The sequence below is a fragment of the Paramisgurnus dabryanus genome, chromosome 19 (genome assembly GCF_030506205.2).
Source record: "Paramisgurnus dabryanus chromosome 19, PD_genome_1.1, whole genome shotgun sequence".
NCBI lineage: Eukaryota > Metazoa > Chordata > Actinopteri > Cypriniformes > Cobitidae > Paramisgurnus > Paramisgurnus dabryanus.
The window spans coordinates 1,044,055-1,599,400 of record NC_133355.1 but is presented as its reverse complement, the minus strand read 5'-3'; the positions used below and the strand labels follow the sequence as shown (position 1 = coordinate 1,599,400).

Here is a 555,346-nt window from a genome sequence, read left to right as displayed (position 1 = left end):
GTGAGTATGTGGTGTGTACATGTTCGTGTTTGTCCGTAGTGTGGGACCTCTTGGGCCCTCAGTAGGGGTCCTTGAGTCATATGACAGGGCCGGGGGCCACAGGATGTGACATCAGCGCGGTCTGGGTGCCCGTCTGCTCACGACAGCCGCTTGATCTTTCTCATTTGGCCGTTCAGAGCTGGTGACGGACAGAATGAGTGACAGAACTCACTCGCTCACTCGCTCTATGACTGAAGCTCATTATCACCTCCTGATCTGATCTGCCATTTCACCACGCGCGCACACACACACACACACTTACATAGACTCACAAACTTAAATAGACACACACTTACACGCACGTACTGTAGCACACATACTTGTGTAGACACACAAACATACATGCACATACACACTTGCATGGTTTATAGATTTTGATTTTTAAATTGATTTTCCAAATCTGAAAAAAGTCATTGAAAATATTTAAAATAATAAATAGAAATACTTGATAGAAATCACTTGGGGTCCCAATAATTTTTCATGATAACAAAAGAACATTTATGTACGCATACAGCATAACTATTCAATATTGAGTAAATTTTTTTTACTTTTGCTCCATCATCTCCAAAATAAACACAATGCCCTGTTTTCTCTAGAATTTAACTGTGCTTTTGACACCTGTCCACAATGATCTTTAGCCTGCCATTCACATATATTAATAGATAAATGGGTTGACAGATAGAGAGAGGGAAAGTTGTGTGGTTTAACACCTAACTGAGGCTCATATTTTAATGACAGCTCATCTGAGAGCTACATCTCAAGAAGAAGGGGGGAGTGCGTGTGATGATATATGTGAGGTGCATGCTGGGGGATTCCTCATACTGCTGGAGGTGTCATGCTGTTGGTGTTTGCTGAAGGGTTTGTGGTCACCTCTTGACTGTTTTTCTCACAACACATCTCTCCATTCATTTAACAGCACTGAGCGATGCATCCAGCGTAAATAATTTTACTGAGAATCAAACAGATGCAGAGAATTTTGCAGAATCAGAATCCTCACTGTGACATCGCAACTGATGTGACATCAACCAGTGCAGCGCAACCGTCATGACATTGACCAGCACAGCGTAACGGTCATGATATCAGCCTGCGCAGGGCAACCGTCATGACATCAAGCAGTGCATTGCACCCGTCATGACATCAGCCAGTGCATCGCAACCGCCATGACATCAGCCAGTGCATCACAACCGCCATGACATCAGGCAGTGCAGCGAAACTGCCATGACATCAGGCAGTGCAGCGCAACCACCATCAACTGGCCCATCGCAGACATCATGAGATCGACCAGCGCATCGCAACCATCATGACATCAACCAGCGCATCGCAACTGTCATGACATCAATCACCGCATTGCAACCGCCATGACATCATGACATCAATCAGCGTATCGCAACTGACATGACATTAGTCAGTTTTTTGCAACCGCCATGACATCAGGCAGTACATTGCAACCATCATGACATGAAGCAGTGCATCTCACCCGTCATGACATCAACCAGCACATCGCAAACACCATGACATCAGCCAGTGCATCGTAACTGCCATGACATTAGCCAGCGCATCACAAGTGCCATGACATTAGCCAGCGCATCACAAGTGCCATGACATCAGCCAGTGCCGCTCAACTGTCATGACATCAGCCATTGCATCGCAACCTCCTTGACATCAGCCAGCGTAGTGAAACCGCCATGACATCAGCCAGTGCATCTTAACCGACATGACATTATCCAGCGCATCGCAAGTGCCATGAAATAAGCCATTGCATCACAACCACCATGAAATCAGCCAGTGTATCGCAATCGCCATGACATCAGCCAGTTCATCGTAACCGCCATGACATCAGCCAGTGCATCGTAACCACCATTACATTAGCCATTGCATCGCAACCGCCATGACATCAGCCAGTGCATCGTAACGGCAATTGCATCGCAACCGCCATGACATTAGCCAGTGCATCTTAACCGCCATGACATTAGCCAGTGCATTTTAACTGCCATGACATTAGCCAGTGCATTTTAACCGCCATGACATTAGCCAGTGCATTTTAACTGCTATGACATTAGCCAGCGCATCACAAGTGCCATGATATCACCCAGTGCAGCTGAACCGTCAGCCAGTGTAACGGAACCGCCACGACAAAAGCCAGTGCATCTTAACCGCCATGACATCAGCCAGCGTATCGCAACCGCCTTGACATCATTTAAACGACGTGTCGATCGTTTTTGTCACTATGTGCTCAGTTAATCTACATCAGTACGCAGCTCTGTGTCTCGCTCAGAACCTCAAGAACGTGCATTCGCGCAGGAAGATCACATACATTGGAGACAGAGAGAGAGAGAGAAAGAGAAAGAGAGAGAGAGAGAGAAAGAGAGGTAAGAAGGGTGCACACGTCGAAAAAACTTAATAGAAGTCTAGAAACAAAGTATTAAAGTATGTATAGCCATATCAATCATCTTATTACAATATGTTAACTAGATAACTAGATACAACTTATTGTGTTGTTTAATAAAATAATGTATTTTGATTATACAAATAAATTACAACCTAACTATAGTGATTGTTTAACTAACTGCTGACCAGCTTAGGGAATCTTTATGGCTAATTTATAAGACATATTGCTGAATCAGTATGTTGTTTTTCTTGTTAATTGAGTCTTTTGGGTAGCCTATCTTATGCCTAAAATTAGTCAAGGAGGTTGCTTCTTATACCTTCCTTTAAAAGTTTGATCAATTTTGCATAATGACATGTTCAACAAATGCATATAGGGTGTCAGACTCATAGATGTGCATAATTTAAAGTTGGCACAGCTTTAAAGCTGAAACTTATAAAATCCTATCAGAGGTCCAAAATGTCATTGAAACACACCAGTGGCTTTGCTGTCATCAGGATTAAACATGTTACCCCTCGAACCCATCCCACCTAACAGAGCATCCCCACAAAACAAACCCCAATTTAACCCCTGAACATATATACTATATTCATTATTTTTTAACACATAAGAGTTCGACTCTTTTGAATACACACAGAAACAGCAATGCGTGCGGCATGACATATGGAACATAATGGTTCTGTTTTTTCGCTCTTCTTTTTTTATGTATTATAGAAGTATCGAATCGGGACTCTGTATCGGCAGATACTCAAAATCAAATGACTCGGACTCGAGGGCAAAAAAAACCTGATCGGGACATCCCTAGCAACCACCATGACATCATCCAGCGCAGTGAAACCGCCATGACATCAGCCAGTGCAGCGCAAGTGCCATGAAATTAGCCATTGCATCGCAACCACCATGACATCAGCCAGTGCATCTTAACCGCCATGACATTAGCCAGCGCATCGCAAGTGCCATGACCTCAGCCATTGCATCGCAACCACCATGACATCAGCCAGTGTATCGCAATCGCCATGACATCAGCCAGTGTATCGCAACCACCATGACATCAGCCAGTGCATCGTAACGGCCATTGCATCGCAACCGCCATGACATCAGCCAGTGCATCTTAACTGCCATGACATCAGCCAGTGCATTTTAACCACCATGACATTAGCCAGCGCATCACAAGTGCCATGACATCAGCCATTGCATCTTAACCGCCATGACATTAGCCAGCACATCGCAAGTGCCATGACATCAGCCATTGCATCGCAACCACCATGACATCAGCCAGTGTATCGCAATCGCCATGACATCAGCCAGTGCATCGTAACCGCCATGACATCAGCCAGTGTATCGCAACCACCATGACATCAGCCAGTGCATCGTAACGGCCATTGCATCGCAACCGCCATGACATCAGCCAGTGCATCTTAACTGCCATGACATCAGCCAGTGCATTTTAACCACCATGACATTAGCCAGCGCATCACAAGTGCCATGACATCAGCCATTGCATCTTAACCGCCATGACATTAGCCAGCACATCGCAAGTGCCATGACATCAGCCATTGCATCGCAACCACCATGACATCAGCCAGTGTATCGCAATCGCCATGACATCAGCCAGTGCATCGTAACCGCCATGACATCAGCCAGTGTATCGCAACCACCATGACATCAGCCAGTGCATCGTAACGGCCATTGCATCGCAACCGCCATGACATCAGCCAGTGCATCTTAACTGCCATGACATCAGCCAGTGCATTTTAACCGCCATGACATTAGCCAGCGCATCACAAGTGCCATGACATCAGCCATTGCATCTTAACCGCCATGACATTAGCCAGCGCATCGCAAGTGCCATGACATCAGCCATTGCATCGCAACCACCATGACATCAGCCAGTGTATCGCAATCGCCATGACATCAGCCAGTGCATCGTAACCGCCATGACATTAGCCAGCGCATCACAAGTGCCATGACATTAGCCAGCGCATCACAACCGTATCAACCAATGCTCATAACCTCTGTGATGTTGTAAATGTATGCAGTAAACAATCCTTTTGCTGGTAATTTAAAATTAGGCAAGATTTTAAACATCACCATAATTTCTATTCGATGTAGTCATTTGTCCATTAAGTTTACTGAAGACCGACCCTTGAGAGCATTAAACCAACAGCATGTTGGTAGCCAGCCATGAGCCTTAACCACTACACCAAACCATCATAATGAATCATTTTATAAAGCATGAAGATTTGTAATGGTTCTTCATTTAGCATATTTAAGTGACATTAATCAGATTTGTTTGATTTCTTTCAGAAATCTTGGTAGCTTGTTCATGTCGCTACCAGGGTTCAAGCCTGCTCTTCAGTGTCCCGTACTGTACACGGTCCCAGGGCTCTGTGATCGCAAGTATGAGTGACAGTATTACTGGAGTGTGTAATGAAGACATGAACGCAAATCTCACTGCCTGTGTCTCCGTGTCAGTCCTCATCTGCAGATCTCCTCTTCTGAAGCGTAAGCCTCTTATTGCAACTCACCTTCCCTACTGTCAGCTGTCAATCATCCTTACAAGCCCCTCCCTTTCGAGGGCCCAGGGGCTAGTGTTAAAATGCTAGCGCGCTAGACCCTAATGGGGTCTGATGGGTCTCATGGTGTCTGGTTTAGACTCGGCCAGTGGGGAGGTTCAACATGTAGCGTAGTGTCTAAATCAAATTGAGCGGGGTGCGTACCATACTGCAGCGCCCTGACAGGAATCATGGGTCCAGCTTAGCGTTAGCTTAATTAACTCAACCGCAGAAGAGACTTTAAAGATGTTTTTGGAGGCTTTTGTGTGCCATACAGTAATGACTTATGATGGGGGAGGTATTTTTGCAACTGGAGGTGTCAGAATTCATCTTGGCATCGCCAAAATCTATTAGCAGTAATCTGGCTGCACGCTCGCTACGGCTCTAGCGCACATTGGACTTGCGTTTTGTATAAAAAGGTTGAGGCGTGAGGGATTTAGTGTCTTGGTATGTTTCAGTATTGTTTCAGTGCTTTCAATGGAAACGCTGCCACACTTCCTCATTCCGGTAGCTGCTCTTCATTGACTGGTCCTCTTGTTTTTAACATGCCTTCTCTGTTTACTTCACACATGCCGGCTGTTTTTCTGAACGCTGAAAATATGGGTTAAGTGTGTTTGTGACCAATGGCGCTTTTTCTGAGGTCTCCTCGTAAAGACGAAAAGGTTTCGGGTAATGATAGGGATTAGCGCGCGCGCACGTGTGTGTGTTAGCACGAAGTAGCTCGTCCTGAGATCTGCGGGCTCATTAACACTTTCCAACCCCTTCCTCTATGTGTGAAACAGGCCTATTGTTAAACGAACAGAGAAACGAGAAAATTATAATAAGCACCTAATATAATCTCATTTAACAGCTCTGAGGAACGTCCTTGTACATCCACCGGAGCTACGGTGAGCATCCGTAAAGTTCGCTAGAAAAAAATGCCCATTGTTGACTTTACAGAGATGTCTAAATTTAGGGCGATGCCACGCGCAACGTTTTTGGCCCCCCACTGGGGCCACATCGGGCCCTCATCGCCTCACCAACAAACGAATGGTGGGCGAAAAAAGGAGACAAGAGGGAAGCGTGCCTCTGTGACAGCTTGCTTTACCGAAGTGAACAATGGAAGTATTGTTCGGTAGGGGAGCTGGCACGACACCTTCTCTGCGCTCCTCAGCATCTCGGGAGATCAACTTAGAAAATAGATTTCACTGCGTGTTTTTGTGTGTGTGTAAAGTGTGCATATGGATGTCTGTGAAACAGTCATTTTAAAAAATTTACTGCAAGACTTGAGCGTCTCTTTGAGCAATTTACGAGAGACGACACCAAATTCAGCAAGTACAATTAAACAGATTAATAACACTTGACAGACCTGTTTTGATTCAGTGAATAGTTACGGGTATTAAAGATATTTCGATGAATAAAGATATTGTCTCTTTCTGTACTACATTTCTGTATACGTATCTCAGTGCATTAACAGCGCAAGTGTCATGGGTTCGAACCCAGGAAACACATATACCTTGTAATGCACTGTAAGTCGCTTTGGATAAAAGCGTCTGCTGTATGCATAAATGTAAATGAAGATGACTGTCAATCACTAACATCATCACTGGGACAGTACCTTCAGTATCTTATGACAGATAGGATAAGGATAGTTTTAATCTCTTACAACTAGAGATGCCCCAATATATCAGCCAATAATCGGTATCTGCAGATGAAAAGCAATTTAGGCTATGGCCGATTATTAAAAACCGCCGATATATCCTGTCAATCAAAAGAGAATTTTAATGTTCATTATAATGGATGAATAACAATGTAGAACATTTTATTATCAGAATTTAGTTAAATAGTTAAGTAAATATAACCACCAAACTATCTGTATCGGCATGAATAGAGTATGAATAATCGGCTATCGGTATCGATGGAATTTGTTTATATCGGTGTATCTCTAATTTAAAATAATTTTAGAATATGATTGTTATAATTATTTTATTTGTACCTGACTAGTAAAAATGAGAACATGCACACACACCTACATAGACATATTAGTGAAGAAGTCACAAATCCTCAGTGAAGGCCATCATTTCACATACAGCATCACACATTCATGAGCTACAAGTAGATGCCTTTTATAGTTTTAAAGTATTAGAAATATTAGAAAGATTTAAAGAAATGTCTTTAACAATAAAGGTGCTTGCTTCATTGTGCCATAGAGCAGTGGTTCCCAATCTGGGGTCCATGCATTTAAAATTTGCGTGATCTTTTTTATAATGTGAAACAGTCTGCATTGTATAGCACTACATTATAAATGTAACTGACTTGTGAATTCACAGTGTCAGTGAAGAGCTTTACTGGCCTGACTTACAAGATATACATGTGACCCCGCCTGTGAAACCCCAGCTGAAGTTGTGGAATCTAATAATGAGATTTAGAGCGCCAAAGAAGTCATGATCAAATAATGACAAAAACATGTCATGCCGTAAATGACAGGATAAAAACCAAGCCTTCAATATACAATACTTAAACATTTATGAAAACTGAAATAAATGATTTTATTGACACTATGCTTCTGCACAAAAATACTTGAACTTGTCTTGCAAAAACGTCTCTTTGTTGACTTCAGGCACAGAAACACATGAGGATTCTTACATCATTCATTTCAAGAAACTCTTTCAGGTTTTTATTTTTTCTGTACAGATATTTTTCGTGTCATCTCCAAAATTCCAGGAAGAGCTAATCTGTTTTGTAACTCAACGTCTGAAAGATAACCAGCCTATTTTTAAATACATTTTAAAGCTGCTATGTGTCAAAAAATTTCAGTTTTTGGATACTGATGCGTGATCGTGTCTGAATAGGACATGCAGCACCTAAAGCGCGTGTTCAGCAATATTATGATTTCAATGTTTCTCTGCTTTTTGGACATGCACATCAAAAAAAAAGTTTTACAAGATTTTAAGAATTTTCCAATAAATCTAGAGACTCTCAGCTTTCACATGATATGTGACACATAGCAAATTAAGGTTCAGTTGTGATGCAGCGTTAAATATAACTTGTATATAAATTTCTGATTTTCTGAGATCGAAATTCATCAAATCTTTGACATGGCCAATATTAAAGCTATCAAGGTAATATTTTCAACGAATGTTCTTTACTATATACGAAATGAAACGAAAAATAGCTTTAGCCAGGTTTTCACAGGCGTGGTATACAACTTAGTATAGAAACTTTCATTAGTACCTATGACACCTGTCATTGTGTCAGTGAGTCATCACAACAAGCGATTCGTTACGGTGTTGTTTAAACACTACAGGGTTGACCCGACTAGGTGAGACTCACATTAGCAATAAATATCGCAGTATAAGACGCAATGCATTCACATGCACACAAGCATGGTTGTTCTGTTCTTTCTGGCACTTTGAAAAAGCTGCGATTGCTGATGTCATTGCTGCAGGCCGTTTCGCCGCGCCTTCTGAACGCATCGGGCAGATGCTCGGACCCCTCCCGCATGCTTTCTGCGTGTTAGTCTTTGTGTGTCTTAATTGAGAGCGCCATTCTGTTTAAAGAGCTCTTTAATACACATTAATACAGGGCAAGTGCTGAAGGTTAAAGAGGTCTTAATACAGCTACTTAATTCCCTCATTACACTGAAGCTTAGACCGGTCCGGGGCCCGCGAGCGGGGCCATTAATTACCATAGTCTCTGGTCTCCTGTATAGTTAACATGAGGGGAAGAAACAAAGAGAGAAAGAAATGCTTAAGATTTGAGTAAGGCCCAACGCATCCAAGTGTTGAACAGAGAGACAGATATTGAAGTGGCTGTGAATCTGTTCAGCGGTTGTTCGCTTTTATTCAGCGTTTGTTGTTCTTCACCGTTTGCTTTTCTGCTCCATTAGGTTCCTGAAGGAGGAGCAATGAATGAAGGTCTGGTTGAGAAGGTGCAGAAACGTTTGCTGATGTGTATAGATGAGGAATCAACAGGAAAACTGTAGGTATTTTTGTTTTTAATAGATATATGTCATTTTACCGCCTAGGTTAACTACAGACCCAATATCGTCCAGATATGAGTGACACACTTTTAGCCAAAATAAACGTACATGTCGTTTTTGCCAAATACCTTGCGAGATCATGTAAGCAAAGTCAACAGTGACTACAAAGTGTTTGGTTTCATGGTCTTTTAAATTTTCAATTTTTGTCTCCATTTGAACATCTATTATACATCTTTTAAATGTAAAATTGCTTGCTGGGATGTAAGCAAATCAGAGAGTTTAATAAACTGTGCTAGGAACAGATCGATATGTTCAGTTTTCCAAATAAGGACACATATCTAGAAAACATAATTTGCATTATTAATTATTTCTTCATTACTTTTTACGGTCATTTTACCGCTGCACAAGTTATTTTCTTCTTCAGATGTTGTATGGACATTCTTTAAATGCGGATCATTTTGAAGATTCTTCTCGTGTTTGTGTGCTTTTCTGTCTTTCTTTCTGTCTCTCTCTCCACCCCCCTTTCCCCGGGTGTCTGATCACTCTCTCTCACTTTCTCTCACTGTATATTTTAACACTTTCTCTTAAGACTCGACTCGCTTTAACAAACACGGCCAAAAAACCAGACGACTCGCGCAGCGAATCTTTCTCTCTAAGCAGCGTGCTGGAAGACGCTCGCTTATCAGAGGAATTTCGCGCTGTATTTTTAATATGTATCTTTTAACACCTGTAAATGTCGTGTGTGATATTCCGGGTAACGAGTGTGTTTGCGTGTGCGTGCATGTGTGTGTGTATGGTAATGAATTCTCGGAGGGGAAAGGCAGTGTACTGTATGCATATATGCAACATGAAAATACATGAAGATAGTTTATAATCATGTGACGTGCCGGCGAGCTGTAGTCTTGCCGGAAAGAGAGTTGTTTAGACAGCCATGTTAGTGTTATTGATTAATTAAGTTTCTATTGAGAAATCAAGCTTTCTGTGCACAACAAATGTTACAGAATATGCAAATGCACCTGAGACGTCTTAAGATTTTCTGTTTTTTTAGACGCTCTTTACAGACTGTGCTTTAACTTATTTGGATGTTAATCACATTGGGTTTTTAATTCTCAAAAGTTTAGGTTATTTTTATCATTATTTCATTTAAAATTAAAATTAAATAAATAACCTATAAATTAATAACCTGTTGCTTCTATGCCAACTTTGTTATATTTAAAATGTTTATAGGTGGGGGGATTGCAAAAATGACTTCGTCACAAAAGTGTTTCCATTGCAGATTTGCACAAAACTTTACCGTTATTTTCTAAATGTCAACAAATGACCATTGCAAAATGAAAGCGTATCCATTAACCAATGATATGTGACTAAAAAACATAGTTTTCCTCTCACAATAAGTCACAGGTAGGTTTACTAATATCACATCTACCGCACTAGCCATTATTTTTAACCGAAGGAGACGTAAGAGTGTTATCCAAACATTAATTACAAGGAAAGCCCCTTATAGTTGTAAGCGGAAAGTTTAGGTGTTTTGTGGAGGTTTTAGTACATACCGCACATCTTCCATTGCAGTTTTGCGCAATACATCTTTTCCGAATTTGAAAAACAACCTCATGTGAGCATAAAAACTTTTCGCGATACATGGGAGTTTTTGCGAAATTGACATGTTTCCATTGTTCCTATTTTTTAAGGTAATGGAAACGCAGCTATTGAAAACGAAGTAGTGTGATTGTTGTGAGTAAAAACTTCTGATGTGAAAAAAGGTAGAGCTGGACTTGAATTTGTCCATCAAGAATTGATTGGATCGTTGGAAGTTGGGTCATGTTGCTATTGGCTAACCGCTGGGATCTTTTCCCAGGCGCCACCCACCCGCCATACCCCATGACCGGAAGTAAAGGGAGATCGTTTCGAAGAGGGGAGGAGATTCGGTTTTTGATAAAAAATTAAGAGTGCACATTCATTAAAAAAAAAATAAGATCAGTCATTTGTAAAAATTACCACACAATAAAAAAATTATTTCAATGTCTTTGTGACTTTAACAGCAGCTGTCGATACTGATTAATATTGCACTAATATTACTTAGGGTGAATTTTATTGAGCTTTGTATCAAAACAACAGTTTTTCTGTAAACACAGAAATCATAGTTGAATGGCCAAACCCCCCATTTTCTGTTTCTTTGTTCAGTCGAGAAGAAATTATGTTTTTTGAGGAAAACATTGCAGGATTTTTCTCATTTTAATGGACTTTAATAGAGCCCAACATTTAATACTTAACTCAACACTTAACAGTTTTTTTTCAACGGAGTTTCAAAGGACTATAAATGATCCCAAACGAGGCATAAGGGTCTTATCTAGAAAAACGATTGTCATTTTTGACAAGAAAAATAAAAATATGCTCTTTTAAACCACAACTTCTCGTTTAGATCCGGTCGTGATGCGTCAGCGGGACCCCACGCAATACGTCATGACGTCAAGAGGTCACAGAGGACGAACGCGAAACTCCGCCCCAGTGTTTACAAGTGTGTTGAAAGGGGACCGTTCCTACGTTGTTGTATGTCAACTGATACTAATTAATGTCTTTGTGTCAGTTTATTGTTTACAATGGTCCACAAATGTGCGTTTTATAAATGTAACACGTGACCTCCCTACGTCACTACGCATTTACGTTAGGTCGCGCTGGACCGGATCTAGAAGAAAAGTTGTGGTTTAAAAGAGCATATTTTTTATTTTTCTTGTCAAAAATGACAATCGTTTCGCTAGATAAGACCCTTATGCCTCGTTTGGGATCATTTAGAGTCCTTTGAAACTCAGTTGAAAAAAACTGTTAAGTGTTGAGTTAAGTATTAAATGTTGGGCTCTATTAAAGTCCATTAAAATGAGAAAAATCCTGCAATGTATTCCTCAAAAAACATAATTTCTTCTTGACTGAACAAAGAAAGACATCAACATTTTGGATGACATGGTGGTGAGTAAATTATCTGGATTTTTCTTTTAAGAAAATGGAATATTCCTTTAACATTTGAAAAAAAATAAAAAATTTCCAAAATACTGGATACAAGAAGTATGCATCCTTTTTTGAAAATGCATGTTTTTTAATATATGACCTATAACAAAAAATACATAATTTATAACATATAATAGGTAAAAGTAAAAAATATATAAAAGGTAAAAATAGGGGTAAAAGTTTGGCCTGCGTCATATTTACAATTTTAAAATCTGGCCCTCAAAGAAGAGAAATTGAAGACCCCTTGGATAGAGTTTGACATTTAAATACAATCTGTGTGCTGAATGTGTTTTTAAATTTAACCGAGGAAGGATTTTTCAAATTAATTTCCAATTACTTTGAAAAATTTCACATCTTTGTGTGTGTGTGTTACTGTATCAGAACAGCATATTTTGTGTGTATTTGTGTGTGCAGTAAAAAGCACATCGTGTGTGTGTTAGTGTGTGCAGGGAAAAGCACATCATGTGTGTGTGTGTTTGCGCGTGTGTGTGTGTGTGTTTGTGTGTGTGTGTAGTCACGCACAGCTTTCAGAATCTGTAAGAATACAGTAATTAAGGTTGCCTGTGATAACAAGTTCAGCTCGCTGCAGAAACACATCCAGTGTTAGATGCTGTTTAAAGCTGCCCAAATACACACACACACACTCGCACAATGATATTTAAATGCACTCACACAATAACATTCTCATGGTTTGAATTGTAAGTCATTAGTTTGGATTTTTATGAATAACATTAAGTGTCTTCTACACCTAAAATGCACTGACACTCGTTTTGTTGTGCATTATTAAAGTTCATCATTTATCTAGCGTTTTTTTTTTTTTTATAAATCTTTTAATTACTGCAAACTCAAACGCAACATCTACTGCTTTACACAAGTTTACCTGAATTATAGTTACAGTACGTAACCCTGACACACACACACACACATAATAATATTCACAATGAGTAATCTATCATTGTTTCTGAGTTAAATATAATTAGTTATGTGAAGAAGGCTATCTGTGCATTTTTTTTAAATGTAATATAGCCATGTTTAAATAAAGGCTTTTTTTTTAATACGAAGAGTGCCTTGGATCCCCTTTTTTGACGTTTTGTATACCCCATACCAAAGAGCACCTTCAATTTTTTCTAATATTTCTTCTGCTATTTCTGAGCACTTTTCTTATTTCACAATTAGTTATGTGTTTTTAGATGTGGGTTTATCACACACAGGCGCACAGGACACTCTTTGTTCTTGTCTACATGTCCAGACAGATTTCTCCCTATTGATCAGAGAGTGTGTAGATCAATCAGAGCGATCAATGTGTGATATGAGTGTGTGTGAGAGATTTTCACCTCCACATGTCTGAACAGAGATGCGGCTTGTTACCGCGACGACCGTCTCTCTCACCTCCCCATTCACCCCAAAACACTGAACTCATCCGTCCATCCGTCTGCTGCCCTCCTGTCCACCGCATCCTGCTTTTACACACACACACACACACACACACACACACACACACACACACACACACACACACACACACACACACACACATATGCACGCATACACACCCAGACAGGGTGTGTCAAAAGATACCGATGTCTTATTTTTGCATGTCACTGGCACTGGATGTGTGTGCGTGTGTGTGTGTGTGCATGCGTGTGTCGGGGTCAGATCTGGGGCAGGGGGCACAAGTTCATGTATGGGGGGAGAGTGGGGGGTTCGTCTCGACAGCCGTGTGCACTTGTGGACCTCAGGGGAATGCTGGGCTATGATTGGCTGATGTCATTAATGCTGATCTGCTTTCTGTTCTTCAGATCCAAATGAGTGAAACCGAACCTTTACATTCATGACAAACAGGTCACTTTTGTACCCAAGTCTATTTTATTCTGCCCTAGTCAAGCAGAGTGAGTGTTTGATATTATAAATATTTTATTGTGTATATGGAAATGCGTAATTACCTATGAAGTCTAAGAGAAAACAGTTGAACTGACACCACAGACAACATTAGCAGATCTCACACACACAAACATTATCACCATAAGCTGTGATTCTTTATAAAACTTCATGCCAAAGCATCAGGACCACAGCATCACTTGCTCGACAGTCTTTAGTGTGTGTGTGTGTGAGAGAGAGAGAGAGAGAGAGAGAGAGAGAGAGAGAGAGAGAGAGAGAGAGAGAGAGAGAGAGAGAGAGAGAGAGAGAGAGAGAGAGAGAGAGAGAGAGAGAGAGAGAGAGAGAGAGAGAGAGAGAGAGAGAGAGAGAGAGAGAGAGAGAGAGAGAGAGAGAGAGAGATGTGGTGTCTCACAGTAGCACAGAAAGGTTAGTCAGATCAAAGAGGATAAAAATCTACAAAGTGTCAGAAAGAGAGAGAGCACAAGCGTGGCCCGAAGCCAGTGTCGCTTGTGCTCTAAATTACACACTGTTTTCTCATCCTTACATTTTTTTTCTTGTGTGTGTCCACCAATGGAGAATAAATCTGCTCAGTACTAGGCATGGGCCGATTACCGGCTTCAAGGTATACCGAGGTTTTAAACAGTCAAGGTTTCAAAACCACTGAAATATTCTGTGATACCGTCTCCAAGGTATGAGCTGTGTTTATACAAAATTCATTAAATCATTAAGTCATGTGATTGATTTGATGTTTACATTTAATATACATTACAAAAATATTATATATTTTTGAAAGCATATTATAATTTAAAGGCTTTATTTTTACCTGGCATTTAAAAAATAACACATTTTAGTGTTGCAATGGCAAAACCGTAACACCGTGAAACCGTGGTATTTTTGCTAAAGGTTATCATACCGCCAGAATCTTATACCGGCCCATGCCTACTCAGTACTGCCCAAAACTCCAGAGATGAGTCTTTAAGATGGACAGCGAGTGTGTGGAGGGGTGGGTCTGTGATTGATTGACTTTGTCAATAAAATCATACACACAACCATAAATTCACCATTAGAGCTGAACTAAAACAAAAGTTGTCTATTTTTAATCCAGTCTCTGTCTTGTCACTACTAAAACATCAAGGCCTTGTTTAAGCTTAGTCCCAGATAGGGATGCTCTGATGTTTGCAGCCGATACCGATTACCAATTTGTTGTCTTTGTGATCGGCCGATACCAATGCCGATATCGATTTTTGTTTTTTAAGCTGATATGCAAGCTCTTTGATGACTGTAACTGTTACAATTTTTTTCTAGTAATACCACAGATGTTGCTCTTGCAGTAATTGGGTATATTATTGTTTTAATAGAGAATCAAATAAATTAGCACAACAGATATTTCTTTATGCAAAGTCTAATTTAATATGCCTTTAAAAAGTCTTATGTCTATTAAAAGTAATAATACAGTAAGACTGTAAAGTGTTTTATTTTTAATTAAATATACATGCATTCGCATGAAGTATAAAGGGGGTCGCACACCGGCCGCGCTGTTCTACAAAAAGTTTTCTATGAGTATATGCACACTGCCGCCGACAGGTGGCGCCTATTCGCGCCGCCCAGCTACGACTCAGGAAATTGCTCAAATTCACAGTGCGCCACTCACATAGTTTAACATTAAATAACATCATATTTGTCCCAAATCATTAATGACTAACATTGGCTGCTAGCGTTTGTTTTGCATTTTGAAGTAGATTTTGGAAGTAGATGCTATCTGACTAAGCTTGCGCGATTTAATGTGTACTTCCGGTGTACAATACCTCCGAGTTGTCCTTGACAACACTGAGCTGCGCGTCCGGTGTGCGACCCCCTTAACAGCTGCTTAGTCAAGAGCAGATTTTATTGAGAGATGAATCAGGTTACTGTAGCTTTAAGACGTGAGAGAGATCGCTCTGTTCACTTTATTAAAATTAAAGTTTAAACGCTCAAAACTTTAAAATCCATGCAAATAATAAACTTTCGGCATGAGGATGCAATTGTCCGCGATAGATATGTGTTGTATACGCTATTTGTTTGGGATGTGAAGACATGTCGCGCTGTTAACCGGAGTGCGTCCTCATAGAAAATACACATTTCTCTGTAAAGGCAGAGAGAGAAATCCAAATCTGCACGTCACACATTAACAACGGGTTATAAAAATGCTTGCACTGTGTATAAGGGGTCTCTAACTGCAGCCACATTCAGGAGCCCTATGGTGACAAATCAAATCCGATTATCATAAATTTAATCATCAAAAATAATGGAAACCCCTTACCAATGTCACATGGACAAATGCAGATCGTGCAAAAAATTAATTAACAAATGTTATCCTACGAAATAGCCACCTCGTAAAATACGTACACAGTGCCATGACATAGCGTTGAACTTAAAATATTTCAGTATTTTGTTTCAAGATGCACACCAGTAAGGTTTATTTTTCGAAGGCACATTTACAAAAGACCTAATTGATTTATACTTCTGTGCCGTAGCTTCTACGTCATAGGCTACGCGTCAGTTTTCATTTATACTTCTGCATTGTGCAATTGCACACATCTAGGTCCTATGCTGAAGTATATATCGAGCTTAAAGAGTAACTTAACCCAAAACCAACTTTTTTAGTTAATGATCTGTAAGAATGGGGCTACATAGTGTGTTTATTGATTTTAGTAACTTTTTTGACATTTGGATATAAAATGTTTCAGTACTACAATATATGGTGTAAAAACGTCTGAGTGCTACCCTCTTCAGATTGAACGGTGGCTACTGCAGTTGAATTTGCCTATTGGATGTTGGGTCCAAAAAATACCTTGTGCCGTAAGCAGATTCAAGCTCACCACACACTTGGTAAGAGCTTAGTTTGTCCTTTCTATCTCCGTTGGGATCTGCCCACTTTTCTTGCATTTTTCAAATATTGCCAGTGGGTGGAGTCAGGCTCTGAGCAGGGATTTAGTTACGCTTTAAGTATCCTAATTTAGGATTAATCCTGGTTTAATCTAAGTCCTGTCTGTGAAACCGGCACAAAACTGTACAGAAAACAGATTTTAAAATGGTCATGATAGACATTGCCTCAGTGATCGACAGCCTTTACTGCACAGTGATTGGCTGCCACCCAATGTTTCCGCCTCTCATTTGCATAAAGTGCTGTTATAAGTTGCTCCTATAGACTGTTTCATCGGACGCACGTGAGGTGATGCAATTACGCGTCTGGGGCCTCATTTATAAAACTTTGCGTAGGATTTGCGTCAGAAGTGGCGTACGGATAAAACATAGGACGAGCGTACGCACAGAAATAATCGGATTTATAAAACCGTGCGCACGCACATCCTACGCATTTTTCCCTTAATAAATCACAATCAATTCTAAATGTAGCGCAGCTTTTGCGGCTTCATGACACGCCCATAGTTGTCCATAAATAGTCCGTGAAACACCCACAAATTAATATGCATTGATTGCGAAATCATGGCAAACACAGAGAGGAAATCAAAAAAACGTAACTTCACTCAATGTGAAGTAGAAGTTATCGTTGGCGAGGTGGAAAAGAGGAGAAAAATGTTGTTTGGAGGGCACAGTGTGGGCATTACTAATGCCAAAAAAGGCACTTGAGTGGCAAACGGTGGCAGACTCCGTAAATGCTGTAGCCTCACAACCTCGGACCGTGGCCGAAATAAAGAAATGGTCGGACATCAAAGTCGAGGCACAAAAACGTCTAGCACTCCATCGCCAGAGTGTGTCTGCCACGGGTGGGGGAAAGGGGACATTGTTCAGCGCAAATGTAATTTCTTGTTGCTTTCTGAATGGTTTAGACATACGCCATGCATTGTTTTATCAAAAATAAAACACAGTAAAGGCATATGCATGAATACCATAATTCCATAGATTATGAAGATATGGTTTACTATGAAAACAACTTTCCCCAGTGGACAATTAATACATCTATCTATTTATTTATCTATCTATCTATATATCTCCTTAATTATCTATCTATCTGTCTATGTAATTGCATCTATATCTGCTCCGCCAGAATATCAGTTTTGTACATTATTTCGTTCTGTGAACTATATTCTTTATGAGGATGAATTGCACAACATGCCAATATTATTGCAGAACATATTTCACTTTTCTTTTAGCAAATATATATGTGTGCATTTGAATTTCTGTTGTAATTTTCGATTTCTTTATTTTTTGGTTTCACTGCTGATCGATCAAACGGGTGTTCGTGTAAGGCTGTTAATTGTAAGACTTTTGCTTTGTGAAGTCTTCATGTTATTTATGAGAGGCACTGTTGTCACTTTCACGTGTTTCTTCCATCTGCCGACTGTGTCGCCATTTCTCATTTCACCCGTTTTTGTGCGTACGCCTGGGTCAGAGCTTGCGTGACGGACAGCACATTTTCCCGTCAAGTTTGCTTTTTATAAATAACAACTATTGCGTAGAGAGTGGCGTACGCCTTCTTTTGTGCGTACGCAACGTTTATAAATGAGGCCCCTGGTCCGAACTTTTCTTCCGGTTTCTGTTCGTTTAATGGTCTGACTAGTTGCTGAAGCTGAACTCTTAAACTAATAACTTGTCGAAAATGGCTTGGTTTCTCAGGTAATCTACGTGTTGTTTTTTAGTTTGTTGTATAAATAAACTTCTTTAAAAGGACTTTGTTGTTATTTATTCGTAGCTTATTCGATTTTACCGGAAGTTACGTGTTGACCACAAAAGCCGCTTGTTTATGTTGTTACTGCTGAAACCGTAAACTATAAAGTGTGGAAACAAGCATTCATAAATGCACAGGGTTTCCCACAGAAAATGTGTTAGTTAAGGTGGTAGGGTTGTTCAGGTGGGCGGGCCAGGGGCATGGCAATCAAAGGGGCTTGATGTATGCGTCATGATAAAAATATTTTTATTTAAAACACTCAAATAAAACTCAATTTTGAAGAAACTATGACAGAAAATGAACACATACTAGATTATTAATGAATTAAATGTTTTATCAACAGGCTAGTTATCCTTCAGACAGTGACGGACCATGTCTTTCTCTCATTTCGGCCATGTGGCGTTTGGTGGAATTTTTGTTTTGGACGACCTAGTTAAGGTGGTAGGGTATCCCAGCTTAGGTGGGCCGCCTGAACTGAAAAGTGCTGCGGGAAACCCTGAATGCAGTTAAAGTTGGACCCAAGTTTTGGAGGTTACACTTTATTTTGATAGTCCACTTTAGACATTCTACTAACTATAAACAACTTTGCAACTACATGTCAACTAACTTTCAATAATTTGCAACTATACGTCAACTAACTGTCATTAGAGTATTAGTAGACTCTAATGGTTGGGGTTAGGGAAGAGGTTCGGGTTAGTGGAATAAGTTGACATGCACCTGCAAAGATACTTATAGTCAGTTGAAAGTCTGTTGAGATATCATCATAATAAAGTGTTAGTAGATATTAAGCAGACAATCTACTAATTCTCTAAAGATTGGTAGTTGATAAGTAGTTGCAAAGTTACTTATAATTAGTTAAATGTCTAAAGTGGACTATCGAAATAAAGTGTTACCGTTTTGGATTTTTGGTTTTTACTAATTGGAAATGGTTATGAATAGAAACTGGTTTATATGAGGTGTTATGAATGTGACTGTCGGGTGGAGTGATTTTCCTTAAAGGGACTTTGGTATTTCCCAAATAAACGCTCTCACTGGTCTCTAACACACACCCACTCATCTCAGCACCAGTGGACAAATACGCTTACATTATAAGACAAAACAAATATGAGAGAGAGAGAGAGAGAGACTCCAGCTCATACATACTACAGCACACAGACAGACACTTGAACTGCATTAATCAGAACAATGAAAGTTAATTATATACCTTATCATGTAACAGAAGATCATTTTGATAATCACATGACATTGAGTTATACAAGGTTACAGTGACATGCACCCAGACACACACAGACACACACATTCGTGTAAGGTGTCTCTGTCCTACGGTGATCTGCTGTGGGTTACTCATCTGTAAAGACAACAGATGTCCAACAAAACATCAACCTGTAACACACACGTATGCACACACATCTCTCTGCATGACCTTTAACCCCTAACCTTACTACTATTGGCTACTCTTTCTTTTTTTCTTGGCTTCTCGTCCATAAACTTTTTTGTGATGGTGCTTATTTATAAAATATTTATGGTTGTGGGTAAATAACAGTAGATTCTGGTATCTGTGTGGCTTTTGGTTTTCCTTTAAGTCCTTTAAGAACTGAACATCGACTTGAGTGTTATTTATGTCTGTAGAGGAGCAAAGTTTAGTTCTTTCACTGTCAGCAAAAATGGTCACCTTTGCACCGAAAGAGTTTATATTAATACCTCGAAGGTACGTATTGGTACCAAATGTATACATATCTGCACCTAAATGGTATATATTATGATCTTTTTTGAGTATTTCCGGATAACGTTTACAGTATATTTTCCTGTCTAGTGGTGCAGGCAGGCAGGCAGTGAGTTTCAGGGTGGCTTGAACTGGCACAGGTTGAGATCCTACAGAGATGCATATGATTAGCTGGACCATTGGGCAGCTTGGCCAAGGTGCCACCCTGTGCCTTCGGCTGGCATCGACAGGGCAAGGGCAAGTCGAGGGAGCCGTGCCAATGTGAAGCTGGAGATGGCATCGTGCCTGTTCGAGCCCAGTGGCCGCTCGCATGGCCGTCATTGTTGCGGTTGTGCATGACAAAACGTTCTGGTTCTGCAAAATCAGGATTGTAAAATATAAGTAAAAGGATACATGTTTTTATTTGTCACAGTGTACATGGTAGTGAGAATCTATTTAAAGCTGGTCCGTTCGTTATTTGACAGCCAGAAGCTTTCTTACTGTAATTTTACCAGTGTTGATAGATGATGTTAGGCTTGAAAGGATAAGATTTCGGGTTTTCTTGTCTAAAAAGGATTACTGTGATTAATCTTTGTCACACATGATCTCTTATGTCTTATGGATTGATTTTTATTTGATCCAAACAGAAGTTTGTTTAAATGATTGTAGTGTTGTATAGCATAGAATTGAAGAAAAAATATACAAAATAAAGACATTGGGCTCTATCTTACACCCGACGCAATGCAGCGCAATGCGCGACGCAAGTGTCTTTCGCTAGTTTCCACCCTAATTTTCACGTTTAGCGCCGCGTTGTTTAAATAGCAATTGCATTTGCGCCCCCTTTTGCGCCCATGGGCGTTCTGGTCTGAAAACGAGGTGTGTTCAGGCGCATTGTTGGCGCGTTGCTATTTTGAGGCAACTAAAATAGACTACGCCATTGACCAACAAAAACCTGGTCTAAAGTCTAAAGTCAATGGCGCAATGTGTTTTATGTTATTTAAAGAGCGCATTAGTAAAATGCGCCTAAACACGGGAGGACAACGCGGGTTTGCTTATCACAAGGTACATAATGCGCAGCAGCACAAAAATGCTTTTAAATATGAAAGATTAAAGGATTGAATGTAAAAGATTATTATTGAATCTCTTGGACATAAATGAGGACAGATTATGAGACGTTAGAAGGCGCAAAGAGCTGCTTCACCTGCAGCCTGCTAAGTAAATAAATGCTTTGCTTTAAACAAATGCGTCTGTTTTTAAATGTTTTTTTTTTAATGCTACCTCACGGATTTATTGTCTATGATGACTCTGTACCTGTGGATATGGTGAGATGAGAAACATTTTTAAGTAATGCTTAAAAAAACTCTTTGCTAAAAAAAAAACGCTGTCCAAAGTGCTGAAACGTGAGGAGAGCCGTTTGTAAATTCTTTATCTCCTGTTTATTACAAATAAAGTATTTTTAGAGTACAAACCTTATCTTACATGCTTGTAAATAATTTTTTGATGATATTGGATAGCCATACATTAAAAGCAATTACAAGCCTGCTTTTTACTTCCATGACTAAAAGAAAACGGGTTTTAAAGGTTTTGATAAAAAAATAACAATTTCAATACAAGTGAAAAACAACACAATTATTTAACATTAATCTTAAACTGGGGATCTTCTTCCTCCGCTTATTTTTTCAGTTTACAAAGTCCGTCATCTAAATAGGGATTAGACATAACGCCAGCGCAACTAGCTTTTAAAGGGGATGAGAGCAGAGACTCTCATTGGTTTATTGCACGTTACGCCCAAAATACTCCCATTACAATAGGACCTACCCTTTTCGACCATGCGCTCGGCGCAAAATCCATTTTTCCCGTCGTTAAATTAGCAAAAGTGGATTCGGACACGCCCATTTAGATGTTGCGCTGTGCGCTTTAGACAATGCGCTTAGATCGTTAAAATAGGGCCCATTAATGTTTAATAAACAATTTGAGTAAATAAGCCTTTACATAATTCTAATAAAAAATGTTAAATCTTAGATCCAAAGCCATTTAAATGCGTCTGACATGTTTTCACGTAAATGAGCATTTGTTATAAAAATTTTAATGGATTCTGCTAACAAACTGCATTTCTGAATGACCTGAGGTCAGGATTAAACCGATTTGAAGCGAAAGTATTTGGCTGTTAATGGATCATTTATCATATCAGCAATTTATTATATTGATTTTAAATGTTTAATCATTTTAATTAGATATATGCATTTCATTTTCACAATTTATTGATATTTATATTACACTTTTTACAATGTTTTATTGCTTCAAAGCAGTTTTGCAAAAAGACAAAGAAACAAAATATATACAGTATACAGCCACGAAAAAAATTAAGAGACCACTTCAAGATATAAATGTACTATTTATATGTGTTTAAGTAAAATGATCCTTTTTGTTTCATTCTGCCAACTACAGACAACATTCCTGCCAAGTTCCTAATAAAAATTGTGTTTTTATTTGCATTTATTTACTGAAAATTTAAATGGGGAAAAAACATGTTCCAAATAACAAAAAAGATAAAGTGTTTTCCGATCTTGAATACCGCAGAGAAAGCTAGTTTAAATAAATTACTCAATAACAAAATGCTAATGTTTTATGTATTTTAGGAACGTTTATATATACACAGTACTGCGCACTATCACCAGCTTTGTTGTCTTAGCGAAGTTTAATGTCCATCCATATTTGTTTTTCAATCTATTTTATTAAGATACAAACAGAAAATACAGGAAATATGTACACAAAATAAAAAACAAAACAATTTTCAGAACTAAATGTCAATCATTCAATATTTAGTGTGACCTCTCTTTGCATGAAACACATTTTGAGCTTTTTTGAGGAGATTGAAGAAAGAAATTCATTTAGGTTTAAGAGATCCTGCAGTTATTGCTCAAGTGGAAGAGGAGTTTACCCTAAATACTTAACGCTTCATCTTATACTTTTATTCTCTTTTTAATACTTTATACACATTTCCTGTTTTTTCTGGTTGTATTCTAATAAAGAGACTGAAAAATAATTATATATGATCACTATACAATTGCAAAAACAACAAATCTAATGGTAGCATGGTGGCCTAACACTTTTGCACAGTACTGTATGTGTAACATGCCTATCCATCATGAAAATGGCATTTACAAGAAAACAAAAAATATCAGCGCATCACTTTTGGATAATGTTCAGATTCTGTTATAGGCAATTTTGCAGATTGTTAAAGTAACAATTGGACTGTTTTGAGTCCATAAAAAACATACAAATTATATTCAGCCAGAATAATCAGAAATAACAGATAACATTAAGATCTGGGAAGAAGAGATGCTGATTGGAAATCAGAGTTGAATGTGTGGTGTGTAGAAATTGATATTTAGATAGAAATGATACCTGCCGTGAAGGGCAGTAAGACACACGGTTTGTCAGAAAGACACACACACATAGACATACACACACAGTGCTGTCAGATCGGGTGTAAGACAGTGTGAGAATGCCGTTCTTATGGAGGATCGCATTTATTCACACCTTCAGTACAAACTCTCGCCGTAAAGATTGCATCTGTTTTATTCTTCTGCGGCTCTCAGGACGAACACATCACACCGTTCGGCGTTTCTTTAATTAATACGTATGAAAGCGATCACAGCAAGTGTTTTACAGCGCATCAACGAATAATCAACCTCGTCTGACTCTTGAATATTCAGATCGAGACGATGACAGTCACATCTTGTCTTCAGTCAGCATTCACTTCATTGCAAGAATGTGAAGTTTGTTTTTAAAACATCAGAATAAATGTTTAATAATGAAGCTGTAACTTGTCTAAATCTCTTTGGTGGATAAAGGACTGCTTCTGATGTTGCTGATGTTTATGACCTGTAGGCGGGGTTTGTAAACAGTGTTTTAAAGTGTCTCATCATTACAAATAACCTCATATTAAACATGAGCATTTTGGGGGGGTTCTACCTAACTGTATTTTTATTTTGCAGACAATTTTGTATTTAAAAGTAGTTCAATACAAAAAAAGTTAGGGTTTAATTATGGGTTAGGTTAAAAGCATGCTTTATTTTCTTTCCAAGCACATTTTAGCAGTTCCAAAACACATTAATCTGAACTACCATTAATTTTGTATAAAATCATTTATATTATTGTTAATAAAGGCTGGAAGTGAAACATAAAATATATTCAGGTGTTCCATTATTATTATGCAGATTTTCTTTACAGGTTTTTGGTAAAATGTGCTGGGGAAAACTGTGATTTAAAATATTGACTTGCTTAATAATCAGGCATGTATTGTATAAAACCATTGAAGTCTATGGTTTTTTTAATTTAGATACTGTAGATAAGTAAACATGTGTGCGTGTCTGTGTGTAAACCTGTTTTATAATGAATTATGTGCCACCACCTGAGTTTTAATTCAAACTGTCAATCTAACAATGGGGCATAGGAGATGTCCTGGTGGGGGGCCAGGGGGACCGGTTCCCCCGTCTGAGGGTTGTCCTCCAAAAATATCATTAAAACCATGTGTATTATAAATAATATAAAAAACTTTAAATAATTGTGTAAGTAATAAAGCATTACAAATGCTAATAGGGCAGAAGAAGTGAGTTCATAAGTCCCCAATGCAAGTCCTGTGGGAGAACGAAGTTGTTCAGTAGTTGTAAAAACTTTAAAGCTATTTTATTATCTTTTAAACATCAGATCTTTAACGCAGATGATGCAGAGTCATTATTAAATTAATTATGACGAAAAAAATCATGTATTTTTCCATGAATCCGCTATGTTAGCAATTATAACCTTACCAAGCTAACAGTCATTGTTTAAAAGAAAGTTCAAATTTCATTGGTGGCTTGATTGTAAACAACTTCAAAAATATTGCAATAAATAAATGGTTTTGAAGAAGAATATTAGGCTTTTCTTTGTGTGCACATATTTCAACAAAGTACAATTTTGGCTATATTATTTGTGTCCCCTTCAAAAATTGCTCTGGAGATATTTTATGTTTTTTTGCCCGCCCCAACTGTTAAATTACATTTACACTCATGCAATAGACCTTTCTCACAGTAACCGGAAATACGTAATCGTTGTGTAAGCGGAGTTCCTGTCAAGCGTCAACACACTAGAAAAACATAAACCCGGGCAAGTTAAAATGGATCAAAGAGTCTACAAAACTTCGTTAACGGATTTGCCAAATATTACATTTGCTGATGTGACACAACTAATGGAGGAAAACTTTTTCCATGAAGACTTTGTCCATAAATTTCTAGGTAAGTAGAGAGCGAGTCTAACTGTTACTGAACTGTTAACTAAAACGACACATTATAAGTCTCGCCGGATAGCCTGAATCCACTTCTGTATAACTTCACCATCAACAGGGAATTGATGGAACAGATACGGCTTTTTACATTGCCTTGACTGCGGAGGAAGTAGATTTCCGTGACTATGGCGTATTTCCGGTCATAAATACGGAAGTTGTGAGAAAGGTCTATAGGGGTAAACCAAAGATTGTATAAAAAGTTAGATGACATAAACTTCCATTGTAAAAATAATAGTAGTCAAAATATTTCTAAAATGGTCACTGACATCGTGCACGGATAGCGTAATTTAGAGCCAAAGTCTGCGCAGTAGTGATCGTAAGGTGAAGCTGTGGTATCAAGGTCCTGCCATTTTCCCTTTTCGCTCAATCACAAGCACACAAATCAAGTAGTCACACCCCCATCTAAAAACCTTGAAGGGACACTCCACTTTTTTTTCTCTGGGTTTGGCGGTACCACTTTTAGCATAGCTTAGCACAGTCCATTGAATCTGATTAGACCATTAGCATCGTGCCCAAAAAATAACCAAAGAAACTTGACTTTTTTTGTAGTTACATCGTGTTGACCAACGAAAAATTAAAAGTTGCGATTTTTTTTTTTTAGGCTGATTTAACTATACTCTCATTCTGCTGTCGTACCATGGCTGCAGCAGGCGCAATGATATGACCCAGTCCCTGAAAATAGTCTCCTTGGTAACTTTCAATAGAAGGGGACTATTTTCGGGGCACTGCGTAATATCATTATGGCTCCTGCAGCCATGTTACGGTCTTGATCCTTGATTATTACGCCAGAATGAGAGTATAGTTCCTAGTCATATCTGCATAGAAAATCGCAACTTTTAATTTTCCGTTGTTCTTAGTACACGAATGTAACTACAGAAGAGTCAAGTTTTAAATGAAAAATAATGAAACTCTTTGGTCATTTTTGAGCGCAATGCTAATGGTCTAATCAGATTCAATGGATTATGCTAAGCTATGCTAAAAGTGGTACCGCCAGACCCAGAGATCAGCTGAAATGGATTCCAAAACGGTTAAAATCAAATGTTCAACTCTAGGGGAGCTGGAAAATGAGCCTTATTTTTTTTTAAAGTGAAGTGTTCCTTTAAATGTACATCATCATAATAAGAACAATGGGAAAAATTTATTTTTAAGTTTCGTTTTCCATTGTTTACATGGAGAGGGCGGGGTTTATAACCTATAGTGTAGCCAGCCACAACAGGGTAATTAAAATGTTTTGGCTTCACTTTTCAGGATGTGTGCGTGCACACCTGAATTGTTATAGATTTTAATTGTATATTAAGAAAATATGACTACAACTATCTGATTTATTATACTTATGAACACATGAGGGTCTTGCATTTTTTATTTTTATGAATCATGAAATGTTTCCAAAAAAATTCTCTTTTTTTTTTACAAAATTCACTAGAAACACCCTTTATAGCCGCTATAAATCCTTGGATGCATCTGTTCAAACACTTACATATTGACTCCATCTTATGGCTGTGAGAGAGAGAGAGAGAGAGAGAGAGAGAGAGAGAGAGAGAGAGAGAGAGAGAGAGAGAGAGAGAGAGAGAAGGAGGCAGGCTGGCGGGAGGCTTCTGCCTGGTTAATCATAATGTAGTTTTAATTAAAAACTCTGTCAAAGGGTTTAGCTGAGAGATGAGAGGCAGACTGCATCACTGCAGTGAGAGCAGAGATACAGCATGATGCTACACACAAACACACACACACAAAGTCTTCAGGTAATGGGATTGTTGTTGCGAGTGTGTGTAGAGGGACAGCTTGTCAGGTTGATCTGTTCTCGGTGTGAACGAGGTATCAGGGAGGAAAATATCAAAGCGGCCTTTGCATTCTCTTGTTGTAGAGCGTTTGTCAGTGTGTGCAGTTAATCACTGTGAACGCAGCTCTGGGGTGTTCGTGTAATATTCAAACACACATTCACATACAAAAACACATCCCAGTCAAAAAGACTCACATAAGAATAGTGTACAGTACATATATACTATGTCAGTGGTACAGTATATACCTACCACTTGTCTCGTGTTTACACCAAAAACTATGCAATTTGTGACCCAAATTCCTTTTTGTTATATTTTATGCTTTGCGTTATGTTGTTACATTTATATAACTTTGCTGCTTACTCAATATAAGGTACTTTTTCTTTCAAAACATAATAAAGTTGCATATCCTAAATGCACTATAGATTGCTTTGGATAAAAGCATAGCCGAAAACGTAAATGTCAGTCAGGGACTGTATAGTGACCTAAAATGCTCCATAGGTAGATAGGTCACTAGATTAGGAACATAGCTGTGGTCTGTTGTTTTGGTATTTTTGTGTTTCCAAAATTAACCACATTCAGACAGAGCCTGACTCCCCTGATAGTCTAAAGCCCCAGGAGCAAAGGTCATTAACCCGAAAGAGAGAGCGAGAGAGAGAGAGGTGAGAGACCATAAAGATCTCCTCATGAAGTCAAACATGCATTTGATTTCTACCCTGCAGGTGTGCCCAACCTACAAGAGAAAAGACAGCTGTCTATCATAGAACAGAAGAGCAGCAAATAATGGAAATGATAAAGATCAGATGTTCAAATAAATGTCTTATAATAATTATATATAATTTACTTTAATGAAGTTTCCGTTCTATATCCATCGATTTGACCCCCAAAACCTGGTTTGTTTGAGTGGTGTGGTCGCTCTTTACCGTGACCGCCGTAATTTGGTTAATCACAGCCTAGTCGGCTTGAAGAGGTGGGCTCGGGCGCAGTTCACTTGAGCAGTGTGATCACAAAACACGCCATAGCGCGGTTCAAAAGGAGAGATGTCAATTACGCGACCAGTCACCTTCGTTAAAATCTTTTGATGCACGCAGCCGGGTTACGTGAATGTCTGAGCTGCACACGGGACTAAGCCATATAATAGGCATGTGAGTGGGCTGTGTGTCATTGCACGCCAATCAACTCAACATTACGAGGAATTCCAGTGTTAAGAGAGCGCTTTACTTCCTGTTTTCTTTAAAACATTTGTATCCTAATGATGAAAGCATGCTCGGATCGGCCAAAGTACAGTGTGAGTAAGTGCCTGCTTCTGGGGGAGTTGGGCAGGGGGACAATCGCGCTTGGGCGCAGTTCGGTTAGGTTGGGTATAAGGAGCGCGCCCTTATATGCACCAAAGCAAACTACACACACATCCTTACTATAATATTTTTTATGAACCAGGAGGAAAATGTCAGTGGTACTTATGTGAGTCTTTGGTAAAATGTCAGTCCTGGTCTGTGTGTGTGTGTGTGTGTGTGTCTTTCGTGAGCCACCCGCTGTTTGTCTCAAAAACCCCATCTGGTGCATTATTATTGCCCTCGTGTGTGATGCTGTGGGCCTGAAGACACCTGTACAGTTCACATTATTTGTGTTATTTTATTTTGGGTAAACCTCAGCAGTGTTTAGTACAGTTAGGTTAGAGTAGACAACTGGTTATTAGCATACTACATGCTGTACAGCTCAGAGTAAATAGCATGCTACAATAAATGTTTTAGACACGCTTACAGTGTTGTTACATGACCTCATACAGTAACAATATAATTGAATGAGTCATGTCCTAGCATTGTCGTGGATCTGGGTGAATAAATGACAGTGTGTTTCAGATCATTCCTGTAGATTTTGTTTGGTTTTGTATACATCAGGTGTTTGAGCCTCACCTGCGTGGACATGCTGATGTACTCTCATCGTTGGCATGGAAATGTCTGCAAATGTTTGGCACCGTGACATGTTTGAGGTGAAAGAGGCAGGCAACACTTTAACTTTGTTATGCTTTTATGTGCCAGGTCTGTGGGAGTCCCTTCGTGTGTGTGTTTGTGTGTGCGTGTGTGTATGATGTCACTACTGCATGTGTGTCTTAGCCAGAATCCCTGCGTACCGCAATAATATACACACGCTGTGACCAACTCCACCTGCTGATATTACATTTTCCACTGAAGCTGATGCCCGGTGCGTGCGTGTGTGTCTGTGTACGTGTGTGTGAACCTCTGTAAGGTGTTGTGTTAGCATATTGTCCAGCAGGTACATACAGTCGAGCTGTCACACATCTTTCAGCATTGCTCACACAAATCTGTGGACATTAAATGCATGTATTTATTCAGTGTATGAAATGGATGGTTCTGATAGGTCTCAATTCGAGTCACTGGGATAGGTCACATCACTTAAAGCTGTAAAATGATGAATCATATGGATCATTTTACCGGAGATAAAAATGGCGCTGACATTGACCCGACATGAATTGACCCAAATTCATTTTCACCTGAACCCAACGAGCATAATTTTTTTAAAAGACCTGACCCGAGACAGACCCGACATATTTAGACCCGAGTCCGACCTGACCAAGTTGCAAATTTTGTGAATCCGACTGGACACGAATGTAAACGGCACTGACGTTTGTGCAGTCTGCATCCCCATCTACACACACACACCAGTCAGACAAAAAGAAACACGAGTGGCCTCACAACCAATTTGGCCCTTAAAAAATTGATTGACACGTCTGTCTAAGGGAAAAATAACCTATGGCCAGCTACAAAATGTCACAAGCGCTTTTGGCAAACAGAGCGGGGTTGCGAGAGAGTTCCGATCTTTTCACGTCCATTCGGCAAAAACACGTTCATTTTAAATTACCAGAGGCCGCTAATATTATACCCGACCTGTGTTTGAGGCACACCTAAAACTTTTAACCTCGAACCTGAGTCGTACCTCAAATTTAAGTGGACCTGTAAAAAACCTCTAACAAAAATATTAAAGGCACAATATGTAATTTGCGCTGCTAGAGGTCGCTGTGCTAGCAACGTCATAGATTAATGATGCTGTAAAAGAGCGTGGAACGATCGGAGTCATAGACTTCACTGTCGATCCGACAGGACTCGCATATCATGCTTGTTGATAATATAATGAAATATGTTTTATAACGTTACATTATAATGCAAGCACGCATAGAAGCCACGACAGATTGGTGTGCTAGGTGCTTCAATTACTGCTTCTGCATCAAACAAGAGTGAAGCAACAGTAATGCTTTTGAATCGCTCTCACAATACTTTGATGTTATTTGTCAGTCGGTCTGCGCAGTGTCACATGAGGTCAAACACAGCTATGGTTTCTACCGTAGTGAAAACAGAAACCGCATTTAACCCCGACATGACATATAACTTTGTTGAAAACTTTTGGAATATGCACTATCGGTGCACTAATGATTTTTGAATATTTTAATGCAAAAATCTTGCATTTTGTGCCTTTATCTGCAAATAATAAAGTGTGGTATATTTGCAAGTTAAGGCTGTTTTTTTATTTTTGCCTTAAACTTGAACCCGTAGGATGGGTTACTAAACAAAATAAAAGTGAATTTTTATATAGTTATTTAAAATGACAAGTACATGTCTTCTAAATTTTTTGTAAATGAGTAATGGAGCACTATAGTTTGTCTTTGGGTTAGTGATGTTAAATAACTAGCAGGCTTTATAAGGCTGTTTCAGATTAGAGAGATTAGTTGAGTTTTCTCTAAATGTTGAAGGTTTAACAGCATCAGTGATGGTTACGGGTGTGAGAAAAAATGATTTCTGAGCTTATCATAAACAATATTAAAATTTTTATTAATAGCGGCATTATCTGAAGATCATAATCCAGTGTAGATCTTCTAAATGAGCGTTAACTGAGTAATCCAATGCTAAAATATCCCGACAGAGATGTGAGATTGATTGTCATAATTGTAAAGGGTCTGATGTTAACACTTCCACACGTTTGCTGTGAGGCTGAAAGGTCAGCGAGATGTTTTGGCGTTTTGACCCTTGTTTCATGCTCAGATGATGATGATGATGATGTTAATAATGATGATGATAATAGGTCATGTGACAGATGCCAGCCAATAACACAGTGTGAAGATGATTAGTGTTGTCGGATTGTCACTACACCACAGGACATTCTGATCCGTTATAAAGTCCAGAATCTGTTGTCTTGTGTGTAGCTGTGTGTGTGTGTGTGTGTGTGTGTGTGCTATGAGTGTGTACTACGAGTGTGTGTGTGAGTGTGAGAGATAGACAGATATCTACAGTGTATGTGGTGTGTTTGTGTGTGTTATGAATGCGTGTTTGTGTGTACTACGAGTGTGTGCGTGTGTGTGTGTGTGTGAGAGAGAGAGACAGAGAGAGAGAGATCCACAGTGTATGTGTGTGTTTTGTGTTGTGTGTTATGAGTGTGTGCGTGTGCTATGATTGTGTGTGTGTATGTGCGTGTGTGTGTGAGAGAGAGCGCGAGAGAGAGATAGATCTACAGTGTATGTGTGTGTTTTGTGTTATGAGTGTGTGTGAGAGAAAGACAGTTCTCTACAATGTGTGTAGGTGTTGTGATGTGTTGTGTTGTGTGTGTGTGTGTGTAGAGAGAGAGATCTACAGTGTATGTGTGTGTTGTGTGTAGAGAAATCTACAGTGTATGTGTGTGTGTGTGTGTGTGTGTTATGATTGTGTGCGCGTGTGTGAGAGAAAGACAGTTCTCTACAATGTGTGTTGTGTGTGTTATGTGTTAGAGGTCTTCTCAGGTCCAAAGAAATGTACCCGACCCGAAATGACCCGAATCACTTTATACCCGAACCCGACGTGGATATATAATTTTTTTAAAGAAAAACCTGACCCATGACAAACCCAAGAAAGTAAAAATTTACCCGACTGGACCAGAATGTAAACAGCACCAACGTGTGTGCAGTCTGCAGCCCCCATCGCACCAGTCAGACACAAAGAAACCCCGCTGGTCTCGCAACCAATATGGCGAACTGCTTCATTTGTTTTACTTTGTTGTCTGACGACGACAACAAGGTAACCGCTAAAATGTACATTTAAACTTGACTGACATGTCTGTCTAAACGAAAATTTACCCACCGCCAGCCACACAATGTCGCAAGAACTGGACATCGATGCACACACGCGAGAGAGTTCGAGTCTTCGGGTCCGTTCAACAAAAACCCATTTATTTTTAAATTACCCAATACCCAATACCGCTATTATTATACCCAACCTGTGTCCGAGGCACACATGAAACTTTTAGACCCGATCGGGTCTCGGGTCGGACCTCGGGTTTTCGGATCTAAATGAACCCGTGAAGACCTCTAGTGTGTGTGTTATGAGTGTGTGTGTGTGTGTGAGAGAGAGAGAGACCCTACTGAAAAATCCAGCTAAGACCAGCATAAACTGGTAGCTGGTTTTAGCTGGTTTAAAATGGCAGTAGTGGGTTTAAGCTGGTCCTTCCAGCCTGTCAAAGCTGGTCTACCAGCCTGACCAGCTAAGTCTAGCTAGACCAGCTGAAAAAATGACCATAACACAGCTAGACCAGCTTGCTACACCAGCAATTCCAGCTAAAACCAAGCTGGGAGAACATCTTAAACCAGCTAACCAGCTTATGCTGGTCTTAGATGGATTTTTCAGTAGGGGAGGCAGAGACAGATCTCTACAGTGTGTGTGTGTTTGTGTGTGTGTGTGTGTGTGTGTGTGTGTGTGTGTGTGTGTGTGTGTGTGTGTGTGTTGTGTGTGAGAGAGAGAGAGGAAGAGAGAGAGACCGATCTCTACAGTATATGTGTGTGTGTGTGTGTTGTGTGTGTGTGTCTGTGCTATGAGTGTCTATGTACTGATTCGTCTTGAGCTGAATTCTTCCACACCTCGCTATGTTCTGCCTGAAGGCTCTGACAGGTTCGATTTCTTCTCCCCTGAATGTTGAGCTGCGAATGAGATTCTCCAAATGAGACACACACACAAACACAAATGCAGACGCACACAGTCGAGCTGGAACCTGACCCCAGTCTTCTCACCTCTGCCTTGCCCGAATCTGTGAACATACACAAAAACCCAACAAAAACCACGAAAGACCATGAGAACTGCACCCATGAAAAACTTGCGCGCTCTCTCTTTCTCTTCTGTACCATATGATCATATTGTTCAATCAAATTTTGCTGATGATATTGTGCTCTATAGGTGGATTTAAACAGACTTACTACAGTAGCGCATTAATCTTGTTGCCTTAAGTTCACCCACTGTATATTTGAGGTTTTATTTTATTGAAACTTCAATTGAAACTGCTCAGTAGAGACAGATGAAACTGAAAATGCATCCGTTTTCCTGTAGAGTTTCTTTGAATCAGTGTGCATTAAGGAAAAGTGATGCTGTATATAAATAACATTGAATAAAGTGAATAGAAGTTTACATGAACAGTTTAAAACAAGAAGTCTGTTTCTTCCTCGGCTCTGCAGAATTGCAGTTTAACCACAACCTCTGACACCCTGTGTACTGGAGATGTAAGATAACACCCCCCCCCCCAAAAAAACACCCTCGCTGGAGATCTTCGGCTTTAAAGCACTTTATAAATATAGATCATCTTTACTCTAGAATTGTCACACTAAACTAACACACATGAAAGTGAACGCGAAGAGCACAATAGTGTCAACAACAGAAGAAACACAAGCAGTCAAGAGATGATGATGATGATAATGATGATAACCTTACAACAAGCCAATGGCCAAAACCTTACAGATGTTAAAACTAAAACATTGCCGATCCCGTACCCCTCTCTGCACCATGTATTTTCATGTCCTCTCCTTAAATACTGTCTAGCAAATGGCCCAAAAAATAAGAAAACATAATACTTCTTTTAACTTTCAATCATAAAAATAAAACATTCTTTATAACATTTTAGTCCACTGGTGCCAAGCCTGCAAACTAGTAGTAAATCTCCTCAGCGTTTCAATATAGGAGTGATAGTCAGAGCTGTTTGTTTATAAGATCAAACCATTCGTGAACGAATCTTTCATGAACAAATGAACGTGAGAGAAAAGATTCTTTGGGCTGAGGGGTAAATGAACTCACTTTCAGAGGGTAGAAAGGCCCATTGTGCCGAATGAGGGGGATTGTGGGTGTGCTTTTTAGCACACACTCCTAACGTTGATCTAATTTATCTATGTTAATGGATAGGATGTGTGTGTGTGTGTTTGTAGTGCGTGCGTGTGTGTGTGCGTTCATGTATAGTGTGTGTGTTCTCTGCAGGTCGCTCTCAGCAGCTGTTTAGAGAACAGAAGGACCGATTGAATCTATTCAACATCTCAGCTCTCAAACAAATCTTTACAAAGACTCCTGCGATGCTATTCTGCGTCAAACACACACATGCTGCTCAATCACTTTTAAACACGCAGGATAAATGCATTCGATTCGACATTACTGCAAATGCAGACATCCCCAAAAATATTCAGACAATTTAGCTACACTTAATAACGTCATTCCATCAGATAAAATAGGCATATGTCATTTATTTAAAAAATAGAAACGCAACGCAAATTCATAGCAATTTGTACATATTTTACGAATTGGGTTATTCGTATTTATGTGTACGACCCCATTCGTACATGTTTGCTTTCGGCCCTGTGGCGTTGGGGTTATCATGTTTTTATGATAATTGTATGTTTTTGTATGATTAACTTAATACTAGTTAAAATACGAATTCTCATGAGATCAGGCTGTATATCTTTGGGCAAATATTTAACACAATAAATTTTGATTTTGAGATGATAAAATAACAGATGTTAGAAATGAAACTGTATTGACACTTCTTAAAATGGTCTGTTTTTTTAGGACTTGAACTTGAACTGACTTTACAGTTTACATACACTTAAAATCATCGTAAACGGATACTCTACTTTCAAAAGAAAAATTTCCTTATAACATTCCAGGATTTTTGTCCACATAGTGGACTTTAACACATTCCCCACCAGTGTTTTAAAAAGTTGCCTGCCAGCATTTTTTGTAATTTTATTACAAAATGCCTCCCAGAAACGTCTCTTCTATAAATATATAAACATACAATAAAGCAAATGTAAGAACAGACCGTCTGCTCTTTTAAACTAACAAAAAATTAAACAAAAAATTAATCCTATCTTTATTTGTTCTCTTTTTATCACCTCTCAAATATGGGTGGGTTTCTTAAAAAACATCACATTTTGAGCAAAAAGCTTAAATATTTAGATTTTTGTAAATAACATTTGTTAGAGATCTGATTCAGTATGATGATCAAACCATAGACATCATTTTAAATGTTTTTTAATTAGGTGATGCTTCAGTTTTTTCTACATTGGGTATGAGCGACACCCAGTGGATGATAGTGGAATTATAGACTACCGTAAAAACTCAAGGAAGCGTCAGTGGCAGGGAAACGTTTTCTCTTAAAGGATTAGTCCATTTTCTTATAACAAAAATCCAGATAATTTACTCACCACCATGTCATCCAAAATGTTGATGTCTTTCTTTGTTCAGTCGAGATGAAATTATGTTTTTTTTTTAGGAAAACATTCCAGGATTTTTCTCATTTTAATGGACTTTAATGGACCCCAACACTTAACAGTTTTAATGCAGTTTAAAATTGCAGTTTCAAAGGACTCTTAATGATCCCAAACGAGGCATAAGGGTCTTATGCTAAATGATTGTCATTTTTAGAAAAATAAAAAATATGTACTTTTAATCCACAACTTCTCATTTTCTTTTGGCTGTGTGCCAGCGCGACCTCACATAATTTGCGTAATGACACTGAAAGGTCACGTGCTACATATATGAAATTCACATTTGCAGACAATTTTAAACAATAAACTGACACAAAAACATTAATTAGTATCATTTCACATACAACAACGTCGGAAAGGTCCTCTTTTTCTACACTGGGGCAAAGTTTTGCATACGTCATCCGTGACCTCTTGACGTGATGATGTATTGCGTGAGGTCGCGCTGGTGCGTCACAGGACTGGAGGAAGATGAGAAGTTGTGGTTTAAAAGTGAATACTTTTAAATAAATGACAATCGTTTTAGTAGATAAGACCCTTGTGCCTCGTTTGAGATCGTTTAGAGTCCTTTGAAACTGCAATTTTAAACCATTAAGACTGTTACGTGTTGGGGCCCATTAAAGTCCATTAAAATGAAAAAAAAAATCCTGGAACGTATTCCTCAAAAAACATAATTTCTTCTTGAATGAACAAAGGAAGACATCAACATTTTGGATGACATGGTGGTGAGTAAATTATTTGGATTTTTTTAAGAAAATTGACTAATCCTTTAATTGAAGAGATAACTCGTCAATGGCAGGGAAAGAGTTAAATGGCGGGGAAAGAGGCTCTAAATGAGGCATTAGGGTCTTATCTAGCAAAACAAACGTCATTTTCGACTTTTAAATCACAACTTCTTGTCTTGCACTAACCCTGTGATGCTTGTCTGCATCTTTTCGTATTACGTAATCACGTCAAAAATTAACGCATGACAAATGTGAAATGCGCACATATGGACCATTTTAAGCAACAAACTAACACAAAGACATTAAGTAGTGTCAATCCACATAACAACTTGACCGCTAGTTTCCCATACGTCATGCGGCACCTTTTGAGGTGATTACTTAATACTACATAAGGTCACGGATGCACATCTTAGGGCTAATGCAAGATGAGAAGTTGTGGTTAAAAAAGTACATATAAAAAAATTTTAAAGCAAAAATGACAATCGTTTCGCTACATAAGACCCTCGGATTAGATCATTTAGAGCCTTTTGAAGCTGCGATTTGGACCTTAAAGTAAACAATTGGGCTTAAATGAAGTTCACTATATAGAGAAAAATCCTGGAATGAAAAGAAAAAACGTCATTTATTTTCAATTATAGAAATAATCATCTTAGATGACATGGGGTGAGTAAATTATCAGGAAATTGTCTTATAAAGTGGACCCCTTTTTAAGTCGTTTTACTTTACTTATGCTGCATGCTTTGATCTTCTGCTTTCTAATGCAACATTTTCAGGTGGTGTTGTAGTTTGTGGTCCTCATAATTGTGTGATTGTATTTTGACATTCATGGGTGTGTGTGTGTGTGTGTGTGTGTGTTTGCAGGAGAAACACTGAGCGAGAGACAGAAAGTGTGTTGTGGTTTAACTCTCTCCCTCTCTTAATATTGTCATGTGTTTTGAGGTCTTTTAACTGCTGTGCTCAGGTTAAGAAAGCGAGTGTCAGAAATGAACTTCTCTTTCAATCTTCCTCTTTTTTTCCTGCTGTATGTTAGACCTACACGAGAACGAGACCGTCATGATTATTAGATCAAATTGCACAACGCAGTCATGCAACCACAGACCATAAAAATGAGGATGTTCATTTTTATAAGTGTTTCAGTGGCTTTCTAGTACAGTGAGGTGCGCCTCTCGCACCCGGAGCCCCGGCTTTCTAATCTCAGTCCGATGAGACGTTTTTATAGCGTACTGCAGAGAGATGGTTTGATAAATGAAGGCTTCTGTTGGAAGTGTTGGGTGCAGGGTTGACACCTTTCACACACAGTTTTGCTTGGCAATTTTTTGTGAAGTTTCACTTTCGTCACAGTTTTTTGGTCGATGTGGATGTTAAGTCAAAAGAATATCCCTGAATCTCTATGATTTCTAGAAATGTCTCCGTGTATGATTGAGATTGATTGTTTCATCGTATGCCAGGAGAAAATCCAAATGCACGTTTAACATCGTATAATATCAAACAAAATACAGAAATAATCTGTTTAACTTCCACAAACATTTTTTTATGAAACCATGACTTACCAGCAAGCAATAGTTCTCATTTCACCATCTATGTTAATTATAGACCCGATATAGTCCGGTTATTAGTGACCAATTTCTAGCAAAAATAAACTAGAATTTACTTACATGTCGGTTTTGCTAAACTTGTGAGGTGTATAAGTAAGCAAAGTCAACAGTGATTAAAAGCAGTTTGCTGTCATTTATTTATTTTATTTATTTTTGGGTTATATTTTTGGTTTTTGGACTGTTTGGATGGCTATTAGATGTCTTTCAAGCGCAAAATTGCTTGCTGGGTTTTTTGGTGCATTAAAACATTAACAGATTTGTCAAGACGTTTATTGCATCTCATTTCAAGTATAGTTAATCACATAACTACCCTATACAGACAAATTATATTTAAATAATTTTAATTGTTATGTAGTCCGTAAAACACAAGAGATCAGAAGATTTTCATCATTTTGATGTTAAACAACGGATAGGGACAGTTGGTTGTTTCCATGTGGTGGCATTGTGTGTGTGTGTGTTGTAGTGGGCATGCTCTATAGGGCAGATGGGTCTGTCTTGCACTGGACTGTGGCTCTCTGGTGTCTCCCCGGGGAGCAGGACCCCCTCTCTTCCCTCCTTTGGGACTGGAAATCCTCCCACCCGGGTGCTGACCAAGCCCTCAGGGGCCGCAGCGATGCCAAGAGGACCAGTGGGTGCCCGCCGTTTCAATGCCAACTATGAGTTTCAGTGCGGGACGTGGACAGCAGGGCACACACACAAACATGCACAAATCCATTTAGAAAAATACTTTACTATTGCAGTCAATCTCGAATATTTAGGGTTAGGGCTGTTGTATAGCTCAGTGGTCGAGCATTGTGCTACTGTGATTTACACCAGGTTGAACAAATCCTTCACCACATTACAGATCATATTATGCTATTTGTATGCATGCGCTTTATTCAATGGCCAATTATATAACTGTCAACTGTATCCTCAAAATAACATCACTAGCGTAAATGTAACGTTTACTATTTATTACTCATCGAGACGAATGCATCTGCATGAAATGAAAGTGATAAAGTTTCCACTGTTAGTTCAATTCCATTTAAAATCCCAAACAAAATGTGATGTTTTCTGCTTGCATATATTTGTGAGGGTTTCGTGAGCATGTTTGCTGTTTTGAGCGCTGCAAGGCGAGTTATTTTGAGCTTTCTGGTGAGAACTGTGAGTTTCTATACTAAAGTGTTACTTTTCTGCAGGACAAGCCGCACAACCCAAAAAGTCTGAAGTGGTGCGAGCGCACACACTTATTTTCCAGCGTGCTACATTCGAGCCACTGATCTTTAGCTTATTTAACAACAATTCATTCACAACAATATAACATAAACACTTAATGATCTAACAGAATAAAGGTGTGTAACAATATTAATAATTAAAGCTAAACGATGATGCAACTGTAAATGAGGGCACAAATAACAGTGAATTGCACTGAAGTAAAGCCACAGATATCTTCCTTTATTATCTGCCACTAAGTTCATAACAACTTGTTTACTTATAATGCGTGTGAAACACTCTCAGAGTCTTTTTTTTTTTAAGCCGCCTGCCTCTAATGCACATTTATTAATGACACAAAGGTTTTAAAGGAATAGTTCACCCAAAAAATTAAACTTTGGGTCACTTCAACTTGCAGAAATGTATTTGTTCTTCTGAACACAGAAGGATATTTTATTTTTACAACTGTTTGTAACAAAAAGATCTGGGGCACCATTGACTTCTATAGTATTATTTATTCTTACTACGGAAGTCAGTGGTGCCCCAGATCTGTTTGGTTACCAAATAGCCTGATTTGTTTGGAACAATTTGAAGGCGAGGATTTTTTTATTTAGGGTGAACTCTTCCTTCAATTTTAAAGGACATAATAATTGTTACATTATTAAAATATAATATTAATAGAGAAAAATCACATTGCTCCGATTTAAAGTTCTTGTTTATGTATTTAGGTATCAACTTTGTCTTTATTAGTTGTCTTGAAGTTTTCTAAAAAGGAAAAAGGAAAGACAATTGTTAACATGCAGTTTAGAGAACAAACATACAGTAAAATTACCATAAAATGCATGTGAATAGTAAAGCTCAGATCATTTGATCTAAAATGAAACTTTTATAATGAGTTCCTCTTGCCAAATTTGAGCACAGTTTAAGACCATGTTGAGGTCTCTGTTGTACACACATCTAAGAAGCAGAAGACTTCTGAAAAGAGTGCCCATTTGCTCTCTATTTATTCTTGTTGTGCAAAAGATAAAGCAATAAATAAATTCTGGTGTGATTTTAACACAGACTGTACAATGTATCAGAATGTAGCATTCAAACAGAACGTGGTTAAATGAGTAAGCTAGCGGTAAGGCACGTGATTTGTTTCTTCTTTTCTTTTTGTTTCGGAGAGACTGAAACCGAACGTGCCTGTTTCCTGCCTACACACAACCACAACTCAATTCAGCTTCACAATAACAGCAGCCTCATGTCTGTATCGCCCGTACACTCTTAAAATAAAGCCAAGATCTGCTCATCAAAATGATTTCTGTCTAGACCTCTTGATGTACAGTAAGTCCTGCGAGGTCTTTGGTGCTGTGTGTTCCTGTGAGGTTGCTAGGACGTCCTGGATAGCTTCGCCCAAGTCTATACGAATTTTTCCAAGTATGGCTCGGGTCAACTACAGCCTGATCTCATGAGAATTCGTAAATATACGATTATCATAAATAAAAACAATAATGATACCCCACACCAAAAGTAATGGGGCAAAAGCAAATTCATATGAATTAGAATGAGATCGCGTTGGTATCGGTTTAGCCTTTTGATGTGCACATCTGACGTTTTTGAAAGTAACATCATCTCTCCTCAACAGATCACTTCAAGAGTTCAGATACAAAAGCTGCTAAATGTCACTAAATGATATTAACGATTTCTTTGACACGCACTATACGTTTATCAAATACACTCACCTAAAGGATTATTAGGAACACCATACTAATACTGTGTTGGACCTCCTTTCGCCTTCAGAGCTGCCTTAATTCTACGTGGCATTGATTCAACATGGTGTTGAAAGCATTCTTTAGAAATGTTGGCCTATATTGATAGGATAGCATCTTGCAGTTGATGAAGATTTGTGGGATGCACATCCAGGGCACGAAGCTCCCGTTCCACCACATCCCAAAGATGCTCTATTGGGTTGAGATCTGGTGACTGTGGGGGCCATTTTAGTACAGTGAACTCATTGTCATGTTCAAGAAACCAATTTGAAATGATTCAAGCTTTGTGACATGGTGCATTATCCTGCTGAAAGTAGCCATCAGAAGATGAGTACATGGTGGCCATAAAGGGATGGACATGGTCAGAAACAATGCTCAGGTAGGCCGTGGCATTTTAACGATGCCCAATTGGCACTAAGGGGCCTAAAGTGTGCCAAGAAAACATCCCCCACACCATTACACCACCAGCCTTAACAGTGATAACATGGCATGATGGATCCATGTTCTCATTCTGTTTATGCCAAATTCTGACTCTACCATCTGAATGTCTCAACAGAAATCGAGACTCATCAGACCAGGCAACATTTTTCTAGGCTTCAATTGTCCAATTTTGGTGAAGTTCCTAATAATCCTTTAGGTGAGTGTACTTTTCGGGTCAAATCCACTTAATCCCACTCTCAGGCCATTCAGAAATATCGTTTTTTTTGTCAGAATCCATGCTAAGACATTATGGCAGACATACTTAGCAGTTTTTTTATCTGAACTCTTTGCTTATTTTGAGGATGTTTTTATAGACCGTTTAATTGGACGCACGTGTGGTGACGCGATTACACCTCTAGTCCGAACTTTATTTCCAGTTTCTGTTTGTTTAATTGTCTGACTAGTTGCTAAAACTAAACTCTTAAACAAATACCTTTGTTTTCCTAGGTAATCTACGTGTTGTTTATTTTACTTGTTATGTAAATGAAATACTTTAAGAAGACTTTGTTGTTATTTTTTTTTGTGGAGTTTATTGGAAGTTATGCGTTTCCACAAAAGCCGCTTGTTTATGTTGTTACTGCTACAACCGTCTATATAAGTTGAACTCTTATGCTGAGTTTACACCAAACGCGTTTTGGGCGTCAAAATTGCGTCTACCACGTGTGGTTTGCCACTTGAACAATTTGGATGCATTCGCGCGCGTAGAGCGGAGTAGACGCGCGGAAAAAGCAAGCATTTGACGCGCGTCAGAGGCAAACTCCGCTTCTTGTGGGAGGGGCAAGTGCTATGCGGTTGTCTGTTTGTAGGATGACTTATGTTGACTGTGCATTTATTGAGAGAGTTACCAGTTTTTATTTGGTAACCTTACTATAGGGGGAAAATAAACAGTCCGGGTCGATAAACGTCACGTGACTCAAAAGTGAAATGTGTATTTACAACTTAACAGGTTGCCCAAAGTCCTTACTGACACTCTTCCAAGCGAGGTCCTTTTTATTCCTGTCTCCTCTATAGAAATAACAACTTGTGTCGTATAGCTCTGGGTGACTGCGCACGGACAATATCAAGCCTTGGTTGAGTGAGTGACTCCGGGCGGGGCTGCCACCACAGCAGCAGGCAGGCTCCTGATTGGTTAACGCGGCGCGAAATTCCGCCAAAGTTCACATTTTTCAACTCGGGCGTCAGTCGCAAATTCACGTGAACCGCAAAATGCACAAAAGCACCTTTCGCGCGTACCGCGAACATCGCTCAATTCGCGCCTTTCGTGCAAGCTTCACGCGCGAATGGGGCGGAAACGCGTCTTCCGCGCTGCGCTGAACGCCTCTTCCGCGCCGCGGGACCGCCTGACGCGCGTCAACGCGTCTTCACATTGACTTAACATTGAAATCACTCGTGCTTCACGCCTCTACCGCGGTTGGTGTAAATGCAGCATTATGGGGTGTACACACCAAATGCGAATTCAACGATTTGCACATGTAGTTACATACATAGTCAATGCAAAGATGCAAAGTCATACAGGGGGATGCGGATGACGCGTATTGGGCTGCAAGTTGAAAATATTTAACTTGAGCAAAAAATTTGCAGAACACATAGTAAAATCCCGTAAAGTAATCTAGAGCGAGTAGCGCGATGCTTCGTGTTTTGCGTGTATGTAGCATTAAGCTCGGGATAGACTGCACAACCTTATCACATTGTGCGACATGGATCGTTTAAAGGTCCTGTGTTTTTGAAGCTTTGATTGTGTTTACAGTGCGCAATATAACGTGTTCATGTTTACGTGTTAAAAAATGCAGTATTTTTCACACAATTTAGTTATCTGTATACCACTGTTTTCATTTTCCTAAAAACGGGCTGATGTCTTCCTTGTTCTGTGAAGGCCCTCCTTCAAAAATACGTAACAGGTTCTGATTGTGTAACTTGTTTAGTGTTTTGTGATTCGACAGCAGCTTAGCTCAGCCAGAGCCGTTTGAGCTTAGCCGGCGACTGACGTATTTCTGTGGGTGGAGTTTAGTCAAACACTCTAAGGCCATGTTTACATTAGAGCATTTGCGTTTTAAAACGGCATTTTAAAATGAAAACGATCCTCGTTTATACTGGCATTTTAAAAAGAATCTTCATCCACACTATACACCACCATAAACGCATGAAACATGACCAATCATGTAACCGGGCATGCGCATAAAAGTGTAAAATAACTTATTACTCTAATAATAGCTTACCTGCACGTTTACGCAGCCTAGGGGTGTGCGATATTGACAAAAATTCATAGCTAGATCCTTTGCCGGCCACTACAACAGAGACTATTTTTTAACCTATAAAAATGTGTTTGGGAAAGTCTTATACTGTTCTATCTCCCCTCTACAACATATTAATATGATTAATATGTAAATTTTTATTTTATAACTAAACAGAAAGGTCTTTATGATTTAAAAAGAAAGCATTCAAGTGAACAGTACTAAACAGTAGCGAACTTGAAGCAAAAAATAAATTTTAGCAAATGCAAACTTCAATCAAACATAGTAAGAGGTGAAGTATTAATTTAGCCTACCAGAAATGCTTATTGCATTAATTTTTAAAAGTGTGCGAGGTCCGTGCATGTCCTCCGCTAGCAACACACAAATAGCTAAAAGCGCAATGCCTAAAAGAGCATTATATATTAATGACGATGAGTTTATTGTTTTTATTAATTTATATTCACAAAACTTATCAACAAAACATCGATTCAAATTAAGAGACAAATTATCTGAAACGAAATTCACTTTAAAGTAGCAAACAAAACTTACATTAAACTGGAAAATAATTTCTGACCCATTACAATTCTCCCTTCATATTAGCCTTTACAACGCCTATGGGCATTTAAAATTACAGTCTAGCTTTCGTAAGCTAACTAAATTTAAACAAAACATAAACACTTATACTGTTCTAGCTCCCCCCTACAACATATTAATATGATTAATATGTTAATTTTTATTTTATAACTAAACAGAAAGGTCTTTATGATTTAAAAAGAAAGCATTCAAGTGAACAGTACTAAACAGTAGCGAACTTGAAGCAAAAAATAAATTTTAGCAAGTGCAAACTTCAATCAAACATAGTAAGAGGTGAAGTATTAATTTAGCCTACCAGAAATGCTTATTGCATTAATTTTTAAAAGTGTGCGAGGTCCGTGCATGTCCTCCGCTAGCAACACACAAATAGCTAAAAGCGCAATGCCTAAAAGAGCATTATATATTAATGACGATGAGTTTATTGTTTTTATTAATTTATATTCACAAAACTTATCAACAAAACATCGATTCAAATTAAGAGACAAATTATCTGAAACGAAATTCACTTTAAAGTAGCAAACAAAACTTACATTAAACTGGAAAATAATTTCTGACCCATTACAATTCTCCCTTCATATTAGCCTTTACAACGCCTATATGGCATTTAAAATTACAGTCTAGCTTTCGTAAGCTAACTAAATTTAAACAAAACATAAACACTTATACTGTTCTAGCTCCCCCCTACAACATATTAATATGATTAATATGTTAATTTTTATTTTATAACTAAACAGAAAGGTCTTTATGATTTAAAAAGAAAGCATTCAAGTGAACAGTACTGAACAGTAGCGAACTTGAAGCAAAAATAAATCAGCAAATTCAAACTTCAATCAAACATAGTAAGAGGTGAAGTATTGCTTTAGCCTTTACCAGAAATGCTTATTGCATTAATTTTTAAAAGTGTGCGAGGTCCGTGCACGTCCTCCGCTAGCAACACACAAATAGCTAAAAGCGCAAGCGCCTAAATGAGCATTATATTAATGACGTTGAGTTTATTGTTTTTATTAATTTATATTAACAAAACTTATCAACAAAACATCGATTAAAATTAAGAGACAAATTATCTGAAACGAAATTCATTTTAAAGTATCAAACAAAACTTACATTAAACTGGAAAATAATGTCTGACCCATTACAATTCTCCCTTCACATTGGCCTTTGCAACGCCTATATGGCATTTAAAATTACAGTCTATCTTTCATAAGCTAACTACATTTAAACAAAACATAAACACATTAAACCCAACAATACTCAAACATTCATATAAAACAGACATTATCTATAAGGATACATGTTAAAACTATCCGATATAGCGTTTATAATAGCTGGTTGGTAGATGTTTACTATTTTTGGCAAAACCTCCGTAACAAACCAACATGAATAAAATAATTTTTACTTTGAAAATGATGCGCTGTCACGTTAACATCAGCTGTTCGTTTACATAAGACTCCGTCTATGTTCATTTACACTCAGAGCAACGTCTGAGTTCTCAAACTAAAACGGGGTCTTCAGCGTTTGCGAACGAATCCGTTTATGAGGGTCGAAAACAGTGATGTAGTGTAGATGAAAGGCGTAAACGTAGCAAAAGTAACGCGTTTTAAAGGATAAACGCATTAATGTAAACATAGCCTAAGGGTCCAGTCACACCAAAAGCGTTTATGGCAGTTGCAGGCACCTTATTTTAATGATATTGTATGCGCAGGGAGCGTTTGCGCTCTGTTTATGCGCGCTGAGTGCCTTGCGTTTTTTGCCGCCGGCCGCAGCACGCGCCTTTGAAGGAACGCGGAAAAGCCCGACGTCATTCGCGTCTTTCCATTGTCCAATCGATTGAGGGGAGAGGCGGGCCTTACGTTGTGGTGAGGGAAGTTTACAGTTGCTTTGAAGAGCCGGACTACACTCGCTCACTCTCTCCTGTGTGTTTGTGCACCTCTCATCCTCAAACAAGGTCAGAGCAAGCGCCCTCTTTTTAAAGTTTCTGCTAATATGACAGTTAACAGCAAAAGAGCGCTCACGCTTCAATATTTGATTGACAAGACAGCTGACTCAGTGGTTGCTTAGCAATATAAAAAGCTGCGTCGTGCCTTGCGTTCCGAAGCGTTTAAAGCGCGGTTGGTTTGACTAGCCCCTTATGGTGCATTCCCACCAGCCACGGTAGTTCAGATTTTGCAATTCGCGTGTTTCCTGCGGCAACGCTCAATTTGCGCAGAACGTGCTATCCGTACCGCATGTTCCGCACCATTCGTGCCGCGCTTACAGCACCGCAGGATGCCTAATCGCATATTTGCATTGACTTAACATGTAAATCACTCGCGCTTGCCGCCTCTACCGCATCTGGTGTGAACCCTGCATTATATTGACGTCATTCAACCAGGATGTAGAGGGCTGTAGTTCAAACCACCGTTCGCTGTAGGCTTTGAAAGGTGTATTGTGTTTAAGAAAATACATCGCCTGGCAGTGAACTTGCTTTATCATTTTAAAGGTATTATTTATGCTCTAATAGCAACATTACACAATAACTAATGTTTGATCAGGAAAAACGTGACCTTTAACTTGGGTACGACAGTCATGTAGACTGTATGAGTGACTGACGACACCGATTGAATCGGAGGCTTCGACGGCTGCGACACACGTTAGCGCAACATCAACCGCATGCACTTGTGGTAAACAAACACTGTGTGTTGATCATGCTAAATTTCTGACACTGTCAGAAAATTATCGTCAGTTAGCTTTGGATGCAAGACCGGGAAAACGTCCATCTTTATACCTCGACATAGGATTACCAAAAATCGGCACGACAATTTCACAATGGTAATCTTTCGTCTGGGACAGCCAAAAATTGTGCAGTGTATCCCAGGCTTTAGGGATTGGGATGCATATGAGAAACAGAAGTAATGATGCTGACTTAACAATTAGCACTTAAAAGGTTCTGCAATGAACATTAGAGTCTTAAAAATAATGGTGCTTTCAATAGAAGATCCATCATTGGTTCCTCAAAGCATTATATTTTTTGTAATCTTAATCATGCACAAATGGTTCTTCTGTGTCATCTGTGGTGGGCTGTAAAACCTTCACTCACTCAGGTACGGCATTACGGCTGTGTTTACATCCAATGACACATGTTAAACCCCGCGGCTACGCATGCAGAGAAAGAGAACGAGATAAAGCGGGCGGAGCTGCTCTGAATAAACTGACATGTGGCTCTTTATTGCCAAAGCTCTCGGACAGCAGATTATCATCCGTTAATGAGCGTTTACTTCTCTCACGCTCCACGACTCCTTCTTGCCTCCTTCTGCAGGCTTTGTAGCCGCGCTTCAGACGCGCCGGTGAAGGGGGGACGGACACTGGTAATTAAAGCAGCGGGTGGCCTGTGTGTGCTTCTCTATTCTGTGTTCCCCAGAATCGATCATTGTGTAAGGGCAGCGTAGCCCCGGGCATTTCTGACACATTCTAATGACGCTTTTCACACACGCACGCATACACGCACACTTTCTCTGTTCTCGCAAACTCAGAGGTCTGGCTTCTCTGTAAATTTAATGGTTATATTAACTCCTCCGGTTAATGCACGCAGATCTCTACGGAGGCTCGGTCGAGGCCTGTGGGGAGCGTCTCGCACACCAGAGAGATCTTATCGTGCTCTCATCCTACAACTGTAACGTTGAAGCAGAAATTCAGAGACAGCTGGACGAAAATACCTTAGCGGGGTAAACCGAGGTAAATGGAGCCACACTGAGATGTCATTGTGGTCTCTGAAATGAAAGCAAATACTACTGAGATGCTTTATAGACTCGTGTTAAAAAAAGAAGCACGTCAAGTACAGTAGAGACGTGAAATCTCACTTCTTCACTTAGAGCCTGACGGTTTCATTTGTTGTATCTGTGTCTTCTCTACACCTGATCCTGTTCCTGACTTCCATCTTTGGCCTGTAGACGTTTGATAATGCAGAACTGAAGAACTTTAAATGTGTTAAAAGGTTTCAATAGGAAGACAGAAGAAGGACAGAAGGGCTTCTCTTGTTCTTCAATGAATCCTGTGAAGGTGCTTTGTGGTTTGTTGATCCTATCGGTGCTGTTTGCTAAGGTTAACATTAGTGTTGTAGTACTCGAGACCGGTCTTAAAAGGATAGTTCACCTATAAATGAAAATTATGTCATCATTCGCACTTTTTATTATTTACATTTTTTAGGATTAAAAATTATTGATACTTTTTCAAATTATCAATACAAGACCAAGACCAGGAGTTCCGGTCTGGTCTTGAATTGATCTCGGCCTGCCTAAGTCTTGGTCTCGACACACTCTGATCTTGGTCTTGGTCTTAACACTCTGGTCTTGGTCTCGACACACTAGGGTATTGATGCACTCTGGTCTTCGTCTTAACACTTTGGTCTTGTCTTGGTCTTCACACTCTGGTCTTGGTCTTAACAATCTATGGTCTTGGTCTTGACACTCTCTGATATTAGTCTTTGCCTTAACACTATGGTCTTGACAAACTCTGATCTTAGTCTTGGTCTTAACACTATGGTCTTGGTCTTTACACTCTGGTCTTGGTCTTGTCTTGGTCTTGACACATTCTGGTCTTGGTCTTGACACACTCTGGTCTTGGTCTTGACACACTCTGGTCTTGGTCTTGACACACTAGGGTCTTGGTCTTCTTGACACACTATGGTCTTGACACATCATGATCTTGGTTTTGTCTTGGTCTTTACCTGCTATGATCTTAGTCTTGACACACTAGGGTTATAACACATTCTGGTCCTTGTCTTGGTCTTGACACACTCTGGTCTTGATGTTGACACACTAGGGTCTTAACACATTCTGGTCTTGGTCTTGTCTTGGTCTTGACACACTCTGTTCTTGATGTTGACACACTAGGGTCTTAACACATTCTGGTCTTGGTCTTGTCTTGGTCTTTACCTGCTATGATCTTAGTCTTGACACACTAGGGTTTTAACACATTCTGGTCTTGTCTTGGTCTTTACCTACTATGGTCTTAGTCTTGACACACGAGGGCCTTAACACATTCTGGTCTTTGTCTTGTCTTGTGTTGGTCTTGACACACTCTGGTCTTGGTCTCGACACACTCTGGTTTTGATGTTGACACACTAGGGTCTTAACACATTCTGGTCTTTGTCTTGTCTTGTCTTGGTCTTGACACACTCTGGTCTTGGTCTTGTCTTGGTCTCGACACACTCTGGTCTTGATGTTGACACACTAGGGTTTTAACACATTCTGGTCTTGTCTTGGTCTTTACCTACTATGGTCTTAGTCTTGACACACTTGGGCCTTAACACATTCTGGTCTTTGTCTTGTCTTGTCTTGGTCTTGACACATTCTGATCTTGGCCTTGACACATTCTGATCTTGGCCTTGTCTTGGCCTTTACACACTCTGGTCTTGACACACTTGGGTCTTAACACATTCAGGTCTTGGCCATGTCTTGGTGTTGACACACTCTGGTCTTGGTCTTGACACACTTGGGTCTTGACACATTCTGGTCTTGGTCTTGTCTTGGTCTTTACCTGCTATGGCAGGGTTTAACAAATGGCATACCCCGGTCCCCAAGATGCATCCATCCAGACCAACGTTATTATAAAATCCTTTTTAAATCAGGCACTTAAAGGTCAGCACATAATTGTTTGGACCTCGGCTTAGAGGAGGGTTCATTTACTCAGGCAATTTTAATTGAAGACCTCTGTACTATGATCATGGTCTTGACACACTATGGTCTTAACACATTCTGGTCTTGGTATTGTCTTGGTCTTGACATACTCTGATCTTGGTCTTGTCTTGGTCTTGACACACTAGGGTCTTGACACAATCTGGTCTTGGTCTTAACACTCTGGTCTCGGTCTTAAAACACTCTGGTCTTGTCTTGGTCTTGACACACTATTGTCTTGATCTTGACATACACTGATCTTGGTCTTGGTCTAAACACTCTGGTCTTGGTCTTGTCTTGGTCTCAGATGAGGTGATCTTGACTGCAACACTAATAATCATCACTATTACTATCGCTTACAATTTAAACAACCCCCTAAATCTTTAGTTTGTGCTTTTAACATGCATGACACCTCAAACCATGTGGCTTAAAAGTCGTGTGTTATTTAATTTTCAGATTCCCAGTTCTCCTCAGCTGGACAATACAGTGGAGAGAAATACAACAGACTTGATGAAAGAAGAACCTGAGCCAAATCCAGGAGTCTGGGGGTGGAATGTTTTCAACTGTAAATCAGTAAGTAAACAAACAAACTAACAAACAAACAAACAAACAACATACAGTAGCAACCACATAAAAATGCTCTAAGACAATCAAAATACCTCTCAACCTCCTGTATGACTCTGCGGTAGAGCATTGCGGTAGCAGCACAAAAAGTCATGGGTTTGCACCCAGGGCCCGCACACACAACCTGTGTCAAGCCCAAAACATCAGTCGTTTGATAGATTTGTGTGTTATTTTCACTTTCTAGTTGCTTTTCAGAGATAAACACAGTCATTTAAAAAGCCCAAGAGAAAAATGAATATAATTCTCTCTAGAGCTCCTTAGGATCTCTGTATGACCCCAAACCTTACAGGGAAAATAAAATGTGCAAACTTTCAGGTACATTAGAGTTGATGTTTCTATGACTCTCATAACATCATCTTTTTCTCTCTTTCTTACTTTAATTTACACCTCTCCTTCACGTGTATTCAGGGAAATCTTTCTCGGTAGTGTCCGTTTGAGATGACTGTCATTACTAAAACCCCTGTGAACACACACGCACACACACGCACGCACACACACACGCACACACACACAATCGTCTCCCCTGCTAATACTGACACTGTCTCTCTATTAGAGAGTTTCACATGTTAGCTGGTCATTATCATTAAACTCCTATTGTGAAACACAACACAACACACATACATATACCTGACAGTCAGAGTTGTGTGACAAATATTACAGCAGTAAAGTGAGAGACAACAGAGCAGCTAAATAACAATTTCATCAAACACACACACAGAGACTTGTGAAAACACCTGCACTGAAACTGTCATTGGACACACAAACACACACGTACTATACAATACAGCCTTGCATGCTTCAGCAAAAACAATAAAACATTTTAGCCTAAATTATATTAGTTATTTTTTTGCCCTGATACACTGAAGGGGCTTATTTCGTGATAACAACCTTCTGCCTGTGCATTATCCCGCTTATTACACATTTACCTCAAAAATAAGGTAAGGAACATTAAATATGGATTTGAAATATTTAATTTGCTCATGTTTAAGGAATGCAGACCTTCCACGAGAAAAACACATTTACTTCAGACATTCATATGTCATGAACACACTATCATCTCTAAATATAGGGCCAGATTTACTAAATGGGGCGTGAGAGCGCAATTTCAAAAAGCGCCGATGGGAGTGGTAATATCTGCGGGTTATTTACTAAAAAGGTGCAAATAAATAACACCGGCGCAACAGCTGATTTCCATAATGACCAACGCAATCTACTAAAAACAGCACAAATTAGTTCAGCGTCGCAAATAGGCAGAGCTGATCTTGAGGTTAGCATCACGGACATTGCAGCTGAAATCCCAGCTAACGAAACCATATTACACTGAAAATAACTGGAGGACAAAAATGAAAGTTTACAAGAAGTTCTAAAATATAAGGTTTTGTGTGACTTTTACTAACTCCTTATTTTATTTACTTTAGCAAATAAAAATTAACATGGCTTGGCAAACAATATTTTTGAATAATATGTTCCTCAAGCATAACATGTTAAAACAATCCTCTGCCTTGTATCACGCGTTCTATGATCTCTGTGATGCCTCTTTTTTTTTTTTTTTGCAATAATTACAGCCATTTCAAGCGCAAGTTATTTAACTCTTTCCCCGCCATTGACGAGATATCTCGTCAATTAAGAGAAAACGCTTCCCCGCCAATGCCGAGATTTTCCGTCTTTCCACAATACCGCTATTATCCACCAGGTGGTGCCCTTCCGCAACTTTTTAAAACCGGAAGTATTGCCCTATGGCAAGCTGCTGCATGTCCGTGTCTGTTTTAAAGATCGCTCTGAATGGGATCTCTATGAAAAGTCCGTCACAAAAATGGAATTATTTTTGCTTTTTGCTCAAAATATGGTGTTTTTGCAAAAACCTACCCATATTCAAAAGCTGATTGCAAAAGAACCACTAAAGGTAGGATGAAAAGGTTTTTTTTGTTTGAAAGCAGAGGGTCTGTTCTTTCATTTAGTATATTGTATGTTTATTTATTTAAAGAAGAACATTTTCTGGACGGCATTAAACTTTGGTGAAAATCATGAAAAACGCTTGCGCTAGCTGGCAACTTTTTTTAAAACGCTGGCGGTGAAAGAGTTAAGACAGTGGTTCTCAAACTTTTTTGGGGTGCAGCCCCCCCGTGTATGATGCATTCCTTCGTGCCCCCCCAAAGAAAATGTATGATATAAAACATTTAAAAACTTAAAATTTGAATGAAACAAAACATAATAAATTATACAATGTAGTGCTGTTGGTTAGTAGCCTTACTTTTCTAATTTTATTTATGATAAATTAAGGTATTTTTTAAATATCTACACTGGGGCCCCCCTGGCACCATCTCAGGGTCCCCCAAGGGGCCACGGCCCAGTTTGAGAACCACTGATTTAAGAAATGTTTTTTTCTTGCATTAAATAATGGCGCAAATGCCAGTCATATCACATGCACAAACATTAGTAAATTGCATTAAATAATTTACGGAATAGAAAAACTCCTAGAAATGCATATGCAATAAGGTCAGTCGAAAAAATAACTAGACCACACCTTTACAGCGCTAATTATCCACTGTACATCTTTAGGAAATCCTGTTATTTAACGACAAAATGATGGATTGCGCTAACGCAAGCTGTTAGTAAATCTGGCCCATAATATCATATATATTATTAAAAGACATATTTAGATTGAATTTTTGTGTAATATTAAACTGTACCTGTCAAAATGATTTTCAGCATCCGGGTTACTGTGTGTTTTTAGTTTTGAGCGATACGAACCCGGGACTGTCGCGACTGACCAATCAGAATCTAGCATATTAATGAGCCATGTAATAATAATAAATAAAATACAACAACTCAAAAACATAAAGCTAAACATGTCACATATCTTTCGAAAGCTGAAATTCTTGTGATTTGATTGATGTAAATTGTTTTAAGATACAATCCACACAGCAGGTACAATTTGTGTCCTTTTTAGGCATTTTTAGCCATATATAACATACATGTTTAATCTAAGCAACTTGATTTGAGTAATATATTTGCTATATAATTAATAATAAAAAAGCTATAGGCACAATAGCATACATCACATTTCAGAATAGTAAGTAAACTTAAAAAAATAAACTTAAATAGACACAAAATGTAAGGATAGTATTTAAAGTATATACTGTATGACTGGTTATGTTTTTTTAATAGAAATTTGAAGGATTATTTATATTATATTTGGACTCAGTTTGTTAAAGTTGACAGTTTTCTATAAAAAATCAAGATACACGATGTTTATAAAGATTAATAAGATGAAATGAAGTTTCTCGCCTGGTGTCAAACTATGAGGGTCTTTAATCAGTTCTGACACATCTGTGAGCTTCAGCTATAGTTAGAGAGAGCTGACAAACGTGCCGTTTGAGAAAGAATGGGTGCGAATATGTGGTCGCTTTATCACTGACACCAACAGATCCAACCAGCCGAAAGCAGCGCTCGGTGAACAAGTGCTTTAGCCATCATCACCTCTGACCTCTGTGATGGACGACATTAAAACTGACCGCTTATCAAACAGATTCAGACCTTTACAAAATATCACACTAACTTCTCTGCAAGCTGGGTTTCTTTTACGTTCACACAAAAGAGATGCTTAACTACACTTGGGTTATTTTCGTTCAGTCAAATAAAAAATTTTCTGTGTTCGGCTGGGTTAATATCTGACAACCACACTAAATACTTTCTACAGGTATTTTCATCTATTACCCAAACTATTTTAACACAACACGCACACAGCTTACACACTCCTACACGCGTACAAATATAATAAACATTTATCAATGTACAAATCACACACACTCTCACTCTTATTCTTAATACACTGTGATATACGCTAAATCACAAAATGACCTTGTTAGAGCAAATGTGTCGAATGAACACAATCCTGTGACACAACACACACACATGCACGCACGTACACGCTAAGACCTCGATATACCAGACCATCACTAATGAGGCTTTTTTTCCCAAAATAACAAACTATTCCCTGCCTCAAACACAAACACTGAATAACACATTTGCACACACAGACAGACACGGATGGCTAATAAATAATATATGGGCATGGAGGTTTGTTTGTATATTTTTTTTTTACAATTAATATATGATTTTATTACACGGCTCGTTTGAATACTTGATTGTGATTTTTGCAGGTTTTTGTTATTCCCAGATAACAACCGCTCAAAACTAATAACACACGGTAAACCCAATTATTTTCACAGGCACAGTTTAATGTTACACAAAAAATAATATGTTCATGACATTTGAACGTCTTGTCTTATCTTAAAACCGGAAGTAAATGTGTTGTGGAAGGTCTGCATTTGTTAAAAATGAGCAAATAAAATATTTAAAATCAATATTTAATGTTTCTTACCTTACTTATAAAGGTAACTTACAGTGATGACATAGAAGAACCATTTTTGGTTACACAATAAAGGTTCTTCAGATGTTTAAGGAACCATTCAACCAAAAATGGTTCTTCTATGTCATCACTGTGAAGCACCTTTATTTTTAAGATTGTAAGGAACTTTGGTCTTTCTCCCCCCTTTTTAACCCCTCTGAGTTCATGAAAACTGCATGTACAGAAGAAATGTACAGTAACGTAGCCGCAGGACGGTGGTGTCAACAAACAAAGCAATAATACTGCAGCTTCATGAGTTACTGTTCTTCTGTTTTATGTGAAGATGTAAATGACTCTGTTTGATTGAAAGCTGCAGCGTACGAGCTGATAGCTCACATGTGTTGTTTGTTTGGTGTGTGCGTGTGTGTGTGTGTGTGTGTGTGTGTGTGTGTGTGTGTGTGGTGTCCATCATTAGTGACTGAACTTTGCTTGTTCTACTGTGCTGTCAGTCACATGGTCCGGGGGCGGAGTCTGAGTCACAGTATCGCATGAGATGGATTTGACAGATATGAGTCAAGAGCATTTCATCGGCATATATACACACACACAATGAAACAACACTGTGCACATCCGCATACTAAAACGTACACATTGATGCACAAAGATACACAAAAAATCATATTCTATAATCCTGATGTTATGTAAGTTAAATATATTTATTTATTTGTTACATATACAACTTGAAGTGAAATATAAATCTGGTATACTCTATAGACCGTGCAACCGATAATATATATATACAAGTAAAGGCAAAAATAAGAGATCTCATATCATCTCATTTTTTATCTAAGATAGATAAACTGTGCATTCAAGATCAATGTATAAATAGATTCTTAAACGCACAGAAACAAGAAACAGAAACAAGTTTAACATGACTATAGTGTGGCAACATGTATGACTAAGCTTGCATATGCAAAATGACTGTAAATGTGAGTGCTTTAGCTACTTAAACCTTTGTTTTTTGGACCTTGTACATTCATTACTATAAAATGTGATTTTGTTTATTTTAAAAGCTGAGATTGTAAATTCTGTGAAAAGCAATGGCCATGTGACAGATACACTTCTACAAGATAGGATAAATATAAATAAATAAATATATAAAGAAAGCTGAAGCTACCTCAATGAACTATAGCCCAAAACATATTGTACCCCAAACCTTTTAATAAATCAAAAAAAGAAAAACACAAAAAGAAAAATATCTGAAATGTTAAACTGGAATGCTATCGGTCTCAAAATAAAGAATATAAATTAGCAAAATGCTTTATACGATAATAAATCCTGACCATGATCATAACCTCACTATACGGTAGAGACAGACAGACCTGCAGTGTCCACACTGCACACTAAATAAAGTAATATTAACATCACGCTTAAATTATACACACATTTTCACCTGATTTACAAATTAGCAAAAAGACTTTAATCAGATTCAACCATAGGACAATACTGGGAGAAAACATACAAGTGGAACAGAAGCAAAATCGAGCTGAAAATATCCAAAACGATTTATAGCACTGTACAAAATGACAGGATTGTGTATTTAAAACTATTTTGTTACAGACATATTGACCTTGTCTTTCTTAAAATGATTTTTTTAATGTGTTCGTAAATATGTTTATTTAATGTTTAAATGCGGTGCATCCTTTCACGGCCTTCCCAAAGAAAATTAATGTCATAAAACAACTCCAAACTTAGATTTTGAATTAAACAAAACATATTAAATTATACAATGTAGTACTGTTGTTTGGTAGATATAGGTTTAATTACACAGAATTTATGATAAGTACATTTATTTTATGGCACCATCTCATGCCCCCATCTCATGAACCACTGCTTTATACCATACCTATAAAAGCTATGTGAGACTGATCTAAAATCGCAAAAATTGACTTGTGTGTGTTTTTATTTTATTATAGGAGTGTTTGCTTCCCAGTGTAATGAATGTCTGTATTTTCTGTATCTGTCTCCAGGTCCGTGTGGATGCCACGTCCAGAATCAAAGTCACAAAGTGCCCTCTAGTGGTGTGAGCACCGCCGAAACATTTATCACACTTTACCTCGTATCCGTTTAAAACTCCTGCTGTAAGTAAAGTGCTGATCCAGGGTCGGCGTTTGCAATCCTCGACTTTACGAGAGGGTCTTAACAGACAGGTGCCGGCTGATCAGCGATCGGTCGGGCGCAGCCGTGGCCGCATTATCAGCTTTCGGTCGACACTCGTAAGTGTTAATTGGAATAATTCTGAAGCGGAAACGCTCAGCTGTGCCGCTCGGAGAGAAACGACACAAAACCCAGCCGTGGTCTCTCCGGAGCGCTAAACACCGGAGCGCAGATGAACATACACTTACATCAGTCGCATACACTTACATTATAACCAAATATAGCGACGTACGGTGAGAAATTGACCTCTAGCAGCTACACCTCTGTGTGTTAATGTGCTAAAATTGTAAAACCGTAGGAAACGCTTCCTGGCATATGGTGGCAACCAGCAGACAAACACGCAGCCACACATAGACCCTAATAGCCGAAAGCCACACCACCCAAAAAAACACACACTGGCAACAGCATCATTCGTCCCATCCAGGAGAAAACCAATTATCTGTGCTCTCTGGATAACAATGCCCTGGGAACATCTGTGTACGAGGCCCTACGAGCACCCACACCGGGCTGTCCCTGCGCGCCTGTTGAAATTAAACACAGCCCCTCAACCGGCTGGGCACCGGGTCCAAACCCAGCTGAACGAACCCCGCGCTTGGCGTCCGACGCGTCAACACAGACGCGGGGACAAATGTGGGAGCAGTTGTGCGTTCTGGGCCGGTTTGGCGAGGCCTGGGATCCTTTGGAACGCTCTGGGATCGTTTAGCGGCGCTGAGCAGAGAGTGCAGCCAGCGCACATGTGACGCCCCCGCTGTGGGTCTGTCAGGAACAGCCTGTATAGGCCACATACAGACCATAGACACACAACACTAAAGATAGACACACACACTCTTAATAGCAATATATGTAAGTATGCACAGATTGACAAGACGGATGGGTACGAAGGACCCACTTCCAACCGAATTTTTACCTTGGATGGCCCATTATATAGTAAAGAAAAAGTTTGGCTAAATGGTTCAGACTCAATTTTGATAACATCATCTATACCTACTAGTCTGGCCTTGGACTGCTCGACGTGACTTCTCTGTGTTTATCAATAAAATCTTCTCAGTTAGCAAGCATTCCAGCGTGACTAATTTTGGAGATTTTGTCATCCACGCGATTACAGAGGCGTTTCTGCCGTTCTTGCCGAGCTCTTTGTTTTTTCTGTTGTCGCATCGTGTGAAGTCTTACTCACTCTGTTTAATTGGCTCTCGAAGAAGTCTGCGCTTGATCAAATTATCCTCGTTCGCACTGAGGCTTGTTAGAAATCCCTTAAAGAAATTCGCCTCCAACTCCACAAGCTGTTGAGCTGAGGTGTGAGAGCTTCACTTCTATTAAAACAGAGGAGCTGAGGATGTCAGAAAGATAAAGTAAAGCCGTGCTTATCTTTCCAACATGGATTGCTTTGAGACGCAGCTGGACAACAACGTGTATGTTGTGTTGATGATGCTCGTTTAATCACTGGTTACTGTGAAATCTAGTTTCAAAGAAAAATTTTAATTCTCTCATCATTTACTGACTCTCGTGTTGTTACACAAACCTTTGCCAATGTCAGCTGACTCTGCGGGGTTGAAAAACCCCACCTCCCGACTTTTTTTAGCCAGGAGGGAAAAAATCCTAGGAGAAAAAGAACCTCATTTTATATTTAATAATAAATAATTAACCTCTTTAAGAGGATATAATACATTGGTCTACTAGCTTAACTGGTTAAGTTTTACTGGTAAACGGCATGGCTGGGGTCAGTCTGGATCAACATAAAGCAATTTACCCCAGGATGAATTAATGATAGTCTAAACAGAGTGCTTTAAGTTAATTAAGTCTTCAAAGCAGGAACTTGTACTATAAAGCCAGTTTAGTTGGTGATTTAAGATTAGTTTGTGCCCAGCCTTGGTTTTGGGTACTAAGAAAGTAGCTCATCTATTCGTCTAAACTGCTCCGGGTCAGGTTATGTTCTGGATCAGAGAACAAAAAACCAATCGGCTATAAGCAAAGTGACATGTGAGTTAGGTCTGGCTGATATTCATATTTTGGTAATTTCTTTCTTTTTTTATTCTTTATTCACAGGGAGAACATGCAACCTCGACCTGACCCAGCTGGGGCTCGAATCTGGGATCTTCTTGCTGTGAGGTAACACCGCTGCCCACTGTGCAACCCTATCTCACTAATTTATGGATGGATGGCACAGTAAACGATAAATATTACGCTTTAGTACAAAGTGAAATAAATGTTTACATTCAATTCTAAACCTCTTGAGGTGTCACAATCACCTTTATCAAAACTAAATAAAAGATGAATATACAGCTTTCCTCCTTTTTGTAAGTGATGCGACTAATGTGTGGTTTGTGTTTTTTTTCTTTCTAAGCCGGTCTGTACAATTATCTGCAAACACTTATTATTATTGTTATTTGGTGGATTGATTAATATTTGTGTTACCGTATGTTTACTATGAAAATATCATTGTTACTAGCAGACTTCTTTTTTCGATGCAAAGCTGTATGTAGTCCATCATGTGTGTGGCTCATCCTTTCAAAAAATGATGTGTGCGGCACAAAATGTAACCTTATGTGCATCATGCGTGATGTCAAAAAAGTGTCTGCAGCAGATGCATCAAAAGGGTTTATGATAAAAGAGACGCTTGCGTTTTCCAAATACTCTCTTAATCTCAGGTGTAATCTGAGTTTAGCGTTAAAGGGAACACAAAACTTTAAGATGTCAAAAAAGTCTTTAGTGTGTCCAGAGTACGTATGTGAAGTTTTAGCTCAAAATAACTTCTAGATCATTTATTATAGCATGTTACAACTGCAACTTTGTAGGTGTGAGCAAAATATTTTTTCTTTTAAATTCAAATGAGTTGATCTCTGCACTAAATGGCAGTGCTGTGGTTGGATAGTGCAGATTAAGGGGTGGTATTATCCCCTTCTGACATCACAAGGGGAGCCAAATTTTAATGACTTATTTTTTCACATGTTTGTAGAGAATGGTTTACCAAAACTAAGTTAATAGGTTGATCTTTTTCACATTTTCTAGGTTGATAGAAGCACAGGGGACCCATTTATAGCACTTAAACATGGAAAAAAATCTAATTTTTAGAATTCTGTCATCATTACTCATCCTCATGTTGTTATAAACCTCTTTAAATTTTTGTTTTCTGATGAACACAAAAGAAGATATTTGATAAATGACGGTAAGCACACAGCTGATGGTAACCATTGACTTCCATAGTAGGAAAATAATATGATGTAAGTATTGTGATAAATTATGAAGAAGATATTTCAATAAATAATGGTAAGCACACAGTTGACGGTACCAATTGAATTCAATTGTATTTGTTTTCCTACTATGGAAGTCAATGGTTATCATCAGATGTGTGCTTACCATCATTTATCAAAATATATTTTTTGTGTTCATCAGAAAACAGAAATGTATCTTTCATTCAGCTTTCTGAAATACCCCCTGTTAAAACCAGACAACTAACTTGTATGAAGCTGTTTTTCAGTAGGGAATGTTCATCCCTATACTAAAGTTATCATCATTGTGATGTGTTTTTGAATAATCTCTTATTATTATCACACAGGTCCACGTGCTCATATTCACTGAAGCCTTTGCAGAGAAATGAAACTGTGACTGCATGTTTGATCTACAGTCGCCACCTGGTGGTGATAAAAATGAATAGCATTAACAGAAAGTCTGACTTCAACATGTTTTTGGTGGTATTGTACAGTGCTTTATATAGATTAATGGTATATGGTACAGTCTTCTTTATTTTAAAGGTAAATATAACAGTGAATGAAGATAATTCTTAAACTGTGTTTAGATGTAGTTCAATAAAGTTCAGAGTATCAGTGAAGCAACTTCATTTCTACATTTACATTTACATTTAGTCATTTAGCAGACGCTTTTGTCCAAAGCGACTTACAAGTGAGGTAAACAATAGAAGCAATTATGGCAACATAAGACAGCAATACATAAGTGCACTGGAAATAGTCTCATCAAGTCCAACACAATATACATAGCCAAGGGTATGTTAGTAGTTTTTTTTTTTTTTTTTTTTTTTTTACATAAAATCTATAATGTAAAAAATATAATCTTGATATCTTTAATAAATTAAAATTTTTTAATAAGGTCTGTTTCTGTTTACAGTTGTATTATGCCACATTAGACCTCTAGGCTTCATTGTTTCTTACCAAAGATAAGAGATTGTTGCATAACATTGGTTTGGGGCAGAATAATTTTTTTATATTAAATATTATTTTTATAATATTAAATATTTATATTTTGAATCTTTTCCTCTTATCTCATACAGTATTTTGACCCTTTAGTCTCAGTGGTGGTTCAACATCAGTCAACATGTCAAATGTCCTTTAATGTGTTTGGGAATAAATATTAAGTAGTGTTTGGTGAATTTAACCCTGCATTAAACCCAGCAATATGTAACTCTGCTGATGCTTTACTGCTGTAAAGGATGAGGGATTATTATCTTTTACCATAGGGTTTTTACTGACTGCCATATGACTCTTACTGACATACGACTGTTGTTGAGCAATGAAAAACTTTATTTTGTATGTATCATGCATTAAAATATATGACCTTTGATGCTTTTTGATTATTTAAATAAAATCTCCATACAATCTGAGCGTGTCTGTGTTTTACTCTCGACTAATATTCTTATTCTTTTAACATTACTGGTAATTAACATAGTGCCATCTAGTGGTTTTAAATGAATAACACAATAGGTCTAAATATATTAATACAAAATAGCATCTATACATACAGTAAAATACATTTTAAAAAGTAGCAATAAGCATTAAGACATATTAAAGAGTTTTGATAGAATATTCATATATATCTACAATAAAAAGTCCAAAAGTTGTAAATAGTTGTAATTAAACAACACAAGGGACATAAAAAAAAACTTGAGCTGTTATTACGAACAGTTACATGAGTCATTAAACTCCATGACAACCATAGAACGCCTCGTTGTCATGGAACCATTATGACATCACACTCGGTGCCTATAAAACACTCAGCCAGATGAGACGGGTATCACTTCACTGATCTGAACGCTACTGTACAGATAAACAAGTGAATTTGCAGACTTTCACAAAGTTCGCAACTTTAAACTGCTTGACGCACTGTGTACGGACAGACAGTTTACTTAGATTTTAACCCTTTGTGAACCGAGTCTAAACACAGTTAAGTCTTTCAGTTATTCCTCGACATCATGTTTCGTCCTGTAACACCATTGTCCGACAGGGACATGGAAGGAACCGATGTCGAAAGCATGGATTTTTTTCTGCCGAATGCTGTGCCGAACTTTGACGATGTCCTTGATATCGGACTTTGGTCACAAGTCGGGCGCGCTGCCGGTGGTTTAAATCCATGTGGAGGAGAGGAGGAGGAGGATGATGATGAGGTGGATGTTTATCCAACACGAACTGAGGCGAAACGCCAAAGAGGTAAGATGCAAGTTAAAGCAAAAAAGTCTGATTTTCATGCTGATAAGTACATACAGTTATTGTGTTGTTAATGCAGGTGTACATAGACACACCTGCGGTGCTCGTGAACTTGCCCCGCCGTTTTTCTTGACCGGCAGAATACGCAGACAAATTTGGGCTCATTTAACAAAAAGCGACCAAAATTAAAAAACATCCCCGAAATTTAAAATAAGAATTACGCCGTATGAGGCCTTGTTATTTAATATCTCTCACGAAAATTAACCATGGTTTTAATGTGGTAACGGTGTAGTAATGTTTATTGGTGTATTGATTACTATTAGCAAAACCATGATTATTTAAGTGGTAACAATGGTTTTACAACAGTACCTTTAACCATGTTTTGTTGGATGTAACTAGTAAAACTATGTTTAATTTTCATAAGGGATATATTACATATAATACATAGTTAGCAGTGCATACGAATGTTGTTATTCAGACTGCAAATGTGATGTTCATTTACGGAAGCCGAGGTTGTGTAATATTTTTATATTGCTTGCTTATTTTCTCATGATCACGACTTAATTTCTCGTTATCTCAAGTTAACAAACGTTGTATTTTTTTGTGATGTGATTAAAGCTTATGTGTAAGTTACTTAATATGTACGTATTGTATTGTTTGTAGAAAGGTTATATTTTGCATTGGATGAAGAAATTAGGTTTTACTTGGATCAGGGATTAGTTTAAAATGAAATGTTGAATTTAGGGACCGTCTCTAAAGTTACTTCTTAATATACACGTTTCTACTTTTTACAGCATTTAAATGGAATGACTTTTAGTCAACAAACAGTCACAAACCCAACTGTGTTCATATGGTTGTCAGCTATAATGTACACTTTTACTTTGTTATATATTTATTAATATAAACTGTTAAATACTATTGAAGATAGAAACGTGTACATTATTGCTTTAGAGATGGTCCCTAAATTCACGCACATTATGGGCAGAGATTATCTTAAACCAGGACCAGGCCTTAATTTATTTAGGAAATGTAACTAGTTTTAACAAACATGCCTTACTAAAACATTACTTGTGTGCATTTTGAGACAAAACAAAGGGCCCTGGTGTATTTTAAGATGTGTCGGTTAAAGTGTTTTTAGTTTAGACAGCTGACATTTATTTAATCTCAGACTAGTCTAATCCCTGTCTGGGAAACCGCCCCCAATCGTAATTTATTTATTAGTCTATCTGCAATTATTAGCTACACGTATGCATCAGCAGTTTACTTTAAATACACTAAATATTATGGACAGGAAATTACATTATGACATTCGGATTGTCAGGAAACAACTTTTTGTTATCTTGAGATCACCAGAAAATTAAGTCATGATCACGAAAAAAACAAGCAAGCAAAAATAATAATACTGCATGGTCTCTCTCTGCTTACATACAATTTAGACAAAAATAAAAAATGATAATTTCAAATGAAGGCATTAATTTATTGATTTTTAATTGCAGTGTTTGGAGGAGAGATGAATTCATTCCTACCGAATGCTGTGTTGACCTATGACTTTGTCCCTGACTTTGGACTTTCGTCAGAGGTCGGATGCGCTGCCGGTGGTTTGAATCCAAGTGGAGGAGTAGAGGAGAAAATCCCAACAAGTAAGATGAAAATGAAAGCAAAATGTGGCTTTAATCCTGATACGTTTACATACATTATTCTTAATGCACGTCCACAGATAGACACTAGGTGGTGCTCGTGTACTTTTTACCTCATTTTACTTTTTCCTTTAGCACAATGCATCACTTCTCACTTAAGCATTTGCCAATACAGAAAGGCAAATTTTGACATACAGTTGACATAATTTTATACAGTTGAATAAACAATACATTGACATTTAGTGACAAGTTTTAGACACATATTGATCACTTCAGTTAAAGCATTAATTTCATAACATTATTTATTGAATTGCAGTGTTGGGATGGAGATGTGATGATGGAGGAATGGATTTTGTCCTTCCTAGTGCGGTCCTTGACATTGTCCCGAACAACGGACATTTGTTAGACAGACACGCCGGTAGTTCACATCCACAAGGAGGAGTAAAGGAGTTTACTCCTGCATTTGAGGAGGCGAACAGCCCCAAAGGTCAGATGGAAATTTTGTGTTCTTGACAATCTTTAAATCTGTGCCATGTTTGTTTCTCAAAAGTTTTGATGGTCCTTGCAGATACTGATATCTTATTACATTATAGTCAGTTAAATAAAGCATCTTACAATAAGAAATTAGCTTTAGACAGTTTTTCTAGTGAGTTTTAAACTCTTATTTTAACAGCATTATTAATCCAATATTCATTGCCGTATTTTCAGGAATTTATTATAAAGAATTAGATACTCAATTACATATACATATTTGATAAAATAGTATCTGGGTGGACAGTTTGTTAAATGTGTTTATTAAGTTTTATCACTGACAACGGTTCTTTGTCATTCACTTTTGTCATAATGAATTTTCTGAAAAATTTTTTTTTTTTTTTTTTTTTTTGGTGTAGAGAATAAAATCTTGAAATCAATAAAGAAGGCGTGGAAGAATGCAAAGCACCCATTCCTTCAAAATGATAAAGTGGAAACACTGATTCCTTCAGAGGTTTGTTACATCATTACATTTACTACAACTATCTGTCCATTTATAGACATGTTCCCATCCAGGTTTTGTTATCGTGTGAATATGCCTAAAAAAGGTTTTCTTTTTCAAATGGCGCTGAAATGTTGTCCGTGGTGATGTCACAAATGATGAAAGCGAAATGTCACATAAGTTTTTGTGTATTGCACGAAAAATCTGACCTTGAGCAAATTATTTACCTAATTTCTCTAATGCTCTTACAATAAAAGCTTAGCCAGGTCGAGTCTGATGTTTGTGGTCTCTGTAATTTAAAATACATGTGCTTTCACCAAGGGACCCGATTATGAGAAGAAAAAAAATGAATATTTAAACATTAATAAACATGAATCATTTTATGGATAAGAGATTGCATGTGATGAAGATCTATCATATGACATTACATTTATTTGCGTTAAAGCTATTTTTTGACAAAGTGTTTTCAAAATATTTTTTGAGGTATTGACATTGCATTTATGCGCTAAAGCAGGACCTCCGCATATGGAAACGGACAGTATCTGCTCATTCTTTCTCTCGCGCGCATGCTCACGCGCATCTAGCGAGGAAATGTTTTCCGTCTCGTTTACAGAAATGTTTCGCGATGTCCAGCTGGGATTAGTTTACAACGCGTCTATTCCCGCTAAATACGCGAACTAATTACTCATCTGAACTGATTACTTTTAATAAACGATTGAAACTATTGATCTGTAGCCTACAACACTGAACTCATGAGATGTCAGTCAATCAGACACTCAAAGCCAGGTAAAAAGCTCACAGCTTTTTTGCTAAGAGGGCAAGAAATTACAAGCGAGAGTAGATGTGTCTAATAAATGCATTTTGTGGTGGAAATTGTAAAACTCTTTACAAGTATCTGAAAATGCCTCCCATTTTCTTAACTGCACAATGAACAGAACATTTTGAGTGTACTGGCATGTTGTATTCACTTTTGAATAATCTGTAGAATAGTTGTACTCTATACACTTTGTTATTATTTGCCTGGGCTTCTACTATCAAAGCTAGGTATTAATTGAGTTATTAACAAAACCAATAGTAATCAAATGCAGAGAAAATTATGCAATGTACAGTAATAAAAGAGTTGATACATTCATACTGTCGTTCAAATACAACCGGCCCTTTGAGAGCAACCGTAATGGTGATGTGGCCCGGGATGAAAATGCGCTAAAGCATTTTTTGCTAAAAAGCTTTGGATGGAAACATGGCTGGAAACATTTATCTGTCTGTCTGTCTGTCTGACCCACCTCTGGTCTTCTCCACAGCTTAATGCAGATTCAGCTAATCCTACTCTAAAGGATGATGCTGGTCTGGCCAGCTCTGAATTAAAAACTAAAATCAAACCGGACAAACGAAAGGCATTCTTTGGCTGTCTCTGGAGGGGCAAGGTGGAGTCAGTGCCGACTCCACAGCTTACAGCGGATCCAGCTATCCCTGATGTTAGGGAAGTTGTTGATCTTGCATCACAGTCAAAGACCGACGTTGGTCCGAAGAAACAGAAACCAAAGGCTTCAAAGAGCCGCAAATCTAACCTCCAGGGGACAAAAGTGACTGTTGTGCCAACTCAACAGCCCAAGGCCATTTCAGATATTCCTGTTGGCATGGATGTTCCTGATCTGGCCGGCCCCCAATCAAAAACAAAGATTCAACCGGAAGAACGCAAGACATTGAAGCAACGCTTCCTTGGATGCTTCCGGAGGGGCAAAGTGGGGTCAATGCCGACTTCACAGATTGAGGCCGATCCAGCTATCCCTGATGCCAGGGAAGTTAGAGATCTGGCAGATTCTCAATCAAAGATTGTTGGCTTAAAGAAACAAAAACAAAAGGCTTCAAAGAGCCGCTTATTTCACAACCCTTGGAGAAAAAAAGGGAAGAGTAAAGTGAAAAAAGACGCCGATCCAGCTATTCCTGATGCCATGGATGGTGCTGATCTGGCCAGTTTTGGTGGCATCGCTGCAGCCAATGCCAGACTACAGAAGATAGGTGCCATTCCAGAGAATATCGGGTTAAAAGGTGGCGGAAATCCCGACCCAAATAAAGCAAAAAATCCTGGGTCAAAAGATGCTGGAAATCCTGAGGCAGAAGATGGTAGAAATCCCAGGCCAAAAGCTTTTGGAAATCCCAGACAGCCAGTAGAAATCCCGGAAAATCCTGACCCAAATACAGCTAAAAGTCCTGGACCAAAAGAAGATCCTGGGGCAAAAGCTATTGAAAATCCCAGACATCCAGAGCAGGAAGATGATAAAGTTGTCAGGCCAAAAGAAGTAAATGTTTTTCAACGAGCTGTTAAACCGCCAGGCGAGACGAAACCAGCTGATCCCCCAGTGCCTAAAGGTGAGTGTACTGACTTCATTACTCCTAGGGTGGGTTGCACTAATATGTGAAATGGTTTCTTCTGTACCTGGAAATGTATGCTGTACCTTTCATCTGTGAGTATATGAGTGTTAACATGTACTGTAACCTTATCATTTTTCTGTGTGTTTTTCAGACACTATTAAATCTAAATATGAACTGTTGGAGATTGAAGTGATTGGGCGCGGTGGCTCTGCGACAGTGTTCAAAGGGATCCGTAAATCGGATGGCACTCCGGTAATGCACTCGTATTCATATCAAACACAATAGGCTTGTTCGACTTCATGCGGCGCCGCAAGAATCGACCGCAGGATGATGGCAAAATACCGCGAGAGCGATTCGCGAAATCGTACGAAAGAGTTTGCTTTTAAATCGCTCTCACGGAACTTCGCCGTCATCGGGCTTTCGGTTCTTGCGGCGCTGCATGAAGTCGAACACACCTTATGTTTGCTGAAACAATGTTTTAAAGTTTGTAGATTCTCAAACTTTAAAGTTATGTGTGCAGTGTCAGGTGAGCCGCTTCAGTCAGCTCAGGTGAAATTAACTAAGTGTTGTTTTTTCTCTTTACAGGTTGCCATCAAGCGAATAACCAAACGAAAGGATGAAAGAACTCTTCTGATTGTAAGTTGTCATAAAATTTGATGAAGTGAACTAGACATAAAATAGACAGTACAGCGATTACCCACCAATACAAGATATTTGTCTTATCTAATTGTAATTTGTTGACCATTTTTTCTCCAGCCCGGATACCCCAAACCGTTCATTACAGAAGTGGCGCTGATGCTTAAGTTAAAACATGAGCCCTTCTGCCCCAATGTCATAGAGTTTTATGACTGGTACGAGACTAAATACGAATACATGCTCGTGTTGGAGTACCCTCAGCACTGCCAATCCTTGTGGGATTTTGTTACTTGTCACAGAAAACTAAGTGAAAATATAGCAAGACATTTCATGCGTCAGGCAGTACTGGCAGTGAAACACTGTCTGGATTATGGAGTTTTCCATACAGACCTCCATGCCAGGAACTTCTTGGTGGAGAAATCAACAATGAGCCTGAAGTTAATTGACTTTGGGATTGGACATTATCTTACGGATATGGCCTATAATTCCAAAGACTTTATGGGTGAGTATTGAAACCTGCTGTCAGTGCAGTGTCATCTTTTACAAAATGACTCAACATGATGTTTTTTGTACAGGAGGTGCATGTTGCACCCCGCCTGAGATTAAAATGGAAAAGAAATACTACGCCAAGCCAGCAAACGTCTGGGCCTTAGGTGCTTTGCTGTACTTCATGGTGCTTGGATCTTTCCCCTTTCCTTTAAACGCCTTGTATTCTGGGAATCTGAAGTTAAAAGAGAGGGGTTTATCAAACGGTGAGTGAAAATGACTGATCAACATGCACACACAAAGCCTCTGATTAAATCCACAATAAATATTATCAGAGGATACGGTCTGTCTGGCAAGATGTTAGATTATATTGGGTTTAGCTAAACAGTCATTTAGTGTCTCGCCATCACTGTGCCATCATCTTAACCTGAGCTACTGTCTGTCTGTGACCAGGGTCCCTTTAGATGATAGACAGACAGACTTTTTTACAGTATTATTAAATGAAAACAAAAGTGTCTCTTTATGCCATGATTATTATTGCCATTTGTTTGTCATGATGACTAACCAGCTCTCTCCTTAAACTTGTACAGAAATCTGTGATCTGATTGAATGGTGCATGGCCCTGAATCCAAGTGATCGTCCGACGCTCGAGCTGATCTTGGATGATAAATGGTTTAGAACGGAGCCTGACGAAGAAGAGCTACTCTCATACAAAATGAGGTAACAGACCGTAGGAAACTACATTTAGCAGATTACATGCTTTTGATTTTGTGTAGTTAGTTGTATAGTAAGATTGTTTTTAATGTACATTTTTATCACTACAGTGCGATATCCACATAAATATAAAAATGATGAAGCTTAATGACTGAAGAAGAGGGAATGATGGGAGATGCTGTTTTCATGGATGAGGTAATGAATAAATGCTTTTTTAACTGTACGTTTGATCACATGATTTAATGCCGTCATAATGAATTAGCTGCAAGATACAACAGCTGTGTGTTAGATGTTGTTTAACCAACACTTCTGCATTTGTCCTCTTGTGTCTCCCTATTTCTACAACCGGAAACCGAGAATAGCATGGCCACAATTACAAGAGAGATGAGCCATTATTTAAAACAGGAATTTCTGCATAATGTAAGTACACAACTGCATTTGTCTTTGGATATTTTATTACAAAAATCATACATATTGTGCAGTGGCGGCCGGTGACTTCTTTTTTCGAAGGCGCTCACAACATGAATGTAGCCTGTCATGTGTGTGGTTCCTTATTTCAAAATATGTGTTCTGCGCATCGAGAGATCCTGTGTGCATCACGTGTCTTGTCATAATATTTTCTCCTTATTTACTATCTCATTTCTTGTCTTACGCTACAAAGTGTAAAAATGAAATGCAACATGCAAAGGAGAAAAAAATATATATTAAAGGAACAACAATATATACAATGCGCATAGAGTATGATGGTTACAGCCCTAGCCCAAATGAAGGAAAAATATTTTTCTGCCTGTCTGAGACTATAGGGATTAAAATCTACTTTTGAAGATTTGTAGAATAAGTTACAGATATGCAAAAGGGAAGTAAATATATCCATACAAATCAGCTGCCACTGGAAGTTAAACAGACAAAGCAGAATAATTAAATTATTTTTCTCAATAAATATGCATCATGTTTTTATGATTTGAAAACAAAAAATTAAAATTGTAGTGCTCTTACAAGATATACAGAGTTTATGTACTTTAATAATGCCAATTGTGTTTGCTGTTTGACTTTAAATACAAACTTTTTTAACTTGACCACTTTGAAAGCACGGCAAAAGTGAATCAAGAAATCATACAGAGGAGTCTGCTTATCAATCGTTCTCGGGTTACTTTAGTGCCATCAGCCTGCGGTTCTTGTGGCAATAAAGTCGAACTCACCTTAAAACTTTATCTATTGCTGTCAGTAGTGATTGTCGGACTATATAGCGCACATGGATTTAGCAGTTATGGAGGCCCCCCTTCAAGCTTGTGGCCCTAGGCATTTGCCTATTCTGCCTATAGATAGCTCCGCCCCTGATTGTAGTCAACAGTTTACTCCCTGGGATTGGTGATGTAGTAAAGACCGACATTATCATAATTCCTCCCACTTTGACTCACAGACTGTAAGTTAACTCCTGTTAGCTTTGCATTGTGAGCAAATCTTTCAGGAGCGTCACATTTCCAGCTGACGTATTCAGGCCAATCACAACGTACACTCTAAAAACAAACGGTTCTATATAGCACCAAAAGTGGTTCTTTGCTCGTAATCATAGAAGAACCGTTTTTAGTGCCATATAGCACCGGTGAAGCACCAGTGAAGCACCTGTGTAGAACCATATAGTGCTATGTAGAACCATATGTGGTGCTATATGGCCCCTATTTGGTTCTACACAGGTGTTTCACTGGTGCTTCACCGGTGCTATATGGCACTAAAAACGGTTCTTCTATGATTACGAGCAAAGAACCACTTTTGGTGCTATATAGAACCGTTTGTTTTTAGAGTGTACAGATTAGCTGGCCAAACAGGGACAGCGCTTTTCAAACCTGTGCGTTTCAGGAAGAGAGTGAAATCTGGAACCAGAAAAATGTACGGTATGAAAATAATGTGTTTTTTACTCATAAACTACGCAAACACATTGTATTATACAAAATACTTGCGATATAAGAGGAATAGTTAACTCCAGTCCTTCAATGGCCTGCCATCAATTATTCTCTACAGATATAAATTAAAGGAGAATTTCCCTCACTGCAAAGATTAACAATTGAAGTTCAGTTATAATTCAAATAAATATTAATTTAATATATGTCGGGCCCATCAAAGGGGCAAAGGCCCCCCATGCATCAGTGCTCGCAGCTTTAAAGGGATAGTTCACCCAAAAATTTAAATTCTGTTATCATTTTTCCTCCTACATCTGTATGAATTTATTTTTTAATGAACACAAAAGAAGATATTTTTTTAAAATGATGATGAGCACACAGCTGATTGTAACCATTGACTTCAATAGTAGGAAAAACAAATACAATGAAATTCAATGGGTACCGTCAACTGTGTGCTTACCATCATTTATTAAAATATCTTCTTTTGTGTTCATCAGAAAAGCAGACCTCTTTAATATCATGTATCAGGGGCGTAGCCACGAGGGGGCCTGGGTGGGCCTCGGCCCCCTCATTTACATCTCCGGCCCCCTCAGATTTCCAATTGCTTAAAATAAAATAACAAAATGTTGATTTCGTAGTCTGATTGATAGATTGACCAATCAAAATGCAGCACGGTAAAATGCAGCTATTTTCAAACTTGATTGGATTAGCTCATGTCACGCGTTGTTGTGCGTAATTTACGCTGTCATCTTCGCATGAGAGTTCATTAATATTCTGTGACAATGTGCCATCTACATCTTATATATGAGTTGCCCCCTCATTTTAAGATAGGACCCCCCAAAAATGTAATGCTGGCTACGCCCCTGTCATGTATGTGAAAGTCAATTATTTCTTTTCACAGATAAACCTCCTCAGGTCTTTGCAAGGACCATCAAACCAAGTGTGTAGATTGCCGTTGCCGTCACCCAGACTGGCACAGTTTTCACTGGATTGATCGTTCACTTTCCAGTTATCAGGTTCACTTTTCCCAAATTCCCTCTTGTACCAGAACCTTTATAAGAAAAATAGTTTTTACATCAAAGACTATATTTATCTTTAAAATAATTATAATATTAATCATATGCAATTATTTACATAAAACAAGTTTAATAAAACTATTATAATATAATCAACCTTTTCTTTATATTAATATTCGATCTAATTGCCATTTTAGAATTATTTAAGTTTTTTGTGCATTTAATGTATTTTTATTTTATTTTATTCTGTAACTACATTGAGTAACAGATATCAGATTAATCTACAGCAGATGTCAGATGTGAACAGAGTTCTTACTCTACTCGAGTCTCCTCAAGAGTTTTGTTATTCACCCAAACCCATCGACCTTCAGTCTCCAGATCATTAAGACCGATCCAGTGAGTCTCTTTAATTTTAGACACCAGGAAATCCTGACAGAGAAAACACAAATGTCAATACGGTAAAAAAGCTTCGAAGATGGTTAAAAATTATTTTGACACATCAGGTTAGAAACAATAATCTGTCTGAATAGTGTACTTTGAGTCCAATCCTTATACATTTAATTTTCTTTAAATATCTCTGATTCACCTGTTCTGTTTGGCTGGTTATGGTAACCAGGTCAGCTCCCATTGAAACACACACAGCACGACTGCTTGCCCAGTCTCGTTTATCAGTGCTGAAGTAAATCATCCCACGACAAACTGTCCAGCCATCCACCGAGAGATCGCAAGACTGAGCTATAAATTAATTAAAAGAGTGATATCAGTCATATAATAAAATATATAATGCAAATAATATTTTTATTTGGAATTTGGCAGAATCTATAAATAATACATTTAGAGAACTGAAAATAATCTTGAAGTGTCCTCCTAATTTTTTTCTGGCTTTACAGGCATGAAACTTATATAACTTACCATCGTAAAGTGAAGCTCTCAGTTTGTTGTATTTGGCTTTTAATTCATGAAGTTCACTTTCAATGGCTGATGCAGAAATGAATACGAAGATAAAGAAGCAGTTATTAAACAAATTTGCCCTCAAAACACTGATATATATATATTTGACATCATTCATCACCATGAATAAAACCAGTTCTCATGTGCAGCAAAAGATTGTTGAGCTATACAAAATAGAAAGTGGCTTTAAGGAAACATTTAAAACATAGAAACATCTATTTCCACAATTGGGGACGTGTTTTAAACGACTGGAGATGTTGCAAATCTGCCTGAAAGATGACGTGTGTCTATATCGTTTTAATGGTCAGCAAGGAGAAAAATATGAGTGGCCAAAAACTCTCCAAGGAAGGATCACAGATGGAGAACTTCAGAAATCAGTTGAATCTTTGGGTCAGAAAGCTTATAAAAAAAAGGAAAATACGCCATCATCACGACACCACAAGTTGTTTGGGACACAGTTGAAGAAACCCTCTGCTCTCATGCAAAAACGAACTCCAGTATATTCATTTGCCAAACTGGAACTTTAAACAGGACTGGGTTCTGCGGCCATATGAAACGAAAAATAGTTTTTTGCAACAAGAATACAAGATGTGCACACAGGGATTAAAAAGTTTATAGACATTAAATATCAGAGATCCTGGAACTTATTCAAATACATGCGTCATGGATTATATCAAATATCAACAGATAGAAAAGTTAAAATCAGAAATCTTCTAACGGGTTTTGGTTAAATCTTTCATCAAGACAAACATCAAAATCAACAAAATGGAGGAATAATCTAAGATCACTTGACATGAAATCTTCAGCATTATAAGACATTATAATAGTACAGTTTAATCTTAGCCGCTGTACTCTGCTACTTAAATTAAATAATACAACACTCACAGCTGTTATCCATGCAAACGGAGGTAGCAAAGAAGATTAAACTTTATAAAAAGAAGAATTAATGAATTAATAGTTAATAATATTACACTTTAGAATTTCATTCATTTAATAAATCTGAGATGGAAACTACACTTTTTTTGTGAAATATTCTTAATTTAGTATGCAACTGAATCAAACAGCTTTTCAATCTAAATAATTTTAGAAAAATATTAATTGCAAAACAATAAAGTAATGCAACAACACATCAGTATCAGTTTAACCCTCAAGAGATCCCAGGGACATTTTGTGCCATTCTGATTTTTATTTTTAAACCATCTTGACTGGGATGATTGCTCAAAATTTGGCAGAGGTTAATCATTTTTGATAATTTTTTTAATTTGTTTTGTAAGCAGTCTAAAAGTAAAATCCTACTATGATAAGAAGAGAGATTTTTTTGAATTCTGCTGTAGTTTTCCATCAGTTCTCTGTCAGGATCTGATAAGAACACTAAAAAAAAAGGATGAAAATGTTTGAACCTTAAAACCCACACACAAAAAGTACAAAATAACTTAGCAAAATATTAAATAAAAGGTCACGCTCTCTATTTTTAATAAACACTTCACTTCTACATCATTCACATGCATATCAGTGTTAATATGTAAAATAAAAGGCACTTTCTCTCGAGGTGCTCAAACCTCTTTTGATGTCCATGCATGTACTCAGACTACACACATGTGTTTGTTAGTATGTTGTAATTCAGGATGTTGTTCATGAGTAACAGTATACTTACAATTCATCCTAAGAGCGCTCAGACTTCCAAGAAAAAATGAAACAGAGACGGACAAAACCAGCAAGAAAAGTTTAGTCCTATCAGACAGATTGACTCCATTATGACCTGAAGATAGAAATCAAATGACTTCATGATTTTTATTAAATATCTATATGATTATATAACAGCACTTGCACTGTTTGTTTGTTTTAAAACTCTTGCTTTATTTGATTTTGATCACAGGTCATAAACTGTATCATAGTTGTCATGTGACTTGCACCTTTTATATACTTTTTCAAAAAATCCAGATATTTATTGATTGTTCATGATTTCTCCTTGTTGTTAGACTTTATGTTTTATTCTTTCTTACCTTTGCAAGGAGAGCATTTGTCATCTGAAGTCGGTATGAAATCTGAACGTTTCTCCTCGATTGATGCCATCTTACTAAGAGGACAGGAAACAGAAGCTCAGATCTTAAAGAAAAACAAGAAACTTGTTATCAGACATAATGAATCAGCGAAACGTCCATATAATCTGATGAAACTTAATCAAATAAGATATGGAGAAAGTGTAGGGGTTGTGGGGTATTTAACTTGTCAAGGTTTTGTAAAGTAAGCACACAGCAACAAAAATGTAATCAAAAATTCAAATACAAATACATTTTCTCTTTTATGTGGGTCGACCTTTCTCGAAGTGCCACCTCAAAGACGATAAACAACTTGTGAAATTTGTCTTCAGTTTGTTTAACAGATGTTTGAAAAAACAGATATACCTGTATGATTTACTGCTTCCGGTGGGATTTCTCAGTATCTCAAGGGGCCAGGGCCGGTCCTCAATATTTGAAGTGTTGGTGGCTCCTTGCACCCTTTCTAATTTTCAGAATAATGTGAGAAAGTGTCATGACGTGTTTTTCCTATACCCTGTATGAAATCATTTAACCACTAATGTTACAGTTATCAAACATGTTTTTCCCATTACTTCTTTTTATCAGGGCTATAATATATAATTCTATATTTGCAATAGATTAAATTTTTAATAAAATTTTATTGGAAATTATGCAAAGCAACATGTGTTAAACATTTTAAGGCAGAAAAAAATGTGTTGTTGTTGATACAGTCATTTATTTAAAAACCCACCGTTTTTAGGAAAAACAAAACAAAAAGCCTAAAAAACTACAGATAAACATCTCTTATTAGACATTATTTCAGCATCTGTATCTTTTATTTATTTATTTTTTAGCTGGGGTTTTTCCTCTTAATCCAGACTCAAAACACATCTCTTTAGCTATACATTTACTGAATATATACTTTTTTCTCTTTTATATTGTTTTTTCATTTCTAAAGCACATTGAATGACCTCTGTATATGAAATGTGCTATACAAATAAACTTGCCTTGCCTTGCCTTATCGAACCAATATACAGTATACAATTATCTATTAAAGAATATTCATATTATGTATTGCAATGCCTTATATATGCCTTAAATAACCATACAAATCAGCTGCTACTGGAAGATAAACAGACAAACTACTAAGCAGAACATTTTTATTCTTGGATATTTTTTTAATACAAATAATTGCTCATCCTGACTCATCTTGCCAGCACGGGTCACAAATGATAAAAAGATAACAGTGTCTTTTATACTGTATACCTTAAATGCAAAACCACACTTAATGTTGGTATAAAACACTGTCTTTTATTTAATAAGATTTAAATGTACAATACAGAGAGACGTGCAAAGATCCTCAATATAAGATCGAGACTGTCATTATAGTCATCACTCAAGTGCAATAAATTATTTTTCACAAATTAACTTTTTCTTATATTCACAACATGCATCTATTTAAGTAAAATCAGCAACATTATCATAGAAATAGAAAATGACGACTTTACACATAAGCGCCTCCAAAGCGCCCTCAAGCGGTCATTTTTAGAACAGTGCCTGGCGAGTTCAGCCTGCGGTGAAGAAAATGTCTTAAAATTATCTAACCCTGTTAATTTTTTAGTAGAAAATTTCAAAATCTAATAAACAAAATTTTTAATTAGCTTATTCCAACTCATTTTGCCAGCAAGGGTCACAAAACATTAACAGATTACGGTGTATTTTATACTGTATACTGTAAATGCAAAACCACACTTAACTTACATAATTATAAAATCAGAGTAAAGACCGCCTTTTATTAAATATTCATGATGTAAATGCACAACATAGAGACGTGCAAAGATATAAGATCGAGACTGTCATTATAGTCATCACTGAACTGCAATTAATTATTTTTCACAGATTAACTTTTTCTGGTATTCTCAAGATGTATCTTTTTTTTAAGTAAAATCATAAACATTTATAGAAATTACGACTTTCTAATACTTGCAGCTCAATGCAGGCATGCCTATGCTTGCGGTGGAGCAGGCCCCCCATTGACTAAAAGGATTTTTATAAAATAAATTATATTCCACATAAAATATACATATTCATTTTATATTATAAATTTTATAACGTTTTTAAGATGCTTTGGAAAACAATTGTTATTCTGGTAATAATATGTGTATTTATCAAAAGTGGGGCTCTGTAAATCGCTTTTGTCCAATCACAATGGAGGAGAGGCGGGACAAACAGTACATCGACCAATCGGAACATTCTTCCTCTACTACTGAAAAACATAAAAGTTAATATATCTTGTCGATTACAATATATAACAGCCCGTGCAACCATAATATGAATACGCTTTGATTAAACAAATTATCTGCAAAATCTGATACTTATAAAACAGTACTTCCGCGGAGGTTTGAATAATAGCAACCAACGCACACAAGCGCCTCCAAAGCGCCCTCACGCGGTCATTTTTTAGAACTGCGCCTTGCGTTTGAAGCTTTGGTGGAGTTTATTTATCCTCAAAAGATTATAGAAATTAATGGGCTAATGTATTGTTCACTGTATATACATTTTCCGTTTCGTTTTTAATTGTATTTTAAAATAGGCATTGAATGTTCTTGTGTTTTAGAAGCAAAGAAAATGCCCTAAAATTAACTAACCCTATGATTTGTTTGTTTTTTCCAATGGATATTTGGGTAAGCTATCTTAACTTTAATATAATTGTTGTTTATAAACTGGAATTTATTGTGAATTTGCTTCAATATTTGATCACTGTTTTATAATAAAAACAGTTTCTAAATACAGTGGGAGTCATTACACTGATTAGAGTATTAATATTATTAATAAAAACTTACAATAAATTGTCATAATTCTTTACTTTTTACTTTTAATTTGTTATGATTTTCACAAAGTTAGTGTGTTGTAAGTTGGGTAAGAGCGCCACTTAGTGGATAATAGCGGTAATACATATTGCTCTAAAAACTCGTTATTCGGCAGGGAAACAAAAACCCATTATCATGTTTTTTATCTAACATTCAGGCTATGTTATTTTACTGTAATCAATGAAAATGTTTCTAGTTTGGGGTAAAAACCATAGCACATGTACCGGTTTAGATACTGGTTTTTTTTAAACACATGCAGTTCACAATAAACTTGTCAAGATTTCGTAAAAGAAGCACACAGCAACAAAAATGTAATAAAAAATTCTTCCGCCAAGCAATTAGCAATTAGTTCTTCAGAAGCGGAATATTAGCGCAGTAATATTGGACTTGTTTGACTTAATACAGCGCCGGTTTACACCTGTAGACTTACAGGCGGATGACGTTAAAGTACCGCGAGAGCGAGACGAAATTACACTTCGTATGATTTCTCGAATCGTTCTCGCGATACTTTGACGTCATACGCCTTGTGGGCCGCATGAAGTCGAACAAGCCTATTACTATAACACGTCACAGGTGTCACTCCTATCAGGAGTCAAAGGCCAAGTGTCTATATAAAATGTGGCTGAATAAAACACATTTGACAAAGGCAGAATGAATAACAAATACATTTTATCTTTTGTCTGAGTTGACCCTTCAGTTTGAAAGAACAGTGAGATATGGATGGATGGTCACCTGCTTTCGGTGGAGTTCTCAGTATCTCGCGAGGCGAACTACGGAGTCGCCAAAATGATAAAAGGTAATTGAAAATACCAAATCTTTTTAAGTGCAAGTGATCCAAAGGAATGTATTTCACACCTAAGTAAATGAGTTCGTGTGGATGGGGGCACTTTCATTCGGTTTTTAAAATGTATATAAATATTTAAATATATCATTGCTTTTAGGTCCAAAATAACTAATTTGTTGCAATACAGTGAGAGTCCAATAGATGGCGCTGCAGTGCGGTATATTATTTACTACTGCCCTGATAATGAATGTGTGAAATTGATTGAATCATAAACTCTAAATATCACTTGTTTAACACAGATTGGACAGATGAAGGTGTGTGCGTTGTCGTTTTTAAAAAAGCCTATTTTCTTTGTTTTAACAATCATGTATTTTTACGGTGATATGAAGTAATGATTATCTAGCAATGCACTTGATGATTTGAGATGATTTGCCCTTAACCATGATTTAACAGGACTTTTGGTGGTTTTAAGCAGAGATACTCTTGTAACTCTTGAACCCATCTACTGTCAGAGATCCAGGCAGGTGCACACTTTTAACCAGAGGTTCTCAACTCTGGTCCTCGAGATGCATTTCCTGCAGAGTTTAGTTCCAAACCTGATCAAACACTCCTGAGCAAGTCTCCAGGAATATGAAAACATTGCAGGCAGGTGAGTTTGATCAGGGTTGGAGCTAAACTCTGCAGGAAGTGCATGTCGAGGGCCAGAGTTGAGAACCTCTGCTTTTAACTAACAGTGTTAATGTAGATTTACCAGCATTACCAGCCATTGATTAGTTATGGAGCATAACATGAAGGTAACTGTAGGTGATTCAGTAGCATTTAGATTTTTTTATGATCATGCATCTCTAATATTTATAGTATTTAAACAGTTTGTATACAAATCCCTTAACCCTCACTATACCCAGAAACCTGACCCTGACAGAAAAGGTTCTGCAGTTTTACATTTTACGTTTACATAAGCTGTTTTTCTCAAGGGGACCAAAAATTATAAACATTTGTATTTGTATGTAATTCGTATAGGGTTTAGCAGGACCATACTGTACAAACACCAAAAACACACAGATCATTCTGATATGCCAGTTTTTTCATTTGCAAGCTTTATTAAACATTAAAACATTTGCATTTAAAAGTTATTCTAGAAAAGCTCTATACAGTAGTTGTTGTCAAAATTGCTTAAATGTAATCCTTTAAACAGAGTAAATGATAATTTATATTTTATTCTGCTTCCTCAGACATCTGATTTTATCAGCACTGGTCTGAGTGCAGACACTTTGTTAGATTTAGCCACAGTTTATTTTTTAACTTCTTTTTATTTATTTATTCATTTAGCTGACGCTTTTATCCAAAGCGACTTTACAATTGCATTCAAACCCGGGTCTCTCACACCAAAGGCGTGTGTCTTATCCACTACGCCATCCCACCCCCAGGTGTTGTTAAACAGCTCAACTTTTCTCCACAGTCTTTTATTCAGGAAGTTCTGTATAAGTCCTCCAGTCTCTGGAGCCTGACATTGTTTACTTAAGCAATATCGCAATCACAGCTGTGATGATATAGAGCTATATCACATGACTCTTAGAGCGATATTGCTTTTATACAACAGTTCGAAGGCACACGTTTAAAAAAAGAAAACTAGAACATTTTACATTCGGACGTGAGCTCCAGGGCACTGTTGTTTAAAAAGTGTAATCTGGATCAAAATGATTCAGATTTGGAAGTCCCATTTTTTGCTATCCAGGATAAGGTAAACCATCTCACTTTTGTCCTGGTTTTTCAAAGCAAAATTAGATTGGATCAATCTACAGAATCAATTTTTTTTGGTTATGAAATTTTTATCTAATCCGATAGCCAAAATTCAAATGGATTACTTTTGAACAACTGAACATAAAACAGAATAATTAAGTGTTTTATATTATAACTAGTTTTTTTTTTAAATAAGTCAGAGAGATGTTTCTGCATGCTGCTTATAAATATCATCTTACAACATGTTTTAATAATCATGTAAGTCATGAAGTGTCCCAATGTATAGTGAGCCGGTGTATTTACCTTACCAGTTACAAATGGCGTTTTTGTGTTCTTTTAAGGGCACTTCGGGAGGAGAGATGGGATGATCTTCCACAGGATAAGGACATAGGGATAATCATTTCCGATGAGGATTCACAGACTGATTCACAAGTTAGGGAACTTTTTGAGACACACGGTAAGTGTTTGAGGCTGTGTGTGTGTGTGTGTGTGTGTGTGTGTGTGTGTGTGTGTGTGTGTGTGTGTTTGACCATCCGCTCTGGTGGCAGCTTTTCTAGTCAGAGATATGTGAGCTTATGGCTCAAGTGTTTAAAGAAGCCTCCCTCACTAATTATAAAATGACCATTAGGTGGCGAAATGATAGAAACGCTGATACAAATGGTGAAGTGGTTACTGTTATGTTAACAGTACAATATTGCATGGCTGGGAAGGGCTTTTAGCCAATCAGATTCGAGAACTAGAAAGAAATGTTGTATAAATTATTATAACATATATGTTTTTGGCCCTGTAAGACTGTGATAAAGCGAACACCACCAGTTCGCTTTGAGACGTGGGTGCAAAGACAATGTATGTGTATGAAGGGTCCAAGTTTTGGATGCTAACAGAGGGGAAGAGTGGTGTGAAAACATGTCCATGTGCCATCAGAGTGTGCGTGCACTCACAGCTTCGACAGCCGGGGAAACGGGATGGATTATGAGAGGTAAGTGAATGCGATGTGTGTATGTGTGTGGTTGCCAGTAATGATTACCCAGCGGGGAGGGCTAGTTCTCCTCCGTCACATTATCTCCCCCCCCTCTCTAAGCCGCGCACTGGCCGGGAACCGAGACAGGTAGTCGGCAACCACGTTCTGCTTTCCAGGACGATGCCGCACCTTGAAATTATAGGGCTGTAGGCTGAGGTACCATCTTGTGACCCTGGAGTTTCGGTCCTTCATGGAGTGTATCCACGTTAATGCCCTGTGGTCTGTCTCCAAGTCAAACTCCCGTCCCAAGAGGTAATATCGGAGACTTTCTAGGGCCCACTTGATGGCGAGGCATTCCTTCTCCACTGCAGAGTAACGTGTCTCTCGTGGCAGCAGTTTCCGGCTGAGGTAGGTGACAGGCCTTTCTTCTCCTGTTGCTCCCTGTAACAGAACTGCCCCCAGGCCTGTCGCCGAGGCATCCACCTGTACGAGGAATCGCTGGGTAAAGTCTGGACTTTGCAGCACAGGATCAGCACATATCCTCTCCTTCAACTTGATGAAGGCATTTTCGCAGTCCTCCGTCCAAGGAATTGGATTCTTGATCCCTTTTGCAAGCAGGTTTGTGAGTGGCACTGCTAGAGTGGCGAAGTCTGATACAAATCTTCGGTACCAGCCGATCAGTCCCAAGAAAGACCTCACCTCCTCCTTCGTCGTGGGTCTGGGGCTCCTCCTTATGGCTTCCACTTTGTCCACCTGAGGACGCAGCTGTCCATTTCCTAGGTGGTATCCCAAGTATCTTGCTTCCTGCCTTGCCCACTCACACTTGTCCACATTTAGGGTCAATCCTGCATTCTGGATCTTCTGTAGGGTGCTCTTTAAATGTTGCAGATGCTCACCCCAGGAGTTGCTGTAGATGACCACATCATCCAAATAAGCAGCAGACCAACCTTCACAGCCTTGTAGCACTTGGTCCATCAGCCTCTGAAAGGTCGCTGGGGCCCCATGAAGGCCAAATGGTAAAACCGTGAATTGGTGCAGCCCAAGTGGTGTCCTAAAAGCGGTGTACGGTCGTGATGCTGGGTCTAGGGGTACCTGCCAGTATCCCTTGCAGAGATCCAAGGTTGTAATGTATTTCGCCTTCCCGATCCTCTCCAGCAGATCATCAATCCGAGGCATCGGGTAAGCATCAAATTGAGACTGTGCATTCAGCCTCCTAAAGTCTATACAGATTCTCAGTGTTCCATCCTTCTTCGGGACGATGACCACTGGACTGCACCATTCACTGGTCGAGGGCTCAATCACACCAAGCTCCATCATCAGCTCCACCTCCTTCTTCAGTGGGTCCACAAGCCGTTCAGGTACCCGGTAAGGCCGTTGTCTTGATGGTGTTGGGTTGCTCAGATGGATGTAATGTTGAGCCAACTCAGTCCGCCCAGGCCTCTGGCGGAAGAGAGCAGGGAACTGATCTAGGAGGTACTGCAGGTCTTTACGCTGGAGGTCCTCTAGGTCGGCCATTCCCAAACTGTGGTCCGCGGACCACTAGTGGTCCGCGAGGGTACTGCAGGTGGTCCGTGAAAAGGCAAAATAAGAATATGTATATTTTAATATACAAACTCATATTTTGGGCGAACGTCTACTGCTGCCTAATAAACTTTACTGTGAACTAATTCATTCTGGTGCCTGTGAACGGCACGCTCTCTCAGTTTAACGTCGTTCAATAGGGTGCCAGATTTGTATATTCTTCCAGGCGAAAACCCGACTAAAACACACTGTAAACAGGCCTTAATGTGTAGCGGGAAAAACACCCAATCTGGCAACACCGCCACCACTCGGTGTTCACCAGTCACGTTGCATGCGTCATCACAACAACACAGACGCTGCTGAAATTCCTGCCGCGCAACTCAAATAGTTTAACATTAAATAACATCATATTTGTCCAAAACGTTAACGATTAACATAGGCTGCTAACGCATATTCCGGATCTTGAAATAGACTTTGACTAAGCTCCCGCTATTTAACGTGCACGTGTGGAGTGCAATACCTGCGAGTTGTCAAACACGCAATGCCTCGCAGCGCTTCTTCCCCGGGGTGCGACTCCCACCCGGCTAGCCTTTCAAGGTATGTGTAAGCAAATACAAAAATTAAAAGACAGTCAATGCTAATGTAAACCCTGGTTGAATAAGGATTTAAAGTTGGAAATGAAGATGAAATCTGACGCATTTAGCTTCAGTGTTAAAACTGATCAAATAATTGCTGTTTGGTGGTTCTATATGGGCTATAATGGCAATCATTTAAAAAAAATAATATGGGAAAAAATAACTATAAATTAGTTCAGTTTTGGAACTGTGACCTAGTTTAACATTTTCAAATATGAACTATGAACTGAACTAGTTCATTTTAAAATTTGTGATCTGTGAACTAAACTAGTTCATGTAGAAAGTGAACTTTCCCAACACTAAGAATATGTATATAAATAATTATGATATAAGGTTAAGAAACCTGTTGTACTGATGTGATGACCAGTTATAGTTTTAGTGCTAGTAAGACTATTTAGATGTGCAGATTAATTCAGGACTTTGTGTAGACATATTTTATAATGAGTATTATGAGGTGGTCCGCGAAAATTCTTGATTACAAATAGTGGTCCACACACACAAAAAGTTTGAAAACCCCTGCTCTAGGTGACTCAGATCCACCACAGACGCTCCTCTCTTGGCTATCGACTCCGCAGGTTCTTCCTCCACACAGTCCACCTCTTGTACCATCAATGATGTTTCTGCTGCTTCCTTACCGGCTGGCTCTCTCCACTCTTTTAGCAGGTTGACGTGATATGTCTGCTTGGTCTTACCCTTATCTGGATGGTGTATCTCATAGGTCACCGGTCCCATTTTCCGGATCACACTGTATGGTCCTTGCCACTTGGTCAACAACTTATTGGCCGATGTCGGCAACAGGAGTAGAACCTTCTGTCCAGGTAGGAACTCGCGCTTCCGTGCATATTTGTCGTACCATAATTTCTGCTTCTTCTGTGCCTCTTGTAGGTTCTCCTTCGCCTCCTCTCGGTATCGCTCAAGCCGATCTCTCATCTCCAGTACATACTGTACTATCCCTTTCTCCTCAGCTCCACTTGTAGTGCCTTCCCATCCTTTCCTCAGAAGGTCTAAGGGTCCTTGCACCTGCCAGCCGTATAGGAGTTCAAAGGGCGAGAATCCTGTTGACGCTTGGGGAACCTCTCTGTAAGCGAACAGAACAAACGGTAGCCACTTGTCCCAGTCTTTACCTGTGTTGTTAACAAACTTCCTCAGCATGTTCTTCAGAGTCTGGTTGAATCTTTCGACCAGTCCGTCGGTTTGTGGATGATATGGGGTTGTTCTGATTGCTTTGATGCCTAGCTGGCGATTCAGTTGACCCATCAGCTTCGATGTGAAGTTCGTCCCTTGGTCGGTGAGAATCTCCTCTGGAATACCAACCCTGGAAAACAACTGTACCAGAGCCTGGATGACCTTCGGTGTGGTAGTAGACCGAAGAGGGAATGCTTCTGGGTACCTTGTAGCGTAATCGCTGACCACCAAGATGTACTGATTTCCACTGCTGCTCTTCTCCAAGGGGCCTACGATGTCCATCGCTATTCGTCTGAAAGGACCAGAGATCACAGGGAGAGGTTGCAGGGGTGCTCGACCCCGCTGGGATACAATACTGGTCTTCTGACAGATGGCACATGTATTGCAGTATGTTTGTACATCAGTGTATAATGTGGGCCAGTGAAAACGTGAACAGATGCGTGCATGTGTTTTCTGTTGGCCGAGGTGACCGGACCAGGGGACTGTGTGTGCAAGATGTAATACCATAGGGCGACAACATGTGGGGACAATCAAACGTGTAACATCATTAGTTTGTAAATATAACACATCATTCAACACCACATATCTCTCATTGCACACATTATCATTTTTCCCACATTCAACTTTTTCAAACAATGGTTTTAATGTTACATCACCCCTTTGCAAAGCAACAATATTCTCTGGGATCTCCCAGCCATCAACACTGAGACCTTCCACTGAAGATTCAGCGACTGGTGTACCCAGGTACTTTTCAAACCGCCGTTGTTGGCGTGACTTTCTGGGGCCCTTGGTTCCACCCTGCAGCAGACTATCATCAAAGTCTGGCAGTGGTTGGAGACCTGCCTTAGCTTGGGCTCTAGTCAACACAGGACATGACAGGTTAGCAATGGCATCCTCATAAACATTCACATTCTTGGTTGGTAACAGATCATATATGACAGGTATATCTCTACCAAGAATCATGTCAGCAGGTAAATTGTCAACTATTGCAACAGTCAATAGAAACATTTGATCACAAATACCCACAGTAACTTCAGCTTGAGGATACTGCTTAATATCCCCATGAACACATTGAACAGATGTTGTCATCAGATAATCAACATTATGAACATAACATGGTTTAATAAGGGATATAGAACTCCCAGTGTCCACAAGTGCCTGTAAGGTTTGTCCATTAATAGTCACATCACAACAATTTCTCAGGTTCCCAACAGAGTCTCGTACATTGTCCTCTTCCCTTGGAACGTAACAATAACCAGTCAATTTTGCCTTTCGTGCAGGGCACACAGATGCTTTGTGACCTGACTGCTGGCAATAGAAACAAATCAACCCCTTCCCCAATGATGGGTGTTGTCCCTGGGTGCTCGTATGCTCCACACCACTTCTCTGAGCCACAGCATCAGTATTACTCTGTGTGAAAGTGCGTACAGTACCTTTGGGGTTTTGAGTGCGAGGACCACCACGGTGAGCATTGAGGAACCTTTGTGCCAGCTTCGCCGCCTCCAGGCCTGATCTTGGCTCGTGCTCCTTCACCCACGTGCGTGCATCATAGGGCAGAACCCTGAGCAGCTGCTCGAGGATGACGATCTCGCCGATCTCCTCCTTTGTGTGATCCTTCGGCCGCACCCAACGATCGAAGAGATTCTTCAGCCGGTTATATGACTCTGTGGGCGACTCACCAGCAGGAACTGTAGCCGCCCGGAACCGTTGACGATATGTCTCAGCCGAGACGTCAAACTTTGCAAGAAGTGCCTCCCTCAGCTCAGAGTACTGCTCCGCCTGGTCCTCGTCCATGGCCAGATACGCCTCCAACGCCTGCCCTGTCAGCAGCGGTACCAGACGACAACTCCACTCCTCCTGAGGCCACCTCCATGTCTTAGCAAGACGCTCGAAACGTCGAAGATAACTCTCGATGTCCTCCCCTTGTTGAAAGACAGGTATCTTCGGCTCTGCCCGTTGTAACGGCTGATTGGGAGCAGGGAATCTCGGAGAGCCTACGTCAGGATCTGCATCATAATGACCCGTAACTCTCCGTGCTGCCGGGGTTGGTAGATCCATACGCAGACTTCCCATGTCCATCGATGACTGAGCAGGAAGTGCAGACTGCATTATGGTCTCCCGCAGACCTCGAAGCTCCAGCATGTGCCGCTCTTCCCTCCGCTCTTGTGCCTCCAAGAACTGGCGCATCAGAGTCACCATCCCATCATTAGCCTTAGACCCTGGTGAGACGGGCTTAGGTTGTGGTAAGTTGCGCTTTGGTGATGTACCGGAACGTTCAGTAGGCGACCCCTCGTCCTCCACTGACTCCGCAGCGTTCCAGGTCACATCCTCCTCCACTGCCTTCACCTTAGACCGTGCCCGGCCTTTATGCTTACGGGGAGCCATCCCACCGCTGCCACCAACTGTGATAAAGCGAACACCACCAGTTCGCTTTGAGACGTGGGTGCAAAGACAATGTATGTGTATGAAGGGTCCAAGTTTTGGATGCTAACAGAGGGGAAGAGTGGTGTGAAAACATGTCCATGTGCCATCAGAGTGTGCGTGCACTCACAGCTTCGACAGCCGGGGAAACGGGATGGATTATGAGAGGTAAGTGAATGCGATGTGTGTATGTGTGTGGTTGCCAGTAATGATTACCCAGCGGGGAGGGCTAGTTCTCCTCCGTCACAAAGACCCTGTAACCCATGATCTTATTGTACTGTTACAGCAGCAAAATGCGGTCCACACATACAGTACGATATAATGTTTACTCTTTTATTCAGCGTTTCATAACCAGCTATAGCTCCTGTCAGCACATAAGCATCAATGTTGTTATTGTTATCACAACAGTTACTGTCTGTGTTTTCAAATGCTTAAATCTTCTGTATGTGAACTTTGATTCATACCAAAATGCTTTTTTGCATATTTGTGTTTGACACATGAAAACGTCTCGGGTTACGTATGTAACCTTCGCTCCCTTAGAAGGGAACGAGACGCTGCGTCTCCCTTGTCATACTTCCTGCGTCTCTGTAACGTCGTCTTTGGCAATATTTCAGATAGCGATATACTTCCTGGCTCCCGCTTCACCCTGTCTTTGTCATTAAGCCTCATCAATGGCTGAGTTTGATATACACATTCACACGCACTTACCCCTGGAGGCGTCCCCAAAGTGTCACCGCAATGACACAGCGCGAGTTCCCAAAATGGAGCTACAAAAATGTACAGTATGTGGAAAATAATGTGTTTTTTAACCATAAACCACGCAAACACATTGTATTATACCAAATACACAAGATAACGTTGTTTTTAGCAATGAGATAGCTTACAATACTTTTGCTTTACTTTTTCAACTTTGGCTTGATCTCTTTCAGGCCTTGTAGGTGTTTTTTATGACTGAGAAGTTCTGCATTCAGAAATTGCATTTTCATCGCAAAAATGTCGAACTCTGGCCTATCATCTCAAACTGTTCCCGCTCAGGCTTGCACGCATAGAGTGCATAATTCTACGTGACTACGTTCGATTAATTCAGTACATTATTGAATTAATAAATACATTATCGAAATCGAATTAATTAAACTTGAAAAGTAACTCTCATTAAAAAATTAACGAGTATATAGTACATTTATAAAGTAATGCGTTAGTAATAAACAGCCATCCGCATTCTCAATTCTCAAATGACTTCAAAAATGTAAATGTCTTTTTATTCAACAGCCTTGTATTTTGACTGATGTTTACACACTTCAATAATTCAGCAACCCAGCGCTCTTTATCACAGACATCTGTTTCTGTGAACTAGACCAAACATTGCATAGGCTAAGTGTTAGCTTTAACTTTTGTTGTGATGACCCGCGCACCCTCACGCGTGCCCATTACAGCATTGTTTCGGCTTCTTGTTCACACAGAGGGTTTTTCGTGTATCTTACTAGGTCCTCTTTCCAGCAACCATCCCAGAAGATTTATGGGATGTGTTTGGGTTCACACAGAAGCTTGTCTGGCAATTTTATGGGTATTTTCTGGGACCAAAGGTCTGTGAATGGGGTTCATGAAAATGGGCCCCACTGGTGTAAACATTGTGCAATTTGACAAGTGAAATTAAAACACACAAAAAAGACAATTTATATATTTATGTGTTAAGTTTTTATAAAGTGCAACTGAATAAACTACAGTTCAGTTCTGATATTTGCACAAACTTTATTGCAGGAAAAGCAGTATACACACACAGTATCATTTAACATATTAATAAGGCTCTAGACGTATTTTTTAACTAGTTACTTTTTGTATAAGAAATACTTAAGAAATACATAAATGTATACTTGCCTAAACTTTATTTGTTATGTTTGTGCTAAGAAGCATTTTTTAAAATACTTCACTGGATTGCAGAATGACTATAAGACCCTTGAAGAGCTAAATATTGATCCTGCCTATAAAAACCTGTTGTTTATTGTTTTCTACGTAAAATCATCCGACATAATGTAAAGATCATTCTGTGAAAATTTTATCTTGATATTTTGATATTTATTAAATAAAATCATGTCAAAGATTGAAATCAAACTTTGATGCTCAAAATCTCATCATTAAATATGAGACTGGATTTCACAGACAAGATCACATTTTGACGAAAAGTCTCTTATCATGCAAATATTTATTTCAAGCGTTATATTTTTGCTTTTAAATCTGACTTGTAGGGTGACCATACATGCCATTCTTCCCGGACGCATCCCGTCCAGGATTTCGATGCGTCTTCAGGAAGTCGTATTTGTTGACCGCATACGCCATTCAGTTAAAAACATAAGATATACAATTCTTACCTTAAAATGTAACGGTTGCTTTTCTGTAATAATAATAATAATAATCCTCTATGATGTATGCGTTCGATAAATACAACTTCCGGAAGACAAACACAAAATCCTGGACGGGATGCGTCCGGGAAGAATGGCACGTATGGTCACCTTCAGGTGGATGTAACTATCATTATTTACAATCGTTTTTAAATAGTGTAATTTTTGTATTACTCAGGAATTCTTGTAATTCCTCCAGACTTCTTTCACTGATCATGGCTTTGCTGTTTTTATTTTCGTCTTCATTTGGAGCCCAGTAAGCTTTTGAGGACCATGAACTTGAGGTGCTGTTATAGCAGCAGAAAGTCATCCACATGTGTGATGGTATATTTACTCGGTTGTTTAGTGTAGTGTTACCTGGTACAGCTCCTGTCAAGACATGGGCCAAAACTTTATTTTGATTATTTTTGTCACGGCAGTGTTTACCCATCAGGTCGTTTGTCTCATCTTCCATCCTCTTCCAGCTGCCGCTATTAAAGTTGATCTTCTGTGGCACAATGTTGGTCAGTGTGAATGTAGAGCGAGCTGTGACTTCATCACTTGAATGACAGCTGGGAAACAAGTGACCGCGATTAACTTTATAGTTATTATTGATGTAATCTTCATCTGTAGCTTGATTTTCATATGAGATTTTCACGTTCATCTCATCACTGGTGAGAAGTTCAAGCTACAGAAGAAATATTCAAAAGAGAAATTAAACAATCAAACAACAAAAAGACTGAATTAAAGCTAAAGTAATCATTTTTATTTACTGTTAACTTTTTCTTATACAATAATTCATACAGGATGCATAGATAAATAATTTTAAGGAATAAATTAGTAAAACAAACTAGTATGAAGATTACCTGAGGCTCAATCATCCATTTCATATGTGGTCTCTTGAAACTCCTTTTCTCAGTGAATCTGTAAGCGGAGAAAACTGGAATCCTGTTTGTTGTGTCGTAGAGCGTCGCAAATCTGTAGTACTTCTTATATTTTTGACAGATTGTTTTATATCGATCATTCATGGAGCGTGAATTCTCCAGAATGCCAGGAATCACTGGAGGCTCTCCTTCATAAAAAAACTGACTACACTTACTGAAGTTGATAACTTTAGAGATGACGGATGGACAGATGAGCAGTAACAGCACTGAGACGTTCATGATAAACAACATCTTCATCTGAACTCAAACAGAAAGCAGAAATAAAGCACAAATTTCCCTCTCTCAACTCTTAAACACTTCATCAGTGAACACAAATAGTGTTTAACACCGCCTACCCACACGCTAAAAACATGTGACCTCTCACCACACAGCTTTTCTAAGTATTGATGTTTGCATTTGTATTTTTTTAATCATTTATTTACACATACTTGGTCTGTAATGGAAACACATTTGCTGAATAAATTCTGATGAAGCGAACATTAAACCCACTTTATCAGCTGATGTTAGGCTTGTTTGACTTCATGTGGCGCCGCCATCAAAATGAAATCATACAGTGGCTGTTTTTCATTCTGAAGGCTTGAAGAAATGAAGTCAAACAAATTTGTTGTCTTTCTCATACATGTGGCTCAACGTCGTCAAAATGCTGCTAATGCCTGTATCAGAAATTTTGTATTTCTACTTTTGTGCACAGCACATCAGTTTGAGAATTACAAGCTGCACTGCTAGTAAATCTATAACTTGCCAAATCGTAGCTAAATGCAGTCCTGTCCCCATTTTCTAAGCGTGCCTTGTATTATTTACTGTTGATTACTACCATCATTCTCTTGAACAACTTTATGGAATTCTTTTTGTCAAACTTTGAAAATATTCGCTTCACGTTTGGATGAAATCCCACCTAGTTTTCAGAATATGACAATAATTCTTTCCTATTCATAGAAGTGTTTGGGAACATTTATACATAACTCTGTAGAACTGCTAAGTTGTTATCTCAAGCTTAATAAGATTGTTTGTATAATGATTTGGTGCCCATAGTGTTCATTTTTAGACATTAATGGTCCCGTTTTTTCTATGTTTTTGAAGCTATGATGGTGATGGTGTTTTTACATTGCTCAATATAACATGTGTTCATGTTTCACATGTAAAAAACGCAGTATTTTCCCACACAATTTACTTAGCTGTACACGCAAAAAAAATGTGTGCTAAAAAGCACCAAAAGCTCATAAGGGGAACCATTTTTAGTGCTATATAGCACCTATGAAGAACCATCCGTGGATGATATAGCACCACTATAGCACCAGATATGGTTCTATATAGCACAATATGGTTCTACACAGGTGCTGCATAGGTGCTATATGGCACTTAAAATGGTTCCCTTATGATTACGAGCCAGTGAACCATTTTTTATGCTATTAAGCACTGTTTGTTTGATGTCTTCCTTGTTCTATGAAGTCCCTCCTTCAGAAATAAGAAAAGAGTTCTGATTGTGTAGTTTGTTGTGTGTTGTTATTAAACAGTACTTCCGCGGAGGTTTGAATAATAGCAACCAACGCACACAAGCGCCTCCAAAGCGCCCTCAAGCGGTCATTTTTAGAACTGCGCCTGGCGTGTGAAGCTTCGGTGGATTTTATTTATCCTAAAAAGATTATAGAAATTAATGGGCTAATGTAATGTTCACTGCATAGGACTTTTCCGTTTCGTTTTTACTTGTATTTTGAATTAGGCATTGAATTGTGTTGTGTTTTAGAAGTGAAGAAAATGTCCTAAAATTAACTAACCCTGGGAATTTTTTCTTGCAATGAATATTTGAATAAGATATTCTTAACTATAATATAATTGTTTATAAACTGTAATTTATTGTAATAGTATGATTTTGCTTCAATATTTGATTACTGTTTTATAATAAACTTTAATTCGGTTTTTAAAATGTAATATACATTTTAAATATGTGATTGCATTTAGGTCCAAAATTGATAATTGGATGAAATACAGCCAAAGTCCAATAGATGGCGCTGAAGTGCGATTTATTATATACTGCTATCCTGACATGAATGTGTGAAATTGATTGAATCATAAACTCTGACAATAGGGTACTCGCACCTCAGTGCTCTGGCCCTAAATATCACTCTGTTTAAGACAGATTGTACAGATGAAGGTGTGTGTCGTTTTAAACCTCATTTCTTTCTTTGTTTTTAACAATCATGTATTTTTACGGTGATGTTTGTGAATTATAATAATTATATAGCAATGCACTTGATGATTTGAGATGATTTGCCCTTAACCATGATTTAACTAGTTAGAGGAGTTTTTCAGAGGTGGTTTTAGGTAGAGAGACTCTTGAACCCATCTATACCATCAGCTATCCACAGACAGGTGCACATTTGTAATTAACAGTGTTAATGTTGATTTACATTACCAACCATTGATTAGTTATGGAGCATAACATGAAGGTAACTGTAGGTGATTCAGTAGAAGGCAGAGTTTTTTATGATGCATCTCTAGTATTTAGGATTTAACTAGCCTGTTAAAACCTAATACTTAAACAATTTGAATACAAATCTGTACATTATATCCCTTAACCCTCACCATACCCTACAGATTTTTTTTCCAAATAAATAAGCTGTTGTTCTCAAAGGAATCAAAACGCACACACACACACACACACACACCAGTATATTAATTTGCAAGCTTTATTGAAGATGGCAGTTACATACTTTTTTTTTTGCATTTTCTAATAAACATTTGCTCGTAGTAAGATTGTCAAAATCACTAAGGAAAAAAACTAAGTGTGTAATCCTTTAAACAGAGTAAACAATCAATTATATGTTATTCTGAATCCTCAGCCATCCGCTCTTATCTGCACTGATCTGAACGAAGGCGGCAGTTTGTTAGATTTTTTTCCACAATTGTTGTTAAACAGCTTGATGTTTCTCCCCAGTTGTTCATTGAGGAAGTTCTGTAAGTCCTCCAGGCTATGGAGCCTGATGTTGATCAGATCATTATTATGTGTGTTTTCAGCCCAGTATGTTTGAGAGACCCAGACTGTTTCTGAACTATTATAGCAGCAAAATGCCGTCCACATGTGTGATGGAATCTTCACTACTTTTAAATTCTCACCACCAGGTACAGCTCCTGTCAGCACATAGGCAACGATGTTGTTATTTTCATCACGACAGTTTCTGTCCATGTTTTCCTTAATTTCTTGTTCCACAAGACTCCAAAGTCCTTCTCTGAAGCGTAGTTTCAGTGGCACACTGTTGGTCAGTGTTAATGTAGATTCAGCGGTTTCTCTATCAGCTGTGTGATTCATAGGAAATAAAGTCCCGGGGATGTAGGCTTGTTCAGTTTTGTTTATCCAGTAGTTAATTCTAGCTTGTTTGGTGAATGGTTTACACATTTCATCACCTGAAGGTTCAAGCTACAAAAGAAAAAACAATAAAGAAGGCAGGGTTTATAAAATAATATTCCACACAAAAACATCTTTATCTAATATAAATCATCAAATGGAAACAAACCTCCGACTCAATCATCCAAGGAATCTGTGGTCTTTCGAAATTGTTTGCCCCGATGTATTTGTAAGCAGAGAAAACAGGAATCTTCTCTCTTGTGTCGTAAAGTGTCGCAAATCTGATCTCATTCTCATATTTTTGACAGATTATTTTGTAAGTATCATTCAGTGCGACTGAATTCATCAGAATCCCAGGAATAACTGGAGGCTTTTCATCAAAGAAGAAGTCACCGCATGTAGTAATGTTTTCTTCAAGTTTACCGACGATGCCTGGAAAACTCAGTGCCGGCAGCACAAAGACGATGCTTGCCAGAAACAGCCGCATTCTCAATGTGTTCACGCTAGTCACAAAGCTAAAATGACAATAGAAACACAAATGTCTCGCAATGATAACAGAACAAGACTGATGTTTCTTCTCTACACACTTAAATAGTTTAGCAGCACAGATAGTCCCCTTTAACACACACACACACACACACACACACACACACACACACACACACACACACACACACACACACACACACACACACACACACACACACACACACACACACACACACACACACACCTATTCCTGTAAACTCTGCTGGCCAAACTTGTAGGTAGAGTGTTAAGTTTTTTTTCACACTTCTTTATTAGCACACGTCTGTACTACAACACATTTATTTTGCACCTTGAATACAAATGAACTTTGCGGTTGTTGACTGTTAATTTTGGACTCCTCACAAAGGTATTGATGGTTTTCTAATACTTTTATTAGCAGAGTAGTTAGTTTTGTTAAAGTCAGTGTTAAACATGGTTTTACATGACTGTATTTTTCTTACTAACATTTTTCAGAACTTCAAAAATACTTTCAAAAATATACCTGCAAGCAGTAATGTAGGGCCAGGCATATGCTTTAAAACAGTGTTTCTCAAACTTTTTCAGCCCAAGGACCACTTTATTCAATTCAATAAAATTTTATTTATATAGCGCTTTTCACAAAAGTCAATTGTTTCAAAGCAGCTTTACATAAATAGAAGCAGTGAAAAGCACAGAAAAACGACAGATAGCACAACAAAATACATGATAGCATGAGCAGTTAAATTTGCTGCGGCTATGACTCAATATTATAAGTGCACGTATTACTAAAGCAACGTCTAGAAGAGGAAGCTAGGTAAAGCCCAAAAAGGCTGCCTCCCCGGGGTGAAAACCCCCCCAGGGGCCCAATGCGAGGGTATATATGGTAAATAAGGGTCACCTTCCGATCTTTCAGAGAAAATGAAACCTGACGACCCGTTTGACTAAGGCCTAAAGCCCCACTGTCGTCGTTAATGCAGGTTCAGTGGCAAACGGGTCTATATTGTATACGATTTACAGGACCAGAAGAAAACGCATTATCTTCGAATTTTTTTCTGAGGACCACCTAACAGAAACCGACTCTAACACGCCCCCCCAAAAAACAACCAAATATGAAGGATAAGCTAAATTTAAGTTTAATATGCAACTGTTTCAAGTCAAAAACTAATTTTTTTAACACAAATGCAATGCTATGTTCAGAAATTATTATACAGTATGAATTTTATTTCATTAGAAAAAGTAAATGTAAAATGTGTTGCAGCTTAATATGAACAACAAACTGCACATACTGAAAAACTGCAATTAAACATACTATAACAGCATAGGTCCCACTTAATGTCATTCCAAAAAGCCATTAGTTTAAAACTGAGGTGGTGGGTATATGAAGTCTATGGTTGTAACTATGGTAACAATAAAATGCTGAAAAAATTTTTTCCCCTTAAATGTCCAAAATCACTGAAATTACAGGGATTTTACACATGAAACAAAAACTAGTACATTACAAAACTAAGATCTGTGGATTTTAGCTGCTTTCAGTTGACGCTTGATCTTTTCTTTTGGCTCATCTTTGCTTTAGCCACCAATCCATTTTTACGTTATTAAAAAAATCTACTTAAATAAGTGACTATTGTATAAACACTTGCCTAGTTTAGGTCATCTTTTGGCGGACCACTGGGGGGGTTTGGCGGACCACTAGTGGTCCGCGGACCACACTTTGAGAATTTCTGCTTTAAAATAATGAACAGAATGTTGGAAAATGACAAATGGGATATCGTTGCATAAACGATTTTGGCATAAACCAGGGACACAAAATTTATTTCAGACAATGTATTCAGAAGTTACAAGTGTTTTATAAAATGTTACAGCTATAGGGGGCGCTGCCTTCACACTTTCCAGGTACCTTAAGGGGGGTCACACGCTGGCCGCACAGCTCAGCGCCTCGTCGAGTCGCGTCTAGGACAACTCCGAGCGAGGTATCGTAAACCGGAATGCACATTAAATAGCACAAGCTTTGTCAGAAAGCGTCTACTTCAAAAATGCTAAATATACATAAGCAGCCAATGTTAATCATTAAATAACATCATATTTGTCCAAAATCAATAATGTTAAATTATGGCTGCTGCGGCAGCTTTCCTAGGCAGGAAGGCATCAAGGCATGTCCAAATTCAATGTTAGGTTTACTTCCTGTATCTTAAGATACCTCCATTGTCTTGTCCCACAATTCTATGCGTGGACGTACAATGAGAATGTGATTGGTCGAGCCTGGTCGAGTTCGAAAAACAAAATGGCAGCCAAGGAAGCGACGGGAGCACAAATTTAGTGCAAATAAATGTATATTTTCACTTTTTACACCTTTTAATTGCATTTCTAGCGAGAAACTAGTATTGTAGTTTTCAAATATGTGATTAGTTATCACAAAGGCGCTCTCTGTTTATATTTCAAACATGCTGCCTTTGAAGTGTGTCCGAAAGCCTCTCTCTAAGCTGCCTTCATGCCTCCGAAGTCATTGCCTCATGAGGCAGCGAGGCAACAAGTCAGCTGCCTTGAGTTTTCAGACACATTCTATGTGAGTGGCGCTATGTGGTGCTACAGGGATTTGAGTAACTTCCGGAGTCGTAGCTGGGCATCACAGACAGGCGCCGTTGTGCGTAAACTCATAGAAAGCAACGTGTTCGAGTTTTTTAGAACGGCACGGCGCTGAGCTGCACGGCCGGAGTGCGAACCCCCCCCCCCTTAGGCTATATGCTGATGCTATCTATCGATTTTTGCGCCGACACCTCATATAGCCCCCACACTTCGGTGCTTGGGCACTAATAAGTGATGGTTTGTTTTACCCAGGGTTGGGTCACTATTGGACATAACAACAACCCAGCAGTTGGGTCATCAAAGCTTTCTAGAGTTTTATTTTAGGTTATAATGTCCTTAAGAATATATATTTGCAGTTTAAGTACCAAAAACAATCACTATATATTTTTACAGCTCCTCTTTCATGAACTCTGTGAAAAACAGGTCGTTCTGGCCTGTAATAAGTAATATTCATGAGCCTCTCTTCTGATAGGCCTGTTGTTTTATGAGTGAAATACGCAGTTGAAATAACGTTATCAATGGAAGTAGGTCTGAAACGATTCATCGTGTTACTCGATTAACTCGATTCAAAAAATTCCTTGAGGCAAAAATTCTGCCTCGAAGCCTCGTTAAATTATGACGCACACTACACACGCGCCGAGATCTGATTTACACGGACCGTTGTTCAATGTTCGGGAAGCACATCATAGTGCATAGTACATTTTGAATTTAGTTGGCGCGATGGCGGAGAGTAAATATGTCCATAAACGGCAGAGAGAGAATGTCTAAAGTTTGGGATCATTACATTATCATTACATTACATTCAGCATCTGAACCGAAAACCAAATGCAGCTTTCTACTGAAATGAATTTCTGCTGTACCAAAATGCAATGAAGCAACTGAACGTCTGACTGTGCTGTCACTCTTCCTCACGCACAGCACGCGTGCACACACACACACACACACACACACACACACACACACACACACACACACACAGGTGCACGTGCGTGCACACACACAGGTTGTTACCATAGCAAATAGGCTCACCCCAGAAATTATATATTATTTGTTAGTAGCCTAATGGTAAATGCTGCAGGTGTAGAAATGTACATAAACCAGATATTTACTTTGATGTAAGGGCTAGATTACAGTATGAAACCTGTTGTGCATATTAATAAATTAAAGTGCTTAATTGTTGGCACTGGCACTTTTAAACACTAAATGCGTAAAAAGTGAAAAAAATAGGCTTATTTTTTGGAGCGAAATGCCAATACCTCTGTTTTTTTTTAGAAATAAAAGCCAAATGCTTGAACACTTTACAGCCACATCATTTTCGTTATGCATTATTTGTTTTGGTTGTTTAAAACACAAACAAAATTTGTATCAGATTATTCGATTAATCGATCGATTCAGTGCTAGATTAATCGATTAAAAAAAGAATCGATAGCTGCAGCCCTAAATGGAAGTACACTAAATGTTAAGTTAGTAAACCGTGACAGAGAGACAAAGAGATTTACGAGATTTTAACCTTACCATGTTTAACTCAATAAACAAACAGACACCACAGGGCAAATCGATGTCACTCGCATGCACGAGCAATCACAGAGTGTGAATAATCAAAGACGTGATCAGAGAGAATCGCAGATGAGTCGCTGACACCCCGTGAGATATTTTGCATGCTTAATATCTGGACCTGTCGGCGATTCAAAATCATGCCGTGTATAATGTGTTTTGACTAAAAAATAACATCGGCGATGACCTACAGCCAATGAAAGAGCAACATACAGGGCAGCTGGAAGTTCGGGGAGGAGTCTCTCCAACCATTTCCTCCTTCATTATATTTATTTCTATTTATTCACATGCATTTTCTATGCTAAGCTTTTTGCAGGCTACCATTTTAAAAAATTATCCCAGTCTAACGTGAGAACTCCGGTCTTGCACGCGTGACCTTGCGTTGTTTCCTTGGTGTCACTTCTCGCGTGCACTTGGTTGTGAGACGTAGTTTGTGGACCGGGACAAAGGCCCAATCCCATTTTTCTGTCTTACCCCTTACCCCTACCCCTTAATTTTGCACGTTCACATGACTGTAAAGCCCAATTGGAATAGCTCTTACTCTTACATGAAAACTGTAAACTACGTGCAAAACTAAGGGGTAGGGGTAAGGGGAAAGGGTAAGAAAGAGAAATGGGATTGGGCCAAAGTTGTCGGCGATTCTTCCTACGATAAAGTCAGGCAATGTGAAAACCCTTTCGCCAATCCGTCATGCAGTCTGAAAGCAGGCGGTGATATAACTAAAATCGTAAAGCCACCTTGGTCCATCAGAGGCCTAACAAAAGTGACGTCGCAAGGGAAAAACCCCGGTTTTACTAGCTGTGTCCAAAACCGCTCCCTGTCCACTATATAGTGCATTATATAGGGTGTCGGACATTTTGTAGTGGTGTCCGAAACCTGAGTGAACAACTTCGTTCCCTACATTCGTTCACTACTTTTTACCCACAATGCACTCTGATTTTGAGGGTACATTCGATGTACACTCACTCACTCATATAAAAAAGTCACGGTTATAAAAATACCTGTGTCTGTGTGGACAAGGTCACAGACAGATGACTTACTGATTTCTCCTGTGTTTATATGAAAATCTGATTTATTCACTTATGTTTTATTTGAACTAGATTAAAATTTTTCTCATGACCCCAAATGTGCCATGATTAATGTTATTTATTGATGTTTATGCGAACAAAAGTGCACTTATATGTAAAATAATTTTTAAATAAAAACATTTAATGGTTAGATAATGGATTGAGTTACTGGGATCTGTTGGTACTGTATGGGAAACCAGTAGAAAATCTGTGGTAGTGTCATAGTGATGTTAAATTTTCATATCATTTCATCTCTAGTTTGTACTTGTTTGTTTGGACTCATGCTGTTGATGATCGTGTCACTACTATTGCATTTTAATGCTGCTTTTGCCACCTTATGACAATGGATTTAGACTTCAAATTAGGTAGTCTGTCATCAATGACAGCTCATTGGATGGAAAATGCCCTTCCCTTTCCAGAATTTTTATACCGCATACTGCAAAAATATCATTTAAATATCATTAAATATTCTGAGACTGTTTTGCCCTCCCCTAGTGAGCAGTTTGTGGCCTTATCTACTGTTTGTATGGTTAGCCTGATAAAGTTAGGCCTAAGGGGCCAGTTTCTCTGATTCAGCCCCAAGCCTACATGATTTTGACACCCCTGGCTTAAAGTTAAGTTAAATCTTTATTCAGTTTGTAAAGTATCCGCACTGCGATTTGTTTTTTAACAGACTAATATTCATTTTTAAAAGGATAGAACAGACTTGATAGATTTTGGTAAAGCTTTGATTTGGAATTGAATGTTTTCACAACATTTGAAATGAGGAAAAAATTTATTTCACTTCTGTTTGTACAGTGCTATTTCTTTTTAAACACAACTCTAAAGTATATTATTTTCAGAATGATGTCACATCTTTATGCCAATAAGTGATAGGAGTCAGATTTTTGCACAAACTTTATTGCAGAAAAAGCAGTATACACACAATCATATTTATTACATGTTTTGGGCTACAGACATGTTCAACCTGTTGTTTTTCATATATGATATACTTTAACAGTACATAAGCATACAAGATGAAATATAATTTGTAATGCGTGTCCTAGGAAGCATTTTTAAATGCTAAAACTGTGTCAAGTTAAAAGCAGGATGAAGGCTAAATCCTAAAAAAATCGACGCTCCTGTCTAAAACTAAAAATCTTTCTGATTCTGATTCCGGTTCTGTCTTTATTTCTCTCTTTACAGTTGTTGTTAAACAGCTCGGTGACGTTCACCCATTCTGTACTTAGAAATTCTTGTAATTCCTCCAGGCTTCTTTCACTGATCATGACATTGTCTTTTTTATTTTCATCTTTATTTGCACCCCAGTAAGCTTTTGCGGACCACAATTGTGAGGTGCTGTTAAAGCAGCAGAAAGTCATCCACATGTATGATGGTATATTCACTCGGTTGTTTAGTTTATTGTTACCAGGTACAGCTCCTGTTAACACGTGGGCCAAAACTTGATTTTGATCATTTTTGTCACGGCATTTATCCATCAGTTTTTTAGTCTTTTGTTCCATGCCACTCCAGCTGCCGCTATTAAAGCTGCTCTTTTGTGGCACAGCGTTGGTCAGTGTGAATGTAGAATTAGCTGTGACTTCATCACTTGAATGACAGATGGGAAACAAGTGACCGCGATTCACGTTATAATTATTATCAATGTAATCTTCATCTGTAGCCTGCCTGGGATATGACACGGTCATCTCATCATTGGGGTAGAGTTCGAGCTACAGAACAAATGTTAAATAAGAAAAAAAACGATTATTGATAGTATAGTAGATCAAAGATTTTTTATGTTTTTCCTCACTTTTGTAAGTCTCTTTAGACAAAAGCATATACATGTTAATGTGACCATGAGGAACTAAATTAAAGCTATAGGTCATTATTTGCCATTATAAATTCACCTGACTAAGTCAGCTTTTTTCTACGCATTCATTGTGTGTCCCATATAGAAAACACTAACACTTACCATGAAAATCAGTGTACAATTTTTTATTACCTTTTTTGTCACATATCAAATGAGCACTATCACAAAGCTTTTATTAAAAAATACAAACTAACCACCTGATAAATCAAACTATGAAACAATCGATTGTAATAATAATATACAAACTGTAAACTTAAAGAATGAAGTTAATGCATATAATTAGCATATGGCAGCAATTTAAATTGTATGAAAGTGAAAGTGACAAGCTTGTCAAGTACGCTCATAGAAAGCTCACACTATACATTTGAAAACCAATAATCTTGTCTAAGTCATTTAGGAGAGGAAAAAAACAAATCAAACAAATGGGTAACAAGATTACCTGAGGCTCAATCATCCATTCCATATTTGCCTTGAATTTGCCCCCAGTGAATCTGTAAGCGGAGAAAACTGGAATCCTGTTTGTTGTGTCGTAGAGCGTCGCAAATCTGTACTCGCCCTCATATTTTTGACAGATCGTTTTGTATCGATTATCCATGGATTGTGAATTGTTCAGAATGTCAGGAATCACTGGAGGCCGTCCTTCATAAAAAAACTGACTACACTCACTGAACTCTATAACTTTAGAGAAGACGGGTGGTAAGATGAGCAGTAACAGCACTGAGACGTTCATGATAAACAACATCTTCATCTGACTTCACTCTCAACTCAATCACAAAGCAGAAATAAAGCACAGTTTCCCCTCGCTCAACTCTTAAACACTACAGAAGCAGACACAAACAGTGTTTAATACCGCCTACCCTCACACCCAAAACCTGTGACCTCTCACCACACAGCGTTTCTAATGATACCAACATTTAGGTGTTAATGTTTTATTCCAACGTGATCTCATGAGAGTACGTGTGTATTTTTTAAAAGTGTGATTGTACCACGTACACATACTTTTTTATGTTTTCATACACACTGAAACATATAATATCGCCGTGTTGAAAGGAGTTATACGTTAATTATTTGTGTGTCATGTGTCACAGTACACAGTTCATCGCAACTTTCTGCATATGGGCCTGTGTGATGACCCGGCCAAATCCCCATGCTAAGAGCACAGCAGTACACGCCATTGCCAACAATACATGGAAACTTTTTTCATTGTTTATTTTTATAGATAATTTTTAATGCAATACATCTGTAATCCAAGAACATCTTGGTCCAAAAGTCATTCTTACATTCTTTTAAAATGTAATTCAAAATTTGTTAAAATAAGTTAAGAATTTGAACTAATGTAACTTAACATGACATGAAAGAGCTTGGACCCAATCATACACCCAGCACAGTGCGACGCAAGTGTTTTCTGCTAGTTTCAGGCTGACGCAGTAATAATTTACACGTTCAGTGCCACGTTAATTTAATATCGAATTAATTTGCGCCCATTTGAGCGCCCATTTGCGTGCTGGTTTGAAAACGAGGTGTGTTCAGGCACATTGCTTAACGCACGTTTGCTTATTACACATATGCAGTGGCGCCCCCAGGATTGTTTTCATGGGGGGGCACAAAGGGGCCAGCACAAATCTTAGGGTGGCACAATTAAAAAATGTATTATGCCTGAATCTAATGGTCAACAGTTTTCCCTTTGCTTTTAATGCTACTTGGACTATAGTTATTCTTATTTATTACTAGTATATGATTTACTAGAGACAAATAAAAATTGCAAATAATTTAAAGATCAGATGGTGGAATAGTATTAATCTATCAAAGATGAGAATCAACCGATCACCGTTTGAATTGTGTATTTAAAATACATTATTTTATTAAACTATACAATGAGTTATATCCAGTGTTATCCAGTTAACATACTGTAATTAAATGAGTGACATACTTTAGTCCTTAACACGTCTCTAGTCTTAAGTTTTCTCTCTCTCTCTCTCTCTCTCTCTCTCTCTCTCTCTCTCTCTCTCTCTCTCTCTCTCTCTCTCTCTCTCTCTCTCTCTCTCTCTCTCTCTCTCTCTCTCACACACGCGTTTGAAGGGAAAAGCGCGTGCTTTCGGCAATTGCGCAGCCCAATTCGCGTCATTCGCATCCCCCCTTGCAAGGACGCGTCTGTCTGATTGCGTCTTTGCATTGACTTGTATGAAATCTACTCGCGCAAATCGTTGAACTTGCGTTTGGTGAGTATGCCCAATAATGAATGGAAACACATTATTCCCTTCGCGGCACCGCAGGCAGCGAGTGCACACGCACAAGCGCAGCAGGTACACTGGCAAGAGTAGAGCGAGACCTTCAGCCTATGTGCCGGGCAGGGGCGTCATGCACCATTTTTTTTAAGGGGGAACAGTGCGCACAGCTCACAGAAATTTGTGCATACACAGACATCAAACGAAATATTATAGATTCTTCAGTCTTTTCCATGGCACTTACATTTCTAACAATCTGAGCGCCCCATGCTTTCATGCAAAAACCTCCAAAATAAATGTGTTGACTAACTTTTATATGAAATACTATTCAATCGGAATAATGACATATTGGCATCATATTTACATCTGAAACGGCATGTTTTGTTTATTTACGTTTTGTTTAATGACTTTAATTGTGTCATTAATGCATTTTGCAAAACAACTGCATTATCCTATGAAATTAATGTAATTTTAAATCCATAAAGTATATAAACAACGAAAATGACATAAGCTTTAGCCACACGATTGGTTTTAATGTTCAATAACGATTTAAAAAAATATGTTTAGATAAAATTATTAGAGGAACGGACTTTTGCATTAAATGTTACCTCGTATGTGAGCATGTGTGATTCCGCGCCCCCGTGCCCGTGAACTCTGGCGACCTTTGCCGTTGCACCAAAAAGATGAATCTAGAAATCTCTACTAATATAACGTCGAGACGGTCACATTTTAAACTATACATTTTCTACACAGAGGAGGTTAACTGCACATTACCGTCCTGGGGTTTGGAAATGTTGTGAGGGTTTCTTAGATGTTTTAATTCCTCAGAAAGCAAAAGGCAACAGCAAAGCTCATGAGCGCTCTCAGACGCTGATGACGCCAGAACAAAGAAATTTAACATGATCAAAACGGCGAAAATCTCCGAAAAGTGACAAGGATGCAGCACAGAATTGATTATATTGCGCATATTAAACAGATTAAAAGACAAGTAACAGATTAATGGATGCTTCCGTGAATTTGAGGTTGCATGCAAAATCCAGTTGGCTCAAAAACGGAGGGTCAGTTTGAATGGGCATGACGTCTCTGGTGCCCCAGCCCAATTTAAACCCTGACAGTGATTAAGCTTGGAACAATATGCTTTATATAACCTATAATTAACTGAGTTTTACTTACTAGTTTGTGAGTTTCTTCTGTAATGTATCCAATGGCTGAACAGGAGCGAACAGGACGTCACGTGTACGTCACATGGATGGCAGTGCGGCTGCGCGTACTCACGGCTTTGCGGGTAAAGGTGAGGGGAGGGGTTAAGATCGTATTCTATTTATTTAACACATTATACAAATGCATATTATTTTTTTACATAGTGCTTTTAGTGTACATTTTAATGAATACATATTACTGCTATTATTTAAATATAAAAATCTCAACAAAATTTTTTTTTTTAATCTCAATCTGTTTGGGGGGGGGGGGGCGCTGGGGGGGCCAGTCCTGGCCCCCCCTTGGGGGCGCCACTGCACATATGGACAGCACATTTATAAATATGAGAAATTAAAGGATTAAAAGATCATTATTGAGTCTCTTGGACATAAATGAGGACAGTTTACAGGACTGTAGAAGGCGTGAAGAGTTGCTTCACCTCTGTAGCCTGGTAAGCGTAAGTTTTTGCTTTTAAAAGCGCAAATATTGCATTTATTTTAAAATGTTTTAAATGCTACCACACATATTTATTGTATATGATGACTTTGTACCATTTTTAAAGGGGACAGAGAATGAAAAAACATTTTTCCCTTGTCTTTGTTGATGTTGATAATGGTAGTCTACCCACATTCACAAACATACAAAAAGTGCTAGACATGCTAAACATCTCAGTCTCATAGAAATTCCTCTCTTAGAAATGTCAGCCAGAAAACAGCCCAATCTGAAAAACTGATGCTTATGACATCAGAGGCATCTCACTGCCCCTCCACTTTAAAAAAATTGGCTACATTTTTTGAGTGGCAGCAAAGTCAGCCAATCAGTAATGAGATTGCAAGTTAAGCCAGTAGGGGGAGCCAAATAGGTGCAAAACCACTTGTTTAAAATCCCCCACCCTAATAGAGCTATCTGAGAGAGGTTTTTAGGAAGCTTCTAAGGCATTACAGACCCAAACACATTTTTTTTGTCTACATGTCACAACACAGAACAAGGATACATACTCCGTTCAATCATTCTATGTCACCTTTAAGTATTTTTTCAAAACATTCACAGCGCTGTCTGAGTGCTGAAACAGCTCTCCACACGTTTGTAAATTCTTTATCTCGCTTTTTTTTTTACAAATATAAAGTATTTTTACTTTATGCAATTATGCAAATAACCATTATGAGTAAAACATGCTGCATTTTTTACATCAATCTTAAACTGGTGGTCCTCTTCCTCTGCTTACAGTTTTTCTGCTTACAAACTCCGCCATGTAAGTAGGCATTCCGCCTTGGCGCGAGTGCAACTGACTTTTAAAGGGGATGAGAGTTGAGACTCTCACTGGTTTATTGCACGTTACACCCAAAACACACTCATTACTCATTACAAGAAAAGAAACAACCCTGTTAGACTGTGAGGCAGGCGCACAAACCAATTTTCCCTTTGTTAAACTAGCAAACGTGGATTTGGACACACCCTTAGTGCATTGCGTTGAACGCTTTAGACCATGCACTTGGATTGTTAAAATAGGACCCATAGTGTTCTTGAGTCACACTAGAGAGATCTGATTGTAAACATGATCAGTTTTACAAATATACTTCAATTTGAATAGTTTGGTCTTCCCATAATATTTCTTTAAAGGGGACATTTCACAAGATCACTAAGTTCACTAAGATTCACTAAGTCCTAGCTCAAAATACCCTACAGATAATTTATTATATGATGGTAAAATTGTCACTTTACAGTATGAGCAAAAATGTGGTGTTTTTGTGTGTGTCCTTTAAAATGCAAATGATATCTGCACTCAATGGCAATGCCGTGGTTGGATAGTGCAGATTAAGGGGCGGTATTTTTCCCATTCTTTCATCATAAGGGTAGCCAAATTTCAAATACCTATTTTTTCACATGCTTGCAGAGAATGGCTTACCAAAACTAAAGCTAGGTACACAACACAAAATATTTGGGCTGAATTTGTGCCGGTTTTCCCCCTAGGTAGAGTCCCGATCGTCTTTGTGGTTGCACCGATTATCTTAACAGATTTTCTTGTGGTGCGCAGTGCGTTAAGAGAATCTGAATCTGCTTGGATGCACATTGGGGCCGCTCCGATTGTGAATTTTTATGAGCAGAAATCTGATAAGATTTTAAAAATCTTTTTGTGTGTGCCTAGCTTAAGTTTTTGGGTTGCTATTTTTGGTAACACTTTATATTATGACCCGCAACGTACCGCATAATTAAACCGAATTTACAGCGTACCTATTTGTAACAACAGAGTCCCTCTACAGTACGTACTGGTAGGTATAAGGGAACAATATGGTAAGTTTGGGGTAATAAGGGGGTAAGAATATGGAAAATTCTCATTTCTTTATACTCTAAGTATTTTATAACTACAGGGTACCTAGTTCTATTTCATCATAAACTGAATCTGAAAACAGGGCTTTAAGTGTAAAATACCGAACTTGTCCTTTAAGAGTTAATTTGTTAACAGGATCATTTTTTTAAATACTGATAAATTGGCCCTGACAGTTTCTCTTTAGAATTGAGACTGAGCTTTGTAACTATGCAGATCTTATACATGCACAAATAGCTAAATAAGCCACTATATAAAAAGAAAACATAAAAATGTATTATATGACCTCCTTTAATGTACTGATTGTGCTTGAGGGGGTCTGTGATTGGATGACAGGTGTCAGTGATCATTCTCAAGTGTCGTGATCAGCACTGCATCTGTTTCTATTAGTTTGTTTATCTTCATACGGTGCTGCAAGAACCGAAAGGCTGATGACTTCAAAGTACCGTGAAAGCATTTCGATTGCGGTCTCTGTATGATTTCTCGAATCGATCTCGTGGTTTGAGATGTCATCTCCCTCTCGGTTTTTGTGGCCCCACATAAAGTCGATCAAGCCTGTTATATCAGTCACGGGTTAGATCAGCATAGCAGACAATAAACGGGACACGGGAGGTCACGTATGGGACAAATCAATTAGCCCCAAATTAATAAAAACAAAAAACATTGTACTGTTTATCTTAAAATGCACTGTATTCAAATGATTTTGAATAAAAGTGTCTGCCAAATGCATAAATGTACAGGACAGTTGGCAACCCAATTTCTCGCTGGTCTTTGCAGTAGCTAAAGCAACCTGTTTTATTGTACAGTTGGAGTTTAAAACAAAACAAAATGTATGATACAGTTCAGGTAAGGTTCATTTGTTGATTGGAAATATGTCATTTAATTTCCAGAATTTAAGTATATATGTAAACAAGTGGCAAATCCAGCGTCAAACTGAGCCTTGTCTGTAAAGCAATCCTCTCTGAAATTCAGCCAGGAAACATAAGCCCATCACAATTATGTTGCTGTCCGGGAAAAACAAACTGCATCCAGTGTTGTCTTAAGACAGTGAAAGCTAAATAAGGTTTTCTTATCCTTACATCCAAAAACACACATCTTTTGTTGAACCATTTTGATAAAACAAAGTTGTCGCATGCTGTGCAGTGATGCCGGTGACTTGTATTCGATGGAGCAAAGCTAATGCATGTTCTCGCTCTCACTTGACATACAGGCGTGCATTTCTGGGGGTAAGGCCCATTAAAAGGAATATGGGTTCAATCAGTCATAACGGATACCCCCGTTTGAAAAAACTTTCCGAAACTTAAAGGAGGCGAGGGTTTGGCTCAAGCTGCTTTTTTGATACTTTGCTTATGTTGAGCATGAGGGTTACAACTCTTAAACTGTGTTAAGTCAAGCAACACTATGTAGTTTCCATGTAAAAATGACTTACAGCTCCCCCATGTGGTTGAAAAGCGCAACAGTGCCTGGTATCAGACACTCTTCTGCAGGCAGGGGGAGGGGCGGGGCTGTGTTTCCTACCCTCCACCGCCACTTTCAGAGTGTGCTTGTAGCAGCTAGGAGGCTGCTCAGGTTGCAGCAACAGTACAGTTTGTCCAGTTAAAAGTTGTTCTATCACTGAAATACTTTTAGAGACATTATTTAAAGGTAAAAAAATTACATAGTGTTGCTTTAAGTCAGAATGCATGAAATAGCATTACCCCCCCCCCCCCCTAAACATTAACTTTGGCTCTGCCCTGGCTCAGAGAAAAACAAGAGAGAACTCTAGCACCCCCTAGTGTTCATTTTTAAGATGTTAATTGTTCAGCTTGACTCCCTTCCTCTTTTAGGATGATGCAGAGGCAGAAATCTTGAAAGCATCATTGAGATCATTCCAGTAAAACTTCTCATCATATCATAGATTTGTGTGTGACCAAACACAGCTTGTTTTACTTTGTAGGGAGCTAGATTTAAAAAATCTTTAGATGCAAGATTTTGATGGTCTTGTGTAACTAGGCACAATGAAACTCTTATTTTGCTTTTACCTCACGAGAACAAGGGTAACAGAGAAACAAATACAATAATATAAATAACATATAAAAAATAACAAAATAAAAAAGTAGAGAACTTTAATAAAGAAAATTTTTTTGGCCCTCATCATAAAGACCTTCAAGTAGGTTTAATTTGGCTGATGGACAGAAGCTCCGGTGAACATTAATATAGAATTGGCAACAAATGATGAATGAGGTTTGTTTGTCTATCCCTACATTGATCTGTCTCTTCTGCACTTTAAAGATCTGAGAGCAAACAAATGGATTTCAAATAGTGCAAACCACACAACTTTGAATATGATTGCATTTAGACAGATTTCCTGCTTAATAACTTGACATACAAGCAGAGAAACCTGATAAATCTCCAAATAACTTCATCTGTAAAAAGAAATTCATTAACCTTCAGTGATGACTAGTAAAAAACCAGCCTGATCTCGCAATAATTTGTACATATTTTAGGAGATGGCTAATTCGTATGAATTCTTACGAAGTTGATTATGCAAAAAACATTCAATTACCATAAAAAACAATGAAACCACATGAAACTTTATCTGAATGCCCCTGGTGTATGATACTGTATGTATGTTGTGTATGTTCGGGATGGGGTGTTTTTAGATGAAACCGTGTGTATAGGTGACCAATGAATTTAAATATGAATGTCATAAAAAAATTGTGAAATAAGGAAATGGAAATTGTCTGAAACGGACGACATATTGGAAGACGAAATGGAACAGTATATCTGAGTGATGAATTTGTTGTATTTTTGAAACCTAATATGGTCTGTATCACTTGCATGGAGATCTCCATAAACTATGAAATATTTTGGGTTCACAGCCACAGCTTCCAAATCCAAATGTTTGTAGTTTATACATTATATAGTAGATATTTTGCACTGTAACTAAAAGTTGTTATTGATTCCATGTGAAAGTTTACCAGAAGTTACGTTTGTTCCACAAAAGCCTTTTGTTTATGTTGTTACTTCTGAAACCGTCTACCGTATTTTTTTTAGTTTAGTTTCTTTATTTGTCTCCCTTGGGAGAAATTTGTCTCGGACAGAGAGTCTACTGCACAGGACATACTAAAATCTGTCCTGTGCATATTTTTCGGACTATAAGTCCCACTTTTTTTTCATTGTTTGGCTGGTCCTGCGACTTATAGGCAGGTGCGACTTGTACTTTCAGTCAGTGTGAATTAATTTTGACATCTATGAACCAAGAGACAACATTACCATCTACAGCCACGAGAGTCCGCTTTATGCTGCTACGGTATGGTATACAGTATATGTTATACTTTTGTCAGCACACAGTTTGTTTATTCTTTATATATATTTTTTAGATATTACATCATTGCATCAGCGACCACTGACCACTTCCCATTTAATTTACTAAATATTTATTTTAAATGTTTTAATTCCCATAAAATCTTATAATGTAGTATATAATATATATAGTATATCCTCTATAGAATCAGATGTCTCGCTATCTCTTTAAAGGAGTTTAGGGATTTAGAGTTCTTTTTCCTCCTAATAAAATTAGGTGTTTTTTCAAACCCCTAGGGAGTCAGGTGACATTGGCTTAACTTAGAACTCTCTTCTATACGTTACATTATATATGTTACTTTTTTCGCTGTTTTTATTAATAAAAAGCTGCTTTGAAACAATTAAACAATTGCGAAAAGCGCTATATAAATAAAATAGAATTAAATTTTGTTATTTTCACTTATTTCGAATAAAGTCTGATATATTGGTCTGTTATGAGTAGGGGTGAGCAGGTCACAAACGAATGAAGGGTTAATTGCAACACATCTATTTTAAACCGTACTAACAAACTGAACGCTTTTGGTCTTTTTGCCAGTGTTACAACAAACTCTTTGTCTGTTGCAATTGACTCCACCCGTTAAGTAAGTTGTAATATTTGCACTTCTTTCACTTTTGGTGTATTTGTACGAGAACGGTAAATTCAAAAACTGTTGGGTTGATTTTAATCCATGTTTTTATGCCAAGGCTGGGTAAATATTGGACAGAAGTAGATTAATAACAAGCCAGCAAATGTTTTGTTACAGTATAATACAGCATGTGTTCTGTCCAATATTTACCCAGCCTTGGCATAAAAACCACCGTACATTTTTTAGAGTGAGGTCAGGGCCGGCCCTGGCCAATTTGCTGCCCTAGGCAAGATTTCACCTGGTGCCTCTAGAATCACAGACATTTGTATTCCGAACATTTTGTTCATAAACTTACACATAAACAAACTGCACAGCTTTGTGTTGTTTTTCTTTATTTTGAAAATGTTTTGGAAACACACACACACACACACACACACACACACACACACACACACACACACACACACACACACACACACACACACACACACACACACACACACACACACACACACAATCTTTTTTTTTTACATGTTTTAACAAATATTTAATTTTGTACAAGAAAACAGCTCGTATTAATGAATTATTAGTAGCATATTGTGGTGTCTCGGGAGATTGTGCTCATTGTTAAATAGCTCTGTGGCTGTACTGCACTGAAGCGGCAGTTTAAAATATAAACCCAGAATTCAGCGAAAGTCAAGAACAAGAAAACGGAAACAACAATCAGACCGAGACGCGGGATTTACATAATGTTACACGGACCATGTTTAAATTTCAATGTTTCTGTCCAGAAATACCAACTTGTTCACTTTGTCTGGTATTAATAAGCTGCACATTGGAGTGCTGGCTGCTCGCCGCAGTGCTGAAGACGCGCTATGACGGAGTACTGGTGGCACTTATGCACAGATATTTACGCGCAACCTATTGGAAACTATAACTATTGTTATTATATAATTATTATTCGTTAATCGTTATTTTACTTTATTACGTTACTTTATTTTATTGCAATATCAGTTTTGGCCACAATCCTACTGTTCCTTTAAATTAAAACTTTTTCTACTTGTCATTTTTTTTAAAGTTTAATAAAATGTATCGATAGTTATCACTATCTAATTATATAACATATCTTGAATTATAGGGAGGACAACAATGTAAATGCTTTTGCATTCTCTCACAGATTGTAATCCATCGGGTATTTAAGTCACGTTTGAACACGTGCTCGCGTTTACTTTTACTTATACTTATGCACGAAGCCGGCAAGCTGCGAACTGTACAGAAAGCTGTCATTAGCCATGTTTCCTAGGGCTGTGATGATACATTGCATTTCCCATTAAGAATGCCTGTCTGAAATCTAAATTCCCTATGAGTTTGAGTCATTTATAATGTGCATTTTAAAAAGAAACACTCAAGCAAACGTAATCATTCAAAATGTTCTTTATTATCATAAAAATACCTGAAGCAATTTGAAGAACAGCGATATAAATATGCCTCTAGAGATTTCCTGGAATAGCTTTAAATGGGACTACTTCTACGGCACAAATGGAGTTTCTGCACGAGAGCGCCCTCTGGCTTTTGGGTGTGGCAGCATGTCACCATAATTCTTTAAAATTCATTCATTTAGAATGCACAACAAATCGTCACAGCCATAATGTTTCCATCACCATAATTTTATTCAATTCAATTTTTTCAATTCAATTTTATTTATATAGCGCTTTTCACAATTAGTAATAATTGCGCATATTGAAGTAGCGCATCAAAAACAAGTGATGGAAACGACAAATTTAGAATAAAAATGTGTCCCCATAAATCATGTTAAAAGCATAATATAAAACACACACACACACACACACACACACACACACACACACACACACACACACACACACACACACACACACACACACACACACACACACACACACACAGTGAGAGATATGATTCTGATATGCCAGTATTTGCATTTGCAAGCTTTATTAAAGATATGTTTATACACCTTCTTTTCAATTGATAACATTTGCTTAATACAGATTTTCGAGAAAAGCATTAATTATTATTCTAAATTCTCAGGAATTTGATCTGCCAACCCATAACCTGCTCTGCTTTGAACAAAAAACTTTTTGCTTTAATTTTGGGGAATATGATGGATTGCTAAAGATTATATCAAAATAACCAATAAATCAAAGTAAAATATAGCATACACAGAAATGCAGCAGTAATAATATTGCAATCTGGTATAATTGTAAAGGAGTTGCATGCATGTATTCTGCAGAAAGTTATATACTGTAATTAAGGCTTATTTTTCAAATTATTCTGTCGATACCAGCATGTTGGAAATGCCTTGAAGGATAATGTCATTAAGGATATAATGGATAAACTCTGTAACATATTGTAACAAAGGATGACATTTGTTGTGACATTGTGATTCATTTAGTATTGGTTTTAATTGAGATGCATTCACACTGCAGTTGTTGCTAAACAGCTCAACTGGTTTTCCAAATTTTTTCTTCAGGTACTCTTGTACAACCTTCAGGCTCTTGAGTTTGATTTCAGTCTTTTTTTCTGGTTTGTTTTCAGCCCAAAACCCTCTAGAGTATAGTGTTTCTTTGTTAAAGCAGCAAAATGCCGTCCACACGAGTGTTGGTATGTTTACTCTGTTATTCATCTTATTATTTCCAGCTATAGCTCCGGTCAGCACATAGGCAACAATGTTGTTATTGTTATCACGACAGTTAATGTCCATGTCTTCCTTCGTTGTATTTTCCACAAGACTCCAAAGTCCTTCTCTGAAGTCATCTTTCAGTGGCACACTGTTGGTCAGTGTTAATGTAGATTCAGCGGTTTCATTATCAGCTGCGTGACTTATAGGAAATAAAGCACCTGGGGTACAGGTATATACATTTTTCTTTATCCAGTAGTCTTGATTTCTAGCCTGTTTGACGAATGGCTCGCTCATTTCAGCACCTGAAGGTTCAAGCTAGAGAAGACGACAGACAACAGAAATAAAGACAGGGTTATAGAACAACATCACATAAAAATATGTTACTCTAAAATATATATAAAAATTTAAAAACAAACCTGCGACTCAGTCATCCAAAGTTGTCCCATCTGTCCCAGTCTATTTGTTGTCTGGTATGTCCCGGTGTATTTGTAAGCAGAGAAAACAGGAATCTTGTTTGTTGTGTTGTACAGTGTTGCAAACCTGCTCTTGTTCTTATATGTCTGACAGATTATTTCATAAGAATCATTCTGTGTGATTGAATCATTCAGAATGTCTGGAAAAACTGGAGCTTTTCCTTGGAAAAAGAAGTCACCGCATTGAGTGATATTATTTTCAAGTTTAGAGACGATGCCTGGAAAACTCAGTGACAGCAGCACACAGATAACGCTCCCAACAAACAGCTGCATTCTCAAATGTGTTCACGCTAAATGCAAAGCTGAAATGACTAAACACAAATTTCTCACAATGATAACAACCTCTTTTAGTTGACGCTCCTCCTTTGCACACTTAAAAAGTTTAACGCACGCACGCACGCACGCACGCACGCACGCACACACACACACACACACACACACACACACACACACACACCTTATTCCCTATAACTCAAATGTCACTTAGGCAGAGCTTTACACATCCCATCCAGCACAAGTCTTCTCAGCTTGACTTTTATCTTGTTCTACCATTTCTGATAATGGTCTGTGATTGATTGATAGTTCCAAGATTGATAATTTAATTTACATTGTGTTGCTTTATAAAAAAAATAAATGAATAAATTAATCCTACTACGATGAATGAAATCATACTCTAGAAAAATTCCTTGTTGCACTTAAATATTTCAGTTGAAACTTGAATTTACAATTCATTTCAACTTTCTTGACTAGTGAGTAAATTGCCATAAATTATAAAAATTAAGTTAAATTATCTTATTATATTTTATAGCAACTCCTCACTAGTCAAGAAAGTTAAATGAATTGTAAATTCAAGTTTCAACTGAAATATTTATTTTCAGTAACTTAAGTATGAAGTATGCAATTGTATTTTTATTTTTTCAAGTTTTTAGAAAAATTAAGTGAACCAAAGGATTTTTACATCATACTTTGGGAATTTTAAAGATTGTTATAAAGATGTGGCATTTTAAATTCTCATCAGGCTATTAAAGCCTGTGTATGATGTAAAAGTGTCTGAACACAGTGTGGGTTGGATTTTTTCTGAGCTCTATTTGATCGTTAAACTGAAGAGCTCTGGTTTGTCTAAAATACAAAAGTGCTGCATTTGACTGGTTTGTCTAAAATAAAATTTGTTGTATTTATACAAATTAATAATATTGTGTATATGAATTGTTGGCCATGGATTTTTCATATTATACTTCATACATATATCAGTTTGTTATGTAATAAATACATGTTCATACCAATCAGTCAGATGAGTCCATATTGATATACAAATTTTTATTGCAGAAAAGACAATATACACACAATCCCATTATTACATGGTTTTCATTTCAAAATAAGTCAACATTTATTTTGAATAGTGCCTTTTTTCATGTTGCATTGTTTCAAATCAGATTTTTGATAATATATATAGTACATATAAGTATATGCTTAGCATGTGTTAAGGAACATTTGTACAGTAAATGTTACAGTAAAATAATTTTGTGTTGAGTTAATTGCAGGATGACTGTAAGATAGAAGAACAAAATTTGACTGGTAACACTACTCGCCTAAATTTAAAGGAGGCTCGCTGCCACTGCCTTCTGGTGAAATGTGAATATTTGTGTTTTTACAGTTGTTGTCAAAAAGTTGTGTAACATTCACCCATTGTTCACTCAGGAATTCTTGTAATTCCTCCAGGCTTCTTTCACTGATTGTGACATTGTCATTTATATTTTCCTCTACATTTGCACCCCAGTAAGCTTTTGAGGACCATGAACTCGAGGTGCTGTTATAGCAGCAGAAAGTCATCCACATGTGTGATGGTATATTTACTCGGTTGTTTTGTGTATTGTTACCCGGTACAGCTCCTGTCAACACGTGAGCCAAAACTTTATTTTGATCATTTTTGTCACGGCAGTAGTTACCCATCACCTCTATAGCATTTTTTTCCATGCGACCCCAGCTGCCGTTATTAAAACTGATCTTCTGTGGCACAATGTTGGTCATTGTGAATGTAGAGCGAGCTGTGACATTATCATCTGAATAACAGCAGGGAAACAAGTGACCACGACTCATGTTATAAGTTTTATTGAAGTAGTCTTCATCTGTAGCTTGATTTATATATGGCACACCCATCTGACTATTGGAGATTTCCAGCTATAACAAAATAATCAATGGTTGGTAGATTAACAGGAGACTAGATTGTCAGCATCTATATCATATAAATCAAACTAACCACTTGATGGTTAAACTATAAAATTAATACTGTACATTTATAATAATATACAAATATAATTAGCTTTTAGAATAAAGTTAATGCATCTAGTCTGCATATGACAGCAGATACAAGGTATAAAATAAAGCATTATGTATTATAAATACTGAATAATAATCTTCTTTAAATTATTTGATGCAAACGCCACTACAGGGCACCTCCTTCCAAAATGAGATAATGATATTAATCGAATGCTCTTGGCACGTATTATACAATCATCAGATATTTTGCCTAAAATGCGCTTAGTCCCGGATTCAGGCTATACAGAAATATAGATTTGTTGGCAAGAGTCTGATAAAATGCTTATTTGCATTTGAGCTCCTCATATTCAGTAGAAGAACAAGAAATAACAAACAAACTATAGTATGAAGATTACCTGAGGCTCATTCATCCATTCAATATCTGGTCTCTTGATGATCTTTTTCCCAATGAATCTGTAAGCTGAGAAAACTGGAATCCTGTTTGTTGTGTTGTAGAGCGTCGCAAATCTGTACTCGCCCTCATATTTTTGACAGATCATTTTGTATGGATTATCCATGGAATGCGAATTTTCCAGAATGCCAGGAATCACTGGAGGCTGCTAAAAAAACTGACTACAGTTAGTAAATTCTATAACTTCAGAGATGACGGATGGACAGATGAGCAGTAACAGCACTGAGACGTTCATGATAAACAACATCTTCATCTGACTTCACTCTCAACTCAAACACAAAGCAGAAATAAAGCACAAACCCCCTTTCCTCAACTCTTAAACCCTTTAGTCACAGACACAAACAGTGTTTAACTCCACCTACCCACACACCCCCAAAAAAACTGTTTTTCTACATTTCTATTATAAGTTTTCAGTGCATTGACTGTTGTCACCCTGTTAGTTTGTTTATGGGAGACTGCTGGCATTAACTTTCTGACTATATAAGCTTAAAGATTTCACTATTTCACTTGTTTCAGTATAAACTGTTAAAGTACAGCACATGGCACAATTGCAAATGCTTTTATGTACGTAATGCTTCTGTTATTAGTACATACTTCAAAATCATAGGACAACAAAGTAGCAAAGACTAGTGGCTAAGATTAAACCATATGTAATGGTTTTGTCTTGTGTTCTAGCTGTTGTTTAGGTCTTAATGTGAAGAATTAGACAAGGAATGAACCCAAATGCAGACGTTGACACAAAATAGGAATTTATGCAACAAACAGGGAAAACAAAAACCCACGAGGGGGCAAAACAAAACAGGGTAAACGCAACACTACACTGACACTAAACTTAATATAAAACCAACAATAACTTTTCATAACATATAATAGACTAGACTAAATTACTCTCAATACTTACAGAAGACTTACACAGGAATACGACAAGACGAACATGCACAGAACAGCAAACACAAGGACAATAAATAGACCCTTTTACTGTTTGTACACAATGATGACGTGGCAGCGTATGCGCGCGCATTTAGGCAACGGAAGTATCGTAAGAATCAACAGTGAAGCAACACAAACAGTAAGTTATTTTTAAAAAATTGACTTTATCAACATTTTCAACACAGCTACCAGATCCGTGTACTATAGTGGAGTGGATAAAAGACGTTAGCAGATGGCCAAAAATAAAGTTGCCAGATACATATATACGTATATTAGTATATTATATTAGTGCAACCAAACGCAACAACGGGACATTTTGATGTTGAGAAACCGTTTTAATAAACTTTCTGAGTTGCTACCACGTTAGAACCAATGGGGAATAACACCACTTCCGTTGCCCAAATGCGCGCGCAGGCTATTTGATCACGTGAACTGTAAAAGGGTCTATAGGGAGAACTAATGAGGGACACAGCTGAAATTCAATGACAAGTAAGGGAGCGGGTAAAAAGTGACAAGACAAGAGAAACACGTGGCTGGTTAAAAACACTTGATGCCACGTGTTCCCACACAAAACATGATACTGTCAGAACCCTGCCACAAAGACTATAATACAAGACATGATTCTGACAGGATCCTCACACTTTTATTTTGAAATCATGCCATGTGTCACTTCACCTTTCACTTCCTGTTTGTCTGTATAAAGCCTGTTCAGCCACCATACCGAGTAGTGATGGGCAGTCCGGCTCTTTCCATTGATTCGGCTCTTTCGGCTCAAGCTCCGGCTCTACATTTTAGTGATGGCAGTCCGGCTCTTTTCATAGATTCGGCTCTTCTTGCTCGGCTCCCTTAGAAGAGCCGGCTCCCCTGCATGCGTGTGAAGATTCGGCTCTGCTCGACCCATCACTAATACAGAGCGTTTTGTCATTGTTTCATGGTTCTTGTGTTTATGTGTATTCATGGTTTTGAACCCTTGCTGGCATTTTGGATTGCGTTTGTGGATTACCCTTTGGATTTGTTTGCCTGCCCTTCTGGGATATTTTAATAAACTTCTCTGCATATGGATTCATCTCTAACTCCTGCTTAAGCAGCCTGCGTTACACCATACTACAGTAGTGAGTAAAGTAATAATGTAATGTATACGTAGCATAACATAGTTCTAGTTGAATAAAACTCCTAGGAGAAAAAGAGACCCTGACTTAGCTGATCCTGTAGAATATATACTGTGTATTAAATACTATATTATAAACATTTTATCAGGAATTAAAAGTTGTAATAATTTGAATTAAAAGTTAAAGGAAGTGGGTTGTTGTCGCTGGGCAGACTTAGAAAAAATACTTTAAGATTTAATAAGAATTAAAAAAATGATAAATAAAGGGAAGCAGTAGGTGGTCTCTGGTCAGACATTGACTGGGCATCACGATGAGGGGAGGTCAGTACTGCCCTACAAAGGCAAAAGACCTTAACTTGCTCGAGTGTGAAACTGAGAAAAATGACTTTAAAGTTTAGACTCATAGTGAGTTTGAGTTGTCAGTTAACTTTTTTATTTTTATTTTCTCAAAAAAACATTAAATTGACTCCAGATACTAATGCAAATAATAAAGGAGGTCTTGAATGTCTCAAAAATATCAATAAGTAATTTTTGACCAAAAACGAAGTTACTGCCTTTTGCCTTTGTAGGGTAGAGTAGATCAGTGGTGTGATGAACTTCACTTTAATTCTGTTTAACGTGGCCTAGTTTCATTGGACTTGTGTTTGGTTGTGTGATTTTGTGTGATTTGTTTGAATTGTTATGGAAATGTTTTCATAATTGAGCTATAGTATTTAATCAAAGCATATAATAAGGGTGAGTAAATAATGATGACAATATTTAATTTAATTTTAGTTGTTGTTCATTATACATAATTTTTGGGGAACCTAAAATATTTGTAAAAGGATTTTAGGATTATATAAAAGCTTTTTGGTTTGTATGATGATGTTGCCACTTCAGAGTAGTCACCCCTATGAACAATCCCTGGCTCCACGGTGGATTCATATCTGAATGAATCTGTTGGGACAGTATTCTATGATGGGTGGAGCCTCCACCCATCATAGATTACTGTCCCAACAGATTACTAGCGCACTCATGTGTTCATTTTGAAAATGTGCATCATGTGTGGGAGGGCAAAGATAAAATAAAAAACAGGTTCCTTAAGTGAGTGGATTTTTACAAAATGTCATAAAACCTGGCACCATCTAACCCCCCCTCCACTGCCTCATAATTTAAATTTCTTCTTTATCAGGATGATTTGGAAGCAGTGATCTTGAACCTTGTACTTTAGGATGAAGCATAAATTACTCCATTCCATTTCCATCATATCATAGATTTGTCACTATGGGGGCAGACGTAATCATGCAAAGGCATTCCCAAATCACTAGGAAAGCTTTAAAAAGGAACAATTGTTAATGGAAAACAATTATTAGAAAGACTCAGCACATATTTAGAGAACAAAGCCAGTAAATCCAAAACGGTTTCAAGCACATAAGATTGTATTAGATCATTTATTTTAAATGAGAAATAAGAAACTATGTGATGCAGTGGGTTTCTTTCAGTACAGTAGTCATCACTACAGCGTCAATGAATATTTATTTTCACAGATGAACATCTTCTTGGTTTCACAAGATGCATCAAACCAAGACTTCAGATATAAATTCAGATATCCCAGACAAGCACAGTCCTCGTTGCCCGAATTATCCGGCTCGCTCCCATTTTCCTTTATAAACCAGAACCTTTAAAAGTCAATAGAGAAAATATATTTCATTCACAGTAATATTTGGAAGAGAACTAAATGGTCTATCAGAAAGTATGATAATGACATATCTAAAAGTTTTTCAGAAAATGAAATGCAATAAATCTGTGATACAGAACAGTCCAAAACTTTGGACCACTGGTCTCAAAAACCTGATGATCTAAGTTAAATTAATGATATTTCAATTTAATCAGTTATGACTTTTTGGAAGTATTAAACTTTGTTCAATATCCTATATTCTTTATTTTACATGTTTGCATAAAAAATTAGATTTAATAAAAGTAAAATAGAGTTCAGAGGTCTTACTTTACACCAGTTTCATTAAGAGTTTGGTTATTCACCCAAACCCATCGGCCCTCAGTGTCCACATCATTAAGACCGATCCAGTGAGTCTCTTTGATTTTAGACGCCAGGAAATCCTAAAGTTGAACATTGAGTTATTTCAAAGAGTTTTTTCCTTCTTTCTTAAAACCATTTCTTTCTTATCAGACTCACTTGTACAGCTTTGCTGTTGATGGTGACCAGATGAGCTTTTGATGCAGCACATAAATCACGAGCCTTAAACCATGTCTGTGTTTCAGAAGAGAAGAAATAACACTTTCCACCGTATGATGTCCAGCCCTCTTCACAAAGCTTACAAGATGAAGCACTGAACTCTGAAGCACAACATTATAAACATGTATATAAACATAACGCTATATAAAAAACACTAAAGGGAAACATAAAAGGAACAGACTTGGACAGAACAACGGCATGTGTGAAACTCTGTAAGACAGCCACCTAGTGGTGACTGCTTTTCTTATGCACAGCTGTGCTTGTGGATCATCATAGGCCCTGTCCCAAATGGCGCACTTCATGTAGACTTTCGGTCTCATGGCCTTAGTGTAAAAGTTTAAAGTTTGATTTGATTTAGTAACATTCTTTTGTCATTTTTATTTGGGATTTGCAGTATTTCATTGTACTACACTGTAAAAAAAAATGTGCTCCCTTAAATTTTTTCTTTTCAATTAAATCAAATTTGCTTAACAATACTATTTTAAATTTCAGCTACACTTTAACTAAATCAAATCAGTATAAGTTAGGCAATTTCAAAGTCTTGCCAGTCTTTAGCAAAGTTACTGACTGATCAACATGACTGACATTTCATATCTGATTTCCCCTACAGGGAAGAGTCAGACCCACTAATGGGAAAACAACACCTGATATTAAAACAAGCAGAGAAACGTAAGTGAAACTAAACAAAATATTACAACTTAAATATTCCACTTACCAGTACATGAGTACAGACAGTCTTTAACTTTGTTGTATTTGCCTAAAAGCTCCATCTCATTGGCTGATATACAAGACTCTAGCAAGAGAAATGTAGTTTTGAGAAAAGAGGTAGTTTGGGTTTGGTTAGATAGTTATAGACATCTTTTAATTTTTGTGGAAGTTACGTTTTATTTACTATTGGAGCAATATTTTTTGCTTACTCTGCACTTGATCTGTTGATAGGTTTGTATCATTGTGCTGCTGAATGTCACACAGTCTGAATTTACCCGCATCTAACAAATAAAAAATGTATACATAAACATGTATATCTGCACACACTGTAAAGACACCATAATAACAGAAACAGATCTGATTTATGTGGCTAATACTCTTTGTCTCTTAGCTGTTAAAGGGGTCATAGCGTGAATATCTGACTTTTTTCTTGTTTAAGTGCTTTAATTGGGTCCCCAGTGCTTCTATCAACCTAGAACATGTGATGAAGATCAACCCAGTAACTTAGTCAAAAGTGTTCGCAGTGTTGCTCATGTTTTCAAAAAATGTGTTTGTTGCGTCATGTGAACCATGTGCATCACATGTTTTGTCATAATAAGTGCCCGCTGCACACGCGTCAAAACTGTTTATGATAAAAGAGACGCTGACGTTCACAAAATACACACAAGGCACTCACTTAACAGTAAAGTCTGATAACGCATGAGATTATGAGAGTATCTGGCAAACGCGAGCGTCTCTTTTATCATAAATCCTTTAGACGCATAGGGTCCAATCGAATCGTCTTGAGCCAAGGAATCAGAGAAAACAATGTGTTTAGGACTTACGGGTCAGAAGTTATAAGCAAAAACATGGGTGCAACTTTGGACTGTTGGTGGCGCTAGTGGGTTTGATATAGAGACTCCAAATTTGCTGTGGAAACTTTTTGGACTGTGTGCCAAATTTCATAACATTCCTATGTACACTGCTATGGGCTGCCATAGACGCAATGGCGGAAGAAAAAGGAAGAATAATATTAAGAAAACTAACAGATGCAATAGGGGTCTTTGCCCATTCTGGGTTTGACCCCTAATAATACCTCACCTTGATCTGCAGTATCCAACAACAGCACTGCCATTTAGTGTAGAGAGAAAATAATTGACAGCACAATTGAGTTTCAATTTCAACAAACCACCATTATGGCAATCAGTATTTGCATTTCACCAGCTCATTTGCATATTTAAGGACACCCAAAAAACAGCACATTTTGGCTCGGACTTACAAGGTGGCAATTTTAACATGTTATAATAAATTTTCTGTGGGGTATTTTGAACTAAAACTTCACATATGTATTCTGGGGACACCAAAGATTTATTTTACATCTTAAAAAATCTCATAATATGACCCCTTTAAAAAATATGAAAGTATTTTTACTCAAATGAATTAAAACATAACAAAGCCAGATTATAGTACTTTAATACATGGGTTTCAGCTGGCGTCACTCTCTTGTCTTCCGCCATTTTGAGGACCTGAAGTGGTCGCAAAAGAACTAGAAGCTATGCCTTCAATATGTTGTGAGCATCAAAATCGCTATTTTTACAACACTAAGAAGGCTCGACAAAACATGATATTTTGCTCGAAGTATCGCCTGTGTCTCTACACGTGAACTCGAGCATTGAGAACATTGTTTGTGAACAAAGAGTTTACTAAAAAGAAGGTTTTGAACAACTGACTTTGGTTGATTTGGCTTCCGCTCGCCGCCATCTTCCCAGTCTAGATGTATCGATCTGCGAATGGAACGTAAGGAGGGAGGAGAGTAAAGATGGATAGCTCCTAAAGCATAGTTCCATATAAATGCACAGATAATTCGTTGTTTTGTCGCAAGTGAAAAACAATATTGACCTTCTAGTTGAAAAAGGAGCCTCATATGAGATTCATTCATTCGCATTCAGAAATCGATTATTTCCGTCTGGCAGGGATGACGAGCAGACACCATAACAGCCAAAATCAGTTGTACAAAACTTTCTTTTTAGTAAACTCTGTGTACACAAACAATGTTCTCAATGTTTGCGTTCATGAGTAGAGATCCAGGTGATACTTCGAGCAAAGTTTCATGTTGTGACGCGCCGCCTTAGTGTTGTAAAATAGTGGTAGTTCGGTAGCAGCGAACAGCGGCTGGAAGAACGTATCGGGGATTGAGTAGGCATCACACCCAAACCAAGGTATATTTTTTTTAAAGTCGCGTTTCTTTTCATGACAGTCGAGGTGCGACATGTTGTCTATCGTAGCCATTTCCCGTATCCATAAGAATCATAGACAGTAAAAGATAAGAAATCCGTAAATCGTAGCAAGCCAGCCAATGCTTGTCAGTAGCCTACTGGTACTCGGTAGGTCCTCAAGATGGCGGCATAACGTAAAAAGTCACATGACTGAAACCCATGTATACAAAGATCTGTTGAATTAAAGAGTTCAATAGACAATAGACCAATCATCAGTGATCTGTTCTTAACATTCCAACTCAAATGATAAACAGCTATATTTCAGATGATTAAAGATGTAATATGAGATACTCACAGAGTAAACCAAGAGCACAGATGACACCCAGAGCAAAAACAAGAGAAACACCAACAACTATCAGAAGAACTTTACTCCATTTAGCAGATCTGACTTCTTTTTTATCTGCCATTATCAAATAGAAAGATTCAATTTCAGCATTATTTAATGCTATGATATTAGACTAAAATAAGTACATACATACAAAATAGAGATACTAGTAGACACTTCCGGTCTCTTATAATAATAAATTGATTTGTCTATTCTGGTATTTCTAGTTATACAGCAGTGCTCTTCACTATTTTTTCCATGAGAGACACACTGATAGGTCAGGGTCAGGAGGAGAGCTGCCTTTACTGCAAAGTATCAAAAGTTACATCCAGTCATAAATAGCATGTCTTCTCATCAATCTGTTGCAATGCAGTAAATACAAGGGCAAATCATTCTTTATCATTTACCAGTTAAATTTGTAACTGAGACAATATGATTTCCCTTAATGATAAAAACTTAATTTAATGCTATTAAACTATTAATTTAATATTATAAGTATTTTTATGCTTATGCAGTGCCCCCCAAACCACCAGGGGGCCACCTTTCTCGTAATTTCATGCGGCGGTGCACAGAACGGTTGGCGAGTGGCATTACTGTGCGGCAAGAGCAATTCGAAAGCATAACAAGCATAAGTCTTATCTCACGGTACTTGGATGTCATATGAAGATCACTCTGTGCAAGCGCTGCATGCGATTTGAACATGCTTATTGACATGCATCTTGATCTAATAGTTATGGTTTTCTAGTGTCCGGAGCACAAAAGACAGAAAATGTCTGCATGATCATATCACTCCATTATTTACTGCCATGCGAGCCACAAATTAAAGCGTGCCGAGCCGCGTAATGAAGAACACTGCTATACAGTAACAGTACAGAGAACTGTGTGCTTTCAGTGTTTTTGTCAATAACTGGCTGAAATTAAAACGGTTGTGTTAAACAACGCAGTTTGTGTCTAGCATTAAACAAACACTAGTTAAGGACAACACATTTGCAACCCACCGGCAATTGAGACTCAAACCGGGTTAAAAGCCTGCCTCTCTAACCACTAGGCTATGTAATGTACCTTTTATTTATGTAAACACAAAATCAACACATAATGTGTTAAAATAACATAACACAAAACAATGTGCAAAAAAATACATCATTTTTAGAGTGATATACTGCCATATACATTTAAACATTACATGTAAAGAAGATATTAGACTATTACACTGTGTATCAGAAAGCAAAATACTGTGGTGACCGACTGAACGTCTCGGTTACGGATGTAACCCTCGTTCAGTGAAGGAAGGAAACGGAGACGTCTGGTCATGACCGACGAATTGGGAACTGCTCTGCGGGGACTTATCCACTTCGAGAAACGAACAAAACGACAATGAACTTGGCATGCAGGTATTTGCATAATGCCAAGCATCAGAGTGAGAGTGAGCACGTAAATTAAATGGGCACGGAATGTCTTGCTTTTGGTATGCCAGGGCTATAGTATCCACAATCCAGCTGAAATGGACGAGCGGAAGATATACAGCCCACATTTCTCGGCAGGTTATGTGCCAATGCAGCTGGGGTGTCGTCCAGATCGCACGTGGCCCCCCACTCCATGCTGGAGGCATCTGTGCATACAGTTGCATGCCTGGAGACCTGTCTCATATCATTACACCTGCGACGACACGCAGGTGTAATGATAACACAATGAACACCGCGGAGCCATGCTATCCTCGGAACTCGTAGTTAAGCCAATGCTGAAGCGGTCGCATATGGAGCAGCCCAAGCAGTGTCACAGCCGTGGCTGTTGACATATTCCCCAGGAGCTTCTGAAATAATTTCAGCTTGACCACACTATTGCTCTTGAATGCTCCTCGACCATCTTTCTGAACATGCCGGCCTGGGAGATCAGAGCATTCAGGAGCCGGGATTTGTCGGCGTCTCTCATCTCTGCAAGCCACAGCCAGAGGTGGCGTTCCTGGACCACCAGGGTGGACAACTGCGACACAACTGCATCGCAACCGGGTGCTCCACTGACAAGAAACGGACATACTCCCTGGCAACTTCACCCTCGAGAGAGGTGAGAGGTGATACGGCCGGTTCTGGGTGGAAAACGGGATTTTTTATGACCGCATCAACTCCTCATGCACCTCGGGGAAGAAGGGCACAGGGGGTGAGGACTGGGCAGTCCGAGCACCTCCGAAGTACCAATCATCGAGGTGGGATGGTCGGGTGGGGGAGTTTCAGTCCACTCCAAGCCGACCGTCGCTGGTGCCGCCCGAGCAGGCAGGGCTGCCATCTCCAGGTCGAACACAGCATCCCCAACCTTACCCGAAGGAGGGAGTGGATCTGGATCGGCCTTCGTAGGTGATAACCCCCCCTCCAATGCTACGGTGGACACTGCTTCTGAGGGAAGCACAACAGAGGGCGAGGACACCGTAGAACACGGGACGCTCGTCTTCATTGGAACAATTTGTGACCCGTCACGGAAACCAGGGACTCAAGTCGGCAGCACAAGTTTCGAGAAAATGAGAAACAAAGTTTTTTTTTCGAAATTTGTGATTTTCGTTTTATTGCAGAATCTGTTAGTTGAGATCACGAAGAAGCCTCTCCATGTTTGAGATAGCAGTTTTTGTATATTTAAAAGCGTACATTTTGCGGTTAAAATAGGCTTGTTTTTCCGGAGATTCTAGCATGCAGCGGGGGGCGTCATTATCTGTGTGTATATTTACATACTGTATAAGCTTGTTTTCGCCTCCGCCCCCAAAGGGAACAGCGTGACTACTAAATAAGGATAGTTCGCCCAAAAATGAAAATAATGTAAGTGTTGACTCACCCTTATGTCGTTCTAAACTCGGAAGACCTCCGTTCATCTTCGGAACACAGTTTAAGATGTTTTATCGTTAGATTTAGTCCGAGAGCTTCCCCCTTCATTGAAAATCTATGTATGGTTTCCATGTCCAGAAAGTTAATAAAAACATCATCAAAGTAGTCCATGTGACATCAGTGGGTCAGGAAGATTGTGTTGATGCATCGAAAATACAGTTTGGTCCAAAAATAGCAGAATTACGACTTTATTCAGCATTGTCTTCTCTTCCGGCTCGAGCGTGAAGTCACGTGACTGTAGTGACGCGCTGCCCTGTTCCTCAGACATGTTTGCTAAGTTTTTTTTTTTTTTTCAAACTTATAGCCTGCGTCTCCCCAGACTGTAAAGCTCGGGCGCACAAAACAAAAGAAAAATAAAAGAAGCTGGGGCGGAACAAATAACAGTCAGCCGCATCGTACGTCAGCCGCGTCACTGACTTTATGCGGCGCCGCAGTCGGATGACGTCAAAGTACCGCGAGAGCTCTTCAAGAAATCTTACGGAGTAGTTTAATTTCAACTCGCTCTCGCGGTACTTTGACGTCATCTGTATGTCAGTTCTTGCAGCGCAGCATGAGTCCAAACACACAGAAGTTACACAGATATAGTTGTATTCTTCATATAATTGGCTACATGTTTTGTCTATCAATATTTTCCATGAAGTCATTGGCTGATGGAGAAACGAGCGAGCCATTGGTAACCTCTCTAAAGGATGTCACGTTTTCGACGGCGCTGTTTGGATGATCTATTATACTACTTCCCTATTTTAAATACAAACTTTGAAGGCGGGTTCATGTGTTTAACGGAGGTGTAAGCTCATATACCCTTACATGTTACGATTTAGTCTTCAGATTATATATTATATTGTATTACCAGACATTCATGCGAAATCTGATGTAAACAATCTATATTTCACGGATTATACGCATTTGTGGACAAATATGGTCATTGGATAATCTGAAACAGACTGGATTCGACTTGTGATCCCCACAAAGGTAAAAGAGTCATGTTTATTTTTGCGGGTTGTCATTTGGTCATAAAATACTACATATGATGCTAGAACATCTCAAAAAGGGTTTTACAGGGGGCATGGCTTAGCTAAATGAGATGTAAATGAGCCCTATTGTCTCCCCCAGCTGAAAAGAAGAGTCCCTTTCGTCTCGATTTTCTCGGTTTGAGTATTTCTGAGTTCCTATTTTCAAATGGCCACAACTTCTCCAAATCTTATCAGATTTCCATGTGTTACACATCGTTGGAAAGCTTAGAAACTGCACTTTCAGAATCTGTGAATAACTCAAAATGCCCAGATCCGACTTGTGTCCCTACTTTCCGTGACTGGTCACATTTTAGCACCGTTATACAGCGGTCTCCCTTCACAAGCTTGGTAACTGCACCCTTAGCAATACCCGGCTTGGAAGCCAAGAGCCGTTCCCGGAGAAACTCCACAAATCCGCCATGGAAGTGCCCCCACAGATGGAGCATGAGCCATCACAAAACGGTGCTTCAGCGTGCTGGAGCCCCAGACACGAGACGCAGCGATCATGACCATCCCGGGGAGCCATGTACGCACCACATCCAGAAACGGAGCACGGCTGGAATGCCATCTTTTAAAGGACACACCCAACCATGACACGAACAAGTGGCTGTCTTTAACAAGACACAACGCTTGAACGTGCAACTCTTTTAGAGGGAATCACTCTTTCAGCGCTGAGTTGATGAAACACGCTGGGGGGAGGCAACGCACACACTCAACTCAAGTAAAAAACGGAGAAATTAAAGAGGTGGAAAACTGTGAGTGCTTCCGCTGTGGTGCTGAAGTCCAACCAACTCAAGCGAGTAGTGTACTTCCGTAGAGTAAAGTAGCTTCTCAAGAGCCGGCTTTCAAAGCGAAATAAAGCTATTTTGTTATTGTGCGCCAGCTGCCATATATGCACCTGGCGGGGCAGCATCGGCATTATGCAAATACCTGCATGCCAAGTTTATTGGTGTTTTGATAGTTTCTCGAAGTGGATAAGTCTCAATTTGTCGGTCATGACGTGACATGGTAGTGACCGACTGAAAGGGAACACAAGGTTTCCAGACCTACAAAGTTGAATTCATTTTCTGCTAAATCTAATTTTGTGTGGATCATCCTGAGTTCAGTGTATTAATCAATGCATATACTGTATGAAGTATTTTGGAATGTTCAGCCACCTGAATTTGTTTTACAGTATATAGGAAAATTTTTTAACAAAGATATCTGAGGCCACCGACGTTAAAAAGTTGATAATAGTATTGATTGAATGGCATGTACTATACATTCATCAAATACTTACACTTGAAATCTGTTTAATCCCAGCCTCAGGCCATTCAGAAATACTGCTTTGTTGGCAAAATCCATTAAGATTAAAAAATGCTCATTTACAAGAAAACATGTCAGATGCACAAAGAAAGTTTAGCATCTGAGCACTTCATTTATTTATGCAGTCAAACAGTTTATTATTAGTGAAATCCATTTAACATTTAATAAATGAGAATTATGATGAACATTATTATTTTAATTAAAAGCAAATACTGAGATATTAACACATTCATTTATTCTTACCTGTTAGATGAGAGCGCTGCTGGTATGAACGTATGAAAGCAGAATTGTTATAGATTGCTGCCATTTTTCTAACTGTACAGAAAACTCTGTGTGTAAATATTCTGCAAGGAAGTCAGAAGGTAAATGATACAGGAAGTAATGAGATTAAAAAAACAAGTATGCCAAAGTTTGTTGCATCCGTCTCAGCACCCAAACCACTGCTGAATGTAAAGGCCATACTGAACAAATCATTCATATGGATATGAGTCATATTAGTGTGGCTGAGCAAATGCTTTATTTGAATCAATGACTAGATAAATTATTATTTTTGGATGAAAGTGCTTTTGGACTCTTTGAAACATTTTGACATGTTGATATGTAAAGAAGTATATAGTGATAGTTTGTGGTTGTGGTTAAACGTTGGCTCTGTCTGCTTCTGTTATTGCTGTTGCTTTGTATCCATAACCTGTTCATGACTTCTCATCAGAGGGGCATCTAATTCAAAATATTTGTTTGGAGTGGCACATGTGTTGCTTGTGTTTTCAAAATATGTGTATGTTGCATCATGTAAACCATGTGCATCACGTGTTTTATTTTTTAAACATATTTTATTTGGATACTCTGCAATGGGAGGATAATTTAGAACTTAAGTTTAATTTAAAGTATTAGTTCACCCCAAAATGAAAATTTTGTCAATAATTACTCACCCTGATGTTCTTTGTTTCAAGTGACAAGAATACCTTTGGTCTCCAATGCTGACAAAAACAGCACATGCATGTTTTTAAAAAAACAGCTTAAAATTTTCTTACTTTAGGTGCAAAAGTTTAAGTTGAAAATGTGTACAGCCACCGAAAGAGTTTTTCTAAATTTACTATTCATAGGTATGTGTTTAAGTAAAATTATCATTTTTATTTCATTCTGTCAACTATACCGACAACATTTTCTAAATTCCTAATACAAATAATGTTTTTATTTGCAGAAAACTGAAACTGGACAAATTCTAACTAAAACATAAAATGTTTTAAAAAGATAGAACAGCGTACAAGACGTAGTGGAAATTAGACGAGATGCTAAAACATCCTCTTTATCATCCACCACAACACCTCCTCAACACTTGTCTCTCCCACCACGGAAGACAATGGCCACAACCAGCCGTGTGCCCACCATCATCCACCAAAACATCCTCTCCTGTGCTCATCAGAAAAAAGAAACTAACAAGTACAAAGTAACGTCAAAGTACAGCGAGAGTGAGAGGTCATTAGACTTCGTATGATTTCTCAAATCATTCTCACAGTACTTTGACGTCATACGCTTGTCGGTTCTTGTGGCGCCGCATGAAGTGAAAAAAGCCTATTGATATAACATGTCACAGGTGTACCAGGAGTCAATGGGCAAGTGTCTGAATGAAACACATTTGACAAAGGCAGCAATGAATAATAAATACATTTTCTCCTTTACCTGTATTGACCCTTCGCGAAGTGTCACCCAAGGACAATTAAACATCTTTTGAATTTTCCTTTTGGTTTGTGTACCGAATGTTTGGATATACCTGGATGATCTAATGCTTCTGGTGGGATTTCTCAGTATCTAATGAGGCCATGGCCGTTACTCAGTATATGTTCTTGTCTGTACTTGTGTTCTTGTGGACTTGTGAAACATCATCAGTCGCGGTATGCATGTGATGTCACCTTTGGCAAAAATGACTGTGGTTATGCCCATTAAGTGGCTAAAAGTCTGGGTGATAGCAAAAGCATAGCGTGAAAAACGCTTCTAAAATGGGAAAAGTAGTTGTGTGATCGACTGTGCTAACAGATTTAACAAAAATTTGTTTTGTTGAATGTTTTGCCACTCAACAGGGCGGGCTCTGGTGTGGTCACATGGAAAAGTGACGTCGTTATTCCAAGTTCACATAACATCCACAGATGTGTTCTTGATCCACCCATTTTATCAAGGATGCATCCAGAGGTCACTTGTGTGGACTTATGACAGCCAAGTTTCCCAGAATGCATTTCGCATCAACGGCAATAAACTTTAAAGCATAATTAATCCTATGGTCAGAGCTCGTACCAAGGGCATGGTGAGGCTGAACCTGCTTACGTCATATTGTACTGCTTATGTCACGTAGTACCGCAACATCTAATATGAAAATTCCTGTAGGCTAAGCCCCCAATGTCTACAGTGTCTGGCTCCGCCCCTGGCCAGGGCTGCACGTATTGGTTAGACTGAATGATGACCTCAAGTACTCTGCTATTCCATTTGCAATAAGCAGACTTCTGTCCGTCGATCTGTTCTCGGTAGTTTCGTACTTTCGAGTCTGAACTTGCAAGTCTGAACACTGAAGGATGCTAGTCCATACTTGGCGTACTTGGTATTGAAAATAGCCCATGAGTTGAACTAAAGAGTTGACAAAATGATCAAAAGTAATATATAAAAAATACCAAATGTTAGCTCATGTATAAGTATTTTACACCTCAGTGAATTAGTTCGTGTTGGGGGGATTTCGAGCACTTTCATTTGGTATATAAAAATGTAAATAAATATTAAATATATCATTGCATTTAGGTCCAAAATGACTATTTTGATTGATGCAATACAATCAAAATCCAATAGATGGCGCTGCAGTGCGGTATATTATTCATTGCTGTCTTGACACAAATGTGTGAAATTGATTGAATCATAAACTCTGAATATCGCTTGTTTAACACAGATTGGACAGAAGAAGGTCGTTTTTAAAATTCCAACCTTTTATCTTTGTTTTTTTTCATGTATTTTTACGGTGATGTATGTGAAGTAATGATTATCCAGCAATGCACTTGATGATTTGAGATCATTTGTCCTTAACCATGATTGAGTTAAGGTAGTTTAGAGGAGTTTTTCAGAGGTGGTTTTAGGCAGAGAGACTTTTGAACCCATCTATACAGTGAGAGATCCACAGGCAGGTGCACACTTTTAACTAACAGTGTTGATGTAAATTTACATTACCAGCCATTGATTAGTTATATGGAACATTACATTAAAGGAATAGTCCATTTTCTTAAAAGAAAAACGTTGATGGCTTTCTGATGACTGTTCAGTCGAGAAGAAATTATGTTTTTTGAGGAAAACATTGCAGGATTTTTCTCATTTTAATGGACTTTAATAGAGGCCAACATTTAATACTTAACTCAACACTTAACAGTTTTTTTTCAACAGAGTTTCAAAGGACTCTAAACGATCCCAAACGAGGCATAAGGGTCTTATCTAGCGAAACAATTGTCATTTTTGACAAGAAAAATAAAAAAATATGCTCTTTTAAACCACAACTTTTAGTCTAGATTCGGTCGTGATGCGTCAGCGTGACCCCACGCAATACGTCATGACGTCAAGAGGTCACAGAGGGCGAACGCGAAACTCCGCCCCAGTGTTTACAAGTGTTGAAAGAGGACCGTTTCTACATTGTTGTATGTCAACTGATACTAATTAATGTCTTTGTGGCAGTTTATTGTTTACAATTGTCCGCAAATGTGCGTTTTATATATGTAACACGTGACCTCCCTACGTAACTACGCATTTACGTTAGGTCGCGCTGGACCGGATCTAGACGAAAAGTTGTGGTTTAAAAGAGCATATTTTTTATTTTTCTTGTCAAAAATGACAATCGTTTTGCTAGATAAGACCCTTATGCCTCGTTTGGGATCGTTTATAGACCTTTTTGAAACTCCGTTGAAAAAAACTGTTAAGTGTTGAGTTAAGTATTAAATGTTGGGCTCTATTAAAGTCCATTAAAATGAGAAAAATCCTGCAATGTTTTCCTCAAAAAACATAATTTCTTCTCGACTGAACAAAGAAAGACATCAACATTTTGGATGACATGGTGGTGAGTAAATTATGTTTTTTTTTTTCTTTTAAGAAAATTTTATATTCCTTTAAGGTAAAGGTAGGTGATTCATTAGAAGGAAGAGTTTTTTATGATGATGCATCTCTAGTAGGCTATTTAAACCTAGTACTTAAAGGGATGGTTTCCTGGACAGGGTTAAAATTAATCCAGGACTTGGCCTTATATATTAGGACATTTTAAGTAGTTTTTACAAACTATACAAAAAACTATACTGGTGTGCATCTTGAGATAAAACAATGGCACTGGTATATGATAAGATATGTCAGTACAAGGTGTTTTTAAATGAAGGCAGCTCAAACATGCATATTAGTCTGAGACGAGATAAACCCTGTTCAGGAAACCTCCCCAAACAGTTTGTATACAAATCCCTTAACCCTCACTATAGGCCTACCCAAAAACCCAACCTTCCCAGAAAACTTTCTGCATATTTACTTTTTTAAATAAACATTTATGATTTACAAGCTGTTTTTATCAAGGGGACCAAAAATGTCCCCACAAGGTAAAAAATGACACTTATTCATATAGGGGTGGTTTCCCAGCCAGGGATTAGACTAGTCCTAGACTAAAATAAATGCAAGAGCTGTCCAAACTGAAAACAACTTAAATGAACACAAGTAATGTTTTTAGTGAGGCATTTTTGGTAAAACAAGTTATATTTCCTATTAAAACTAAGGCCTAGTCCTGGCTTAAGCTAATCCCTGTTTGGGAAACCACCCCATAGGGACCACAAATACCGACCACACAAATCATTCTCATATGCTAGTATTTTTTATTTGCAAGCTTTATTAAAGATGGCAGTTACACACTTTTTTAACATTTTCTAATAAACATTTGCATTTAATAGTTCTTCTAGAAAAGCTCTATAATTGTTCGCAAAATTGCTTATAAACGTAATCCTTTAAACAGAGTAAATGTTCATTTATAGTTATTCTACTTCCTCTGACATCTGCTCTTATCAACACTGATCTGAATGAGGGCACTTTGTTAGATTTACCCACAGTTGTTGTTAAACAGCGTAATGTTTTTCTTGAATTTTTCAGTCAGGAAGTTCTGTAATTCCTCCAGGCTCTTGAGGCGAATGGTGGTAACAGCATTATGACGTTTGTTTTCGGCCTTGTAAGACCATGTATTCCATGATGTACTGTTATAGCAGCAAAATGCCATCCACACATGTGATGGTATGTTCACTCTTTTATTCACCTTTCCATTACCAGGTACAGCTCCTGTGAGCACATAAGCAACAGTGTTGTTTTGATGATCAGTACAGTTACTGTCCATGTATTTCTTAGTTTCATTTTCCACAAAATTCCAAATTCCATCCCTGAAGCCTTTTTTCTGTGGCACACTGTTGGTCAGTGTAAATGTAGATTCAGCAGTTTCTCTATCAGCTGTGTGATTCACAGAAAACAAGGCATCTGGGGTACAGGTATCGGAATGATCTATCCAGTAGTCTTGATTTCTAGTTTGTTTGACGAACGGCTCGTGCATTTCACCACCTGAAGGGTCAAGCTAAAGATGCCGAAAATAGAATAAGACGACAGGGTTTATACAATTTGACACATACAGACACATTACTCAACTCAACTCAAGGTATATTCATATAGAACTTTTTTTAAAAACAGTAAGTGTCTACCAAAGTGCTGTACAGAAATTATTAAAACAATTCAAACATAAGAATAACAAAATAGACAATACAACAACACTCTATAATATATAAACAAACCTGTGGCTCAATCATCCAAGGCATCTGTGGTCTTCTGAACTCCGTTGTCCCGGTGTATTTGTAAGCAGAGAAAACAGGAATCTTGTTTGTAGTGTCATAAAGCGTTGCAAATCTGATCTTATTCTTATATTTTTGACAGATTATTTTGTAATGATTATTCTGTGCAACTGAATCCTCCAGAATCCCAGGAATAACTGGAGGCTTTTCATCAAAGAAGAAGTCACCGCATTGAGTGATATTGTCTTCAAGTTTAGAGACGATGCCTGGAACACTCAGTGCCAGGAGCACAAAGACGCCGCTCGCAACAAACAGCCGCATTCTCAGCGCTGAACTCGATCGCAAAGCTGAAATGACTTCAAAAACGTGAATGTCTTGCTATGCAACAGCCTCGTGTTTTGGCTGATGTTTACACACTACAATACAGCAAAAAGGCACTCTTTATCACAGACACCTATTTCTGTGAACGCAAGTTTTTTTAAGACCAAACAACACCTTTAGGTTAAGTGTTAAGTTCATTTCACACTTCTTTATCAGCATTCAAGGTGCAAAATAAACATTTGTGGTTGGCGAGTGTTAAGGACTCTTATTTGTTCTGCACTTAAGGTCAACACTACTCAAATCTTGTGACTTTCAAAACCTTGCATGCACTTTGTTTTATAATTCTTGTGTTTTGCATTTTCTTCTCAGCTTGGCATGTCGTCTTTTTTTAAAGACAGAATATTGCCATTTTAAATAACTGCCACTAACACGGTACAAGTATGTTGCTTTGCAAAATATGCATATGCCAGAAAAGAAATCATGCACTGAACGTTTGAGAGGGATTTTAAGTCCTCGCATACTTCTCTGCTCTACTATAAGCAATGTTGTAGCTGTCTTTTGTTGTTAAAAGCTGCTGAGAGGCTGAAGCAAGAATGCTTTTGCGATGCATACAATAAGATATCGGTGAGGCAAACAGATGTTAATATTCCTTTTATTGCATAGAGAGATATTTCTTTGTTTGAAAGGTTTGTATGGTCAACAAAGAATACATCCTCCTGACTCACTCCTTATCTCTCTGGCTAACTAATTGAACAGGTGACTACTATGGCATTGGCAATTTTATTTATATAGCACAATTCCTACAACCCAGTAACACAAAAAAAGAAACATCAATAGCACAATGAAAAGTAAAAAAAACACAACAACAACAATATATAAAAAATATATAAAACAATACAGTTCTTCAACCAAAATTAAAAGCTTTGTCGAAAGAATATGTTTTTAATTAGGACCCAAAATTGGCCACAGCCATTCTAATAAAAATGGGCAAAATGTTTCTTGGAGCAATTGACTATCAACATTCGGTGACAGGCGCTATGGCAGCTGTCACAGTATGAGACATTTCACAGGAGGTTATTGATGATTTTTGGAGACAGATAGACTATGGGCTATCATACACATGGCGGAACGCAAGTGTCTTTTGCTAGTTTCAACCCGGCGCAATGATCATTTTCACATTTAGCGCCACGTTATTTAAATAGCAAATGCATTTGCGCCAAATTTTGCGCTCATGGGCGTTGTGGTCTGAAAATGAGGTGTGTTCAGGTGCATTCTTGGCACGTTGCTATTTTGAGGCAACTAAAATAGACTACGCCATTGACCAACAAAAACCTGCTCTAAAGTCTAATGTGGCTTGGGAAAGCGTAAAAAATACACACCGTTGCCCAGCCTCTCGGGATACCTAGTGTACCCCATGCACACCGTTTGACCATTTTAAACTTAAAATGACAAGAAAAAACACATAAAAACAAATGAAAACGGACAAACTGGAATGCATTTCAATGGAAGTATAAGCAGAGAATGTTCGAGTGTATTGGGTTAGCTATGGGCACTGTGATTGGCTCATCGTGTTTGGGGGTGTGGCTTAGCCATAGGTCAATTGAAGTAAAAGCGCCGATCACCCCAGCACTTCAGGCTCGTCTTAGGGATAAACAAGAGTCTCTGTTTAGAGGGCCGGAGATATCTCATTACACTGTGTTCAATCAGTAGGTCGGAAGGGGCCAGCCCATAACGACTTAAACACAATTAATAGAATTTTTTAATCCCCTCTGTAGGGCACAGGCAGCCAATGTAAGGACTGTAAACTGGTATGATATCATCCTATTTATGAGTCAAAAGTCTGGCAGCTGCATTCTGAACCAGATCGTGATGAAGCTGTTTGACCCCGCAGTGTTTATCTGCCCATCAAAGTTCATATACCACAGCAACCAACCGGCGCATTGTACAATGACTGATAAATAACGCAGAAGTATCACAGCTACCAAAGCACTCAGCTGCATATTTTCTATAAATGGACCCAAGTCGAAGCATAGCCTATATAAAGAGAAAAGAATGTGAGCCAAAATGGATCATTGAGGAACCCTGCAGGTTACTGCAGCTTTACTTCGAGGTATGATCTCCTAACTTAACTGAAAAAGTTCTATTTGTAAGATAAGATTTACACCACTTCAGGGCACTGCCAGTAATGCCTGCACAATATTTCAATCGATCAATAAGTACAGTATGATCGAAAATATCAAATGCAAACACATAACGTTCCCCTAACGTTCCCTTATGGTTCCCATTTGGTTATTTTTTGGGGAACCAAATAAGAACGTTCTGGGTTATATTTATGTTTCATTTTATAACCTAGAGAAAACGTTCTGGGAACGTTCCCTGTAGGTTTTTTAAGATATAACGATTATTTGCATTCAGGGATATCACAATGTATAGGTTGTTATTTATATAGTTATGTACTTTAATTTAGCATTTCTAGTCTGATTATTAGCATATAGGCAAGAGCACTAAAACAACATAGTTTGCTTAAGTCACATGTTAATAGTATGTCATTTGAAACCTTCAACAATGCAGTCTCAGTAGAGGGATGTTTTCTAAACCAGACTGAAAAACCTCAAAGACCATATTGTCAGCCAAAAAATGTTTCTGTTTTCTCTATAATTTTAGTAATGAACGACAGATTGGAGATGGGCTTAAATTGAGCTAAAACAGTAAGATCCATACCCTGTTTCTGTAAGCAGAGGGCAAACCATTGCATGTTTTAGCAGCTCTGGGATAGTACCAGTTTGTAAGCAGCGATTTATCAGTGACAAAATATGGATATGGACCCACCACATCCAGAACTTGTTTAAGAATAAAAGGAGGCATCATGTCAGTTAAAGAACCTGATGCTTTAAGGTGATCCACTTTTTCTATAAAATGTTTTTCAGTAACAGGAGTAAAGCAACTTAATACAGCAGAGTTGCGGGGTCAGACAGAGCAGGGTTTACCCCCATTCTTAAATCATGTATCTTATATTCCCAGGTAATCCCATGACCCTCCACCATGATCACATGATATTAAGTTGAAGTCTTTCAGCAATATGAACATTATATAAATAATTGTGTCACATATTTCTACCAATAATTGAGTCTGATATTTGCACAAACTTTATTGCAGAAAAAGCAGTCACAGTCCCATTTAACATATTATTATACTTAGGGCACCAGACATATTTTGAACATGTTACTTTTCGAATAAGAAATACTTGAACACAATACATACAGTGGGGCTCGAAAGTTTGGGCACACTTGGTAAATACGAGCAAAGACAGCTATAAAAAATAATCTTTGTTTCTTCTTTTACACTTTAATAAAAACAAATCACAAAAATATAATGTTTCATGGAAGTAAAACAATTGAAAGTGAAGAAGAAATTACATTACAAAATAAATCATTTTCTCTAATACTCACTGGACATGAATTTGGGCACCCCTTTATTTAATCCTCTTTGCTACCTCCATTTGCAAGGATACTAAGTCAGAGTCATCTTTTATAATGTCTGATGAGGTTAAAGTATGCATGGCAGGTGATCTTAGATTATTCCTTCATACAGAATTTCTCCAGATCCTTCATATGTTGCTGCTCTCTACTCTTCAGTCATTTATTGTATGGTTCAGGTCAGGGAACTGGGATGGCAAGACCTTGATTTTGTGTCAGGGACCCATTTTTTTTTTTACAGTATTTACAGTATTGTTCAAAATAATAGCAGTTCAATGTGACTAACCAGAATTATCAATGTTTTTAGTATATTTTTTATTGCTACGTGGCAAACAAGTTACCAGTAGGTTCAGTAGATTCTCAGAAAACAAATGAGACCCAGCATTCATGATATACACGCTCTTAAGGCTGTGCAATTGGGCAATTAGTTGAATTAGTTGAAAGGGGTGTGTTCAAAAAAATAGCAGTGTCTACCTTTGACTGTACAAACTCAAAACTATTTTGTACAAACATTTTTTTTTTCTGGGATTTAGCAATCCTGTGAATCACTAAACTAATATTTAGTTGTATGACCACAGTTTTTTAAAACTGCTTGACATCTGTGTGGCATGGAGTCAACCAACTTGTGGCACCTCTCAGCTGTTATTCCACTCCATGATTCTTTAACAACATTCCACAATTCATTCACATTTCTTGGTTTTGCTTCAGAAACAGCATTTTTGATATCACCCCACAAGTTCTCAATTGGATTAAGGTCTGGAGATTGGGCTGGCCACTCCGTAACATTAATTTTGTTGGTTTGGAACCAAGACTTTGCCCGTTTACTAGTGTGTTTTGGGTCATTGTCTTGTTGAAACAACCATTTCAAGGGCATGTCCTCTTCAGCATAGGGCAACATGACCTCTTCAAGTATTTTAACATATGCAAACTGATCCATGATCCCTGGTATGCGATAAATAGGCCCAACACCATAGTAGGAGAAACATGCCCATATCATGATGCTTGCACCTCCATGCTTCACTGTCTTCACTGTTTACTGTGGCTTGAATTCAGAGTTTGGGGGTCGTCTCACAAACTGCCTGTGGCCCTTGGACCCAAAAAGAACAATTTTACTCTCATCAGTCCACAAAATGTTCCTCCATTTCTCTTTAGGCCAGTTGATGTGTTCTTTGGCAAATTGTAACCTCTTCTGCACATGCCTTTTTTTTTAACAGAGGGACTTTGCGGGGGATTCTTGAAAATAAATTAGCTTCACACAGACGTCTTCTAACTGTCACAGTACTTACAGGTAACTCCAGACTGTCTTTGATCATCCTGGAGGTGATCATTGGCTGAGCCTTTGCCATTCTGGTTATTCTTCTATCCATTTTGATGGTTGTCTTCTGTTTTCTTCCACGTCTCTCTGGTTTTGCTCTCCATTTTAAGGCATTGGAGATCATTTTAGCTGAACAGCCTATCATTTTTTGCACCTCTTTATAGGTTTTCCCCTCTCCAATCAACTTTTTAATCAAAGTACGCTGTTCTTCTGAACAATGTCTTGAACGACCCATTTTCCTCAGCTTTCAAATGCATGTTCAACAAGTGTTGGCTTCATCCTTAAATAGGGGCCACCTGATTCACACCTGTTTCTTCACAAAATTGATGACCTCAGTGATTGAATGCCACACTGCTATTTTTTTGAACACACCCCTTTGAACTAATTCAACTAATTGCCCAATTGCACAGCCTTAAGAGCGTGCATATCATGAATGCTTGGTCTCATTTGTTTTCTGAGAATCTACTGAACCTACTGGTAACTTGTTTGCCACGTAGCAATAAAAAATATACTAAAAACCTTGATTATTCTGGTTAGTCACATTGTACTGCTATTATTTTGAACAATACTGTACTTTGATGTTTGTTTTGAACCAATGTCTTGATGAAAGATTTTACCATGACCCATAATAAGATTTCTAGTAGAGCAAGTCAGATTTTGACTTTTTTATCTGTTGGTATTTGATATTATCCATGAAGCCATGTGTCTGAATAAGATGTCCAGGACAAGTATAAATGTATACTTGACTGAGCTTTATTTACTATGTGTGTGCTAAAAAGCATTTGTAAATGCTTAACTAGCTTTGCATTGCAGAATGATTAAAAGACGCTTAAAGAGCTCAATTTTGTATGGAAGCATATGGGTAGCATAATTCAATTTAGAATGTAATATGCAATATGACAATGCAATATGTAAAATGGCAATGCATTTCTGTATTTAAGTTTACATTTTCCATGCTTGTATGTGCAATGCTTGGTGCAAAATAAAAATGAAAATGTAAAACTTTAATTTACATTTTCCATTTTCTACAGCCCTGTTTTAAATACATATTTTAATGCTTTAGAAGTTGCAAAATTAAAATGGAAATGTATTACCCGAACTGATATAATGTGTTTCACATGGTCAAGCAAAAACTGTAGCAAAATTATAATTTAAATGTAATTCTCCCTAAATGCATTTACATTTACAGGTGGGAAACTTGGGATTGCATTTTCATTTACATAGAGCGCAACGGATGTAGCAAAATTAAATTGGAAATGTATTAGCTGGATTGATTAGATGTGCTTTACATGGTCAAGCAAAAACTGTAGCAAAATGACCATTTAAATGTAATTTTCCCTGAATGCATTTACATTTACGGGTGGGAAACTTGGGATTGCATTTTCATTTACATAGAGCGCAACGGATGTAGCAAAATTCAATTGAAAATGCATTCCGAGTTGACCACGCCCCCGCACCCGTGAATCACTGCGTCAAGGCGGGCCAACAACTCCCATTGCCTGGCCTCTCACGTGGGTAACATGGCGGCAGCAGGGCTGATTGAGAGTATTATATTCGCTGACCGATTAAGTGAAGCATAAACAGAGAGATATTAGTGTTTATGGAGATTATTACGTGTCTGTAGGTGACAGAACAACAGCGTTGTTTGATCCTCTCACCGAATTGTCTGCATTATCAGGCGCTAGTTCACCCCGCACTGTCCTGTGTCTGCCTTCGCATTCAAGTAGCCTACGGATGTTTCTACCGCGAACATTTCATCACAGTTCAAATAAACACTGACTGTTACATATATGTGAATGTATTTTTACGTTGAAAACATTGTACATTTTTTAAAATGATTTTAACACTCTGGGGTTGACGGTGGCGCGGGCGCCGCAAACTCTTTATTTTTCAATCACTCCGCAAAGAGACTTAAATTACTCTGCTGATTTTTGACATACAGATATGATTTATACATCATTTCAAACGTTAAAGTGTCTAGTTTTTTTCTGTCCACTCCCAATAAAAACAGAATGTTGTGCTTTTCGCAAAATTAAGAAAATAAACATGATGCACGTTCTGTTCTCTCTACATCAGTGAAGTCCTTTCAGAAACGCGTCAGAAAAATAAACTGTAACTTAACGAATACTTGGTGTAGAAACAAAAGATAAATGTCTACATAATGCTTGGAATGTCTCCTTTTAAATGATATAAGTGAAATTGAAAACAGATATTGTCATTCGGTGTAAACTGTATGAGAAGGAGGAGAAGTACCGTATTTCGCCAGTTACCTCATTATCTGTAATGAGATCGGATCGCCACACCCCCGCGCCATTGAAGTGAATGAGCAGAAACATCCATATGCATGACTCGTGCCTCCTGCAGTCAATGGATATGCAATCCACAATCCAGTCTCTCCATTCCTTGTTGTTCCATCCGATTGCACCAAACATGACATAAATCCTTATTTCCTTGCGTATGTGTGTCAGTATCTCCAGACGCGAGTGTTTTCTTTGTTCTTCCATCAAACAGTTCACGCGAATGGAACACACATACACAAACACGCGAGTCAGGAAACTCGACCCGCTTTTTGGTATTCTTATATAATGCGCGATTCCAAACAGTACAATCCTTATTTAGTTGCGTCTAAGCGCATATCTCCGCACAGCAAGTTTATTAAACACAGGATCACTCGCGTGTGCACACATTCACTGCTTTCATGATCAACACGTGAGGTAATGGCGGCGGTTGTAAACAAACATTGATACGTTTACCACGCGTGTCCCTTGTTGTGTTTCTACTATAATGATTACAAATACACAAATAAGAGTCCAGACAACGATAGGCAGTTGTTCTTTTGAGCTTTTTACTGCACAGAAGTAAACCTCTCGCTGGCCAACCAAACACTAACCCTGGGTTGAAGTGTGTTCATGTTAAGATGGCCAAACAGTATCTTTACCATGATTAAGCTACTATGGTTTTTAAAAGGTAACTTATACTTGTGAAATTAATAGAAAATATTTCAATAGAAATATATATAAATATATATAATGTGTGTGTGTGTGTATTTACATTATATTGAAAAGTAAACCTTATCATGGTTTTACTACAGAGAAAGTTATTCCTGTTGAACATCCACACAAGGCTCATTAGTGGCTCATTATTCAACTCTTTTGTCTCTCAGCTGTCAATCACTGATTATTCAGGAGCTTTCCCGCCTCCACGCATACAGCCTTTCCCAAGCAAAAGTGTCTTAGAAATTGTAAATCAATATCTTGCTTTATGTGATTGAGTAGGCCATATGATTTTCACATCATTTTGAAGAAAAAACTCTAGACTACTAGATCCAGTTTGGAAAGTCTTGGGAAAACATGTTTAGAATGAGTTTTGTGGAGTTATATCAGTGACTTAAAAATTTTGCTTTTTCAAAAACCACGCATAAACATTTTTCTCTCAAAAATACAAACATGTACATACATGTTGATTATATGATATTGTAGCCCAGTTTGTGATGAACACAGTGTTATGAGACTTTTGCCATTAATATGTTTTTAAGCAACTGAAAAAAGCACAAATGTCAGTGCATGTCAAAACTTCCCAAGGGCCCTAAAAACCCCTTAGACCCCAGAGGGTTAAAATAAAGATAATGGCGTTAAAACCTCACACGGTGCGAATGATAAAAGGTTTATAAGCTATAACAGACTACTTCTTTATTTAGTTTGACATGTTATTGTGAAGAAGAATAAACATTACCTGTTCCGGTGAAAGTCTTTAACAATTATGCAATAATAGATTATCATCTAACAAGAATAACCATGGTTTTACTACAGTAAGGTTTAAGTTTTTTTAAAGCTCTTGTGTGGTTGGTTTTCAAAACCATCTTGTTGTAACCATGATTTTGGCTTTAACTATAGTCAAACTATGATAAATTTTCGAAAGGGTCTAAGACGGCGTCATTGCTTGTTTTACTGTTTGCATCTCCAGCAATTCGGTTTATAACCAGAGCACCGCATATAATAATCTAAGTTTCGTTTCATTCTCAGTCTCGGTTAGCTCTTCTGTTTTATCGGTAAAAAGAGGCTACTTTCTCATGATGCGCACGTCTAAATAACACGCGAGCAGTGAAATCAGAAAACCCAGCAGCGGTGTTAAATCTCGAAATAGGTTACTGCGACCTGAATGGCCAAAACAATCAGAAATACATACAAAATAATTTTCAGGTATACTACTTCTTTACATAAAATAAAACAAATGAAGTGATAGCGCATTAAATGACCATTCTATATTACAATACCTTAACCCTGCAGTGACACGTTAAAAAAAAATTTGAATAGATTTTTTTTCTTTTCGAATAAGTATTGCAGATCGACTAGTCTTGCACACCCGGACATTAGCATATTGACCCGATCAGACCAAACGTACATTTAACTTTCTGTACTTTTATACACTTTCATCCTATAGCTTAATGAATGGAAGGCTATACTGACCTGTGGCTAGGGTCCGCTTATCTTATTCACAACTTTTAATGTTCCATTTATTTATATCCACAAAAGTTATTAACAAAACATAGATTAAAATGAAATTCGTTTTAAAGAAGCAAACAAAACGTATGAAGAAAAATTACGTTTAAAATGGCCTATTCTGTATTTCGCAATTAGCTAATTAAATTTAAACAAATATTACAACAATATTTAAACACAACAATAGCCTACTCAAACATAAATATATAAAACAGACATCCATCAGGATCCATGTTAAAAACAATCTGGTATAGCGTAAATAATCTGTGATTTCCCTCTGATTGTTTAGACGTTAGACATGCCTCGCTCGCATCATGACAGATTAGTTAAATTCATTTTACTATACTGAAGTTTTACTGATACAAGAGACAGACATGGAGAATATGAAACGAAATGGAGATCGACAATTTTTACATGCGGTGCTCTGGTTAGAACCGGATTGCTGGTGGAGATGGTCGTTTAACGGCAAACAGTAAAACAATGACTTTGTCTTAGACCCTTACGAAAATGAACCTTAAAGTTTTACCTTAAAGCAACAACAACAACAAAACTTGTTTACTACAGATTTTCTGAAACCATAGTTAAGCCTTAATGTAGTAAAATGGTTATTCTTGTTAAATGATAATCCATTATTGCATTATTGTGAAAGAACAGAATTTTACCAGAACAGATAATGGTTCTTCTTCTTCACAAAACATGTCAAACTAAGAAGTTCAGTCTGTCTACCTTTTTCACTCCGTGCTGTTTTCTGTATTTTAAAATTATAAAAAAAAGATTTGAACAATGTTTTCAACGTAAAAATACATACACTACATATGTAACAGTTAGGGTTTATTTGAACTGTGATGGTCAAAAAAAAAACCTAGGGTAATACAAACCGTAATCAATCTGCCAAAAATATTTATGATGTTTATTATATTTATTGCCATATGAGATGTTTATTGCCGTTGAATACTCTCGTCTATAATATGGAAATCATATATACATAGTAGGAAATAAAAAGAAGTATATCGCAAAGTTACACTGCTAATTTTTATTTATGATATATGTGGAGATAAATAAACCTTTGCTAATCTGCTGATTTCGTCCATTCATGTCCTGACCACCAGGCTAGAGATTTTAAACATCATTAATCCACACTTACTAGTCTATCAAATAATATCTAAAGTATATTGTTTTGTGAAAAAAAGGATGATCTGTTATATAGTTTTTGCGCTTTTCCGCAGGAAGTGTCAGTCACGCGATCATTTTATAGGCAAAAGCAGCGGTCAGCAGCTGCAGCGAACTGCAAACAGAGTGAAAGCAGACACGTAATAATCTTCATAAACAGTAATATTTCTCTGTTTATGCTTCACTTAATCGGTCAGCGAATATAACACTCTCAATCAGCCCTGCTGCCGAAATGTTTCCCACGTGAAAGGCCAGGCAATGGGAGTTGTTGGCCCGCCTTGACGCAGTGATTCACGGGTGCGGGGGCGTGGTCAACTCGGAATGCATTTTCAATTGAATTTTGCTACATCCGTTGCGCTCTATGTAAATGAAAATGCAATCCCAAGTTTCCCACCCGTAAATGTAAATGCATTCAGGGAAAATTACATTTAAATTATCATTTTGCTACAGTTTTTGCTTGACCATGTAAAGCACATCTAATCAATCCAGCTAATACATTTCCAATTTAATTTTGCTACATCCGTTGCGCTCTATGTAAATGAAAATGCAATCCCAAGTTTCCCACCTGTAAATGTAAATGCATTTAGGGAGAATTACATTTAAATTATAATTTTGCTACAGTTTTTGCTTGACCATGTGAAACACATTATATCAGTTCGGGTAATACATTTCCATTTTAATTTTGCAACTTCTAAAGCATTAAAATATGTATTTAAAACAGGGCTGTAGAAAATGGAAAATGTAAATTAAAGTATTACATTTTCATTTTTATTTTGCACCAAGCATTGCACATACAAGCATGGAAAATGTAAACTTAAATACAGAAATGCATTGCCATTTTACATATTGCATTGTCATATTGCATATTACATTCTAAATTGAATTATGCTACCCATATGCTTCCATAATTTTGATCCTGCCTATGAAAACCCTTTGTTCATTGTTTTCAATATGAAATCATCCAACATAATGTAAAGATCATTCTGTGAAAATGTAATCTTGATATTTGAATATTAATTAAGTAAAATTATGTCAAGATTGAAATAAAATTTTGATGCTCCAAATCTCATCATTCAATTATAAGACTTTAGCCTGGATTTTACAGATAGGGTCACATTTTGACAAAAAAATCTCTTATCCTGCAAATATTTATTTCAAGCGTTATATTTTTGCTTCTAAATTTTTACTTTTAGCTATGTAACTATTTCATTATTCACAGTTGTTGTGAAATAACTTTGTGATTTTTACCCATACATTACTGAGAAATTCTTGTAATTCCTCCAGACTTCTTTCACTGATTGTGACATTGTCATTTATATTTTCCTCTATATTTGCACCCCAGTAAGCTTTTGAGGACCAAGAACTTGAGCTGATGTTATAGCAGCAGAAAGTCATCCACATGTGTGATGGTATATTCACTCTGTTGTTTAGTGTAGTGTTACCCGGCACAGCTCCTGTTAACACATGGGCCAAAACCTGTCCATTGTGCTGCTTATCACGACAGTATTCATCCATCACATCTATAGCTGTTTTTTCCAAGCGATTCCAGCTGCCGTTATTAAAGTTGATCTTCTGTGGCACAGCATTGGTCATTGTGAATGTAGAATTAGCTGTGATATTATCACATGAATGACAGCTGGGATACAAGTGACCACGACTCATGTTATAAGTATTATTGAAGAAGTCTTCATCTATAGCTTGATTTTCATACAGGACTCTCATCTCATCATTGGGTGAGGGTTCAAGCTACAGAATAAATGTTCAAAAGAGAAATGAAACAATCATTAGTAGACAACAAGGAGACTGAATTTAAGCTAAAGTTATCATTTATTTACGCTCAGCTTTTTTCTTGTACAATAATTCATAAAGGATGCAAAAATCTCTAAATTAATAAGCTAAAACAAACTAGTATGAAGATTACCTCAGGCTCAATCCTCCAGATGTTTCCTGGTCTCTTGATGATCTTTTTCCCAATGAATCTGTAAGCTGAGAAAACTGGAATCCTGTTGGTTGTGTTGTAGAACGTCGCAAATCTGTACTCATTCTCATATTTTTGACAGATCGTTTTGTATGGATTACCCATGGAGCGTGAATTCTCCAGAATGCCAGGAATCACTGGAGGCTGTTCTTGATAAAAAAAACGACTACAATAACTAAAGTCTATAACTTCAGAGATGACGGATGGACAGATGAGCAGTAACAGCACTGAGACGTTCATGATAAACAACATCTTCATCTGACTTCACTCAAATCACAAAGCAGAAATAAAGCAGAAATTCCCCTCTCTAAACTCTTAAACACTTCATCAGTGGACACAAACAGCGTTTAACACCGCCTACCCACACGCTAAAAACATGTGACATCACATCACAGTTTTTCTCAGTAATGCTATCAACATTTAGGTGTTAATGTTTTATTCACACTTACTTTTTCTGTAGCCTGCTACAGAGTTTGTCATGTTTTTTTAAATTGCACTTTGATTCTATATAACCTGGCCTAGTGTTAAACATGGACTTGTTATTATTGTTATGACTAACCTGTAGATGATTCATTTCTAACATTTTGAAAGTATTGTCACTATTGATTTAGTACTGATATTTTAAAACATACTAGTCAGGCTGGGATGTGACCACCATGGACATGCCTCGCATGTAACTGCATTTTTAAAACACAAAAATATTTTTTTTAGATATGGATCTAGGAGAAACTTTTGTGAGTTGTGAGACTAGCCAACCTGCATATTAGCTGAAACAACCTGTTTTTGTACAGTCTGAGCTTAAAGATTATGGCCTGGTTTTACAGACAATGCTTAGATAAACACAGGACTAGGCCTTAGTTAAATTAAGACGTTTAAGCATTCATTTATAAACGTGCCTTAGAGAAATGCATTACTGGTGGTGTGTATCTTAAGACAAATCAATGGCACCGGCATATTGTAAGATCTGTACGTGCACGTTATTTTCAGTTGAGACAGGTTAAACATGTGTTTTAATCAAGGACTAGCCTTAAGCCTTGTCTGTGAAACCAGGGGGAAATGTATGATATACTGTAGTTAATAATCAAATAATCAAATCAAATATAATCAAATTTGATGAGACCCTGGCTCATTGTATATCATTGTATACCTGAGGCCTAATTGTAACACTGTGTGACAACTAACCTCACTGTGTAAAAATGTTTTCAATCCCAGCTATCAGTTACTAGGAGTTGTTGACATGTTTATTTAAATTAAATTAAAATAGATTAAAATAATATAAGGTTAGATTTGGTGACATAAACCCCCAACTCAGAAATCAAAAGAAAGATAAGATAAAGAAATTTACTTTCATGCCTCCAAAACACTCTTTGTCCAATATCTTAACCAAAACACATCAAAACTTTTCACATTCATAGGAAATATTCTGATATAAGAGGAAAAATACCAAAAGATTTTAATCAGAGAGTAATTGTGATTGCATGGCACCTTGGATATTCAGTCTCAGAAACAGTGTTGTGGGTTTTTCACGTGCCACTGTATGAAGTACATATTAAAAGTGGTGCACAGATGACAAACCAGAGTCCAGCTGTATGTCATCTGTAGCTCATTGATGCCAGCGTCGGGAATTATTCACAGCCACCGCATGCCCACAGTGTGACAAAGCACCAACACCTATAACAGTGGTGACCCGGGCAATGTGTCACATCACACCAGTGGCGGTTCTACACGGAGGCCAAGGGTGGCCCGTGCCTCTGTAGACATGTCCCTGGCCACCCCTGTGGCCACCCCGTGCTGACCAAATAAAAAAGTATAAATTTATTTTGATTTTACACGCGAGCGCCAAAAGCGGAACTAATGCGACGCAACGTTCTAAACGGGCAAATTAGAGCGGCGCACCCAACCACTGTAGCTGGCTGCAGGTGCTGCTCAGCGAGTGTCTCAATTCGTTCTCAATCGCCCGATGTTGAGAATGTGTATGCAGGTTTGGGAACTGGTAAGGACTCTAACTCACTTCACATTGGGACACAAGCCGTTTCTCAATGTCAAGGAAACTTCCTTGGCAGGACTAGTCCTTACAAGTCACTTCCTTCAGAGGCTAGGCGAGGCTCCTCTTAAGCATTCGGAGAAGACGTTAAATGGAACAGGCTAGCAAGTGCACGTCACTACGTAATTGCGTGATTGAAAGGTGTGCTTTCGGTGCTGCGCGCATAGGATTGTGGGTGATTTCAGCGCGTGAAGAGCGCGAAGGATACAAATTTGCATCCTTTCCTGTATATGGGATATTTCTCAAACGAAGGACTCAGTCCTTGGCTGACATTTCGAGGATCCTCGACATTGGAACAGTCCTTTGACGGACGTCGATGACGTAGCATCCTCGAAATTCTAGCTTCCGAGGATCCTTCCTTGACATTGAGAAACGGCTATTGTTCACTTGTTCTCCTGTGACGTGGCTGCTTAAGCGCGGTGATCATTCACAGCTGTTACTCATCAACAACCGGCAAAACCTTCTTCTTCTTCTTTTCGTTTAATGGCTGCTCACTCCTTGGGAGTATTACTGCCACCTACTGTATACCTTGCGCATATGTGTAATGGATCTGAATTGTGAAAAAATAAAAATAATAATAATAAAAAATAAACCCCTTTTAACACCCCAGAGGATCCAAGCCCAAGCTTCAGCTGACGCTGCGTGTTTCAGCTCCTCCAGCTTCCACATTGAGCTCCTCAACCTCCTGGATGTTCAGAGCAACTTGCTCCTCCTTCTAGATCCTGTGATCTAGTCCTGTACGCTCTAAAAATATCATCACCTCCTTAAGCCTCTTAATATCCCTCAAACCCTCTTCCAATAAGTCCATGATACTCACTGGCCTTTTCTTTATATTACTAAAGAGACCACTACGCTGTTCTTCATATTTACTACACTTAAAAAGCACATGTTCTACTGATTCAACACCATCACATTCATCACACATACCATTCTCATGCTTCCCCATTAATGCCAGTGTTGAATTTAACCCTGTATGACCCATCCTTAATCTAGAAATCATTACTTCTTCCTTTCTATATCTTCCATAACACGATTCTTTATTCCTCACTGATTTTACAATATTATAATACCACCTACCTGTACTGCTACTTTCCCATCTTTGTTGCCATATTCTTATTACTTCTCTATTAATTATTGATCTAACTTCATTTCTTCCTAAAGGTATCTTAATATCTACCATATCTTTCACTAACGCTTCTCTAACCACTGCAATGCTACTATTATAGCAGTTAGTTCTGCTGAATACACAGACAATTTGTCACTCAATCTTAAACTTACTTTCCTCTCAAATTTTGGAATGAATACTCCTACTCCTACTTTCTCTTCCACTGGGTCTTTAGATCCATCTGTATATATCTGTATACAAGAATAAAAAATTTCTCTCATAAAACCATTAATAACATAACTATTAGTATATCTTCCTTCTGCTTTTTCCCGATCCTCAAGCAGTCTCAATTCAACATTAGGTTCAGGAATATTCCATACTGATACCCCATTTAATGGCATATTGGGGCAAATAGCTACATTTCCAGTCTACATTCTTTAACCCATTGTTTATACTTCCATCCAGAACTATTCCCATTATCCTTTTTATATTCCCAACAATCATTTAAAATTACTCGTGTGCGATGGCTCTTATCACAACCCTGCAAATTAACCCAGTACATCATTGTAAGTTTTTCCCTCCTTAAGTCTAGTGGCATCTCCCCCATTTCAACCCTGATGGCATCTAGAGGGGTTGACCTTATTGCTCCACTACAGATTCTAAGTGCCCTAGCCTGTATGTTATCCAACTTCTTTAGTACTGATTTTGCTGCAGCTCCATACACCGAACACCCATAATCTAGACCGTATTAACGCTTGATATACATGTAGTAGTGCACTTTTCCTTGCTCCCCACTCATATTTGGCTATTGACTTCATGCAATTTATTACTCCTTTGCACTTGTTCTCAATTTTCTTAATATGTCCATTCCATGTTAATTTTCCATCAAATATTAATCCAAGATATTTAAACTCTGTCACTCTTTCTAATACTTGACCATATAATTTCAAAATCACTTGTTCCATTTTCCTTTTCTTTGTAAAAACGTCTCGGTTACGTATGTAACCCTCGTTCCCTGAAGGAAGGGAACGGAGACGTCACGTCGTGACCGACGAATTGGGAACCGCTTCGCGGGTGACCTATCTACTTCGAGAACTATAAGAAACGCCAATGAACTTGGCATGCAGGTATTTGCATAATGCCGGCGCCGCCCCGCCAGGTGCGTATATAAGCCGCAGGTGCACAATACCAAATTAGCTATATTATTGCTGAGAAGCCGAGCAACAGTGCCCGGCCTGAAAAACAGCAATGGAACAGCAAACTGTGGCGACGGGACGTGACGTCTCCGTTCCCTTCCTTCAGGGAACGAGGGTTACATACGTAACCGAGACGTTCCCTTTCAGTCGGTCACTACGATGTCACGTCGTGACCGACGAATTGGGAATCCCTACCAAAACGCCACTGCAGCTGAACCCTTCCAGTGTCTGTAAAAGCCCTCCGCCCTCCACATAGGGGGCGGAACCTAAGGCGAAATGCAGAAGGCCGGTCACTACCTGTTCCTTAACCCACGATAGTGAAGCAGCGAACTGGGGAAGCGTCTAAACTGAGCGGAGCTAGAACACTGCGGAAGCCATCCCCTAAGAAGGTTGAATGGATGACATAAAAATATGAAACAACCGATAGGTTGCTCATAAAAAGTCTCTGAACAAAACATAGTATGCAGAGAGATGCAGAGCAGGCTCTGCTAAGGAAAACGTGGAGGATTAGTACCCCACGGAGTATACACACAAATGAACCCCACGTAGGGGACAAATGTGGACGCCTAGCCTACACAGGTTTACAGAGAATACATCAGTGATAGGTTGACAGCGGATGCTCCGCAACACCAGCTATCAGGGCGGTGGAGGAGAGGCAAAAACAGTTTTTTAGACGTTTTTGCCCCGATGGCCTTCCATATTGGTGCAGATGTGCAGCACCAAAAAAGAGGCTCCAAGCCGACACACGAGCCGACCCTCGGCATTCTTAACTAGTTAGTAGAAAGAACCCGAGTGGAAACCGGTTCGACACGAACACTATAGAATCTTGTGAACGTATTAGGTGTCGCCCAGCCTGCAGCTCTACAAATATCTGTTAGCGAGGAACCGCGAGCCAGTGCCCAAGATGATGCCACACTGCGTGTAGAGTGGGCACGTAAATTAAACGGACAAGGCACATTCTGCTTTTGATATGCAAGGGCTATAGTATCCACAATCCAATGGGACATCCTCTGCTTGGTGACAGCTTTTCCTTTCTGCTGACCACCGTAACAAACAAAGAGCTGATCTGAGGTCCTTAAGCTTTGCGTCCTGTCTATATACACACGTAGTGCACGAACAGGGCATAACAAAGCCATGGCTGGGTCTGCCTCCTCCAAAGGCAGCGCTTGGAGGTTCACCACTTGATCTCTGAAAGGAGTGGTGGGAACTTTGGGCACAAAGCCGGGCCGGGGTCTCAGTGTTACGCTGGATGCAGCCGGCCCGAACTGAAGGCACGATTCGTCGACCGAAAAAGCATGAATATCCCCTATCCTCTTAACAGAAGCCAAAGCAAGGAGAGTTAATGTTTTCATAGTAAGAAATTTAACACTCACACTATGCAGAGGCTCAAATGGGGCTTCCTGGAGTGATTTCAGCACCAAGGACAGGTCCCAAGGAGGAATAGAGGGAGGACGCGAAGGATTCAGTCTTCGAGCGCCTCTGAGAAATCTAATGACCAGGTCGTGCTGACCCACTGTTCTACCGTTTACGGGTGAATGGTGAGCTGATATCGCAGCGATATCGACTTTAATAGTGGATGGTGACAGCCTATTCTCCAAACGGCGCTGGAGATATAAAAGCACAACACTAATCGGGCATTCTCGGGGGTTTTCACTTTGGGAAGAACACCAGTCGACAAACAGGTTCCATTTAAGCGCGTAAGCCTGTCTCGTAGACGGCGCTCGCGCTGCAGCAATAGTGTTAGATACCTCTTGCGGTAAATCACTCAAATCCTCCGTGCCCCGTCCAGAGACCACACATGGAGGTTCCACAGGTCGGGGCGCGGGTGCCATAATGTGCCCTCTTGTTGAGAAAGAAGGTCCTTCCTCAGGGGAATCTTCCAAGGAGGGGCTGTCGCGAGGAGAGAGAGTTCTGGAAACCAACTCCTGGTTGTCCAATACGGTGCCACCAACAGCACGCTCTCCTCGTCCTCCCGGATTTTGCATAGGGTTTGCGCAATGAGGCTCACCGGAGGGAACGCGTATTTGCGCATGTTTCGCGGCCAGCTGTGTGCCAATGCATCCACGCCGAGCGAGTCGTCGGCTAGTGAATAGAACAGGCGACAATGGGTCGTCTCTGGGGAAGCAAACAGATCTATCTGCGCTTTGCCGAAACGTCTCCAAATCTGCTGAACCGCAATGGGGTGGAGTCGCCATTCGCCGGGACGCGCAGCCCGAGAGAGCGCATCCGCCTCTACATTGAGCGTGCCCGGGATGTAAATGGCACGAAGAGACCTCAAATTCTTCTGACTCCAAGTGAGGAGATGACGGGCGAGATGCGACAGGTGACGCGAGCGTAAACCGCCTTGACGATTGATGTACGCCACGGTCGCAGTGTTGTCTGTGCGAACTAATACATCTTTGCCCTGTAACTCGTTGCTGAAACGGACGAGCGCAAGATATACAGCCCACATTTCTCGGCAATTTATGTGCCAATGCAACACAGTCTCACACCCATGGCGTCAATATTTGACGACACTTGACCATGCGTCAATATGTTGACGCGGAGGGTATACCCTCCGCGTCACTTTTTGACGAACTGGGGACTTCAATACTATTAGGTACGCGAAATTAAACAGTTGTCGCCTGACGTTGGGGTTAGGGATAGGTTTGGGTAGGGATGTCATTATGTAAATCTAACCCTAAACCGACGCGAAAATGGTAGAAAATGGTAAGAAAATAGGAAAGAGAATTTCGCGTACCTGATAGCATTGAAGTCCCCAGTTCGTCAAAAAGTGACGCGGAGGGTATACCCTCCGCGTCAACATATTGACGCATGGTCAAGTGTCGTCAAATATTGACGCCATGGGGTGAGACTGGGTTGGCCAATGCAGCTGGGGTGCCGTCCAGACCCCCGAAGCCGCAAGCCCATCGTACGTGGCCCCCCACCCCGTGTCCGAAGCATCTGTGCATACTATTGCATGCCTGGAGACCTGTCTCAGAGGCACACCGGCTCGGAGAAACGCACGGTCTGACCACGGAGTGAAAGTGCGACGACACGCAGGTGTAATGATAACACGGTGAATGCCGCGCAGCCACGCTCTCCTCGGGACTCGATCGTGAAGCCAATGCTGAAGCGGTCGCATATGGAGCAGTCCGAGCGGAGTTACAGCTGCGGCTGCTGCCATATGCCCCAGGAGCTTCTGAAATTGTTTCAGCGGGACCGCGCTCTTGCTCTTGAATGTATTCAGGCAAGTCAGAATCGACTGTACACGCGCTTCTGTTAGACGAGCTGTCAAATCGATCGAGTCCAGTTCCATACCGAGAAAAGAGATTCTCTGCACGGGGCAAAGCTTGCTCTTTTCCCAGTTGACCCGAAGACCCAAACGAGCGAGGTGTTTCAAAGTTAAATCTCTGTGATCGCACAGCGTCTGACGTGTTTGAGCTATTATTAGCCAATCGTCCAGATACGCGAGAATGCGCACACCTCTCTCTCTCAGGGGTTTTAAAGCCCCCTCCACTACTTTGGTGAATACACGGGGCGACAGAGAGAGCCCGAATGGGAGGACTTTGTACTGGTATGCTCGCCCCTCGAACGCAAAGCGGAGAAACGGCCTGTGCCGGGGGAGAATCGATACATGAAAGTACGCGTCCTTCAGGTCGATAGATGCGAACCAATCGTTCGGACGAATGCATGGAAATATGCGTTTGGGCGTCAGCATCTTGAACGGCATTCTGTGAAGTGCACGGTTCAGCGAACGCAGGTCCAGGATCGGTCGCAAGCCGCCGCTTTTCTTGGGTACAATAAAGTAAGGGCTGTAAAACCCCGACCTCATCTCGGCTGGAGGGACCGGCTCGATCGCGTCCTTCGCCAGTAGGACAGCGATCTCCGCACGGAGGACGTGCGCATCGGCAGCTCTCACCGCAGTGAAACGAACGCCGGAGAATTTGGGGGGACGCCGGGCAAACTGGATCGCGTAGCCGAGACGAATCGTGCGTAAAAGCCAACGCGACGGGCTGGGAAGCTGTTTCCACGCCCCCAGACACCGTGCGAGGGGGACTAAAGGCACGATCGGTGTACCCGCGGCGGGCGCAACGGAGGTGATCGCCGGTGTGTGCGTAACGGCCGCACCGACAGCAGTGTTGTGTGTGATAACACTCACCTGAGTCCATTGCTGGGTGGTTGAGTAAGGGAGGCTCTGCTGAAGACACCTCTCGCCACTCGATGCACCCTCTGGCGAAGGAGGAGGGAGACGATGGGTTATGAGCCCGTAGCTGTCTCCTACCGCCTGAGAAGTTGGAGAGCGCGGAGGGGTTATGAGCCCGTGCGCCGCTCTCGTTCTCCTCTGATGAGTCGGAGAACGAGGGGGGGTTATGAGCCCGCTCGTATCTCCGGCGCTCATCTGAAGACCTAGAGATGGAAGTGGAATTCGCTCTTTTTGTGAATTTGTGGGTGCCGACTGAAAAGTCGGCGGAACAGAAAAATGAAACAAAAGATTCCCCAACCGGCCCTCCTCCGGTGGGGGGAGTGGTGCCTTCACCATCTCCCGAAGAGCGATCCCCTCCATCTCTAGGTCGCCCGTCTCAGGGCCGCTTAGATCTTCTTTTACCACCCTTTGAAGCGGGCTGAGCGGGCGGGGCGGGCTGCTGACGACCGGTTCCTCGCTTCTTAGAAGAGCCCCGGGGAGGAACGGAGGCGGCCGCCGCAGGACGCCCTCGGCGAGGAGCAGGCTGAGGCGCCGACGTGGATGGGGCAGGCGCAGGACGCTTCCGACGTGGCATGATCTGAGCGATGGCCTCAGTCTGCTTCTTGGCCGCGGAGAATTGCTGCGCAAACTCCTCGACCGTCTCGCCGAACAGGCCGGTCTGGGAAACCGGAGCATTCAGGAGCCGGGTTTTATCGGCGTCCTTCATGTCCGCCAGACACAGCCAGAGATGGCGTTCCTGGACTACCAGGGTAGACATCGCACGCCCGACGGCGCGTGCGGTGACCTTGGTCGCACGAAGCGCCAGATCCGTAGCCGCACGTAGTTCAGAGAACTCCGCCGAGTCGTGACCTCCCGCGTGCAGGTCCCTCAGAGCCTTAGCCTGGTGGACCTGCAGCAATGCCATGGCATGCAGGGCAGAGGCTGCCTCCCCACAAGCCTTGTAAGCAGCACCGGACAGCGCCGAAGACTGCTTACAGGCCCGTGAGGGGAGAGTAGGCTGGTCCCGCCAGGAGGAAGCGACACCGGCCGGACACAACTGCATCGCGACCGGCCGCTCCACTGACGGGATACCAGTGTACCCCTTGGCATCTCCACCCTCGAGAGAGGTGAGGGGTGAAGGCTGAAACGGTCGGTTCCGGGCGGAAAACGGGGTTTTCCACGACCGCGTCAGCTCTTCATGCACCTCGGGGAAGAAAGGCACCGGGGGCGAGGACTGAGAAGCCCTGGCACCGCCGAAGAACCAATCATCGAGGCGGGACGGTTCAGGTGGGGGAGGTTTAGTCCACTCCAAGCCGACCGCCTCCGCTGCCCGAGCGAGCATGGCTGCCATCTCGGGGTCGAACACAGAAGCCGCAACCTGGCCCGAAGGCGGGAGCGGATCCGGATCGACGTCCGAGGCTGACAACCCCCCTTCCGATGTTACGGTGGACATCGCGTCGGGTGGAGGCTCGACAGAGCGCGAGGACACCGTAGAACACGGGCCGCTCGTCTCCATCAGGACCTCCGCTGGCAACGGATCAGGGCGCTGGGAGCTGCTGGACGAACCAGCAGACTGACCCAGCACCGTTATACGGAGGTCATCCTTCGCAAGTCTGGAAGCTGCGCTCTTAGCAGCACCAGACTTGGAAGGCGGGCGCCGTTCCCGGAGAAACGACACCCGTCTCCGCAAATCCGCCATAGTCATGCCCTCACAGATGGAGCATGAACTATCACGCAACGCTGCCTCTGCGTGCTGGAGCCCCAGACACGAAAGACAACGCTGGTGGCCATCCCGGGGGGCGATGAACACACCGCATCCAGAAACCGAACACGGACGGAAATCCATCTTTAAAAAGACGACCCCGACCGTGACACGAATGAGTGGCTGTCTTTAAAAAGACACAAAGCTCAAACGTGCTGCTCTTTTAGGGAAATCACTCTTTTGTGCAAGCTGGTGAAACACACAGGGAGAGGCAACGCACTCACTCGAACTCAAGTCCTAAATTAAGAGACAGAGAGAGAGAGAAAGGGTGGAGAGAAAAACACTGCGAGCCTCCGCTGAGGTGTCTTCGCCCAACCAACTTTGGCAAGCTGAGATCTTTTTTCTTCCCACAGAACAGGATCTACGAAGATCAGTTTTTCAGAATAGCTTCTCGTGAGCAGATGTCTGCCGGCTTCGAAGCAATAAAGCTAATTTGGTATTGTGCACCTGCGGCTTATATACGCACCTGGCGGGGCGGCGCCGGCATTATGCAAATACCTGCATGCCAAGTTCATTGGCGTTTCTTATAGTTCTCGAAGTAGATAGGTCACCCGCGAAGCGGTTCCCAATTCGTCGGTCACGACGTGACGTCGTAGTGACCGACTGAAAGGGAACCATATATTGGGTCTTTAATACTGAAAACTTCAGTCCCCATTCCACTGACCACCTTTCAACTTCATTTATTGCTTTTTGTACTCCTTTAACTACATTCCAACCGGCAAAACCAACATCTCGCTAACTTTTTAAAGTTTACACATTGTAAAAAGCGCTGTAATTATGCTCTTACATATACGTGCATACAATTGGAGGAATATAATTAAATGTTACATATAAAAATGTTTACAATTTAAAATAAATATTATTTTAAATACTGATTAGATTGTGGTTCCTAACTGTCTAACAATGTGTGTTTATATGTAAACTAAAACAAACGTTTGTCTTTATAAAAGTTTGCATTTCATAAAGTTTATTGAGTAGGCTCGCATGATTTTCGGTCGGGGGGCTTAAGAAAAGAGCCCAGCTCCCCTTTTGCACCTGCACTTACTCTTTTATTAAATAAATATTTATATGATTGTAAAGTAAAATAAAGTTTATGGGGCAGTTTCCCGGAAAGGGATTAGACTAGTCCTAGACTAAAATAAATGTAAGAGCTGTCCAAACGGAAAACAACTTGCAATGCCATATCTTAAAACCCTGCTGAAAAAACAGCATCAAACCAGCATGGGAATTATGCTGGTCTATGCTGGTTTGATGCTGGTTTAGCTGGTGGTCACCAGCATACCAGCACCAAAACACAACATATGCTGGTATATATTTCCTAATTAAACTAAGGCCTAGTCCTGTCTTAAACTAATTCCTGTAACCACCCCTATAATCTTTAAATATAATTTCTTGACATTTTTTTATGTGCCCCTCTGGTAAAACACTGGCCCCTCCTTGGCCCCCCTAGTGAAATTTGTCTAGAACCGCCACTGCATCACACAGTTCATCGCAATTTTCTGCTTAGCTGACAACCCGGCCAAGCCCCAACTGCATGCGAGTGTACGCCATTGACAACGATGCATGAAATGGGCACAAGATCATTGTGATTGGGCTGTGGATGATTAAATGGCCTTGTCTCGTGCATCATGTCGTGCATGTTGATGGTTGAATGCAGATACACCAGATTACCAAGAAAGGCTTTGAGACCTGACTGAACTGTTGGACGGAAAAAGGCTGGACAATGTTTTCTTGGGACACTTAAGGCCCCCTAATCACAACGGCACCATCCCTGACAGCTGTCCGGTAACCAAACATCATTGTGGACCAAGTGCACCCATTTATGGAAACTCTCTGTCGGTGATATTCAAAGAAGTTATTCAAAGAACATGATGACATGACATGAACCAAATTGAAGATTAGTGGTTTGACTTCACATCGATGCCATAAGAGAACCATTGTTGTCATTTAAAGAACTTTTTTTTTCATTTTATAGTCTTTAGCACCTTTTTTTGCAACAGTATGTTGTGTGGAAGCATACAGCCTGACAAAGAGCATTTTGAAACGCTGAAGTAAGATAACATTTATGATAAACAGCATCTTCATCAGCAGTCTTCACTCAGCTGAATGCATGTCATGATGCAGAAATACATCAAAAATTCCCCTTCTCTCAGCTCTTTTAACACTTTAGCCACAGACACATGCGGTGTTTCACCACATCTATTCATACACGTAAAACTTGTGAATCAATACCACACAGTTTTTCTAAGGAATGATTTTAATAATTAGGTGTTAATAGTCTCTTTCACATGTAGTCTTTATTGGTAAACTGCAGTTAAGAGTTCATTTGTTTACAGGATCATTTTTTAAATACTGGTAAATTGGCTCTGCCAGTTTCTTTTTAGAATTGAGACTGAGCTTTGTAACTACTGTATGCAGATCTTATACATGCACAAATAGCTAAATAAGCCACTATATAAAAATAAAACATGTAAATATGACCTCCTTTCCTTACTGGAAAAACCATAATTCCCATGCTGGTCCATGCTGGTTTGGTGCTGGTTCAGTTGGTTGTGACCAGCATACCAGCACAAAAACACATCATACGGTATGCTGCTCTTGCTACTGTAGTATGCTGGTTTTTCCAGCAGGGTTAATGTACTGATTGTGCTTGAGGGGGTCTGTGATTGGATGACAGGTGTCGGTGATCATTCTCAAGTGTTGTGATCAGCACTGCATCTGTTTCTGTTAGGCTTGTTTATCTTCATACGGTTCTGCAAGAACCAACAGGCTGATAACATCAAAGTACCGTGAAAGCATTTCGATAGCAGTCTCTGTATGATTTCTCGAATCGATCTCGTGGTTTGAGATGTCATATGCCTCTCGGTTTTTGTGGCCCCACATGAAGTCGAACAAGCCTGTTATATCAGTCACGGGTTAGCCCTTACGAAAATTAACCATGGTTTTATTGTGGTAAAAGTGTAGTAACCATGGTTTTTTGGTCAATTGATTACTATGAGCAAAACCATGGTTTTACTACACTAACCATGGTTTTTGAAAACCATGGTTGTCAAAACCATGGTTATTTTGTGGTAACCACGGTTTTACTACAGTAACCATGTTTTTTTGGTCTTAACTGTAGTAAAACCATGGTTAATTTTAGCAGGCAATAAACGGGACACCTGAGGTCACATACGGAACAAATCAAAGCCCTAAAATTATTTAAAACCCAGTGAACACACAAAAAACATTGTACTGTATACCTTTTAATGCCACTTTGAATAAAAGCGTCTGTCAAATGCATATATGTAATACAGGACAGTGGCAACCTTACATAGGTCAGGGGTGGTTGTGACCACCATGGACAATATCTCTACCACCACGCATGTAACAGCATTTTTGAAGGACAAAATAATTTCTTAGATATGGATCTAGGGGGACCTCGGTTATGTCTGGACCATACTTTCATACTTTAAATCTCTTTTGAGTTACTCGGGTGTCTTTGCATTAGCTAAAGCAACCTGTTTTATTGTACAGTTAAAGCTGGCCCTTGAACTCGGTGCCCCATCTGTCTCCAACACCTCCCTTATAGTATGGGCTGGGGACGGGCATATGTGACCACAATAAGAGAGATAGCAATCAAATAATGCATTTATATATACAGATTATAGATTACTGTTCCAACAGATTACTAGCGCACTCGTGTGTTCATTTTAAAAATGTTAATCAGGATGTGTTGGAGGGCAAAGATAAAATAGAAAACGGGTTCCTTAAGTCAGTGGTTCTTAAACATTTTGGTGTGTTTTCGTCTTGTACATTGCTGAGGTTCACTGTTGGAAGTCAACAGACACTGGACTGAAATAGCTACATGTAGACATTATAAACTGTTAAAAAGTGTTACTGCATCTGACATGACGTGATTGCTATTGCGATATTCAAACATAAATGGGATTTTAGATCATGCATCTTGAAAGAGTATTTTAATTCATATAAATTCATAAGAAAAATCTGATGCGAATATAACAAGATTCATAAAAATCTGTCTACCACTGCCTAGGCTGCCCACCAGATGGTGCTTCAGGTACCAATTACTTTAAAATAGCTTTGCATTTAAAGGCGGGGTGCACAATTTTTGGAAAACGCTTTGGGAAAGCGAGTCAGGCCGACTATCAAAACACACTTGTGGCCAATCAGCAGTAAGGGGTGTGTCTACTAACCGACATCGTTGCCTGGGTTGTGTATGTGTGGGGTGGGTCTATCAAAAGAAGGTCCAGATTCTATTAGGGTAGGGGCGTGTTTGTTTATGTGATTTCAAATGTCAACATTGGCTCTCAGAGATCATGCACCCCGCCTTTAAACAGAATGGGCCCTATTTTAACGATCTAAGCGCATTGTCTAAAGCGCACAGCGCAACGTCTAAATGGGCGTGTCCGAATCCACTTTTGCTAATTTAACGACGGGAAAATTGTTTTTTGCGCCGAGCGCATGGTCGAGAAGGGTAGGTCCTATTGTAATGGGAGTATTTTGGGCGTAACGTGCAGTAAACCAATGAGAGTCACAGCTCTCATCCCCTTTAAAAGCAAGTTGCGCTGGCGCTATGTCTAATCCCTATTTAGATGACGGACTTTGTAAACTGAAAAACTAAGCAGAGGAAGAAGATCCCCAGTTTAAGATTAATGTTAAATAATTGTGTTGTTATTTTTTTATTAAAACCTTTAAAACCCGTTTTCTTTTAGTCATGGAAGTAAAAAGCAGGCTTGTAATTGCTTTAAATGTATGGCTATCCAATATCATCAAAAAATAATTTACAACTATGTAAGATAAGGTTTGTACTCTAAAAATACTTTATTTGTAACAAACAGGAGATAAAGAATTTACAAACGGCTCTCCTCACGTTTCAGCACTTTGGACAGCGGTTTTTTAGCAAAGAGTTTTTTTAAGCATGACTTAAAAATGTTTCTCACCTCACCATATCCACAGGTACAGAGTCATCATTTACAATAAATCCGTGAGGTAGCATTAAAAAAAACATTTAAAAACAGACGCATTTGTTTAAAGCAAAGCATTTATTTACTTACCAGGCTGCAGGTGAAGCAGCTCTTTGCGCCTTCTAACGTCTCATAATTAGTCCTCATTTATGTCCAAGAGATTCAATAATAATCTTTTACATTCAATCCTTTAATCTTTCATATTTAAAAGCATTTTTGTGCTGCTGCGCATTCATGTACTTTGTGATAAGCAACCCCGCGTTGTCCTCCAGTGTATAGGCGCATTTTACTAATGCGCTCTTTAAATAACATAAAACACATTGCGCCATTGACTTTAGACTTTAGACCAGGTTTTTGTTGGTCAATGGCGTAGTCTATTTTAGTTGCCTCAAAATAGTAACGCGCCAACAATGCGCCTGAACACACCTCGTTTTCAGACCAGAACGCCCATGGGCGCAAAAGGGGGCGCAAATGCATTTGCTATTTAAACAATGCGGCGCTAAACGTGAAAATTAGGGTGGAGCTAGCGAAAGACACTTGCGTCGCGCATTGCGCTGCATTGCGCCGGGTGTAAGATAGAGCCCAATGTGTTATTTATTTGGGCAAATCATCTTTTTGATTTTAAGAAACATGTTTTAAAAGTTTTAAAAACAAGAGACCACATACAAAATTACAATAGCGTATGTCCCTGTAATAATGAGTTTTTTTATTGTTACTAAAAATGATTTACTACATGTATTTTATATTAATTAGAATATAATAGAAAACAATTATTAGAAAGACTCAGCATATATTTAAAGAACAAATCCAGTAAATTCAAAATGTTTTAAAGACATATGATTGTATGAAAACAGCTAAGTGATAACTAAGATACTATGTGATGTTATCAGTGGGTTTCGTTCAGTAGTCATCACTATAGAGTCAATAAATATTTCTTTTCACAGATGAACATCTTCTTGGTTTCACAAGATGCATCAAACCAAGACTTCAGATATGAATTCAGATATCCCAGACAAGCACAGTCCTCGTTGCCCGAGTTATCCGGCTCGCTCCCACTTTCCTTTATAAACCAGAACCTTTAAAAGTCAATAGAAAATATATTTCATTCACAATAATATTTGGCAGAGAACCAATGGATCCATCAGAAAGTGTGATAATGACATATTTAAAAGTTTTTCAGATGCATTGTGTAAATAAATATTTGATACACAACACAGTCCAAAACTTTGGACCACTGGTCTCAAAATTATATTTAAGAATAATTTGACTGAATACTTTATTTTTTAAATAAAAAAAAACCCATAAATAATGCTAACAATTTGCACAAGCATTCGCTAAATCTCCAGTAGAGAAAGCCTGATGATCCAAGTTAACTCAATAATATGAAAGAGCTTGTGTTCTTATCAGTTATGACTTTTTTGGAAGTATTGAACTTTCTCAATATCTTATAATCTTTTACCTAGAATTTGACATGTTAACATACACATTCAGATTTTCATTGTGATCTGATTTAGATTTTAAAAGAGTTCAGAGGTCTTACTGTACTGCAGTTTCATTGAGAGTCTGGTTATTCAGCCAAACCCATCGGCCCTCAGTGTCCAGATCATTAAGACCGATCCAAGTAGTTTCATTAATTTTAGACTCCAGGAAATCCTAAAGTTTTAATCCTTTTTAATTAATCCTTATTTTTAAAGTATTTAAACAACATAAAACCATTTATTTCTGATCAGACTCACCTGTACAGCTTTGCTGTTGATGGTGACCAGATGAGCATTTAATGCATTACATAAATCACGAGCCTTAAACCATGTCTGTGTTTCAGAAGAGAAGAAATAGCACTTTCCACCGTATGATGTCCAGCCCTCTTCACAAAGCTTACAAGATGAAGCATTGAATTCTAAAGCACAACATTATGAGCATCATGTTTAAAACTATAAATGAAGATCATCAAACAGCCCATAGGTGTGTACAGTATATCAGTTATTATTGTTTAAAATGTAATGCACTGCAGACATGACAAAAGTCTACCAATACTGACGTTTTACATTTGCATTTAGTCATAGAGCAGATGCGACTTTATCCAAAGCGACTTACAAATGAGGAAAACAATGGAAACACATCAACAAAAGGGCAGCAGTGCATTTATCTCACAGAGGAGTTCACAGTCAGAAGATCGGCGGGTTCGAGGGGGAATATAAGGAGAAAGTAAGTCAGAGAGATAGGAAGAAGCAAGACCATTAAGTGACTTAAAGGTCAGCAGAAGAATTTTGTAAGTAATACGAGAAGACAAGGGTAGCCAGTGGAGGTCGAACAGAATTGGAGTGAAATGAGCGGATCGTTTAGTGTAAGTTAGCAATCTTGAGGCAGAGTTTTGAATATATTACAGACGTGAGAGAGAGTGTGCTGGTAGTTCGGAAAAAACTGCATTACAGTAGTCGAGACGAGATGTGATGTACCAAAGATTCAGTGTATTTTGGGCTAACATGGGGACAGAGCTTGGCAATGCGGCGGAGTTGGAAAAATGCAGCTTTACACAGTTGACTAATGTAGGGGTCAAAGGTCAGTAAAGTGTCAAGGGTGATAACCAAGTTTATGACAGTAGCAGCTGGAAAAAATGGATGTAGCTTCAAGGTCAAGTGTGGGAGTCTTAGTTATGCTTTTTGTTAGAGATGTTGGACCAGTAATTAAGATTTCTGTCCTAGTCAGATTCAAACTGAAAAAAGTTGCAGTTCAGCCAGGTCTTTAATTCATTAATGCATGAAGATAGTGATGTAGTCTGGTGAACAGAGTCCGGTCTACAAGCAGTATATATCTGAAAATTGTCGGCATAACAGTGATAGTGAAAACCATGGCAGCGAATAATTTGTCTGATAGGCAAAATGTAAATAATAAACAGTAATGGGCCGAGAACTGATCCTTGTGGAACACCTTGATCTAAGATGACAGTGGGAAATTTATAGTTGTGCATGTTGATATAAAATTTTCTGTCTGTCAGATAGGAAGAAAACCAGGAAAGCGCAGCTCCTAAGATACCAATCTCTGAGAGGTGCTTCAATAAAAGTTTATGACAGACAGTATCAAAAGCTGAGCTAAGGTCGAGTAATAAAAGTATAGATAGGTTACCTGAGTCACCAGAGAGTAAGAGGTCATTGATAACCCTTACTAATGCAGTTTCAGCGCTGTGATTTTGGCAAAAAACAGACTGAAATAAATCAAACTGTAATTGAGAGAAAGAAATTACTGCAATTGAGTGGCAACAACCTTTTCCAAAATTTCCTACTTACCTAGGTGAACACTGACGCTCGGTCTTTTCCGAATCTGTTCAAATATGCGCTATCTTTACTTATTGACTGCAGATTTGAATATTAGACGTATTTATTCTCACCTGAACTAATCTGAAAACTACACTTTGTAACCCAGAAATGGTAATATTGAGAAACAGCTATTCTGTCTATTGAGTTATGACATTCAAAACAAACAGCTGAAAGTGTAACCTGTCATTCTGGCCTTTGAATCCATGGCAGAAGCAAGTAGATCCCCAACAAAGAGGCTTTTAAAATCACTCTGTTGATGTTTTTTTTAACTGTTGTATAAAGGCAATATCGCTTTTGAAGTCGTGTGATATATCTTTATATAATCATGGCTGAGATTCAAAGCTGTGATGATATACATGTAGAGCTACTGTATATCACACTCCTACTGATCAACATGACTGACATTTCATATCTGATCTCACCTACAGATCACCGAGAACCACTACTGAGTAAACAACACATGATAATAAAACAAGCAGAGCAAAAACACGAAGCAGAGACAACATTGATCATAAGCAGAGAAAAGTAAGTGAAACCAAACTAAATATTTTTAAATATTTACTATTCTACTTACTAGTACATGAGGACAGACAGTCTCTAACTCGGTTGTATTTGCCTAAAAGCTCCAACTCATTGGCTGATATACAAGACTCTAGCAGGAGAAATATAGTTTTAAGAAGAGAGGTAGTTTGGGTTTTGTTAGCTAGTCAGAGTAGCTAAGAAAAAAAAATATTTCTTCACTATTTCAAGGAAATATATTTGCTTACTCTGCTTTGGATCTGCTTGTAGGTTTGTTTCAATGTGCTTCTGAATGACACACTCTCTGACTTTACCCGCATCTAACAAATAATAAATGTATACAGTATATAAACAAACATATCTGCACAAACACAATGTAAAAACAACAGAAACAAATCTGAATAATGTATAATCTTTGTCTCTTTGGGACGGTCTATATGCTGTTAAAAATTAAAATAATTTTACGGAAATAAATTCAAAAATAAAGCAACAAGATTGCAGTACTATAATATAAACATCTGTTAACACATAGTGCCACACGGATTACATATTTTTGTTAGCTGGTTGTGGTTCTCTCGCAAAAAAGCCCATTCGTTTAATGATGTTTTATTAACGTAGATTGGGAGGAACACTTCAAACAAACTACTCAAGTGCCTTTAGTCTACAATTAGTAATCAACAAATACTCTAGTATCACCAGCTGTCTACAATCAGTAATCAACATATCTACCCAATCAGCATGAAGGCAAGCTTATATATAGGCTGTGTCCCAATTCAAAGGCTGCAACCTTCTAACCCCTCGTTCAGACAGCCAGCTACATTATCGCTATTATTATTGTCTCTTTCAATAAGGCGTTTCTAAATCTGCTTGTCATAAAAAAATGAGTACCATCCACGCCAGTGTCTGACGAGAGAAGGATGATGTGAACTCCACTGCTTCGTTCTCATTGGTAGTCGCTCCCAAAATTTGCTCGACATTTGCATAATGTATGCATAATAAGTGTGTAATTCAACAAAAGTTTCATCTGAAAAATCAACCTTCTGCTTTTCCAGTGTCCATCCTTTTAGCAGGCTGTGGGCCTTGGCAAATGCCACATGGTTTTCAATTGTTTTTTGTTTAGTGGTGGCTTCTGGGTACTGTTTCGACCATGGAGGCCATTTTGAGACAAAATCAGACAAACTGTTGTGGTTGACACAGGGACTTCAGGTGACCAGGTCTCGTGGAGCTCTGCTGCAGTGGAAAATGGGCTGACCTTGGATTTTCGAGCCAAAAAACGGTCCTCTCGAGCTGGGCTTGTCAAAAACGTCTCCAATCTCTTCAAGTCTTTTTTTATCCTCTGTATTTGATGCTGAGACACATTGAAGGTGTCTGCCACATCAGCAGTGGATCAGGGGCCTCATTTATAAAGTGTGCGTATGAACAAAACGGGGCTAAAAACGTGCGTACGCCACTTAATCTATAAAGAAAAACTTGAAGGCAGAATGTGCGCACCTGTAAGCAAACTCAGACCCATGCATACGCACATTTTGGAGACACAGATGGCAAGAAAGTGAACTGAAATCAGATTGAAGAAAATAAACATGACAAGAACTATTATAAATATTGATAACACACATATGTAATTTCACTCTATATCATACGTTAAATCCACGTTATCATGATGATGAAATCCAGCAGTGTTATTTGTGCTTGTACTGAGTGATAATTGTTTCATATACATCTTGTAAAATTCAATCTTAAATCAAAAATCATTTAAAATATTTAATCAGCGCTGTCTCAAGGTCACGTTGTACACTACGCGAGCGCGATATGAACTGATATCCATTAACTGGGCGTGTATAGGGCGGATGTGAGAGAGATTCACGTACGCACATTTTCAGGTGATCTGTGATTTATAAAAGGAATATTGCTTGCTGGTGTGCGTACGCATGGTTTTATAAATCTGAATATATTTTTGTGTGCGCTATTTTTGGCTTTTGTGCGTATGTAGACTTTTAGTAAGGATTCTACGCACAGTTTTATAAATGATGGTCTTCAGCCTCTTGATAATCAAAACATTAGTCTCAGGGTGAATCTTAGGCATGTTTGCAGAGGTCTAGCTGCAGTTGATGTGAAGGTCTTCTTTTTATACACACCTGAGACCTAATTGATCCATTATTAGTCACAGATCAAGCTATTATGACAAGGCACTTACTGTATGTCTTTGCAAAAATTGACTCAATGGGCTTTACCAAGCTGTGAATATTAGAATAGTTTTTGACAGTTTCGTTTTTTTCACTGAAACATTATTACAAAAGCTGTTGGGATTACAATAAGCCATTTCTTGAAAACAAATCTTGATTAGAAATATATTTTAGCGGCACTTCAGGTCAATTTGTACACAAGCGACAAGACTTTTGTCAGGGAGTGTAAATGCATTTACTAAAATATAAAAAGCCGAATTCTGACTTTAAAATGAATTAAACTTCATTCTAAAAATGGCTGGGTTATTTTTGACCCATAATGGGTAAATATTGGACAGAACACACTGATGGGTTAAATGGGCTGAATGCTGGGTTGTTTTTTAACCCAACTGCTGGGTTATTATATCATATGGTTGCATAACAACAACCCAACATTGGGTGATTTTTAACCCAGCATGTGTTCGGTCAAAAATAACCCAGACATTTTTAGAGTGTTGTGTTTATCAGGAGAGAGTAACTTGTTAGACAAAACGTGTATGTGTCATAAACTTTTGTTAAACAGATCTTATTTTTTGCGAGAATCAAAAATGTATTGATAATCTGAATGGTCTTTTATCTCGAGGGAACCAGTGTCCCACTAACTTCCTGGTTAGCCAAAAATACGTCATCCCTGCGGCACTCTGTTAAGAGTTCAGTACAAAATCATCAGTGATCCGTTCTCAACATTACAACTTTGCAAATAATAAAAGCTATAATTCAGATTGTTAAAGATGTAATATGAGATACTCACAGAGTAAACTGAGAGCACAGATGACACCCAGAGCAAAAACAAGAGAAACACCAACAACTATCAGAAGAACTTTACTCCATTTAGCAGATCTGACTTCACTTTCATCCGAGTCCTTATCTGTGTCATTATCAAATAGAAAGATTTAATTATGATATCAATGTATAATATACATATAATATATATAAATATTCAATTATTAAAACCCTACAAAGGTTCACATTTATCACAAATGATGTGGATTTGTTATATTGCCATTCACTTTAAATGTACCAAGAAATTATACTTATATAGCTACTTATAAATGAATCGAATGAGAGTATTAATTCAATTCAATTTTATTTATATAGTGCTTTTCACAATTGTTTAATTGTTTCAAAGCAGCTTTACTGGAGAAAACAACAGAAAAATTGGTGAACAACATAAGCAGCAGCGTACAGCGGCTAAAATTAAACCTGTGCGTAGTATTAATGTAACGCGTAGAAGAGAGATCTAAGTTAAGCCAATTTCAGCTATATTTTAACAGATGTTCAGTGAGTTATACATTCATTCTTACCTGTTAGATGAGAGCGCTTGTTATTTGAAGACATTTGATAATTTTCATAGACTGCTGCCATTTTTTTACTGTACAGAAAACTCTAAACCCCGAGTAAAAATCGAAGAGAAGGAAGTTGGCAAGTAACACAGGAAGTAATGACGCTAATACTTTTTGATGCTGAGGTTTTACTTTCATTAATAGACCATCACTGGAAGTGGGAAACTTTGCAAATGTACTTTAGGTTTATTATAGATTGCTTACGACATGACATGCAGACTTTTTTGTGCAACACTCCTTTTGACACAAATTTGACACAGCCTATATAGAAAGACAACAAATGGCACTGGCAATAGGCTACATGCATGGTGCATTGAATATTTTGTATTTTGTTGTCCACTGTGTAATGATTGACTGAAAGAGCTCATATACTTGAGAGCAAAGTTGTGTTGTTTGAAGGCAAATTTTGCTTTTGTTGCATATTTTAAATGTTTTGGCGTGGTAAGAGTCTTTTGCAAACAAACTGTGTCATATTAAACATGAGTGCCACTGTTTTGGCCTGTGTGTTAACCGTTTTAAAAATGTAGTAATGTTGGGTGAGGGTCTGCAGTTATATTTATGAAATATAAGAAGTGATTGTGTGTCTGATCTGGCTAAGTCGTTACATCTCACAACACAAACAGAAATGCTTTGCAAATTCTCACAACATGAACAGTAACAGAAACGCATTGTAAATTCTCACAACAAGAAAAGAGACGTGCTGCAAGCAGATCAAATGACAACAGAAGTGTTATGGCCATGCTTTGTATTTCTTATTATTTTGTGTGGTATGAGGGGTTCGTAACAGAACTATTTCAGGAGGGTCTCAAAATGTGAAGCACCGGTTTGGGAAATGTTTCTGGTTTACATTCAATTTGTCTGTGGAGCTTTCATAAGCTTAAATCGATCAAATGTAAGTTTTTCTAGTTTATTTTAAGATCCTGATTGCATATTTTTTTAGCCTTTTCATTAGTATTAGTCTATAAACTCAAATAATTTGATAAAATACATACTGTAATAAACTGTGAAATGTTATGTTACAGTAGCTGGCTAAGTTAAGTTAAGTTAAATTGTGTCATTAGATAGTGTTCAAGAAGGAGAATAAATATCGCATTCTTAATTACAGTTTTTTTCCAATTGCCAACACACAATTTGGCAAACTATTCTGGTTTTATTAAAATACTTAACAAAATTCACAAAACCTAAACTAAACTACATATAACATTACCAAAATCAGAAGTTGGCACACATTTTATTCATATTACCAGATTTTTGTTTAACCAACTACACACTGTTGGGCATAATAAAAAGCACCCTCTTCTTTAGTATGCTTTGCCATAATACTTAAATATGTATTAGATTGAAAGAAAGAAATATTTGCAGATACATACACTCTAAAAACTCCTGGGTTATTTCTTCAACCCATATTCTGGGTTATTTGTGTTGGGTTAAAATTATGGGTTATTTTTTCAGAGAGTAACCATTTTTTGGGTTATAGGGCTAATATTTTGACCCAATTCCTGGGTTGTTTGGGTTTCTGGGTTATTTTTCAAAGGTTAACCCATGTTCTGGGTTAACGCCCCGCCCCCCGCTGTTCTGGAATTTTCTCACAACAGTTGATTGAAATAACTGTCACCGGAGTTCGCGGCGCGATCGATCCGTTTTGGCCTGGGCTTCTTCGTTGTGTATTCAAGGTAAGCAAGTATTTTAAGTGTCAATGTAACGTAAACTTTCTGTGTCCATGTCCCCGTTGCTTATCTCATTGTTATAATACCGGTAAAAATACGATAAGTACAGGGCAGCTATGACTTCGTGCAACGTTAAGGGGGTTAAGGGGGAACACCGGACGAGAAGCGCCGCGCCGTATATAAGACCACTCGAGGTATCCCGCACTTTCTCAGATTATGGCCAGCAATATTGTTATGTTTAAGGACATTATGGAATTAAGATATATCAGTACTATGTTATGATACAATCGTTGCTGAGTCTGCAGTCTGAACACTTTACCTCAGAGCGTCCGTAAACTGAATGAATTTAGGATATCACCTGAAAATCCAATATCAACCAATTTTAATGAAAGTAGCTCATTTCTGTAAATGAATGTAAAATTTAATGTACATTACAGCACATGGTGAAGTCCGTATATACATTAACGACGAATTTGAGACAAATAAGTGTAAATTTAAAACTATGTACATGGCGCTCGGCGCCGCAGACAGACGCAAAATGGCGCCGCCGGTACACACGCATACTGTACCCTGTGTCTCTTCGTTCCCTAGCTCCCGAGGTCGTGAATCAGTTTATCATGTACACAGGTTCGGGCACTGGTAAGGAATTTAGCTCACTTGACATTGGGACACTGTTCACTTATTATCCTGTGATGTGGCTGCTTAAGCGTGTTGTGATCACTCACAGCTGTTACTCATCAACAACCGGCAAAACAAACCGTTGCGTTGCTTTGAGTTATGTTTACCAGCTGCACCATGCTTATAATATTATACAGTGCTCTACTGGCTGAAGTAGTGAGATTTAAAGAAGCAGGTCAAGTCTTCAAATTGTTGCTAACCTCTATATGTTTTCTCCAGGTCTTTTTAAATGGACAGCTTTGTCACTGATAAGTTAACTGAGTGGCGGCTGTTTGAGCTGACAGAGACATTTTTAAGGTGAGCTTTTTACTCTTATTGCCCTCATATCATCTCTCTATACCGAAACATTTTTCTTTAAAGGAAAACTACACCGTTTTTCAATATTTTACTATGTTTTTACATCAACTTAGACAAAATAATACATCCCTGTCTTTTTAATGCGTGCAGTACATCGTGTACAGCATGTCGTGAATGTGTTAGCATTTAGTCTAGCCCCATTCATTCCTTAGGATCCAAACAGGGATGAATTTAGAAGCAACAAAACACTTCCATGTTTTCCCTATTTAAAGACTGTTACATGAGTATTTACACGAGTAAGTATGGTGGCACAAAATAAGAGGTGACGATATTTTAAGCGGATTAAAAAATGAGAACTATATTGTATGGCGGAAGAGCACTTAGTTTGCAGCACTTTGACCTCTGGTGCAGTAACATCACTCCTGTGAACTCTCTCATCTTTTTCAAAATCAGTGTGATGAGTGATGATGTTACTGCACCAGAGGTCAAAGTGCTGCAAACTAAGTGATCTTCCGCCATACAATATAGTTCTCATTTTTATCAGCTTAAAAAAATATTTAGTGCCACTATATTTACTGGTGTAACTACTCATGTAACAGTCTTTAAATAGGGAACACATGGAAGTGCTTGGTGGCTTCTAAATTCACCCCTGTTTGGATCCTAAGGAATGAATGGGGCTAGACTAAATGCATTAATAACGCGCTGTACAAAGATGAACTGCATGCATAGAAAAAAGGATGTATTATTTTGTCTAAGTTAAGGTAAGAACATAGTAAAATATTGAAATACTTTTTCTTTAATAGGGCTTAAAGGGATAGTTCACCCAAAAATGAAAATTCTGTCATCATTTACAGGCCATCTACAGGGTTGAGAAGAAGACTATCCGGCATTCCACTGAAGAGTCCCTGACAGCGTTCATACACCAAATGTCTGTAAGTACAATGGACCAGTTTCTCAGCACCACTCTGAGAGAGAATATTCTTAATTCTATAACTATACTGTTCATGTGAAAGAAGGCTATACAAGGGACATGTTTCATGTGGAAGCTAAAGGGTGAATCCTGGTTTAAAAAAACAACTTCAAGGTTCCTCGCAGTTGTATTTCAGTTTTGGGCGATGCCATCTAAGGTAGCAATCTGACTAAAAAGTTAAGTTAAAGATGTTAAGTTTTATTACTCAGTGGTTCTCAACCCACATTTTCTTGTACCCACTCAAAATGAAGACACCAATTAAGAACCACAGCTCATTTGGCTTCCTTGTACAGTTAGTATCAGCATTATAACACAAACTGGTAGTCTATTATCTTGCTTACAATTTACGTTCTACACAATATTCACTTTATATCTTTCTGTCTCTGTCTGTTTTAGGTTGGAACAAATATGGTGGAATACAGTGGCGGCTCGTAACTGCTCATCCAAAGATGCGCTAATTCAAAATAAGTGTTCAGATTGTCACATGTGTGGTTCCCTTTTCCAAAATATGTGTCCTGCGTGTCGAGAGATCCTGTGTGCATCACGTGTTTTGTCAAAATAAGTGCCTGCTGCACACGCGTCAAAACCGTTTATGATAAAAGAGACGCTCATGTTTCTAAAATACACGCCAGACACTTCCTTAACAGTAAACTCCTATTATGCATGAGATTATGCGAGTATCTGGCAAACGCGAGCATCTGTTTTATCATAAACCCTTTAAACGCGTCTGCAGCAGGAACATATTTTGACATGACACGTGATGCACACAGGATCTCTCAATGGGCAGAACACATATTTTAAAATTACAAACCACACACATGACAAGCTACATACATGTTGTGACGAACTTTGCATCGAGCATCCTCGAATAAAGAAGTCACCGGCCGCCACTGGTGGAATACCTTCAGCAATCGAAGCCGTTCCCCTCTGGGAGATCTCAAGCTGCACACAACCAATGTTTGAAGACTTAAAGCCTCAAGTTCAATCCAATTATTGAATGTTGTCAAATGTTTGAGAGAGAATGTTTGAGAGTTGTTTATTATTCTATTTTTCCTTTCTAATGTTATTACAGTGTGACCTAAAATAAATAGGTCCAAGTGTGCATTTTTATATAGAATTTAATTGAATCCAATAAAAATTTAAAACTGCTTGAAGTGTGTAAGTGTCTGAATTTTTCTTTTCTGAAATAAGGCATAGTGCCATAGTTACACAATTTAGGTTATCTTTGACCTTTGGTTAAAAGGGATCTACTAATTTCTGGGTTTTTCCACCCAGATATTGGGGTTGTTCTTTTGACCCAGAAGTTGGGTTATATTAACTACAATTTTGGGTTATTTTAACCCAGAAGTTGGGTCAGGTATTTAACCCAGAAGTTGGGTCAAAAAGAATAACCCATTTTTCTGGGTTGAAATAACCCAGAAATTAGTTGGTCCCTTTTTAACCCAGGAGTTGGGTCAAAAATAACCCATTATGGGTTGTTTTTGACCCAGGAGTTTTTAGTGTGTACACATGCTGTTGAATTATTTTTTTCACCAAACCAGTCAAGCAAGTCAATGCAACATACAGTATGCACAGCAGATATATGCACATTAAATTGAACAAAAATATTCTCACAAAAAAACAGTAAACTGAAACAGCATCTTGCCGCACAGCTGGGTTTGGTCACAACACCTCGTCCACATCACAGGCAATATCTTTCCTTGCCAGACATCAAGGGAAGCACCTTTAGTGGCTCATCAATCCCTGAATTGCACCCACATCAATCTGTAAGTGCTGCCAGTCGTATACCTTCCACCACCATGCCAAAAATAACTCTTCTATGGGGTTCAGAAATGGTGAGAATGGTGGGATATATTGCACGATAAATGATGGGTGGCCAATTGTTTGGACGAGCGCGTATGCGGTCAACAAATACGACTTCCGGAAGACGCACCGAAATCCTGGCCAGGGCGCGTCCGGGGATAATGGCACGTATGGTCACCCTACCTATACAACGTACCATTTTTTTTTTTTTTTTGATGGTCTGCATCATTCATACGCTTTGGTGGCAGGCCCGGTACAAGGCTTGCTGGACTGGGGGGGGCATTCAGGATTTTTGGGTGGGCAGCCATTTCTCGACTAAATGATTCATACACTAAAATTATGGATGTTTCAATCCAATATTATTTTGCATATGTCTTATAATAAAGGGCCATTTATATGCCCTTTTGCAGGTTCAAATGTTTAAAGTAGATGCGTTTAGATTGTAGTTTTACACATTAAGTCACAGTTAAAGAAATCAGGCAAGCTGGTGATATGAATGCAAAGCTGTACATATATAGCTATATTTTATTAATGTGTACACTGCATTTGATCTATTATTTCACTTAAAGATAAATTAAAGCCATTCTTACATACCCTACCCAATATATGCAACACATGCCTTTATTCTAAAAAACACTTGTTAGGCACTTTATTTCCACTTCTCAAACATTTTCTTCATTTAAAATAATGCCTTTTCAATGTGATATGTGATAAGCTATATTTCATTAATTCCTGACCCTATCATGCTGCTGCAGCAACCTCAAATATCACAAAAAAGCACAACGCTTTAAATAATCTATTTTAAAACATCATGAAAGCAATTTGACATGCATAACAAATTCATCAAAGGTTATCCTGTTTGCCTATAACAGCACCAGACAAAAGCACAAGCCCTAAAATACTGTAAGTGTGATTTGCGACGAGACCGAAGATAAATCACGCTGCTTTGTTCATAACACAGCAAATTAGATTTTAAAACTGCACGCGATGCTCAGCTGTTACAATGCTGTATATTTACTGTATAACCATCTTATATTCATTATATCTTCTATATAGTATGCCACAACCAAACTGCATATTCCAATTTTAATAAACAGAACTACGTCTAAAACAAACACATTAAATGCTACTGGAGACTTGCCATTGGCTGTTGCATTTGAATGAATAAATAATGAGGTGAGTCAAAGAAAGGACAAGGGGCTATTTTGGGCATGTTTTACTTTAAGATTTTTTTACAGATTTGTTTAAACTGTCTTTATATACCAATACATAATTAAAATGTAAGTACTCTGAAAAAGAGAGTATAAAACTCGAGTGTCTGTAGACCTCTCACGACTGCGTTAAACACAGCTCATTATTTCCATTCGGGACGAAACAAATGATTGGCTTGCGCGACTATCACTCTCTCTCACGACCATGGCCCCACCCTTGTTGCTATGGGATCTGCCCACACATGCGCACACCCGACTGATTTGAACGTCCACGAGGCACTCTAGGAAGAGCAAAAGTACAGCAGAGAAATTTTTACAAAATTTGTAAAAAAAAAAACTTTTTTTTTAGATAATTCCTGCCAATCTGCCTTTAAATACTGCTGAAAAGACCACCTAGCTTGAATAAGGTAATCAGACAAAATTTGGCGGGAGCCGTAAACACTAGCATTTGCCAACAGAAGACGTTTTTTGTTTAAAGAGACTGTTTGGTGGAATGAAAATGTTTTGGAGTCTGTCCAGAAATGTGAGAATATGCGCTGTGTTGTAGGGTCCAAGGTTGGCATGACGGTGGAGGACTCCGTGGATATTGGAGATGGCAGCGCACATTGTGATGAATTCCCACCACGTTTGCCAGGAACATCTATAATGGCTCTGTGGCCAATGATATTTCTCCCCTTTCTTCTGATCTTTGCTAGGTTGATCCTAGCCTCATAAAGATGAACTCGTATGGGATTGCATGAGCATCCATTTCCAGTACTCCCTGAAAACAAAGAATAAAAAGCTGTCAATATGGTGATATCCAGTACACTGGCAAACAATGTTGCGTGTGCTTAAATCCACATATGCTCATCTGAGCTCTTTGTTTCTCTCAGAGTTTCTCTCAGACGGCACCTTATAAAGTTGTTTCCTTCTGATTTGCTTTCACTTGAGAATGCAAGCCAATGTGAACTGACTGACTTGTTGAATGTGGTGTTGTCTTGGATGACGTGGCTTTGAATTTCTCGTTATCTGATGTCATTATTTTCCAAAATCAAGCTTACAATGCCAACTTCCTTTCCCCCGGTGAACATCAAAAATATAGGACTTGAACAGTGCAACCCAAAAATTGTTCCCCCACAGTAGAGTACATTGTACAGGAAACTTGTACAATGTGTATAATATCAGCCACACTGAAAAAAATGATTCATTCAATTTACTAAAATTCTTTAAGGTAAGCGGTTGCAATCAATTTATTAAAGCTACATTTAAACAAACATTTTTTGTTGAACTTAATCAATTTTATTTAGTTACCCTAGTATAAAAAAGTGTAGTAATTTTAGCCCTATTTAATAATGCTACTTCCTCTTTAATTATTTATTTATGACTGATGAAAAATTATTAACTGGATTTACTAAATTTTTTTAAGGTAAGTGGTTGCAATCAATTTATTTTAGCTACATTTAAATAAACACATTTCATTGACTAACTTTTAACATTAAGTAAATTGTTTGCAATCACTAACCTTAAAAAACAATATATAAAAATGACCCTTTAATGGCTTTGCAAATACACCAAGTAGTAAGTTTAATGTTATTTTTTTAATGTCAGCAAATGTAGTGCATGTTTAATAACAATTTCTTTGTGTGTATAAGTGTTTAAAACAAGTGCTCACTGCACATTCACAACATATAAAATAAAAAACACATGTGGAAAGAGGCCACATTGTTTGTGAATCAAAAAAAACAACAATGTTAAAATTGCACAAAAGTCAAAAACAGTAGTGCTGACTTCACACATTGCACATTAATTAATAAAAAAAGTGTTAGATTTTTACAGAAAACAGTACATTTGTTCATGAATCATTAAAAGCATTATTAAAATGTTTAAAACTACTGATTTCCAGATCTTAAATAAAAAACATTATGACATCTGGACTAACATTTCAGGCCAAGGATGCACATACATGTCTGCTGCAAAATTTCAGTATTAAAACGTTTTTCAGTCCTTGAATTTTTGGGGAGAGCTTTAGAATCCATCTGCATAAAGAATTTCTAAAAATTCATAGTAGTATTTTAGTTCTTTGGGGTACGCAAAATTAAGCACATAGATTGTACCCAGCATCAATGCAGGCTGTTGCCACAGATTTGAGCTGCTCAAGAATCATCACTCCAACAACGACTCCAATATCGTCATAGTCTCCAAGAACACCTTCTTTCTTTTTGATTACACATATGCCCATGGTGATGTTTTCCGGGTCTTTCAATAAGTCATCTTGTTGACTGTCCTACATTTAAATAAAAATAAACTGTTATTAGAGATTGTTCTGATTCATAACACTTTGACAAGTCTACAGGCAAGGGTAATTACAAAAACTATGACACCCCTGTTCCCCATATAATATACAGTGCCCTCCATAAATATTGGGACAGAGTGCACACAACTCTGTATTCACAAATTTCAATTGGTCTTTAGGATTTAGGAATTACAGTCGTTTAAATAGGCCAAACGTAATGGGACAATTGACTTAAAAGCTGTTTAATGGACATGAATTTTGTATTTGTTAAATAATTTCCTCATAAATGAAGCATGTTATGGTCTGAAGTTTGGCATTTGGACGCTGTGGCTGTGAACCCACATTATGTACACAATTCATGTTGTCGTGGATTTTCCAGATGGAATAATGGATGCAGTAGAGATGTGTAAAATAATTTGTTTTATTAAAGAATTGTATCTAGACAGCATAAACACAATACTGGCTCAGCCTGATGATCATCAAACAGATATGACAGCTGAACTCACTTTCCAAAACCACAACTCCTATTCTTATAGTTTCATTGCAAGCTTGCAACGCACAGATTTCCTGTTTTTTAACACCTTTTAAAAACCAGACTCTGTGTTTTCCATAGCATCAGCCACTAATTCTGTGTCTGTCACTTTTGCTAATTTAAGCTGACCAATTGTCAGGTTTTTAGTTTTCAACCTTTTAGTTTCCACCAATCAGCAATTAGGTTTGCTTCATTGGAGTAAGTTATTTTTGTTTCAATGCAACTGCACTTTTCTTGAAAACTTAACGATGCACTTGCAATGAACTTAGTTCAAAAGGGCAATGCACTCAGTGTCCTTTTGATGAACGACCAAAACTTAGCAGCAAAACAGTTCTTTTCAGGTGACAGAAGACACATTAATATTCAACTTTTAAAATATGAAAACACTCATATATAAAACCATATGATAATAAAACAAATACAGAATATAAATGCGAAATGATTCTCCCAAATTCTCTCACAATGTCCATTAAACAGCTTTTAGCGAACTGTCCCATTACATTTGGACCTGAAATACACTGAAATACATTTTTACATATACAAACATCCCAATATTTATGAAGGAACTCCGAGAAAGCGAAAACACAGTGGAACTGCAGGTAAGCACTGCAGCTTTAAAATTTTGACAATTGATAACGAATTTATCGTGACATGAATATTAAAAAACGTTGTGAGATATTGCCACTGATATTTTTATAAGCAGCATGCAAAAAACATCTCTCTGACACAAAAAAATGTTAATAGTAGGCTACTGACAAGAACAAAGTCTAATAATAAGCGAGTGCTCGTATCGCATTAAGATTAATTGGGAAAGCAATAGTGACGTTACATAAATATGGTTTTATTAACTTTTACCTCGCGCCAAAACCATAACAACACAAAACACACTAAATATGAATAAGAAAACAAGTAATAGTTTCATGACATCAAATACTGCTGATTTGATCTCATTTCTGACCATTAAAAAACAGACGGGGCCAACATCAGAGCCAGGGAATCCCTGTATGAACTGTAGCCCAGAGAGGGCGGTGGTCAGCCGGGCGAGTGAACACTGACGTCCGCTCTCTGATTCCCACGTACCGAAGCTTCCTAAGCAAATGTTCAAACAGGCGCTATCTTTACTAATCGACTGCATATTTGAATATTATACATATATATTCTCGACTGAACTAATCTTAAAACTACACCTTGTGACCAAGAAACGGTAATATTAAGAAACGGTTATTTCGTCCATTGAGTAATTATGAGATTCAAAACAGCCGAGTGTTACCTGTCATTCTGGCCTTCAAATCCGTGGCGGAAGAAAGTTGTTCCCAAACAAAGAGGCTTTTAAAATAACTCCGTTTATGTTTTCTAGTTTTCGTTTTTCAAACTTGTGCCGTCGAACTGTTGTATAAAAGCAATTTTGTTCTCGGAGTCGTGTGGTATTTGTTTAAGTTATATCGTAACGGCTGTGATTGCCTCCGGCACTCGGGCTAGAGGAGCTCTCTTATAAACGGTGTATTTTAAGTATCTAAAAATATTCACTGTAATCAAAGGTGCTATATTACATGAAATAGTACTTACTGTGCAAATATGTCACCGACTGAGCAAAACTCCAGTGCTGAAATATCCCAACTTCAGATCAACCGTAAACCTGACTGGAAACTCCGAGACGACCGTCTGCAAAATTATGATTCCCGCAATGCCAAGACCCGCCCCACGAAGCACCTTGATTGGTTGGGTTTAGGCATTTCAGAGAGGACTGATCTGCGCATGTCCACATGTCATAAACTTACTTTTTCTATATGAATCCAGCTTAAGTAGACTGAGCTGGTAAGATTTTTCAACCTCAAAGTACAAGTAACTCACTAAAAGCAAGTGTTAACAGCAGGTTGATAAAAACTGAGGTCAATTTACTTTTTTTAAGTAAGTACCATGTTTGCATTTACAGTGTTGGTTGAACAAAAATAAACAATATTTTGTTGCTCAAGCTTATGTATTCAGTCATTATTCATGTTATACTAAAAATCCATGTGAATAAATAACTTCTCAATGTTCTCAGGTCAAATATTTATATGTGATTCATTTCGATTAATTAATTACAAAGCCTCTAATTAATTATTAGATTAATTTTTTTAATCGAGCCCCGGCCCTAATTTTTATGTGAAAGTACCGGGCCGGATTTGGTGCGAAATCCAGTGACGTCACCTGCATGCGCGCTCCCGAGCTCAACAGCGATAACACTGTCTGGTGACAGACTGAAACGACCTGCTCCCAGCACAACACAGACTCCACATATTGTGAAGAAAAAATTTATTTGAAACTGAGATTATACAGTGTGACATGGACTTAACTACGATATTGATCGCAAAGTGTGGCAAGCAACAACCCTAAAGGACTATTTAAAATAGCACAGTATATACCGGGTTTTACTGTTATACTGAAATTGTTCAGTGTAGTTCACTAATCGTTTTCGTTATCTTACCGTAAATTTACCTACGTAACACCACATTACATAGGCTAAATGCATTCAATCAAACGTTGCAGTGGGAGTTTACCTGAGTTTCCAGCATGTTGTGTGATGCTTTCTTCGGTGTGTTACATCTCAATCTGGCCGTCGCTCATGAGTTCGAGCACGCGCTTGTAAACTTATTGGTTGCAATCTGAAACATCACCGCTAGAGGCCGCTATAAACTACATACAGCGCCTTTAACATGAACTAATAATGAACTGCACTTATACAGCATTTATTAATCTTTGTTTATGTTAATTTCAACAATTACTAATACTTTATTACAATCTTGTTAATGTTAGTTAATGCACTGTGAACTACAAACAATTAAAAGCTTTATACATTAACAAAGATGAATAAATACTGTAACAAATGTATTGCTAATGGTTTGTTCATGTTAGTTAATACATTAACTAATGTTAACTAATGAACCTTATTGTAAAGTGTTACCCACAATTCATTGATATATAGGCTAGTACAGAGTTTTATTGATTTACTGCTAATTTGTCTTTGACATGAAAAATCAAACACACACTAACAAAAAAATGACTAACAAATTACATTTCTTTTAGGTTACACATTTTCTCTGCTAACTGAAGATTATTTTGCAGTTATGACTGCTTTATGTAGATTTACACAACACCAGACAATATAGGACAGTTAAATCTTTTTCGCGCCAAGACGAAGGCTATTCCAATCAGTCCAAATTCAGGGGGTCATTCAAAAGCCTCCAAATGCACCCTTCGTTTCCCGTAAAATGAAGGACATCAGATGGATCCTTTAGCAGGGTTCCCCAAATCTTACCGTGGATGTCCGGAGCACTACAGAGTTTAGCTCCAACCCTAATCAAACTTACCCACCTGGGATTTTCTAGTGATCCTGAAGACCTTGATTAGCTTGCTCAGGTGTGTTTGATCAGGGTTGGAGCTAAACTCTGCAGTGCTCCGGACCTCCAGGGTAAGATTTGGAGAGGCGTCCTTTACAGCCCTGCTGAAAAAACAATAAAACCATTACAGAAAATTCTAATGGTTTCCATTAAAATATCAATAGGAACCATTAGCTTTTACCTTTAAAACCACACTGTAGTGTGTTTTGGGCCATATTCCATTAGAACCAATAAAATTCCCAATAAAACCAATAGAATTTCTTTGATGGTGTATATTGTTTTTTTAGCAGGGAGCCTCAATGCATGCCTGTGACGTCTGGGTATTTTAAAATAAACATTCATAACTTTAGTTCAATAAAAGTGTATATTTAGTCAATTTAAAGTCCCTTCAGTGTTTTCATAATGTGAATTAATATTATTGCTGCAATAGTGTGCATGGCACAAAATTAATTACTGCCATCCTAAGGACAAACTGTGGATTGCACCCAGAACTTTTAGTTTTGGTGTAATAAGATTCCAAAATTAGGGGGGTCGCTGCCCCCACCAGAACCACCCGTGCTTAAATATAATTTAATATTATTCAGAGATGTTTTATTAGATTATTTCAACTGTTGCCATGACAGTTGTTGAGATGAAAGTTAAAAATGATCATAGAAGTGGAAAGTTCAACCAAAGCTGAATAAATCATCCCTTGCACCAACAACGGGAATTAATTTTGTATTTGCGTAGTCTTAACACATTTCAGAAGGCAACTGGACTTAAATGATCTAAAGTAGATCTGTTCTTATTCTTGCGTACATTTCCAGCTTCCCCATGGGTATGTCATGGGTTTTAAAACACGAAGAACATAAAGAGTCAATATCTGAACCCAGTTATGCTAGAAAATACAAATATGTGTCACTGACTGTTAAAATTGTTATTGTAACTGATTAACAGATTACAAAGTCTTTTATACTGTAAATGCAAAACCACCTTGGGATAATATCAGAGTAAAGAGCGTCTTTTATTTAAATGCACAATACAGAGAAATGTGAAAAGATCCTCAATACAAGATTGAGACTCACTATAGTCATCACTGAAATGCAATAAATTGTTTTTCACAGATGAACTTTTTCTTGTATTCGCAAGATGCATCAAACCAAGAGTTTAAGAAAACACCCTCATATCCCATACAGGCACAGTCCTCTCCAGATGGATTATGTCCATCCCAATTATCTGGTTCGGTTCCATCTTTCTTTATGAACCAGAACCTTAAGAAAAACAAACAAGCGCTTTATGAAAAATAACATTTTCATTCACAACAATATTTGAGAGATAATTAGTATAATTGGTGTAATGATGTATTTAAAAATGTGTAAAATCTGAACAATTTAAAGGCATCAATTTCTCACTCTCATGTTGTAACAAACCTGTATAAATGTCTTTATTCTGATGACCATAACAGAAGATATTTTTAAGAATTCACATTCACTTCCATAGTATTCTGTTTTCCTACTATAGAAGTCAATGGGGCTCAATTCAAACATTCCTCAAAATATCTTCCTTTATATTTTATATATCCTTGTGATCATTAAAACAAATACATTTATACAGGTTTGTAACAACATGAGAGTAAGTAAATGATGATAGCATTTTCATTTTTTAGTACATTCCTCAATTAATCTGCAATTTTATGTTTCAAACAGAAATGGCGCTAGAGAGGCGAAAATTATGATCGCAACTTTAATGACTGCATGCATACAGTGTTGCATAGAGGGTATGCATGTGACGTCACCTTGGGCGAAAGTGACTGCGGTTACGCACACTGGGTGAACGTTTGTAAATCATTTTTATAATACTAACCAAAGATATGAATAGCTCAATCTCTCTTCCTTTTGGCACTACACATAGATTTCCGATTAGTCGTGGAATAAGACAAGGCTGCCCACTATTGTCAGAATCCTGCCGGATCTTGTTGGTATTTTAATCTAGTTTAGCATGGCAGGGTTCTGACAGTACATATGTTCTATGTGGGAAATGTGTGGTTGTAGTATTGGTTTATTCCGATCACGCATTTCCCGGGTCTCGTCACTTTTTCCCCGATCCCTTACTCGTGATTATTTTCAGGTGTATGTAATTTACTTTCTCCCTATTTAAGAGTCCTTGTGTTTGTTGTCCAGTGCACGTTCGTCTTGTCCCATGCTTGTTTCCTGCCTTGGTTCATGCCTTGTCTTATGCCCTGTCGGTTCCTGTAAGTTTTTGTATTTTAGTCTAGATCTGTTTTGTGTTTGAAAAGTTTAATGTTAGTATTGTTAGTTTAGTGTCAGTTTCGTGTAGTGCTGTTGCCCTTGTCTTGTTTTGCCCCCTCGTGGGTTTTGTTTTCCTGTTTTTTCCCCTGTTTTGTAATAAATTCCTTTTTTGTTACGTCCGCATCTGGGTTCGTGTTTTGTGTATCCGATTTCCTGACAACTATCCCCTCTTTTATTCATTTTAGCGACAGATATGTTATCCACTTTGGTTAGACATGATTTATCAGTGAAGAAGTTAAATGTATTTGGTAAATCTTTAGCAATCAGTCAATTAGCAGATGACACAACGTTATTTTTAAAAAACAAAGACCAAATCCCACTGGCTATTTCTCTAATTAATTCCTTTTCAAAGGCTTCAGGCCTTCAATTAAATCTGAACAAATGTGAGCTCATGGCACTTCACCCCAATCAAATTGATTTCTTGTTTAACATTCCGGTGAAAGAAACAGTGAAGTACTTGGGTATTACAATTACGAGAGACTTGAAGGCTATTATGAAAGAAAATTTTGAAACTAAGTTACAAAAAGCCAATAAAATTTTGAACTGCTGGTTACAGAGAGATCTCTCAATTTTTGGAAGAATTTTACTGTCCAAAGTTGAGTATTTATCCAGATTGATCTATCCTACCTCTGCTTTGGCTCCCTCTTCAGCTATTATTAAAACTAGTAATAAAATAATGTATGATTTCATTTGGAAACACAAGACCAATTATATAAAAAAATCTGACATTATAAAATCATATGAACAAGGTGGGTTAAATGCAATTGAATTTGAGAGTATAAATATTTAGTTAAAGCTTAAGTGGCTTCAAAGATTTTTAGGTAGCATAGACAGCTTATGGAATATCATCCCATCAGCTCTGTTTGGTAAACTAGGTGGAATTCACTTTCTACTGAAATGTGACTTTGATATTCTCAAACTCCCAGTGAAGCTGTCAGCATTTCACCAACAAGTTTTATTATTTTGGAAACTAGCACACACACATAATTTTACACCTCACAATACTCCACTGTGGAATAACAGATACATTTTACATAGAAACAAGTCTCTGTTTTACGAAGACTGGTTTAGTAGAAATATTTGGTCTGTACTAGACTTAATGGATGAGAATGGGAACATCTTGGATTACAATTCCTTCACTTTAAAACATGGATTTGCCTGTCACCCAAAACAATTCTTTACGGTAATTAATGCAATTCCTTCTGGTATAAGAATGTTATTGAAATGTTCCTTGTCATACTGCAGAGTTACACCAATCCTTCCATCGCTATATGTAGGTGAGACTGAATTTGAAAATAAACTTGTTTGCACTAATAAATACATAAGACAAGCTATCATCCAATCCTGCTACCCATTTCAAATCTTAAGAAACAAATTAGACCATACATTTGATAAAGATACTGTTAAATTTTTTAGAACAGCTTATTTAAGATTTCCTCTTCCCCCCAAAGCAAAAGAGACACATTTTAAGATTCTAAATGATATATATCCTTCCAACAAATTTCTACATTTAAAATTTAAATTTGAAAATGTGCCCTGTTATCTTTGTAAGTGTATTTCTGAAGATACAGAACATATATTTTTTTCATGTAACTTTTCTAAATCCTTTTGGAGTCAACTACAAGATTGGTTGATAAGAAAAGGTGTGGTGCCTGTTGGCTTCACCTTCACTTTACAAAATATAACGTATGGGATAACTAAGGATTCATGTAGACTTTTTGATTTGATTAATAACATTATATTATTGGCAAAATACTTTATACATAAATGTAGATTCTTGAAATCACCTCCCTTGTTTGTTATATTCAATAATGAAATAAAGTACTTCTCAGATGCCCTCTCAAAAATGGAAAAACGAACTGCAATTAAATTGTATAATCTGTTTATATTGTATAACCTGTTTTAAGGTTTTATTTATTTTATTTTATCATTTATTTTTATTATTATTATTATTATTATTTTTTGTATTACTGTGTTTTTTGATTTATTTATGTTGAGCCCACCTCGCCTACAAGACAAATACTGTTGTTTATGCCATTTTGTTGTATGTTGATTTTGTATTCAATAAAAAAAAAAAAAAAAAAGTTACGCACACTGGGTGGCAAAAGACAGAGCGCCAGAATTTGTGTACAGTGTGAAATCAGCAAAAACACAGGAAAAATTCGTCTAAATGGGAAAACGGTGTTGTGCAATAGACTGGACTAACAGATTTAACAAGAATTCGGAGCTATCGTTTTACAGACTGCCAAGAAACATAGAAAGGAGAAGTAAATGGATCATCCATGCCAACGTCCACTGACCACAGGCGGGTTGACAAGTTGCTAGAGTCACTATAAAGTCCAACTAAATTAAATTTTTGCTGATATTGTCAGTTATACTGACTTTTTGCGGCCGCCACTAGAACAGCCAGCCATTTGGTTGAATGTTTTGCCAGTCAACAGGGTGAGCTCCAGTGGCATGAGCAATTCGGACCCCCCTGGCTATTCGGTCCCCCCTAGGACCCCGATTGGTACCTAGCACTAATGCCTGGTCAAAAATTTGTCATTGCAATATCTCGTCTGCGCTAGCGGTCTAGCAAGCTAATTACGTTGTACAAAATAGATAAGCATACAATTTTTTTTTTTAAATAAAAGTTAACAAAAAATAATATAATAAACTAATATTCATGTTGCAGACACGTCAGTACTTTTGTATCATCATCTGCTTTACAAAAACAATACTTTTATTTTTGTAAATTATTTACATACCTAATGAAATAAAAAATTTTAATAGAAAAAGTGTAGTTATCATGGCTTATAAATTATCATTTTAATGTGTGATTCAGCTATGTTGTAATCGTGTTTTGTATAAGTAATTTATTAACTTTACACAGTACAAAAGTAAAAAGGGTACAAAAGCAATGTGTAGATCTCCCACCTATAGCCTCATTTACTACTACTATATGAAACATATCATTTAAAAGACATCAATTGTAATTTTAAAAACGTTCTAACTACATAAATCATAACGCAATTTTGTAGGAATTGTAATAAGGCGCTAAGACAACTACCCATGAGTATTATTTTCAGCCAATGGAATCACGCGGAGGTCCTAAGGGGGCAGAATTGCCAGGAGGGATCGAATTGCTCATGACACCGGCGTGGTCACGTGGAAAAGTGACGTCAACCCTCTATAGACAAAACCTACTGATTCACTTTATCATAGTATGAAGTGATAAACAAAACATAAAGCTCTTACTTTACTCCGGTTTCTTCAAGAGTTTGATCATTCAACCAAACCCATTGACCTTCAATCTCCTGATCATTAAGACCGATCCAGTGAGTCTCTTTAATTTTAGACACCAGGAAATCCTAAAGTTGAACATTGAGTTATACTTTTAGTTGTGTCTTTTAGTAATTTTTTAAGTACACATTTTATCAGACTCACCTGTACAGCTTTGCTGTTGATGGTGACCAGATGAGCGTTCAATGCAGTACATGAATCCCGAGCCTCAAACCATGTCATCTTTTCAGAAGAGAAGAAATAACACTTTCCAGCGTATGATGTCCAGCCCTCTTCACAAAGCTTACAAGATGAAGCACTGAACTCTGAAGCACAACATTATAAACATCATGTACAATGGTGTGAAAAAGTGTTGGCCCTCTTCCTGATTTTTTTCCCCATATTTGTCACACTTTAATGTTTCAGATCATGCAAAAAAATGTAAATATTAATCAGTGATAACACAAGAAAACACCACATGCAGTTTTTAAATGAAGGTTTTTATTATGAAGGGAAAACCAAATCCAAACCCACATGGTAAAAGTGTGTAAAAGTGCTTGCCCCCCTGTTAACTGTGGTTTATCACACCTGAGTTCTGTTTCTCTAGCCACACCCAGGCCTGATTACTGCCACACCTTTTAACAATAATATGTGTTTCTAAGAAAAGGGTCAACCCGAAAATACAGATTACTCTTTATGGGCAGCCAGTTAAGCAAGTTCTAGGGATTAGATTTTTAGGAGTATGGATGGACCATAAATTAACTTATGGAGAACACATTCAGAAAGTCATAACCAAATGCAAAAAGGCAATTAATGTTATGAGATGCCTCACAAGAAGTAACTGGGGTGCAAGTATGAGGTCTCTTAGACCAGGGGGTCCCAAACTTTTTTCCTGCGCACCCCCTTCTATGTCCCAACCAGGTTGGCGCACCCCCAATCCCCACTTCAAAAAAAATAAACGCTAAAAAGATTTGTTTTTAAAGACTCATGTTTAATCATGCGCAAATAACCAGGGGCCGGTTGCAAAAGCCGGACGTTAAAAAAAAATGGGTTTAAGTGTCACAGGTGAAAGAAGCGGACCGCCCCTTTCACGGGTCACGCTCCTCCTTCTGTTCCCACCCGAGGAGGTCCCAAAACACCCCAATGACCAAACAACAAAGGAATAAAATTTAACAAGTTTATTAAATATTATAAAACACTTAGGGGGATTTAAATACTTAAAGGATTTTCATACATAAGGATTTTCAGTCCTCCAGCCTTTGCCCCTAGGGCGCACACACAGGAGGGGCATTTAAGTACACTGGGCTCTTGGCTTCAGGCGTACAAGTGAGAATATAGGGAGGTATATAGGGCTCTTGGCTTGGGGCCAACGCTTTTATTTTTAAAATAAAAGCGTTTACAAAGAATATGTTAACTGATCATTTTTTTATTTTTTTATTGTATGGAAAAATCCCACTGAAAGAAACAGACCGCCATTACATTTTTCCTCTCGCGCACCCCCTGGTGGCAGCTCGCACCACACTTTGGGAATCCCTGTCTTGGACATGTATACTGCCTTATTTAGATCAGCTTTAGATTATGCATGTATTGCATATGGATCTGCTGCTAACTTGCATTTATACAAACTTGATGTGATTCAGGCACAGGCTTTGCGATTGTGTTGTGGGGCTTTTAAGACATCTCCAGTTCCAGCATTACAGGTGGAGGTAGGAGAAATGCCACTATCATTGAGGCGTCTTCAGTTAAATATGACATATTGGTCGACATTACAGGGTCACAAACCGGAACATCAGCTAAGTCAGTTTTAGGCAAATGTTGGGAGCATGGGCATAGGCATTTTAACAGCTTTGGATGGATAGGCGATAATGAAGCTGAGAAATTGGGTTTGACAAAGATATCTCATAGCCGCTCAGTGGCATTATCGGCTACTCCTCCTTGGTTATTTTCTATGCCCAACTTGGATTTTGAAATTGCCAACTTATTAAAAAATAATAGAGAGTATTGTGGATTGGGCAATATGGTACAACAGTACCTAAGTGATAAATACAAAGGTATGGTTCAGGTTTTTACAGATGGCTCAAAGGATCCAGATACAGGAAGGACAGGAGCAGCTGTATATATCCCACAGTTTGAGAAATCTATTAAGCAAAGAGCAACCGATCATTTGTTAGTCTATTCTGTAGAGATGTTAGCCATTCTGTCAGCACTCACATGGATAGAGGATGCTAGACCTAGTCAATTGGTTATTTGTTCAGACTCCATGGCAGCATTAATAAGTATTTTAAATTTCAAATCTACGTGTAGACCTTATACTTTATGAAATATATCAAAGTCTATACAGTCTCCATCAGATGAGTATATCTGTATGGTTTACCTGGGTTCCTTCACATGCTGAAGTAGATGGAAATGAGGTTGTGGACTGTCCTTCAGTTAAATGCAGATAACTTGAATGTACCCCTAAGTCGAGATGAAGTTAAAACTATAATTAAAACCAAAGTTAACAAAATGTGGCAAGAACAATGAAACACAAACATAAAGGGCAGGTTTTTATATAAGATCCAGAAACCGGTTCCCTCCAAAAAAACAGGAAGTTGGAATCGAAGATAGGAAATTGTAATGACAAGATTGAGAATAGGTCACACTAGTCTTAATCACAACCTCAACATGATAGGGAAACAGAATACGGATCAATGCACATTATGCAACCAAAACCAAAAAGAAACTACATGTTTTGTTAGATTGTTTAGCATATAACAAGGAGAGAACAGTCATGCTGGAGAACATGAAATCAATAGGATATACAAATATCACATTGGAAAGTTTACTGTCTTTCTCAAATATGGGACCATCAGCCTGGAAACACCTCATGGAGTTCTTAAAATCAACCAGATTATATGAGAGAATTTAGCAAACAGTTTCTTTTTTTTTTTTTTTACGTCTAATCTCCATTTATGCTCCACACCCACCCAACAGTTGGTGGCGGTAATGCACCATGCTGGATGCCAACCGCCAATAAAAACTAAAGAAGAAGAAGAAGAAGTGAAGTAGACCAAAAGATCCTTGAAAGCTACAAATCATGGAAATTTAGAAACAAACGAGAGAGAAAGTAATTGATATCTATCAGTCTGGAAAAGGTTATGAAGCCATTTCAAAAGCTTTGGGACTCCAGCAGTGAGAAAACCGATCGTCACATGTAGTTTTTTGGTCAATACCGCGCTTTTGTGTGACACGTAAACACCTTAACCAACTTTCTCGCAGTTTTGTTCATGTGCGCATGTCTCACCTTGTGAAAGATAAAGTCACATGCAGAAGTAAGCGTAAAGTAACGGATAGAAGTCTCCACTCGACTAAAGCAAGTGGCAGAAAAGCTGTGAAAATAAAAGCTGATGTTATATTTACAGATTCTGCAGACATGAAAAGAGATCCAATACTATCTTAAGACAGATATGCCGTTGGCTATTTAACCCTGGAGAACCCAGGGTTAGAAGACTGTTATGTACTATAGGCGGTGACACCACTACCTGCGAGAAACCTGACAAATCTCCAAGTCCCATGGAAGCGCAGTTGTCCGCATAGCCGGTTTATTGATTTGCATGTAAACGCATGAAAACCGGTTTCTATAATAAGCAGATTTTTGATAGTTATCCGCTTATTCTGTGCATGTAAAAGCACTCAATGTCCAGCTATCTGTTCGTGACCTCAAGCTGAAGCAAACTTGGGTTCTGCAGCAGGACAATGATCCAAAACACATCAGCAAGTCCACCTCTGAATGGCTAAATAAAAACATAATGAAAACTTTGGAGTGGCTAAGAGATGCTAAGGGTGGCCCAACCAGTTATTGGGTTTAAGGAGCAAGCACTTTTCACACAGGCCATGTGGGTTTGGATTTTTGTTTTCCCTTCATAATAAACATTCATTTAAAAACTGCATGTTGTGTTAACTTGTAGTATCTTTGATTAATATTTAATTTTTTTCATGATCTGAAACATTAAAGTGTGACAAACATGCAAAAATAATGATCAAGATCATTATACAGCCCAAACATATTTGTTTATATGTTTACTGTAGATTTAAGACTTAATCTTAAAGGGCCCATATTATGCAAAATCAAGTGAACAGTGCTCGAGCCCACCTCTGCAAGCTGACCACGGTGCGATTAACCAAACATGTGGCCGTGGTTTGGATAGTGTGAGTGCACCTAGAGAAAAGTAAGTGAAACTTAACAAAATATTAACACTTACATATTCCACTTACCAGTACATGAGGACAGACAGTCTTTAACTTTGTTGTATTTGCTTAAAAGCTCCATCTCATTGGCTGATATACAAGACTCTAGCAAGAGATATTAAGTTTTGAGAAAGAGGTAGTTAGTTTTTTTTTTTAGATAGTCATCCTTTAATCTGGGGAAGTTCTGTTTTCTTCACTTTTGCAAGGAAATATGTTTGCTTACTCTGCAGTAGTTCTGCTGTTAGGTTTGTATCATTGTGCTTCTGAATGTCACACAGTCTGGATTTACCCGCATCTAACAAACATACAGTAAATAAACATGCATGTACCTCCACAGATATAATGTAAAGACCCCAGAAACAAATTTTATTTATGTCGCTTATAATCTTTGTCTCTTAGCTGTAAAAAAATATTAAAGTAGTTTTACTGAAATGAATTCAAACATCATAAAGCAATCTTACAGTACACTCTCAGAAAAAAAAGTACAAAAGTTGTCACTGGGGCGGAACCTTTTTTGTGCCTAAAAGGTAGATATCTGTACCTAAATAATACATTTTAGGACCTTTTTAAAAGTTCCCAGTAACAGAAAGGTACAACTTTTGTTCATTTTGTCCGAGTGTGCTATAATACAAAAATCTGTTTAAGAGTTTAATACAAAATAAACCTGTCATCTGTGATCCGTCCAACTCAAATAATAAACTGCTATAATTCAGATTGTCAAAGATGTAATATGAGATACTTACAGAGTAAACTGAGAGCACAGATGACACCCAGAGCAAAAACAAGAGAAACACCAACAACTATCAGAAGAACTTTAATCCATTTAACAGATCTGACTTCACTTTCATCAGAGTCCTTATCTGTCATTATCAAATAAAAAGATTCAAAATTGTTTTTCTAATATAGCTAATGAAGAGAATGAGAGTACAGTATTAGCAGGTGTTCACAGTCATTCTTACCTGTTAGATGAGAACACTTGATATTTGAAGACATTTGATAATTTTCATATACTGCTGCCATTTTTTAAACCGTACAGAAAACTCTGAACCCTGAGTGTAAATTGAAAGGTGTTGACAACAAGCAACACAGGAAGTAATGAGGCTGAAACTTTTTTATTTTTATTAATAGACTGGCTGAAAGTGAAAACTACAAATGTAGTGTAGTCTGGGTCTTTGCAGTCTGAAAAATTCACTATAATGTATAATCAATTTTCACTGTTGTTCCCTTTCATTTTTAGTGGCTTTGTTGAGTCAGAAAGAGACTCTGGATAGTTTTAGATTAAATTATTAACTTTATTGTGCAGAATGCTGCCAAACTATGAGTTAAAGCACCCTGTGTTTTTGAAGCTTTGGTTGTGTTTACTGTGTAAAATATAACATGTGTTCATGTTTCACATTTAAAAAACGTGATATTTTTCACACAATTTACTTATCTGTATAGCGCTGTTGCACTGTAATAATAAAAAGTCTGATGTCTTCCTTGTTCTATGAAATCCCTTCTTCAGAAATACGTAGCAAGTTCTGATTTTGTAGTTTGTTAAGTGTGTTGTGATTTAAGCAGAGCTGTTAGTGCCAAAGCTGAAGTATTCCTGTGGGCGGAGTTTAGTCAAAAACTCTTTTATTGACATCATTCATCTGGGAAGTAGAGGGCTGTAGTTCAAACCGGCCGCGTAGGCTTTAAAAGGCGAATTTTGTTAAAGAAAATATATCGCCTGGCAGTGAACTTTATTATTTTGCAGGTATTATTTATGCTCTATAACAGCAACATAACACACTAACTAAAGTTTGAAAAATGGGATGACCTTTAAAAAAACACAAGGAACATAAAGAGTAAATATCTGACCCTGGTTGTGTGAGACAAACAATGTCACTGACTGTAGTAATATGAGCTTTTTATTTTGTCAAATTGTTATTGTAAATCAGTGATTCTTGGGAATTTGGATAAAACAGGTTTAAATAAAAAAAAGTTAGTTAAATTACAAAATTTGAAGGTATATCATTATAGACCAAGGTTTTGGCTGTTCAGCAATTTACCGGTGCAACCTCCCCTGTTTGTATTTTTTCATAAATAATAGGCGTTTTTCCAGTTATTACTCATACAACGTTTACTTTAAGCCTAAAGAGAAAAAGTAATGATTTTTTTATTTAATAAACATATTTTCGTTTTAAGAGAAACTATTATTTTAATAACTCAACAGCACTGAAGAAACATATTGTAAGCATATTCATTTAAAACAAATAAAACTCTGTCTGACGGTGGTGACAGTGCCCTCATTATTCCAAAATGTATACCACCCAAGTCAATCGTTTCCTCCTTAAACTTTATGTAAATATTTGGTCCAAAAAATAACAATCACTGTGATGAACAAATATCAAATCATAACTTCCTAAAATACATCAAACCTGACAGAAAAGACAGAAAACCTGACGGTGGTGATATCTGACGGTGGTGACAAAAACCTAATATAGATAAAAAAAATCGATGAGTTGTTCACATTAGCCATCTTGTTTCCCCTCTGTTGCTAGCTACTTCAGACCTCTTCTTAAAAATGATACATTTATTTCATAATCTAATCTAATATTTTTTATACAAAGATGACAGTGTTGACATGTTATGATTGTCACAGTAGCAGTGTCCAAAAATATGAATAAGTTTAAGAGAAAATAGCAAACATACAGGAGCTTGAGTGATCTTGAAGCGTGCAGTAGAGCTGAAGGTTTGAAACTGGGGTCCTCAGGAGCGCAGTTGACCCTGTAGTTGTCTGATTTTATTGCTTTTTATAAATATCTGACGGTGGTGACGAATATGTGGGACACATTTTGAGCAATCAAAAAAATTATAGTAAATATTATTCAAAACTCAATGTTTGTAGTTTTTAATACATATTACAATGTACTCTTTCATGTGGTAAATATATTATTTAATTCAATTATTACTTTTGGCTTTTTTAATCAAGTTGAAATGATTATCTCCATTTCAACTATGATTATTAACCAAGGACAGCTGATTTTGCAGGCAATGGGCCAGCATATAATCATTAAATTAATAAAAAAATAAAAATAAACCTATACAAGAACACCACGTTGTCGTCTCATTTATAGGCGCATATTACTAAGGCGCTCTTTGATTAACAAAAACATTTGCACCATTGACTTTAGAGCAGGTTTTAGTCAGTCAGTGGTGTTGTCTATCGTAGTTGCCTCACAATAGCAACGCGCCACCAATGCACCAGAATCGGCCCAAAATTGTGTGTACATTCATTTGCTTTTTAAACAATGTGAAAATTATAACTGTGCCTGGCTGAAACTAGCAAAAATGACTTGCCAAAAAGAGCTTTCAGAGGAGCGATGATCAAGAATTGTTGCTTTACATAAAGATTCAAAGATTTTAGAAATTCACCAGTCAGTTAGGCAAACAATATACAAATGGAGACGAGTTGAGACTGTTGCTATTGTACAAAGAAGTGGGCGCCCAGTCGAAATGACACCACGAGCACAACGAAGACTAGTCAATGAGGTAAAGAAACAACCCCGAATGACAGTCAACGATTTGCAGGCATCATTGGAACTTGCTAACATCTCTGTTTATGAGTCTACAATACATTAAAGACTGAACAAGCAGGGGATCCACGACAGGACACCACAAAGGAAGCCACTGCTTACTAAAAAAAACATAACTGCATGCCTGAAGTTTGCAAAAGAGCACATTGACACTACACAGCGGTATTGGCTAAATGTTTTGTGGACTGATGAATCTATCTTTGAACTATTTGGAAAACACACAGCGCTACATCTGTCGTGGAAAAGGTATGGCATATCATCATGAAAGCATTATCCCAACTGTAAAGTATGGTGAAGGAAATATGATGATTTGGGCCTGTTTTGCTGCATCAGGGCCTGGCCAGCTTGCAATCATTGAAGTCAAGATGAATTCCCAAGTATATCAGACAATTTTTCAGGATTATGTGAGAATGTCTGTACGTCAGCTGAAACTGTGTAGAGGGTGGGTGATGCAACAGAACAACCCAAAACACCAGAGCAAGTCCACAACAGAATGGCTTCAAAAAACAAAATCCATCTTTTGTAGTGGCCAAGTCAGATGAGTCCAATAGAGATGGATTGACTTTAAGAGGGCCACACATGAGATAAAGAATATGACAGCGCTAAAGCAGATCTGCCATGAAGAATGGGCTAAAATTCCTCCTCAATGATGTGCAGGTCTGATCCACAGCTACAGGAAGCACCTGGTTGAAACCCACATCTCCATTTGTAGATTGTTTGCCTAACTGACTGGTGAATTTCAAAAGTCTTTGAAATAACTTTGTAACCCTTTACAGCTTTATGTAAAGCAACAATTCTTGATCGTATCTTGATCTTGATCTACAGGTTGACAGGATGTGAGTCAGAAGCGGGGGGAATTATGATAATGTACATCGAGTTCACGCCGACTCGCTGTAAAAGTTAAGTCTTGCCTTGTGTTCATTATAATCCAAGAAAAGAGATTTAAGTTGGAGACAATGATTTATGTCATTGTATACTTTGGGATTTGTAACGTTGCATATCGTTAACACACACTTACACACCCAAGGAAATGTAAACTCGTGAATCAGATAATAGGTGCTCTTAAATATAACCTTACTGTAACAATATTGGTGATGTAACCCTCTATAGCATTAAATTATTCAAAGGAGTCAACATTTCTCGTCTAAGATAAACATTGTGTTAGTAACTTGATGATGGTAGTCTAAATTGTTGTTTGCCTTTACTTCCGCGATTCTTCCCACTGATTTCCAAATGGCGGTGTGAAATCAGTCCATACAAGAACTGCAAGTCAGGATCTGAACATCTTGTTGTCAAAGATAACAAGAGAACACACTTACAAGGATGACAGGACCATGACATGTTTAAGATTTTACTCACAACTGAACTGAGAACATACATAATTTAACACATGCATTGATGTGCTTCTTTGGTCTTATAAAGATAAAAGCAGTGCAGTCTTTTAATATTGTATCTCCATGATGTTTTTGTATTAAAAAAAGACCCATTTTTATCATATATGGATGTAAATTAATATTTCTTTTCACAGATAAACCTCTTTATCTTTTGGCAAGAACCATCAAACCAAGTGTGTAGATTGCCATTGCCATCTCCCAGACTGGCACAGTTTTCTCCGGATGGATCCATCACCTTCCAGTTATCAGGTTCATTGTTGTACCAGAACCTTCAGAAAAAAAAACGTTTTACATCAAATATCATATTTATCTTTAAAATAATTATAATATTAAACATATGCAATTATTTACATAAACCAAGTTTTATAAAACTATGATATAATACTCACCACCTTCTTTATATTAATAGAAAATTTTAGTGAAGTTATCATTTTTTTTTGCATTTATTTTATTTTGTTTTTTTTATTCTGTGACATACTGTATTTGTCATTACATACAGTAACTCATATCAGATTAATCTACCGCAGATTTCATATGTGAACATTTCTTACTGTACTCCGGTCTCTTCAAGAGTTTGGTTATTCACCCAAACCCATTGACCCTCAGTCTCCAGATCATTAAGACCGATCCAGTGAGTCACTTTAATTTTAGACACCAGGAAATCCTAAAGTTGAACATTGAGTTGTACTGCGGTTATAAGTCTTTTAGTAATTTTTTAAGTACACAACATTTGATCAGACTCACCTGTACAGCTTTGCTGTTGATGATGACCAGATGAGCTTTTGATATAGCACATAAATCACGAGCTTCAAACCATGTCTGTTTTTCAGAAGAGAAGAAATAACACTTTCCACCATAAGGTTTCCAGCCCTCTTCACAAAGCTTACAAGATGAAGCACTGAACTCTGAAGCACAACATTATGAACAACATTATCAAAACTAGATTTTGCTGTGCAGTAAAATGAATAGTAGCTTGGTGAAGAGATCATACTGTAGGATGTGCATTATCGTGAATTAACCACAGCTACTAACCAATCTGCATTTATTTGAAGTACAAAAACTTTCATTGGGTTTTAAAATGTAGACATATGTCCTAAAAGAGGTCATATTAGTACCTCACAGATACCCATTAGGATACCATACTTGTATCTTTAATTCTGAAAGTGTGTTGTGTTTCTTTCACATTGGGTTTCATGCTCGATCTCAACTAGAGCATCATACAGGCAAAACCACATCTGCACAAAAATAGCAAATAAAAAAACATTGACTAAAGAAAACATTTGAAAGTTAAATTACTCACCAGTACAAGAGTACAGACAGTCTTTAACTTTGTTGTATTCGCCTAAAAGCTTCACCTCATCGGTTGATGCACAAGGCTCTAGCAAGAAAAATTTAAGTAGTTTTTGTTTTGTTAGTTGTTAGTCAGTGTATAGTTTGATTTTTAATTATTTTAATAATTTTGTGAAGTTTTTTTGCCTACCTTGCCCTGGATCTGTTGGTGGTTTTGTATCATTATTTTGCTGAGAGTCACACAGGTTGAATTTACCAACATCTAACAAACAGAAAATGCATACATTATATAAACAAGCATATTTGCACAGACACAATGAAGAAATAATGATAATGAAAACAAAAGAAGATATTTTGATAAATGATGGTAAGCAGACGATACCCATTGACATTTATATAGGAGAAACAACTACTATGAAAGTCAATGGGTATCGTCAACTGTGCAGTTTACCATCATTTATTAAAATATCTACTTTTGTTTTCAACAGAATATTCATACAGGTTTAAAACAACATGATGGTGAGTAAACGATGACAACATTTTCATTTTGGGCTGAACTATCACTTTAAACAAGTAATCAGTGATGTTTTTAGACAACATGCCAACTTAGCAAATAATAAACTGCTATCATTCAGATGATTAAAGATGTAATATGAGATACTCACAGAGTAAACCGAGAGCACAGATGACACCCAGAGCAAAAACAAGAGAAACACCAACAACTATCAGAAGAACTTTACTCCATTTAACAGATCTGACTTCAATTTCATCAGAGTCTTTATCTGTCAATATCAAACATAATCATTCATTTCCAGCATGTGATTACATTAAATTAAAATAAGTACATAAAAAAGTATAAGGAAACTTTTTATTACAAAAATTGTCTAGATAGATATTTTTACACTGTGCATCAGAAAGCAGAATACTGTGGTGACTCAGAAACATGCAGGAAGTTTCCAAACCTCAAAAGCTACATCTAATACAAACCTCATCTAATATTCTGCTAAATCTAATATTGAGTCCAGTGTATTAATCAATGCATATATGAAGTATTTTTGCATGTTCACACTGTCAAAATTTCTTTGCTGCCTTACATTTTTTTGTTTAACCAACTCAGATTTACAAGCCATCTCAACTTAGGCTACTCATATTTATCTCGACTTATTTCAACTACATTTTATAAGTTATAACAACTCATCTCTAGTCAAGATAAATAATAATAAGTTTAAATGAATTGTAATTCTGAGCTGATTAAACAAAAAATTGTGGCAACACACAATTTATTTCGAGTGCAATGCACCTGATCTGGTTTCACAATAGTAGAAACATGTTTTAACTAAGACATTTGAGGAGATAAGTCACAAAAGCTGCTAAATGCCACCTCTGTTAAAAAATGAGAATGCTTTCAGCACGTATTATACATTCATCAAATAATTTTGCTTTAAATCCTGGCCTCAAATCATTCAGAAATACCACTTTGTTTGCCATTAAGAATCTCATAAACAATGCTGATTTACAAGATAACGCGTCAGACATATTTAAAGAGTTTTGCATCTGAGCTATTACACAGCACAATCAGTGAAACAGTTTGTTATGTGGAATCCATTTAACATTTAATAAATGAGAATTATGATGAAGATTATTATTTTAATTAAAGCAGATACTTTGAGATTAAAGCATTTATTCATTCTTACCTGTTAGATGAGAGCGCTGCTGGTATGAATGTATGAAAGCAGAATTGTCATAGATTGCTGCCATTTTTCAAACCGTACAGAAAACTGTTTGTAAAAATACTGCAAGGAAGTCAGAAGGTAAATGAAACAGGAAGTAATGAGATTGAAAAAATGATTATGCCCAAGATTATTACATCCTTCTTACCCCTCAACACCCAAACCACTGCTGAATGTGGATATAAATAGGTGAATCAACTTAAAAAATTACTTCAGTTGGTAAGACCTAAAAAATATGTACATTGTTCAACTTAAAATGTCGCTTTAGGTCTAATTTTGATCCAACTTTGTGGAGATATAAATAATCATTTATAGATGAAAGTGCATTTATTGGTTTTAAACACCTGCAGGTATGAATCTGTTGGTATGTAGAGCGATATATGGTTTGTGTTTGTGCCTAAATGTGGGCTTCTGTTGTTGCTGCTGCCTTTATTTATGACTTTTGTGCACTAAACATAACAAAGTCCCAAGTGAAAGCACTACAAATAAACACTGGTGAATTGTATTTTTTAAACATATTTTAATTATTATACTCTACAATGAGAGGGTCATCTTTAACTTAAGTTTAATTTAAAGCGTTAGTTTACCCAAAATGTTGTCATTAATTGCTCATTCTTATGTTTTTCATTTTATGTCGTTGATAGAAAACCTTTGGTGCTCAAAAACTCATGCATGTGCTGCTTTTGTGAATATGCATCGGAGACAAAAAAGACGAAGCACAAAAAGTTTCCTGGTCGCTTTATGAGATTGAATCGCTGTGGTTACATTGATTATTTTCAGGATGTCTTTACTGCCTTTCTGGGCCTTGAAAGTTGTGAGTTGCGTTGCTGACTATAGGGACTCAGAAAGGTCCCAGATTTTATTAAAAGTATCTTAGTTTGTGTTTCCAAAGATGAACAAAGGTTTTACAGATGTGGAACGACATTCATGACAACATTTTCAGTCTGGGGTGAAATTTGAACAACATGGATTCTAAAAATGGCTGGGTAATTTTTGACCCGTAATGGGTAGATATTGGACAGAACACATGCTGGGTTAAAAATGACCCAATGTTGGGTTGTGCAACCATGGGGTATTATAACCCAGCGGTTGGGTTAAAACAACTCAGCATCAGGTCAATTTTAACCCAGTAGTGTGTTTTGTCCAATATTTACCCATAATGTGTCAAAAATAACCCAGCAATTTTTAGAGTGGGGCGGTTTCCCCGGAAAAAGCATATCCTAGTCCTGGACTACAATGCATGTTTGAGCTGCCTTAATTAAAAAGCATCCTGCACTGACGTGCCATTGTTTTGTCTTAAGATGTACACCAGTATTGGTTTTTTTTTTGTAAGGTATGTTTGTAAAAACTATTTAAATGTTCTAATACACTGCAAAAAAATGACTTTCTTACTGAAAGTTTCTTACTGTGTTAATATCAAATAATTGATGTTCAAGCATAAGTAAAGATTGAATTATGAGACATAACAGAGAATCAGTGGTGTTTATGATCAGAGACATCAAGCCTGATACTGATATTGGGGTGGTTGCCCGGACAGGGTTTAGATTAATCCATTAAAGCTTTGCAAACAATGACTTTCTTACTGAGTATTTTTGTCTTGTTTTCAGTAGAAATATTTGTGCTTAAAACAAGCAAAATTATCTGCTAATGAGGTGATCTGCTAAATTAAGTGTTTAAGAAAAAAGAAAACTTATTTTTAGTTTTTTTTCTTCTCACCCCATTGGCAGATATTTTGCTTGTTTGAAGTTTAAATTTACTTAAATTGTATAGTTTTTGTCTAAAAAGGGTGTCTTAGGTCATTTTGCTCATCAAGGCAATACATCTTAATTTAAGAATTTTTAGAAATTTCTACTGAAAACAAAGACAAAAATACTAAGCAAGAAAGTCATTGTTTGCAAAGCTTTAATGGATTAATCTAAACCCTGTCCGGGCAACCACCCCAATATCAGTATCAGGCTTGATGTCTCTGTCCATAAACACCACTGATTCTCTGTTATGTCTCATAATTCAATCTTTACTTATGCTTGAACATCAATTAGTTGATATTAACACGATTAAGACAATACTCTGATTAAGAAAATTTAAACAGCAAAATGCTCTGCAAATTACAAATAAAGTAACACACTTATCTCTAAATTCAGATGTTTTGTTATTTTAAGAAGAAAGAACCCAAGCGCAGACAGCACTTTTCAACAACAAACAACAAACCTCTTTCAAATAAAAAAAGCAAATGAAAAGACAAAACCTGAATCACACTAACTTAACTTAGCTAACAGAATAAACAACAAGAGTGACAGCAAATAACATCAAACAACAAAGTCCCAACACAGGACAACAAACACCCGGGCGTCACAACTTCAGATCCTGACACCAGAACAAAATCCAGGATCTGAAACATCACGCTCTAACACAAGCCTTTAACTAATAACACAATACACTTACAAGGATGACAGGATCGTGACATGGTTAAGATTTTACTCACACTTGAATGGAGAACATGCCTAATCTATTATTATTCTGTCTGTACTATGTTTGCATATTTAAAATGGAGATCTCTTCAATATCATACAGTATGTATGTGGAAGTAAATTATTTCTTTTCACAGATGAACCTCTTCTTCTCTTTGCAGGAATTATCAAACCAAGTTTCTACATCGCCGCTGCTGTTTCCCAGACTGGCACAGTTTTCTCCGGATGAATCCTCCACTTTCCAGTTATCAGGTTCATTTTTCCCAGATTCCCTCTTGTACCAGAACCTTTAAGAAAAATGTTTTTACATCAAAGACCATATTTATCTTAAAAATAATTATAATATTAAACATATGCAATTATTTACATAAAACAAGTTTAATTAAACTATTATATAACACTCACCCTCTTTATATTAATATTCTAACTAATTGCTATTGCCATTTTACTACTTGGTCGCAAGCTACTACAACTGCTCTGAAACCACTGGAATCCTTGTATAAACAATCACTAAACATTTTAGATAAGAGATCAGTTCAGTATCATCATTGCTTAATATTGAAAAAATACAATTTACTAAGCTGGGATAATTTGATTAATTATGTACATATTTGTCTATTGTTTAAGACTATTCATAGCCTGAACTCGCCAATAAAACAGTTTGTTAATATTAGAACAACTTCTCTACGATCTACAAGGGGCAGGGAAAGAGGGGATAGTATTATCCCTCTTAAAAAATCTAAATTCAGTCAGTCTGCATTTTCAGTTAAAGCTGCAAGGGAATGGAATTCCATCCCAACAACAATTAGAAATAAACACACTCTTGGTTCTTTTCAGTTTCATCTTAAAAACTGGTTACTGACAAATCAGCACTGTCGACATTAGTCTTACAGTCTTGACAAATTTGATGTCCTGGTGTAAATTGTTTTTTTGGTCTTGTTTGCCTGTTCCTGTTGCCATTTAATTTAATCCCCCCCCCCCTCTTTTTCTCTCTATTATTATTGTTAATATTATTATTTGCTTTTTTTATGTGTATATGTGTAATTAATGCTATGTATTTTGTTTTAGGGTGACTTTTAAATATTCTGTCAGGGGGCTACAGATGAAAAATAGCCCTTTGGGCTAATTCTGGCACATTTACAATTATGTTTCTTAATGTGTATTGTCCCTGTTTAACAAATAAACTAAACTAAACTAAACTAATTTTAGAAAATTTTAGTAAAGTTATCTTTTTTTTGCATTAATTTTAATTGAGTTTTTTTTAAATTCTGTGACACATTTGTCATAACATTGAGTCGTATGTGAACAGAGTTCTTACTTTACTCCGGTCTCTTCAAGAGTTTGATCATTCACCCAAACCCATCGACCCTCAGTCTTCAGATCATTAAGACCGATCCAGTGAGTCTCTTTAATTTTAGACACCAGGAAGTCCTAACAGGAGAAAATACAAATGTTATTGCAAAAGGCTTTGGAGTTGGATACAATTTATTTTGACACATCAGATTCGAAACAATAATCTGTGTGAAGACTGTCCTTTGAGTCTGATCCTAATGTGTATACATTCAAGTTACTTATAATATCTTTGATTCACCTGTTCTTTTTGGCTTGTTATAGTAACCAGGTCAGCTCCCATTGAAACACACACAGCACGACTGCTTGCCCAGTCTCGTTTATCAGTGCTGAAGTAAATCATCCCACGACAAACTGTCCAGCCATCCGCAGAGAGATCACAAGACTGAGCTGTAAATGAATCAAATGAGTGATATCAGTCATATAATAAAATATATAATGCCAAAAATAACAATTTGAAATTTGGCAGAAGTGTTGTTTTTAGTTGACAGAAAAAAAGATAATTTTACTTTAACACATTTCTATAAATAGTACATTTGGATAACTGAAAATAATCTTGAAGTGGTCTCTTAATTCTTTCCTGGCTTTACAGGCATGAAACTTATATAACTTACCACCATAAAGGGAAGCCCTCAGTTTGTTGTATTTGGCTTTTAATTTGTGAAGTTCACTTTCCATGGCTGATACAGAAGTGATTACGAAAAAAAAGCAGCAGTTATTTTAAAATATGCCCTCAAAAGACTGATCTATTGGATTTATAAAAGAAGTTTGAGTATATTAAATGAAAAATATGTAGAAAAAAAATATCAATTTTCCAAAATTACCAAGAATCCCTAATAATCATATAAGTACATTTACCTTTATAGACGGAGAGTTGATCTGTAACTGTGTTGAGGTTGGCTGTTAGTTTTCTCTCAGTGACTGCAGAAAAATGAATCAACAATGAAGCAAGCTGCTATTAAAATATTTTCACCAGTTCAGTAAATGCATATTGAGGAAAGTTCTATGAATTAAGGCGCTGTCCCGCTCACGGGACACCTAAGTTTACGCAATATTTTCCATATAAATTTTATGTATATCACAACAAACTATATATTGTTGGAAAGGTCTAAGCCTCTAGAAATCATATATCAACAGTGTTTTATAAAATAAATTATGTAGGGAGAGTAATTGATTCAATTTTAAAGAGAGTGCGCCTCAAAACATTTATATCCTGCTAAATGTCACTGTCCCGCTAGCGGGACGCCAACATTTACAGTACTTCATGTTTTGCATGTGAATTCTTATCCAATCATGACAAACTATATATCATTTGAAAGCTCTAAGAGTGTAGATTTCATTTATTATCACTATTTTGTGATGGACTGACATAGTGAGAGCCATTTTCTAAAATGCCACGGGTATACAGGTGGGCCCATGTTGTTGTTATAAATTTGTAACACTAATACCCTGTTCCAAACCTAAACAATCATGACAAACTATATATCACTGGAAAGCTCTAAGAGTGTAGTTTTCATATTGCATCACCATTTTGGGAAAATAATGATGTAGTGAGAGTCAGTTTCTAAAATGTCACACTGCCACAGTTGGACTCAATTTGTTTTTGTATATGTATAGTACTAATACCCTGTTCTAAACCTAAACAATCTTGACAAACTATATATTGTTGGAAAGCTCTAGGTGTGTAGTTTTCATATTTCATTGCCATTTTGGGAGAATTATGACGTAATGAGAGTCAGTTTCTAAAATGTCACGGGGCCACGGGTAGGCCTAATTTGTTTTTATATATTTATAAGACTAAAACCCTATTCTAAACCTAAAAAATCATGACAAACTATATATCACTGGAAAGATCTCAGAATGTAGTTTTCATATTTCAAGGTCATCATTTGATAGAAATAATGTAGTGACAGTTTTTTTGTTACATGCTCCCCCCCATAGGAATGCATATTAATTATTATATATTCATAAAACTATATCTTATTATAAATCTTCAAAAATGTTGACAAACTATATATTGTTGGAAAGCTCTAAGTGTGTAGTTTTCATATTTCAAAACATTTTTGCAGTAATAATAATGCAGTGATAGTAATTTAATAATTTGTGACAAGTGTATGCTGCAAACCGTTGACACCTAGTGGCTGTTGTTGGTAAAACCACTAAAAGTGTGACACACACCTCATTTTTTGTGATTTTAACTTGAATTTTGGATCAGAACAACTTTTAGACTTATGGCTTCATGTTTGCATTATTACTTTTCTGAAACATTTACATTTTTATAATTTTATTTATAAAACTAATATGTTATGGAATTATTTGTATTTAATAAAATTAATGTAAACTGCTATAACAATTTAATTATTTAATATAATCTGTGAAAACCCCCAAGGTGTCTTCTTTAAAACAAGACCAAGATTAGGCTTCTAGACCAAACAATGTCAGAGTTATATTAATTAAATATCACAATTTCACCCCCCCCCCCCACTCTAATGGTATTTGCGCCACCTAAGGGGTTAAAATGAAACTAAATCTACTTAAATGTACTTAGTTAGCAACAGTTACAAAGTTACCAGTTAGTTTTAAGAGAAGTTCGAAGAGAATTTGTTTGCTTTAGTATTTTGTAAAGACAGAGTGACAAGATCTCATGATATTAAAATGTGCTTGATAATTCTCATCGAGGTAAAATAAAAATATCAGCATAAAGTGGAGTTGTGGTAAAACCTTAACAATATAACAATCTTAGTCCTTTGCCACTTTCTGCTAGCATTAGCTATATCTGTTGGTTTATATTACATTACGGTTGTAGTTTTCAAGTCAGTGCTTGCTTAGGCTCAGGGGCGTCAGTTTGTGTAGAAAAGTGGATATTGTGCTTCATTACCGTTGACGCAAAATGCATTCTGGGAAACTTGGCTGTCAGAAGTCCGCACAAGTCTCCTCCTGAGCATCCTCGATAAAATGGGCGGATCAAGAACACATCCGTGGATGTTGTGTGAACTTGGCTTGATGCGAACTTTGATTTGGAACAGTACTTGGGCCGCGACTAATGACGTTTTACAAGTCCACAAGAACACAAGTACAGACAAGAACGCATGTTGCGAAACGGCCTCTGACTCAGCCTAGATGTGAAGTATTGCCAGTTTACCCTGCATACTGAGTGTTTATTCTGAGAGTGTATTTTTCTGCCTGTTTATGACCATTGCCTATTTACCTGTTTACTGTTTCTGGATTATCCTTATAACGTGTTTGCCTGGATTGGACTGCCTACTGTTATTGGACTGCCTGCCTGCCTCTGAATACCCTCTTGCCTTACGATTTGGATTTGTTTGTTAGATTAGTTTGTTTTAATAAACATCCACAAATGGATCCTGCTTTGTCTGCGTTCTCCTTACAGAATACTTTGCCCACCATCGATCCAGCGGATGTCGCCAATCTACAAGCTGCTTACAACCACCAAAGCAGCCTCCTACAGGGTTACCAGGAACAACTATCACGACTTCAGTCGGTGAATGAACATTTCAATAGCTATATCCAAGCCTTGCCTTCCACGTCAAACAAACTGGTTAGTGTATCTGAACCGGATAAGTTTAATGGCACCGCTAAACATGTGAGGGGTTTTGTTCAACAACTGGAAATTTATTTCAAGGATCATGAGGGTGAAAATTTGCCTGAAGAGAAAAAGTGCTCTAAAGTCTTGTCATTGCTATCTGGCAAAGCCATTGAATGGGCAGCCTCGGTTTGGGACACGGATCATAGCCTACGCACTTCTTACACGTACTTCATTGAACAACTCAGAGAAGTATTTGAATATCCAGCTGGGGGCAGAAGTGCTTCGACTCAAATCCTCTGCATGTCTCAGAATCATCGACCAGTAGCGGAGTATGCTTTCAAGTTTCGCACACTTGCTGCTCAAAGCGGCTGGAATGAGAAGTCCCTGAAGGACATATTTCAGCCCAGCCTTGACACAGAACTACAAGGCTCGCTTGTAAATGTGAGAATCTCTCCTTTTCTGAATATCTCACCATTCCACTCACACTTCAATTTGGATCACCCCACATTGAAACCATCACTTTGTATGTTATCACCTTACCTCGCTATTACATCATCCTTGGTCACCCCTGGCTACTTGCACATAATCCAAAGATTAATTGGAGGTCTGAAAATATCCTACAGTGGTCATCTCGTTGCCTAGAATTTTTTGAAGTGTTTAGCAAAACCAGAGCCACTGAATTACCTCCCCACAGACCATGGGACTGCGCCATTGAATTGCTGCCTTATGCCATGCCCCCGAACAGCAAAGTGTACCCTTTGTCCCAGCCTGAAACTCATGCCTGATTACATTTCTGAAACTTTAAACCTCTACGTCTCTTGCTGCTGCTGGATATTTCTTCGTAGAGAAAAAGGATGGCGGTTTAAGACCATGCATAGATTACAGAGAGTTAAACAACATCACAGTAAAATTTCCTTACCCCCTGCCTCTCGTCCCTTCAGCCCTAGAACAGCTCTGTGAGTCCAAGATCTACACTAATCTTGATTTACGCAGTGCATACAACCTTGTACGTATTCGAGAAGGTGATGAGTGGAAAACTGCATTCCACACTACTAGGGGGCACTATGAGTATCTTGTCATGCCGTATGGCCTATCCAACTCACCAGCCGTGTTCCAGTCCTTAATAAATGAAGTGTTTAGCGACCTTCTCAACAAGAATGTTATTGCTTACATTGATGATATTCTGATTTATTCGTTAGATCAGAAATGTCTTGTCTGCAAGTGTTAATTTTCACAAAATAGAGTAATGAGAGTAACAAACTCATTTAAATTTCAGTAATTGTAACTGGGTTAAAAAACTTTGTTACGTGCTTGTTACCGCTAAAAGTAGTGGAATTACAGTAACTCCCATCACTGCCCATCATGAAGTCTCTCCTGTACGCCTCCTGGGTAATGAGAAGCCCTTATAGGCCATCAATTAGGACTAAAGGAGCTGATATCAATTAGTACTGATAGCGGGCAGGGTTTTTCTCTCAATACTGACAGATTTCAGGTGATGATCTGGCTTTCTATGCCATTTTGCACCTTGTTCTCTTCATGTGTTCAATACTTATTGCCTGTGTCATTTCAATTTATTTATTATGACTCAACTTTATTATGACTCAATACAATATGTCAATATGTCAATAGCCCACTTAGAAATCCCCTTACTGATAAAAAATGCTGATGTGTCAAATACTTTTTTCCCGCTGAATATATATAAAATCCTATATATAATCCTTGAGAATTTCATCCTCTTAAAAATGTTGTGTCTCATCACATCCCTAATAATCATATGAATACGTTTACCTTTACAAGAAGAGAGTTGATCTGTAACTGTGGTGAGGCTGGCTGTTAGTTTTCTTTCCATGACTGCAGAAAAATGAATCAACAATTCAAGCAAGCTGCTATTAAAATATGTTCACTTACATGATCAAATATGTTTATGCATTTCTGTTATTAAGAACAGGTTTATGTGCTGTAGTGTTTTTTTACTGACTTGTATTACATTATGGATGCAGTTTCCCAGTCAGGGTTTAGACTATACTTCCAGACTTAAATGCATGTTTGAGCGGTCTTAACTAAAAACAGCTTGAATTGACAAATGATGTCATTTTAAGTCAATTGGTCAGTTAGGTCTTTATTACCAACATTTTTATTCCAAAAAAAATTATCAGATTACTTGATCATCATCAATTACAAAAATAACCGTAAGTGTTGACTACCTAATTTGATAAATCATTCAAACATTTTTTTAGATATATTTTATCCTTGATGAAATCTTAAAAAGCAGCCCATTAAAAATGTTGTGTCTCATCACATCCCTAATAATCATAGGAATATATTTACCTTTACAAAAAGAGAGATGATCTGTAACTGTGGTGAGGTTGGCTGTTAGTTTTCTCTCCATGACTGCAGAAAAATGAATCAACAATTCAAGCAAGCTGCTATTAAAATATTTTCACCAGTTCAGTAAATGCACATTGAGGAAAATTCTATGAATTAAAATGAAACTAAACCTACTAAAATGTACTTAGTTAACACCAGTTACAAAGTTACCAGTTACTTTTAAGAGAAGTTTGAGGAGAATTTGTTTGCTTCAGTATTTTGCAAAGACAAAGTGACGAGATCTCATGATATTAAAATGTGCTTGAGATTTCTCATCGAGGTGAAATAACAATATCAGCATAAAGTGGAGTTGTGGTAAAACCTTAACAATATAACAATCTTAGTCCTTTGCCACTTTCTGCTAGCATTAGCTGTATCTGTTGGTTAATATTACATTATGGTTGTAGTTTCCCAGTCAGTGCTTACTTAGGCTATAGATGGTTTCATTGGACGCATGCGCGTTGTCGTGGTTGCGGGTCTGGACAGAACTTAACTTCTGGACTCTGTTTGTTTAAAGGAGCGGTGAATCAAAGAATCAACTTTAACTTGATTTTTTGTTATATAAGAGGTCATCGTACTTAAACAAACATCCTGCAAGTTTCAGAACTGAAAACGTCCTCGTTACTGAAATAATATAATAGTTTTTGGCACCAAGCCTAGAAAACGGCCGATCCAGGAATGTGCCAATGTGTGATATGAAAAAAATTACCGCTTTAGGAATTTACTTATCATGGTTTAAAACACCTTTCTGGATCTACACGTGGAAAACTGTGAGTAAATAATGCGATATTTGTCAGGTCTGTCAAGGGTTGCATGCTAAAGATGTTTAAGATTATTATTATTATTATTATTATTGTGTTTTGTACTATTATTTAGGCACGTCGGGTTTGAAGTTTTATTGCTACTTCACCATACGCATTGTCATTTATGTGTATCATCTCTATCACCCAGAACCTTTTGTGGCTCAAACATATATGTTTGGCTGCTATTTTTACACATTAAGGTTTTCAAAACAATTCCCCACATGTAATGACGGGTAATGAAGCTATCCAACCATAGCAGTGTGCGTTTACATCCAGGTTTTCAATGCGTCCCGCCCATCAAAACAGAGCATTTCTCGAGCCAGCCTTTAAACCAGGGTACAAATTAGCCTATTACTTATTGGTTTTGATGTTTTTGAATGTAAAAACTACGCGAACATCATAAGTAGACCTCAGGCAACAGTATAAAACAATAAAAACAGCAGATTTGTTGCCTCTTTAATGGTCTGACTAGTGGCTAAACTGAACTCTAGGACAAATACCTTGTCAAAATAACAAATATTTTGGTTTTCTAAAGATGAAGGGATACAGCAATCATGGAATGGAGGTTTTGTCATCATAGAACTCCTAAATGCGGCTGCCGTTAGAGATCAGTTTTATGCAATGCAAGCATTTTTATAACTCGTTGCTTATGTACGACGTGCAGATTTGTATTTCTCTTTTTGCCTTAACAGAGATATGTGTGTTTTCTATGAGGATGCGCTCCAGTCCTAATGCTGCGTTCAGACCAGCCGCAGTACACTAAAAAAAATGATTCATTGGATTAACTCAATAAAATTGTGGGCAGGATTTCCATCCAATATGAATGTGTACCCCATAAAAAACTGCTTCACACAATAAAAATATATTGAGTTAGTCCATGGCAATACTCAATTAGTTACCTCAACTCAATTTAGTGTAGTCTGAATAACTCGATTTAGCATAGTTTGAATAACTCAATGTAGTGTAGTCTGAATAACTCAATTCTGTTATTTTACATAAAACGTTTTATATCATACTAATTAGCATAAGCACATGTTAGCATGCTAATAATAATAACATATGATACTTTGGATGAGCATGTGAGAAGAGACTGATTTCCATACAGGCATTAACACAGTGCTCATTGAGAGAAATAAGTCACATCCACAACCTAACCACAAGCGCCACTCTTCTGCACGATGGTAACCAAACAATTTGAAAAAATATAACACAAACGCTTCTAAATCAATAAGATAAACAGACATTAAACACTATTAAGTCTTTCTCTTTACCTAAAAATGCATAAAATATCACTTAATTAAAAAATGACCCTCTAAAAGCAGTTGCATGCAAAGCATGCTGGGAAATTATTTTTCCAGAACCCAGACTCAAACTAAGTGTGTTAACGCAATTAAAAAGAAATCAATAAATTATAGTACATATTCATTTTGTGTTAGAGTAATTAAATATATATACTTATTGCTCTTAATGAGGTAATTTTAATTCATTGAACACAATTTTAATGTGTCATTTCTAAGAAGGGCTTGAATAATTTTTTAGAGTGAGAGGCTTTAAGTGCGAGTGATTTCAATATTAACTTAATGTAAATATGCATTTATGCGCATCTGGAGATTTTGCGGCGCAAATGAGGCGATTAGTGCGGTGCGGTAAACGCGATTCTGCCTCATTCACACGTCTAGTTTGTGCGAATGGCGTGAATTGAGCGTTGTCGCGGGAAATGCACGAGTTGAAAAATTTGAACTTTGGTGGATCAGGAGCTTGCTCTAGTAGTGACGTGATTACAGGAAGCGAGCGGAGTCGCAGAAGCCCCTCCCATAATGCAAATTTCCTCATTAATGTCTTGATGACTAATGAAGCAAGTATAAAGACGCGAATTTGACGCCTAAAACGTGGCTGGTGTGAACCCACAGTAACAGCGTGACACGTCTTCACATCTCCATCAAATAGTGTATACAACACACTGACAATTGCATCTTCATTTCAAGGCATATAAATTTCTCTTTGCAGAAGAAATATTTGTTGTGCTAATTTATTTGATTCTCTATTAAAACAATAATATACCTAATTACTGCAAGTAATATAACAAAGGCAACACGTGTGGTATTACTTTATCTAGAATTTTTTTTACAGTTACTGTCATCAAAGAGCTTGCATATCAGCTTGAAGAATCGGCATTGTTATCGGTCGATCACAAAGACAACAAATCAGTAATTGTATCGGCTGCAAAAATCCTGATTGGAGCATCCCTAGTTGCTACTGCTGAAACGTCTATAGTCCCAGACTAAAATGCATGTTTGAGCTGTCTTAACCATAGACTGTAAAAAAAAGATGGACGACGCGACGTCGCCTGCCACCATTGTAAGGAATTGAAGCCAAAAATGTCCGACCACGGTCGCCGCCATGTTACGTAAAAACGTCCGTTTGGAGCCAAGGCATGCGCAGAAGGAATCGTCCGTGGAGCCAAAGGGCGGAGCTGCGGTATCAAACTTCTGCCCAATCGCCCGCGCGACCAATCAACCACACCTATCATAACGTCACGCCCTGTTTCTATTGCATCAAATTACAAGCTAAAATTAAACTTACCACAATAATGAAGACTTGAACATATATCAGCGTGATAACAACTACTTGAAAGGACCAAAACCATCTTTCGGAAACTTTTATTGGAAGTGTAAATAATTTTTTTATTTAGAGCAGAGTCCCATTCGTTTGAACTGTTGTTAAGGTGTTCTTGAAAAAAAAATTCAATTTTGCTTTCATCTGACCATACTATAGTCTTCCACTAATCCACAGGCTTCTCCAAATGTTCTTTCGCAATGCCATGGTGGTTCAGTGCATTGCTTATAGTTTTCTTTTAACAACAGCACCTCTGATGCAAGGTCTTCCTGAAGTTCTGCCTGAGTGGTTCTTGGCTCTTGAAGACTCCTTGGACAGGGGTCTTACGTGAAGCACCTGATTGTGGCCGGTGTATGGTGATGTAAGAATTTAGATTGATCCTGACCAAAAGGTCAGCCCTTCATGGGAACACAGCATGGATGCCCGAGAGTGCAGTGTGTGTGCCCTGTAGGTGCCCGAGGCAGCAAGGACATCAAAGAGAACTTTTTTGCAACACAACAAGTTTTCCTCCAGGACTCACGGCAGGGGACCAAGACCCCCAAAACACCCCTCTCGGGAACCTGAACTTTATCTCGAATACAGGAGACTCCCTGGAGAGTTACACTTGATTTTCAAACACCACATCTCCATACAACAACAGGATTCAATGTTAATCTGTGACAATAAATAAGTAAACTTAACCTAATGTTGGGAGACAACTCCTACCTTAGAGATGTTGACCAATCACCCACTGAATGTATATTAGGCACCACCCCTGAATTTTACAACAACCAATCAGTATCAAACTCCTATATGCTTTGTCTCTCTGGATATTTAAGGGAATGATGTAAAATGGTTCAGTGGGTCTTTCTGTTCATGGACATTCACCCCCATTATGCTGTATCTTTGATACAGCATCATGTATTTTATCTTACTTTGAGAAATCTGTAACCAGATATTCATCACTTGCCAGGTATGCATTATTCTCATTTGATTATATTTGTTTTCTCGTATTTGAATTGGAATGTGAATTGGCTTCTGAATTATGTTTTACCTACCTGGTTAATAAATTGTTAAGTTTGATTTATTCTGTGTTGCTCGGTAAATGTTGACACTGCAAGTAATATCGTTGTATCCGTAGTTACCGTAAGGACTGAAATCAGGCTAGGATCGGCCCAATCCCAGTTAGATAGTGAATAATACATCAGCTGAGGATTTGAGAGATACGACTAGCAATTGGCGTTAGTTTAAGTGTACTTAGAAGCATGGAGGCTGTGTTTCCGTTTAAAGTAACATTTCTGATTACTCTAAATAGGGTCAGCCTCAACCTCTGTTTATTTCAATGTTATTCTATTCATTAATCTTGATTAGAAATAATAATTGTAATAATTAAGTGTCACCTCTAAGGGGACTAAATAAAGTATTTTTAAAGTTGAGCACGCAGAAAGCGGCCGCTTAAGCGTATAGTCCAACCTCTGGCAGCGACCAACACTGATTCGCTTACGACCGTTGACCAGTATATTAATTATGAGGCCCGTACTAGGATCATGTGCGACTGTGAGAACCGAATGAACGAGTGTAATACCAGAGCTTTATCAGAATAAATAAACAAACATCCATCTAAATTCTGTAAGCTTTAAAAGTAATAATCAATCAAATTTGTAATATAATATAAACTAAATCTTTGTCTTTGGAGTCAGATTAGAGATAAATATACCTTAATTACGTAACGCCAAAACGCGCTATCAATCCTTCCCATGCGGTTTGGACTTCGCCATTGGGCCAAACGGATGGATGGGGGATATAAAATTTTCACCCCCTTACAGTGAAGTGATGCTCTTTCCATTTCTGGATAATGGCCCTCAATATTATAAGTGCTTTAGGCGTTTATAAATTAGGGCTGTTCCAGCAAAACATAATTGTGTCTGGCTGAATATTTTCTCTGTTATTCGGATGAATGTGTTATTCGTTTTGAAGCCATTATCTGTGCCCTTCGAAATAACGTATTCGGCATCGGGCACATCCCTAGCCCCCACAGTGCTCACAGGAACATTCAGCATTCTGGAAATGCACCTATAAGCATTTCCATCAAAATGCTTTTCAACGATAAGATTACAAAGATCCTGAGAGAGTTCTTTGCTTTTACCCATCATCAGTGTTGGACAAGTTACTGAAAATTAGTAATTAGTTACAGTTACTAGTTACTTCTTTTAAAAGTCATTGAATTACTCTACCAGTTACTGTATATCAAAAGTAATTAGTTACTAGGTAAAGTAACTTTTAAGTTACTTTTATGTCTCCTTTTTAAATGTAAATATGGACAGTACTCAACAGTCAAACAATTAAATGATAGGCTGTGGGCCACAGTGGGCGTCACTCTTTTGTTAGTTTGGTTATGTACTGCATTATTTTCGTAAAGTTTCTTATATGGATGCGCTATTTTATACATAAGACTCTAATATATCACATACTGTAGGATGTTTTATAATGAAAATATATAATGTGTTAAAATTGTGTACTGTCTCTTTAAGAATTTGGGGACTGTGAAGCTTGTAGGTAGTGTACTCTTTGGAATACAGTGGAGTCGCACAATTTTCTTTATCGCATCTGTGATATTTAAGATCATATATTGTTTGACCTAAGTGATAAACAAGATTAAAAGGAAGATATTTATTCAGAAAATGGAGTATGTGGATTGTTTTGTCGGACATGGGGAAAGTGAAACCAAAACTGAAACTAAATGCGCACTCACACATACTGTACTATGGAGTTTTAACACGGTTCTACAGCGCAGGGTGCATATTTTACTGGAACTCAACAATCGCGGATCGTTCTCTTCCATGAAAGCCAATGTAAACATCTGAGAGTATATTAACATTTCTCAGATTTATGACTTTTGTGGACTACAAATGCAAGTTTATGGCATACTGGGATTGCTTGGCAAAGATAATTTACAAACATGAGACCGATGGACTTGAGACACACAATTATTAAACAAAGGAATGTTGTCCCATTTAGATTTTTATTTTCATTCTACACGCACTGCCGGCCATGATGAAGTTTAATGATTCATTGCGCCGCCCACCACGGTTAGATCAGAAATGTCTTGTCTGCAAGTGTTAATTTTTCACAAAATAGAGTAATGAGAGTAACAAACTCATTTAAATTTCAGTAATTGTAACTGGGTTACTTGATTTAAAAAAATACTTTGTTACATACTCGTTACCGCTAAAAGTAGTGGAATTACAGTAACTCCCATCACTGCCCATCATGAAGTCTTTCCTGTATGCCTCCTGGGTAATGAGAAGCCCTTATAGGCCAGGACTAAAGCAGCTGATATCAATTAGTACTGATAGGGGGCAGGGTTTTTCTCTCAATACTGACAGATTTCAGGTGATGATCTGGCTTTCTATGCCATTTTGCATCTTGTTTTCTTCATGTGTTCAATACGTATTCCCTGTGTCATTTCACTTTATTTATTATGACTCAACTTGTATACTTAAATGTTGTGATTTCTTTGAATGAATTTAAATATTTGGCATGATGGCCGCATCTAAATTTTATGTTAATACCCCATGACCCCTTACTGATAAAAATGCTCATGTGTCAAATACTTATGTTCCCACTGTATATATATACATATAATCCTTGATAAATTTATCCTCTTAAAAATGTTGTGTCTCATCACATCCCTAATAATCATATGAATATGTTTACCTTTACAAAAAGAGAGTTGATCTGTAACTGTGGTGAGGTTGGCTGTTAGTTTTCTTTCCATGACTGCAGAAAAATGAATCAACAAAAAAGCAAGCTGCTATTAAAATATCTTCACTTACATGATAAAATATGTTATTAAAACAGGTTTATGTGCTGTAGTGTTTTTTTACTGACTTATATTACATTATGGATGCAGTTTCCCAGTTAGGGTTTAGACTATAGTCCCAGACTTAAATGCATGTTTGAGCGGTCTTAAATAAAAACAGCTTGAAATGACAAATTATGTAATTTTTAAGTCAATTGGTCAGTTAGGTCTTTATTACCAACATTTTTATTCCCAAAAAATATCAGATTACTTGATCATCATCAATTACAAAAATAACCGTAAGTGTTGACTACTTAATTTGATAAATCATTAGAACATTTTTTAGATATATTTTATCCTTGATGAAATCTTAAAAAGCAGCCCATTCAAAAGTTTGTGTCTCATCACATCCCTAAAAATCATACACATTTACCTTTATAGAAGGAGAGTTGATCTGTAACTGTGGTGAGGTTGGCTGTTAGTTTTCTCTCCTTGACTGCAGAAAAATGAATCAATAATTCAAGCAAGCTGCTATTAAAATATGTTCACTTACATGATCAAATATGTTTATGCATTTCTGTTATTAAAAACAGGTTTATGTGCTGTAGTGTTTTTTTACTGACTTGTATTACATTATGGATGGAGTTTCCCAGTCAGGGTTTAGACTATACTTCCAGACTTAAATGCATGTTTGAGCGGCCTTAACTAAAAACAGCTTGCATTGACAAATGATGTCATTTTAAGTCTATTGGTCAGTTAGGTCTTTATTACCAACATTTTTATTCCCCAAAAATATCAGATTACTTGATCATCATCAACTACAAAAATAACTGTAAGTGTTGACTACCTAATTTGATAAATTATTAAAACTTTATTTTAGATATATTTTATCCTTGATGAAATCTTAAAAAGCAGCCCATTAAAAAGTTTGTGTCTCATCACATCCCTAAAAATCATACACATTTACCTTTAGAAAAAGAGAGTTGATCTGTAACTGTGGTGAGGTTGGCTGTTAGTTTTCTTTCCATGACTGCAGAAAAAATGAATCAACAATTCAAGCAAGCTGCATGATCACTTACATGATCAAATATGTTTATGCATTTCTATTATTAAAAACAGATTTATGTGCTGTAGGGTTCCCTTTCAATACGGTTCACTTCGCATTGCGTCAGTTAGCTGACGCTATGGGGGAAACTCCTGTTTACTCCGTGACTGAAGCCTATTGATTAACGTCTTTACGAAGTACAGACCAATGACGTTTGAACCCGCGCGCGGGATGCACACGTCCTTATATAAGCGCGGTTCAATCGTCAGGAGTTCTTTATTTTCTCCTTCAGCGCGAACCTCTCGCTGCTCCGAAGAAGAAGAAGAAGCCTTACCTCGCCGTTGACAAAAGCCGCGATCTCATTTGTCTGCTCGATAGGGCGGATTCGCCGCTATTGGAGCACCAAGAAAACTCATTATAAGAGCTACCGGCACACTATTCATCTGTACAGAGCATCATGCCCCTCCCCTCCTGGAGCGGAACGATCTCATTCGTCTGCTCGATAAGGCGGACACGCCTCTATTGGAGCGCTAAAACACTTATTATAGAGCTTTACTGGCCTGAGTCTGTCTCACTTCGGAGAGCTCACTATTCGTCTGCCCGGTTATTTCTCTCTGGTTTAGACGGAATCAGAGGCAGAACGAATTTGTTTATAATATACTGAGGCCCGAATACCTCCCTTTATTCAGTCCCGTCCTATATCAGTGCGCTGAATATTGGTACATTCTTATATACCCGGTTTTTCTGCCCTTTTAATAAATTGCAAAACCGCGGGCCTCGCGGCAGACTTCCTCTCTGCGATGGGTTCAGTCTGACATTAAACCACCTAGACATACTGCTCTGCTCCGTGAGCCGTTCGGTCACCGTCACTACTGAGGCTCGTGCACCTGAACGGCTGAGCTCTGGTCTTCGCAGCACAGCTGCATCAACAGAGAACGAACTGTCTGGGAGAAAAGGGGTTAAGTCGTGCCTCGGCTGGACTGCCCTGAAATGTTTTCTGTGTGCTGTTTATACAAAACATACTGTGTAATACTGTCGGTTATGCGACCTCACTATAGTGGCGAACGGTATTGAATTCCTCTAAAAAGAGTAATTTCCGTGCTTACTATACTGTGTATTGACACCCACGATTGTATGGTGTCTCTAAACACTTTATCGCCTTACTGACAAGCAATCAGTAATACACGTACACGGCCCGCTGTCCATAATTCTATCAACGCTTGCCGAAAAAAAACCCGGTTTGGCCATATACTGTGTATTGACACCCCACGACTGTACGGTGTCTCTAACACCTTTCTGCCAAATTTGCTCGCAGCCCACCTCAGTTTCTCAGCTACGATGCTGACGGCGCAAACGAGCACGGTATACGGCTGTTATTCTCTCTTCCTAGAGAGACGACAGCGACTTTTGCATGGCTCCAAGCGTTTGAATCGCGCCCTCTCCGGACGGCCACTCAAAGGCTTACAGCCAAGCGGTTTATGACGTTTTTCGCGCGGCATCTCGTTTAAGACGGGCTCACGTACCCCTCTAACGAGCCTCAGATAGCTGAATATCGTGGCATTTTGTTCATAAGTCCACTTCAGTTTGACTAAGCAAAGGTCCCGCCCCGAGCTGACGGCCGGGAAGCTTATGCTTAAGTTACACACGGCTGCATGAAGTGCTATCATTACGAGCTAGCCCAGCATCTGCTGTGTGTTGAACACGCTTTACGACAGCAATCAGCCTTCGGCGTGTGGAACACCCGTTTGTCTCATATCAATCACCTTGTACTGTGAATACGGTACATTAAGGGGATGATTTAGCACTGCAGCACTCTCGACCGTGTTATTGTGATAATGCAGTAATCTACGGTGGTTTCATTATTTACCGAACCAGACTGAGATCTCGCCCCCTGTACAAGCTGAAAGGGAGAGGGGGTGGTGTAGCTACAATATACAACAAAATGTTCAAAGTAAACCATAAATCAGAACTAAAATTTAATTCGTTTGAAATAATACTGTTAAACATGGAAATAACTGATCGTAACAACAAACAGCTTTCGTTCATTTTAGCTACCATATAGGCCTCCGGGCCACCACACAGATTTTCTTAAAGAAATAGCAGACTTCCTATCTGAGCTTACAGTCACTGTAGATAAAGCTTTTATTGTTGGTGATTTTAACATCCATGTGGATAACTCAAAAGATGCATTAGGACGTGCGTTTATGGATGTTCTAAATTCTCTCTGTATTAAACAATACGTGTCTGGACCCACGCATACTCGTAAGCAAACATTAGACTTAATTCTGTCACTCGGACTCAATATTAATGACATCGAAATATCAACCCAGAGCGATGCCGTTTCAGACCATTGCCTTGTGTCATACACAATACTTCTAGATAGGACCGTTCAGTCTACAACATTCTACAGATTAGCCAAAACAATAATTTCCACCACTAAAGATAGCTTTATTAGCACTCTTCCAGACTTGTCTCAAATGAAACATGTAGCAGATAACCGTGAAGATCTGGATATTATAATAGAAAACCTGAACAACATTTGCTCTAGCACGATGGATGCCGTTGCTCCCATTCGAAAAAAGAGAATCAAAGAAAAAACGCCAGCTCCATGGTATGACCATCATACTGCAGCCCTTAAAAAAATAGCTAGAAAAATGGAAAGAAACTACCGAAACACAAAGTTAGAGGTATGGCGTTCAGCATGGAAAGATAGTGTTCAACACTACAGACAGGCTATTAAAACCGCCAGATCTACCTATCTCAGTACGCTTATTAAAGAAAATCATAACAACCCTCGTTTCCTCTTTAGCATAGTTGCGAAACTGACTACAAACAAAGAACAAACAGAAACCAATAGTAAACTCCAACACAATAGTAACGACTTCATGAACTTCTTTACTAACAAAATTATTTCTATTAGGGAAAACATAGAAACTACGCAAGCAGCCACCACTCTACCCAATAGTACCACTAGATTATCATACAAACATCTTGAGTCATTTAAACCTACTACAATAGAAGAGCTCTCTAAATTAGTAACGTCATCTAAATCATCGTCCTGTATATTAGACCCCATTCCCACAAAATTACTAAAAGAGGTATTTCATGTAGTGTCCGACACGGTACTAAATATCTTTAACTCATCGCTAGAATTAGGATACGTTCCAACAGCTTTCAAACTAGCAGTTATTAGACCGCTCATTAAAAAACCAAACCTTGACCAGGGAGATCTTAATAACTTTAGACCAATCTCAAATCTACCTTTTCTTTCTAAAATATTAGAAAAAATAGTGGCAAGCCAGCTACGCACATTCATAGCGAATAATAATACATATGAAAAGTTCCAATCAGGATTCAGGCCCCACCATAGCACAGAAACAGCGCTGCTTAGAGTTACAAATGACCTCCTATTAACATCCGATCGTGGTGAAATCTCAATCCTTATATTACTAGACCTTAGTGCAGCCTTTGACACAATAGATCAAAGAATCCTACTCAATAGACTAGAAAACTATGTTGGCATCAGTGGTCAGGCGTTAGCCTGGCTTAGATCGTATCTAACCAATCGATATCACTTTATGTAAATGAGGAAGAGTCCTATCACTCCCCCGTTAAATACGGTGTACCTCAGGGATCAGTTCTAGGCCCTATCCTATTCTCGTTATATATGTTACCTCTAGGAGACATTATCAGGAAACATAACATGAGTTTTCACTGCTATGCGGATGATACCTAGCTTTACATCTCGTCGCATTCTAGCGAAACCCACCAGTTTGCTAAGCTAACAGACTGCATTAGTGATATTATGGACTTAATGGCACATAACTTTCTTATGCTAAACTTCAATAAGACTGAGATACTTATTATTGAACCAAATCGCTCCAAACATAATATGTCAGATTACAAGTTGCCCATAGATGGCTGCACAGTGGTCCCATCTTCCACGGTTAAGAATTTAGGCGTTATGTTTGACAGCAATCTATCTTTCGATAGTCATATCTCCAACGTCTGCCGAACAGCATTCTTCCATCTTAGAAATATCTCAAAAATACGCCATATGCTGTCTGCATCAGATGCAGAAAAGCTTATCCATGCTTTTATGACCTCTAGAATAGACTATTGTAACTCGTTACTCGGGGGATGCCATGCAAATCAGGTAAACAAGCTACAGCTGGTTCAAAATGCCGCCGCAAGAGTGCTTACTCGATCTAAAAAGTATGACCACATTAGTCCAATTCTGGCATCTCTACACTGGCTACAAGTTAAATATCGCATACAATTTAAAATATTACTAATCACCTACAAAGCCTTAAATGGCCTAGCGCCCTTGTATATTAAAGAACTACTATCAGAATACAATCCACCACGTAAACTGCGATCACAAAATTCTGGTTACTTAATTATCCCTAGAATATCAAAAGTGTCTAAAGGTGGTAGATCCTTTTCCTACTTAGCCCCTAAGCTCTGGAATGATTTACCAAATAATGTTCGAGTATCAGACACAGTCGAGCAATTTAAATCTAAACTTAAGACATTCTTCTTTAACAAAGCATTCACATAGAATGTCCAGTTAATGTACTTTTCCCGCAGTAGTTATTTTGTCTAGAACAAAGCACTCACATACCTCATATGGGTAATTTACTCTTGCCGCAATAGTTAGCCTGTCTGGAACCGAGCTGAATTAAACCACTATAATGTATGACACTTGCATTACATGCGAACGGCCCCTACGCTAATAGAATTCTGTTTTTGTCTCCCTGTCTCGTCCTCGACCCCGAGGACAATGAGACAAACAGACCCAGTTCCTGTTGCTGTGAAGGTCATCGCACCACTGATCTACTGGCTGTCCTTCAACGTGATGCCCAACCGATGCGCGACCAACGACCACCGGCTGAACAAGTTTAATCCGCTTACCCGATTCCTATCCCTACCATGTCTATATATTATAAATATAAATATTAATTTCTCCCTAGGGTTTTTTGTTCTTCTAGGATTTTTTCCCATTGGGTTTTCTCCTAGGGGTTTTTTTTGTCCCAGGGAGAGTCAGCCAACTTTGGCTTAACTTAGCACTTTACTGTATACGTTACATTATTAATATGCTCGCTTACACATTTTTTATCCTTAGCTGCTATATTTTACTTCTTATACTATGTATTGATTTTCAATGTTCTCCTCTACATCTACTCATGTAAAGCTGCTTTGCAACAATTAACAATTGTGAAAAGCGCTATATAAATAAAATTGAATTGAATTCATCTGCGTCACAGATCACTCACTAGAGCACCTGTCAATACAGGTTATTTATGGATCGTTGACGTTATCACCTCCCGTGACAATTATGCTCACTCGTGGTTAGTCTACTCCATGTATGGATTAGCTACTCGGGCATGGTCTTAGAGGTTTCTCATTTGACATTGGTGACACGGCCGGCTGGTCCCCGCCGTCCACATTGTCAGTTTACAGCTTCGACATCCCTGCTTCGCGCACTACTGAGGTTTGTTGCATTAAAGGTGCGCCCATTAGCTCACCTGTATGCACAATATGGTTTTTAATTATATGCGTCCACCGTGCGCTTAGAGAAGCTCACATATGCACGCTATAACATTTTGGTATACACTAAGATGCGCTTGGAAAAGCTCACCTGTATACACGGCTGTGTTATGCTTTGTGACACATACATTGTTGTTCATCTGTGTACTATCACGTGCGTTGGGTGCCCACCGCTACGTTCATCAATCATTTCTGTACACATTCACGGCGCGTTCTCTGCACCGATTTATCTATACACATTCACGGTGCACTGAAGGGTTCACCGTGTGCGCACAATTTATTATCAGAACACATGACGGCGTGCTCGAGAATCTTGCCGGCCTGTGCATTATAACACTCTGATTCATCTATATGCATTCACGATGTATTCAAGTGTTCACCTGTGCCCGTGCAATTTATAGTCAATACACATTTACGGCGCGCTTGGAAAGCTCACCGATCTGTGCACTATAATACTACCTATATGCATCCCGATGCGCTCGAGGGCGCACCTGGGTTCACACTGTTGTGGTATCTGTATATCCCACGCTACAAACCGTTCTGCCGCATATTATAGTCAGATCGGCCGTTCGTGAGCTTCGCAGATCACTCACTACGTATGTCTGTTGCTACAGTGGTTATTTAGATGGATCGTTGAAACCATCGCACTGGCTCACGCCCCTCTATGAGCTATGTCCTATATAGAGCCCACTCTTTGCGAGTTTGGCTTCTTCATGGACTTGGTCTACAGGGGTATCTATATCTATATTTGATATCTGCTACGCGGCCGGCTGGTCTTCGCCGTCTACGTTGTCAGATTGTACAGCTTAGACGTCCCTGCCCTACGAGCGCAGGTTCTCTCGGCTCAATCATGCACGCTCATGCGTTTTATGTGTACACCACGGTGCGCTCAGCGAGCTCACCAACGTGACTCTGAATTTACTTATCTCGCACACCCACGGCGCGCTCGGTGCCTCGCCGTCTTGTGCTATGTTATGTGCCCCCAGTGCATTTAAAACCCCACCGTGTGCGCGTCAACATTTTATATGGTGCTTACACATTTGCTTTAAAGCTGTGAATATGCCGGGTTTAGGGCCACACGCAGAGTCTCTCAGGTAAGGCACTTCAGTACGTTGTGTATGCACGGCGTGATGGGATTACGTTCCCCCATAGCGTCAGCTAACTGACGCAATGCGAAGTGAACCGTATTGAAAGGGAACGCTTAGGTTACTCACGTAACCCCGGTTCCCTGAAATAACGGGAACGAAGCATTGCGTCTCTTGCGGTGCTACAAACGTCTACGCAGCGAGTGTTATTTGGCTGCGCGCTTCAGTCGAATAATAATGAGCTCCTGACGATTGAACCGCGCTTATATAAGGACGTGTGCATCCCGCGCGTGGGTTCAAACGTCATTGGTCTGTACTTCGTACTTTTTTCCTGACTTATATTACATTATGGATGCAGTTTCCCAGTTAGGGCTTAGTTCCAGACTTAAATGCATGTTTGAGCGGTCTTAACTAAAAACAGCTTGAATTGGCAAATTATGTCATTTTTAAATCAATTGGTCAGTTAGGTCTTTATTACCAACATTTTTATTCCCAAAAAAAATCAGATTACTTGATAATCATCAATAACAAAATACCCTAATTTGATAAATCATTAAAAAAAATTTTAGATATATTTTATCGTTGATGAAATCTTAAAAAGCAGCCCATTAAATATGTTGTGTCTCATCACATCCCTAATAATCATATGAATATGTTTACCTTTACAAAAAGAGAGTTGATCTGTAACTGTGGTGAGGTTGGCTGTTAGTTTTCTTTCCATGACTGCAGAAAAATGAATCAACAATAAAATGCAAATTATGTCATTTTAAGTAAATTGGTCAGTTAGGTCTTTATTACCAACACTTTTATTCCTAAAAAAAAATCAGATTACTTGATCATCATCAATTACAAATCTAATCGTAAGTGTTGACTACGTAATTTGATAAATCATTAAAAACTTTTCTTAGATATATTTTTTCCTTGATGAAATCTTAAAAAGCAGCCCATTAAAAATGTTGTGTCTCATCACATCCCTAATAATCATATGAATACGTTTACCTTTACAAAAAAAAAGTTCATCTGTAACTGTGGTGAAGTTGGCTGTTAGTTTTCTTTCCATGACTGCAGAAAAATGAATCAATAATTCAAGCAAGCTGCTATTAAAATATTTTCACCAGTTTAGTAAATGCATATTGAGGAAAGTTCTATGAATTAAAATGAAACTAAACCTACTAAAATGTGCTTAGTTAGCACCAGTTACAAAGTTACCAGTTAGTTTTAAGAGAAGTTCGAGGAGAATTTGTTTGCTTCAGTATTTTGCAAAGACAGAGTGACGAGATCTCATGATATTAAAATGTGCTTGAGATTTTTCACAGAGGTGAAATAACAATATCAGCATAAAGTGGAGTTGTGGTAAAACCTAAAAAATATAACAATCTTAGTCCTTTGCCACTTTCTGCTAGCATTAGCTGTATCTGTTGGTTTATACAGTATTACATTACGGTTGTAGTTTCCCAGTCAGTGCTTACTTCGGCTCAGGGACGTCAGTTTGTGTTGAAAAGTGGCCGGGACAAAAGATCAGATGAAAAAACTTTATAGCAGGACAGGAAAAATATTGAATAACGGCGCATCAAAAATTGGGTCATTTTAGAATCAGTAATAGTTTATTTTGTTTAAGTTACTTTTTTGGACAATGTACATTGTTTTAAACTGCATTGCATGTTTTATTTTGTGCAAATAAACCTTTAACATTTCTTGGTTCGCTTGATTTTTCAGAACATTTTAACCAAATGCTTTTAAAAAGTGCTGGGGACAAAATCAGCCATTTCAAAAAGTGGTGGGGACATGTCCAGCGTCCCCAGTGTTAATGACACCTATGCTAGATGGTTTCATTGGACGCATGTGCGTTGTCGTGGTTGCGCGTCTGGACAGAACTTAACTTCTGGTCTCTGTTTGTTTAAAGGAGAGGTGAATCAAAGAATCAACTTTAACTTGATTTTTTGTTATATAAGAGGTCTTCGTACTTAAACGAACATCCTGCATGTTTTAGACCTGAAAACGTCCTCGTTACTGAAATAATATAATCGTTTTTGGCACCAAGCCTAGAAAACAGCCGATGCAGGAATGTGCCAATGTGTGATAAGAAAAAATGACCACTTTAGGAAGCCGCGGTAGAGGCTTCAAGCGTGAGTGATTTCAATGTTAAGTCAATGTAAAGACGCGTTGACGTGCATCTGGAAGCGCTTAGCATGGCGCGGTAGATGCGATTCCGCCTCATTAGCGCGTCTAATTTGCGTGAATGACGCGAATTGAGCGTTGTCGCGGGAAACGCATGAATTGAAAATTTTAACCTTGCCAGAAAAACCCGCCATGCTAACCAATCAGGAGCTTGCTCTAGTAGTGACGTGATTACAGGAAGCGAGCGGAGTCGCAGAAGCCCCTCCCATGACACGAATTTCCGCATGTATGTCTCAGTGACTAGAAATTCGTGTGCGAATGAAGCAAGTAAACTCAAAATGTTCACGTGGCAAACTAGACCTGGTAGTCAAGTATTAATTTTTCCCAAAATAGAGTAACGAGAGTAACGAACTCATTTAAATTTCAGTAATTGTAACTGAGTTACTTGATTTAAAAAAATACTTTGTTACATACTCGTTACCGCTAAAAGTAGTGGAATTACAGTAACTACCATCACTGCCCTTCATGAAGTCTTTCCTGTATGCCTCCTGGGTAATGAGAAGCCTTTATAGGCTATCAATTAGAACTAAAGCAGCTGATATCGATTAGTACTGATAGGGGGCAGGGTTTTTCCCTCAATACTGATGATCTGGCTTTCTATGCCATTGTGCACCGTGTTTTCTTCATGTGTTCAATACGTATTCCCTGTGTCATTTCACTTTATTTATTATGACTCAACTTGTATACTTAAATGTTCTGATTTCTTTGAATGAATTTAAATATTTGGCATGATGGCCGCATCTAAATTTTATGTCAATACCCCATGACCCCTTACTGATAAAAATGCTGATGTGTCAAATAGTTATTTTCCCACTGTATATATATATATATATATACATATAATCCTTGATAAATTCATCCTCTTAAAAATGTTGTGTCTCATCACATCCCTAATAATCATATGAATACATTTACCTTTACAAAAAGAGAGTTGATCTGTAACTGTGGTGAGGTTGGCTGTTAGTTTTCTTTCCATGACTGCAGAAAAATGAATCAACAATAAAGCAAGCTGCTATTAAAATATCTTCACTTACATGATAAAATATGTTATTAAGAACAGGTTTATGTGCTTTAGTGTTTTTTTACTGACTTGTATTACATTATGGATGCAGTTTCCCAGTTAGGGTTTAGACTATAGTCCCAGACTTAAATGCATGTTTGAGCGGTCTTAACTAAAAACAGCTTCAATTGGCAAATGATGTCATTTTAAGTCTATTGGTCAGTTAGGTCTTTATTACCAACATTTTTATTCCCAAAAAATATTTGATTACTTGATCATCATCAACTACAAAAATAACCGTAAGTGTTGACTACCTAATTTGATAAATCATTAAAACATTTTTTTTAGATATATTTTATCCTTGATGAAATCTTAAAAAGCAGCCCATTAAAAATGTTGTCTCATCACATCCCTAAACATCATACACATTTACCTTTATAGAAGGAGAGTTGATTTGTAACTGTGGTGAAGTTGGCTGTTAGTTTTCTTTCCATGACTGCAGAAAAATGAATCAATAATTCAAGCAAGCTGCTATTAAAATATTTTCACCAGTTCAGTAAATGCATATTGAGGAAATTTCTATTAATTAAAATGAAACTAAACCTACTAAAATGTGCTTAGTTAGCACCAGTTAAAAAGTTACCAGTTACTTTTAAGAGAAGTTCAAGGAGAATTTGTTTGCTTCAGTATTTTGCAAAGACAGAGTGACGAGATCTCATGATATTAAAATGTGCTTGAGATTTCTCATCGAGGTGAAATAACAATATCAGCATAAAGTGGAGTTGTGGTAAAACCTTAACAATATAACAATCTTAGTCCTTTGCCACTTTTCTGCTAGCATTAGCTATATCTGTTGGTTAATATTACATTACGGTTGTAGTTTCCCAGTCAGTGCTTACTTAGGCTATAGATGGTTTCATTGGACGCATGTGCGTTGTCGTGGTTGCGGGTCTGGACAGAACTTCAAACTTCTGTTTGTTTTACAGGAACGGTGAATCAAAAAATCAATTTTAACTTGATTTTTTGTTATATAAGAGGTCATCGTACTTAAACAAACATCCTGCATGTTTTAGACCTGAAACGTCCTCATTACTGAAATAATATAATAGTTTCTGGCACCAAGCCCAGAAAACGGCCGATCCAGGAATGTGCCAATGTGTGATAAGAAAAAATGACCGCTTTAGGAATTTACTTATCATGGTTGGAAACACCTTTCTGGATATACACGTGGAAAACTGTGTTTAAATAACATGATATTTGTCAGGTCTGTCAAGGGTTGCATGCTAAAGTTATTTAGTCATGTCGGGTTTGAAGTTTTATTGCTACTTCACCATATGCATTGTCATTTATGTGTATCATCTCTATCACCCAGAACCTTTTGTAGCTCAAACGTGTTCGGCTGCTATTTTTACACATTAAGGTTTCTAAAACAATTCCCCACATGTAATGACGGGTAATGAAGCTATCCAACCATAGCAGTGTGCGTTTACATTCAGTTCTTCAATGCGTCCCGCCCATCAAAACAGAGCATTTCTCGAGCCAGCCTTTAAACCAGGGTACAAATTAGCCTATTACTTATTGGTTTTGATGTTTTTGAATGGAAAAACTATGCGAAAATCATAAGTAGACCTCAGGCAACAGTATAAAACAATAAAAACAGCAGATTTGTTGCCTCTTTATAATGGTCTGACTAGTGGCTAAACTGAACTCTAGGACACATTCCATGTCAAAATAACAAATATTTTGGTTTTCTAAAGATGAAGGGATACAGCAATCATGGAATGGAGGTTTTGTCATCATAGGACTCCTAAATGCGGCTGCCGTTAGAGATCAGTTTTATGCAGTGCGAGCATTTTTATAACTCGTTGCTTATGTGCGATGTGCAGATTTGTATTTCTCTTTTTGCCTTAACAGAGATATGTGTGTTTTCTATGAGGATGCGCTCCAGTCCTAATGCTGCGTTCACACCAGCTACGGTAGAGGCTTGAAGCACGAGTGATTTCAATGTTAAGTCAATGTAAAGATGCGTTGACCCGGGTCTGGAGGTCTCGCGGCACAAATGAGGCGTTTAGTGTGGCGCAGTAGACGCGATTCTGCCTCATTCGCGCGTCTAGTTTGCGGGAATGGCGCGAAATGAGCGTTGTCCCAGGAAAAAGTTGAAAAACTTGAACTTTGCCGAACAAAACGTGCCGCGTTAACCAATCAGGAGCTTGCTCTAGTAGTGACGTGATTACAGGAAGTGAGCGGAGTCACAGAAGCCCCTCCCAATGTCTCGATGACTATAAATTCATGCGCGAATGAAGCAAGTAAACTCAAAATGTTCAAGCGGCAAACTAGACGCGGTAAACGCGAATTTGATGCCTCAAACATGGCTGGTGTGAACCCATGGTAACAGCGTGACACGTCTTCACATCTCCATCAAATAGTGTATACAACACACAGAAAATTGCATCTTCATTTCAAGGCATATAAAATTTCTCTTTGCAGAAGAAATATCTGTTGTGCTAATTTATTTGATTCTCTATTAAACAATAATATACCCAATTACTGCAAGTAATGTAATTGAACAGTTACTGTTAAATCCATTTTAAAGACTATTGCTCAATTTGGTCTTTATTACCAACATTATTAACAAAAAATATCAGATTGCTTGACCAATCACACACACACACACACACACACACACACACACACACACACACACACACACACACACACACACACACACACACACACACACACACACATATTCTGGTTTCTATGTTTTTTGGGGACATTCCATAGACGTAATGCATTTTATACTGTACAAACTGTATAATTTATTCCCCTTACCTACCCCATTCCCTAACCCCAACCATCACAGAAAACATTTTGATACTTTACATTTTCAAGAAACATCATTTTGTTTGATTTATAAGCTTGTTTCCTCATGGGGACGTCAAAATGTCCCCACAAGGTCACAAAAATACTGGTATTCCTATCTTTGTGGGGACAATTGGTCCCCACAACGTGATAATTACCAGGTACACACACACACACACACACACACACACACACACACACACACACACACACACATATATATAATCCTTGAGAAACTTACGGTATTCTCTTAAAAATGTTGTGTCTCATCACATCCCTAATAATCATATAGATAAAAGTACCTTTATAAAAGGAGAGTTGATCTGTAACTGTAGTGAGGTTGGCTGTTAGTTTTCTTTCCATGACTGCAGAAAAATGAATCAACAATAAAGCAAGCATATTATAATATTTTCACTACACATTTCTGTTATTAAAAACAGATTTATGTGTTTTAGTGTTTTTTTACTGACTTGTGGCATTAATCTCTTGAGTTGACAGTTTCATTAAATCCCTTTGGTTCTGTACATGCAGTGATTCAAAATCTCCAAGCTGATTATTATCTTATTAGAAAAGAAAAAACAACACCAACAACAGTAATGTGGCTGTAGGACAACAACACTAAGTTTATTGACAGCGAGTAAAGATTTAATATCAGTTATACTCACACAGGACCCCCAAAACACAAAGACCACCAACAGCAAGAACAACAGAGACGCAGAGAACCAACAGAAGAACTTTAATCCACTTAGATTGAGTCACATCTCTCTTCTGATGGACTCCTGCTGGATCACCTGAAGTAATGATTAAATTACAGTTTTATTTGACTATTAAACCAATAAAAGCCTATCTAAAACTAAAATAACCATGACAAACTATGTATCGTTGGAGTGCTCTAAGAGTGTAGTTTTTCATATTTCATCAAACAAGTTTAATAGGAAGAGGAATTTAGTTAAATATCACTGAGCCACAGGTGGTTCCAGATTGTAATTACATATTTATAACACTAGTATCCTACTCTTAACCTAAATAATTTTGACAAGCTATATATCATTGGAAAGCACTAAGAGATTTTTATATTTCACCCCTGATTTGCAAAGAGAATGTTGTAGTTACAGTTATTTAAAAAAGTTTCTGACCCTCATTAGTTATAATATTTATGACAAAAATCTTGAATACCTCTTTGTAGTTTTCTTTTTATTATTATTATTTGCCCATAGAATTACTTTGACAATAACAGTATCAGGGTACAGTAATGTTATGTATAACAAGACAGTGGTAGGAAAATCTGAAAAAATTAATGAAAATGACTATATAAAGGTAGATATAGGAAAAAAATAAAAAAGCCAAAGGAAGTACACAATTTTGAAATATTAACACCACCTCACATTATTGTAATAGTTGTAAGTATGAGATAAAGGGGAAAAAAATGATCATGTGTAGTGATTAGAAAAACCTTTTCATATATTCCCAAAGGGGAGACCAGAGCAGCCAAAATTGTTCAGATATTTACAGTTTCACAGTTTATCAGTGAGCTCTTCGTAGTTTTCTAATATATAAGCATTTGATGATAGAAATTATGTATTGTCGGTAAATCTTGTTTAATAAAATAAACTTAAACTGCTGTAAATATTTTATTTATTTAATAAAAAAAGAAACCTGATCTCACGAATTTCCATGGCATAGTCACGGAATTTTTTGCTCATTTTTCCATGGCATTCTCACGGATCTCCGCATATTTCCGTGGCCCTGCAACGGACTTTCTTTTCCGTGGCATTCTCACGGATTGGTTACTAAACTGTTTTGTCCTGTTTTCTTACCATTGTCGCTTCGGTTTAGGGTTAGATTTACATAAAATGACATCCTTACCCAAACCTAACTCTAACCCCAACGCCAGGCGACAACTGATTAAAGTTTAGAAAATATAAAAGAATACATCAGATAAAGTAGTATAAACAAATAGTTAAAGTGACATACTAACCCAAACACCAAATCTAACCCTAAACCAATTTAAGACAATGGTTTGAAATTAGGAAAAAGCAGTTGAGTAACCAATCCGTGAGAATGCCATGGAAAAGAAAGTCCGTGGCAGGGCCAAGGAAATATGCGGAGATCCGTGAGAACGACACGGAAAAATGACGGAACTTTGTGAGATCATGTTGAAAAAAAGAGACCAAGATAAGGCTTCTAGACAAAAAAATGCCAGAATTATATTGTTTTAAAGGTGCACAACATTCAAACCCCCCCACTCAGAAAGGGGTGTGACAGTTAAGGGGTTAATTGTATCATCAAAAGTAATGGTAAATATCAATATTGCAGGTCTTTTATGTTAAAGTATTGACTAAATTAATAAATGATTTCATAGGCATTATAAAAGATGCCTTCATTTATAAGCTTATCATCAGCCTGCTTTTATAGAGCCATTCACACAGGAAGTGTACTTGTATCCTCCAAACCCCCAATGGAACAGACAGGAAGAGAGTTATCAGAAGACAAGTTTTGATGTTTCTCTGACATTTACTTTCAGATTAAATCCCGCAGCATAGAGTTTTGTGTTGTAATCTACGAGATCTCTTTTAGATCAGTTGAGCCCTGTAATGTTTTATTTAATTGTTTTGTTTTCTCTTTTGCTAATATCACTTTAATTGCCCCTTTGTACATAAACTAATGTCAAAATATGAATTGTCTATAACATTGTTTATGAATACTGGTAAGCACATAAAAATGAGCATTATTAGGCAATGTACTAAATGATCAGTGTCTCCTAAAAGTAAAATAAAACGTTCTGTTACCTCAGTCAAACCACTGAAATCAAATTGGACAGTAAATAATGACTTCCATTAAAAAAGTAAATGTTGTTCATTCTTACCCTTACAGTAAAAGGCTTCATTGATTGATAAATCTATGAACTCTGTATTTTCATAGGTTGTGTCCATGTTACCGAGCTGCCAGCAAACTTCACTTTAGGAAAGGAAGTTGACCTCTTTATGTATTTTATACAAACCCACAAAGGAAATGAAACAAATGAGTGAGGAAAAAGGATCGTTCACTTGTCATTATTGATTCCCCCACTGTAGGTCGATTGGTAGAGCACTGTGTTCGGACCTCAAAGGTTATGAGTTTAATTATCAAGGAACAAATTAAATGTGTACACTGTATACATTGAATGAAATTATAGCCTACTGCAGGGGTTCTCAACCTTTTACAAGCTGGGCCCCCCCAAAGCAGGTTCATTGCAGTTGGGCCACCCCACACCGATCGATCGATCGATAGACAGATAGACAGATAGACAGATAGATATATAGAAAGATAGCTCTTCATACTGTTGTTTGCCAGCACCTCGGCACACACGACACACTGAGGTCTCATTTCAGCCGTGACGGTAAACCCAAACTGCAGGAATGCTTCATCCATTTTTGTTATGTGTTTTCAATATTAAAGTTTAGGCAATATGTAAGTGTTCATGTGTGTGACTATGTTGAGAGACGTATCGGGGGACAGGGGCTAATCAGCGGGACTTAGGCACAATCGTTAATAAAACCAACAAAATAATTATTTTGCAGACAATTCAGATTTTATTTTAATACATAACGATTGTAGTCTTTCGTGTAGCAGTTAAAAAAATACTGGCTAGGGCTGAGATTTGATCTAATAAAAAAAAAAATTGGGATTAGTCTTTGAAAAGACTGTTGGGGTTTTGTTTGTAAAGGACGGGAACGGCGGTGGCCATATGCGATTCATTTGCAGCCTGGACGCGGAGGGGTTTGTGTCTCCTCTCTGCTCTGACTGCAGTGCAAGGCTACTGAAGGCTGGGGTATAGACATTGCTAATGTGTCGTCATCATGACGTATTCCCAGTGGTGAATGCAAAGCATTTTGGGAATCCGCGACACAAACGTACAGGCGCCAGACTTCTTTGCATGGAGGGAAGGACACAGTGTTCAAAATGCCGTCTACTTGCTGTGTTATAAACTGGAATAGTCGTTCTCATGATAAGTGCAATAAAGCTTTAGAACGGAAAATCCTTTTATCGTTTTCAAAAGTGGAAAAATATTAGTACAAGCCATGTTTCAGAAATGACAAAAAGGCGACGAATGGCATGGATAGCAGCAGTAAGGAGACCTAAGATAAAATATTTTTTAATAATAAAGGCATAGAACCAGTTTATTAGTGCACTGACGACAATTTTGTATAATTATTTAATAATTTAATTAATAAAAAGACTGAGATATGTTTGGTAATTGTATCTGAACGAAATTGAAATTAATTTGGTATATTTCATATCAATATATTTGTTTCCCTTAAAATTTTAATTAACACTAACTTTATTCTCATCTTAATTATAAAAATGTATTTCTGTATAAAATAATATTACCAATTAAAACACATTTGAGAGAGAGAGAGAGAGAGAGAGAGAGAGAGAGAGAGAGAGAGAGAGAGAGAGAGAGAGAGAGAGAGTTTTTGGTTAAGTTACAGTTTGACAAGTTTACAGTTTGACAAAAGCACAATGTTTGGTTGAGTGTACAAATATGTGTAAACACATTGCAGTTTGAATGATGTCCTGTATAACCAAAATGACGGAGTTTGTTTTCATGTTTCCTGTTCAATCGCACTCGCGCCTCTCTCTCTCTCTCTCTCACTCTTCTTCTTCTTCTTCTTCTTCCTTTATTTCTTAACGCCATTCCAGCATGTACGGCTATATTCATGACGAGAATCAGGTAATCCATACACAAGTTTTATTCCGACACGTTGATTCATACACAAGTAAAAGTCGCTGGATTATGACATTTTGGAGATATTGCTGTTACAACAACAATTTATTGTTATTAATTAACAATATAAATGTATTTAAACATGTTTGTGTGAGCGTGGCTGCGTGCGTGCGTATTCTTTAAAAAACATTTTCTTTTTAGACGTTCATCATTAATAACTTAATAGTCTTGAAGTTTGTTAAGATGGTGTACAACAATTGCATCTAGATGTTAAACAACCAAGAAAACAGCCCTGATCTTGTCTTTTCAGTCATATTTCGATATGGTTACAAGACAGCAAACATAGTAAATAACTTCATAAGAAGTAGGCCTACTCTTGGGTTTTACAGTTCAAATCACTTACATTTTAGACGAAATATTGACTGTTTTGGTCTATTTTAGCAGCGAAAATAGATCTGATGAATCCACACAAAAATCACAGCATAGCGCGTCTCACAGCAACACTCAGGGGCTGTTTACACTTGGTATTAAGATGTGTTTTCATCGATCGGATCACAAGTGGACGAGAGAGACACATTACGTTTACACCTGGTATTTAAATCCGTCTCTTTTGTCCACATTCGACCACTTCTGTCCTGAATACTGTGAGGGGATGGTCTGTGAGACGGTGGGCGAGTCTCTCTGCTGTCATTCAAACGCGAGCGGGAGTAATTATGAGTTTATATGGACGCAAAAAATAATATTATGTCGGAGTCCACTGCTTGTTTAGCAAGTAAACGTGCTGCACAGGGTTTTGTACGTGTGTATGTAAGAGCTTTCTCTGAATTTTCATCGCAATTGATGAAATAGGATCGCGCAACTTTCACACGCTTTTAAAACGAAACTACGGAGATCAGCCGCTTTAGGTTTAGCATGTTCACGTCAGAAGTCAAAAAAAACCTTGTGTTTAATACTTCAGATTAGATAAATGGGCGGAGAGAAGGCGGTCGCGTGTGGCTGTTCGAACACATTCAACCACATATGCGTTCCGAGACTCCAAAGCGATCCGATCGAAAGTGGTTTAGACTACCTCTGGATGTGGTTGAAAGTGGTCGAAAGTGGACGAGCTCAAAAAGTTTTGAACACCGTTTACACCTGGCATTAACGTCGTCCACTTGTGATCTGATCGACGAAAACGCATGTTAAAGCAACACTATGTAGTTTTTCAACCTTAAATAACGTCTCTAAAATTATTTCAGTGATAGAACAACTCTTAACTAGACAAATTCTACTGCTGCTGCAACCTGAGCAGCCTCCTAGCTGCTACAAGCACACTCCGAAAGTCGAGGTGGAGGGTAGAGCACACAGCCCCACCCCTCCCCCTGCCTGCAAAAGAGTGTCTGATACCAGGCACTGTTGCACTTTTCAACCACATGGGGGAGCCGTAAGTCAATTTTACATGGAAACTACATTGTGTTGCTTTAAGTGTAAACAGCCTCTCAGTCGTGCTTTTAATGATTCAGTGATTTGAACGAATCGGTTAAGTCAAAGATTTAATGACCCATTCACAAACATCCGTCTCATTCTTGATGAATCGGCCATTTGAACGAATCGCTTGAATGAACGACTCAATGACTCGTTTAATAAAAACGCTTATCACCTGTATCTCCGCGCTCACCAGTCCAAACACATTTTTAAAAAAATCATCAGTTATGTATATACAAAATGATAACTTTGATGCCAGTAGTTTAGTGATAAAAAAGTATTTTTTTTTAGATTGTATTTTTCCCTCCTATCCTGTAGTCACTCACGCCCCCCGCGATAGTGTTGGCGCCCCCCACTGGTTGAGAACCACTGGCCTACTGTGTCCCAATCCTGGTCCTCGGGTACCCCCTTCCCGAAAGTTTTAGATGTCTCCTTATTTAAAACACCTGATTAAACTCATGTCTTGTCCTCTAGCCATAAGTTTTGGATATTTTACTAACAACTCCCATAATGAAAACAGGATTGTCATAGATTGCTGTTATCAATAGCTTCAGAAAACTCTGTCCTGGAAGGAAGTCGGTAAGTAAATGAGTCAGGAAGTAATGACACCCAAAAATGATTATACCAATGTTATTGTATTCATCTCAGCACACGAGACTAGGCATGGGCCGGTTTAAAGGAGTGAACAAAACGAGAACCCAAACGCGGACACGAAAGATACAAAAATAATAATTTATTGAATACAAAACATTAGGGCTGTTCCGAATACCATTTTTTGAGCTTCGAAGCTCTAGTAGAAATAAAATCGAATATTCGAAGCCTCGGAAGGAGGGGCTGAACATATTTTTTCTCTTTAATAAAGGCAGGAATCTGTGTGTGTGTATGTGTGTCTGTCTATCCACAGTTTTATTATGTGGCGGATGTGTTGCTGGGAACTCAAGGGAGTGTAGTGCATTTTTTTCGTGCAATATGGACATTTGACACTTCTAGAATTAATAAACTTTAAAAATACTACAGAACAGCACAAGCCGGAAGCGGCGTGCCTGTCATGCGTCATGCGAGAACAGCATTAGTGAAACAAAACACAAGACCAATACTTTTAATAAGGTAGCCTATTTTCTAACAACATTTGTCTAACAAACAAACATTCCCGTATCAGAAATTAGCAGCACAGTAATTACTGACAACGTAGGGTAGGCTATTTAAATAAAACAACGAAAATAAATGAACGAAGTTCAACAAACTGTAATAAAACTTGAGCATACTTTCAAAATCAAGTTTATTTATTATAACACTTACACCATCCAATATGTTTTTATCATCAGAACAATAATGAAGATATTTTGCAGAAACCCCAGTGCTCCGTCATGCAAGTCAACCAATCCGCACACTTTAAGAGCTAAAGCATATATATCCAATACAAAAGTAATCCCCCATATCTCCGTGTGACATATTGACGTCTTGTGAAGCAAATCAATCAGTTTTTGCAAGAAACTGAACGTTATTTACAACACTATTAGCGTGAATGCCAAAGCAGGAAGCGCGCTTTCCGTTCGAGGCGATCTCTTCTTCTACTGGTAGAGTTTGATGGCTGTTGGCTATGGATGTTGGTCTCTCTGCGCCACCTACAGAGCGGGAGTGTGAAGCGCACTTCCTGCTTGGCAAAAGCTCTGCATTAACGCTGAAAAATATTTATATATATATTCGAATCTCAAAACTGAAAATCGAATGTCAACCCACCGAACGAATATTCGAATATTCGAATTTTCTGGTCCAGCCCTACAAAACATAAAACAACATGAAACAAAACCTCAATACAAACGACAAACTAGATTTAACTTGACATAAAACTTGACACTAAACCATACACTAAACTAGACTAGACTAGACTAGACTAGACTAGACTAGGCATAGATCGATAAACAAGACTTACGAGTAGTAGGACAAATGCACGAGTAAAGAACATCAAACACAAGAGCCGTTTCTCAAAACCAAGTACGCCGAACTCGGACTTGTGTCCTTCGTAGTTCGAACTTGCAAGTTCAGACTCGGAAGAATGAACTCCTGACGCAAAATGCATTCTGGGAAACTTCGCTGTCATAAGTCCACACAAGTCTCCTCTGATGCATCCTCGATAAAATGGGCGGATCAAGAACACATCCGGGGATTTTATGTGAACTTGGGCTTGATGCGAACTTTGAATTGGAACAGTACTTAGGCCGCGACTGATGACGTTTCACAAGTCCACAAGAACACAAGTACAGACAAGAACGCATATTGAGAAACGGCTAAGGACTTTAAATAGGGAAAAAATTAATTACAGACACCTGAAACAAATGACAAGTAAGTGATCGGGGAAAAAGTGACGAGACCCGGGAAATGTGTGGTCAGAATAAATCAATACTAAAACCCTGCATCACCCACATAAAACATGGTACTGCCAGAACCCTGTCACAAGACCAGATAAATACCAAGACAAGATTCTGACAGGATCCTGACAGTAAGGTTTTAAAGAGTCAAAGTTTCGAAACCACTAAAATTTTCTGTGATACCATTTTCAAGGTGTAAGCTGTGTTAAAACAAAATTAAGTTAAATAATTAAGTCATGTAATTGATTTGATGTTTACATTTAATATTATTAATATTAATACATTTTAATTGTATAATTTTTATATATTTTTTGAAATAATATTAGCATTTAAGGCCTTATTTTTGCCTGGCATACATGTTGCTTAAAAATAAAATGTATTGTGTCCAGTTGAAAGTTGTTGTTTGTATATGCAGACATTTGAAAATAACACATTTTAGTGTTGCAATGGCAATACTGCAATACCGTGAAACCCTGGTATTTTGCTTAAGGTTATCATACCCCCAAAATTTATCAACAAAATTAAACCTCTCTTGGCACAAAACACATCTTGAGCTTTTTTTTTATATATTTTTACATTATGAGTTGAAGATCATTCATTGATCAATCAAATCTAATTTAATCTTGTACACCGAGCAAAATATTCTGCCGGTTAAAAATGCCACACTCTTTTTAAACTGAGATGTTTGTGATCGATCTCTGACATTCAGGTTAATAAAGGACAAGCCAAATTAAAAACATACAGCTTTCTTCCCAGTTCTGCTTTTTTGGTCTCTGTTTTGTAAGATAACAGCAGTGTTGCCTAATTATCCTGTGCACATAGTTATAATGTACGTGTCTGCTACTTTTATGACTTTGAAAATGCTTCTTTGCCTTTAAATTTACAAACAAATAAAAGTTGTATATCTTTGACATTAATTACAATTGATGACTGTTTTTCATTCATGATTTAGAAAAAAGACTACTAATCCATCATATGCGTATGTGACATAATATTTAGTTCTACAGATATACTTCTTCAGTAAGAACTAGGGATGCATCGAAATGAAAATTCTTGGCCGAAAACCGAAAATGAGGAAACCAAGGCCGAAAAACTGAAACACCGAAATAAATTATTATGCCAATTATTAGTACAAATGCATTTATGGCTATCACTGTGTACTAACTTTACTAGGGGTGTGTGACAGATCACAGAACTCACGGTTCAGATCACATTACAGTTTTTGAGGCACGGATCGGATTATTTTTCAGATCAGCAAAAAGGGGGTGGGGAAAATCTAATAACAAATAAAGAAATTACAAACATTTATAAAAAAGAACAAAGCTGCACATTAATAAGGGCTAACATTAGCATTAGGAACAGAAATCGAATTAAATGAGTCATAACACTGTCTTTATTGTATAAATTAAATATATTATTATTTTTAGAGCTATTTGTCTCTTTGTTAGACTTCAGTAGGTTAATTGAGGTTACTGTCTCTTTAAATAAGCAGAGACTGGTTTATGACTGTAATCTATACATACACTTAACGTCTGGACCGGCGGACCGCATGTGCCTCTGTGCGTACGGACAACTTTAGCGCCTTTTGCGGTTAAATACATCCACGCCCCATACATGTTGCTTCAGACAAGCACGTGCAGGTCGCGGTTTCTGTTTGCGTCATCACAACATTTCGGCCGTATTGTTTCGGTGATAAAAGTCTTTCGGCCGAAAGCCGAAAATGCTCTTTTGGGCCATTTTTGGCCGAAAATTTTCGGTGGCCGAATATTCGGTGCATCCCTAGTAAGAACCACCAAACCAAGTTTGTAAACTGTCGTTTTTTGAATCCTCCATCAGGTTCACAATATCTGACCCAGGCATCTCATAATATAATGAAGCGATTATGTAGAAAACAGTACATCACAAAAAATGACTTTGGCTGGGTTTTCACAGAATGGATCACATACAGTTATGAAGTTTGGTTGTGCTAGACAAAAAATATGTCACGGACTGGAGTAATATGAGTTTTTTTATTTTGTCAAATTGATATTATAAATGATAAACAGATTACAGTGTCTTTCAAACTGTATAATGTTAATGCAAAACCACACTTGACCTTGGTATAAAAAACATGCCTTTATTTAATACGATTTAAATGCACAATACAGAGAGACGTGTAAAGATCCTCAATATAAGATAGAAACTGTCACTATAGTCATCACTAAAGTGCAATGAACTTTATTTCACAGATGAACTTTTTCTTGTATTCGCAAGATGTGTCAAACCAAGAGTTTAAAAATTCACGGTTAAATCCCAGACAGACACAGTCCTCTCCAGATGGATTATCTCCAGTCCAGTTATCCGGCTGGTTACTGAACCGGAACCTTTAGAAGAACAAATAAACACTTTGAGAAACATAACATTTTGCTTTAAATAAAATTGAATTGAATAAGTAGCACATTGTTACTTTTGATCCTGTCAGCTTGGACGAAAGTAACACACACTTTTATCCAAAGTGACCAAAAGTAACTTCAAGTTAATAAAGTATCAAAGAAAGGGAAAAAATGATGTATTAAGGTTTAAAAATACAATGAGCATATTTTTCAGAGATGTCAAAGTAGCTTTGGGATCAATTTGCTAAAGATGCTGTCATAGTTTGGAATGCAGATGTAATCAGGGCTCGGAGAAAATTGCTTTGTTACTTTCGTCCAGCATTAGTTTCACCCCTGTTCTCCCGTAATTGTTTTTCATGAGGATGTCTGTAAAAGTTAATTTGCACGGCTCCTCTGTAATAAAATTCATGCATTCGGATGAGGATAAATTATGACTTGCAGCTTTAATGACTGCATGCATTCAGTGTTGTATTAATTAAACCTGATGATTCACTTTAGTGAAGTGATAAACAAAACATAAAGCTCTTACTTTACTCCGGTTTCTTCAAGACTTTGATCATTCACCCAAACCCATGAATGACGATCGACCTTCAGTCTTCAGATCATTAAGACCGATCCAGTGAGTCTCTTTAATTTTAGACACCAGGAAATCCTAAAGTTGAACATTGAGCGGTACTGCTGTTATTCAAACAAAACGTTTCTTTTATCCTTTTTAAAGTTAATGCACAACATTTGATCACTTACATGTACAGCTTTGCTGTTGATGGTGACCAGATGAGCTTTCAATGTATACAGAAATTATGAGCCTCAAACCAAGTCATCTTTTCAGAAGAGAAGAAATAACACTTTCCACCGTATGCTGTCCAGCCCTCTTCACAAAGCTTACAAGATGAAGCATTAAACGCTGAAGCAAAACATTATAAACAAAACTATAAATAAAAACAGCCCACAGGTATATCATCCTATACTGTAGATGTAATGCAGTGCAGACAAGACAACAATGTACCATATAACAAATATTTTAATCTTAAGACTTTAAGAAACTTTATATGAATGTATTTTTTAGTTCTTAGATTTTTGTTGTTATAACCCAGTGTCCGTATAACCATATTTCTGGAGAAATGTTTCATTTCAATATGTACTGCACTACTATTTTGTCGAAATGACAATAAAAGCTACTTGACTCAACTTCCAGTTCAGCAGTGGATCTTGATGCAGACTATAAATAAAAGTTGGATCAACTGAAAAAATTGCTTACATTTTTCCCTCAAAGTGAGAACATTTAAGTAAAAAAAAACTTGAAGTTGAAAATGTTTAAATATTTTAGATGTTACCAATTGAAGCAATTTTTTTGATTTTTTTTCACCTTAAATTTTCTGCTTAAAGTGAAAAACTGAATTTTTTAGTTGTTACCAATTAAAGTAACTTTTCATTTTTACAGTGCAGATGATACAGTGACATCTAGTATCAGATATATTGATCTCACATCTCTACTCTTCAACTGTGAAACTTTGAAGTTTTATTTAATTTAATTACATTTCTTTGGCATTTTAATTTGCGATTTGCATTATTATATATTACACTAAAGTTTAATAAAAATTTTCTTAAGTCATTCCAACTTACTATTTTAAATTTTTACTGTATTTTATTATCAAATTAGCTGAGAGCACTGGACCATTTTTCTTTTCTATTTAGTGTTGCTTTATTCATTAATAAAGTATTACCTGGAGCCTATTAGTTTATTTTTTTTTTTGTCGCTTGTTTAGTTTCTTTACATTGAGCCACATGTTGTTACAATAGCAACTCAAAAAGCATCATCACTAGTCAAATTCAGAATAATAAATTAAAATGATTTGTGAAGCTAATGTGATCAAAACATTTAGGCAGCTAAACAATTCTTACTACTTCTTATATGAATATATTATATATAATATATAATATTTAAATTTCATTTAAAACAAGAGTACAGACAGTCTTTAACTTTGTTGTATTTGTCAAAAAGCTTCACCTCACTTTCTGACATACAAGACTCTAGCAAGAAAAGTGTAGTTTTGAGAAGAGAGGTAGTTTTGGTTTTGTTAGTTAATCAATGTTTTGTTAACATAATATCTTTAAATGTATATATTTATATATTTGCTTACTCTGCTCTGGATCTGCTGGTGGTTTTGTATCATTGTGTTGCTGAATGTCACACAGTCCGAATATACCAACATCTAATGAATAATAAATGCATACAGTATATAAACAAACATATCTGCACAGACACAATGTAAAGACCCCATGATATCAGTAATAAATTAAAGTTTTGTGACTCTTAGCTATATGCTGTTTACCGTTGTACAAAAATCTATTGAATGAGAATATTAAATAAAAAATACATCATTAAACAAACAATCAGTGATATATTCTATAAACAAAATAATAATAAACTGCTATAATTCAGATGATTTAAGATATAATATAAGATACTCACAGAGTAAACTGAGAACACAGATGACACCTAGAGCAAAAACAAGAGAAACACCATCAACTATCAGACCATATTGCTCACTGCTCCACCGGGTCCTCTGTAGTGCTCACCTTCTCCCGGTTGTTTGCATTCTCCAATGGGTCACAGGGTGTGAGGTGCAGTGTAACCAGCTGATCATCATTGCCACTGGAATCCTGGGTCCAACCTGTGCAAGTTAAATCAAGTGTATGTTTTCAAACATAAGAGTTTACCATAAAGCTTGTCTAAACTTGTACTGGCTTGATCATTTAATCACAAATGAATTAGCTTCCTAGTTCCTAAATGATCTGAACAGTTTAATGTTATGTAAGAAATTGTACTTACCAAGACAACGGCTTTATCATTGATGGATGCAATGTTGTGGTTGTCCTTACAACCCATTCCTTCTCGCTTCTCATCAAACTTCTGAAGCTTCTTCTTGAGGCGCAAATCATTTTTGTAGACCCACCTGGCATTATAACAAACAGACAAAGGCCAAACAGACTGACAAAGATGACAGATAACTAAAAGACGGAGGAAAGATTAAGAAATAGAATAAGACTGAAAGACAGATAAAGATATAGACTGGAGAAATGTGTAAAACTATACAAAGAGGATGCAAAAGATTGGACAGATAGAAAATGAGAGAGATAGAGAGAGGGGTTGGCTCTTAAAGGAAAACACAATTGTTTTCCAATATTTTACAATGTTCTTACATTAACTTAGATATATTCCTACATACCTATCTTTTTCAATGAGTGCACTTAATCTTTGTACAGCATGAATGTGTTAACATTTAGCCTAGCCCCATTCATTCCTTAAGATCCAAACAGTTGGATGTCACCAAACATTTCCATGTTTTCCCTATTTAAAGACTGTTACATGAGTAGTTACACAAGAAAAGTATGGTGGCACAAAAAAAATGTGGTGATTTTTAAGCAGATAAAAAATGAGAACTATATTTTATGGTGGAAAAGCACTTCATTTGCAGAAAAATATAGTTAAACCATGTTTACTGTAGTAAAAAACATTTTGCTAGTAATAAATACACCGAAAACCCGTGGTTACTACACTTTTACCATAAAAACCATGGTTAATTTTCATAAGGGTATGGCAATGTCAGTCTAATGCCAAAAAAGGCGTCAATTATTTAAAAAAAAAAACCGTGGATTTTACTTTAAACCACCGTAACTTACCTAGACACTGATTTGCACGCAATGAGAGAATCCATGTCAATTACGCGTATTGAAGAAGAAATCATCCAATCGCAAAGAGGACTGGCTCAGACTCCATGGCAACAGAAGCAGAGGATTCTGGGCAATGCAGGCGTCCGGAACTGTCTTAAATTTTTTACAATCAAAGTGGAAACTAAATTGATGGCCATAACATTGTATTGTTGAATTATCAAGCAGACGTTAGTATTTATGTGTTTGAGAAAAGATTATGATATTAATCTGCAGCGGGCCCACGGGTAGTTTTAGCTGGTGCCTTCACCATAGTAGCGGTCGATGAGGCTCATGGGTAATGTAGTATTTACAGTTCTATTTGACACACCAAAACCGATGGGAAATTATTATTTCTCATATAATAAACGGCAACATTTTAAAGGGATTGTGTTGTGTATTTGTCACTAGATGGCACTGTAGGCTGTATGTTATTTATAGAAGCTGCATCTATGATAATCTTGATGAAACAAAGTAACGTTAATCAGTTTGAGTCCATACCTGTAAAATGAAATATGACCCTCAGTCACAGTCATTGATAAATCTCATGCATGGTTGTCATGAAAGCACTTGAGTAATGTTTTTATGGGTTTTACGCGGCGATATGAGCCACTGAGGTTGGTATTCATTCATACGTGACGCCTGGGGGCGACCTCGTGCAGAGACCGTCCACATTTGACGCACGAACAACAGCTTGAATCCGTTTCCTCATGGTGCCCATATAAGGGCATAGCCACCCTACTGCTAAAACCAATGGCTAAACATGCACATAAAGATGTTTTGACGGATAAAACAAGAAGACAGTAAACGCGATTGGGATTATATATGGTGTATCTGTGTTTTTACAGTCATGTCGGGTATTTTAATAAACAATACAGTATATTTATTATAATGCAACATTTATCAAAACAGCCTTTAGTAGTTTGAACTCTAAAGAATAAGTGTTAATTCTGTTTTATTTTGCAATCCGAAGCCACATCAGCTCACATATGGTTATCTAAAACACTCGACTTCTGTTATAAAGTCAGTATAGCAAAAACCTGTTTTAATCCCACCAGTTGTCCTGTTTTGATGGTGTGCTAAGCTAGTATGTGATAGTAATGATAAAAACACTATTAATAGATCGTTGTCAGTAATTATAATAATAACAAAGAATGATAATTAGACGCTATATCCAGTCTGAAGACTTAATTTTTGTGATAACTGTTTTGAAAATCTGATAGTTCACCACTAGGGGGAGTTGATCACAAATGAGCAGTGTCTAATATGGTTTAGGTGAACTTGGGTCAGTTTTATTATGCAAGTTCATAAAACATTTATGCTTCTGAATGATTATGCCACCAGTTTGCCTACTTTTTGTTTATAGACGGCTTTAATGACAAACATTTGCATAATAATAAAAGGGCAGTAAAAGTCTTAATGATCTGTTTGCCCTAAAAAATAAAAAGAGAATACACTTTGACAATGGTTTTTATTTTGTATATACTTTATTATACTTTTATCATTTATTTTTCATAAAAACTTTTATTTTAGAAAAATCTTGCAATTATTGTGTAAAACATGTAAAATGTTTGGAGTGAGATCATGTTGCTTTTATATTTTCACCAGCAGGTGTTTCGAGCGCTTCAAAACAGTAAATTATTTCTGTGGCTTTAGCTAAAGTGCATTTCTAGACTCATTTAAAGCCAATTGCAACAAAAATAATAGCCAACAATGATAACAAAAATAGCTGCAGTTGTATAAATAAACAACAGTCCTATAACAGAAGAAGTTGAATTTATGCATGATGGGGGAAATGTTCAAATCAAAGATTTTAATAAGCTAAAATAAATTGATTCAACTTAAAATGTCTTGTTGATTGAGAGAAATGCAAATTGTGCAATAAACTAAAACACAAAGTAATGAAGGGTATATTTCAAGGTTTAGGTCAAGTGTACTTATTTATTTGGTTTAAAACAACATCAGATTTAACAGTGGGTCTGATTGGATTTACTATGTTAACTCACAGTATTTTATACCAAGGTCAAGGGTTTGATATTGCATATGAAAAACATGTACATAAGTGAGCCAAGTTGATCAGTTTGATCAAATAAAACCGTAAAAAAGCAAATCAAAACATCTGCTAAAGAAAAGTATTCCATATTCAATTCAATTTTATTTATATACTGTAGCACTTTTCACAATTGTTTAATTATTTCAAAGCAGCTTTACATTAATAAAAAAGGAAAAACACAGAAAAATCAAGGGACAACAAAAGTTGCAAAGTACAGATTCATTAAACTGAACTATCAAGCATTGTGATAATGTATAGAAGAGAGATCTAAGTTAAGCCAATGTAAGCTGACTTCCTAAACTCCTAGGAGAAAAAAAACCCTAGAAAAGGAGCCAGACATAGCTGATTCTATAGAGGACATACTATATATTACATACTATATTATACAACTTTAAAAAATAAAAACATTAAGAATTAAAAGAATTAAAACATATATATATATATATATATTTAATTATTTTTTTAATGTGTTCAAGGACGAGACAGGATCTGCCTCAGATGTTCAGCCAGCGGTCTGTGGTCATGAAGTCTGAGGCTGAAATACAACCTGAAGATGGGATTGAAAGGAAATGTCAACATTTAATTTTTATTCATCACATTTATAGTATATCTAGAACCTTAAAGCCACAATATGTATGATTTTTGTAATAAAATATCCAAAGACAAATGCAGTTGTGTACTTACATTATGCAGAAATTCCTGTTTTATGTAATGGCTCGTCTCTCTTGTAATTGTGGCCCTTTTAATGTCCATGCTATCTCGGTTTCTGGTTGTAGAAACTAGGGAGACACAAGAGGACAAATGCAGAAGTGTTGGTTAAACAACATCTAACACACAGCTGTTGTGCCTTGCAGCTAATTCATTATGAGGCATTAAATCATGTGATCAAACAGATAGTTAAAAAGCATTCATTCATTACCTCATCCGCGAAAACAGCATCTCCCATCATTCCCTCTCCTTCAGTCATTAAGCTTCATCCTATATTTATGTGGATAGCGCACTGTAGTGATAAAAATGTACATTTAAAACAATCTTACTATACAACTAACTACACAAAATCAAAAGCATGTAATCTGCAAAATGTAGTTTCCTACTCGGTCTGTTACCTCATTTTGTATGATAGCTCTTCTTTGTTAGACTCAGTTTACCAGTCTAAATAAAACCAGTCATGATCCAAGATCTGCTTGAGCGTGGGACGTTTTTTTGGTTTCTCGGCCAGGCACCATCTTATCAGATCACAGATTTCTGTACAAGTTTAAGGAGAGAGCTGGTTAGTCATCATGACACACAAATGCCAATAATAATCATAAAGAGACGCTTTTGTTGTCATTTAATAATACTGTAAAAAAGTCTGTCTGTCTATCATCTAAAGGTCATTTGTTACCTAATTGTGACCCTGGACCACAAAACCAGTCGCATAAGTAAATTTGTACAGTTTGGTTAAAGAGAACCAAAGCTTTAATTACAAAAAAAATCATTTTAATAAATAAAACACAATGCAATTTTTTTTAAACATCAATCTAAAACTGGTGGTCTTCTTACTCATGTAAGAGGCTTTTAAAGGGGATGAGACTCTCATTGGTTGATTGAACGTTACGCTCAAAACACACCCATTACTCTTTATGAGAATAGGAACAACCCTTTTAGATGCACTTTAGACCATGCGCTTAGTTCGTTAAAATAGAGCCCCTGGTCACAGACAGACAGTACCTCAGGTTAAGATGATGGCACAGTGATGTAAAACATTGGCGAGCCACTAAATGACTGTTTCGCTAAACACAATATAATCTAACATCTTGCCAGACAGACCGTATCCTCTGATAATATTTATTGTGGATTTGATCAGAGGCTTTGTGTGTGCATGTTGATTCACTCACCCTTTGATAAACCCTCATCTTTTTTCAGGTTGTCCAAATAATAGTCGTGGTAAGGAAAGGGGTAAGTTCCAAGCACCATGAAGTACAGCAAAACACCTAAGGCCCAGACGTTTACTGGCATGGCGTGGAATTTCTTAGCTGTTTTGGTCTCAGGCGGGGTGCAAGATGGAGCTCCTGTACACAAAACATCATGTTGAGTCATTTTGTAAAAGATGACCCTGCACTGACAGCAGGTTTCAATACTTTGCTATATAAAAATTCAGCTCACCTATAAAGTCGTAGGACTTATAGCCATCATCCTTAAGAAGATGTCCAAGCCCAAAGTCAATTAACTTCAGCTTCATTGTTGGTTTCTGCACCAAGAAGTTCTTGGCATGGAGGTCTGTATGAAAAACTCCATTATCCAGACAGTGTTCCACTGCTCGTACTGCCTGACGCATGAGAACTCTTGCTGTATCTTCACTCAGTTTTCTTCGACGAGTAACAAAACGCCTCAAGGATACGCAGTGCTGAGGGTACTGCAACACGAGCGTGAAATCGTGTTTATTCTCATACCAGTCATACATCTGTATGACTTTGGGGCATGAGGGCGCATTTCTCAACGTAAGCATCAGCGCCACTTCTGTAATGAGCGGTTCGGGGTATCCAGGCTGGAGAAAAAATGGTGAATTAGATCAAACAAATATATTGTATTGGTGCGTAATCGCTATACTGTCTATTTTATGTCTAGTTCACTTCATTAAATTTTATGACATCTTACAATCTTAATATATCTTTCACTCTCTCTTTTGTATATTCGCTTGACGGCAACCTGTAAAGAAAAAAAACAACACTTAGTAAATTTCTCCTGAGCTGACTGAAGCGGCTCACCTGACACTGCACACATAACTTTAAAGTTTGAGAATCTACAAACTTTAAAACATCGTTTAGATCAAGTAGACTTACAAATTTAGGCAAACATTGTGTTTGATATAAATACAAGTGCGTTACCGGAGTGCCATCCGATTTACGGATCCCTTTGTAGACTTTGCCAGAGCCACCGCGCCCAATCACTTTATCCTCCAAGAGTTCATATTTAGAATCAAAAGTTTCTGAAAAACACACAGAAAAATGATAAGGTTACAGTATATGTTAACACTCATATACTCACAGATGAAAGGTACAGCATACATTTCCAGGTACAGAAGAATATGATGAAGAAACCATTTCACATATTGGTGCAACCCACCCTAGGAGTAATGAAGTCAGTACACTCACCTTTAGGCACTGGATCATCTAGTTTCATATCGCTTAGCGCTTTAATAGCTCGTTGAAAAGCAACTTTCGCATCTTCTTGCCAAGGATGTCTGGAATTTCCAAAAGCTTTTGGCCTGACAACTTTATCCTCTTCTTGCCCAGGATTTCTGGGATTTCCAAGAGCTTTTGGCCTGACAACTTTATCATCTTCTGGCCCAGGATTTTTGGCTTTATTTGGGTCGGGATTTCCGCCACCTTTTAGTCCGATATTAGCTGGAATGGCACCTATCTTCTGTAGCCTGGCATTGGCTGCAGCAATGCCACCAAAACTGGCCATATCAGCACCATCCATGGCATCAGGAATAGCTGGATCGGCGTCTTTTTTCACTTTACTCTTCCCTTTTTTTCTCCAAGGGTTGTGAAATAAGCGCGTCTTTAAAGCCTTTTGTTTGTGTTTCTTTAAGCCAACAATCTTTGATTGAGAATCTCCCAGATCTCTAACTTCCCTGGCATCAGGGATAGCTGGATCGGCTTCAATCTGTGAAGTCGGCATTGACTCCACTTTGCCCCTCCGGAAGCATCCAAGGAAGCGTTGCTTCAATGTCTTGCGTTTATCCGGACGAATCTTTGTTTTTGATTGGGGGCCGGTCAGATCAGGAACATCCATGCCAACAGGAATATCTGAAATGGCCTTGGGCTGTTGAGTTGGCACAACAGTCACTTTTTTCCCCTGGAGGTTAGATTTGCGGCTCTTTGAAGCCTTTTGTTTCTGTTTCTTCGGACCAACGTCGGTCTTTGACTGTGATGCAAGATCAACAACTTCCCTAACATCAGGGATAGCTGGATCCGCTGTAAGCTGTGGAGTCGGCACTGACTCCACCTTGCCCCTCCAGAGACAGCCAAAGAATGCCTTTCGTTTGTCCGGTTTGATTTTAGTTTTTAATTCAGAGCTGGCCAGACCAGCATCATCCTTTAGATTAGGATTAGCTAAATCAGCATTAAGCTGTAAAGAAGACAAGAGGTGAGTCAGACAGACAGACAGCAAAATGTTTCCAGCCATGTATCCATCCAAGGCTTTTTTGCGAAAAATGGTTTAACGAATAAACGCAATGTCAATACCTCAAAAAATATATTGGAAACACTTTGTCAAAAAAAATAGCTTTAACGATAGATCTTAATCACGCGCAATCTCTGAAGGGCATAACAGCAAACAATGGGCGCTCTTATTGCACCCTGAAACTTTCTGTTTTGATTTGCCCCACCAGAGTCGATCCTCCCTATACGCAGGGTACGCAAGCTGCACTGAACTTAAACTTAAGCCGCTCTTACTTCATGAAGTGTTGAAATGTCAATCACTTATCCATAAAATGATTCATGGTTTATTATCCTAAATATTAAATTTTTTCTTCTTATAATCAGGTCCCTTTGGTAAAAACACATTTATTTTTAATTACCGAGACCACAAATCAGACCTGACCTGGCTAAGCTTTTATTGTAATAGCATTAGAGAAATTGGGTAAATAATTTGCTCAAGGTCAGATTTTTTTTGCAATACACACAAACTTATATGACAATTGCTTTCATTATTCGTGACATTACCACGGACACCATTTTATCGCCATTTGAATAGAAAACCTTTTTTACGCATATTCACACGATAACAAAACCTGGATGGGAACATGTCTATAAATGGACAGATAGTTGTAGTAAATGTAATGATGTAACAAACCTCTGAAGGAATCAGTGTTTCCACTTTATCATTATGAAGGAATGGGTGCTTTGCATTCTTCCACACCTTCTTTAATGATTTCAAGATTTTATTCTCGCATTTTTCTACACAAAAAAAGATAAATTATTAGAAAATTCATTATGACAAAAGTGAATGACAAAGAACCGTGGTCAGTGATAAAACTTAATAAACACATTTAACAAACTGTCCACCCAGATACTATTTTATCAAATATGTATATGTAATTGAGTATCTAATTCTTCATAATAAATTCCTGAAAATACGTCATTTATTATTTTATTAATAATGCTGTTAAAATAAGAGTTTAAAACACACTAGAAAAACTGTCTAAACTTAATTTGTTAATGTAAGATATTTTATTTTACCGACTTTAATGTAATAAGATATCAGTATCTACAAGGGCCAACAAAACTTTTGAGAAACAAGCATGGCACAGATTTAAAGATTGTCAAGAACACAAAATTTCCATCTGACCTTTGGGGCTGTTCGCCTCCTCAAATGCAGGAGTAAACTCCTTTACTCCTCCTCGTGGATGTGAACTACCGGCGTGTCTGTCTAACAAATGTCCGTTGTTCGGGACAATGTCAAGGACCGCACTAGGAAGGACAAAATCCATTCCTCCATCATCACATCTCCATCCCAACACTGCAATTCAATAAATAATGTTATGAAATTAATGCTTTAACTGAAGTGATCAATATGTGTCTAAAACTTATCACTTAATGTCAATGTATTGTTTATTCAACTGTATAAAATTATGTCAACTGTATGTCAAAATTTGCCTTTCTGTATTGGCAAATGCTTAAGTGAGAAGTGATGCATTGTGCTAAAGGAAAAAGTAAAATGAGGTAAAAAGTACACGAGCACCACCTAGTGTCTATCTGTGGACGTGCATTAAGAATAATGTATGTAAACTTATCAGGATTAAAGCCACATTTTGCTTTCATTTTCATCTTACTTGTTGGGATTTTCTCCTCTACTCCTCCACTTGGATTCAAACCACCGGCAGCGCATCCGACCTCTGACAAAAGTCCAAAGTCAGGGACAAAGTCATAGGTCAACACAGCATTCGGTAGGAATGAATCCATCTCTCCTCCAAACACTGCAATTACAATTCAATAAATCAATGCCTTCATTTAAAATTATCATTTTTATTTTTGTCTAAATTGTATGTAAGCAGAAAGAGACCATGCACTATTATTATTTTTGCTTGCTTGTTTTCTCGTGATCATGACTTAATTTTCTGGTGATCTCAAGATAACAAAAAGTTGTTTCCTGACAATCCAAATGTCATAATGTAATTTCCTGTCCATAATATTTAGTGTATTTTAAAGTGAACTGCTGATGCATACGTGTAGCTAATAATTGCAGATAGACTAATAAATAAATTACGATTGGGGGGGATTAGACTAATCTGAGACTTTAATAAATCTGAGCTGTCCAAACTAAAAACACTTTCACTGGCACATCTTAAAATACATCAGTGCCCTTTGTTTTGCCTCAAAATGCACACAAGTAATGTTTTAGTAAGGCATGTTTGTTAAAACTAGTTACATTTCCTAAATAAATTAAGGCCTGGTCCTGGTTTAAGATAGCCTAGAAATCTAGACGCACCCTAGCGGCCGCAAAATATATTTGCTGCCAGGGTTTAGTCTAGGCACTCACAATACACTTAACAGCTCCAAAAACCAAAATTTGGTCAGGCCAATCACATCGTGTGTAGCGTCTGTGGGGCGGGCTTAACATGATGACGACAGAGCTACGACGGTTCCTACTTGAAAACAAAAAAAAGGCTATTGCTGCTGGCGAACAGCTTTCTTTTGAAGCGGCTTTGGCCGCGACTCTTGAGGACTTAGACTTATGTTTTTCTTTGAGAGAAGAGCAAATAACCCTACTGAAGTCCTTTTTAAGCAAGGAAGATGTGTTTGGAGTTTTGCCGACTGGTTACGGTAAAAGTTTAACCTTCTTCGTTGCTCTGATTGGTCATAGCGCTATCCTATTGCGTGCAGAGGCATTTTGAGGGACAACCTTATATCCCGCCCCTTGCATTGAGCCGTTTGTGTGAAGAGTTGCCAGACCTTACATCTTGATGTAGGTCTGGCTAACCAGGCTAGGTTTAAGATAATCTATGCCTGGGAAACCACCCCATAATGTGCGTGAATTTAGGGACCATCTCTAAAGTAGGATTAAAGCCACATTTTGCTGTTGACTACAAACAATGGCATCAAGCCTACACCTAGCCATCCTGTTGTTGGTCCTGATGATTATCAGTGATCTTTTAGTTCTATGCTCTGCAACACAGTGGGAATATGGACTTCGACGCATATATTCGAGAGACATGCTGTTGCATTTTCAATCATCTCAGTTAACACCCCTAGATAATTTGCCAGTTGACATTCGAGTTACACGACCGCGGCGAAAGCGAGGAAGGCGAGGAGGCGTCAGAGAGCGTCTCCGCCGACGAGCAAGTAAACCACCACTACCATCGATAATCCTGAGCAACGCGCGGTCGTCGATGCCCAAGATGGACGAACTTCGAATTAACCACAGGAACTGCTTTGAATTTCGGGAATCCAATCTCATTGTGTTTACTGAGACCTGGCTCCAACAACGAGTCCCTGACTCTCTGCTTAACCTGGACGGCTGCTCGCTTGTGCGAGCGGATCGTTCCTCAGAAACGTCTGGCAAGAGGAACGGAGGAGGATTATGCATCTATGTGAGTAACAAATGGTGCAGACAGTATACAGTAAGACACACCATATGTAAACCGGACATAGAACTGCTTTGTATATCCCTGAGACCACACTATCTCCCAAGAGAGTTTGGCAATATTATCATAGTGGCTGTATATGTCCCCCCCAGCGCGAATGCAAGTAAAGCTGCTACATGTATAGCAGAGTGTGCACATGAAGAGCTGCAGCGCACACCTGGAGCACCGATTTTCTTCTTAGGTGATTTTAACCACTGTAAGCTGGAGACTGTGTTACCAGGATTTGAACAATATGTAAACTGCCACACTCGAAATAATAAGATACTAGATAAATGCTACGGAAATATTAAAAATGCATATTCTGCTAAGCCAAAACCCCCTCTTTCTAATTCAGACCACAATACAATACACTTAATCCCATTTTATAAATCTGTTTTTAAATCAAATAAACCAGAACATAAGACTGTCAATATGTGGACAGATGATTCCATTGAGATGTTAAAGGGGTGTTTTATGTGTACAGACTGGTCTATATTTCATGCACTAGAGCTTGATGAGGCTACTGAAACAATGACTGATTACATAAAATTCTGCTCAGATAATGTGGTAGATAAGAAAACTGTCATTGTATACCCCAACAACAAAGTTTATATTACAAAGGAGATTAAACACTGTATAAACCGGAAAAAGCAAGCCTTTAGAAATAAAGATAGGGCAACATTGTTAGTTGTCCAAAAAGAGCTCAAAAAGCTACTCAGAGATACAAAAGAAAAACATAGGCAAATCATGGAAAATAGTATACAAACATCAAACACCAAAAAACTGTGGACTACTATGAAATCAGTTACTAACATGAACCCCCCCAAAGAAAAAACTATTGTAGGGGATGAATTACTAAGGTCAAATGAGCTGAATGACTTTTTCCTGAGGTTCGAATCAGAAAATTTCTCCCAGAAGCTGAACAGTGTTTGGCAATCGCTGCCTGATAATGACTACACCGGCTGGCTGGTAGTGGATCCACCCAGCGTTCAGCGCCTTTTTAAAAAGGTGTGTACAAACAAGTCAACAGGCCCAGATGGAATACCAGCTTTTTTGCTCAAAAACTGTGCAGAGGAACTAACATCAGCGTGGTGTCCCATATTCCAACGGTCTCTGGACACGCACACCGTTCCAGCATTATGGAAGAAGACCACCATAACACCAGTCCCTAAAAAATCCTCTGCCTCAGCTAATAGTGACTTTCGGCCCATAGCTCTGACCTCCATTGTAATGAAATGTTTTGAGAAATTTGTGGTGTCCCAGCTTACAGCAGAGGTCGAGCCAATGTTGGACCCATGTCAATTTGCTTATAAACATGAACGCAGTACTGAAGATGCTCTACTATGCATCTCACATCTCACTTCTAAACATCTTGAGGACACAAAAGCCTATTGTAGAATATTATTTATTGATTTTAGCTCAGCATTTGATACTGTACAACCCTATCTGCTTTTAAAGAAATTGAATGACATGCATATTAATCCTGCTTTGATCAAATGGTTTTATTCTTTTTTAACAAATAGGACCCAACAGGTGAAAATCAATAGCACGCTGTCAGAGGTTAAACAGAAAAACACGGGGATCCCACAAGGTTCTGTGGTATCGCCCATACTTTTTACATTGTATACTAATGACTGCAGTAATGTATACCCAAACAACCACTTCTTAAAATTTGCAGATGATACAGCAATTTTGAGCCTTCTCCAGGTAGACACAAATCCCTCTGTGTACTATGATGAGATAGATTCTTTTATCAAATGGTGTGACACCAACCACCTCATCTTAAATGTAACAAAAACACAGGAGATGATTATTGATCCAAGGAAAGTAACTGACCACGACCCAGTCACCATAAAAAATCAGAAAATTGTCCAAGTAAAGTCTTACAAATACTTAGGTGTCCATATAGACAATCTCCTCTGCTGGAATACACATATCGGCCATCTTTGTAATAGATTACAGCAGAGACTCTATTTTCTAAGGCGATTGAGATTATATGGAGTAAGTAGTCAGATTATGCTCATGTTCTACCGGGCAATCCTGGAGAGCATTATCAGATATGGAATAACGGCATGGTTTGGAAACCTAACGGTGCAACTAAAAAGCAGGTTGATCAGAATACAAAAAACAGCTATGAGGATAATAGGGAGGAAAGAATACAGGCCCATACAGAGCCTGTACGAGCAAGCAGTCATAAAACAAGCAGAAAGAATAACTGCAGACCCCCTACACCCCCTCTTCCCTGAATATGACCTTTTGCCATCAGGGAGAAGATTCCGTGTGCCAAGATGTAAAACAAACAGACTAAAGTTATCATTTATTCCAACTTCTGTCAAGCTGCTGAATTCCAATAGTAAACTTTAGCTTAGCAGATTAAAGGGCAGCACACTCGCACTTTTATGCACTTTGCACTTTAATTACCATGGTCAGTATATAGATGTTGAGTTTATACCTTTAAATGTGCCATTCTGTTGTCTTAGAATGCTCTGCTGTTCTTATCCTCATGTTGTCTTCTATTTTACTGTATTGTCTTTGTAACTTATTTTGTGTTGTTTTTAGAGGGATTTTAAGAGTTTTTGTGTTTTGTTTTGTGTTGTCATGTTGTAATGCAACAGATTGTAGCGCTATGCCCAATACAAATTTCCCCTTGGGGACAATAAAGTGTATTCCATTCCATTCCAAAGTAATAATGTACACGTTTCTATCTTCAATAGTATTTAACAGTTTATATTAATAAATATATAAAAAAGTAAAAGTGTACATTACAGCTGACAACCATATAAACACAGCTGGGTTTGTGACTGTTTGTTGACTAAAAGTCATTCCATTTAAATGCAGTAAAAAGTAGAAACGTGTATATTAAGGAGTAACTTTAGAGACGGTCCCTAAATTCAACATTTCATTTTAAACTAATCCCTGATCCAAGTAAAACCTAATTTCTTCATCCAATGCAAAATATAACCTTTCTACAAACAATACAACACTTACATATTAAGTACACATAAGCTTTAATCACATCACAAAAAATACAACTTTTGTTAACTTGAGATAACGAGAAATTAAGTCGTGATCACGAGAAAACAAGCAAGCAAAATAAAAATAGTACACAACCTCGGCTTGCGTAAATGAACATCACATTTGCAGTGTGAATCACAACAGTCGTATGCACTGCTAACTAGTATTATGTTATATATCCCTTTTGAAAATTAAACATAGTTTTACTACATTTACATCCAACAAAACTGATGTAAAACCATTGTTACCACTTAAATAACCATGGTTTTGCTAATAGTTATCAATACACCAATATACATTACTACTGTTACCACATTAAAACCATAGTTAATTTTCGTGAGGGATATTAAATAACAAGGCCTCATACGGCGTAATTCTCATCTTTAATTTCGGGGATGTTTTTTTTAATTTTGGTCGCTTTTTGTTAAATGAGTCAAAATTTGTCTGTGTATTCTGCCGGTCAAGAAAAACGGCGGGTCAAGTTCACGAGCACCGCAGGTGTGTCTACATGTACACGTGCATTAACAACACAATAACTGTATGTAAACTTATCAGCATGAATGAAATGACTTTTTGCTTTAACTTGCATCTTACCTCTTTGGCGTTTCGCCTCAGTTCGTGTTGGATAAACATCCACCATCTCCTCAACATCCTCCTCCTCCTCTCCTCCACATGGATTTAAACAACCGGCAGCGCGCCCGACTTGTGACGGAAGTCCGATATCAAGGACATAGTCAAAGTTCGGCACAGCATTCGGCAAAATAAAATCCATGTTTTCAACATCTGTTCCTTCAATGCCCTTGTCGGACAATGATGTTAAAGAACGAAACATGATGTTAAAGAATAACTGAAAGACTTAACTGTGCTTAGACTCGGTTCACAGAGGGTTAAAATCTAAGCAAACTGTCTGTCCGTACACAGTGCGTCAAGCAGTTTAAAGTTGCGAACTTTTGTAAAGTCTGCAAATTCACTTGATCTGTACAGTAGCGTTCAGATCAGTCAAGTGATACCGGTCTCATCTGGCTGAGTGTTTTATAGGCACAGAGTGTGATGTCATATTGGTTCCATGACAACAAGGCGTTCTATGGTTGTCATGGAGTTTAATAACTCCTGTAACTGCTCTGTAATAACGGCTCAACTGTGATGATTTTTTTAATGTCCCTTGTGTTGTTTAATTAAAACTATTTACAACTTTTAGACTTTTTACTGTAGATGTATATGAATATCCTATCAAAACTCTTTAATATGTCTTAATGTTTATTGCTACTTTTTAAAATGTATTTTACAGTATGTATAGATGCTATTTTGTATTAATATATTTAGACCTAATGTGTTATTCATTTAAAACCACTAGATGGCACTATGTTAATTACCAGTAATATTAAAAGAATAAGAGTATTAGTCGAGAGTAAAACACAGACATGCTCAGATTGTATGGATATTTTATTTAAACCATCAAAAAGCATCAAAGGTCATATATTTTAATGCATGATACATACAAAAGGTTTTTTCATTGCTCAAAATCCTTCACACATATCAAATAGTTAAACACTAGCAGTCAGTCAAAAACAGAAATAAAGTTAGATTATAATCCCTCATCCCTTACAGCAGTTAAAGCATCAGCAGAGTTACATATTGCTGGGTTTACTGCAGGTTAAATTCACTAAACACTACTTAATATTAATTCCCAAACACATTATAGGACACTTGACATGTTGACTGATGTAGAACCACCATAGAGACTAAAAGGTCAAAATACTGTATGAGATGAGAGGAAAAGATAAAAAAATATTTTTTCCAGATTTCTACCAGCTATTTTAGGGTTAGGAAGAACCAATAAATATAATAACCAAATATTTTTCTTTCAACATGAAGCAGTGTATTTGTCCATGTTTGTGTATAACAGGTTCCAGTTACACAGAATTAAGTATTATGGTGCAAACGTAAAAATTGATGTCCACATATGTGACATCCAGGTCTTTGGAGGTTAAATGTGGCATAATATAACTGTAAATAGAGATATACCTTATTAAAGATATCAAGACATTCACTGATACTCTGAACTTTATTGAACTACATCTAAACACAGTTTAAGAATTATCTTCATTCACTGTTATATTTACCTTTAAGATAGAGAACCTTACCATACCACCAAAAACATGTTGAAGTCAGACTTTCTGTTAATGCTATTCATTTTTATCACCACCAGGTGGCGACTGTAGATCAAACATGCAGTCACGGTTTCATTTCTCTGCAAAGGCTTCAGTGAAGATGAGCACGTGGACCTGTGTGAGAATAATAAGAGATTATTCAAAGACATATCACAATGATGATAACTTTAGTATAGGGATGAACATTCCCAACTGAAAAACAGCTAAAACCAACCTAACCTAGTTGACTGGTTTAACTGGTCTCCCAGCTTGATTTTAGCTGGGTGGTTTTAGGGAGGTTTTTAGGGCCTACCTTTAGCTGTTCAGATTGAAAAACCAGCTTTTTCAGGCTGAAAGCTTAGAAGAGTGGTCTTAGCTGGTTTACGCCGGCACTCCAAGCCTGGCAAAGCTGCATACATCTGGTTTTACTGACTGTTCAATCTAATGGGTCAGCTGGTCTTTCACCCTGACCAGCTAGAAAAGTGTCCAAACCCCTTTTAAATCCAGCCTGCTACACCAGTTAAAACCAGCCAGCCAGCTTAGGTCTGTTTAGCAGGGTTATGAATGTCTATTGTATATTTACTGTACCTGTGGCATACGACAGTTAAACAATCTCAAAATTACAGGATTAGCATTGAGTTGACAAAACCAAACCAACATTCTAAAAATGGCTAGTTATTTTTAACTCATAATGGGACGTAAATATTGGACAGAACGTGCTGGGTTAAAAATGACCCAATGTTGTGTTGTTGTTATGCAATAACTGGGTTATAATACCCAGCATTGAGTCAATTTTAATCCAGCGGTGTGTTCTGTCCAATATTTACCCAACATGCTTTAAAAAAAATAACCCAGCCATTTGAATGTGTGAATGTGATCACTTGTTGGTACCATGAATCTGATCATCAACTCGGGCTCTGACCCTAAAGCTAAGATTAGTCCATGAGCGTGTGCACATAAAGGAGTGATGTTCATCTTCAACATGAATAGGCCAAATTTTGTATATTTCCCAGTAATGATTTCTTTGTTTATTACATTTTTTTATGGATTTACAATAGCAGAATTGTAATACCTGTGTCTCATAACAGTACATACAGTCATCCATTATGCAATGGTAGTTCAGTGATAGTAATCATTTCAATAATCATGCACAAATATTAAGCAAGTAATATACTTTAGTGGCTTTAATCCTGATAGTTTCTCTTCTGCTGTCAAAGCAAGAAAGAAAGTTTGCTGATACATGACAATGAATGTGTTAATGCAAGTTAAACAAATATGAACCTGTTAGCCAGCACTTTCATTTTTGGGCATTTTCTGAAAATCAACATACCCAAAAAAGAAAACATCTGCAGCTCTTAAAGCTTATGGACTATATTCATAATTCTAGTTTGAAACTAGACACGTGACATTTTGTTGCCCAATAGTCATAACAACTCAGAGTAGTATAGGAACTGAGCAAAACAAGGTAAATATACATGAAATGACTTCCGATTTCTTTGAATAACATTCACAAATTTATGAAATTGTCATGTCAAACACCTGGGGACACCATAAAGGTAAACTGAATATCTGACCATGTTGCAATTCAAATTTAAGGATGATACTCTAAAATATTTTCATAAAAAGTTTAGTTTTTCAATTTTTTTTTCAAAACATGTGCACCTGGAGATTCCAAATAGACATGTGATGATAACAAAATAAGAAAGTCATGTAGTATGTAGTGCTCTATCAATTTAAAACTTATCTGCCCACCAAAGCACATAGAAAAAAAAATTCAGAAAAAAAAAACATTTGTACATTATAACAAAATACTTATGTTGAATGTGGTCCTCTTCTGTGTCAGTTGAAGGCCTTTTTTTTACATCACAAGGAGAAAACACAGAAGCACACGCTTTATATTTACAAATGCATTATGTTTGCCTTATTATGCTTATAATGCTCAGCATTGCTGGTAATACTCATATTTTACCCCACATATCTTATTTTCTTGTTTTTTAGTTTTTTATATATTTTATGCATCAGATTCATAAATATGCATTTACATAAAATGTCATAGAATAATTAACCCATGTAAAACTCGTGCCTTAGTCATCTCCACTGTTATTTTTATAATCAAAAACAACATGAAACAAAAAAAACTGTAAATACATGATCAACATAACAAGACAAACTTTTACAACTTAATGTATCTGAGAAGCAGCTTTACTGATAGATGCATCTATGGCTCTCACACTTTTTTTTATTTTTTATTCAGAAATGTCATGTATGAAATACAAGTTAGCATATAACACAAAATGTATTAACAATACATTCATAATCATCTGAACAAATAGAAGAGAAGAAAGGGAAAGGAGAAAAAAAAAACCAAAAAAAAAAAAAACCTTTTAGGTTATTAATTACGGTACATGAAAGATCTCATCATATTTCTTCAAAAAAGAAATACATTTTTCGTTATCAATTAGTCTAAGTGATTTAATTAAATGTTCTACTTCACACAAGAATTCTATAAAGGTAGGTATCTTCTTAAGAAATCTTTGTTTGTGAAAATAGAATTTTGCCACAAGGATAAGAAAGTTAACAGTTGATTCTAAAGATTTGTTCTGATGTGCAAAAAACAAACCACATCCTTAATTTGCAAATTACAATTCATATTAATTTTAGAAAAACAACACACACTCAAATCTTTCCAAAAAAGTGTTGAAACATTGCACGAGAAAAATAAATGGCAAATATCTTCACTTTCTTTTTTACAGAAGGTACATACATCAGCTACATCACAAAATTTAGATAAAGAGGCATTACATGGGTATATATTGTGTAAAATTTTAAAGTGCACTTCTTTCATTTTATTCGGTATACAGTATTTATATGGTAATAACCATGTTTTTTTCCATTTAATGTTATCAATTTTAGAACCCCAAAAAAATTTTCCTCTTGGAGAAATTGAGTTGCGAGATTGAGAAAGATGACGAATAAATGAATTATTACAATCTTTGCTTAAAATTGAAACACCACCCAAACATAACTGTGAAAGTTGTTTTTTGCATGACTCATGGGTAAGGGAAGTTTTCATTAGACATATTAATCCATCGGGAATCGCCTTTATAACAGATTTAAATTCTTTAAACGGAACAGGAAATTGATGAAAATTCATAAAGCATTCAGATAACAGATCACCATCAGGGTTGAATAGATCAGCAACAAAAAGTATGTTTCTGTTAAACCATTTATCAAAAAAGATTGATCTATTTCTGATTTTAATATCCAAATTATTCCATAATACTGTTTTGTATGGGGAAAAGTTGTGGTTGTAAACCAGTTTCCAGGCTAACAAGGCTTGTTGATGGAATCTAGCCAGTTTAATAGGTAATTTACCAGTTGAGTAATTGCATTTCATCAAAAAAGAAAGGCCACCCACCTTCTTAAAAATATTATTAGGAATAAAATACCACAAAGAATCTGACCCAAGCAAACATCTTTTTAACCAATTAATTTTAAATGTATTGTTAGTATCCTCAAAATTTAACACTTCAAGACCCCCATCACTCCTTTTGTTTGCTAAAACATATTTCTTTAATTTGTGCGATTTATTGCTCCAAATAAAATCAAGAAAAACCTTATATTTTTGGAGGTGTGATTATCTACAGCCAAAGACAGGGAAGGGTACACAAATCTTGATAACCCTTCTGTTTTGGATAAGAAGACTCTGCCTAAAATTGATAAATCTCTTTGGAGCCAATTATTAAAAATATATTTTGTTTTCAATAACCGATGAGAGAAATTCAGAAACTGTCTACTAATAAAATGTTTTGTTATATTAATTCCCAAATATTTAACCTCATTTTTAATTGGAATATTTTCAATTTCAGTTTCTACAGTGTCAAATAAGCAAATAATTTCACATTTACGTAAATTAAGTTTGAGCCCAGAGGCATTCGAGAAAGCATTGATTGTAGATAAGATTGGAGAAACTTGCTCTTTATCTTTCAAGAATAGAGTGGTATCATCTGCTAATTGTGAAATTCGAATCTCTCTGTTAAAGATACTAAGGCCAGCAAAGTTATTATTATGCAAAATATCTATGGATAATGTTTCTACAACAAATAAAAATAAAAAGGGGCTCAAAGGGCAACCTTGACGTATTCCGCGAAGAATAGGAAACCTTGGTGATGTACATGAATTTCAAATTATACAGCTATCTATTTCTTTGTACAACATTTGAACAATATTTATGATTTTCCAGGGAAAGCCAAAAGCCTCTAAAGAGTTTAAAAGGAATTGGTGCTTTACAGTGTCGAAGGCTTTATAAAAATCGAGAAATAATATAACTGCATCAGAATTGATTTCATCTCTATAATCAATAAGATCCAAGACAAGTCGAGTATTACAGCTGATATGACGACCTTTCATAAATCCAGTCTGTGTTTCGTTAATTATATGATGTATATGTTGTTTTAATCTCTTGGCAAATATGGAAGCAATTAATTTATAATCAAAATTGAGAAGAGTGATAGGGCGCCAGTTATCAATTATAGTTACATCTTTGTCTGGTTTGGGAATGAGAGATATTACCCCTTGTTTCGTAGTAGGAGTCATTGTACCATTTTTTATACATTCTTGAAGCATTAAGAAAAACGGATGTTCTAAAAAAATCCCAAAATTGTATAAAAAATTCTAAAGTAAGGCCATCGGAGCCAGGCGATTTCCCTTTTTTCATTGATTTTATTGCATCTCTCATTTCATTTAAGGAAACAGGAGCCTCACACGAAGATTTAAATTCATCACTTATTTGAGGTATATAGTTCTTAATCTGTTCCAAGTAAGACGTACTTTGGTTTGCCTCTAAATCAGGGGAGTACAGGTTCTTGTAAAAATGAGTAACACATTTCTCAATTTCTTCTGGGTTTTTAGAAACTGAATTGTTAATTTGTAATGCAGAGATGCTTTTCCTTTTAAAATTTCTTTTCTCAAGTGAGAAAAAGAAGCTTGAATTTTTCTCTCCTTCCTCAATCCACCTCGCTCTCGATCTAACGAAGGCACCTTTAACTATATCTAAGTATATATGATCTAATTCCAATTGCAAAGTTTTTAACTGACTAATTTCTGTAACAGAAAGATTCTCTTTTTTAATTAAGGTATTAATTTTAGGCAAGGCAAGGCAAGGCAAGTTTATTTGTATAGCACATTTCATACACAAAGGTCATTCAAAGTGCTTTACATAGAAATGAGAAAACAAAAATCAAAGATACATGAATTTAAAATATCAATTAAAAGAAAATAAATGTGATTTTAATAAAAACTGTTTAAATGTGTGAAAAAGAATAAAACAGGAATAAAAGTATAAAACAGTTAAAAATTAAGAATAAAATCAAGAGAAAAATAATTAAAATAGTGCATATATAATATAGTGCAATCAGTTTGGACGCAGCATAGTGCTCATTCAGTAAATGCATAGCTAAACAGATGTGTTTTGAGTCTGGATTTGAATGTGACTACTGTTGGAGCACATCTGATCTCTTCTGGAAGCTGGTTCCAGCTGCGACTGGCATAATAGCTAAAAGCTGACTCTCCTTGCTTTGAGTGAACCCTTGGTATTTCTAGCTGATGTGATCCTAATGATCTGAGTGATCTGTTGGGTTTATATTCAATGAGCATATCAGCAATGTACTGAGGTCCTAGTCCACTGAGTGATTTATATACCATTAATAATACTTTAAAATCAATCCTAAATGTAACTGGTAGCCAGTGTAGAGACCTGAGGACTGGTGTGATATGTTCATATTTTCTGGTTCTGCTCAGAATCCTGGCAGCAGCGTTCTGAATGAGCTGAAGCTGTCTAATGGTCTTTTTGGGGAGGCCAGTGAGGAGGCCATTACAATAATCCACCCTGCTGGTGATGAAAGCATGCACAAGTTTCTCCAAGTCTTGTCTGGAAACAAAGCATCTAATTCTTGCGATATTTTTGAGATGATAGTATGCTGATTTAGTTATTGCTTTGACATGACTACTGAAACTAAGGTCAGAATCCAGAATCACACCAAGATTCCTGACTTGATTTTTAGTTGTTTGACCCCTAGTGTCAAGGTATGCATTCACCTTGAGCACTTCATCTTTGTTTCCAAACGCAATGACTTCAGTTTTCTCTTTGTTTAACTGAAGAAAGTTTTGGCACATCCAACTGTTAACTTCATCAATGCATTTGCACAGGGAGTCAATGGGGCTGTAGTCATTAGGGGATAGAGCTAAGTAGATCTGAGTGTCGTCTGCATAACTGTGATAGGCAATTTGGTTCTCTCTCATTATTTGGCTTAGTGGGAGCATATACAGGTTGAACAGGAGTGGCGCTAGAATTGAGCCTTGCGGGACTCCGCATGTCATGGATGTCCACTCAGATTTATGGCCACCTATACTTACATAATAACCTCTCCCTTCTAAGTATGACCTGAACCATTTTAGGACCATCCCAGAAAGCCCGACCCAGTTTTCCAGCCGGTCAAGAAGTATGTTGTGATCGACAGTGTCAAAAGCAGCACTGAGGTCGAGTAGCACCAGCACTGATAGTTTGCCTGTGTCTGTATTGAGGCGAATATCATTTATTATCTTTATGAGTGCTGTCTCTGTACTGTGGTGTGGTCGAAAACCAGATTGAAAAATGTCAAAGTAATCATTAGAAATTAAGAATTTGTTCAGCTGATTGAAAACAACTTTTTCAATGATCTTGCCTATGAAAGGAAGATTTGAGATTGGTCTGTAGTTGCTCAACACAGTGTTATCCAAGTTGCTCTTTTTCAGGAGGGGCTTAATAACTGCAGTTTTCAGGGACTTTGGAAAAGTCCCAGAGATAAGTGATGAATTTACCACTTTTAGGAGATCTGCTTCTAAACAGTTAAAGACACTTTTGAAAAAAGATGTTGGGAGTGTGTCAAGGGCGCAGGTTGATGTTTTAAGATGCTGTACTGTTTCTTCCAAAATTTTACCATCAACTGCTTCGAAATCAGACATCGTAACTACTTTCTGATGTTGTGGTCTGATTTGTCTGACCCCGGCGCAGCTCAAGGATGTGCTGATCACCTTTCTGATATTATTGATTTTCTCAGAGAAGAAGTTAGCAAACTCACTACATTTGCTGTCTGAGAGCATTTCACTTGGAATGTGACTTGGGGGGGTTGTTAGTCTCTCTATAGTAGCAAAAAGAGTGCGTGTGTTATTTATGTTTTTGTTTATAATATTTGAAAAGAAAGTCTGTCTAGCTTTGCCTAGTTCCACACTGAAAGCACGAAGGCTGTCTTTATAGATATTATAATGGACTACAAGTTTTGTCTTCCGCCACATGCGCTCAGCTTTTCTGCATTGTCTCTTCATATTCCGCACCGCTGTTGAGTTTCTCCAAGGTGATTTTTGCCTGCCATTCTTCTTCATGACTTTTACAGGAGCAATATCATCGATTGCACTCTTAACTTTCGAATTAAAGGAATCAAGGAGAAAATCAACAGAGTCTGCAGATATGCTTGGTGTTAAAGATATAGCCTTCATAAATAGCACACTGGTGTTCTCATTTAAGGATCTCTTTTTGACAGACACAGATCTAGTTTCAATAGTAGGAGAGATTAATATATCAAAGAAAATACAGAAATGATCAGACAGTGCCACATCCTTAATAACAATTGATGAAATGTTTACACCCTTACTGATAATTAAATCTAGAGTGTGTCCACGATTGTGTGTGGGTCCATGTACATGTTGAGTCAGATCAAAAGTATTTAAAACAGCTGTGACATCTTTTGTCATAATGCTTTCTGGCTTATCTATGTGAATGTTAAAATCTCCAGCAATAGCAAAACAGTCAAACTCTGAGGAAATCATTGATAACAGTTCTGTAAAGTCCTCAACAAATGCTGGAGAGTATTTTGGGGGCCTGTAAATAATGATCAGTAGAATGCGTGGGGTACCTTTCAACACAATACCTAGATGTTCAAAAGACGGGTAATTTCCAAATGACACTTGCTTACATTGATAGACATCTTTAAAAAGAGCAGCTAGACCTCCACCTCTCCTAGCAGTTCTGCAGAAACTCAAAAAAGTAAAGTTAGGAGGGGCTGTTTCATTAAGGACTGTTGCACTGTAGCTTTCTTCTAGCCATGTTTCATTTAGAAACATAAAATCCAGGTTGTTTGTGGCTATTAAGTCGCTGACTAGAAGTGATTTGTTTTTAAGTGAACAGATATTTAAAAGTGCTAACTTAACAGTACAATTTTTTTCCCTAACAGAGATCTTAGTTTGACAAGTCACAGGCAGCAGATTAGATTGATTTGCCACACGATTTGATCTAGCCTTACACTTTCTATCATGTACTAAAACAGAAATAGAGAAAGATATAGGCACACTGAGTTCCTGCTTTTGTAAACATTTGATAAAAGTATTAGTATTTTCATAGCAGGAACTCGACACACATCACTGAGAGCCATTATCAGTTGTTATTGGTTCACCTACAGTAGATGGAGGAGGGTGTGTGTCTTGGCGTTGTGTCTGAGACCGAAGAGCTCTCATAGGGCGAGGAGGGGGAACTGGGCCCACTGGCTTTGGTGGTTGTGGGGCTTGCCGTTTTCTGGTTGAAAGCTGGGGGCTCGCAGCAATAGAGTGGGATAGTTTAGTTCCAGCATAAACCAGTTCCTCCATTTTTCCAGAGAAGGTCAAAAGCGGAGATGCTGGAGAGAGGAATGACATATCTAGTGAGGAGTCCTGTTGTTCTGATGTGACCGGAGGCTGTGATATGTTGTCCTGGTTTCCCTGGCTGTTTTCCAGAGAGTCGTCCTTGGGTGCTGAATCTTGGAGCCGTTCTAATCTGACACACTCTGACTGTGGTGAGCTCTGTGGGCATGACTCAGCTGAGATTGTGTCCATGAGCAGTGGTTGTTGTGGCTGCGTGGTGTTATCTCTGTCCTTGTGGGATATGTCGACGTCATGTCCACTCAGGTGCTGAAAAGAAGTCCTATGGTCATTCATACTCTGTCCAGGTGTGTGTGCGCCGTTCAGGTTGAGTGGATTGGCACACACTGCTGAAGGATGATGAAGGGAGAAATAGATATTGTCCTTTAGCACTCTTGCACCCAGTCTGTTTGGGTGGATGCCATCCTGTTTAAATAGGTGTCTCTGACTCCAGAAAAGATTGAAGTTGTTGATAAAGTTCAGTCCTTTTATGTTGCAGGTTTTTTGCAGCCATGTATTAAGTCCAAGCAAACGTGAAAACCTATTTGTTCCTCTTGCTGGAAGTGGTCCACTGATGAACGGCTGAACTTTCACTGTTCTGAGTGTTTCAAAAAGTTTGTTGAAATCCCTCTTAAGGAGTTCAGATTGCTCTTTGTGAATATCATTCTTCCCCACATGAATGACAACTCGATTTACAGTCTTATGTTTCATCAGAATGTTCTGAAGTTCCCTGTTTACATCAGAAACAGTTGCTTGTGGAAGGCAGCACGTAGTTGAGTCTCTGTTGCTAATGTTTCTGATAACTGAGTCACCCAATATCAGAGTTCTAGGCTCGGATGCGCTCTGCGCTGAGTGCCGCTGTCTGCTCGATCTTGAGCGGCAGTTAGCAACAGTGTTAGCTGCTGGCTGATTTGATCGGTGTTCAGTCACATTTATCACATTTGGGAATTCCTCACTCATATTCATTAATACTTCAAATCTGTTCTCAAGATGTATAGGTGGTGGTAGAAAGTCAGTGTTTGAAATCCTTGTCATAGCTGTATCTGGGGTAGAGGAAGCTATTGCGGCAAAATGTGATGCTCGTGACAGTCTGATTTCTCGAGTGATTTTGGGTCTTGCTCCCTGTTTATACCATGGATTTGTGTGTTGATCATTAGATTCATTGGACTCACCGGCTGTATGCTGAGGGCGTCCATGATGACGATGCTCTGTTGTGTGTTCCGTCTGGTTTTGTAGTCCTGTAAGTAACTTTGTTTCAAGAACAGCAATCCTTTGTAAAAGTCTGTGGCAGTTTGTGCAGCAAGTAGATTGTTGATGAGGCATTTATTTTTCTTATCCTTTTGAATGAAGGCAGCTGTGTTTTTCCTTCTGGAATGTAAGCTGATGTCGGTGGGAGGCTAGACGGATGAAAAATTCCACTTTTTTGTAATCCTCCAGTCCCGAAAGTTTGTAAATTAACGTTGATGCCAAGCTTTGTTGTTTGAGCACTATGCTGATTTGCTGAAGTTAAAATTATAAGATAAAATATAAAAAGCGATAGAGCAAAGCGCAGAGCAGTAAGCAAAAGCGTCCGAACAGTAAGCAAAAGCGTCCGAACAGTAATTAGCAAGTTGGCTTCTCTATCAGCATTAACCACTTTTAAGGTTTTAGATCTTTTTATAGCTAGTAATCTTTATATTTAAAATATTCCCATCTAGCACCATGAGACTCAAATTCATTGTTTGAAAAAATACGAGAAGGGGTTTTAACATTACTGTAAGTGGCATGGCATCTTACGCACAGAAGCCAGTGGCACGTGCCACTACGTTTTGTGGCACTTCCGGTTTCAATTGGCTCGTACCAGTGGCTCGTCGAGTGGCACTTCCGGTGTCCAGTGGCTCATGCCACTCCGTTTAGTGGCTCGTCGAGTGGCACTTCCGGTGTCCAGTGGCTCATGTCACTGTTTAGTGGTGGCTCGTCGAGTGGCACTTCTGATGTCCAGTGGCTCATACCATTCCGTTTGTGGCTTGTCTAATGACACATGTCAGTAAAACTTAGGTCTGTTGGATTGAGGCATGTGGCACTGATATTCACCGATCGATCATTACAGAACCGAGAGTAACTTACGCGTGCTGCTGCTATGTTCATTCAATTGTGACACAATGATTTTGTGTGTCCTTTTTGACTGTCTGGTGTTTCCGGTAACCGAATGTTTGAAATGCATCGAGAGCTAAAAAGGACATTTTGATGATCGTATGATCATAATTCAAAAATTAAGTATTAAAAATGTAAATATTTAAAATGGGAAGGCAAATATTTTATATATTTAATAAAGCACAACATTTGTCTGAGCTATATTGTATATTGTATAATAGTTTTAAATATAAATTTTCTAATTGTATTATTTGTGAAAATGTAGTCTGTGAGTGCCATGTTTTTATTTGTAAACAGTGCCAATGTGTTGTATTTAATAAAAAGTGTCATTTATAAGAATCTCGCAGAATATTATAATATTTTTTTTCTGCAAAGTACCGCATTTACACACATGTACGCCAAAACAGTAGGTGTCAGTCTAACCATGTTTATGTTTAAAAACAATGTCCTATTACATATTTTACAACTTGATATTTTTTTTTTTTTTACAACTTGATATTTACACGATGTTGACAGTGCAGATACGTCACGTGCCCTTCAAAATTACAGTTTATATAGTCTATATAGATTGTTGTCTATAAGAAATAAGGGTTTGAACAAATTATTATTTATATACTCCTTATGCTTTAAGGAGGAGTCAGTTTTTTCTTTGATCTCGTCTTTCATTTAAAGTAGACTCAATTAAATTAGGCATACTACATTAAAAAAAGATTTACAAAAACTGATTAAATATTAAGAAAAGGCACAATGTTCACACGACCATGGCTCAGACAAATACTGTGCTTTATTAAATGAAAACACTTTGCATATTATGCATTTCCATTTTAAATATTGTATTAAACACTTTGCATATTATGCATTTCCATTTTAAATATTGTGATCATACAATTCCTTTATGAATGAGCGTCAATATGATATATTTATCTCTCGACTCAATTTACGCATTCGGTTACCTGAAACATCAGAGTCAGAAAGGACACACAAAATCATTGTGTCACAATTAAATGAACATAGCAGCAGCACGCGTAAGTTACGCTCGAATCTGTAATGATCGATCGGTGACTATCAGTGTCACATGCCTCAATCAAACAGACCTAAGTTTTACTGACATGTGTCAGTGTACAAGCAACCAAACGGAGTGGTATGAGCCACTGGCCATCGGAAGTGCCACTCGACGAGCCACTAAAAAGTGGCATGAGCCACTGGACACCGGAAGAGCCACTGGACACCGGAAGTGCCACTCGACGAGCCACTGGTACGAGCCAATGGAAACCGGAAGTGCCACTAAACATAGTGGCACGTGCCAGTGGCTTCTGTGCGTAAGATGCCATGCCACTTTATGTTAAAACTGCTACTGAAAAATACCTTTAACTAATCCTTTGATTTGATCATTAAAAATCTTATCTTTTAGCAGATTATTATTTAATTTCCAGTATCCACGGATATTACTTTCCCTGTGTTTAGTCTGTAAAATCAGCTTAATTACTAAGTGGTCAGAGAACGGAGCATACTGGTGACTGACATCAGCAGGCACGTGCACAGATAGGGCTCAACCTGTGCAGAACACATGCCCTTTTTGTCCTTACACTCCGAAGTGCCCTTTTTTGGAGGTGTTTTATTATTTTTTTAAATATATAAATTAATGCTATTGTTAAACATTTACGTCTGTCTGTGTGTTTTACAAATATATTTATCAAATAAAATTATTAAAAAACTAAATATTTTTGGATCCGCTCAAACTGTCTGTCAAACCTCTTAACTCCGCCCCCTGAGTGCAGCGAGCTGAAGTTCCACAGCAGTCAGAGGCAGCTGAACGTCTTGCAACGGTAAATAAGTATCTTGTTGTTTGAGTACAATGCTGTGTCATTACGAAAGAAACACTAGTATGTATATAACGGCGCATGTTTTATAAATTTGAGCAGAGCCGAATTATCCATAGACGGGATTGGTCGAGTGGGCAATCAGGGGGCACTAAGGGCTCCAAACTGCAGCAAGGGCTGGCGCAAAATGCGACCAAATTGAGTTTTTGACAAAGCGCGAGCAGTTTTTAAACAAGTGTTCACCCATGTGAAGGGCACCCGTGACAACAATACGGAATGCACGCTCGGGTTTTTACCGTTTTTTTTGCATGACGCGTATTAATCGTTTAACTAAAGTCAACACATCTCACGCGAGAAGACGCGCCCGCGCGGGTAAATGTTTAGCCTACATTAACACCAAAAACATATCAGATTAGAAAGGTCTTAGACATCAGATGCCCAGTTGGGAAAACTGGATAGAGACGAAAAACATGTAAAGGATACAAGTAGGCCTATGTACATTATATTGCCCTGTCACTCATTACAGTATGCAATCTGGATATAATTTATTGTATACAGTATGCATGTATCTTATGCCTTGAATTAGTCAAGGGAGTTGTATGATTATTTGGTTCATAACTTTTTATTCTGAAATCAACTGCATAGAGTTAAGTCTATTTAGTATTTTTTTAGTAATGCAGTTATTTGCACCTTCAAAAGACCAAGGTTCCTGGTCCTCAGCACAGTTTTTGCCAGGTAGGCAGAGATACATGTTGAATATGCTAATGGTATGGCTATAGTATAGTATAATCTCCTATTTTGATCTTTAATATCCTATTTCCCCCTCTTCTCAATCACATACATAAACATGTTAACCAAATAATAAAAATTAGCTTATAAAACCAAACAGAATACCTTTTTTTCTTCAAACATATTTTTATGTAACTTTATGTATGTAAGCAGAGGAAAAAATTTAAATTAATATATTCTACAATTAAATAAGAGCGAGCACTTCACAAACACATGACTACAAATAGGCCTAATACAGACAAACACCCAGGATGTAAATTGTTAAAGCCAACTTACAAGGGCAGATATCCTTTGCACTATATAATGCCAAGCTATCATAAAATGTCATTTTTCATTCATTAATAGTGATTTTTTTCAATCATTAATAGTGAATAAATATAAAGCTATTAAGATGATTATTAAGTGATATTTATTTGGAGGGGGTGCCCTTTTTCAGTTTCAGCACATGCCCCTAAAAAGGTCTGTGCACGGCCCTGGACATCAGACACGTATTGTATTGCAGTAACTGTTGAGAAATCAAAAAAAAGTCTATCCTAGATTTAGAGGACAACAAATTATTACTCCAAGTAAGTATATTCTTTTACGTCAGGGTGAAAATAGCGCCACGCATCTGCAATATGAAAATAATCACACAGAGTACCAATAATATTACTAGTGAGGCCCATCTTTGGAGGAAATCTATCAGCTGAATTATCTAATACATCATTAAAATCTCCAGCAATAATGATAAAAGCATGTTGATATTTGTTTTTTAAAGCTTCAATATTCCTCTGTATTAAGAAAATAAGAGACTTGTTGGCAGATTTTAAGTTGTGGCCATATATATTACATATTATAAAAGTAGCATTATCAAGTTTGGTGACAATAATAACCCATCTTCCTTCGGTAGAAATCAACGATTCAACAATATCTCCTTTAAATTTGTTAATCAAAATGAGAACCCCAGCAGAGTGGTTAGATCCGTGACTAAAGTAAGTCTTGTCACCCCACTGTGATTTCCAAAAACGAACATCACCCTCACATGAATGAGTTTCTTGTAAGAATATTAAGTCAGCATTCATTCTTCTACAGTATAAGAATAAGGCTTTTCTTTTAGTGAGATCTCTCAAGCCACGAGTGTTTAACGATATAATACTTAAAGGAACACGCCCACATTTTGGGAATTTAGCTTATTCACCGTATCCCCCAGAGTTAGATAAGTCCATACATACCTTTTTCATCTCTGTGCGTGCTGTAACTCTGTCTGACGCAGCCCCCGCTAGCTTAGCTTAGCACAAAGACTGGAAGTTAATGGCTCCAACTAGCAAAACTGCTCCCAATAAGTGACAACATAATGCAAACATTTTCCTATTTATGTGATTTGTATAGTCACAGCGTGTACAAATAACAAGGTCATATGAGACACAGCCATCTTTTAACAGTATACATACTGGGAACTATATTCTCAGAAGATGAAGCACTGCTACTTGGGCGGAGTGATTTTCACAACTCTGATCGAACTCTCTGCTCCTCACCAGGGGCTTCTCGGTTGCTGCGAGCAAATCACTCCGCCCAAGTAGCAGTGCTTCGCCTTCAGAGAATATAGTTCCCAGTATGTATACTGTTAAAAGATGGCTGTGTCTCATATGACCTTGTTATTTGTACACGCTGTGACTATACAAATCACAACACATAAATAGGAAAATGTTTGCGTTATTTTGTCACTTATTAGGAGCAGTTTGCTAGCTGGAGCCATTAACTTCCAGTCTTTGTGCTAAGCTAAGCTAGCGGGGGCTGCGTCAGACCCAGTTACAGCACGCACGGAGATGAGAAAGGTATGTATGGACTTATCTAACTCTGGGGGATACAGTGAATAAGCTAAATTCCCAAAATGTGGGCGTGTTCCTTTAAAGAGTTAAATTCAAAGTCTTGCATTTGCATTAAAGAAAGAAAAGAAAGAAAGAAAATAACAGGACAGAGTAATTGAAAAGGAACACTAACTTACACTTTCACACTTTCAACAAAAAAAACTACAGTCGACGATCCACAATGGAGATGTTTATATCTAACCTCTTTAAGCTCTGTGAACTAACGTTAGCCATAGCCAGTAGCACGCACCCCTACGTGTATGTGCAGATCTGCGCAGATGTCACATTTTACAGACGCAAAATGAATCCCTGTAATCGTTTCGTGATTGGTTACTAGCCCATCAATCAAAATGTTGCTGAATAGGCATTGGCTGGCTTACTTTGGCTTACCCAATGTACGCTTCCTGTGCTTTTAAGTTCTCAAACCTTATCTGATTGGACAAAACAGAAACATGAGGCGTAGCTTTGCTACACAGAGCAGGAAGATGTTAATTTTCAGTTATAAGAATATAAATATTTTTTGAAAATAAACATGATCGATCATACTAACCGGAAGCGCGCATATAAACAAAGGAGCTTACGACTTTTAACATAATGTATTTCAATAAGATATATTTTTCGTGCCTGCACCACGTTTTTTAATCCTAATTTTTCTGGCCAATCAGGAAGCCGAACCGTCTACGTTCACATGGCGACTAACTGGTTGGAAATAGATAAGCGAATTGATCATTTAAAGGGGACATATTATGAGATTTTTTTTAAGATGTAAACTAAGTCTAAAATAGGTCTGAGCAAAAGTGTGCCGTTTTGGGTGTGTCATTTAAAATGCAAATGAGCGGATGAAGTGCAACCACTGATCACAATGATGGTGGTTTGTTGCAATTGAAACTCAATTGTGCTGTGAAATATTTTATCTCTCTCTTTCTCTCCATACTAAATGGTTGTGCTGTGGTTGGATAGTGCAGATAAAGGGGGCGGTATTACCTTATTCTGACATCACAATAAGGGCCAAATTACAATGACCTATTTTTCACATGCTTGCAGAAAATGGTTTACCAAAACTAAGTTATTGGGTTGATCTTTTTAATATTTTCTAGGTTGATAGAAGCACTGGGGACACAATTATAGCAGTTAAACATGGAAAAAGTCAGATTTTCATAATATGTCCCCTTTAAAGGTAAGTAAGAAATTATATAATATCATGTAAAAACAGTGAAATACGATAATATTATATCAAGGTAAAAGCTTAACGTTACATGATTTAACTATTTATTCGATGATGCGTGACAACGAAGCGTCCGGTATCAATAAACCGTTTCACTGACGGTCCCTATGAAACTTAACCATGGGTTTACTACATATGAAATAAAATAAAAACATGGTGGATATAGTTAAACCATGGTAACCGCAACTTAACCATGCTACGAAAATTATCCAAGGTTTTATTGTGGTAAAAGTGTAACCATGTTATTTAGGTGTATTGATTACTATGAGCAAAACCATTGTTTTACTACAGTAACCATGGTGTAATGGTTTTAAAAAACATGATTTTCAAAACTATGGTTATTTTGTGGTAACCATGGTTTTACTACAGTAACCATGGTTTTTTTAACTGTAGTAAAACCATGGTTAATTTTGCTACACCGACATGATTTGTGGTATTTGTAGTAACACTCTGGTCATACAAATGGCAATCATTTCACCAAAAAACATGGTTATTTCATTTTTACTATAATAACATTTGGTTACTTTTCATAATGGTGCAATTATAAATCTCTATGTGGGGGAAATAAGTATCATTAACGTTCATTTGCCCAATAAAATAGCCAAGAATTCAAATTTTCACCTAACTTTGTGCATGTATAATGTGTACACAGATAAATGTACACATATAAAGAAATCAAAACATTAAAGTGCATAAGTGAAGTTGTGTGTAATAAAGTAGAAATGAAACAGGAAAAAAGTATTTTCCACATTAACTGAAATGTATTTAACCCTTGTGCGTCAATTAAAAAAGTTACTCTGGGGTCCATAGAGGACACAAATGTCGGTCTGTCATTAAAGAAAAAAAAACTGTAAAAAACTAAAATAAGCCTTTCTTTGTGGACATGTTCAAATTCCCTCACTGTAAAACCCCTAACCTAAATCATGACCTTCTGTATTTGTCGTGGTATGAACAATTTTTTATCATTATGATGATTATAACAGCAGTGTTTCCCATACATAGGCTCTACTTGGGCGCTGCGCCCAGGTAAATTGCGACCCGCCCAGGAAAAAAAAATCACTTTACGAATTTCTGTATTTTCTGAACTCGACTGGATGACCCGTGTTGTGTTGAGAAAGAGAAAGAGAGAGAGAGAGAGGTGTTGAGAGAGAGAGAGCAAGAGAGAGGTGGGGGTCGGGCGACCGTGAAGATGATGTACGCATCATAAACTCATCATCCGCGGCAAACTGGATCAACTGCTGCACATACGGAGCAGCCAGGGAACTACACTGCGACCAAAATGGTCGCATATGCTTATAGCATCCAAGTTGGCTTCATTTTGCGTGCAAGCACGTTGTGTCTCTCCCGTTGAGTGTCCGTTCACGTGCTCTCTGTTTCTCAATGAATTTGGGTGCGACGCGAAGCAACCTCGGTGTCACATTGTATCCTTTCATGTTTCTGAACTTGAGCAGAGTTTTAACATTAGTTTTAACATTTAACATTATTTTTTCACTGAGGACGCGGGACCCGTACGGTTCCGGGTTTATATTTTAAATGGTCAGTCGGGTCCGGGTCGGTCCTAGTTCATTACTTCGGGTCCCGAGTCTGATTAATATTGTGTGTAAAACCCGAGTCCATCGGAGAACGGCCGTGAGCGCTACCGCGCTAAAGCTCGAGTGCTGTTTCAGACCACGCGCCGCTTCATTTTCTTTATCCCATTTTTTTATAATCTTATTATTAGACCATATCTTTACTAAAATCTAAACAGTTTTCACAGAGATTGTAGCAAAAAGCAGTGCTAATACTGAACGAGCAAAGCTCTAGCTGACTCAGGATATAAAAAACGCAAAGCTGTAATGTAAAGTCTGTCATCGGGACAGCAAGTAGACTTTTAAATCTGAAATAATGAGTGGATTAAGCTTTTTTTAATCGGCAAAAGAGTAATAGAAAGCAGAAGCAGTAAAAGTGCCTATCTAATAGAAATTATTACCATTATAACATAAGTCACATTTATAATCTATAGACCTGCACTGTCTATTAATAGGCTATACATAGTATTGTATATATTGAGTTTGATAAAAGGGGTCATCAAATTACTTCATATATCAGTGCAAAAACATCAAGTGTTTTCGTGGTGCTTTGACAAACAGTGTCAGCTTTGTTTATGTCAAAGAAAGTTTGGGGTGGTTAGATTAATGAACTATAATGTGAAATTAATATTAATGTTTAATAAATCAAAGTATTGTGTTGTGTCACACATTAGTTCTTTGTCACATGTATAGTATACCATTTTTTGTCGGTGGATAATGATTGCCCTTTTCACAAGCTACCACCACAAGTAAATTTCAGATCTATGGGAAACACTGTAACAGGCTGTTTCCTACAGGAGAAGATGGATCCATTACTGCCCAAGCAGTGTGCTAAAAAATAGGCAACAAAGGAGGCCAAGGCACTGGCAAATCGAAACACATGCTTCAAAAGTCAACAGTCAAGGACCAAAACATGGCTTGTGAGGAAGGTATATCTACATATATCTTGGCACTAGGGCAGTTTATGTGTTTCCACACTATGTTTACGCTGCAGCATATAATGTTTTTGTGCTTGTCATTAAAATGTCTTCAGCTGAAAAGAGATGTCGACACTTCACCTCGACTCCATCAGAGAAGCAGTATCTCGGCCAGCTTCATTTGACCTTTGGAAAATACAATGGTCAAAGCTTTAAATGGCCGGTCAAGAACGATGTTGGCTACATTAAGTAGTGAGTATGTTTCACAAAACAGAATAAACTTTTTCATAAATTAATTATATTATGTCACATTTCAGTATCATTGATCTGCATGTAAAAGAATGCCGGCATCCTGAAAAAAAACAAATACCTCGAGGTCAACGTGGACAGGGCCATGGGCAGGGCCGCTTCAGGTCATTCACGTTCCTCAAGATGTGGCAGTGGTACAGCCTGCACAAGACCCTATAGATTGACCGGCAAGCTGGGACCGGCCAAGAGAGAAAAATGGTGCAGGAGGCGTATACCTCAACAAAGCAGTGGCTGCGGATGAAGAAGGAGGACATCACCACCAAGTCCCTGAGGCGCTTCAGGCGCTACATTCTCGATAGATAGGTAGGTTACGGTGACCTCCACAAGCAAGGCTGCGTCTGATGAGCGTCCAGAGCAGCCAAGTCTACTGTGCATCCAGAGCAGCCGATACTCCTGTCGTCCTCAGCACCTGGTGAGTCTCCCCCTGATGCTCGCCCCGAGGAGCCGCCATCGACCTCCAACAGCCAGACTGCGTCTGCCACCACCTTGCCACAGAGTGACTATTCTGTAAGTGTAAAATCACAACATACACAAGCAATGTTAATGGAATTTCACAAATCCCTTGGTTACTAACCCCCACCACATTATGGAAAATAAATAACTAAATGTGGTGCGTTGCAGGAAGGCTGGGTGCGGCTGTGGGAAGACTCCAATGTAGGGCCCTATAATTTCTGCGATCACGGAATCGCGTACAGACTCGCGAAATTGGCAAATTAACATGGAATCTAGTGTTAACACGGAATTTGGCGGAATTTTACATATGTTGAATAAAATTCTGTCTTTGTGTGGGAGAGTGTGTCTGGGGGAAATGCAGACTGGGGGAAGCAAATCTGGATGACACACCCCCTCCTGTCATTTCAAGACCCCCTCCCAAACACTGAAACCATTGGGAAGCGGCTCTCTATGACTCTGCTTTTGTCATTGAAAAAATTAAGAAATTCGACGCTAAGTCCTCAGTTCCAAGCAGTTCCCACATGACATTTATGTGACCGGAGAACTGTTATTGTGTAAGTTTTGTCAACATTCCGTTCACTGGGAGCACAAAGATACATGCACTCTCTCATCCACGTCTCTCTCACTGCACCTCTCTCACGTGCAAGCGCTCTCACGTCTGTCCGAAGTCCGAAAACAAATTCTCGTTTATTTGTTCAGTTTTATGCGTTTCAAGCGAGCTGAGGCAAACTATCCCTGGTGTTTAAAATATAATCATCTGCATCGTGGCATCGCTCTCTGTCTCTCTCTCGCTCGCACGTGCAGAGAGCTGCGCGCTCATGCTGTCTGAAGTCAGATCAGTAAGTAATAATCCTGTGTATGTTTGTAAAGTTATATGCATTTCAAGCGATTGTGTTTAAATCTGGATCCCGTTCCCGCTGGACCGATGTGTTTAAGGCACTTCTGATATTTTGAGAAATGTTTGTAACCAAATCGTTTGTGTACCCCATTCACTTCCATAATATTATTTTTTCCTACTGAAGTCAATGGGGTCCACGAATGGTTTGGTTACAAACATTCCTCAAAATATCTTCCTTTGTATTCATCAGAACAAAGACATTTGTACGGGTTTGTAACAACGTGAGAGTGAGTAAACGATGACAACATTTTCTTTTTTGGGTGAACTATCCCTTAAACACACATGAATGCTGATCTGTGATTGATGTGTGGTCTCTCTCTCACTCCGATGTGTGTTTTTTAGGTACGTTACATCTGCGACGTGTCCGTTTGGTACACCATGGCGACAGAGGTGGTTTCCTGTGGACCGTGCCTCAAGGCTGCCAGGGGTGGAGCGAGTGGTCCCATTGGTCGGTGGCGAGGCTCATCGGGCCAGGTTTCCGGCTGTGCTGACTGTAAAGTCTGTGGTTTGCCTCCTGCGTGACCGCACAGAGGGGAACACCATGATTAAGGTGTGTCGGCAGGTGCAGGAGAACCATATGGAGGACTACTATCAGAGGAAGTACCTCTACACCACGCTCCTCATGGCCCTGGTGAAACCCGGAGGCATTGTCTCTGCGTTGGGCCACGGGGAGTTCCAGGCGGCACCTCTTCCCAGAGAGCTACCCTGCGCGCGGCTCCTGCTGCACACCTTACTCGTGGCTGAAGCGGAAAATGTTCATGACTACCAGAGTTAGATACTGTCCACGTTCGGCACCGTCTTGAAAATGGACTCCTGAAAGAAGGCACCACATAAGCACCACATTTGAACACCACATTATGCAAAACTAAACTAAACTGTTTTGTATTTGTTTGTTTTGTTGTAGGTGTTGAAGAAATTGTCTGGGGACGGCAACGGCTCAGTCATCAGCATCGGGAACGAGTTCTCCCAGATCGTGTCCTTTGTTGGAGTCTGTGGAAAAGCTGGGGCCCATGTGCCGTGGCGTGATGAAGCGGTTTCGGCTCGCCAATCAACCTGTACCCAAGATCCTTTACATCGACCGGAGATGCTGCAAGACACAGGGTCCGAGGGCCATGGAGACGCTCTTCCAGCCTTGGGTGGATGACGGGATGGTGGTGAGGCTGGACATCTTCCACTGGCATCTTCTTGACGAGGATGTGGTCCGGCGTTACATCTCCCAGGACCAGCTCAAACATCATGTCCATCGTGTCACCCTCTGTGCCCAGGAGACATTTCGTCTTGTCCACCTAATCATTGAAGAGCTCAAGGGTCTAGCAGGGCTCGTTGAGAGCGATGTCAGCCTCTTCAAGTCCCCTGGTGGGAAAACTCATGCACAGACACGGGCACACATACACACACATACAATGTTAATATGTGCAAAATGACAACAGCTCACCATGCATCTTTGTGTGTTTTTGTGTTTACAGCAGACATTGATGAGATGTGGGCCAGCCAGCAGTGACACCTGGAATGCATCCAGGACCCACCAGGCATGGCCATGTACCGGGTTGCCCGCACAACGACCATCAACGGTGTGGACCTGCCCTATTACAAGAGCCTGCGTGGGAGCAACAGCCTTGAGGGGTACCACAAGTCGCTGCCCCAAATGATTCCAGGTAATTCAAGGGGGGAAAATATGTGTTTAATTGCAAAAATGACAACACATGTTCCTTTTGTGTCATTCTGATAATACCTGTGGTTGGGATGTTCAGGTCCCCACTGTGCGGCAAAGCCTTACCAGGTCTACCTCATTAATGGAATCGGCAGGTGGAACTCCGACCGCAGCTCGGACGGCGTGTTTGGGGGCAGAGGCCGGCACCACCGAGTCTACTCAGCGCCGCTCATTGATCGCCTCAAATCATGATGCCAGCTGCTGTTTGGTGAGAAAGTGGAAGAGATCTTCAGGGCCCCGGCCTGACAGGCGCTAACGCATACTTCCGCATTTGTCCACGACACTGTTGTCATGTGGTTTTTATGTCATTAAAGGCGGTAACAAAGGGTCACGTGGATATTAATGTCATTGACAGGCGACTGCACTCCCCCGTGTCACTGTTAAGAATGGCAATTTTCTCACGATTTACAAGTAGTTGAAAACATTAGAGATATTGATATAGATATCAGTTGGACAAAATATATAACACTGGCCTAGTGGTATTTGGATATTTTACTGCAAATATCTTACAAACCTAGAGTCCAAAACGTCCAAAAAATATCTTTTTAGGTGTATTTCCATTAGAATGGCGATACAATGCATTTGTATTGTAAGTGTGTTTAATTGCTCATGAATCATGTTTTCAGTTATGTATTTTAGTGCACTATTTTAGTGTTGTTGCATTTTAGTATACTATTTACAATTGAAGTGTAGTCAAAAAGATGTTAAGTTGAAGTTAATACATAATTGAATACACTTAATTATACTTGGATTTGACGAAAATAGCACAAAATGTAGGAAATATACTTATTACACTTTTTTAAAGTATATTTTTAATAGAATTATTTTTCACCTGGGATGAAAAACAAGACATTGTATGCATTGGAACTTACCTACTTACTATGTGCTTGTCAAGCTGCTGTGGCTGCTCTCTACCTAAACCTTCTTGTTCCAGCCCAGAGAAGGCCAGCATCCTTAAGGCCTATGACAGGATCCAGCACTGGGTCTTGGGGGATGACCCAATCCTGTGCAAGGCAGGCATCCCTCTCCCCAAATAAACACTAAAACATTGAGGGACTTCATCCGCCAGCAGGAGAGGCTGGTGAACCTGCATGCCACAAGGCGGCCAGCCGTTATCTCCAAGACCACTATGTGTCATCTGAAGAGCTGCCTCCTGCACCGTGCCAACCTGCCGTCCTCCCTCCACCTGACTAAGACTCGGAGCCTGCAGCTACAGACCCACACCCAGAGACCCGCACTCTCAGACACCTCGTTTTTCGAGACAGCACCTCCTGTCAAAATGGATCGGATAAACATTTAAAGAAACGTGAGTTTCGTCAATTTTATTAAGCGAATCATACTCAATCAAATTGTTTTTTAATCAAACTACTTTACACAAGTAGTTGAATAGTTAACACCAACATATGAATAGTAATTTAATATTTGTAAAGATAGATTGTAACAAAATTTCAGCCGTTAATGTATGTTTTTTTGTTGTTGCCTTTTTTCTCCCGAAAATATTTATAGCTAAATAATATAGATAGCTAACGTTAGCTTTTAACCTTGGACTTTTTGTAGACAAGCCATTGTAAATATTTGATTAAAATGAGTTGACCAATTTAATACATTCCCGGACAGGGATTAGACTAGTCTTAGACTAAAATAAATATAAGAGCTGCCCAAACTGAAAACAACTTGCACTGACATCCTAAAATACATCAGTGGGCATTGCTTGGCTTCAAAATGTACACAAGTAAAGTTTTTAGTAAGGCATGTTTGATCAAACTAGTTATATTTTCTAATTAAACTAAGTCCTGGTTTAAAATAATCCCTTTTCGGGAAACCACCCCAAAGTGTGTTAATATCAAAGAATGACTACGTTTACATGCTGTAAATATTCAGGTTATGATCAGGTTAAGGTCGGGTTTCGGGTTTCTGAAACATTCGGAATAATCCGTTTACATGCGTGAGCAGAGAGAGTTACCCCTGTATACATGGAATTGGCAATATCCCGATGTAAACTGTGATTAAAAGGTAAATGCGGTGATTTTGCGTGGCTCACTATTGCGCAATGCGGTTTTACCGCCTTCATTTACTAAAATAAAATTATTATTTAAATCCAGAACAAGCTGCACCGATGTAGAAGCAGGGTAGGCTAAGTTACATGTCTTTCCTTTTATGAGAAAAAGATTAACAAGCTATAATAGGCTTCAGCTAAATATACTTTTGAAAAAAAAAATTATTGAAGAACGATTTTCTAACAAGAAGGTTTTTTAAGTGCATATTTACAGAGCATCGGTAAATACAGAACACAACAGTGTCTTAAAGAAATTAAAATTAGACAGTATTCATGCAACTATAAATGTACAAAACGAATGCAATAGCTTACAGAAGGCAATTAATATTTATTTATGGCATTTTCAATAATATATTAGTAGATAAATTAACATCTATAAAGTATGAAAACGAATAAATCATTATTTTGGCTAAATTAAGCTGGATGGATAATTTTTATAATTGTCATCCTTTCAGAACAAGCTTATATGCTATCTATAATAACTTACATTATATTCTGAGTGTTACTTGGCCGAAAATATGTAGAAATACATGCAAGTAAAAAAGTACAGAACAAAAATGTTTACCTCACGCGGATAGAACGAAAAGCCGTTAATTAAGCGGACTGAGAACGTGCAGAAACAGTCGAGTCGGCAGATGATCACCAATGTTCATAATGTTTCACGCAGGTACTGTTGATGATAAACTTTCATATCTAAATGTCAGGTATATTCAGTCAGTTAATAATAAAGCCGCCGGCGTTATTGCAACATCCTTATCCACGGAGCGGACGCTGTGTACAAAGAAAAAACCTAAGGTTTTTATTTTAAGTGGTTTTAATGCTGGTAAGCAATCAGTTATATTATGCCACTTTGTATTTGTGTTGATCAGTTATAAATTAAAGTAATTTTAATCTTAGAAACTGCATCAAGATGCAGACGACGCTACAGTTATTCTGTCATCTTTAACTTTTTCACACATTCACTGTATTTAACGATTTATGAATAGCATAGTATTACATTTTGAATTCAAATTCACGCAAAAAAAAAAAAACAAGTTACTCTCATAACTATTGCCAATCTATTTGGCCTTATTATACATGTATGCTTTGAAAAACAAGAATAGCTATATAATAATTTAACGGTTGTTGCAATTGGTTTCCTCCTCGCTCTAAAAGTGTGGCGCATCTCTCTCGCCATGCTTACCTCTACTCCCTGCGGGTTTTTTTGGCGCATACAAGAAGTTTCTCTACTCAAAAGACCAAGATTCCTTGCGAATAGAACATGCGCAGTACACAAATCAATGTTCCTTTTGATGGGAATATTCCGATGCGCGTTTACATGACCAAAATGTCGGGTTAGAAAAGAGGTAACCCAGGGGTAATATTCGGGATTTTAAAAACAGGAATATGAGCATATTCGGGTTTTTGCCGGTGTTTACATGGACGTCCGCGACCGGGTTATTGCTAATATTCCGGATTTGAACGGGTTATTGGCTGCATGTAAACGCAGTCAATGTCATCATTAATTATTTAATCAGATTTACTGTTTGACCTTTTTTTAATTACCGGACCTTTTCTCCTAAAACTATAAATTAAATTAATTAATGCAGGAGTAATTATTTTACTTTATATCATTTATGTAGACTACTTAATTGAGTTCTTAAAAAGTAAGTATTAAAATGAATCAATATTAATTTAACTGTGATATAAATTTGTTTCCAGCCATTTACAACTCATACAATTGACTAATAATCAAATGTACTATGCCTTCACTATTTATTAATTAGCCCATTGTATTAACATGTCAGCTAGAATGTGTCATTTGGCCTTTTGTTTGGGTTCCTTGTATGGACTCTGTAGGGTGGTCTTAAAATTTGAATTTGAGTTTGACTCATTTATGGCCTATGTGAAATGAAGGCATTATCCTGGCAGGAAGCTGAGGAGGTGTTCCTCCACGGCCCTTCTTATTACTCTAGGTATGCTTGTAATTTGTATTTGCAAAAATAGTATTTTATTACACAATATTCCTGACAATGGCATTCATCTTTTATTGAAGTCAAGGAATTTGACAGGGCAGTTTCCAAAAGACTGAAAAAGAGGAAAAAAGTAACGTCACTAACACAATTCTTTCTTCCTTTTATCTTTGCTTTCTCCTGTTTACAGCAAGATGATGTTTAGTTGTTTGTTCAATAAAGTACAGAATTGTATATTATTGGTGTTTTGTCTATTATTATTTAAGTTTTGCTTCATATTAAAAATATAAAAAACTGGTTTTGTAATGTTAGCATAATAAAATGTTAATAAGACCATTATGGGTTGAACTGAAAGAAAAATTGAAATTTTAATTTAAAAAAAAACATTGTAGCAATATAATATCACATAATATTTTTTAGTAGATAGTACAATCTGTAATTGTATACCTTCCATCAGTAATTTTCTTTCAATTACACCCACGCTCAAAAAATACTGCAGACTACTGACTTGTTAGTCAGAGAATACAGAGAGTTTTTTGGCACATGCATTAAGCAGGAAACGCAAATATTTATTTGGATAACTTTAAATAAAACGATATTGTAATATTGCATTCTATTGTTTTCAATGCCATTTGGATGAAGGTGTTATACAGTACGATCTTCCAAACAGCAGGGGGCGCTATCTCGAAAAACGAGGGGTCTGAGAATGCGGGTCTCTGGGTGTAGATCTGTAGCTTCAAGATAATACTCAGGCTGACTGGCAACTTGTAAAAAAAATGCTGATAAAGAAAGAGTTAACTGTAACACAGTTACAAAGTAAAGAATGAGCACAATTATTTGTATGTTTTTATTTATAGTATGAATACTCGAATCAGTCAAATGACTCCAACTGTATTTAGAAACTCATGTTTTTATTATAAAACAGTGATCAAATATTGAATCATCCTTAATCATAATGAATTACAGTTTTTAAACGATAACATTGATGTTAAGATATCTAACACAAATATGCATTGCAAGAAAAAATCCCAGGGTTAGTTAAAGGAACAGTATGTAGGATTGTGGCCAAAACTGGTATTGCAATCACAAAACGTGTGGCTAAAACTGGTACTGCAATCACACAGCTGGTGGCCAATATACCAAACGACAACATAAACATCAGTTGAGGGCTGCAACTCCACTTTTTAAATGACAATATCCTGGCCAGACCGCTGTTGTGAGTGATATAAGTATTTGAAATGAAAATTATTTCTTAATGTCTAGTGACATTTTAGGGCCATTTAATGATTAATTGATATAAATTTCTTACATACTGTTCCTTTAATTTTATGACATTTTCTTCACTTCTAAAACACAACAAAATTAAATGCTTAATTTAAAATACAAGTAAACGAAACGGAAAATGTATATGCAGTGAACAGTACATTAGCTCATTAATTTCTATAATATTTTGAGGATAAATAAACTCCACCGAAGATTCACACGCAAAGCGCAGTTCTGAAAAAATGACCGCGTGAGGGCGCTTTGGAGGCGCTTGTGTGCGTTGGTTGCTATTATTCAAACGAATAAGTTTTTTTTACTGTTTTATAAGTATCAGATTTTGCAGATAATTTGTTTAATCAATGCGTATTCATATTGTGGTAGCACGGGCTGTTATATATTGTAATCGAAAAGATATATTAACTTTTATGTTTTTTCAGTAGAGGAAAGATGTTCCGATTGGTCGATGCACTGTTTGTCCCGCCTCTCCTCCATTGTGATTGGACAAAAGCGATTTACAGAGCGCCATTTTTTTATTAGCAGAATAACAATTGCTTTACAAAGCATCTTTAAAAAAAATGTATAATATAAAATTAATATGTATATTTGTTGTGGAATATCATTTATTTTATAAAAATCCTTTTAGCCAATGGGGGGCCTGCTCCACCGTAAGCTCCGCCTATGCCTGCATTTACAGTATACAGTATAAAAGACACTTTAATCTGTTAATAATTTGTGATGCTGGCAAAATGAGTAAGCAAATTAACATTTTTGTTATTTAGATTTTATAATTCTCGAATTTAAAAAAGTCCCAGGGTTAGTTTATTTTAGGAGATTTTCTTCACTTCTAAAACACAACAAAATTCAATGCTTAATTTAAAACACAAGTAAAAACGAAACGGAAAATGTATATGCAGTGAACAGGACATTAGGCCCATTAATTTCTATAATATTTTGAGGATAAATAAACTCCACCGAAGCTTCACACGCCAGGCGCAGTTTCAAAAATTGACCGCTTGAGGGCGCTTTGAAGGCGCTTGGGTGCGTTGGTTGCTATTATTCAAACGTATAAGTTTTTTTTTACTGTTTTATAAATATCAAATTTTGCAAATCATTTGTTTAATCAATGCGTATTCATATTGTGGTAGCACGGGCTGTTATATATTGTAATCGACAAGATATATTAACTTTTATGTTTTTTTCAGTAGTAGAGGAAGAATGTTCCGATTGGCCGATGCACTGTTTGTCCCGCCTTTCCTCCATTGTGATTGGACAAAAGCGATTTACAAAGCGCCATTTTTTTATTAGCTGAATAACAATTGCTTTACAAAGCATCTTTAAAAAAAATGTATAATATAAAATTAATATGTATTTTTGTTGTGGAATATCATTTATTTTATAAAAATCCTTTTAGCCAATGGGGGGCCTGCTCCACCGTAAGCTCCGCCTATGCCTGCATTTACAGTATACAGTATAAAAGACACTTTAATCTGTTAATCATTTGTGATGCTGGCAAAATGAGTAAGCAAATTAACATTTTTGTTATTTAGATTTTATAATTCTCGAATTTAAAAAAGTCCCAGGTTTAGTTTATTTTAGGAGATTTTCTTCACTTCTAAAACACAACAAAATTCAATGCTTAATTTAAAACACAAGTAAAAACGAAACGGAAAATGTATATGCAGTGAACAGGACATTAGGCCCATTAATTTCTATAATATTTTGAGGATAAATAAACTCCACCGAAGCTTCACACGCCAGGCGCAGTTTCAAAAATTGACCACTTGAGGGCGCTTTGAAGGCGCTTGGGTGCGTTGGTTGCTATTATTCAAACGTATAAGTTTTTTTACTGTTTTATAAATATCAAATTTTGCAAATAATTTGTTTAATCAATGCGTATTCATATTGTGGTAGCACGGGCTGTTATATATTGTAATCGACAAGATATATTAACTTTTATGTTTTTTCAGTAGTAGAGGAAGAATGTTCCGATTGGTCGATGCACTGTTTGTCCCGCCTTTCCTCCATTGTGATTGGGCGGCTGGATAAAAGCGATTTACAGAGTGGCACTTTTTATAAATACACATATTATTTCCAGAATAACGATTGTTTTGTAAAGCATCTTAAAAAGTAACGTTTTAAAATTTATAAGAACCTAAATTAATATATATATTTTATGTAGAATATAATTTATTTAATAAAAATCCTTTTAGCCAATGGGGGGCCTGCTCCACCGCAAGCTCCGCCTATGCATGCATTGAGCTGCAAGTATTACAAATTTGTCATTTTAGATCTCTATGATAAAATGTTGCTGATTTTACTTAAAACATATGCATTTTGTGAATACACGAAAAAGTTAATCTATGAAAAATAATTCATTGCACCTCAGTGATGACTATAATGACAGTCTCGATCTCATATCTTTGGACGTCTCTTTGTTGTGCATTTAAATCATTAATATTTAATAAAAGGCGGTCTTTACTCTGATTTTATACCATTCAAGAGTGTTTTGCATTTACAGGATACAGTATAAAAGACACTGTAATTTGTTAATCATTTGTGATGCTGGCAAAATGAGTAAGCAAATGTAATTTTTTGTTATTTAGATTTTAAAATTCTCGATTTTAAAAAATCCCAGGGTTAGTTAATTTTAGGAGATTTTCTTCACTTCTAAAACACAACCAAATTCAATGCCTAATTTAAAATACAAGTAAAAACGAAACGGAAAATGTATATGCAGTGAACAGTACATTAGCTCATTAATTTCTATAATCTTTTAAGGATAAATAAACACCGAAGCTTCACATGCCAGGCGCAGTTCTAAAAAATGACCGCGTGAGGGCGCTTTGGAGGCGCTTGTGTGCGTTGGTTGCTATTATTCAACTGAATACGTTCGTTTTTTTACTGTTTTATAAGTATCAGATTTTGCAGATAATTTGTTTAATCAATGCGTATCCATAGTGTGGTAGCTCGGGCTGTTATATATTGTATTCACAAGATATATTAACTTTTATATTTTTTCAGTAGTAGAGGAAAGATGTTCCGATTGGTCGATGCACTGTTTGTCCCGCCTCTCGTCTATTGTGATTGGACAAAAGCGATTTACAAAGCGCAATTTTTTATTAGCAGAATAACAATTGCTTTATAAAGCATCTTTAAAAAAATTAAAATGTATAATATAAAATTAATATGTATATTTGTTGTGGAATATCATTTATTTTATAAAAATCCTTTTAGCCAATGGGGGGCCTGCTCCACCGTAAGCTCCGCCTATGCCTGCATTTACAGTATACAGTATAAAAGACACTTTAATCTGTTAATCATTTGTGATGCTGGCAAAATGAGTAAGCAAATTAACATTTTTGTTATTTATATTTTATAATTCTCGATTTTAAAAAAATCCCAGGGTTAGTTTATTTTAGGAGATTTTCTTCACTTCTAAAACACAACAAAATTCAATGCTTAAATTAAAATACAAGTAAAAACGAAACGGAAAATGCATATGCAGTGAACAGTACATTAGTCCATTAATTTCTATAATCTTTTGAGGATAAATAAACACCGAAGCTTCACAAGCCAGACGCAGTTCTAAAAAATGACCGCGTGAGGGCGCTTTGGACGCGCTTGTGTGTGTTGGTTGCTATTATTCAAATGAATACGTTTTTTTTTTACTGTTTTATAAGTTTCAGATTTTGCAGATAATTTGTTTAATCAATGCGTATCCATAGTGTGGTAGCTCGGGCTGTTATATATTGTAATCACAAGATATATTAACTTTTATGTTTTTTCAGTAGTAGAGGAAAGATGTTCCGATTGGTCGATGCACTGTTTGTCCCGCCTCTCCTCCATTGTGATTGGACAAAAGCGATTTACAGAGCGCCATTTTTTTTATTAGCAGAATAACAATTGCTTTACAAAGCATCTTTTAAAAAAATGTATAATATAAAATTAATATGTTTATTTGTTGTGAAATATCATTTATTTTATAAAAATCCTTTTAGCCAATGGGGGCCTGCTCCACCGTAAGCTCCGCCTATGCTTGCATTTACATCTGTTAATCATTTGTGATGCTGGCAAAATGAGTAAGCAAATTACAATTTTTGTTATTTAGATTTTGAAATGCTCTATTTTAAAAAAAAAATCCCAGGGTTAGTTAATTAGGGGTTCAGCGAAAAATCGGCAGCAGGAAGTAGCCGACACTGACAGCCGGAAGTCCTACCATATTAGGAAGGACTAGGCTGTAATTCTGGGGCACGTTCAATCTCACACCGGTGCGCAACGTTTTGCTACGGTTTCCGGGTTGAACGACATGTTTCCTTGAAACGGTGTGCAACGGAATCCAACAGGTTTTAGAAGCGTTTTCTCTTGTTTGGTGGGTGTGTCAGAAATGTCAGCCCAATCAGCGGCAAGATGTATAAAACCACGCGATAGTAAAGAGACAGCTCTCTCAATGGGTTCAAGTTGGAATGTTGTCTTTCATTCTGGACAGCAAGGTCAGTGACTGTAACATCGAGGGTATTTTACAGTATTAAACACACATTTTTTTTTTATTGCATGTTCATTAAACATTACAGAAAAGAAAACAAACAACATTACATAACATACATAACAGGGGGAGACGCATAACAGACCTTACTACGTTACATTAACATACAAAGTTTACACAGAGAAAACAAAAAACGTTATTTTCCATTACAAAGCCAAACGAACCAGATCATCATAAACTAGATAAGATTAAGAGATGTTTTCTTCTTTTTCTTCTTTTTAATATTTGTTTTAAGAGATTCCAAGAAAATTTTTAAATCTATACAAAAAAGATTAAAGGCAGGTTTTTTTGACTGTATTTTAGATTTATTTAAATGAAATTTCCCTAATAGAATCATCAATTTTACTGCAAAATCAACATCAGAGGAGCCAGAATTACATTCCAGAAAAAGAATCATAAAGTCATCAATTACAACTAACTTGTGAAATGTGTCAAAAATCATCATAGATACTCGTTTCCAAAAGTTTACAGAAAAGATACAGGAGCAAAACAAATGAGTAAGGGTTTCAGATTCAGTATCACAGAAAGAACATAAAGGAGATATCTCTTTGTTAAACTTATTAACAAAAACGTTGTAAGGATAATATCGGTGTAGAATCTTAAAATGTATTTCTTTTACCTTATTAGGGAGTAAAAAGTAGTTATATTCTGACCATATTTTGTCAAAAGATGTATGTAAAACATCTGTTTCCATCTTGTAATTGCTTTTGGATAGCAACTTAGTTGTTAAACAAGAGACTTACTAATATGGAGATTATTACACTTCTTATCCATAATATTAATACCTCCAATAACAATATTTGGAATCTGTCTTGCAACCATGTTATAGCTTAAATGTGTTTTAACAAGGAGAAGCAATTTAATAGAGATGTTTTTTACAACCACATTATATTCTCTAAGGGATGGCTTCAACCCTGATACAGATAAAAATTGCTAATAAGTATAAACATCACCATTTCTGTTTAATAAATCTGAAACGAAAACAATTCCTTTTTCTATCCAATCTTTTTTAAACATGGACTTATTTTTAGACAAAACATACTGATTATTCCATAAAATGCAAGAATGTGGGGAAAAATTGTGCTTGAAAGCTATTTTCCAGGCTTCCAAGCATTGTTTATGATAATTGGATAACTTAATGGGAAGTTTACTACATTTAAAGTCACAAGAAAGCAAAAATTTTAACCCACCACATTTCTCAAAAATCAAATTGGGGATATGAAACCACAAAGAGTTTCTATGGGCCAGACAATGTTTTATCCAGTTAATTTTAAAAGTTATGTTAAGTGTATTAAAGTCCAGGGGCCGTATTCACAAAGAATTTTATTTTACCACTATGAGTACTCCTAAATCGCACTAAAAGATTTTAGCTAGGAGTTTTCTCTTAAAAGTTATTCACAACGCCTTTCAGACCTACTTTTAGTAAGGAAAAATGATTACTCCTAAACTAAGAGTGAGTCTTCGTTGCTACGGATGACGTCAATTCTCATGCACGAGCTGCCTTGCAATGACCACGGTGATTGGTTGTTAGATGACAGGGCTGTCATGCGGAACATAACAGACGCACCAAATCATGGAATTACAATATCGAAATATGTCTGTGTCCTACACAAGATAATAATAATAGTAATGCCATCAAAATGCATATATAAAAGAAAAGTCGTGAATTTAATTAAATTAAATCAAGGTAGCCTAATACAAATGAAAACCGCCAATTGCCTAATAATAAAAAACGACATTGCATTAACACTTGCTTGATTAATGTACATCCTATTAGCCTAAATAGACTACTTAAAGCAAGGAAATGTTGCCCATATTAAAGAAGCCTGCCTAATAATGTAATAAATAAATTATGGTGGATTATGAACTCGCCAAAACGAAAAAGAAAGCCCAAATGGATGCAAGATCAGTTACTGCTGCTGGCCCAGTTGGTGCTGGAAAAAAGACACGTAATAAAAGGGAAATTCGGCACTGAGATATCAAGGAAAACTAAGCGTGAGACATGCGAGAAAGTGATGCGCGGGTCAATGTACAAAACAACTGGCACCCGACCAACGTTTTCAACTAACCCGCCCGCTCCCTGGCCCGCATTTTTTTAAGTAGTAATTGTTTAATAGTTAATTGCCATCTTTATTTCAAACGACCCGACGGAACGCGACCCGAATATCATAAAAAATATTTTTGGATGACTCGTAACCGCGGGTGACCGCATGCATCCGCTCATTTCGGATCAACCCGCGCATCACTGGGGAGAGGATTTGTTGCAGATCAATGCAGCATTCCCGCTTATGTCGCGGACCCCGGACGAATGCGAGAGGCGGTGGTATATGCATTACAATCGCAGTAGAGGGTTTAGATTGCAGCCTTTAAACAGACTAGCATGGCAACAGGTATGCCTATAATATTAAATATTTAATTTCATTATTGTTTCATGTAATTCTAAAAAACTTCCTGCTTGTCATGAATGTAATGAATTATGAAACAAATGTCATAAACAATATGCTTACATTAAAGTGTGCTTTTAAGTGTTATGTGCAATGCTTTTGAGTTGGTGAAACTGTCCATGTTAAGGAGGATCAGCACCTAAGGCATTTTAAGATCCTTTGTGAATAGGTCTTAGTGAGTTAGGAGTCCTCTCGACTTCTTTTAAGCTGTCCCAGACTTAGGTGCTACTTTTAGGGCTAAAATGCTTCGTGAATTACTTTTAGTGAAAAAAATTAGGAGTCCTAAAGTTAGGAGTGACACGCCCATTATTTTTAGGAGTTGCTCCTAAATTCGCCAGTTAGGAGCTACTTTTAGCCTTAAAATTCTTTGTGAATACGGCCCCAGGACATTAAGACCACCTTGTGAAAAAATCCTAATAACAGTCTTTCTTTTTATATATTCAGATCTATTTCTCCAAATAAACTGAAAGACAGCTTTTTCAATGAGAGAACACATTTTCGGGTTAACATACAGAGAGAGAGCAGGGTATACAAGCCTCGATAAACCTTCAGCTTTAGAAAGTAAAACACGTCCATGGATTGTCAGATTCCTTTGCAGCCAACAGTTAAAAACAGATTTTGTTTTGGCTAAGCATTTTGAAAAGTTCAGGTCAACTCTTTCATTAGGACATTTGCTAATTAGGATACCAAGATATCGGACTGTTTGTTTAACCTTGATACCAGAAATCTCTGTAACATTGGAGTCATGAATAGTCAAAATCAGAAGGCATCAGAAAATAATTTTAAAGCATTTAAAATATTGGGAACCTGATTTTTATTTTTTAGAAAAATGCATGTATCATCTGCAAGTTGACTTACCAAAATAGTGCTATCTGCTATCTGAATGCCCTCAATATTATTGCAGTGTATTATGTATAAGTTTAGAAGCTCCGCAACCAAAAGAAATAAAAAAGGCGATACCGGACATCCTTGTCTGATACCTCTCCCTACAACAAAGCGAGGAGAGGTCCCTTTGGAAAGAGAGACACAGCTAGTAATGTTATGATACAGGGTTTGTATGGAATTCACAAATTTGGGTCCAAAACCAAAACGAAGAAGAGTTTCATACATAAAATCATGCTCTACTGTATCAAACGCCTTGTAAAAGTCTAAAAATAAAATAAGAGCATCATCATTAACGAATTCAGAATAATCAAGGAGGTCTAAAACAAGACGAATATTATTCGAAATATGTCTGCCTTTCATGAAGCCAGATTGAGTGGGAGAAATAAGTTCTTCTAAGCATGGCTTCAATCTTGTTGCATATACTGCAGCTAATAATTTATAGTCTGAATTAAGCAAACTTATAGGGCGCTGGGCGCCAATTATCTAATATTTTATTATCTTTATTCGGCTTTGGAATTAAAGTAATTAAGCCTTGCTTCATAGATTCAGATAAATCCCATCTATCTAAACATTCATTAAGAGCATCTAAAAGTAAATGTTTAATATCATTCCAAAATAGTCTATAAAATTCAAAAGGTAGCCCATCTGGACCCGGACTCTTATTAAACGGGGATTTAGACAACACATAATCCAGTTCCGCCATTGTCAATTCACCCTCACAAACATCATGACTATTCTTACTCAAAGTTGGAATGAAAGATTCCACTTTAGAGAAAAATGTTTTGGAAGTCTCAGGGTTAAAACATGATGTATAAAGGTGTTGATAAAATTCGGATACGGATTTAGAGATATTCTTTTCATCCAAAGTCAAATTACCTTCAATTTCAAGTGCAGAAATCCTTTTAAGTTCACCTCTTCTTTTTTCTAAATTAAAAAAATATGACGAATTTCGTTCTCCAAATTCTAACCATTTTGCCCTTGACCTAATAAAGGCGCCTTTAGCCTTCTCTGTGTAAAGAACGTCAAGCTCTTCCCTCAGCAAATATAACTTCTCTTTGTCTTGATCACTAGGTGAGGATAAACATGAAATATTATTTATATCCGAAATGATTGCAGAGCTTCTCAAATTCTTTGCCTTAGCAAGTTGCTTACCAAACTGCACGGAAAATTTACGACATTCATATTTAAAATATTCCTATTTTGTAATAGCTGAATTTGAATTAGTTTCAAGATTATCAATTATACTTTTGATGCCCGAGCAAAATGAGGTATGTTGTAAGAAGGTGGTATTTAATTTCCAATATCCTGGATTTCTTTGAGTACTATTATAAGACTCAGATAATTCAAGAGATATGCAGGCATGATCCGTCAACGGAGCAGAGGAAACATCACAGGACCTAATAAATGAAACAAGGCAATCAGATATAAGCCAATAGTCTATTCTGGATTTTTGTGTCATATCAGCTTTGAACCATGCAAATGAGGAAGAAGAACTGCCATGGATGTGTCTGTAACGCCGGTTTCACACTGCATGCGTGAGCAGCGCGTGTTTTTTTCGGCGCCCATGTTAACAAGTTAAAGCATGTACACCGCACGCGTGAGCAGCGCGTGCCTGCGTGGCAGGAGCGTTGCTGAAGCAGCAGTGCTGCTATCGTTTCTGCGTCGGCTCTATTTTTGCCGCGCTGCTCACGCTCAATTAAAGTGACAGGGCATTGTTTATAGTTTAAATGGTCGTGGATTGACGCGAAAAAGGGTAATTTTACAATAAAATCACGAATGTGAAGCTAAGTGTGTTTGAAAGAGTCATGACTTTGAGCAATTTAAAAGAAAGCAATGAAATATTGACACACTGTTGCCAGAAGACTGCGTTCATTCATTTTCTGCCCAGCAAATGAGTCCTCATCTATCTTAATAATCTTCAGAGAAATAGATTAATTTATAAATTTAAATCTTATGCTTAAACTGTTGAAGGGAAACACGATCGACTGCTATATGCTGTCAATCACTGAGTGAATTCTTTATTTTATCGTAAAAATTCAGAGAAACAGATTTTATAATGTGCCATGGGCTTTTTATGTCTATAATTGTGTTTTGTGTCTATATCTGTACTTACATGGACCAGAACAGCACGAAAACAATGTGGATTAAACAAATCACAGTTATATAAATTACACTGACCTTCAAAAAGTGTCTTAAAGAGGTTTTACTCATAAATGCATGTAAAATAAAGTAATGTGAACTTGAGATTTTTATACTGTTATTTAAACTGCACAGTATGCGCTGCAAACGCAGCCGGTGTGAAAGTACAATGGCCATGCGCAGCAAACGCTCTCCTCACGCGCTGCTCACGCTACGCATACGCGTTGCTCACGCATGCGGTGTGAAACAGGCGTAAGCATCTAGTAAAGAGAGGTTGCTGCAGAAATCATTAATCACCATGTTTATACTGTTAACATCGAGTCTTGGAGGAAATCTATCCAAATGTAAGTCAGGTGCCTCATTAAAATCCCCTCCCACGATAAAAGCTGCTGAAGGATATTTTACACTTAAATCAGAAATTTTTAACGATAAAGTATTAAGAACAATACGGTTCAACTCAGATCTGTTAAAGCCATAAATATTACAAATAATAACAATTTTCTCATTGATCTGTACCACTGCTATTAACCATCTTCCCTCAGAAGAGGATTGAGATTCAATAATTTTGCCATTGAAATTATTATTAAACAAAATTGCTACTCCAGCAGAATAAGAAGAACCGTGACAAAATAGACATTTTCCACCCCATTGTGTTGACCAGAATGATTCATTATTAACTGCAGAATGAGTTTCTTGTAAAAAATAAACATCTCTTTTTTTAGATTTACAAAATAAAAATAAAGCCTTGCGCTTAGTAAGATCATGAATCCCCCGAACATTAAGAGAAAAACAAGAAAAATTAAAAGACATTGAAAAAACACTTGGAATAAACTGCCCTACGGCAGAAGAGTATTGCTATATTAAACTCAAAGAGAGAAAGTGCAAAATCTTAAATTTTAACCCTCCGTGTTTAACAAAATGTTGTAGGGTCAAGGACCTTAATAATTGTTATAATAATGTCAGGAAAAAGTGCCATTTAAAAGCAAAAAGGATATCAACATCGCCAAAACTTTGCTTTTGTGCATTAACGAGCCGGGAAACCGATAATCTTAGATCCACCGCTAAGCACCGACAGTTGATAATACAAGTCACAAATTGTCCGCAAAAAATCTTCTTTCCATCAATAATGGCAAACGATCCTTTAAAACCAGCTCGTTTTCCATCTTTCCTTGCTTGACTCACCAATGGCCACAGCTTGTTACGTGCCTCTCTCGCCCGCTGAGTTAGATCTTCTGTTATTTTGATGCCTTTCTGTTTAAGAACTTCAGAGTTTTTGGCATCTGACCAAATCCGATCACGAATAGAGCGTGACAAAAACTGCACAATAATCCGCCGTATGTGCATGCCCCCATCTTTCGGTCCGATTCTGTGTGCCACATCAATAGAGGACTGTAGAATCTCTCTCAAACCTGGGGACACCTGAGAGAAAACTTCCATTGCGATCATCTCCACTTTTCCCCAGCCTCTTCCGAAATCCCAGTTATTTTGAGATTCCAGCGTCTTTTATACTCATCCAGCTCGTCAACTCTTTCCCACAATTTCTTATTTTCTGCTTTCATTGCCGCTAACTGTGAGTCCAGTTTATCTGATTTGATCATCGCTCCCTCAGCTTTTTCAGAAGCTAGATCAACTTTGGTGTTAAGATCAGATATTAAAGTAGAGTTGGATGCAACAGACCTTTCAATTTCTAGTAGCTTCTTCATAAACACATCTTGCTTTTTCCCCAGCCTCTCGATTGCCTCCAGAATTGCCACATTTGAAGGTTCGGACGAGTGTCGTCTCATTTTCGGTAATGGACTTTTAGTCTGCGTCTCCGGTAAATGCTGGCAATCCATATCTTCTCCAGTTACGGGTTTAGTATAGTCGTGTACACGCTTCACATTATCTCCTGTTCCTTGATCCATTTTTACAGTAAGGATAGCTTCACTTAGCAACGCAAGTTTGCTAGTAACGTTATCTGTTAACTCAGCCACGTGCGGGCTCTTCGCGGGAATAACAGGAAAAATGTGACGAATACTTTCCGTTTAACTTCAGAAGTCAGTTACAGAGTCATTGCAAATATCAAAACATTTACTTTAGTTACCCTTTCACCACCAGGGAAGAGAAAAAAAATCAAGATTTGCACAAAGGTTAGTAAGAGACAGAGATTTTACGACTGCACGGACGCCATCTTGGCCGGAACCCGCCCTAAGCCCTTGATCACCTAAACACACATTTATAACGATTTCATCAGGCTTTAGAAACATTTAGAAAAGAACATAAAGAATGGCCTCTCAGCTACCGTAGTTGCAACTCTTGCGTCATCACAACAGGGTGTTCAATGCATCACCGTTTCTGTTTAATAAACGTTGTGCAACGTTTTGTCGGGGCTGAACGCAGCCCTGCTATTTCGTTGCAGCCAATCAGTATCGTCCACCGTAGTAGCAACCAATCACATTTAACTGGAAACCCGCGAATCTTCATAATACCGGCGATATTTGGCTCAGTGGGATCGTAGTATACCGGTATTATAAGATTAGTAAGTTGCTTTGTAATTTGGATTTTAACTTTTATTTTAGAGACAGTGTATCTGTGACTAACAGTTAGTTGAATTGGTTAATTTAATCATTTGTAGAAACACAGCTTGTGCACCGTGTGGTCCTGGTTTGTGAGAGGCGATCATTAACTTAAAATATTAACTTAAGTTACCATTACCATTAAACATTAGCGTTTGTTAACATGTTAACTTAATCTATTGATTAGAATAAAGCTCATGCTGATTCATTGGAATTACTGACAAGCTCAGCCTTGATGATACAAGTACACCACTAACCATATCGTTTTTTGTGCATTTAATTTTTCAGGGGATTGTCTGATATCCAACCATTTACTGATTTTTGTTTTATTGCTATTGCTTTTTTAACAAAACAGTTCTTTTAAGAACTACCTTTCTTTCTCAAACTTTCTCAAACTCTTTACTGTCCTCTTTACCCACCTCTTGTGTAACTGCCTATCAATTATGGCAGGTAAGAAGCCAATTTTAACCCCAAAATCTTACTAACTGAAGTTAATTTGAGCAGAACATGCAAACACCTGTCCATGGTTAAAATGTAATTGGACTTCTAAAATGTTTTACCTTTTATATATACTATAAATAAAAAGTATGTTATTTTCTTGTATACACTGCATGTGTAGGAATACCCTTTGCTTTTGGAAAAGATGAAGTCTTTTCTGGGACAGGCAGCTGACCCTACTGTACAACTGGGGTAATGTCAAGTCCTGAGCACTTTCAGGCAAAGCATGTAAAGCATGCCATATATTTTGAGGACAATGGCATCCGTAAGCATTGTACAAAGCACACATGCATTTTACATGTTTGTTGTAAGTTAAAATGTATTAGCTTTCTTTTGTCTTTCTAGAAAAATATTGTGTTCCTTGCTTTTGTTTGAATGCCCGACAACAAAAGAGGTGCCATTGGCATTGCCCGAAGTGTCAGCAGATCTTGTGCCGTGCCCCTGACTTTATGAAGCAACTACATAATCATGGTATGTGCAATTTTATCAGTTAAATTTTCAAGTCTTGTTTCACTTTGTCATTCATTTTATGATTAACTCACCTCATCTTTTGCCCTTTTTGCAGATCTTTCAGTTATAGGCAAAATTACCAACAAGCCAGACAGTATGTACTTTTGATGCTGGTATTTAAGAAGGTTTTATATTGATCTTGGTCTACTGTAACATGTTTATATATTTTCCCTCAGAAGGGCCATCTTCAGAAAAACCACAGGCAGGGCAGCAGGTCAGGGAACAGCCACCTATCTTTTGTATTGATGAACGAAATGGGATTTTTGTCACCCCAAAAGATGCCCATGGACCTAGAGTCCCTCTTCACGTAAAGAAACGCATGGTCTCGGGGTCTGTTGCCTGTGAGTCCTCTGTGTGTCGAGATTTTATGAGGATTGGAGTTGAAAGTGGCAATCCAGGCCTTGAATGCATTCACCTTCAGAGGACAAATAGAGCAGTGTGCTATTCTACACCAGCCTCACTTAGGGAGGACTCTTTGCAGTCCATGGTTGACAATGGCCTGCTGTCAAAAACCCGACAAGATGAATGTGTGCAGCTAAGAAACCAAAGTATTGCTGGTGGTGTGGATTGTGTATTTCCCATTATTTGGCACGAGCAAACCTCTGTCAGGTTTTTTTATTTTTCAGTGTTTACTGGGGTAAAAGATAGCTGGTGTCAGTTCGAAAGAACCAGAGTCTCTTTTGATAGCCATCTGGGCAAGTGGCACTGCCAGTGCCGCAATAAAATAAGAAGCTGTGTCCACATATACCTGTGCATGTGGTGGCTGTTTCAAGAGAAACCCCATATCCTTTTTTGTCAAACTGAAACAAATGCTGAAGACAGTAATGTGGATGAAAGGGTCAGAGATGTTGCAGAGACAGAAGTGGCAACACTGGCTTCTAATGACATACAGGAGTTGACAGATTATTTGTGGAGGCAAAAGAGGGTGCCAGAAAACCTTCCACAGATTTCCTTGAACCTCTAGAGTCCAATTGTACTTATTGCCCTGGTCCCACTCCGCCAGCTTTGGGGGAGAGGGTACTAATTACACGGCATGGGACAGTGTACGGAATATCTTCAGTGACTCGAGGTTAATTTCAGAAATGTATAGAACTCTTTTTCATGCATTTTCCACATTTAATTTTTTATACAATTTCTGTGTGATGTGCCAGTGTGTGTGAAGAACTGCCTTGTTTGTAGACGTCCAGTGAGGTTTCAAGAATAACTGTCTGGTTTTCATAATTATGAAAACAGGACCTTTTTGACCATTCCCCTCTGTTCTCTCATGACATCTGGACTGGCAGTGAGTGAATTAATAACATGACATGAATTTCATAAATACTTCTACATATCAGTAATGTCTGTGTGTGTTTTTATAGAATTATATTGCCCTTGGACGTTTTCTGCAAACCACGGAGGATCATGTCAACATCACTTTTCCACACAATTTGATAAGAAAAGCATTTTATCATTTCTCTGCTCTGAGGGAGTACTCCTATAACTCTTCATGTGTCAGATGTGGCCACAGTCCTCCAGTTTTAGTTGCAGATGGAAACCGGAAAATTGCATTTGATTGTAAAACCGAATTAGGGGGTATTATGTGAATTGTTAATTGTGAGTGCATATAATTACCTGTCTTGGTAAATATTTGCTGCTTTGCTCATTGTCTTTGTGTATTAGTACATCTGTTTAGACGGCCAAATTTGGACAATATCAGCCAAGAGGATACTCGGGTTAATGTCAGGACAAGATGGGAGACGCTTGAGAAAGAAATGCCTGCTTCTGGGTTCTGTGATGGTGAGTGCCATTTTGGGGGTGGAGTGGTGGTACCCATAGCTTTAACCCTGAAATTAAAGTTATATTTTCCTTAATGAATTTTAGGCAACAAATGTGCCAAATCTTAATTCACGTCCCTTGACATACACTGCCTTTACTCCTTGGCTGGGTAACTGTTCTAGATTGTTCCAAAGACAGAAGTGTACAAAGGTCTGTCTCAGAAAGATTGTGCTTTCACCTCTAGCTGTGGCTTGGAGATAGATGAAGAAGCCATTTTGCAAGTGCTGGAGTCCAAAACTGTATGTAGTGTACTTTATTCTGCTAATGATGTGTGTTTTTCTTTATTAACCATGACTTATGTTTAGCCAAGGAAAGAAGCCTTGGTCAAAGCCTGCAATGCCCTTGGAGTATCACACGTAGTTAATTAACAGACTTGAGGAGCTATACATGGGTTTCAGCTGGCGTCACTCTCTTGTCTTCCGCCATTTTGAGGACCTGAAGTGGTCGCAAAAGAACTAGAAGCTATGCCTTCAATATGTTGTGAGCATCAAAATCGCTATTTTTACAACACTAAGAAGGCTCGACAAAACATGATATTTTGCTCGAAGTATCGCCTGTGTCTCTACACGTGAACTCGAGCATTGAGAACATTGTTTGTGAACAAAGAGTTTACTAAAAAGAAGGTTTTGAACAACTGACTTTGGTTGATTTGGCTTCCGCTCGCCGCCATCTTCCCAGTCTAGATGTATCGATCTGCGAATGGAACGTAAGGAGGGAGGAGAGTAAAGATGGATAGCTCCTAAAGCATAGTTCCATATAAATGCACAGATAATTCGTTGTTTTGTCGCAAGTGAAAAACAATATTGACCTTCTAGTTGAAAAAGGAGCCTCATATGAGATTCATTCATTCGCATTCAGAAATCGATTATTTCCGTCTGGCAGGGATGACGAGCGGACATCATTACAGCCAAAGTCAGTTGTACAAAACTTTCTTTTTATTAAACTCTGTGTACACAAACAATGTTCTCAATGTTCGCGTTCATGAGTAGAGATCCAGGTGATACTTCGAGCAAAGTTTCATGTTGTGACGCGCCGCCTTAGTGTTGTAAAATAGTGGTAGTTCAGTAGCAGCGAACAGCGGCTAGAAGAACGTATCGGGGATTGAGTAGGCATCACACCCAAACCAAGGTATATTTTTTTAAAGTAGCGTTTCTTTTCATGACAGTCGAGGTGCGACATGTTGTCTTTCGTAGCCATTTCCCGTATCCATAAGAATCATAGACAGTAAAAGATAAGAAATCCGTAAATCGTAGCAAGCCAGCCAATGCTTGTCAGTAGCCTACTGGTACTCGGTAGGTCCTCAAGATGGCGGCATAACGTAAAAAGTCACATGACTGAAACCCATGTATTCCTTTACAAGTATCCGAAAATGTTTGTTAAGCTTCAGAAGGCTGGTGGTAAGACATTCTCATATGTTGAAGGGTTAAGTTCACCCATTTCGGAAATTGTTGTCATTACTCACCCTCATGTCAGTCCAAACCCATAAGACCTTTGTTCATCTTTGGAAATCTTTGGAAATCTGAGAGGTTTTTGACCCCTCCATAGAACGCAACGAAATAACCACTTTCCAGTACCAGAAAGGTAGTAAAAAGTCTGTCTCCAGTAGATCAACCTAAATGTTATGAAGCAACAAGAATATTTTTTGTGCGCAACAAAAAACAATTATGACTTTATTCAACTATGTCTTCTCTTTCGTGTCAGCTGTTCACGTAGTGTGAACAGTCAAACGTTGTCATGCATATAAAATGTTTTGAGGATGTTTACTTTTTAAATTAACAAATTTTCACAATTTTCTTTTTGTTTTGCCAAATGGAGGTGGTGTTTTGCACATGTCCTGCCCACACTCTGTGGTATACTACTGTACCAGTCAGCATTGTGGTGGCAAGAGTCTGCACGCGATCATGGTGATGCTCTGTTGAGCTTTAAACACCCTCCCACAGTGGATGTATCAGACATTGCTGGACGTGTTGCAAGACACGTTAATAATCGCACCAGCCAACGTTTTTTACAGCCATATGATGGACGACTTTGTGAAAACACTGCTGCACACATCCAGACTTGAAGTCCGGTTCCCATGGGTGACAAGTGTTGGCTTCTCATCTAGAAAAGTCTCTGAAAATGAGGCCACCTGTTCTTCTGACACTTTGTCCTCACTGCATCCTCTGACAGGAACCAATGCAAGATTATCTTTGTATGATCGGTTCTATCAGAAAAATCTAAAGAGACAAGAGGAGGTTTTGAGAAGTTTGAAACTGGCACCACACTTGTCTGCTCTTGTTAACTCCTCCGTAGCTGAACGGCTAAACCGGGAGTTGTCTTCCAGCAGATATTCTTTGTGTCAAATGAGGGATGAACATTTATATGTTCTCCCTCCGACTGTACTTCCATCTTCACAACAAAAGAGTTAATGAAAAATACATGAAAACTTTGGGGGAACAGGCATTCCATCCGCATTGGCCTACATGGGAAATTGACATTCAGGAGTGAAGGTAGTTGTTTTAGTGAGTACTTATTTTCAGTATTGCCTGTAATGCCCTTTAGATCGTTAAAGTTAGCCATAGACGTGTATACATGTTGTTTTTTTTGTGCTCTACAAGGTAGTTTAACAGAAGAAGGTAAAGTTCAATTGAAACACTGAAGTAATTGTAAATCAAGATTTAAGTTTTTATACAAATCATTATTTGGTAGCCAATATCCCAAATGCGCCATGTTTTAATACAAAACACAATTTGAATCAACATTACTTCACCATATACCAACTTCTGTTTTTGTAGTTTCACAAATTCACCAGAGCCTGACACAGATTGCTGGGGATGGACAAACATACGTGCCAGGAAGGAAACCCCAGATTTCCAGTTGCAAAACCAAATCCACTGGTACGTTTTCACATAAGGTAACATAATGTGTACAATATGTATTATATCCTGTCTTGATCAAAGCAGGCAAAAAGCATACTTTTTATATACAAATTCTAGTTTGTATCAACTTTCACATTCCAGTGGATGGGACCCAATCACCAGATGAAATCATGGGTGCAGTGGGTAAAACAGTGTTGAAAAGATCTGACTTGATTTCTTTAGGATTGAACCATGACGTGGAGGCAACAGTTAGTGGATGTGTTACATAACTTTATTTTAATATATTTGAAGTAACTGGGATCAAATTTTTTGACCCTAACATTCTGGATCCTCATGCAATATGTGATGAACTGTTGCCTTTCTCAGCTATATCCCACATTGCTGGAGAGAATATATTATGAGTGTCATTTGACAAACCTGGTTAATATAAACATAATTTATTATTAATTTTATTTATTTATTTTTACAGGGCAAGGATGTTCATGTTCTTGATTCATATGTGGTGGCCACTTGGCAACAACCTCTAAATTATGATCCATTTCTGTCCCTACCAGTGAGTGGTTTTTGAAATGTTTGGTTGATATCCTGCTTTAGAGGGAAATGTCACCCAAAAATACAGGGTTAAAACAACTTGAGGGCGAGTAAATTACGAATTAAAAATTTTGGTGAACTATGAATTTAAAGTTATCATCATCACTTCTTTTTGTAATTTCTCTGGATTGCCACATTCAACAATATGTTCTATGTTTGTTTCTGTTCACTCCAACAGACTGATGCAGCCTCAAAAGACTGCATCATATTTCCGATTTGCAAATGAGCTCACTGGAGTTTATGTGTAAGTTGTTGATTTCTTCAAATAACATTCGTTTAATTTTGGAAATATCTTAATCATTGCTTCCATCCAAGGTTTTGCCTGACAGCCATATTTTAAATTGTTAATGTTAATTTCTATGGTAATCATAATTTGGCAAACTAACACACAGGCAGGCTATGTTGTAGGAAGTTTGCTTTGTGTATTCTGCAGGTATTGCTCCCGAAACTTAAAAGGATACACATCCTTGACTCCACTGACCCTAGAGGTTATGGAGATGCTGACTGTGTATCCATGTTCAGGTTTACATACTGTATAATTCCATTCCATAGCCCAAAGTTCCGTTGGACAAAAACTGTTCGGTGTTCCAATTCCAGATATTTATTTATTATTTATTTAAGTTCATTTATTATAACTATACAAAATATTATAGAACTGTTCACTTGTTCCATATAACTTTCACCCCCAGTTTCACAGACAAGGCTCTAGTTCCAGACTATTGCATGTTTACCTGAAACAACTTGCATATCTTAAAAGAAACAATGGCACTGACATTTTAAGATTCACAACAGTAATGTTTTTTTCTAAGGCATATTTATTGCTGTCTATGCCTGCTGCAAAATGGCTAAGTGGTTCAACACGGAGTTCATCTCCCTTGCTCTCGTGTGTATAAAATAACTAACTTTTTTCCCCTTCTATTTAAGCTCAATTGCAATAAAGATGGTTACAGGATCTTGGAAGCTTCTTAAAAATAAGGTATTGATTTCATGTTACAACAATTTTGTTTTCTTTGCTATATAGTGTATAAATAAAATGTTAGTTTCTCCACTAAGATTTTTTTTCCCAGGGTGTTCCAGCCCAGTTTGGATCTGTGGACTGCGGTGTATTTATGCTAATGATAAGGTATTACGGTGGTTTTGTTTCCCCATAACATTTTTTTTTTACGGATAACCATAAAATAATTGTCATCAGAAGACATCAGGCTGATCCCAATGAATGAGTAATGTTTGCTCTAATAGCAACATTACTCTAAATAAAGTATAATCAACCACCTATTTAAAAATGTGTTATCTGTTTAACGGTATGCACTGTACAAGGTGTTTAACTGGGAGTTTGACTTCACCCAGGTAAGCACAATCGCTTCTTTCTATTTTTAGGAAAGGTATTACTTACTTTTTAAACATTTTTTTCCAAATGTATCTTGCTTTTCAGCATGATATGGCCCATATCAGGCGGTGGTGGGTGAATCTGCTCTTATCAAAAATGACACATGGAAGGTATAGATAAGAAATGTAAGTAAAATCCATTTTGGTAATGTTTGGTAATAAAATGCATGTGTTTTTTTTCCAGAAAGAGGAAGTGCAGATAAGCCTTGTCGGAAGTAAGCCGTGAAGAGCCAAAACAACAGGAGGCAGGACAAGTACAGAACATCGAAATCTTGATGGTAGAAGCCAACTTAGTTTTTCTACGAACTTTACAATCTAGTTAGAACTGTTGTTGATCATTCTCATTTCAGAACAACAAATATCAAGCCTGTTTCAAAAGTTACAGCTGTTTTATGAAACGCAGACAAGAATGTATTGAAATACTACAAATGTAAAACTGAACTTAAATGATAGCAAAATATGATTTTAAATAAAGGCCATTGAGACAACGTTCTTTTTTTCTTTTCTTTTAGACAGGACTTTATTGAATGTTTATGTACATTTAATAAATATACAATATGATTAGAGGCATTCGTGTATGTATATATTCCATTATTAAACAAACATGTACACTCATTCATAAATTATATTTATACACGTACAAATTCATTATTTCAAGTGTAGCTTAATGTTTGTATTTTGTATTATGTTTATGATCTTCGTTACTTGATTTATATAAACCTTTTTAAATCAAATACAAAATAATTACAATTTTAAGTATTTCATTTAGATAAGTACTAAAATTATATATTAATTGATATAATTTATTTGGAGAGTTTATTTGCCTTGCTAAAAACCTCCGACTTCCGTTATTGGTGTAAGCTACTTCCTGCTTCCACTTCTAAAACACAACAAAATTCAATGCTTAATTTAAAATACAAGTAAAAACGAAAAGGAAAATGTATATGCAGTGAACAGTACAGTAGCCCATTAATTTATATAATCTTTTAAGGATAAATAAACTCCACCAAAGCTTCACACGCCATGCGCAGTTCTAAAAAATGATCGCGTGAGGGCGCTTTGGAGGCGCTTGTGTGCGTTGGTTGCTATTATTCAAACGAATAAGTTTTTTTTAACTGTTTTATAAGTATCAGATTTTGCAGATAATTTGTTTAATCCAGGGGTGGGGATCCCTGGTCCTGGAGGGCCACTGTCCTGCGTAGTTTAATTCTAACCCTAATCAAACACACCTGAAATTAATTTCAAAGTAGTCCTGAAGCCTTTAATTTGATTTTTCAGGTGTGTTTGAATAGGGTTGGAACTAAACTCTGCAGGACATTGGCCCTCCAGGACCCAGGGTTCCCCACTCCTGGTTTAATCAATGCGTATTCATATTGGTTTAGGTGAACTTGGGTCAGTTTTATTATGCAATTTCATAAAACATTTATCCTTCTGAATGATTATGCTACCAGTTTGCCTACTTTTTGACGGATTTAATGACAAACATGTGCATAATTAAAAGGGAGGTTAAAGTCTTAATAATAATCTGTTTGCCCTTAAAAATAAAAGAATAAACTTGATTTAATGGCTTTTATTTTGTATATACTTTATTATACTTTTATCATTTAATTTTCCTAAAAACTTTTATTTTAGAAAAATCTTGCAATTATTGTGTAAAAAGTGTCAAATGTTTGGAGTGAGATCTTGTTGCTTTTACGTTTTCACCAGCAGATGTTTCCAGCGCTTCAAAACAGTAAATTATTTCTGTGGCTTTAGCTAAAGTGCATTTCTAGATTAATTTAAGGCCAATTGCAACAAAAATAATAGCCAACAATGATAACAAAAATAGCTGCAGTTGTAAAAATAAACAACAGTCCCATAACAGAAGAAGTTTAATTTATGCATGATGGTGGAAACGTTAAAATAAGCATTTTTAAATAAGCTAAAATAAATTGATTCAACTTAAATGTATTGTTGATTGTGTTTTAGTTTATTGCACAATTTGCATGATTTCTCTCAGAGTAATGAAGGGTATATTTCAAGGTTTAGGTCAAGTGTACTTATTTATTTGGATTAAAACAACATCAGATTTAACAGTGGGTCTGATTGGATTTACTAAGTTAACTCACAGTATTTTATACCAAGGTCAAGGGTTTGATATTGCATATGAAAAACATGTACATAAGTAACCCAAGTTAATCAGTTTGATCAAATTAAACAGTAAATAAAGCAAATTAAAACATCTGCTAAAGAAAAGTCTTCCATATTCAATTCAATTTTATTTATATACTGTAGCACTTTTCACATTTTTTTAAGTACAGATTAAACTGAACTATCAAGCATTGTAATAATGTATAGAAGAGAGATCTAAGTTAAGCCAATGTAAGCTGACTCTCTAAACTCCTAGGAGAAAAAAAAACAAAAGAGAGAGCCAGACTATAGCTGATTCTATAGAGGACATACTATATATTACATACTATATTATACAACTTTAAAAGATAAAACATTAAGAATTAAAAAAGTTAAAAAATGTAAAACAAAAATGTGTTCAAGGACGAGACAGGATCTGCATCAGATGTTCAGCCAGCGATCTGTGGTCATGAAGTCTGAGGCTGAAATATAACCTGAAGATGAGAAAGAAAGGAAATGTCAACATATAATTTTTAGTCATCATATTCATAGTATATCTAGAACCTTAAAGCCACAATATGTATGATTTTTTTTGTAATAAAATATCAAATGCAGTTGTGTACTTACATTATGCAGAAAGTTCCCAACATGTGTTACTCCTGTTTTAAGTAACGGCTCGTCTCTCTTGTAATTGTGGCCCTTTTAATGTCCATGCTATTCTCGGTTTCTGGTTGTAGAAGAAACTAGGGAGACACAAGAGGACAAATGCAGAAGTGTTGGTTAAACAACATCTAACACACAGCTGTTGTGCCTTGCAGCTAATTCATTATGAGGCATTAAATCATGTGATCAAACGTACAGTAAAAAAAGCATTCATTCATTACCTCATCCGTGAAAACAGCATCTCCCATCATTCCCCTCTCCTTCGGTCATTAAGCTCTGTCTTTGTGTGTCTAGCGCCCTGTAGTGATGAAAATGTACATTTAAAACAATCTTACTATACAACTAACTACATAAAGACAAAGCATGTAATCTGCAAAATGTAGTTTTCTATTCGGTCTGTTACCTCATTTTGTATAAGAGTAGCTCTTCTTCGTCAGACTCAGTTTACCAGTTTAAATAACTCATTAACCTAAACCAGTCATGATCTAAGATCTGCCTGAGGGTCGGACGATCACTTGGATCCATGGCCAGGCACCATCTTAACAGATCACAGATTTCTGTACAAGTTTTAGGAGAGAGCTGGTTAGTCATCATGACACACAAATGGCAATAATAATCATGGCATAAAGAGACGCTTTTGTTGTCATTTAATAATACTGCAAAAAAGTCTGTCTGTCTATCATCTAAAGGGACCCTGGTCACAGACAGACAGTACCTCAGGTTAAGATTATGGCACAGTGATGGCGAGCCACTAAATGACTGTTTCACTAAACACAATAAAATCTAACATCTTGCCAGACAGACCGTATCCTCTGATAATATTTATTGTGGATTTGATCAGAGGCTTTGTGTGTGCATGTTGATAAGTCAATTTCACTCACCTAAAGAGACGCTTTTGTTGTCATTTAATAATACTGCAAAAAAGTCTGTCTGTCTATCATCTTATGGTCATTTGTTACCTAATTGTGACCCTGGCTTTGTGTGTGCATGTTGATAAGTCAATTTCACTCACCCTTTGATAAATCCTTTTTTTTCTTCAGGTTGTCCAAACAAAACTTGTTGAAAGGAAAGGGGTAAGATCCAAGCACCATAAAGTACAGCAAAGCACCTAAGGCCCAGACGTTTGCTGGCATGGCGTGGATTTTACCACTTGTTCGGATCTCAGGCGGGGTGCAGCATGGAGCTCCTGTACACAAAACATCATGTTGAGTCATTTTGTAAAAGATGACCCTGCACTGACAGCAGGTTTCAATACTCCACTATATAAAAAATTCAGCTCACCTTTAAATTCGTAGGACTTATAGCCATCATGTTTAAGAAGATGTCCAAGCCCAAAGTCAATTAACATCAGGCTCAATGTTGATTCCTGTACCAGGACGTTCCTGGCATGGAGGTCTGTATGAAAAACTCCATTATCCAGACAGTGTTGCACTGCCAGTACTGCCTGCTGCATGAGAATTCTTGCTGTATCTTCACTCAATTTTCTTTGACGAGTAACAAAACGCTTCAAGGATACGCTTTGCAGAGGGTACTCCAACACGAGATTGTAAAATTCTCTTGTCTCATACCAGTCATACAACTCTATGACATTGGGGCAGAAGGACGCCTCTTTTAACTTAAGCAATAGCGCCACTTCTGTAATGAGTGGTTCGGGATATCCAGGCTGGAGAAAAAATGGCTAATTAGATCAAACAAATATATTGTATTGGTGCGTAATCGCTATACTGTCTATTTTATGTCTAGTTCACTTCATCAAATTTTATGACAACTTACAATCTGAAGAGTTCTTTCACACTTTTGTTTGTCTATTCGCTTGATGGCAACCTGTAAAGAGAAAAAACAACACTTAGTTAATTTCTCCTGAGCTGACTGAAGCGGCTCACCTGACACTGCACACATAACTTTAAAGTTTGAGAATCTACAAACTTTAAAACATCGTTTAGATCAAGTGGACATACAAATTTAGGCAAACATTGTGTTTGATATAAATACAAGTGCATTACCGGATTGCCATCCCATTTACGGATCCCTTTGTAGACTTTGCCAGAGCCACCGTGCCCAATCACTTTATTCTCCAAGAGTTCATATTTAGAATCTAAAGTTTCTGAAAAACACACAGAAAAATGATAAGGTTACAGTACATGTTAACACTCATATACTCACAAATGAAAGGTACAGCATACATTTCCAGGTACAGAAGAAACCATTTCACATATTGGTGCAACCCACCCTAGGAGTAATGAAGTCAGTACACTCACCTTTAGGCACTGGATCATCTAGTTTAATCTTCCTTAGCGCTTCAATAGCTCGTTGAAAAACATTTAGTTTTTTTGGCCTGACAACTTTATCAACTTTTGGCCCGTGCTTTCTGGGTTTTCCACGAGCTTTTGGCCTGACAACTTTATCTTCTTCTTGCCCGGGCTTTCTGGGTTTTCCAAGAGCTTTTGGTCTGACAACTTTATCATCTTCTGGCCTGGGCTTTCTGGGTTTTCCAAGAGCTTTTGGCCTGACAACTTTATCATCTTTCCCAGGATTTTTAGTTCTACTTGGGTTAAGAATCCAAGGATGTCTGGGATTTCTAACAGCTTTTGGCCTGACATCTTTATCATCTTTTGACCCAGGAGCTTTATTTGGGTCAGGATTTCCACCACCCTTTAGCCCGATATTGGCTGGAATGGCACCTATCTTCTGTAGCCTGGCATTGGCTGCAGCGATGCCACCAGAACTGGCCAGATCCGCACCATCCATGGCATCAGGAATAGCTGAATCGGCATCTTTTTTCACTTTACTCTTCCCTTTTATTCTCCAAGGGTTGTGAAATGAGCGGCTCTTTGAAGCCTTTTCTTTCTGTTTCTTTAAGCCAACAATCTTTGATTGAGAATCTGCCAGATCTCTAACTTCCCTGGTATCAGGGATAGCTGGATCTGCTTCAATCTGTGAAGTCGGCATTGACTCCACTTTGCCCCTCCGGAAGCATCCTAGGAAGCGTTGCTTCAATGTCTTGCGTTCATCCGGATGAATCTTTGTTTTTGATTGGGGGCCGGTCAGATCAGGAACATCCATGCCAACAGGAATATCTGAAATGGCCTTGGGCTGTTGAGTTGGCACAACAGTCACTTTTGTCCCCTGGAGGTTAGATTTGCGGCTCTTTGAAGCCTTTCGTTTCTGTTTCTTCGGACCAACGTCGGTCTTTGACTGTGATGCAAGATCAACAACTTCCCTAACATCAGGGATAGCTGGATCCGCTGTAAGCTGTGGAGTCGGCACTGACTCCACCTTGCCCCTCCAGAGACAGCCAAAGAATGCCTTTCGTTTGTCCGGTTTGATTTTAGTTTTTAATTCAGAGCTGGCCAGACCAGCATCATCCTTTAGAGTAGGATTAGCTGAATCAGCATTAAGCTGTGGAGAAGACCAGAGGTGGGTCAGACAGACAGACAGACAGACAGATAAATGTTTCCAGCCATGTTTAGAAGCCATGTTTCCATCCAAGGCTTTTTTTACGAAAAATGGTTTAACGCATAAACGCAATGTCAATACCTCAAAAAATATATTGGAAACACTTTGTCAAAAAAATAGCTTTAGCACAAATAAATAGATGTCACATGATAGATCTTCATCACGCGCAATTTTTGAAGGGCATAACAGCAAACAATGGGCGCTCTTATTGCAGCCTGAAACTTTCTGTTTTGATTTGCCCCACCAGAGTCGATCCTCCCTATACGCAGGGTACGCAAGCTGCCCTGAACTTAAACTTAAGCTGCTCTTACTTCATGAAGTGCTGAAATGTCAATCACTTATCCATAAAATGATTCATGGTTTATTATCCTAAATATTACATTTTTTCTTCTTATAATCAGGTCCCTTTGGTGAAAGCACATTTATTTTTAATTACCGAGACCACAAATCAGACCTGACCTGGCTAAGCTTTTATTGGAATAGCATTAGAGAAATTAGGTAAATAATTTGCTCAAGGTCAGATTTTTTTTTGCAATACACACAAACTTATATGACAATTGCTTTCATTATTCGTGACATTACCACGGACACCATTTTATCGCCATTTGAATAGAAAACCTTTTTTACGCATATTCACACGATAACAAAACCTGGATGGAAACATGTCTATAAATGGACAGATAGTTGTGGTAAATGTAATGATGTAACAAACCTCTGAAGGAATCAGTGTTTCCACTTTATCATTTTGAAGGCATGGGTGCTTTACATTCTTCCACGCCTTCTTTAATGATTTCAAGATTTTATTCTCGCATTTTTCTACACAAAAAAAGATAAATTATTAGAAAGTTCATTATGACAAAAGAGAATGACAAAGAACCGTGGTCAGTGATAAAACTTAATAAACACTTAACAAACTGGCCACCCAGATACTATTTTATCAAATATGTATATGTAATTGAGTATCTAATTCTTTATAATAAATTCCTGAAAATACGTCATTTATTATTTTATTAATAATGCTGTTAAAATAAGAGTTTAAAACACAGAAAAACTGTCTAAACTTAATTTGTTAATGTAAGATGCTTTATTTTACCGACTTTAATGTAATAAGATATCAGTATCTACAAGTACCATCAAAACTTTTGAGAAACAAGCATGGCACAGATTTAAAGATTGTCAAGAACACAAAATTTCCATCTGACCTGTGGGGCTGTTCGCCTCCTCAAATGCAGGAGTAAACTCCTTTACTCCTCCTCGTGGATGTGAACTACCGGCGTGTCTGTCTAACAAATGTCCGTTGTTCGGGACAATGTCAAGGACCGCACTAGGAAGGACAAAATCCATTCCTCCATCATCACATCTCCATCCCAAACCTGCAATTCAATAAATAATGTTATGAAATTATAAAGCTTTAACTGAAGTGATCAATATGTGTTTAAAACTTATCACTTAATGTCAATGTATTGTTTATTCAACTGTATAAAATATGTCAACTGTATGACAAAATTTGGCTTTCTGTATTAGCAAATGCTTAAGTGAGAAGTGATGCATTGTGCTAAAGGAAAAAGTAAAATGAGGTAAAAAGTACACGAGCACCACCTAGTGTCTATCTGTGGACGTGCATTAAGAATAATGTATGTAAACTTATCAGGATTAAAGCCACATTTTGCTTTCATTTTCATCTTACTTGTTGGGATTTTCTCCTCTACTCCTCCATTTGGATTCAAACCACCGGCAGCGCATCCGACCTCTGACGAAAGTCCAAAATCAGGGACAAAGTCATAGGTCAACACAGCATTCGGTAGGAATGAATCCATCTCTCCTCCAAACACTGCAATTAAAATTCAATAAATTAATGCCTTCATTTAAAATTATCATTTTTATTTTTGTCTAAATTTTATGGAAGCCGAGAGAGACCATGCAGTATTATTATTTTTGCTTGCTTGTTTTTTTCGTGATCATGACTTAATTTTCTGGTGATCTCAAGATAACAAAAAGTTGTTTCCTGACAATCCAAATGTCATAATGTAATTTCCTGTCCATAATATTTAGTGTATTTAAAGTGAACTGCTGATGCATACGTGTAGCTAATAATTGCAGATAGACTAATAAATAAATAATGATGGGGGGGACAGGGATTAGACTAGTGTGAGATTTAATAAATCTAAGCTGTCCAAACTAAAAACACTTTAACTGACACATCTTAAAATACATCAGGGCCATTTGTTTTACCTCAAAATGCACACAAGTAATGTTTTTAGTAAGCCATGTTTGTAAAAAACTAGTTATATTTCCTAAATAAATTAAGGCCTAGACCAGGGGCCTATACCATGAAGGTAGCTGAACAAACTCGGGGTTACAGGATTGATTTTGAAAACCAAACCGGTGCAAACCGGCTTTATTGTTCCCATGAAGCGGCTTATCAACTTTCTCTGTCAACTCAGGCTTTGATCTATAGGTTATGATTACCCCACCCGCGCATGCACATAACAGAGTGACGTCGGCACCGAACAACCAATCAGAATAGAAAATGGAGAGAGCACGTATGAGCAGTGTATTTTTTTAGCGGAGGAGCATGAGCTAATTATACAAAAGTATAAAGATAAAAATGTATTTTAAGAGCGAAATAATACTGCCTCTGCTCTTTTTAATATATATAACATGTAGCCTACATTAACATGTACTCATTGTATAATATTTTTAGGTACCCAAAGTGAAATATGTTTTTTTTAAGTTAATGTACACTTTTAAATTTGTTAATAATCTTACAGGGAATTTTATAAAAGGCCTCTTTTAAAGACATGGTCGGGAAATGTCCGGGGAACACTATGAAGCTGTTAATGTAGCCCTACAGTGCGAGGACCACCTTGCGCATGGTTTGACAAACCGTGTTTTCCCCACCGACTGCATACAAGTATGTACCACTTGCAAAAAAGCGCAACGCAATACACATAATTTAAGTTACAATAAGGGCACGGATTTAACGTGATGCATTTCTTATGTGAGGCAAGAAGTTTGCAAAGATAAGAGATTCCTTCCGTGAAAAATTTAGGTAGGCTATTTCATACAAATAACTTGGCAAGGGAAAACTAAAAACTCTCTTTATGAAGTGTTCTAACAATTTGCGCGGAGACCCATGAGACTTCTTTCTGCTTTGGATGTTTAAGATTAAGACCCTCACCCTCCTTTTTTATATTTTTCTCTTTTTTTCTTTAAATGCAGTATCAACACGGAAAATAGTGATTGAAAAATATGCCTTAATGTTTGTATTTGAATATGTTCAATAAAAAATACAAATAAATAAAATTTGCGTCAGCTATATATTTCTTTGCTCGCAGCTGATTGGTCAAACTGCAGTGTCAGATCTCGAATCCGGAACATAACCTGCCCCGGGGCAGGTTAGCCGTGCAGCGTAAGATACCATGGCAACGAACACCGATTAAAGCACTTTCATGGTACCTAAAACCCAGGGTCGGCGCCAGGGCCGCATTATCCATAGACGGGATTGGGCGAGTGCCCTGGGGCACCAGGCAATGGGGGGCACAAAGAGACTGCGGCCAAAATGTTTTTTTTACAAGTACTCACGAATGTGCAGCACCCGTGACAAAACTACCGAATGTGCGTTCGGGTTTTAAAGCAACACTAAAGAGTTATTATAGAGGGCTGCAAAGCGAATGTGAAAGTGCCATTCACCCTGTTTTGAGTGAATGAACCACTGAAACTTTTTTGGTAACGTTATTTTAAGGTAAAAAACCTCTTTGGTGTTGCTTTAAACGCTCATTTGCATGACGCGTATATAGTTTTATGTCACCATGCGCTCAGTTGATTGTACCGATGGGTCTACGCAGCCCGGGTAAAGTCAACACATCTCACTAAGAACCGCGAGGAGACGAGACGTGCCTGCGCGGATTTAAAATACATTGCAGAGATGAGAGATAAAAAGAGCGGGAGAACTTTTAGCCTGCATTAACACCAACAACATTATAGATGAGAATAAAGGTTTCAGACATCAGTGCCAAGTTAAGGAAAACCGGATAAAAGATGAGAAACGTGTAAAGGATACAAGTATGTAGATCGCCCTGCCAATCATCTCATTACAGTATGGCTATCTGGATATAACTTATTGTATATGTATGTATCTTATGCCTAGAATTAGTGAAGGGGGATGTATGATTCTTTGGTTCATAACTTCCTATTTTAAAAGTTTCATCAATTGTGCATTATGACATGTGCAGCAACTGCATAGAGTTAAGTCTATTTAGTAAAGTCTATTTACTATTTGCAGTAATGCCGAAAAAATGTAAGTATTAATTGCATTGCTGGCAGATTTAAGGTGTGCCATAAATTTTCTGCTGGCATTAAGTCAGGGGCAACAGTAATCTTAATAAAAAAAAAAGTTAGTCTGGAGCCCTGAATGACTAGAATTGACTAGAATTCTATATATATATATAAATATATAGCACTTCAGTGTGTTAATCCGGGCCTGGTCGGCGCAAACTAATCTTAAACTTACCTGGCTATCCACTTAAACCGGCTTCATGGCATAGGTCCCTGGTTTAAAATAATCTATGCCTGGGAAACCACCCCATAATGTGCGTGAATTTAGGGACCATCTCTAAAGTAATAATGTACACGTTTCTATCTTCAATAGTATTTAACAGTTTATATTAATAAATATATAAAAATGTAAAAGTGTACATTATAGCTGACAACCAAATGAACACAGCTGGGTTTGTGACTGTTTGTTGACTAAAAGTCATTCTATTTAAATGCTGTAAAAAGTAGAAACGTGTATATTAAGGAGTAACTTTAGAGACGGTCGGCTCTCCTGATTTTGCCAAGTGGTTGATGTCCTCAGGCCAACATTATGTTGACCCTGGGACAACATTTCAATCAACCAATCAGATTTCAGTAATAAGATTATAGTTTGTTCTAAGTTTAAGTTTACAACCAAGATTAGCTGTTTGTCGACCATTGTTTATTACTTATCATGTACCTCTGATTTTAGGGTTGGGTTATGGTTAGGTTGGGGTTTGGGGATGGGTTTAGGTTTTATTTAGAAAAATGTTGTCCTGAGGTCAACACAATATGTTGCCCTGAGGACATCAACCACTTGGCAAAATCAGTTTGAGCCCCTAAATTCAACATTTTATTTTAAACTAATCCCTAATCCAAGTAAAACCTAATTTTTTCATCCAATGCTAATTTAGCAAAATATAACCTTTCTACGAACAATACAACACGTACATATATCAAGTACACATAAGCTTTAATCACATCACAAGAAAATACAACTTTTGTTAACTTGAGATAACGAGAAATTAAGTGATCATGAGAAAACAAGCAAGCAAAATAAAAATAGTACACAACCTCGGCTTCCGTAAATGAACATCACATTTGCAGTCTGAATAACAACAGTCGTATGCACTGCTTACTATGTATTATGTTATATATACCTTATGAAAATTAAACATAGTTTTACTACATTTACATCCAACAAACATGGTTAATGGTACTGTTGTAAAACCATTGTTACCACATTAAAACCATGGTTAATTTTCGTGAGAGATATTAAATAACAAGGCCTCATACGGCGTAATTCTTATCTTAAATTTCGGGGATGTTTTTTCATTTTGGTCACTTATACTTTTTGTTAAATGAGTCAAAATTTGTCTGTGTATTCTGCCCGTCAAAAAAACGGCGGGTCAAGTTTACGAGCACCACCTGGTGTGTCTAAGTTACATGTACACGTGCATTAACAACACAATAACTGTATGTAAACTTATCAGCATGAAAATCAGACTTTTTTGCTTTAACTTGCATCTTACCTCTTTGGCGTTTCGCCTCAGTATGTGTTGGATAAACATCCACCTCATCATCATCCTCCTCCTCCTCTCCTCCACATGGATTTAAGCAACCGGCAGCGCGCCCGACTTGTGACGAAAGTCCGATATCAAGGACATAGTCAAAGTTCGGCACAGCATTCGGCAAAATAAAATCCATGTTTTCAACATCTGTTCCGTCCTTGTCGGACAATGGTGTTACAGGACGAAACATGATGTTGAAGAATAACTGAAAGACTTAACTGTGCTTAGACTCGGTTCACAGAGGGTTAAAATCTGTAAACAAGTAAACTGTCTGTCCGTAACGTTACACAGTGCGTCAAGCAGCTTAAAGTTGCGAACTTTGTGAAAGTCTGCAAATTCACATGTTTATCTGTACAGTAGCGTTCAGATCAGTCAAGTGATACCGGTCTCATCTGGCTGAGTGTTTTATAGGCACCAAGTGTGTTGTCATATTGGTTCCATGACAACGAGGCGTTCTATGGTTGTCATGGAGTTTAATGACTCATGTAACTGTTCGTAATAACGGCTCAACTGTGATGATTTTTTTTTATGTCCCTTGTGTTGTTTAATTAAAACTATTTACACCTTTTGGACTTTTTATTGTAGATATATATGAATATCCTATCAAAACTCTTTAATATGTCTTAATGTTTATTGCTACTTTTTAAAATGTATTTAACAGTATGTATAGATGCTATTTTGTATTAATATATTTAGACCTATTGTGTTATTCATTTAAAACCACTAGATGGCACTATGTTAATTACCAGTAATGTTAAAAGATAAGAATATTAGTCGAGAGTAAAACACAGACATGCGCACATTGTATCGAGATTTTATTTAAATCATCAAAAAGCATCAAAGGTCATATATTTTAATGCATAATACATACAAAAGTTTTTTCATTGCTCAAAATCCTTTACACATATCAAATAGTTAAACACTGGCAGTCAGTCAAAAACAGACATATAGTTAGATAATAATCCCTCATCCCTTACAGCAGTTAAAGCATCAGCAGAGTTACATATTGCATGGTTTACTGCAGGGTTAAATTCACTAAACACTACTTAATATTAATTCCCAAACACATAGGGACATTTGACATGTTGACTGATGAAGAACCACCACAGAGACTAAAGGGTCAAAATACTGTATGAGATAAGAGGAAAAGATAAAAAAAAATGTTTCCACTACCAAAATTATTTTTTCTGCCCTAAACCAATTTTATGCAACAATTTCCTATTTTTGGTTAGATAACATGAAGGCCAAATTAACCTCCTAAGACAGGAGCTTTAGTTTGTCTGGTTTTTTTTCAGATTTCTACCAGCTATCTTGGGGAACCAATAAATATAATAACCAAATATTTTTCTTTGAACATGAAGCAGTGTATTTGTCCATGTTTGTGTATAACAGGTTCCAGTTACACAGAATTAAGTATTATGGTGCAAACAACACAAAATGTATGTTCACATATGTGACATCCAGGTCTTTGGAGGTTAAATGTGGCATAATATAACTGTAAATAGAGATAGACCTTATTAAAATTGTTACCTTATTAAAGATATCAAGATTATATTTTTTACATTATAGATTTTATGTAGAAATCTCTCAAACTTGCTTCACTGATACTCTGAACTTTATTGAACTACATATAAACACGGTTTAAGAATTATCTTCATTCACTGTTATATTTACCTTTAAGATAAAGAACCATACCATAACACCAAAAACATGTTGAAGTCAGACTTTCTGTTAATGCTATTCATTTTTATCACCACCAGGTGGCGACTGTAGATCAACATGCAGTCACGGTTTCATTTCTCTGCAAAGGCTTCAGTGGAGATGAGCACCTGGACCTGTGTGAGAATAATAAGAGATTATTCAAAGACATATCACAATGATGATAACTTTAGTATAGGGATGAACATTCCCTCCTGAAAATCAGCTAAAACCAACCTAACCTAGTTGACTGGTTTAACTGGTCTCCCAGCTTGGTTTTAGCTGGTGTAGCAGGCTAGTTTTAGAGAGGTTTTCAGGGCCTACCTTTAGCTGTTCAGATTGAAAAAAACAGCTTTACTAGGCTGAAAGCTCAGAAGAGTGGTCTTAGCTGGTTTTACTGACTGATCAAGCTAATGGGTCAGCTGGTCTTTCACCCTGACCAGCTAGAAAAATGTCCAAACCCCCTTTAAATCCAGCCTGCTACACCAGTTAAAACCAGCCTGCCAGCTTAGGTCTGTTCAGCAGGGTTATGAATGTCTATTGTATATTTACTGTACCTGGGTAAGAAGACATTTAAACAATCTCAAAGTTGCAGGATTAGAATTCAGTTGACACAAACCAAACCAACACTCTAAAAATGGCTAGTTTTTTTTAACCAATAATGGGACGTAAATATTGGACAGAACGTGCTGGGTTAAAAAGGACTCAATGTTGTGTTGTTGTTATGCAATAACTGGGTTATAATACCCAGCATTGACTCAATTTTAATTGAGTCCAATATTTACCCAACATGCTTTAAAAAAAATAACCCAGCCATTTGAATGTGTGAATTTAAAAATTATGACATTACTCCAAAAAAATTCGTTTCTGTGAGCTTTTTTTTAAAATGGAGATTCCAAATATCACATGATAACAAAATAGGAAAGAGCACTACATACTACATCAATTCAAAACTTATTTGCCCACCAAAGCACAAATTATTTCAGGAAAAAAAAACGTATTAATGTGATCGCTCGGGAATGGACTCCAGGATTCAGTTCTCATCTGTGTCATTTGAAGGCCTATTTTACATCACAAGGAGAAAACAAACACACACACACACACACACACACACACACACACACACACATGCACGCGCTTTATAATTACAAATGCCTTATGTTTGTCAACATACTGATCGATGCATCTCTGGCCAAAAATTTTTTATCTGCAGTCAACGATCCACAATGGAGAGGTTTGTATCTAAACTCTGAAGAAAATCTGATCGTATCTTTAACTCTGTGAACTAACGTTAGTCATAAACGAAGTAACACAAAGCCACATGAAAGTGTTGCAAGAAGAAGCAGAAGTAGTTGTGAATAAAATTACGAGAACAAAATCAACTGTCAAGCTAAGGTTAAGCAGAAAGGAAAAGAGGAAGATGAATGCACGAGATGTGGATATACACTTGAGCCAAGGAAATGCCCAGCATAAGGCAAAATATGTAATGAGTGCTCACGGAAGGCCCATTTTAGCCGCATGTGCAAAATGCCAAAACAAAAACGCAAGTCTAGAAAGTTTGAGAAGAACGTTCACGACATAGGACAAGAAGAAATGTTTATGGGTTCCATTGAGATTAGACAACAAGAGCAAACAGCTAAGAAACAGAAGGTACAAACGAATACTGTCTAAACAGCTGAAAATGAGAAATGGACTCAAGAATTCAAAATAAACAACTGTATACTTACCTTTAAAGAGTAACTAAACCCTAAACCAACTTTTTTAGTAAATGATCTGTAAGAATGATGCTTTATTAGTGCTGTTCATTGATTTAAGTAATTTTTTTGACATTTGGATATAAAGTGTTTCAATACTACAATATATAGTGTAAAAACGTCTGATTGCTGCCCTCTTCAGGTTGAACGGTGGCTACTGCAGTTGAATTTTCCTATTGGATGTTGGGTCCAAAAAATGACTCGTGACGTAAGCAGGTTCAAGCTCACCACGCCCTTGTTACGATCTTACCACACACTTGATACAAGCTTAGTTCGTCCCCTCTATCTTCGTTGGGATCTGCCCACTTTTCTTGCATTTTTCAAATATTGCCAGTGGGTGGAGTCACGCTCTCACCAGGGGTTTAGTTACTCTTAAAGCTAGACACAGGAGCTGAGTGTAACGCGTTGTCATAAAAAGACTTTAAAAAAATCACTAACAAGGCCACACTGTTGATGAAGTCGAACTGCACGTTAGTTACTTATTCTGGCCACACGAAAAGGGTAAGGCCATGCTTAAATGTGATTACAAAGAGAATGAGTTTGGGCTAGAATTCCAAATAGTAAATGAAAACTCACCAGCTTATTTAAGCAGAGAAGCATGCTAAAAATTAGGACTGATTAAAAGAGTTTACAAAGTAGAGAATAAGGATCAAATAGACATACTGAGTGAATACAAATATGTGTTTTCTTGGTTAGGATGTGTATCAGGACTGCACCATGTACAGCTGAACCCAGATGTTGCTCCAGTCATTCATGCACCATGGAAAATACCGGTAGCACTAAAGGAAAGGGTAAAAATGGAACTCAAAAGGATGGAGGATCTTGGAGATATCGTGAAGCAAACTGACTCCACTGATTGGGTTAAAGCAACACCAGATAGTTTTTTTACCTTAAAATAATGTTTCCAAAAAAGTTTGTCGTTCATCCACTCGAAACAGGGTAAACGGCACTTTCACATTCGCTTTGCAGCCCTCTATCGGCCAAAACCGCACTAAAGAAGTTTCCAACCGTCGGGGTCGTGGTCCTGTAGTTCGAGTGAAAACTACAAAAACTTGCTTTACTGCAGTGGAGCATCTTGCAGGCTGTGGGTGGAGCATACTCGGCAGGTACATATGAAAGAAAGATACCATTACCTAGCGTTCATGCACCTTTTCATGGTGGAGCCTGCAAAGAAAAGAAAGGGTTTCATTTCGGAGGAGGGGAAGAATTATTTACGAAAGTGGTAATGGACAATTCCGCTTCCAACCTGTAGGGGGAGCAAAGAGCAAAAACTCTTAAGTGTTCCTTTAAAGGGGGATATGTAATGTATAGAAATGTGTATATATACTCCTTACCTGTTGGTGGTGCTAGAGTTGAGTTGCACCTGAGTTGTAACTGACCGAATAAGAACATGCAGTAAACGCTAGTGTCATGTCAAAGAACTTATATTAACAAGAAGTGAAAGCCAATAGAACGTTCCATTGCAACACCAGCGCCCAGCAGCAGCCATACGAATCTGCCATTTTGGAATGAGAGTGACTCGGGAGTCAACTAGAAGTGATGTGTCGTTTGCAAACAAGCGACTTCCACACACTATCCATTAGCTTCTTGTTGTCGCTATGGCAATATCAGCTGCTTTGTAAAACAAAAAACTACATTAAAGATCAAATCCAAACTGAATGATGATAACACAGAATAACATACAATCAGACTAGTGATCATTAATCCCTTTATACAGCTTATTTTCAGATATTTAGACAAGTCTTCCACTCCCCCCCCCCCACAAAACCTATATAGCATAAAATAGATTTACATAATAAGCAAGAAACAAACTACCTCAAATGTCTATCTATTTAATGATTGGATTCCACAACGGATAACAACAACAACACAACACATACAAACAAGACAATATAGCATTTACTGTAGATGTAGCAGTTGAACAAAATTTTAATTCAAGAAACTTACTGTTGCGATTCTGATTTGGCTGTCAGATTCGCTAATTGAGAATGAATTGGCTGTGAGAATTTTCATTCCAAAATGGCGGCCGCGCAACCGAAGCGCCACCTAGTGACTGTTGCCAAAAACGCCTCAGAGTTTCGGCTCTTGTTCTTCTATACTCTTCTTTTGTCACGCTTATCTATGGCTCAGTGATTTATTACTATCACCCATCATTGCTAACCAGATTACAAGTATTCGAAGTAGCACGCACGCCTACGTGTATGTGCAGATCTGCGCAGATGCCACATTTTACTGTAATCGTTTCATGATTGGTTACTACCCCATCAATCAATATTTTGCTGCATAGGCATTGGCTGGCTTCATTTTGACTTTATCCAGTCAAAAACTAAGGTGTGCAAAATGACACCTCGCTTACCCAATGTACGCTTCCTGTGTTTTTAAGTTCTCAAACCTTATATGATTGGACAAAACAGAACCATAAGGCGTATTCAAACACAGAGCAGGAAGACGTGTGAATCGATATTTTTTTGAAAATAAACATGATCGAACATACTAACCGGAAGCGCGCATATAAACAAAGGATGATCTTTCAGGATTTTCCCCTATTTTTTCGTGGTTTTGGATTAAAATGTGGGATGCGTTTTAGTGGACCCATGGTGCAAATGATCAGAACCATGACGTAATATGCAAGTAAGTTAGCTCTTACTGACATTGATATTATGCCTTCCGTCTGCGTTTCATTTAATTATTTTCACTATATTGATCTGATTGCAAAAACAAGCTCAGAACATGAATCTTGAGTTTTAGCTGTAAATGATTTAGGGGTCTGCCGGTGATGACGGTTATGACGTGAGTCAAATGTGACGGTTGGTAACATAACCGTCCAACTGACAAACGAGCAGACACTGATCAGCTACTTGCTCTACGTTTATTTAAAATTAACAGCAAGACAATTAGCAGTGAATGTGCTTTCACCGCTATCACCCAACGACCCGGAAGCATCTCCCTCACGTCGTTTAACCTCACCGTCGGCGAGAGGGACTGCGGTTACGCCCACTGAGTGACTAAAGACCGAGCGGCAGTATTTGAGTACAGCGTGACATCGGTGAAAACGCATCGAAATGCAACAGTATCTGTCTGCGTCCTGCAAGACGGAGGCGTGAGTTGTAGTAGGCGTGACTTGTAGTAGTTGGAGGCGTGTCTTGTACTTTTCTAAATCGCGGTCCACCACGCGAGATCTACCTCTAAGTCAGAATTGAAATTATGAAAGTTTTAATACTTATTTTAAAAATAAGCTTGTATGTTAGCAATTTGGGCATCAATGTGTTTGTAGTGAATTTGTCATTAAATAAGATTTAGAGTCTGTTTGAAAACGGGTCAGGTTAGGACAAGCTGAGGATATATGATGAAAGCCTTTTAATGGTAAATTTCGTTTTGTGCATACATTTGTGCAATGTGCATATTTCAAAAAACGTATGGGTGGAATGTTTTTGGCACTGTGATTCTGCTGGTTAATTAAATAAAATACAATGAATTAATTTATTAATTACTCGTATTAATAAAATGTATATTTTAACACGTTCAGGGATTAATAATAATTGAAAGTGATGACAATGGCATTTTTCATCAGATGTTTATATTTACAACAAAAAGAAAACGACACTAAGCCAGGGGTTTTATTATAATTTATAATAAATTAAAGAAGTGCCTTATGAATATTTTTTATGTTATCCTTTGTATATTTATAAACGTATGAGATACATACACAGCACACAGTCAAGTACATTATAAACATTATAAGCTTATACTGCAGGCCTACTACAAACTCTCTCCCGTTTTAATAATAACACCCTGACCTCTGCATTACATCTGAAGCCTCCAAATTAGGCAATTTTGGGAAAAGATTATCATCTTAACTTTCGAGATGTATAGGAGAGCTCGCGTGATCCGTGAACCGCGATGTACCGTACACACTGCATATTAATTGGGTTGTCACTAAAATGGTTGTCACTTATTAATTCGGTTGTCACTTCACCTTTTAATGCTTAATCCTGTTCTGACAACCGCATAATACAACCGCATTAACTTCCGCAAAATGCAGGGGACAACCGCATTTATAAAAACTCTGCATAGTGTGTACATTACAACTAAAGTGTTCAAATGTGGATCATGGATATGACAGGTCTCTCTTCTGAAAAACTAAATTCCTAAAAGGGGAAAAGTCTTTTGCGTGCGGTGCAGAAATTGACAGAGAGCGTTTGCTGACTAGTGTTGCCATATTGCACTAAAAAAAGCGAACAGGAAAATTCCAATAATAAACCGAAATAAATCCAAGTGCTGATATCAAAATATTGGGTCCCGGTACCTTTACACTTTAATAACACCAAAAACTTGTTCGCTTCATGAGCAAAAAGCAAGCCATAAACGGTTAAGCGCCAAAACAGTACGTACAAAAAACCCGAGGACCTGGCAACACTGCATGACAGCGCGCTGTTTTACAAATGCGTGCAATGCACAACTCCAAGACGGTGGTTTAATGCAAAACATAATGCTGTTAAATTATTTTGGTCAAAGCTTTGAGACGCGAGACGGCAGAACGTTGCTATGGTTATCTCTGGGTCAATCATCACATTTTCGGGAGTGAGTCTTGTTCCATACAGACATGTAACGAACATTTAAGGGATTCACTCCCGCATTTAAATGCGGTTGTCACTCCCGAAAGTTTGCAGTGTGTAATAGAGGATTTAGAAGAGCTTTTTTACCGTGAAAGAGGAAGATCTTGCGTTGTGGACCGTGATTTAGAAAAGTACAAGACACGCCTCCTACTACAAGTCACCCCTACTACAACTGACGCCTCCGTCTTGCAGGACGCAGACAGACCCGACTCTCGAAATGGGGAAAATCTGTTGTGCGATAGACTGCACTAATAGATTAACAAGAATTCGGAGCTATCGTGCCAAAATCACTGAAAGGAGAAGTAAACAGATCGTTCATTCCAACGTCCACAGACCACAGGTGGGTTGACAAGTTGCTAGGGTCACTATCAAGCAGAGGTTGACCAAAAGCCTATAAATCTCTATATCACCTCATGTAAAATACTGTACAGTGGGGAAAAATAAGTATCATTAACGTTCATTTGCCCAATAAATAGCCTAAAAGTAAAATTTTCACCTGACCCAGATAAATGTACACATGTAAAGAAATCAAAACATTGATTAAAGTGCATAAGTGAAGTTGTGTGTAATAAAAAAAGAAGTGAAACAGGAAAAAAGTATTTTCCACATTAACTGAAATGTATTTAACCCTTGTGCGTCGATTAAAAAAGTTACTCTGGGGTCCATAGAGGACACAAATGTCGGTCTGTCATTAAAGAAAAAACAAAACTGTAAAAGAAAAAAATAAGCCTTTCTTTGTTGACATGTTTAAATTCCCTCACTGTAAAACCCCTAACCCAAATCACGACCTTCTGTATTTGTCATGGTATGAATAATTTTTTATCATTATGATGATTATAACAGGCTGTTTCCTACAGGAGAAGATGGATCCATTACTGCCCAAGCAGTGTGCTAAAAAATAGGCAACAATGTCTTCTTAGGGCAACAAAGGAGGCCAAAGCACTGGCAAATCAAAACACATGCTTCAAAAAGTCAACAGTCGAGGACCAAAACATGGCTTGTGAGGAAGGTATATCTACATATATCTTGGCACTAGGGCAGTTGATGTGTTTCCACCCCATGTTTACACTTCAGCATATAATGCTTTTGTGCTTGTCATTAAAATGTCTTCAGCTAAAAAGAGATGTCGACACTTCACCTCGACTCCATCAGAGAAGCAGTATCTCGGCCAGCTTCATTTGACCTTTGGAAAATACAATGGCCAAAGCTTTAAATGGCTGTTCGAGAATGATGTTGGCTACATTAAGTAGTGAGTATGTTTCACAAAAAAAATCATAATTCCTTTTTTCATAAATTAATTATATTATGTGACTTTTCAGTATCATTGATCTGCATGTAAAAGAATGCTGTCATCCTGAAAAAAAGACACATTAATGACCGGTGGGTGAAGGACCTTCTCCTGAGTTATGTGCAGCTGTTCCCTCCGGTCTCCTGCCACCTCAAGGGCAACGTGGACAGGGCCATTCATGGGCAAGGCCGCATCAGGTCATTCACGTTCCTCAAAATGTGGCAGTGGTACAGCCTGCACAAGCCCCTTCAGGCCGACCCACAAGCTAGGACCGGCCAAGAGAGGAAAATGGTGTAGGAGGCGTACACCAGGAGGAGGACATCACCACCAAGTCCCTGAAGCGCTTAAAGCGAGAGAGGTAGGTTACAGTGACTTTAAACAGCCGTGATTGTTACTAAACACATGCTATGTTAAGACAAACCTCAAAGCTGAAACTTCCCTGTAATTCACAGAAGCCTCCACCGGATGCCACTCCTCATGCCGCCACTTCCAGCTCTTCAAGAAGAGAACCAGGATCAGTCAGAGTTTTGATGCCAGGTATGTTTGCACATACAAGGAATTTGTTTTGGTGACAGAAGCTTCTACAGCACAGAATAAGTGTGACAGGACACAGACTATAAAAATAATACAATTAGAATTAGTAAAATACACAATATGCATAAAATGGATTTAAAAAAGAAAATGTATATTTTTAAAAGACAATATACAATATGGTATGTACAGGTATGTATTAGAGCCCGACCGATATGCATTTTTTTATTTTAATTTTTTGGCTAATGCCGATACAGATATTAGGGGGTAAAAGGCCGATAAAATATATATCGGACGATATTCTTTATGTGTATATAATAGTACAGTACACATACTACAGTATATTATACTACAGTACTGTACATAGAATACACTATATACATTAACAGAATAAACTATATATAAATAAATCATTTTTTTGAAATTATCACTCTTAAGTTTGGTGATCCAACACTTAAAATGACGTGACAAAGATTTGTTATATAGGCAGATGTGTTTAACAAGGTAACAATAAGCTTTATTATCCAAAATGATTTTGATATAAGTGCACAAAACAGTAAACTTGACTTATTATAAATAACTTTAAAACACAAACAGAACAAAAAATATATATATCATTGGCAGTTTTGACGAGAATAACGTTATATTGGACTTAGGAAACTTACGGAGTAATTGTTTATTAACGACTAACAACTTAAGAAGACAATGCTTGTAACAACATACTGATGTAGGCTAATGTGTAATGTACTCCACAACGTTTTTATGACGCGAACCCCGAGTGTTCTGCCAGGACTTTAAACTTTTATAAAAGTAAAGCATCTGCTCTCCGCCTCTTTTATTTAGCGAGGGTGTAAAGTTGCGCGAGCTTATTTATTCAATTGCTTTGAAATGAGCATGTTAGTAACAACACAAGCAGCTACTCCAAGCGCGTCCGTTCTCCGCCTCGCATAATTTTTCCTGCTTGCATTTTAAAGGTGACATAGAATGATTGAACGGGGTATTTATCCTTGTTCTGTGATGTGACATGTCGACAAAAAATTTTCTGTTTGGATCTGTAATGCCTTAGAACAGTGGTCACCAATCCTGGTCCTGGAGGGCCGGTGTCTCTGCAGAGTTTAGCTCCAACCCTAATCAAACACACCTGAAGCACCTTAATTAGCTGCTTCAGGTGTGTTTGATTAGGGTTGGAGCTAAACTCTGCAGAGACACCGGCCCTCCAGGACCAGGATTGGTGACCACTGCCTTAGAAGCTTCCTAAAAACCTCTCTCAGATAGCTCTATTAGGGTGGGGGATTTTAAACAAGTGGTTTTGAACCTATTTGGCTCCCCCTACTGGCTTAACTTGCAATCTCATTACTGACTTTGCTGCCACTCAAAAAATGTAGCCAATTATTTTAAAGTGGAGGGACAGGGAGATGCCGGTGATGTCATAAGCATCAGTTTTTCAGATTGGGACGTTTTCTGGCTGACATTTCTAAAAGAGGAATTTCTATGAGACTGAGATGTTAAGCATGTCTAGCACTTTTTGTATGTTCGTGAATGCGGATAGACTACCATTATTCTTCAAAGACAAGGTAAAAATGTTTTTTGATTCTCCATCCCCTTTAAACAACTTGCAAGTGGACAAAAAAGACTGATTAAAAGCACCAAATATAAACGGGAATGTGTCTCTCTCGTCCACTTACAATACAATCAAACATAGTGCATCTTAATACCAGGTGAAAAAATGTTGTGAAGACACCACGTGACTGCCGCCACCTGAACTGAGACTGACTGGGGTTGGCTGATGTCACTATAGTGAGTGACCTGGGTCACCATTAGCAACCAATAGAGCGCGCTCTGCTGGAAAAACAAGTACTTACATCCTTCAAAAGCATTTAATGTGTTCTGTAAGAAACGTTCATATCGGCTGCATATCTGCGGCTTATATGCCGATACAAATATATCTGCGACATGTAGGCCTGGGGCGGTAACCGAATTACCGCCATACCGCGGTCACGTGACCCATGCCGCGGGTCTGAGCTCCTTACCGTCATAACCGCAAAAAAAACAAAAAAAATACACTTGAAACATTGGCTTGCACTTGTGTGTATATGTGGGGAAGTTATACACGCAGCTTGTTAACTGAACATTAACCTGATATGATTTTTAATATTAATTTGTCATTCAGCCGCAACAGATCAACAACAGAATCAGGTTTCATACATTATTAAATTGTCACGCAACATAGAGCACGCGATCAGTCCGAGGATTGATATCCAAAGAGGTTAGATTGTCTCTTTTTCATCTAGCCTACCACAGTGGCCATTTCTAAAGCAGGACACATTTCAAAAAGTTTTGCTTTTGCGTCTTTCTCCGTTTGTGGAAAAAAGACAGATGTTTATGGTAGGACAGACGCGGACTGCCCGGGCGCGCGCGAGACAGACGCGGACTGCCCGGGCGCGCGCGAGACAAACGCGGACTGCCCGGGCGCGCGCGAGACAGACGCGGACTGCCCGGGCGCGCGCGAGACAGACGCGGACTGCCCGGGCGCGCGCGAGACAGACGCGGACTGCCCGGGCGCGCGCGAGACAGACCCGGACTGCCCGGGCGCGCGAGAGACCGACGCGGACTGCCCGGGCGCGCGCGAGACAGAGACGGACCGCGTCATCTTGCGCACACACACGCGTCTCCGTGCAGCTTCAAAGCTATACTCAGGCACGGACACATATGCAGTACAAATGATTTCTCATACAAATGGTTACTTTACCAGACCGTCAGGGCAGCAATAATTTGCGTCATTTGCATGCCATTCATAAATTAAGGATAGAAAGGTGGCGAAATGTCTGTAGGCACGTTTAGACACGTGCAATGCGTTAACATTTTTTTTTTAAACTGATAATATTAATTGTTCATGTTGTTGAATGTTGAAATTGAAGAAATGTGGAAGGAAATAATATTCACTTTACATGTTCGTTATGTAATTTGCACATGTTTTGTATTGAAGATAAATAAATCATGCATGTTATTTAACTGGTTGTCTTGCCAATAAACCGCAAAACCGCGGGAATTTGTTGATTACCGACCGCGGTAAGAAAAAATCCAAACCGCCCCAGCCCTAGCGACATGCTCATATCGACCAATAAAATCGGCAAAACGATAAATCAGTCGGGCTCCAGTTAGTATGTATGTACAAATGCAAGGAAATGTAAATAAAGTAGGTAAGAAGTGTGGTGTGTTAAATAAATAAAGGTTAAATAAATCAAGCTTTCCTGCAGCAACTGCCACCTTCCAGTCGTCATGGTCAGATGATGCTATGGATGGTCTTGGTGGATGCCCTCGTCACTTTTGAGAGCCAGAGGGAGCTCTTGCCCATCTCCACCAGCCAGCATGTGTCTGCCAGGAGTCCTGAACAGCTGCCGCTCTCCACCAGCGTGCCAGCAACTGCAGAGCATCCTGAGCAGTCTCATTTGTATACCAGCAAGAAGGCAAAGCGCAGCAAGCACAAGAAGCCCCTGCTGTCCTCCACAAGCAAGGCTGCGTCTGATTAGTGTCCAGAGCAGCCAACGTCTAGTGTGCATCCAGAGCAGCTGATGCTCCTGCCATCCTCAGCACCTGGGAGTCTCCCCCTGATGCTCACCCCGAGGAGCCGCCAACCTCCAACAGCCAGACTGCGTCTGCCACCACCTTGCAGCAGAGTGACTATTCTGTAAGTGTAAAATCACAACATACACAAGCAGTGTTAATCGATTTCACAAAATCTCTTGTTTACTTACACCCACCACATTATGGAAAATAAATAACTAAATGTGGTGTGTTGCAGGTGGAGCTGGAAGGCTGGGTGCGGCTGTGGAAAGACTCCAATGGCATCCCATCTACAGACATCCCCTGGCTGAAGGAGGACAGCGAGAGAGGCCTATTTACGCCTGTCAGGCAACACATACCTATCCAAGTCTGGTTACCATATCCAGGTAAGTCTTACTCTATTCACTCCTGTGATTATAGTAATACATACATCAGTATTGATTACTTAAAGAGCACCTATTATGAGAACCACGTTTAAAACATCCTTTTGTGTGTATTAGTACATGTTAACGTTATTTAGAAAGTACAAACCTCAAAAAAAACGATGATGTGGGTTATCGTCTACAACAGTGGTTCCCAAACTTTTTCACTGTGCGGCCCCCCTTGTGTACAGTGCATTTTTTTGCGGCCCCCTGAAAGAAAATTTATGACAAAACAGTTTTAAAATGTAATATTTTAATTAAACAAAACATATAAAATTATACCTAGTAGTGCTGTTGGTTAGTTTGCCTATTATTTTTTAGGTTTAATTACACGGAATTCATTAAAATGAATGTATTTTATAAAATGTCATAAAACTGGGGCCCCCCTGGCACCATCTCGCGCCCCCCCTGGGGGCCCCGGCCCCCAGTTTGAAAACCACTGGTCTACAACATTCTAGGACTACAAAAAACACTCGGATTGTAGGCAACATGACGTAGACAAGACCACATCATAGTTCAGCCCTCTCTGCTTTGCTTGGGTACGCCCTCAAAAATGGCAAAGAGAACGGAAATGGCGGAGGTTGGGAGTCCCTGTTTCGAGTGTGTTTGTAAACTCTAGTTTAATCATTTAGGTAGCACTTTATGGCCTTTCACAGAGGACATCAGGAAACAGTGGTTAGAATTTATGTTTAAAGGGGCAATGAATTTGTTGATTTTATTTTTTTGTAACTTCATCTAGCATAGTTTACAAATATATATGGTGCTAACAGGACATGAGTGAAATCTCTTTTAAAATCTCGTAGGGGTGTGACGGTCATTATATAACCGTGAGACCGACGGTTATAGTTGAACACCGTCATTAGAACTCTATAACCGCCAAAACCGTGTTATTAAAATAAAATTAAATTATTAAAACATTTTTTATCATAAAGAATTTTTAAATACTAATTAAAAACAATTGTTAACAGTCTGTGTTATACGCCCCGTCACGTTCTCACGCAGTGAAAAATACAGAGCGGAGCAGACACTGACAACGCGCTGACATACAGGACAGACCAGGTTACTTTTCGGTTACTTTTGAGATTTAACATATTAAACAAAGTCTCACCTTTCAAATCATCTCTTCCTTCTAGTTAATTTATAGCATCAAATAAACATGAATGACCATGAGAAGGAATGTTGTTTTAACCGCGGAAAGGCGTCAGTACACTCCGCTTTCCAAGTTCAAATCCTCCCATGCTAATCTACTAACTCTCTTGAACGCACATTCACTGCTAGTTGTCTTGCTGTTAATTTTAAAGAAACGTAGAGCAAGTAGCTAATCAGTGTCTAGTTTATTCAAACGCCGGGTGAGCACCGTGCAGCGCGTCTGCGGAGAGCGTTTGCTGCGCATGGCCATTGTGCTTTTACACCGGCTGCGTTTAATAACAATCTCAAGTTCATATTACTTTCTTTTACCTGCGCTTTTTTTTTAACAAAACCTCTTCAATACGCTTTTAATCCACATTGTTTTCGTGCTGTTCTGGTCCGTGTAATGACAGATATAGACACAATTACAGACATAAAAAGCCCAATGCACAAATATGTTTCTCCGAAGATTATTAAAATAGATGATAGATAGAGGATTAATTTATGCTGGCAGAGAGTGACAGCGCAGTCTTCTGGCAACCGTGTGTTTTTTTTAAATATTTCATTGCTTTCTGTTAAATTGTTCAAAGTTATTACTGTTTAAAACACACTTGGCATCACATTCATGATTTAATGGTAAAATGACACTTTCCCGTCAATCCACGAGCATTTAAACGAGCAAAACGCCCCCCACTGACGGTTATGTGACGAACCGTCACATTTGACTCCCGTCATAACCGTCATCACCAATTCTGAAACCGGCACACCCCTAAAATCTCGTAGATTCTTCCACCTTTTCAAATGCTGGTCCAATATTAGGAATGTAACTGTATGATAAATTTCGTGGTATTGCGAAATAAAATTTTCCCAGTACAACCGTGGTCACATGATTCGGTAAAACGTTAGGTCTTCACGTGTAGTTTTTTCCGGCCAAGTGAAGCGAGAGGAGGGACGCGGGAACTACAATTCCCTTAATCCCATGCGTGCCACTCTGATGCCTCTCTACATGTGGAGCGACAATGGCGGAAGCAAAAGAAAGAATTTGAAATCTGATGTGTGGAAAAAGTTTGCGTTCGCTGTGACAAGAAACGAGAAAGGACAAAATGTGATGGACATACAAAAAACGAGTGAGTAAATCCGTGAATGAGGAGAGTGTGAATGCCGAGTCTCAATTAGAAGGCAGTCTCCTTAGGTTGCATATGCAGGCTGCATCCATCATTAAACGCCTGGTGGATTTAAGTTAACTGAGTATTACATTCGCAAGTCATAAGCGTGTTACAACAATATACAATTAAATAAGAATAATAGTCAACTTGAGAAATGTTAATATTCTGAAATAAGACGGTCTTCATGACGTACGCAGCCTACAAATGTGACCTATGGAGGCTGCAGACTTCCAATTGGGAAATGTGCCCCTGTATTGAGTGAGCTGACCTCATCTCTTGGTCCAGCTACAATAAGTAATGTTAAGCTGCTATTTTCATTTTTTACTGGGTTGTTTTTGTCTTCAGAAATTAACCCATCTTAAAACCCATCATTTTTTCTTGATTCTACAATCACAACCGTTGTTTTCAAAGGAGTACCAAGCATTAGCATTAATAATAATAATAAAAAAACTAGGTCAATTGAGGGAGTGACATAATTCTTAAAACCTGTCTGATTGGGAGTTGTTTAAAGTTGACAAACTAAACTGAAACTAAACTTTTTTATTTTATTACATGGTCTTATTATTTTATGAAAATTGTAAACACTACACTACACTACACTAGTGTTGTCACGGTACCAAAAATTCAGTATTTGGTACCGATACCAGTGAAAATTCACGGTTCTCGGTACCAATTCCGGTACCAAAGCAAAACACAAAAACATGTTATTCAAACAAAACACTATTTTTTATTAATAAAGTTAAACAAAAACACACAAATTACTTAACACACTTTTCTTATAACATTAAACATTTTTATAAATGTAACAAAATATGCCATGACTGAGTAACACTGAAATAATATAAAATGTAAACAAAACAATGGCATTATTCAAGTACTTCAAGGATTGTAAACGTCTGAGTAACTAAATAACATCTTAATAAATTACAAGCATTGAAAAGAACAAAAAAAGTTTCACTTACTCTTTGCTTAAAGTTTCACACCAAACAATACTGGCTTACATTTATTTAAAGAACTTTGATGTTAATTTTCCTTGGGTAACTTTTTTGTCATTTCCAGATTTTTTGAAAGAAACACTAACATATCAACATGTTCCTGAGTCAGTCTTGAGCGTCTTGGGCTTACAATATACCCTGCAGTACTGAATACTCTTTCAGATGAACAGCTTGATGCAGCAATGCACAGATACTTCCTGGCAAACTCTGATAGTTGAGGTAGTGTACCCATATTTGTTTTCCACCATGAAAGTGGATCATCCTCAGCACTGACCTCAGGCATCTGACTGTACACCAAGAACTCACCATTTAACTCGTCACTTGCAGTAAGCTGTGTTTGACTTGAGGATGCTGGTTCTCCTTTTTCTTTCTTTTCCCCTTGTATGGTGGAGAGAAGTTGCTTCAGGTCAGTTTTGGATTTTTTAGAAGGCCTCACTTGACTTGACTCTCCAGAAACTTGAGATACATTTCCATCATTGCCCATTTTCTTCACCTCATCCAGGAGACTTTGCTTCACATCATCCTTAAGAGAAACAAAGCTGTTCTTAAATCTTGGATCAAGGTAAGTTGCAGTGTTTAAAAGAAGCTGTAGCTGCAGGTTATCATAGCGATGCCGAAGATACTCGTTTATCTTCTCCTTCATCTCCTGGGTTAATGCAGAGTCACTTTGTTCATAACTGAGACAATCATATATCTTCCAAAGCAATGGCAAGACTGAGGACAGGGTGGTATGTTTTTCCCCACTAAGTGCATCTGTAAAAGGACTGAGAGGCTCGAGAACTGCTTTAACAGTTTCTAAAACTGTAATGTCCGTGTCTTTTGGCATCAGATACCATTTTTTCCTGTCTTCAGCCAGCACAGCACAGACAACCTGCTGTTGCTCCAAGAAACGTTGCACCATATCGTATGAAGAATTCCAGCGAGTGGGTTCATCATGAATGAGTTTATGGTCTGGAGAGGAGAGATCTTTCTGTTTTTTGACAAGCTGACGTGAAAGTTTTGGGGATCTTGTAAAGGCAGAGATTGTTTTTCGGAGCCTTGACAGCGATGCAGACACCCTGCTAATCTCTAATGCCTTATTTACAGCAAGATGGAGATTGTGTCCAAAGCAAGGAATCCAGGTGTAGTCTTCGAAGGCTTTTTTGTTATTTGTGGCATTATCAGTTGTGATGCCTGACATTCTTATGATGTCCAAATTCCAGTCTTCAAGTTTCTCTTCAAAGGCCTCCTTCAAACTTTCAGCAGTGTGATCTGTGTTGAGACCACAACAGCCAAGGCACCAGGATTGCAATTCCCACAATTTGGTAATGTACTGCAGAGTTACAGACATAAAAGTGTCTGCAGTTCTACTTGTCCAAAGATCTGTTGTGCAGCTGTAAAACGGTTTCTCTCCGAGATGCTGGATTATGATATCCCTCGTTTCATTGTACAGGCGGGGAATCTCTGTGTACATAAAAAAGTTTCGGCTTGGAAGCTGGTATTTTGGGTTTAGGTGATGAAGCATTTGCTGGAATCCACGTTTTTCAACCGTGTAAATGGGCACTTGATCTGTACATAAAAATTCTGCAACAGCTCGGTTAAGTTTTCTTGCTTCAGTTGAGTTTTTGTCATATTTCTGCTGCTGCTGAAAAGCATCTGTAACTGTTGTCTGTTTTAGAGTTTGCTGAGGTGTTTGATGATCATCCTCAGTCTGCAGCTGTAAAATAAAAAAATACTCAAGTAAAGCAATAGACTTGAGTCTGACCAAATGCTACATTAAATTGTTGACACTAGCTAAAACACAATTTTTCAGTAACAAACCTTAGCTTTTATAATAAATGTAGGTAAATTACAGTGTGCAGATAAAGTGTACTGTATATCACTGTTACATAGATAAAACTGTATTATTGAAAACAATTTAAAATGCTATTCCATTAGTTGGATGATATTAGATAACATGACCAAACAATAAAAAAAAGTTAAATAGCAATTATTTTTCTTAGGGTTGATCAAAAATATATTTTCTAAAATCAAAATTATTTATCTGTTAACATTAATTAATATTTGTAAATGTTGTTTTAATTAATGTCGTAAAAATATATGTTCACTCACTGTAAGCTGATGTTGCATGAAAATGATATCTTATGGTAAAGTGTTATCAAACTATACAGGAGATAACACGTGTTTTAGTCAATTCTAACTTTAATTTATTCCTAAATGAATTCATTTTTTTTAAACTTGCTAAAAAATATTTAACCAAGATTAAGCCTAGAAGTGCTTAATGACAAAAACAATATTAACCATACATTTGTATATTTTCTAACACATATTTTGAATACACGAGTCATTTAAAAATCCTCTGGTGTGTAAAAGATAGCAAATACCACAATGTTCGTCTGTTTTTTACCCTAACAAAAGTTATAGGAGCAATAAATGATTAATGAAGAAACTTTTTTTCTAATACGCATTATATTAGCGTTAGCCGCGCCTATGCTAACGATTAACTGCGCAAGCAGCGATCCATTTTCAACCCGACACTCAAATTAAAATACGGCATAATATTCATAACAGAAGCTCTAAGAACAAAATTAAATTGAAACTTACCTGCTTAAACTCTCTCATTAGATCCGGATGCCTGTCTTTAAGGTGCTTTATTAAGTTTGAAGTGTTTCCTCCTCTTGAGAGAAAACTTCGGTGACATCTTCTGCAAACTGGTTTTTGGGGATCTATAATGTTACCCTTGTCATCAGCTGCAAACCCAAAATATCTCCATACGTGGCTCTTTCCTCCTTTCTTCTCAACAAGTGGATTCTGAGCCGCCGCTGCATCAGCAGCACCGCCGGTCGCCATGTCTCAGTGCTTATATAACGAGGATGCGACTGCGTGCGCACCTTGCGCATCAAGAACCGGGTTGACCGGGTACCCGGTTCTTAAAAAAACGTGGAACCGTAACTTTTTTTTTTTTTTAGTACCGGCTTGGTAACGAAGTACCGGGTCTTTTGACAACACTACACTACACTTTGTACATTGTAATGTTCAGTCTTGTTTAATAAACACTTATGGCAGTTTTTCCAAGTCTTCATTTGTTTTTTCCCTCCTGTAAATGCTTCAATAATCATTATACCGCGGGCATCATACCGAAATATAACCGTACATTGAATTGTTGATACCGTTCCTATCCGATATTGATCCTAGTTTTATTACGGTCACGGTCCCTTTCTATCTTTGTTTCCTTTTTTTCATTTGTTGTTTTCCAGCTCTGGTTGTTAACCGAGGAATCGGAAGTTTGTTAGTGAATGTTCTCTCCGCCATCACCCTGCGTTCAATCCAACACACTTGTGACTTCAGGTGGATGCACGTGATATTATAATGCGCGTGAGGGAGATCTGTGGCGCGTGCAGGTACTGTGATTTACAGGCAGATTTTACACAGCCCTGCGCTGATTGGGCCAAATGAACCGGCCTGCGCTGATTGGACCAAGTGAAGCGGGAGCGGTGGATTTTTGCAAAACAAAAAACAGGCTCTAGGTGGAGCTAGGTTTTTTCTTAAACAGTCTAATTTATGTTGTTCTATCGGAACATAGTGTTGGTTTCAGTGAATATGAGCAAAAATCTCATCAAAAAAGTTGCCAACCGCAGCTTTAACATTTGTACACACCGCAGTTTTAAATTAAGTGATTTTAAGCCATTGAAACACAAACAACTGTGCTATATGCGCTCGCTGCTTCTGATCGAGAGGAGCGTTCAAGATCAAAATCACGTCAAAATTCCCAGCTTTTGCAAGTATCCTCATAAACACGACAATTTAGATCTTAAGAGAAAGTAAACCGCTATAAGAGAAAACGGACGTGTAACAGAATATTACATCGGGACTTTTGTCTTAAAGGGCAAGTTACCTAATTTTGCTCATGTCTGTCACTTGTGATAATCAAACAGCATTGAGAGAAAATCTCTAACTGCTCTTAACTAAATCACTTTTCTACCTTTAATTAGATTTGTACGTCGAATTGTACATGAGTTTGATTCGCGTTGCTCGTTCAGGTTTCATATTCGTACTGTATTAGAGCTATGACTGTAAGCTACGACTGAATTCTTTGTTTATGTGTACTGAATAATATAAAATACAGATTCATTTAGGGCTGAAACGATTCATCGAGTTACTCGATTTACTCGATTCAAAAAATTCCTCGAGGCAAAAATTCTGCCTCGAAGCCTCGTTAAATTCCTATGACGCGCATTGCAGCGCCGAGATCTGATTCACACGGACCGTTGTTCAATGTTCAGGAAGCACATCATAGCGCGTGATACATTTTGAATTTAGTTGGCGCGATGGCGGAGCGAATATGTCCATAAACGGCAGAGAGAGACTGTCTAAAGTTTGGGATCATTACATTATCATTACATTCAGCATCTGAACCGAAAACATCCACTGCTGTTTCACCAAGCGTCGATGAAACAAGGTAACGTAGCTTTTGATTTTAATCCCATACTGTATTTGTAGCGATGTCGTTATGCGGTTTGACTAGATATGATGTTTAGCTTTGATGTTTTTAAGTAGTAAACGTATTCACGTTCAATTGCAGGACAGTATAGATTAAAAAAGAACCCCCGCCTTCACACACACGCATGCACTACAGGTGTGTGTACCAAAAAACGGCACCACAGTGCAATCATATATGGGCAACTTGTAATCTGACATATTTTGTTCAATAATAATAATCTCTGTCTTATTGGAGTTTAGCATAAGGAAGATATTCTCTCTCATGCGAGTCAGACCGATCGCGCAATGCATCACATATGCTTAAACTTTTATGTAGCCACGCAACAATAATTTCAGCATGCATTCACTGTATACAGCGGGGCGTGATGTTGTGATTTTTTGAACGGATTCTTAACCTAAAATGCACCGCAATGCAAGTGATGCAAACCAAATGCAGCGTTCTATTGAAAAGGAATGTATGTATTTCTGCCGTAACAAAATGCAATGAAGCAACTGAACGTCTGACTGGGGTGTCACTCTTCCTCACGCACAGCACGTGTGCACACACAGGTTGTTACCATAGCAAAAAGGCTCACCCCAGAAATGATATATTATGGGCCCTATTTTAACGATCTAAGCGCATTGTCTAAAGCGCACAGCGCAACATCTAAATGGGCGTGTCCGAATCCACTTTTGCTAATTTAACGACGGGAAAAATGGATTTTGCGCCGAGCGCATGGTCGAAAAGGGTAGGTCCTATTGTAATGGGAGTATTTTGGGCGTAACGTGCAATAAACCAATGAGAGTCTCTGCTCTCATCCCCTTTAAAAGCTAGTTGCGCTGGCGTTATGTCTAATCCCTATTTAGATGACGGACTTTGTAAACTGAAAAAATAAGCGGAGGAAGAAGATCCCCAGTTTAAGATTAATGTTAAATAATTGTGTTGTTTTTCACTTGTATTGAAATTGTTATTTTTTTATCAAAACCTTTAAAACCCGTTTTCTTTTAGTCATGGAAGTAAAAAGCAGGCTTGTAATTGCTTTTAATGTATGGCTATCCAATATCATCAAAAAATTATTTACAAGCATGTAAGATAAGGTTTGTACTCTAAAAATACTTTATTTGTAATAAACAGGAGATAAAGAATTTACAAACGGCTCTCCTCACGTTTCAGCACTTTGGACAGCGTTTTTTTTTTTAGCAAAGAGTTTTTTTAAGCATTACTTAAAAATTTTTCTCATCTCACCATATCCACAGGTACAGAGTCATCATAGACAATAAATCCGTGAGGTAGCATTAAAAAAAAAACATTTAAAAACAGACGCATTTGTTTAAAGCAAAGCATTTATTTACTTAGCAGGCTGCAGGTGAAGCAGCTCTTTGCGCCTTCTAACGTCTCATAATCTGTCCTCATTTATGTCCAAGAGATTCAATAATAATCTTTTACATTCAATCCTTTAATCTTTCATATTTAAAAGCATTTTTGTGCTGCTGCGCATTATGTACCTTGTGATAAGCAAACCCGCGTTGTCCTCCCGTGTTTAGGCGCATTTTACTAATGCGCTCTTTAAATAACATAAAACACATTGCGCCATTGACTTTAGACTTTAGACCAGGTTTTTGTTGGTCAATGGCGTAGTCTATTTTAGTTGCCTCAAAATAGCAACGCGCCAACAATGCGCCTGAACACACCTCGTTTTCAGACCAGAACGCCCATGGGCGCAAAAGGGGGCGCAAATGCAATTGCTATTTAAACAACGCGGCGCTAAACGTGAAAATTAGGGTGGAAACTAGCGAAAGACACTTGCGTCGCGCATTGCGCTGCATTGCGCCGGGTGTAAGATAGAGCCCTATACAGATGTGGCCTTTAAAAACGCGCGTTTTCTCCCGCGGCATTCGCCAAATCGTCTCGCGGAGTCACGCAGAATTCTGCAAGTGTTTTCGGGGGGGCTACTTTCCCTTTTCCCTTAATGTGTTTCGCTTCACAGAAAATCCACCAGGTGGCGCATAAAAAACTACATTTTTATATGCGTTGTCATTGCGGTTGTTTCCAGAAGTTAATAAGGGCATTGCTGAATATTTAATATTTCTATTAAAACAGCAAAGTGACGTCAACCCCTTCTTGCCAGCATAACAGCGCATACATATATTAAGATGACTGTACGTGCAATGGGCATTTATACTAAGTGCAACAAAGAATTTAGTGTGAGCCTAATACCCTGAACTCTATTTACAATGAATATCTTAATTATTTGTGTTGTCGAATTTTGACACCGTTTCATTGTTTGTTTATAATATTAATAATTATGTCCGTTTTTCTAAAAGTATTAATATTTTAAAGAGATTCATGTGGTATAAAAATACATGTTTTAAAGTTAAAAATGTTGTAAAAATATATTAGTATTATTGTTCTTAATATATTAAGAACAATAATATGACACATGTATATTGCGCTAAAATGATATACATATGGACAGAGGAATTCTTCTCAACCACCACCAATAAAGTTAAAAAAATATTCTTTAGAAAAGTAGCGTTTAAACCCACGCAGAGCGAACAAGAAAACATGGGCCTATGCTTACATACTGTACAGTGGGCATATGATATCTTTATTTAGTTTTACATATTTAAAACTTTAATAATACCTTTCTTGCGCATATAGGCAGTCAGTGTTATGATTTTTTTTAATCCTTTCAGCCGTTATTCATAACAATAAACAGATTTCCTTATTGAAAGAAAAACGTAGAAAATGTTATTATGGGTATAGTTGATGCAAATAAAATGTGCAGTATACAAAAAATGCAAACAAATTATTTCTAAAAGTGGCAAGATTTTAAAAAGATAAAGGTGGTATAAAGAAAGACATGAGAAAAGTAGAGGTATGCAAAAGAGCACAGTTTAGTTATTGTTAATTAAAGCGGTTTTATACACCTTTGTTTGAATTGACAAGCATTTTATTCGCCACTTTCAACACATTTTGTGATTCATTTACTGATTTATTACAGAAAATTGTTGTCAGAAGCAAAGCTATTGTACAAAGCATCTTTATATGTATGTTTTAAAGTTAAAAATGTTGTAAAAAATATATTAGTATTCTTTAATTTAAGAATAACAATATGATACATTTATATTGCGCTAAAATGCAATATACATTATTCTGCAAGCAATATAAATTATTCTCAACCACCACCAATAAAGTGTAAACATTATTCTTTAGGAAAAAAACGGCGTTTAAACCCGTGTTGCGTGGAGCGAACAAGAAAACATATGCTTACATGCTTATTCGGCATATGATATCTTTTTTATTTAGTTTTAAAAGTGGCAAAAAAGTTCTTAAAATCTAATGAAAACTGGTTTTGTAAAATGTATATAACTGCAGATGCGTGCGTGGGATCCGGGCAGGTATCATTTTCCTCCAGACCTTGACGCATGGTCGCGGGAAGGCGAGAAATATATATTTTTTTAGGTTAAAATATTTTGCACAATTGATATATTACTTATGAATATTTTAGGAAATTATTTTTGACACACGTAGGTTATTACGTGTATTTTGGATTTTAATTTCATTACTGTGCCTATCCGTGGCCTCATCCGAGCGCACTTTCTCCGCCTTGCATCTTTTGAAGACATTGGTATGCAGCACCATGACCCAGAAAAGACTCACACACCTTTCCCTGATGCATGCCCACACAGAAATACTGAACTCCCTGGATATTAGTCCTCTAGCTCATGAGAGACTTTGGAATCTCTATTATACAACCGGCGCAATTCGCGAGGCGAGTTTTTTCTGTTCGAGTAAAGAGCGCGTTGATAATATGCGTATTAACGGAATGACAACGCGGGTTTGTTTATTACATGGATGCGCAGCAGCACAAAAACGCTTTTTAATATGAAAAATTAAAGGATTAAAATGTAACAGATTATTATTGAGTCTCTTGGACATAAATGATGACCAATTATGAGACGTTAGAAGGCGCAAAGAGCTGCTTCATCTGTAGCTAAGTAAATAAATGCTTTGCTTTAAACAAATGCATCTACTTTTAAATGTTTTTTTTTAAATGCTACCCAACGGATTTATTGTATATAATGACTCTGCACCTGTAGATATGGTGAGATGAGAAAACATTTTAAGTAATGCTTTTAAAAAAAACATTTCGCTGTCCAAGTGCTGAAATGGCTCTCCACACGTTTGTAAATTCTTTATCTTTTGTTTGTAACAAATAAAGTATTTTTACAGTACAAACCTTATATAAAGCCTATTCTAAAAATGTAATTATACACCATGTTTTTCTTTATAAAAGTATACAATATCAGAACTAAACCCATTATTATTTTTGTTCAAATTATGAATTATTTATATGTTTAAAAAAGACAGTAATAGTACTATTTAGTAAAAAAAGATCTATATAAAAATATACTAGGTATGTTAATGTGAGAATATTTTACATCTGTTAATCGACGTGTGATCTTAACTTAAAAACGAAAGTAAAATATGTTCGTCCGCATGGACATTGAAAACTGTGAAGTTTAATTAATATTATATGTTGTTATAATATTATATGTTGTATGTAAATTGTAACGAAAGTAATTCCCCCTGGGATAAGTATTTTTGCTTCTGATTAATAGCGCATATTCATCTGAGAACTGATGATGTCTGTGTTTCAGACCCTGGCTGTGTGCCCTGAAGTGTATATGACAATAAAGTAGTAAATCTCAATGTATTTATTTTTAAAATGTATTTTAAATAGGCCTATAGGCTCATAGGTTTTTTGGTTAAAAAAATTCACAGCACCCCCTGTTCAAAATGACTTCCAGCGGCCCTGCCTTGACGCTTTGTGTGTTCGACTTTAAATGGTGCGGCGCTGACTGGTCGGCGTATGACATCAGAATACCGCGAGAGCAAAGGTAAAGTCGGACCATTTGTAACATTTCGACTTGCTCTCGCGGTACTTTGATGTCTTAGTTGCCGAACTGTCTGCGCAGCGCCACATAGAAACGCCCTTTGACTCTTTAAGGCAAAGTACCAGCAACATGAGAAGTGGTGGCACGCAAAAGAAAGTGAAGGTACGCAGTACGCTAAAATATAAAGTGTCTGTACTGCGAGCACTGGTTTAGTTATTTACATCGTGTGTTGCTCTTTCACCATTGTGCACCCGCGCACTCGCTCTGTAGTTTGTAGCTCGCGCTCCGGCTTCGATAAACAATGCCCGTTTCTCAATACCAAGTAGGGGAGAGTGGGGCAAAGTGAGCCAGTGGGTAAGTTGACCCACCCCCTTTATCTAGGCAACCATACAGATTTGTAGCCGTGTGACCACAAATACAGGTAGCAACCATAATTTATATTTGGCTATGTTAAAGAGAAGGACAAATTAAAGAGTTATGATTAAAGTATGATTTAAAAAAAAAAAAAACAGTTTTTATCCTATCAAAGTAAAATGTATACATACCAGGTATAATGGCTGTTATGTCAAAGTAGATTTATCCAGGTCTAAATATTTATACCATACATATTGGTGATAGGCTAATGTATAAAACCATGTGAATGATTTAGCTAAAGATTAGCCTGAATTACTAAGCTAGGCAGTTTTCCAAAACGGTGGCTGTGGGGCAAAGTGAACCAGATGGGGTAAACTGAACCAGGGGTTCAACCCCACCATGAGGCACTGTAACCATTGAACATGTTTCATAACAAAAAGAGCCTAGGTTATATCAACATATGTCAAATTAAGTTACCTGATATCCACTTAATTTTATAAGTTATAAACATTCATTTAAAATAACATACAGCGTATGTATTAGGCCTATTTGCTTAAATTGCATTTTAACAAAGAAACTGCAAGGGTTGAAATTAAAACCCAACGCAATGGTGAAAACTGGATAAACCGGTTTTCTTTTGATTCCCTGATGATGAGGTGATCGATTAGCATTGGGGGTTGGCAAAGAATTGGCAGACCTAGGGGTGGGTGGTTTTTAATTTCTTGACTCTGTGTCACTGGTAGCTGCTAAAACAAGCAGCTAAACCATGTACAATTAATTACATTTTGGAATTAACTTCCTTCATGTCTTTTTATTTATACACTGTAAAAAATATTTTCTGAATTTTTAAGTAGTTAGCATTAAATATGTTTACAAACAATTGGTTTACAAACTCTGGGATGTTTGTGATTATCATCATTCAGAAAAGTGGTGCTTGTGTTTAGACTTGTGTTTTACGTGATTAAATCATGAAGATTACATTAGTTTCTTTTCAGTGTAGAACAGTTTGTAATCAAAATGCAAAAATATAGTATATTTATAAACATCGCTGAAACAAAGAGTGAATTAAAATTAAAAAAGTAATAAAGTTAAAGCTGCTGATAATTTTGTTTATATTTACTAGCCTTTTCTGAGTGAAAAATGTTTAGATTTTGTTAAGTAGCCTAAATCCTACTCCAATTTATTTCAGTGTGGGTTTCTCATTTTTATCAGCTTTCTTTTGCTTTTCAAAGGGCCGTCTACCTTTGCTACCGCCAGTGCTTTAATGTGGGCCGGTAGGCGCCAGTACTCAGTACCGCCACTTCCAAATATAGCTCTTGCGTACCACCACCTCTCCCTGCGCCCAGAACGTACTTCTAGCGTACCAGAACGCTCATTTGCACATCTGTTTAAATCAGAGGCTTAATTTAATCCTTTGGCTGCGCTGCCGCTTTTCAAAGCGCCCTTCACAATGCAAGCTACCTAATTCGTCCCACCGAGAGCAGAGACTACATTACCCATACACCTTTGAGTTTTACAAGTTAAAAGCGCATGCGTAGCTTTTGCTGCTGTCAATAGGCTTGTTCGACTTCATGCGGCGCCCCGAGAATCGACAGCCGGAAGACGTCACAGTATCGCGAGAGCGAGGCGAAATATGATTTCTTGAATCATTCTCGCGGTACTCTGACGTCATCCGGCTGTCGGTTCTTGTGGCGCCGCATGAAGTCGAACAAGCATAGTGTTAACAACGTGGTTTGGAGAGGTGTGTGAAACGCGCAACCATTGCTGCTCTGTTAAAATGAAAATACAATGAATACTTAATATGCCCTCCTGGTTTTAGACTCTGAGGAGTAAAAGAACAAGGCCAGAATCAGAGGACTCTCGCTGGCTGACATCCCACCAAGCCAGAATGATATCGCTGCAGGTACCCTTTTGTAGGTAGGCTACTACGTGACAATCTCTGCTGTCGCGGCTGTCAGCTTGGTTCCCCTCGACGCAACTTCGGATTTCCTCAGACGATGTGCAGTGTAAAAATACACATACTTGCGTATTATACATACTTGCTAAACTACAAGTGAACAAAATTTCAATGAATTTGAACGACGTGCACAGGAGTTTTATCACCCGCAAAATGGAAAACAATGGGACAAAATAAAGTGATGACTTTCGAGTTTCAAATGGCCAATATTTTGTTATTCTTGAACCCATAGACATGGTCTTGGTGTCCAGAGAGTATCTTTGCCCGACAGCGACAATATGTTATTAAAAAATAAATTACATCATTATGGATAAATGAGTGCTTGCAGAATATACATATTTGAGAATGCTTATCAGTACTTTTTTGTTTCTTTAACTTTAAAGATGAATATTCTTCTTTAGAGATGGGCAATTTTCAGCAATAGCACATTATATTCAACATTTTGAGCTCATAAAAAAGATTTTTCGCTTATTTAAATGATTTTTTTTATGTTTTTATGCACGTTTAGTTTTGGTGCAATTTCATCAAAAGCTTATAATTAGGAAATACACACAACACGCTTAACGTATATTTTCTATATGTTAAAAATGTTGTAAAAATTGCGTATTCTTATATAATAAGAATAACAATATGATACATTTATATTGCGCTCAAAATGATTTAGAAATGGAAAAAGGAATTCTTCTCAACTGAGTGCTTGCAGAATATATAGGCTATATTTGAGAATGCTTGTCAGTACTTTTTTGTTTCTTCAACTTTAAAGATGAATATTCTCCTTTAGAGATGGGCAATTTTCAGCAATAGCACATTATATTCAACATTTTGAGCTCATAAAAAAGATTTTTCGCTTATTTAAATTACTTTTTTATGTTTTTATGCACGTTTAGTTTTGGTGCAATTTCATCAAAAGCTTGTAATTAGAAAAATTCACACAACATGCTTAACGTATATTTTCCATATGTTAAAAATGTTGTAAAAATTGCGTATTCTTATATAATAAGAATAAAAATATGATATATTTATATTGCGCTCAAAATGATTTAGAAATGGAAAAAGGAATTCTTCTCAACTACCACCAATAAAGTTTTAAAATTCTTCTTTAGAAAAACGGCATTTAAACCCACGTGCACCGAACAAGAAAACGTATGCTTACATACAGTCCGTGTATGATATATTTTTTATTTAGTTTTACATATTTTTATTTATATGCATTTAATAATAGTCTACCGTAAGGTCATAATGTACACACTGTTAAAAATGATTCAGTGGCTTTGTAAATATCTCTAAAATAAATGATTAAAGTAACTTAATAAAATCTCTTAATGCAGTTATGCGATTTTTTTAGTTGGAAAATAAATTACTTAAAATAGAACAGATATTTTGTGTAAAATGTAAATATATTATTTGATGTATACGCCTTAATAATATAAGTATTACATTTACAGATTATTTTAGTCAATATATTTAAAAAGGTCAGAGTAATATATTTAAGTTTTTTAAACTGTAATAATTGCATATTTCAAATTATTATTATTTCTATTTGACATCAAAAATGTGTAAGTTTTACGCCTAACTTGAAGTATGAATTATTTATATTTTCACATTGATATTATTTGAGTAAATGTAGGCAAAAAATAAATTAATAATAAGTAGAAAAAATGTCAATTTTAAACAATCACATAGCCAACGGTTTTTAATCAGCAACAAAGAAACTGCACATTTTGCCGATGACAAACACCTCAGAAACTCCTCCAATTTATGAATATTTACACTCACAATATGATTTTATTTCCTTAGTACAAAAGTATAACATATTATACAAATTCTCAGTGAAATGTATTAAACACCATTGCATACTTTTTATCGTGTTTCATACCATGTAAAGGGAAACATGATAATATAAAAAGTAGCCTACTGTTCAGTAATGCAGAAAAGTGCAACACAACCATGTTAAAGCTATTAAAACGTTCAGATGCAAAAATGAACTAAATGTAAAATTAGATAAACTAGTTAATGATATTGCGTAAATGCGCTCGGTCTCTTCAAAGGTCTTCGCGAATTATTTTGTTATAAGACTCGATTATCATACATCACGTCTCTTCTACTGTAAGTACACGGAAAAAATAAGACAAATGATGCGCGTTAGAGTCGGATTTTTATGAAGAATATGTGACTGTTTATGTAACTGGCAAAAGAAAACTTCGCCAACAAAATGTTTGCCAAAAAGCATGCATTTGTATGACATCAAAGTCTATCGCCTAAACATTGATAATCCGTGTCATGTTACTTCAATATCATACAGTATACGCTAAGCATGAAGTCGAGCACACACATTGTCGTCAGTATGGCCTACATGAAACACGCCTGCCCTCTACAGGTTTTTATATTTCCTGCGTCCCCCACCGAACTCCCCTTCTGCGGGATCTCGCAGAATTTCGGAAGTCTCCGCGGCATTCTGCTCTCAGAAACGCGCATTTTTAAAGGCCACATCTGTATGTTAAAAGCCTAATGGTAAATGCTGCAGGTGTAGAAATGTACATAAACCAGATATTTACTTTGATGTCAGGGCTAGATTACAGCATGAAACCTGTTGTGCATATTAATAAATTAAAGTGTTTAATTGTTGGCACTGGCACTTAAACACTAAATGGGTAAAAAATTTAAATAAATAGGCTTTTTTCTTGGAGCCAAATACCTCTGTTTTTTTTAGAAATAAAAGCCAAATGCTTGAACATTTTACAGCCAAGTCATTTTCGTTATGCATTATTTGTTTTGGTTGTTTAAAAACACACAAAAAAAATTATCCGATTACTCGATTTATCGATCGATTCAGTGCCAGATTAATCGATTACAAAAAGAATCGATAGCTGCAGCCCTAGATTCATTTAAATAAAGGTTGTATTTGTGCACAGTAGTAAATGCACTATAAACAAAAAAATTAACAATATATTGTATATAAGCATTTATTAATTCTTATGTCATTACAGTAATTGATGTTAGTTTGAGGTGCATTAGCTAATGTTAACAGATTCAAATTGAATTTAAAATCAAAATGCTAAAATTAATAAGATTTACAATTAATAAATAAATACATAAAATACAAATTATAATTGATATATAAAGTGTGTGTGTGTGTGTGTGTGTGTGTGTGTGTGTGTGTGTGTGTGTGTGTGTGTGTGTGTGTGTGTGTGTGTGTGTGTGTGTGTGTGTAACACACAGCTGTTGTGCTTGCAGTTTATTCATTATGATGGCATTAACAGGGTACCCGCGGAGTCTTAAAAGTCTTGAAAAAGTATTGAATTTCATTTTCCCATATTAAGGCCTTAAAAGGTATTGAATTTCACCTCAAAGTCTTGAATTTTTCACGGAGGTCTTGATTTTGCAAATGATCAATAGATTTGTATGCTGTTAATTCAGACACAAAACTCGCGTGCACAAAAACCACGCGCGAGCGACAGGTACGAGCGCAGAACACTATCCATGTTTGGAAAAGCATCTTGGCGAGCGCGCAGAACACTATTCGCGCGCTGAAAAACGTCCTCCCGAGAGCGCACCTCTGTTCAAAGCACACAAATGCAGTCAAGCGAGCAAAGTAAAATTTAAGTGAGAAGGCTAGGATGAGCGCTCGTTCAACTCTCTCTATGGGCTCGCAGCTGCACAACACGCACTTGCTCGATCAAGTTGACTTTGGGACTGTGGGGGCGGACAATGACGGGTGTCCTCGCACCTGTGATCGGTTGTTTGATTTAATCAGTGACACACACAATCTTCTGTTCCACAATCAGTCTCTAGTAAATCTAGGTAGAAAAGACATGTTTTAATATGATCATTATGTCGGAGAAGGTCATTTATATGTTAAACAATAAGTCTTGTGTGATCCATGCAATAATAAGCTGCAACAATAACGCAAATTTGAAAGCTTTTATATATTTTGTTTACTGTTTAATTAGATATCAACTTGCAATACATACTATAGGCTACATATTTACAATGTCACACTAAGTTAGCATTAGAAAACTTTAGTATGGTCCTGTATAAAGATTAACAGAAAAGATTGACAGAAATATATCTATATATGAGCTTGTGTCCAGTTTTTTGTTTGGTGCAGTGAACAGATCTCTTGTCTTTTTAGGGTCAAAATAGCATTACATTTTAATTTGTTGTTGTGTTTGAGGGGTTTTGTTTCATTTGCCATAATATGGTTAATTTTGTTTGTCAGTATTATTCTGGTTCAGAGCATTACTGATGAGTGTTATTAGAAGTTGTTATTACCCTAACTATATTAAACAGCAAAAAAATTAATACCTTAAAATTGGTGTTATTGTTTGGTTTGCAGCCTATTTCATGGATCAAACAAGGCTATTGTTTTAACATAAATTACCTAATCCGACATAATGGTTATATTAAAACGTGGCGGGCTGCACAAGATAAAGAGGTGGGCCGCATGTGGCCCCTGGCCCTCCAGTTGCCCATCCCTGATTTAGGGATTTTCAAATTTACAATAAATGTACATTTAAATCTATTAAATCTATTTGATTGTTGGTTTTGATTGATGGGTAAAGATAATAGGCCGTTTGGGCCTTGGACTCAGCCTTTCAGAGGCATGTTGTCATGAATGTTCAAACACTTGTAAATAGTAATTATTTGAGTTATATTACGTTATTTAAAATGATTTATTCTACCCGAATGGGTGCGATGTAGGTATTAAATTTCATTTGAAGTGGTATTAAAAAGGTCTTAAAAAGCCTTGAATTTAGGTTTGACAATCCTGGGGGTACCCTGATTAAATAATGTGATCAAATGTACAGTTAAAAAAGCATTAATCCATAAAAATGATTAAACCTAAACATGATTAGTAAACTCCATACATCTCCGGATGATGAAAACAGCATCTCCAATCATTCCCCTCTCCTTCAGTCATTAAGCTTCATCCTTTTTTAATTTATGTGGATAGTGCCCTGTTGTGATGAAAATGTAAATTTAAACATTCTTACTATACAACTAACTACACAAAATAAAAAGCATGTAATCTGCAAAATGTAGTGCCACTCGGTATGTTACCTCATTTTGTAAAAGAGTAGCTCTTCTTCGTTAGACTCAGTTTTAAACCAGTCATGATCCAAGATCTGCTTGAGCGTCGGACGACCACTTGGATTCAGGGCCATGCACCATTTTATCAGATCACAGATTTCTGTACAAGTTTTAGGAGAGAGCTGGTTAGTCATCATGACACACAAATGGCAATAATAATCATGGCATAAAGAGACGCTTTTGTTGTCATTTAATAATACTGCAAAAATTTTTGTCTGTCTATCATCTAAAGGAACCCTGGTCACAGACAGACAGTACCTCAGGTTAAGATGATGGCACAGTGATGGTGAGCCACTAAATAACTTTTTCACTAAACACAATAAAATCTAACATCTTGCCAGACAGACCGTATCCTCTGATAATATTTATTGTGGATTTGATCAGAGGCTTTGTGTGTGCATGTTGATCAGTCATTTTTACTCAGCCTTTGATAAACCCTTCTCATTTTTTTCAGATTCCAGGAATAAAAGTCGTTTAAAGGAAAGGGGAAAGTTCCAAGCACCATGAAGTACAGCAAAGCACCTAAGGCCCAGACGTTTGCTGGCATGACGTGGACTTTACTGCCTGTTTGGGTCTCAGGCGGGGTGCAGCATGGAGCTCCTGTACACAAAACATCATGTTGAGTCATTTTGTAAAAGATGACCCTGCACTGACAACAGGTTTCAATACTCCGGTATATAAAAAAATTCAGCTCACCTACGTACGTAAGATGATGTCCAAGCCCAAAGTCAATTAACTTCAGCTTCATTGTTGATTTTTGTACTAAGAAGTTTCCGGGATGGAGGTCTGTATGGAAAACTCCATTATCCAGACAGTGTTTCACTGCCAGTTCTGCCTGACGCATGAAATATCTTGCTGTATCTTCACTTTGTTTTCTTTGACGAGTAACAAAACGCCTCAAGGATACGCTGTGCAGAGCTTACTGCAACACGAGCATGAAATCGTGTCTAGTCTCATACCAGTCATACAACTCTATGACATTGGGGCATGAGGGCGCATCTCTTAACTTAAGCATCAGCGCCACTTCTGTAATAAGCGGTTTGGGGTATCCAGGCTGGAGAAAAAATGGTCAACAAATTACAATTAGACAAAACAAATATCTTGTATTGGTGCGTAATCCCTATACTGTCTATTTTCTGTTCAGTTAATTTACACTCACAACGTTGTAGTTCACAACTTACAATCTGAAGAGTTCTTTCACCCTTTCGTTTGTTTATTTGCTTGATTGCAACCTGTAAAGAGAAAAACAACACTTAGTTAATTTCTCCTGAGCTGACTGAAGCGGCTCACCTGACACTGCACACATAACTTTAAAGTTTGAGAATCTACAAACTTTAAAACATTGTTAAGATCAAGTGGACATACAAATTTCAGCAAACATTGTGTTCGATATAAATACAAGTGCATTACCGGAGTGCCATCCAATTTACGGATCCCTTTGTACACTTTGCCACAGCCACCGCACTTCATTCTCTAAGAGTTCATATTTAGAATAAAAAGTTTCTGAAAAACACACAGAAAAATGATGAGGTTACAGTACATGTTAACACTCATATACTCACAGATGAAAGGTACAGCATACATTTTTCAGGTTCAGAAGAAACCATTTCACATATTGGTGCAACCCACCCTAGGAGTAATGAAGTCAGTACACTCACCTTTAGGCACTGGGGGATCAGCTGGTTTCATTTCGCTTAGCGCTTTAATAGCCCGTTAAAAACCATTTACTTCTTTTGGCCTGACAACTTTATCATCTTCTGGCCCAGGATTTTTAGTTCTACTTGGGTTAAGAATCCAAGGATGTCTGGGATTTCTAACAGCTTTTGGCCTGACATCTTTATCATCTTTTGACCTAGGAGCTTTATTTGGGTCGGGATTTCCGCCACCCTTTAGCCCGATATTGGCTGGAATGGCACCTATCTTCTGTAGCCTGGCATTGGCTGCAGCGGTGCCACCAAAACTGGCCAGATCAGCACCATCCATGGCATCAGGAATAGCTGAATCGGCATCTTTTTTCACTTTACTCTTCCCTTTTATTCTCCAAGGGTTGTGAAATGATCGGCTCTTTGAAGCCTTTTCTTTCTGTTTCTTTAAGCCAACAATCTTTGATTGAGAATCTGCCAGATCTCTAACTTCCCTGGCATCAGGGATAGCTGGATTGGCTTCAATCTGTGAAGTCGGCATTGACTCCACTTTGCCCCTCCGGAAGCATCCAAGGAAGCGTTGCTTCAATGTCTTGCGTTCATCCGGATGAATCTTTGTTTTTAAATTGGGGGCCGGCCAGATCAGGAACATCCATGCCAACAGGAATATCTGAAATGGCCTTGAGCTGTTGCGTTGGCACAACAGTCACTTTTTTCCCCTGGAGGTTAGATTTGCGGCTCTTTGAAGCCTTTTGTTTCTGTTTCTTCGGACCAACGTCGGTCTTTGACTGTGATGCAAGATCAACAACTTCCCTAACATCAGGGATAGCTGGATCCGCTGTAAGCTGTGGAGTCGGCACTGACTCCACCTTGCCCCTCCAGAGGCAGCCAAAGAATGCCTTTCGTTTGTCCGGTTTGATTTTAGTTTTTAATTCAGAGCTGGTCAGACCAGCATCATCCTTTAGATAAGGATTAGGTGAATCAGCATTAAGCTGTGGAGAAGACCAGAGGTGGGTCAGACAGACAGACAGACAAATAAATGTTTCCAGCGATGTTTACAAGCCATGTATCCATCCAAGGCTTTTTTGTGAAAAAAGCTTTAGCGCATAAACGCAATGTCAATACCTCAAAAAATATTTTGGAAACACTTTGTCAAAAAAATAGCTTTAACACAAATGAATGTGATGTCACATGATAGATCTTCATCCCGTGTAACCTCTGAATGGCATAACAGCAAACAATGGGCGCTCTCATTGCAGCCTGAAACTTTCTGTTTTGATTTGCCCCACCAGAGTTGATCCCCCCTATACGCAGGGTACGCAAGCTGCACTGAACTTAAGCTTAAGCCGCTCTTACTTCATGAAGTGCTAAAAATTTCAATCACTTATCCATAAAATGATTCATGTTTATTATTGTTTATTAAATTTTTTCTTCTCATAATCAGGTCCCTTTGGTGTAAGCACATTTAATTCAAATTACAGGGACCACAAACATCAGACCTGACCTGGCTAAGCTTTAATTGTAAGAGCATTAGAGAAATTAGGTAAATAATTTCGCAAGGTCAGATTTTTTGCGAAACACAAAAACTTATGTGACAATTCGCTTTCATCATTCGTGACATTACCACGGACACCATTTTATCGCCATTTGAATAGAAAACCTTTTTTACGCATATTCACACGATAACAAAACCTGGATGGAAACATGTCTATAAATGGACAGATAGTTGTAGTAAATGTAATGATGTAACAAACCTCTGAAGGAATCAGTGTTTCCACTTTATCATTCTGAAGGAATGGATGCTTTATATTACTGACTTTAATGTAATAAGATATCAGTATCTACAAGGGCCAACAAAACTTTTGAGAAACAAGCATGGCACAGATTTAAAGATTGTCAAGAACACAAAATTTCCATCTGACCTGTGGGGCTGTTCGCCTCCTCAAATGCAGGAGTAAACTCCTTTTCTCCTCCTCGTGGATGTGAACTACCGGCGTGTCTGTCTAACAAATGTCTGTTGTTTGGGACAATGTCAGGCATGGCACTCAGCAGAACAAAATCCATTCCACCATCATCACATCTCGGGGATGTTTTATTAATTTTGGTCGCTTTTTGTTAAATGAGTTAAAATTTGTCTGCGTATTCTGCCTGTCAAGATAAACGGCGGGTGAAGTTCGTGAGCACCACAACACAATAACTGTATGTAAACTTATCAGCATGAAAGTCAGACTTTTGCTTTAACTTGCATCTTACCTCTTTGGCGTTTCGCCCTCAGTAAGTGTTGGATAAACATCCACCATCTCCTCATCATCCTCCTCTCCTCCACATGGATTTAAACAACCGGCAGCGCGCCCGACTTGTGACGAAAGTCCGATATCAAGGACATTGTCAAAGTTCGGCACAGCATTCGGCAGAATAAAATGCATGTTTTCAACATCTGTTCCTTCCATGTCAATGATGTTAAAGAACGAAACATGATGTTGAAGAATAACTGAAAGACTTAACTGTGCCTAGACTCGGTTTACAGAGAGTTAAAATAAACTGTCTGTCCGTACACAGTGCGTCAAGCAGCTTAAAGTTTTGAAACTTTTTGAAAGTCTGCAGAATTCACTTGGTAATCTGTACAGTAGCGTTCGGAGTCAACCAAAGGAAAGCGTTCAGATCAGTCAAATGATACCGGTCTCCTCTGGCTGAGCCTTTTTATAGGCACCGAGTGTATATATGTAGAATTGGCTCCAGTGTGGCAGTCAGTATTCCAAGCTTCAGTTGACACACATACAGTTCCTGTGTAAAGTAAGACAGCATATATAAAACCATTACCTAAAATTTCATGTCCAAGAGAATTTAAAGATTTTAGACCACTAGCCCTTACTTCAGTAATTGTGAAATGTCTTGAAAGATTGTTGCTTCAGCACTTAGTCAGGATGGTTAAAAACAAACTTGATCCTTGGCAGTTTGCCTACAAGAAAGGCTGTAGTACCGAAGATGCAGTTGCTGCTTTGGTGCATATCATCTCCAAACAGTTAGACAAACCCAATGCAACCATCAGAACTCTGTTCCTAGACTTTTCGTCCGCGTTTAACACTGTTAAGGTCAATACATTGGTGTCAAAACTTGTACAACTGAGTGTAAACCCCTATTTGATTAGGTGGTATATGTCATTCCTTACTAACAGAATTCAGAAAGTTAAAGTGAATAAGACACTGTCATCTGCTATTACAACTAATGTTGGAGTACCCCAGGGCTGTGTTAGTTCTGCCATACTATTCACCTTGTACACAGATGATTGTCCAACTGACAGGTTAAATCAGTATGTATTGAAGTATTCTGATGACACTGTGTTAATATCTGTGCTGCATGATGGGAACAGCCCTGAGTTTCATCAACAGGGTGTCACTAATTTGGTTGAATGGTGTGAGAAAAATGATCTTGTCATTAACACAGGTAAAACCGAAGAAATTATATTTGAGTCTACAGCAAATACTAATATAAATACAACGCCTGTTTTCATCCATAATAAAACAATCAGACAGGTCAAAACATATAAGTATCTAGGAGTAACGATTGAAAACATGTTATCTTGGAATGATCATATTGAGGCTCTTTGTAAAAAAACTAAGCAGAGAATCTTTTTTCTTCGTCGTCTTAGGTCATTCGGAGTAAGAAAACCGATCCTTCTCACATTCTTCTTGTCTGTTATAATGAGTGTAATGCAATATTGCAACTGTATTTGGTATAGGAGTTTGCCTGTTAAGTTAAAAACAAGGTTATTTAATAGGGGTGGGAATCGCTTGGACCCTCATGAATCGATTCAGAATCGATTCTTAGGGTCCCGATTCGATTCATAATCGATTCTTGACGTACTAATTTGCATATATGTGACGTCATTACGTCGCATTTGCTTTCAAAGCCAGGTTAATGTTTGCGCTTTTGCTAGTCTCTGAACTGTCATATACTGTACTTTAATGCAACTAGGGATAAATAATGTCATTCTTATATACATACATGTCCTGTTTCTGTTGTAAGACATTAAAACCAGTAAAAATATTAAATTAGAGTGACATATTAATTCTTTATATTACCCGCATTAACTTCCACGAACGTTAAGCGTCTAATCATCATCATTGTACACAGTGATTGGCAGTATTACTGTATTTATATAATGCAGCGCACCCAGCGACTGAATAACAAACTATGTGCATATTTTTTCAGAAGTATATTCATGTTATATCTAAACAGTCTGCGGATGGTTTAGGGCAGGGGTGTCCAATACGTCGATCGCAAAGGCAATGCCGGTAGATCGCACAACTGCTGCTCCACGCGCAAAATTGTCATTATGGTCTTTTGGAGTAATTGTGAAACATGCAGGTCTTTTTGAGTTGCTGCGCCTTTCTTCTCAAATGTGTTTTGCCATGCCACTGCAGCTCAGTCGTCTTTAACTTCCAAAATTCACATGGATGCGCATTCTTGCCTCACACACTTGCTGATTCACACGCACGGTGTGTGTGAGCGAGCAAACGAGAGGGAGAGAGAGAGGCAGCGTAGCGCTGATTTGTATGCTTCTGTTTGTTTCACTAAACCGCATCTCCGCTATTTTAAGGAGTACTCGACGTGTACTCAAGGATTTTTTTTTAAAACTCCTCAAAAAGAATAGAGTAATGGTGACAGCCCTAAATTCAATGTAGAGATATATGCAATATAGTCCTACAAGCATTTAAAGTGTTCTTTCTCTTCTGCTCTTGTAAGCTCCGCTATGCGCTCTTGCAGGGCGCGCTCTCTTAAGTTGTCCGTGTGCATCACCGCTTTGAGTTCCGCCTTTTGGTTCTGATAACGTGGCGTTATTTTGTAAACTAACATTTAAGAATCGATTCTTGACATTTGTGAATCGATTCAGAATCGGCCCACGTCCGAATCGCGATTCATCTAAGAATCGATTTTTTTGCCCACCCCTATTATTTAACCTACTAAAAATCTGTTCAAAGATTGTAGGTCAGCCCCTTGTGAAGCTATATGAGTCAGCATACTATAATAATCTAATGAGACTGGCTAATAATATAGTTACTGATTCTAATCATGTTCTGCACAATGAATTTGAATTACTACCATCAAACCGAAGATACAGAGTTCCAAAATTTAACAAAGTGAAGCTGAAAAATTCTTTTGTGTATCAGGCAACCCTAGAACTGAATAAGACGTTTAACCAAAAGTCAAGAGTACTATGAATGTGATGTAATTGGAGAAGGGTATGTAATGTATAATGTGTCTTGTGTTTGTGTGAAGTGTATGTCATTGCTTAATGAATGTTAATTGTTGTAAACCTGGATACTGTGATGCAAGAAAAATTTCAGACTTTGTCTGACAATAAAGTACCATATCATATCATATCATATCATATGAATATCCTATCAAAACTCTTTAATATGTCTTAATGCTTATTGCTACTGTTATTTATTTAAAACCACTAGATGGCACTATATTAATTACCACTAATGTTAAAAGAATAAGAGTATTAGTTGGGAGTGAAGGATCCTACCTTAGATCCTCACGTGCAGAATGTTTTTATTATGTGTGGTTTTTTTTTTGTTTATTCCTAATCATTTATTTACATAATCATTTTATAATCATTAGTTATTCTTTGCTTGATTATTTAATGTTATTTATATCAATTTCATTATTATCATTTTTATCATTATATTTGTTTATTCATCCATTTATTAAATTTCTATATTTTATTTATTTATATTGTCTTTTCATTTATTCATTAATTTATTTATTATATTTGATGTCTTATTGACTGTTGTTCAGACTTCTAGTTGTTTCACATTTGTAAAGTTTCATGCGCTGTCCTGTCTGTGTAGACAAAGATATAAAGAGAATGTTAATAGAAGCTCAAGGTTTGTGGGATGTTGCTATTAAGCAATTTTTGATATAACAGTGCATGTTGAATTCATGTGGGTTGGATGAGGTTTGAACATTGAGACATATGCAACTGAAACTGTCCATCAATAAAACTCTGTTCTATTTTTTTTTTCATCAAAACCTTCGTCTCATGTCCTGCTTGTGTTCTTCTCTAGCAGCGTTCGATCAACCTCTTGACTGACGGAAGCCATACAGTATATTTATTATAATGCAACACTTCAAAACAGCCTTTAGGTAGTACTGTACAGAATACCAAAAATAGTGTTAATTCTGTTTTATTTTGCGATCCGAAGCAACATCAGCTCACATATGGTTATTTAAAACACTCGACTTCTGTTATAAAGTCAGTTTGAAGCAAAAACCTGTTTTAATCCCACCAGTTGTCCTGTTTTCATGGTGTGCTAAACTAGTATGCTAGCTTAACTAACGTGCACCTGCTAACATTTAAGATATAAAAAATAGGTTTTAGGAATGATTTCGAATGGTAAAGCTCATTGAAATTTATCCTTTTTAAGAAAGGCATTAGACACAAAGCCAAAAGAGGTGAAGACATTTAGTCAAAGAAAAGAGGGATAAAACGCTGTAAATAGATCGTTGTCAGTAATTATAATAATAACAACAAAGAATGATAATTAGACGCTATATCCAGTCTGAAGGCTTCATTTTTGTGATAACTATTTTGAAAATCTGATGGTTCATCACTAGGGGGAGTTGATCAAAATGAGCAGTGTCTAATATGGTTTAGGTGAACTTGGGTCAGTTTTATTATGCAAGTTCATAAAACATTTATGCTTCTGAATGATTATGCTACCAGTTTGCCTAGTTTTTGTTTATATACGGCTTTAATGACAAACATGTGCATAATTAAAAGGGGGAGTCTTAATGATCTGTTTGCCCTGAAAAACAAACAAACAAAAAAACAGAATACACTTGAATTAATGGCTTTTATTTTGTATATACTTTATTATAATTTTATCATTATTGTGTAAAAATGTAAAATGTTTGGAGTGAGATCTTGTTGCTTTTATGTTTTCACCAGCAGGTGTTTCGAGCGCTTCAAAACAGTAAATTATTTCTGCGGCTTTAGCTAAAGTGCATTTCTAGATTAATTTAAGGCCAATTTCAACAAAAATAATAGCCAACAATGGTAACAAAAATAGCTGCAGTTGTATAAATAAAAAACAGTCCCATAACAGAAGAAGTTTAATTTATGCATGATGGGGGAAATGTTCAAATCAAAGATTTAAATAAGCTAAAATAAATTGATTCAACTTAAATGTCTTGTTGATTGAGAGAAATGCAAATTGTGCAATAAACTAAAACACAGAGTAATGAAGGGTATATTTCAAGGTTTAGGTCAAGTGTACTTATTTATTTGGTTTAAAACAACATCAGATTTAACAGTGGGTCTGATTGGATTTACTAAGTTAACTCACAGTATTTTATACCAAGGTCAAGGGTTTGATATTGCATATGAAAAACATGTACATAAGTAACCCAAGTTAATCAGTTTGATCAAATAAAACCGTAAAAAAGCAAATCAAAACATCTGCTAAAGAAAAGTCTTCCATGTTCAATTCAATTTTATTTATATACTGTAGCACTTTTCACAATTGTTTAATTATTTCAAAGCAGCTTTACATTAATAAAAAAGGAAAAACAGAAAAATCAAAGGGCAACAAAAGTTGCAAGGTACAGATTCTTTAAACTGAACTATCAAGCATTGTGATAATGTATAGAAGAGAGATCTAAGTTAAGCCAAAAGTCAGCTGACTTCCTAAACTCCTAGGAAAAAAAACCCTAGAGAAGGAGCCAAACATAGCTGATTCTACAGAGGACATACTATATATTACATACTATATTATACAACTTTAAAAAATAAAAACATTAAGAATTAAAAGAATTTAAACATTTTTTTTTAAATGTGTTCAAGGACGAGACAGGATCTGCATCAGATGTTCAGCCAGTGGTCTGTGGTCATGAAGTCTGAGGCTGAAATACAACCTGAAGATGAGAAAGAAAGGAAATGTCAACATTTAATTTTTAGTCATCATATTCATAGTATATCTAGAACCTTAAAGCCACAATATGTATGATTTTTGTAATAAAATATCCAAAGACAAATGCAGTTGTGTACTTACATTATGCAGAAAGTTCCCAAAAATGTGTTATTCCTGAGAAATTCCTGTTTTAAATAACGGCTCGTCTCTCTTGTAATTGTGGCCCTTTTAATGTCCATGCTATCTCGGTTTCCGGTTGTAGAAACTAGGGAGACACAAGAGGACAAATGCAGAAGTGTTGGTTAAACAACATCTAACACACAGCTGTTGTGCCTTGCAGCTAATTCATTATGAGGCATTAAATCATGTGATCAAACGTACAGTTAAAAAAGCATTCATTCATTACCTCATCCGTGAAAAACAGCATCTCCCATCATTCCCCTCTCCTTCAGTCATTAAGCTTCGTCTTTGTGTGTCTAGCGCCCTGTAGTGATGAAAATGTACATTTAAAACAATCTTACTATACAACTAACTACACAAAGACAAAGCATGTAATCTGCAAAATGTAGTTTTCTATTCGGTCTGTTACCTCATTTTGTATAAGAGTAGCTCTCCTTCTTCATACTGAGTTTACCAGTCTGAATAACTCATTAACTAAAACCAGTCATGATCTAAGAGCTGCCTGAGGGTCGGACGATCCCTTGGATCCATGGCCAGGCACCATCTTAACAGATCACAGATTTCTGTAAAAGGAGAGAGCTGGTTAGTCATCATGACACACAAATGGCAATAATAATCATGGCATAAAGAGACGCTTTTGTTGTCATTTAATAATACTGCAAAAAAGTCTGTCTGTCTATCATCTTATGGTCATTTGTTACCTAATTGTGACCCTGGCTTTGTGTGTGCATGTTTATAAGTCAATTTCACTCACCCTTTGATAAGTCCTTTTTTTTCTTCAGGTTGTCCAAAGAAAACTTGTTGAAAGGAAAGGGGTAAGATCCAAGCACCATAAAGTACAGCAAAGCACCTAAGGCCCAGACGTTTGCTGGCATGGCGTGGATTTTACCACCTGTTCGGATCTCAGGCGGGGTGCAGCATGGAGCTCCTGTACACAAAACATCATGTTGAGTCATTTTGTAAAAGATGACCCTGCACTGACAGCAGGTTTCAATACTACACTATATAAAAAAATTCAGCTCACCTCTAAATTCGTAGGACTTATAGCCTTTATGTTTAAGAAGATGTCCAAGCCCAAAGTCAATTAACTTCAGGCTCATTGTTGATTTCTGCACCAAGAAGTTTCTGGCATGGAGGTCTGTATGGACAACTCCATTATCCAGACAGTGTTGCACTGCCAGTACTGCCTGATGCATGAGAACTCTTGCTGTATTTTCACAAAGTTTTCTTCGACGAGTAACAAAACGCCTCAAGGATACGCTTTGCAGAGGGTACTGCAACACGAGATTGTGAAATTGTCTTGTCTCATACCAGTCATACAACTCTATGACATTGGGGCAGAAGGACGCATCTTTTAACTTAAGCAATAGCGCCACTTCTGTAATGAGCGGGTCAGGGTATCCAGGCTGGAGAAAAAATTGTGAATAAGATAAAACAAATATTGTATTGGTATATTGTCTATTTTCTGTCTAGTTCACTTCATTAAATTTTATGACAACTTACAATTGTAAGAGTTCTTTCATTGTATCGTTTGTATATTCGCTTGATGGCAACCTGTAAAGAGAAAAAACACTAATGTTACAACAGTTAATTTCCCCTGAAGCGGCTCACCTGACACTGCACACATAGCTTTAAAGTTTTAGAATCTACAAACTTTAAAACATCGTTTAGATCAAGTAGACTTACAAATTTAGGCAAACATTGTGTTCGATATAAATACAAGTGCATTACCGGAGTGCCATCCCATTTACGGATCCCTTTGTAGACTTTGCCAGAGCCACCGCGCCCAATCACTTTATTCTCCAAGAGTTGATATTTAGAATATAAAGTCTCTGAAAAACACACAGAAAAATTATGAGGTTACAGTACATGTTAACACTCATATACTCACAGATGAAAGGTACAGCATACATTTCCAGGTACAGAAGAAACCATTTCACATATTGGTGCAACCCACCCTAGGAGTAATGAAGTCAGTACACTCACCTTTAGGCACTGGATCATCTAGTTTCATCTCGCTTAGCGCTTTAACAGCTTGTTGAAAAACATTTAGTTTTTTTGGCCTGACAACTTTATCATCTTCTTGCCCAGGATTTTTAGTTCTACTTGGGTTAAGAATCCAAGGATGTCTGGGATTTCTAACAGCTTTTGGCCTGACATCTTTATCTTCTTTTGACCCGGGAGCTTTATTTGGGTCGGGATTTCCGCCACCTTTTAACCCGATATTCTTTGGAATGGCACCTATCTTCTGTAGTCTGGCATTGGCTGCAGCGATGTCAACAAAACTGGCCAGATCCGCACCATCCATGGCATCAGGAATAGCTGAATCGGCATCTTTTTTCACTTTACTCTTCCCTTTTTTGCTCCAAGGGTTGTGAAATAAGTGGCTCTTTGAAGCCTTTTGTTTCTGTTTTTTTAAGCCAACAATCTTTGATTGAGAATCTGCCAGATCTCTAACTTCCCTGGCATCAGGGATAGCTGGATCGGCTTCAATCTGTGAAGTCGGCATTGACTCCACTTTGCCCCTCCGGAAGCATCCAAGCAAGCGTTGCTTCAATGTCTTGCGTTTATCCGGACGAATCTTTGTTTTTGATTGGGGGCCGGTCAGATCAGGAACATCCATGCCAACAGGAATATCTGAAATGGCCTTGGGCTGTTGAGTTGGCACAACAGTCACTTTTGTCCCCTGGAGGTTAGATTTGCGGCTCTTTGAAGCCTTTTGTTTCTGTTTCTTCGGACCAACGTCGGCCTTTGACTGTGATGCAAGATCAACAACTTCCCTAACATCAGGGATAGCTGGATCTGCTGTAAGCTGTGGAGTCGGCACTGACTCCACCTTGCCCCTCCAGAGACAGCCAAAGAATGCCTTTCGTTTGTCCGGTTTGATTTTAGTTTTTAATTCAGAGCTGGCCAGACCAGCATCATCCTTTAGAGTAGGATTAGCGGAATCAGCATTAAGCTGTGGAGAAGACCAGAGGTGGGTCAGACAGACAGACAGACAGACAGACAGATAAATGTTCCCAGCCATGTTTCCATTCAAGGCTTTTTTGCGAAAAATGGTTTAACGCATAAACGCAATGTCAATACCTCAAAAAATATATTGGAAACACTTTGTCAAAAAAATAGCTTTAACGATAGATCTTAATCACGCGCTATCTCTGAAGGGCATAACAGCAAACAATGGGCGCTCTTATTGCACCCTGAAACTTTCTGTTTTGATTTGCCCCACCAGAGTCGATCCTCCCTATACGCAGGGTACGCAAGCTGCACTGAACTTAAACTTAAGCCGCTCTTACTTCATGAAGTGTTGAAATGTCAATCACTTATCCATAAAATGATTCATGTTTATTAATGTTTAAATATTCAATTTTTTCTTCTCATAATCAGGTCCCTTTGGTGAAAGCACATTTATTTTTAATTACAGAGACCACAAATCAGACCTGACCTGGCTAAGCTTTTATTGTAATAGCATTAGAGAAATTAGGTAAATAATTTGCTCAAGGTCAGATTTATTTTGCAATACACAAAAACGTATGTGACATTTCACTTTCATCATTCGTGACATCACCACAGACACCATTTCAGCGCCATTTGAAAAGAAACCTTTTTTTTACGCATATTTACTTGGTCGATAACAAAAACCTGGATGGAAACATGTCTATAAATGGACAGATAGTTGTAGTAAATGTAATGATGTAACAAACCTCTGAAGGAATCAGTGTTTCCACTTTATCATTATGAAGGAATGGGTGCTTTGCATTCTTCCACGCCCTCTTTATTGATTTCAAGATTTTATTCTCGCATTTTTCTACAAAAAAAAGATAAATTATTAGAAAATTCATTATGACAAAAGAGAATGACAAAGAACCGTGGTCAGTGATAAAACTTAATAAACACATTTAACAAACTGTCCACCCAGATACTATTTTATCATATATGTATATGTAATTGAGTATCTAATTCTTTATAATAAATTCCTGAAAATTCAGCAATGCTTATTACATTAATAAGAGTTTAAAACGCACTAGAAAAACTGTCTAAACTTAATTTCATATTGTAAGATGCTTTATTTTACTGACTTTAATGTAATAAGATATCAGTATCTACAAGGGCCAACAAAACTTTTGAGAAACAAGCATGGCACAGATTTAAAGATTGTCAAGAACACAAAATTTCCATCTGACCTTTGGGGCTGTTCGCCTCCTCAAATGCAGGAGTAAACTCCTTTACTCCTCCTTGTGGATGTGAACTACCGGCGTGTCTGTCTAACAAATGTCCTTTGTTCGGGACAATGTCAAGGACCGCACTAGGAAGGACAAAATCCATTCCTCCATCATCACATCTCCATCCCAACACTGCAATTCAATAAATAATGTTATGAAATTAATGCTTTAACTGAAGTGATCAATATGTGTCTAAAACTTGTCACTTAATGTCAATGTATTGTTTATTCAACTGTATAAAATATGTCAACTGTATGTCAAAATTTGGCTTTCTGTATAAGCAAATGCATAAGTGAGAAGTGATGCATTGTGCTAAAGGAAAAAGTAAAATGAGGTAAAAAGTACACAAGCACCACCTAGTGTCTATCTGTGGACGTGCATTAAGAATAATGTATGTAAACTTATCAGGATTAAAGCCACATTTTGCTTTCATTTTCATCTTACTTGTTGGGATTTTCTCCTCTACTCCTCCATTTGGATTCAAACCACCGGCAGCGCATCCGACCTCTGACGAAAGTCCAAAGTCATGGACAAAGTCATAGGTCAACACAGCATTCGGTAGGAATGAATCCATCTCTCCTCCAAACACTGCAATTAAAATTCAATAAATCAATGCCTTCATTTGAAATTATCATTTTTCTTTTTGTCTAAATTTTATGGAAGCCGAGAGAGACCATGCAGTATTATTATTTTTGCTAGCTTGTTTTCTCGTGATCATGACTTAATTTTCTGGTGATCTCGAGATAACAAAAATTTGTTTCCTGACAATCTAAATGTCATAATGTAACTTCCGGTCCATGATATTTAGTGTATTTTAAAGTAAACTGCTGATGCACACGTGTAGCTAATAATTGCAGATAGACTAATAAATAAATAACTACAGGGATTAGACTAGTCTGAGATTTAAATACATTTAAGAGCTGTTCAAACTGAAAACCCTTTCACTGACATATCTTAAAATACATCAGTGCCCTTTGTTAAGTAATGTTTTTAGTACGCCATGTTTGTTAAAACTAGTTATGTTTCCTAAATAAATTAAAGTCTATTCCTGGTTTAAAGTAATCTCTGCTTGCGAAACCAACCCATAATGTGCGTGATTTTAGGAACCATCTCTAAAGTAACAATGTACACGTTTCTATCTTCAATAGTATTTAACAGTTTATATTAATAAATATTAGGGCTGGGTATCGATTCAGATGTTCCAGATCGATTCAATTTCGATTCACAAGCTATCAAATCGATTCGATTCCGATTCTCGATTCAATTTTCATTTCCGGTTCTCGGGATGCTTCCATACCTCTTACTTTTTATGTTTAGGTGGCATCAACGTCAATGAAGCACCTAAAACCGCCATTTTAAGCACTGAATGAAAGAATGACAGGCTCCTTGGTAACATCGTGCAAGGCAAAAAAGAGGGTGACATCTAGTGAAGAAGACTAGTAATTTGATTAACGTTAATCTTACGTTCATTTTTTGCAGGAAAAAAATCGATTCTGCTCTTTGAGAATCGATTCGGAATCGACCACGTAAAAAAAAACACGATTAATCGAAAAATCGATTTTTTGCCCAGCCCTAATAAATATATAAAAAAGTTAAAGTGTACATTATAGCTGACAACCATATGAACACAGCTGGGTTTGTGACTGTTTGTTGACTTAAAGTTATTCCATTTAAATGCAGTAAAAAGTAGAAACGTGTATATTAAGGAGTAACTTTAGAGACGGTCCCTAAATTCAACATTTCATTTTAAACTAATCCCTGATCCAAGTAATTCCTAATTTCTGCATCCAATGCAAAATATAACCTTTCTACAAACAATACAACACGTACATGTGTATACATAAGCTTAAATCACAGCAAAAAAATACAACTTCTGTTAACTTGAGATAACGAGAAATTAAGTCGTGATCATGAGAAAACAAGCAAGTAAAAATAAAATTAGTACACAACCTCGGCTTCCGTAAATGAACATCACATTTGCAGTCTGAATAACAACAAGTCTTATGAAATTTAAACATGGTTTTAGTACAGTTACATCCAACAAAACATGGTTAACGGTACTATTGTAAAACCATTGTTACCACTTAAATAACCATGGGTTTGCTAGTAATCAATACACCAATAAACATTACTACATTGTTACCACATTAAAACCATGGTTAATTTTCGTGAGGGATGTTAAATAACTGTTAGCAAGGCCTCATACGGCGTAATTCTTATCTTAAATTTCGGGGATGTTTTTTAATTTTGGTCGCTTTTTGTTAAATGAGCCCAAATTTGTCTGCGTATTCTGCCGGTCAAGAAAAACGGCGGGGCAAGTTTACGAGCACCACCTGGTGTGTCTACATGTACACGTGCATTAACAACACAATAACTGTATGTACTTATCAGCATGAAATTCAGACTTTTTGCTTTAACTTGCATCTTACCTCTTTGGCGTTTCGCCTCAATTCGTGTTGGATAAACATCCACCATCTCCTCATCCTCCTCCTCCTCCTCTCCTCCACATGGATTAAAACAACCGGCAGCGCGCCCGACTTGTGACGGAAGTCCGATATCAAGGACATCGTCAAAGTTCGGCACAGCATTCGGCAAAATAAAATCCATGTTTTCAACATCTGTTCCTTCCATGCCCTTGTCGGACAATGATGTTAATGAACGAAACATGATGTTAAAGAATAACTGAAAGACTTAACTGTGCTTAGACTCGGTTCACAGAGGGTTAAAATCTAAGCAAACTGTCTGTCCGTACACAGTGCGTCAAGCAGTTTAAAGTTGCGAACTTTGTGAAAGTCTGCAAATTCACTTGTTAATCTGTACAGTAGCGTTCAGATCAGTCAAGTGATACCGGTCTCATCTGGCTGAGTGTTTGCACCGAGTGTGTTGTCATAATGGTTCCATGACAACGAGGCGTTCTATGGTTGTCATGGAGTTTAATGACTCATGTAACTGTTCGTAATAACAGCTCAAGTTTTTTTTTATGTCCCTTGTGTTGTTTAATTAAAACTATTTACAACTTTTGGACTTTTTATTGTAGATATATATTAATATTCTATCAAAACTCTTTAATATGTCTTAATGCTTATTGCTACTTTTTAAAATGTATTTTACTGTATGTATAGATGCTATTTTGTATTAATATATTTAGACCTATTGTGTTATTCATTTAAAACCACTAGATGGCACTATGTTAATTACCAGTAATGTTAAAAGAATAAGAGTATTAGTCGAGAGTAAAACACAGACACGCTCAAATTGTATGGAGATTTTATTTAAATCATCAAAAAGCATCAAAGGTCATATATTTTAATGCATGATACATACAAAAGGTTTTTTTTCATTGCTCAAAATCCTTCATGCTTATAAAACACTGGCAGTCAGTCAAAAACAGACATAAAGTTAAATCCCTCATCCCTTACAGCAGTTAAAGCATCAGCAGAGTTACATATTGCTGGGTTTAATGCAGGGTTACATTCAGTAAACATTACTTAATATTAATTCCCAAAAACATTTAGGGACATTTGACATGTTGACTGAAGAACCACTACAAAGAATAAAGGGGCAACACGTATGAGATGAGAGGAAAAGATCTTAAAAAATGTTTCCACTACCAAAATAAATTTTTCTCCCTCAAACCAATTTTATGCAACAATTTCCTATTTTTGGTTAGATAACATGAAGGCCAAATTAATCTCCTAAGACCGGAGCTTTGGTTTGTATTTTTTTTTTTTTTTTGCTTTCTACCAGCTATTTTGGGAAACCTATAAATTTAATAACCAAATATTTTTCTTTGAACATGAAGCAGTGTATTTGTCTATGTGTTTAACATGTTCCAGTTACACAGAATTAAGTATTATGGTGCAAACAACACAAAATGTATGTTCACATATGTGACATCCAGGTCTTTGGAGGTTAAATGTGGCATAATACAACTGTAAATAGAGATAGACCTTATTAAAAAATACCTTATTAAAGATTATACAAGATTATATTTTTTACATTATAGATTTTATGTAGAAATCTCTCAAACTTGCTTCACTGATACTCTGAACTTTATTGAACTACATCTAAACACAGTTTAAGAATTATCTTCATTCACTGTTATATTTACCTTTAAGATAAAGAACCATACCATAACACCAAAAACATGTTGAAGTCAGACTTTCTGTTAATGCTATTCATTTTTATCACCACCAGGTGGCGACTGTAGATCAAACATGCAGTCACGGTTTCATTTCTCTGCAAAGGCTTCAGTGAAGATGAGCACGTGGACCTGTGTGATAATAATAAGAGACTAGATAGGTACATTTCCTGAAGAAAATGTGAGTGGTGCTTGCCGTGGCAAAATTCTGGGGACCATATATGATTATACTCCAAGCCAAAAGTAAAACGTTCCAACCCCCGTGTCTGTACGATGTTCTGATGCGGAGATATAAGGCTTTGTTTACTCTGTTGCTAGGGTACTGTATTTGGTTGCTAGGGAAAAATTGGCATCCCATAATGATTACACTCCGAGTCACGAGTCAAACGGTCCAACCCCCGTGTCTCTACGATGTTCTGATGCGGAGATATAAGGCTTTGTTTACTCTGTTGCTAGGGTACTGTATTTGGTTGCTAGGGAAAAAATTGGCATCCCATAATGATTACACTCTGAGTCACGAATCAAACGGTCCAACCCCCGTGTCTCTAGGATGTTCTGATGCTGAGATATAAGGCTTTGTTTACTCTGTTGCTAGGGTACTGTATTTGGTTGCTAGGGAAAAAATTGGCATCCCATAATGATTACACTCCGAGTCACGAGTCAAACGGTCCAACCCCCGTGTCTCTACGATGTTCTGATGCGGAGATATAAGGCTTTGTTTACTCTGTTGCTAGGGTACTGTATTTGGTTGCTAGGGAAAAAATTGGCATCCCATAATGATTACACTCCGAGTCACGAGTCAAACGGTTCAACCCCCGTGTCTCTACGATGTTCTGATGCGGAGATATAAGGCTTTGTTTACTCTGTTGCTAGGGTACTGTATTTGGTTGCTAGGGAAAAAATGGCATCCCATAATGATCACACTCTGAGTCACTAGTCAAACGGTCCAACCCCCGTGTCTCTACGATGTTCTGATGCTGAGATATAAGGCTTTGTTTAATCTGTTGCTAGGGTACTGTATTTGGTTGCTAGGGAAAAAATTGGCATCCCATAGTGATTACACTCCGAGTCACGAGTCAAACGGTCCAACCCCCATGTCTCTAGGATGTTCTGATGCTGAGATATAAGGCTTTGTTTACTCTGTTGCTAGGGTACTGTATTTGGTTGCTAGGGAAAAAATTGGCATCCCATAATGATTACACTCTGAGTCACGAATCAAACGGTCCAACCCCCGTGTCTCTAGGATGTTCTGATGCTGAGATATAAGGCTTTGTTTACTCTGTTGCTAGGGTACTGTATTTGGTTGCTAGGGAAAAAATTGGCATCCCATAATGATTACACTCCGAGTCACGAGTCAAACGGTCCAACCCCCGTGTCTCTACGATGTTCTGATGCGGAGATATAAGGCTTTGTTTACTCTGTTGCTAGGGTACTGTATTTGGTTGCTAGGGAAAAAATTGGCATCCCATAATGATTACACTCCGAGTCACGAGTCAAACGGTTCAACCCCCGTGTCTCTACGATGTTCTGATGCGGAGATATAAGGCTTTGTTTACTCTGTTGCTAGGGTACTGTATTTGGTTGCTAGGGAAAAAATGGCATCCCATAATGATCACACTCTGAGTCACTAGTCAAACGGTCCAACCCCCGTGTCTCTACGATGTTCTGATGCTGAGATATAAGGCTTTGTTTAATCTGTTGCTAGGGTACTGTATTTGGTTGCTAGGGAAAAAATTGGCATCCCATAGTGATTACACTCCGAGTCACGAGTCAAACGGTCCAACCCCCATGTCTCTAGGATGTTCTGATGCTGAGATATAAGGCTTTGTTTACTCTGTTGCTAGGGTACTGTATTTGGTTGCTAGGGAAAAAATTGGCATCCCATAGTGATTACACTCTGAGTCACGAGTCAAACGGTCCAACCCCCGTGTCTCTACGATGTTCTGATGCTGAGATATAAGGCTTTGTTTACTCTGTTGCTAGGGTACTGTATTTGGTTGCTAGGGAAAAAATTGGCATCCCATAGTGATTACACGCCGAGTCACGAGTCAAACGGTCCAACCCCCGTGTCTCTATGATGTTCTGATGCCGAGATATAACTGTTTGAATTTTATGTTGCTAGGGTGATCAAAAGTGGTTGCTAGGGGCGTGGCTTAGTAAGTCTTTAAGGATCCCGAGAGACTGATTGGATGCCTGAGTAAAATGAGCCCACCCCCATGTCTCTATGACACTGTGCTGCAAAGATATCCATCTGGGCATTTTATAATGGCAGTCTATGGGAGATGTTGCTAGGGTGCCTAAAATGGTTGCTAGGGGCGTGGCTTAATAGCTCTAGGACTCTCCTAAGAGACTTATTGGGTGCCTGAGTAAAATAAGCCCACCCCCTTGATTCTACGACACTGTAATGCGAAGATATCCCATCAGGAACATTTTATTGCCTTATATGGGCATGTTCCCTGACCCATTATAAGTCAATGGGGCACTTTTGGGCGCCTCCTACACCCCAGGGGTACAACTTATACCCCAATGTGATGTATGTTCTTACAGAGTCTACCACCCTCTTCAAATGTGGTAAACTACATGTTTCTACAAAATCCTCGAGCGGAGCTATGACTCGTCAAAGTTGGGCCCAATGTTAAGTCAATGGGATTTTTCGGGTGGTTTTTCGCCCCCCTTTCGGAAATCCTGCACCCGATCCCTTATAAAAGTCATAGCAGACGTGTCCTCAATAAGCCGGTCATTTTGAGCCCTGTTTCATTGGTCTACGACAAACCGTGCGGGACGAGTTATGCGCCGAAAAAGTGTCCAGATATAAGAATAAATAAATAAATAATAAGTATGAGCAATAGTAATAGTGATGCCTTGCATAAATGCAAGCACCACTAATTATTCAAAGACACATCACAATGATGATAACTTTAGTATAGGGATGAAAAACAGCTAAAACCAACCTAACCTAGTTGACTGGTTTAACTGGTCTCCCATTTTGGTTTTAGCTGGTTTAGCAGGCTGGTTTTAGAGAGATTTTAAAGGGCCCACCTTTAGCTGTTCAGATTGAAAAACCAGCTTTACCATGCTGAAAGCTTAGAAGAGTGGTCTTAGCTGGTTTACGCCGGCACTCCAAGCCTGGCAAAGCTGCATACATCTGGTTTTACTGACTGGTCAAGCTAATGGGTCAGCTGGTCTTCCACCCTGACCAGCAAGAAAAGTGTCCAAACCCCCTTTAAATCCTGCCTGCTACACCAGCTCAAACTGGCTGGAAAACCAGTTAAAACCAGCCAGCCAGCTTAGGTCTGTTCAGCAGGGTAATGGATGTCTATTGTATATTTACTGTACCTGGGGCACAAGACAGGATTAGCATTAAGTTGACAAAACCAAACCAACACTCTAAAAATGGCTAGTTATTTTTTAACCAATAATGGGACGTAAATATTGGACAGAATGCGCTGGGTTAAAAATTACCCAATGTTGTGTTGTTGTTATGCAATAACTGGGTTATAATACTCAGCACTGAGTCGATTTTAATCCAGCGGTGTGTCAAGTATTTACCCAACATGCTTTAAAAAAAATAACCCAGCCATTTGAATGTGTGAATGTGATCACTTGTTGGTACCATGAACTTGAAGCTGATCATCAACTCGGGCTCTGATCAAGCTAAGATTAGTCCATGAGCGTGTGCACATAAAGGAGTGATGTTCATCTTCATGCATAGGCCAAGTTCTGCATATTTCCCAGTAATGATTTCTTTGTTTAGAATTTTTTATTTTGTTTTTATAGATTTACAATAGCAGAGTTGTAATACCTGTGTCTCATAGCAGTACATAAAGTCATACATCATGCAATGGTAGTTCAGTGATAGTAATCATTTCAATAATCATGCACAAATATTAAGCAAGTAATATACTTTAGTGGCTTTAATCCTGAAAGTTTCTCTTCTGCTGTCAAAGCAAGAAAGAAAGTTTGCTGATACATGACAGTTAATTTGTTAATGCAAGTTAAACATATACGAACCTGTTTGTCGGCACTTTCATTTTTGAGCATTTTCTGAAAATCAACATACCCAACATAAAACGTCTGCACTGCAGCTCTTAAAGCCTATGGACTATATTCATAATTCTTGTTTGAAACTAGACAATAACAAATAAAGAAATTACAAACATTTATAAAAAAGAACAAAGTTGCAAATTAAGTAAGGTATAAAATTAAAATTAGGTACAGAAATTAAATTAGATGGATCATAACACTGTCTTTATTGTACAAATTAAATATTATTATTTTTAGAGCAATAGAAGTGATTTTCTGTTTGTCTTGGGTTGTTTGATTAACATAAATGACACAGACTTAAAGCGTAACTAAACCCCTGGTCAGAGCCTGACTCCACCCACTGGCAATATTTGAAAAACGCAAGAAAAGTGGGCAGATCCCAACGGAGATAGAGGGGATGAACTAAGCTTGTACCAAGTGCCAAGTGTGTGGTGAGATCGTAACAAGGGCGTGGTGAGCTTGAACCTGCTAACGTCACGAGTCATTTTTTGGACCCAACATCCAATAGGAAAATTAAACTGCAGTAGCCACCGTTCAACCTGAAGAGGGCAGCACTCAGACGTTTTTACACCATATATTGTAGTATTAAATCACTTTTTATCCAAATGTCAAAAAACTGACTTAAATCAATGAACAGCACTAATAAAGCATCATTCTTACAGATCATTAACCAAAAAAGTTGGTTTAGGGTTTAGTTACTCTTAGGTTAATTGAGGTTACTGTCTCTTTAAGAATAAGCCCAGACTGGTTTCTGATTGGTTTCTTAAGACATAAACAAATGTTTTTATTAGAAAAAGAATACTGTGAGATCATTTTGTGTGCATGTGCCCTGTCAAGAAAAGAAATATTTTATGTTGGCTTAACTTTTAAAACACTTTTCTCTGTATGTGCACTACTGAGGGCACTTAAACGCGTGCTCACACACAGGCGGAGGGCGAATTCCAAACAGCGCTTCAGGAAGAAGATGCAGCAGTCGCTTCACATAAAAACGTTACGTTGTTTTTCATTGCTCTATTCAGCAAATGTATGTTAATGGACTACAGTATGACACAAAGTAGCGCAACTTTGGACCTGACTGGAGCTGAACCGGACACATTTAACCGCATGTGCTCACAGAAATCTGCTCACTTGAGCGCCTTTTTGCGGTTAAATTGTTTAACCATTTAAACAACTGCAAGCCTTAGAAACACAATGATAAACTTACCCTATTTAAATAGCATATAAATCATAATCATTGCATAATAAAGCTTCAGATGAATGGCACAGCAGCGGCCGGTGCAGTCGACATGTATGTTCGCGGCAGCGCGCGCGGAGCAGATACGTCACGTGTTACGTCGTGGGCAGTTTGTAGGTAACGAAGGGAGGGGAAGACGTTTCCTAAAAATAAACATTGTTCACGGGTCGCGCGGCTCGAGTCCGAGTCAAGTCTGAAGTCTTTGAGGACGAGTCTCAAGTCGAGTCTGAAGTCACTGTGTGTGCACCTTAAGTCGCACTCGAGTCCGAGTCTCAAACTCGAGTCCCCATCTCTGCATAACAACTCAGAGTAGTATAGGAACAGAGTAAAACAAGGTAAAATATACATGAAATGACTTCTGATTTCTTTGAATAACATTCACAAATTTATGAAATTGTCATGTCAAACACCTGGGGACACCATAAAGGTAAACTGAATGTCTGACCATGTTGTGATACAAATTTAAGAATGATAATCCAAAAAATTTCGTTCCTGTGAGCTTTTTTCCCCCAAAAAATGTGCACCTGGAGATTCCAAATAGACAAATCAGGGCTCTAGACTAACTTTTTGCACTGGTTGCACTGGTGCGCCTAACATTTTTTCTTAGGTGCACCAGCACAAAAGTTAGGTGCACCCTAATTTTTGACCGCATCTGATTTATAGTTTACCCAAAAATGAAAATTCTGTCATAATTTACTCACTCTCATGATGTTACAAACCTGTATAAATGTCTTTGTTCTGGTGAACATGAACGAAAATATTTTGAGGAATGTTTGTAACCAAACCATTCATGAGCCCCATTCACTTCCATAGTATTATTTTTTCCTATAAGTGAATGGGGCTCATGCTTGGTTTGGTTATTAACATTCCTCAAAATATCTTGCTTCTTGTTTATCAGAACAAAGAAATGTATACAGGTTTGTAACAAAATGAGGGAGAGTTAATGATGACAGAATTGTCATTTTTGAGTGAACTGTCCCTTTAACACCGCAAGTTTAGCGCCCATGGTGGTTTAATACAGAATATAAACATGTAGACCATTTTATAATTTTCCTTATATGAGTCGTGCACAGTCCTGTTTGATAACCCGCATCCGCGCTATTAAAATAACACTTGACCCGTTATCCAACATCAGCATCAATTTATTTCATACCCGCCCGTTTTGCATAAAGAGTGCGACCGGCCGCACCGCAAATCCTGAAGTAAGTAGAAACCTTTAAAGATCTTCATGAAGAACATTGACAGAAATAAGCACAGGACCATGACTGGACAAATATATTAACATTTAATGTGAAACTTTGTGAGGGTCGGCAGATTGACAGCTGAGCGGTCAGCAGTGTTTCAACACTCATAATCACTGCGCTTATATTTATACTTTTTCAATTGATGATATGATTGCAGTGATTCCAAAGGGATGTCCAAAAAAAAACTCAAGTAGAATGTTAAATGTTTAAAGTTTAATGTATTTTTCTCACTGCCCTGCGTAAACCCGCGCCAGTGATGGCATGATACGCGTGATGAGATTGCATAAAAAAATTTTTTGTGCTGCATCGGATTTGGAGCGCGTCACACAAAAAAGAAACTCATATAGGCTATAGGCTACTTTTGAATTTGTTTTGTTAATTTGCTAATATTTAAGTTAAACACATTTCTATTCAGTTCTATTCATTTTAATGCTTTTTGCGCATAATCTAAACCAGGGGTTCTCAAAGTCCGGACTCCGGTCCGGATCCGGACCCGGAGTGAATTTGATCCGGACCCGCGTCCACTTCAAGTGCCTTAATTTCTGTGATTGATTAATGTGTGCATTTGCTACTTTAAATACGCATTTTAAACTTAAATCATTTGTGTATTTATTTTTTTATTTCATTTTAGATTTAATTAGAGTATTCCTTGTCCGAAAATAAAACGAGTTTTTTTTTATTCACATGTGACGCTGTAGCCATGGCAGCCAGTAAAAGCCGACGTAACCGACGTTTGACGTAATCAGAGCGCCACCGCTGCTTTACCGTGGTTTAAATGTACGGATAGTTAGGTTGAGGATGCTTTCAAAAAAAAAGAAAAGTTGACGAAGAAAATCGTGTTTTTAAAGACGACTGGACAGAGAAGTATGCTTTTATTTTACCCCAGTCCAGCGCGAAGCCGTTTTGTTTAATTTGCAGCGAGACAGTTGGAGTTGTGAAGAGTGGAAATGTCAAACGCCACTATGAAACGAAACACAGATATTTTGAACAGCAGTATCCACAGAATACAGAGGTGAGGATAATAAAATTACGACAGCTAAAGTCTTCATATGAATCAGCAAATAAGTTGCTTGTGAGAGCTCTGACACATCAAGAGAGAGCTACAGAAGCCTCTTTCCGTGTGGCATGGGTACTAGGCAAAAACAAAAAGCCCTTCTCTGATGCAGAGATAGTAAAAGAGTGTTTTGTTGAGATAGCAGAGGCTTTGTTTGAGGGAAAGGAGAGACAGGAGATGTCAGAGAAATTTAAGAAAATTCCATTATCCAATGATACCTTAACTAGGAGGACAGAGATACTTGCACATGATTTAGTTAAGCAGTTAGCTGATGACATCAAAGATGCACCCTGCCTTTCACTTGCAGTAGATGAGTCAACAGATGGCACAGACCAAGCCCAGCTATGTGTGTTTGTCAGATACTTCAGCAAGGCAAAGGGGACATTCTGTGAAGACTTACTGGGCCTTACACCACTCTGTCACACTAAAGGAGAGGACATCTATGAAGCTATCATGCAGATGCTTAATGATATAGGAACTGATATTAAAAATGTTGTGTCCATCACTTCTGACGGTGCTCCAGCTATGATAGGGAAGGAGAAGGGAGCTGTTCAGCGTCTGAAAGAGAAGCACGTAGACCTGCTGACATACCACTGTATAATACACCAGTCTGTGCTGTGTGCTAGCCTAGGAGAAGAATATGCAGGCGTCATGGAAACTACTATGAAGCTTGTGAATTACCTCAGAGCATCTTCTGCCCTTCAGCACCGTCTTCTGCGAGCATTCCTGACTGACGTGAGTATTTATTTTATTTTATACTTCTACTGTGTTTATTAAGTTATTAAGTGGTGACCACATACACACAATCACTTGTTTGTGCATCAAGCAGTCCTGGCGCTAAATATTTTTTACACAAAACACAAATTTTTATTAATTAATTTATTCTTCCTTTTTCTTATCTTTTTTCTCTTACCAGGTAAATGCTGCATATAATGACTTACTCCTTCATAACAATGTGAGGTGGCTGAGTAAGGGAAAGGTCCTGGAGAGGTTTTGGGCCATCAGGAAAGATTTGGAGATGTTTTTGTCTCAGCAAAAGAATGTCAAAGCCAGGCATTTCTTGGATTTTTTAAAGAATGATGACAGCATGGAGCTTGTGGCCTTTTTAGTGGACATAACATCTCATCTAAATGAACTTAATCTGAAGCTCCAGGGCCAAGGCAACACAGTGTGTGATCTGATGGCAGCTGTACGCTCCTTTGAAAGGCGTCTGGAGATCTTTAAGAGTGACATCACAGGGCCACATATTCACTTTCCAACTCTTCTCCAGCAGACTAATGGTAATCACCATTATCATCATCTTTCCTTTTTGGAGAAGCTAGCTAAAAATTTCAGGCAGCGCTTTGAAGACTTCAATGTAGGCAGACAAGTGCTGCTTTGCATTACATCTCCATTCCTGGTAAAGAATGTTGAGGAGTTTTCAAAAGAAACCAAGAGCATCTTCTCATGGGCAAACATTGCATCTCTCCAGACTGAACTCATTGACTCATTGAAAATGTGGCTTTGCAGGAAGTGGATTGTGACACTTTTACCTTTTGGACTAAAATGGTCACAGCTGAAAATTTTCCCAACCTACAGAATGTAGCCATCTATGTTCTTACCATGTTTGGTTCAACCTATCGGTGTGAAGCTGCATTCTCAGCAATGAATGTTGTAAAGAACTCATACCACAGCAACTTGACTAATGAACATTTATATCAGTGTCTCCGTCTAGCAACAACACCTTTTGTGCCGCAGTTTAGGCATCTGATGGAAGACAAACAGTGCCACTTCTCTCATTAGGCTGCTCTTTATTTTGCACCTTGTTAGGTTTGGCATAACGTGTTCTCGTATTTCGTGTTCTCAAAAAAATGCTGTTTTGCACTTGTTATGAATTTACTTTAAATGCAAAATGCACTAGTAATGAATGTAATTTAAAAGAAAATCCATTTAAAAAAAATTTGTTCATTTGTTATATGAACAAATGATGTACATATAGTTATCAACTTGATAAATGAACATTTAGGTCAGTGTCTCCATCAAGCAACCCCACCTTTTTGCTGTGGTTTAGGTATCTGATGAAAGACAAACAGTGCCACTTCTCTTAGGCTGCTCTTTATTTTGCACCTTGTTACATTTGGCATAACGTATTCTCGTATTTCATGTTCTTAAAAAATGCTGTTTTGCACTTTTTATGAATGCAAAATACACTTGTGGATGTACTTTAAAAGAAAATACATTTTCAAACAATCTGTGTTGATTTGTTATATAAACAAATTATTTACATAAAGTTTACCGTGCTTAAATTTTTTGTAATAACCAGTTCCGGACCTATGAAAATTATGAGAATTCAGATTTGGACCTTTGAATGTAAACTTTGAGAACCCCTGATCTAAACCCTTGGGGGAATTATTTATAAATGAATCAGCAACGCAAATCAAGGAATTAACTTATTTCTCTATTTAAGACAGTCTGGCAGGGGGGTAATAACGATACAGCAAACACCGAAAAGTTTATAGGATTAGATTTGGAATTAAGATTATGAAGAAAACAGCGGTCCTGACTCCTGGCTTTTTTCTATAAATTTGGCACACGGCACGCGACATTGCTGTTCGGGGTTACGTTCAAATAATTTTCTTCAAAAGAATTAGGCTATGCTCTGGCTCTGACTCGATTGTAAGAGGCTCATTACCTAATTCGTGTTCGGACCAGATGTGACGGGAGGTTGATGTCAGAGCACTGGTTATGATCTTCGGACGGATGAGGCATTAACTTAACATTCTTGACGAAAAAGTTGTCAACCGTTCTTTTCCTCTTCTCTTATCATCCACGGCTACATCCACTCGGTTTATCTGATGGACTCACCTCTCTCTCTCGCTCTCTCACTCTCTCTGACTGTAGCGCACACGCATTTTTTAACGTACACACACGTAGATCTGAACCATGGCTTTTTCCCTCGAACTCCTGGTCGCATCAGTGCGACCTGATATTTTTTTAAGTCGCACCATTGAGAAATTAGGTCGCATGTGCGACCAAATTGGTCGCACTGTAGTGCCCTGCACATGATAACAAGAGAAGAAAGAGCACTTCATACTTCATGACTATCAATTCAAAACTTATCTGCCCACCAATGCACAAAACTATTTCAGAAAAAAAAACATTTGTACATTAAAACAAAATACTTGTTATGTTGAATGTGGTCCTCATCTGTGTCAGTTGAAGGCCTATTTTACATCACAAGCTTTATAATTACAAATGCATTATGGTTGCCAAATAACTTATGCTTATAATGCTCAGCATTGCTGGTAATACTAATATTTTCCCCCACATATCTTTTTTTTTTAAGTTTTTATATATATAATGCATCAGATTCATAAATATGCATTTACATTAGGGATGCACCGGTTGACCGGCCAGAGATCGGAACCGGACGTTTTTTTGTATTTGTCGGCCGATTTTTCCGGAAGTGTACCCGCGTGCACAGGCTACATTTTTATGATTCGCAAACATGTCTTTTGTGTAAAAGCATTTTGAAATCTGTGCGCAGGACATTAAGATTGCAAGCTGCAATGTCTGTAAAGGACAAGTTAATTGCGGAGAAACAACAGTAAATTCGCAGGGCTCTCAAGTTTCACACATTCACTGTGAGATACACGCATTTCAGTCAGTTTACACACTCACACCTTGTTTTTCTAAGAGACTGATCACTTTTCCTGCTATATACAATTAATGGACGAGGTGCAGAGAAGTTATCTGTCGAGTTTAGCTGTCTTGAGTTTTTCTCGCGCTCCTCTGATGTCAATCATTTGGATGCGCGGCGCGTGCACGCACAGAGTGGAAGAGCAAGATCCGATTAATGCTGTAAATAACGCAGGTTTCTTGAATATAGCCAAATACGTGTTAAATCATGCGTGATTTATTAAAAAACCCTCCAGCTGCTTTGCAATCAGAAGCTTTAGCTTACCTGAAACTAACATAGAGGCTTCCTAAATGAATGAAAGGACCAGAGATGCATTTCATTATTATTGCCATAGTGAACATGTAACCTTAACTCTCTCTTAAACATAGCTTAAAATACACGCTGTTGGCAAGTGCTGCAATCCTACTGTATATAATACAGATTTTTATTTTTAATTTATGTATTTTTTAATATGTAGAGCAATTATTTAATTTGGATAAATTTGTTTGTCTTTTATCAGACTTAACAATTGTTATAATTTATACTTGTGCTGGTCAGTTATGAATAATAGGTATCATTGAACTGCTAGCAAAAACTTGAGAATTTGGTGGGGCAGATCGGGGCCTTTCCCCTAACAGATGTTATCTCACTCCAAACTTTTAAATAAAACCTGAGAGCCCTGCATTCGCCACAACAAACTTGGTCAGACATTTAAGTTCATCACCTGATAGAAACAATAAGTATCAAAAGTCTGTTGATAATGCAAAACAGGCAAGACCATCAACCCTCACTCAACCATCCATGTCATGGTCTCATTTAACCACTTATGTTTGTATTGAACGTAGCCTACTTCACAGTTACTGCTGTTAATTTTAGATGGTTACAGTTTTTGTTTTCAATAGCAAAACCAAGTTTAGCCTGTTAAATACCAAATAAACATATTGTTTATGTAACGTTATACTTTCATTCTTTCTTGCTTGTTGCTTGATTAGAAAAAAAAATCGGAAATCGGATCGTAATCGGCCAATTTGCTTGTTAAGAAAATCGGTATAAAAACCGGCCATGAAAAATCAAGATCGTGCATCCCTAATTTACATTACATGTCATAGAAGAATTAACCCATGTAAAACTCGAGCCTTAGTCATCTTCACTGTTATTTTTAAAATCAAAAACAACATGAAACAATAAACAATAAACTGTAAGTTAAATACATGATCAACATAACAAGACAAACTTTTACAACTTACTGTATCTGAGAAGCAGCTTTACTGATCGATGACCTCAGGCTCTCACACTCCTCACACTCTCAAAAAATAAAAATAAAAATGCTGTCGACGATCCACAATGGAGTTGTTTATATCTAACCTCTGGAGAAAATCTGATCGTATCTTCAAGCTGTTAGCTAACGTTACCCATAGCCAGTAGCACGGACGCCTCAAAATGAATCCCTGAAGTGGTTTCGTGATTGGTTACTAACCCATCAATCAAAACTTGCTGAATAGGCATTGGCTGACTTGATTTTGGCTTTAATCAAAGTCAAGTGGTAAAGACAGCTTTTTTTCACCTACGTAGTAGACCTTTCTCACAACTTCCGTATTTATGACCGGAACTACGCAATCGTCGCGGAAATCTACTTCCTCCGCAGTCAAGGCAATGTAAAAAGCCGTATCTCTTCCATCAATTCCCTGTTGATGGTGAAGGTGTACAGAAGTGGATTCAGGCTATCCGGCGAGACTTATAATGTGTCGTTTTAGTTAACAGTTCAGTAACAGTTATACTCGCTCTCTACTTACCTAGAAATTCATGGACAAATTCTTCATGGAAAAAGTTTTCCTCCATTAGTCGTGTCACATCAGCAAATGTAATATTTGGCAAATCCGTTAACGAAGTTTTGTAGACTCTTTGATCCATTTTAAACTTGCCCCGGGTTTATGTTTTTCTAGTGTGTTGACGCTTGACAGGAACTCCGCTTACACGACGATTACGTATTTCCGGTTACTGTGAGAAAGGTCTATATATCTCACATTCGACCATCACTTAGTCAGCAGGATTCAGAAACATTATTACATGCCTTTGTCACATCCCATTTAGATTATTGTAACTCACTACTTTATAGCCTTTTTGCAAATAATACCAAGAGATTACAATACGTTCAAAACTCTGCTGCTCGTCTGATTACACATACTAGAAAGTATGAACATATCACTCCAATCCTACATTATCTTCATTGGCTTCACGTCTCCCTCCGTAAAAACTTTAAGGTACTAATGGTGCGTTCCAGGCAGGTTTTTAAACCCGTGAGTTACGACTTCAAAACCACAACTCACGACCCTAAGCGTTCCAGGCAGCCTGTAACTCGTGTTTTTACAACCTTCTACCGGTGAAAGTGCACTGGAACGGCAGTCAAACCCGTGACTTCCCACCCGTGAACTCATACTAGATTGAAGTACTCCCAGTTCAGAGTCGTGAGTCGTGGTTTTGAAGTCGTGAGTTACGGGTTACAGGTTGCCTGGAACGCAGCATAATTCTGACCTACAAAGCTCTCCATAGTCTTGCAGCTCAATGCAGGCATAGGCGGTGCTTGTGGTGGAGCAGGCCCCCCAATGGCTAAAGTGATTTTTATTACATAAATTATATTCTACATAAAATATATATTAATTTTAGGTTTTTACGATGTTTTGTAAAACAATAGTTATTCTGGTAATAATGTGTATTTTTCAAAAGTGCTGCTCTGTAAATCGCTTTTATCCAACCGTCCAATCACAATAGAGGAAAGGCGGGACAAGCAGTGCATCGACCAATCAGAACATCCTTCGTCTGCTACTGAAAAAACACAAAAGTTACTATATCTTGTCGATTACAATATATAACAGCCCGAGCTACCACAATATGAATACGCATTGATTAAAAAAATTATCTGCAAAATCTGATACTTATAAAACAGTAAAAAAAACTTATTCGTTTGAATAATAGCAACCAACGCACACAAGCGCCTCCAAAGCGCCCTCCCGCGATCATTTTTTTAGAACTGCGCCTGGCGTGTGAAGCTTCTGTGTTTATTTATCCTTAAAAGGTTATAGAAATTAATGGACTAATGTACTGTTCACTGCATATGCATTTTCCGTTTCGTTTTTACTTGTATTTTAAATTAGGCATTGAATTTGGTTGTGTTTCAGAAGTGAAGAAAATCTCCTAAAATAAACTAACCCTGGGACTTTTTTAAAATAGAGAATTATAAAATCTAAATAACAAACATTTTAATTTGCTTACTCATTTTGCCAGCATCACAAATGATTAACAGATTACAGTGTCTTTTATACTGTATACTGTTAATGCAGGCATAGGAGGAGCTTGCGGTGGAGCAGCCCCCCATTGGCTAAAAGGATTTTTATCAAATAAATGATATTCCACAACAAATATACATATTAGTTTTATATTATACATTTTAAAAATTTTTTAAAGATGCTTTGTAAAGCAATTGTTATTCTGCTAATAAAAAAGTGGCGCTCTGTAAATCGCTTTTGTCCAATCACAATCAAGGAGAGCCGAGACAAACAGTGCATTGACCAATCGGAACATCCTTCCTCTTCTACTGAAAAAAAAAAAACATAAAAGTTAATATATCTTGTCGATTACAATATATAACAGCCCGTGCTACCACTATATGAATTCGCATTGATTAAACAAATTATTTGTAAAGCAATTGTTATTCTGCTAATAAAAAAGTGGCGCTCTGTAAATCGCTTTCGTCCAATCACAATGGAGGAGATGCGGGACAAACAGTGCATCGACCAATCGGAACATCCTTCCTCTACTACTGAAAAAAACATAAAAGTTAATATATCTTGTCGATTACAATATATAACACCCCGTGCTACCACAATATGAATACGCATTTATTAAACAAATTATCTGCAAAATCTGATACTTACAAAACAGTAAAAAAAACTTATTCATTTGAATAATAGCAACCAACGCACACAAGCGCCTCCAAAGCGCCCTCACGCGGTCATTTTTTAGAACAGCGCCTGGCGTGTGAAGCTTCGGTGGAGTTTATTTATCCTCAAAACATTAAAGAAATTAATGGGCTAATGTACTGTTCACTGCATATACATTATCCGTTTCGTTTGTACTTGTATTTTAAATGAGGCATTGAATTTTGTTGTGTTTTAGAAGTGAAGAAAATGTCCTAAAATTAACTAATCCTGGTATTTTTTTAAAATCGAGAATTTTAAAATATAAATAACAAAATTTTAATTTGCTTACTAATTTCCCATCATCACAAATGATTAACAGATTGCAGTGTCTTTTATACTGTATACTGTAAATGCAGGCATAGGCGGAGTTTAAGGTGGAGCAGGCCCCCCATTGGCTAAAAGGATTTTTATAAAAATAAATGATATTCCACAACAAATATACCTATTAATTTTATATTATACATTTAAAAAAAAATTAAAGATGATTTGTAAAGCAATTGTTATTCTGCTAATAAAAAACTGGCGCTCTGTAAATCGCTTTTGTCCAATCACATTGCAGGAAAGGCGGGACAAACAGTGCATCGACCAATCGGAACATCCTTCCTCTACTACTGAAAAAAACATAAAAGTTAATATATCTTGTCGATTACAATATATAACAGCCCGTGCTACCACAATATGAATACGCATTTATTAAACAAATTATCTGCAAAATCTGATACTTACAAAACAGTAAAAAACTTATTCATTTGAATAATAGCAACCAACGCACACAAGCGCCTCCAAAGCGCCCTCACGCGGTCATTTTTTAGAACTGCGCCTGGCGTGTGAAGCTTCGGTGGAGTTTATTTATCCTCAAAAGATTATAGAAATTAATGGGCTAATGTACTGTTCACTGCATATACATTATCCGTTTCGTTTTTACTTGTATTTTAAATGAGGCATTGAATTTTGTTGTGTTTTAGAAGTGAAGAAAATGTCCTAAAATTAACTAATCCTGGTATTTTTTTAAAATCGAGAATTTTAAAATATAAATAACAAAATTTTAATTTGCTTACTAATTTCCCAGCATCACAAATGATTAACAGATTACAGTGTATTTTATACGGTATACTGTAAATGCAGGCATAGGCGGAGTTTAAGGTGGAGCAGGCCCCCCATTGGCTAAAAGGATTTTTATAAAAATAAATGATATTCCACAACCAATATACATATTAATTTTATATTATAAAAAAAAAAATTAAGATGATTTGTAAAGCAATTGTTATTCTGCTAATAAAAAAGTGGCGCTCTGTAAATCGCTTTTGTCCAATCACAATTGAGTAAAGGCGGGACAAACAGTGCATCGACCAATCGGAACATCCTTCCTCTACTACAGAAAAAACATAAAAGTTAACATATCTTGTCGATTACAATATATAACAGCCCGTGCTACCACAATATGAATACGCATTTATTAAACAAATTATCTGCAAAATCTGATACTTACAAAACAGTAAAAAACGTATTAATTTGAATAATAGCAACCAACGCACACAAGCGCCTCCAAAGCGCCCTCACGCGGTCATTTTTTAGAACTGCGCCTGGCGTGTGAAGCTTCGGTGGGGTTTATTTATCCTCAAAAGATTAAAGAAATTAATGGGCTAATGTACTGTTCACTGCATATACATTTTCCGTTTCGTTTTTACTTGTATTTTAAATTAGGCATTGCATTTTGTTGTGTTTTAGAAGTGAAGAAAATCTCCTAAAATTAACTAACTCTGGGACTTTTTTAAATTCGAGAATTATAAAATCTAAATAACAAAAATGTAAATTTGCTGCTCATTTTGCCAGCATCACAAATGATTAACAGATTACAGTGTCTTTTATACTGTATCCTGTTAATGCAAAACCACACTGAATAGAGACAGAGCGCCGCGCGTCATAACCTGAAAACCACGCCCACCGGGGGCAAAACAATCCAACCGTCTCCATTGACTTTGTATTGCGAGAGGCTGCCTCCTTGTCATTTCTGGCTTATAACAAAAACAGAATAATGCCTAAAAACTGCTGTGTGACAGTATGTACAGCTAACAAGTCAAAGATCCCAGAAATAAGCTTTTATAAGCTATCGAGCCGTAAAACCCAGCTTTTAAGGAGAAAAAGTCCCTAGTGGACGCAGTTCTACTAATATGAGTACTATGAAAAGTTGCCTGTTTCCATTTTTGTGTCTTTTAACGCTCGTTTTTGGGGTCGACAGCTTATAAAAACTTATTTACAGATTAAAAATGTAAAAACAGAATAATACATAAAAGCTGCTGTGTGACAAGGTGTACAGCTAAAAAGCCAAAAAACCCAGAAATAAGTTTTTTTTAAGCTGTCGACCTCATAAAACGAGCGTTTAAAGAAACAAATGTGGAAACAGGCAACTTTTCATAGTACTTCTATTAGTAGAACTGCGTCCACTAGGGGGAAACGTAGTCGGCGATCCACTTTATTTTCCTTAAAAACTGGGTTTTACGGCTCGACAGCTTATAAAAACTTATTTCTGGGTTCTTTGGCTTGTTAGCTGTACATATTGTCACACAGCAGCTTTTAGGCATTATTCTGTTTTTTGTTATAAGCCAGAAATGACAAGGAGGCAGCCTCTCGCAATACAAAGTCAATGGAGACGGTTGGATTGTTTTCCCCCCCGGTGGGCGTGGTTTTCAAATTTGCATATCGGCGCTTTGTCTCTATAGTATAAAATCAGAGTAAAGACCGCCTTTTATTAAATATTCACGATTTAAATGCACAACAGAGAGACGTGCAAATATATAAGATCGAGACTGTCATTATAGTCATCACTGAGGTGCAATTAATTATTTTTCACAGATAATTTTTTTCTTGTATTCACAAAATACATCTTTTTTAAGTAAAATCAGCAACATTTATCATAGAAATATAAAATGACGACGGAGCTTGCGGTGGAGCAGGCCCCCCATTGGCTAAAAGGATTTTTATAAAATAAATTATATTCTACATAAAATATATATATTATTTAGGTTCTTAGACATTTTTAAACGTTAATTTTGTAGATTCTTTGTAAAACAATCGTTATTCTGGTAATAATGTGTATTTATCAAAAGTGCTGCTCTGTAAATCGCTTTTATCCAGCCGTCCAATCACAATTGAGTAAAGGCGGGACAAACAGTGCATCGACCAATCGGAACATCCTTCCTCTACTACAGAAAAAACATAAAAGTTAACATATCTTGTCGATTACAATATAGAACAGCCCGTGCTACCACAATATGAATACACATTGATTAAACAAATTATCTGCAAAATCTGATACTTACAAAACAGTAAAAAAACGTATTCATTTGAATAATAGTAACCAACGCACACAAGCGCCCTCACGCGGTCATTTTTTAGAACTGCGCCTGGCGTGTGAAGCTTCGGTGGAGTTTATTTATCCTCAAAAGATTATAGAAATTAATGGGCTAATGTACTGTTCACTGCATATACATTATCCGTTTCGTTTTTACTTGTATTTTAAATTAGGCATTGTATTTTGTTGTGTTTTAGAAGTGAAGAAAATCTCCTAAAATTAACTAATCCTGGTATTTTTTAAAATCGAGAATTTTAAAATATAAATAACATAATTTAAATTTGCTTACTAATTTTCCCAGCATCACAAATGTTTAATAGATTACAGTGTCTTTTATACTGTATACTGTAAATGCAGGCATAGGCGGAGTTAAAGGTGGAGCAGGCCCCCCATTGGCTAAAAGGATTTTTATAAAAATAAATGATATTCCACAACCAATATACATATTAATTTTATATTATAAATTAAAAAAAAATTAAAGATGATTTGTAAAGCAATTGTTATTCTGCTAATAAAAAAGTGGCGCTCTGTAAATCGCTTTTGTCCAATCACAATGGAGGAAAGGCGGGACAAACAGTGCATCGACCAATCGGAACATCCTTCCTCTACTACTGAAAAACATAAAAGTTAATATATCTTGTCGATTACAATATATAACAGCCCGTGCTACCACAATATAAATACCCATTGATTAAACAAATTATCTGCAAATCTGATACTTACAAAACAGTAAAAAAAATCATTCGTTTGAATAATAGCAACCAACGCACACAAGCGCCTCCAAAGCGCCCTCACGCGGTCATATTTTAGAACTGCGCCTGGCGTGTGAAGCTTCGGTGTTTATTTATCCTCAAAATATTATAGAAATTAATGGGCTAATGTACTGTTCACTGCATATACTTTTTCCGTTTCGTTTTTACTTGTGCGTTGGTTGCGTGCGTTGTTTGGTTTTATTCAAACCTTCGCGGAAGTACTGTTTTATAACTTTCAGATTTTGCAGATAATTTGTTTAATCAAAGCGTACTCATATTGTGGTAGCACGGGCTGTTTTATATTGTAATCGACAAGATATATTAACTTTTATGTTTTTTCAGTAGTAGAGGAAAAATGTTCCGATTGGTCGATGCACTGTTTGTCCCGCCTATCCTCCATTGTGATTGGACAAAGCGATTTACGGAGCTCCAGTTTTTTATTAGCAGAATAACAATTGCTTTACAAAGCATCTTTAAAAAAGTTTAAAAATGTATCATATGAAATTAATATGTATATTTGTTGTGGACTATTATTTATTTTATAAAAATCCTTTTAGCCAATGGGGGCCATCTCCACCGTATGCTCCGCTCCAAAGCGCCCTCAAGCGGTCATTTTTTAGAACTGCGCCTGGCGTTTGAAGCTTTTTTTATATGCTTTATTAACAATAACAGATAGCATGTACAGTGCCATATATCATATAATAGAAAAAATCCACATGCCTCAACAAGAAGGAATAAGAAGAAGAGGAGAAAAAAAAGAGAAAAAAAGAAAAAACACAACAGGAGGGTACATAGTTAGATATACATTTTAGAAAAAGATATTAATTATATTATAACAATCCAAAGGATATTACAATGTAATTGAATACAGAAAATATACCTTATAGGTCAGCACCATTTATTATAATTTTACCTTTAATATTATGTGAAAATGTTAAAGGAGGAGCATATATTAAACAATTTGATTGCTTTATTATTTTTTGATGTTGACATCACATCTACAAATAATTTAATCTCCTTTTTAAGCACCATAAAAAGAGGTTTGCCTTTTGTAAACTTGCATTTATGAATGTGAAATTTACAAAGAAGTAAAATAAAATTTATAATGAACTCAACATCTTTTAAGGAGTGATTCTTAATAAAATAGCCCAAAATCACATGTTTGTAGGATAACGAAAAGGTTTTTAAAATATTATCAGCAATAAAAATCTCCACATTGTTCCAAAAATTTGGGGTATATTGACAAGACCAGAATAAATGAGAGATTGTTTCAGTGGGGCATTCACAGAAAGAACATTTCAAATCAATATCAATTTTAAATTTTTGTAGAAATACCTTTGTGGGATAAACTCAATGAATTAATTTATATGAGATTTCTTTAATCTTATTTGTAAGGAAAAAATTTTGAGGTAATTTCCAGACTTGGGTCCAATTTACATCATTAAAAAAGCTGTTCCAGTAAAAAATAATCTCTCTTAAAAACAAGGATCTAATTTTATAATTGTTAGGCTTTAATCCAGAGAAACATATGGTGCCGATAGAGGTATGTTCAGGGCTAGGAGGACAGACAGAAAGTGAGGGTGTATATACACTACTTTTGAACAGCATCTGTACAACTGCAGGTATTGCCTTAGTAAGCATCTTGAATTCTTTCAATGTAATAGGTATTTTGTATCTTGAGATAAAGTCTGCAAATGTAAATAAATTCCCTTCATTATTAAATAACTGATTCACTAATAACAACCCATTACTAAACCAATTATAAAAAAATAAAGACTTATTTCTATTCAAAATATTGGCATTATTCCAAATAAGAAAGCTATGAGGGGAGAAGTTGTGTTTATAAATAAGAGTGCCTTTGAGCAGGGGCGCTGCTAAGGATTTTGGGCCCCATGAAAAGAATCTTGACAGGGCCCCCAACACAGCTGACTTTTTTCATATTAATTTACATAAAATCATGCGCTTTTATGGTATTTTGACTACCAATGGGGTGAGAAAATTTTACTTGAATTAAGTGTTTAAGAAAAAAGATATTTCAAAAAAATTTTCTCACCCCATTGGCAGATAATTTTGATTGTTTTAAGGAAAATTTTACTTAAATTGCATATTAATTTGTCTTAAAACTAGACTTATTTACTTAGGTCATTTTGCTCATCAAGAAAAAGCATCTTAATTTAAGAATTTTTTGATATTTCTACTGAAAAGAAGACAAAAATACTAAGGAAGAAAGTCATTTTTTGCAGTGTTTTACTATTAAATATTTTTTTATGCACCACAATTTTGGGGGCTTCTCTGTGCCCCCTCTTACTCGTGGGCCCCGAGAGTCGTCATTGTTTACCCCCCCTTTACAGCGCCCCTGCCTTTGAGTGATAGATCTCTTAACAACCAATGGTTCAATACCTTACGTGTCTTTTCGATAATTGGTGTAAAATTTGAGGGGCATCTAGTTTTATCATCTTTGATTATTTTAATTCCCAAATAATTAAGACTATCTCTTACAGGAATATTGCAAATTGAGGATTCCAGACAATTACCAACTGGGAGTAACTCACATTTGTTTATGTTAAGGCGAAGGCCTGAGGCTTTAGAAAAGGGCTCAAGAGTCTCTAATGCTATCGCAACCTGAGATGCATCCTTTAAAAACAAAACGGTGTCATCCGCTAACTGACTTATTACCACTTCAGTGTCATCAACAGTTATTCCTTTTACCGGGCTTTCTTTGATATGCACATTTAGAAGTTCAGTAGCTATGCGTTTGAAGCTTCGGTGGAGTTTATTTATCCTTAAAAAATTATAGAAATTAATAGGCTAATGTACTGTTCACTGCATATACATTTTCCGTTTCGTTTTTACTTGTATTTTAAATTAAGCATTGAATTTTGTTGTGTTTTAGAAGTGAAGAAAATGTCATTAACTAACCCTGGTTTTTTTCTTGCAATGCATATTTGTGTTAGATATCTTAACTTTAATGTTATTGTTTAAAAACTGTAATTCATTATGATTAAGGATGATTCAATATTTGATCACTGTTTTATAATAAAAACATGAGTTTCTAAATACAGTTGGAGTCAATTGACTGATTCGAGTATTCATATTATAAATTAAAAACATACAAATAATTGTGCTCATTCTTTTCTTTGTAACTGTGTTACAGTTAACTCTTTTTTTATCAGCATTTTTTAAATAAGTTGCCAGTCAGCCCGAGTATTATCTTGAAGCTACAGATCAACACCCAGAGACCCGCATTCTCAGAGCCCTCGTTTTTTGAGACAGCGCCCCCTGCTGTTTGGAAGATCGTATAACACCTTCATCCAAATGGCATTGAAAACAATAGAATGCAATATTACAATATCGTTTTATTTAAAGTTATCCAAATAAATATTTGATTTCCCTGCTTAATGCATGTGCCATAAAATTAATTGTGTTTTATGACTTAAAAATTACCCAGTAGTCTGCAGTATTTTTTTGAGCGTGGGTGTAATTAAAAGAAAAATATCTGATGGAAGGGATACAATAGGCTTTATGCCCAGCTGCACTACTTCCTGAACATCAGCCAGCTCCTTGTTTCCTGTCTGCCATTATTGGACAAACTGATTAATCCAGGTGTGCCTGAACTCAGTAGTCACTCACAAAAACAATAATCAGACACACCTGGATTAATCAGTTTGTCCAATAATGGCAGACAGGAAACAAGGAGCTGGCTGAAGTTCAGGAATTAGTGCAACTGGGCATAAAGCCTATTACAGATTGTACCATAGGTGTCATTTATGCTGGGGACATGTCCCCACTACTTTTTGAAAGCATTTGGTTAAAATGTTCTGAAAAATCAAACAAAACCTGTATGACTTACACTGCAAAAATGACTTTCTTTTTTAGTATTTTTGTCTTGTTTTCAGTAGAAATATCTAAAAATTCTTAAATTAAGATGCTTTTTCTTGATGAGCAAAATGACCTAAGAAAATAAGTCTAGTTTTTAGACAAAAAATATACAATTTAAGTGAATTTTTAATTAAAACAAGCAAAAATATCTGCCAATGGGGTTAGAAAAAAATCTAAAAATAAGATTTTTTTTTCTTAAACACTTAATTTAAGCAAAAATTTCTTACCCCATTGGCAGAAATTCTTAGTATTTTTGTCTTGTTTTCGGTAAAAAATATCTAAAATTCTTAAATTAAGATGATTTTTCTTGATGAGAAAAAATCTAGTTTTTAGACCAAAAATATAAAATGTAAGTGATTTTGTGCATAAAACAAGCAAAAAAATCTGCATGGGGTAAACATTTTTTTCTTGAAATTTTCTTGAATTTAGTGTTTAAGAAAAATGTTCAAGATTTTTGTGCTTTCCCCATTGGCAGATTTTTTTGCTTGTTTTAGGCACAAAATCACTTACATTTGGTATTTTTGGTCTAAAAACTAGACTTATTTTCTTAGGTCATTTTGCTCATCAAGAAAAAGCATCTTAATTTAAGAATTTTTAGATATTTTTAAAGAAAACAACATAAAAATACTAAGAACATTTTCTCTTGAAAGTCATTTTTTGCAGTGTACGACTGGTTTTGTTGTACAGGGTCACATATGTTGCGTTGTGTGCTTATGGTGTGTTTTCCTTTAGATATGTAATACATTTCATTTTAATCATTGACTTAACGTTCTGCTGTTTTCTACAGTATGGTGCTTTGGCACTGTTCAGTTGAGCTGGTGTTGCAGGGACTGTTACATGTGCAGTCGACATTGTTGAGGGTTTTATGCTGAGTATTTTTGTATTGTTGACCGGCCTACACATTTTTGATGCCTCGTTATTCAATTTTTTTTTTTAAACATTCTGCTGTAATGTTTTTCATCTGATGTTTTGTCCCCACAACTTTTCAACACAAACTGATGTTCCTGGATTTTACTTTCTACTAAAAATATTATGTGATATTATATTGCTACAATGTTTTTTTATTATTAAAATTCCAATTTTTCTTTCAGTTCAACCTATAATGGTCTTATTAACATTGTATCATGCTAGCATAACAAAACCTGTTTTGTTATATTTTTAATATGAAGCAAAACCTAAATAATAATAGACAAAACACCAATAATAAACAATTCTGTACTTTATTGAACAAACAACTAAACATCATCTTGCTGTAAACAGGAGAAAGCAAAGATAAAAGGAAGAAAGAATTATGTTAGTGACGATACTTTTCATCTTCAATTGCATTAAAAAAAACTCCTCATTTATAAGCCACTTTTGATAAAAGCGTCTGCTAAATGAATAAATGTAAAATAATGTAAACTTATAAGATAAAATAATTACTTCCTTGTAGGTGATTTTTCCTTCTTTTTCAGTCTTTTGGAAACTGCCCTGTCAAATTCCTTGACTTCAATAAAAAATGAATGCCATTGTCAAGAATATTGTGTAATAAAAAATACTATTTTTGCAAATACAAATTACAAGCATACCTAGAGTAATAAGAAGGGCCATGGAGGAACACCTCCTCAGCTTCCTGCCAGGATAATGCCTGCATTTCACATAGGCCATAAATGATGGCCTGTCTGTATAAATAAATACATCAATTAATTAATTAATAAATATAAAAAACATTGCTCAAATTTTAAGACCACCCTACAGAGTCCATACAAGGAACCCAAACAAAAGGCCAAATGACACATTCTAGCTGACATGTTAATACAATGGGTAAATAGTGAAGGCATAGTACATTTGATTATTAGTCAATTGTATGAGTTGTAAATGGCTGGAAACAAATTTATATCACAGTTAAATTGATATTGATTCATTTTAATACTTACTTTTTAAGAACTCAATTAAGTAGTCTACATAAATGATATAAAGTAAAATAATTACTCCTGCATTAATTAATTTAATTTATAGTCTTAGGAGGAAAGGTCCGGTAATTAAAAAAAGGTCAAACAGTAAATCTGATTAAATAATCAATGATGACATTCTTTGATATTAACACACTTTGGGGAGGTTTCCCGAACAGGGATTATTTTAAACCAGGACTTAGTTTAATTAGAAAATATAACTAGTTTGATCAAACATGCCTTACTAAAAACATTACTTGTGTACATTTTGAAGCCAAGCAATGCCCACTGATGTATTTTAGGATGTCAGTGCAAGTTGTTTTCAGTTTGAGCAGCTCTTATATTTATTTTAGTCTAAGACTAGTCTAATCCCTGTCCGGGAATGTATTTAATTGGTCAACTCATTTTAATCAAATATTTACAATGGCTTGTCTACAAAAAGTCCAAGGTTAAAAGCTAACGTTAGCTAGCTATATTATTTAGCTATAAATATTTTCGCTTTAGCTATAAATATCTATCTTTACAAATATTAAATTACTATTCATATGTTGGTGTTAACTATTCAACTACTTGGTGTAAAGTAGTTGGATTAAAAAACAATTCGATTGAGTATGATTCGCTTAATAAAATTGACGAAACTCACGTTTTTTTAAATGTTTATCCGATCCAATTTGACAGGAGGTGCTGTCTCGAAAAACGAGGGGTCTAAGAGTGCGGGTCTCTGGGTGTGGGTCTGTAGCTGCAGGCTCGGAGTCAGTCAGGTGGAAGGAGGACGGCAGGTTGGCACGGTGCAGGAGGCAGCTCTTCAGATGACACATAGTGGTCTTGGAGATGATGGCTGGCCGCCTGGTGGCATGCAGCCTCTCCTACTGGCGGATGAATGTTTTAGTGTTTATTTGGGGAGAGGGATGCCTGCCTTGCACAGGATTGGGTCATCCCCAAGATGACCCAACACGCACGCACGCACGCACGCACACGTGCACACGCACACGCACACACACACAGAGAGAGGGAGTTCCGGCCAAGATGGCGTCCGTGCAGTCGTAAAATCTCTGTCTCTTACTAACTTTAGTGCAAATCTTGATTTTTTTCTCTTCCCTGGTGGTGAAAGGGTAACTAATGCAAATGTTTTGATATTTGGAATGACTCTGTAACTATTCTGAAGTTAAACGGAAAGTATTCGTCAATTTTTTTCCTGTTATTACCGTGAAGAGCCCGCACGTGGCTGAGTTAACTGATACTAGCAAAATTGCGTTGCTAAGTGAGGCTATCCCTACTGCTAAAAATGGATCAAGGAACAGGAGATAATGTGAAGCGTGTACACGACTATACTAAACCCGTAACTGGAGAAGATATGGATTGCCAGCATTTACCGGAGACGCCGACTAAAAGTCCTTTACCGAAAATGAGACGACACTCGTCCGAACCTTCAAATGTGGTAATTCTGGAGGCAATCGAGAGGTTGGGGAAAAAGCAAGATGTGTTTATGGAGAAGCTACTAGAAATTGAAAGGTCTGTTGCATCCAACTCTACTTTAATATCTGATCTTAACACCAAAGTTGATCTAGCTTCTGAAAAAGCTGAGGGAGCGATGATCAAAACAGATAAACTGGACTCACAGTTAGCGGCAATGAAAGCAGAAAATAAGAAATTGTGGGAAAGAGTTGACGAGCTGGATGAGTATAAAAGACGCTGGAATCTCAAAATAACGGGGATTTCGGAAGAGGCTGGGGAAAACGTGAAGATGATCTCAATGGAAGTTTTCTCTCAGGTGTCCCCAGGTTTGAGAGAGATTCTACAGACCTCTATTGATGTGGCACACCGAATCGGACCGAAAGAAGGGGGCATGCAGATACGGCGGATTATTGTGCAGTTCTTGTCACGCTCTATCCGGGATCGGATTTGGTCAGACGCCAAAAACTCTGAAGTTCTTAAACAGAAAGGCATCAAAATAACTGAAGATCTTACTCAGCGGGCGAGAGAGGCACGTAACAAGCTGTGGCCATTGGTGAGTCAAGCAAGGAAAGATGGAAAACGAGCTGGTTTTAAAGGATCGTTTGCTATTATTGATGGGAAGAAGATTTCTGCGGACAATATGTGACTTGTATTATCAACTGTCGGTGCTTCGCGGTGGTTCTAAGATTATCGGTTTCCCGGCTCGTTCGTGCACAAAAGCAAAGTTTTGGCGATGTTGATATCCTTTTTGCTTTTAAATGGCACTTTTTCCTGACATTATTATAACAATTATTAAGGTTCTGTTACCCTACAAATATGTTGTTAAACACGGAGGGTTAAAATTTAAGATTTTGCACTTTCTCTCTTTGAGTTTAATATAGCAATACTCTTCTGCCGTAGGGCAGTCTATTCCAAGTGTTTTTTCAATGTCTTTTAATGTTTCTTGTTTTTCTCTTAATGTTCGGGGGATTCGTGATCTTACTAAGCGCAAGGCTTTATTTTTATTTTGTAAATCTAAAAAAAGAGATGTTTATTTTTTACAGGAAACTCATTCTGCAATTAATGATGAATCATTCTGGTCAACACAATGGGGTGGAAAATGTCTATTTTCTCACGGTTCTTCTTATTCTGCTGGAGTAACAATTTTGTTTAACAATAATTTCAATGGCAAAATTATTGAATCTCAATCCTCTTCTGAGGGAAGATGGTTAATAGCAGTGGTACAGATCAATGAGAAAATTGTTATTATTTGTAATATTTATGGCTTTAACAGATCTGAGTTGAACCGTATTTTTTTTAATACTTTATCGTTAAAAATTTCTGCTTTAAGTGTAAAATATCCTTCAGCAGCTTTTATCGTGGGAGGGGATTTTAATGAGGCACCTGACTTACATTTGGATAGATTTCCTCCAAGACTCGGTGTTAACAGTATAAACATGGTGATTAATGATTTCTGCAGCAACCTCTCTTTACTAGATGCTTATAGACACGTCCATGGCAGTTCTTCTTCCTCATTTACATGGTTCAAAGCTGATATGACACAAAAATCCAGAATAGATTATTGGCTTATATCTGATTGCCTTGTTTCATTTATTAGGTCCTGTGATGTTTCTTCTGCTCCGTTGACGGATCATGCTTGCATATCTCTTGAATTATCTGAGTCTTATAATAGCACTCAAAGAAAACCAGGATATTGGAAATTAAATACCACCTTCTTACAACATACCTCTTTTTGCTCGGGCATCAAAAGTATAATTGATAATCTTGAAACTAATTCAAATTCAGCTATTATAAAATGGGAATATTTTAAGTATGAATGTCGTAAATTTTCCGTGCAGTTTGGTAAGCAACTTGCTAAGGCAAAGAATTTGAGAAGCTCTGCAATCATTTCAGATATAAATAATATTTCATGTTTATCCTCACCTAGTGATCAAGACAAAGAGAAGTTATATTTGCTGAGGGAAGAGCTTGATGTTCTTTATACAGAGAAGGCTAAAGGCGCCTTTATTAGGTCAAGGGCAAAATGGTTAGAATTTGGAGAACGAAATTCATCATATTTTTTTAATTTAGAAAAAAGAAGAGGAGAGCTTAAAAGGATTTCTGCACTTGAAATTGAAGGTAATTTAACTTTGGATGAAAAGAAAATCTCTAAATCCGTATCCGAATTTTATCAACACCTTTATACGTCTTGTTTTAACCCTGAGTCTTCTAAAACATTTTTCTCTAAAGTGGAATCTTTCATTCCAACTTTGAGTAAGAATAGTCATGATGTTTGTGAGGGTGAATTGACAATGGCGGAACTGGATTATGTGTTGTCTAAATCCCCGTTTAATAAGAGTCCGGGCCCAGATGGGCTACCTTTTGAATTTTATAGACTATTTTGGAATGATATTAAACATTTACTTTTAGATGCTCTTAATGAATGTTTAGATAGAGGGGATTTATCTGAATCTATGAAGCAAGGCTTAATTACTTTAATTCCAAAGCCGAATAAAGATAATAAAATATTAGATAATTGGCGCCCTATAAGTTTGCTTAATTCAGACTATAAATTATTAGCTGCAGTATATGCAACAAGATTGAAGCCATGCTTAGATGAACTTATTTCTCCCACTCAATCTGGCTTCATGAAAGGCAGACATATTTCTAATAATATTCGTCTTGTTTTAGACCTCCTTGATTATTCTGAATTCGTTAATGATGATGCTCTTATTTTATTTTTAGACTTTTACAAGGCGTTTGATACAGTAGAGCATGATTTTATGTATGAAACTCTTCTTCGTTTTGGTTTTGGACCCAAGTTTCTGAATTCCATACAAACCCTGTATCATAACATTACTAGCTGTGTCTCTCTTTCCAAAGGGACTTCTCCTCGCTTTGTTGTAGGGAGAGGTATCAGACAAGGATGTCCGGTATCGCCTTTTTTATTTCTTTTGGTTGCGGAGCTTCTAAACTTATACATAATACACTGCAATAATATTGAGGGCATTCAGATAGTCAGGGAAAACAGGGGGGCGGGACCATCAATCAAAATCTGTACAAGTTGTCAACTTTAGACAGAAAGTATTTAATGGGTTTATGACGGGTCATTTAGAGTGATTGTTTTTCCTGAGTGTGTTTTATGTCAAGCGTATGCTGTTATGTTTAATGACGGCTTGTGTTTCGACATTTGCTGTTTATTGACATTTGATGTCAGCTCTCACCCTTCCTCCCTCCTTTCGCACAAGACCTGCATTCTTTCACAGGGGTGCGTGTTGTAAAGCGATTAAAGATTTCTAAAACTCAATGTTGGTAAAACAATCCCCCATTACGGTGTCAAAAAAGTAAGTATTTTAGATTTAGATTTAGACAAATCATGAACAATGCTACGATTAAAACATTTGTTTGTAACATCACAAGTTATTTAATGAAATATTCCGTATACGTGTATAGTTTATGATCTGAGCCATAACCTTCGGAGCCGGCAATACTATAATCTTTAGACGAAAGTCTAAACTAAATACAATTTTAAACGATTCATGAGTTCCGTGAATCTTTTCATGACCTGCTCTATAGTTTCACGCGTATTAAAGATCCGGCGGTGTCTGACAAAGCGTCGGGTGATTGTTCATATCTGTCATTTAAAATAAAGTTAATAAATGTAATTCTGTCCACTATGGCAAAATAGGAATTTATTTTAGATTTAGGGGAATCTTTAACCATGTCTCTGATTAAAACATTTGTTTGTAACATCACAAGTTATTTAATTAAATATTCCGTATACGTGTATAGTTTAAGCAATGATCTGAGCCATAACCTTCGGAGCCGGCAATACTACAATCTTTAGACGAAAGTCTAAACTAAATACAATTTTAAACGATTCATGAGTTCCGTGAATCTTTTCATAACCTGCACTATAGTTTCACGCGTATTAAAGATCCGGCGGTGTCTGACAAAGCGCCGGGTGAGCGTTCATATCTGCCATTTTAAAATAATGTTAATAAATGTAATTCTGTCCACTATGGCAAAATAGGATTTTATTTTAGATTTACGGGAAACTTTAACCAAGTCTCTGATTAAGACGTGTGTATACACAGATGGTGACAGAGAAACTTATATATGACGTTAATAAACTTTTAAATGTTTTTAAGAAGTATTCACCCCATTTTGGGGTTTTATTTTTAATTAAAGGCTTCTTAAAACATGTGTGATTATGTGTATATTATACAAAGAGTCTTATATTGTCTGCTCTGACAAAAATAAAGTATTATTTAGATTTAGGTCAATTGACTGCGTGTATCTTATAAATACAACTTGATAATACGTTTGTTTTGTCAAGAGACTTTTTTTAAAGTCACGCAAGAATAAAATCTTTTAGTTGTAATGGTAAACATTAAATATACTATTATCTATTTAACTATAAGCTATATTTTTCTGATCAACCGCAAAGTTTTTGATGTTGAGCTTATGACCGTGTGTGATAGATATTTCACAGCAGGGTCGGTTTGTAATCTAGGTAGAGTCTTTTAAAACTGTAGTGGTAAAATGTAATATGGTAACTCTGTCAAAAAAAAAAAGTAAAAGGTTTATTTTAGAGCATAATCTATTTTATGGCAAACATTACTGTATCTAAAAGTTTTTAACAACACAATTTATTTAATGAAATACGCAGTATGTGTATAGCAATGAATTGTACCAAAACCCCCGTAGGTCGACATTTCTTTAGACTAAATCCTATTTATTTTAAACTAAAAGTTTAATCTTTTCAGACATACACTCTAAAAAACAAACGGTGCTATATAGCACCAAAACAGTTGCTTTGGATCGTAACGATAGAAGAACCATTTTTAGTGCCCTATAGCACCGGTAAAGAACCAGTGAAGCACCAGTGAAGCACCAGTGAAGCACCTGTGTAGAACCATATAGTGCTATGTAGAACCATATGTGGTGCTATATGGCCCCTATATGGTTCTACACTGGTGCTTCACTGGTGCTTCACTGGTGCTTCACTGGTTCTTCACCGGTGCTATATGGCACTAAAATGGTTCTTCTATCGTTACGATCCAAAGCAATTGTTTTGGTGCTATATAGCACCGTTTGTTTTTTTAGAGTGTAGTATTCTGATCACAACATTAGATCGCGCTCCGGCGTTTACAAACATACGCGGATGAATGTTCATATCCACCGTTAAGAAACTTTTAAACGATTAAAAACACATTCATATCATTTTCTGAGTTTTGTTTTAAATTAATGATATCTTAAAACCAACTGGGAATATGTGTTTATTACACAATAAAATGTAATTATGGCCGCTCCGGTATAATAGGGGTTTTATTTTAGATTTGGGACTTTCTTTAACCAAGTCTCTGATTAAAACATGTGAATGCGTGCACCAAAGTTGTCAGATAACGTAGACTGATGCGCACATATATCTGGTGTTAAGAGCCTTTTAAACGTTTTAAGACATTTCACACCCTATTTTGAGTTTAATTCATTAATGTCATCTAATATCGAAGTGTGTACATGTCTATTTACGATAAATGTAACACGGTACGTATTGTCAAAATAAAAGGTTTCTTGAACATGTTATTCCAGTGGGTGTTTCTTGTTTTGCGAGTGTTCGACATATTTATTGATGTGGAAAAAGTTTGTTGTTTGGACGAACAGTTGCAGTCTCTCTCTCTCTCTCTCTCTCTCTCTCTCTCTCTCTCTCTCTCTCTCTCTCTCTCTCTCTCTCTCTCTCTCTCTCTCTATCACCAGTCCGCTATCAACCAGCAGACAACCCCCCAGATGTCTGGACAGAGGGAGTGTTGGTAAAATAAAAGAAACTCAGCCCCCATTGACAAAAAGTAATAGGTTTATTTTAGATTTCAGGCTTCATTACTCAGATACAGATTAAAGCATGTTATTTCTTATTCGTAATTTAAAGAAACTTAGAAGTTTTAAGACATTTCATCACACATCCTATGATGACATAAACCCTTGTGTTAGCCCTTAGAGGACAACAAAACGGGTGCAAATATTATTTATCAACGTTTGATGTTGTTATAAACCAGGTTGTCACATACGTGACAACAATCATTGCTTTAAAGACAAAACATTTAACAAATTTGACATTTTGTTAAACATGGTTGTGTGCGTCCACAAACACAACATCAGTTAGGACATGGTTCTACATAATATTAAAATCACGGGGTTACGTTAAATAGGTAAACCTTAATTTTTACTAAATAAAATAAAAATAAACTATTTTAACATATTATCTGATATTAGGTTAGGTTTAAGATGAATTAGTGTCTATAGCTTTACGAATTACATCGTAAAACCCCCAGCGGATATGGTGTGTGCGTGTGCGCGTGTGCAATGGCTGTTATCACGTGGTGCGGACCGAACGACCAACGCTGCGGGGGTTGTGAAGCGAAGATTGAGTTCAGATGAGAAGTTTTTCCTTCTGAACACAGAACCTTTACCAAAAACGTAACCCCGGATTAACACATCACAGAACAATTTGAACAACCGTGTCGGATTCGTACACACCAGAGGTCTGTTTTATGTTTTGCAGAAACTGTGGAAGCTTTTGATGCTGCCAAGGTGTCCGAATTCGCAAACAAACTATCAAACGCAACGCGGCGGAAACAGTGGACACGATCCTTTTGTTGCTGAGAAAGCGATTGAACTCAGAAACAAACAAGCAAGCAAAGTTGTCTACGAAACTACAGATTCTTGAAAAAGATGGCACAAAGATCATTCGAACGACTACGCAATGGCCAGATGGGGATATGTGTACGGGACCGACCTTTTTAAAGATATGCTTAAAAAGAACTACAAGCGCGAGATGTCCAATCTACTATGTACTGTGATATACAAAGAGGCCAATGTGTGCATGCCTCCAAACTATTGCGAATCTAACGCCGGTCGTGTAACCAGACTCAAGGAAAAAACAGATGGTGTGAAAATTATAGATGGCTCTTTCAATAACATGGTACAGACAGTTGTACAGGCCCAAGAGGAACCCCGTGTGATTATTAGAAAGGCCCTAGAGATATTTTATGAATGTGACGAGGCCGAGTTCTACATCATCAATATCATACTTATGTCGGCCTTTGTAATTGACGTATGCATTGATATCCTTGTAAAGAAACGAGAAATTAATGTGTGTGAAATCATAGAAAATGCCGTAGATTTCATGTTTGAAAAGGGTCTTGGATCATGCATGCACTTTCTATGGTATCTAGATAATATCATAACGTTTAATGATGACTAAAAAACCAAACCTGTGAGCCAATGGTATATTTTACGCAAGTTTTACAGTTGTTTTTTAGTTTTCCAAAAGTTTCATTCTGTTTTATTTTTTACTCAACATTATGATGGCAATCCATGTCCGTCAACAATTGTATACTTTAACAAAAACTACGTTCTAGTAGTTTCAATGTATGGTAACTGTTGTTTTTTCATCATTGATTTTGTATACTGCTTATGTTTTTGTATGTTTTGCTGTACCGGTTTCATAAAAACAAAATATACAAGGATTTTTTGGTCTTAATGTCTGTTGCTACCATAAGATACAAACATTAGAACATTTGTACATCTTGTTCAGACAACGTGTGACATTGCTCATTCTTCATATGTTTTTGCAACACCACACAGAGAAACGTGAAAGATTAATAGAAATTACATGTGACTACATCACATGTCTTTCAGAGGCGTAAAATAAAGTCACCAATGTTAGTATGGGATGCTAAAACAGCACAGGCACAAGTTGATCCTAATTTTGATACCTGACGTCTGTCACATAGTCAAAGCTCATATACTTCATGTCTCTACGAATCCCGACAGAGTTTTAGTTTCATATACACAACACACCAAATGTAAACCACGGTAAACTAAATACATTTGACAGCAAAGATCTCTAATTTTCTGACAACCCCAAAAAAGATGATGGGGTCATCATCAAACATCACTCACTTTTTAGGTAGCGAAAGGTTTTTGTTTAATTTAGTTTAACTCAACACTGAAATTTTAGTTTAAGCACACAGAAATGCACAGATTTTACGTTTTCAGTATTCATGTGTACATCACATGGTGATTTCAGTCTCTACTAGATCGATGATCTAACAATATTAGCTACAAATGTTAGCTCTGATTTCACAAAACATCCATTTACATTCAAAACCTATGGATTCAACGCCTTAAAGTCATCATTTTTATTTCGTTCACATCAACAGCACCAATATTTTTGAATGTGCAAACTGATTTAATTCGTTTTAAACATGTTTGTGCGGTTTCGGTCTAGATTTTATAGAAAACTTCAGAACATGACACCGTTTTAACATTTACAAAATGAAACATTATACTTTTAAGTGTCCCCCATGAGTATATGTTGCTGCGACAAATACTTTTGATTGTTTGGAAATTATATGATTGCAGAGAAACAACGCAAAAGTTTTGAACTTTAACATAATTTTATATGGGTCCTGATTTTAAAAACAGTAAGATGTAATGTTTCTTACACACAGATCTAAACACATCACAAGTCTGAATGTTTAATAACATAAAAACCTGTATGTAAAGGTTTGTTGACGTATTTTAGACACAAGCTGTTTATTTTAATCTTTAAACAAATGTGTATGACAAAAGTTGTACTGCCTGAACTGCCACTAAGGGTCGATGCCGAAATGTTAAATCTAAGTATTTGCAAAACAACCTGCACCAACATATAGATGTTTTCAATCTAATGGTAACGGTTTTAAATGTGATCAAACTATTTCAAACAGCACCAAGTTGTAGATGGTCGCGACTTAATTTACAAGGTTTTAACACACATTACTGCTTTGTCACGGGGTGTTTCATCGCATTGCTGATACATGCAACAGACTCTCAAGTTTTATGTTAAAAGGATTACTAAATAAAAACCTAAGCATTTTGTATTATGTTGGCACTGATGATTTTAAAAGTTTACAGTTTCAAACATTTTTGCTATATTCGCCGTGAAAGATTTAGTAAATAAATCTAAAACATACACAGGGTTGAGGCGGTCCCTTAATCTTCTAACACGATTTTCAAGAGATTACCAACATGTATGATGTACTAACTGTCAGGGGATCTGTGATATTATTTTCTGAAGTAATTAGCTATCTAAGGGGGCTACTGCACAATAACTTATGCGATAAAGAGTTTGTTACATAACCTATAGAAACGAAACCAGATAAATTACAAAGTCACTGGCATGAGGTTTACACTTAAACAAATCACGCAGATGTTTAAAGTGAAGTTGTTACGCCCCGAGAGGGTGTCCCTAACTCCAGGACTCCTATCTCCGCCTATCCATTACAGTCATTAAATCGGCGCCAGTATGATTCATTCAAACACAATCGCCTAACAAGTTTCAAGAAACTATGGACTCCTACTGCTACACCAACACATTTGCGCTACCCACCCCAGAGCAATATGAAGATGCGAGAACCTACAGTTGGACCTGTGCACTCAATAAGTCCTCCACAGTATCTGATGGCGGACCATCACCCTACAACAACACCACCATTTGTACGGCTCAAGTAATGTCTGATGATGTTCCAATGGACCTGTGTCCCCAAGAAGGATCCGACAATGCCTGATGAATCGATACACATTGCGTGTATCGATTCCACAGACTGTTTGGTTTCAAGATCATGAAACAGGCTTTCTGATACATCTGTTACAAACTTGATGACAAAAAGCTAATGGCTTTCTATAGAATATTTAGAGACTATTACCTGTGTGGTTTGTGTGTATTTACAATATCAAATAATAATCAAATTGCTGTTTGTGAAATTATTGAACCGATCGTGAAAAACGTTGTGATATTTCTACACTACAATGATAACAAATTATGTATTTCTATTACTTGATGAGAAATAAAACACATGTACCACTTTAAACATCTGCGTGATTTGTTTAAGTGTAAACCTCATGCCAGTGACTTTGTAATTTATCTTGTTTCGTTTCTATAGGTTATGTAACAAACTCTTTATCGCATAAGTTATTGTGCAGTAGCCCCCTTAGATAGCTAATTACTTCAGAAAATAATATCACAGATCCCCTGACAGTTAGTACATCATACATGTTGGTAATCTCTTGAAAATCGTGTTAGAAGATTAAGGGACCGCCTCAACCCTGTGTATGTTTTAGATTTATTTACTAAATCTTTCACGGCGAATATAGCAAAAATGTTTGAAACTGTAAACTTGTAAAATCATCAGTGCCAACATAATACAAAATGCTTAGGTTTTTATTTAGTAATCCTTTTAACATAAAACTTGAGAGTCTGTTGCATGTATCAGCAATGCGATGAAACACCCCGTGACAAAGCAGTAATGTGTGTTAAAACCTTGTAAATTAAGTCGCGACCATCTACAACTTGGTGCTGTTTGAAATAGTTTGATCACATTTAAAACCGTTACCATTAGATTGAAAACATCTATATGTTGGTGCAGGTTGTTTTGCAAATACTTAGATTTAACATTTCGGCATCGACCCTTAGTGGCAGTTCAGGCAGTACAACTTTTGTCATACACATTTGTTTAAAGATTAAAATAAACAGCTTGTGTCTAAAATACGTCAACAAACCTTTACATACAGGTTTTTATGTTATTAAACATTCAGACTTGTGATGTGTTTAGATCTGTGTGTAAGAAACATTACATCTTACTGTTTTTAAAATCAGGACCCATATAAAATTATGTTAAAGTTCAAAACTGTTGCGTTGTTTCTCTGCAATCATATAATTTCCAAACAATCAAAAGTATTTGTCGCAGCAACATATACTCATGGGGGACACTTAAAAGTATAATGTTTCATTTTGTAAATGTTAAAACGGTGTCATGTTCTGAAGTTTTCTATAAAATCTAGACCGAAACCGCACAAACATGTTTAAAACGAATTAAATCAGTTTGCACATTCAAAAATATTGGTGCTGTTGATGTGAACGAAATAAAAATGATGACTTTAAGGCGTTGAATCCATAGGTTTTGAATGTAAATGGATGTTTTGTGAAATCAGAGCTAACATTTGTAGCTAATATTGTTAGATCATCGATCTAGTAGAGACTGAAATCACCATGTGATGTACACATGAATACTGAAAACGTAAAATCTGTGCATTTCTGTGTGCTTAAACTAAAATTTCAGTGTTGAGTTAAACTAAATTAAACAAAAACCTTTCGCTACCTAAAAAGTGAGTGATGTTTGATGATGACCCCATCATCTTTTTTGGGGTTGTCAGAAAATTAGAGATCTTTGCTGTCAAATGTATTTAGTTTACCGTGGTTTACATTTGGTGTGTTGTGTATATGAAACTAAAACTCTGTCGGGATTCGTAGAGACATGAAGTATATGAGCTTTGACTATGTGACAGACGTCAGGTATCAAAATTAGGATCAGCTTGTGCCTGTGCTGTTTTAGCATCCCATACTAACATTGGTGACTTTATTTTACGCCTCTGAAAGACATGTGATGTAGTCACATGTAATTTCTATTAATCTTTCACGTTTCTCTGTGTGGTGTTGCAAAAACATATGAAGAATGAGCAATGTCACACGTTGTCTGAACAAGATGTACAAATGTTCTAATGTTTGTATCTTATGGTAGCAACAGACATTAAGACCAAAAAATCCTTGTATATTTTGTTTTTATGAAACCGGTACAGCAAAACATACAAAAACATAAGCAGTATACAAAATCAATGATGAAAAAACAACAGTTACCATACATTGAAACTACTAGAACGTAGTTTTTGTTAAAGTATACAATTGTTGACGGACATGGATTGCCATCATAATGTTGAGTAAAAAATAAAACAGAATGAAACTTTTGGAAAACTAAAAAACAACTGTAAAACTTGCGTAAAATATACCATTGGCTCACAGGTTTGGTTTTTTAGTCATCATTAAACGTTATGATATTATCTAGATACCATAGAAAGTGCATGCATGATCCAAGACCCTTTTCAAACATGAAATCTACGGCATTTTCTATGATTTCACACACATTAATTTCTCGTTTCTTTACAAGGATATCAATGCATACGTCAATTACAAAGGCCGACATAAGTATGATATTGATGATGTAGAACTCGGCCTCGTCACATTCATAAAATATCTCTAGGGCCTTTCTAATAATCACACGGGGTTCCTCTTGGGCCTGTACAACTGTCTGTACCATGTTATTGAAAGAGCCATCTATAATTTTCACACCATCTGTTTTTTCCTTGAGTCTGGTTACACGACCGGCGTTAGATTCGCAATAGTTTGGAGGCATGCACACATTGGCCTCTTTGTATATCACAGTACATAGTAGATTGGACATCTCGCGCTTGTAGTTCTTTTTAAGCATATCTTTAAAAAGGTCGGTCCCGTACACATATCCCCATCTGGCCATTGCGTAGTCGTTCGAATGATCTTTGTGCCATCTTTTTCAAGAATCTGTAGTTTCGTAGACAACTTTGCTTGCTTGTTTGTTTCTGAGTTCAATCGCTTTCTCAGCAACAAAAGGATCGTGTCCACTGTTTCCGCCGCGTTGCGTTTGATAGTTTGTTTGCGAATTCGGACACCTTGGCAGCATCAAAAGCTTCCACAGTTTCTGCAAAACATAAAACAGACCTCTGGTGTGTACGAATCCGACACGGTTGTTCAAATTGTTCTGTGATGTGTTAATCCGGGGTTACGTTTTTGGTAAAGGTTCTGTGTTCAGAAGGAAAAACTTCTCATCTGAACTCAATCTTCGCTTCACAACCCCCGCAGCGTTGGTCGTTCGGTCCGCACCACGTGATAACAGCCATTGCACACGCGCACACGCACACACCATATCCGCTGGGGGTTTTACGATGTAATTCGTAAAGCTATAGACACTAATTCATCTTAAACCTAACCTAATATCAGATAATATGTTAAAATAGTTTATTTTTATTTTATTTAGTAAAAATTAAGGTTTACCTATTTAACGTAACCCCGTGATTTTAATATTATGTAGAACCATGTCCTAACTGATGTTGTGTTTGTGGACGCACACAACCATGTTTAACAAAATGTCAAATTTGTTAAATGTTTTGTCTTTAAAGCAATGATTGTTGTCACGTATGTGACAACCTGGTTTATAACAACATCAAACGTTGATAAATAATATTTGCACCCGTTTTGTTGTCCTCTAAGGGCTAACACAAGGGTTTATGTCATCATAGGATGTGTGATGAAATGTCTTAAAACTTCTAAGTTTCTTTAAATTACGAATAAGAAATAACATGCTTTAATCTGTATCTGAGTAATGAAGCCTGAAATCTAAAATAAACCTATTACTTTTTGTCAATGGGGGCTGAGTTTCTTTTATTTTACCAACACTCCCTCTGTCCAGACATCTGGGGGGTTGTCTGCTGGTTGATAGCGGACTGGTGATAGAGAGAGAGAGAGAGAGAGAGAGAGAGAGAGAGAGAGAGAGAGAGAGAGAGAGAGAGAGAGAGAGAGAGAGAGACTGCAACTGTTCGTCCAAACAACAAACTTTTTCCACATCAATAAATATGTCGAACACTCGCAAAACAAGAAACACCCACTGGAATAACATGTTCAAGAAACCTTTTATTTTGACAATACGTACCGTGTTACATTTATCGTAAATAGACATGTACACACTTCGATATTAGATGACATTAATGAATTAAACTCAAAATAGGGTGTGAAATGTCTTAAAACGTTTAAAAGGCTCTTAACACCAGATATATGTGCGCATCAGTCTACGTTATCTGACAACTTTGGTGCACGCATTCACATGTTTTAATCAGAGACTTGGTTAAAGAAAGTCCCAAATCTAAAATAAAACCCCTATTATACCGGAGCGGCCATAATTACATTTTATTGTGTAATAAACACATATTCCCAGTTGGTTTTAAGATATCATTAATTTAAAACAAAACTCAGAAAATGATATGAATGTGTTTTTAATCGTTTAAAAGTTTCTTAACGGTGGATATGAACATTCATCCGCGTATGTTTGTAAACGCCGGAGCGCGATCTAATGTTGTGATCAGAATACTATGTCTGAAAAGATTAAACTTTTAGTTTAAAATAAATAGGATTTAGTCTAAAGAAATGTCGACCTACGGGGGTTTTGGTACAATTCATTGCTATACACATACTGCGTATTTCATTAAATAAATTGTGTTGTTAAAAACTTTTAGATACAGTAATGTTTGCCATAAAATAGATTATGCTCTAAAATAAACCTTTTACTTTTTTTTTTGACAGAGTTACCATATTACATTTTACCACTACAGTTTTAAAAGACTCTACCTAGATTACAAACCGACCCTGCTGTGAAATATCTATCACACACGGTCATAAGCTCAACATCAAAAACTTTGCGGTTGATCAGAAAAATATAGCTTATAGTTAAATAGATAATAGTATATTTAATGTTTACCATTACAACTAAAAGATTTTATTCTTGCGTGACTTTAAAAAAAGTCTCTTGACAAAACAAACGTATTATCAAGTTGTATTTATAAGATACACGCAGTCAATTGACCTAAATCTAAATAATACTTTATTTTTGTCAGAGCAGACAATATAAGACTCTTTGTATAATATACACATAATCACACATGTTTTAAGAAGCCTTTAATTAAAAATAAAACCCCAAAATGGGGTGAATACTTCTTAAAAACATTTAAAAGTTTATTAACGTCATATATAAGTTTCTCTGTCACCATCTGTGTATACACACGTCTTAATCAGAGACTTGGTTAAAGTTTCCCGTAAATCTAAAATAAAATCCTATTTTGCCATAGTGGACAGAATTACATTTATTAACATTATTTTAAAATGGCAGATATGAACGCTCACCCGGCGCTTTGTCAGACACCGCCGGATCTTTAATACGCGTGAAACTATAGTGCAGGTTATGAAAAGATTCACGGAACTCATGAATCGTTTAAAATTGTATTTAGTTTAGACTTTCGTCTAAAGATTGTAGTATTGCCGGCTCCGAAGGTTATGGCTCAGATCATTGCTTAAACTATACACGTATACGGAATATTTAATTAAATAACTTGTGATGTTACAAACAAATGTTTTAATCAGAGACATGGTTAAAGATTCCCCTAAATCTAAAATAAATTCCTATTTTGCCATAGTGGACAGAATTACATTTATTAACTTTATTTTAAATGACAGATATGAACAATCACCCGACGCTTTGTCAGACACCGCCGGATCTTTAATACGCGTGAAACTATAGAGCAGGTCATGAAAAGATTCACGGAACTCATGAATCGTTTAAAATTGTATTTAGTTTAGACTTTCGTCTAAAGATTATAGTATTGCCGGCTCCGAAGGTTATGGCTCAGATCATAAACTATACACGTATACGGAATATTTCATTAAATAACTTGTGATGTTACAAACAAATGTTTTAATCGTAGCATTGTTCATGATTTGTCTAAATCTAAAATAAACATTTTACTTTTTTGACACCGTAATGGGGGATTGTTTTACCAACATTGAGTTTTAGAAATCTTTAATCGCTTTACAACACGCACCCCTGTGAAAGAATGCAGGTCTTGTGCGAAAGGAGGGAGGAAGGGTGAGAGCTGACATCAAATGTCAATAAACAGCAAATGTCGAAACACAAGCCGTCATTAAACATAACAGCATACGCTTGACATAAAACACACTCAGGAAAAACAATCACTCTAAATGACCCGTCATAAACCCATTAAATACTTTCTGTCTAAAGTTGACAACTTGTACAGATTTTGATTGATGGTCCCGCCCCCCTGTCAAAGGGGTCATAAAACACGACCTGTCAACGGGTGGGGGAGGGGGTCATAAAAGTTTGACGAGAGGTGCCCCGTTATAACTACTACTGCTGATTGCAATTTCATATAAATATAAATTTCAATTTCATATATGTATTTCATTTATATATAATATTACCTTTCATGTACTTTAAGTTTCTACCTTTTTTTCTCATTACTGTAATTCCGTAAATTACTACAGACAACTGAAGCAAACTGCTAATTTTCATTTACCTAAAAAATTATGGTGTTCTAAAAAAATAATAATAATAAATAAATAAATCATTCTTTAAAGAAAACATTACTTGGTGTGACATCACTGAAATTGTTAAAACTGTAAAGATATAAAGTTTGTATTTTGTGTATTGGTGTTTGATGTTAGTGTTTTTCCTCTCAGTGTGTTGTGAGTGACAGTGTGTGTTATCTCAGTGAGGGTTGTGTTTAGTGTTTGGCTGCACGGAGGTGTTTTGAGCCATGTGTGTAGAGTTGTGCTCATGTGACTTTTGGTAGTGCAGACTGTAGTTAGAGTTTTGCACATGTAGCTCCAGTTGTGCTCACTGTCGTTTAGCAATCGAAAAAAACTGTAATAATGATAGGTAGAGCTCAGAAAGACAAATTTTGGAAATGGAACGAGGAAGATGGGTTTGTGGAGGGAGAAGGGTGGCAGGTAGTGGCTTGATGCTAGAGAGAGGCAGGATTAGCCCCTCAATTATTTGTACTTTTAGTTTCTACCTTTTTTTCTCATTACTGTAATTCCATAAATTACTCCAGACTATTGAAGCAAACTGCTAATTTTCATTTACCTTAAAGAATTGTTCTGTTCTAAAAATTTCAATAAATCATGTGATAAATCAATCAATCAATAAATAATTATTTGAAGAAAACATTACTTTATGAAGTCACTGAAATTGTTCAATCTGTAAAGATAAAAAGTTTGTATTTTGTGTATTGGTGTTTGATGTTAGTGTTTTTACTCTCAGTGTGTTCTGAGTGACAGTGTGTGTTATCTCAGTGAGGGTTGTGTTTAGTGTTTGGCTGCACTGAGCTGTTTTGAGTCATGTGTTTAGAGTTGTGTTGCTTGAAGTGAGTTTTGCAGGTGATATGTACAGTTTAGCTCACGTGACTTTTGGTATTGCAGACTGTAGTTAGAGTTTTGCACATGTAGCTCCAGTTGTGCCCACTGTCGTTTAGCAATCGAAAAAAACTGTAAGCACACTTACAATAGAAATGTATTGTATCGCCATTCTAATGGAAATACACCTAAAAATATACTTTTTGGAATTAATTACATATTTATGAAAGTATACTTTTTAAAAGTACATATTAAATAGAGCCCAAGCAGCTCGTCTGACTGGATGTTGGCCGGGGCCCTGAAGTTCTCTTCCACTGTCTCACCAAACAGCAGCTGGCAAAGTGATTTGAAGCGATCAATGAGCGGCGCTGAGTAGACTCGGTGGTGCCGGCCTCTGCCCCCAAACACGGCGTCCGAGCTGCGGTCGGAGTTCCACCTGCCGATTCCATTAATGAGGTAGACCTGGTAAGGCTTTGCTGCACAGTGGGGACCTGAACATCCCAACCACAGGTATTATCAGAATGACACAAAAGGAACATGTGTTGTCATTTTTGCAATTAAACACATATTTTTCCCCCTTGAATTACCTGGAATCATTTGGGGCAGCGACTTGTGGTACCCCTCCAAGCTGTTGCTCCCACGCAGGCCCTTGTAATAGGGCAGGTCCACACCGTTGATGGTCGTTGTGCGGGCAACCCGGTACATGGCCATGCCTGGTGGGTCTTGAATGCATTCCAGGTGTCACTGCTGGCTGGCCCACATCTCATCAATGTCTGCTGTAAACACAAAAACACATAAACATGCATGGTGAGCTGTTGTCATTTTGCACATATTGACATTGTATGTGTGCCCGTGTCTGTGCATATGTATGTGCGTGTGTGAGGTGAGTTTTCCCACCAGGGGACTTGAAGAGGCTGACATCGCTCTCGTTGAGCCCTGCTAGACCCTTGAGCTCTTCAATGATTAGGTGGACAAGACGAAATGTCTCCTGGGCACCGAGGGTGACACGATGGACATGATGTTTGAGCTGGTCCTGGGAGATGTAACGCTGGACCACATCCTCGTCAGGAAGATGCCAGTGGAAGATGTCCAGCCTCACCACCATCCCGTCATCCACCCAAGGCTGAAAGAGCGTCTCCATGGCCCTCGGACCCTGTGCCTTGCAGCATCTCCGGTCGATGTAAGGGATCTTTGTTGTTATGACTTACTAAAATGATTATTATAACTGAACTACCATTGCATGATGGATGACTTTATGTACTGCTATGACACACAGGTATTACAATTTTGCTATTGTAAATCTATAAAAACAAAATAAAAAACTGTAATAAACAAAGAAATCATTACTGGGAAATATGCAGAACTTGGCATGAAGATGAACATCACTCCTTTATCTGCACACGCTCGTGGACTAATCTTAGATTTAGGGTCAGAGCCCGAGTTGATGATCAGCTTCATGGTACCAACAAGTGATCACATTCACACATTCAAATGGCTGGGTTATTTTTTTAAAAGCATGTTGGGTAAATATTGGACTCAATTAAAATTGACTCAATGCTGGGTATTATAACCCAGTTATTGCATAACAACAACACAACATTGGGTCATTTTTAACCCAGCACGTTCTGTCCAATATCCCATTATGGGTTTAAAATAACTAGCCATTTTTAGAGTGTTGGTTTGGTCAACTTAATGCTAATCCTGCAACTTTGAGATTGTGTCTTCTTCCCCAGGTACAGTAAATATACAATAGACATCCATAACCCTGCTGAACAGACCTAAGCTGGCAGGCTGGTTTTAACTGGTGTAGCAGGCAGGATTTAAAGGGGGTTTGAAAACTTTTCTAGCTGGTCAGGGTGAAAGACCAGCTGACCCATTAGCTTGACCAGTCAGCAAAATCAGATGTATGCAGCTTTGCCAGGCTTGGAGTGCCGGCGTAAACCAGCTAAGACCACTCTTCTGAGCTTTCAGCCTGGTAAAGCTGTTTTTTCTATCTGAACAGCTAAAGGTGGGCCCTTAAAAACCTCTCTAAAACCAGCCTGCTAAACCAGCTAAAACCAAGCTGGGAGACCAGTTAACGTTAGGTTGGTTTTAGCTGCTTTTCATCCCTATACTAAAGTTATCATCATTGTGTCTTTGAATAATCTCTTATTATTCTCACACAGGTCCAGGTGCTCATCTCCACTGAAGCCTTTGCAGAGAAATGAAACCGTGACTGCATGTTTGATCTACAGTCGCCACCTGGTGGTGATAAAAATGAATAGCATTAACAGAAAGTCTGACTTCAACATGTTTTTGGTGTTATGGTATGGTTCTTTATCTTAAAGGTAAATATAACAGTGAATGAAGATAATTCTTAAACTGTGTTTAGATGTAGTTCAATAAAGTTCAGAGTATCAGTGAAGCAAGTTTGAGAGATTTCTACATACAATCTATAATGTAAAAAATATAATCTTGATATCTTTAATAAGGTAACATTTTTAATAAGGTCTATCTCTATTTACAGTTATATTATGCCACATTTAACGCCCTAAGACCAATTCAATTTTTTGTTGTTTGCACCATAATAGTTAATTCTTTGTAACTGGAACCTGTTATACACAAACATGGACAAATACACTGCTTCATGTTCAAAGAAAAATATTTGGTTATTAAATTTATTGGTTCTTCCTAACCCCAAAATAGCTGGTAGAAATCTGGAAAGAAAGACAAACCAAAGCTTGGTTTGGTAGTTATAATTTTGGTTGTGGAAACATTTTTAAAATCTTTTCCTCTCATCTCAGTATTTTGACCCTTTCTCTGTGGTGGTTCTTTATCAGTCAACATGTCAAATGTCCCTTAATGTGTTTGGGAATAAATATTAAGTAGTGTTTGGTGAATTTAACCCTGCAGTAAACCCAGCAATATGTAACTCTGCTGATGCTTTAACTGCTGTAAGGGATGAGGGATTATTATCTAACTTTATGTCTGTTTTTGACTGACTGACGTGTTTAACTATTTGTTATGTGTGGAGGATTTTGAGCAATGAAAAAACTTTTTGTATCATGCATTAAAATATATGACCTTTGATGCTTTTTGATTATTTAAATAAAATCCATACAATCTGAGCATGTCTGTGTTTTACTCTCGACTAATACTCTTATTCTTTTAATATTACTGGTAATTACCAAAGTGCCATCTAGTGGTTTTAAATGAATAACACATTAGGTCTAAATATATTATTACAAAATAGCTTCTATACATACTGTTAAATACATTTAAAAAAGTAGCAATAAGCATAAGACATATTAAAGAGTTTTGATAGAATATTCATATATATCTACAATAAAAAGTCCAAAAGTTGTAAATAGTTTTAATTAAACAACACAAGGGACATAAAAAATAAAAAAAACTTGAGCTGTTATTACGAACAGTTACATGAGTCATTAAATTCCATGACAACCATAGAACGCCTCGTTGTCATGGAACCATTATGACAACACATCTGTGCCTATAAAACACTCAGCCAGATGAGACCGGTATCACTTGACTGATCTGAACGCTACTGTACAGATTAACAAGTGAATTTGCAGACTTTCACAAAGTTCGCAACTTTAAACTGCTTGACGCACTGTGTACGGACAGAGAGTTTGCTTAGATTTTAACCCTTTGTGAACCGAGTCTAAGCACAGTTAAGTCTTTCAGTTATTCTTCAACATCATGTTTCGTTCTTTAACATCATTGTCCGACAAAGACATGGAAAGAACAGATGTTGAAAACATGGATTTTATTTTGCCGAATGCTGTGCCGAACTTTGACTATGTCCTTGATATCGGACTTCCGTCACAAGTCGGGCGCGCTGCCGGTTGTTTTAATCCATGTGGAGGAGAGGAGGAGGAGGATGATGAGGAGATGGTGGATGTTTATCCAACACGAACTGAGGCGAAACGCCAAAGAGGTAAGATGCAAGTTAAAGCAAAAAGTCTGAATTTCATGCTGATAAGTTTACATACAGTTATTGTGTTGTACATGTAGACACACCTGCGTTGCTCGTGAACTTGACCCGCCGTTTTTCTTGACCGGCAGAATACACAGACAAATTTTGACTCATTAAACAAAAAGCGACCAAAAATCATAAAACATCCCCGACATTTAAGATAAGAATTACGCCGTATGAGGCCTTATTAAATATCCCTCACGAAAATTAACTATGGTTTTAACGTGGTAACAGTAGTAATGTTCAGTGTTCGAATTATGTCAAAGCTTATGGGGGTCCCCTAGCTAAGCCCCACCCCCCGGCCAAGCCCCACCCCCCTCATTATAGGGTCGCTGTGATTTCACAACGTAAGATGTGATCGTCCTTGATCAACAATCATCTGATCCTGGTTTTAATCAAAAAAACCCCAAATTACCCTTAACTCAAACTCTAAAAAAAGTTTACCCCTCAAATTAGTGTGAAACACTGGCAAGGGCAGAACTTTAAAACAGAATAGGGGTGAAATAGGGTGGACTCATTCTTAAATTACATAATTTTACTATATAGTAGTGGTAAAATGAATGATTACATTGCGTTTTTTGAGTCATAGATTGAATCATTTTCGGATCAGCAAAACTTATGAGCATATAAAAATAGAAAAGAACAAAGATACAAATAAAGCAAGATCTAACAGTAGTATTTAGGTACATAAATAGAATCAAATGAATAATAACACTGTCTTCTTCACTGTATAAATTACATATAATTAATCTTTTTAAAGATACATAATTTTAAAGATAGTTATCATGCCACCAGGTTGAAGGTTGCTGTCCCCAGCACTCACAGCAGCCCCATTCGCGTAATTTGCGGGTGGTATACGTCCCCACCGCTTTATGACCAAGTTGATTGTGCCCCAGCTTCCGACCACGAAGTAATTCTTGCGTTCATAATCATAATTAGGGTCCATATTCATTTAAAACGCATGTACAATGCATGACGCGCCGCCGCCTTCTGCTTTTCAAAGCGGTCGCCTGTGAACACAAGTTTTGTTTTAGACGCGTCTATTTGAGTGCACTTGCTGCACGTTTAGATTTAAAATAAACTTGAGCGCAACTTGATACCTTGATAAAAGGTAAATGTAAAAAAAAGGTAAAAATCTACCGGTAAGTTATATATGTAACAATGATTAATCTATTAATAGTTATTCTTCATCTATTTCATGCAAACGCTAGGGGAAAAAATATAGGGGAAAACATTTGTTCCTTTTCAGCAGTTTTTGAATAAGTTTAATTGAATAATATTAAAATACCTTATGGTAGGGCTGCATGATTATGGCAAAAACATAACTGTTTTTAGACTATTTGCATTGAATTGGAAACAATATTTTTGGAAAATATATTAATTGCAAGGCTGCAAAGAATAGTGCACTGAGGATTTAATTATATTATTTTAATATAGTCAGTGGTGAACTAAAGTGGGCCGGTCTAAGACATGAAACTCCAGGGCTGAAAATGAGTCCCACTTCGGCCCTGCATGTTACATTTTTCCAAGGTTTAAAAAAACACATGCAAAAGATACTTTCTACAAATAATTATTTATTTCTGAAAGATGCGTAGTTGAGTGATAGGCTAAGTATTAAAGAGACTATCATTTATTATCATTTAAGCGTGATTTCTTCTGCTTTCCTAATAAAATATTTTGTGTGACTGGGTTGACCAGCCGTTAGTCTGAGTGGATAGCTTTGCCACTGTTATAAAATAATTGTTTAAGAAGATTTTTTAAAAAACCCTTTAACCTAAAGATTACTAAAGATTCTCACCGCAACTGAGGTAAAAAATACTCCACATGCAGATAGAGACACTCGTCTGTCAATTCCTCCAGAAAACAGCATGTAGGGCTGTGACGGTGATAAATTTTTACCACCACGGTGGAACCATCAACAACAACCGCCGGTGTTGCGGTGGTGGGGTCCATGGGGGGGGTTAGGGTGGTTTAAATGGTGAAAGAAAATAAAGTTTCACTAAATGCGCTTCCTGATGCGCGCGACTTTAACCTGGTAAAATTTTTATTTCACAACAAAAGACAAACGTGATGTGTATGTATCACTGTCACTGGAGACCAAAAGAAACTAAAGCAGACGCACAACACAGTGGCTAAACTCCAGCGTGCTGAGTTATGCTAAAATCCACCAGTTTAGTGGAAACGCCATACATGGTAATGTAGCGGAGATTTGTGTATTACTGTAACATAAAACAATGTTATAAATTTGTATCTTAGGCTTTAAATTACTGTACAACTTTTGTTATTATTATTTCACGTGTAAAAAAAAACTGCAATTTTTACTTATTATTTTGTTTAATCATTCACCTGATATGTGACGTCACACAACCGCCGGTGGCACTTCACCACTGCGGTGGCATTGCACCACCGCGGTGGTGCGGTGATCATGACAACCATCCCACCCCTAAGCATGAGGCGCACTTGCGAGTTTCTTTATTTCGGACAGAAGTCATTTGAATTATTTTATTGCGAAATTGGGACAAATAATGGACAGTATCGCTTTGTGACACGCAAAATGAGGATTTTAAATGTATGTAGTATTTTAATTTTAATAAAAACCAGGGGACCCCCCTAATTTATATTTTTGTGCTTTATGGGGGGTCCCTTAAGGCTTATAGGAGGTCCGGGACCCCCCCAGACCCCCTTCAATTCGAACACTGGTAATGTTTATTGGTGTATTGATTACTATTAGCAAAACCATGGTTATTTTGTGGGAACAGTACCGTTGACCATGTTTTGTTGGATGTAAATGTAGTAAAACTGTGTTTAATTTTCATAAGGGATATATAACATAATACATAGCAGTGCATACGAATGTTGTTATTCAGACTGCAAATGTGATGTTCATTTATGGAAGCCGAGGTTGTGTACTATTTTTATTTTGCTCGCTTGTTTTCTCATGATCACTTAATTTCTCGTTATCTCAAGTTAACAAAAGTTGTATTTTTTTTTTAGATGTGATTAAAGCTTATGTGTACTTGATATATGTACGTGAACGTGTTGTATTGTTTGTAGAAAGGATATATTTAGCTAAATTAGCACTGGTTAAAGAAATTAGGTTTTACCTGGATCAGGGATTAGTTTAAAATGAAATGTTGAATTTAGGGACCGTCTCTAAAGTTACTCCTTTATATAAACGTTTCTACTTTTTACAGCATTTAAATTGAATGACTTTTAGTCAACAAACAGGCACAAACCCAACTGTGTTCATATGGTTGTCAGCTATAATGTACACTTTTACTTTTTTATATATTTATTAATATAAACTGTTAAATACTATTGAAGATAGAAACGTGTACATTTAGAGATGGTCCCTAAATTCACGCACATGATTGGGTGGTTTCCGGGGCAGAGATTAGTTTAAACCAGGACAAGGCCTTAATTAATTTAGGAAATATAACTAGTTTTAACAAACATGCCTTACTAAAACATTACTGGTGTGCATTTTGAGGCAAAACAAAGGGCCCTGGTGTATTTTAAGATGTGTCAGTGAAAGTGTTTTTAGTTTAGACAGCTGACATTTATTTAATCTCAGACTAGTCTAATCCCTGTCTGGGAAACCGCCCCCAATCGAAATTTATTTATTAGTCTATCTGCAATTATTAGCTACACGTATGCATCAGCAGTTCACTTAAATACACTAAATATTATGGACAGGAAATTACATTATGACATTCGGATTGTCAGGAAACAACTTTTTGTTATCTTGAGATCACCAGAAAATTAAGTCATGATCACGAGAAAACAAGCAACCAAAATTATTATTGTGCATGGTCTCTCTCGGCTTCCATAAAATTTAGACAAACAAGAAACTCTGAGTTTACAGGATAAAACCTGCTCCCGAACAGGTTAGGTTCAGAGAGTAAGTTACTCCAGAAACAGACTCTGAGTATAAGTTACCTCTCCTTCTGAAACAGGCTTGACTTACCCCGCTGTCTCAGGTTTAACCTACCTCCCTTTTTGAAACGGATAACTCAGAGTTTCCCTCATTTCAGGATTAACAAACTCAGAGTTTTCACTTAACCACTTTTCTGAAACGGGCCCCAGGTGTGGTCTGCCGAATCAGCGTTTGATTGGCACGGTTGGGAACAGACAACACAATCGCACATCTGTATAAAAGTGAAATAAACGCATATTGACCTTGTGGGTTTTTGTGAGAGGAGTTTTTCAAAGGCTGGAGAAATTATCTGTAAAAAAAGAAGTAGGCTAAGTCCTTCCACACACAGCAGATATTTATATGTGACATGGTGGCTTGATATATTTTATTAATTTCTTATTGTTTATGTGGTATTTATCTCTATTCAATTTATTTATTAAATAGACCAGCTTATAGTTATTGACAATGATGACAATGATCTTTTTTCAATGCGTGCACTGTACAGCGCGTCGTGAATGTGTTAGCATTTAGCCTAGACCCATTCATTCCTATAGTACCAAACAGGGAAGCCACCAAACACTTTCGTGTTTTCCCTATTTAAAGACTGTTACATGAGGAGTTATACTAGTAAGTATGGTGCCACAAAATAAAACTTTTTTTTGGTACCATAGGATTAAATGGGGCTAGGCTGAATGCTAACACATTCATAATGCGCTGTAGAGTGCATTGAAAAAGATAGGTATGTATTAATTCGTCTAGGTTGAGGTAATAACATATGGCAAAAGAGTAGACTATTCCTTTAAAGCATTAATTTCATAACATTATTTATTAAATTGCAGTGTTGGGATGGAGATGTGATGATGGAGGAATGGATTTTGTCCTTCCTAGTGCGGTCCTTGACATTGTCCCGAACAACGGACATTTGTTAGACAGACACGCTGGTAGTTCACATCCACGAGGAGGAGTAAAGGAGTTTACTCCTGCATTTGAGGAGGCAAACAGCCCCAAAGGTCAGATGGAAATTTTGTGTTCTTGACAATCTTTAAATCTGTGCCATGTTTGTTTCTCAAAAGTTTTGTTGGCCCTTGTAGATACTGATATCTTATTACATTAAAGTCAGTAAAATAAAGCATCTTACAATAAGAAATTAGCTTTAGACAGTTTTTCTAGTGTGTTTTAAACTCTTTTATTTAACAGCATCAATTAATCAAATAATCATTGTTGTATTTTCAGGAATTTATTATAAAGAATTAGATACTCAATTACATATACATATTTGATAAAATAGTATCTGGGTGGCCAGTTTGTTAAATGTGTTTATTAAGTATTATCACTGACCACGGTTCTTTGTCATTAACTTTTGTCATAATGAATTTTCTAATAATTTATCTTTTGTTTTTGTTTTGTTTGTTTTTTTGGTGTAGAAAAATGCGAGAATAAAATCTTGAAATCAATAAAGAAGGCGTGGAAGAATGTAAAGCGCCCATTCCTTTATAATGATAAAGTGGAAACACTGATTCCTTCAGAGGTTTGTTACATCATTACATTTACTACAACTATTTGTCCATTTATAGACAGAGTTTGTTATCGACCAAGTGAATATGCGTAAAAAAGACTTTTTTATTCAAATGGCGCTGAAATGGTGTCCGTGGTGATGTCACGGATGAAGTGAATTGTCACATAAGTTTTTGTGTATTGCAAAGAAATCTGACCTTGAGCTAATTATTTATTTCTCTAATGCTCTTACAATTAAAGCTTAGCCAGGTTGAGTCTGATGTTTGTGTTCTCTGTAATTTAAAATAAATGTGCTTTGACCAAAGGGACCTGATAATGAGAAGAAAAAATTGAATATTTAAACATTAATAAACATGAATCATTTTATGGATAAGTGATTGACATTTCAACACTTCATGAAGTAAGAGCAGCTTAAGTTTAAGTTCAGTGCAGCTTGCGTACCCTGCGTATAGGGAGGATCGACTCTGGTGGGGCAAATCAAAACAGAAAGTTTCAGGTTGCAATAAGAGCGCCCATTGTTTGCTGTTATGCCCTTCAGAGGTTGCGCATGATAAAGATCTATCATGTGACATCACATTTATTGGCGTTAAAGTTATTTTTTTGACAAAGTGTTTCCAAAATAGTTTTGTGACATTTGAGGTATTGACATTTTTCGCAAAAAAGCCTTGGATGGAAACATGGGTTGTAAACATCGCTGGAAACATTTATCTGTCTGTCTGTCTGTCTGTCTGTCTGTCTGTCTGACCCACCTCTGGTCTTCTCCACAGCTTAATGCTGATTCCGCTAATCCTACTCTAAAGGATGATGCTGGTCTGGCCAGCTCTGAATTGGATACTAAAATCAAACCGGACAAACGAAAGGCATTCTTTGGCTGTCTCTGGAGGGGCAAGGTGGAGTCAGTGCCGACTCCACAGCTTACAGCGGATCCAGCTATCCCTGATGTTAGGGAAGTTGTTGATCTTGCATCACAGTCAAAGACCGACGTTGGTCCGAAGAAACAGAAACAAAAGGCTTCAAAGAGCCGCAAATCTAACCTCCAGGGGACAAAAGTGACTGTTGTGCCAACTCAACAGCCCAAGGCCATTTCAGATATTCCTGTTGGCATGGATGTTACTGATCTGACCGGCCCCCAATCAAAAACAAAGATTCGTCCGGATAAACGCAAGACACTGAAGCAACGCTTCCTTGGATGCTTCCGGAGGGGCAAAGTGGAGTCAATGCCGACTTCACAGATTGAAGCCGATCGAGCTATCCCTGATGCCAGGGAAGTTAGAGATCTGGCAGATTCTCAATCAAAGATTGTTGGCTTAAAGAAACAAAAACAAAAGGCTTCAAAGAGCCGCTTATTTCACAACCCTTGGAGAAAAAAAGGGAAGAGTAAAGTGAAAAAAGATGCCGATCCAGCTATTCCTGATGCCATGGATGGTGCTGATCTGGCCAGTTTTGGTGGCACCGCAGCAGCCAATGCCAGACTACAGAAGATAGGTGCCATTCCAAAGAATATTGGGTTAAAAGGTGGCGGAAATCCCGACCCAAATAAAGCAAAAAATCTTGGGTCAAAAGATGCTGGAAATCCTGAGGCAGAAGATGGTAGAAATCCCAGGCCAAAAGCTTTTGGAAATCCTAGACATTTTAGGTTTTTTAATCCAAGTGTAGTAGAAATCCTGGCAAATCCCGACCCAAATACAGCTAAAAGTCCTGGACCAAAAGAAGATCCTGGGGCAAAAGCTATTGAAAATCCCAGACATCCTGGGCCAAAAGATGATAGAGTTGTCAGGCCAAAAATTGTAAATGTTTTTGAACAAGCTTTTAAACCGCCAGGCGAGACGAAACCAGCTAATCCCCCAGCTAAAGGTGAGTGTACTGACTTCATTACTCCTAGGGCGGGTTGCACTAATATGTGAAATGGTTTCTTCTGTACCTGGAAATTTCAGTTTTTTTTCAATTTACACTTTCATCTGTGAGGATATGAGTGTTAACATGTACTGTAACATTATCATTTTTCTGTGTGTTTTCAGAGACTTTATCTTCTAAATATTACTTCTTAAATAAAGTGATTGGGAAAGGTGGCTATGGCAAAGTGTTCAAAGGGATGCGTATATCGGATGACATTCCGGTAATGCACTTGTATTTATATCAAACAAAATGTTTGCTGAAATTTGATCTAAAGCATGTTTTAAAGTTTGTAGATTCTCAAACTTTAAAGTTATGTGTGCAGTGTCAGGTGAGCCGCTTCAGTCAGCTCAGGAGAAATTTACTAAGTGTTGTTTTTCTCTTTACAGGTTGCCATCAAGCAAATAAAGAAACGAAAGGGTGAAAGAACTCTTCAGATTGTAAGTTGTCATAAAATTTGATGAAGTGAACTAGACATAAAATAGACAGTGTAGCGATTAAGCACCAATACAAGATATTTGTTTTATCTAATTGTAATTTGTTGACTATTTTTCTCCAGCCCGGAAACCCCAAACCCCTCATTACAGAAGTGGCGCTGATGCTTAAGTTAAAAGAAGCGCCCTCATGCCCCAATGTCATAGAGTTGTATGACTGGTACGAGACTAGACACGATTACATGCTCGTGTTGGAGTACCCTCAGCACTGCCAATCCTTGTGGGATTTTGTTGATAGTGAAAGACAACTAAGTGAAAATACAGCAAGACATCTCATGCGTCAGGCAGTACTGGCAGTGAAACACTGTCTGGATAATGGAGTTTTTCATACAGACCTCCATGCCAGGAACTTCTTGGTGCAGAAATCAACAATGAGCCTGAAGTTAATTGACTTTGGGATTGGACATTATTTTACGGATGAGGCCTATTATACCTACCACTTTATGGGTGAGCTGAATATTTTTTATATAGCAGAGTATTGAAACCTGCTGTCAGTGCAGGGTCATCTTTTACAAAATGACTCAACATGATGTTTTGTGTACAGGAGCTACATGTTGCACCCCGCCTGAGATTAAAATGGAATTTACATACTACGCCAAGCCAGCAAACGTCTGGGCCTTAGGTGCTTTGCTGTACTACATGGTGCTTGGAACTTCCCCCTTTCCTTTAAACGCCTTTTATTCCGGAAATCTGGAGAAAAATGAGAAGGGTTTATCAAAGGGTGAGTGAAAATGACTGATCAACATGCACACACAAAGCCTCTGATCAAATCTACAATAAATATTTTCAGAGGATACGGTCTGTCTGGCAAGATGTTAGATTTTATTGTGTTTAGCTAAACAGTCATTTAGTGGCTCGCCAATGTTTTACATCACTGTGCCATCATCTTAACATGAGGTACTGTCTGTCTCTGACCAGGGTCCCTTTAGATGATAGACAGACAGACTTTTTTGCAGTATTATTAAATGACAACAAAAGCGTCTCTTTATGCCATGATTATTATTGCCATTTGTTTGTCATGATGACTAACCAGCTCTCTCCTAAAACTTGTACAGAAATCTGTGATCTGATAAAATGGTGCATGGCCCTGAAGCCAAGTAATCGTCCGACGCTCAAGCAGATCTTGGATCATGACTGGTTTAAAACTGAGTCTAACGAAGAAGAGCTACTCTTTTACAAAATGAGGTAACAGACAGAGTAGGAAACTACATTTTGCAGATTACATGCTTTTGATTTTGTGTAATTAGTTGTATAGTAAGATTGTTTTAAATGTACATTTTCATCACTACAGGGCGCTATCCACATAAATATAAAAAGGATGAAGCTTAATGACTGAAGGAGAGGGGAATGATTGGAGATGCTGTTTTCACGGATGAGGTAATGAATGAATGCTTTTTAACTATCTGTTTGATCACATGATTTAATGCCTCATAATTAAATAAGCTGCAAGGCACAACAGCTGTGTGTTAGATGTTGTTTAACCAACACTTCTGCATTTGTCCTCTTGTGTCTCCCTAGTTTCTACAACCAGAAACTGAGAATAAGCGCGGATATTAAAAGGGCCACAATTACAAGAGAGACGAGCCATTATTTAAAACAGGAATTTCTCAGGAGTAACACATTTTTGGGAACTTTCTGCATAATGTAAGTACACAACTGCATTTGTCTTTAGATATTTTATTACAAAAATCATACATATTGTGGCTTTAAGGTTCTAGATATACTATAAATATGATGACTAAAAATTAAATGTTGAAATTTTCTTTCTTTCTCATCTTCAGGCTGTATTTCAGCCTCAGACGCCACAACCACAGACCGCTGGCTGAACATCTGAGGCAGATCCTGTCTCGTCCTTAAAAATAAAAAAGTTTTTATTTTTTTAATTCTTAATGTTTTTATTTTTTAAAGTTGTATAATATAGTATCTAATATATAGTATGTCCTCTATAGAATCAGCTATGTCTGTCTCTCTCTCTAGGGTTTTTTTTCTCCTAGGAGTTTAGAGAGTCAGCTTACATTGGCTTAACTTAGATATCTGTTCTATACATTATTACAATGCTCGATAGTTCAGTTTAATCTGTACTTTGCAACTTTTGTTGTCCCTTGATTTTTCTGTGTTTTTTTGTTTGTTGCTTTTATTAATGTGAAGCTGCTTTGAAATAATAAACAATTGTGAAAAGTGCTACAGTATATAAATTAAATTGAATTGAATATGGAAGACTTTTCTTTAGCAAATGTTTAATTTGCTTTTTTACTTTTTTATTTGATCAAACTGATTAACTTGGGTTACTTATGTACATGTTTTTCATATGCAATATCAAACCCTTGAACTTGGTATAAAATACTGTGAGTTAACTTAGTAAATCCAATCAGACCCACTGTTAAACCTGATGTTGTTTTAACCCAAATAAATAAGTACACTTGACCTAAACCTTGAAATATACCCTTCATTACTCTGTGTTTTAGTTTATTGCACAATTTGCATTATTTCTCTAATTCAAGACGTTTTGATTATTTTAGCTTATTTAAATCTTTGGGTTTGAACGTTTCCCCCATCATGCATAAATTAAACTGCTACTGTTATAGCCTAGGATGTTGTTTATACAACTGCAGCTATTGTTATCATTGTTGGCTATTATTTTTGCCGAACAGTTAAGAGCTCATTAAAGGTACATTACTTTAAAAAATACATTTAATATATATTTATGATAATATAATTTGCACTTTAGCTAAAGCCACAGAAATAATTTACAGTTTTGAAGCGCTCGAAACACCTGCTGGTGAAAACGTAAAAGGAACAAGATCTCACTCCAAACATTTTACACTTTACACAATAATTGCAAGATTTTTCTAAAATATAAGTTTTTAGGAAAAATAAATGATTTAACTGAAAGCCATTAAGTCAAAGTGTATTCAGTTTTTTTTAGGGCAAACAGATCATTACTAAGACTTTAACCCCCCTCTTAATTATGCACATGTTTGTCATTAAATCTGTCTACAAATAAAAAGTAGGCAAAATGGTAGTGTTATCAATGAAAAGGATACAGTTATTACAAAAATGAAGTCTTCAGACTGGATATGGCGTTTAATTCTCATTATTTGTTATTATTATAATTACGGACAACGATCTATTAACAGTGTTTTAATTCCTCTTTTCTTTGATTAAATGTCTCACTACCTTTTTTGACTTTGTGTCAAATGCCTTTCTTACAAAAAGATACATTTCAATGAGCTTTACCATTCGAAATCATTCCTAAAACCTATTTTTGAAATCTTAATGTTAGCAGGTGCACGTTAGCTTTGCAGGTATGCTATCTTATCACACAATCAAAACAGGAGAACTGGTTGGATTAAAACCATTTGTATTTTTTTTGCCACTTTATAACAGAAGTCGAGTGTTTTAAATAACCGTATGTGAGCTGATGTGGCTTCGGAACGCAAAATAAAACAGAATTTAACACTCTTTTTGGTATTCTGTACCGTGCTAACTAAAGGTTGTTTTGATACCTAAATACCCGACATGACACGACATGATAACAATGCAAATACACCTTAACAACCCACAAGGGACTTCCCTGCGTCTAGCCTTTTCAAAACCCTTGAATCAGAGTACGAACCAATCACGTAGGTGTGTGTAAAACGATGCTTCAGACGTTATTGGTCACGTGATTTTGATAGTTCGAATTAAGCATCGATACAAAGCTTCACTAAAAATCTTTTCTTTTATTAAATCACATGCTTCTGAGCTTTGTTGTCACGGCCTTAGACATTATATATGTAGACGCCTCATAGACTGATGCTGCCTATTGGAGCTGACAGATCAGCGCGGCCCCATCTTGGATGGGTCCCCAATGCACCCGTCTTTGTCTTTACAGAAAAACTATAAAATAAAGCCTTGTGCAGTGCATTCTGGAAACAAAACAAAAATCATCATCAACCTTTTTCTGTTTTTTTACCTTCAGATATTGGTTCCCAGAATGCTTTGCATGACGCTGTTATTTTAGTTTTATTCAGTAAAGATAAAGACTTGTTGTTTAATGTTAATTTTACTTTTAACAAACTGTTGCTAGTAAATAACATACATTTGAAACTGCAGTAAGTTACTGTTAACCAGCTGCCAGTAAGACTGTAATTTCTTCTACAGACATTTTTACAGTACTGTGTCGATATCTCAGATAATATGTCTGGTAAAATAGCATATAACAGGGTAGGCGTCACTTTCGCAGCTTAAACAAGTTAATTTAAAAGGAAAACAAAAGTGAAAGTGACATGGTTTGTCAAGCATAGAATGCATACAGTGAGTAGTAAACGCACCCACTGCCAGTCATGAAAAATCAACATCCAGTTTCGCAGGGAACAATTGGGGTTAAGATGCCTTTCTCAAGGGCACCTCAGTGACAGTTCTGCTTCTTTGGTCTTTGTTTTGTAAGATAAGAGCAGTGTAGTCATAATAATACTGTGCACATAAATGTCTGCTATTTGTATAACTTTGAAAATGCATCTTGTATGTGTGAAGTAGTCAGTAATTTTCCATACTGACTTCATCTCCGTAAACACATTTATTAGCAAACACTTTTGCTCACAGGATAAATAAATCATGGCTGACTGCAAACGTTTACTTCAAAAGAAAAGGTGCAGAAAAACATTGCTTTTAATTTGATGCATGCAAACAAATGAAAGTTGTTTCTATACTGTATATCTTTGATGACATTTATTACATTTGATGTTTGTCTTTCTGTTCATGATTTAGAAAATAGACTTTTTTTCATAATATGTGGATGTGATGTAAGATATGACAGATAAACCTCTTCAGTTCTTCGCAAGGACCCTCAAACCAAGCGTGTAAACTGCCGATGCTGCCTGTATCCTGGACTGCACAGTTTTCTCTGGATTGATCCTCCATCAGGTTTACTTTTCTTCGATTACCTCTTATTGGCTACCAGACCATTTTATTGATACTGTAACAGTGTTGGGAAAAGTTACTTTTAAATGTAATGCATTACTATATTAAGTTACTCCTCAAAAAAGTAACTAATTGCATTACTTTTCATGGAAAGTAATGCGTTACTTTTGCTTTAAATTTTCTTACTTGACTGAGGCTTGATCTCTTTCAGGCCTTGCAGGTGTTTTTATGACTAAGAAGTTTTGCATTTAGAAATTGCATATTTCATCACACAAAAATGTCAAACTCTGGCCTGCCATCTCCATTTCTGACTCAAACTGTTCCCACTCAGGCGCGCACACATATTCTACGTGACTACGTTCAGTTTAATTCAGTATTATTTTTTTATCAAATTAATTCAACTGAAAAGTAACTCACATTACTTTTTAAAAAATGTAACTCAAATATTAAGGTATACATTTATAAAGTAATGCGTTACTTAACTCGTTACTTCATAAAAGTAATATTATTACGTAATGCACGTTACTTGTAATGTGTTACCCCTACACTGTACTGTGATATTCAAACATTGTGCAGAATATATGTACTAAAACAATATTAAACTTAAAAAACATCTGACCCAGGCATCTCATAATCTAATGATGTGATTATGTAGGATGATTATGTAGAAAACCGTAAATCACAAAACTGGATCACATACTATACATTATATATTAAGTCTGGTTCTGCTAGACAAAACAAAAAATATATGTCACTGACTAAAGTAATATAAGTTTTTATTTTGTAAAATTTTTATTGTAAGTGATTAATAGATTACAAAGTCTTTCAGGCGTTATACTGTAAATCCAAAACAAACACTTTACCATGTGTTTACCTTACCAGTACCGTAAAGACTGTCTTTAATTTAATAAGATTTAAATGCACAATACAGAGAGACGTGTAAAGATCCTCAATATACAATAAAATAAAAACTGTCACAATACTCATCACTCAAGTGCAATAAATTTTTTTTCACAGATGAACTTTTTCTTGTATTCGCAAGATGCATCAAACCAAAAGTTTAAAAATTTAAGTTCATATCCCATACAGGCACAGTTTTCTCCAGATGGATTCTCTACTTCCCAGTTATCCGGCTGGTTATCAAACCAGAACCTTAAGAAGAACAAACAAGCACTTTAAGAAACATGACATTTTCATTTACAATAAAAAAGCAAAACTGATGTAATGATGTATTTCAAAAATGTCTAAACTTTGGATTATTAATGCAAAATGAATAAGTCTGGCATGCATCACACAGTGTGGTCCAAATATCTTACAATTCTACTTTATTAAGAAACTGTTATCAAAAATTGTAACAAACTGAGTGAAACAATTTAAATAACTTTAAAGCTCCAACCCCAACCAAAATATGTTTTTATGGCAGCACATAAAATCTGTGTTCCCTTATCTTATCCCGGTTGACAATACTGCCCTACAAAGCCAAAGCGCAGTAACTAAGCATTAAGTAATAACTTATTAATATGAATAATTATTAATATAAATAAATAAATAAGCTGTCAGGTTCAATTCATCAGTAAATGTCAATTTGTAAATGTCAAAAATCACTTGTTGTTAAAACCGGTTGAAAGCTCAAACTTAAGCGACAGAGCTCATGCTAAAACAAGAGTAAATATCAGCAAGACTTTTCAATATCTGAAGATGTTAAATACTGGAACAGAGATGACTTTATCCTCCAAAATGTTAAGACACGCGCAACGTAATTTCTTTGTAACATTTACATTTTTGGCTTGAACAAATGCAGATATGTTACCTGTTCAGTTTTTTTTCAGGTATGTGGCTCTTAGTAAAAACTTTTACATAAACCTCAAACCATCAGATTAATTTATGCAAAGGAGCAGTAGTGATGCAAGAATCCAATTAATCTGCAATTTTATGTTTCATACAGAGATGGCGATAGAGAGGCAAAAATCAGGGATGCACCGAAATGACAATTCTTGCCCGAAACCGAAACCGAGCAAACCAAGGCCGAAAACTGAAAGAAATTATGCCAATTATTAGTTCCATTGCATCTATGGCTGTGTACTTTCCTAAAATCAAGGCATTGCAATTGCATACATTAATATTAAAGTTTTAAAGAATAAATCAATTACAAATTATGCAAATATTTATTCAGCACATTGCAACAATGCACAGTATAAAATAAAATTCAAACTAAAATGTTTAACTTGACCACACTCATGTGTAGGGGAGATCCGGGGCAAAAGTAACAACGGGGCGAAAGTAACAAAGCGATTCCATAATATTTATTTAAAATTGTAAAATAATTTTTTAATATTTAAAATGTATTTATATTCCTCAAATGTTATGCACAGATATGTAAGAGAATAATGACAGTGTTTTTCACAATATACTGTTTAAAAATTAAGTCAGCGAGTTGTTGGTTTTGGTGGCCAAATATTCGGTGCATCCCTAGCAAAAATAATGGCTCGGCTGCTTTAATGACTGCATTCAGTGTTGTATAGACAAAACCTGATGATTCACTTTATCAATGGATGAACTGATAATCAAAACATAAAGCTCTTACTTTACTCCGGTCTCTGCAAGACTTTGATCATTCAACCAAACCCATTGACCTTCAGTCTCCTGATCATTAAGACCGATCCAGTGAGTCTCTTTAATTTTAGACACCAGGAAATCCTAAAGTTGAACATGCGGTTATAATTCTTTTAGTATTTTTTTTAAGTACACAACATTTGATCAGACTCACCTGTACAGCTTTGCTGTTGATGGTGACTAGATGAGCTTTTAATCCAGCACATAAATCATGAGCCTCAAACCATGTCTTGTTTACAGAAGAGAAGAAATAACACTTTCCACCGTATGCTGTCCAGCCCTCTTCACAAAGCTTACAAGACGAAGCACCGTATGCTAAAGGAGAACATTATAAACAAAACTATAACTGAAATTATAAAGCCCCTCAGCCCTAAATACAGATAGCTCAAATGTTTTGTGGACTTGACAAGTGTAATGTACTTGCTGTGCAGTGATAATAATAGAGATCATATGTGTGATATTGTATTCTATAACACACAAACAAGGTACAAAAACTGTCACTGGGTGGAACCCTTTCAAAAACAAAAGGTAACTCATATTGGTACTTCACCAATACATAATTCTGTCTCCATATTAAGACCTTTCTAAAGGGTACCGTCCCAGTGACAGCTATTCTGGGAGTGTACTGTATGAATATGCAGTACTAGGGCTGGGTATCGATTCAGATATCAATATAATTTAGATTCACAAGCTATCAAATCGGTTCGATTCTGGTTCTCGGGTCGGTTTTGTGGTGTACCTAGGGCACCAGCCAGAAGCACACTTGTACCTGAGCAAAAATTACATGTAAAAAACAAACAAAACATTTGAGTAGCAACGATAGGTAGAGAAATTGAAAGAAGAATTACTCACCAGTGCAAGAGTCCAGACAGTCTTTAACTCTGTGGTACTTAAGATCCATCTCTGTGCCTGATATACAGTACAAAAGTGTAGTTTTAGGAAAAGAGATGTTTAGTTCACATCTTTTAATTGATGGTGAAGTTCTTTATTTCTTTGATATTTTGAGGTAATATTTGCTTACTCTGCAGTGGATCTGTTGGTGGTTTTGCATCATTGTCTTGCTGAGAGTCACACAGGCTGATTTGACCAACATCTAACAATAGAATGCATACAGTACAGTATATCAACATGCATGTCTGCACAGACACAATGTAAAGACAGCATGATATCAGTAATAAATTAAAGTTTTGTGGCAAAGAGATGTTTAGTTAACATCTTTAAATTTATGCTGAAGTTCTTTATTTCTTTGATATTTTAAAGACATATATATTTGCTTCCTCTGCTCTGGATCTGTTGATGGTTTTGTATCATTGTGTTGCTGAGAGTCACACATGCTGATTTTACCAACATCTAACAATAGATTCATACAGTATATAAACAAACATATTTGTGCAGACACAATGTAAAGACCCCATGATATCAGTAATAAATGTAAGTTTTGTGACTGTTAGCTAAGTCTATGCTGTTTCAGTACTATTATATAAAAATCTATTGAATGAGAATATAAAATAAAAAATACACCATTAAACAAACAATCAGCGATATATTCTATAAACATTCCAACTTTGCAAATAATAAACCGCTATAATTCAGATTGTCAAAGATATAATATAGTATAATATAAAGTAGTATAAAATGAGATACTCACAGAGTAGACTGAGAGCACAGATGACACCCAGAGCAAAAACAAGAGAAACACCAACAACTATCAGAAGAACTTTAATCCATTTAACAGATCTGACTTCACTTTCATCAGAGTCCTTATCTGTGTCAATATCAAATAGAAATGTTCAATGCTATGATAATGAATTTAAATAAGTAAATAAAATAAATACAGATAAAGTTTAATGACACGGCCTTATAATAAATGGATTTGTATATTCTGGTATTTCTATTGAAAAATGTTATTGCTACCTCATACAGTAACAGTACAGATATTTTTTTCTGTTTGTAAATAACAGTGCCACTGCACCAGACATTAAAATACTGCCATATACATTTAAACATTACATGTAAAGGAGATTAAAATCTTTTTTTACACTGTGCATCAAAGCAAAATACTGTGGAGACAGACACAGAAACATGCAGGAAGTTTCAAAACCTCAAAACCTCCAAAGCTGATCTAGTTTTCTGCTAAATCTAATACTGAGTCCAGTGTATTAATCAATGCATATATGTATTTTTGCATGTTCAGTGCACCTGAAATGGTTTCACAATCGTAGGAACATGTTTTAACGTATACATTCACGGCAAAATACCCAATCTCTGTTTAAATCCTAAAATTGTATTTTAGGGTGTTTTCACACCTAGTTCGTTTGAGCCCTCCAAACGCTCTCAGAGCAGTTCAGGGTGTATATGTGAACAAACCAAGTGATCTCAGACCCCCCTAAAAGGACCCAAAAGCGAACCGAACTCAGACCACGTCTGGAGGTGGTCTGAGTACGGTTCGCTTTTGGGTCCTTTTGTAGTTCGATTTCTTTTTGATATGTGAAATCAATGAGGTCCCGGTCCGTTTCGCGTGTGGTTTTGACATTGTATCAAAATAAACTGCTGCACAGAAAGCTGGGGTCTGAGTTCTTATGAAGTTGTGATGTGAACAAGAAAGGGTCTGAGATCACTTTAGTTCTGAAGAGGACTAAAAAAAGAACTGGGTCCTCTTTTGACTCCACTATATTGTGAACACCAAAAGGACTGAGGTCACATTCGGCTAGTTCCTTTTCTGGTTCACTTTAAGTGAACTCGGTTTGGTTCTTTTAAAATAAACTATATGTGAAAACACCCTTAAACTTGTAGTGGTTGTTTCCCGGACAGGGATTAGTTTATGCCAGGACTAGGCCTTAGTTTAATTAGGAAATATAACAAACATGACTTACTAAAACATTACTTGTGAGACGTAGTTTGCGGACCGGGACAAAGTTGTCTGCGATTCTTCCTACCGTAAAGTCATGCAGTGTAAAACCTCCTGTCGCCAATCCATCAAAGAAAATAGTAAAAATGTCCATTATTTATTCATGCTGCAGTGCTATCTAGATGATGATGTTAAGACTTTATGTACTAACCATCATATAGAATTGCACTGTTGTCCTTCTTGGCCACTAACATGTTTTAAAAATAAAAATTATAACAGAAAAAAATAGCCAACGAATAATAATTTCAACTAAAACTAATACTGATCACCATAATGGTGACTAACTGAAACAGCCAACATCTAAACCTAAGTTTAAAAATTACTTTACAAGTTTAAAATGAAATTTTAGGTTTAAAACAGAGATGGTGATCGAGAGGATAAAGTTATAGATTCCAGATTTTGATTCTGCTTCAATGTTACTTTTAAACATTCTGGATAAAAGCGTCTGCCAAATGTATAAATGTAAATGTTAACAAAGACATTGAGGACCTCAGATCTAAAAACCTCTAAATGTCACCTCCATTAAAAATCGAGTGCTCTCAACACGTATTATACGTTCATCAAATACTTTTGCTTCAAATCCTATCCTCGGGTCATTCAGAAATACCACTTTGTTGGCAGAATTCATTAAGAGTCTGATAAAAAATGCTAGAAAACATGTCAGTAGCGCCTAGAGAGTTCTTCATTTAGTTATTAGATTAGTCTAACAGTTTTTTATTGGCGGAATCCGTTTAACATTTAATAAAGGAGAATTATTATGAACATTATTATTTAATTAAAAGCAGATACTTCGAGATTAACGCATTTATTCTTTCTTACCTGTTAGATGAAAGCGCTGCTGGTATGAATGTATAAAAGCAGAATTGTCATAGATTGCTGCCATTTTTGAAACAGTACAGAAAACTCTGTGTGTAAATATACTGCACGGAAGTCAGAAAGTAAATGAAACAGGAAGTAATGAGATTGAAAAAATGATTATGCCAAAGTTTATTACATCCTTCTTACCCCTCAACACCCAAACCACTGCTGAATGTTGAAGTCATTTCAAAGTCATGTTGGTGTGGATCGTCCATTTTAAGCAAGTGATTTATTTAAGTCAATGAGAAGATACATAATAATTTTTAGATAACTGCTTGAAACATTTAGTGGTTTAAACACCTGCAGGTAGAATCTGTTAGTATGTAGAGCGGTAAAGGCTGTGGTTAAATGTGGGCTTCTGTTGTTGCTGCTGCCTTTATTTATAACTTTTGTGCATTAAGCTTACAAATAAACACTGGTGAATTGTATTTTTTAAACATATTTTAATGAGCATATACTCTACAATAGTAGGGTCATTTACAACTTAAGTTTAATTTAAAGTGTTAGTTTACCCAAGAAAGAAGATTTTGCCATGAATTGCTCACACTCATGTTTTTTATTTCATAACTGACTTAATAAAGCACAAAAAATGTTCTGGTTCGCTGTGTACATTGAATATTTTCATGATGTCTTTACTGCCTTTTCGGGCCTTGAAAGTTGTGAGTTGCGTTGCTGACTATAGTGGCTCAGAAAGGTCCCAGATTTCATTAAAAATATCTTCATTTGTGTTCTGAAGACTCAAAGTGCTTATGACATGATGATGAGTAATTCACGACAACATTTTCATTCTGGGGCGAACTAACTCTTTAAATTTAAACAACAATAACAGGATCAGGTCAGATTTGATGTCTCTGCTCATAAACACCACTGCTTCTCTGTTATGTCTCATAATTCAGTCATTACGTTTGCATTGACAACAATATAATAGTTTGATATTAATTTGATTAAGATAATACTCTCATTAAAAAAACTTTAAACAGCAAAATGCTCTGCAGGTTACAAATGAAGCCACAAACTTATCTCTAAATTAAGATGTTTTGTTATGTTAAAGGGACTTTGTGTTGTTTTTTAAGGGTTTTATTAATCAAAATCAATGTCTTTATCCATAAATATGTCCTCGTTGGTGTAACCACTGGTGATCTGACTTTTCTTTGTAAGTGTAGAATTTCTTATTTTTATTTACATTGAACGGGTAAGTCCAATACGTTTTTCATGTCGTAATGCCATATTGATATGATAAACTATAATAGCTGAGAGGGTCAAAAAGCACTATAGCCTACCAGTGCGTTTCCACAACGTGTTTTCATTCAAAACACATGAACTACCTGAAACGGACAAGGAGATCAGTGATTACATAACGGCTGCCGTAGTTGCAACACACATTTGGAAAAGTGAGGCGCTAGAGAGCACTATTCTTTTGAATGCAAAATACAATTTCACCACTAAATGGGGGTAAATCCTACTTACTGTCCCTTTAAGAAGAAGAACCCAAGCACATGCATGTTTCAACAAAAAAGAAAAACAGTGCAAAAAACCAAAAGAAAACAAAAACCTAAGGGGACAAAACCTAAAAAACACTAAACTTATTAACTTTACTAGAACAAATAAACAACAAGAGTGACAGCAAATAACATCAAACAACAAAAATCCAGCACAGGACCACAAACACACAGGCGTTAAATATGGGTGAAAATAAGAGATAAATAAATACAAGAGCAGGTTTGGGGTTTGAAACAAAGTCCATGTGCTTCCAGACACAGGGCATGAGTTTAGATCCCGAAACCATGAACAAACAACAAGACCCCATAACCAGACAAGTGACGAGACCCAGATCATGAGTTCAGGATCTGAACATCACTCTTTGACACAAGCCTGTCACGTATAACAAGAGAATACACTTACAAGGATGACAGGATTGTGACATGGTTAAAATTTTACTCACACTGGAATGGAGAACATCTCGGTTTACGGATGTAACCCTCGTTCCCTGAAGGAAGGGAACGGAGACGCACGTTGTGACAGAGAAATTGGGAACCCCTCCACGGAGACAATCTACTTGGAGAAACTAACAAAATGCCAAAGAAATTGTCATGCAGGTATTTGCGTCTGCTGACATCAGATTTAACGAGAGGCAGGTGCAGTTACCAAATCAGCTATTATTTGCTGAGAAAGCCGAGCATCTACTGCCCGACCTGGTATCAGCAGTGGAACAGCAAACTCAGGGGAATCTGCCAGGGAGGGGCTGTCCCGAGGAGAGTTCTGGCAACCAATTCCTGGTGGTCCAATACGGTGCAACTAAAAGCACGCTCTCCTCGTCCTCCCTGACTTTGCACAGTGTCTGTTCGAGAAGGCTCACTAGGGGAAACGCTTCTTTGCGCAGACCCCGCCGCGGCCAGCTGTGTGCCAGTGCATCCACACAGAGTGTGCTCTCGGTTGATGAATACAGCAGGCAACAATGGGTTGCCAGATCTATCAATGCCATGCCAAAACATTTCCAAATCAGCTGAACCGACTGGGGGTGGAGTCGCCACTTGACCTCCCTTGTGAAGGCCCCTTAGAGCCTTTGCCTGGTGAAACTGCAGCAATGCCATAGCATGCAGGGCTGAAGCTGCCTCCCCACAAGACTGGTAGGCAGCTGCCAGGTGGAAACAACACTGGCTGGACACAGCTGCATCGCAACCGGGTGCTCCACTGATGGGATACTGACATATCTCCTGGTAGCTCCACCATCAAGATAGGTGAGGGTTGATACAGCCAGTTCCGGGACAAAAACAGGGTTTTCCACAACCGCGTCAACTCCTCATGAATCTTGGGGAAGAAAGGCACGGGGTGTGAGCGCTGAGAAGCACGGGCACCCCCAAAGTATCATTCATCGAAGCGGGACTGTTCGGGTGGGGGAGGTTGAGTCCACTCCAAGCCGCCCGCCGCCCGAGAGAGCATGGCTGCCATCTCAGGGTCGAAAACGGGCTCGGCAACCTTACCTGAAGGAGTAGGCGCTGCATCCAGAAATGGAGCACGGACAAAATGTCATCTTTAAAAAGACGCACCTCACCATGACAAGAATGAATGGCTGTCTTTAAAAAGACACAAAGTTCAAAGGTGTTTCTCTTTTAGGGAAATCACTCTTTGATGATAGCTGGTGACGCACACACTCAAACTCAAGTTGAAAACTGCGAGCCTCTGCTGTGGTGCTGAAATCCAACCAACTTATTGGCACGCAGTGTACTTCCAATAGAGCAATAGACATCTTCTTGTGAGCAGATGTCTGCCGGCTTTCGAAGCAAATATAGATAATTTGGTAACTGCACCTGCCTCTCATTAAATACTTGTGCGGCAGGGCAGCGCTGGCAGATGCAAATATCTGCATGCTATTTCAATGACGTTTTGTTCGTTTCTCTAAGTAGATTGGTCTCCTCAAAGCTGTTTCCAATTCGTCTGTGATGACGTGATGTCGTAGTGACTGACTGAAAGGGAACATACATTATCTAACCACCCCCTTTATTCTTTACGTCAAGGTAAAAACAGTGCAGTCTTTTATCATTTGTGTATTGTTTGCATATTTAGAAAGCAGACATATGTACGTGGAGGTAAATTATTTCTTTTCACAGATAAACTTCTTTGGCTCTTTACAAGAACTATCAAACCACATAGTGTGTACTTTGTTGTTGCTGTCTCCCAGACTGGCACAGTTTTCTCCGGATGGATCCTTCACCTTCCAGTTATCAGGTTCATTTTTCCCAGATTCCCTTTTGTACCAGAACCTAAGAAAAACGTTTTTACATCAAAGACCATATTTATCTTTAAAATAATTATAATATTAAACATATGCAATTATTTACATAATAAAAGTTTAATAAAAGTATTATAATCAACCTCTATCTAATTGATATTACCATTTTAGAATTTTTTTGTAAAGTTATCATTTTGCCAAAAAATTAAGCAAATTAAACCACAGCAGATTTCGTATGTAAACAGAGTTCTTACTCTACTCTCGTCTCCTCAAGAGTTTTGTTATTCACCCAAACCCATCGGCCCTCAGTCTCCAGATCATTAAGACCGATCCAGTGAGTCTCTTCAATTTTAGACAGCAGGAAATCCTAACAGGAGAAAACAAAAATCTCAATAACGTAAAAAATTATTTGGAGTTGGTTAAAATTTATTTTGATACATCAGATTATAAATAATAATCTGTCTGAATAGTATGCTTTGAGTGTGATCCTTAATGTGTACATTATTCACATTTAATTTACTCTAATATCTCAGCTTCACCTGTTCTTTTTGGTTGGTTATGGTAACCAGGTCAGCTCCCATTGAAACACACACAGCACGACTGCTTGACCAGTCTCGTTTATCAGTGCTGAAGTAAATCCAAAACTGAGCTGTAAATGAGTTAAATAAAGGATTTCAGTCATATAATACAATATATAATGCAAAAAATATAAATATTTTTATTTGGAATTTGGTTGAAATGTTGTTGGTAGTTGACAGAATACTTGCTTTAAGCTGCATTCAAACTAGCAGCAGCTAGCAGTAGCAGAGCGATAAAATGTCATTTATTTTAATAGAAGCTTGGCGACTTTTGGCGTCACGAGCAACAGTGACCGTTGGCGACTGGATAGGGTATGTTCAGTCGTGCAGCAAAGTTGAAAAAAGTTTAACTTTATGCAAATTATGAGCAACTTTCAGGAGCGACTACCAATGACAAAGAAGTAGTGGAGTTCACATCAACCATCTTGTTAGTTACTGTAGTGTACGGTACTCATTTGTTTATGACAACCAGATTTAGAAATGCGTTCTAATGACTTCATTGACAGAGACGAGCGACAAAACAATTATAATGTGAATGAGCCTTTTACAGGCATGAAACTTACATAACTTACCATCATGAAGGGAAGCTCTTAGTCTGTTGTACTTGGCTTTTAAATCATGAAGTTCACTCTCCATGGCTGATACAGAAATAATTATGAAGAAAAAAGAAGCAGTTATTAAAAAGATGCCCCCAAAAGACTGATTTGTTTTTCGGGTTACGAGACGACCCGCGCATCACTAATTGCTACATCAAATATCATCTTGAATCAAATATCTCAGTTAAATGCACATTGTGGTAAATATTCAGTTGAAAACAAAAATGAAATGAAATGTAGTTGTCCACTACAGTGGATGTGTCATAAAATAAAAATGTGTTTTTTATTTTTTGCAACGTATTTGTTACCACCCCAACACTGGAGGATGTACCTTTATAGAAGGAGAGTTGATCTCTAACTGTGGTAAGGTTGCCTGTTAACCCTTTAAGATTTCTCTCCGTGACTGCAGAAAAATGAATGAACAATAAAGCAAGCTGCTATCAAATATTTTCACTTACATGATTGGTTATATATTTTATGCATTTCTGTTATTGGAACAGATTCATTTTCTGTAGTGTACATGACATTTTTACTGACTTGTGGCATTAATCCCTTGAGCTGACAGTGTCATTAAAGCCCTTTGGTGCTGTATGTGCAGTGATTCAAAATCTCCAAGCTGATTATTATCTGATGAAAGAAAAAACAACACCAACAACAGTAATGTGACTGTAGGACAACAACACAAAGTTTATTGACAGTGAATACAGATTTAAGATCAGTTATACTCACACAGGACCCCGAAAACACAAAGACCACCAACAGCAAGAACAACAGAGACGCAGAGAACCCACAGAAGAACTTTAGTACACTTAGATTGAGTCACATCTCTCTTCTGATGGACTCCTGTGGGATCACCTGAAGTAATGATTAAATTACAGTTATATTTGACTATTAAACCGATATTACTATTAATAGCCTATTCTAAAACTAAAACCTTGACAAACGATGTATCTTTGGAAAGCACTAAGAGTTTTCATATTTCATCCAAAAAGAATGAAGTAGTAACAGTAATATTGTAAAATATCACTGGCCACAGGCGGTTTCAGATTGTTATTACATATTTATAATATTAATATCCTACTCTTAACCTAAATAATCTTGACAATCTATATATCATTGGAAAGCACTAAGAATGTAGTTTTCATATTTTAAAAATCCTTTTGCACTAATAATAAAACAGTGACAGTAATGTATCAACATGTGACAAAAGATTGCATCAAACCAAACTAATCACCCCTAGCGGCCAATGTTGGTAAATCTAGTTTAATAAAATTAAATTAAACTGCTATAAATAATTTTTATTTAATATATTAACAACTCCAGACACCGTGAACATGTTTAAGTGTCTTCTTTAAAAGAGACCAGGATAAGACTTCTAGACCAAAGAATGCCAGAATTATACTGATGTGAAAGGTGCACATAACCTACTACAGTATTCAACCCCTCCCACCGTGACAGTTAAGGGGTTAATTGCATCATCAAAAGTAATGGTAAATATCAATATTGTATGTCTTCATGTTGAAGTAATTGACCAACATTGTTCCCATTGCTAAATAAATTGTTTCATAGACATTATTAAAGATGCCTTCATTTATAAGCATATCATTTGCCTGCTTTTATAGAGCCATCTTACTTTAAATATATGATATTCTCGAACCCCCATTGGAACAGACCGGAAGAGAGTTAACAATACAGTTTGATATTTCTCTGACGTTTACTTGCAAATTGAATCCCTCAGTATAGAGTTTTATGTGCAATGTTTTATTTCATTGTTTTGTTTTTTCTTTTGTTAATATAATTTACATGAATTGCCCCGTGCATAAAACGTGCTGTATTAACTAATGTCAAAATATGAATTGTCTATAACATTGTTTATGAATATTAGTAAGCATATTAAAATACACATTATTAGGCAAAATGTGGCGTTAAATGAACAGACTTCTGTTAACCAAAGTCCCTGTTACTGTACTTCAGTGAAATCCTTGAAATTAAATAAAACAATAATTACTTCAATTAAAATAGTAAACAAATTCAAATGTATTTCTTACCCTTACAGTAAGAGGCTTCATTGATTGATGAATCTAAGAAATCGGTATTTCCATAGATTGCGTCCATGTTACCGAGATGAAAGCAAATTGTACTTTAAAAAAAAGGAAGTTCACAACAACCTTTGTCCGTATTTTCAAAGAAACCAACACAGGAAATGAAACAAATGAGAGAGGTTTTATTTGCAGCTGCATTAAAACGGTGCAAACTTTGAAAAGTCTTGTACAAATAAAATTTTGTTTTTCCAAAAGGTTAAAGGATCGTTGATTGGTCATAATGTACAGTATTCCCCCACTGTAGCTCGCTTGGTTGAGCCCTGTGTTAGGACCTCAAAGGTTATGGGTTCAATTCCCAAGCAACAAATTTAATGTGTACACATTGAATGCAATATACAGTAGTTCACTAAAAATGACTAGGCTTATCTTTTGGTGCATTATGTGTAGCCTACTTGCTGCTTTCGGCTTTGATAATTTGTGTTTTCAGCCTTCTCTCTCTCTCTCTCTCTCTCTCTCTCTCTCGTGCGCATGTGCGTGTTTGGCGTGGTGGGAAGTTTGAGAGGCGGCTGAGTGATCCTTAAATCTTTTTTTCCCTTATGTTTTTTTTCTCACCTTAGTTAGGACTTATTTGAGATTCGGTAAGAGCTTGTTTTCAACTGAATTTGCATCCGTTCGTGGACGATAAGCATGGCCTCATCCTTAAATGAGGGGACGCCGGTTTTCTCCATTGGAAATGGATGTAAATGTTTTCCAGATCAAATATGCACGGTGGAAGACGTACTTATGGCTATGGGACGTGTCGTTGGCCATGATAAAATATTATCAGCGTCTAGAATGAATAAGGCCGTCGTTGTGTTTTTGGAAGAAGAGAAATTTGTTAATGTGCTTGTAGAAAGTGGAATTGAAATGTCGGACACGTTTGTGCAGGTGACTCCTTTGTGTTCACCTGCGACGCGGGTAATAATCTCGAATGTGCCCCCATTCATAAAAAATGAAGCGATAGTAAAAGAGCTAAGTCGCTTTGGAAAATTTGCGAGTGCAATTAAAACTGTTCCACTGTAAGAACAATGAACTGAAACACGTAATGTCCTTTCGGAGACAGGTTTTTATGTTTTTGCAAGCACCGACAAAGTTTTTGGATGCATCTTTTCGAATACAACACGGCGAAAGCTCTTACATGATTTTCGCAACAATGCAAAGTATGCGATGTTTTGAATGTGGAGATTTGGGACACAAGAAGTTGTTTTGTCCTCACAGGAAACAAAACGAGGAGAAAACCGTAGAGACTGAAAACAATGATATGAGTAATCAGTCAGATTGCGGAAAAACTAACGGTAGTGACAAAATTGAAAAAAGACACACACTTGTAAAAGAAACGTTTGCTCAACCGAAAAATAAAAAACAAAAAATTCAAAACGAGGAACAAAGTGAGGAGACTCTGGATAAAAGCTTATCTACCAGCGGATGTACAAATTCCCTTGAGAATACACAACTTTCAGAGGGACAGGATGAGTCAGACAAGGAGTCAGAGTTAAGATCGGAGGTGAGTGACACTTTATTTACGAAAGTGCTTGGTGTTTCGGAAGGAGCAGATCAGAGCGTTTTATGTGGTAATGATATGGAAGTTGAAAAGGCATGTGGAAGCGGTTTACAGTTTGTTGAGAATGATGATGTATGTGTTGATGAATCAATATGTGATAGTGACAGTTATTCAGAAGTTTCTGAGTTTGAGTTGAGTCAGTTATCTGGAGACATGTATACTGCGGAAGAATTGAATTGTTTTTTGGATCAAACTAAAGGACAGAAGGTGGATGTTCTGAAGTTTTTTCCTGATGCTGGTAAATTCTTGAAGTCAGTTAGGAGTGTACAGAAAAGTGTAGGGTGTGATGTTATATCAAAACAAAAAAGATTTCGATTGAAAAAACTTGCTACAGCAGTTCGTAAAAGTTTAAAAGGAAAAATGAAAATTAAATAGGTTCACATGGTTATGGGTGCTGCTCTTATTATTTATTTATTTTTCTGTCTTGTTTTTCTCCTTCTTGTTTCCTCTACTCCTTTTTCTAACATGCAAACTTTAAGAGTTAGTACTTTAAACATTAATGGTGCGAGGAATAAAGAAAAACAAGCTTTACTAACTGAGTTCCTTAAGCTCAAAGACTCGCATGTAACATTTTTACAGGAAACTCATAGTGATGAGAGTAATGAGACAGATTGGGGATTATGTTGGGAGGGCAGCTACTCTTTAAGTCATGGAACAAATTTTAGTGCTGGGGTAGCCATACTTTTTTCACCTCATATTAATGTTGATATAGTGTCAAAAGTAGAAATAGAAAAAGGTCGTCTTCTTGTTGTAAATACAAAAATTGATGAATACAATTTCACTTTTGTTAATATTTATGCTCCAAACAGAAGCGCAGACAGAAAACATTTATTTAAAAAAATGAGTGATTATATGAAAAACGTGAGTGCAGATGATTTTCTAATTTTAGGAGGTGATTGGAATTGTACAGTTGATTTTACGTTGGATAGAAATAATACTGAACCAGATTTCGTATCGTCTGCTTTTCTAAAGCAAATTATTATTCAAAATGATTTGTTAGATGTGTGGAGAGAGAGGAATTTAACGGTTAAACAATTCACTTGGATAAAGATCTCACAAGAGATAATAAGTGCAGCTAGATTAGATAGATTTTATGTTTGTAAAAAAACTAATAACAGAATTGTGGCTGCAAATATTGTACCTTGTGGTTTTTCAGACCATCATTTTGTTACTTGTATTCTGACTTTGTCACAGAATCAGGGAAAAAGTCCTTACTGGAAACTGAATATACGTTTGTTACAGGAAAAAGACTTTATTGAAAGTTTTAAACTTTTTTGGGAGTCTTGGGTTTTACAGAAAGGTGAATATGAAAATCTAATTCAGTGGTGGGAACTGGGAAAAACACAAATTAAGATTTTTTGTCAACAGTTTTCTTATTTCTCTACAACACAGATTAAGAAAAAAATAATTGAATTAGAAAAGGAAATAGTAAAGATTACATCTAATGTAGTACTGCAATCAAATACTGTGATGGCTGAGAACTTGTGTAAGAGAAAGAATAATCTTGCCTCTTTACTACAAGTGCAAGCTAAGGGAGCACTTATAAGGTCACGCTTTTTGTCAGTCCATGATATGGATGCACCAACTTCATATTTTTTTAATCTTGAAAAAGTGTCAAAAAAGCGAAGTGTAATGCATTGTCTGACTTTCCCAGATGGGTCCAAAACATCTGACCCCAAAAATATGAGGAAAATAGCTGTGGACTTTTATTCAGATCTTTTTAGAGCTGAAACGTGTGATTCACAGAGTACATTGGACTTGCTTAATCAACTTCCGACTCTTGATGGACAACAATGTGCAAGTTTGGACAGAGCTTTTTCTTTTCAAGAATTGACTGAAGTTGTACAACAGATGAAACCCGGTCGTGCACCTGGTATTGATGGTCTGCCGGGGGAATTCTATAGAATCATGTGGAGAATAATAGGTAAAGACTTTTATGAGGTTATACTGAAATGTTATGAGGAGAAAAATCTTCCCAGGAGTTGTCAGAGGGCTGTTCTTGTTCTTATTCCCAAAAAAGGGGACTTGAGTCTTATAAAGAACTGGAGACCCGTCTCTATTCTCACGACGGACTATAAAATTTTGGCGAAGGTGTTGGTCAATAGACTGAAGTGTGTTTTGGGTGATATCATTCACAAGGATCAGTCTTACTGTATTCCAGATAGAACTATCTATGATAACATTTTTCTAGTGAGAGATTTGCTAGACTATTGTAAATTAAATGGTATCAATTTAGGTCTTCTATCCTTAGATCAAGAGAAGGCTTTTGATCGGGTAGATCATGAGTACTTATTTAAAACGTTAAAAGCTTTTGGTTGCGGTGATGGGTTTATTTCCTGGATCAAGATATTGTACACAAATGCTGCATGTTTAGTAAAAATTGGAGGAGGCTTAAGCCCTCCCATACAAATGCAAAGGGGAATCAGACAGGGATGTCCTCTGTCTGGTCAGCTGTATGCCTTAGCAGTTGAACCTTTGTTGTGTTTATTTAGGAAAAATGTGTCTGGTATTTGTGTAGGTGGTTGTATTTTTAATGAAATTAAGCTGACAGCATATGCAGACGATATCACTGTATTTGTTAAGAATCAAAATGATGTAAATACAATTAGGAAGTGTCTTTGGTTATATGAAAAGGCATCATCTGGTAAGTTAAATTGGAGTAAAACAGAAGCCTTGTGGTGTATTGAACATTCAACAGAGGTTTTACCAGTTATTCCTGAAAATGTGAAATGGGGGAAAGCAGGATTTAAATTTCTAGGTATTTATTTAGGTAGTGAAGAGTTCAAAAATAAGAACTGGGAGAATGTAAAGGATAAAGTATGTGCTAAGTTATCTAGATGGAATTGGTTGCTGCCTCAACTATCCTATAGGGGTAGAGTGCTGGTTATCAACAATTTAGTGGCATCCACCCTGTGGCATAGGCTAAATGTTCTTGATCCACCAATGGACTTCTTTGTGGAGATCCAGAGAGTTCTCGTTGATTTTTTCTGGTCCGGAAAGCACTGGGTGAAAGAAGCAGTTCTGTATCTCCCTGTTCATGAAGGCGGACAAGGCCTAATTGAATTAAAATCCAGGTATGCAGCTTTTCGTCTAAAGACTGTCCAGAGGTTTCTTTACCATCATGATCAGAACTGGATGAGAGTGGCATGTGCCCTCTTGCAGAGAGTTGGTCGACTAGGTCTTGACAGACATCTGTTTTTAATGAACTTAAAGAACATGGACCTTACTGGACTTACGTCTTTTTATGCTTCAGCTTTACAAACGTGGCAGATATTTTCTGTGCAAAGAGTTAATGTCTGGACTATGGAGGAACCTTTGTTCTTTAACGGATTGTTGCCTATTACATTATTGAATTCAGTTACCCTACGTAATAGTCTGATTAAAGCTGGCATTTGCAAAGTTGGACATTTAAAGATTAACAACCAGTGGATTACAGCTGATGAAATGCGACTCAAAACAGATATTCGATCTCTTCGCTTTCTTCAAAAATTCCTGGAAGAAATAAATAAACTTCTGTGTCTTCAGCTATTACATTTGGAGAACTTTGATGGTTTATTTCCTGAAATACATGTGTCTGCAGATGTGGGAGATTGGGAAGAGACTGAAGGGAGTCTATTGACTTTTCGAACACCGGAACCTGGAATCTTTGAACTTTTTTCCAAGAAAGCCCTGTACATGATTTGTGTTAAAGCTCTTAACCTAAGAACTCTGGACAAAGTTATCGAGTCAAAATGGATGGGAGTAACTGAGCCAGGCTCTTCCCCGAGAGGAAGTTGGAGGTCCCTGTACAAGATGCCTATTGAAAAAAGACTAGGAGATTTTCAGTGGCGAATTGTACATTGGGCAATAGCTACAAACAGGTACAAAGTACACCTGAATCCTTTGCATAGTGTAAATTGTAGTTTTTGTGGGGCTTCTGAAACTGTTAATCACCTTTTTGTTGAATGTTCAAGACTAAGTGAACTTTTTTGGTTGTTAAAAAATGTTTGTCAAGAGTTAGGTTTCTTGTTTACTAATGGGCTATTTATTTTCGGACCAAAATATAGTAAAACAAATAAACAAAAGGTAGTACTATTGAATCTTATTTTTGGTAAAGCAAAGATGGCAATCTGGTTAACCAGGAAAAACAGGATTCTAAATTTAAGTGGAGTAGATCCAGTGCAGATGTTAAAAGGTTTTATAAAGGGACGTTTGATGCTGGAGTATGCTTATTATGAAATGGTAAACGACACAGAGAAATTTTTTTTTATTTGGGGAACCGAAGGTGTGTTGTGTATGCCCAATGAAAGTAATGGTTATCAGATAAGTTTTGGTTTGTTATAAAAAAAAGACGTTTTGCTGTTTTCATGTGTATATGTGTATATATTTATGATATTTTTTAATTTTTTTTTTTTTTCTTCTTTTTCTTTATTATTTATAATATTATTATTATTATTATAATTATTATGTTGTTTGAACAAGTGTTTTGGAAAATTTAATGTAAAATAAATAGGAATTTTAAAGGTCTCTCTCTCTCTCTCTCTCTCTCTCTCTCTCTCTCTCTCTCTCTGTTTCTCTCTCGCTCTCACTCTCTCTTTCACCTTGTTGTGGAGCTGTCCGTGGTGCTGCACAGGAAATTTCTTCTCACTTCCTTTATGCAGGATTACTATGGTGATAGAATGATACATGATTTATTTTTGTGGGAGAAAAATTCTTCTGTATGCGCGGTGCAGAAAATGACAGAGGCACGAGTGGTGCTGATTAGTGTTGCCAGTTCTTGCACGAAAAAAAATGGCAAACAAGAAAAACCAAAATTAATCCAAATGCTTTAGCTCAAAGATTGAAATATGGGACCGGCACCTTCACACTTTAATGACACCAAAAACTTGATCGCATCATGAGCCAAAAGCTGGTTAAGCGGCAAAACAGTAAGTAAGTACAAAAAAAGACAGCATGCTGTGGAGCAGCCCCACAAATGGGTACAATACAAAATGCCAAGATCGAGGTTTACTGCAAAACCTGAAAGTTTGCAGTGTGTACGAGGCCATAGTTGGCCATAACAACATAGTGAAAGGAAATGTCAGAGCCACACACATTACAAGTTCAGGTGCTAGAAGGAGTCCAGCCCACCCACATTACAAGCTCTCTCGTGCAAGGAGAAGTCTACAAGCGGTTTATGGCAAGGAAAAGCATGCAATGCGCAATGGTGATGATAAGAGCATTATAATAATTTATAACTATAATGGACATGCTAACAATCGTTTTGAAGGTTAGCGCTATAGCAGTGGCGACTGCTTTTCTTACATACTTGTAATTTTTTTTGTATGATATTGCTATACATTTACAACAATTAAAAGCCTGTTTTTTTACTTCCACGACTAAAAGAAAACGGGTTTTATAGGATTTAATCCAAAAAATAACAGTTTTTAATACAAGTGAAAAACACAATTATTTAACATTAATCTTAAACTGGGGGTCTTCTTTCCGCTTAGTTTTTCATTTTTTCATCTAAATAGGGATTAGACATAGCGCCAACGCAACTGTAGGATGGCAATCAGTAGGATCTACCCCCATCTAGTGGTGGAATTGTATTTTTCAAACGAACAATGCTTACTAGCTCCTCCCCTTTCCGTTATGTAATCGCTGATCTCCTTGGTTCGTTCACGTGTTCTGAATGAAAACGCGTTGTGGAAACGCGTTGGTAGGCAAGTGCTTTTTGTCCCTCTCTGCTATCAATACGGCGGAACGATATGGATGCCTCCTTGGACTTACCTGTTCAATGTAAGTAAGTAGAAGAAATTCTAAGCTTACAAAGAAAAGTCAGATCACTGGCAAAGGTCATTTGACACCAACGAGGAGATATTTATGATAAAAGACATTGATTTTGATTAATAAAACACTTAAAATCCTACTTATTCCCCCTCTAAGGGGATGAGAGCTGAGACTGTCATTGGTATATTGCATGTTACGCCCAAAACACTCCCATTAACTCATTCAAATAATATGAACAACCCTTTTCGACCATGCGCTCGGTACACAAACCATTTTTCCCGTCCTTAAATTAGCAAAAGTGGCATCGGACACGCCCTGTTGATTTGTACGACCACACTTTGATTAGATTTTTAGGATAGTCGTACATTTTTGTACGATTTTCTTTCTTGAAATATACTGAATTCATGAAATGTACAACTCCTAAAATACGTATACGAATTCCCATGAGGAAGCCCCGCCGGACTCCTCTCTTTTGGCAATTCATATTGCACACTTGTTGTCCAGGTACATTGATTTTACAAAGTCATAAACTTTGCCCCCTTTACCACTTCGTAAAAGTGTGTAATATAATCCATCATGCCAGATATAAAATCAAATGCTTTTTTGAAATCAACAAAAAACAAACAAATCAGTTTCTGACGTGTTTAATGGATGAGAATGTGTATGTAAATGTGATCCGTTTTTTTGTGAAGGAAGTTGATCTGACCCAGGCTCAGGGCATTGTGTTTAAGTTTATTCAGGAAGTTTATAATTCTATTGTTTAAATAACTTCCACAAGTTACTACTTAAGGGCTCATTATACTTCTTTGTATAGGTTCTACTATGCGTAATTTTTCATAGTACTGCGTCAACGTGCAATTACACATGCAGGCCACTAGAAGGCAGTGGGAGATTTTTGTGGGAGATTTTTTTGTGAGACTCGTGAGGGGGTTTTGGCCCAAAAAACGTTTATTCCCATTGGATCTATGTTATCTGGTTATCTATGTAATCTCCACACAACGGAACGTATCCCTGAGCCTGAAAATGGCTGATATCTGAGTGATGATGATGGGATTCTGTAGATGGCACAGAGAATCGCTTTGCCCGTTGTCATTTTTCTGTCTTGCATTCTGTGTTCTTCTCGGCTTGACTTTTATCTGTGCTGCCATTTCTGATAATGGTCTGTGATTGATTGATAGTTCAAAGATTGATAATTAAATAAACATTGGGTTGCTTTGCAAAAATAAATAAATAAATAAATCCTAAATCCTAATCTCTGAAAAATGTCTTGTTGCACGTAAATATTTAAAGTCATTTACTTGATTTTACAATTCATTTAAACTTTCATGACTAGTGAGGAGTTGCTATAAATTATTAAAATTAAGTTAAATTATCTCAAGTTATTTAAGTGCAACAAGGAATTTTTACAGTGTACTTTGAGAATTGTAAAGATTTTTATCAAGATGTGGCATTTTAAATTCTCATCAGGGCAGGCTAAAGTGCATATAAAGCAGCAAAGTTTCTGAACACTGTGTTGGATTCTCATGAAAAAACAACAACAACGAAGCCAAAGCCCTAACCTAGGACCTAAACCAACGTCAAAGGGGTGAAGGCAAATCATACAAAAACTTACGAATGAGGTCATATGAATTCATTCGAATTAGCCAACTTGTAAAATTTGTAACTTTTCTGCACTAAACATTTAAACAAATTATCAAATTAAAGTATTACAAATAAACACTGGTGAATTTTACATATTTTAATAAGCATGTAGTACAGCTGGTATATAATAAACTTTAAGTTTATTTATGAAAAGATACTGTAAAACAATTAAACCTCAGGTGGTGTTGTTAACCCAAATTTGACCTCCAGGTTAAACTGGTTACAGACATGAAACTCTTTGTGCTCCTAATCTCTTCATCACAAAGGCTTTTGCACAGTTAGCCTTCAGGCTCACATCACTGAGTATCTGCTGAAATATATGATGTAATGTATACATATTATGTGGTTCTAAGTTTGTAATTTTATATTCATGTTTAGTATTATTTTAAAGGTCATGGTGCGATGAGTAAAAAGGTCTCATTTCTATAAATCTCAGATAAGATGGTTCAATGTTTTAGAACTTAGGATAGAAGATGCATTTCTTGTAGATTCTCTGTTATGTCTCATAATTCAGTCATTACATTTGCATGGACATCAATATTCAATATTAACTCGATTAAGACAATACTCTGATTAAGAAACTTTAAACAGCAAAATGTTCTGCAGGTTACAAATGAAGCCACACACTTATCTCTAATTTCAGATGTTTTGTTAAGTTAATAAGAAAGAACCACAGCACAGACAGCACATTTTAACAACCAAAAAACCTCTTTCAAATAAAAATAGAAAAACAAAACAAAAATCCATCAGAGGACAAAACCTAAAACACATTAAACTTAACTTTACTAGACAGAATATACAACAATAGTGACATCAAATAACAACAAAGACCAAACACATGACAACAATCACACGGGCATCACAAGTTCAGATCCTGACACCTGAACAAAATCCAGGATCTGAACATCACGCTCTAACACAAGCCTTCAACTAATAACAAAATACATTTACAAGGATGACAGGAGCATGATATGGTTAAGATTTTACTCACACTTGAATGGAGAACATGACTAATCTAACACTTCTCTTTGTCTTTTATTATTGTGTCTGAAGTGTGTTTGCATATTTAGAAAGCAAACCTCTATCATATGTGAAAGTAAATTATTTCTTTTCACAGATGAACCTCTTCTGCTCTTTGCAAGAACTATCATACCAAGTGTCTACATCGCCGTTGATGTCACCCAGACTGGCACAGTTTTCTCCGGATGGATCCTTCACCTTCCAGTTATCAGGTTCACTTCTCCCAAATGTCCTCATGTGCCAGAACCTTTATAAGAATTTTTTTTTTACATCATAGACCATATTAATCTTTAAAATAATTATAATATTGAACATATGCAATTATTTACATAAAACATGTTTAATAAAACTACACTCTTACAATGGATGTGTTAAAAGAACACATTAGTGTTCCACCCATCCGTGTGTTGTTTTAAAAATGTGTTAATTGTGTTAAAAGCATAACACAAAAAGATGTATAAAAAATTAACACATCCTTTTTTATAGAGTGTATTATATAACTAGATATTAAAGTTTGAGGACAAACTTTATGTTGGCTTGAAAAAGCGTAGCCTGAACATTTAAAATGGTTTGACAGAAGTTTATTTTAGTAGGCTATCTGGCTGTTAGCATGATTAGCATGAAGCTAGCATGATTAGCATGAAGCTAGCATGATTAGCATGAAGCTAGCATGATGTTAGCATGATCAGTATGAAGCTAGCATGAAGCTAACATGATAAGCATGAAGCTAACATGAAGCTAACATGATTAGCATGAAGCTAGCATGAAGCTAACATGATTAGCATGAAGCTAGAATGAAGCTAACATTTATTCCGTTGCTAGGGTACTAAGTTTGGTTGCTAGGGAGAAAAATGGCATCCCATAATGATCAACCTTCAAGCCACAAGTAAAACGGTCCAACCCCCGTGTCTCTATGATGTTCTGAAGCGGAGATATAAGGCTTTGTTTATTCCGTTGCTAGGGTACTAAGTTTGGTTGCTAGGGAGAAAATTGGCATCCCATAATGATCAACCTTCAAGCCACAAGTAAAACGGTCCAACCCCCGTGTCTCTATGATGTTCTGAAGCGGAGATATAAGGCTTTGTTTATTCCGTTGCTAGGGTACTAAGTTTGGTTGCTAGGGAGAAAATTGGCATCCCATAATGATCAACCTTCAAGCCACAAGTAAAACGGTCCAACCCCCGTGTCTCTATGATGTTCTGAAGCAGAGATATAAGGCTTTGTTTATTCCGTTGCTAGGGTACTTAGTTTGGTTGCTAGGGAGAAAATTGGCATCCCATAATGATCAACCTTCAAGCCACAAGTAAAACGGTCCAACCCCCGTGTCTCTATGATGTTCTGAAGCGGAGATATAAGGCTTTGTTTATTCCGTTGCTAGGGTACTAAGTTTGGTTGCTAGGGAGAAAATTGGCATCCCATAATGATCAACCTTCAAGCCACAAGTAAAACGGTCCAACCCCGTGTCTCTATGATGTTCTGAAGCGGAGATATAAGGCTTTGTTTATTCCGTTGCTAGGGTACTAAGTTTGGTTGCTAGGGAGAAAATTGGCATCCCATAATGATCAACCTTCAAGCCACAAGTAAAACGGTCCAACCCCCGTGTCTCTATGATGTTCTGAAGCGGAGATATAAGGCTTTGTTTATTCCGTTGCTAGGGTACTAAGTTTGGTTGCTAGGGAGAAAATTGGCATCCCATAATGATCAACCTTCAAGCCACAAGTAAAACGGTCCAACCCCCGTGTCTCTATGATGTTCTGAAGCGGAGATATAAGGCTTTGTTTATTCCGTTGCTAGGGTACTAAGTTTGGTTGCTAGGGAGAAAATTGGCATCCCATAATGATCAACCTTCAAGCCACAAGTAAAACGGTCCAACCCCCATGTCTCTATGATGTTCTGAAGCGGAGATATAAGGCTTTGTTTATTCCGTTGCTAGGGTACTAAGTTTGGTTGCTAGGGAGGAAATTGGCATCCCATAATAATCAACCTTCAAGCCACAAGTAAAACGGTCCAACCCCCGTGTCTCTAAGATGTTCTGAAGCGGAGATATAAGGCTTTGTTTATTCCGTTGCTAGGGTACTAAGTTTGGTTGCTAGGGAGAAAATTGGCATCCCATAATGATCAACCTTCAAGCCACAAGTAAAACGGTCCAACCCCCGTGTCTCTACAATGTTCTGATGCTGAGATATAAGGCTTTGTTTATTCCGTTGCTAGGGTACTAAGTTTGGTTGCTAGGGAGGAAATTGGCATCCCATAATAATCAACCTTCAAGCCACAAGTAAAACGGTCCAACCCCCGTGTCTCTAAGATGTTCTGAAGCGGAGATATAAGGCTTTGTTTATTCCGTTGCTAGGGTACTAAGTTTGGTTGCTAGGGAAAAAATTGGCATCCCATAATGATTACACTTCAAGCCACAAGAAAAACGGTCCAACCCCTGTGTCTCTACGATGTTCAGATCCAGAGATATAAGGCTTTGTTTATTATGTTGCTAGGGTCTTCATATTTTGTTGCTAGGGGCGTGGCTTAATACCTCAATAAGAATCCTAAGAGACTGATTGGATGCCTGAGTAAAATGAGCCCACCCCTATGTCTCTATGACACTCTGGTGCAAAGATATCCATCTGGGCTTTTTATAATGGTAGTCTATGGGAGATGTTGCTAGGGTACCCAAAATTGTTGCTAGGGGCGTGGCTTAATATCTCTGGGGTGATCCTAAGAGACTGATTGGATGCTTGAGTAAAATGAGCCCACCCCCATGTCTCTAAGACACTCTAAAGTGAAGATATTCCATCTGGGACGCTTTTTTTCCCTTTTATGGGCATGTTTCCTGCCCCATTATAAGTCAATGGGAAAATTTGGGGGCCTCTTACACCCCAGGGGTACAGCTTACACCCCATTGTGAGGTATGTTCTTACACAGCCTGTCAGCCTCCTTAAATGTGGTAAGCCACAAGTTTCTACAAGTTTCTCACTCGCAGCTTTGACCCGTCAAAGTTTGTCTCAATGTTAAGTCAATGGAAATTTTGGGGTGTTTCAGCGCCCCGTTTAGGAATTCGGAAGGTCCCATCAGTTAGAAAAGATATAGCACACCTCGTCAGATCAGACCGAAAGTCTGTCCAAAGTTTGATGGCTGTAGCTTGAAAGCTCTAGGACGAGTTAGAGTTAGAAATTTTAGTCTCAGAAGAAAAAGAATAACTAGATAGTAAAGTTTGAAGACAAACTTTATGTTGGCTTGAGAAAGCGTAGCCTGAACGTTTAAAACGGTTTGACATAAGTTTAGTTTAGTAGGCTATCTGGCTGTTAGTATGTTTAAGTATGAAGGTAGCATGATTTACCATGAAGCTAGCATGATGTTAGCATGATTAGCATGAAGCTAGCATGATGCTAGCATGATTAGAATGAAGCTAGCTTGATGCTAGCATGATTAGCATGAAGCTAGCATGATAAGCATGAAGCTAGCATGATGCTAGCATGATTAGCATGAAGCTAGCATGATGCTAGCATGATTAGCATGAAGCTAGCATGATTAGCATGAAGCTAGTATGATGCTAACATGATGTTAGCATGATTAGCATGAAGCTAGCATGATGCTAGCATGATTAGCATGAAGCTAGCATGATGTTAGCATGATTAGCATGAAGCTAGCATGATGCTAGCATGATTAGCATGAAGCTAGCATGATGCTAGCATGATTAGCATGAAGCTAGCATGATGCTAGCATGATTTGCATGAAGCTAACATGATGCTAGCATGATTAGCATGAAGCTAACATGATGCTAGCATGATTAGCATGAAGCTAGCATGATGCTAGCATGATTAGCATGAAGCTAGCATGATGCTAGCATGATTAGCATGAAGCTAGCATGATGCTAGCATGATTAGCATGAAGCTAGCATGAAGCTAGCATGATTAGCATGAAGTTAGCATGAAGCTAGCATGATGCTAGTATGATTAGCATGAAGCTAGCATGATGCTAGCATGATTAGCATGAAGCTAGCATGAAGTTAGCATGATTAGCATGAAGCTAGCATGAAGTTAGCATGATTAGCATGAAGCTAGCATGATGTTAGCATGATTAGCATGAAGCTAGCATGAAGCTAGCATGATTAGCAAGAAGCTAGCATGAAGCTAACATTTATTGCGTTGCTAGGGTACTAAGTTTGGTTGCTAGGGAGAAAATTGGCATCCCATAATGATCACCCTTCAAGCCACAAGTTAAACGGTCCAACCCCCGTGTCTCTACAATGTTCTGATGCGGAGATATAAGGCTTTTTTTTATTCCATTGCTAGGGTACTAAGTTTGGTTGCTAGGGAGAAAATTGGCATCCCATAATGATCACACTTCAAGCCACAAGTAAAACGGTCCAACCCCCGTGTCTCTATGATGTTCTGAAGCGGAGATATAAGGCTTTGTTTATTCCGTTGCTAGGGTACTAAGTTTGGTTGCTAGGGAAAAAATTGGCATCCCATAATGATTACACTTCAAGCCACAAGAAAAACGGTCCAACCCCTGTGTCTCTACGATGTTCAGATCCAGAGATATAAGGCTTTGTTTATTATGTTGCTAGGGTCTTCATATTTTGTTGCTAGGGGCGTGGCTTAATACCTCAATAAGAATCCTAAGAGACTGATTGGATGCCTGAGTAAAATGAGCCCACCCCTATGTCTCTATGACACTCTGGTGCAAAGATATCCATCTGGGCTTTTTATAATGGTAGTCTATGGGAGATGTTGCTAGGGTACCCAAAATTGTTGCTAGGGGCGTGGTTTAATATCTCTGGGGTGATCCTAAGAGACTGATTGGATGCTTGAGTAAAATGAGCCCACCCCCATGTCTCTAAGACACTCTAAAGTGAAGATATTCCATCTGGGACGCTTTTTTTCCCTTTTATGGGCATGTTTCCTGCCCCATTATAAGTCAATGGGAAAATTTGGGGGCCTCTTACACCCCAGGGGTACAGCTTACACCCCATTGTGAGGTATGTTCTTACACAGCCTGTCAGCCTCCTTAAATGTTGTAAGCCACAAGTTTCTACAAGTTTCTCACTCGCAGCTTTGACCCGTCAAAGTTTGTCTCAATGTTAAGTCAATGGAAATTTTGGGGTGTTTCAGCGCCCCGTTTAGGAATTCGGAAGGTCCCATCAGTTAGAAAAGATATAGCACACCTCGTCAGATCAGACCGAAAGTCTGTCCAAAGTTTGATGGCTGTAGCTTGAAAGCTCTAGGACGAGTTAGAGTTAGAAATTTTAGTCTCAGAAGAAAAAGAATAAAAAGATAGTAAAGTTTGAAGACAAACTTTATGTTGGCTTGAGAAAGCGTAGCCTGAACGTTTAAAACGGTTTGACATAAGTTTAGTTTAGTAGGCTATCTGGCTGTTAGTATGTTTAAGTATGAAGGTAGCATGATTTACCATGAAGCTAGCATGATGTTAGCATGATTAGCATGAAGCTAGCATGATGCTAGCATGATTTACCATGAAGCTAGCATGATATTAGCATGATTAGCATGAAGCTAGCATGATGCTAGCATGATTAGCATGAAGCTAGCATGATGCTAGCATGATAAGCATGAAGCTAGCATGATGCTAGCATGATTAGCATGAAGCTAGCATAATGCTAGCATGATTAGCATGAAGCTAGCATGATTAGCATGAAGCTAGCATGATTAGCATGAAGCTAGTATGATGCTAGCATGATTAGCATGAAGCTAGCATGATGCTAGCCTGATTAGCATGAAGCTAGCATGATGCTAGCATGATTAGCATGAAGCTAGCATGATGTTAGCATGATTAGCATGAAGCTAGCATGAAGCTAGCATGATTAGCATGAAGCTAGCATGATGCTAACATGATTAGCATGAAGCTAGCATGATGCTAGCATGATAAGCATGAAGCTAGCATGATGTTAGCATGATTAGCATGAAGCTAGCATGAAGTTAGCATAATTAGCATGAAGCTAGCATGAAGTTAGCATGATTAGCATGAAGCTAGCATGATGTTAGCATGATTAACATGAAGCTAGCATGAAGCTAGCATTATTAGCAGGAAGCTAGCATGAAGCTAACATTTATTGCGTTGCTAGGGTACTAAGTTTGGTTGCTAGGGAGAAAATTGGCATCCCATAATGATCACCCTTCAAGCCACAAGTAAAACGGTCCAACCCCCGTGTCTCTACAATGTTCTGATGCGGAGATATAAGGCTTTGTTTATTCCGTTGCTAGGGTACTAAGTTTGGTTGCTAGGGAGAAAATTGGCATCCCATAATGATCACCCTTCAAGCCACAAGTAAAACGGTCCAACCCCCGTGTCTCTACAATGTTCTGATGCGGAGATATAAGGCTTTGTTTATTCCGTTGCTAGGGTACTAAGTTTGGTTGCTAGGGAGAAAATTGGCATCCCATAATGATCACCCTTCAAGCCACAAGTAAAACGGTCCAACCCCCGTGTCTCTACAATGTTCTGATGCGGAGATATAAGGCTTTGTTTATTCCGTTGCTAGGGTACTAAGTTTGGTTGCTAGGGAGAAAATTGGCATCCCATAATGATCACACTTCAAGCCACAAGTAAAACGGTCCAACCCCCGTGTCTCTATGATGTTCTGAAGCGGAGATATAAGGCTTTGTTTATTCCGTTGCTAGGGTACTAAGTTTGGTTGCTAGGGAGAAAATTGGCATCCCATAATGATTACACGTCAAACCACAAGTAAAACGGTCCAACCCCTGTGTCTCTACGATGTTCAGATCCAGAGATATAAGGCTTTGTTTATTATGTTGCTAGGGTCTTCATATTTTGTTGCTAGGGGCGTGGCTTAAAACCTCAATAAGAATCCTAAGAGACTGATTGGATGCCTGAGTAAAATGAGCCCACCCCTATGTCTCTATGACACTCTGGTGCAAAGATATCCATCTGGGCTTTTTATAATGGTAGTCTATGGGAGATGTTGCTAGGGTACCCAAAATTGTTGCTAGGGGCGTGGCTTAATAGCTCTGGGGTGATCCTAAGAGACTGATTGGATGCTTGAGTAAAATGAGCCCACCCCCATGTCTCTAAGACCCTCTAAAGTGAAGATATTCCATCTGGGACGCTTTTATTCCCTTTTATGGGCATGTTTCCTGCCCCATTATAAGTCAATGGGAAATTTTGGGGGCCTCTTACACCCCAGGGGTACAGCTTACACCCCATTGTGAGGTATGTTCTTACACAGCCTGTCAGCCTCCTTAAATGTGGTAAGCCACAAGTTTCTACAAGTTTCTCACTCGCAGCTTTGACCCGTCAAAGTTTGTCTCAATGTTAAGTCAATGGAAATTTTGGGGTGTTTCAGCGCCCCGTTTAGGAATTCGGAAGGTCCCATCAGTTAGAAAAGATATAGCACACCTCGTCAGATCAGACCGAAAGTCTGTCCAAAGTTTGATGGCTGTAGCTTGAAAGCTCTAGGACGAGTTAGAGTTAGAAATTTTAGTCTCAGAAGAAAAGAAGAGGGAATAATAACTAGATAGAAAAGTTTGAAGACAAACTTTATGTTGGCTTGACAAAGCCTAGCCTGAATGTTTAAAACAGATTGAGAGAAATTTAAAACAAGTTTAGTTTAGTATTATAACTTTCCGTAAACATGATACCAAAAGTTACCATGTTAGCATGTTTAGCACTAAGTTAGCATGATGCTAACATTAATTAGCATGAAGCTAGCATGATGATAACATGAATTAGCATGAAGCTAACATGATGCTAACATGAATTAGCATGAAGCTAACATGAATTAGCATGAAGCTAACATGATGCTAACATGAAATAACATGAAGCTAACATGATGCTAACATGAATTAACATGAAGCTAGCATGATGCTAACATGAATTAGCATGAAGCTAGCATGATGCTAACATGAATTAACATGAAGCTAACATGATGCTAACATGAATTAGCATGAAGCTAGCATGATGCTAACATGAATTAGCATGAAGCTAGCATGATGCTAACATGAATTAGCATGAAGCTAGCATGACTTAGCATGAAGCTAGCATGAAGCTAACATGAATTAGCATGAAGCTAACATGAATTAGCATGAAGCTAGCATGATGCTAACATGAATTAGCATGAAGCTAGCATGATGCTAACATGAATTAGTATGAAGCTAGCATGATGCTAACATGAATTAGCATGAAGCTAGCATGATGCTAACATGAATTAGCATGAAGCTAGCATGATGCTAGCATGATTAGCATGAAGCTAGCATGATGTTAGCATGATTAGCAGGAAGCTAACATCATGTTAGCATGATTAGCATGAAGCTAACATGATGCTAACATGAATTAGCATGAAGCTAACATGAATTAGCATGAAGCTAGCATGATGCTAACATGAATTAGCATGAAGCTAGCACGACGCTAACATGAATTAGCATGAAGCTAGCACGATGTTAACATGAATTAGCATGAAGCTAGCATGATGCTAACATGAATTAGCATGAAGCTAGCATGATGCTAACATGAATTAACATGAAGTTAGCATGATGCTAACATGAATTAGCATGAAGCTAGCATGATGTTAACATGAATTAGCATGAAGCTAACATGATGCTAACATGAATTAGCATGAAGCTAGCACGATGCTAACATGAATTAGCATGAAGCTAGCACGATGCTAACATGAATTAGCATGAAGCTAGCACGATGCTAACATGAATTAGCATGAAGCTAGCACGATGCTAACATGAATTAGCATGAAGCTAGCACGATGCTAACATGAATTAGCATGAAGCTAGCACGATGCTAACATGAATTAGCATAAAGCTAGCACGATGCTAACATGAATTAGCATGAAGCTAGCACGAAGCTAACATGAATTAGCATGAACCTAGCACGATGCTAACATGAATTAGCATGAAGCTAGCACGATGCTAACATGAATTAGCATGAAGCTAGCACGAAGCTAACATGAATTAGCATGAAGCTAGCACAATGCTAACATGAATTAGCATGAAGCTAGCACGATGTTAACATGAATTAACATGAAGCTAGCACGATGCTAACATGAATTAGCATGAAGCTAGCACGATGCTAACATGAATTAGCATGAAGCTAGCACGATGCTAACATGAATTAGCATGAAGCTAGCATGAAGCTAACATGAATTAGCATGAAGCTAGCACGATGTTAATATGAATTAGCATGAAGCTAGCACGATGCTAACATGAATTAACATGAAGCTAGCATGATGCTAACATGATTTAGCATGAAGTTAGCAAGATTTATTATGAAATTAGCATAAAGCTAGCACGAAACTAGCATGAAGCTAGTATGACTTAGCATGGAGCTAGCATAAGGCTAACATGACCAAAAGACCCAACCCCCATGTCTCTATGATGTTCGGATCCAGAGATATAAGGCTTTGTTTATTATGTTGCTAGGGTGCTCATATTTGGTTGTTAGGGGCGTGGCTTAATACCTCAATAAGAATCCAAAGAGACTGATTGGATGTCTGAGTAAAATAAGCCCACCCCCATGTCTCTGTGACACTGTGATGCAAAGATATCCATCTGGGCATTTTATAATGGCAGTCTATGGAGGATGTTGCTAGGGTGCCCAAAATGGTTGCTAGGGGCGTGGCTTAATAGCTCTGGGGTGATCCTAAGAGACTGATTGGATGACTGAGTAAAATGAGCCCACCCCCATGTCTCTACGACACTCTAAAGTGAAGATATTCCATCTGGGACGCTTTTATTCCCTTATATGGGCATGTTCCCTGCCCCATTATAAGTCAATGGGGAAATTTGGGTGGCCCTTACGCCCCAGGGGTGAAACTTACACCCCAATGTGAGGCATGTTCTTACAGAGCCTGCCAGCCTCTTCAAATGTGGTAACCCAGAAGTTTCTACAAATTTCTCGCTCGCAGCTATGACCCGTCAAAGTTTGTCGCAATGTTAAGTCAATGGAAAATTTGGGGTGTTTGAGCGCCCCGTTTAGGAATTCGGTAGGTCCCATCAGTTAGAAAAGATATAGCATAAATCTACGTACCAGTCTTAAAAGTTTTGTAAAATTTTGTGGGTGTAGCTTGAAAGCTCTAGGAGGAGTTACAGTTAGAAAAAGTGTGGACCAGAAGAATAATAATAACTAGATAGAAAAGTTTGTTGACAAACTTTATGTTGGCTTGACAAAGCGTAGCCTGAACGTTTAAAACGGTTTGATAGAAGTTTAGTTTAGTAGGCAATCTGGCTGTTAGTATGTTTAAGTAGGAAGCTAGGCTGATTTAGCATGATGCTAGCATGATTAGCATGAAGCTAGCATGATGTTAGCATGAAGCTACCATGATGCTAACATGATTAGCATGAAGCTAGTATGATGCTAGCATGATGGGCACGAAGCTAGCATGATGATAGCATGATTAGCATGAAGCTAGCATGATGCTAGCATGATTAGCATGAAGCTAGCATGATGTTAGCATGATTAGCATGACGTTAGCATGATGCTAACATGAATTAGCATGAAGCTAGCAAGATGCTAGCATGATTAGCATGAAGCTAGCATGATGATAGCATGATTAGCATAAAGCTAGCATGATGCTAGCATGATTAGCATGAAGCTAGCATGATGTTAACATGATTAGCATGAAGCTAACATGATGCTAGCATGAATTAGCATGAAGTTAGCATGAATTAGCATGAAGCTAACATGATGCTAATATGAATTAGCATGACGTTAGCATGATGCTAACATGAATTAGCATGATGCTAACATGAATTAGCATGACGTTAGCATGATGCTAACATGAATTTGCATGACGTTAGCATGATGCTAACATGAGTTAGCATGATGCTAGCATGATGCTAACATGAATTAGCATGAAGCTAACATGATGCTAACATGAATTAGCATGAAGCTAGCATGATGCTAACATGAATTAGCATGAAGCTAACATGAAGTTAACATGAATTAGCATGAGGCTAACATGACGTTAACATGAATTAGCATGAGGCTAGCATGATGCTAACAAGAATAATCATGAAGCTAGCATGATGCTAACATGAATTAGCATGACGCTAACATGATGCTAACATGAATTAGCATGACGTTAGCATGAAGCTAACATGAATTAGCATGAAGCTAGCATGATGCTAACATGAATTAGCATGAAGCTAGCATGATGCTAACATGAATTAGCATGACGTTAGCATGAAGCTAACATGAATTAGCATGAAGCTAGCATGATGCTAACATGAATTAGCATGAAGCTAGCATGATGCTAACATGAATTAGCATGAAGCTAGCATGATGCTAACATGAATTAGCATGAAGCTAGCATGATGCTAACATGAATTAGCATGAAGCTAGCATGATGCTAACATGAATTAGCATGAAGCTAGCATGATGCTAACATGAATTAGCATGAAGCTAGCATGATGCTAACATGAATTAGCATGAAGCTAGCATGATGCTAACATGAATTAGCATGACGTTAGCATGAAGCTAACATGAATAAGCATGAAGCTAGCATGATGCTAACATGAATTAGCATGAAGCTAGCATGATGCTAACATGAATTAGCATGAAGCTAGCATGATGCTAACATGAATTAGCATGAAGCTAGCATGATGCTAACATGAATTAGCATGAAGCTAGCATGATGCTAACATGAATTAGCATGAAGCTAGCATGATGCTAACATGAATTAGCATGAAGCTAGCATGATGCTAACATGAATTAGCATGAAGCTAGCATGATGCTAACATGATTTACCATGAAGCTAGCATGATGCTAACATGATTTACCATGAAGCTAGTAAGATTTATTTTGAAATTAGCATGAAGCTAGCATGAAACTAACATGAAGCTAGTATGACTTAGCATGGAGCTAGCATGAAGCTAACATGACCAAACGACCCAACCCCCATGTCTCTATGATGTTCGGATCCAGAGATATAAGGCTTTGTTTATTATGTTGCTAGGGTGCTCTTATTTGGTTGCTAGGGGCGTGGCTTAATAGCTCAATTAGAATCCTAAGAGACTGATTAGATGCCTGAGTAAAATAAGCCCACCCCCATGTCTCTATGACACTGTGCTGCAAAGATATCCATCTGGGCATTTTATAATGGCAGTCTATGGGATATGTTGCTAGGGTGCCCAAAAATGGTTGCTAGGGGCGTGGCTTAATAGCTTTGAGACGATCCTGAGAGACTGATTGGATGCCCGAGTAAAATGAGCCCACCCCCATGTCTCTATGACACTGTAAAGCGAAGATATTCCATCTGGAACGTTTTATCCCCTTATATGGTCATGTTTCCTGTCCCGTTATAAGTCAATGGGGAATTTTGGGTGCCTCTTACGCCCCAGGGGTGAAACTTACACCCCAATGTGAGGTATGTTCTCACAGTGCCTGCCAGCCTCTTCAAATGTGGTGACACACACGTTTCTACAAATTTCTCGCTCGCAGCTATGACCCGTCAAAATTTGTCCAATGTTAAGTCAATGGGACTTTTGGAATTTTAAATTCCCGTTTTAGGAATTCTGTAAGTCGGATCCCTTCAAAAAGATATAGCACACTTCTTCAGACCAGTTAGAATGTCCGTGGAAAATTTGGTGGATGTAGCTTGAAAGCTGTCGGACAAGTTAGCTGCAGAAATTTCGCTCAGAAGAAGAATAATAATAATAATAAGTTTAAATACAATATCAGAATGTTGGCTTTGTCAAGCCAACATAATAATAATAACTAGATATTAAAGTTTGAGGACAAACTTTATGTTGGCTTGAAAAAGCGTAGCCGGAACATTTAAAACGGTTTGACAGAAGTTTATTTTAGTAGGCTATCTGGCTGTTAGTATGTTTAAGTATGAAGCTAGCATGATTTAGCATGATGCTAGCATGATTTAGCATGATGCCAGCATGATTTAGCATGATGCTAGCATGAAGCTAGCATTTATTCCGTTGCTAGGGTACTAAGTTTGGTTGCTAGGGAGAAAATTGGCATCCCATAATGATCAACCTTCAAGCCACAAGTAAAACGGTCCAACCCCATGTCTCTAAGATGTTCTGAAGCGAAGATATAAGGCTTTGTTTATTCCGTTGCTAGGGTACTAAGTTTGGTTGCTAGGGAGAAAATTGGCATCCCATAATGATCACACTTCAAGCCACAAGTAAAACGGTCCAACCCCCGTGTCTCTATGATGTTCTGAAGCGGAGATATAAGGCTTTGTTTGTTCAGTTGCTAGGGTACTAAGTTTGGTTGCTAGGGAGAAAATTGGCATCCCATAATGATCACACTTCAAGCCACAAGTAAAACGGTCCAACCCCCGTGTCTCTATGATGTTCTGAAGCGGAGATATAAGGCTTTGTTTGTTCAGTTGCTAGGGTACTAAGTTTGGTTGCTAGGGAGAAAATTGGCATCCCATAATGATCACACTTCAAGCCACAAGTAAAACGGTCCAACCCCGTGTCTCTAAGATGTTCTGAAGCGAAGATATAAGGCTTTGTTTATTCCGTTGCTAGGGTACTAAGTTTGGTTGCTAGGGAGAAAATTGGCATCCCATAATGATCAACCTTCAAGCCACAAGTAAAACGGTCCAACCCCCGTATTTCTATGATGTTCTGAAGCGGAGATATAAGGCTTTGTTTATTCCGTTGCTAGGGTACTAAGTTTGGTTGCTAGGGAGAAAATTGGCATCCCATAATGATCAACCTTCATGCCACAAGTAAAACGGTCCAACCCCCGTGTCTCTATGATGTTCTGAAGCGGAGATATAAGGCTTTGTTTATTCCGTTGCTAGGGTACTAAGTTTGGTTGCTAGGGAGAAAAATGGCATCCCATAATGATCACACTTAAAGCCACAAGTAAAACGGTCCAACCCCCGTGTCTCTACAATGTTCTGATGCTGAGATATAAGGCTTTGTTTATTCCGTTGCTAGGGTACTAAGTTTGGTTGCTAGGGAAGAAATTGGCATCCCATAATAATCAACCTTCAAGCCACAAGTGAAACGGTCCAACCCCCGTGTCTCTAAGATGTTCTGAAGCGGAGAAATAAGGCTTTGTTTATTCCGTTGCTAGGGTACTAAGTTTGGTTGCTAGGGAGAAAATTGGCATCCCATAATGATCAACCTTCAAGCCACAAGTAAAACGGTCCAACCCCCGTGTCTCTATGATGTTCTGAAGCGGAGATATAAGGCTTTGTTTATTCCGTTGCTAGGGTACTAAGTTTGGTTGCTAGGGAGAAAAATGGCATCCCATAATGATCAACCTTCAAGCCACAAGTAAAACGGTCCAACCCCCGTGTCTCTACAATGTTCTGATGCTGAGATATAAGGCTTTGTTTATTCCGTTGCTAGGGTACTAAGTTTGGTTGCTAGGGAGAAAAATGGCATCCCATAATGATCACACTTAAAGCCACAAGTAAAACGGTCCAACCCCCGTGTCTCTACAATGTTCTGATGCTGAGATATAAGGCTTTGTTTACTCTGTTGCTAGGGTACTAAGTTTGGTTGCTAGGGAGAAAATTGGCATCCCATAATAATCAACCTTCAAGCCACAAGTAAAACGGTCCAACCCCCGTGTCTCTAAGATGTTCTGAAGCGGAGAAATAAGGCTTTGTTTATTCCGTTGCTAGGGTACTAAGTTTGGTTGCTAGGGAGAAAAATGGCATCCCATAATGATCATCCTTCAAGCCACAAGTAAAACGGTCCAACCCCCGTGTCTCTATGATGTTCTGAAGCGGAGATATAAGGCTTTGTTTATTCCGTTGCTAGGGTACTAAGTTTGGTTGCTAGGGAGAAAAATGGCATCCCATAATGATCACACTTAAAGCCACCAGTAAAACGGTCCAACCCCCGTGTCTCTACAATGTTCTGATGCTGAGATATAAGGCTTTGTTTATTCCGTTGCTAGGGTACTAAGTTTGGTTGCTAGGGAAGAAATTGGCATCCCATAATAATCAACCTTCAAGCCACAAGTAAAACGGTCCAACCCCCGTGTCTCTAAGATGTTCTGAAGCGGAGAAATAAGGCTTTGTTTATTCCGTTGCTAGGGTACTAAGTTTGGTTGCTAGGGAGAAAATTGGCATCCCATAATGATCAACCTTCAAGCCACAAGTAAAACGGTCCAACCCCCGTGTCTCTATGATGTTCTGAAGCGGAGATATAAGGCTTTGTTTATTCCGTTGCTAGGGTACTAAGTTTGGTTGCTAGGGAGAAAAATGGCATCCCATAATGATCAACCTTCAAGCCACAAGTAAAACGGTCCAACCCCCGTGTCTCTACAATGTTCTGATGCTGAGATATAAGGCTTTGTTTATTCCGTTGCTAGGGTACTAAGTTTGGTTGCTAGGGAGAAAAATGGCATCCCATAATGATCACACTTAAAGCCACAAGTAAAACGGTCCAACCCCCGTGTCTCTACAATGTTCTGATGCTGAGATATAAGGCTTTGTTTACTCTGTTGCTAGGGTACTAAGTTTGGTTGCTAGGGAGAAAATTGGCATCCCATAATAATCAACCTTCAAGCCACAAGTAAAACGGTCCAACCCCCGTGTCTCTAAGATGTTCTGAAGCGGAGAAATAAGGCTTTGTTTATTCCGTTGCTAGGGTACTAAGTTTGGTTGCTAGGGAGAAAAATGGCATCCCATAATGATCATCCTTCAAGCCACAAGTAAAACGGTCCAACCCCCATGTCTCTACGACACTCTAAAGTGAAGATATTCCATCTGGGACGCTTTTATTCCTTTATATGGGCATGTTTCCTGCCCCATTATAAGTCAATGGGAAATTTTGGGGGCCTCTTACACCCCAGGGGTACAGCTTACACCCCATTGTGATGTATGTTCTTACAGAGCCTGTCAGCCTCCTTAAATGCTGTAACCCACAAGTTTCTACAAGTTTCTCACTCGTAGCTATGACTCGTCAAAGTTTGTCTCAATGTTAAGTCAATGGAAATTTTGGGGTGTTTGAGCGCCCCGTTTAGGAATTCGGTAGGTCCCATCAGTTAGAAAAGATATAGCATAAATCTACGTACCAGTCTTAAAAGTTTTGTAAAGTTTTGTGGGTGTAGCTTGAAAGCTCTAGGAGGAGTTACAGTTAGAAAAAGTGTGGACCAGAAGAATAATAATAATAATAATAACTAGATAGTAAAGTTTGAAGACAAACTTTATGTTGGCTTGAGAAAGCGTAGCCTGAACGTTTAAAACGGTTTGACATAAGTTTAGTTTAGTAGGCTATCTGGCTGTTAGTATGTTTAAGTATGAAGGTAGCATGATTTACCATGAAGCTAGCATGATGTTAGCATGATTAGCATGAAGCTAGCATGATGCTAGCATGATTTACCATGAAGCTAGCATGATGTTAGCATGATTAGCATGAAGCTAGCATGATGCTAGCATGATTAGCATGAAGCTAGCATGATGCTAGCATGATTAGCATGAAGCTAGCATAATGCTAGCATGATTAGCATGAAGCTAGCATGATTAGCATGAAGCTAGTATGATGGTAGCATGATTAGCATGAAGCTAGCATGATGCTAGCCTGATTAGCATGAAGCTAGCATGATGCTAGCATGATTAGCATGAAGCTAGCATGATGTTAGCATGATTAGCATGAAGCTAGCATGAAGCTAGCATGATTAGCATGAAGCTAGCATGATGCTAACATGATTAGCATGAAGCTAGCGAGGCCTACCTTGTCGGTCTGTTTGAGGACACAAACTTGTGTGCCATCCATGCCAAGAGAGTCACGATCATGCCCAAGGACATCCAGCTGGCACGGCGAATCAGAGGAGAGCGAGCATAATTTAATAATCTCCCATGCTTTTTTATTAATTTTAATGTTATTTTTAACTTTTAATGAGACACTCAAACGCAGTGGATTTGTACATTGGAGTCATTTTTGTAAAACATGATAAGCATGAAGCTAGCATTATGTTAGCATGATTAGCATGAAGCTAGCATGAAGTTAGCATAATTAGCATGAAGCTAGCATGAAGTTAGCATGATTAGCATGAAGCTAGCATGATGTTAGCATGATTAGCATGAAGCTAGCATGAAGCTAGCATTATTAGCAGGAAGCTAGCATGAAGCTAACATTTATTGCGTTGCTAGGGTACTAAGTTTGGTTGCTAGGGAGAAAATTGGCATCCCATAATGATCACCCTTCAAGCCACAAGTAAAACGGTCCAACCCCCGTGTCTCTACAATGTTCTGATGCGGAGATATAAGGCTTTGTTTATTCCGTTGCTAGGGTACTAAGTTTGGTTGCTAGGGAGAAAATTGGCATCCCATAATGATCACCCTTCAAGCCACAAGTAAAACGGTCCAACCCCCGTGTCTCTACAATGTTCTGATGCGGAGATATAAGGCTTTGTTTATTCCGTTGCTAGGGTACTAAGTTTGGTTGCTAGGGAGAAAATTGGCATCCCATAATGATCACCCTTCAAGCCACAAGTAAAACGGTCCAACCCCCGTGTCTCTACAATGTTCTGATGCGGAGATATAAGGCTTTGTTTATTCCGTTGCTAGGGTACTAAGTTTGGTTGCTAGGGAGAAAATTGGCATCCCATAATGATCACCCTTCAAGCCACAAGTAAAACGGTCCAACCCCCGTGTCTCTACAATGTTCTGATGCGGAGATATAAGGCTTTGTTTATTCCGTTGCTAGGGTACTAAGTTTGGTTGCTAGGGAGAAAATTGGCATCCCATAATGATCACCCTTCAAGCCACAAGTAAAACGGTCCAACCCCCGTGTCTCTACAATGTTCTGATGCGGAGATATAAGGCTTTGTTTATTCCGTTGCTAGGGTACTAAGTTTGGTTGCTAGGGAGAAAATTGGCATCCCATAATGATCACCCTTCAAGCCACAAGTAAAACAGTCCAACCCCCGTGTCTCTACAATGTTCTGATGCGGAGATATAAGGCTTTGTTTATTCCGTTGCTAGGGTACTAAGTTTGGTTGCTAGGGAGAAAATTGGCATCCCATAATGATCACCCTTCAAGCCACAAGTAAAACGGTCCAACCCCCGTGTCTCTACAATGTTCTGATGCGGAGATATAAGGCTTTGTTTATTCCGTTGCTAGGGTACTAAGTTTGGTTGCTAGGGAGAAAATTGGCATCCCATAATGATCACACTTCAAGACACAAGTAAAACGGTCCAGCCCCCGTGTCTCTATGATGTTCTTAAGCGGCGATATAAGGCTTTGTTTATTCCGTTGCTAGGGTACTAAGTTTGGTTGCTAGGGAGAAAATTGGCATCCCATAATGATTACACGTCAAACCACAAGAAAAACGGTCCAACCCCTGTGTCTCTACGATGTTTAGATCCAGAGATATAAGGCTTTGTTTATTATGTTGCTAGGGTCTTCATATTTTGTTGCTAGGGGCGTGGCTTAATACCTCAATAAGAATCCTAAGAGACTGATTGGATGCCTGAGTAAAATGAGCCCACCCCTATGTCTCTATGACACTCTGGTGCAAAGATATCCATCTGGGCTTTTTATAATGGTAGTCTATGGGAGATGTTGCTAGGGTACCCAAAATTGTTGCTAGGGGCGTGGCTTAATAGCTCTGGGGTGATCCTAAGAGACTGATTGGATGCTTGAGTAAAATGAGCCCACCCCCATGTCTCTAAGACCCTCTAAAGTGAAGATATTCCATCTGGGACGCTTTTATTCCCTTTTATGGGCATGTTTCCTGCCCCATTATAAGTCAATGGGAAATTTTGGGGGCCTCTTACACCCCAGGGGTACAGCTTACACCCCATTGTGAGGTATGTTCTTACACAGCCTGTCAGCCTCCTTAAATGTGGTAAGCCACAAGTTTCTACAAGTTTCTCACTCGCAGCTTTGACCCGTCAAAGTTTGTCTCAATGTTAAGTCAATGGAAATTTTGGGGTGTTTCAGCGCCCCGTTTAGGAATTCGGAAGGTCCCATCAGTTAGAAAAGATATAGCACACCTCGTCAGATCAGACCGAAAGTCTGTCCAAAGTTTGATGGCTGTAGCTTGAAAGCTCTAGGACGAGTTAGAGTTAGAAATTTTAGTCTCAGAAGAAAAGAAGAGGGAATAATAATAATAAGTTTAAGTGCAACAACAGTATGTTGGCTTTCTCAAGCCAACATAATAATAATAAGCTTAGATCGAAGAACAGTATGTTGGCTTTGTCAAGCCAACATAATAAGTTTAAGTGCAACAACAGTATGTTGGCTTTCTCAAGCCAACATAATAATAATAATAATAATAATAATAAGTTTAAGTGCAACAACAGTATGTTGGCTTTCTCAAGCCAACATAATAATCACCCTCTTCTTTATATTAATATTTTAGCAAATTACTATTGCCATTTAAAAAAAAATTTTGTATAGTTTTTTTTGCATTTATTTCGTGCATTTTTTTATTTTATTATGTGACACATTTGTCATAACATTGAGAAGCAAATATTAGATTAATCCACAGCAGATTTTATATGTGAACAGATTTCTTACTTTACTCCGGTCTCTTCAAGAGTTTTGTTATTCACCCAAACCCATCGACCTTCAGTCTCCAGATCATTAAGACCGATCCAGTGACTCTCTTTAATTTTAGACACCAGGAAGTCCTAACAGGAGAAAACACAAATGTTAAATATAGCTGCAAGCAGCGATTAGCGGGGTTCAAGCTATTTGGGATCACAAGACGTTTAAGGACATGGCCATATAGATATTCTGCATTGTATATTGTACACACACACGTTTACCTGAGAAAGGAGAAACAAGACTGTTAAAGAACAAGACTTAATATTGACATGGTTACACACTTATTTTGTATGTAGTTTTTTTAATAAAAAACATAAAAATATAATTCTTACTGCAAATGTCGTGTAAGTGCCTCCAAAATTATGTTCACGTTTCACAGCTATCATAAAGTGACATGAGTGATAAAACTGACAACTCAGAACAATTGAAGTGGTAGTCTTTCACTAAATGTGATTTTAATAGTATAACAGTAAAATCATGAAGTTAAAGGTGCAGTGTGTACATTTTAGTGGCATCTAGTGGTGAGGTCACAAATTGCAACCAATGGCTTAGTCCACTACTCACCCCTCGCTTTTGAAACACATAGAGAAGCTACGGTAGCCGCCAACAGACAAACATGTCATCGTCGGAGACAACTTAGTAAAAAAATTTGTCCGTTAGGGGCTTCTGTAGAAAAATTGCGCCACAAAATGTTGACTTCCATGTAAGGGGACCTTGGTGTATGTAGATAAAAAGGTCTCGTTCTAAGGTAATAAACACATACCGGTTCATTATGAAAGGTCTTTATACACCCCTGATAATATAGTTTTGTATATTATTTTGCATTTCTGTCAAGAGATCCTTCTAAAAATTACACACTGCACCTTTAAATGTGAACAGATTTCTATTAATGGTAGAATTAGTTAAAGAGTAATCATCTTCTGTGTTTTCTGTGAGTTCAAATGTCAGCCAGTGATTGATCCTCTTCTGCCATCTAGTGGACATAACGGAAAATTGCACCTAAAATCCACAATAAGGAATTTGAGTAGATTGCCTGATCTCAATAATACATTGTATGCTTTGTCATAAGCTTTAGGGTCCGTTCGTCAGGGCCATTTTCAAAATGACTGTGTGATAGCTATACTTTTTCAAAGTTGTTTTTGTATTTGATATATATAAATATATATAAATTAATTTATACAGTGTAGAGAAAATTGTACTGCACTGGCTTTAATGTTGTTGAGTGTAAGAACTGAAACAATTTAATAAAACAACCAGATACGTTATCTGAATGGTGGATGGTGTTATTAAATCGTGTCAATAACAAATATCATTTCATTTAGCAGATTCATGTTCATGTCCATTAATCGAGTACCATGAAGACTTTCTGTTTTAATTAGGTAAATAAAGTGAGGTGTGCAAGTTATTAAACCGTATATATTTTTATGGACAAAAGGAACATATACACAAACATGCTCTGCACATTTTGTATGTTTCTCTCATCTGAAACAGTCATTTTAGTTCATAGAGATCTATTCTGTAGGTCTTACTAAATGTTTGCTTGTTTAAATCTTTTAGACATTTTTTTTAACAAAAGTAATTGTTCTTATAGAACATATATATTCTTTGACATAGATATTATGTGCAAACATACAAGTATTTCAGATGACAGCCTCTGTCATATTATAGTAGGCCTAAAAGTAGTACTAAAGCTCTACATTTTTTTATATTTAACCGCTGGCTATGTCCATACATAACTGATACAGATGTGTTGTTTATATCAAATGGAGTTAATAACAAATGATGTCATTAAGCAAATGTCAGTCAGATTTGCTATTAAGCACTTATTAGTGTTTACACATGTGCTGTGCTAGAGTAAGTTTTCAGCAAATCATTTACATTTGAAATAACCAATTGTATCATAACATTACAATTTCATTGCAATAATTCTATAAACAATTATTAAAAACTTTATAAGATACATCATGACATGTTTATGTTCTGGAAAGTAGATTAGAATACTAAAGCTACTGATAACCAAATATATATTCTCTTTTTGTATAACTATTAGTTATTATTTCTAATGTTGGCCTATTATTGTTCTTTAAGGATCCACATATTTACAGCAATCTTTTTCATACCTTTAGGATTTGAAAAATTCTAAGACAACATTTGAAGCTTTATAACTTTATTGGGTTGTTTCCCACAGGTTTAGATTGATGCATGACTAGCTATTAGTTATGTAAAAACATTTAGGTACTTTTTACAAACAAACCTTATAAAAAACATTACTTGTGTACATCTTAAGACAAAACTATGGCCCAGATATATTAAAAGGTAGGCCAGTGTAAGCTATTTTCAAGTAAGACAACTAAAACTTAAGCCTAAATTTTAGTCTGGAACTACACTTAAACCAATGGTCAGTAACATTAATCTCTAAGACTAGTATTCAAAGTTAGTCATACATTTTTATCTTCACGATTGAACACAACTGTTTTAATTATCACGTGAAAAAATATTTAAATTATTTAAATTATATTTAAATCCAAATAGTAAGCAGCGGGCCTCCCAGGGCCGGCGTCATGGGGGGGCATTCGCGGGCAGTGCCCCCCTAAACAGGTTGTTGTGCCCCCCCTACAAAGTTTTTTATTAATTTAATATATATCAAGATTAATTGAAATAAATTAAACTTTGAATGTTTCATGACTTGTAATGTAATCAAATGAGGAAAATATAGTTGATATACGTTTTCTTTAATTAAAACAGACCAGTTTCTCTGATTCGATGTATTGCCGCATCTCACCCGTCTTACGTCTTTAGCATATTTCTGACTTGATACTTGCAACGTGTTTTTTCGCGGCATTTTATGGATCGTGTAAAATATGGATATTAGAACATTTAGAACGAACAAGCACCGCCTGCTTCATCTGACTTCATGCAAACACAGACTGGCTCAAACTCAGAGATTAGAGGTCGAGGTGGAATTTACAAATCTACAGTACACAGTTTTAAGGAAGTTTAATGTTCGTACACGCCGTCTTCAGCTATTTTAAAGGTAAGTTAGCGTTGTTTTAAATTACGTAAGCTTAAATGTGAAGTGTGGCTGTAGACCATTAACAGCATAACGACGTGATTATGGTAAAGCGGCTTTTTTAAAGCTAGGACGCGGTGTGCGCTGCGCTATGAAACCCATTCATTTCAATGGCTTGCGCCGCGTGAGGGCAGTTTGTTGTTGCATCGAGCAAAGCCCGAGCGCAGCGGAGCTCAGCTTGCGCTCACGCCGCGGTCGAAGTTCAATAGTTTTGCGCATAGTTTGTGGTCTTTTGCACTTTATACGGGAAAAGAGCTGACAGTCTGTACCAGTTGTATGAATGTGTGCTTGCTGTGTTTTTAATGTCTTGTTTTTGCAAGTTATTGTTGCTATTGCGTGCCCCTCCGTTGGAAGCCAAGTGCCCCCCTGTTAGTTATGGTCTGGTGCTGGCTCTGGGGCCTCCAGGAATAATTTTGAGAACCACTGATCTAGGGGACAGTTAACGTAACACACGTTGTTCTAGATGCAAATATTTCCGGAATGATGAGCCAAAAATCCTCACAGACACTTGAGAACATAAGACAAACAGGCCCATCAGTTTAGTTGTAATCGCACACCATTACACTGGACTCGTACATGGTTAATGCTGGCTGGCTGTTGGTCTCATGTTTTCTAAGATATGTAATTATCCTAATAGACCCTTATAAGAATCTGAAAGCAGATGTTATGTGCAAAATAACAAGTAGGTCAGACAAATATTTATGTGTCGTATACATATGCTATAGTCATCGTTCTTTGTTCTTAGGTTGTAGCGCCACCTAGTGGACAATCTCTGAAATCTTTTGCATGTGACCTCGGCCTAGGTCTATACATATGTGTACCAAATTTCGTGTTGATATCTGATTCCTATCATAAATGATAGCCATTTAAGTATTTGTGGCACCGCCTCTTCGTACTTTTGACCGTGGTATTGCGACGATGAGTGCAAAGTTCAACTTTTTTTTGATAATTATTGATAATCAGTGTCTAAGGAATATTCCAGCACTGGATTGGTTCAGATCGGTCAAAAAACCTAGGACTAGTTCGCAAAAGTAGGTTTATAAGAAAATGATGAATATCTAACAAACGATTTGACTGAGACAAGTGCTTCTTGAGGAAAAGTTGTTCATTGTAAGTACCTCTATTAAATGATATGAAGATCTTGTTGATATCTGAAACACTGCATAATACACAATCACTTAAACACTGAAAAAATGTGATAGCGCCTCCCGGAGGCCGAATTTTTTCTTACTCTGCACAGACCTTCATGGCCAAGAGACAAACAGGCCCAACGCGTTTCGTTTTGATCGGCCTCCGTTAACCCTGTCTAATAGCTGCTTTTTCTTGATTGGCCGATGGCGGCCATGGTTTTTGAGCTACGCGAAATTCCTTTTAGACATAGATAGTACCCTAGACAAGGAGCACCGGTGCCAAAGGTCAAGTTGATCGGTCGCATATTTCTATAGTTACAGACCTTCAAAGTTGAGGTGGTGTTATAGCGCCAACTAGTGGTCAAGCGTCGCAATTTTTTGCAGGTGACCCCAGAATAGTCCCCTGTATATGTGTACCAAATATGGTGTCGATACCTCTTTCCAATCCCAAGTTATAGCCATTTAAGTCCAAGAGGCTCCGCCTATTGGGGGCGTTTGGGCGTGGCTTTACGACGGTGAGTCGAAAGTTCAAATTTTTTTTGATAACTTTTGATATTCACACTCCAAGGAATATTACAGCACTGGAACAGTTCCGATCGGACAAAAAACCTAGGACTAGTTCGTTTTTATTTTTTTCGACAAAATCGAAAATAGCGAAAAAAAATTTATGACGGAAATGAAATCGGAGATATACGTTTTGTTCGTCTTGACGCAAGGATTCCAGTGATGTAAGACACTTGACATTTGGACAAGATTTGTGGGAGTTATGATCATCAACGCGTTTGTTATCGCTATAGCGCCACCTATAGGCCAATCGGGTTGATACTCTATCAACCTCTCCCCAAATTGGGTCCTATCATTTGGCCAAGTTTCAAGTCTCTAGGCCTTACGGTTTGGTCTGCACGTTCCGTTTTACGGCAAAATAATAATAATTAAAGCTGCAAGCAGCGTTTACCGGGTTTCGAGCATTAAAGCACATACAACATGTCAGATGTCGTCGACCAGGCTGATACACCACATCGCATCCAGAAAAACGTAAGAGATGGTCAGAAACGGTTCAGACAGACTATGTAGCTTACACACAGGTGCACCTATAGGACAAACATGTCACATCCTTAATGTTAAGTCATTCTGATAATTTGTTAACGAGAATTAGTTTTTCAGATTTATACCGTAAAATACAATTCAGAAATGGCCGTGTTTAGTTGAATTACAAGGCCATTGAGTCGGGTTCAAGCGATTTGGGACCTTAAGACCTTTCAGGGCATGCCTGTGTAGTTTTGCTGAATTGTACAAAATAAATTATAAAAAATAAGCTACCTCACACACCTGTTCAAAGTCATCAGCAAAAAAGGTGCTATCATTCAGTGAAATGTCTCCCTCTCTTCTCACGAAGCATTGACAAATAGAACACTGAAGGAAATGTTTGTGGTGCTTACAGTGGCAAAACTTGGGTCACAAAATGTTAAAATAGTGTAAAAAAGTCAAACGAGCCGAACCCCATATCTCTACGATGTTCTGATACAAAGATACAGCTCTTGCTAAATGGTTGCTAGGGTATTCTGATTGGTTGCTAGGGAGTGAATTGCAATCCACCAATGATTATACTCAAAGCCATGAAAGGCATAATCCACGATGACTCATGATTTTAGATATAAGGTTGCAGTATTTTTAAGTCAAAATAACAAATAACCACTAGGTGGCGCTATAAAAAACTTGTGCATGCAACGTCATGAATGTGTTACATCTAGCTAGTATCATGGCTATACACTTAAGTTTAGTGAAAAAAACTGTTGTATGACCATTGTGCTAGCTCAACGTCAAAGGTTTTGTTCAATTATGAGGCCAACTAGTGGTGCAGGCATACCATTTTTTTTGTATTGCCTCAGACTCTGCTCAGACATCAGCGTATCAAATCTGGTAAAAAAATATCATTTCGTTGCGGAGTTATAACCATTTATGTGTAAAAAACACAAAATTTGGAGTAAATTTTTCGTTTTTTGCAATTTTCGGCCATTTCTGATGGAAATTTTAACATAACGCCAATAAAACTTTTTGTTCAGAAGGTAATACAATATTCTTCCTATGGTTGTTTCGAGTCGATCGGAGGAACCCTCGCGGAGTTATTCGCGCATGTTTTTTAAGCGCTATTTTCCTGTGCAGAACCAACCGTAAAGCAAAACCTGGCATGCTTGGTATCATTGGACTCGGCAACAATTCAGGACTCCAAGGAAAAACGTCGCATGAAAATACGTTAAACTCAGCCTAAGTTATAAGCATTATTCGATTCGTATGACCACTAGGTGGCGCTGTGACGAAACGATGCATGAAACCTCAGGCCATGACTCTCATCACAAATACCAAGTGTCGTGTTGATACTTCATTCCTGTCCCCAGTTATAGCCAATAATGTTCTAGTGCCTGCCCACAATTCAGACGTGTGGGCGTGGCATGTTGACCGTGAGTCGAAAGTTCAACTTTTTTTTGATAATTATTGATATTCAAACTCCAAGGAACATTTTAGCACTGGAATGATTCCGATCGGGCGAAAAACCTAGGACTAGTTCGTTTTTATTTTTTTCGACAAAATCGAAAATAGCGGAAAATTTTTCATGACGGAAATGAAAACGGAGATATACATTTTTTAAGTTTGGAGCCAGGGATTACAATGATACCAAACACTTGAGTGTATGATGGCCGGTTTAGGAGTTATGAGCCCAAACGCGTCGGGCATTGCTATAGCGCCACCTATGGGCCGATTTGGCTGGTTCACTGTATCTGAGTAGCCTGCTAATATACAACCAGTTGACCAAGTGGCAAGTTTCTACGACTTACGGTTTGGCCTGGGCGACGCGTTTTAAGGCGGAAAAATAATAATAAATATAGCTGCAAGCAGCAATTGCCGGGTTTCGAGCTTTAAGGCAACGTCAAAAACCTCACACGTCGCTTACCAGGCGGAGCAGTTACACCCGAACACAGCCACAATGAATGATAGACCACCTCGCTCCAGAAAAATGAAAGAGATGGTCAAAAAAAGATCATAAAGACTATGTATGCTTACACACAGGTGCACCTATAAGACAAACATGTGATGTCCTTAATGTGACGTTATGAGGATAATTTGTTAACTAGAATTAGTTGTTCAGATTTATAACGTAACATACAATTCAGAAATGGCCGTGTTTAGTTGAACTACAAGGCCATTGAGTCGCGGTAGGGTGCAATGGTGCAAACAGACTGCACACGTGTACATAAGACACAAACACAGCAGCGCAGCAGACCGCAAGGACCTACAGTGAACAGCAAACACAGCTGGAAAGATAATGCTTGACTTATTTAATGTCCTTCTGAATTGTGTTATGATAACCCCAGGACTAAGCATAAGGCAAAACTGGGCATGTTTGGTATCGTTGGACTCTACAACTATTCAGGACTCCTGTGAAAAAAGTCCCATGAAAATACGGTGACTGCAGCCAAAGATTTAGGTTTCTAAAATATGCTTCCGAACACTAGGTATTGGTGCTACAATACTGCATGCTCCCTCAGGTCCTGACTGCCATCAGAATTACCAAGTACTGTGTCATTACGCATACGTTTGGCGAAGATACAACCTTAAATACATTAGCTATCAGCAAAAAAACAGCTCTCATTCAGTGAAATTTCTCTGCTCTCTACTCACTTCTAAGTGAAAATAACAAAAAACCACAGGGTGGCACTACGACAAAATTGTGCATGCAACGTCAGGTCATGACTTTGTTACATCTAGCTAGTATCATGGCTGAACACTTTAGTTTAGTGAAAAAAAACAGTTGTAAGACCATTGGGCTCGCTCAATGTCAAAGGTTTTGTTCATTTATGAGGCCAACGAGTGGTGCAGGCATATTATTTTTTGGGTATTGCCTCAGACTCTGCTCAGCCATCAGCGTATCAAATCTGGTGAAAAAATGTCATTTCGTTGCGGAGGTATAACCATTTATGTGTAAAAAACACAAAATTTTGAGGTAATTTTTCGTTTTTTGCAATTTTCTGCCATTTCTGATAGAAATTTTAACATAACGCCAATAGACTTTTTTGTTCAGAAGGTAATGCAATGTTCTTCCTATGGTCGTTTAAAGTCGATCGGAATAATCCTCGCAGAGTTATTCGCGCATGTTTTGTAAGTGCTATTTTTGCTGTGCAGAACTAACCGTAAGGCGAAACCTGGCATGCTTGGTATCGTAGGACTCGGAAACAATTCAGGATGCTAAAAAAATAACTCCCATGAAAATCTCTTGACCACAGATAAAGTTATAGGCGTGAAAGTTGTAACCATTGCATAATCACAGTATTTAGTGCTATTTTCCCCGTTATAGCGCCATCTAGCGTCCAATCGGCGAGCTTTTTATATCATGACCTTAGACCGATGGCCTACACATATGATTTAAGCCCCATGATGATATCTCAAACGCCTCTCGAGTTATGGCCGTTTAAATGTTTTAAGCTCCGCCCAGTACGGTTTTTGGCCACTCCTTGCGTGTTTGAATACAAATTTCAACTTTTTTTCGATAATTATTCATATTCCCACTCCACGGAATCAATCAGCTTTCGTTAGGTTCAGATCGGATGAAAAACCTAGGACTAGTTCGCAAAAGTAGGTTTGAACGTTATCGCCAATAACTAACGAACCGTTTGATTGACAGCAACGCTTCAAGAGGCAAAGTTTTTCGTCATGAACCGATCTATCATATGATGTCATGTTTGTGTGTGTATGTCAAACGTCACGTGATACAGGGACCGAAATACGGTATTACGCCCCCTAGTGGCCAAATTACACCACAAATCTTACAGGCCTTCAGGAGCAGTACACGAAGAAGCACAGTGCATTTCTTTCCGATCGACCTCCGTTAACCCTGTCAAATCAGTCCTCAACATTCATTGGCTGATGACGGCCATGTTTTTGGAGAAACACCAATGTCCTTCTAGACCCTCATGGTACATTGCACAAAGACACACCATACAAAATATTAAGTGTTTCGGGCTAACGGTTGTGTAGTAATAGCCATTCCCGAGCTCAAGCCTGTTATAGCGCCACCTAGTGGCCAAAATCTGCATCTTTTTTACTGTGACCCCGGACTGAGCTAGTACACATGTGTACCAAACCTCGTTAAGATATCTCAAACCGTTCACCAGTTATAGCCATTTCATTGATGGTAGGCTACTTCCTGTATGGAGTTTTGGCGCCCCTTAGTGACCCTAAAGCGTAATTTCAAATTCTGTTCGATAATTATTTACCTACTCACTCCACAGATTTCTCCTGCATTGGAACGGTTCCGATCGGGCGAAAAACCTAGGACTAGTTCATTTTGGCTTGAAATGTATATTATGCAAATTAGCGGAAAAATTTGCATACCGGAAATGAAATCGGAGATATACATTTTTTAAGTTTGGAGCCAGGGATTACAATGAGACCAAACACTTGAGTGTATGATGTCCGGTTTAGGAGTTATGAGCCCCAACACGTCGAGCATTGCTATAGCGCCACCTATGGGCCGATTTGGCTGATTCACTGTATCTGAGTAGCCTGCTAATATACAACCAGTTGACCAAGTGGCAAGTTTCTACGACTTACGGTTTGGCCTGGGCAACGCGTTTTACAGTGGAAAAATAATAAATAATAATAATAATAAAACAGACAAATACAATAGGTTTTTAAGCACTTCGTGCTCAAAACCCTAATAAATAAAAATCTTAACAATTACAATAGGGTTTCAGCCCTACGGGCTTGAACCCCTAATAATACTGTTAAAAAAATTGAGTCTGATCCTTGATGTATACACATTCAAGTTAATTATAATATCTCTTATTCACCTGTTCTTTTTGGCTGGTTATAGTAACCAGGTCAGCTCCCATTGAAACACACACAGCACGACTGCCGGCCCAGTCTCGTTTATCAGTGCTGAAGTAAATCATCCTACGCCAAACTGTCCAGCCATCCACAGAGAGATCGCCAGACTGAGCTGTAAATGAATTAAATTATATCAGTCATATAATAAAATACATAATGCAAATAATATATATTTGGAATTTGGTAGAAGTATTGTTGGTAGTTGACAGAATTTAAAAAAGATCATTTTACTTAAACACATACCTATAAATATTATATTTAGAGAACTGATAATCTTGAAGTGGTCTCTTAATTTTGATTGAAACTTATATAACTTACCATTATAAAGGGAAGCTCTTAGTTTGTTGTTCTTGGCTTTTATTTCATGAAGTTCACTTTCCATGGCTGATACAAAAATGATTACGAAGAAAAAAAAGCAAAGTTATTAAAAAATATGCCCTCAAAAGACTGAGATATATATATATATATATATATATTAATGACACAATCAGTTTTATTTACAAATTTTTAGGGGTGTGATGAGATCTTGTGATATTAAAATGTGCATGAGATTTCTCAACGAGGTGAAATCACAATATCTATTTCAGCATAAAGTGCTGAGGCATTAGTTATATCACATAATGTTTGTTTATATTACATTATGGATTATAGCTGCACGATTAATCACATGTCAAGTTTGTTTGCCCCCTCAAATTTTTTTTCAGCACCAGCCGCCTCTGGTCTTAATCGAAAATAGCTTGCATTGACAAATGAAAATGATGTCATTTTAAAGAACTATATATATAGTTCTTTAGGTAAAGGATAATATATATTATCCTTTACAAAAAGAGAGTTGATCTCCAACTGTGGTGTGGTTGGCTGTTAACCCTTTATATTTTCTCTCAATGACTGCAAAAAAATGAATCAACAATGAAGCAAGCTGATAAAGCTGCTATTAAAAAATTTGGTAGCACTTTATTTTACAGTACGTGTACTTACCTTAGACATATATGGTAAATAAATTGTACTTACCAACAAATGTGTGGTACTTACTTTAAGGTATCTACATGATAATTAATTGGTATCATTACTGTACTTACCAGTGGTACATACTTTGTAGTCATTATGTAACTCTAGTTAAGTACTGGGTAATAACAGATACATACTTATAGGTATACTGTAACTATTGAGAAACATTACTGTACTGTATAATGTTCCATGCAGTTACCATGACGTATTAGTGAATGTACCCAGTAGTTAATGCATAGGGTTATTTAATGCTTGGTTTAAAGGACAAAGATACTGAGTACCAAAATGGCACATCAGTAATGTTTGTTCTTAGTTATCATATTCGTATGGTATAAGTGTAACTTACACTTGCCTGCAGGTACCACACACTTATTGTGTATATACAATTTGTAAGTACAGTAGTGTTTCTCGTTAGTTACAGTATACATACTGTTTTTACTGACTTGTGGCATTAATCTCTTGAGCCGACAGTTGCATTAAAGCCCTTTGGTGCTGTACGTGCAGTGATTCAAAATCTCCAAGATTATTATTATCTGATAAAAGAAAAAAATATCAACAACAGTAATGTGACTGTAGGACAACAACACAAAGTTTATTGACAGCAAGTACAGAATTTATCAGTTATACTCACACAGGACCCCCAAAACACAGAGACCACCAAAAGCAAGAACAACAGAGACGCAGAGATCCAACAGAAGAACTTTAGTACACTTCGATTGAGTCACATCTCTCTTCTGATGGACTCCTGTGGGATTACCTGAAGTAACAAGTTATGATTGAATCAGTTATATTTGACTATTAAACTATTTTAGCCTAATCTAAAATTAAAATAACCGTGACAAACTATATATCTTTGGAAAGCACTAAGAGTGTAGTTTTTGTATTTTACCCCTATGTTCCAAAGAGAATGATGTAAATACATATGATGTAGTGCATGCTGTAAGTTTGAAAAAATAAACTTCGCCAACATGTCTGAGGATAACACGTCAGCCGTGTCACTGCTGTCACGTGACTTCAGTCTCATGCACACGATTCACAACAGAACCGGAAGAGAAGACAATGCTGAATAAAGTCGTAATTCTTGCTATTTTTGGACCAAAATGTATTTTGGATGCTTCAACACATTCTAACTGACCCACTGATGTGAAATGGACTACTTTGATGATATTCTATTAACTTTCTGGAGATGGACATTATACCGTACGTAGATTTTCAATGAAACTCTTGGACTAAATATAAAACATATTAAACTGTGTTTCTGAAGATGAACGGAGGTCTTACGAGTTTGGACATGAGGGTGAGTCTTTAATGACATTATTTTCATATTTGGATATTCTCTCTACTAACCCTTTAAGTCAAATGTTCACCCCTTGTATCTCCAGTGACAGAGTTCTTAACACCCATGAATGCATTCTTTAAAAACCATATAATGTTATGTCTTGTCGTATTATGTTCATTTGAATAAAAAGTATTTTTAATTTAACATATATTGCAAATGTGGCATTAGCTGAAAATATATTAAAGAAATTCAGTACTAAAAACGTACACAAATGTTATACCTGGTATATCTTTTTAATACATTGGGGTACTGCAGTAAGGTTAGTTTAAAAATAGAATCATAGTATTAGTTCAAACATCACTAATCACTATTCACCCCTGTGCTGTGTATCAACTTGTGACAAGAGTTTGCAACCAATGACACCGTCTGTAGCGGCCAATGTTGGTAAATCTTGTTTATTTAACCCTTATGTGTTGTTGTGGCCATTTTTGGCCATTTATGTTATTTTTAGTCTTAATTTGGCCACAATTTTCTCTGTGTTTCAGCAAATGGAATGATTTTTGCTGACAACTATTATATTTACACATATTTTTTAAATGAAATTAGATTTTTCAAAAACTCAACAATATACTGTGGGCAAATTTACTACCCTTTCGTGTTTTTTTCCAAAATGGCCACTAAATTAAATGGCTGTAAAAATGTATCAGATTTTTTTGCATTAATCTGTTAATCAACCTTAGTACTGATCAAAACTACCAAATGTTTAAAAAAAATCCATGCTTTTAACTGTTTAATTGTCAAGTTTATAAGTGGTGTCACTGATTTGGGAAAAAACACAAAATGACAGATTTTCAATATAAAAACTGATTGTGGACTGGATTTTCTTTTACCCTTTTCACAGTCTTGGAAAAGTAAAAGATTAATTAAAAACATTTGCCTTGATGCAATTTTAGTTTTTGTGCAGCATCAGATTTAATTTTAAATTTTAAACATTCATTTTTGCCCCATTGACTTCCATTATAACAACATTTTTTGATTTGACACCTTACTATCATGCATTTTTGATTCTTTGTGGTTTTTCTTTTTGCAAAGAGGTAAAATTTGTCATTTTTACTGTTGATCACCATGTGGCACCATTAACCCTTTAGTAGGCCTGTGCAAAAAACAGAGCTTTAATTCTGGCTTGTACATAGAGTTATATGGAGTATCAACAGTAAAAATGGCAAATTTTACCTCTTTGCAAAAGGAAAAACCACAAACAATCAAGATTGCATGATTATATAGTATGGTGTCATGGCTTTGCAATCAAAAAATGGGGTTACCCATTTTGAAGTCACTTGGGCAAAAATGGCCACAAACCATAAATGAGGGAGAAAAAATTAAATCTGATGCTGCAAAAAAACTTAAAATGCATCAAAGCCAATGTTTTACTAATCTTTGGCATGCCCAAGACTGTGAAAAAGGTGAAAAAAATCCAGTCCACAATCACTTTTTATATTGACAATCAGTCATTTTGTTTTATGTCCCCTCAAATCTTATGAACTTGGCAATTAAAGAGTTTGGTAGTTTTGATCAGTACTGAGGTTGATTAACAAATTTATACAAAAAAATTGAAAAAAATATTAATCTAATACATTTTTACAGACGTTTAACAACACGAAAGGGTAGTGAATTGGAACAATGCACAAGGGTTAAATAAACTTAAACGGCTATAAATTTTTTATTTATTTAATATTTACAACTCTAGAAACAGTGAAAATTTTTAAAGTGTCTTCTTTAAAAAAGAGACCAGGATAAGACTTCTAGACCAAAGAATGCCAGAATTATACTGATGTGAAAGGTGCACATCATTCAACCCCCCCCCCCCCCCCCACACACACAAACACTCAGAAAGGGGGTGACAGTTCCCACGGCAAGGGGTTAATTTTATCATCATAATGGTAAATGTCAATATTGTAGGTCTTTATGTAAAAATAATTGACCAACATTGTTGCCAGTTAATAAATAAATGATTGCCTTCATTTATACGCATATCATTGGCTAGTCTTGCTTTCAATACTGAAGGTCTGGTGTTTTTTGCTGCTTTTTCTGGACAAAGCCCACCTGCGAGCTCTTTGACCGACATGTCAAACAACCAATCACAGTTTATTTCGTCTAGCGTCACGTTTTGGACTCCCCACAATAACGAGCCGGCTGGCGGCAACAAGTCAGTTATTGAAATAACCAGCCAACCGAATGCCATCTAAATAAACAACATTACTCACAATAGAACAACGTTGTGCACTTCATTCACAGCCACACCAATGAGACGCTCCCGTTAAACGTCTGTTTGAAGCATATCTCTCCACTTTGTAACACCTACAAGCAATTCAGGAGAACCGAACTTTTTGACTCCACTAACTGCCTCAAGCAAAACTCTTGGACGTCTTTTAGAGAGTCTATGCTGCGAACTTTGCATATTTTTGAGAATCCAATGTTTAGCTGATCATGATAACTGGTCATTATTATCCACGTGAACACGACTGATTCTCTTCCTCAATGGAACGTCAGAGCTTTGTTTTCCAGGGACCGAATCTAATCGCGACACTCGCGTCTCCTGGAAATCCAGTTTATTTCAACCAATCAAAGACGACTTTATCATTCTCACAGGGTTTCCAGAAAAGTGTACGAAAAAACATCAGACGTTTAGCCAACAGTCTGTGGGCGTGACGTCTGAGGCTGAGACTAATCATCGGCCTGCTTTTATAGAGCCACTAACACAGGAAGTGTTCTTGTGATCTATCTATAATCTTACTTTTAATATATGATATCCTCCAAAAGAAGAAAGTTAACAGAAGATTAGCAACAATAACTTGCAAAAACAAGGCATTAAAACAACAAATACAGCCCTCTAAAAATGGCCGGGTTATTTTTTGACCCATAATGGGTAAATATTGGACAGAACACGCTGCTGGATTAAAATTTACCCCAAGCTGGGTTAAAAATAACCCAATGTTGGGTTGTTGTTATGCAACCATGGATAATAATAATCCAACAATTGGGTTAAAACAACCCAGCATTGGGTCAATTTTAACCCAGCAGTGTGTTCTGTCCAATATTTACCCATTATGGGTCAAAAATAACCCAGCCATTATTAAAGTGAGTGCAAGCACACACTCATACAACTGGTACAGACTGTCAGCTCATTTCCCGTATAAAGTGCAGAAGATCAGAAACTAATCAGTATTACCATAATAGGTCTATAGCCATACTTCACATTTAAGCTCACGTAAATTAAAACAATGCTAATTTACCTTTAAAAAAGCTGAAGGCGGCGGGTGTGAACATTAAACTTCCTCAAAACAGTGTTCTGTAGATTTGAAAATTCCGCCTCAACCTCTAATCTCCAAGTTTGAGCCAATTGGTGTTTGCATGCAGTCAGATGGAGCAGGCGGTGGTGGTTCATTCTAAAGGTTCTAATATCCATATTGTACACGATCCATAAAATGCCGCAAAAAACACATTGCTAGTATCAAGTCACATTAATATGCTAAAGACGAAAAGACGCAATACAACCATCAATCAGAGAAACTGGTCTATTTTAATTAAAAAACATAATAACAACTATATTGTCCTCATTTGATTCCATTAAAGGTGTAGCGGAGGATTTTCTCGAATTTTAGGAAAGAACCGCCTTCTCCACTTTTAAAAAAAATGCAATTGCGCAACACTCCTGATTGACAACTAGGAGGACCAATAGTCTTGATGATCCACCCGGTAAAAGAAAATCCTCCGCAATACCTTTAAAAGTCATAAAACATTCAATGTTTCATTTATTTGAATTATTCTTGATATATATTAAATTAATAAAAAACTGTGTAGGGATGCACAACAACCTCTTTGGGGGGGCATGGCCCATGAATGCCCCCCTTGATGCCGGCCCTGTCTATAACATTGTATATGAATATTGGTAAGCACATTAAAATACACATTATTAGGCAATTTAATTCTTCTGTTTACAAAATAAAACTTTGTTACACACTCAAACTACTGAAATCAAATTGGACAATAAACAATTACTTCAATTAAAATGAGTAAATGATGTTCATTCTTACCCTTACAGTAAGAGGCTTCATTGATTGATAAATCTACAAAATCAGTATTTCCATAGATTGGGTCCATGTTAACGAGCTGACAGCAAATTATACTTCAGAAAAGGAAGTTCACAACAACCTTTGTTCGTATCTTCTTAGAAAACCACAAAGGAAGTGAAACACATGAGTGAGGTTTTAGTCTATGTTTGTTCTTCAGTTTGCTCACTGGGAGGTACAGATAAAAATAGTTTGGCATAATTTTGTTTTAGTGAAATATTTTCTTAAAGCTGCATTAAAACGGTGCAAACTTGGAAAAGCCTTGTACAAATAAAACTGAGTTTTTCGAAAAGAAAAAGGATCGTTCACTTGTCATAATGTATTTGTCACAGGTCGGAGCGGACCACAGATGTTGCGAGTCACGGCCCTTTCTAGTTTCCACCTCGAGGAGGTCCCAAAGCCACCCCAATGACCAGACACACAGAGATCGTAAGTATAATTAAAACAAACTTTATTTAAATTACTTAAAAGATATGGGAATGGGGAAAAGGGAAGCTAAAATCCAATGGGTTGGATAACACACTCTTGAGTCTTCGTGACTCAGTCGCAGGTAGGTCTCAGGGGGATCTTCACTCGTTTCCTCTCCTTCCTTTGCGACGATTACAGTCCGTTCCCTGGCTTTTGTGTCTTTTGGTTTGTAGGACACCAATCTCGAGGCTCCCGCCTTTTTCCTGGGCGTAAGGAGAACAGAGGGTGAGTATTGGAGGGAGCGAGTATCAATACCTGAGTCGGTGAGTGCACGACCCCAGTCAGTCCAACCGAGGTGTTCCTTCTCGTCTTGCGGGCACGAATGTGAGTGTTCCACTGGTTCCCTAGATGGAGGCACAGGTGAGTACTGCAAGAGGGAAGTTACTCGAGCCGCGAGGGAAAACACAGGTAAGTATTGCACAGGTGCCTGGGGCTTTACTTTCTTTGGTGGCGTACAACACAATCTGGTAGTCCTTGGCTATGGACAAAGGTAAGTGCTTCACAGGTGACGAGGGCTTTACTTTCACTCTAGTGGCTCGCAGCGGTGGGCCAAGGTAAGTACTGCACAAGTGACTGAGGCTTTACTCTCACTCTGGTGGCTCGTAGCTGTGGGCAAAGGTAAGTATCTCACAGGTGACTGGGGCTTTACTCTCAGTCTGGTGGCTCGTAGCTGTGGGCAAAGGTAAGTATCTCACAGGTGACTGGGGCTTTACTCTCACTCTGGTGGCACGTAGCTGTGGGCAAAGGTAAGTACTTCACAGGTGACTGGGGCTTTACTCTCACTTTAGTGGCTCGTAGCTGTGGGCCAAGGAAAGTATCTCACAGCTGACTGGGGCTTTACTCTCACTCTGATGGCTCGTAGCTGTGAGCAAAGGTAAGTATCTCACAGGTGACTGGGGCTTTACTCTCACTCTGATGGCTCGTAGCTGTGAGCAAAGGTAAGTATCTCGGAGGTGACTGGGGCTTTACTCTCACTCTGATGGCTCGTAGCTGTGAGCAAAGGTAAGTATCTCGCAGGTGACTGGGGCTTTACTCTCACTCTGGTGGCTCGTAGCTGTGGGCAAAGGTAAGTATTTCTCACAGAGACCTAGGGCTTTACTGTGGCTCCAGGTATCACAACTCAATTTACGGGCACTTAGCTGCAAGCGGGAGGTAAGTAATTTTCCGATGACTGGGGCTTTTACTACTACTTCAGGTGGCGTACAAACTCAATCTGCCTTGCCTTGCCTAGTTTTCCCACGACTCGTCCAGCTTAGAGTGGCTACTGACGACACAAACACAGCATAACACTGCAAGGTTTCAAGTGTACACACTCACGGCAAAGACAAGGACTCACCCACTGCACTCCACACACTCTAAGTGAAATAAGGCCAGAACCACGGTTGACTAGGACTTGTCCTGGGATTCGTTGGGTGTTGTTGATAGTGGAGGGCCGAACTATAGAAGTTGCCTTCGCGGCTTCTTTTGTCTTCATGTACTTGTACTTCCCGACTCGCCCAAAACTCTGCTCCGTAATGGGGCCGCTAACCTGTTTACCAGATGCTCATAACACACGCCTGAATAATGCACTCTCCACAATGATGTACAATACAATGTCCAGAGTTACTCACAAATGACGATAACACTCTTCCTTTATCTCCTTCTTCCTACAGCTGTCCAGTCCTCTTCACACCATCAGTTATCAGTCGCTGGGGATCGCCCTTGACGATGCTTCCGGTGAGTAATTCCTATGACTGTTACTCAAATACATCAGTGGTTTACATATGCTGTCTCATCAAAACATAATTTAAATGTTGTATACTCAGCCCAGTTGCTAGTGTCCTTGTCTCTTTCTTCACCCAGTCAATAATATCCTCCGCCTTCACAAATGCTGACTCTGCCCAAACCTCTACTCTGCTCGCCGGATCGGCCTGAATGAACTCTTTTTCCGTGGTGCTCCTTTAACACAACAACTTTCACTACTTTCTTTTGCCTCCTTCGGCCCCGCACTCTTTCCACTCGCTTCTTAGCGATCCCCAGATCAACGGAGCTTTTAGACTCTTCAAAAGGTGTGTGTGTGTATGTTTGGCCCGCCCTTGGCGGAAAGTAGCTCGCCCCGAAATCTACCGCTCTCTCCTGTGTTTTTGATGCCCTATTTATGTCCCTCTCCTTCACTGCATTGCCCAATCGAAAATAGCCACCTCATCTCCACATCTGTTGCTAATAAAGCCATGATTTGTGTTGCCATGGAGAACAAGGAAGTAATGGTGTTCGTAAAATTCGGTCCGGGCGGAACCTCTCTTCTCCATTTTAGTTCCGCCCTATGAAGTCACTCTGTGACATCTTCCCCCACTGAAGTTCGATTGGTAGAGCATTGTGTTAGGACCTCAAAGGTTATGGGTTTAATTTCCAAGCAACAAATAAAATACACTATACAGTAGATCACACAAAATGACTATCAGGCTTCTCTTTTGTTGCATTATGTGTAGCCTACTTGCTGCTGGAGTTTTGGCATTGTTCATTTGGGTTTTCAGCTTTATCTCTCTCTCTGTCTCGCACTCTCTCTCTCTCTCTCTCTCTCTCTCTCTCTTGCTTGCTCTCTCGTTCACTTTGTTGTGGAGCTGTCCATGGTGCTGCACAGGATATTTCTTCTGACTTCCTTTATGAAGGACCACTAGGGTCATTTATGATTTAAGTTTATTTAAAGCATTAGTTCAGCCAAGAATTAATATGTTGTCATAAAACCTTGTCATGCATGTGCTGCTTTCGTGAATATGCATCGGAGACTTAATAAACACAAAATGTTTTTTGTTCATGAGATTGAATCGCTGTGGTCACATTGACAGTTTTCATGATGTCTTTACTGCCTTTCTGGGCTTTGAAAGTTGCATTGCTGACTAGGGCTTGGAAAGGTCCCAGATTTCATTAAACATATCTTGATTTGTTTTTCGAAGATGATCAAAGTTTTTACACATGTGGAACGACATTCATGACAACATTTTCATTCTGTGGTGAGCTAACTCTTTAAATTTAAACAACAATTTATCAGTATCAGGCTTGATGTCTCTGATCATCAGGGGCGCCGTAAAGGGGGGAAAAGTTAGGACGATTCTAAGGGCCCATGAACTTTTGAGGGCCCCAGCCAAGGACTGTGCCGCACACGCAACCCCCTTAAGCTGAGCCCTCTTAGCTCCGCCCCGTCTTTACTCTGCGTTTTAGCGCCGTCTTCAATCCACGGTCTCACAGTGCGCGTGAACTTCAGAAGAGAACAAGGTGTGTGTATTTACTGCTATTTCCTATGATATCTGCATATGTGCACTTCCTTACTATAAATGCAGTTTACACAATGTGACGCTGGAGCAATACAATGCAGTTTTCTTTCCACTGTAAAGTCTTCGCTCTGTTCACCCCAGTTTAAAAAAACACAAGGGGATTTACGTTCCCTGTTTTGTGTTATGATTCTAACGCGAAGTCAGCCCTTATAAGCTGTTTAAATTAACGTAGCCCGTATAAGCTAATTAACATAAACTAGAAATGTGATCGGTTACACACTGTTTTGTTTTGTAACGCAATATGCAAAGAAATGATTTTTATGCAGTCTTAAATCGAGTTGGTTGTGATAAAACTGAAATGCAACTAAGGCTAAACTAGTCAAATTATTTATAGCCTATTAAAGCTTCTCAGCTTGCAACAGGGTTAAGAAATCAATGGAAATCTATGTCGTAATCTGCTATAGTTGTCATTCATTTCATTTTAGAGCCCCGTTGATTAAAAAACAGTCTCATTTAATAACAGTATAGCTGTTTTCTTAAATAATAACTCAACCCTAAACCAACTTTTTTTAGTTAATGATCTGTAAGAATGGGGTTTTATTAGTGCTGTTCATTGATTTTAGTAAGTTTTTTGACATTTGGATATAAAGTGTTTCAATACTGGTGTAAAAACGTCTGAGTGCTGCCATCTTCAGGTTGAACAGTGGCTACTGCAGTTGAATTTTCTTATTGAATGTTGGGTCCAAAAAATGCCTCGTAATGTAAGCAGGTTCAAGCTCACCACGCCGCTTTGGTCAAGCATTGTTGACCCAGTCTTATTTCAGGCAGAATGTACATAGAAAAGATGCATTGTTGTTGTTCGCCATTTTTAAATGTTACAATGTCTCGTGTGTAACAGCTCAAGTATACAGTATGTCACTGAGACTGTCTCTGAAAATCAGACTAAAGCCTCAAATCTTATTGTGAGATAAAAAGCATCACAGTTTAATTTCAAGCATTAATTTCACTATGATTTCAATCGCTGATATGACATTACTCAGTCAATATTAAAGATATCAAGTTTATATTTTCACAAATGTTCTTTACATTATATAGGATGATTTTATGTGGAAAACAGTAAATCACAAAGAAATACTTCAGATGGGTTTTCACAGGCATGGTCACATTTATCTTTAATCTTTAAGAATGTTGCATTTTCTCTGAATATTTGATTTAATGTACTGTATTTTTCAATTAAATTTGCATTGCACAATAAATTATCTTAGCTGCAGACATTTTAGGTATCTATAAATAGTGATAACTGTGGTCAAAACAATATCAAAATAAATAGTTCTGTATTATTAAATTACAGACAACGATTTTGAATAGCTACAGTAGGTTGGATTGTATGTTTGGTACGAAATGGGTATGGGGGGGCCTGACCCCCTATTTTTTCATAGGGCCCAAAATTGCTAGCGGCGCCCCTGCTGATCATAAACACCACTGCTTCTCTGTTATGTCTCATAGTTCAGTCATTACGTTTGCATGGACAACAATAATTCAATGTTAACTCGATTAAAACAATAGTATGATTAAAAAAACTTTAAACAGCAAAATGTTCTGCAGGTTACAAATAAAGCCACACACTTGGTTTGTTATGTTGAGAGGAAAGAACCCCAGCAAGTTTCAACAACAACAACAACAAAAACTCTTTCAAATAAAAATAGAAAAACAAATCAAAAACCCATCAGATGACAAAACCTACAACACATTAAACTTAACTTTACTAGACAGAATAAACAACAAGAGTGACAGCAAATAAAAACAAAGACCAAACACATGACAACAAACACATGGGCGTCACAAGTTCAGATCCTGACACCTGAACAAAATCCAGGATCTGAACATCACGCTCTAACACAAGCCTTTAACTAATAACACAATACACTTACAAGGATGACAGGAGCATGATATGGTTAAGATTTTACTCACACTTGAATGGAGAACCTGACTAATCTAACACTTCTCTTTGTCTTTTATTATTGTGTCTGAAGTATGTGTGCATATTTAGAAAGCAAACCTCTATCATATGTGAAAGTAAATTATCTCTTTTCACAGATGAACCTCTTCTGCTCTTTGCAAGAATTATCAAACCAATTTTGTAGATAGCTGCTGCTGCTGGTACCCAGACTGCCACAGTTTTCTCCGGATGGATCCTTCACCTTCCAGTTATCAGGTTCACTTTTCTCAAATTCCCTCTTGAACCAGAACCTTTATAAGAAAAATGTTTTTACATCACAGACCATACTTATCTGCAATTATGCAATTATTTATGCAATTATTTAAATAAAACAAGTTTAATTAAACTATTATAATATAATCAACCTTTCTTTATATTAATATTCTAACTAATTGCTATTGCCATTTTAGAAAAAAAAATTGCATTTATTTTGTGCATTTTACTTTTATTTTATTCTGTGACATATTTGTCATTACATTAAGTAACAGAAAGAAGATTAATCCACAGCAGATTTTATATGTGAACAGAGTTCTTACTCTACTCGGGTCTCCTCAAGAGTTTTGTTATTCACCCAAACCCATCGACCTTCAGTCTCCAGATCATTAAGACCGATCCAGTGAGTCTCTTTGATTTTAGACACCAGGAAGTCCTAACAGGAGAAAACACAAATGTCAATAACGTAAAAAAAGCTTTGGAGTTTATTAAAAATGATTTTGACACATCAGAACAATAATCTGTCTGAATAGTGTGCTTTGCGTCAGATCCTTAATGTGTACCCATTACACATTCAAGTATAATATCTCTTATTCACCTGTTCTTTTTGGCTGGTTATGGTAACCAGGTCAGATCCCATTGAAACACACATAGCACGACTGCTGGCCCAGTCTCGTTTATCAGTGCTGAAGTAAATCATCCTACGCCAAACTGTCCAGCCATCCACCGTGAGATTGCAAGACTGAGCTGTAAAATAATAAAATGAGTGATATCTGTCATATAATAAAATATATAATGAAAATCATATCAATTTGAAATTTGGCAGAAATATTGTTGGTACTTCATAATAATTGCGATAATTTTTTCCTGGCTTAAAAGGCATGAAACTTATATAACTTACCATCATAAAGGGAAGCTCTTAGTCTGTTGTTCTTGGCTTTTAATTCATTAAGTTCACTTTCCATGGCTGGAACCGAAATTATTACGAAGAAAAAAGGCTGAGTTATTAAAAAATATGCCCTCAAAAGACTGATTAATATATTGGATTTGTAAATTATTTGATTTCTAGTATGAGGTTTGAGTATATGATATATATATATATATATATATATATATATATATATGTGTATATATGTATATATGTATATGTATATGTATATGTATATGTATATGTATATGTATATGTATATGTATATGTATATATATATATATATATATATATATATATATATATATATATATATATATGTGTATATATGTATATATGTATATATGTATATGTATATGTATATGCATATGTATATATATGTATACGTTTATGTATATGTATATATGTATATGTATATATGTATGTATATATGTATGTATATGTGTGTGTGTGTGTGTGTGTGTGTGTATATGTATGTATGTATATGTGTATATTAGGGCTGTGCAAAAATATAGATACGGATAACAAACTATTCAATGGCCCGTCATCAATTATTCCTTACATATATTTAATTATTTATTTATTTAGTGGTTTTTTACTGACATGTGGCATTAATCTCTTGAGCTGACAGTTGCAGTACAGCCTTTTGGTGATGTACGCGCAGTGATTCAAAATCTCCAAGCTGATTATTATCTGATTAAAGAAACAATATCAACAACAGTAATGTGACTGTAGGACAACAACACAAAGTTCATTGACAGTGAGTAAAGATTTAATATCAGTATATACTCACACAGGACCCCCAAAACACAGAGACCACCAACAGCAAGAACAACAGAGACACAGAGAACCAACATAAGAACTTTAGTACACTTAGATTGAGTCACATCTCTCTTCTGATGGACTCTTGTGGGATCACCTGAAAGAACAAGCAATGATTGAACTACAGTTATATTTGACTATTAAACCTACAATAGCCTAATCTAAAACTAATGATGTAGTGAGAGTAATTTAGTAAAATATCACTGGCTCACATGTGGGCCCAGATTGTAATTACATATTTATAACACTAATATCCTACGTTAAACCTAAATAATTTTGACAAATCATTTTGTTGGAACGCTCTAAGAGTATAGTTTTTATATTTCACCCCGATTTGCAAAGAGAATGATTAATTAACAGTAATTAAAAAAATACATATTTAAGCCACTAACGTCTACTCTGAACATGACTAAAATCTTAAAAACCTAAGTTTATTGGAAAGCTCTGTATAGTTGTCAAATATATGAAAGCCATTTGTTGATAGAAATTATGAAGTGACAGTCATTTTAAGTGTAAATGTAAATCGAATTGAAATGTCTCTGACCCCATAGAAATGCATATAAATCATTATACATTCATAACACTAATATTCTAATATAAACCTATAAAAAATTTTGACAAACTATATATCTTTGAAAAGTAGGGATGCTCCGATCGATTGGCTGCAAATTGGTATCTGTTGATCATTACATTAAATGACTCGATTGATACTCAACAAAGATGTCGATCTTATACAACGAACTTTCCAGTGGCGAGACCAGAAATTTTAAACTGAGTGGACCTTGGTAAAATAGGGTGGACCTTAGTGCCTTCTCTTAAATGACATAATTTTACGATGTAGTGGTTAAATGGATTACATTATGTTTTTTAAATCATGGATAGAAAATTTTTTAGATCAGCAAGAAATGTAAATAAGGAAAATAAAATCACAAATCAAGATATTATAATCATATGGTAATAGAAAAGAAAAAAGTTAAAGTCTAATGTTGCGTTCAAAACAAACGCGAATAGAGCGTCTGGCACGAATGATTTCAATGTTAAGTCAATGTAAAGATGCGTATACGCGCACCTGGAGGTCTCGCAGCGCAAATGAGGCGTTTAGCACGGCGTGGTAGGAGCAGATCTTCATCATCAGCGCATCTTGCACAAATGACGCGAATGGCGCTGAAAATCTGAACTTAATCGGAAAACTGCGCCACGTTAACCAATCAGGAGCTTGCTCTAGTAGTGACGTGATTACAGGAAGCGAGCGGAGTCGCAGAAGCCCCTCCCATGATGCAAATTTTTGTGTGAATGTCTTGAATGACTACAATTTCACGTGCGAATGAAGCAAGTAAACTCAAAATGTTCAAGAGTCCAAATACGCGTGCCATGAATAGCGTGTTTTTGCCGCCTCTACTACGTTTGGTGTGAGTCCAGCATAACAGTAGTATTAAGGAACAGAAATATAATCAAATGAATAATAATATTGTCTTCTTCACTCTATAAATTAAATATAATTAATCTTTTTAAAGCCACAGAAGTGATTTTCCTTTAGTCTTTTGCTGTTTAATTAATGTAATGACACAAACATAAGCAGATTTTTTTGAGCATGCTGCCACTTTAAGATGATAAGCACAGATCCATATACTGACACACATCTGATTTCTTTCTGAACTGTTTGCGTTCACGTTCACTAAGACATACGTGACTGTTTTTATGAGATTACTTGCAAAGACAATTTTGTGTGTAAATGTCCTGTCAAGCATAAAGAGATTCTGGGCTCTATCTTACACCCGGCGCAATGCGGCGCAATGCGCGACGCAAGTGTCTTTTGCTAGTTTCCACCCTGCGCAATTATCATTTTCACGTTTAGCTCCACGTTGTTTAAATAGCAAATGCATTTGCGCCCCCTTTTGCGCCCATGGGCGTTCTGGTCTGAAAACGAGGTGTGTTCAGGTGCATTGTTGGCGCGCTGCTATTTTGAGGCAACTAAAAAAGACTATGCCATTGACCAACAAAAACCTGGTCTAAAGTCTAAAGTCAGTGGCGCAATGTGTTTTTTGTTATTTAAAGAGCGCATTAGTAATATGCGCCTATAAACGGGACGACATCGGGGGTTTGCTTATCACATACATGAATGGCAGCAGCACAAAAACGATTTTAAATATGAAAGATTAAAGGATTGAATGTAAAAGATTATTATTGAGTCAAAAGAGTGACTGATTCATACAGCGGGTTCAGGCAACTGAGCATTTGGTTCAGACAATAGGGTTTAGTGTTTTAGCAATTGAGAAAAACTGTAAATAAATAATTTCATAGCCATCATAAAAGACGCCTTTATTTATAAGCATATCATCAGCCTTAGCCATTCACAGACGCACAGAGGAAGTGTACTTGTAATCTATTTGTTATCTTAGTGTAAATGTATGATATCCTCCAAACCCACATAACAGACAGGAAAAGATTTAACAAGTGTACAATACAATTTTGATGTTTCTCTGATGTTTACTTGCAGATTAAATCCAGCAGCATAGAGTTTTGTGTGGTAATACGAGATTTCGTTTAGATCATTGGCAATCAGTTGTGAAGCCCTCAAATGTTTTATTTAATTGTTTTGTTTTCTCTTTTACTATAATTTACTTTAATTGCCCCATGTATAAAATGTGCCACATAAACTAAAGTCAAAATATTAATTGTCTATAATATTGTTTATGAATATTGGTAAGCACATTAAACTGTGCATTAGTAGGCAATGTACTAAATGATCAACGTTAAATAAACAGCCTTCTGTTAACAAAATAAAACTTCCTGTTACCTCAGTGAAATCCTTGAAATTAAATAAAACAATAAATAATTACTTTAATTAAAATAGTAAATGATGTTCATTCTTACCCTCATAAGAGGCTTCATTGATTGATAAATCTACAAAATCTGTATTTTCATAGATTGCGTCCATGTTACCGAGCTGGCAGCAAACTGTACTTCAGAAAAAGGAAGTTTAAATAGTCATATTATATGTCCATATATTCAGACAAACCCACACAGGAATTAAAAAAGTGAAGTATTAGTCTGCATGGCCTTTAGTTAGCTCACTGGGAGGTACAGATACAAATATATTTGCATCATTTTGTTTTACTAAAATGTTTTCTGTAAAGCTGAATTAAAATGGTTCAAACATTGAAAAGCCCACTTGTCATTATCTATGGTAATGCAATGTGTTAGGACCTCAAAAGTTGTGGGTTCAATTCATGTTGCAAGAATCAAATGAAATGCATAAATTGTAAACATTGAATGCACTGTACAGTATCTGTAAGCCCAGAGAAGTTGATTCAACTTAAAACTACATACATATGGTATACATGGTAACTCGCTGTCAATTTTCCCTTGTTAAACAAACAAGTAACTTCTAAGTTAAATGTACTTAAGATTGCTGAACAGGCAATGTAAATCTTTTATTCACTAAATGTATAATTTCTTGTTCCAGCAATATATTATTGTAAGATTAACTAAACATTTCCTGTTTTCAAAACTATATGAGGAACTTTATATCACACGTCTTATTTTAACATAGTTTTATTACACTTTAATGTTAAGAGAACTCTGCAATCTTTGCCTCTTAAAATAGAGGCTTGCAAAGCAAAAGTATATTACGCAAAGCAAAATGCATAATGGGTAAAATGGGCACTTTGCATTAAACTGAAACACTTGAGTAGTAGAGGAAATATTTCAGGGTTAGGTTAAGTGTACTTTTTATTTGCGTTAACATTTACATTGAGCAATAGCAGACGCTTTTATCCAAAGTGACTTAGAAAGATTAAGAAACAATAAAACGATTTCTCATAGAGAGGCAATAATACAAGAAGTACTTATTCAAAGTTACAGGTTTTCACTACCAATACCTGTTGAGAGAAAAATAAAGAATTTTTATTATCGTTTTTCGTATTATTGTTATTAAATATATTTTTTAAGTCTTTTAAGGACAAACCAATGTTATTATAATAAATTAAATACAATAGGTTATAATGTTAATATGGCCTCTGCTAACATTGGTTAGGGGCATTGTAATACTAGAAACAATTCATATTAGTGGACTGTATTAAAAGTAAATTTGTAAAATACTGATTATTTCTTTACATTTTTGTTTTACATTTTTTGTTGTCATGAACAATATTCCTGACATCAAAAGTATCAATGTACATGATCATTATTTGAAATTAAATGATAAAAATGTTATTACACATTTACCAACATATAAGCATTATTTTTGCTGTTATAACTTTTGATGACAAAGTCAAGATGAAATCATGTATGGTGTCACCAACAGCAACATTTGTTCACTTTTATTTAGGGAACTAAAGATTTCATATCTAATGCATCATATCATCAATCAGTGTATAATATTGGCTTCAGTCTTCTCTGCTTTAATAATGAAATGGACTTTCATGTCACCATTTTTTTAGTTTCCTTTAAAAAGCTTTATTTTGTGTTTCCTGTTGTTTTATAAGTGAACACTAGAGGGCGCCACATGACTTCAAGAAGCTACTAAAAAAGTTGATCATTCATTGTTAGGGAAGTCAAACTTTTTATTAAACTTAATAAACTCAAGCTTAGCACAGTGAAAATTGAATTTTTTATTCCAAACTACAAAACCAATGGAAAGTGTATTTGAATTCTTGTAAAATAAACATCTGTTTGCATAACGTAGTGAAGCTTTTATGTGATCACACCATTTAGAGGTGTTGGTAAATTTACTGTTTTGCATCTGATGCATTAATCTAGTGCATATACACTCTGACTATAGAAAAAGTTTAACAAATCAGCAAAACAGGTACAAAAGCTGTATTGGTGCCTCAAAATTCATACCTACATATTAGGACCTTCTTTAAGGGTACTGTCCCAGTGGCAGCTTTTGTACCCCTTTTTTCTGTGTTCTATACTGAAAATGTTGCACTTGTCACTATTCTCACACATTTTAAAAAGTTTTTTACCAAACATTTTCAAATTGTCCACCTGAAGTGCTGTTGAGCATCACTTTCACCTCATTCAACACAATTTGTCAATAGTTTAGTTCTCCTCTTGTTTGGCATCCGTGTGTGTTGTTTTAATAAGAGGTACATGGATCATGTTCTTCATCTCTTTAGGTTTCACTAAACCACATGGCAAGAACCGGCAGAATGTATCACAGAGGTCAGAGTCATTAACCTCAATGTTGAAAAACACAATGTTGAAAGGCACAACGCTATATTATTTTTTACGTGATGTTATAAAAAGTACACATAAGCGCTGCAGAATGCAAAGCAGGTGACCCCATTACCTTAATAATGCATGTTGCCATTGCTTTGCCATTGCATGTTTCTGTGACGATTATGTGATACGTAAATAAGAGTTAAATATAAGACATGAACTCAAGCACAATTCTTCATTTTTGCATCTGATTAAGAAAATACTACGATTCACACATTTACATGCATACTTTTCTCCTGATAATCAGATCACAAATCGGACTACGCCACCCGCTTCAATACGATCGAAATGTGCATTCGATCGACCTCAATCGTATTGATTGACATGAAGGCTTTTCAATCTGATTTTTTAACAGATTATTTGATTTGCGTGTAAACATTGCTATTGAGGGTCACCTGTGCTATTAGGACCAAGCACTTTTTCTTAAGTTGAACAAATGGCATGCCTTCAGTTCAGAGTGTTATCAGTTTGCGTGTTACAGAAATTGCTGTATACATTTGAACATGCACTGGTAAAACTGATGTGTTTAGTTCTCTTCCTGATCTCTTCTGGTAATCCTGTGAAAGCCGACAGAGGAAAGTTTGTTTTGAGTCGCTTTGGGGCTTTTCCATGTCAGCGAGAAGAAAGCGTGTCGGTCTGATCGTCAAAGCCGCTCGTTGTTTGTTTTTCGCTTAAGCTCGCCCACCAGGTTTGACCTTTAACCTTTCACCCCTGACCTCCAGCCTCTGCACCTCTGTCCACGCGTTACACAGATCGACTGTCACGTCGAATCTTCCGGGCTGATCCGACGCGATTGGCTGGTGATGTTGCCAGTTAAGCCAGTGGAAGTAAAGGATCAGATGAAGATCAAATGTAGAGATGTGGGATGGAGCCAAACTGATCTGAGAGAGTGATGGTGGTGAAAAACTCACTGGTGGGATTTTATTAGTGGTCAGGATGTTATAAAGGCCAAAGTCAAAATAGTCATAATGTCCTTTATCAAGTGGTTCATCCTTTATTTATTTAAAAGTCTGATGATGCATATCAGATTAATTGTACTTTATTACTTTAAGTTTTCAATTCGGACATTAATGGAAAAATAACGGGTTGCATGTTTAATCCCGTGCTGCTTTTAACCCTTGCCCCACCCTTAGGGTGAGATGATGTTAAATTTGTATTCTTCAGATTCACTTCTTGTTTTTATGAATTAATGGTTCATACTTCTTAAGAAATAGATGATTCATTTAGAGTAGTGTTTCTCAACCAGGGTCCGGCCCAGGGCCACAGTAAGGCCGCATTTCCCAATTTTTTCTCGTGTATCACAGATCGGATATGACCCTTGAACGTGTAGGCAGGAGAAAGTGCACAGATTTTGATATTCTCAGATCGGTTTTGGGCCTAATTCATATGTGGAAATAAAGGTGGATATGAATCAGACACATGCATTCACGTTCGCAATGTAAGCAGACATATTGCATATTTCAGTGAGACGACTGATGTAAACAGAGACTGTTCTCAAAAAAAAAAAAAAAACCGACCACATAGGTCGTTTGTGCAAGCACCTTATTACGATGTAAAGTGATGTATTAAGGGATTAGTGTCCTCTAGCGGCAGTAGCTTATACAACCTTTTGTTACGTTTGAAGGTTTTTGCCTTATACATCAGATTAGACACATTTAATTTTATGAATTTGTAAATGTAGAAATGGTTTCATAAACATTTATGGTTTTAAAGATATTTTGGAGCATCTAACCCCACCCCACCCATACCCCTAAACCCAACCTCTTCTCAACTGTATAAAACACAACACGCAAGTAAAAGTACAGTCAGGTATTTATTGCATAAAACAGTATAAAAGTATTACAAACCATTCGAGGTGCTAATCTTGCGAACTGAAGCCATACGATTACTTTATATGAAGAAGTCAGATCTCATTCAAACATAAACCAGCATGATGTAGTCAGGAGCCAATAGCCCTTCACATTCTTAGCTGACGTAATGATGCGATTGGTCACGAGTCACACGAGAGCCAATGCCTTTTCACAATCATAGATGACGTATCATCGCTTCTTCTGGCGGCAGTTTTTGAATCCGTGTACACCGGATCTGATATTTACAGAGGATTGACATTGCTTTTGCATCTTTTCTACAAATAAATCGATCGTTTGACATTGATACCCTTGGAATACTTTAAGTATATTTTTTAAAAGTCGTGACTGTTTTGTATGCTGTGTTTATATCATATAATAAATAAATGGGTACGTTATTTGCCCTAAATGCGTGAATAGTGTAACGTGTAATAAAATAAATTTTATCCTGTCGGTTTAAATTTAAAATCTTATTGTCAGGACTCTGCCTTGAAGTCTGTTTTATTTGTATTTTGTCATGGTGGCAGAGTTCTGGCAGTCCCTGGCCTTGTGTGGAGGTTCATGCCTTGTTTTTGTGTTTGGCATGTGCCTCCAGTGTCTTGTCTCTTGTCCCCGCCCCCTTGTTCTCCTGCTTATTAGTGATCATTGGTTTATTCCCATCACCTGTTCCCGCTTGTTATCTTGTTTAGTTCTCCTTATTTAATGTCGTCTTGTCCTTTGTTCTGTGCAGGATCATTTGGTGTTGTTTAGTGTTTCATGTGAAGTATCTACAGTAGCCAAGGTTTCAAGTCTAGTCTAGTTAATGTTATATGCGATTGCCTGTTCTTCATGTTTCTTGTTGTGAACCCCCACGAGGGTCTTTGTTTTCTTGTTGCGTGTTAATAAAGTGTTTTCTGTTACCCCGACATCACCTGCGATTGGGTTCATCTGTTCAAATCCTGACACTTATCCCAGTACATGTCATCATAGCAGAATTATAGCCCAAAATATAATTTTATACCCTAACAAATTAAGTTTCACCTGCGACTGGTAGAGGCGCTAATTTAGTAAACGCATCTGTTGGTCGTATTTGGTGAAATGGACAAACGATCAAAGCAATCGTATAGGTTGGAGAATAGGTTTTGTAACAATGATGTACATCCTGCCTAAGTGGTTTCAGTAAACTTTCAGGGAGGCCTCAAGATGACTTAAATTACTTAAAAAAGACAAACCAACCATTCAATTAAGTTAAAACAACTAGAAATCAAGAATTTTCTCTGTGTTTGGTTGTTTTTGTAACACATATATATCTGTCTAGTCATGCCAAGCTCTAGTATATTTGGTAAAAATTGAGGGGGGGGTCCTTCACATGTTGTTGGACAATATAAGGCCTTCAATCGAAAAAAAATTGAGAACATCTGATTTAGAGGACCGATCACTAATCTTAACCCATAGACCATGCAGTTTCATCTGGTTGTTTTTTTAAAAATAGGATAAAATAGGGAACTGAAAAATATCTAAAACAGGCACGGATCCGGCCTAAAGTCATCTGCTGTCTGGTTAACTGTGTTTGGTAAGAGAAGTATCACTAATGTAAATGCTCATATTGATTTGCCATGAAGATATTAAACCAGCTCAGCTCCACCTGGACAAGACTAAAACTAAAAATCAAATAGTTTTTTTGGAATAAGATCTGACTAAATGTTTCTAAGAAGACTTTCCACGCATATCTAGAGATCAGAATATCTTTAAAAACCTGGCACCCATCTATTAGCCAATAAATGCAGAAGTACCTTTCTGTTTCAAAAAAGTCTAAAAAGTTACGAAAGAAATGATTTGAGAAACCAAAACTGGTTCTTCTATGGCATCCCTTTGAAGAACCATTGAAGCACCTTTATTTTTAAGAGTGCACATCATCTTGTCTAACACCCAGGTGTCACACCTTAACATCAATTATTAAAACAAACAAACAAACAGTTGTTGGCACACATCTGCAGTACCTCGAGGATGACTGGCATTAAACTACAGTACAGGCCTACGTTAAGCTTTTGTGTTCTGTAAAAGTTCATAAGTTTCCCATCAGCCTGTTTCAGCGTAGCGAAGATGAAATGTGTGCGGTCAGGGGAAAGAGGACCAAATCCGACCCGATGCTATGCCACATATGCACAAAAACACTGTTATCTTCAAAAGCCGTCGAGTCGCAACCCGGCCGGAGACCTCAACGCCGCAGACTCGCTGCATTCCAGCGCTCATTCCACAGAGTACAATAACTTCCTGGAATTCTTCGATGCCTGGCCGACGGAGCCAGGACACTTCCTGTTGTCCCTCTTGTAGCACTTCCTGTACGGCCGGCTCGATCAGGTTCTCCCTGTTGCTATGGCGAGCAGCAAACACTTCGGATGGGTGCATGGTTGACCATTCCACCTCGTAGAAAACAACCGTAATACACATTGATCCTGGAACAGTTTTTGTAACACAAAGGGGCAGATGTCAAAGAAAGGGCTAATATAAATTAATTATGAACTGATATTTAAAACAATATTTAATCTGTAGGCTCTGTCCTATCAAATATCATGTTGGAAATCTCTGTCAGTCTGTCAGGGGCATCTGAGATATTTTCAAACTTTAATGCGTCTATATTGTTTTCAACTCGGTGTTGGGTCAACAAAGGACAAATCCAGTAGGGTGAGTTGAAATGTAACCTACAGTATGATGCGTGGTTTTAACTCATTGTTGGGTTAAATATAAACATTATTTGGGTTAATTGTGACCAAACGCTGACCAGGGGTATACTCCTAAAAGTAAAGGTGCTTTACGATGCCATAGAAGAACCATTTTTGCTGAATGGTTCCATAAAAAACCTTAATGTTTTACAAAAGGCTTTTGTATTAAATAAAGGTTCTTTAGATTATAAAAGTTAGGAAAGAACTGATTGAATGGTTCTTTGAGGAACCAAAAATGGTTCTTCTATGGCAGTGGTTCTCAAACTGGGGGTCCCCAGGGGGGCGGCGAGATGGTAATTAAATTAAAATGTTAAGTTTTAGAACAGTTTTTTGTAATAAACTGTACACAAGGGGGGCCACACGCTGAAAAAGTTGCGAATAACGTTTTTTTTTAAAGGTTGTGAGTGTATATGCATGCGTTGTGTGTGTGTTTGAGGTTTTCTCAGGGTATAAAGATGTTTATTAGCTGGTTTTGCTCCTGCAGTATTGTATTTGTCTAATCGTGCTGAAACATGTTCATTGATTTGCATTATGAAATTGAGACATTTATTGCACTGAGATTGGACTTTTACGGTTTACAGATGTTCACTTAAAATTTATTGCACGCTTGACGTACATTATAAGTATAAAGCTATAAAATGAATGTAGGTAATATAGCTCATATGATTTGGTCTCATATTTATTTTATGAGAATCATTTATTTTAAATCTAGTTGGACTGCCGACTTGGGTATTTTGGCAAATCTGAGCACAGTTTGACAGATTCTTGAGATCTTTTTTGAAACTCTAGGGGTGAAATGCATAAGATTGTAAATATAAAAAAAGAATCATCGATTTTTTTATTTACTTATTATCTCAATTTTTCTTATGGATATGATTTTGAGAGATAAATAAGATGAAATGTTTCATTTTTAGTCTTTGAAATTATCATCGGGTCTTAAAACTTTTTAATTTAGAGATCATATTTCTTGTACAATATAACATGTTTTCTGGCACGTTCCTTCTAATAATTTGTAATGTTGAACTCACTCCAGGATTTTGGAGACGACTCTTCCTCTGGACCAGACCCATCACTCCAAACCCTGCTGATGATCCAGAAGATAAGATGCCTTCCTGTATGCCACCACTAAACCCCCATGAATGGCGCTTTGCATTTGAGGGATTTTTATCATATCCCATTTTTTATACATTTCAAGAGTTTATATCACTTTTATATAATTGTTTAATGAAAATCTGAGAAATTTGTATTAAATAAACAAGAAATATGGTCATTTTAACTTAAGACATTTACAGTACGCCAACGCTTAATTAGTAAAGGGGCATCCTCTCAAAGTTATGAGGTTTTTTAATGTCGTCATATGGTCAAACATTTTTTTGTCAAACAACTTGTGAGCACATTTTTGTGATAAAGACTGCCAAAATGTCAGCAGGTTTGTGTGAGGATAAGCTTTAGTGGTTGAATTAATGTCAGGGGATAGAAAACATCATTAGTTTGGAATGAAAACAATGAAAGTCTAAGAGATAATGTAGCGCAACAAACCCGTGTGTGTGTGCGCACGTGTGTGTGTTTGCGTGTGTGTCAGTAATGAGGTCTCTGGTATCATTGTTCACTGATGCTGGCACATTTGGCACTGTCTATTGTTTCATAATCACATTCCTGTGGTTGATGTGGCATTTGTTATTCTCAGAGTAAGAATAAACGGAGCAGTGAGCTATGAAGGAGAACATGTGCAGGTGTGAAAGAGAAAAACAGAAGACAAAACAATAGAGAGACGGAGAGTACAGATTGATTTTTACAGTTGTTGTTTTTGCCATGTGTTTACTCAGAAAAGTTTGATTAATTAGTCAGATATTTTAGTACAGTTTGTTTCAAGTTGAATCATTTTAAAGGGGACTTTTTTCATGTTTAAGTGCTATAATTGGGTCCCCAGTGCTTCTATCAACTTAGAAAATGTGAAAAAGATCAACCCAGTAACTTAGTTTTGGTAAACCATTCTCTGCAAGCATGTGAAAAAATAGGTAATTGAAATTTGGCTCCCCCTGTGATGTCAAAAGGGGATAATACCACCCCTTAATCTGCACTATCCAACAACGGCACTATTTAGTGCAGAGATGAGCTCATTTGCATGTTAAAGGACACACCCAAAATGACAATTTTATATATATATATATATATATATATATATATATATATATATATATATATATATATATATTAATTTTTATTGAAAATTTTCCAGTTCTAAACACAGAACAGACAAACAAAAACATACAGCAGTCTAAGACAATAAGGGTGTAGTCAAAATGACATATTTTTGCTCACACCTACAAAGTGGCAATTTTAACAAGCTATAATAAATTATCTGTGGGGTATTTTGATCTAGAACTTCACATAGGTACTCTGGGGAGACCAAAGATTTATTAAAGTCCCATTTAAAGAGCATCTCGACTATGAAGACTTGTATGTTTTAAGTAAGGAGTAATTTACATATAATTATTCAGAAATAATGCACACCCAAGGTGGTAATACGGCACAACATGAAGCGGACACTGCGGATGTGCATTATTTTTTATAATTCAACGGGCCATCGTCAATAACTGCACATGTAGGTGTGCGTTTTACAGATAATCAACACCTGTGAAACATTTCTCAACCAATCAGAATAAAGCATTCAACAGCTCCATGGTATAATACTTATATTACATGGCTAAAATGCTTGATTCTGATTGGCCAGTCACAACATTCCAAAGTATGTTATTCATCAGAAAACAACCACCTGACAGTAATAACACACAGTTGCAAGTCTTTTTGACAGGTACAGGTTAATATAACATAAAAATAAATATATATTTTAATAACATGTATGACATTATATTTACAAATAATTAAATCAAATACTGTGTTTGTGAAATTTAAACGTGCATTTGTTAAAATAAGCTAATAAAATTATTCTGCAATAACAGCCTGCTGCATATACATTATCCCTGACATATACTACCAAAATCCTGGTTCTGGGTCAATGTCGTGTAATGGTTATCAAACAAAATTTATTATTTACAAAAGTTTATCATGTGAAAATGTTTTACTCCCACCTTCTTACCTCTCAGATCGTCTTTATTTTGATCATCTTTCATTTGTATGTTTTCTGTATTGTTCATCATTAATGTTACTCCTCGCTTCAAATTGAAAAGCCTGAATAGAAGACGTTGGTATTCTTGTGTTTTAATAACATGCAGGTTTTGAGACCACATACCAAAACTCTCATCTTCTGTTTTAACATAATTTTACAATCTCCTGATTGAAGACTTGTTTACCATGTTAATCTCGTTGTATCGTTTTGATTACAACAATTGATTTTTAAAGTTTACTGTTTTTAATTTCAAACTCATATAGCCAGTCCCAGTGTTAACATGTGCTTCTAGTCTAAAAGGTAAAAGGACACATATCAAGGCACTGAAATCTGAAGATATCAAATGATGTCACCAAATTCTGTTGTTTATGCAGGTAGTTGTGAATGCAGAGATTTCTGCTGAAGATCAGTAAGCAGAGGTGAAATGTTTCAAGCCCTCATGAAAGTACGAGATGAAAAACATCCTCTGACAGCTGTGATGGTGCTTGGTTTCGCTGGATGATAATGGGTCGGAAAACATCCTCTCTTTGCTTTAGCGAAGACCTAAGACAATACAAGAGCGAGCAAAGAGAGACAGCTTTCTACAACCATGCCGTAAACATGCTGGTAGAAATCTTAGACGTGATATGAACATTTACACCTGTTTGTTTATTGAATCCCACATGCGTTATGCATTGACTTCTCATGGACATCTGTCTGTCTACTGTACTATTTCTTTTTTTCTTGTACTTTCGATTTCTTTTTTACTTTTGCACTTTTTTTTGGCTTGTTTGTTCGTTTGTTTTGTCATTCATTCGAATTTTGGCCCTTGCTTTCTTTTGTCCTTCCTCTGTAGAACTCGTAAGCAGATTTGTATGCTGTGTTTTTACATGTGTGCATCCTTGCAGACTCCTCACCCCAATACGCTACATTTTGATTGGCAGTCGTTGTGCAGTTATTTCATGTGGGTTTTCGTGACTTCACACTTCTTTCCCGAATACAGGCGCGAGTCATGCATGCACCAAAACCATGAGCGTTGGAGCACTGACGCAGCCCGTCCCTGCCGCAGCCCATCTCGATGGCGTGACTCTGGCCAGGAATGAAGCGTGCAGAGAGTCTGCCTTCACTAATCCCCTATGAAACCGACATGGTCTCAGCAAATATTTATAGACCCCGAGGCCTAAGCTTCCAAATGTGACCTCCGCCTTAGTTTCTGCAAAAACGTGCAAATGACGTGCCCGTCCACGATGTCTCAGGAGGGTGTGAGGTTTGGAGAAATTTGGGCTTGCTTTTAAAACCACATCTAGTCGTTGCAGTTTGCGTCATCATGACAGGAAAATGCATGGGCATGTTGTTTGTTTAGCACGTGCGTGTGCTGTCACAGGTTAACCAGTTTAACATGAAGTTTGGTGGTTCTGAGTTCTGTTCAATCTACCTGCTGGTCCTGGGACTGAAGTGTGATCTACATTCCTGTTTTTATAAGCAGCATTGCCCCTACACGCCTTTTCAAAGAATCAAAGCCTTGCAAAAACGTTATGCAAGCGCATTGAAATCCACGATGGGAATGCATGTCGTATTTCTTAATTAATCAGCTTTACTGCACCGCTTTAAAAATACTAAAGCTGTAAAAATACTCACTAATCTACTTTGATATATGTCTTGTAAATTACTCAACCATCTATGACCCATCCAAGAACGCTAGTCATATTTCAGCAATAATCTATTCATTTAAATGGACCAAATACATGTTTTAAAAGAAGCATTTAAAGTGACAGCACACATGCAGCTGTAAGATACGCAGCAGGCTACACCTGTCATCACTACACTGTAAATGTCCTGCGGTTTGTCTAGGATCAGCCGAGCAGACAGCTGATCCATCTGAACTTGCATCAACCTGTTTGGAAATATACTTAACATGCACAGGACGTAACAATCACGACGCGTTCCCTCTCTTATTACCGAAAACTGTCACCGCACGCATAACGTCTCGAAAATAAACACAAGCGTGCACCAGATGAAACTTGTAGAACTGTCACAAGAATCAAAGATATTGCGACTTCAAAGATTGCAGCTGCTTTCCAGAGCAAATAACACAAACAGCGAGAACGGAAAGGCAAACGAGGGCATGAGGAGAGATACGTACAAGAATGCGTACGTATTTGACGAGTTGGCTAATTCGTATGAATTTGTACAAAGATAATCGTAGATTATTATAAAAACAATAATGAAACCGACGAATAATGAAATAACGAATTAATATGAATGAATAACCTCGTAAAATACATACCAGTTGCCATGAGCAGTTTGAGTTTCCCGCTCAAAACAAAAAGGTGACCCGAACGAGGGCATGAGGAGAGAGGTCAGCCTGAATTGAGGGGAATTCATACATATTTGATGAGTTGGCTAATTCGTATAAGTTCGTACAAAATGAATCGTATGGAAACATCCGATTATTATAAAAAACAATAATGAAACCCTGACCTCGCCCCTATCTTCACAGGGGCTAAAGCAAATTATACAAAAACGTACAAATGTGGTTGAACAAATTAATATGAATGAATCACCTCATAAAATACTTTAGAGGGAACAGCGAAAACAGAAATGCGACCCAACCAAAGGCGTGAGGAGTGAGGTCAGCCTGATCTCACGGAAATTTGTACGTATTTGATGAGTTGGCTTATTAGTAGGAATTTGTACGAATTAAATCGTATAAATGCGTAAGGTTATTATGAAAAACGAATGAAATCCCAACGTCACAGAGGTGAAAACAATTCATACAAAATCATATGAATGTGGTCAAACAAATTAGTAAGAATGAATTACCTCGTTAAATACATGCGAATTGTCATGAGCAATTGGAGTTTCCCGCTTTAGAGGGAACAGCGAAAACAGAAATGTGACCCAACCAAGGGTGTGAGGAGAGAGGTCAGCCTGATCTTACAGGAATTTGTACGTATTTGACGCGTTGGCTAATTCGTGCAAATTCGTACAAAGTAAATCGTGCGGAAAAATACGATTATTATAAAAAACAATAATGAAACCCGGACCCAAACCCCAACGTCACGGGGTGAAAGCAAATCATAAAAAATCATATGAATGTAGTCAAAAAATTAGTTCGAATTAATTACATCGTAAAATACATACAAATTGTTATGACCAATTTGAGTTTCCCGCTTTAAAGGGAACAGAGAGAACAGAAAGGCAAATGATGGCGTAAGGACAGAGGTCAGCCTGATCTCATGGGAATTCATACGTGTTACGATGAGTTGGCTAATTTGTAATGAATTCGTACAAATTAAATTGTATAAATGCGTGAAACTAATGAAACCCTGACCCCGCCAGCAACATCACAAAGGCAAAAGCAATTCATACAAAAACTTACGAATGTGGTCAAACAAATTAATATGAATTTGTGACCTCGTAAAAACATACCAATTGCCATGAGCAATTTGAGTTTCCCGCTTTAGAGGGAACAGCGAAAACAGAAATGTGACCCAATCAAGGGCATGAGGAGTGAGGTCAGCCTGATCTCACAGAAATTCGTACGTATTTGATGAGTTGGCTAATTAGTAGGAATTTGTATGAATTAAATCGTATAAATGCATGAGATTATTATAATGAAACCCAGACCCCGCCCCCAACATCACAGAGGTGAAAACAATTCATACAAAAACTTATGAATGTGGTCGAACAAATTAATTTGAATGAATTACCTCATAAAATACATACAATTATTATAATAAACAATATTTAAACCCTAACCACGACCCCAATGTCAAAAACGTATGAATGTGGTCCCAACGAATAGGGTCTCATTTACTAAGCATGCGTATGCACAAATTTGTTCGTTAAATGTGCGTACAGATGTTTTAACTAACAAATTATGATTTTACAAAAACTTTCATACTAAAATTTATTTTAAATGTATGCAAAAACAAGAACAACTTAGACCACACGTTTGCAATAATCACGCATACCTAGTGAATGAGACTCACTGTGTTTAATTGGTCGGACAGTTTGGGTTTCCCGCTGTAGAGCATCATTTTCGTCAAAGTTATTGATTTGAAAGATGAGATCAGGGCACTATGGCAAACACTTATACTGTAGCTCTGGTGTTGTAGACATTGCGTGAAGGTTTCACCTGCTACCTTTGCATTCAGAGATGGATAAAGTTCAAAAGTTTGACACCAATAATAATTATATTATCTACAAAATATCAGTAAAAACATTTCAATCGTCCAGAGTCAAACGAAAACAAACTTTTGGACCCAACTGTGTAATCTCGTGGAGCTTTGCTTTGTTTTGAGCTCCGGTCTGTTTGTTTAAAATCTCTTCAATATTGTTCTGTACAGACTGAACATTTCTAGCTTGCTTAATAAAAGCTGGACCTCATGCCAAGGTGGACCAGAAGAAAACAAGTCTCACCACGCCTCTACAAGCACTCGCTCTCCTTGACCTTCTTGCCTGACTTTTCTCCTGGCACACGACCAGCACTGGAGACATAATGATTGCTTGTGTGTCTATATTTGTAGTGATTAATCTACATTCGTGATGAAGGTAAAGCCGTGCACTCTCGGCAGCAGGTCCGGGCATATTTCTGTTTTGTTTACGGCAAACGTATTTCAGAAACCCCTTTCGCTTTGCTCAGGCGAACACAGATGGACGGCTTTTACCGTCAACATCTTCAACGCTTTGACTTTTTTACTCTAAACAAAGTTGATGAGCTATAAAATGAAACGCTCTTACATAAGATGATGTCCTGTTGGTGTGACCTTTTGCTCTCATTTCCCATTCAGAAATTGAAATATTTGTTTAATATTCATAACATTTAATTTAGGCCAATGGTAAATAAAATAAAAAAATCACCAAACTGAAAGATATTTTTTATTATTGTACAAGACAAGTTCATTGTTGGGCATTGTTCGAGCATGCTGAAGTGGCTCCCAAATTTTGGGATCATGAAATAATTGACATGGCCTCTGATGACATAAGAAAGTCCATGTACACCTCATCTCACAAGTGTGCAGTCATGCTGTTTAATGTCATGTTGGTCTTTTACGTGTTTCACATGGTTAAAAAGTCTGCAAAGAATCTATGAAGTGTTTCTCAGACGACTTTCCATTTCAGGAGAGGGCGCGACTGGAAACTACAGCACTCGTCCAGACTTCTGTGCAGTTCAACATCCTGATGTTGAAATGCATTCCAGAGTCTAAAGATACACGAGGTGTGTCAGAAAAACTAATGGCTGTTATCAGCTTTATGCCCCCATGTATCACTTTCTGCTTTTATTTGAAGTAAGTCTGTGTTTATTTTATTACCTGCATCTTTGGCGTTCCAGCCAGAGTTCCCTTGTTTTCATTATGTAAGGTTTTACAGTAACGGCCCGTTTTAGGCTTCATTCAGCGCAGCTCTTATCTGCCCGACTGCAGGGGCCGCTTACTGGTTCCTGTTATTGCGGTTTCATGTCACGGAGGCCGATCCGTGCGCCTGGCCCGGCCCGGCATGGCCTGGCCTTCAGGCATCCATCGGCTTTCTCCCCACCGAACGTTTCGATTGTGTAAAGCAACGCAGAGAGGTATTTTGATTGTTTGTTGTTACAATGCCAGTCCACGGCAAGCCCAGCACACGCTGTTTTGACTTTCGAGAACAATTGCCGTATGCAATAAAAGGAGAGCCTGTGCTCGCTGCACCGGTCTTCCCAAATTACTGGAAAGCTTGAATCTGGTCCAATGTTTTCAGTAGGTGGAGAGTTTATATTGTTTTGAATGTCAAAATGATGTGGCCTACATAATGTTCAGTGATTCAAGAGGGCACACTCTCAGAAACAAAGGTACAAAAGTGGTCACAAAAAGTCCTAATATGTACCATTTTGGTACAGATCTGTACCCTTTAAGAGAATCAATATGCACCTTATAGGTGCAAAAGTGAACTTTTTGAAAAGGCACCAAACCAGGGACAACTTTCTGTACATTTAAATCAGGGGTCTCCAACCTTTTTGGATAAGACAGGGCCAGAGGGCTACGTTTTTGATTTTGTCTGCTCAAAACTTTTGTTTTACTTGTTGATATGTTTTATCATTGTTTAAAATCTTTTTCTTTGTTTCGGTAATACAATCAAAACTCAGGTCAACAGAATAATATACGGTACGACAAGTCATTATGGACCTAAACATAGCCTTCATTGCTTTGATGAAAACAATTTTTGATCTTTGTGGCTTTGGGATGGATTGTGACCTGTCCATGTTTTCATGAGGATTATCTGTGGCTTTATAATGTGCCTTGACTGTATAATTCCCCAGAATAAAAGATAAACATATTCGCTTGTAATAAAGCACCACACAATCTCTAAGATAAGAGTTGTTAAATGACTTCATAGAAAAGTAAAACAAGAAGTCATCTACCCACCTCAAAATCTTTCCAACCTTTCTATTATTGTCTTTCAAATCTCTTTATCCTTGATATGACGCAGTGGGTCAGAGATAGCGAAGGAATGATGGAAAAAATTCCAAAATGCCATGGAACAAAACAGGAAACTGGCTCTCTTGTTTTGGTTGTGGGTCACAAGTGTTTGGAACGATGTTATTTTTGACTGCGCAGGTCAGGCGAGCTCAGTATTTGACATTCCTTCATCATCTGAGACACGAGGATGATGTGGTTTCTGTCAGAGAACTGAGGAGCCTCAATAAGGGTCATTCCACTGCGCCTGCAGCCCCATAATGTCACCCACATCATCGGTTCAGGTTTCAGGTCAGCACGGTAAAGTGAGCGTCTCTCCCTCATGTTGGGTTAAGTTCATGTGAACAAACGGTTATCAGCCTGGTTCTGGATCAGGACTTTTGCTTGTTGACTTTGAAACTGAGCGCATTCTTTAGACAATGATGCTTCTTATCATCTGCAACATGCACACAGCAGTGATAGGCTCACCTTTGTTGAAACTTGTAAAATGTTTTTTTACTTGCTATGACAAAATTGTTTTGTTTTTAACCTGGGTCTTTTTTGTCTCATCGAGAGACCATACATGGATTTTCCAGAAGGACCGTTGTTTAAATTCTTTTCTATTTTTTTGCACAGGATGATATCATAATGATAGAGATAAAACTGTTTAATTAAATGTATAATCATGCAAATGTAAGAAATCAAAAAGAAGGCTTATGCACTTTTAAATGGAATGAGAGTAGATGACAAACTTTCCAGATTTTTAAATGATGACATCAAAGAAATACAAATTTTGACAATAATTCATCTGTCAAGTGAGCCAACAGGTCACTTAAATGTTTTTAAATGCAGGTTATACTTGTTTTCTTTTTCCATGTATTTACAATATATTATAAGCTTTACATCATTTTTATTTCTGTACTGTATGTTTTCTTTAAAGCTGCTTTGCAACCATACAAAATTGTAAAAAATACTAAAGAAAATACATTTTAAGTGAAATTGAACTGCCTGATGTATTTTGCGTAGTAAGGTATTGGCTGTAACGTTATTATTATTATTTATTTTTCTTTGGTTTATTATTTTATAGTTTATCATATTTAGCAAATTAAATGTTCTGATGCATGCAAATAAAAAAATAGATAGCATTTTTTTGCTTTTGTGCGATAAGTAATAAACATGTTTAATCACAGATCCTGATGAACTTTTATAACAATGTTACTGTAAATACAGCTCTTTTGTTATTATATCTCGGGTACAACTTTTAACCAGCCCTCTTTATTTCTGGCTCCTTATGAAATTTTATGTGAAACTTTTAGTATGGACTCCCTGCAATAAGAGATTGCTTTTAATCTCAATGGGACCTTCCTGGAAAAATAAAGGTTAAATAAAAACTAAAAAAATCGTATTGTTTCAGTAGATGAACGGCTGCTATTAATGCATTTAAATGTTTCCTATCATTGTGTGTGAGTTCTTAAATCAACTGCAGAATTCAATAGCACTATATAGGAGGAGATGTTACTCTTTTAAGTTTGTGATAATGCTGAACAATTCATGAGGTTTTCGTTTTAATCGGATTGTTTTGGGTACTTTATGATGTATGGCACCTGCCACATGGTTTTTTTTTGCGAGGCCAAAAAACAAAGAAATCTAGTAATAAACAACTTGACTTCAGAAATGCTATCAGGTAGGGTTATGATACTTTTAATTACACAGATGCTTTGATCCCATAAAGTGCTTTTTTAAAGCTTTGACAGCATTTATCCCAATTTGCTTTTATCTTTTATATTTCATGAAAGGAAAAAAACTACTAGATCAGAACAACATGAATGGTTTGGGGTTTGTTGAAGTCTCTCTCAAATCCACAGATTGATGTCAGTATGTTTATGTGTGGATGTTGTCACTCATGTTCAATAGATTTGACCTCTGACCTGTGAGAAGTACTTCCAGGTGGCGGTTCTCCAGCGTGGTTCTTCCTGTCAGGGCAACGAGACTCCCTGCGGTCAGCCAACACATCTCAATCTATAAATATCGCATTACACCTTCACCCAAATATCCTCTCTGATCTTCATATGTCTTGAATTCCTCAAGTCTACACAAACATGCAGACACGATCGCTCTGAGTGATTCATTCTATCTGTTATTATATAACAAAAAAAATGTGTAATAAGAGGTTAAGCCCAACTAGTCTTGAGATTAGATGTACTTTATTTAAAATCAGGGGATTTTTCACCATCATGATGCTAGCGAGTGGATGCTGGAGTGTTTATGCTTGGGTGGTTGCTAGGGGATTGCTAAGATGTTCTGGGTAACTCAAAAGAGTGAAACCATACGTCTCTAGAGATATAAGTGTTTGCACTCATTTGGACATTTTAAGATTGTAAGTGCAGCGGTATGATATCAGAACCGTCACATGTTGTTCTGGAATGTTGTTTAAATGTGGAAGTGTTCTAGAACTTCATACTGGATTCTCCACCCCAGTGCCTCTGGAATGTTCTAGTGAACCGTGAGGTCACTGTGAATTAATGGAATGTTTCTCGCTGGGAAATTCTTTGCAGGTGCCTCTCGGCACACAGACTGTATGTGTAATTCTCCCCGCGGGCCCTACAGCAACTCATCTTTCACACTATTTCAAATTAGGACTGGCTTAAACATCCATTCTTTACTAATGGCCCTTTCTTCCTTCCTTCCTTCCTTGTTTTTCTCCTTTCTTTCTGCATAAATATAAAATAACAAGCCAAAAATGTTGTTATAGTTTAACACACAACTTTTATGCCCTTAAAAACACCATCTCTTTACTTCGGGTTCTCCGGTTTCCTCCAACAGGCCAAAAACATGCAAGTTAGATGAATTTGTTGCCTTACATCATAAAAGACATAAAGCTTCAACGTTACAGCACTAAGTGGAGCCATCGTCCTCCATTGCGCTACTAAGAAGAGTCATGTGATTGTGGGTGTTGCCCACCTAAATTGACGTCATTTGCCAGCGTCTCATTTTCAATGACCCACCAAACGTCTTGGCATGGGAATATCCGATCTGTCCGCTTACATTGCTAACGCAATGTATCAGATGCATATCCGATTAATTTTCACATGAGACCTGAAACCGTTTGAAGAATATCAGAATGTATGCGCTTTATTACACATCCGTGGATCATATCCGATCTGTGCCACTTGAGAGAAAAGAATCAGAATCGAGTCACTTCAAACATGCAATGTAAACGCGGCCTGGAGATACCAAATTTCCACCTTCCCCAACCTGTTGATGGATTAACTTGTGTAGATCAACCTGTGTATAGATTAACCGGTTCTCTCTTTGAATATACAGTAGCCATAGATGCTTGAATGGTTTTAAACTATAAGTTAAAAAAAGAATGAAAACACCATCTCAAACAATCAACTCTCTTTGTTAATTGCTTGGTTTGTATTTAATACTCCGTCTCATATTTCAGTCTTTTCCATGAGAGATGTTTTTGGCAGCATACTCCACATACTGTAGATTCCACCATTCACAAATCTGACACCTCCGAACTTCACATTCCTGATTTAAAAACAACCATCCGTCATGCCAGCTTGACGTCTATCTCCTTGCGGTAACCAGAGTTAAATGTGTACTGCATTCGATCACCAAGACTTGACACACTCAAATCCTTAGATGTAACACACTTGTCAGTAAATGTATCAGTAATCTTATACTGCTGTCTGATCTGAGCAGACTAATTCATAATAAATACTCAGATAGCACTAGACTGTGGAATCACCTCAAAGTCCTATCTTATGCATTAGTTATGTTTAGAGAAGCAACATTAAAGTGGAGCTTTACCGGTGTAACATCTTCAGATTTGTCGAAGCAGAATTTCGGTACTGTTTGGGTCCAGTGGTGCTATTTTATGGGGGTGGGAGGGGGCTCAGTCAAGCAGATCATCAGATCAGATCCAGAAGAGATCCCTGACGCCTGCCGTGTCACTCTTTCAACCTCTCATCAGTCTGAGGATTAACCGGCTAAAAATCCCGCCTGCAGTGTATGTGTGTGTTTGTGTAATGGAGCAGTTAAGCATGTTTGGGGTTCCTCCCTGATAGATGTTTGCGTGGTCTCAGGGTGTCACGAGAGGGGTCTTCGCGTGAGAGGGGCGTTGAGCCGCCTGCTCAGAATCAAGACTGTTTCATACCAGCGGAGAGAAGAGTTTATTGGCATTTACATTGCATTAGTCCACTGGGGGTTCAACTGTAACATAACATTCAACATTTCGTGCAGGGGAGAAGAATATTTTCACCGCAGCAGAGATTAAGTTTGACACGCTCAACATTCAACCCTTTCGTTTTCTTAGATAAAGAAAGAGAAACAAAGGAAAATTGTTGCTAACTGATCCCTAAAGAAAATCATGGACCATTTAAACCCAGTTGAAGTCATTTTTAGTGATTTACTGTTTTACATAAAATCATCCTACATAATGTATAGAAGGTTCATCCAGGACTAGACCTTATTTATATTAGGTCATTGAAGAAGTTTTTACAGACATACCTTACAAAAAACACTACATGTGTGCATCTTGAGACAAAACAATGTCACCAATCTATGTAAAATTAGTCAGGACAAGGTGTTTTTAAATTAAAGCAGCCCAGACATTTTGGTTTTAGTCTGGGACTAGGATAAACCCTGTCCAGGAAATCACCCCATAGGCCTGGTTTCACAGACAAGGCTTAGTTAAAGCCAGGACTAGGCCTTAGTTAAATTAAAATGTTTAAGCATCTTATATAAACATGCCTTTAGAAAAATACGTCACTGGTGTGTATCTTGAGTCAAATCAATATATATTTAATATATTGGTATATTTTAAGTCATTGCAAGTTATTTTTAGTTGAGACAGCCTTAAGCCTCCTCTGTGAAACGGGGGTATATCTTGATATCTTAAATCTTGGCCGAGTATTTGGTGGCCATTCGTGCCAGTTCCGCCGCACACGTCCCGAACATGTTTTTGGGTTCGTTCTCTGGAAGTCGCGCTGGTCGACCCGGAGATCGTTTGAATGGATTCCAAAACTGTAATAATCAAATGTTTAACTCTAGGGGAGCTGGAAAATTAGCCTATTTTCAAAAAAGTGGAATGTCCCTTTAATATTAATATTTTTGAGTTAAATCAACATTTTAAAGTAACCTGCAATTTTATGTTTCATAAAGTGATGGCGATAGAAAGGCAAAAGTCCTTTGAATATGTACTGTAGCTTTTAGGTACAGATATGTATACATTTGGTACCAATATGTACAATGTAAAATGTAATTATTTGCTGCCTTAAATTGTTTTGTTTAATCAATTGTTTTGCCTTAAATTGTTTTGTTTAAACTCATTTTAATCAAAGTCATTTTAACGAACTATTATTTTTTGTTATTTTCAACCCAGCGTTGTGTCAAAAAGGGACGAGCCTAGCAGCTGGGTTTAAATTAACGCAGAACATTTTTATATTTGACCCAACAATGGGTTAAAACCAAGCGTGCCGCACAAGCCCTGAAAAGTGAAGCCAAAACGTCTCGATCGCGCCCCAGTGACTGGTCCCAGTATAGGTCATAAACCCCGCCTCCCCATGTTATTCAATGGGACTTGAGACCAACTAAAAAAATTTATTACACTTCAATTATCTTTTTTCCGAACCTAGTTTCTGTCATTTATTGTAGTTTTTATCACACTGATGCAAATTCAAATGTTTGTTTTTAAAATAAGTTTGTGTTTAGTTAGTTATTTAATGATATAAAAACGGTGGCATCACGTCATGATTGACAGCTGTGATATCGTGTGATATGCGCATTCTGCGAGAGCGAGGGCGGGGTTTTGATTTCGCGGGTTCACTTCCTGCTCACTACTGCGCGTGACTGGTCCCGAAATCGCTACTGCGCAGACTCAAGACCCAAGATGTCAGCGCCATATCGGGACTCTGGCGGCTTCACTTTTCATCAATGGAAGGGAGCGAACAGGCGTCGTCCTTCTTTTTTTACAGTCTATGGTTAAAACAATCCAGCATTTTGGGTTGAAATAACCCAGCATACAACTGAATGGGCTGGGCTCGTCCCCAAATTTCAACGACCTATTTTTTTCACATGCTTGCAGAGAATTGTTTACCAAAACTAAGTTACTGGGTTGACCTTTCTTCACATTTTCTAGGTTGAAAGAAGCACTTGGGACCCAATCATAGCACTTAAACATGGAAAAAGTCAGATTTTCATGCCATGGTGCCTTTAACACGGGCGATTTTGCTGTGAAAATACAGTATGTCATTATCATTTTATAAGTTGTAGCAAACCATCTCTTGTCAAGATAAATATAAGAAAGTTGAAATGACTTGTAAATCTGGGTTGATTAAACTAAAAATAAAGGCAGCAAAGATTTTTTTACAGTGTACCTTTGAGGTAATTATGCACCTTTTGGTACCAGTATGGGAAACTAATAGTAATCTATAGGTGCATAGGTATCATTTCTATGCGTATCACCCCAGTGACAGCGAGGGATAATTTTTTGACCATTTGTCTGCCAGTGTAACCACTATTACTTTTTACAGTATATTAAAGCAATAATTTAATCCTTAGAAACTGACCCCTCAAAGACTCCTTTAGGTGTTATCCTAGGTTACAAATAACTTTTAAAAGAAAACAGTTTGAGAAGCCAGCATTGATTCACATGGATAAGGTTTCAATAGTTTTTACCATCCAGCCAATCAGCATCACTGCTACAGCATTCCAGTGTTATTTAAAACATTTCTGCATTATTCTACAGAATAAACAATTACTTGTAGAAGTATGCATGCTGGTTTTCTAGTAAACACTCTTGAACAAGATGCTAATCTGGGTCGTTTACAGTAAGGACTCCTGTGATAATACACATGACTCATGCTGTCTGAGTTTATTACAGACAGCAGAGAAAGTTTTCTATGGTATCTACAAACACACAGAGCATCAACACGGCAACACATGCCCACATATGTCAGGTCTGTCAAATGGCAGGTAAATTAAATAACGCCACACCTTTAAGAAAACAGAAATGAAAATATGTGAGGCTAATGTTTTCGTCATCAATAAATCATAGTTTGCTTTCAATACTGTAGACACAAGGTTAAAAATATTTACCTTCAGGAGACGGCTAAGAATATCACAACCGATCCATTAATACAACCTGAATTACACATGCTTTTGTGACATGCATGGATCAAAATTACATTTTGGCCACACCTGACAGGAAAAATTGACTCACAAAATACCATCTCTATATTATTTCTTAAATACACTTTTTCACCAAGGAATGGATTAAAAACAGATCAGGAAGGTTTTTGTGTTTTTCTAAGTTTGTGAAATGCATGAGTTTGCAAAACTGATGTTATGACATGCAAAAAAAGTTCAATAAGAATTACAGACTTCTGCTTGGGTCTATACTCGCACAAAATGCTTATTTCTATGTCTATCAAACACTTATATGTCAAGATCTCTCAAGTGTGTAACCCTCTTACTCACATTAGACACTTAGCGAGTGTTACAATCAGTCAGCGTTGAATCTTTATCTCTGTGTTAAATTGTAAGACAAGGTGATAGATTAACACCAGGTCCACTTGCACCGTTTTCTACCGGAAACTTGCTTTCAGTCCTAAATGAAAGTAGCAGACTAAGGAGATTCACGAGCAGATGAAGTGGAACCGTTCTCTTTGAAGTTCACCTGAAACTCAATCCTGAGGTTTTGACTGAAGCACAATGACCGCCTCCAGACCATTCAGCACGCGGAGTCGAGTCGAGACCCACCAGAAGATCCTTTAAAAATCATGGCGCCTCCTGAGAGTAACTTATCACCTTTACCCTCTGAAAGGACCTGTCTTTCTCTTGCTTCTCTTCACCTATAACACACCCTCTGTCTTTGTTGTCTGTTGTCGTCCGCTCTGTCCCTCTCTTCTTAAACATACAGATTTCTGGTTCATTGGTTTTGGGGCAGCAGACAGAGCAAAAAAGCAAAAGATGTGGGAGAGGGAGACTGAAGTGATAAATGAAATGATAATTGTTTCCTGCAACAAAATCAGGTCTAATTTAAGGGTTATCTTTATGTGTTCTGTATATGAAAATGACCTCTGTTGTGAAAATGACTTTGCAACAGATTTACAATTAACGGTCGGTGTGGATGACACTTTGCGATTACGGTACGCCCTAACCGTGATTCCAGTGCTAAGCAACAATTGAATTGTCTTTCCACATTGGTAATGCAATACAGAAAAAGGCAATCGGAGCACATTTGTTTGTAAACACTGATAAAATGCCTATATTGGCTTTGATAAACAGCTACATGAAGACCAATGATGGACCAATGAGATTTTACCGTGCAAAAGACACTCACAAAATGACCTACTGTTTAGCTAGAACAAAAACGTGAAATAATTTTTTTTTAAATAATTATTTGAAATAAAAATAATAATAAAGTTTGATATAGAGTTTTTAGAATAACACTGACTAATATTGCTATCTTGTATACATTATATGAGGTCTTCACTAGGCTCATAAATTGGCAAAATCATGTTTTGCTTTATATATATCATCAACATGTTAAGTGGTTCGATTTAAGGTAAAGTGTGTTTTTCAAACTTTTGATAATAACAATAAACATTATATGTTCCTGCTTATCTGGATGCACACACATACGGCTTTACAAAAAGTATTTTATTTTAATAAAACAGGTGTTGTTTTATAAAATACTTCAATTTTCAGTAAATGTCCCACTTATCAATAAAAAAGGTGCGTAAAGTGATGTACCCGAGAGGCAGTAATGTTTTTACAGTGCGATTTGCCCTGTAATGATCTTCAACTTCGTATGGAGCTGCACAGACTGATCGTGCCTTAATATGACCTCACAGTACCACGAGAGCGATTCGAAATAATACGGAGCAGTTTTCTCTCGCGGTACTTTGATGACATACTCTGATCGCTCTGCGCAGCGCTCCATAAAGTTGAACACATCTACTGCAAGACCGCGTTGAGCGGTTTCTACGGAGGCCGAGCGTCACGCTCTTTTCTGTCGATTGTGGGATTGACGGTGTTGCTGAGAAAGGTGTCAACGGATGTCAAAGGTGTCGAATTAAACCGTTTCAAAAGAAATACTTTTGGATTGAGGTTATTTCAGTGACGCGTTTCTCACGCACGCGCTGTCGGGCGGGTTTCCTCTTCAGTGGAACGGACGGAACAGAAAACACAGGTGCGCTGCAGGTGTTTCAGCCCTTATGATAAATTCATCACGGTTTAATTAACTACAAATAAAACTAAAATACTATGGTAACTATAGTTGAACCGTGGCTGCCACAAATTAATTATGTGTTTTCTATAGCCACAGTTTTAATCATAATCAATATGCCAAAAACATGGCAACACATTTAATATATTTAAAACCATGGTTAATTTTCATAAGGGAGAGAATATAACGCCAATGCAGTTATTTGTACATGATGAATGTGTGATGTAAATACCATTATACAGGGCTGCAAAATGATTAATCGCACTACTAATCGTTTTCAGAATAAAAGTCTTTGTTTAAATTGTGTGTGTGCGTGTGTGTGTACTGTGTATAATAATTATGTATATATAAGTACACACATGCATGTATAATTTTGAGAAAAAATATATTAATATATTTAGTATTTATAATTATATATAATATAAATTATATTTAAATATAAAATGTATGTACATATGTAAATATTTCTTAAATATATATTGTTTTGAATTTATATATACATAATTACAATGCGCAGTACACACACATATATGATATAAACAAAAACATTTATTCTGCAAACGATTAGTCACGATTAATCTTTTTGCAGCACAAACAGCACAATAGTTAGTGTCAATGTAAAATAAATTCTCACATTAAATTTTCACAAATTCAGTTTCTGATATTTTAGTGTGAAATTGCAGGTCTCTCTCTCTCTCTCTCTCTCTCTCTCTCTCTCTCTAATTGATTTTAGTGTGTGAGTTAAGTGTTTGTCTGTTTGGATAGATGAATTCACCCTGAACTAACACCAACAGCCACCCGCTTCCCTACACATCAACTAATGAGCTTAGCCTCAGCCTTTCTGAAATAAAGCATCCATCAGTCATGAGCGCTTATTCCTCCGCTGATGCCCCTGTTAAAGCCCCTGAAAGCTGTTTGTTATGATTCTCGTACAATTGCCCCTCGTGACAAAAGGACACAAGAATTCTGACATGAAACGTTGAGGCTAAAATAACAAACAAGTCGGCAAGATAAACTGAACGACTGAGGGAAGTGTGCTTTGTGCACATGTCTTTTCTTTTCAGTGGTTCATGTTAGTCCATCATCATTTCAGATATGTGTAAAGCACTAATAGATAACAAGTGAAGAGGTGCGGGAGAGACAGATAAAGGAATAGGCTAGTTTACAAAAAATGTATGCAAAATTATTTATTCTGCATCATGTTTTAATGTTGTGTAATCTTACATTTTTAGAGGAACATGTATGGAGCTCTTCTTCCTCATACGGTCAAAAGGATTGATAGAGCTTCACAAACGTGAATGCTATAAACAAAAAAATTAGGATTCACAATTTCTCCTTTAATGTTTCACTGAAAGTTAACAGCTTACAGGTCTAAAGACGAGGAAATGGAGCATAAGTTTAATTGATGGTTAAACTTTAGATGCATTAACACTTGACACATGGCAGGCAGAGGAAGTTAAGAGCATGCCAGAGTCATCTGAGAGCCCCTTCTCAAACTCTGATATACTTCGTCGCATCCTCTTTGTACTCTCCTTTGAGTTTAGACAGCTAAAGAGGAAACTTTAGCATTCTGTGGCATGCAGATGTCTGAATTGAGTTAAGGGTTTAAGGCGGTGATAAGCAGCGTGATACAGGCCAGACTAGTCTGGTTCGGATGCTGAGGTCTGACAACGAGAGCGACACGTTTCAGACAGGATGCAGTTGTTACTTGAGCAAACAGCAGTGAAGGGAACGATAAAGGAGTTCATTTTGTCCCGTCATATACATCAGACGCTTTGACCCTGATAGTTTAGCTCTGCATTCCAATTTAATCTGGGAGGAAAATAGGGGTGTTATTGTCCAAGCTGGTGTTAACTGGCATGCTTGCATTATTAAACTTCATGATTTGCGTGCAAGTAAACATTCCTGGTATAGCATTGCGTTTGCACTTCTTAGGTCATGGGTTTGATCCCATGGATTACACATATTGATAAAATATATAGGGCTTGCACTGCACTGCAAGTTGCTTTGAATAAAAGTTCCTGCCAAATGCATAAATGTAAACAATCTTGTCAGTGGGTGCAACTCTTATTTTATTGAATTGTATTCAATTATGAGAAGATGAAATTCTCTCCATGAACAGTAGGGGGAAGTGTCTAATCCTCAATGTTTTTCTGCGTGGTATTTTTATGACTCATATTATTCTCTATGATCTGTATATTGTTTGTTTTTAAGATACTGCATGAACTATCAACAAGTCATGCAGAAAATTCCTGGCACCCAGTGAAATGCGTCTAGCGTATTGTCAGGGTATTCCCAATTTTCCTGCAGTCTGGAATTTCAGTCGTGTAAGACGTCATACAGTAACCTCTCATCATAAACTGTACTGCATTGTAAAATCCTCTGGCACACATGAGGATGGTGATCATATTGAAAAAGGCCCTCGAACAATTGTGGCACAGCTTTAAACAATTGTGGGTGGCAGACGACAGGATATTCAGTGTAGACATTGCCTGCATGCTTCCTTAAACTCGGAAAGTGGATGCAAGCACATAAACACAGCAGACAGTTCGCTGATATACAGACAAACCCCAGCTAGATGCAGAAAACAAACAGTTTACATTTCTGTTGTTTATTTATTTTGAACAATTTGTTTATTGAGATTATAAATTACATAAATTTAGGATATATTACACCAATATTATAAAATAAAATAGTTAGATCTCTTTTAACATAATAACAAAAAAAATTTAACGACAATAAAGGAAAACAACAATTAACAAAAAATAAAATAATAATAATAAAGGCACAGATCAATTCAGATATCAGACGAAGAGTTGACATTTCTGTTGTTTTTAATCTTTTTAATAATTATTAATTTAATTGTTTGAATTTTATTAATTTTTTATTATTAATATTTCCAATGTTGTAATAATTTACAATGTGTATTTGCCTAAAAGCACTATAAAAATTAACTTTCTGATTACATTCCAAACAAGTTTTGACAAAGAAAACATTGCCGTCATAAAAGCAAAAACCCTGCAAAATGTGCTAGCTCAAAAAATCTATTACATCTATTTTTTTACAATTAAACATATATACTTATAGAAGAGAAAATAAACAAACAAAAGAAGGAAACATTTCACAGCCATGCCGTGTGGTCAAGGTCTGTGGAGCGAACAAATGTTGTGTGGTGACCTGTGACTCCAGCCACCATTTCCACAGCAGTGGACGCAGTCACAGACACTAGAGGTCTGCTTTATATCCGGACACAGGGGATTGCTTATTTGTATGGACAGACAAAAACACAACTGCGTCAGCCTCAAAAATGTACACTTGGCATCCTGACGTTTGGCACATTAATGTTCAAAATCTAATAAAACTACACTGTAAAAATTTGCTGTAGTTATGCAGTAACTTACTGTAGATTAAAATATATTTATGTCAGATTTTTATGTTATATTACAGTTTTAATGAACATTAAAGATGAATAAGTCTTTGTTTTAACAGAATATAACTAAAATAACAGGCTCATGCAAAGCATTCTGGGAACAACAAGTCCTCATCAAGCTTTTTCAGTTTTTTTTCCTTCAGAATTTAGTTCTCAGAATGCTTTGCATGAGGCTTTTATTTTAGTTTTACCCTGTAAAGATAAAGACTTGTTAATGTTTAATGTTAATTCAATTTTCAACAAACTGTTGCCAGTAAATGACAGAAATGTAAATCTACAGTATGTTACTGGCAGACAGCTGGCAGTAATACTGTAATTTCAGCAGAAACTTTTTACAGTGTAGGATTGGTACTTTTTCTAAGAAATTGTAAGTGTTAGTACAAAAGTTGTCAGCACAAAATCAGTGCTTTGTGGGTGGTTGACACTTGACACAGAAGACAGTCATACAGGTTCGAAATGACGCATGATTGATGATTTCTCCCAAGAAATCGGTTTGCTGGTATTTGTAAAGTCAACTAATTAGTTTTTACAGTGCACTTCAGTTCTTGTCTTTAACGTAATAATCATTTGGAATGCAAGTAATTTTTCTCTCCTAATAAGTGTGGCATAACTGACAGACAGCTATTTTGTATGCCTTTCATCCCCTTGGCCTGTGATTTGACCTGTTTCGAGCTGTCAGAGAAACATCTCTGTGTTCAGACAGAAAGACTGATTCAGACCTGTGACATCGGTATCTTTACCAAAACATTTATGTGTGAGCCCGTGTGCGCTATTACCCAGAATGTGGGGATAGATGTTCACTTTAACAGCCTGTAGTTTTGCTAATGTGTGACATTTTTTCCTATTCCACTTTTATATTCAACAACTAAAAGTCAAAGTATAAAATTCCGAACACAAATGATGTGCAAAAAGTAGGGCTGTGCAAAAAATCGACTGCAATTATCATGCGCGTGTCATCAGTAAAGCCGGTTCGGTGATTAGTATTAAATCGCCATCAGCTGCTTTCAGATGGAGCGGCATTTTTTACACAGACCCGTAGTTCACCGAGAAGCTAGGCAAAATCGGGTTCATAATCGAGGAAAATCGATTTCGATTATCTATCTTTACTGATGACACGCGCATGATAATCGCAGTCGATTTTTTGCACAGCCCTAGCAAAAAGTTTTTTTTTTGCTTACAGATAGTGGTCAATCCAAAATAATAACATATAAAATTTGGAATCTCTATCTCAAACCCGCTAGCTCCACCAACAGTCCAAAGTTTCACTTACGTTTTTGCTTATAACTTCTGATACGTAAGTCATAGTAACGAAATTCTTTTTTTTCCTTTGAATCGTTGGCTCAAGACGATTTGATTCCCATTTTAAATTTTTCGAAAACCTACTTTTTCGAACTCATCCTAGAGCTTTTGACAGATTTGCGTAAAAATGGGTGTGTATCAACTAGAGAAAAAAAGTTATGGAATTCGTGACGATTCGCCGATCCTTTTTCGTATACCGCGGCAAAAATTTTATGGAAAGCGCGAAAAATGGATTTCAGACTGTATCTTTCCCAAACGTATGCCTATTTACACGACACTTGGTACTTGTGATGGCAGTGAGGAACTGAGGGTGCATGCAGAGTTTTGTTTCAGCGCCAACTAGTGGTCAGACAAATGTTTTACACTTTGGCTGCGGTAGATGTATTTTCATGCGGCTTGTTTTCTTGAGTCCAACGATACCAACCATGACAGTTTTTCGTCTTATTTTTAGTCCTGCGCAGCAAAATAACTCTGAAAAAACATATGCGAATATATCTGTGAGCATTATTTCAATTGACTCGAAACCACTGTAGGAAAAACAATACAATAGCTTCTGAACAAAAAAATTTCTTGACGTCACATTAAAATTTCCATCAGAAATTTTTCAAAAAATATATTTTTTTGTGTTTTTTTGGACATAAATGGTTTTAATCAGATTTGATATGCTGAAGTATGGGCAGAGTCTGAGGCCACACAAAAAGACGGTATGCCTGCACCTCTAGTTGGCCTTAAAATTGAACAAAATCGTTGACATCAAGCAAGCCCTGTGGTCATACAACAGTTTCTTCCCTTAACTAAAGTGTAGTCAAGAAACTAGCTAGATGTAATCATAGTCCTTAACTGAGGTTGCAAGCAAGATTTCGTCATAGCGCCACCTAGTGGTCTTGAGATAGGAATTTTTTGCTTAAGACTACTGCAAACTTACATAAAAAAATCATGAGTATAATTCCTTTCATGGCTTGGAGTATAATCACTGGTGGATGCCAATTCACTCCCTAGAAACCAATGAGAATACCCTATTATTGTTTTGTTAGTGCTATATCTCTGCATCAGAACATTTTGACTCGTTAACATTGAGTGCGTTTACATGCACAGTCTTAAGCCGATTATGCTTAATAAACTGATAACACGTGGGGTCATGTAAACGCGTAAAGCGGTTTTCTTTAATCGGGGAAAGCCCATAAACAGCGTAAGCAAAAACCGATTGGCACAGGTAGTTTTTTGCTCATCACGCCGATTTCGCGTGGCATGTAAACACCTTAACCGGCTTTCTCACGGTTTTGTCCTTGTGCGCATGTCTCCGCGTATGAAAGATAAACGTCACACGCGGAAGTAAGCGCAAGGTAACGCATAAAAGTCTCCGCTCGACTAAAGCAGTTGGCAGAGAAACTGTGAAAATAAAACCTCATGTTACATTTACAGGTTCTGCAGACACGAGAACAGATACAACAGTACAGCTTAAGACAGATATGTCGTTGACTTTTTGATCGACTATTGTGTACTATAGGCGGTGACGTCACTGCCTGCGAGAAAACTGATAATTCTCCAAGTCCCATGTAAATGCATTTGTCTGCATAGCCGGTTTATTGATTTGCATGTAAACGCATGAAAACAGTTTTCTATAATAAGCAGATTTTTAATAGTTATCCGCTTATTCTGTGCATGTAAACGCACTCAATATTGAACAATTTTGTGACCTGAGTTTTGCCACCGAAAGCACCACCCACATTTTCTTCACTTAGTTGTTGATTTTTCTCAAGAAGGGAAGGAGAGATTTCAGTAGACGAGAACATAGATTTTTGTTGATATATTTTGTATTCTTTTGTCTGAAATCATGAGGTTTTCCTATTGTTTTTAAACTGCTTATCCAAACTCAACTTTATTTCCTTTTGTGCCCTTGGTAGGCTTGAGCCTGGTATTGTTGCTTGCAGCTATATTTTATAATTATTCTGGTATTGAATGAATTTATAATATATAGGTTAAATTAAGATGTTTCACTATGTCATGTAGGTGTTGTAATGTCACTGACAGGTCACTTTGTCTATTCAAATGTCTATGATAGTGTTATGTTTGCTATGACCTTTATCATTGCCGCATGCTTGCACACAATCCCAGTCAGATTATTATTTTAATCACACTGCCAGACAGCATGTCAATGCTTATAACCCTCCATAGCTTGAGACAGTCAACTTTATTTAAACATCTTCAAAGAGCATTCTGCTTCGTCATAACTTGGGCCAATGCCATCACTTCTCTCGTACAAAAGTATTTTAAATATTATGGAACAGGCTGCTGTGTTTGTCCTACGATCACATATAACATTATTCGAGAACGTGAGGCCGTTCAGAGAACTGATGGTTTTTCTAGGGATGCATGATGTCATGTGTGCTTAATATTTCAATTGTTCTCTCCTCAAGTGTTTTGTCTCCAATGTCATGGTGTATGATTTATCGTATTGCTCTCTAGGAACCTTAGGGGAAAGTTAAAAGAAGGAAAGTTAAAATGGTCATAAATAACAATAGTAATAGTAGTAGATAGTAACTGACTGCACAGTTTAGTTTGCATGCATGATGAAGTATACAATCTGATCTCATTTATATAATTTGTCTAAAGGTTCATTTAATTTCAGACCTCTTGAATATTCAAGTCTAACAATGAATCTTTCAAAATCAAATTAATATGACTTCAGAAGTAAAAACTTTCCATGAGTGTGTAAAATCTACTTCCGTTTAATAAGTAGAGGATCTAATATTAAACTAGGTACTTTTAAGGTTTGGATAAAACCAGTTTCTTTTGATGAAACCTCCCTGTTCCTCTTATTTTTACGAGGATAAATATCTTAAACTCTCTTAAGACGTAGGTCATGCCATATACATAATTGAGTTCATGAGAAGTCAAAGGGCTGAAGGTTTCTATACATTAAATTAATTATAATGTTACAGAAAGAGCAAGTGGCTGTATTTTCTCATTGTTTATTTTTTGTCTGATCATCATGTGATCCTGGGTTGAAATGACCAGACAAAACAAAAGCTATAGGAGATTTATGGGGCTGTTTACACAACAACAGCATTTTGGCATCCTGAAAAAGCAAGACGGGTTTCAAAGTTCAAGCTGTCATTTATGTGTGATAATTTTCATTAACACAAAGAAAAAACTTTTTAGTTTGTTGTTTTCCGTTTTACAGATTCATTTATTTCATCATTTTTGCCAGAACATAGTGTGATGTTAATGTTTTGGTGTTATGGGATTGATAGTATTAAGATCTTTCTGTTCTTTTATGTAAGGAGACCACCATCTGTCCATATTGTGTCTGAAATGACATGTTGATGGGTTACGTTGACACCAAAGCTCTATGCACAAAACTGACACTTGTATCAGAGATTGGCACAACAGTTGTTCATGAATTACTTATAAACCTGATTCCAATGGCAAACATATTAGATAACATGACTTTAATACAAGTAAACACAGGTAGGGTTTGTGCCTGGATTAATAATTACCTGGAACAAACCGATCAGGTTTTAGGGTTTGACTTAATGCTGGGCTTCAACAACATTTTTATAAACCATTTATTTTTCTTCAATAATAAATGACATGATAGGAATGTAACAAAGTGTGTTGAATTACGGAAGTAATGTTAGGGTATGTTGTAACACAAAGACGCATTAAAATGAGTAATTGTTTGTTGAAAAGTTGTGAAGTTGTGTATATAAGTAATAATTCACAATGTATCATTAAAATATAAAAACAATTGCAAACCTGAGGATGCAATGTAGCCAGAATGCAATGCAATGTTTTGCATTAATCATTTAGTAATTCAGAAATCAAAGATTCAATAGTATCACACTATATCTTTATCTAAGTTATCTATAATAATGTAAAGTATTCACAAGTTTGTTGAGTGAATTTCAGCATTAAGGAGAAGCCCATCCCCTGGATTGTGTTTCCCGAATGTCCTTTGTTTTTGTTCAGTCTATTAGTGTGGTATGCGGTGTCAAGTAGGCTTCAGTTACAGTAGGTGAGAATGATGGGCGCATAGAAAAAAATTGCTGGAATTTGTTTTGGAAGAAAATCCCATGAAAGAATGTGTGTCCTCGGCTTACCAGATCCTTATTAGGCTGTCAGGAGTTCAAACATGGAAACAATGTCCAGTTTTGTGGCATCATGTGAAAAATTTTGTGTTTTGAGTGCATGGAGAAAGTCTTTGGATCTCTTTTTCAATAGATCTCAGAGCCGTGTCTGTCTGGACGGTCCTAAATGTGATCTCTTAAAACGTGCAGGTGTGTTTCATGCCTCACTCTCGATGCATCTCATATCTGAATGCGTTGGTTGATGATGTGGCTAAACTAATTTGTATGCATTCACGGCCCCTTTGTATTTAAAGTGATGAGACACAGTAGATGTAAAAGTTTGGTAAACATTGCTCTAGAATTCCCAGAAATCTTTGCGTGTGGTGTCAGGATGCTTTGATGATGCAGTCGGCTGGAATGCGCTCGGAGCCCTTTTCTATTTTCAGCTACATTATGTAGTTAACATGCAAGTTGCCTGAAGCACCTATAGATGGTTTTTATGTTTTGTGGTTGAATGTCAGACGCAGGGGAATACAGTATGATCTGAAAGACTAGATGAGTTCATGACCACAGCCCATTCGCACGCATGTCAGTTTGCACGCTGGTCTATTGTATCTTCTTAAATTATAAAGTTAATTATTCACAGCACTCCCCTTAGTAATTATTTGAACCAGATCCAGTGGTGTATTTTTTAATTATCACATTTAATTTATTTAAAAAGGAACTGACAAAGAGTTCAAATGCAAAACCCTCTCAATGCCACATGTTTTCCAGTAAATAAGCATTTTTTATCAGGCTCTTATATTTAGTTTAGTAATTTCACTTTAATGGCAGTGAACATTTTATTATTTGACTGTTTTGCTGCAAAACTCTCTAAGTGCATGCAAGTTTGTTTTTGGCATAAAGCCATCATACAGATGCAAAATCTCTGAAGATGCAACTAGAAAATTTGCTAAAAAAGTCAGAATTAAAATTTGAAAATGACGAAGCTGAAAATTAGGGGGCGCTGTGATGCATGTGGCTGCCACATTTGGGTTTTCAGGTCAAGTACTTACAAAGCATGCAAGTTTGAAAGTGATGCACGATCGTTTCACATTCATCCACCGTTAAAAGATTTTTTTGGAAAAAAAGTCTATGTGGTGTTTAGTGGTATTTCTAAATGGCCTGAAGTGGATTTTTGAAGCAAAAGTATGTGATTATAATATTTGCAGGTGATGTTTAGCGGCTTTTGCATCTGAGCTCTTCATGTTTAAATGTCTCTGCAGCTTCATTGGTAGAGCATTATCAGTAAATCACTAAATGTGTTGTCCCAGAATCCACCCATCTCTGTGGTATTATTGAAACAACACATTTTGTGTTACTTTTAACACAACTTGTGTTATATTTTAACACAAAATCAACACAAAACGACACATAATGTGTTAAAAGCTTAACACACACAGATGTGTAAATCCTTTTTTAAGAGTGTATGTATATGTATCTGTATCTGTATGTATGTATAGACGGACAGATAGATAGTTAGATGGATAGAGATGGGTAGGTACTGAAGATACTCTATAAAAGGATAGATAGATAAGATGGATAGAGATGAATAGATAGATAGATGGATGGGTGTGCAGGTAGGTAGGTGGATGGATGGATAGATAGATAGATAGATAGATAGATAGATAGATAGATAGATAGATAGATAGATAGATAGATAGATAGATAGATGGGTAGATAGATGGGTAGATAGATGGGTAGATAGATTGGTAGATATGTAGATAGATAGATAGATAGATAGATAGATAGATAGATGGATGGATGGATGGATGGATGGATGGATGGATGGATGGATGGATGGATGGATGGATGGATGGATGGATGGATGGATGGATGGATGGATAGATAGATAGATAGATAGATAGATTGGTAGATATGTAGATAGATAGATTGATAGATTGATAGATAGATGGATGGATGGATGGATGGATGGATGGATGGATGGATGGATGGATGGATGGAGATATAAAGATAGATATATTGGATGGATGGCTAGAGATGGATGGATGGAGATATAGAGATATATAGATGGATGGATAGATATAGATAGATAAATATAGATAGATGGATGGATAGAGTTAGATAGATGGATGGATGGATGGATGGATGGATGGATGGATGGATGGATGGATGGAGTTTGATATAGATAGACATATAGATATTTATATACATAAATAAAAATAAACAAATCTAATAACCATTTTATAAGTTTTTGTTGCTTGCAAACATGTAAGGCATAATAATCTAGTACCAGTACGGGTTTTGTAAATGAAATATTTGTAAACAATATCTTCTAAACGGGAAATTATTTGAATAGCAACATTTTTCTCTCTGCATACTTTAAGGATTACTTTTAAACATGACGTCAGTCACGTCGTGCCTCTGGAAACAGCCACATCTATTGTGCCTGTGACACATTGGTATTTAATTGCAAAACATTTAGGTTAAATATACTAGTACTATACTAGTACTGCTACAGTCCTAAACTGTCAAACAACACCATCATTATCATCAATTACATCTCAATACAAGCGTCATGTACACCTGCAGTGCACGCACAGTTATAGTATGCATTGAATATCTATTGCGTATACAATGATCATCATGTTATGTCATACATCATGATATATCCAGAAACGCCCTGGATCAGTCGGCCTATGTGGTCTTTGTTTATCAGACAACATGATTCATGGATGCCTGTTTTTATTTCTTCAGTCAGATTGTAATAACGTCCTCTACCTTTCCATTTTAGATGACGTCACCAGTCCTGTTACTTTTCAGCCTGACCTCCTCCGTTCTGTTGGGGTCAACAACTTGGTAGACAAATCTGTGACTAGGCTGACATTTAAATATTAATCTTTATTACACTTTTTAATCTATTCTGATGTATGTCGTCAACCAAGCTTTGATATTAGATGAGTGCAGTATGCAGAGAACACATCATTAGATTTTCTCAGGTTGCCGTCTGTCAAAAAAGTATTCGGAGAATGTTTTGGGGATCTTCCCTAACAGCTTTCAGAAGTTGTTTTGTAGCTGATGGAAATGTCCGGAGGCTTAGAGGTGTGTGTGTTTGCCTCAGATAGAGAGTGTATGTATGAGAGATTTTGGAAATGAACCAATGCGAATTCATTTACCAGCCCTTTAAATTAATTACTTAGTATTGAAACCTAATGACCTTTGCTGTCTACTGGCTTAATAAACATGAACTTGTATGACATGTAACCACATCAGTGGCTGATTTGAAATGCTTTACATAGGCAACATACAACACCACACAAGCATACTTGAGTAACAAAAAAGTTTGACGTCAGCAGGATAAGCTAACAGCATGCAATTCTAATAAACAAATATTTTTTTATAACAAATAAATTATTATTTTTTAATCACATTTAAGTTCTCTTTAGAGTATTAATTGAAATTTAAATGTATTTTTTTTACATAAAGCTATACTCCAGCCAAATATCAAAATTACCCCATGATTTGCTCACCCTCAAGCAATCCGAGATACATATTTCATCTTTCAAATTAGCATATTTGGAGTTATTTTAGTAAATGTTCTTGCTCTTCCAAGCTTTATAATGGGATAAAACAGGGATCAGGGAACAACATCTGACTTTGAAACCCCCAAAAGATGCATTCATGCTTCACAGAAGTAATCCACAAGGCTCCAAATGGTTAATAAAGGTATTCTGCAGGTAATATGTGCGATTTTGTAGGAAAATATCCAAATTTAAACTTTATAAATTATAATAACTATGGGTGTGAGGAGACACACCCACGAGATGAGACGATTTTGTTAACAAGAACGAGACGAGACAAGATTTTTTACATTTTTTAAGAAATCCTCAATTTAAAACTGTACCTAACAATTATTTTGCTAATTGAAAATGAAGTTATTTTATATATTGTTTGGTAATAAAAATGCACCCAAGTGAGCAATAACCTTTAAAATGACATAATAATGGCAATGCAATAATAATTGGTACACTGTAAAAAAATACTTTGCTGCCTTAAAGTAATTTCAACTTACTATTATTTATCTTGACTAGAGATGAGTTGTTATAACTACAGGTGAGTTGTTATAACTTATACATTAAGTTGACTTTTCTCAACTATATCTTATAAGTTGTGACAACTAATTTCTGTTGACATGACTTGTAAATCTGAGTTGATTTAACAAAAAAATTTAAGGCAGCAAAGTTTTTTTACAGTGTACAAATAAAGTATCAAAACAAGTTAACACATTACAGTAATCATTATGTATTTTAACTAGAGCTGTCAAAAGATTGATCGCAATGAATCGCATACAAAATAAAAATGCATAATATGTGTGCATGCACTGTGTGAAATTATTTTGTATATATAAACACACACACATGCATGTATGTATTTAAGAAACATTTACATGTTTGTGTGTGTGTACAATATATATATATATATATATATATATATATATATATATATATATGTATATGCATATGTATATGTATATGTGTATATCGGAAACTAGTTATTGCAGTTTATAAAGTTTAAAATACGGATATTTTTCTTACAATATCGCATCGATTACCCACAAAAGACCTTTATTAAAATGGACTTTGGAGCCGTGTGGATTACTTCTGTGAAGGATGAATGCACTTTTTTGGGCTTCAAAGTCAGAAGTTTTCCCCTGATCCCTGTTTTCTCCAATTCTAAGCTTGAAAAAGCAAGGAAATTAAATAAAATAACTCTAAATGCACTGAAAAAATTCTACGGCTGCACATGATTGAATTAAGTTTTCTTAAAATAATTTTTCTTTAAAATATTGTTGGATCTATGTAATTTAATTATTAGGTTGAGTAAATCTCTCTAATTTTGATATTTGGCTGAAGTATCGCTTTCTAACTTCTCTCACGTCATCTAAATGATTTATTTCACTTGTCAAAAGACAATGTGGGATTGCCTTCTCTGTGACATCAGGAGAATTCATACAATGCCTTAAATGTTGCCTAAGTAGAAAGATCACACAGCCAGTGTTTCATCATTCTAGACCAGGTGTCCTGACAAGTACAGGTGTAATAGGGAGTTAATTCACCTGTCTGAAATCACTTCACGCTCCCATAGTTCAGTTATTTATCACGGGGAGGTTGCCTGGCCCACAGACAAAAAGTTCAACTTTTATGGGTGTAGAGCGCAGGTGAATTAAATAATTGGTCAGCACCCATTTAACCGGCGTTGATCTCATCAGTCAGCTCTCATGACAGGAGCATCTACCAAGTGTGGAAAACTCATTTCATGTGGGCTGGGTGGTATTGAGATGATGAGAGAAGAGTCAATGCTGGAAAAGCCATCAGCCATCGCTGATAAACACCTTAAGAGTTATTAGAAAGACAGCCTCGGGATATTCATGACATGAATACCTGTTTGCTTCCATTGGATGGATGAATTGTGTCTGTATATGTTTAGATATACCTGTAATGTCCAAAATGTCCAGAAAAGTACAGCGACTTAGTAAAATAGCTACCTAATTGTTTTAAATGATTGTTTTGATGATAAGTTTAGGGGCTGGGTTAGGACCTAACAAATATCATTAGCCTGATATAAAAACAATGAATGTTTTCACTAACATAGAAAACAAACGTGTGTAAAGGTAGCTCAGGGCGGTGACCCGGGCAGCACGCAGAGACGTCAGAACTCGAGGTGTGTCCGACCATCCCAAAGTATTTTCCATTGTTTGTACTATTGGTGCTGAATGCCTTTCGTTTCGAAGAGATTCCTCGTGTCGCAATAAGCTATTATTTGTGCTCGGGGCCTATTCAAACCCTAATGACTAAACCCCGGGTCCCCGGAGACCTGCATGAAAAGTGCACAGCTCGGGATGAATATCCAAGACTATTTTCCTCTCTTGATTTCCTGGTATGAACAAAGGAAAATTGGACTAATTAAGAGGATCTATGGTAAATTCCCTGCGGGGTGTATTTTGTTATGCTTCTGTTTGAAGCCTCCTGGAACGCAGGAATGCAGCGTGTTTGGAGTTTTGTTTAGTGCAATGTCTTCAATAAAGAAAGCTTTAAAAACAACTGCTAAAATGTAAATAAATAACCACTTTTTCCTACATTTGATCTTACGATCATTTATCAAAAATGCGTACGTGTGTTTTATAGAACGAACGTATGCACAAAAAAGTGTGTCCCCTTTCTCTCAGATGGGAAATCTATAAATCGTAAATGATCTTGAACTTGAGCTGATCAGTTTCAGATCTCCGCCTTTAAACGCTGGCTAATCAATGTCATTGACATATAAAAGGGCACCTGTCATTGTTTGAAGCCTTTTTGAGCAGCATGAATGGCTTATTTTCCAAAAACCTGTAGCAATCGGACAAGCAAAAGTGCGTAAGTCTGCTCAGACCCTGATGTGGCACTAAGCACTTTTCCACGTCAAAGATTTGGATTTTTGCGAACACACACGTTACGATCAAATCTGTGCATACGCATGCTTTATACATGGCCCTGATCATCAAAGACCTAGACCATTACCAGACGTCTTAAGACCGTGAATCTTTGCAAAGTATGTTTTTTCATATGTTCATATGTAAAGCGTTTTGTAAACACTATTTTTAAAGGTGATAGGTTTATTGGGTAGACCCCTCGAAACCCATATCTAGACCAAGACCCGTCATTCCAAAACAGTCCAGAAAATCAGCTTTAAAAAATGTAAATTCATAACACTAGATGACTATTTCTTCAAATCTGAAAAGTAAAAAAAAAAATGCTATATGAAGTTAAAAATGATCTGACTATTTAAAAAAACAGATTACGTTTTAGATGTACCTGAGGATTTGTTTTTTAAGTTTGTCACTTTGACTTAAATTTCTCACTTCCATGCATGTCCATGTTTGCTTTTGAATTTCTTAACAATTTAGTATGTTTTAATTTTTACTGACATTTAGTGTAGTTGTGCTGTGGGAACTAAGAATTTAAGTTAAGCAACACTTCAAGAAACAATGAAAAAAATCATTTGTTTAAATAATACAAATTATTTATTAATACTTAACAATGTTACCACAAAAAGGGTAATGACACAATATAACATGATATATTTCATAGAAATAACATCTCTGAAGCCAATATGGCTTATTAAAGATACATATTTAACATAAATGTTAAAAATAATTTTCCATTGATACAATTTCAGAGCTTCATCATTGTACAGTGTATAAAGAGCATTAGTCTCATTACAGATAATAAGAGCTCATTTTGCATTATAACATCAATGTGTAGGACTTGTAGTGTGTAGGTTTTTAGTATGTAGTGTAACACTTCTTGTGCGTATATCGCCTTAGGTTTCTGTCTGTCTCTGATTGTTTCTTTGGATAACAGCATATTTTTCCTGTGCAAGACATGTGATGTGGTCAAGTCTTAAATATCCCTTCTCAAGAGGGATTGAAAATTCCATGCGTCCTGGATCAAGATAGTCCTGACGCCTTGAGGTTTCTTTCGTTTCAGTCAACAGCATCTCCAAACGTTCGATTTCTTCTCCATGACTCAAACCGAGTTCAGTCTGTGTGCTGGGTTGACTCACCCTTGGGGTGGAGTCCGCGTGAAAACACCTGAATCCTGGATGGATATCTGTAGGTATTCCAACACACATTTGAAAAGGATTCCATGATGACTTCTCTCCATATGACGTGTCGAGAGGAGTGGAGAAGAGGAGATTTAAATCCTTTTTCCTAGAGCGAATCAATAAAGTTTATACGCTGGTTAAAGTCGGTGTAGGAGGCGATGTTTTCGGGCGTCCGCGTGGAGCCTTGTGACGCTGCCTCAATTGCCATTTTTTCAGAAGTTGTTGTGTCTTTTTGGTGGCCATCACCCTCAAGTCATCAATCTGGTGTGTGATTTTCACCCTGTAGACAAACATCACAATGTGGTCAATATCACAGCTGACGTGAAACTCGGATTTGACAGATCACAATAAATATTTAGTGGTGCTTAGGGGATGAATTAAGTTTGTTTAACAGAGTTTTAAAGCACATCAGTAGTTGGTTGTTTGTCCCTATATCTGGCTCAGAAAACAATTTTTACTCTCTGCATTTTCTTATTACTATTTCACTATTACTTTTATCATTTCACTCATCTTTCTTCACATGATAGGCCTTGAACAGAAATGTTGCCTTGTGACAAGTCTGTTCTCATATGCATCGACAAAGCCTAAGTATGTGTGTTCACGTATTTACGTTCTGTATATTTATGCAAATAAGTGCAGTATACATTAAATCTATGGTTGTTAAATCTCTTAAAAAGTAGACCTACTGCAAAGTATGAACAAAGTTGAAAAAACTACTTTCATTCAAGTCATTAAACCAACAATAGTTATCAACCTCCGGGGGCTCAATTTAAAATCTGAAATAAGATGACTCCATTACTTCGAGGAGACATCAATCTTACAGAAGCTTGAAATTAAAGCTTCCAATTACTTCTTTAATGTGTGCCATATTTTAAAATGCGTGCGCTTTTTCTTACCGTTTAATTGCTTTCTGTATTGCTGCCAGTTTGTGTTTGCATTCCTGCCTGGCACAGTCGTGGCCCTGGGCGGCTGGGATGGCCCTGTCTGATTCTGTCTTATACCTACAGTAAAAAAAGAAAGTTCACATGAGACGCTTCCCAACCCAATTCCTTAGCAAGTCCACATATAGAAGTGAAACCTGTTTCAGCAAGTTTGTCATGGCATGCCGTAAAGTTATAACCCCTGTACATTATCATTCTGTTTCTCACCCAAATATGTAAACCAGTAAATCTGGTGTCCTTGAAATAGGACTTGAGATTAAAAATATCTATTGCTTTGAACTGTGACGTTCAGGTTATTTGCATTCAGCGTGTACTTACGCGTTGTTCGCTTGACAGAATGAAGTGCATGTTTTGTCTTTGCTATCTGCACATTTGCAGCGCGGTTTGGGCACAACAGGTTCTCTGACTGCGCGCTTCTTGCGTGGAGCGTTTCCAAGTCCGTAAGATACGGTTCGCCTGGGGAAAAGAAAAATAATGATTAGGAAAAAATTATATGCCATGGGGAACACTTGCACAAAGTCTTGTTTCGAAATGAACTACAGTACACGTGTGTTAGATATGATATAGGGAGAAACTTTATGACATTGAGATAAATGTCAAAGTGTCCCAATTTAGCCGATGTGAATGAAGTACTTACTCTGGTGTGTTGACCCATATGATGTCCAGGTGACAGAAGTAAACGCACTCTTTATCCATAAAACTTTCGCAGGAGCATCGTTTGGGTCTGGAGTGGCGCGCGGACACTGATGCGCCAGGTGATGATATGTGATTCAGAGATGCCGCTGTAACTGTAATCATAAAGTTGTGTTACTTTAATGCTGCTTAGTCATCTGCTTAATAAAATGTGCAATTGGTGTTCAAAACTGCAACTAACTTGTAAAGTGTTTGTCACGCGTAAAAAGCAATGGCAATGATGCGAAACATGTACAAGTCTTTTGATGCGCGGTTCTTAATGTCTTAAACACATAATTGTACTTTTGCCATGCAAAACCTTTGGGAAGTTTAACATTTTTTGTTTAAATCAAAAAGTAAAGAATTTGCTGCCATGTAGAGTTTAATTCAGATCTTGGTTATACTTTGTAAAAATGCTGCTTTCAATGTTAAAGTATAATCAAATTGCCTGTACAAGTATTTTAATTAGTTGCTGTTAACTTATGCAAAATTAAATATTACAACTTAAAAAAAAACAATCAAAAAAAAATTTGTTGTATAGATATTTTAATGTACATACCAAAGTCAAAGATTCCAGAAGACAGCATGGACAACACTGGGAAAATAATCCTCAAATCCATTTTATATATTCTTATCCAAGTCCCAAAAGAAGATAATCCAATAAATTCGCAAATAGCTGAAAACTTTCGGTGCGGAGCAGCCAAGTTGCACTTTTAATTACAGGTCGTCCACAAGCACCAATGCATCACTTTAGAGTTGCGCTCCTTTGAATCTCATTGCTTTTATACGCGTGCTCTCCGCCCCCCTCCCGCGCGCTCACGCGAACACAATGCTGTTTGTTAATAGTCACCGACAAGCAACATGTGGAGCGAGATAAGAAACTTTGTATTCCTGAGATTCCAGTGGGATGGAGACGCCGGGCGGCAGGTTGGTGCCAAGTTTTTATGGTAAGCAATGACTTTTAAAATAGGGCAGTTTAAATTCTGCCCAGTAGAGGACGCCCGAGTATAAACTTCATAGAAGAAAGGCTTCAGATTCCAAATGAAATCATCACTTTTTTAAAGATTTTTTTTAAGTGACCCTTAATAAAGAATAAGGTTATGCTAATACTGAATAAGTTATTGTCAAATAGAGAATTTGTCACAAGCGTAAAGTAATTAAAGATTGGGTTAAAATATACGAATGATTGTCCATACTAAACCGATTTTGTACTTCATGTTTGTGTCAAAGATTATAGCTCAAACCCTAGTTAGTGAATTATCAATTGGGTAATTGTTTTACATAAATATACCCGCGCGTCCAACCAAAACTTGTATTTTGGGGCAAATTCACCTGTCACCAACCTGTCCATATCCTCTCAATCACAAGTGTGGTTTTGAAATTATTCAGAAGTGTTCATGTTTTTAAGGAAAATATTTTGGCAATATTATAATATTATTATATATGAAGTTTTTATGCGCTTATAGCCTAATATATTAACTGTATGCAGTTTTTTCTTTACTGCAATTTTTTTCTTAAAATCTGTTTTGCAACAACGCTTAATTGTGAAAAATTGTGTTTCATTAATTGATTTTGAATGAAATTATTTATTGCCATTCATGATTATATAGGCTAGTGCTTAATGTGCATTTAGTACATAGGCGCCGTAAAACACATTTTCAAGATACATGTTTGTCAATGGTGCATTGAGGTTCAAAGTTTTTTGTTAGCCTAAAGATGCGAATAAAACTCTCGCCTCCAGCTGTCTTTTCTTCTGCCCGAAAGAAATGGGTATTAATGGAAACTCATAAGCGCACTTCATCCTCAGCCTCAAAATAGTTTTTTGAGCAAGCTTTATTAAATATTTCTGCACGAAGACGTGTTGCCTGTTCATGCTTGTTCCACTTAAGACGGAGATTTAGGACAACAACAAAAGCAATCTATTAAGAGAGCTGATGAATAGAGATGCTGCATTAGGGATAATTACGGAAATATGCGGTTCTGTTTAACAACGTTGCTTTCCTCGAGCGAGGGTGGCACGACTACAGTAAAAGTTTTCTTAAAAATAACAAAACTGGTCATCACCTTTTCGCAAGGCTTAAGTCTTACATGTACATACAGGTCTTACGATATTTTTTTCTGTACAGATTTTTCCTTTGATAAAAAAATCGGCCCTAGTGAACAAGTTAAACAAAGTGCCATGAGTTTCAAAGCAGTAAATTACGCACAACATATCTAATGGACCACTTTCAGTAAATTCACTGGGTTTGGAGGGACGGAATGTTCTGAACGGTTTTCAGACAATCTCACCCACTCTCGTGCTCTTCCGTGGGTTGGGTAACCAAGCAACGTCCTCCCCTACCTACCTGAATCCGCTTTGCCTGCAATGTCTTGACCCATCCGGAAGGGGGCGATGTTTAGCCACAGTCTCGGGAAGCAAATAGTACTGAAATGAGTCAGTTTTTGGTCTGTAATGAGAGCTCTTGTCTAGAGCCTCTGGAGACGAGGACAAAGTCGCAGTCAATACAACCTCAATAAAGAGCTGATTGGTGACGGGTTTTTTTTGCCGGCCTGGCTAAGACCCTCATTACTGATGTGAGTTGCTGAATAATTCTAGTGTCTTTGAGTGCCCTAAGAGTAACCGCTTCTGCAGTGCTGATTAAAGGACATCAGGAAGCTAATTACACTGCTTAAAAAAGAAAGAACAAGACCAAAGAGACATTTGTGCACTTGTAAACAAGGTTTTACTGATACTGTAGATAGCGTAGATACAGCAAATGTAAAGCCACCATTTTACTCATACCTATGGACTTATGGAGTTCAAAATGGGCACCAGGTGGAATATAATAAATACTTGACCACAACATCTGTGCACAGGAACACTGCCCCCCCAAAGCCATATAAATGGTTATACATCATCGGTACAACATTAATTTTCCCATAAATTTACGATAGACATAAAATGTTTTTAAAATAAAAAACAGTATTTACTCCATTCTTTCATTTTGATTTCATCTAACTTAATAGGCAACTACTAGATTTATAAGATATTATGTACAGGTTTCTAAACAAGAAACTCCAAAAGGCACAATTGTCTATACAACATGTACAAAAAAGAAAAGAAAAACTCTCTGGTGCTAACAAAAAGGTACAAAATAAAATAATTGGTCATCATTTATGATTGCACGTACAATATGACTGTCAGAAAATGTGCTTTTATAAGAAGGCTGGCAGAGTTGCAAACCTCTTGAAGTGTTTCAGTTTTACAAAGTGACAAAGTTTTACAAAGCAGTGGGAGAAGAGATAGATAAGAGAAAGATAGAGATTCATAGACAGAAGGAAAAGATTTTATTGGGATTCTCAGGTAGCTATGACAAGTCTATCCTCATCATCACTGGAGGCTTCGTTATAGTCATTAGTTTCTGGTTGTCTAGAGACAGGTTGCCGTGGTATCGCTTCACTAGCCCCACCGGCTGTTGCCTTCTGAGGAACATCGGAGCTCCTTTTATTAGTGCATGAGGGGGACGAAGGTGGTGGGGTTTGAATTTTTTTCACCATGGCTAACGTCTTCTCTGCATCCCCGGTGTCCCCACATCCAGGGCTAGGACTGCTGGGGGAGACCTGTTTTTCATCTGTGGATGGCTTCAAATTTGTTGAAGCTTCTCCTGGATTGACTGTTGTAGGACTGGCCGAGGACGTAGGCCCTGGTGGTGATTCTGCAACCTGTGCTGGGGGAGGTGCAGGTGCTACAGCCTCAGGACTATGTGGTTTGTCCATGGTTGCTGGAAGTGGGCTTAGAGCCGAGAGGGGGCTGAGAGACGGTATGAGAGCTGGAAGGGCAATGTTGAGGATCTGTAGGCCAGGGATCTGTGCTGCCGAAGCTGTGCTGATCTGAGGAGCAGGGCTGGCTGCCAACACCTGCACACCCAGGGTAGCATTTAATGGCTGTGGTACCAGCTGGGTGGAGTTGGCCAGACCCACCACACTCAAGGTCTCCAAACCCATGGGCTGCAGGGCGGTCTGTGAAGAACCGAGTGTCTGGAGCCCTGCCACTTGACCCAGAGGAAAACAAGGCAGGACACTGTTTATTGGCTCCTGAACTACTAGTGGATGGGTCGGGGAACTCTCCGGCCGGGGAGAGGCATTGGGGGCTGGGAGAGGGCTACTGGATTGCCTATGGATCACACTTAGTGCGGGGATGGTTAATTGGACTGGCCCGGCCTGAATGGGTACAAATGTAGAGTACGCTGCCAAACCAGCAGGAACAAGTTGGATGCCACCTACGGGTACCATGCTGTATGGAGATCGTGGGGGCTGCTGGGAGTGCAAAGGCAGGTGGCTGAAGAGATGAGTAGTGGCCCCTACTCTGGGTTCGAGGATTGGACCTGTGTTCGGAAAGTGCAAATGTCCCTGAAGAGGGTCAGAGGAGGTCTGAGTGCCACGGTCAACGTTGGCATTGCACTCAATTGCAGGCTGGGATGAGGTGACGGCAACTCCATCCTGGTAAAGAACAATGGTATAATTACTTTGTTATAATGCCTAGCAACACAAACGAAGGTTAAAATACCAGACCTAATGTTATGAAAGGTAGTCAGCGACTACCAGCTGAAATTCTATTCACCTTTTCATGCATTCAAAGGAGCTTTGCTGATGTGCCAGACATGCGAGACTCATGGCATTGGAATGCATATGTGGTTGGATACTGGTATGGGGTTAGATGTACATGTAGAGAGGAAGGGATGCACGACGGGAAAGACAATAATTGCGAAGACATGGGTCTCACCTGGGCGAGCTTGGTGCCCTTGCCTGCCACTGGGGGACTAGGGGGAACATCAAATTCAGGGAAGTCGATGGACATCTGCCTGCAAGGCGAAATTGGGCTCATCATGTGCACAGAGTCAGTGTCAGAGGGGTGGAATTCTGAGGCAGGGGCAGGGTGGGAAGCAAAAGAAGATGGACTAGGGCCTGGGCTGGAACAAGAAGCAGAGATTGACATCTGTTTGACCAATAAGACAGGACTTGTCATAGCCACCGACTCTGTGTCTGATGTCTGGGAGTCTGAAGCTGGAGGTCGCTGAGGTTGGGCAGCAGGGGTTGGGCTGGGGCTGATAGACATCTGAGCCAGCAGAGAGCTAGGAGCTATGTCGGCATGGTTAGCAGGAAGGTGCTGGGGACTTGCAGAAACTGAAGGTGTTGCGGAAAGGCCCGACTCTGCCTGGCTGTCCTCCTCATCCTCTTCCTCTCCGTCATTATCTTCATCATCCGGGCCATCTGAATCATCACCATCCGAGTCCTGCCTGTCAGCACTTCCTGCTGTTCCTCGATCAACTATGGAAAAACAAAAACACAATAAACAAATCCAGCATGTATGTAATGTAGCATTCAACAAAGTGCTCTATAGATTCTACCTGGCAAATGCTCCCAAGAATTTTTTTTTTGTAAAATTCTCATAACGCTTTTCACAAAACATTGTTTTATAAAAGTCATGCGTTAATGTTTAAAGCCCGCATTAAGTATGGTATTAAGCCTAAAACTGACTGCAGGAATGCAGACAGTGGTCAGTGAGGTATTTGTAGCTGTATGGTTTGGAAAGACTGTATTTGGCAGTTTTATATTGTAGACACTGCAGTCCATCCTACAAAGTACTGTTTGTAGTTTAAACTTTCATAATGAATACCAGTCTGCTTTCTATAATCTGCATAGCAAAGAAAGGATGATTGCTCTGACTAAAAACATACAGGGAAGACATTAACACCTCAGACCACAAATGCAGCCTGTACTTGACAGCTTGTGTGGAACTGTGTGAGATGAAAACAAATATGCTCAGTAACTGAGACCAGAGAACTCTCTCTATCTCTCTCTCTATCTCTCTCTCTTTCGCTAAAATTAGATACTGCAATTTCCTTGCAGTAAACGCTGTGTATGCCGCCCACATGCACCAAGAGTTAACAAGGAAAAGACCGCATTTAGAATCTCTAATTAGACTGTGGGGTTGCTATTGATCATCATTCCAAAGGAACACAACCATGGACAATACACATTTTACAGATATCGATGATATAACTATTAATAGTCATGTTAGATTGGTTCTTAAAAACCATAATATAATGGTTTAAATATAGTTTCTGTTTTCTGGGCTTCCCTAACATAACCTATTGTTGTCAAGAAAATAACAGACGTATTGGGAGAAACATACCAGAGTCTTCGTTGTCTTGATCATCTATAATGCCAATCGCAACACCCATCTCCATGCACTTCTTACTGTGGGCTTTGGACTTCATGTGCTTGGTGAGATTTCCTGTGTGGATGAGAAAGAAGGGAGAGGTCACCCAGGTGGGAGGCGGATGCTGGGCATAACACGGTTTACATAAGCATGCTATGTTCATGGGCACTGGCTCTATGTAATGGGTGAGTAACCGATAAAGAAGTTCTTAAAGGAACGTAGGCTGGTCTGACACTGTGTGCTGTTCTGCAGTGCAGCGTGGGAAGTTCAACTGCAATGAATCATGCCTGCTTTTTTCAACAGGCACGGTCTTCAAAAAAAAAGCAGGTAAGAAAACAAAACTGATTGTACAGAAAAATAATTCTTACAGATGGTTGAAAATGGTCAAAATTACTTAACTGTTGTAATATGATAATACATTAGACTCAGAAATTAATTGATCACTTATTCATTCATTACTTATTCCCCTTGCATGAATTTTCCTGGTTGCTCTTAGTCTCTACCATTACCATTAAAGTATTACAAATGTTCTGGGTATGAATCGTGTGCTTCTAAAGTCATACAATAACCTTGTGTGAAAAATATAAAACTTTATTAAAATGCTATTGTTATCAATTATAATTGTATTTTGACAGCAACACAAACTACAATTACATATACCTCTACATTAGATTAAGCTAAAGTCCATTAGCAACACAGCTTCTCCACATACTTTCTAATCGCTTTTATGGTACTTTTATGTTTTTTTGTGGATCGATATGTGCAGCGCCATCCAACACACATTTGATCATCTGCAGTCAGGTGGCGAGGCCACGGCAGATGCGGGGATGGTGCGTCGCGCATCTGCTTACTCACCGCAAAATGCTGTACAGTATATAATGTCATACAGTTTGTATGTATGTTGCTGTGATTCATATTTATGCAAAATGAAACGTTTTTATTTTATGAGCAACTATGGTGCCCCTGGGGGAGTTGATTGTGCCCTACACAAACAGCATACTCTGCGTATAGATAGCGGCATTTTCACACTCTGTTTACCCTGAATCTCAACATATAATTTTATGTGAGCCACACATGAGACATTTAATAAAACATGGTATTAAAAACATCAATTTTAATAAAACACATACTGGTAGATACTGCATTTGGCATTTACTGGGCAGTATCCCTTTAAATTAGAAGATTAATTAATTAAAAAGATACAATGTATATGAATACAAAATATTTAAGAAGAATAAACTTAGAACATGTGAAGTATCTTTATAACCATAAAATTCAGTTCCTCATAACAGCCAATGGAAAAATGATCTGAACTCACCCTTAGTCTTGAAAGAGAAGTTGCATTGTGTGCAGTGAAAGGGACGAATGTCAGAGTGCGTACGGATGTGTTTGCGCAGCATGCTTGGTTTCTTGCAGCGGATTCCACATTCCTCACAAATGTATTTTCCTCTTCCACGTCCCCGAACATACACATATTCCTCGTTTGATTTGAAGCTGAAAATATAACCGAATAAGAAAATCAAAACAAAATATC

At 37.5% G+C, this 555,346-nt stretch overlaps 21 protein-coding genes and 9 long non-coding RNA genes across 39 annotated transcripts in view; 6 read left to right on the top strand and 24 right to left on the bottom strand.

Moving 5' to 3' along the window:
* Nucleotides 1-71,859: 71,859 nt before the first annotated feature.
* On the bottom strand, nt 71,860-73,388 carry LOC135775236 (C-type lectin domain family 6 member A-like). Its single transcript, XM_065285299.2, has 4 exons — nt 73,333-73,388; nt 73,007-73,155; nt 72,737-72,849; nt 71,860-72,455 (listed from the first exon to the last, which is right to left on the bottom strand). Exons 2-4 carry the CDS (start codon nt 73,106-73,108, stop codon nt 72,290-72,292), a joined length of 381 nt encoding a protein of 126 aa, XP_065141371.2. The 5' UTR covers nt 73,109-73,155; nt 73,333-73,388; the 3' UTR covers nt 71,860-72,289.
* A 1,278-nt stretch (nt 73,389-74,666) lies between these two features.
* On the bottom strand, nt 74,667-75,465 carry LOC135775389 (uncharacterized). Its single transcript, XR_010543871.2, has 3 exons — nt 75,375-75,465; nt 75,026-75,130; nt 74,667-74,742 (listed from the first exon to the last, which is right to left on the bottom strand). It is a non-coding gene; the product is annotated as an uncharacterized lncRNA (long non-coding RNA).
* A 14,450-nt stretch (nt 75,466-89,915) lies between these two features.
* LOC135771434 (endonuclease domain-containing 1 protein-like) lies at nt 89,916-91,065 on the bottom strand. Its single transcript, XM_065281678.2, has 2 exons — nt 90,748-91,065; nt 89,916-90,569 (listed from the first exon to the last, which is right to left on the bottom strand). The coding sequence occupies exons 1-2, from the start codon at nt 91,060-91,062 to the stop codon at nt 90,036-90,038; spliced, it is 849 nt and encodes a 282-aa protein (XP_065137750.1). The 5' UTR covers nt 91,063-91,065; the 3' UTR covers nt 89,916-90,035.
* Nucleotides 91,066-93,500: 2,435 nt separating this feature from the next.
* Nucleotides 93,501-94,775, bottom strand: LOC135771443 (endonuclease domain-containing 1 protein-like). Its single transcript, XM_065281689.2, has 2 exons — nt 94,338-94,775; nt 93,501-94,240 (listed from the first exon to the last, which is right to left on the bottom strand). Exons 1-2 carry the CDS (start codon nt 94,653-94,655, stop codon nt 93,662-93,664), a joined length of 897 nt encoding a protein of 298 aa, XP_065137761.1. The 5' UTR covers nt 94,656-94,775; the 3' UTR covers nt 93,501-93,661.
* An 18,316-nt stretch (nt 94,776-113,091) lies between these two features.
* Nucleotides 113,092-114,879, bottom strand: LOC135774548 (endonuclease domain-containing 1 protein-like). Its single transcript, XM_065284676.2, has 2 exons — nt 114,463-114,879; nt 113,092-114,361 (listed from the first exon to the last, which is right to left on the bottom strand). Exons 1-2 carry the CDS (start codon nt 114,790-114,792, stop codon nt 113,693-113,695), a joined length of 999 nt encoding a protein of 332 aa, XP_065140748.1. The 5' UTR covers nt 114,793-114,879; the 3' UTR covers nt 113,092-113,692.
* A 970-nt stretch (nt 114,880-115,849) lies between these two features.
* On the bottom strand, nt 115,850-117,542 carry LOC135774559 (endonuclease domain-containing 1 protein-like). The gene is made up of 2 exons (XM_065284687.2): nt 117,192-117,542; nt 115,850-116,697 (listed from the first exon to the last, which is right to left on the bottom strand). Exons 1-2 carry the CDS (start codon nt 117,351-117,353, stop codon nt 116,101-116,103), a joined length of 759 nt encoding a protein of 252 aa, XP_065140759.1. The 5' UTR covers nt 117,354-117,542; the 3' UTR covers nt 115,850-116,100.
* A 2,955-nt stretch (nt 117,543-120,497) lies between these two features.
* LOC135774588 (C-type lectin domain family 6 member A-like) lies at nt 120,498-130,306 on the bottom strand. Its single transcript, XM_065284701.1, has 7 exons — nt 130,235-130,306; nt 124,777-124,881; nt 122,436-122,507; nt 122,234-122,311; nt 121,459-121,619; nt 121,270-121,382; nt 120,498-120,943 (listed from the first exon to the last, which is right to left on the bottom strand). The coding sequence occupies exons 1-7, from the start codon at nt 130,296-130,298 to the stop codon at nt 120,781-120,783; spliced, it is 756 nt and encodes a 251-aa protein (XP_065140773.1). The 5' UTR covers nt 130,299-130,306; the 3' UTR covers nt 120,498-120,780.
* Nucleotides 130,307-134,888: 4,582 nt separating this feature from the next.
* Nucleotides 134,889-136,204, bottom strand: LOC135771460 (endonuclease domain-containing 1 protein-like). Its single transcript, XM_065281715.1, has 2 exons — nt 135,814-136,204; nt 134,889-135,599 (listed from the first exon to the last, which is right to left on the bottom strand). The coding sequence occupies exons 1-2, from the start codon at nt 136,129-136,131 to the stop codon at nt 135,081-135,083; spliced, it is 837 nt and encodes a 278-aa protein (XP_065137787.1). The 5' UTR covers nt 136,132-136,204; the 3' UTR covers nt 134,889-135,080.
* A 10,862-nt stretch (nt 136,205-147,066) lies between these two features.
* Nucleotides 147,067-148,835, bottom strand: LOC135771469 (endonuclease domain-containing 1 protein-like). Its single transcript, XM_065281726.2, has 2 exons — nt 148,513-148,835; nt 147,067-148,337 (listed from the first exon to the last, which is right to left on the bottom strand). Exons 1-2 carry the CDS (start codon nt 148,825-148,827, stop codon nt 147,801-147,803), a joined length of 852 nt encoding a protein of 283 aa, XP_065137798.1. The 5' UTR covers nt 148,828-148,835; the 3' UTR covers nt 147,067-147,800.
* Nucleotides 148,836-164,504: 15,669 nt separating this feature from the next.
* Nucleotides 164,505-171,323, bottom strand: LOC135774570 (CD209 antigen-like protein C). Of its 2 annotated transcripts, XM_065284695.2 has the most exons (7): nt 171,168-171,323; nt 170,615-170,731; nt 167,890-167,961; nt 167,697-167,774; nt 165,545-165,705; nt 165,349-165,461; nt 164,505-164,884 (listed from the first exon to the last, which is right to left on the bottom strand). In XM_065284695.2, exons 1-7 carry the CDS (start codon nt 171,226-171,228, stop codon nt 164,722-164,724), a joined length of 765 nt encoding a protein of 254 aa, XP_065140767.1. In that variant the 5' UTR covers nt 171,229-171,323; the 3' UTR covers nt 164,505-164,721. The 2 variants fall into 2 exon arrangements, with proteins under 2 accessions (XP_065140767.1, XP_065140770.1); XM_065284698.2 differs by lacking the exon at nt 167,697-167,774 and having other exon boundaries at nt 171,168-171,322.
* A 1,463-nt stretch (nt 171,324-172,786) lies between these two features.
* On the top strand, nt 172,787-175,966 carry LOC135774601 (uncharacterized). The gene is made up of 4 exons (XR_010543760.2): nt 172,787-172,879; nt 173,771-173,848; nt 174,703-174,780; nt 175,215-175,966. It is a non-coding gene; the product is annotated as an uncharacterized lncRNA (long non-coding RNA).
* Nucleotides 175,967-185,000: 9,034 nt separating this feature from the next.
* LOC141281079 (C-type lectin domain family 6 member A-like) lies at nt 185,001-201,890 on the bottom strand. 3 transcript variants are annotated; one of them, XM_073812760.1, is made up of 7 exons: nt 201,731-201,888; nt 200,702-200,818; nt 200,227-200,298; nt 200,047-200,124; nt 199,491-199,651; nt 199,298-199,410; nt 185,001-185,266 (listed from the first exon to the last, which is right to left on the bottom strand). In XM_073812760.1, exons 1-7 carry the CDS (start codon nt 201,792-201,794, stop codon nt 185,089-185,091), a joined length of 783 nt encoding a protein of 260 aa, XP_073668861.1. In that variant the 5' UTR covers nt 201,795-201,888; the 3' UTR covers nt 185,001-185,088. The 3 variants fall into 3 exon arrangements, with proteins under 3 accessions (XP_073668861.1, XP_073668860.1, XP_073668862.1); XM_073812759.1 differs by lacking the exons at nt 199,298-199,410; nt 199,491-199,651; nt 200,047-200,124; nt 200,227-200,298 and adding exons at nt 189,542-189,654; nt 189,731-189,891; nt 193,820-193,897; nt 194,016-194,087 and having other exon boundaries at nt 201,731-201,856; XM_073812761.1 differs by lacking the exon at nt 185,001-185,266 and adding an exon at nt 198,768-199,015 and having other exon boundaries at nt 201,731-201,890.
* A 1,613-nt stretch (nt 201,891-203,503) lies between these two features.
* LOC135774612 (C-type lectin domain family 4 member F-like) lies at nt 203,504-210,987 on the bottom strand. The gene is made up of 6 exons (XM_065284702.2): nt 210,920-210,987; nt 206,443-206,505; nt 206,199-206,264; nt 205,826-205,974; nt 205,553-205,665; nt 203,504-204,521 (listed from the first exon to the last, which is right to left on the bottom strand). Exons 1-6 carry the CDS (start codon nt 210,978-210,980, stop codon nt 204,356-204,358), a joined length of 618 nt encoding a protein of 205 aa, XP_065140774.2. The 5' UTR covers nt 210,981-210,987; the 3' UTR covers nt 203,504-204,355.
* A 21,733-nt stretch (nt 210,988-232,720) lies between these two features.
* Nucleotides 232,721-447,426, bottom strand: LOC135775162 (CD209 antigen-like protein A). Of its 2 annotated transcripts, XM_065285186.1 has the most exons (8): nt 447,346-447,426; nt 446,027-446,152; nt 445,835-445,924; nt 445,629-445,700; nt 445,274-445,339; nt 444,663-444,772; nt 444,378-444,490; nt 443,811-444,154 (listed from the first exon to the last, which is right to left on the bottom strand). In XM_065285186.1, exons 1-8 carry the CDS (start codon nt 447,410-447,412, stop codon nt 443,986-443,988), a joined length of 813 nt encoding a protein of 270 aa, XP_065141258.1. In that variant the 5' UTR covers nt 447,413-447,426; the 3' UTR covers nt 443,811-443,985. The 2 variants fall into 2 exon arrangements, 1 of the variants encoding a protein (XP_065141258.1); XR_012335508.1 differs by lacking the exons at nt 443,811-444,154; nt 444,378-444,490; nt 444,663-444,772; ... (2 more) ...; nt 445,835-445,924; nt 446,027-446,152 and adding exons at nt 232,721-232,783; nt 232,889-232,978; nt 233,084-233,209 and having other exon boundaries at nt 447,346-447,374.
* Nucleotides 243,081-244,502, bottom strand: LOC135771477 (uncharacterized). Its single transcript, XR_010542917.2, has 3 exons — nt 244,076-244,502; nt 243,861-243,983; nt 243,081-243,322 (listed from the first exon to the last, which is right to left on the bottom strand). It is a non-coding gene; the product is annotated as an uncharacterized lncRNA (long non-coding RNA).
* On the bottom strand, nt 245,289-245,869 carry LOC135771483 (uncharacterized). The gene is made up of 3 exons (XR_010542918.2): nt 245,805-245,869; nt 245,473-245,544; nt 245,289-245,362 (listed from the first exon to the last, which is right to left on the bottom strand). It is a non-coding gene; the product is annotated as an uncharacterized lncRNA (long non-coding RNA).
* Nucleotides 250,216-255,090, bottom strand: LOC135774932 (uncharacterized). Its single transcript, XM_065284921.1, has 9 exons — nt 254,917-255,090; nt 254,433-254,603; nt 253,938-254,041; nt 252,230-253,211; nt 251,963-252,063; nt 251,733-251,783; nt 251,241-251,622; nt 250,973-251,146; nt 250,216-250,340 (listed from the first exon to the last, which is right to left on the bottom strand). Exons 1-9 carry the CDS (start codon nt 255,044-255,046, stop codon nt 250,240-250,242), a joined length of 2,196 nt encoding a protein of 731 aa, XP_065140993.1. The 5' UTR covers nt 255,047-255,090; the 3' UTR covers nt 250,216-250,239.
* LOC135774684 (uncharacterized) lies at nt 302,713-304,879 on the top strand. Its single transcript, XM_073812786.1, has 2 exons — nt 302,713-304,375; nt 304,452-304,879. The coding sequence occupies exon 1, from the start codon at nt 303,248-303,250 to the stop codon at nt 304,055-304,057; it is 810 nt and encodes a 269-aa protein (XP_073668887.1). The 5' UTR covers nt 302,713-303,247; the 3' UTR covers nt 304,058-304,375; nt 304,452-304,879.
* On the top strand, nt 308,420-310,216 carry LOC135771485 (uncharacterized). Its single transcript, XR_012335507.1, has 5 exons — nt 308,420-308,601; nt 309,282-309,333; nt 309,425-309,704; nt 309,790-309,854; nt 309,928-310,216. It is a non-coding gene; the product is annotated as an uncharacterized lncRNA (long non-coding RNA).
* Nucleotides 316,689-317,726, bottom strand: LOC141281084 (uncharacterized). The gene is made up of 3 exons (XR_012335512.1): nt 317,659-317,726; nt 317,174-317,344; nt 316,689-316,787 (listed from the first exon to the last, which is right to left on the bottom strand). It is a non-coding gene; the product is annotated as an uncharacterized lncRNA (long non-coding RNA).
* LOC135774700 (uncharacterized) lies at nt 330,119-356,462 on the top strand. The gene is made up of 8 exons (XR_010543761.2): nt 330,119-330,246; nt 330,764-330,915; nt 331,020-331,155; nt 331,226-331,552; nt 331,647-331,731; nt 334,983-335,413; nt 335,528-335,675; nt 356,217-356,462. It is a non-coding gene; the product is annotated as an uncharacterized lncRNA (long non-coding RNA).
* On the bottom strand, nt 339,028-341,851 carry LOC135773198 (E3 SUMO-protein ligase ZBED1-like). Its single transcript, XM_065282683.2, has 2 exons — nt 341,584-341,851; nt 339,028-340,696 (listed from the first exon to the last, which is right to left on the bottom strand). The coding sequence occupies exons 1-2, from the start codon at nt 341,827-341,829 to the stop codon at nt 339,029-339,031; spliced, it is 1,914 nt and encodes a 637-aa protein (XP_065138755.1). The 5' UTR covers nt 341,830-341,851; the 3' UTR covers nt 339,028.
* LOC135775135 (serine/threonine-protein kinase pim-3-like) lies at nt 365,742-367,711 on the bottom strand. Its single transcript, XM_065285157.1, has 7 exons — nt 367,491-367,711; nt 367,236-367,336; nt 367,008-367,058; nt 366,529-366,910; nt 366,259-366,432; nt 365,914-366,067; nt 365,742-365,808 (listed from the first exon to the last, which is right to left on the bottom strand). The coding sequence occupies exons 1-6, from the start codon at nt 367,516-367,518 to the stop codon at nt 365,979-365,981; spliced, it is 825 nt and encodes a 274-aa protein (XP_065141229.1). The 5' UTR covers nt 367,519-367,711; the 3' UTR covers nt 365,742-365,808; nt 365,914-365,978.
* LOC141281062 (general transcription factor II-I repeat domain-containing protein 2A-like) lies at nt 381,091-383,029 on the top strand. The gene is made up of 3 exons (XM_073812708.1): nt 381,091-381,121; nt 381,239-382,179; nt 382,361-383,029. Exons 1-3 carry the CDS (start codon nt 381,091-381,093, stop codon nt 383,027-383,029), a joined length of 1,641 nt encoding a protein of 546 aa, XP_073668809.1.
* Nucleotides 398,422-399,846, bottom strand: LOC135775387 (uncharacterized). The gene is made up of 3 exons (XR_010543870.2): nt 399,637-399,846; nt 398,631-398,723; nt 398,422-398,548 (listed from the first exon to the last, which is right to left on the bottom strand). It is a non-coding gene; the product is annotated as an uncharacterized lncRNA (long non-coding RNA).
* Nucleotides 430,167-430,929, top strand: LOC135775391 (uncharacterized). The gene is made up of 3 exons (XR_012335492.1): nt 430,167-430,297; nt 430,404-430,489; nt 430,631-430,929. It is a non-coding gene; the product is annotated as an uncharacterized lncRNA (long non-coding RNA).
* On the bottom strand, nt 434,846-440,609 carry LOC135775145 (C-type lectin domain family 6 member A-like). 2 transcript variants are annotated; one of them, XM_065285166.2, is made up of 8 exons: nt 440,355-440,582; nt 438,276-438,392; nt 437,906-437,977; nt 437,649-437,720; nt 437,480-437,536; nt 436,782-436,942; nt 436,599-436,711; nt 434,846-435,166 (listed from the first exon to the last, which is right to left on the bottom strand). In XM_065285166.2, the coding sequence occupies exons 1-8, from the start codon at nt 440,416-440,418 to the stop codon at nt 435,001-435,003; spliced, it is 822 nt and encodes a 273-aa protein (XP_065141238.1). In that variant the 5' UTR covers nt 440,419-440,582; the 3' UTR covers nt 434,846-435,000. The 2 variants fall into 2 exon arrangements, with proteins under 2 accessions (XP_065141238.1, XP_065141246.1); XM_065285174.2 differs by lacking the exon at nt 437,906-437,977 and having other exon boundaries at nt 440,355-440,609.
* Nucleotides 447,427-456,524: 9,098 nt separating the features above from the next.
* On the bottom strand, nt 456,525-493,355 carry LOC135775167 (C-type lectin domain family 4 member D-like). The gene is made up of 7 exons (XM_065285199.2): nt 493,279-493,355; nt 488,537-488,662; nt 488,349-488,438; nt 487,216-487,281; nt 486,861-487,009; nt 476,785-476,897; nt 456,525-457,598 (listed from the first exon to the last, which is right to left on the bottom strand). Exons 1-7 carry the CDS (start codon nt 493,343-493,345, stop codon nt 457,433-457,435), a joined length of 777 nt encoding a protein of 258 aa, XP_065141271.1. The 5' UTR covers nt 493,346-493,355; the 3' UTR covers nt 456,525-457,432.
* A 52,035-nt stretch (nt 493,356-545,390) lies between these two features.
* On the bottom strand, nt 545,391-548,375 carry edn1 (endothelin 1). Its single transcript, XM_065285285.1, has 5 exons — nt 548,170-548,375; nt 547,576-547,726; nt 547,257-547,394; nt 546,894-546,998; nt 545,391-546,277 (listed from the first exon to the last, which is right to left on the bottom strand). The coding sequence occupies exons 1-5, from the start codon at nt 548,228-548,230 to the stop codon at nt 546,124-546,126; spliced, it is 609 nt and encodes a 202-aa protein (XP_065141357.1). The 5' UTR covers nt 548,231-548,375; the 3' UTR covers nt 545,391-546,123.
* A 1,935-nt stretch (nt 548,376-550,310) lies between these two features.
* The window catches only part of hivep1 (HIVEP zinc finger 1), a 52,779-nt gene continuing 47,743 nt past the window's right edge, over nt 550,311-555,346 (bottom strand). For 4 of the 5 annotated variants that reach the window (XM_065284705.1, XM_065284706.1, XM_065284708.1 and 1 more), the window contains exons 6-9: nt 555,131-555,306; nt 553,786-553,887; nt 552,373-552,917; nt 550,311-552,089 (exon numbers count right to left, since the gene is read on the bottom strand). In XM_065284705.1, coding sequence (XP_065140777.1) covers nt 550,950-552,089; nt 552,373-552,917; nt 553,786-553,887; nt 555,131-555,306 — 1,963 coding nt within the window. In that variant the 3' untranslated portion in view covers nt 550,311-550,949. Of the gene's footprint in view, nt 552,090-552,210; nt 552,918-553,785; nt 553,888-555,130; nt 555,307-555,346 lie in introns of all 5 variants that reach the window. The other variant, XM_065284710.1, reaches the window with a different exon arrangement.

Coding starts and splice junctions, on each gene's coding strand:
- LOC135774612 (XM_065284702.2), bottom strand. CDS start 210,980: ATGGAAAGAAAACTAACAGCCAGCCTCACCACAGTTACAGATCAACTC. Junction 206,506..210,919: donor TCAACTCTCTTCTTGTAAAG/GTAAACGTATTC, acceptor ATTTTTCTGCAG/TCACTGAGAGAAAACTAACA. Junction 205,666..205,825: donor TAACAAGCCAAAAAGAACAG/GTGAATCAAAGA, acceptor TTCTCCTGTTAG/GACTTCCTGGTGTCTAAAAT.
- LOC141281079 (XM_073812760.1), bottom strand. CDS start 201,794: ATGGCAGCAATCTATGACAATTCTGCTTTCATACATTCATACCAGCAG. Junction 200,125..200,226: donor ACCAACAGATCCAGGGCAAG/GTAGGCAAAAAA, acceptor TTTTCTTGCTAG/AGCCTTGTGCATCAACCGAT. Junction 199,652..200,046: donor CTGTCTGTACTCTTGTACTG/GTGAGTAATTTA, acceptor GTTGTGCTTCAG/AGTTCAGTGCTTCATCTTGT.
- edn1 (XM_065285285.1), bottom strand. CDS start 548,230: ATGGATTTGAGGATTATTTTCCCAGTGTTGTCCATGCTGTCTTCTGGA. Junction 546,999..547,256: donor TTCTGTCAAGCGAACAACGC/GTAAGTACACGC, acceptor TTTTTACTGTAG/GTATAAGACAGAATCAGACA. Junction 546,278..546,893: donor ATACAGAAAGCAATTAAACG/GTAAGAAAAAGC, acceptor GTTTGTCTACAG/GGTGAAAATCACACACCAGA.
- LOC135773198 (XM_065282683.2), bottom strand. CDS start 341,829: ATGGCGACCGGCGGTGCTGCTGATGCAGCGGCGGCTCAGAATCCACTT. Junction 340,697..341,583: donor TAATGAGAGAGTTTAAGCAG/GTAAGTTTCAAT, acceptor TTTATTTTACAG/CTGCAGACTGAGGATGATCA.
- LOC135771434 (XM_065281678.2), bottom strand. CDS start 91,062: ATGAAGATGTTGTTTATCATGAACGTCTCAGTGCTGTTACTGCTCATC. Junction 90,570..90,747: donor AATGGATGATTGAGCCTCAG/GTAATCTTCATA, acceptor TTTCTTCTGTAG/CTTGAACTTCTCACCAGTGA.
- LOC135774548 (XM_065284676.2), bottom strand. CDS start 114,792: ATGCAGCTGTTTGTTGGGAGCGTTATCTGTGTGCTGCTGTCACTGAGT. Junction 114,362..114,462: donor TTTGGATGACTGAGTCGCAG/GTTTGTTTTTAA, acceptor CGTCTTCTCTAG/CTTGAACCTTCAGGTGCTGA.
- LOC135775236 (XM_065285299.2), bottom strand. CDS start 73,108: ATGATTTACTTCAGCACTGATAAACGAGACTGGGCAAGCAGTCGTGCT. Junction 72,850..73,006: donor TAACCAGCCAAACAGAACAG/GTGAATCAGAGA, acceptor TTTCTCTGTCAG/GATTTCCTGGTGTCTAAAAT. Junction 72,456..72,736: donor CTTGAGGAGACTCGAGTAGA/GTAAGAACTCTG, acceptor TTTCTTATAAAG/GTTCTGGTACAAGAGGGAAT.
- LOC135775162 (XM_065285186.1), bottom strand. CDS start 447,412: ATGGACGCAATCTATGGAAATACCGATTTCTTAGATTCATCAATCAAT. Junction 444,773..445,273: donor AAGAGCTTCCCTTCATGATG/GTAAGTTATGTA, acceptor ACTCATTTACAG/CTCAGTTTTGGATTTACTTC. Junction 444,491..444,662: donor TAACCAACCAAAAAGAACAG/GTGAAGCTGAGA, acceptor TTCTCCTGTTAG/GATTTCCTGCTGTCTAAAAT.
- LOC135774932 (XM_065284921.1), bottom strand. CDS start 255,046: ATGGATTCATTCCTACCGAATGCTGTGTTGACCTATGACTTTGTCCCT. Junction 251,623..251,732: donor GTGAAAGATATATTAAGATT/GTAAGATGTCAT, acceptor TTTTTTCTCCAG/CCTGGATACCCCGAACCGCT. Junction 251,147..251,240: donor TAAGTCCTACGACTTTATAG/GTGAGCTGAATT, acceptor TTTTGTGTACAG/GAGCTCCATCTTGCACCCCG.
- LOC135771469 (XM_065281726.2), bottom strand. CDS start 148,827: ATGAAGATGTTGTTTATCATGAACGTCTCAGTGCTGTTACTGCTCATC. Junction 148,338..148,512: donor TCTGGAGGATTGAGCCTGAG/GTAATCTTCATA, acceptor TTTATTCTGTAG/CTTGAACCCTCACCCAATGA.
- LOC135775135 (XM_065285157.1), bottom strand. CDS start 367,518: ATGAAACTAGATGATCCAGTGCCTAAAG. Junction 366,911..367,007: donor ATGAAAGAACTCTTACAATT/GTAAGTTGTCAT, acceptor TTTTTTCTCCAG/CCTGGATACCCTGACCCGCT. Junction 366,433..366,528: donor TAAGTCCTACGAATTTAGAG/GTGAGCTGAATT, acceptor TTTTGTGTACAG/GAGCTCCATGCTGCACCCCG.
- LOC135771460 (XM_065281715.1), bottom strand. CDS start 136,131: ATGCGGCTGTTTGTTGCGAGCGGCGTCTTTGTGCTCCTGGCACTGAGT. Junction 135,600..135,813: donor CTTGGATGATTGAGCCACAG/GTTTGTTTATAT, acceptor CGGCATCTTTAG/CTTGACCCTTCAGGTGGTGA.
- LOC135775167 (XM_065285199.2), bottom strand. CDS start 493,345: ATGGACCCAATCTATGGAAATACTGATTTTGTAGATTTATCAATCAAT. Junction 488,663..493,278: donor TGAAGCCTCTTACTGTAAGG/GTAAGAATGAAC, acceptor TTGTTACTTCAG/GTAATCCCACAGGAGTCCAT. Junction 457,599..476,784: donor CTTGAAGAGACCGGAGTAAA/GTAAGAAATCTG, acceptor ATTCTTATAAAG/GTTCTGGCACATGAGGACAT.
- LOC135775145 (XM_065285166.2), bottom strand. CDS start 440,418: ATGGCAGCAATCTATGACAATTCTGCTTTTATACATTCATACCAGCAG. Junction 438,393..440,354: donor GCAGCGCTTTCATCTAACAG/GTAAGAAAGAAT, acceptor ATATTGACACAG/ATAAGGACTCTGATGAAAGT. Junction 437,721..437,905: donor ATCAACAGATCCAGAGCAGA/GGAAGCAAATAT, acceptor TTCTATTGTTAG/ATGTTGGTCAAATCAGCCTG.
- LOC135774684 (XM_073812786.1), top strand. CDS start 303,248: ATGTTTATATATTTTCCCTCAGAAGGGCCATCTTCAGAAAAACCACAG.
- LOC135771443 (XM_065281689.2), bottom strand. CDS start 94,655: ATGCGGCTGTTTCTGGCAAGCATCGTCTTTGTGCTGCCGGCACTGAGT. Junction 94,241..94,337: donor CTTGGATGATTGAGTCGGAG/GTTTGTTTCCAT, acceptor TTTCTTTTGTAG/CTTGAACCTTCAGGTGATGA.
- LOC135774588 (XM_065284701.1), bottom strand. CDS start 130,298: ATGGCAGCAATCTATAACAATTCTGCTTTCATACGTTCATACCAGCAG. Junction 121,620..122,233: donor CTGTCTGTACTCATGTACTG/GTAAGTGGAATA, acceptor GTTGTGCTTCAG/AGTTCAGTGCTTCATCTTGT. Junction 121,383..121,458: donor TCAACAGCAAAGCTGTACAA/GTGAGTCTGATA, acceptor GTTCAACTTTAG/GATTTCCTGGCGTCTAAAAT.
- LOC135774559 (XM_065284687.2), bottom strand. CDS start 117,353: ATGGATAATCCATACAAAATGATCTGTCAAAAATATGAGGGCGAGTAC. Junction 116,698..117,191: donor AATGGATGAATGAGCCTCAG/GTAATCTTCATA, acceptor ATTTTGTTATAG/CTGGAAATCTCCAATAGTCA.
- LOC135774570 (XM_065284695.2), bottom strand. CDS start 171,228: ATGGCAGCAGTCTATGAAAATTATCAAATGTCTTCAAATAACAAGCGC. Junction 167,962..170,614: donor CTGTGCTCTCAGTTTACTCT/GTGAGTATCTCA, acceptor ATTATTTGTTAG/ATGCGGGTAAAGTCAGAGAG. Junction 164,885..165,348: donor CTCAATGAAACTGCAGTACA/GTAAGACCTCTG, acceptor TGACTTTTAAAG/GTTCTGGTTTATAAAGGAAA.
- LOC141281062 (XM_073812708.1), top strand. CDS start 381,091: ATGGCAGCCAGTAAAAGCCGACGTAACCGAC. Junction 381,122..381,238: donor TAAAAGCCGACGTAACCGAC/GTTTGACGTAAT, acceptor GTGTTTTTAAAG/ACGACTGGACAGAGAAGTAT. Junction 382,180..382,360: donor TGCGAGCATTCCTGACTGAC/GTGAGTATTTAT, acceptor TTCTCTTACCAG/GTAAATGCTGCATATAATGA.